General features: G+C 38.4%; 4 protein-coding genes and 1 pseudogene across 20 annotated transcripts; 1 reads left to right on the top strand and 4 right to left on the bottom strand.

Annotated features, from left to right (window-relative positions):
* Positions 1 to 20,169: 20,169 nt before the first annotated feature.
* On the top strand, positions 20,170 to 60,968 carry WNT2 (Wnt family member 2). The gene is made up of 5 exons (XM_012761108.2): positions 20,170 to 20,518; positions 22,637 to 22,863; positions 27,827 to 28,104; positions 41,377 to 41,641; positions 57,855 to 60,968. The coding sequence occupies exons 1-5, from the start codon at positions 20,436 to 20,438 to the stop codon at positions 58,082 to 58,084; spliced, it is 1,083 nt and encodes a 360-aa protein (XP_012616562.1). The 5' UTR covers positions 20,170 to 20,435; the 3' UTR covers positions 58,085 to 60,968.
* A 33,384-nt stretch (positions 60,969 to 94,352) lies between these two features.
* ST7 (suppression of tumorigenicity 7) lies at positions 94,353 to 326,731 on the bottom strand. Of its 16 annotated transcripts, XR_012921021.1 has the most exons (17): positions 326,350 to 326,731; positions 206,343 to 206,425; positions 193,256 to 193,415; positions 182,225 to 182,279; positions 181,461 to 181,576; positions 180,053 to 180,128; positions 177,821 to 177,889; positions 175,787 to 175,941; positions 173,504 to 173,601; positions 149,972 to 150,086; positions 133,593 to 133,665; positions 132,709 to 132,844; positions 132,038 to 132,140; positions 114,087 to 114,237; positions 105,091 to 105,183; positions 102,203 to 102,342; positions 94,353 to 94,702 (listed from the first exon to the last, which is right to left on the bottom strand). XR_012921021.1 is itself a non-coding variant. In XM_012761079.2 (16 exons), exons 1-16 carry the CDS (start codon positions 326,498 to 326,500, stop codon positions 94,607 to 94,609), a joined length of 1,734 nt encoding a protein of 577 aa, XP_012616533.1. In that variant the 5' UTR covers positions 326,501 to 326,728; the 3' UTR covers positions 94,353 to 94,606. The 16 variants fall into 16 exon arrangements, 14 of the variants coding, with proteins under 14 accessions (XP_012616533.1, XP_075862684.1, XP_012616542.1 ...); XR_012921022.1 differs by lacking the exon at positions 177,821 to 177,889; XM_012761079.2 differs by lacking the exon at positions 132,709 to 132,844 and having other exon boundaries at positions 326,350 to 326,728.
* A 5,578-nt stretch (positions 326,732 to 332,309) lies between these two features.
* Positions 332,310 to 332,399, bottom strand: LOC142873091 (uncharacterized; annotated as a pseudogene).
* A 17,322-nt stretch (positions 332,400 to 349,721) lies between these two features.
* On the bottom strand, positions 349,722 to 394,576 carry CAPZA2 (capping actin protein of muscle Z-line subunit alpha 2). Its single transcript, XM_012761076.3, has 10 exons — positions 394,427 to 394,576; positions 376,719 to 376,782; positions 372,999 to 373,050; positions 366,889 to 366,952; positions 362,402 to 362,608; positions 360,501 to 360,580; positions 356,547 to 356,625; positions 354,491 to 354,562; positions 351,506 to 351,568; positions 349,722 to 350,736 (listed from the first exon to the last, which is right to left on the bottom strand). The coding sequence occupies exons 1-10, from the start codon at positions 394,463 to 394,465 to the stop codon at positions 350,596 to 350,598; spliced, it is 861 nt and encodes a 286-aa protein (XP_012616530.1). The 5' UTR covers positions 394,466 to 394,576; the 3' UTR covers positions 349,722 to 350,595.
* A 54,199-nt stretch (positions 394,577 to 448,775) lies between these two features.
* On the bottom strand, positions 448,776 to 557,251 carry MET (MET proto-oncogene, receptor tyrosine kinase). Of its 2 annotated transcripts, XM_012761101.3 has the most exons (21): positions 556,764 to 557,251; positions 530,903 to 532,119; positions 505,639 to 505,830; positions 494,773 to 494,907; positions 493,841 to 494,014; positions 489,072 to 489,232; positions 487,343 to 487,445; positions 487,094 to 487,230; positions 486,234 to 486,395; positions 485,363 to 485,462; positions 481,866 to 482,084; positions 474,908 to 475,054; positions 473,061 to 473,217; positions 472,720 to 472,860; positions 468,919 to 469,149; positions 466,927 to 467,007; positions 465,450 to 465,631; positions 462,398 to 462,507; positions 461,019 to 461,184; positions 451,460 to 451,596; positions 448,776 to 451,347 (listed from the first exon to the last, which is right to left on the bottom strand). In XM_012761101.3, the coding sequence occupies exons 2-21, from the start codon at positions 532,103 to 532,105 to the stop codon at positions 451,137 to 451,139; spliced, it is 4,149 nt and encodes a 1,382-aa protein (XP_012616555.1). In that variant the 5' UTR covers positions 532,106 to 532,119; positions 556,764 to 557,251; the 3' UTR covers positions 448,776 to 451,136. The 2 variants fall into 2 exon arrangements, with proteins under 2 accessions (XP_012616555.1, XP_020145346.1); XM_020289757.2 differs by lacking the exon at positions 530,903 to 532,119 and having other exon boundaries at positions 556,764 to 556,992.
* Between the last annotated feature and the right edge of the window lie 5,623 nt (positions 557,252 to 562,874).

Genomic DNA, 562,874 nt, shown 5'->3' with positions numbered 1-562,874 from the left:
GTGTACATTACTTTTGTAGCCTGAGACTCTACTGAATTTATTTATCAATTCTGGAAGTCTTTTGAAGGAGTCTTTGGGGTTTTCTAGGCATAAGATCATATCATCAGCAAACAGTTTGACCTCTTCTGATTTGGATACCCTTCATTTCTTTCTCTTGCCTAATTGCAAGACCCGAGGAGTCCTTAACTGTCTCTTTCTCTGGTTTTCTGTGGTGAAAGAGCTGGCCTATATTTTAATTTGTTTTCCTAATAAAAAGAGTTGTTTTCAGGAGTACCCTTAGGCTTGAATTTCCCCATACTCTTATTTCAAATCAGTTTCTTTGGGGAGAAATCTTGAGCTCTTTTTTCTTGTAGACTGCTTCTCACCCTGGGCAGAGTCTCCAGCCTCAGTCTCTGGGTGCTAGGTGGAGCAGTAAGTAGTCGCTGATGTTTTGAGTTTGCTTCTTACAGCATGGATTCTCTGGCCTGTGAGCCAGCTGTGGAGGAGGGCGTTCAGGGCCTTAGTATTCTCAGTCTGCTATGCCTGGGGCAGAGTTCCCACTCTATGGGGCTCGGTGAAAGCACTCCACTGTTTAACCATCCTCACTAGTTAACCACTTCACTTTGGCCTGCCTCTTCAGATGAGATATGGTAACCCTTGCTTGGGAGCTGAGTCCCATTTTCTTGGCCATATCCACCCAAAGTGGAGCTTCTGCCAAATTTAGTTGGCTTGTGGTAGGGAAGGTGGGTTGATGGTGGGAGTGGGTCGTGGCTTCAAATGCCACAGACTCATTGTTCTTACTGAATTTTAGTAGGTTTTCTTGAATAAATGTTTCTGCATTTGTTCTGTGTCCTTAGGACATTTTCCAGAAACTTTAAATGGTTGTATTTTTATTGCTTCTTCTAGCTTTGTTTGTTTCTCTGGGGAATGCATTCATGATGCTTCTCATACTACCATCCTTGTAATGAAACTGTTACTGAACTAAACTGGGGTTCACTCACCCAGCACAGCAAAGCCAAACACTGAAGCTGAGAATTATAGCAGGAGGAAAAGGCTTTATTGCAGGGTGCTAAGCAAGGAGTATGAATAGCTAATGCTTAAGACCCAGATTCCCCAATGGTTTACCAGCCAGAATTTTTAAAGGCAGGAGTACATTTCAGGCAGGCAAATTATATATCAATACAAGGAGGTTATACATTGGCCTGGCCCAAAAAGGCAGAATACCTAGAAGTCGAGGAGGGTGAGGGTCATAGGCGGATTCAGAGATTTTTGGATTAGTAGAAAGGAATTTTAAGATGAGTATGACAGTCCCCTCAGGGGGAAATTTAGAACAAAGAATGGTAGTCAGCGTTTAGTTTCTCTGATCCTCCTTATCTACTACATTTTCCATCCAGTGGGAGGTTTCTGAAAACTAACTCAAGAACATATGTTAAGATGCCATCTTTTAGTTTCTATAGGGAACCAAAATACCTTGGGACTCTGGCTCACCTGGAGGGCTATTGTTCGTATTAGGTTGCCCATGCACTTTTCAAAGCTAGTTGGGGTCTGGAACCTCTGCTGAAGTGGCTCAAGGTTTTCCCCTATTTCCATGTGGCCACCCCACCCACCCACCCTCCCCCAGCCTCTGCAAGCCCCTAAGAGGACTCCCTGCTCCATATTAAACCTCTTTAATCCGTATTTCTGGGGTATCTGCTTTGTGCTTAGTGTAGTGTTTGGCCCAGAATAGTGTGCAGGACTCTGGCTTTTTTTAAAAGCCAGAAACATTAGCTGAATGAATACCTTTTATATAAACTTTAGGCTAATACTACAGGATGCTAAAAATTTAGCTCTAGATGAATACTATAGGATGCTGAAAATTCCAAGAGTACCTCTTGTAAGAAAAAGTTAAAAACCACCTAGGTTTGACCAGGGTAACTTAGGGCTAAATAAATGATTTATAAAGTAAACCTACACTCTCAATTTTGAAAGCTGTCCTGTGGAAGGTATTTCAGCTAATATCTAATTTAAATGAATTATATTTATTAAATATGGGAAACAAGATATTTAAAAGTCTAAAAGGGTATCTATCATTCATGAATTTATTCATCCACAGTTTCAAGCATCAGAATCAAAAAATTGAGTTTTTTTTTAATGGGAAGGTTTCATAATGTCAATATGTTTTTTAATTTTTTAATACTATGATGAAAGTTAATCTTTAAGAGCACAGATAACCGTGATGACTTCTGTTTTGCTCTCCAAGTCATTCTGTCACTGCTTAATAAATAATCGTTTGTAGCTCTGTGGGGGTGGAAATAGGGTGGGGATTTTCTTTTTGGCATATCCACTAGTGAGTAATACATTTATTTAAAATGCCAATAAAAATGTTATACTGGATTTCTTTGAAACATTTGTTAGTTATTAGAGACACTAATTCTAAACCATTTAAGCAATGCTATATTTCTTTACCTGTAAGTTCAGATGATCTTATCAATATACAAAATGAACAAGTTTTTCATACTGTATAACATTTTTGGAGGGAGAGTAATAAAGATACTTTATTAAGAATGGCACTATCTCTGGACTTATTTCAGTAGAGAATATCTCTCACCTTTTTCTTCTCAACTGACCTTTCATAATTCTTTCTGTGGATTTTCTTCTTTTCCAGTCTTTCTAATACTTCGATCTTTTTTTTTATTTTTGATGTCCATGTCTACTGCTACATGCTTCTCCTTCCCTCTCAGCCCCTAATCTTCTTACCTCTACTGACAGATGGAACAAAGGGTATCCTAGGTTCTAGTCCGGTTGTCGTTAATTTGTACATTCTCTGGGTCTTGGTTTCCTCATCTGTAAAATAGATGCTCATCAGATTAAATTAACAAAGTAATACTGTCTGCAGAAATGGATCCAATTTGGAATTCTTGAAATTAGAACAAAACCATTAGGGGCTTTATGTAATAGAATCAATACTTAGACAAGCTGTACCCCTCATAAGTGGTTTTGCTGTTGATCTCACATTCAGAGATTTGATATTATGAGTTATTATTAATATTTGGTTGTTGCCAGTATAATAGTTTGGGGAAGCTTACTTGTAATCGAATTTCAATTCATTAAACAGTTACTGAGTGCTTAATATGTACAAGCACTATACCCATATATTACATATTTTATATGAGGTCAGAAAGCAATAATTTTACTATTAAGAGAATCAGTGGGATTAGTGCTGTTTAAAGATACAGACTTAAAAAATAAAATAAAACCACTTTGTAAGACTGTTTCATTGGAGAGGGTTGGTTGCAGGTTTTTTATTGTTTTTGCTTAAGTTTCTTCAGTTGATGGTACAGTGATAGATTCTCTTACCATCCCTATGGGAGTAGGGTTCAGTCTCAACCTATAAGCCTCCTAGGGAAAAAAAACAAAGAAAGGTACAAAGGAAAAATCTGCAAAGTTCCCTATGTGTGAAGAGATTTAGACCAGATTTAAAGGTAACTTCTTATCATGGATTCAAGATTTATTCAGTTAAACCAATCTTGGGAGTTGCATATGTATAATTTCTCCTGTCCCCAATGTAAGGTATTAAAAGACAAACTAGAATTTTCAGTGTTAACTACAATTAACTATCAAGTTAGTGGTACTATTACAATTAACTGTTATTTTAGTGGTAATATGACAATCAACTGTTATGTTAGCAGTAATATTATAATTAACACTCATAGTTACCTGTGGCTTACCAAGATTGAACTTAAAATATGGAAACAAAGGTTAGAGTTATTATGCAAAAGTCCTTAAATTGTTTTCTAACGAAAACAAGAATACCAGTATAGAATGAAAGAAAAATGTAGAGTTGGTTCTTAGTAAGATTTTGTATCCTGAAGTGAATGCATGACGTGGCTCCCAATTTAGGAATAAAGGATTTATTTCCCCAGCTGCTGGGAGTTTTCTCTGCTAAGGATAGCTGAGTTCCCCAAATCATTTCCTATTTCCAGGAATGACTAATCAACGTAGGGGTATGAAGTCTCCAGTTTCAGGGGCCCTTTTCCCAACTCAAGACAACTCTGAAGGACCATCCCACTTCAGAGCCCCTGATGGGGCTGGCTGAGGCCATCACTGAAACTGTGTCACAGCCCATCTTCTCCCTTTGCCTAATCCTGTTTCCTTCCCTTCCCTTGCACAGGTGTTGCTTTCCAGAGCACTCCCTAATAAATGTCTTACATGCAGTTCTCCACTGGTATTTGCTTCCCAGGGAACCCAGTGCTTGCCACTAACCAGCAGTGCCCTTGCATAAGGCATGAAATATATGATCATTATTAATAATTATTTTTGATGAACCTTAATCTCCTAATCTGAAAAATAAATACCATTCTGAGCTAGGGTCTTTGTTAGAGCGTTAAATGCAATGACAGAGAAGTGGTCGTAGAGCTTTATAATGAATGCAGACTTGGGGCTAGACAGGCATGCATTCTGATTTCAGCTCTGCCACTGTGTAGCTTTTAGAAAGCTACCTAGGCCCTCTAGGACTCTGCCATATCATCTATAAAATGAAAATAGAAATAATAAAAGTAACACTTTTAACTGGGCATTTACTATATGCTAGTCATTTAGCTAATTAAATAAAACCTATGTTTTAATAAACTTATTTAATGAAGCTTCTAAGGTTGTTATAAGGATTAAGTGAACTAAGAAATATAAAGGATTTTGTACAGTACTTGGTATATGGTATATACTGAATAAATGGTAGCCAGTATAATTTCTATTTTATTATTCATAATAAAGCATTCGTTAAAGTGCCTTGTAACAGAAATGATACTCTACACGAATAAACAAGTCAGATTTTTTCACATTCCTAGGGCCATATTTTTGTTTGAGAGAAATATTTCCTGTAATGTAGTGACGTATAATTAAAAATACTTAATTTCTCTAAAATGACACATGTTTTCAGGGTCCACAAGACGAGTTAATAGGTCAAGCAGAGAATAAGTTATCTGTTAAGACTCCCTCTGTTTCTCTTCTCCCCTTCCAACAAATTATTCCATACTCAAATGCAAAGATGTGCAACCCATTGCAGATTAGAAGCTGAAGCCACCTGTCTATAAAGCCAAACTTATTAAACCCTCTCACAATAATGGGGAGAGCTAGAGTTTGCATGCGTATTGTTCCATAGATGAAGATTGGTGGTGGTGTGGAGAGGTATGTGACTCAATCTTGTTCAGACTGTCTGCTTCATACTTACGCATTCTGCATACCATCAAGGGAGTTTATCCACCTGAAATGTATACATTTTCTCTGCTTTTTACTGATTAAATTCACCTGATTTTAAAAATATTTACATACTTCAAGTCTACTTGAAAAGTAATACTAAAGACATGGAAAAGCCTGGGCTAACTGAATTGCTAAATAAACTGAAATGTTCAACTTTAAGCAGAAAAATGGGGCTGCTACTAAATACCTAAAAGCCATAAGATGGAGCCATATACTAAGAACAGTGAGGCTGAACAAACCCTCGCTGTATATATCCTAGAGCAGCTGCACCAGCTCTGGATGGTCTATACTCTGGACTTCTTGCAGTATGGGAAAAATAAACCCCTATTTGATTAAGCCACTGTGGTTGAGTTTTCTGATAATGGTGCCAAAGGCACTCCCAACTAATATGGAGTTATACTTGTATTGCCTCATTCTGCTCTTTACTTTTTCCATCAACATTGTTTTCAGATGCATCCATGTCAAAAAATGAAGATGTAACTATTGCATTTAACTGCTCTGTAGTATGCCATCACTTGTCCATCTCACATTTCACCTCCCTATTCCCCATCAATAAATTTTTGTTTCTCATTTTACTTATTCTTCTTGATGGTATTGTACTGTACATGCATGTGTGTGACCTTATGTACAGATGGCAAAGTTTCTTTATACTTAGCAGCTACTGGTTGGGTTTATCCAATGAGAACCTCAGCAGAATGGCTGAAGGAGAGTGAAGTCTAGGTATTTATTCACCTGGCTTGCTCCCTGCAGGATTTCTTGGGCTGTGCCCCTTAACTGAAAGGCACTGCTCCTCTCAAGGCAGTTTCTACCAGATTTGTTCCTTCTGGGTTCTAGGAACCTTCACTTCTCCCCTTGTCCCTTTGGATCCGGGGTTGGGGTGGGGGGCTCTCCTCTGCTCACATCTTCATAAATTATCTCTTTGTAAATCAAATCTCCTTGAATTAGTCCATTGTTTCCAAGTGAGAGTCTAACTACATGACCGCTGTATTTCTCTTCAAGGAGCCTATGTTAATTTATGAACCTACCAGCAGTGCAGGAGAGTATTCATTACCTCCACAGCCATGCCAACACTTAATATTAACTGACTTAGATTTTCTCCCATCCTATGGGTTCATAAAGTTGATTTTTTGTTTGTTTGTTTTACTTTGTACTTTTCTGATCACTAGTGAGATTGAGCATCTTTTCCTGTGATAGGCCCTTTTTCCCCTATAAATTTAGTTTTACTATCATTTGCCTTTTTTCTACTGAATTGTCCTTTTCTTATTGATACTTAGTTCTTCAAATATTTGAAATAATAGTCCCTCATCTGTTACATGTGTTGGAATATCTCCTATCTACTGCTTATATTTTGTCAATGGCATTCTTTGTTGCCTAAACCTTTAAAATATCTACCTATATTTTCTTCTGATTTAAAGTTTCGCTTTTCATATTTTGGTCCTTAATATATCTGAAAATTATTTTTGTGCACAATGTGAACATCCGGTCTTATAACATTTCTTTTCTTATTGTGAGCCAGTTTTCATAGCACCGTTATTGAATGATCCATCCTTTCCCCACTGATTTGAAATGGAATCATTTCCCATAGCTAATTTTTAATGTACTTACAGATCTGTTTCTGAATTTTAATTCTATTCCATTCATCTAGCTGCTGCTAATATTAAGACTTTATTGTATGTCTAAATATCTAATAGTATAATAGTAATTTCATAGATTTAAATTGTTTATTGCTGGCTTGGAATTGTAAGATTTTTCTGTATTTAATCTTGAGTCCAGTAATCTTGCTGAACTACCTTATTCATTATAATAAGTTTCTTTGTTTTGCTTTTTGTGGAGATGGGATCTCACTATGTTGCCTAGGTTGTCCTCAAACTGGCCTCAAGAGGTTTGACTACCTCAGTTTCCTAAGTACCTGGGACTATAGGCACATGCCAGTGTACTCAGCACATTCTAATAGTTTTGTTGATGGATACTTTTAGGTCTTCTATAGATGTTCAAATCATCTGCAAATAATGAAAAATTTATCTCTTTTTTCCACTTCCTATATCTCTTAATTTTTTATCTTATCAGAACATTTTAGGGTCTCATTCTCATAGTTCATAATAGTGAATGGTGATAATGGATGTTCTTGTTTTGTTACTTTGAGGATACTTCTAGTGTTTCATTATTAAATATGATATATTTCTATAGATCTAGTAGATTCCTTTCAATCAGTTAAAAAAGTTTTCTCCTATTTCTCTTGTGTAAAAAGGTTTTTTTCTAAAATATATATGTGATTCATGTCAACTGTTGGGTTTTATCAAATATTTTTTCTGCATATTTTAGGCTAATAATATTTTTTCCTCTCATGTGTTTATATAATAAATAACATTGAAAAGTGGTTTTTTTTTTTTTGTTTTGGGGGGTTTTTTTAATGAGCCAGAGTCTCACACAGTCTCATTCTGTTGCCCAGGCTGTGTTGCCCATCAGCCTAGCTGACAGCAACCTCAAACTCCTGGGCTCAAACAATTCTTCTGCCTCAGCCTCTTGAGTAGCTGGGAGTACAGGCACAAGCCACTGCACCTAGCTATTTTATTAATCTTTTCAAAGACTAGCATTTATTTTTGTTGAAACTTTCTAATGAATCTGTTTCTATTTCATTAATTTATGTTCTTTTTCATTTTCTTTCTTCTGCTTTCCTGAGTTTATTCTGTTGTTCTTTCTCTAATTTTCAGGAATGTATACAGCTCATTACTTTATGTTGTTCTTCTCTAATATAAGCATTTAAAGCCAAAATTTCATCTAAAGGTCATTTTAGCTCTATCCCATAAGTTGTATCATAGTCTTTCTATTATTTTTCATCCAAATTATTTTATAATTATTATCAAGAATTGTTTTGAACAATTAATCTTTTTAAAACGTTTTTAAGTTTCTAAATATGCCTTTTTAAAAGTTATTTTATAACTAATTCCTGGCTTAATTGAGTTTTGGCATGAAAATGGGGTTTATAAAAGAGCAAATTTTGTGGCTTTGTATATAACCAATGTTTTGTAAGTGTACCATGTCTACTTTAAAAGATTTTATATTTTCTAATTGTGGAGTACAAGTTTTATGTATCTCAAGCATATGAAACTTCTTGTGTTCAAATCTTCTTATAGCCTTACTAATTTTGTCTTCTTGCTCTATCAATATGTGGATTGTAAAAATGGTCACAAAATCTTTTCACTCCTGCACCCAAACCCATGCACTGAGATAGCAGGTCCATCAAAAAAATTAGAATCTCTTCCCCTACCCCTTGTATCCAGGTTGGTTATATGACCTTTTTTGGCCAATGGGACATTAGCAAACATGATGCAAGCAAAGGCTTGAAAAGTGCTGTGCATTAAAGTTTGCTCTCTTGCTGCTTTTCTGATTTTCCGTCATAGGAGCAAGTTCCAGGAACTTTATAGATAATGAGATAAATATGGTCCTTTTATCTCTCACTCCAGTAAACTCATAGACATGTAACTGAGGCCGTCAAACATGCACAGTCCCAGGTAAGACTGGCAGAAAAATTGCCCAGCTCTAACTAGTTTAAATATCTGACCCACAAAATGATGAGCTAATAAATGATTAGTGCTTTAAGCATTGAAACTATGGGGTGGTGTGATATACAGTAAGAGCAAACTGATACAGTCAATTACTGAGATGAGTTAAAATCTCTCACTAAGAGAATAGATTTATCAGTTATTTCACCTAGTATTTCTCTTAATTTTTGCTATGAAGATTTGAGACTGTATTGTTAGGCGAATTTAAAATTATTATTGTCTTCCAAGTGAATTGTATCTTTCCTCATTACGTGATCAACTTCTTAATCTCTACTAATGTCTGTGCCTTAAAATCTAATTTGTCTGATTCTAGGTATACTTTCATCCTTTGTGTCCTCAAGTTCTAGTATCTCTTTAAATAACATAGTAGTGGTTTTAAAAGGAAACCAATTTGCCAATCCCTGTCTTTAACCAGAAATGGAAAGGGGTTCAATTCATTCATATTTAATGTGATTACTGGTATATTTGCATTCATTTCACTACCATTCCTTCCGCTTTCTTTATAAGCTTTTCTCATTTCCTGCTCTCCTTCCACCAAATTTATGAAGTTTGATTTTTTATCCCCCTCCTTTTTCTCTAATAGATTATAAATTTACATTATTTTTATTCTTTTTAGTGATTACCTTTAAAACATTAACATAATACCAGATGGAAAGTCTAAAGGGAAGCAGTAGCTCTACCTTTCCCTTAAAACTAGAAACTGGAAAACTTTAACTCTTATCATTCTCCTTTTGTTTCACTTGGCCTTGAGCACCTGTTCTTGTACTTATTGGACATTTGAATATCTTCTTTTATAAAGTGCCTGTTCATGTCTTTTACACATAATTGCATTGTCTGTCTTTTTCTTTTTGACTGGTAGATGTTATTTAAATATTTAAGATAAACATCCCTTATTGAATATATGTATTGCAAATATGTCTTCCCAGTCTGGGGCTTGCTGTTTTACTTTCTTGTGTCTTGATGAACAAAAATTTTTAATTTTAATTAAGTTCAACATCTTTTATTCTTCACAGCATTTTTTTTTACCTGCTAGTTAAGAAATCTTTGTAGAGAGGTTATTAAGGTATTATCTTGTGTTTTATTCTTGAAGCTTGATTTTTTTTTAGCTTTCAGATCTAGGTTTATAATCCATCTCAAATTATTGCTTTGTATTATGGGAGCTGGGGCTCAAGGTTAATGTTGTCCATTCAGATATCCCGTTGCTCTACTCACAAACACTTTCTTCCTCATTAAATTGCTTTGCACTTTTGCTGGAAATCAGTATTCTATATGCAGGTCTATTAAAACTATTATGTTTCATTTGTCTATTTGACTATTCTTGTACCATACCACCTTGACCTAATTATCACAGCTTGGTATCTCATAATGTAAATCTTTCAGCTTGTTTTTTCTTCAAAATTGTCAGGACTGTTCTATGCTTATTGCATTTTTAAATACATTTTAGAATCAACACCTGAGGCGCCTTATCTGTACTCTAGATTGGTTTTAGATGACAAGGTTTTTGACCTCAAGTCAATGCCATATTGGAATAAGACTTTGGGGGACTTGAGAGACAGAGAGAAAGAGTGTTAGTTTATTTTGCATGTGGAAAGAATGTGAATTGTTGTGTCCAAAAGGAAGACTGTAAAAATAATATATTTTCCAGAGATGGTAACAATAATATATCCTATTATCATATGTTCTGCTCTTCTGTTACTTTGTTGCTCTCCTATCAAGAAGTAGAGTATATTTCCCACCCTCTTGAATCAGGGCAGGTCTTGTGACTGCTTTGATGGGATCCAGATGTAGTCCTTAACTAGTTTGGCAGCCTTTACTTCCTATGTCTTGGTGTCCTAAACCAGCATGAAAGAAGTTTAGGCCATGTGGAGGATCACAGAGCTGCCAGGCAGATGAGTTAAAAAGCCATATGGGACCTTCAGCCCAGTCAAACTGTCAGATGAATCCAGTCCCAATCGCAACCACGGTAACCATATGAAGGATCCAAAGCATGAACCAACAAGCTAATTCTAGTCAACCAACAGAGTTGTGAAAGATAATAATAAATTGATGTTTTAAAGCACTAAGTTTGGGGGATTTTTTTAATATAGCAATAGATAACTGGAACAGTTATATATTTTATTATTTTAGTGGTTAGCCAGGATATTACTATATGTATTCTTGACTAATTAGATCTATATTAAATATAGTTTCACAATAATGCATGTTTATTCATTTCAAATATTTTTAACATCCCTTGAGATATCTTTGTCCTATAGATTATTAGAAGTGTGTTGACTAGTTTTCAAGAGTTTGGAGATATTCTTGTTCTCTTTCTCTTATTGATTTCTCATTTAATTCTGTTAAGATCATGGAACATACCTGGAATGCTTTTGATTCTTTTAATTTGTTACGGTTGGCTTTATTACCCAGCATATGATCTATCTTAGCGAGTGTTTCATGTACACTGGAAAAGTGTATATTCTGCTGTTGAAGGATAAAGTTTTCTATAAATGTCAAGTAAATCCAGTTGGTTGGTGGTGGTATTGAGTTTTTCTGTATCTTGTTGATTTTTATGTCCACTTGTTCTGTCAATTACTGGGAGAGGTGTGATGACATCTTCATCTCTAATTGTGCATTTGTCTGTTTGTTTCTTTCAGTGCTGTCAAATTTTGTTTCAGATGTTTTAGAGGTCTGTTCTGTGGTGCATACACATTTAGGGACTGTATGTCTTTTCATCAATTGACCTTTTTATCGTTATGTTATGTCCCTTACTATCTTAGGTAATTTTTTTTTTGCTTAGGGATCTAAGTCAGTATGCATATATTGACTTCTCCTTTCTTCTAATTAGTGTTTGCATCATATATCTTTTTTAATTCTCCTTTTTATCCACCTATATTATTATATATGAAGTTAATTTCTTATAGACAGAAAAGAGTTGGGTCTCTGTTTTTGAATTGTTGTGTTTAGACCATGGATGTTTTATATAATTATTGATATTTAGGGATTTAAGTCTATCATTTTATTTTTTGTTTCTTGTTCTCTTGGTTTTTCATTCCTTTTACCCCTTTCTTTGCCTTCTTTAAGATTATTTGAACATTTTAAATTTCACTTTAATTTATTGTGTTTTTTGCTATAACTCTTTGTATAATTTTTTAGTAGTTGCTGTAGGGTTTATATTATATATACATAACTTTTTACAGAATACTTAGAATCAACATTTTTACCACTTCCAGTGGAATATAGAAAATTATACCATATCACTCTTTTATTTTGTAGTTTCTTATGTGTCACCTCGACATACAATGGAGACCTATTGGACAATGTTACAATTTTTGCCTTCAATCATGAAACATTCTTTAAAGAACTGGAAAAGACTAGAAGATTCTATTATATTTACCCAAATATTTACCATTTCTGTTGCCTTTCCTTCATACTTTCCAAGTTTCCTTGTTGTATCATTTCCTTTCTGTCTGAGAAACTTTCTTTAGCAAATCTTTTAGAACAGGTCTACTGACAATGAATTCTGTTTTCCTCCATCTGATAATGTCTTTATTTTACATTTTTATGAAGGATATTTCCTCTGGATATATTATAGAATTCTGTGCTGATGGCTTTTTTTTTTCCCAGTGCTTTAAAAAAACATTGTTTCACTTCTTTCTGCCTTCATAATTTCTGATGAGAAGTATAAAGTCATTCAAATCATCATTTCCCTTTGTTCTCCATAAGCAATGTATCATTTGTTTTTGTCTGTGTACACGATGTTGTCTTTGCCTTTAGTTTTCAGCAATTTTATTATGATGTGCCTTGGCACTAATTTCTTAGGGTTTATCTCTGGGTTTGCTAACATTTTTGAATCTCTAGGTTTATGTTTTTGGCCAAATTTAGGACGTTTTTACCTATTATTTCTGCAAATATGTTTTGCAGTTATATACTATTTCCTTTCTCCTTCTAGGGTGCCAGTGACACAATGTTATGCCTTGCAATATTGTTCTTAGAGATCTCTGAAGCTCAGTTCATTTCTTTTCAATCCTTTCCCCCTCTGCTATTGAGATTAGATAATGTATATTACTCTATCTTCAAATTTGTTCACACTTTCCTCTGTCATCTCAATTTTGCTATTGTCCCTATCCAGTGAGATTCATATTTCAGTTATTAAATTTTCCAGTTCTAAAATTTTTGTGTAGTTTCTCTTTTCATTTTCTATTTCTTTGCTGAGATTTTATATTATACATTTGTTTCAAGAATATTCATCCTTGAAGCATTTTTATAATAGCTGCTTTAAAGGCTATGTCTGATAATTTCAACATCTGTCCTCTAGGCCATAGTGTCTCTTTATTGTCTTTTCCTGTTTGAGTTGCAGTTTTCCTGGTTCATTGTATGACAAGTAATTTTGGTTGTATACTGCACATTTAAAAGAATGTTAAGAGACTCTGGGTCTTGTTTAAATCCTGTCTATGGAGCATGTTGATATTTTTGTTTTAGCACACAATCTTGTTGGGTACAAATTCTGACCAGTCTTCTGTGGGTTCTGGTTCTGATGTCAGTTTAGTTTTCAAAACCTTTGCAGTATTATTCATGCCTATCTCAAATATGTAAAATCCATTGACTTGTCTGGGATCTTGATTGTGGTCTATCCTATAGTTCTATTCTCAAAGTTTTTGGTATGATATTTAGGGGCAGATCCACATGTACATAATTAGGAGTTCACATATAACTTTATGGGATTGCTTTTCCCTAGCTCCTCATTCTCCATGACTTCCTAGGTTCTTTCTGGTCCTCAAGGATTCCTCTTTTTGGTCCTCTGGCAAGAAATTGTGGTTTTAGTTATGTCACTCTGCCATACATTTCCTGTGACTACACCCATGTTTGGAGCCACATGACAGAAGGAAAGAGAAAGAGAAAAAGCTATGGAATTTCATCTTGTCTCCTTGGGACCACAGTTTCTCTGGAGAGAAATTTTTCCATCTCTTGGAGTTTTAGGCACCTGCGGATTCTCACTGCTGCTGCTGTCACTGCTGCCAGCATCCACATAGGACTGCCCAGTGGGGTGGAGTATTAGAGAACTGGGCAGGGGGTGAACCCAGGGGATTTCTCCCACTCTCTCTGAGTGTTAGGAATCCCTTTCCCACTCCTTGAATTCAAACTAGAGGGCGTCTCTGGACACCTCTCCTGTAGGTTTCTCTGTTCATGCCAGGTTCCCACTTTAAGGTTTTGGCTGTCTGTATCTAGGCTTTAGGATACCAGAGGAAAAACAAAATTGGAAAATTACCACCATTTAGTGGTATTGAAAATTTTGGTCTTCTTCAATCCATATAGTACTATTTGCTTTTCAAAGTCCTCAAATAGCTTCTGCATGAATTCTGCCCAAGTTATATAGCTATACTCAGTGGGAGAGACAGGACAGAGTATTTATTTCATCCTACCTGGAAGCAGAGTTCCCTGCTGTTCTTTGTGCTAATGGTATCATGTATTTTTCTACATGTTTTAAACTTCAAAAGATACTATACTTATTGTTTTAACTATCAACATTATTTTATGTTTTTCTACAAATTTACCTTCCCCAATGTTCTTTATTTCTTCTTGCAATTCCATAATTTCATCTGGGATCATTCTCCTTCAGCCTAAAGAATTGGCTTAATACTTATCATTAGCTCTGCTAATAGTGGATTTTCCTACGTTTTGTTTGAAAGCATCATTATTTTGTCTTCATTTTGGAAGGATCTTTACAATGATTACAGAATTCCAGGTTGGCAGTCTTCCTCCCCTCTCCGCCTCCTTTTTAAGATGCTATTCTACCATCTTTTGATTTCAGTAGTTTCTGTTGAAACATCAGAGTTGTTTTTCTCCTGAAATTAATGTGTTTCTTTTCTCTGGCAGCTTTTGGTATTTTCTCCTTGTCTTTGTCAGCAATTTATGTGTGATGTGCCTAAATGTGGTTTTCTTTGATTTATCCTATTATAAGTTTGTAGATTTTTTTGAATATTTGGTTTGATTTCTTCCATCAGTTTTGGAAAATTCTCAGTTGGTATTTCTTCAAATATTTCCTCAGTCCCATTCTCTCTCTCTTCTTCTATGTCTCCAATTTCAATTAGTTTAAATGTTTTCATTCTACATTCTTAACTTATTCTCTTTTCTGTATTTTCTATCCTTTTAATTCTCTCTGTGCATTAATCTTGATACTTAATATTGATCTCCCTCTGGTTTACTAAGCCACTGTTCTGTTGATTATAGATAGATCCTCAACTCATCTACCTAATTCTTAATTTCAGTTACTGAAATTCCACCCCCAGTTCTGGATTTTTATTAATATTTAAATCTTTTGTATAGATTCCAACTCTCTTAAAATTATCTGTTCCTTTTTGTTATTTTTGGAATATTTTAATTTTAGTTATTTTGGAGTCCCTCTCAGATAAATCAGAACTTTAAATTACTTATGAGTCCAGTTCTATTTTCTGTAGGGTTTTGGGTTTCTTGTTGGGTTTTTGTTGATTTTTTGGTTTTTGGTTTCTTACTGGTTTTTGTTTTGTTTGGGTTTTTTTAATATTTAATTTGATACTGGGTATAGTGAATGAAAATTTGTGGAGACCCTGAATGATGTTATATTCCTCCAGGGAGGGTCAAGTTTTCTTTTGGGTTGCAAATAGAGTATCCATGGTTCATCTTGATCCTATCTAAGGATAGTTTTAGACTTTATTCAGGCTGCTTTGTTTGCATTTTGCCTTTACTCTTGGATTTCAGTCCTTATTCCCAAGGTAAGGAGAAAAAGAAGAAACAAAAGAAGAGTACCACTTTATTTTTAAAGGACATTGTCACTGATTATAGATGTCTATGTAGACTGTTTTTTTCTTTTAACATTTTAAATATATTCCATCTACTGACTTCCATTGTTGCTGATGAAAAGCCAATGTAATTCATATTCTTGTTTTCCTGTATTTAATGTATCTTTTCCTCTGGTTGTTTTAGAGATTTTTCTTCTCATCTATAGTTTTAAACAGTTTGATCATGATGTGTGTAGGTGTGATATGTTTTGTATTTTTCTTTTTGGGATTTTCTGATCTTGGATCTATAAATTTATGTTCTCTATTATTGGACAAATTTTGGACATTCTTTATAAAGTATTTTTTGTCCTATTTTCTTTCTCCTTTCTTTCTGGAACTCTACTTACACATATATTAGTCTGATTGATATTATCCCACAGATCTCTGGGATTTTATTTATTTAATTTTTAATAAATATCTTCCCTCTCTATTGTTCAAATTAGATAACACTTTTACAGGTGCAAATTTTACAAAGTACAAATGCACTTTTACAGGTACAAATTTTACAAAGTAGATAACTGTACTTCTTGGGTCCCAAATTTTCATTTGTTTCTTATGGGTTCCATTTCTCTGCTGAGATTCTCCATCTATTTGTTCATTGTTCATTTGTTTATTCTATTTTCATTTAAATACTTGAATATATTTATAATAGTTATTTTAAAATTTCTTTCTTGCTAATTCCTACGTCTGGACCATCTCAGGATCAGTCTCTATTGACTGCTTTTTCTTCAGTATGGGTCACCTTTTTTGGGTTTTTTAATTCTCTATTAATTTTTTTTTCAAGAGACAGTATCTTTCTATTTTGCCAGGGTGGACTCAAACTCCTGAGCTCAGGCTATTCTCCTGCCTCAGTCTCCTGAGTAGCTGGGATCATAGGCACATACCACTGTACCCAGCCTATTAATTTTTTATTGTTAATGATACATTGTTAAAAGTCTATATTATGTTGTCTTCTTTTAATGGATGTTTTTGTTCTTATAAGTCCTCTGGTCTGGTCTGTTTTTATTCTTTGTTACAGCATAAGATATAGGAAAACAAGATTTTGAATTTTGTCCTAAGCATGATCTTTACACTAAGGCTTGATTATTACTTTTAGGGCATGACCTTTCTAGCATCTCAACTAGATGCTAGAATTCCTGAAGTGCTCAATGAGGTCTCTTTACCCTGCTGAGATAGAACTCTAATGTCTCTCAACAGTGGATGACATGCAGCAGGCAATCTCTGCTAGGCTTTGCAGAACCTTGTCATTTCTATACTCAGCCCAGCTCTTAGCCAGGGACCCATGGTAAATCTCCCACATAAACTTGTAAAGTCCCCCTTTTAACCACTACCTATTTTCAGAAATGCTACCCTGCCAATTTCAGGTGCTTCAATGCTCCAAACTCCAGACTCTCCCTCCTTAACTGAGACTACTACCTTGCTTGGGTTCCATCTTCTTACCCCCAGAAAACAAGGACTTTTCAGCAGAAAAACTAGGACAATTATGGGATAGTTGTAGCGCAAACCTCATATGTTTTCCTTCTCTCAAGGATTACAGCCATGTGCTGCCTACTATCCAATACCTGAAAAGATATGCCTCAAAAAGTTTTTCCCAGTTTTATAGTTTTTTTTCGGTAGGACAGTAAGTTGGTACCTGTTACTTTCTCATGGCTGGAAGCAAGTCTTTGGTGTACATTAATTTAAATGCACACAGATTTAAATGGCTGATATTAGAACTTTTCCTTTGGTTAGTGAGTGGCTATATTAGGAGTCACTGCCTTAGAAAGAAGCTGGTTCAGACTGAAAGGCAAATGACTGTTTGGTTGAAGAAGTAACTCTCCATTTTTAAAGGGTGGAGATGATTTGGTAGTAAATTAGTTCTCTTTCTTTCTCTGCCCTGGGAGATTAGACAAACAATAGATCTAACTAAGAAAATAGACTGACTCATTTGGCTACAATGCTATACTGAAGTTACAAGCAAACTAACATTAATCTCCAGAAAGAGAATCGGGCTCTGTATACTGTAAATGAATTTTACAGTCAATTCTGAGATTTCTCATTGAAATCAAAAATCAGATATTACATTCATAAATCTAAAGGTACACTGAACCCTATCTTTCCTTACCTCATAATCTGCTATAGCTAGGCTGAAGTCATATGCAATTTATTTTAGTATTTAGTAACTCTTCTTTAGGATGGTAGTTTTTACTGCAAAAGAAGTGAGGTTTGCTGTCAACTTCTTTCCTCCTAATCTTCTTGGGCATTTCACAACTACCTTTACTAGTGGACTCTCTATCTTCAAAGTGCAGGGATCCATCAAGAGAATAGGTACAGATAAGGAAGGAGTAAAGACCTTTTTGGCAAAAGATAAGTTGTATGGGGCTAAGTAATGGGTCATAAGTGAATAGGGGTGGAGAATGGGAGGGAAATGGAATCACAGATTGGGAAGAGACCAGTCATCTGGTCCAGACTGTCTCTAGACAGGTCAGGAAGGGGTGTTTGGGTGGACCTTTGTTCATATCTGGATTTAGCTTCTCTTGAACTTTGTCAGCCTTTTGCCTTTCACCAAAACTGATTTCTTCTCTCAAGACATGTGGCCTTCCTAGTCCTGCCCTAGGATGAAGTCCTGTGGAGTGGATTTAATTAGCTTTGGGGATAGTCCTTTCCTTTTCCAGGAGGTCTGTTTCAGGTTTAGGTCATTCCATTGGCCTCACCATCAACTGAAGGGCAGGTCTCCTGGCCACTCAATAATTCCCTGGGCGGAGAGGAAGGGCCTCTAAGTTGATGGTCACACTCCATGTATTTCTAATACCACTTAGCTGTGAGGACACGATGTGCTGAGAGGGGTGGAACTTTAAATTGGAGTTTTTTAGATACTTTCAATTCTCATTCTCCACAAGAGAATCATACAACTGCCTACCTTTCCCAGCATACACATCCATACCTCACTTTAATCACTGGTAGAAGCGAAATTTTGGCAACCTATGGTTTCTCCAAGGCCAACCATCTCGTCTTCTACAGGTCCCAAGTGTCTGGATTTACTTCAAGAAACCGTGGGACAAAGGAGAGGGGAGGTAAACTTTAGCATATTCCTCTGCTTCATCCAGGAAGGAGACTTGCGAGCATAAGCATAGAGGTACATAGGATACTTGTTGCCTTTGGTGCCTATCACCCCTACACCACCACCCCACCCCACCCCCACACACATACCCGGAGCAGAAGCGCGCCGGGCCCCGCCCCTCCCGCGCACCCGGCACAGGCCGGGCAGAACTTCCCCTGGGTCGCGGCCCAGCGATACGGAGCGGCCCTGGCGGGGAGCCCTGCTCTTCCCGAGTCGTGGGTGGCGCGGTGCTTGTTTCCCTCCCCTCCCTTTCCGGACCCAAATGGGGATGTATCTGGGTCAGCCTGGGAGGGGCCGGACCTGCCAGGGACCGGCGTGGGGGAAGGGGGTGGCGATGACAGCATCTTTCAGGTTTTTGGCGTCTCCGAGCTTCTCCCCGTCCAGCCTCTCACCGAGCTCGAGCTCCGTCCAGCGAGGGCGACGCTCTGGCCCGTCTAGGCCTGAGGGGTTGGCGGGGAGAGCCCGTCTTCCCTATCTGCACGCCCCCCACCCCACACCCTGCGGACAATTCGGCGTCTCCGCCCCGAGCATACACAGTCCCTAGTCCCCAGGGCACGCTCCCCGGGCGGGCGGCGCGTCCCTCCACCCCAGGAAAAGAGCAATGGAACAGTTCAGGGCCGCCGCGAGTTCCTGGTCTTCCTTCCTTTCCGGCGATAAACTGCGGGGCTGCAAGCCAGTTGCTGCTCAAGATGCTCCACCCGCGGGCCCGAGCCCCCGTCAGTTGGCTCTGTAGGGGCCCAGGCCCAGGACCCAGCGTCCCTTTATCTCCATAAGGCGCACAGGCTGAGCTCCCGGGCGGTGAGAGGTGCAACCACTGCTGGGACGCACACGCCCGGCGGACGCCTGGGTGCCTCGATTCCTCCCTACGTGATCCTTTGCGCTCCGCAGCGCCGGGGAGCAGCTGGGTGTGCATAAAAATTGCATCCTTTCTGGGCGCTTTGGCCGTAACTGCTGTGTGAAGTCCCATTGGTCAAGGACCCCACACACACACTCTCGTGCCGGTCCTCCCTGCAGTCTCTGTATATAAGCCCAGCCCCCCACCCCGGCCCCCTCAACCTTGCCCTGCATAGACACGGCAGCTCTAAATTTACAAGTGCTTGCTATTCCTGTCAGCGTCAGGGACAGAAAATCATCCCTGGATTCTTTTATCCTGTACACAGTAGTCTCCTTATCCTCCCCCTCGTTTCCCTACTCTACAAGCTCAGGGACTTCTGTCTGCCGGAGGGTAGCCTCGCCTATCCGGAACGCGCACTCCTGAGGTTCGAGCCCACGGATGCTCTTTGGCCCGGAGCGTCCCTAAAGGCGCCTATCTGCGGGAGTGCTAGAAGCCACGCAGAGGTGTTCCTCCCTCCCCTCGGCCCCAGTCATCTCTTGCCATCATTCCCTCCACTCCGGTATAAAACCCGGCGCTTCCCCCACCCCCGCTAGGCGCAGCGCCCCCTCCCTGGGCTGCGCCCGCCGGGGAGCCGGACAGGGGCGCGCGGGAGGCGCGCAGAGCTTTCGGGCTGCCAGCGCTCGCCGCGCCTGGGGAATTGGGCTGTGGGCGAGGCGGCCCGGGCTGGCCTTTATCGCTCGCCGGGCTCGTCGTTTGAAACTTTATCAGCGAGTCTCGCCACTCGCCGCAGACGCGAGCGGGGGGCGGGGGCGCGGCGAGGCGCCGGCGGCCGTGACGAGGCGCTCCCGGCGCTGAGCGCTTCTGCTCCGGGCACGCATGGCGCCCGCACACGGAGTCTGACCTGATGCGGACGCAAGGGGGTTAATATGAACGCCCCTCTCGGTGGAATCTGGCTCTGGCTCCCTCTGCTCTTGACCTGGCTCACCCCCGAGGTCAGCTCTTCATGGTGGTAAGTCCGCGCGCGCTGGCGCGGGGGGATTTTGGAGATGGGAGCGGGGACCGCACTGGCCGCGGAGACCCTTCCTGGCGGCGCGTCCCCGCGGCCGCGGCAGTCTCGGGTGCTGGCCCGGACCCTGGCTACTGCCCTCTCTCATCGCCCGACCGCCGGCCCCCTCACTTTCCCCCCCCGGAAGATCATTTCAGCTTTGACAACTCCAAAAAAACCATATTCCCCCTCAAATGAGGCTCTGGTGTTTGGTTTATTTGGATCCAGCTGAGCGACAGCAAAATCAGCCAATTTCTTATCCTGTTGAGAGACGCGCTAGCCAGGTCTCGAGCTCTAGCACAGACGCGTGTGTGCGCGCGCGCGTGTGTGTGCGTGTGTGTGTGTGTGTGTGTGTGTGTGTGTGTGAATTCACCTTGAAAACCACAATCGCCCCCCCACCCCGCCTCCCGCCCTCCCGAAGCTGCCTCAAGATAAACCGACGGGCCAATGCAGGCAGTCAGGAGTTGCAGAGCCCAAAGCGTGTGATTTTGTATTATTTCCCGTCCTTCCACATTCCTAATGCTTAACACGTTGGTGCCTCCAGGTAGAGACTATCGCCTTAATACAAAGCTGCAGAACCCAGGGTCTTCCTCTAAAATGTTACCCTGTTCAAACCCGTCACCCCAAGCAGTAATTTCGCCACTTTCTGTGATTTATTTATTTATTTTTGCATAGTGATGGCACGTTGGACGGTAACAGGTCTTGGCGTCGCTACAAGTTCCAAAGGCAGATTTCTCTCCCCGTCCAGGAACTCTTCCCCATCTCCCGATTTTCAGATCTTGGAAAGAGATGGACTTAGGAGTCCTGTAACTTCCTTGCACCTAAAAGTTTCAGAACAGATATTAAAATACTGATTCAGAAAGACCGGTTATCGTGGGCTATTTTTTTAAAGAATCTGGCAAAAGTGGGGAGTCTCAGAGAAAGAAAGACTAGAGCAGGGAACTTTTTAGGAAGACACTGGAGCTCTTCAAAGAGCAAGGCAAAGCGCTGATGGGAAGAGGGGTTCAATCCCTTCCTAAGCCCGCTTTGAACAGGAAGGCGTTTAGCTTTGACATTGCTGACACAGGATCAAAGATTGATTTATCCGACTGACCATTTTTCAATAAAATGACTATTTCTGTTTCCATGGGTGTATAAACATTATTTATTGCTCAGGCTTTTTGTCACATTGTCTCTCAGCTGTCACTTAAATATATTTTTTGGAAGTCACAGCTGTAACGATTTTATGATCATATAAAATAATGAAAATACAAGAAAAAGACATTCTCCTTGTTTGATCGCTTCAAAAGACACCTATGGCAGCTTGGGTTATATAAAAGGTACCTTTCTAAACATTTCACAACTAATAGAGAACATCTGGGTAAAGATGATGATGTAATTTTTTGTTAAAGTTTCTTTTCAAAAAGTACTTTATGGAGCTATAACACTGTTTGATTCTTCCAAACATTTAGTGTCCTTAATAACAATAGAAAGAATTTCTTCCAAAGGTTTTTTTCATAAAAGCCAAAAAGAGCTAGAAAATGGAAATATTTAAAGGACTCTTCAGTAAGGAAAGAACAGCATGTCTGTGAGGAGAGTGTAACATCAGATACCAGCAGGTGTTGATTAGACAGATACAGACAGTTTTTAAGACATTATGTCAAATAAATGGGAACGAGGAGCTTCTAAAGGTCGGTTTCCCCCAAAGCCAAGTCCAGACACATCATGCCTTCTGGGGAAAAGTATTTGACGTCTTCTCCCCTAAGCACAGTGCTTCTTCCCCCATCATTGAGTTCCCCAACCCAACCAACCCAGACCTTGCTTCTATTGCCCTGCCCAGAATGTCACCCGGGGTCCCCACTTCATGTCTAGGAGACAGTCATCACTTCATTTTGGGCATGGCTTCTACCAGGTCACTCGCCATGCCTGCCTCGCCTGTTTCTCTACTGAATCAAAAGTAAATAACTTTTTGCTTTCCAATACCACCAAAAAGGATAAGGAATTCATACTTGAAAAGTGCTTTGAACTCCTTCGTCTCCTGAGGAACACTGAGCCAGGTCTTGCTGTTCACATTGCTCTCACCTCTGTGTTGGTCCTTTCCAGGTACATGAGAGCTACAGGTGGCTCCTCCAGAGTGATGTGTGACAATGTGCCAGGCCTGGTGAGCCGCCAGCGGCAGCTGTGCCACCGACACCCGGATGTAATGCGTGCCATTAGCCTGGGTGTCTCGGAGTGGACAGCGGAGTGCCAGCACCAGTTCCGCCAGCACCGCTGGAACTGCAACACCCTGGACAGGGATCACAGCCTCTTCGGCAGGGTCCTGCTCCGAAGTAAGTCCCCTGCCTTCACCCAGCTGCGTGGGCGCCGGAGCTCAATACATAGTCCCCTGAGTCCTCAAAACCCCCGCCCATCCTGTATTGCATTTGATTTACTCAGAAGTTTGTTCCGTTGGGTGACATTGTCCCTGTTTTACAGATGCCTAGAGAAATCAGAAACTGTAGTGTAGAGGCTTACAGGAAGCCAGTCATGGAGTGGGAAGTAGTACCCTAGACTGTCGTCCCTTCACTCTTTGCCCTGTCCATCAGCCATGTTCAGATTGTTCAGATTTTGTCTCTAAATGAAGGGAAGAAGTAGCTACAAGGTTCTTTTGACTTTTTCCTCATCTTTCTGGGACTTCTCCAAAAGAATTTGAGCATATGATCAGGATAGAATGCTCAAATCTTTTCACTGCTGAAGATTGTCATGATTATACCACCACCATGTGAGTGTTATTAAGAAGCAGAGACAAATCTCTCTACTCACCACCTTTGACTGCCCATTCAAGGACTCAGCCTTGGGTCACTCTGTGTCTAAATCAAACATTTTTTCCCCCATAAGGGCAGGAATTAGCCTTTGTTCCCTGTACCGTGTTTGGTGCCTTGTGTGTTGCAGGCCCCATTCATTCCCTATGAGGAATTCATTACAATGAATGAATGAACTTATAGTAAGCACCTGTTATTTTCCAGCTACATTTTAGACAATAAGGATATTTTTGAAGAATAGGGGTGGCAAACATGAACACACAGAGTTTTTCTTTCTGAGAAGGAGCCTTAAGTGTTATCTAATTACATACTAAGTTTCCTAAAAGTTCTGAATATGGAAAGCAGCTCACTAGCTGGTATATAATCTGAGAAAATGAATTGAAAATTCGATTTCATTTTCCAATAATACCCATCTGCTAACCTGGCATTATTAGTATTCTCCAAGAAATATCACAGCCCATTTGCTATTAGGAAATCTGACTAAAAACACAGCAGTTTATGTGTGAACCCCAGAAACAGGAAACTTTACACTTGTTTTTGCCCACTGCTCCCCCCATTCCTAAGAAAATCATCCAGACTGTGCACTTGGTAATGCTTAACAGAGGGTGTTTCTATCATGTAATCATCACAGCCCTAGGGTTTTATGAGGCCAAACGCATAACTGAATGTCTCTAAAATCCCCCAAGGGCGTAGTACTCTCATTCTTAGAGTATCCCTAAAGTTAATTTACTGCGATATTCTGCAATTTTATTCTCTAGTTTAAGAACTATATTCTTCTGCATTCCTTTTGGAGTTTCGATATGACATCGCAAATTTTTGAAAGGTTAATAGTAAATTTCAGCTCCATGGAATTTTAAGACTTCACCTAGATTATCTCACCAGTGAATCAATTAAAGTACTGGACCTTGTCAAAGAGCTTATGCAAGTATCTAGCTCAATTAATCTTTGCATATACTGTGTGCAGGTTCTCAGTGTTTAAAATGTATCAAGATTTTTCTTTTTCAAAGTGCTCATAACCATTTTGCAATGATTTCAAATTAGATGTGCTTCTCATTTATAAAATGGTCACCTCTAGATCCATTAAGATGTCACCATATGAGAAAAAAAAAAAAACAACTTTAGATCACAAATCAAAGAAGCAGTTTTGACCAGTGATCCTAAAGATAGTATATCTGTGAAAGCTGGAGATTCATTCATAAAATACTTTAACATAATGGCAATGTTTGTTTCTTCAGAGTTGTAGAGTTGAGAAGGAGGAGGTTAGAACTAAAGGACATGAAACTAGTTTGACTTATTCTAGGGCCTCAGGTAAAATAAGAGATTCTAACTTGTAATTCCTTTCTTTCAGATGAAGCTCAAATGGTTTGCCAAAGTACTCAGAACTTAAAACACTCGTGCTACACAATTTCTTTCCATTCTTCACAGAAGGCCAGATTCCTTCCTACACATTTATGCAAACTCCTGTGACTGTCAGTGATGATTTTGTGTTGGTTATGGGAGGGCTGAATTTGGCCTTAAGCAGCTTATCCTGGAAATAATCATGAAATTCCAATGAAGCTATCCAAAGATTTTCACAATTAATTTGCTTGGAGGGAAATTTACATCTTAGAGTTGTGAAAAACTCTCCTTTGGAAACCCGAATGTGCTTATAGATGAATAGGAAAGGCAAAGAGCCGCACCATTTATAGGGAGGACATAAAAGTTACTAAAATATCCCGTGATCATACAGAAATGGAGAACATTTTCCTGTTTTGCTTGAGAGAGTCAGAGTAAGACAGAACAATTTCAGAAACATTTGTAATTTACTCATTCAACAGACAGTTACCAGTCACAGGCAGAGAAACAAAGAGAGAACTTGTAAACCCAAAAATATTCTCGCAACAATACACCTCCAAAATTGTAGAATGAGCCTTAAAAAACAGTAAAGGTCTCAGCCTTGTAAATGTTTTGTTTTGTTTTGTTTTGTTTTTAAAAAGGCAAACATTTCAAAAGAGAGTTGAACAGCCCATAACCTTCAGGAAAGCCTAGCTTCTACTGTTTTCCTTCCAAAGTAACAATCCTCCGCCCCAAATAAAAACTCTGCCTATGTACTTAATAGATATTCTTGATTTATCTCAATCCAAAAATTAGAGAAACTTCAATAGTAACACATCAGGAAGTTTAAATGTCACCATTTAGATTTGGATTTTGTTTCATTTTTGTGATGGCTTTAAAAAGAATAAGTTTTTCTAAGAAGAGGCCCAAAATCAAAATTTGTTTTGTTACAAAGCCAGCTCTTGAAATGTGCTACTATTTCACACATAACATTTTAGTGATTCATCTAAAACACTTAACTGAAAACATCTTAAGGCCATATCTACATGATACCAGACCATCTGGAGGTAAAATGAAAAGTCAGTCAATGTGCTAATTTAGTAATGTGTTTTAATAATAAATGAGAACTATCTATAAAGGTATTTTTTTGCTTTGGAAATGATTCCTGAAATGTAACATATTGTGGGTTTTTTTTTTCTTTCAGCCAACAAATTAATGTAATTGTTTGCAAGTTGCACCAGGATGAATTCTGCACTTAGATAGACAATTTATTTCTCTATTGCTTTCAGAATACTGTCTGGTGTCTGACATACTATCATCCACATCTTCTATGCCTTTCCCCTAAAAAACCACCGCTTAAAACTTCTCTTCTTTCTCCTTAAAAAATAAGACCAGTGCAAAATACTTAAGCATTTGGGAATTTTTCCCCTATGTGATCTCTCTAAACATGGGCACTGGACTCCAAATCCCAAACCAGGCTTTAGAAGATAAATGGGGTAACTATGGACAAGGTGTTTTCCTAAACTATAAAAATGGGTATAATAAAAATTTTATTTATCTGAAAGCCACTACCTGAGATTAAGCCACATTAGCATCTATTAGTCACCTTCTTTTATAAAACATCGCAATTCCACTTAGAATATCTGTGGCCCTTATAATATAATCTGGGACTCTTTAAAACAGCTCCTATGATCGTAACAGTTCTCTCTGGAGAGCACTACCTGCTACCTATGGCAAATATTCATATAATTGATTTTACCTAACTACAGGGCATGATTGATTCTTTTTTTGATGGTTAGAGGTTTGGGGGAGATATTTTCTGAAGGCTGAGGTAAGTGCCATTTAATATGGTGTAGATATGTTTTCCTGATTTTTAATAATGAGACTAGCAGAGCAAATATTGCGAGGGATGTATAATAAATTTTAGCACTGAATGACAAACGGAAACAAGCAGGGCTTCAATGCGAAAGGGTGGTTTGTTCTCCCAGCTGTGTGGTTCAAAAAGTCACACTCGTCTTGACATGTTGAATCACCGAATGGTTCTCTGCTTTCTGCCTTGCATTGGCATCAGGTTGCCCAGCTTCTATTTTGATTGTTAATATATTTGCTGCAGCAACCATTAATAAAAGGGCATGCTAATAACAATGAAATACAGCTCCACTTGAAAAACGAGGTGCACACGGACCCTAAAGAGCCTTATATCTGTCACTATACCACAACACCGTGTTATGAGTTACTACAGATTATTAAAATAATTTAATGTAGTTATTGCACTGAAATATGTACCTTTCAGCCTGTAAGTAAAAGTAGGCTGTGCTCTAATAAAGAACAATTCTAAGAAAGCACCCCAAAGGGTTTTTGCCCAAGTCTAATTATAGGCGGTAAATTTGTTTCCTCCCAGAAAAACCAAAGAAAGGCTTTTCACTGTCTTTTACCCAATACTAGTGATTAGTGCAGGTGTTCCAGAAGAAAGTAAATTCACCTTAATAGTTAGACATAGTATGTAACCCAAGGATATTGCATATTGCCTTCAACAATCTCTCAATTACTTGTGAAAGTCAATGCCAAGCCCAAGCTCTCCAGTGTTAATGCAAGGGCCTGCTTACTGCCAGAATTCTCTTCCCACCTCAGTCCCTAGATTTCTTTGAATTCAGTATTTCATTCTCAATAATTTAAATGCATATGTGTGTCCTCAGTAATGCCTAGAGGTTTGGAAAGTTTTTTCAAGTGAAGCCGTGGTGTCATGAATACCCAAATATATTATGAAATTATAGCACTGTAGAATTTCAACGGTATTTCATAGATGAGGATACTAACGCTTAGAAATGCTATGCTCTTCTAGGACATCTAGGGCTCCTGGCTAACGCAGGGCAAGTGTGTGTCTGAGACTGATAGGAATCTAGGGGGTGGGCTTGGCCATCTTTGATAGTCTTTATTTACTTTAAGCAGAGTTCTCATACAGATATCTAAATTGACAAAATCCTGTACTAGATGGAGATGATTCATATATAAGGAAAGAGCCTCGGCTCTAGAAAAGAATCCCTCAAGAACACCAGAACTTTTTTTGTCCAGTGGTAGAGGATGTCAGAGGTAGATCAAGGATGAAACAGTCATCATGTGAAAGTTATTCAGAACGAGCACTACCAGACCACTTTTAAGAAAAGCATTTTTGTTTCAGGTAGTCGGGAATCTGCCTTTGTTTACGCCATCTCCTCAGCTGGAGTTGTATTTGCCATCACCAGGGCCTGTAGCCAAGGAGAATTAAAATCCTGCTCCTGTGATCCAAAGAAGAAGGGAACCGCCAAGGACAGCAAGGGCACGTTCGACTGGGGTGGCTGCAGTGATAACATTGACTATGGGATCAAGTTTGCCCGAGCCTTCGTGGATGCCAAGGAAAGAAAAGGAAAGGACGCCAGAGCCCTGATGAATCTTCATAACAACAGAGCTGGCAGGAAGGTATGGAAATGCAAGAGTGCTCATTGTGCAGACTGCTTGGCTTTATGAATCGCTTAAGCAGAGCTTATCTTAAATCTTCCTAGAGTTGATAAAATGAGATAAAGTCACAACTTCCCACTGTTCCCCAGACCATAGCTGTTTGTTCTAAAGCCACTGACTGGGTTGGAATATCCTCATCCACACTCCACCTTCTTTTCCACAGCTGAGCTGAAAGAGTCCACCCACTGCTTTTGGCTTGTGTTGAGTCAAGTGTTTTATGGTCCCTGTGGATACTGTATCATCTGGGCAGAAGATATAATCTGTGCGTTAAGATAGTGCTTCATCCCACATAGGAATGTTATGTTGGATGCTAATATCTAAGGGATATCAAGACCCAGAGCATCTTTTCCCAAACTTTTCACAAAAGCAACTCACCAGGTATGGTTTGTTGGCTTCTAGATTCAAGGATGCTCTCTTTTAGAATCAGACCCAGCCAGCTCTTCCTCATGACTTCTGGCATTGAATGAGTAAGTAGACCAGGGGAAGACATGGTCACAAAAGTATACTCCAGTCCCCTGCCCTCTAGTCCTGATTAACCTCCTGAGCTGTGGGTCAGTATTCACCCACTAAGCTCCACTTGTTAGATGAGGACACTGAGGCACTCACGGTCCTCAAGGTCACGTAGTGAGTCAGTAGAAAAGTCAGGGCAAGAAGTCAGGTTTCAGCTCCTAGTCTGGGGGTGCTTTGACTTAGGACTAAACCATTTCAGTGCCAATGTTCAGCTTCACTGATGATCCCTGTCTTTCCATATAGTGACATGACCAGAGTAACTAGAGAATCTGACTGCTGCACTTGATGCTTTTGTATGGAAAGTATAAACTGGCTTGGCTAATCAAATATCTGGTCAGAATGATTCTAGAATAATCTAATTGCCAATAGGAAGAGATAACCATAATTTGTCTTTTATCAACATAACATAAAAATGTGCTTGATATTAATATATAAAGAAAGATCAGCATAAAATCGAAAGGTCCCTGGAGAGGCTTTAATAGGAAAAAGAATAGAAAAGAATGCAGATCTGTTTGGATGAAAACCCTTTTACTAGGATCCTAGAGAGAATGAATCTTGTCTAAAGGAAGTTGGAAGGAAAGAACTGTTTCTTAGCACATAGAATAAGATGAGTGTGACCTGAGCTGTTTACAAATAATACCTTTCTTGAACTTTCAAAATCAACATTCCTTATTTTCATGAATTTATGAACTTATAGTGACTACTGCCAAGAATATAGACTATGGTTGTGCAATACTCCAACTATTGGTAATTACTGCTTGTGCAATGATTTGGATTAAAAAAGTCTACATTGACCTTTGTGTTAACATTGATACTGCATGTTTAAGTTATAAAGTGTGGTGTCTTTGATAGGAGTGTGCTGCCTTAATTGTTCAAACAGGGTGTCCAGTTATATCTCTCTATTTGGAAAGATGAAGGCATATGATCATACGTTGTATCCACAAGAATGTTGGCTTATCAAAATAAATGTTAATTTTGCTAAATAGGTCATTAGATAATGAATGTTTCAACTCTTCAAGACAATAGATCTTAACTATGATATTTTAGGCCCTGAATAAACATGACTTTTAATGTAAATCACATGATTCTTCACTGTGTAGAGGTGAACAGCTGTCAGGCCTCAGATATTCTCCTGCCTACTCTGCAAAACTTAGGAGGCTACTTTTGATTGGAATAAAAGTGCATACACTGACTTTTTAAAATGTGGCTTTAATTAATGGTGGGTGGGCAGACTTTTTCAAGGAGATGCATGATGTCAGTGAATATGAACTTTAATGAGAGTAAATGTATTGAGATAAACATGCGTCTCTAATTCTCTTCTTGCGGTCATTAGACCCCCACTCTCTCCTCCCCCTTCGTACCAGCAGAAGGTCTGTGAAATCAAAATGAGAACAGGCTGGGCTTGTGTTTGAAGGCAGGCCTCCTGAGCTAAGCCCCCAACTGGCCTGGTTCTAGAAAACTCCATCCTCCCAGGGCTGACAGTAACATCAGTCCACTTTCTTCTTTTTCTCTGGGCTTTTCAGTATTTTCCAAATTGTCCAATATGAACATCTTCTACTTTTCAAACTGGGAGGGTCGGGAGAGACCAGTACATTTTATTTAAAAGAAAAGCCATCTATTCCAAGACTGTTCTGTTTAACCAATACTAAAAGTGAGACTTCAACACTTCCATTCACAATAGGCCTTAAATTTTCCCCAATATTTGAACAGTTTATTTATTATAGCAGCTGGTTAGAGCACCCTCATGTGTCTCTGTACTGTAACATCATTTTAGATCCTCTGTGCTATAATACCATTTATTTTAATCATAGTTTCAGCAGAATTTATAGCGATATTTTTTCCTTCATGTTTACTTGAATACACATCCCTGATCGAGTCTAGTTTTCCTCCTCCAAATAGGACTATTAATAAGTACTAAAAAGATAAGTCTACCTTCTCTTTATTCAAAACAAATATTCTATCAAGAAGAACATTCTATAGTTTCCCTCGGCTCTTTTTAGATCTGAAGAAGCCATGCTATGAAAACTTCCTAATTATACTTAAAGATAGTCTTAGGTAAATTACATGTGAAAAGTCAATATTCACCATTTATTCCTTTTCATGGGCTTGCAAATGCCTTTTAAATTAGTCCACTCTTTCCTCTAAGATGAAATAATTACAACTTCTTTTAACTCTCCTAAGGGTATTGATATCAAAATAAATTCACGTACCTAATCAAATACTGCCCTTCAATCACTCTGGAAGTTTCCGTAAGAATAGAGGACTCCCATAAAAGTACTTTCCCCAAAAGGTGTCTCCTACTATAGTGAAAATAGAAAAAATGTTGGATTTGAAATCAAACCCACCTTGGTTTTAATCTTGCAGTACTAGTGGCTTTGTTCACTGCATCTCAGTTGCTCTCATGTGTGGAAGGGTATTTATTATGTGGAGCTGTGGGAAGACAAGGGTAAGGGAGATAGCACAGAAGAACCTGGCATGCAGTCAGTGCTCAATAAAAATTAGTTCCTTTCCCTTTAGCGAAGTGAAGGTTATTTGTGACTTAGGTAAGTGAGCTAGGCAGAAATCCAATTTGAACTATTACTTAGGATTCAACCTCATCACTCCATCTATCCATGGAGTCATCTCCTGTTTGGTTAACATACTCATAAAACCAGGCATGTAGTATTTTCTAACTTACAGAATACTGTCCAGTGTTTTGTAACTTGATATTTCCAAAACCCCTGTAGGAATAAAACATGGTATGAATATTTCTACTTTTCAGAGGAGAAACTGGGCCTGAGAGAGATGCAGTAGCTCACCCAGAATCACATAATCATGAAGGTCGGGGGCTGGGGATTCAATCCCAGTTGTGTTCTCCAGTATGCCTTTGTCTACATTTCCATGTTGTCCTTGTTGAGAATTTCTAAGAAAAACAAACAGTATCTCTATATTCTAAAAAAGAAAGCATCATCATCTGCCCTTGGAAGGTAGTTAACTCATGACTTTTTTCATTTGTGTATAGCCTCACAAATTTTCTAAAATGAATGTATATGGGAAAAAGTTGTTTTCAAATACCGAAAACATAACTGCTAGTCATTGTGAACATGCCCAAACAACTTAGCCTTATTTGGGGGGTTCACAAAATTTCAGCTAATATAGCACTGCAAGTTTGAGAGCACTATTACCATGTGTTTTGGGACGACAATTGGTTCAACAGATATTTTATTAAGGAATAAATATTTGCGAAAGTTACAATTTTGTGTACTAAGTTAGATATGAATAAGAGTAAGACAAAGAAGCCCTGACCACAGGCAACTAAATTTTAGTCAGGGAGACGAGTGTAATAAAATTGCAAGGCAAGTTATATGCTAAGTTGTGTCATAGAAAAATCAGCCAAAGGTCCAGTTAGCTGAGGAGATAAAGACTGTGTCATAAAAGAACTGGGTGTTTGAACTAAAGATAAAGATTTCTCGTGCTTGAGATAGGAAAAATGCTTTCCAGGATTAAGGGACTGTAAGAAAAAGACAGATATGGGAGCAGAAAGTATATCATAAAGTTGAGGAATGACGAGGGCTGCTGTAGGGTGGAGCTCAGCACTGAAAGTTAGCAGGAGCTGAGGCTGGAAATTTGTCTCAACCAGATCTGGAGAGCTGTGAACACCGGGCAAATACGTTTGGTTGTCACTGTGAAGGCAAGAGGAAGGCACTGAATGATGAGAGAGAAAATTGAATGCCTGAGTTCAATTTTTATGCATTTGTTAACTTCTCTAGAGCCCCCTTTGAAAGAGTGGCAGATATCAAAGTTCAACTTTCAGTGATACATTTGAATTCACGACTTAAAAAATAGATTTACTAGGAAGATGATGAGAAATTTCTATCTCCCTAAATTGTATCTTTAGCCTTAAATATACATATAAAGGACTGATATACTACACTTCCTGAAGTTTATTAATAACAAAAAATTAGCATATGGAAACTGTTTGTATTTTCAACATAATGGTTAATATTATTATGGGCTACTGTATGCGTTAGTAGTTCTTAGCCACAGATGTCATCTTGACTGAGACAGTAAGAAGGACAGGCTCTGGGATCAGAAAACTGGCTCTAATACTTGAGCATAACCTTGGACAGGTTACCTAACGAGTGTTGCCATGTAAAATAAAATATGCACTCATGCACACCAGGTTTGAAGCCAGCCCAAGAGGTAGGTACCATTGTTAGCCACATTTTGCATAACAGGAGACTGAGGTACAATTCTGGGAGGCCAGAATTAGCAAATAAATTGAATATATTTGCTAATTGAAATTCTCTGAAATTCAAACGCAACTTGGCATTTTGTATGTTACATAGGGAACCTCAGAGGGTGAGGGGACTCAGAGTTTCTAGTTCCTTGTGCTGTCCAAACAAGCTCCACCCAGTGGAGCAGAGCTCCAGCCAGTGCTGCAGAGCTCTGGGGCCTGTCCCAGGGTGGCCCACTGGAGAACTGGGACAAAGCAGAGAGTTCCAAGTTCTACCTTTAGGAAAAGCCTCCAACGTAAACAGAAAGTGAATATTGTACAACATGCAACACAACCTTACGGGCAAGGAAATCTAAGTTCTAATGAAAACTTCAAAGAGTAGATCTCTTGATGCCACTTACAACAAATAATAATAAATAAATACTGAGTCTGACCTAAGAGAAGTGGGCCATGATGAAAAAGAAATCATACTCTTAAAAAGTAAGGAATATCAAAAGGAAAGAAAATAAAACCAGAATTGAACTACAGAGCCAGATTGCTTTAACCTACTATTCATCCCGACCGTCCCTTCAATAATCTTGACCATCTGTGTGGGGCAAAAATTTCACCTAGTAGATATTTGTTTTTTTATTGGTCTCCTTAGTTCATAAAATTAAATACATTTTGAAAAATTAGGTCAGTTCTGCCAGTCTTACCTCTGTCTTGTTGGATCCAAAAATAGTATGTGGGCTGTGCATGACAGTTTATGCCTGTAATCCCAGCACTTTGGGAGGCTGAGGCAGGAGGATCACTTGAGGTCAGGAGTTCGAGACCAGCCTGACAACATAGCAAGACCCTATCTCTACAAAAAAATCTGAAAATTAGCCAGGCATCATGGCACATATCTGTAGTCCTAGCTACTAGGGAGGCTGAGACAGGAGGATCATTTGAAGCAAGGAGTTTGAGGCTACAGTAAACTATTGTGATCATGCCACTACACTCCAACCTGGGTGACAGAGCAAGCCCTTGACTCTAGGGAAAAAAAAGTATATACTTGATACTGTGGTTCTTTATATATCATATGAATCAAAAACTAACCAGAATTAAAGTCTCAAAAGAGGGAATAACTCTTAATAAAATTGTTACAGTTCCATGTAAAGTTCTATTATTAATGGAAAATGGTCCTTAGACTTGCCTCATTAGTCAATAAGAATTATTATATATACGGTTAGTCTATGGTAATGTTCTTGAATTACCCAAATATAAATTCCACACCTTATATTTTCTAGCCAAGCCCACCCACAGTCGGTGTTTTTGAAGAATGACAGAGCTGGAGAAATCACAGTGTCTTATTTAAGTTAATAAATGTTTGCATAAGCAAATCAGCTATACAGTTTGCTAATAAATACTTCTTGCTTTCCTAGTTGCAGAGCATGTATGTGTGAAGGGTATATGTTAGTCCAGTTTTCAGTAACTCCTATCTTAGAGATGTGGACCTGTCAAAAGGATTTAATTGTTAATAAATGTACTTGGCTTTAAGCCAGCATCTGAAAATTAAGTACTATGTTTTTAATATGGTGTTTCCCTCAGGAAAACTGATACAGGACCAGAAATATGTTAGTTGCTTTGTGGAATACACCCAAGTAAAAAGTGAAGTACTAACACGTCTTCAAATGCTCAAGTTTAACTAAATAATTTAGTTAAAACACAGCATGTTAAGGACCTAAAATAAATCCTAACTAGGATTTCTAAGGTAAGGTCAGTTGTTAAGTTGGCAAATATTCCACATGGTATAAAGTGGTTTGCCTTTCTTCCTAATAGGAAGACCATCAGTATGACATGATAAGGGGTTTGTAAACTTAGCAAAATGCAGATACAAGATAAAAATTCTAATGTTCCTCAAAGAAGTCTTATGAAGACACCCTAAGCATTGCTTGGGCTCAACTTGCAGAAAAGCAGACTTAAGAAACCACAACTTCATTTTCCTTGGGAGAAGTTTGTCTTTATAACTGACAAAATAATTATTTTTAGAGTATAATTAGATATGTAAACACTAAGTATAAAAACTTGTAGAATTCACTGAATCCAAGAAACAGGAACCTCCCGGATTGGCAAACCCCAGTATGAAAAACACCAGCAGAGTGATTTAATATGTCACCTGCTTGGGTTATCTCACTTATTGCCTGTGAGATCTAGGGCAAGCTCCTCTGCTTCTGGAGGTTTCAAAATCCTCATCCATAAAATGAGGATAATAATACTATACGTGGTTGTGTGGAGTAAATAAAATAGTGAATATAAAGGGCTTAGCATGGTTTGCTATATGGTAAGAACCTGATGAATATTATGCTTCATTATTATACTCTGACAATAAGTTGGTACAGAGAAATATGAAACAGAATTGTTCTAGCCTACACAATGCATGTGTTACCTTCTTCCGCAGACCTTTATTTTTCTTTTAATATTGATACTTGTCTCTATGGTATAGAATGCCTTTATCTAGAAGTTTGTTTTTTTAAATTTTCTTAAATTTTAAAAGTAGAAAATAAGCCTATGCAGGTCAAAGGCGTAAAATGTTCAAAATCAAAGATGAAGGGCCACGTAAAAAAAATGTGCTAAGCTCTTAGTACGGAGGCAATTATGAGCTTATTGAAGAATTTTGTTGAGAAAATATATATATTAAGCTAAAAATGGTTTCTATGAGGTTTAACACCAAGAGAGTTTTGCTGTTTTTAGATGTTATCTGAAAACTACCTTTTTTAAGTAGTCATATCAAATGAGCTAGTATGTTTCGACAGGATGCCACAGAGTAAAAATTAGATGGGATTAAGGCAAATGGGGAGAGGAGAGAGGTTTACTAACAATCACACCTGCCAGTGTGGTGAGATAAAGAGGCACGAGGGTGTGAGAATTGCAAAGAGGAACATATGAGAAGGTGGAAAATTGAATCTTGACAGCAACCTGCATTAAGAATCAAAGAAGAAGCCAGCTAAACCTATCCTAATTATACCACCAAAGAATCCCTGAGAATTATGTCACTTCAACTTTTTTATAATAAATATTGTATTATTTCAAATGTAAAAAAAAAAGAGAATCAAAGAGGGGAGTAAAAGAAGAGACCTTTCAGGAAAGATTCAAGAGACAAAATAGGAATCAGGGTGTAACTGTATCATGGGCTGTGGCCCTAATGTTCTGAACCAAGCTTTCAGCATCACACAAGATACAGCAAGTCACTGTAACGGATATTTATTCATGTTCTTTCTCCATCTATTGTAGAAACAGGACTTCCACATAGCAACAAAAGTACCAAACTGAGCAGCAGTGCAGAAAAGTATCATATTATAAAATGGGAAGTTTTCTCCCCTCTCAATCCTTGTCTCTTTCCAGAACATTTCAAAGTGCAAACTAACTCCAGGATGTGGACAGGACATGTAATGTTTTACCTTTACCTCCCAAACCTCATTAAAATTGCAGTAATGGAAAAAAAATGGCTTAAACAAGCAATAAGGCAAATAGTCAAAGAAATGAAAGAGCTTAATGAATTTCTGGGAATTGGAAAGCAAAGGAAGAAAACTGCTAAGGATGGATAGAGAAGCCACAGTCTAGAAGGAAAGCAGCAGATGGGACAACAGCCAAGGGAACTAGGATGCCCTGAGAGTGCCACAGGTAAAAATGAGCCCTGGAGAAAAACACAGGCCTGAAAATCAAGATTAACTTAAAAATCCACAGGTGGAATAAGGAACCCCCCTCCTACCCTCCACGGGCAAAATTCCTCAAAGTCTGGCATTTAACCTCCCAGGCTCTCCGGAGTTAGGGTCCCCAGCATAAGAGCCAGCATCCTACCCACTCAACAAAATGCAAAATTCTATGGTCCACAAGCCCTACCTATACAACCAGAGCCCCTAAACATCTATTTACTACTTCATTCTTCTGTTTGGTCTACCCTATTCTTGAGGCTTTCCACTGAATTTTGTAGTTCCCTGAATTTGTTCTTCATTTCCAGGAGTTTGGTTAAACTTTTCTTCATTGTATCGATTTCTTTAGTGAACTTTTGTTCCAGGTCCTGGAGGCTTTTTGTGGTTTCTTTGTGTTGGTTATTGAGTTGTTCTTGCAGATCGTTGAATTTTCTTATGATCCACATTCAGAATTCCTCTTCTGTCATTTTGGTTGCCTGATTTTGGTTGGTGTCCATTTCTAAGGGGCTGGTGCTCCTCTTTGGGGGTGTGGTTTCCATTTGGTTCTTCATGTTTCCTGAGTTCCTTCGCTGATTTCTTCCCATGTTGATCAGTTGTTGCTTCTTTCCTTTAGGTTTTCATTTGGGTATTTACACGCCTTGTTTAGTTTCTGAGCCGGTAGGTGGTGTCTGTGGGTGAGATTCAACCACTACCGCTCACTGGTGGTGGCTGTCTCTGGGCTGGTGTCCGCAGGTCTCTCCACCCACTGAAGAGCGCACCAGCAGTCCGAGATGCAAGGGAGGGGAGAGTTAATCGCTGCTCCTACCCTTGCCGCTGGTCTCCAGCTGCTCTGGAGGTCTCTGCTTCCAGTTCTCTTCCGCAACCTCCTCCTGTGGAGTCTCCCGTGGTCTCAGGTACCCCTCCTTCTGACTCTCGTCCGCTGTATGCTCGTCTTCTTGCTTCTTTTTTCTAATTTCTGCTAGAATCTGTCTTTTCTGCAGAGACACTCTGTCTGGCAGTGTTTCTTGTCTGCCATCTTGATCCGGCCCCCTACTTCATTCTTATGAACAGACTGTCCAAGGATTATCACAGATTAGATTAAATTCAGCAGCATGAAAGAAAAAAAGAAAAAAGAAAATTGCCAGAAAATGACTCCATAAGAAAAAGCAGTAATTCAGGGACAAAAAGACAATTTTTAAAAAGCTGAATTAGTCTCCTTACAGAGATACAAGATATTAACATCTATAAATAAGAAGAGAGGCTTTGAAAAAGTGACGATTAGGGGACAAGAACTCAGAAGAGAAAGCCAAAGAAATCTCTCAGAAAGTACAACAGAAAGCCCCAAACACAAATGGAGTTTAAGGAGGTCCATAAACAACCTCCCTCTTTCCCATTTGAGTTTGAAACCAGTTGAAAAAATGGACAGAGAGATGGACTAAAAATGTCAGTTTCCCTACAAAAAAAAAAAGCTGCACTGGAGGATGTGGCCCGGAAGCGCAGTGCTTCCTTGAAGCCCACCCCAGAGCCGGGCAGACTCACCCCTCGCTGGGTAGCCATGGAGCCCCTACAGGGGAGCCCCATGCTGATGGCAGAAGACCATTGTAAGTCATTTCCCAGTGCTGGCAGATGTCCAGAAAGAACACAGGCACACAAGCCCTGCTCCTTCCTCTAGACTCACCAGTTGGACAAGTCACTTCGCTTCCTCTGGGGAGACATGAGCAATGGGGTGGAGAGAGCCAGGAGTGTTACTCAGATGGAATTTCTTCCTCAAGAAGCCAGGAAGAAAGCATTGAAAAAACATGAGAAAAAACATAAGAGAGATAGAGGATTGAGTCAGAAGGTTTAGTGACTAATTAGAATGCCATGAAGAAAGACTAAAAAAAGTAGAGAGGAGGAAAATATTAAAGAAAATGTCTCAGTGCTGAAGAACATGGGTGTTCAGATTGGAAGAGCCTCCTGAGTGCTGAACAGGATTAATGGTGGGGGGAATATTGTGATATTTCAGAACCATAAGAATAAGGGAAAGATTCTAGAAGCTTCCACAGGGGAAAAATAAAAGGTGAAACAAAAACAAACCAAAAAATCTGTTTTAAAAGAATCAGCCAGATATCAAACTTCTCATCTGTAACACTAGAGGCCAAAAGCCTGTGGCACTGTACCTTCAAAGTTTTGAAGGAAAATTATTTCCAATTCAGAATCCTATACCCAGCCAAGCTATTAATCAAATGTGAAGGCTGAATGAAGATATACTAGACATGCAAGAATTCAAAAAATGTGCCCACCTTGAAGGAGTTAGTCAACAATGTACTGCAGCAAAAAGAAGGAATAAATCAAAAAAGAAGCAACATGGCATCCAGGAGAGTGTGTGTCCAGGTGAGGAGAGCATGATGTGAGGTCTCAGCTGTGGAGCCAGTCCAGGTTATAGTCAGAGGACGGAGGACCATGGAGGCCCCAGGAAATGAGAAGTGATGGAATAGGTGGCATGATTATGAAGTTATGATTAATGCAATTGGTAGCAAGTAAAACAAGAAAATGCCAAACTTCACTTTAAGAACATTTTCTATTGACATAGATTTTGTGATATTGGATCAGAGATTATGAGATGCAGAACTGGCACGATACTTGGTTATGCAGTTAACAATATTATGTGGATGTTTATTGTTTTTAAATTTTAGAAGCAACATCTAGACTTACTGCAGCACACTTTACTATAGTTACAGAACACCGGTCCTCTGCTTTAGTCACTCATTCTTTTATCGTCAGAATAAAGCATTTCCAGCCCCTCCCTCAGTGGCCTAGCGCGGGAACCCCCAGCTCCTTCCTCAGCGCTTCCTCCAGAGACCTCAGGGGTCACCGCTGTAGCCTGTTCCTCTGCCATGGCTGTGGCCCACTGATCCATGGATCCGTGGGCGCTCGGGTTTTACGCTGGCCACCACCCATCTTTCATTCCCTCCAAAGCAACGCTAGCAGAAGTGGCACAGTTTTCCTCTGACGTTTTGGAAGCATGGGTCTGAAGATTTGGAGGCATAGAGTAGGAAACCACTTCTGATTGAGTCATCAGTTTTCCCTGTTCCTGGACATGCAATGACGGCCCCTGCCATGGGAATTTCTCGCCCTGGCAGCCCTCTGAAGGCCCTCAGACTCCCGCTCTCTGCTGCATCCCTGAGTTTGGACGTGATTCTCAACCCTGGCTGTGCATTAGAAACACCTGAGCAAGCTCAAGTACCAGCACAGCCGTGGCCCCACGTCCACCTCAGGGTCTGCTTTACCCAGACTGGGCAGGGGCTAGAAACGATCCCCAGGTGATTTTAATGTGTAGCCAAGAATGGGAAACGCGGCTCTGCTCCCTCCAGTTGCCAGGGAAAGATCCTTGAATTCCTGTTACCATGCAGAGTAGTTGACTCTTTTCATTTTCTCTTCTCTTTCCAGACCATGAAATTCTACAAACTGCAGCCAGGTTGTAGAAGAACATTTTTTCCCTTCTTCTTCCATGTACACACACATGCAGGCCTTTAAAAAGAGGATCAGACCACATATATTGTTCTGCATTTTGGCTTTAACACTCCACTTCTTTCTGTTCCTGGAAGATTGATCTACCTCATTATTCAGAGACCACATAATATTCCATTATTAAGCATATACCATAATTTGCTTAGCCATTTTCCTATTGATGTCATTTGCGTTTTTTTCTCATATTTTGCTATTACTAATTATGCAGTAGCTGCAGTGAACATCCATGTGGGTGTGTATCCTGCAAAACTTGTGGAAATATTTCCTAGAGTTGAAATATCCTTTGATCGCTAGATCCCCGGTTCCCTCATCTGTAAAATGGGAAGAACAGTAGATCCGGGTGTTGTGAAGACCATGAGCGCTAGTAACTCTCCTCACTTAAGCAAGCCAAGGAGAAACGGGTGAGGCTGGGATAGCCCTCACCAAATCGTTCTGGGAATGGTGCAGCTACCTCTGCTGGCTCATACCAAGACCAAAGCAGAAGCATCCTTGGGCATTTCCAGGCTCACCTGTCCCCTTCCCTGTCCCCAGACCTCATACCCACAGAACAGGGGCATTTGTTTTGGGAACCAGCTGAGATGGGCTTGTCCCACTTTCCTTTGCAGCCTCTCTAAGAAAGATCAGAGCAAACCCAGCCCTGTCATCTAAACTGAATAACGTTGCCAGGTTTGAGGGATAATCTCCCTAATTTAATGTCAGCCTCCGGTCACTAATTGACTTTTCAGTGCAGCCTGCCTCTGCCTTTCATTGGCTGTGTAACTGCGAGCAAGTGCTTTAACCTCTCTAGTCATGGTCCTCGGCCTTATGCCAAATAAATACAGTAGCACTGGATTGCTGAGAAGGTTAAGGTCATCAAGATAGAGTGTGTAAAGCATTAGCATAGTGCCTGGAACATAGAAAGCACTCCAGAAATAGAAACAATTACTATTACCGGTTTATTGAAAGATGGACTTAGCAATTGCTTTGTTAATCTAATTTGCATGATAGTACACATGTTTAATATGATAAAGCTATATTTATTTAGAAAATACTCTAATTCATTCCCTCACTCTTCAAACTGGTCATGTACCCTATTAAATAGTGAGGTTTTTGTTATGCCGATAGCCAGTGGGGTCGCAGTTAGGCACTACCTCTCCAGTCTCTACCCACTGACCCCTCCTGCTTCAGCACAGTGTGGCTAAAGTGACCAGCAAGTGACAAGAGATGCTCCAACATCTCCCAGTCATTAGCCCCAGGATCCAGCTTCCTCAGAGTCACTTCCTGATTGCTCGAAGCTAAGGAAAGTTGTAGCACGTGTCACATGCTCAAGGCCACCTTTGTTGAACTTGCCCCTGTCTTTCCTGGCAGGCTGTAAAGCGGTTCTTGAAACAAGAGTGCAAGTGTCACGGTGTGAGCGGCTCCTGTACCCTGAGGACATGCTGGCTGGCCATGGCCGACTTCAGGAAAACGGGTGCCTATCTCTGGAGGAAGTACAATGGGGCCATCCAAGTGGTCATGAACCAGGATGGCACTGGTTTCACTGTGGCTAACAAGAGGTTTAAGAAGCCAACAAAAAATGACCTCGTGTATTTTGAGAATTCTCCAGACTACTGTATCAGGGACCGAGAAGCAGGTAAGTTCAAAAAACATGTTAATCACAGCACCTAATTCCTTCGACAGTCGATATTCCACAATTTAAATGAGGCTCTGTATTTTCAGCCTGCTGCCTTCAGGTTCAAAGCTCATGTTCCTTATAATTCACATTGAAACTGCACAGAGAGCTCTCCTAAGCAATTGGAGAAACAGGTAGACTCTACGCAGACTGATAATGTGTAGATTCTGGAGAAACGGGAACCCAAGAATGTATGGGGCAAAAAGTCAAAATATGCAGATTAGCAAAGTTCTTCAGCCTGGGCAAAACTCTAATTAGTGCACGGATGTGCACTATGTAGATATAGCAACCAAGCATCTTTCACGTGCGAGAGGGATAGCTTTGCAATGTACCTTCCTTCCCTCTGTGACTGTGGAAGAGGGTTGCAGGGCTTTAAATTTGGCCTCTTTTCAAAATGCCCTACTTCACCTTACCTTGCTCTTTTCAATGTGCTTAGAAGTTGCCAAATACTAAAAAGCAACGATTCACCCCGTCTCTAGGCTGTAGATGGGCAGTGTATAAGGGCTGTGTGAGAGGCACTTCCCTTCCAGAGGGCAACTTCTCCGTCTTGAACTCTCTCAAAGAGCAGCTCCATCAGCCTCCACACAGCGGCCTCTCCCACCTGTCTGGTTTTGGACATGTGCATGCTCCACCTCTCACCCCCCCCACCCCCCTCCACCCCCCAACCCCCCTCACTCCCCACCCCTGTCCTCATGATCAGCCTTGAACTCTAGGCTTGGCTTGTGGTGCAAAATGAGTACACGTTTAAGTCGATAGGAGGTGGCCCACAGCCCACCTGGGCTCAGGCCAATTTCTCTGACTTGGTAGAGAACAAGCGAATCCATTATCAGAAAAACCATTCTTTAACTTAGATTCTGAGTTTTCTTTTTTTCATTCCCGAATAATTGCAAAGGCACCAGTAAAACAGTGCACTTGGCAGCCGGCTCCTAACATTAGATTGACCAAGAGACAAGGTGACCAGGGAATGAATGTCACAAGGAGGCCAAGGCCTCTTTTCTGCCCGAGTGGTTGAATTTCCTTCATGGTTTGCTGCGCTAGTTTCTTACAGCATTTGAGCAGGTTCGTACATGCAGCCTAGGGATTAATGACGACTGAGCAGAAGACCAGGTGCTGTGCCCTGCTGCATTCCTGACACGCTTTGGGACCTCTAACAAGTCATCCTACCTGTCAGGCCAAAGTTTCAGCCAAATCACCACGAAACCTGTTCTTTGATACAGGATTGTCCCAAGGGTCTGGCTCTCCCTCTGCCAAGTCACTCGCTGTTTAACGTCAGCCTCCTCAAACTGAACATGGAGATGATGATATCTTGATCATTTTAGGTCCTATGTATTGACTCCTGTGTGCTGGGTACCGGGCTGAGATCACTGCATACATGGTCTTATTGAATCCTAAAGCAGCCCTATGACATGGGTGTGTTGGAAATAGTTAGCACTGGGAGGCAAGCACTTATTCTAGGAAGAATATTTACTGCCTTATGGATATTCAATGAAATAAACATTTTTCTTTTGCCCCACAGAGGGGACTTTGAATCTAATCCCTGCCACCTCTTCAAGTTACTAGATTATTCTTGCAGTCTTTGCTTTCTCTACTTCCTGTATTAGAAAGAAATTCTGTTTCTTGGTCCTAAAATAGCGGACATATCTGCAGTACCCATCACATGCCAGAGCTCAATCTACATTCTCTCACTGATTCCTACAGAAAGTGCATATGTTATTATCCCATTTTAGAGGAGAGGAAATTGATGCTCTGAGAGTTTAAGGATTTTGCCCAAGCACTTGTTGCTGGTAAGAGGCAGAGCAGGGACTGAAACCTCAGTCTGTCCTTTCAACCATTTCATTCTGTCTCCCTCTGCACCAGGCACAAGGTGTGCAGCTGCAGGTGCTGGCTTTCTGGGGCAAGCTAATTTATTTACTCTCTTGTTTCTCTTCCATCTTTGATGCATTTTTGTTTATCTGACTTTAAAAATATATAAATTTGATTATCAGTTGATGTTGATTAACCAGGATCCACCCTGTTTCTTTTTTTTTTTAAGTGACCATTTTAATATATTGGATCAGACTTCCAGAAAGATTCCTAAATTATTCATAAATTATCTGAACTGTACTTAATTCTTGCCCTTTTTAGCTGGGCCTAAGAGTGCCAAAGTTATCCATGCAAAGTTTGCAACATTTCTTTTTAATTCTGTTGACCATCAGATGATTATTTTAGTAAAAATATGATTCAAGATATTTGATATCATGTAAGCAAAAGTCCAGATTGTTTAAAGAATTTTTTTCATCGTTCATATTTGGTGTCATGTATGAATAGGCACATGTATGAGATGCGGGTTTATCCAAGGAAGCCTCTTTCAACCCATACAGCTGCTGAGGGCCTTGCTCCTGGTTGTGTGACCAATAGCTATATCCTTTTAAAGATGAGGCTTTATCCTGTCCATTTTCTATTAGAAACTTTTGTAGTATGTGCTCTAGCCAGTCAGCCAAAAACAGTTCTAGAAGTTCGTGGGTACAGAATCATGCTGGAGTAGCCTCTAACCTCTGTCAGAGAATCGGGGTGACTTGCAAGAGGGGGAGGTTTCCTGCCTGTCACTCACAGTGGGATGCAGGAGCCTCTCCTCCAAATGAAGCTGTGTGTCCAGCGTGTCACCCTCTCAGCCCATGTTAAAGAACCACTCAGCACACGCACGTTACCGAGGGCCCCTCTCCCCTGCGCTAAAACCATACATTGGGAAGGGCCTGTTTTCTGGCATATGGAACTTTCACATGAAATGGGCTACCATCAGGCTCTAAAACAAGTCAAAAGTTTGCAGTAAAATTTAAATCAAGTCACACATAATTTCTCTATTTTGCATTTTCTCTTTTAAAAATGGCATTAACCCATCCCGACGACGTTATATCTCACACCACCCAGTCTGCTTTGCTGTGGTTATTTTGTTTTGCTTTTGTCTTTAAATCATTGTTTTGGTTTTGAAATCATGCATATTTAAATATTCAACTTAATATTGAATTAAGTGGGTATACGTGGGTACAGCATGATTCTGTACGCACAAATATTCACCTTCTGCTTGCTGAAATGAAAAACAATGGTTGTGAGCAGGTTGAATATTGTCATGTAATGGGTATTTGGAACAGACTAGTTTTACTCTTGCTGGTCAGCAACTGCCTCCTGTTCCAAGTAACTTGTTGACTGATGTGAGCTGTCTTGCTGTCCGTGCTGTGGATAAAGTCTACAGGTCTAGTCCACTGTTTCCCAAAGTGAGGGTCTCTCCAGAGGCCTATTGAACCAGAATCTCAGGAGCTGCGATTCTGTATGCTTTTCAAACATAAGCCCATCACAGTTTGAAAGATCCATGGTTTAGGTGGCCCATGATTCCTGATTTTTCCTAAGTATTAGGTACGAAGAACTCCAGAGGGACTTTTTTTTTTTCAGTACCTAATCTCTTACAAAGGAAAGGAAAAATGTGTTTTTCTGAGGAGTTCCAGATAAATGTTACCCAAAAGGCATCCCCCACCCTGGCTTGCCCAGTAAGGTCATTCTTTCACATTTAGGCCCTGTGTCTTCAGGAACCCTTTTTTATTACAAGTTGAAAAATGAAAATGAGTTCAATCATCAAAACTTTCACTGGAATTAGCCTGACAGAAGTTATCAAGGTAGACCACTGGGAAAGTCCTGAAATAACGATACCAAGACTAGCAGATTTTGATGAGAAGGATTGCAGAGTTGAGACCCTGGGGTCTTCTTGGGTGAGGGCAGACCTAGCTGGGCAAGGAAGATGGGACATTGGCTGAGTTCCTACTGAGAGTCAGGCCCTGTGCTGTACACCTTATGCGCATATTCTCTGACTCTTCACAGCAGTTACCTCCACTTATAGAGAAGGAAAGTGAAAAGTTACTTGCCCAAGTTTGCATGACCTGTAAGTGGGAAACTAAAAAAAATAAATAAGTAAATAAAAATCAAAACAAAAATTCATACCTTTCCTACTGTACCACTTACCTCCTAAAATTTGGTGGTATCTGTGTGTGTGTGCATGCGCGCTCATGGTGGGGGTAAGTCCTGTGTAACAAGGAGGCAGCATGAAGACAGGGGACCTTCATGGGTGAGAGATGCCCACAGAGTGGGGAGGTTGAAAGTGATCAGAATCCAGCTGCACCCACATTTACATTAATTTGCCTTGGAGCCCCTTTCACTGAGAAGCCCTTCAAGTTTTTAAGAGTGCCAGTGTCTTTAATTGTTCCTAAGAAATAGTAAGCCCCAAAACCCATGAAGGAAGATATTCTTATGGCAACAACATCAAAAAAAAAAAAAAACATTTTCCACTAGTCTTCAGTTGAAGAATGTGAGAGCCCTGAGGTTCAACTGTCATTGCTCTCCCATGCCGCTCAGATTAGAAGAGTACATATAAACATGTGATGTTGTGCATGTGACACTTTGCAGGCCAAATTGGAGACTCGATCCTGGAAGCCGGGCTTTCTGGGATGAGTATTCCGTGCTCTGTGGTTATCTACTCTTATTGCCCCAGGCATCTGTAAATCAAAGAAGCCCTTAAGTTAGAGATAGTTTCATCTCTAACTGAGGAATGCTGCTGTCCTCTCCAGAGAAAGCGTCTGCACCTAATCATGGGTCACTTTGACTGGTTAGGATGTAAAAACCCCGACCTGGGCCAGAGGTCACCCTGAGGTCTCTCCAACTGCAGGAAACAAGCAGCCCTCCACCTCTTCTCCAGTCAAGTTCAAAAAACGAATGGAGATCGGCAGTCGTTTAACTTGTTCCCTCTGCAAACCCGATACCTGCCTGACAGCTCGGGGCTGTGAATGGTGTTAGCTCTCAGGTATCCGCTTTCTTTCCACGTAAATCATATTTGGCAAGCAGAACTCAGAACCCACGGGAACACAATCCCGATCCTGGTTTGCAGCGATTAGTGTCCCTGTGCTGTCGCCTGGTTTTCAGAACCTAGTTAGCAGTGATCGTGTCCCAGCAGCTGAACAAAAACAAAGGAACAGCAAGCACGTCAGCCAATAGCAGTGGGTGGACCTTATTTAGATACTAGTATGTGCAGTTCCCACCAGGACATCTTACGTCCCTCGTTTGTCACTGAACAAATATTTATCGAGCTCCTTCTATGTGCCAGACTATTATAAGCCCTGGGAATGCAAAGATGAGGAAGGCGGACTCAGTGTTGCCCTGTTAGCCTTGTCCACCTCGTGGTCCGTGAAGCAGTCTGAGGCTTCAAGGCTCAGTCTGAGCTGTTTCCTCACTCTACCTTCTCCCTGGTTTGGTCTTCTCTGTTCCTGCTTTGAATGTGACCCCTGTCGTCATCTATCTTCTCTGCCCTCATCCTGCGGCCAATTCCCTGCTTTACAGCTTCACTCAGATTCCCCGAGTTTGTATCAACCTGCTTCTGCTCAAAACAGAGCTCCCAAAACATGTTTTTCCCAAATCCTCCCCGTCTCAGAAAACGGTTGTGCTACCCACTCTGGTGGTCAAGCCGGAAGCCTGAGTCATTCACTCCACCCCTTTCTCTTGCCTCTGCCACGCCATCCAGTCTGTCAGCAGGGTCTTTTGAATGTTTCAAGGACTTATCTGCTTCTCCGCCTTCACTGCCACCCCTGGGTCCAAGCAAAGCTCTGTTCTTTCATTTATAACACCTGCCACAGTGTTTAGTGACTTTGTTCAAATATTTGTTTGTTACCTGCCTGCCTCACTAGGCTCCACTGGAGAGTCCACGATGGCAGGAATTGTATCCGTCTGGTTCACTGGATCCCCAAACCTTAGTATATAAACAAGCATTGAGTTGAAGTCAATGGCAGGTTATTAACAACATAAAATATAGGTTCATCGTATTAACGGAATTCTTGGATATGTTGGTGCCGTGTCATAGCTTAAAGATAACTTGGTGTTTTTGTAGGGAACTATGGAGCACGTCTTCACTCTACATAACACAGGCCTATGAAAATTTCCATTTATGCTTAATGTTGAATGGAACTTTTCCTCCTATTCAAGTGCATGAGTGGGACATTTACAGAGCTTAAGATGTTGCTTGTTGGCCATTTCCCTAGAGATAAAAATCTCAAATGAATGAATGCATCAGCAGACTCTGTCTATTGCTTTTAGCTGCCACCAGATAGTTCTATTTAGGAGGCCTCTTTCATTACTATTATCAGTGAGATCACTGGTTAGTTCATGATTTTATTGTTAATATAACCAAAAATACTTTTTATATCCAATGCTATTTTGTGTTATAGGCACGATCTATAAATTTGTTACTTTTCAAAATACAAACTTAGTAGAATTATTATATTTTTAGGATATACCAAAATGTGCCCTCATTTGAATTGACAGTGGCAATCAGATTGAGTTATGAAAATTGAAAAAAAGAAACTTTTTTTTCAAAAAAAGAGAAAAATTTCTTTCAAAAAAAGAAATGTTTATTTCTTATTACAATTCTTTGACATAATTTGAACAACTAACAGCAAAGAATTTACAAAATAGATGTCCTTTTCTTTTGAAAATAGGAAAAAAGCTCACTTTTAATTACCATATTAATATGTTACTAAGGAAATATGATGTTAAATACTTTAAAATAATGAATTTGCCTCCTTCACTTAAGCTTTTCTCATGAAACCTATTATGTACTGGTAAATCTCTTCTTTAAAGATATGCAGATTTCATAATATTAGGGAAAGAGCCCTGCATAATCTTAGGAGACTTAGTGCTACCGATTGCTACCTGTTACTGTTTCTACTGATTACTAATTGGGTAACTATGGACAAATTAACTTCCCTGCATCTCTTAAGATATAGACATCTCATCTAGCAGTTTCTAACGTTCCTATGATTCAGTAAGTGAGTGAATTCATTATTAGTTAATTTTAATTAAGTTTGCAGCAACAGAACCTTTGATGCCACAAGCTCCCTTAAGTTGTCATTTTTAATTTCTATCATTTAAAAACTTGCCACCTTTCTTGTTTGTGTTCTTTCTATACCAAGTGAGACAATTTGAATAGAGATAAGGTTTAGCTGGTCTGCTACCACGATAGTGCCTGAAGACTGGGTGACCACTCCCTCAATGAGAAAAGCTGATCTTAATTTTTAAGAAATTACTTTCGATTTAACATTTAATGAATCAGCACATACATGTTGACCACATAGGCACTATGCAGTATATAGAAGAGACCACAAGGCTTAACCCCTGTGCTTGGGCAGACAAGATGCATGAGAAATGAATAAGCATTTCTTGATCCCAGTTGCACAATATGCATCACAGACCTTACAAAAGAGGTGAGCTGGGTTGGAGACAAGGGTCCCCGTAAAGTAGGCCTGACTCTTGAAGGAAGGGAAAACTTGCAATGGAAAGGAGGAAAAGGAAAGGCCCATGCAGCAGATGAGAGTGACTCTTCTGAGGAAGCAGTCTACAGGGCTGTGACATCAGAAAGTCATCTCGGTGGGATAGTGAGGGGATGGCCTGGGTAGGGGGTACAGACAGGGGGCAGTGGGAAATAACTTAGGTGGGCTAGGTAGTGCCAGGCATGGAAAGCCTCACCGAGTGTGACTGTAGCAACTTTAATTCCATTGTAAGATTCACTAATTTAATGGGACATGTTTTCCTGTGCCAATCAAACTTTTCCAAGTTATGTAAGCATTGAATAAAATCATCTGAGATAAGCAGGGATATTGTCTTTCGTAAGTAGCTTCAGCTTTGCTATCCTTAATGTGAGGAAGGGGTAGGCCTTGCCAGCAGATGAATGTGCGGTCTCTTACATTTGCTCTTTAACATTCTTTTCTTCCCTCAATAAATCTGTGTCATTAATGACAACGTGTAAGTCAAGCAGAGGAGAAACAGCCTATTGGATGACAGGCTTAAGTGAATCTTGCTTTATGCCCTAATGGTCAACATATGGGCCTCTGTCGGCCTGGAGTGGCAGGAATTTCCAAAGACACAGGCCTATGGAGAGGGGAGGGGGTGGGGAGAGAGAGAGAGGGAAAGAGAGAGAAGAGGGAACCCTTGCTCCTAGAAGTATGGGTCTGGGAACTATTAGCAAGAGCCCCTCTGCTCCTCCTCTGCTGTCAGGAAGATGCATGTTAGTGGAGACAGAAATGTTTTTACACTGGGAACCCTGACTCCATTATTAATTTTATAGCTCTGGGGATGGGCTGCTTGGTTCTGTAAAGCTCCCTCCGTGTTGCCCCACCAAAAGTGTGTTATGTGGTCCTAATGCATGTGATTCAGAAACTCCGATTCTCCATCTCCCTTTTCCCCATGCATGTGTGAGCTCTTGTGCAAGTCAGGATGAAGACAACACGTGTGGGGAGGAGAAAGTCTATCTGGAAGCAGCACTTCCCACAGCACGGATATTGCCCAATCTTCAAGATTCTGCCTGGGTCTTATGGACACAGTTTAGGCAGATGATCTCACGACAGTCTGATGTAAAGATGACAAGAAGGTTGGAGTCTGAGTCCACAACCCTGTGTGTCAGGGGATTGGGCTCTGGGCCCAGGCAGGCCACACGTGTGGGCACACTTCACAAACGTAAAGCAAAAGGAAGTCAGGGAAATGCCCGTTCAACTTGTCACTTCTCTCATACGTGAACTGTGTAAATCAAAGTGCAATACGAAATAACATGATAAAGCAAATGAATGATTTTATAAAATAAACATTTGAAATGTAAAAGATCCACATATGTGTTTACCCTTTTAAAGTATCAATTTAAGAGACTCTAATGATAGGGCCAGTAATTGAAAATGTTTTTTTAAAATCTCCCTTGGAGTATTTTTAGAGCCAGTCACATATGCTTTTGCAGATACAGTGTGGTGCAAATATTTCCCCTATAAAGATCAAGTTGGTTGTTGGAAGGGCTCAGAGAATCTTAGAATGAAGTATGAAAAGTTAGGCAAGTGATCAAGCTAAGCAATTTCATTTTTGATGAGATGCAAATTGATGCTACTGGCTTCCTTGAACCAGAAGGTTCTCCTTAGAGAGGGTTCTTCCCAGTCAAAACCACCTTAAGGGCACACATGTTTTGGAGACGTGAATCCTGGCATTGCAAGGAAATTATTCTCGTTCCTCATAAAGGTTACAGGAATCCCCTAAGAATATTAGTGCACAAAAATGCAGCAAAGGCTACTAATGGCATGTTAGTAGCTTTTGCATTTTCTCACAAAACTTTAGATGTCTTAATTGTCAACAGCATATTATGAGCTGGGAAAAAAGGCTGCTTTCCAAAAAAGATACATGTCAGGACTTTTGCAAGTTCTTGATTAGATAAAAGAATTAAGGGAGAGAGCAGGAAAGATGCCACAGCACTGGCCACGGACGGTCATGAGGGAGCCTGCTTTCTGGCGCCTGGCAGAAGGACGAGGTGCTATGTGGAGAGGCAGAATATCTCAACAGTCAAAGCCTGAGCTCTGGAGTCAGACAGGTGTGGTTGCAAGTCCTGACCTTGCCACCAGCTAGCTGTGTGATCTTGGGCAAGTTACTTAACCTACCTGAACCTCCATTTCCTCAGCTCCAAAATGGTGATGGTAAAAGGACCTTCCTTATAAGGTTATGAGAATTAAATGAAATAATGTGGATAAAATGCTTATCACAAGGCCTGGCCCACGTAAGTGTTCCATAAATATTGGTTCCAGTTATGAACAAAAAGAAAAGAAAGGGAGTGAAAAGGGAGGTAGAGGGAAAGGAAGAAAGAAGAATGAAGAGTGGAGAATGACAGAGGGATGAACTTCCATTCTATCTAGCTGGGAAGATTTGAAAACTCGCCTTATGGGTTTCAGGCTGATAGGTGTAGCTGGGTTTGTTTCCCAAGTGGTTTCTATTGTGGCCAGAGCAGGGAGGAGTTACTCTATTATTTGGAAAAAATGATCTAGAGAACTATGTGTCCTGAATATTTAGAACTAAACAAGTAGGCAGAGCATAAAACTCAGTGACTCCCTTTCATTTAAAAAAAAAAATACACACATGTATATAATACATATTATATACATAATATATAATATATAATATATATGTATATAATGTATATATAATGTGTATATAATATATAATATTAATATATATTATATAATATATGTATATATAATTATATAAATAATATATAATATATGTGTGTATTATATATTATCTCTCTATATAATACATATTATATATAATGTAATTATATATAATATATATTTATATATTTTTATATAATTATATATATAATATAATTATATATGATATGTATTATATAAAAAGATAATATATTATATATAATACACACATATATTATATATTATTAAATATATAATCTCAATTTTTTTATTTTAAGTATAATGGTGATGCTTTTTGTTTTGGAAAAACTGCTGGGAGGTCTTTAAGGCAGTATGGCCCTACTGCCGGCAATAACAATGAATCTTTATTATAAGTCATTAAGGGAAAGTAATACCAGCAAATTCTGTATAGATTTTACACTCCAGAAATGCTCTTTTCAGAGTTTTAATGAAATGGCTCTATATTCTGTGAAAATGACAAGTGTCACAGCTGCCCTTCTGCTTTATAGCCTGTCATTAGGTCTAATCAGATCCAAGCCCCAAAGCAGGGCCAGTTTGTCCTCCACTGCTAGGCTGTCTCATCCCCTTCCCGATTCAGGGACCGCCCTTCCCTTCCCAGCTGGCCACTTCCCTGGTGCCCCAGGTGCGACCTCACCACCAATCTCGCATCAGTGGTTCTCAGTCCTTAGAAACCCTCTCTCATCTTCCTTCTTCTGGGCCCTCATTCTGCCCTGTTGAGGCAGCCAGTGGACAGTGGCATGTTCAGATTAATTGTGTTTTCCAGCGTTTTCTAAATGCGCATTGAACTACTGAGACATCTCACCGCCAGAATCTTTGTTTTCTTTCCTGAAACCACTTCTAAGTTAAGCTTTTGTCAATGGCCACTGCTTTGTCTGATCCTCTCTCTGAGCTCTGATGAGTCATTCCCCTGAGCAATCCTGTGGAGAGTCCAGTTCAGGGTTCTGCATTCGGGGGACAAAAGACCACTGCAACCATTGCACCAGGCTGAGTTAGAACACCAGCTCCAACCTCCTTAGGCTTCAAGCCACTGGGGAAAGACCACCAAATTAGATGTCAGAAAGAGACCCCAGCCTGAATCAGGCACAAGACACCTTGCCTGCCTGTCCTTGCCCCCTAAGCCCACCGCGCCAAGGGGGACAAGGAAATCTAATGCACAGTAATATATTCCTGGTTTTGGTGCACGCAGATCAGTGGAATTGAAGGATCTTTATTGGCACATAGGGCTTATGAACAAAAGACAAAAAGGTAAAAATTCAGAGTCGCCTTTGGGATACCAAGCGAGAGCACTTTTCACCCCCACGGAGGGGCTCATTCACAACCCCCGCTTCAGTCGCCACATCTGGGCAAAACATTTCCCAGTCCGCGTCTCCATCCCAGCCTCTCTCGCGAGTCCCACAGAGCACGGCCTGCGAACATTTCTGCCCGGATGACCACAGTCCCAGCAAACTCCACATGTTGAAAACTAAAGTCATTATCTTTTCTCGAAGCGGGCCCCTCCCCAGGCGTTCCCCACCTCAGGGAATCGCGGGCGCCAGCGCAGTCACTCCAGCCAGACCCTCTGCACGCTCCGACCGTCCACGCAGCCGCCCGTCCTGCCCGTCCCGCCTTGCTAACCCTCCCACTCCCACCACTGCCGTCCCGATCCAGGCCGCTCCTCCTCGTCCTTCTTGGTCTCTAATTTGCCCCCTGGTCCTCGCTCAGGCCCCCCTTCACGCCAGACAGCCCCGCACACTCGGTATCCTTCGGAAACACAGAGCAGATCGCCATGCCCTTTGCATGACACCCTGGGCGGCGCTGCACCGCCCGCCAGTGGGACCTTAAACCGCTGGAGCCTTCACACTGCAGCTTCCACTCACCGCTCGGGCCCATGCCTCGCGAGTCTCCCCCAGCGCTGGATTCCAGCCGTGTGGAACGCTGAGCCGCTCCCCCCTGTTACAGAGCTTTGCTCATTTCCTGGCCTTGGCACATATGGTTACCACCTTTCTCCTTTTTTCCCTTTCCCTCCTCCCCTCCTCCCCTCCTCCTCCTCTTCTTCCTCCTCCTCCTCTAACACGACCACCTTTCTCTTCTTAGCTTGTTACTGAAATATAAAATGCATGCAGAAAAGTGCACGCATGCCCTGTGTACAGCACAAGGAACTTTCTCAAACGAACACACCCATATAACCGGTGCCCAGATCAGGACCCTAAAAAGGCTCAGTATTCGAGAAGCCTCCCTCACACTCCTTTTCTCTACTCCCCAAGAGAAATCACTTTCCTGACTTCTAATGACATTGGCTAGTTTTTTTCACTTTTGTACTTTTTATAAATGAACACCTAGTCTGAGATGAAAACCCGGCATCAGGTACCTATTGCTGCGTAACAAACCACCAAAAACTAAATGGCCTAAAACAACCTCACAGTCCCACCGTGGACCTCATGGCTCCTCACGGCTGTGCTTTTTCTCCTCTTCGTCACCAGGCTCCTTGGAAACTGGGCCTGCACCCGCTGTCCCCAACTGTCCCTGAATCCTCTGCTTCCTTCACTCCCCAGTCTGCTGCGTTCATCTGGACCATCCCCCATTCTTTACTGAAACTGGTCTCAGCAAGGAGGCCCCGGCTACCTCCCTGTCATGGAGCCCAAGGAACATTTTTCAGTCTTTTCCTACTTGGCACCTCTTCCGCCCCTTAGTTCAGTAGGTCATCAAGTTCTAGTGACTTGCCCTCTTCAATTCATGGAGTATTTGTCCTGCTCTGTCTCTGCTCATTGTCTCTTGCCCTCTTCAATTCATGGAGTATTTGTCCTGCTCTGTCTCTGCTCATTGTCTCCTGCATGGACTATTCCAACAGCCTCAAGACGTCCCTCCCTGCCTGCCCCAAACTGTTCTTCCAGACTTATCCTGACATAGTTTTGGGGATTAAAAATCTGGACTGGCCCACCACCCACCACAGAATAAAACTCAACCATAGCATGGCATAAAGTCTTTTTAACCTGTTGCTCCAACCTCCCTCTCTAAACTCTTTGACTAATGCCTTTCCCCCAACCCCGTGCCTGGGTCACCTTCAATCTGCAGTCTTTTGTGAGCCTGCCCCTTGAATTTCTGCTAGGAGGTTCTCTCCTGCCTGGGATGCCATTGACCCCACTCTTTAACTGCAGATCTCCTCTTCCTTTTCATCCTGTCTCTAATACCACTTCCTCTATAAAAGTGCACAGTTTAATGGCTCTTTTTCTGATCTTGCTACCATTAATATTAATACTCAGAAATATCATTACTATAATATTCTGGGTTCATGCCTACTAGAACATAAGCTCCTCAGGACAAGATTTTTATTTTATAAATTCATGTATCCTAGGCTCCCAGAACTGTGCCTGGCACATAGTAGTAACTCAAAAAACACTTGCTAAGTGAATGAATGAGCCCTTAACATTTATTGAGCACTTACTTACTATGCCAGGCACTTTCATGCATTATCTTATTCCATCCCAAACACAAGCCCTGTGAGGAAAGAACTGTTTTTATCCCAATTTTGCATTGCAGGAAACCAAAGCTTGACAGGATGAAGTAATTTGCCCAAGGTCACACAGTCAACACATGGCAAAGCTAGGATTTCAGCCCTAATTGTCCAAGCTCGAAATAACCTCACTTGACTGTCTTTCAGCTTTGTCTGTCGTAGTGCTTTGCACATGACTCTACTGTGGGTCACAGTAGCTCTTCAGCAAATGAAACAGTTATCCCATAGTGGAAGTATCTCTTTATTTATCTCTGCACCACATTATGAGGTCCCCTGGGAATAGGAACTGAGTCCTAGTTATTGTATTCACCAACCCCCCCCCACCAGACCCCAAGCAGCCAGCACAGTGTCTTGCTCATGTTTGTGTTCACTAAATGTTTATTGAATGAAATAATGGGTGTGCTGTTAAGAGGCAGCATTTGGCAGTGCATCCTTTTTGCACTCTCAGTAATTTTAAGGACCGTTCTGGTGGTGGCCCTGAATCCAGCCCCAGCTGCTGCCTCTTCCAACCCTTTGCTTCTTCAGCACGATGTATGCTCAGGGCCACCCCTGGCTGATCCATCCTCCACCCTGACCCCGGCCCTTTGCTATCCTTCCTGTCCTCATGAAATTCCCCGGCCACTCTTCCTGCTCTTGGAGGCCGATCACGCAGAGGCAAGTTCTATCCCACCCTCTTCTCTTCTTAACCCTGCGCCCTGCTTGAACCCTGCCGCTTCCCTGGTCATCCTTGACAGGCAGGGCAACATGACATTTTTGTAGATAATGCTAACACAGAGTGGATTGTGATAAACAGAGACAGTCACGAGGCCCTGTAGGAGTTAGAAGAGGGAGACATTCCTAGTTAAATGATGGAGAAGCTGGAAATGAATTAAGTCATTGTCTTTTTCACCCTGATTTGTTTTTTTTTTTTAAATAAAGAGTTTAGCTTCTCTAAGGAAATTTCTCATAAGGTTACAGAGTCTTAGGAACTCAGAGGTTGGAACGCAGCCAGGCCTCAGGAAGAAATAGACGCAGAACCAGAAAATAGTTTGGAATGTGGGCAGCTTTTCCTTTCCATGTCTGGTCTTCATTGTCTCTGTACATTTACTGTCTTCCTGCCTCTGGGTGGATCTCTTCTAGTCCACCAACCTCATCATGGGACGTGGCTGCCAGTGCAACTGAGTTTATGTGTAAATGTTGACTGTAGACTGTTTATGTGTAGATGTTGACTGGCTGTCAAAATGTACACATCTCCAGGGAAATCTACCTGATTGGCCCAGAATGAGTCAGGTGCTCACCCTTGGTCCAATCATCTGCCGCCATTGAACAGGGACATGTTGTATAACATGGCTGCCAGGCGGCCGTCTCTGTGGAGAAGGAAGTAGAAAGGATCATTGTAAGTTGAGCAAACTCTAAAAATGTCCACTACCCTTGGTTCTGTTGTCTGATAATGTTCTTTTTTTTTTAGACAGAGTCTTGCTTTGTTTCCCAGGCTAGAGTGAGTGCCATGGCGTCAGCCTAGTTCACAGCAACCTCAAACTCCTGGGCTTAAGCAGTTCTGCTGCCTCAGCCTCCCGAGTAGCTGGGACTACAGGCATGCGCCACCATGCCCGGCTAAATTTTTCTATATATATTAGTTGGCCAATTAATTTCTTTCTATTTATAATAAAGACGGGGTCTTGCTCTTGCTCAGGCTGGTTTTGAACTCCTGACCTCGAGCAATCCTCCGGCCTCGGCCTCCCAGAGTGCTAGGATTACAGGCGTGAGCCACTGCGCCCGGCCTGATAATGTTCTTGTAAAAGAATTCTGGGTACTTCTTCAAGAATAAAGCAAATTAAGAGGCTTTGAAATTCTTTGAAATTCTTTTTCAGAAACAAATACATAAATATGGATTGCCAGTTAGCAACATCACCCTGATTAACTAAGATGATGTTCCATCAGTAATTTCCAACAGGGTTTTGATGCCAGCTTTGTTCAATGAAGGCCTAGAATCCTGGCTTCACCCAGCACTCACACACACCTGTGTGGTCTGCTAGGCTGCAGCAGGGGGACAGTTATGGGATAAACCCAGCAGGACCTTCCTCCCTCCTCCAGGTCTCACACGCATGATGTCCACACCTCCCCCTCAGCAGCTGTAGTTCTAGTCCCTTTCTAATAAGCCGGTGTAATCAGGACTGTGGAGATAGAATTCCTTCCCTTCAAGGATTCCATGCCCTGATGAATTTTGAGGGAGCTAACCATGGTCACATCTTCCTTAATTTGATTTGAGGTCAGGAGAGAGGAAATAAGGATAGATCCTTTTTTCACTTTGATTTGGCATTGTCCATTCAAGGATCCTTCAATTTAAGGCCAGGTAAGGATAATCTGAACAGTTTATCCCACTCAGAAATGGGAGAGCTGGATTCAGGTTGCCCAAGACAAATCCAAAATTTCACGTCTGTCCTTCTTGGACTGTGCCCTCTTGGCACTGCAACGCTCCCTGCAGCTGGCACAGAGGATTACACAGGGGACAGGCCTAAAGAATGGTTGTGCCAGCCCCAGGCTGCGGTGAGGTGATACCAGAGCCCTTGTCCTGGAGGATGGACCCGTGGCTCTTCTCCTCCTGAGGCATATGGTATTCTGCCCAAGCTTTTCAGTGACATCTCCTTGTCTTGTCTTCCAGGCTCCCTGGGTACAGCAGGCCGTGTGTGCAACCTGACTTCCCGGGGCATGGACAGCTGCGAAGTCATGTGCTGCGGGAGAGGCTATGACACCTCCCGTGTCACCCGGATGACCAAGTGCGAGTGTAAGTTCCACTGGTGCTGCGCTGTGCGCTGTCAGGACTGCCTGGAGGCCCTGGACGTGCACACGTGTAAGGCCCCCAAGAACGCTGACTGGGCGACCCCCACATGACCCCAGCAGAGGTCACCATCCACCTTCCCTCCTGCAAGGACTCCATTGGATCTGCAAGGACACTGGACCTTTGGGTTCTCTCTGGGGGGGTGTTTCCTAAGGCATATGGCCTTTGTCTCAACAGAAGTCCCCTTTTCCTCCCTGGGGCCCCAGCACTGGGGCCCACATGCTGCACATAAAGCGTACCTTATTCTATCTGTCTTCCGGCATTCTGGGGGACCTGTCTTCCTAGTGAGTTCTCTTTGGAAAGGGCATGACAGGCTGTTCCAGGGCAGGGTGGTGGGCCTAGACCACTGTTTCCATCTACTTAGACTTTTCCTCTTTCTAGAGCAATTGGCCAGGCAGAAAAAAGAGTGTCTCAAAGGAGATTTCTCTGTGTCTTCCAACAAATGCTCCCAGTTAAGAAAATCCATACTTCTCTTTGATGGGTAAAGAAAGCACCATCAACTGCCACTGAATTAACTTTAATTCTTGAGAAAAACAAGCAAGGCTTTTGTCTGATCAAGTGTTTTTATAGCCACCAGCCCCAGGGGTCATTGGTCATTGCCTATAGAAGGACTGCTTTCAATAAACTTCAGGTTTGAAATGCATATTTTCCAATAAATGCCCACAAATATGGCACTTATTGCCATATTGAAATCTGATGTAGCAAAGTGGGAATGTGTGTCCTTGGGTACCGTGGCATGCTCAAGCTTTGCAATAGCAAAAGCCTCAGAAAGCGACTCCTCTGCATGACCATCCCTTGATATAAAGAACCTTTTGGGGAAGGAGACTTCCTTCTCACTTAGGATCTGAAGGGAATTAAAAAGAAGATGGATTTCTAATTGTTGGGTGAATATGGCAGAAAATAATTTAGTGCGTGGAATATCAGAAAATGTGTCTGTACAGATAAAGAAAAAAAAAAGGAGAATAAAATTCCTATCTGGTATTTTGCATGTGACCCATGGCGTTTTGTAACTGAAATGACTTTGAGAATGAAAACTTGTGGGATGACAAGACCAGGGAACTAAAATGCTGACAGAGAGGTTTCCAGAGCTAAATCACGCCTGGGGCAGCCTTTACCGTCAGCAGATGCCTAAGAGAAGTCGGCCACGTGTGCTGGGGAGCAGCCGCCAGTGCCCATCACCCTTCGAATGCTCTTTAAAGACCTGTCATGTTTAATTGTATTTATTCAATGCTTACAAGATGACGTGATACTGTAGCCTAAAGCAAATGACACATAGCTTTGCTTATAAACTTGGTAATCCTCCCATATTATGTTGCAAACAAATCGTAACTTGGAGACTATATTTAAGGGACACAACTGTAATTATGGGAGCATCAGTATGCAAATGGTGGTTGGCTTCTGCCATTAGCCAGAAGACGACATTCAGGGAAAATGTTTAGGCTGCCTGCACCATTTTTTTTTTTTTATATATATTAAATGAAAGAAAGGTGAAATAGACAAAGCTACTTCTCATCGTCTTGAGCAATTTGGTTCTTGTTCTATACATGATTTTCTCACAGGGCTACATTAACTAACAGGATAGTTCATTATATGCATCTGGTGTTAAATTACTGATGCTCGCTCATTTTTTAACACATTGGCCTTCAGTGTCTCTGTTCTTGCTTTTTAGTAGGTCATTTGGACTGAGGTTCATGGAAAACAACCTGCTAGAGTACTTTGTCATGGTTGATATTTGCCTCCTAATCTTCTTAAAACTGACAGAATTTATCCCCTTTCCTTCACTCCCAAACCCCTAAATTAGTTGACTAACTTTTCCAAAGTGACTCTTTTCTCTTTTTCTTCTGTGGATTCAGAGGGTGGGAACAATGGGCATGACAGGGTCTGCTCTGAACTTAGTGTGGGGTTAGGCTGGGCACGTGGCAGCCACTCAGCCTTCAGTGACTTGGTGTGAACGCCGTCATGGGAGGACGAAGGCACTTTCATAGGGATCCCGAAGCCATCAGCTCTTCTTCCTGCTAGATGAACCGCAAAGTCATAAACCCATGGATATGTTTAGAATTGGAAAGGGTCTTAGAGAACATTTCAGCTCCCCTCAGTTTGGGGAAACTGAGACCAAGGGAGGCAAAGGGTCCCTACACATATCAGCCGTGTCCCAGATCTCCATCACAAATGGGGCCACACTCTGGGAGTGTTTGAGAAAGCTAAGCACTTTATCCATTAAACGAAACTAGTTTCTCTCAGGATTAATTCAGTGGATTCCAAATAATTCTAGCTCCAATGGGATGTTCATTGTTTTTGTATTCCTGTGATGTTTAGATCTGACTTTCTTTTTATGCTGAAATGCATCCCTCCTGATAAGTAGCAAGGGGACAAGGCATATCCCTGTAGAAACCTACATAAATTGTCCTCATGTATAAGAGAGACTATGGCAACCATGGCAGGTGGTAGTGAGTCTTGCCACTGAGGAGGGCAAAATGAAAGGGAGAAATATTTTTGTGTGTTTTTTCTTCTGAAAGAGAAAATTTGTATTCTATTATTTGGAAAAAAAAAAACTTAAAAAAAAAGAAGATAATTTCAAACTCAGTATACTTAGGGCTTGGTAGAGGATCAGTATTCTAGTTTTCTGAAATACACTAAACTCCTGATTACTTGAGGCTTTTAAGGAAATGTATGGCATGAATTACTCAAAACAAAATATTGGAAAATCCATTCAAGTCAAATCTCCTTACAAATTCCCCCTTAATAAAAAAAAATCTGATTATAAATTAAAGTTTTGTAGTTCCAAAATAATGCTCATTAATTTTCTTCAATATCCAAAAAAGGTCCTGCATTGGAAGATATAGACTAGTTCCCTGGAGTTTTCTACAATAAAGATATAATCTGCATGTAACTCTGAGACTTAGCCTATGAGTTGCTTTCGGCAACAGCTTTGCTTCCCTAAATCGGTCTGTGGTGCTGACTGGTGTTTGTCTGTATTCTCAGAGGCCGCTGTGGCAAGGTGCATTCTGGTCACAGCATCCTGCTTGCCCCCCTCCTGGTCTGAAAGAGTGAACACCCTGCCTTAAAAGACCAGTTTATCCCCTCAACTGGCTTCAGCTCAAGCACAAAAGCCCCAGCGCCATGACCACACTCAGCTCTGGCTCTGTGCCCCTTGGGGATGAGGGCTTTCCTTGGCATATTACTGGACTACAGATGCTTCAGGATGGAGGTGGGAGAGGCGCAGGGCACCCCAGAGCAGCAGCTATCTGCTCTTACTTAACTGGTGTCACCAGACTGAAACAGATATCTGAAAAAAATGATCCAGCACATGGCAGTTCAGTCTGGGTGGGGCCAGATGATGGGAGGGGACATGGGAGGGAAAGAGCTGGGTGGCTTTTGCCAGGTGACTGGCCGAGCTTGGTGATCACAGGCATGGCTTTTTCTGCTCTTGTTGGTAACGCCCACCCTTCTTCCTGCCATTGCTCTCTGTCCCCAACTCCCAGAATCTACTTCTTGGGGCATCGTGAGGCCCATGGGGCTCAGGGCCCCGGGCCATGGCTTGGATGGTCCATACCTGCTGTGTAGCTCTGTTCCAGGTGGCCAGTGTTCATTTCAAGAGGTGTTTTGAAATTGTCACAGCTATATTCCTTTTTATTAGAATTATTACAAAGTCCGAAAAAAAAAATTAGGTATTGCATTTCTTTTTTAAAGAAGGTAGCTTTAAAGTCAGAAAATCCAATTCTGGGCCATACTAATTTATGAAGGAACCTCACATTGACTTCACAAGACCTAAAGCAGAGCTGTCTCCAAAGGGGCCAACATGACCGTGCAGGCGCCCTGCTTGCCGGCTTTTTCAGGTCAGGATATTGTTATTACTTCTCAGTTATTAAAAGCTGGCCCAGGGCTGGTGTTGTCTCGCTCAGCTGAAAAACATTCATCTCCCTTCTCGCCAGCTCTCAAAATAAAGGCTCAGAGAGGTGTCCAGTGGACCAGAACCATTCTTTTGTGTCTCTTTACTGTACTTCAACCTGGGTTTCCTTATCTTAAGAGCAAGAGCTGTACTCAACAAATAGACCTTGCCAGTTCCAAAGCTGGTAAATAGCTTGTGTCAGGTCTGTGCTGAACTTCTGAAAAGCGATCTGCTGGTGTGAGTTGACAGCTAAGCCCTGCTGCTTTTGACCTTCTTCTTACCTAGGCAGAGAAAATTTTCACTCATCCATGAGAATGTTCTTTACATTTTTCTGGGGATCAGCAAGGTGACAGGTGGTTTGCAAAACCCAACATGATCGTTATTTTTCTAAATCATAGTTGTTCCAGCGCTAGCTTTTTTTTCCCCCCTGATATTCACATGGATTCCTGTGTAACCAAACCTCCCACTTCCACAAGCTAATAAAAGTGTCATGCAGATTGTTACAAAGAACTATTGTTATTTACAAGTCTACATTTTCTGTGAAATCAAAACATAATAAAGTGAATTTTCAGTGTTAACTTTGTTATTTTAAACTCATGATAGTCTTGCCAAATCCTCTGGTGAAAAGAAACCCCTGCAGGTTATGGGAACTATTCCCTTGTCTTTTCTCAGGACCACACTTAAAACAACTTGATCACGAGGCGTCTTCAAAGTTTGTAAAGATTTTCAGGGAAGGCAACTGACCTACCTTACTGATAACTATTCTTGAGAGTTGATGGATAAAAAATATGAAAAATAGAGAAATTATGCCAAATTTTCACCCTGTGTTTTCCTATGGGTCCCAGCTAAGTGTCTGTCCCCTCAGTGCTACCATGCTCTGGCAGTGTTTATAAACTAAGTGTCTCTACCAGCAGCTAACTCACTCCCGTCGATGTCACTGAATTATTGCTTTCTCTGTAAATGCTTACTCTGGGCTGGAATGGCATTTTCTCAGCTTGACAAGAAACATACAAGATCTCTTGCCTGGTTATTGAAATCTGGTTGTGTGGGCTACTTATATCAATTGGTAGAGGCTCAGAAAATGAAGTTCATTACAAATAAGTCAGAGAGAAAGAAAAGAAAGGAAAGAAAGAAAGAGAGAGAGAGAGAGAAAGAAAGAAAGAAAGAAAGAAAGAAAGAAAGAAAGAAAGAAAGAAAGAAAGAAAGAAAGAAAACAGAGAGAGAGGAATGAAGGAAGGAAGGAAGGAGAAAGAAAGAGGAAGGAAAGAAGGAAGGAGTAAGGATAGAAAAAACAAAGAATTGTAGTAGAGAAATTTTAAAAAAGAAAAATAATTCAAAAATAAAATAAAATGGGAAACCCAATCCCCCACATTTCTCTTCCCTGATGAGCTGTTTTGGGGTGACCTCACTAAGCAAAACACTGGTTCTGTGCTTCAAGCACCCCAACATGGTCTTGTAGTTGCTCACTGTCCTCTAGGATTCCATCATTCCTTCTAGAAACTTCCATACTTACTTGGATGATCTGAAAAGAAGTGGCGATTCAAGTGTCCGTGTATGTATGTGGTTTTTTGGGTTTTGGTTTTTGGTTTTGAGATGGGGGTCTTGCTATGTATGCAGGCTGACCTCAAACTCCTTGAGCTCAAGTGATCCTCCCACCTCAGTCTCCTGAGTGGCTGAGCTGGGACTACAGGTATGCACTACCATGTCCAGCTGTGTGTATTTTTCAAGGACATTTCCCCAAAATATTTTTGTCTGGAAATTGTCAATGAAATTTCCCTGTTATCTAACCCTTTGTGCACGAGGGCTTTCCTATACATTGTAATATGTTTAGAAGCAACTCCCCAAGCCCTGAGTTGTGACAACCAAAATGTCTCCAGACATTGCCAAATGTACCCCAGGGAGGGGGCAGAGGCAGAGAGTGAAATGGTTCCAGGTTGAGAACCGTTAGTCTAACATTTTGGGTTAAGTCCTCTCTTAAAATGCAAGCCACTTTGTGTTAGGAGCACCTCACTGGGAATATTAGTTTAATGGGATCGATTCTCAGTACTAGTGTGTCAGACTAGCTAGGAAGGGGTCTTTTGGTGGGGGGGAAACCCTTCAGCATCCTGGGGCGGAAGGAGAAAGGCTAAGGCTAGACTTGAAGCTCACATGGGTCTGCTCTGTGTGCCCCTGGGGTCTGGAAAGCCTGAGGCTCCTGGGTTTCTGAGGATAAGCAGTAAGCTTGAGGAGTCAAAGGAAAGACAGAAGGGTAAAAAAGGGAAACAATAATGTGGTTTTAGAAGCTGGAGGCAGAATTCTTCTTAGGAATTCCTCAGTTTCAAAACACTCAGGGGGGGGGACAAAAATACCCCCAAAACCCCAGATCCCCAAGATATGTACGGCCTGGAAGGTGGAGGAGTGAGAACATGATAGCTCTGCATCACATAGTGGAATGGTTTTGAGTTTCTCAAGACAGTCAGTGGGGAGGATAATGATAAAAAGGAGACACTGCAAAATAGAGGAAGTATGAGTGTCAAGTGAAGAGAAAGAATTTCGAGTTTAAGGCCAGGGTGGGTATCACTTGCAGGTTGTTCACTGAAACCCCCCTCCTGTCACTGCCAGCTGTCCCTTTCCCAGGTAAACCTGGCCTGGTGTAGGTGGTGGTGTCACCGAGTGGAGGAATCAAAAGTGCCGTCCCACATGTGCCAGCAAAGGGCGGGCGCGGGGCGGCCCAGGCTGGAGGTAAGAGGAGGAAGAGTGGAGCAAGAAGCAGGCCTGGACTGCGGACGACGGGACGGGTAACCCCAGGAATCAGAAAGCCTGTCTTCTTAGCCTTGACAATTCTTCGTGAGCCAAATGGGTCAAATACAAACTGAATTTATATTTTACGCTGCCCAGAGAAGTAAAGATCAAAGAAGTAAAGATCAGACAAGAACCATGTGGATGAACAAACAGCTTGTGATCTGTTCCTTCTTGGTATTTATTAATGTCTAGTTCTAGATAAAAGCATGATTCAAATCCGATGGACATGATCAACTTAACATTTAGACTATTTTTGGACTCTCAACTTGATTTTGTAATTTCTGAGTAGTGACTGACCCTGTGAAAGCCCCTGTAATTGAATCACAGGCTCTGGATTTCCCCAGGCGGGCCACCCAGTCCTATTTTAATAGCATCTCAGGCTTTCCTGAGTTCCACAGATGAGAGGAATCACATTACTGCCCATAAACCCAATTCAAATAATTAAATGATGAAGATGCGTCTAGCATCCACTCAGCCGGACTGTTCACACTAGTTGCTTCGGCAGAGGCTGGGGAGCTTCGCAAACCCATCTGTAAATGTTTAGGGACTTCGTGTTACAGGTGGAAGTCGCACACCGGCCGAACAAACAGCAGGAAATACGGAAAACTAAATCTGAATTGGACTCCCCAAAAGTCTACCCGCCCATATACACTTTGGCATCTGCCCCTTGGTCATTACTCTCTAATAGCAATGAAGGCTTCATGAAAGGCCTTGAACTCTGAGTCGTCATTTTGGAATCGTGCTTAATCAAGACAAATATTCCCAGACTAAGAGTACAACTAGGAGGAGAGGGAGTACGGGTTTAATTTTCCTATATATTGCTGTAACTATAAACAATGCCTTATCTTCTCAGCAACTCTCATGAAATAACAAGCACTAGTGTTTTTAAAAGTATTTACACCAGCCCTTGGAGATTTTATTAGAATCATGATTCAGAGATGAGAAATTTTCCTCTTCTACAGGGTTTAGTAACCGGAGTAAAAATTACTCAGTAGACTGTCTATACAGACAAATGAATGTGAATGCTTCCTCTGGCTATTAACCATTCATTGGCAAATTTCTTTTAATTTTTCTGAACTGACTGGATCATGAGTCAAGATGATCCCTCTGGGCTGCATATTGTAGACAGATAATTAAATGGTTTCTGAAAATCATGTCGTTCTGTTACATTGCTGTGGGACTTCAACAGAGCAGTAAGTTACGTGACACCTCCAGGATGTGGAGAGTGAGGATTCCTGGAATCGCAGAATGCCACATTTGGAAGAAACTTTGCAGGCAATTTATTTCAACCTCTGGATGTTATTCATGAGAAAACAAAAGAAAGTTCATGGTTCGGGCTGTGATGTGAGCAAGACACTCTGATTCATCTTCAGGGAAGAACAGTTATTATTCATTCAGTAAGTCTACACTGAGCGTCTCCTGTGAGTCAACTGCCGTGCTACGGACTGGAAATGCAGTGGTGACTAGGGCAGACGTGCCCTTGCTCAGAGCCTTCTGCAGAATGGGGAGAACACCTAACACTTTTTAATTTACAATCACTTCCACCTGCATGATTGAATTAGTGCTTAGAACCACCCTTAGATATACATAGATTAGCCCCATTTTCAAGGGGAGGCAAGTTTCAGATTTAGTAATTTGATCCAGGTCATAGAAGGCTTATAAGCTTCTACTAGGCACAGCCCAGACCCAGATATTCATCTTTTAACTCTCACTCCAGTGTCCCTTCTAGAATATCAGATCTCGCTCTGATTAAAACTCAATAAGAAATATTCTGTCCAATTGGCTATTGAAAATGACTTCATGGGTTCAATAACCATATTTTCCAAACAAAAATGAGGATGTGTGGACTGCCAAAGGATTTCTGTGATTTTTAATTCATATGAAATATAGACAGCAAATCATATGTAGACACACATGCAACAAAGCTCTCCTAGAAAGTAAATGACTTTTAACGATAAATTTAACAAGGTACTTTTATTTAAAATCAAATCGTTCTGAGATTCTTCCCCAAAATCTGAGATTTATGGTCATGAGAAACCTACTTTCTCTGTCATGTGGAGAGTCACTCCACAATTGAAGATGGTTATAAATTATTATGTATCAACTTAGACATGGTATGAATCATGATTTATTTCAGAGCTTTTCCCAAACAGCTGCCTAATGCTTGATTACTCAGGTTGAATTAACATGTCAATAACATTTAAAAATATCTTTCATAAAAAATCTTGCCCTCTTTTACTGGAGAAGGGAGACAGAATTTTCTTAGCAACAATGTGTAAGAAAAATTTTTAAGAACTATATTCATATGTAATATATTTTAAGATATTTAAAGGTACCAAGTACATATAAATATGATATTGGCATCTATTTACAATAATATTTTTGCCTTGTTTAACATAAAATATGGGTGGTCTTTCTGTCCATAAAGCAAAAGGGGAAGATTTGTATAATATTTGATTATTGGATAATGTTCCTAGAAACCATAGGTAATCTCTTCCCTACCTTCTGCTATAGAAACAGCCCAGCAGGGCTGAATACAGGCTCCCAGCACTGACCTCCAGTCGATCTCCACACGACTGCTCACTTAGTCCAGCCTAGTGGTTGGGATTATGTCTGATGGTGGCTAAATTGGTGAAAGGAAAGTCTTTTCAGAAAGTAAGGGAAAATCAATATCTGAGGAGTGTAGGAGAGTGAGAGAGAGAATCTTTGTCTAAATGGAATCGTATATGAGGGGTCAGGGGAGAGGGTGGAGAACTTTTATTACAATTATTCTAAAAGTGTATGGAATAGATTTACACTCATGTTTATTCATGATGGGGGAAAAACTGTCCCCAGATATGCATTTTAATTTGTGAGAAAGATGCTAGGAAATATGAGATCATGAGGAAGGTGGTACTAAATAAATAAATAAATCTAGGGAGTTTAATCCTGCCTAGAATGTGATTCATTCTTTTGGAGCAAATAATAGGATGAGGTGATGGCCAAAAGCAATTCTATTTCTTGGACACGTAAGCATTTTTCCTTATAGCAGAATCAGATCCCTAGGTAGATTATACTGATGCCCCTAAATGTCAATTTCCTTTCATTGTCCTTGAACAGGGCCTAAAATTCTCACCCTTAACCAATGCTGTCTGGGGCTAAGAACACATCTTCTGAAATTTTCTTCTAAAATGCATGGATGTTAGCCACATTATTTAAGTCAACAATTACTTATTCAACAAATATTTGGTGCAACTTCCTATCTGCTAAACATTTTCCCCAGTGTTTGGGAAATAGCTGTGAAAAGGTAAATGGAATAAATGAGACTTCTATTTCTGGTAATATGGCAAACTAAGTATCTCCAAAAAAAGCCTCCTGCTACAAAATGCCTAGAAATTTTACATAAAGTAAAATAAACTTCCTTTTTAAAACATGTAAGTGAACTCTTCCCACCTCCACTCTCAAGTACAGGAAAGCTCCAAAGGCCAAAACGAAGAGGAAGCTGAAAACCCAAGCCCACTAGAAGTTTACTAATTTTTCTATCTAGAAGTTTGAATTTCAAAGACCATGTTGGTGTAGAAAATAAGGTCTTGAGCTTTCTTGAAGTGGGGAATTTAAACTAAGACACAACATCCCATCTCCTCCCAAATAAAGTCGGAACCTTTGAAGGGCTATCGATATATTAAATAAATGAAAAATCTCACTATCAGCACAGGGAATCAGCAAGGAACTAGTTTGTTGTGAAATGGGATTGGGGTAAAGAAAATGTATCCTCTGATGATTGACAGCTACCATCCTATTCTCATCTTAGTTTGATATTATACTTTATACTACTCGTATGTTCCAGGAATTGCCTAGTCAAGAAATTAACCTAAAAACAAAAGTTCTAGATTGAGCAGATGCAAGAGGAAAACCTCCATGAGGATCACATTTTCAACCAGGCTGAAGAGTATTCTCACAGATGAAGCTTCACTAAACTTGAATGTAATTTTGTAAATCCAGAATGACAAAACACATAACAAAAGAAGCCACCATGATCAAGAGTCACAGAACAAACCAACCATAGAATTAGACTCCCAAGAATATCAGATGATAAAGTTATTATACACAGGCAATATAAGTAAGTCTGTTTAGGAATGATAAAAGAAAATTAAAAATGAATAACACATAAATAAGGTACATAATACTTAAAAGAAAATGATTAAGCTAAAAGATATTTTTAAAAGAACACAGAAATTAAAAATATAACCACTGACATTAAAAACTCAGTGGTTTTCTGCTTATGACCATAACAGAGGAAGCATTGCTAAAGTTTTTCCTCCTGCCACCGTCATGTCTAAGTCAGCCTCACAAAGGGCCCAAATAATTGCAGAAGCTCTTCATTAAAAGTTTGAACTGAAAAATAATGAGAAGAGATTGAACAGCCATTTTGAGCAATGAGAAATTATCACAGAGTATGTAGTAATAAACACCAAGCACTCCAGAATTTTTGGGTTTGTAACACATGCCACTGTGATGCAAGCAGATTCAGTCAGGAATGCAAGACCACACAAGGTGGAAGAATTGTAAAATCCAAGACAGATGTTTCAAAAAAAGATTTTCAAAGATCAGGTGCCCAGTTACCTATGAAAAAGGACTTTGTGGCATTAAGGAAGATACTGGAAGAACATAATGTAAAAGATTATTTTGAGCACTATAGAGAGATTGAAATGATAGAAGTCATTACTGACTGGGTCAGTGACAAGAAGAGAGGCTTTTCTTTCATAACCTTTGGTGACCATAACTCCACGGATACAGTTGTCACTCAGAAACACCATACTGTTAATGGCTATAAACTGAAGCAAGGAGAGCCCTGGTTAAGCAAGAAATCTCCAGTGCCTCATCTAGGTCAAAGTGGTTCTGAAAACTTTGGCGGTGGTGTGAAATTTGCTTAAGATGGAATGGCAACTTTTATCATGGAGGAAACAACAGTTGTGACAGCTTTGGTGGCAGCCATGGTGGTAGTGGAATTGATGGCAGTGGGGGTGGTTATTATGGAGTTGGTAATGACAGAAGCAATATTGGAGGTGGTAGAAGCTACAGTGGATGTTGGCAATTACAGCAATCTACAAATTCTGGGCCCATAAAGGGAGGACACTATGGAGGCAAAAGCTCTGGTCCTTATGGTGGTAGTGGAGGTTAATACTTTGCCAAACCACAAAACCAAGGTGGTTATAGTTGTTTTAGTATCAACAGTAGCCACAGTAATGGCAGAAGAGTTTAATTACTTTCAAGGAAAAAAAAATGCTTAGCAGAGGAGAAGAATCTGAGAAATAAGAAGAAAGCTACTGGTTACAACAGGTTTTTTATGAATTCAGACAACTACAGTGGCAAGGCCTAACTGCTACAAGGAGAGATATTTTAGAAAATATTACTATGGGAAAACACACACACGCGCACACACACACACACACACACACACACACACACGGACTGTTTGTTACTAATTATATATTAGGTATTTTAGTTTTTGTTCCATGGAAAGTGCAAAGCATTCCAACAAAAGTTTTATAAAGTAGTTATTTTTGTACCCAGGTTGTTCATTGTTAAATGTAATAATCTGATCTTGATGCTGATTAAAATTTGTCTTTATCACGTGTTTTTCTGATATGGTGAAAGGAAAAATAGATGCAGCTAAAGAGAGAGTTAATGAAATGGAAGATAGATATAAGGAAATTACCCATAATGTTGTTCAACATATAAAGAAAGGGAAAACATGAAAGGGGTTAAGGGACATGGAAGATCAAATGAATAGTTCCATCATATGTTTTATAATAGAACTTTCAGAAAGAAAAAAGAAAGAAAATGGGAAAGACAAGCATTTTCCAGAATGGTTGAAAGCTTCCAGAGAGAAAAGACAAGTTGCCTACAAAAGAACAATAATCAGACTAATAGTAGACTTTTTCAAAGCAATGATGGAAACCAGAGGAAATGGAAACATGTTTTCAAAACCCTGAAAGAAAATAAATGTCAATCTATAACTTTACAGAAATAAAACCATACACCTACAATCAACTGATTATTGACAAAGCAGACAACAACATACAGTTGGAAAAGGATGCCATATTCAATAAATGATGCTGGGAAAATTGGACAGCCACATGCAGAAGAATGAAACTAGATTCCTATCTCTCACCATACACAAATATTAACTCAGAATGGATTAAATATAGAAATGGATTACAAACCTGACAACATAAAAATTCTAGAAAACTTAGGAAAAACCCTCTGGCCATTGGCCTAGGCAAAGAATTTATGACTAACACCCCAAAAGCAAATATAACAAAACCAAAAATAAATAAATGGGACTTAATTAAACTAAAAAGTTTCTGCCCTGCAAAAGAAATATCCAACAGAGTAAATAGACAACCTACAGAATGGGAGAAAAAAATTTGCAAACTATACGTGCTAAAAGGACTAATATCCAGAATCTACAAGGAACTCAAACAAATCATTAAGGAAAAAAAAAGAAAAAAACAACCCCATTAAAAAGTGGGCAAAAGACATGAACAGATATTTTTTTGAAAGAAGACATACAAATGACCAATAAACATGAAAATATGCTCAACATCACTAATCATTATGGAAATGTAAATTAAAACCACAATGAGATACTACATTACCTCTATCAGAATGGCCATTACTAAAAAGTCAAAAACAATAGATGATGTGGATGTGGTGAAAAGGGAATGTTTATACATAGTTGGTGGGAATGTAAATTAGTACAACCTCTATGGAAAACAGTATGGAGATTCCTCAAAGAACTAAAATAGACCTCCCATTTGATCCAGTAATCTCACCACTAGGTAGCCACCCAAAGGAAAAGAAGTCATTATAGCAAAAAGACCCAGGCACTTTCATGTTTATCACAGCACAACTCACACTTGCAAAGCTATTCCATCAACCTAAGCGCCCATCAACTGATGAGGGGAGAAACAAAAATGTAATAAACACACACATACACACACACACACACACACACACACACACCATGGAATACTACTCAGTCATAAAAAAGGAATGAAATAATGTCTTTTGCAGGAACCTGGATGGAACTGGTAGCCATTATCCTAAGTGAAGTATCTCAGAGGTGGAATGGAAAAACAAATACTGCATGTACTCACTTATAAGCGAGAGCTAAATGATTGGTATACATGGTCATATAGGGTGGTATAATGGACTTTGGAGACTCAGAAGCAGGGGACTTGGAAGAGGCTTATCAGGTACAATGTACCAATGTACACCGTCAGGTACAATGTACACTATTTGGGTGATGGGTACACTAAAAGCCTTGATTTTACCACTATACAATTCATCCATGTATCAAAAAACTACTTGTAACCCCTAAATCTATTGAACGTTTTAAAAGATTAATAAATGAAAATAAAAACATTTAAAAAATCTATAACTTTATATCCAGCTGAATTATCATTAAAGAATAAGCATAAGATAAAGACATTTAAAACAAAATCTACCAAGAGCAGACTCTATCTAGAGGAACTTTAAAAAAAAGAAAAAATATTCCAAAAGGAAGAAATGAAATGCAAAAAGATATGATGGAGAAAGAAATCTTCTGTACACGTGCAGTTAAATGTAGACAATCCTGAATATTTAAAAATAACTAGAAATGAACTAATTTCTGATAATAAACCAAAGTGTTGGTTTAAATAAAGTGTTGGGAACAATATCAAGATGGAAAGAGACTGATCAAATTTAAGCATTTTAAGTTTTTTATATTGTTTAGAAGAAGGGTAGAAACATTTTTACCCTTTAGGTAAAAATGCCTAAAGGGTAAACTTTAGGCATTTTTAAGTAAGAATGTTAAAATTTTAAGGGCAACCATTAAAACAACAAAAACACATAATTTATTATCTATGATGAAAATAATTTTTAAAACTCTTCAATCAACCTAAAAGGAGAATGAATTTGTAGGTGCAGATTTGTAGGTGGGGAGGACTTACTGAAAGTAGGGAAACTAGTTAGGATTTTATTTCTCATAATAGAAACAAAATACCTGGGAATAAACAATAATTGCTGTGCAGAACTATAAGAAAAAAACTACAAAACTTTAGTAATGGAAAAAGGAAATACTTTGAATTAATGGAGAGAGTATCATAAAAGACCTGATATTATAAAATGTCAACTTTTCACTAAAATTAATCTAATCTGTAAAGCTATAGTGTCAATATTAAGACCAGCCAATGATGATCAGGATTTTTCTTTAGGAATTCCCTCTCTCTCCTTCTATTTCCCTACAACAATTTCTCTTCTCACTTCTCATTCTGGTTTCAACTATAAAGCACCAAGCATATAGCAGATATTCAATAAATCCATATTTTTCTTTAAAATAATGAATAAATTAATGATTTAACTGTTTTTCAAGCAATTCTGATTTACACTTTCAAAAACAATTCTCATCAAGCATGGTACACAGTACATATAAAGGTAGTATCCAACTTTGAATCTTTCACAAGTATACAATGTCTTGCCAATATCCTTTTATGGATTGGTCAATTATTGTGGAAGGTTTTCTGAGAGACAAAAATAGATTACAATATTGACTTCCTAGTGTTAATCTAATGAAAAATAACCCACACTAATTAAAATGCAAGAATAAGGTAGGGCACCATAGCTCACACCTGTAATCCTAGCACTTTGGGAGGATGGTTTAAGACCTGAAGTTCAAGACCAGCCTGAGCAACATAGTGAGACCTCATCTCTACAAAAAATAAAAAACTTAGCTGCACATGATGGCATGTACCTATAGTCCCAGCTACTCAGGAAGCTGAGGCAGAAGGATCGCTTGAGCTGAGGAGTTTGAGGTTACAATGAGCTACTATGAGGCCACTGCACTCTAGCCCAGGTAACAGAGCAAGACCCTACCTTTGAATAAAATAAAATAATAGAAGAGCACTAAAAACTTACTAAGTACTTTCAAAACACTTCTTCAAGTCAAGAAAATTCTGATTTTATGCAGTAATTTCAATAGATCCCTAGTTATCATGTGGTTCAGGAAGTGTCCAAGTAAATCATTAGGTGCATATGTATATATAATGACCCACACATGCAAGCATCAGAAATTCACACTTTGATTTATCTCCTGTAGATGATCAAAAGGATCTCAAATGCCTAATGGTCCCTGAGAGCTGGTTGTCTTGAAACACACAAATATTGTCATGTTACTCAGGATTTTCTTCCCTTATACTCTGTTCCTACTTCCATTACAAATGAATAAATGGAGGTTTAAAGCTAATATAACTGGCATAACCCTCTTTACCAGCTTTATACATTTCCCCCCAATTTATTGCTTGTTCATCCATGTACCATAATTAGGTAGAAATCCAGGATTTCTCTCTGGAGGCTCTGATTGCAAATTGTCCAGGAACCCCCAGGACTCCCTCAATGGGAATGGGTCAGCACTGCAATACTGAGAAGTCGCCTCAGTCTACAGGCCTTGTTTCTTCTGTTGCTGTCACAGGTGCCATCACTGGATACTAGCCCTGTGGGGTTGCAGGGATCAAGCGATACCCTCGCCTTAGCCAGATCCTTCAACAGCCCAGCTCACACTTGGGCTTTTAGTTTTCACTCACATATTTAGCCCTTGTTCTCAAAGAGAGAGTATGTCTCAGTGGCTAGAGCCAGAGGTTTTCAGCCTCATCTGCATGTTTTTCTGGGACCTCTTCTTTCCAAAGAACCTCCATGCTTTTATGTCGAGCCTGTTATCCCCAGCAGATTCTCTCATAAGGAATTCCCCTTTGGAGCCCTTGAAGTTCTTTCACTCCAGCAGATGTTTGTTAGGGCCACAACTCTTAAAAACAGATTTCTCTCATTTCAACTCTCAAGAAGAAGAGGGTGGGGCCTCATACTCATTCTTTACCAGAAGCCTCCAGGGTTCTTTTTTGCAAACTGATAAGCCACAGGAATTTTTAAAAGATTCTGCTACATCTTCTCTCTAGGGTAAGGAGAGTCTAATAGCACTTTTATATTAGCATAACTGGCACACTAATGACTCTTCTCAGAATGGAATTCTGCTCGAAACAGATTTGCGTCTTCATTTTACACCTAGGAGTTACAGTACCCAGATATGCTAGCTTAAAAAGTTAATCTGTGCCTACTGCTTTTGGCTAAAATGTAGTAGGCTGAAACAGGCCAATCCTTTTACTGTGAAAACTAGAAAAAACAAATTTCAAAAATTTATTTTTTAAAGATATTGGGGAGTTGTGGAAGCCAAAGGACAAGAAAAACTAAATATCAGGGAAGGGAGAGTCTTCTTAGGTGGACTCTGCTGTCATTTCCCCCCTGCTTGCTAATTCTAGGCACAAACTGAAGCTTGGGCCAAGTAGAGAGGGAAACCAGGCAGGTCTTAATCTAAGCTCATATTCGTCCCTCTGTACAGTCTGCTACCAGGGGCACAGAATGTGAGTTGGATGTTTAATTACATAATGCTAAGAATGAGGGGTGATTTGAAGCCATTGACAGAAGTCACACATATGCACAGTTTAGCCTAAGGAGACAATGACAGATCAGTGACGCTAATTTGGAGGTGGGGTGGGGAAGGGGAAGGGATGTAAATACACTCCAATGCTGGCAGGAGCCTCCCTGACACCAAAGCTGATGCTTCAGTAAGGGAACTCCAGTTCCCTTACTGGAATGGCCAGGGGTCCTGGTACAGTATTCCTCACTTATCCATGGGGGTGCCTGAAACCGCAGACAGGACCAAACCCTATATATATGTTTCTCCTACATACAGACATACCCATGATAAAGTTTAATTTATAAATCAGGCATAGTAAGAGATGAACAATAATAATAAAATAGAGCAATTATAACAATATGCTGTCGTAAAACTTACGTGAATGTGGTCTTTGTTTCAAAATATCTTGTTAGACTATACTCACCTATTTTCCAGCCACAGTTGACTGCAGGTAACTGGAACCTCAGAAAGGGAACACTGCAGATGAAGGTGGACCACTGTCTGTCAGACGCGAAGGTGACCTTAGACATGTGGCTTGTATACTGGGGAGATTAGCCCCCACCCCATGTCATTGACTTTAATCCACCATCTAATCCAGGGCCCCCAACATGAAGGTCTTGACAACTCTGCCAGAGACTCTACACTTGAGATGTTTAACAGACAGAGGCAGTGGGGGATGGGTAAGAATGTGAGCTGATGGGCCGTCCTCTCCTCAATGAGCAGGTGTCCCTGAGGGAGAATGAATAAACCCTTGAATCTGCTCTTCCCTCTCTCTCAACTTGAGCTTCTCAGCTCTCTAGGTATGAAGTTTGTGTTTCAAGATCATTTTTTTAGATACAAGTGGCCCTTTTAAAACACAAACTAACCCTTCCTTAAGGGCTCAGGAAAGAATAAGTAATCCGTTTTATTCCTAGGGGAGAACTGCTTAACTTTGGGAGCAGAGCTACACAATCTCCATATCTTCATGAGAGAATTTCTGTCTTCTTCTTTGCTTTTTTTTCTTAATTTCAGAATATTATGGGGGTACAACAAATGTTTGGTTACATAAATTGCCTTTGCATTGCAATCACAGCTACAAGGGTGCCCATCCCCCAGACAGCGTGCACTACACCCATTAGGTGTGAATTTACCCATCCCCTGCTCCCCATCCCTGCCTGATCCCAGATGAATGTTATTTCCATGTGTGCATATGTGTTGATTGATTAGTACCAATTTAAAGGTGAGTACATGTGGTGCTTGTTTTTCCATTCTTGTGATACTTAGAAAAATGCGCTCCAGCTTCAACCAGGTTAATATAAGAGGTATGATTAGTTCACCATTTTTTATGGCTGAGTAGAACTCCATGGTATACATATACCACATTTTATTAATCCACTCATGTATTGATGGACACTTGGGTTGTTTCCACATTTATGCAATTGTGAATTGTGCTGCTATGAACATTCAAGTACAGATATTTTTATTATACAATGTCTTTTTTTCCCTTTAGGTAGATGCCCAATAGTGGGATTGCTGGATCAAATGGTAGGTCTACTTTTAGTCTTTGAGGTATCTCCATATTACTTTCATAAGGGAATTTCAAGGGTAGTTTTGATTATACTTTAGCACCTACCCTCTGCATAAACTGGAACTCTACTAGGCTTGGACCACCTAAATATAATGTACTGTCCTTCTAAGAACTGCAGTCATATGTATAACCTACCCCTATCAGAGAGCCCTGTGGCACACACATAAAATTACGCAGATAGAGTGGCAGATTCTTGCTCTTCTTATGTAAATCCAATTGAGATTCTAAATGTGTGTTCATTTTTGGTTGAGGCTATGAAAATCCAAATGCCCTACTGGGCTGTGGCTCTACTGGCAAGCAGAGATCTTTTCTAGTCTCTGGCCCCTTTATCTCATAAGATGCCCACTGTTTCTGAATGGGATAAACCAGTTCCAGGTGAGTTCTCTTGTGCTGACAGCCTATGGGCAGTAGTGAAACCCTCTGGGGTCAGTCAAGGATGTCTGCAAAAGGGGGCATTCCAATAGATAACCAGAGATCCTGAATTAAAAAAAAAAAAAAAGACTGGGTCCCAGCCATTCCCTCCACCCCACCCTTCAGACCCACCCTCGGTTGGGGTGGAGAAGACTGGGTCCAATCCCAGATTTATTGAATCAGACTTTCTGGAGATGGGCCCAGGTGTTGGTATTTTTTAAAAGCTCCCCAGGTGATTATGATGAATACTGAAGGTTGAGAACCATTGACGCACAGCATCCCTATCAATCCTGTTAGCCGCACTGTTAAATAACTTGGATACAGCCCAATAGTTAGTGAATGACAATGGATTGATGGAATCCAGTTCCCAATCTTCAATCTAATACTGTCCCTGGCTATATAGTAAATAGCTACCTCTCAATTAATTCCTACATGATTTACTTTGCTGCGCCATTCTGTGCTATGTATGCCATCTGAATAACTGTCCAGACGCCAAACTACAGAATTATCTCCGAGTTCTACTTTCCATATGATACCTGTGTCCACTGCTTCTGTTTATTCTTTCTTCCAAATACTCCTTCCCTTTCTCTTTGCCAACACCCAAACCAAGGCCCTTAGCACTTCATTTCTAAATTATCATAATTAATGCACAATAAGGCTCACTGGCACCAGACCCTCCTCTCTTCAATCCATCTTGCTCACTCTTTCCAAATAAATCACTCTAAAATGGTGTTTCCATCCTTTTCCTGCAGCCTTCCAAAATTTTCACTGGTTCCCATTGCCTGCAGGGTCCAAATCCTTTACCCCTCCACAGTCTAACCCACACTCCCCTTTCCAAATCGATTCCCCACTAATCCTTCTAGTCCAACTAATCATTGCTGCTTAGACGCACCGAGCACATTTTCAGCACACACTGTGCATCCTGTGATGGGAAGAGCATTGCAATTGAACAATCAGATCCCTGTTCTGGGTAAGATCGGAGAGTTATTTAACCTCTATGAGGTACAGTTCTTCCTTTGCCACAGGTGAAAACAATACTGACTTCTCAAGGTGGTTGTGAGGATTAAGGAGTAAACGGGTAAAATGACCCCAAGTAGATGCTCAGCCACGGTGCCTATTGTTCCTACTTTGCTTGAACAATTTCCCTTGCTCATAGCTGCCCATTCCCCGCTTCCTTCCCGGGCTGGTGATCAAGCTGTTGTCTCTCAGCTCCCAAGCACCCCTTTGCGCTCAGCTTTGGCCGCTGGGCTGAGGCTGCAAACCGCATTTCTGCTGTGCAGCCTGCTCCTTGGTAGGCTCTTCATGCCACAGGGGACTGCAAGGTGGGGAAGAAGGGAGGGGTGCTCTCCCTTCGGATGTTCCTGGCCATGTTCTTCCAGCAGCAGCTCATCCTGCGGCAGCACAGGGTCCAGTTCACAGCTAGTTTTGCCCTCACAGCCCAGACCAGCCTCACTGCGGCTCTAGAGACACCAGCACTGTCTGGCCAGCACTGCTGCTCCCACTCCGGCTCTTCTCTCAGTGTCTAAGTTCTAATAATTCCAACCTCTGCCCACTGTCCCCCTACCACTAGGGGCGGTAGCTGCTTCATGTACTTCCCTTTATGTTCTCCACATAACATTAACATTTCTTTGCACTGACTTGTCTGTCTCCGTAGCTGCTGTGATGTGTTTCCCCCCTGGGCCCCAGCTGCTGTCCTCCCCAGCTCCCCTCTTCCGTGTTGGATCCACACCTGACTCTGCGAAGGCCTCCTTGGCCATCACACCCTCCGAATGCTCCAGACCCTCAGACTCCCCGTAGAGCTGGTGTGAACCTCAGAAATGAATTTCTATTATGACTCTCTTGTCTCACCATTGAAGAAGCTGAGTTTCAGAAGTGACCGTCAAAGGCATGACCTCCAGCTAGCCATTTTGCCTACCTCCCATGTGAGCTGCCCACCCAGACCAGCCACTTAGCACTCAGACACTTGAGACCCTGCAGCACCTTTGTAATTATTGCCTTGAATATCATTGAACTGACACTCTTTACCTTAGCTTTAGGCATCTTTCTTGGGGACACCACCATGTGAGTTGCTGGGCTGGGCAGAGGACTTGGTCCCATATGACAAACACCATGTGTGTGGGCACATAGACAGGACTTCACACACAGTCTGGTGAATGAACCATTTATTCCCAAACTTTGCACATACAGAGAGGATGTCCACCCCTATCTTATGTTGTAGATTATGGCTAGCAATGACCAACATCTGGATCCAATTACATCTGGGAAGCGTAGTTTTATGGCCTGCATAGATGCTGAAAGGTCTTCTGAGTTGTTTTCTCCTTTGATGCAGCAAAACAGAAGCTTTAGTAGAACTTTATAAGCATGCATATCCTACCCATGAGACAGGAAGTGCATGCAGATTCACAGCACAGATTTATCAGGTGATGTTTCCTATTGACAGAATTTAATATTAAAAGTTATAAAGTCTTAATGGGACAAAGCATTTTAAAGAGGTAGTCTAGTTTTCCAATTGCCTTCCATAAATTTGGCTGTAACATAATAAACTTAAATCATGAAAAAGGAGCAACTGACCCGCTGAGATGTGCTTTCCAGCAGCAGCTGGGTCAGTGCATGGCTGTGACAGCCGGCCACAGGGACAGCGTCTAGGATTCAGGGAGTGTGCCCTGACTGTTGTCACAGCGCTCCCCTTCCACACACACCCCTCCTGCAGAGCTCTCTTCCAGAGAAGTCCCGTCTGCCTTGGGATCCATTTGTGCAAGTCTCATCCACATGTAGCTGCCGGAGCAACGGGCCAGCGACACGCAGAGCCAGGCAAGAAGGACAGTGGAGGATCAAGGTAAAAGAGTCTGAATTTAACTTTGGCCTGTGCTTCCCAATCTCTTTATATTGACTTGGGAGATTTCATTGAAAATGAATTTGGGGCTCATATTAGCCAGATAATTCATTTCTTTCTCTGCTTTATTTTTTTTTTTTCAAATTGTTGCCAACTTTAGAATTTAGGGATAAAGTGTCCAGTGGACCATAAAAGCTGGAAGGCAAACCCGTGCTGAACACACCACGTGTCAGACGCGGGGGTTGGGGTTGGGGGAGGACTGAGCAGCCCACGGCAGGGGCAGGCTGCACATTACAACCACCCAAGGAACAGTTTTTAAAAACCCAGCGCCCAGATTACAGTCCCTCCAATTAAATCCATGTGCAGTGAGTGTCAGGGTGCAGCAGTAGTGTCGATAGACTCCCCAAATTATTTCAGTGTACTGGGGACCATTGTTCTACAGGAAAGAGAGTGAGCTTGGAGGAAACCAGACCTGAGTTCGTGTTCTGGTTCCAAAGTTACGAGCTGTGTGATCTTAAGACATTTACAGCTTCTGAGTCTCAGATTCTTCCTTAGCCAATGGGGACATCAGTAACCACTATGAAGAAATAAAAATACAGTCATGCACTTACACAAACCTGGATGGCCCAGCCTGCTACACGCCCAGGCTACGCGGTGTGGCCTGTTGCTCGGGGTCGCACACCTGCACTGCGGGTTACTGTACTGAACACTGTAGTCGACTGTGACACAACGCTAAGTATTTGTGTATCCACACATAGAAAAGGCATGGTAAAAACACAGCACTACAATCTTACGTGACACCATCGTGTGTGCGGTTCATTGCTATGCAGTGCATGAGTGTAAACGATTACTATTCAATGCAGAGCTAACTAAGTGCTAAAGCTAACGCACAAGGGGAGATGCCAGGAGTGACCGGTAGCTCTGCCTGGGGGAGGTCAAAGGAGGCCTCCGAGAAGAAGGACCATCGACCTGGGCTCTGACTTGTGGAAGGTTTGGATTGGCAGAAAATGAAGGTAAAAATCTTCCTAACTGAAGGAACCGGCGGCGGCATGGAACAAAGAACAGCAGGTCTGGGGAGGAGTGGGAGGCGCGTGTGGCAGGAGGTGAGGGGCGCGGGGAGTGTGGCGGGCCGTGGCGGGGATGCAGCGGAGGCCTCTCGTGCCCTGCCCGGGAGTCTGGGCTTTCCCTGCATTGGTGAGACATCTGAGGTGGCGACCGTAGCATTAAACCTGCGTTTTAAGGTTGAAAAGAGAGGAGTTTGGAAGCAGACAAGCCAGGCAGAGGGATGGCCGTTGATCAAGGAGGGGGCGCCAGGCCCTGCACTGCAGAATGGATACAGCACTCTGGCCACCCGGCAGCGTGAGCTGCTGATTAACTACGGAAACTGCCCGCCATGATTTCTGTGCACGTGGCTGGTTGTGGTGTCATTCACACAAGACGGGGGATTTTTAGGGGAAAGACACTGAATTGGGTTGGAAACATGTCAAGTTTGAAGTGAGACATTCAATGCACAGTTGGATCTGTGGGTCAGGAGCTCACGGAGCTGGGGTGGAGTCGGGGTGGGTGGGGGAGCGAGCAGCGCGTGGGGGGAGCTGTGGGGAATGAGGCAGCCCCGGAGACGGCGCGAGGCAGCAGGGCCCTCCAGGACCAGGAGGAGAAGGCCTAGCGGGGCCTCCACTTAGACGGTGGCAAAGGACCAGAGAGCTTCAAGGAGAATCTGGAGAAAAGAGTGTCTTAGACGCCAACAGAGTTTCCAGGGCTTTGCGGTCAAATTAGAATTGGGAATTGGGCAGCCATCCTCTTTGTTTGAAAAAGCAGGTGCTGCCAGAACAGGGTTTGGAGGGTTGAAGAGATGTGTGAAGAGATACCAGAGCCACAGTATTGCATAAAACGTAAAACCCTAAGGAAGGGAGTGGGAAGACACTGAGTGGTGGCTTAAGGCAGAAGCAAGATGGAAGAGGGTTGGTTTCTGTAAAAGCATTTGACCATTCAGTTGGGTCTGAATCAAAAGGGAGAGAAAGGGAGGAAACACAGACGTGGTGAGATCCTGGAGCAGATGGGAGCCCAGAGATTAAGAGAGCAGCTGGGAGGAGAACATAGACTTGGAAGGAGAAGATGGAGGTTAGGAGTTAATGAAGGATTAATGCAATCATTTTCAAATGGCATTGAGGGTCCGGCTGAGACATGAGAGAAAGAGGAGAGGTTCTATGTGTAGAAAGAGCACAAGAGCGTGACCTGCCTGGATGGTAGGGGGCCGGGCAGGTCTTTGTGCTGGGTGAGCCCTGATGAGGTAAGGTGAGCGCAGTGGTGAGGGTGAGGGGGCTCTGTGACCAGGCAGTGCTTCAGTGTCCACTCGTGGGACCCTGCGTGAGCCGAGGGGGCGCCTGAAGCTGGGAGCCCATGAGACCAGGTAAGGGTAAGGACAAAAGGCCTTGATGGCTTCTAAGAGAAGGATCCCTGGGAGAAGCTGAAGGGAAAAATGGGAGCCTAAGAGGTTTTTCTCATGAAAATGACATCCAGGTTTTGGAGACGAGGCAGTTACAAAGGGATGTGTCTACGGTTTAGCTTTGGGAGTGGAGTTCAAAAATCAAAACCAAATGAGACAGTGACTGGGAAGGTATTTCCTAAGATATAAAATGCTGATCATTTTGTGCATATTGTTTTCATTATTTTTGAAAGGCATGGAGGAGGGAGGGCCTGTAGGGCTGACCTGGTGCAGGAACCACCATGTGGACACTGAAGTTGCCCAGGGTAGAAGGGGAGGAGGACTTCCTTTGTGTTTAGGGATCATAGGAGTGTGCCCAGAGAAATCAGGAGTTCTCAATCCTCGCTTGTGCTTGGGAGCGGCTTGCAGATTCAGAGGTTGAGCTCATCGGGGTGCACAGCCGGAAGTCCCGCAGCCAGCCGGCTCCCGCCAGGGCCACACGCCTGCCCATGACAGGCCAGCCTTTCCCGGGGCCGGGCTGCTGTCGTGTGACTGCTCGTTCCGCAGAGTTAGTGCCCGCAAACGTGGAGGAAACAGAGGGGGTATGCAGGGGCAGGGGTGGGAGGCGGGAGAGGCTCACCGGTGATGGAGGCACGAGGCGCGAGGCAGGAGTCTGGAGGACTTGCAGGAGGGAGCACACTGGCGCTCGAAACGCCGTCCATGTCCCAGTCATGGGAGCCAGAGCTCCTTTTAAGGGCAAAAACCATACAAAATAAACTCAGAACATCTTGCTGTGCCAGGAAGCAAGGAAGTGATCAAAGATGATGGGAACATGTCAAAAGGACACACAGCCAGGCTCAACGGTTCCTCTGGCCAAACGTGGCACAATTTGAGCCTCAAAACAATGATAGTAATAGATTATAACCTATTGAGCAAAATAAGAATTCACGAGTCCACTTAGATACAAATAAACACACTAATAAATGCAGAGTTGGGGGAGGATAAGATAATTTATATACTTTCTAAGTTCCTCCTCACAAAATACTTATTAATTACAAAGGGAGCAGGGGAAGGATTTCGGGCAGATACACCTTAATCAAGCGATCAAAGTCTTCATTGCCAGTAATTGTACAAATCGAAAACACATGTTACCTGATAGGACGCCTGGAGAACACAGCGTTACTTTGGGGATAGTCCTGAGGAAGACACGTAACTTGAATATAATCATGAGGAAAATATCAGACAAGCCCAAACTGGAAAACATTCTACCTAATAACTGATCCTCAATCTTCAAAAATGGTTTGAAAATTGAGGAAAGACCAAGGATTGGTTTCAGTGTGAAGAAAATTGGAGGGGACATGATGACTAAATGCTATATGTGATTCTGAAGTAGATCCTTTTCCTATAAAAGACAGTATTCAGGCCTGGTGCAGTGACGCACACCATTAGTCCCAACCAATTGGGACATGAGGATTGAGACAGGAGCATTGCTTGAGGCCAGCCTGGGCAACATAGTGAGACCCCATCTCTAGAAAAAAAAGAAAAAAGAGAGAGAGACAGTGTTAGAACAGTTGGAGAAACTTGAACAGGAGTTGTACTGTGGTTAAGTAAGGGATGTCTTTGTAGGAAATGCACACTGACATATTTGGAGGTGATGGAGAAGCAGGTCAACAACTAAATCTCAATAAAAGGTTTTTGGATGACACTTGCAATTTTTCTGTAAGTTTTTGTTTGTTTCAAATGTTTTTAGAAACCATGAAATATAAAAATATTAGTCTGTATATTTTTTAAAAAATATATGGAGCTTTGTAGCCAGATGTGGAGGCACCTGCCCATAGTCCCAGCTACTCAGGAGGCTGAGGCGGGAGGATCACTCGAGCCCCAGGAGTTCGAGGCTGCAGTGAGCTATGATTGTGCCACTGCACTTCTGCCTGAGTGACAAAGTAAGACCTGATCTCAAAAAAAAAAAAAAAAAAAAAGGAGCTTTGTTTTAGAGAATGTAATGGTTGAAAGGAAGTCCCCCACAAAGTATTTCCATGTCCTGGAACCTATGAGTGTGGCATTATTGGGAAAAAGAGTCATTGTGTGTGTGATTAAGGATCTCTAGATGAGATCACCCTGGGTTATCCAGGTGGGCCCTAAATGCAATGACAAGTGTCCTTATAAAAGACACACAGAGCAAAAGCCACGCAAAGACAGAGGCAGAGATTGGACTGACTCAGCGGCAAGCCATGAAATGCCTGGAGCCACCAGAAGCTGGAAGAGGTGAGGAAGGGTTCTCCCCCAGAGCCTCTGGAGGGAACATGCCCTGCTGACACCTTGCTTTTGGACTTCTGGCCTCCAGAACCATGAAAGAATAAACTTCTGTTGGTTTAAGCCCCCAGCTTGTGGTAATTTGGTACCGCAGCTCGAAGTAATACAGAGCACTTTTCTCCTTTCGTTTTCATTGGAAATAGCGTGGGCTAAGGACGGAAAGCAAGCTTGCTTTGCATGTCCTCACAGACTTAGGCTGTCAGAGCCAGAGGGGGAACATTCATTCACCTTCTAACGGGGGACGTTGCTCTGCCGAGAAAAACAACATCCCCAGGTCACAGTGCCACCAAATGCCACATCCGACCCTCACCTTGACACTTGTGGTGCACAGTTTCTGGGCTCCTTGGGACTCTTCCTAAGGCAGTGGTTCTCAACCAGAGGGATTTTGCTCCCACAGGGGACATTTGACAATTTCTGGGGACAGTCTCGGTTGTCATAGCTGCAGGATAGGATCTGCTATTGGCATCTAGTGGGCAGAGGTCAGGGATGCTGCTCAAATGTCCTGCAGTGCACAGGCCTGTACCTCACCACAAAGAAGCATCTGGCCAAAATGTCAACAGTGATGGGGTTGAGAAACGCTGTCCTATGGGAACAACTTCCTCTTTTGCCCTACAAAGAATATTGAGACTTCTCTGTCAGGGTGGGAACACAAGAAGGAAGAAGGAGGCACTCCACAAATCCTTCTGGACTATTTTGTAAAAAATTATTATTGTGGTAAGAATGGATAGCATGAAATCTATCACTCTATCCTCTCACATGTTTAAGTGTACAGTATTGTTAATTATGAGCAGTGTCGTACAGCGGATTTCCAGAACTTATTTATCTTGCATAACCGAAACTTTATACCCATTGAAGATTAACACTTCATTTTCCCTTGAGTCAGGCAAAAAAATTAAGGTGTGGGTCAGCTGTCATGACTCAAATTGTCTGTTTTTATTTGGATCATGGAGGAGAAGCAGTTGGATTTCCTGAACCATCTTTTTGACTCATCTTCGGCTATGGTGACCAGTGATCATTGGGCAGTCTCATTTGACACTTTTGATTAAAACACTTACTTGCCAATAACTTGTATATTTGTGGACACTAATATTTTCTAAGGTCCAAGGCCCTATGTAAATATGGGCAAAATGCTCAAAGGAGTTGAGGAGGGAACAAGAGGGGCCCTTTGCAGCCCCTGCGTATGCAATGGCAATAACAGTGGCGTTTGAATAGCCGATACCCTCTCCTGGTGACAGCTGAGGGCACATCAGAGCTGGGGGTTGCTCAGCTAATTGAAGTGCCCTGTAGGTTCTCTTTGCCCTCAAGAACCTCTCCGATAAATCGCTCTTGACCAGCTCCTTATATGGCTACAGACAGCCCCAAGAGGCTGCGATGTATTTTGGACGCAATCCGATGCTCACTTGTCAAGGGTCTCGGGGGCCTTCAGCTTTGCAGCGGAGGGAGACGGCAGTGGGCTCCAGAGACTCTTGTGTCCTGGCCCCGCTGCAGTCACTTTTCCTCTGAAGATTCCCCCTTATCTTGAAAAAGAGAGGTGCCTGGGGCTTGTCACACTGTGTTGAGCAATGGTTAAGATAATCTGAAAGAAAGTACTAGGGGGAAAACAGAACCGGCAAAAGTGCATAGGAGAAAAGTGGCCCTTGACTTATTCACCTTTTGAGAGGCTTTGGGGCCCATGAGGAATCGTTCCATAAACCCCCTTGGGGTTTATGCCATGCTTTTGCTTGTTTACTCTTCAGAAGAGCCACAACAGAGGGGAGGGGTCCTGGCGTTGCCCGGCATCAGCCACGTGCGAACCGCACCCGGGGACTACACGTGAGGACTTTTTCCCAAGGACTGTGGACCTCGCCACAGGCCACAGGCATGGTGAGCACACTGAAGTTTTCCTTGTCCACTGACGAACTGGATGGGACTCAGTGCATAATATACATTGAATGAATGAATGAAGCAAAGAAAGAAGCTGCTGGCTCATTAGAGCCTTATGCTTCCATCCTGCAGCAAATTGAAATAAAAATAGGTTGTCATGGTGGACTGTATTTACATGACTAAAATTATTACATCCCATAAAATCCCTGAACCTGTCTATCAATGATGCTACGACACAGATGCCCAAGAGCATGAGAGCTGCAGAAGACAAACACTCATTCTGACGTGAAGGTTGCAGAAGGAAGGAAATTGTGTCTTTTTGCCAGTGATCTTGATGATTTCCGCCCCTCCCTCCGCGCACACACCTGCTGCCTTCCCTAGTCAGTGTGGCGACTCCTGTGCTCACCCCTGCCAGCCCCCACGGAAGGCTGCAGACACTCTGTCAATCTGCTACCACGTCTGACCCCCATCCAGAAAACTCTAGAGAAAACTACACATTCCCCAGGTAGACTTTTCTTACTGGAGGGCACATCTTCCCTGAGGAGCATACATAGAAGGCAAAAAACTTCCAGGGAAAACAAGAAGCCAGGAAGGGAACAGACGACCCTCCCAGGCTCCACTCACGGCAGCCCATCTGTAACGTGGAATGGGAACCGTGGAGTGAGAGCTATTTAGAAATGTACACCTGGGAGTGCAACGAGCTGTAATATATGAACTGACTTTGGAGTAACATGCAATTTGCTTAACATAACATTGCAACCAGGGGAGCCATTTTTAAAGAGTAAAACAACAAGGGAGAATAAATATCATTAATACAGAATGAGTGACGTGGGAGTTCCCAGTGAGCGGGGGATTTTCTCACTCTGACATCAGACTCTAATTGCAGAGGGACTGCCCTAGTTGTCATTAACCTATTTTAAACAAGTGTAAAATATAATTTGTTAGATGTGAGACTCAAAGGCCTTGGGGTTGGTAGGAGGGTTCCTCAAAACCCCATTTGGTGGGGTTTCCACTTAGTGTGGTCCTCCAGGGAGTGAAGGTACTGACGGGTCACCAGAGCCAAAACGCCAGCTCTTCACAGGCTCTCTCAGGTACAGCACTGGCTATTTCCTAGGTGACTGGAGAGAGAAGAGGACATGTGAACTGTGACAGCCACCCCAATCCTTACTCTCTCCACGTTGCTCTGCTGGGTTGGTGTCCACGGGCAGTAAAAAGGCCCTGAGACCCACCCGGGGGGCCGTGGCCAACATTCATGGCCAGCACCCATGGGGCCCCAGGCAGGCAGGGAGCACGTGCTGCCCAATTAGGAAGCATGGCCGCGTGTCACTGCTGGGTGCTGCCTGGGGGCCTCTCCAAATGCTGTCTGGCACCTCCCGGCCCCCCAGCAGGACGGATGAGATGCCAGAACGTCGGCACACCTTGTTCCTGAGACACTCCTTTTGATTTGGCCTTGGTCTAGTCCAGTGTTTCCTAAAATGAATGCTGTAAGAGGTTAGTAAGTATTGTTTATAAAACAGGAGTGTGCTCTATGATCTAGTTAGGAGGAGAAGTGCTGGGTTAAACACGTTTCTTTATTATGGGATTTCTCAGTGCTTTTGACATTGGAAATTTCTAAGAAAATGGTAAAAGTCGCAATGCATCCCCCAACAAGCATTTCTCTGGACTGCTGTTCCTCAGAACTCATTGTAGAAAACACCAGACTATATTCATCAGGGGGTCCTCTTCCTGTTTCAAGTCCACAGCATTAAACTTCATCTAATCTGGGACCATTAGTTTCTGCTCTGCCACCATAACGCATACGGCTGGAATGGAAGAAAAACGTGACGTCCACCTTGTCTTTTGATATCTGCTCAGCTCTGCACCTCTCTAGGGTGCTTGAGGGGCAGCGTCCCCTGGTGCACTTTTCCACAGGGCCACAGGCCAGCTGAGGAGCAATGTGCTTCCGGCGAAGGAGACTGGTCCAGCAAGAGCTGGACACGAACAAGAAGCGTGCTGCGGCCGCACTGCGCAGTGGCCGGCGCCAGGTGCTCAAGGGTCAAACCCAGCTCCTCGACTCACTAGCTGCTCAGTAGGGATGATGAGATTCATGCCTGCTTCACAGAGTGTTTGGAGGATTAAGAGTTACCCACATATGGTGGTTAACTTTATGTGTCATTTGAGCAGGCCACTGGGTGCCCAGAAGAAACATTGTTTTGGAGTGTGTCTTCGAGGGTGTTTCCAGAGATTAGCTTTTGGGTTGGTGGATTCAGTAAGTGGCCCTCCATGCTGGGGCTGGGCAGCCTTTCATGCTTAATTCGTCTAATCACTGAGGGTCTGGATGGAGCAAAAGGCAAAGCAAGAGGAATTTGTCTCTTTTTCCTGCCTGAGTGTGTGAGGTCAGACACCGCATCTCATCTTCTTCTGCCTTTGAACTGGGGTTGCCATCATTGCCTCCCGCGCTTCTCAAGGCCCCCAGACTCAGACGGAATCATACCACCAGCTGTCCTGGGTCTCCAGCTTGCAGACCACTAGGGTGTGTGTGTCTCTCTGTCACCCATCTGTCCATCCATCATCTAGATATAGCTCCTGTTGGTTCTGTGTCTCTAGAACTCTGATGCAGCACCTCAAGCATCTTGCCTACCATAAGGAACACAATAAACATTAACAATGACCATCTGGGGAAGGTGGAATAAGAAGAAATCACACCTCCCAGATCAAACATTATTGGCAAAGTTTTCACAAAAGCTCCTCATGAAGCTGCTGTTCCGAGAAAACTTTATTTCATGTTAATAAGCATTTTTCCTGGACTTCTATAGAATGATGCTCCTTTCTGGTTTAGCACTGTTGTCTTCCCTTAGCATCTAGCTAGTCTGTCCTGCCTTCCCACCAACAGTTATTGAGCTTTATAGTCCAGGATATAGAACATCTGGTTCTAGATCATGAGAGAGGGAAGATGAATGCTGCAGTGAGGAACCTGGTAGGCCAGTGAGGGAGACAGACAAGGAGATGGACACGTGACACCCAGTGTGGAAAGCGCCGTGCTGAAGGTGCAGTGGGAGGACACGACACCTCCCAGCACACAGGAGGTCCTCAACAAATTCTGACTGAATGAAGGAAGGAGTGCACAAATGGATCTAATTTGCACTGGATGCAAAGGAGGCTATCTGATTTGTGGGGCAAAATATTTCTGAGATATTAGTTCCTATTTTCTGCCCGCATCCTCCTTTTTGCCATTTTAAGCAGAAGTCCGGAGTTTGTTGTTCTTTGTCCCAGAAAGCTGACAAGGAGAAGAACAGAGCGGCCTGGAAGAGCCCGAGGTCGGTGGGGCGTCCCCCATGCAGGGTGCCCCCAGGTGCCCAGGTGGGAGGCTGTGGAGGCTGAGCGGGTGGTCTGTGGTCCTGTGAGCAGTGGTCCTGTGAGCAGTACCTGGACCTCAAAGGGGACGACAGGGCTCCCACGTGGGAGCCTGGCATGGGGGTCCCTGAGGACCTGTGGCCTGTGCATGCCACCGAGGCGGGGAGCCAAGGACTTGAGCAACACTGCAGCCTGGACGAGGCGATGCCCTCAGAGGCAGCGGGACACGCGCCTTCTGCAGGCGGACACGCTCGTGGGGTGGACGACATCCCACTCGGGACTCGGATGACGTTCCCTGCTGGCTTGGTGGGATGGGGATCCTCGCAGGAAGCAGGCGGTTTTAAAGAACATTTTAAAAATTATATTCCTTGCACATTCGCTAAAATTGTAACTGACGCCCCTTCCCTGGACAAATACACACCATCTTGAGGCTTGCTCACCTTTCTACGATGAGGTTTTCGATTCTAAAGGTGTTCTTCCTAAAGTTGGTCATACACAAGCCTCAAGGCCAAGGACCCAAGGGACTCTGCAATGGACTTGAGCTGGACATAGCCTGCGACAAGCTGGAGAAAGAGGGGACAACAACTGGCTTCCTTTCTGTCCTCTTTGCACCTACTAGAGAACTGCAGATACTGCTCTGAAGGGACACAGAGATTACCTGAAGGCTGTCTGTCCCTCTAGCCTCTGTGGCTCTCCGAAGCATTCCTGGCAGAGGGCCAATCTCCCCCTGCTTGGACATTTCCTTTTCAGCCAGTTCCTGGCTGCTCCGCCTCAGCCATTTTTGATCCTCAAAAGCCAGAAGTACAAGACTAGTTCTTCCCAGCACCTGTCTAGACCTCCCCTGCCCCCTGTGCCCCTTTTAAAATTTCAGTTCTCAGTGCAGCCAGCCCAAGCTGTCACTCCTGCAGAGCAGAAGCCAAGTACGTGCTGTGAACATCTTAGATGCCCCCACATCCCTCGTTCTCAGCACTTACTTGGGCTGCTACTTCCGTGTCACTCAGCTCCCTAGAGACCTGGCACACAGCTTTGTTTCAGCTTGGTGGAGTGGTGGTCGTAGGACAAGAAGAACAAGGAAAAGCTGTGGAAGGAACACAGACATGTCTTAAACATTTTAACATTGCCCTTGAAGTTTCACATTGAAGAATATAATCCTAAAAAATTATGAAAAGAGAGATCAAAAGTTTACTTATAAGTGTGGGTGTGAGGTATGAGGGTTTACAGTGCTTGGGGGCAGGCAGTTGAACATCTCTGATGTTTTCATTAGATATTAAAGGATAACATTAAAAATAAATTCCTTGAAGTCAGTAACGGAGAACCAATTGTTAGGAAATGCCCCAAAGTGATCACTCATAAATAAAAGAAACCAAAACAGAAATTTATAAATTTCTAGAAAAGAATGAAAAGGAGAAACCTTTACAGCAAAATGTATAAGACAAGAAAGCTATACTCAGAGAAAAATGTATAGGTTTCAGTACCTTCCTTTGAAAATTAAAATAAAAATGAACCAGATACTCATTTAAGGAAATTAGAAAAATTATAATTCTTATAAAAAAGAGAAACTAGGAAGAGCAAATAAGCAGATAAAAGCTGAAAATAATAAAGTATACAGCAAAAAGAACAGTTGGATGTATTAGTAAATCAAAAACTTGTTTTTTGACAGAATAAAATAGGTAAGCTTGTGAGGCTGATTAAAGGGAAGAAGGAAGGACTGCAAAAGCAAAATTCGGAATGAGAAGAGAAATAACCATAAATACAGATGTGATTAAATATATAAATTAAATACTCATGTCACATATCACTCTATGGTAACACATTTGAATGCCTACAGAAAACGATAATTTCCTAAAAAATATACAATCAATCAAACATAAGAAGTAGACAATTTGCACAGACTGATCACATAGCAGGTAGTAAAAAGGTGCTCAAAAATCTACCATTAACAAAGTCCTAAAATCAGATGTTTCATGTCTGAGTTTAATACTTTAAGAGCAGATAATTCACTGTTTAATTATTCTGGGCCATATTAAAAACATGGAAAGCTTCCCAATCTTTTATAAAGCCAGAACGACTTTGATACTGATAAGTACAGATAAAGGAAGTTAAAGAAAACCACATAAACCTACAGATGATTCCGTTTGGTCATATTGCATTATTTCCTGTATCCATTGCTAGATGCAATTTGCTGACATTTAATTTCAAATGTTTGCATTTGTATACTAACACACACATATAAATCAAGGCTGAGGGATGCTTATTGTCCTGCTGGAAGGAAGGGACTTTAAAAAGGAAAGCCCATCTGAATGGATTTTGATGCAGCCTCACACAGAAATAAAAACAGGAGGCAGAATACACTTTGGACTCCAGCTGCCATCTCAGTCAGAAATCAGGAACTGTGGACCTTGGGTAAAAAGTGTAAAAACCGTGTACAAATGATCATCTTAAAAATATCTGCTGTGATATTTGGGTTGCTCTGGCTCTGCCTCTGCAGAGATTTGCATAAAACCCTTAAAACTAAAAGAGCCTTCATGCTTGTCCTGGGGTTAGTGAAGCAGGCAGGAGCTGGGAAGACAGCAAAGTCTCTGGCATCCAGGCCTGGGGAGGTGAGAACTGCATGGTGAGTCCTTGATGTGCTCACGAGTTAAACATAGTAGTTGAGGAGGGGTCTTGACCCTGGGTTGTAAGATGAAAGTTCTAGTAAGTTCCCATCATTTGCCTCCCTCAAGTCCAGAGATGTCTCCCTCCTCGCCTGAGTATCCCCTCTTGGCCCATGGACTCATTGCTGTCAACAGTCTCTACTGCCCTCACTACATCTACATCCGTCATCTCTCCCACATACTCCTCCTACCCATTGAAGCCTAACTTCTGCTTCACCTCATCCATGAAACTGCTCTAAAGTCCTAATCATTAAATTCACTAGATATTTTTACATCCTTATCTTCCATTTCTTTGCTGCATTTTCTGCAACTTGGGGTTTCTAACAACTTCTTCAGGCCATTTCCACTTTTCATTGCCTACCAGCTCTTAAATCTTTCATTCACAGCTTATTACAGTCTGGAGTCTCTCCTTGGGCAGGTAAAAATATCTTTGGACTTTGGTTTCCTCATCTATTAAATCAAAGAATCGTGTTAATAACTTCTTACTCCAACTCAAAATTACAATTCTAAGCCGTCCCTGGTCCTTCTCAGCTGGAACCAATCTCTCTCCTCTGAACATGGATCAAAGTCTATTTGTACCTATTGTGCATTGCACCAATTCATTGAAGGAATCATTTGAGCCTCCGTTCTATGTCATGAGTTATGTTTAGGGAAGAGGTAAAGAGGTCAACAAGGCAGACATGGCCCCTGCCACCAAGAGCAGCACCACTGGCATGTAGATGGAGCTCAACTTCCTAGATAATTTCCTTAAGAGCAGGAACCAGCTGTGTATCCCCAGCAGGGCTTTGTGCAGAGTAGGTCCAAACAAAAGTTTGCCAAAAGCAAAATGTTTCTAGGCATTTGTGCCTAAAAGTCACCTGCCCACCTGACTTTGCTCTTGGAGGAAGACCAGGAGCCAGCAGGAAGTTCCGTCTGGAAAGTAGATATGGCCTCGTGTTTTCCTAGAATACTGCCTATTCTAACACTGGCGGGGAGAGATTTAAGATTCTAAATAAAAGGGAAAAACAAATTATGTTAAGGACAGTCCTTTTTTTCAAGCACTGGATTGAGATTTTAAATAGTGGTACTTTTCAGGTAGAGGATTCAAGTTTATTTATTTTCCTTCTCTTGCTTAAGTGAAGCCAGATGCTAAGCAAGGTATGAATCATGTGGAAGGCTTTTAAAGGTGGGGAGGACAAATGATCATTTCGGTTCATTTCACTAAAATACTCAAAGAATGCTCACGTTGAAGCATCAGGAATGCAAACATGATTTAAAAAAAAAGTACCCTATGAAAAAACATTTAAAAAATGGTGATGTTGGTAAAATGGTCAAGTTCTACAACAGACTGTTGGGTCTGTAGCTTCTCATCAGAAGTTTTCTTCTAACAGGAAGTTTTCAAACAACAAAAACAAAATGATTCCTGGAACTACAGTGTTGTCAAGTCTCTGAACTGGAACAATCTGCTATGTCACATACATTTGGTTTCATTCATGCTTTTGGTCACTCATTTTAGAAGGTTTTTGTGTGTGCATTTGGCCTAGAAGGACATTCAGTTTGGGGTTGAAAATGATGGTACTTTTGAACCAAAGAGATTCTACGTTCCAAGCCTCCAACGACAAGGAGTTCCCGGGGTCTGCTCTGATATGCATCCAACAGCACAGAGAACCACGGCGTGGCATTCGGCAGACCTGGGTCTCTGTGAAATTCAATGTAAACCCACAGGTTTGTTTGGGACATCGATACATTCAGGGTTGGAAGACATAGGAAGACACAACTGATTGCTGCAATACACAAAAGTTTATTTTTGATTTTTTTCTTCTTTTTTGAAGGCAAAATAAAATAGAACTGAACATCAATGAATTTTGTACAACAAAAACAGCTTTTAATATGGAACAGACAGTCCATGAACATTTTAAAATCTCGGAATGGCTTCCCTTTTTCAAAGTCATGCTTTCTTGCGGTCCACAAGGAGTTGGCACAGAGGAGACGGTGGCAGCCGGATGGGCGAGGTGAGTGGGGGATGGGGCTTCCCTCAGATCCGTGTCAGCTGGTGCCACAGGCTGGACGGGAGGACACTCTCCACTTTCTCCATAACAAAGTTTAAGGGGGCAAACAACGTGCTGAGGAACTGCAAAGAAACCACAAAGACAACAGAAGTCAGGAGAGAGAACATTCAAGATCATAAAACAAACTCTCTGACTCAGGCTTGCATCTTAAGTCTGCATTATGAAAGTCTCCAAAGGCTTCCATTTCATCTTTATGTTTACAGGAGACATCGGCTGATGGTCGAACTGCATTCCAGCCCCTGGCTCCAGATAAGGGGCACGAGTGTCTGCTGACAGCCCCTTGCTGCCCTGACAGCCGGCCCACAGTCCCGAGGTCTTCCCACCAGTCTTTGGGGCGTGCTGCCTGCCCGTGCAGATGACCAGTGTCATCAAACAGAGATGACGGTCTGGGGACAAGTGGGCAGAAGAGTTGAAAAATGGTGATAACTTAGACCAGCTGCCCATCTTGCTGAGTGTAGAACTCACTTTAAATGGAAAAGGCAATTTTAAAAAGTCAAGTTTGTTGTGTGTGAATTGCTTTGGGATCCCTTTGTCACCCAAACACCTGTGCAGCCTCTGCTTATTTCTGAACGACCTGCTTAGCAGCATGCATCCTGGGACCCTGGGTGAGAGCAGCAAACTGGCTATTCCTGGGGACATGTCCTTGTTGCAGAGGGGATGCTCTGAGTGGGGCTTTGGGAGCCCTTTCATCTGGTTGCTAAATTCCTTTCTGCTTTTCACGTACAGAGTAATGCTCATTAGCTGTGCCTTTTACGAAAGCAGTGCTTTGCCTGAGATCCATTTAACATAATCCCAAATCCATTCTGATTGTGTTCTTGGGGAGAATCAGCTTCATACCATAAACCACCAGCATCTGGCAGAAGAGGGGCTCTAACCCAGTCAGGGAAGACAGGGGTGTTTGGATGATTTCCTTGTCCTCTGTCTCTGTTCAGAACCAAGGTATCATCTCGCTTGGGTACAAGCACTGGTTCTTGTACTATGGAGTCCTTTGTCCTAATCCTTTGTCCATTGCACAGCCCTGTCTACACCACCAAGACTTTCCCATCAAAGTGGGAAGTGAGGGTACAAGTAAATATTCAGGGCAGGGAACAAGTTTAGGAGACAGTATATTTAATTAAGTTAAAACAGGCTCCTCTATGGGTCTTCAAGAAGAGGTATGGTGGGCAAGTTTCCCAAATGCACTGACCTCAGAATCTTTCTTTTCTTTTCTTTTTTTTAAAGGACCAGTAGAACACATACTGGGAAGGACTGTAACACATTACAGCTGGATTATCAAGTGTGAGATTCTTATAATGGAAACTCAAGATAACATAAGACTTAGAATCCTCCAATTTGTCTTTTACATCAATTAAATACATTACTCAGTAAAGCACTTAAGTGCTGGGTGAGAGAGATATAAAGGAATCTAGGTAAAAAAATCCACTGTCAGGAAGCTCAAAATTCAGTGGGGAAGGAGCCACTCAGATCAGGACAGAGCAAAGTCACAACCAGACGGGCCACACAAAGCACCAGGAGGGCTGAGAAAAGGGAGAGAATCCACTCTGTTGAAAGGATCAGGGAAAACTTTTTAAAATGAGGCAAGTGAAATGGATGGGTGGTCAGAATATCAAAAGACAGAGATGGGGTAAGGTTGGTAAGAAAAGAAAATATGAGCAGGGTGGGCCCTCCAGGCTCAATAAGCAGCTGGAACAGAAATGAGAAAGCAAACAGGTGACCAGAAGACGGTACATAGTTCCGCTTAGCTGGGATAGGTAGAGGGGAGTTCCAAGTGGCTAGAGGGTACCAGGAGGCCTCGAGTGCCAGGCTGGATTTGCAGTGAAGAAACAGGCAGCGACATGAGTGCTGGAGCAAAGGTGAGATGGTTCTTTATTTAATTGGGTGTTAGATACACAGCAGTTTCTGGTTACCTTCTGAGATTATTCTTTGTTGAATACACAGAACTACTTGGGATGTTTACCCTACAGGAGCGACGGCCTCCCCTTTGCAGTTTAGACCTGCACTCATGAGCGCAGCTAGAGGCACCATGGGAGACGCTGGGCCCACGAATGAGCAATTACTGCCCAAGCTGCCTCTGAAAGCATTTGTAAAATCCCGGTTATGAGAGGATAATATGGAGCAAGTCTACTGATTGCATTAATCCAACACGATAACATTATAAAATTAAATATATATACATAATTATATATGTATATATACATAATTATACATGTATACATATACATACACACAAACACATACATATATGTAATCAGAGACCACCAAGGCTCCACGGACCACAGCATCTGCTAGAATACTCAGCTCTGTGAAAAGGAGCTATGTGCTCAAGTGTCTGGAAGAACCAGAGGTTCTGACATGCGCTGGAATACGGGCCTCAGTAAACAAGGTGGCGTTCGTGGCGAAATCATCACATCCTAAAGACTTGGCCAAGAACAGATGTACAACTGCTGGACTTGTGACTGAATGGCGAGGAACTGGCAAATGTTAGCAGGAGCCAGTGTGGTTAGGATGGAAGGCATCACTCAAAGTCACCCTCTGGGCCATTCCATGCACTAAAACATGGGGCCATCAGGCAGCCTCAACTTGAGTTGCAGAATGAATGGAGATGATGTTACAAGGGTGGCTAAAAGTAAAGGCTGTTTTTGTTTGTCTATTTGCTTTGTTTTGACCCGACTTGGACAAAAAGCACAAAAGCGAGACCTCTGAAAATCCAGAGAGCTTCACCCCATCTGATGTCCACAGATGCCCTTTCTTGCCATACCGCACAGAAAGATACAGCAGTCCCTTCTTTCCTGGATTAACCTGCCCTTCTCAATGAGGTTCTACTAGAGAATTAAGCTACAATGCCTCCAATGTATGTGATGATTAACTTCTTTCTCTCAGAATGTTCTGTCCACGAGAGAGCTGAAAGACTCCCTTGAACTTTATCCGAGAGAGAGCCTAAGGTTTTCTCTCGCAGAACCCCTTCATTGCTAAGACACCTTCTACCTCAGCCGCTTCCCCTCCTCCTCCCTGATCCCACGCCCACGAAGAAGAAACAGATGGTGTAGTGAGGCATCTAAGGCCACTGAGGCCGCTGAGCCCTTTCACTTAGTCGCCAGATAAAGAAAGGCCAGCGGCTTTCATCAGGAGGGATTATAACAAAGTCTAGAGGAGCATGCCTTGCTTGGGGTGCTCAGTCGTGTTTCTTTACATGTTTGAAATTAGTTAATACTTTTTGGTCAGAGATCTAACCAATGCACAGAGAGAAACAGCAGTTTCACTTCTAGGCCTAGGGGGACATTTACTGCCTGAACAGTTCAGTCTGAATGAGCAACGCCAGGCAACCCTGCGACAGCCCATCTCTCTCAATGTCTAAAACTTCTGTCCAGAGGGCAGAGAGGCACGGTCACATTTTTAACCGAAATGTCCCATGATTCAACCGGTATCTTGTGATGAGAAAAAGCAACTGAACTAATAAAAAAAGAGAAAGTGACACTTCAATTGCCTGCTCCTCCTTTTCCTGAAACACCATCACTTAGGAGCCGGTCACGGCTCCCGTGCTTCGCTCACATCCTCTGCGCCTCTGCTTATCTGAATAGGTTCCAGGTGCCTACTGCAACAGACAAGTGACACTGCGCTGCAATCGATATCAGACTTCAAAGAGGTCAGGGCCTATAAGCGAAGATGAGAGTCAGGAGTCAGGGGCTCGTCTCAGGGAAGGAGGGGGACCAGGGGAGGGAAGACAGGGCCCTCGAAAGCCAGGGTCAGAATGCTGACCTTCCCACATTCTGTGAGCGGCCTTTGCAAGGATAACTTATTTATATGCACAACCTTATCTTGGTAACCAAACATTCTAGGAAGAGTTAGTTCTAAATCACTGAGGTAGATTAGATTAGAGGGGAAAAGCCAGTGGAAGCCTCTCCTTTTACTGTTTGCCAGTGGTTCTCACTTCCCCCTGCGCTTCCTTACTGGCAGCAAATCTACTGTAAACACACTGGACAGTTCCCAAGCCTGGGGGTGACAGTGCAATCTCTCTGCATCTACTAAAAGTCATTATCCCAGGGACATTATCTCAGGAGAGGGCTGAGAAAACCACTTTCACAAGCTGCAAATGGCCACAGGCAGCCTGTAGGGCAGTTGCGATAACCCTAGGGGTGCTGGGGAGGGGCCCGATGAGGTGACCAGGGGAAGATGCGGGTGGGGAGGAGAGACTAGACGGGCTTGTTCCATTCAGGCCATCCATCTTCCTTCCCAATGAAGTCTGTGGAAACTGCTAGATCTTAATGAAGAGCAAGATAACTGTCATTCTCCACACAGAGGTTTCAAAGCAAACTCATCTAAACTACATTTGAAAATCATGGGTAGCTGACCAAACTACCACACTTTGGTAGAGTATAAAATATGGGGACCCTAAAGACAGATTTATATTTTATTCAATCATTTGGAAACATTACGTGAAAAAAGTGGCCTCTTATCTACCATCCATAATGAATGCTCGGAAAGGTACTAGCGAAGGGAATGGACAGCCATACAGCCTTTCCTAGAGAAAGTCACGTTCTCCTTACAGTCCCCTGCACCTCCCAATCCACTTGCTGGGCAATGCAGTCTCAGGCAATCAGTCCTTTCATTAAGAGCAGTGGTTCTCTGCCCTGGCTGCACACCTGAGTCACCAGGGGGAGCTTGACGACCCGGATGTCCATGCGGACCCCAGACCGTCCCTGGGGAAGGGTCAGGCACCAGTAATTTTTAAGTTCCCTTGATGACTCCAAGGTACAGGAAAGCATTCCCTGAACAGCTCGGACAGCACATCATGCAGCTGCATATGGCTTCTCCAAGGTCCAGCTTTCTTGAGACCAGTGTCCTTTCCGGAAGTATGTCCTCAATCCCCATCAGGATCAGCTGGGGTCTTTGTTAATACAGATTCCTGGGTGTTAGTACTCAGGATTCTGAACTTCTGGTGGTGTGGCCAGGTGAACATACATACTAGAGGCTGAGAATCTCTGTCCTGATCCTAAACTCACACTAAGTGCTATCAGTAAGTTGAATGAAGAAGACTTAACCAATGACGTACTTTTATAATATGCTGTAAACAATATTTAAGAGAGAAACAAAAGGGGGAACAGTAATTGTCTAATGTTATAAATATATCCTTATTTTAAATTTTACCAAGTTATACTCTAATCTGCTCAGTTTGGGCAACTACTTTTACACAGAGGTTGGCTAGAGAGTAGAAGAAAATAATAACAATGTAGGTCCACAAGCTAAGGAACATCCATGGTGGCAACTTGGGTGATACTAGGTTTAGACATCATGTCATGTACAAAAGACTTCAGGAAATTTAAGATATTGTGCCTGGAGGAAAGAGAAGGTAGTCAGTTAGAGGTGGCCATGAATAAATGAGCTGTCCTAAAAATTTGCAAGAGGAGTAGACCTGTTTGGTGCACTCTCAGCGTGTAGAATAGGAATAATAAGTGGGAATTAAAGGGATGCAGATTTTAGTAGCATCAGGAAGAGTTCTGAGTGATCCAATAATGAAATGGGCTTTGATGTTAAACAGGTAAGCTCCCACGGCCAGAAGTATTCAAGATGAGTCTGTCTCCATTCAGAGTCACTGTTAAAGGCAATTTGCTTAAGGTCCCTTTCAACTCTAAGAGACTATGATTGTAAGTATAAAAGAAGAGAAGAAATGCTAAGCTCTATCTGATGTTTACATTGATTCTTTCTGCAGAGACCACTACCATTTATTTATTTAATAATCATTTATTGAAAACCTACTATGTGCAAGGCACTGTGCAAAGCTTTGGGGATACAGAGATGAGGAAGACACAGTCCTGCCCTCAAGGAGCTCACATTCTAAACAGGGACAGACAAGTTTTCAACAATTATCATACAGTACAATAAATGTGATAATATAGATATTCATGGAATACTGTAGGATCATAGAGGAGAGACACCTAACTCAGCTTAGGCGACATTTAAAGAAAGCTGAGTATAAAAGAATGGAGAGGTGTTAGTAGAGTGGGCAAGTGGGGTGGCGATGGTGAAGGGCATTCCACGCAGGGCAAACAGCACGTGCAAAGGCAGCAAGGTGTACGAGAGTCTGTGCCTCTGCGAGTCACTCTGGCTGAAGAGCAGTGCCTGTGCAAGAGTTGGGAGAGACGAGGCTGAAGAGGCAAGCAAGGGACAGACCATGAAGGACACTGGATGCCATGCTAACCACTGGGACTGGGTCCTGAAGTGGATGGGAAACCACTGAAGAAATTCAAGCAGGGAAGTGTCATGCTCAGATGTGCAATTTGGAAAGAAAGATTGGTGGAGAATCAGACTTAAAGCAAGGAGACTAGTCAGACTACTGCAGGAGTCCAGGCAAGAAAGAACGAGGACCTAGGAAGGACCTAGCAAGGACCTAGACTAAGAGAGATGCTGTGAGGAAAGGAGGAGGGGGAGAAGAGGGGCATCACACATACTGAACGCCTAGTTGCTTAGTAGGTTAGAACCAACAGACTGCGAAGGCCAAGACAGATGAGATGCGAGAGTGAGAGAGGGAAGAGTTTGGGAGGGCTGCCGGGTTTCTGGCTTGAGTAACCGGGTGGATGGCAGGGCCACTGGTGGATGTCAGGAATACAGGAGGAGGAGCAGTTTTGGTGGTAGGGGAAGAAGGGTGATGAGTTCAGTTTGGGAAATGTTGAGATTGAGGTGCCGGTGGGATTTCCAGTTCATCTTCAATGCGCATGAAAATACTCTTGCAATTCCAGTCCCTTAACTCTGTCGAGTAGAAAATGTCAATCATCTGGAAAGGGATTAAATCAACCCAGCCAAGTTAGAAATCATCCTTTCTAATTCTACTTTCCTTGAAATCTGGATGGAGTTCCAGGAAACAACTGATACTCTTTTCCTTATTCCTTCTGTTTGAAACTCATCTGTGGCAAAATCAGTAAGCTTATCCTCACTGCATGTGCAGGTTGAAATGGTTAGTTTCAAACAATGGTTCTTGGCTGTCAATGCAGATGCCTTTTCTTATTATATTAAAGCTCCTCTCCACAACCTCCTTAAAGATTCTTAATGGATTTCCATATTTCTAAATGTCACGTCAGTTTACTTCTTAATACTACAAGCCTTTCACACCCTCTCAGTTCATTCCCTAAACAAGCCAAGGGTTTGTAGCCATTAAAAAAATTATTTAAATCATCTTTAAAATGTAAATCTTATCCTTCATGAAGGAAAGACCTATATATCTAAAGATTAGAAATAATGTCATTCAATTTATACAAAACTGAATAATTTCCCATACATTTTTTATTTTCTAGGATACCCTAAATTTTTTCATCCTTTTGGACTCATGCATTTTTGGAGACTGCTGAGAATCTGTTTTGTAAAATGAGGCAAGACATGCATTGACAACCTACACTCTCTCATTTGGCCCTTAACCTTCTGGTTCCACTGACGATAATGAAAATTAAACAGTGAGCAAAGATCTCTACAGGCTCATATCCATTTCTGCGCGACAGTCCCCTTTTTCTCTCATGTGACTTCCCCCGCGTTCCCACCCACTCCCTGAGGCCTCCCTCTGGGCAAACACTCACAGCTTTTGCGAAGACCCCCATGAGCTCCGGGAACTGGTGTGTGAGAAGCGCCAGCATGGCTGTGAAGGAGCACAGTCCAGCAGTGAAGAGAATAAAGAAGGGAAGCTCCTTCTTTGGGTAAACTGAGACTTCATGGAAAGCTGCGGAGAAGACCAAATGGGAAATATTAGGGCTGGAGTGAAATGCATTCACAGGGAATTTATATAAGGTGGGACTGATTCTTCAGAGCTTTGGAAAGAGTCTGAAGCCTGTTGGAAATGAAAAAGGAAGGACACTTGACATGCCACAGCCAATAGCTGACCTGGCCTTTGGCTGCTCAAGTCCATGTCCAACCTTTGCCACTCAGCTGGAGGCACGATGGGGCTAATCTGGGGAAGTCACACGTAAGTGGGCAGGGATAGTAGCACCATCTGTGCCCAGTGTATCGTTTTCATTTCTCAAAAGCAAACACAGATAAACAAAACTTTATTCAAATTATAAAGCACATGTTTATTGTACAAAAACTGGAAAACCCAAAATCAAGTATACTAAAAGAAAAAAAATCCCCCATCTACATTTCACTCTCCTGTATTTTTTAAGTTATAATGAGGCGATATTAGTTTATCTTGTATTTTTTCCTGGCCCACTCAAAGCATGTCAGTGGAGGGCACTGCCCTGACAGAGACATTCCGTGACGACCTCACATGCTGGCCTATTTAACTCACAAGAGGTGAAGGGCAAGGTGGCTGGGGTTATCTGCAATTGTAAGAGACACTTGATAAATATACTTCCAACAATCACCGAAGGAAAAAAAAAGCTAGTGCTCTTTAGAGTGCCTTTCATAACTATTACACTTCAAACACTGGGTTTGGGGAAAACCAAAGAGCTATGGTACAAAGGCCAAGAGAATGGGCTCCTTCTTTCTGCTTTTTCTGCGGCGGCCTGTGACTATCTGGGCTGACGAGGTATGGCCAAGGAAGGTAGGGCTGGCCTGCACAGAGGAGAAAGAACCACTGCTGGGCCCTGAGAGGCTGCAACATTGCAGGTGAGCAGTATCTCCACTCTAACCAAAGGATCCGAGCGGGCCATTTTCCTCAGGAAATACGAGAGCTGAAGGCAGGTTCAGCTTTCCTCTACCATTTGGCTCTTGGTACTCAGAGCCCTAAACAGCAAGCCACACTGCTGAAAACTGAGGGTAGGCAGGATCAGGGAGGGACAAAGCACATGCAAGCAAGTCCACCTGAACCCAGGTAAGTCAGCCTGCTAGGATTCAAACACAGGGCGGAACTGTGTTGCGCTCGGGGCCCAATGTGGCAATGGTTACACTTTGAATGTGCAAAATATGGGTAGCATTTAAAACTCATCCTCGTCACATCCTCACCCTCAACACCCAACCCCAAAAATATTTGGAAGGGAGATCAGACTTGGACCACTGGATTCAATTAAATAAATGTGAGCCATAATTTTCTATTTGAGGCTCATAAAGATTATCCCTATAAAGTTTCTTTTAAGGACTGTAATCTTGTTCTAGTAACTAAACTATCCCCATGGAAACTTAATTGGACATAATTAAAACATTTAAAAACATCGTACTTTTCAGAAAACTGCCTTTATTACCAGAAAATTGAAACTTTAACAAGGATTTCCCTGAAGGAGGAGTCAAAAGGTAAACTAAGGGCCCACTACAGGGATTTCTGAAATCAAATATAATGTTGTGTGGGGCACCAGACCCTTTTTCATGATAAAACTTGGACAATGAGGAACATATCACTGAGAGCTCCCAGTTCCCTAAGTAACGAAGCTCACATTGGGTCTGGCTGGCAAGGAAACAAGTCAGGTACCTCCTGCTACCTCAATCTGATGACAGCAATTTAGTTTTGCACCCAGATCCCATCATGTTGGAGATTTATGACTGGTTCAATAATGCTGGCATTTGAAAATTTACTATGCACCCAGGGCTCCAAAGTTACACTATTCCTCTGGACAAAGTATGTATATACGTGACAGCTATGAGATATTGATATAACTGGGCCTGGTGAAAGAAACTGTATGGGGGGGGGGCGGGTAGGAGAAAGGACAGCAAACAGAGTATAGCCAAAATTTGGAGCTTATTATCTGAGGGAGAAAAATATGTCCTAAGTCAGGGCCACATAAAGAGCCTGGACATGATCCTTGTACACAGTATGATTTGATAATAACTATTTAGCCTGAATTGTCAAAACAATGTTATATTACAGTAAACCAAAATAATATTTTCCACATGTGGTATGGGCTATTAGCCTGCTAACTTGTAAGGCACTCGAGGGCAGGGTTTTCCTTTGTGAGCTTTTACACAGTGCTGAGGCTGCACGTGTGCTCGGCACATGTTACACCAACTCCCTAGTGCGAGCCACAAGACGCTCATGGGAAACCCCTCTGGCCAAGAGCTCACGGCCCGGCCCACGACTCCGCCTCTGCCGGTGGTGCCAGCATCCTGGTGCTGCCCTCCCATCCCTGACTCAGCTGCAGCTCCCTCTCAAGTCAGCACTTCTTCTTCAAGCTCCAGTCTGTGCAGCCCACATCTGACCGGCCGGAGAGCCCTCGCTGAGCCCTCGCGATGGAGCAGCCCAGCGAACGGCAGCCCCAAACCAGGGGTCTCTGTAGTTGGGCCAATCAGTACATGAGGCTTCTTCATCTAAACGTCAGTCCTTTGGCATCTTTCCCTCTGATGAATTTGGAGAGGCTTGGAGGAATAGGAGGCCAAACCCACTCACATAATTCACTTTAATACATGTGCTATCAAACAAGGACAGGGTTGGGAGAAAAGTAATAAAAGACCAGGAACAGTATAAACATTGATCATTCCCATCTCTTCCCATCCCCACCTTTCGTCACACCGCCCTTCCTGGCTGAAGAAAGGTGAGACTTACATGGAAGCAGCTCTCGGTCTGCTGTTTCTGTACAGATTGGATAAGGATAAAATAGGTGCCCCTTTTCCAAGGGATAAGGGATCATCCGAAAAGCTGAAAAGGAGAGACAGTATGTTAGATATGTTCAATATGTTCAATATTTGTCTCATAACTTCCCAACTTCAAAAAGGGACTTCTGAGCAGTTTTATAACAGAGGACACTTCTACAAAGGAGGCAAGATTTACCCAACTGAGCCATGTGCCAGATAAAATGTCAGAGATAAATTGTGATATATTACTCACACATTAATCTCACACTATATGTTCCAGGCAAACCTCACAAAACTGGGTGGGGATCAAGGTGCAGAGGGGTAGGGAAGCCATCATAGACCAGTGCCCAGGGCTTCCTCATCTACAAAACATTATTAAAATGTTATAGGCACTAATTCAATGTAGCTAAACCAACGGTAACAATGCAAACCTGGATTGAAATGCTTTCCCAAGAAACAAATGTGGATTGACTTGTTGGAGCTTGTTACAGATGTATAAATATGAATGATACTCTACCATGTCTATATAAAAAATAAGTTTAAGTGGATTAGAATTCCAACCAAGATGGATAAAAATGAAAATCTAAAAATGCATGACTTAGTTGGTATTTCTAAACTTTATGAAACTGTTAAATCTTCAATATCATGTGGGGGGAAAATGGATCTGGAGAGGTTGATTATCTGTATTTTGATGATATTAGGCCATCTAAATTCTGGTTTTGTGACATCAGATGACAGTAGGCTGCACACTGAATTATGGCTTTCCAATCAAGCCATCCTTTCCCATTATTGAATATGTTACTCTCCCTGGTACAATGTCATCAGCATGTTAGTCTCACTGTTCCTATGAGCAGTGTGCATGGAGGTAATTTTTCTTCAACAGATGTCCTTTAACTACAACACACTGTAGATATAAAATATAAAAGCTACACTGGGAATGTCCGATAACAATCCTTGCCTTCATATATGTCATATGAGGAATGGTGGCAACACACAGCAATATCTTTAGTTTTAAATGCTATATCTTAAGGAATTGTAGCTATATCCTCAGCTGTGTAATTACCAAAGCCTTCTCAAAATGCTGTCAATGTACATATTTATCTTTTGCATACTTGTTTTAAATAGGAATCAGAAACAAAGAATGTTCTCCCTCACAAGAAATGACAAGGTTCCATTGTAACCAGCATCAGTGCACATATGGTATTTATTCTGGTGTCTGAATATTATTTAAAAGTAAAAACATTATGTATGTGATCCCAGCATTTGGAATGCAGTCCATCTACACCACAGTGGTATCACTCTGAGGTTACAGCACATTGCCACGGAGAATATAAATCACTATAAATGTGGGATTAGAGCAAAGCCAGTTTGCTGGCAGTGTGCTGAGGTAAAAATGTTATCAATTTTCTTCTCGTAACAGAAACCTCTTAAACAGAGATTAAAACATTAAAAACACCCCCAGATTTTAACTCTTCCTTAAATGAAAGGCTCACCCTAGTTCAATCAGACCTTTTCTTTCATGCAAACAAAGATGACTTTTGCCCGTTAGAACAAGCAAGAGAGGTGTTCCTTGTGCAGGTTGTTAACACACAAAGATCACTGGAAGGAACCAACATCTCTCTCTCTCTCTCTCATTAGAACTAGACTTTCAAAAGAACAAAAAAAATCTTCACAAAAGCAAAAACAAAAACAAACCTTTTAGTGCCTTTATAGGATACACTAAAATCTCTTCTGGGAAGCACTGAATTTAAATTTAAACTACAACATGGCAGGATTTTAATACTATTTCCCATAAATGATGGCTGCTATGAAAGCATCTGAAAAATGTGGAAAAACCTACATGGGAAGTTGTTTTATTTATTTATTTATTTTTGAAATCCAGATTCTCCATGTGCAAAAGACTGTTGTAGTTAAGAATCTGTTCAGGTTCATATGATAAAAATGAATGCCCAGTTTTCAAAGTGGCTATAAATTTGAATGTTAAATTTTATTCAAAATCAAAGTCATTTTACACTTCAAGGGGCAAGTTTTTAAATGAAATATAGAGTACAAGATCTTGAGAGTGTTCAACCATCCATAGAAATATAATGGTCGGTTGGGGTCTTGTCAGACAAATGCTAAATGTTTTTTACTCCAGTATTTGGCATTAGTATAATTTTGTGCATCAAGTTAGTATTTTTCTTCTTCTAATTGGTTCTGGTCTTTTTTTTTGAGGGTAGAAACACTGATTATATATAACTTAAAAAAGAGTGTATACACATTTCCTGGATTGGCTCCACCCATGATTGTAAAGATGCTTATGGTGCTCTTAAAATCTCTCTTTCTCATGTCAGTTGTCATTTACATTGAGTTCATAAAATAATATTAAGGCTTTTGGCTTCACTAAACAAAAGCAAATACAATTTCTGCTTGCAATTCTATCCTTTACCCACCCTGTTGTGCAGGGTCCAGCAAAGTGTGAGATAAGCAGGGGAGGTCTGCAGAGAGCCGGGAAGAGGCACTGCATAAGCCCTGCCAGCTTCACCTCCCGCCTCCTGGGCCCTTTCACTTCTAAGACATGCAACTGCTCCACGAGAGCCACGTGGCTTTAGCCAAATGTCCAGAAAATTTGCAAGTCCAGGTATCAAGAATCCACTGATTTGGCGGTGCAAATAAGAATGGTAAAAGGTCATTTGAACAGATCCTGTTTTATGAATGACTACAGGCCTCCTAAAAATCTTTGCCTAAGAAAAAAACACATTTCAGAGGAATTAAAAATACACATGTATTTGGTAAAACAAAACAAAAAGGCTAGGCGTTTCAAAGTTAACACAAGATATACAAAGGACATCTCTGCCTTTTTCCTTTGTGTGCCACACTTTCCCCTACATTGATTTTGGTTGTGTCTTTGTTGAAGGATCACAGTGAAACTGGGAACTAGTTCATGACCACATCATGGCTCCACAATCAGTCTCAGACATGACACCACTTCCTCTTTCTACCCCTAACCAGCCATGCCCTCCAGGCCCCAAGCCTATCAGTGATGAGTCACCCATGGCCCCCCACCCATACCAGTGAAAGACTCAGCAGAACCAAAGGATGGACAGAAGGATGGATTACACCAACCAGTTAATTCTCCCAGCCACTGCTCATGACCTCTCACCCTAGCCATCATATAGACAGGGATGGAAGGTAATTTTTGATGTTTTATCTGTCCATGATGCCTTTTCAAGGTGTATCTCAGAGAACTTTATATCAATTATTTGTAATAGAGAGCTGAGTTTGAATCCCAGCTTTACCTCATACAATCAGTCACTCACCAAAATGTGAATGCCCTCTTTATGTAATGAGGATACAAAGGTGATCCAAGCACACACTGTCTTGCACTCATGGGGCTCACTGCCAAGTGCAAGAAACATGATCCAATAATCGTAAAAGTAAGTGTAAAATCCCCTCTGTGATGAGCGCCTGGAAGGAGAGTGCTGTGGTGCTGTGCGTATCCACCAGGGAGCAGCAGAGGTGATAGCTAAAGGACGAGTAGGACCTGGCGAGGCTAACAAGCGCATGACTCTGGGTGGGTCATTAATCCGTGTCCCAGTGTCTTAGTCTGTAAAATGAGAATACACAGACCTCACAAGGCTGGTAAAGGGACTAAGTGTGAAAACAGAGGTCAAGGTATCTGCACACTGTGGCTAAGTGCTCAAGGAAGGTTTCTCAATGAAGAGAGAAAAGAAAAGTAGGAAATCTAAACCTATAGTTCCTACTTTCTCTATTAGGTCATATTGTAGCTTATAAGTAAAAATGCTGCTTGTTTGTTAACAATTAGAAATGCAAATGATAGAACAGAAAATTATCATCATTAAATTGCAAATTTTACGTCCTCACTTTTGACTACAGTGTAGGTAACATGCCATGAAGGCCACTTGTTTTTAGTGAGGCATTTGGGTGCAGCAAAAGAGAAAAATTCAAAAGTCAAAAGGCTGGGTTGTGATCCACATTCTTTCACTATCTAGCTGTGTGGCCTTGGGAAAGTCACTTTCCCTTGGTTGAATTAAATGATATACCACTCCAATTTTGAAGAGTAATTCTAGCGGTTTTACAGCAGACTCCCTAACTTATTAATGATCCTTAATACTCTTAACATGCTGTTCCTACTTTCACAATAGTACTGCTTCTATTAATGCTGCTATCTATCTATCTATACCATAGCAACACATATGTTGCTTATATACACTATATACACACACATGAATATTTCTCTCAAAAGCACTTTGGAATCTTATTTATCTTGGTATCCTCAACACAAAGCCTAGCACAAAGGAGGTGGTCAATAAATGTCTGTTGAATAAACTAATGGATGAATTAACATACAATCGGGCAGAGACAAAATTTTCCCATTAAAAACACAGGAGGATCCAAATTAGAGCCAGTCATTAATGCTAAATAAATTAAAGGAGCAAGTTGGCTTTACCAGGAAGAATCATCGAATGTCTGGAGACCAGCTATTAGGGTAAGTTAGCTATGATACTCTGACCAGGGACTTTAACTGATGGTTGCTTTCTCCCAAATTATAAAATTAAGCCTTGGATCTACTGGGAGATGGGTTCTCTTTAGTAGTCCAAAAGATGCCAGCCTTGTGGAGGAAAGATTTGGTTAGAGGAAGTACCCTAAGAAGCACATCTTACAGTTAGAAGCATTTGCCATTAGGTTCAAAGAGAATAAATTAGAATCATAATCTCATCCTATGCTTCAACAATGGGCCATTTTCCCTTCTCAAAGGAAATACTCTGCCTTAGTCCCCCTAAAAAACACCACCTTCAAATCTTATACATTATTTAGTGGATTCTTTGGGGGGAAAAAATCTCCAAAAAGAAAATAAAGAGTCTTACTTGGTCAAGTAGAAAAAATGGAAACAAAGAAAGGCTAAGTAATTCACCCGATGGCAGACTAGTCTTCTGATACATAGAACTAGAAAATTAAAGTTCACAGTTGCAGTCTGCAGGCAACTGTGCTTTATAAAATAAATAAGCCAAAACAGAGCCTTGAAAAGATCAAGGTCTGTGGGAGATAAGGCCACATCAGTATTTAATACAGGTAAAAACAGAAGATGTGCCATTTAAAATAGGGCCCCATAAGGTGCAATGCCATTATGAATAAGACCCAGTTCAAATGAGAGCCTTTATTCCTATATGTTTTTTCTATTCAACTCATACTTGCAGGATGCATGTGTGTGAGGATAACCAGAATCTACAGTGTTTAAATTAAGTATAATTCAGATAAGGTGGTGTAATGAACTAAGAAATATATTTTAAAACCTTATAAATGAAAACTTTTGCCCTTTCTTAATTGTCTTGACATTGAGGAACATAATGTGTAATTTCAGGGGCTGGGACAGTGATGAATCAAACATTTTGGAAACCTTTGAAATGCTGATGTATTTGTGGTTGACGATTCAGGGTTTTTTTCTTAAGCCACCATATGTTTCAAACCCAAACAAAATCTTCCATGCATCAGCTGGACTTGGGGTTTTATCAAGAATGGGAGTTTTTCCTAGCTTGATTGGTAGAAAACTCACTTAATTCTACTAATTAAAGATGACTAATGTTCCAACATAATAAATTCATTTAAAAGCAAAACAAAATACACCTCCACTCCTACCCACAACCAATACTTTTGACAGAACTAATAATGTTTTTTTAATCTTCAAAAGATAAATTAACTAATAATCATTTTTAACATGGAACCTGGTGAAATTAGGCACTGTTACCTTTCTCCCTGAATTCTTTTTCTAATGAAAAAGAAGTTGGAAGGGAGTTGGGGAATGGCCTTAAATTTCAGAATGAAGAAAAAACTGATTCAAAGAAAACCTAAACTCTAAGGCTGGAGATGTCAAGAGGCACCACCAAGTGGTGTGTGGGGGGAAGTGCAGCCTCCTCTGCTCGGGCACAGGCAGCCCAGGCAGGGCCAGCTGACCTGAGGGGAGCTGTGGCAACTGCCCTGGAGCCACACGTGGGGTGGGCGGGGTATGGCACTCAATATCATCTGTGCTTCACAGTTTCTCAAAACTAGGTAAGTTAAGTGAATGCTACCATAAGAAGCTGAGTCCAGAGTTCTAATCCAAGTCCTCTGATTTAAAATCTAGAGCTCTGAAACTCCATTTAGTTTAACTTAGACTGGACACAGATCTAGAAGTGATGTCAAAAGAGTACATACAATTGTCTGGGGTTGGAGTGGTAATTCTTTCTTCTAAATTGCATGGCAGATTTATAGCTTTGTTTTTAAAAAGAACCAAAAGCAGTTGTAATGAAAGATTATTTTTTTCTATGTATGTATATAGACATATATGTGTGTGTGTATATATGTGTGTGTATGTATATATATACACACACACACATGCACATACACATAAATATTTATGCTTGTAGAAAATATATATGCTTGTGGCAGAAAATTTGAAAAATACAAATATGAATTCAAAAAAGGAATCACTTAAAATCCACAACTCAGTAGTAACCACTTAAAACAAGTATACTTATTTCTAGTCTCTTTCCTTTTTTTTATAAGTATATATTATTTTATAAAATTGGTCTTTTTCTATATTTAAAATGTTTAAGTCAATGTTAAACAACAAAATATAATTTTGCATAGGATGATGAACTTTCTAATCACTAGGAAGAGACCAGGTGTAGTAAGTATACCCTGGCCTGTAAAAAGTGATATAAATTTAAGTCGTGGGCTTCCAAGAAAATGTTTTGGAGATCACTGATCCTCGTATCCTTGATCTACTCAGTGTAGCAAAGAAAAAGTGAAGCATTCTGCTGATCTAATTTGAGGAAATTAACTTCCCTCATACTGCTTCCCTGCTTGATTTTGCAGCTCCCTATGCCACTTAACATCTCTCTCATTTCCTTGAAGTTCCAGCTGAGCAGAGCACCTCCCCATTGTCATCTGATTACATGGATAACTACTTTCCAAACAGAATTTCCAGTTGCTCCTCATAGGATTCTAACTTTTTTTTATGGTGGTGCCATTCCTAACACCATGTCTTGATCACCCCTTGCCCTGCCCCTTTTTTGTTTCTTCCCATAGGATTGGCAACTTTCTTATTAATTGGATCTAATTGATAAGCTTCTTCTGTTATTATTTGCAAGATGCCATGTTTACAAATACATTCTTATTTGGTAAGCCGATTTGCCCATTTAATTTCTCCACAACAAATACTAGTTGAGGCCTTTCATGTTCAGTCCTGCTGGGCTGTTCTGCCTCTTTCTCATGCTTAAACAAAACTTTCTTTTATCCCTTCAAGATAGAAACCTTACGTGCTATAGTAAGCCGCTATAGTAAGCCCGAGCCAAAGGGAACTGTGCACAGGCCCACACGCAGCGGTAGGGAGAGTGGCGCGAGTGGGGTGGGGAACCTGTGGCCTTGGGGCCACGTGTGGCCTTCCAGATCCTTCAGTGTGGCCTTTTGACTGAATCCAAGTTTTACGGAACAAATTGTTCTGTGAAGTTTGGATTCAGCTGAGGGGCCGCACTCGGGGATCTGGAGGGCCACATGTGGCCTTGAGGCTGCAGGTTCCCCGCCCCTGGCCGGCCACCAGGAGTATGTCATTACACTGACCGAGCAGGGTAGAAGCATCAATCAAATCAACATGCTTCCAGTTATAAACAGTAAATTATGTAAGTAGAGCCACTATTAATGTTCTGAAGAAATACTTTCAAAACTAAACAGGAACCTTTCAGTCAACTTTAAGCACCATCTCTGTCGGCTTATTTTCACCCCATCCCACTTTGCTCCCCCTACCTCCCTTCCTGTACCAACTTGGATTCCTGCTGGGTTAGGGAAGGGCAGGAAAAGGGAGGAGCAGAAGATTATCAAAATGAAAATGGAAGCAGCAAAGATAAACAGAGTGAAAGGATTGAAGACACTTGTTTGTAAGGCTGATCAGAGTAGGGGTGAACTAGGAAAAAATTATCAGAAAACGTTAATATTTATTGTTTTGTTTCCTCAGGAGAGAGGAAAAAAAAACTCCATGTTACATGTTGTACTTGTTTTGCTTCAATTAAAGCTAGCAGAGTGTCAATGCACATGTTATCCAATAATCCCTAGTCTTAGGCTTTTTTCCCTTAATTTACATTTCCCCAAACAGCCCCACCTTTTACCATTTCTTAACACAGTGCTGTTGCTTATGATACTGTCCTAGTTCCTCAAGGCATGGTCCACCTCTCATCTGACTCGTAAGGTACCCATGATCCCTCCACCCCATGACCTCTCCCTTCTGAAAAGTCACTAGGCAGCTGCCACATGCTGCTAGATGACATGCTTCTCCAAGGCAGGGAACAAGTTTCATCTGCCATGAAAGCGTCTTCTCCTTACACAGAATGATAATATCTATAGAGAGCACGTACTCAGATTTAGTAATATTTACCCCTCCATCTATCTACCAGGCATTTATCCATTAACACACAGATGCTACACCTCCTACTAAACACCGGGGTCCAATGGCCACTGCCTTTGTTTTGAAATGTAACTGCCACGACTTTGTGTGTGGCTAACTTAGCTCTAGTGGGGGGTAAGTGTGGCTCTTAGCCAGCCCTCCCATAAAGGCCACAAAAACGTGGTAATCAGAGTCCAGCAAGAGGCCTAGCCCCATGCAAAAGATTATCATGATGTGGAGGGGCCGTCCAAGTCTCAAAGAGGGATTTTAGGGTGGTGGAGTGCTCCTCTGCCAGAACAATCCAGATTCACCCACCTGCTGTGCAAACTAGCCTTTCTGAGCTGTGGAGACCCACAGTACTACCCATGAGGAAATGGGGAAATGAGAGAGCCTAAGTCATTAACCATCTTGTGTTAGTTCAGGGCCATCACAGACAACAAGAGCTATAAATATGTAAATCTTCATTATTCATCATGAACGCTCAGGGCAAAAAGAGTGTTAGCACCTTTTCATGGTCTTAAAAAATGTTCCAAAGAAAGAAAATTACTTACTGCCTTCCCATGTACAATGCAAAAGATTCAAAGCCCCCTCCACTCTCTTCCAGTGCGCAAGATGAAAGAAGGCATATGCTATTGCTTCACTGTCTCCTCTCTTCAGGATGTGTTCTGGGGGTAGGATTAAGCTTTTCATTTCTAGTAGGTACTGAAATAAAAAAGGCAGGAGACAGATGTGTTAATACATAGTAATTTGGAATTCAATATTGAAAATAGAGAGGTTGATTTCCCTAAAGCCACCATTTATAAGCATTTCATCAAACCTGCAACCTCATTACTACATTTGAAGGCAATTACTAAAACATTCAGCAATCCAAAGTTTGCTGACAGATGGTTAGCCTTGTACTCATTTCCTTCAGTAAAGATCAGAGGCTTTCAGGCTAAGATACTCTAATCAAAGAAATATCTTTAGACTGAAACAGCATAAAGGAAAATATAGAAGACATAATAATTTGGTATAATTTTGGAACCAGAATGAAAATATATAAAATGGACACATGAAGGTTAGAAAGTTACATGGCTAAACCAACTGCACTCCAGAGAGCCTTGAGATTGAGTAGCACTGCCCTTACTTTCTTCTATACAGATCTGTCAAGGAGAAGGAGCTCATCCTGTGAAAAGAGCCACCAACAGCTGCTCAGATGTTATGGGGAGGAAGGGTGGCAGCCCAAGCATAGGAGGACACTAGGGAGGGAGAAGGGGGCCGGTATGGACCCAAACTGTAGTGTTCCTTTTCCAAAGACTTGGGGTGGGGGGTTCCCAGCTTGTGCCTCTTCATTCCTATATTCTATTAATAAAAAGGAGGTGGGAGTGCAGGGCAAGAATGGATATTCTTCCTGGGGACTGAGAAAATACTACATTTCCATTTTTATTCTTTCTACAGAATAGAAAGGGAGGCAAATTTAGAAGGGTATTTTATATTTGCAAATATTAATGTCTCTATGCTGGCTGGCATTATTCCTGTGCTCCACTCCTCATTATCTCCCCTCCCTGATCTACCCAACACACACAGACACAGACACACATACACACACACACATATATGCACACACACACATACACGCACACACATGTATGCACACACACACACACACCACCACCACCAAAGAAGACCTTAACAACAGCTCAAGCATCTCTTTTAAAATGGAGATTACCAGACAATGGAGGGATGTGTTTAATTAAGATAGATGAACACAGCAAAGTGCTATTAGAAGAGATGTTCCAAAATTTTAATGTCAGAAATAATTGCCTGTGGATTTTTCTGTCTGTGGAAATTTCTGAAAGAAGGTAAAGGGTGAAAGAGCCCTGATTTACACAGTGGAGACCATGACACAACCATCAATGTTTCATCTTCACCTAGCTGAGGATTTATATCCCTCAGCCATCACTAAGTTGCCTTTTCGCCCCCTCCCCTGCTGGCACACCGCGTACACCCAGGAGGAGCTGGGAGGACAGATTTGGGCATCTTGGCTCAGCAACTGAAACTTTATTCACTCTGGCTCTGATATTTGAAGAAGCATCCAAGCCTCTGGCCTCAAAGCAGAAAGAGTAGGGAATTGAGAGAATGATACCCAGAGAGCAGCAGAACAGTGATATGGTCATCACTTTTGGGGGGAAGGTAAGATAGAAAGCCCTCCTCGATAGAAAGAGCTCAACAGAAGGACCTCTTTCCAGGCTGATCCACGAAAGATGTTTATTATTTTGCTGGGAACTCCTCAAGTATGAGTTCCAAAAGAACTTTTTGGCCACATGTGTTTTTGGGTGCTATAAGCCACTGCTCTCCTCCTACATCTTGAATTAAAACAGCATAGGGCCGAAATATTTTGGAAAAAGTAACAAAGAGAATTACCTGACAATCCAACTAGCACTATGTTCATAATCAATATCAACCATGATATAAATATAAAAGGTTGATTTTATGTTCAGAGATACCTGGTTATCTTCTCGGGATTTTGTTACCTTAACATAAGCCATTATAAGGTACACTGCTACTGCCAGTGAGAGTCTTAAAAGACCTCGAGGCTCTCATGACCATGAGTCATGAGAAAGATGTGTAACATGTAAGTGTAAGCGCTATGAACAGTATTAACTGTTTCGGAGTAATTTAGAGAAGGAAGGATCATTTGATTACCCTTAATAACCACCAGGAAAATAAAGAAGAGAAATTTCTTGCCTAGTGAAAGCCCTAGAATAAGATTTTGATCTGAGTTTCTAATAATTATTCTTAGCCATCCTGCCTATCATAGCCAACTTTTTGAAGGATCATGCTATATAAACTTTGAAAGAAACTAAATATGAAAATAACTAACTAATGTGTTCCATGTATACAGAAATCTCTTTAAGGCACCTGAGAATTATTAGATGGTGGCCAAAAGAAAAGTGTAAATTACCATTCCTTTTATTTCTATGATTAGGAAGGCTTTCAAAATCATTTCATTAAGCATCTATGAAAGAACTCTTCTCTTGGCCTAAAGAACCTTTAGGATTAGGGGCACCTGAGAAGACGTGGGCCTGGTAGTTATGCACATTTGTGGATAGAAAAAAAAAAACTCAGAGGAAGTAGGGCAGAGGCAACCTGGCAATGGGGGTGGCATTCAGAAAATTACTGCCAAGGGGATACTATAGATCTGTGCTGTCCATGTTCCATACAGTAGCTTCAACCACACATGGCTATTTACACTTAAATTAATTAAAATCAAATAAAACTAAAATCCAGTTCCTCAGTCTCACTAGCCATTTTCAAGTCCTCAGGAGCTGCATGTGGCTAATACCAACTGCATGGGATAATGCAGGGGACATTTCCATTATTACAGAAAGTTCTTTTGGATAGTCAGTGTAGTCACTGATTGCTGTAGACAATGGTTTCTGATCTTCAAATAACGGGCTAATTTTTAACATTAAAAAATTTGGCCAAGTGCTATAGCTCATATCTGTAATCCTAGCACTTTGGGAGGCCGAGGCAGGAGGACTCCTTGAGGCCAAGAGTTTGAGAGTAGCCTGAGCAACAGTGAGACCCTATCTCTACAAAAATTAGAAAATTTAGCTGGGCATGGTGGCTCATGCCTGTAGTCCCAGGTACTTGGAAGGATGAGGCAGGAGTATCGCTTGATCCCAGGATTTTGAGGTTGCAGTGAGTGCTTCAGACTGGGCAACAGAGTGAGACCCTGTCTCAAAAAAAAAAAAAAAAACAAAAAAAAAAAAACAAAATCAAAACCAAAAACAAAAACAAACAAAAAAAATCACATATTGGCTACCAGGGCATCCACATAGCTGTCAAAAACAGCAGTACAAGTGTGTGAAACAGATGGCTTATTCAGCCTGCAGGCTGAATTGATGCACATGGGTTTAAGGTCATTGCTACCAGTTCCAAACGCAGGCCATGAGATAATGCTCCATTTCTCCTCTATGTTTCCTCCAATCCCTGTGTATGTATACTTTTCACATACACTCTTCTTTTAGTTATCCACACGTCTTTCTTCTCAGACGAATCAAAACCCTCAAGAGCAGGCGTCCTCAAACTATGGCCCGCGGACGGCCCTCTGGGTGATTTTGCTGCTGCTGCCTGTCCTGCTTAGCAGCGACTTGTCCTGGGCCCACAGTGTGCACTCTCCAACGGTCTGAGGGACAGTGAACTGGCCTCCTGTTTAAAAAGTTTGAGGACCCCTGCTCAAGAGCATGAACCTTGTCATCTCCATCTTAATTTCCCCTCCTGCACCTCTCATAGAGCCTTGCACATTAAGGTAATATTTTTAAAAAATTGAATTAAATTGAAATCTTACTTCCCAAGAAGTCTCTCAAAATGAACACCCGTGGCCTAATCAGCTTCACCAAAGCAACTCACCAAGGAAACTTAACTCTGCCTTCATCTTATCTATTTTATGGCAGAAATGGGTTATGCCTATAAAGTAGCTTTATACTCCTTTATAGTTCCAAACAAAATGTTGGTGCTAACCAAATGATGAAGGCTAATAACAACAATGTGTTATGTTTTTGGCCAGGCTTAAAATGGCTGGCAAGATCAGTTCTCAACATGTGCAACATTTAAATTAGAAAGGCATGGAACAACATTTCACATCTTACTTGTCAAGAGAAAAATAAATGAAAGAGGGCAGATCCCTATCCACAAGTATGCAGAAATCAATTAGAATAACTATAGCTTGCAAATCAGGGAACAGGGTCTGGCTGTCCGCAATAATGATTTGGTTTCTACTAGCTAAGCCAGCATTCTCCACTATCTTGCCCACCATCCTGCTTCTAACTTCCTTCCCAGATTCTCAAATCATGCTGATCTTCAAGTACAGTGCTTCTAAAGATTTCGGAAGCAACTTTTCAAAATCTACTTGTGTCAGAATCTAGTTCCTTATGCCCAATACAGGAACATAAAAAGTCAGGTCACACATAGAGGAGCAGAGGGCTGTGGTCTTTGGGTGTGAGTAGCAGCTACTCCTGGACGTATCTGAGCAGAGGCTGGCTCGACTGCCAGGAAGGCCACAGAAGAGATTTGGCCTGTCAGAGGCTACTCCAGAGAAATACTAAAGTCTCTTTTGTTAAGATACTAAAATTCTATAATAATTTGAGTGAAATGATCCCAAAGTTATCCTTCACATAGATATTAACACCAAAGACCTAATTCATAACCCCCCTTTTTGGGATTTTCAATACCGACAACATTAAGTCATACATGAAAATCATTTGCAAAAGTTGGAAATTAACAAAATGTGAAAGAACAGGTTAATTAAGTGATAGCACATTTAGATGATGGCTATCGAGTTGCTCCCCCAAACTGTGTAGTAGAAGGATATATATTAGCATGGGAAAATGTTCATGATACATTGTTAAATGAAAAAAAAGTATCATAACAATATATGCAGATTATTATTTTGACAATAAATATGTTTATATAGGCATTACAAAACATTAGAAGGTCACAGAATGAATGTTCATCGTGGCTAACTATTTGAATGAACAGAGATTAATTTCTTTTGTGCTCTTTCTGTGCTTTCTGAGTTTTCTGTAAAAAAATTTTAATTTTTCTCTACATGTATGTATGTGTATGTGTGTATGTGTATATGTATATGTAATACAAAACTATTTTCTACACTTGCATCAAAAACACAAAAAAGCAAAAACTAGCACACAAGAGATATCCGAAGATAGCAATTTTTTGCATGTTTATAAGGCTTTGGTACAACTGGCTCTGATAAAAGGACCTAAGACCAGAAATGACATTTTTAAAACATCAATAAAGAGTTCATAGAATAAAACCAGTGCTATTTTGAAGAGATGCTACATATTCTGAGTTTCAGTGTTGTTTACTCCCTGGACTCAGGGAGTCCAGGAAGATACACAGCAGTATCTGCAAGTAACCATGGCTCAGCCAGATCATGCTGCGATAGAGACTGTGGTATACAGGACTGTGGTATATAGGATTCCCTCCCTCACCCCTCTCATCTGCCACCTGCCACTTTCAACTTCTTATTGGAATCCTGGCTCTACTATTTTGCTGTGAGACCTTGGACATGCTATTTAATTTCTTTGAACCTTAGTTTGCTCATCTGTAAAACTGGAATAATAAAAACACAAGTTTTGCTGTGTTTAAATTTTTAAAGATTACATAATATAACATACATAAAGCATTCACATAGTACCTGTAAACATAAGTGTTCACTGAATAGCAGCTATTTTTGCTAACAAATAAATGCTCATATTACTATAGAGGTAACCTGTGTTTTTGTGTGTGTGCGTGTCCCACAAAAAGTTTTGTTTCTAGGTAAAAATAGATACTTTAGCAATTTTATCATAGTAACATATCAGTTGAAGAGAAATGGCTACCAAAAGCCACCATTGACCAAGATGGAAGCAAGCATAAAGCAAAGCTGAAATGACACATTAAACCTGGTGATCTGTAGCTCTACTCAAAGGTCCTCTTTATAAGGTATCTGCTTCTTCCTGGCTCACTTATCTATTCATCAGTTACTTTGCTTCATTCAAAAAATATGCAAGCACCCACAGTGTATCCCAAGAGTACAGATATAGAAGTAGCCACTGCTTACCCAAGGACATGGATTGGAAGCATCCACAATTGACCTCAAGGGCAGAGACATGAATCAGGCCAGGTTCCTACCTTGGTGATCTACAATCTTTGTAGGAATACAGGAGGAAGAGAGAGAAGGTAGGAGGCAGGGAAAGAAAAACAGAGAGAATGTATAGATAAAGAATAAACTCCAACATGATGAGTACCTTAGTAAGAGGTGCATACTTAGCACTCAGGAGCAAATGGGGACACTGTGTCTGAGAAGGCTTCACAGAAAAAGGAAAATGAGAGTCAATCTTATTAAATAAACAAGAGTTAACACTGCGAAAATGGGGAGGGGGGATTCCAGACCAGCATCAAAGGGCAAAGCATACTAAAAGCATCAAAGCAAACCAAAAGCATCAAAGGGCATGATTTATTTATAATGTGGTGGAGCTGGAGTACTAACATAATAGCAATTGCCAACACTGATTAAGCACTAACACATGCCAAGCATTATTTCAGCTACCTCTTATACCTACCTACTCTGTGAGGGAGCTAATATTATTTAATATTAGATCTATGTCACAGATGAGCAAATGAAGGCTTTAGGAAGTTAAGTATTATGACTTGTCCAGGGTTGCCCAAGTTGCATGGGGCAGAGCCTGCCCTTGAACTCAGGCTTTCTGCTCCTCTCCCAGGGGATGAAGCAGGAACAGCGGGTTGTAAGAGGCCTTCCATGACACGCTCTCGATGGTGCCCTTTACCTTGAGTTACTCCGTGGTTTTAAAACTTTTAGACAATACTGTTGGCCCTTGAAGAACAAGGGTTTCAATAGTGCAGATCCACTTATAGGTGGATTTTTGTCAAATGTGAATTGAAAATAGTTGTTTGTGGGATAGGAAACCCATAGAAAGCCGACTTTTCGTATACATGGGTTCTGCCAGTAGAGTTGGGCGTCCTGGAACCAGTCCCCTCAGATACTGAGGGACAACTGTAATTTGTTCAAAGGAAAAAAAGAAATGTAAAAGATAGATGAATTGATGAAAAAACACAACTGTGGGGGAACCTGAGGGAGGGACCCAAGAGAGGTCTGAGGACTCCTCACGGCTCCTAGTAAGATGGTTTGAATGCCACAGCTGTAGGCAATTGGGAGGTGAGCTGGTGCAGTTTGTGGCTTTTAGAGAAGTGGGTGAGTCATATGTAGGACCGCCAGACAGGAAGAAATGGAAGTTAGTGAGGTCTTAGAAAGAAAGCTCCTGTGATAGTCCAGGTGAGGGGAGATAAAATTGAGGGGTGGAGGGGAAACTTCCCCAGGACTTGGTGCCTGACTAAATCTAAGACTGAAATAAAGAACCAAGGGTGACTGAAATTTTTAGCTTAGGAAACTAGAACAATCTGAGCTCCTTAACTAGGATAAGGACTTCAGAGAAGGAAGAGGCTTAGCAATGGGAAGGCAACAAAAACAGTTTGAAGTATCTGCAGAACACCCTGGAGAGATGGCCTAAAGGCAGCTGAGTGTGCAAGCCTGGAGCTGGGGAGAGAAGCCAGAGACACAGACTTGGGTGTTCTGGGCCAGAGGTGGAGGCTGAGCAGTGGCAACACATGAGATCTCCCAGGAGAGCTTCGAGCAAGAAAGAAGACAGCAGAGAACGAAGCTCCCAGGAGAACCAATATGAAGGAGTGGGCAAGACTGGAAAGGAGGAGAAGAATGCTCAGAGATACAGGAGTGATACAGAGAGGTGTCATGGAGCAGAGATGTCATCAGGATATAAAAAGTGGTTGGTCAATGGGACCAAATGCTGTGAAGGGATGAAATAGGGTAAAGTTTGAGAAGAGGCTAAAGGGTCTGGTGGCCTAGGTGGGAATGATCTTGGTGGGAGTGATACTGGTGGAGATGATCTTGGTGGGAGTGATCTTGGTGGAGGTGACCTTGGGGGAAGTGACCTTGCTGGGGATGATGGCCTTGGTGGAGCAGCTGCAGTGCTTTCTGCTAAGAAGAGACTTATTAGAAATTTTCTATTCCTGAGAAATGTGGCTAAAAACTGGTTTCTGTTTATTTTCCTCTGGGTCATATTTCCACAATACATTCTCCCTACTCTAATCCAAAAAAGCTTTGGAACAAAATATGACTCAATACAAAGAAACTTATATTGAAATAATATTTCTGAAATGTGCCATTGATATACAGTATTATAGACAGTCTGCCAGGGTATTTTGAATTTCTGCTTCCACGCTTCAAGCATTTTTAAATGCTAAAACCCACCACACATTTTGTTTCCTAAATTGGATTAAAAAGCAATTTTATACTCTGTCAATCAGCTTTACCAAGATATAAAGAGAGGATTGCTCTAGTGTTTGCATGAAATAGAATTTCCATCACTATAACAACGTCCTGTAGATACTCCATTAGCATATACAATTACCAGGATGTTTTTCTCCACAAGCCTCTTGAAATCCCCATGAAATTAGAGTTTCTAGATCAACATTAGTTGAGCTTTTCTTTTTTTCTTTTTAAAGTACATTTTTAATGGGAATGCGTTTCTGTCATAACATTCTTCATCCTTTCCTCTTCATTTTCTCATGACTTTCCACACTTCTAGACTTATAATTTAAAAACCATATATCTGTTAGGTGAGGTCCTCACCTCAATATTCTAAGAAGCCCAGGCTGCCCTGTTGGTGGAATGAGTTTTAGGGGTGTGGCTGTCCTCCGCTCCCTCAGGGATACCTCCTGCGCCCTCTGCTGCCCCCTATGGGCCCAGTGACAAGAGCACACGGTTTAATAGTCTGGGATTTGGGGCAAGCTTAAGACAAAACCTACCCCCACCCCTCACTCCCCACCCCCACCCATTGATACTGGTGATTTTTCTCCCTCAACAGATCGACATACAACACCCAGGCATCCCAAGGAACTGGCACTGGCTCCAAGGGCCCCTCCTAGCTGCTCAGAGTGGGTGTGAAGCCTCCTGTTCTATGGGTGGGACCTCAGCTGCTTGGGACTTTCCAGTGAGGGTGGGTCCCAGGCAGATTCTAAACTGTATGCAGAGGTGCCTTGGGATTGTCGGGCCAGACTTTTCGTCCCAGTTTCAACCAGAGCAGTTCTACTTCTCCTTGCTTATTTATTAAGGTTTCATATAGAATTGCATTAGAAAGGGAAAAATGTTTACTGCTTACAAAATATCAAAAGCTGTTGTTTTTGTTTTCATAAAAGTAAAAGCTAAGCTACCATTAGTGATTTAAGCACAAGCTGGCCATGGGGGAACTATGCCTGGTGGTGAAGAGGACCCATGACTTGGGCCCTCCTTGAGGATACTGACCAGGTCAGACTTTCCTATCAGCCAAGGCTCAATTTTAGGGACCACCATGTCCAAGGCTTTCAGAGTGGAGAGGTCTGGGCATTCTGTACACAGCCCACTCCCGCAGTGCTGCACACTTGGAGAATGTTTATAACAGCAAAGCACAGGGGCGGGCTTCCAGGAGTTACAGAGCACCCGCGTTACCTCTCCCCCAGCCCCAGTGTGAGCTGGCTGCCTCCTCCTATGGGGTCCCGCAGCACTCTGCCTGTCTTCTCAATGACTGCCTACTCCTTCAGAGCATGGACCTGCTGTGGAATAGTGCACGGCTTTGAAAAATACAGAAGCTGATGGGAGCAGCAGGAAGATTATCCCCTCCATGGTGAAGGGAAGCTAGGGCATGCCTCCCTAGCTTACTAGTATGCCTCCCTAGTTACTCTGTCGGAGCAGAGTGATACTGGCTAAGCAAAAGTAGTTCAAATATGTTGTGGCCGACAGGAGACCTAGCAGGGTATGTAGCTTCCAGCTGAAGGAGGAACCTGAAGAATTCCTCTTTTGAGGGCATGAGAGCCCTTCCACCTCTGACAATGAGGACAGAAACCAAGCCAGAGAGGGCAAGGGCAGGGAGGAGAGGGGAGATGGGCAACCCAGGCTGGGAGACTCCAAACTTGTCAGTCCAGACTAGTTTGAAAAAAACATCTGATGATTTCAAGTGGGCCCCTACCTCATCTGTGACTCTAGGCACCTGGAACCCCTGACCACACAGCCTGCACTAGGGGAGGTTTCCCTACCTCCTCTCTCTCCTCTTGCCTTGGGGGTGGGTAGTGGAGCATCACTCCAACAGCCCCTGGGAATAAAACAAATAACTGCTTGTTTTTTATAGGCTGAAGAAGAAGAGCTTGGGAAGAGTGAAAACTTAATGGAATCTGGAAACATTTTGCTGGAGGAGAAAATGATGAGTTCAGAGTGTGAGTGTGTGAGTGTGTGTGTGTGTGTGTGTGTGTGTATTAGGAACTGTTAGGGTAGCCCTACAATCTGCTTATTGAGACAGGAAAATCCGAGTTATAGTATGGGAAGAAAGGGTATACTGAGCTCTAGGGGGCCGGGGGCAGGCACCCTTTCTTTGTAAAGAAGCAATAATGAAAGTGGAAAAGGCACAGATGCTTTATGAAGCAACCTCACTCATGCCTAGAACAGACTTATAGACCTGTTCCACCTGAAAATGCAGGGTGACAAGGGGAGTATGGGGAAGTTTCACCCCAGACATGAAGTGCTGTGCTGGGGCCAAAGGCCTGGTAGAATAGGGTGGCAGGAAGCAGGGATAGTTCTCTGTTCAAAACAAGAATAAAGTCACAGGTCAGAAATGGTAACTCTTAACCAGCCACAAAGGACTTACCAAGCAGCTACAAGCTGTGGAATCTCTGGAGACAACAGCTGCATCCAGAACATGCTAGAGCCTCCCTCAGATCTGGAGGCCTGAAGGACCCTGAGGGTACACAAGGTCAGAGGCATGGGGTACCACTGTTATACTCCCTGGTTGGCCTTCTTCAGGCTAGGGTGGCCTAAGAAGTACCTGCTAATGCATGTTTCTAGGCAGCCTCTATTTCCACCTAGCCTGCAAGCACAGAAATAGAGTGGAAGATAAAAGGGAAGAGATGATGAAGGGGCTAATATGTATTTAGCACATACTGGGTGAGTTACACAATGTAATTCCATTTCCTTGTCACCAGCCCTATGAAGCCATTACTTTTATCTCTATTTTATCAAAAAGGGGATGGGCAGGAACCTAATGAATTCCCCCCTCCCATACTTCCCCCTGGTTCTATAGTGAGAGTCACTGTTCAGAACACTTTTGAATCCTTTCAATGATACTTTACAGCTCTGTCTACCTTTAGATTGTTACCCCTTGATCTGCCATTATCATTAATGTATTTTCCCAGTAATGATAATAATTCTATATATGGGTCTGAAAATTCAGAAAAGAATAAATATAAATGGCTAATAATGTTCTACCTTATAAGTAGTGGTAAAGAAATGAAAATTAAAAGAACAAAATTCTATTCACACTCAATAAATTCATAAATGTTTGATGTTTTCCTTCTTTCTTTTCTTTTTTCTTTTGTAAACAAACTGTTCAGTGACAGTAAGGGTATGATGAAATGGTGAAGAAGAAGTTACCTGCCGATGGCAGTGTAAACTGCTACAATCTTTTCTGGTAAGCACTTTGGCAATAAATATTAAAAGCCTTAAAGTGTTTCCACATGTCACTCAGTTATTCCCATTCTGTAAATCTACCTTAAGGAAATAATCCTAATGACTAAAAAATGTTTATGCCCAAAGAGGTTCACCACAGAAGTTGACCTATAGTGTCAACTTGATGTCTGTAATAGAAGACTCAAGAAGTAGATCATTCTCTTCAACAAAATGTGGTGGGAAAACTGGATATCCTTATGTAAAAGAATGTAACTTGACCCTTATCTTACACTATACACAGAAATCAACTAAAAATGCATTATTATTATTATTATTATTTTATTTATTCTTTTTTTGAGACAAAGTCTCACTCTGTTGCCTGGGCTAGAGTGCTGTGGCATCAGCCTAGCTCACAGCAACCTCAAACTCCTGGGCTCAAGTGATCCTCCTGCCTCAGCCTCCCGAGTAGTTGGGACTACAGGCATGTGCCACTATGCCTGGCTAATTCATATATATATATATATATATAATTTGTCCAGCTAATTTATTTCTATTTTTTCAGTAGAGATGGGGTCTCATTCTTGCTCAGGCTGGTCTGGAACTCCTGAGCTCAAACGATTCAATCCCATTGGCCTCCCAGAGTGTTAGGATTACAGGCGTAAGCTACTGCACCTGGCCTAAAAATGCATTAAAGACTTAAATATAAGACCTGAAACTATAAAACTTCTAGAAGAAAGCATAAGAGAAAAGCTTCATGACATTGGTGTTGGCAATAATTTCTTGGATATGACACCAAAAGCAAAAAAAGCAAATAGATAAGTGGGCCTATACCAAACTGAAAAGCTTCCATGTAGCAAAGAAAACAACTAACAGAATGAAAAGACAACCTATGAAATAGGAGAAAATATTTGCAAATCATATATATGTAAATGGTTAACATGGAAAAGTATAAGGAACTCTTATAACTCAATAGCAAATAAAAACAAAAAACCCAATAGTCTGATTAAAAAATAGGCAAAGGACTTACATAGACATTTTTCCAAAGATGACATACAAATAGCCAACTGGTATATAGAATGATGCCTAACATTACTAATCATCAAAGAAATGCAAATAAAAACCACAAAAAATTTACCTTACACCTGTTAAGATGGCCACTATCAAGAAAATAACAAGTGTTGGCAAGTTTGGGGAAAAATTGGAATGCTGGTACACTATTTACAGAAATGCAAAATGGTACAGCCATTAAGGAAAACAGTTTGGAAGTTTCTCAAAAAAAATAAAAAATACAATTATCGCCATATTATCCAGCAATCCCACTTCCGGGTATTTGTCCAAAAGAAGTGAAAACAGGATCTTGAAGAGATATTTGTACTACCATTTTCACTGTAGCATTATTCACAGTAGCCAAGAGATGTAAACAACCTTAATGTCCACGGACAAATAAATGGATAAAGAAAATGTGATATATACATACAATGGAATATTATCTAGCCTTAAAAAAGAAGAAAATTCTCTCATACGCTACAACATGGATGAATCTTGAGGATGCTATGCTAAGTGAAATAAGCCAGCCACAGAAGGACAAATACTGCATGATTCCACTTAGATGAGTTATCTAAAATAGTCAGAGCCATAGAATCAGAGTAGAATGGTGGTTGCACCAGATTAGAAAAAGTGGGAAATGGCAAGCTGCTATTCAATAGGAAGAGAGTTTCAGTCATGCAAGATGAAAAAGCTCTAGAGATCTGCTATACAGCAATGTGTGTACAGTCAACAATAATGTACTGTGCACTTTAAAATTTGTTAAGGAGATAGATCTCAAATTATGAGTTTTTTACTACACACACACACAAAAATTAGTATCCAGTTACAAAGACTATCTGTTTGAAGGCACATGGATAAAAGACTTAAACTTTAACATTAGTTAAAGGATAACTAGTTAAGTTAGAGGATAAGCTTTTTAAGGTCAAGGAACTCTGAAAATCTGATGATCCTTCTGAAGAAACAATAAATTTACCTCCAACACCCAATCATAAAGCCCAAGTTGAGACCTATGATAACTTTTTAAAATATTCAAGTATTAAATATTAAGTACTAAAATGCATAGAAAAAAGGCCAGAAGGAAGTAGTCTTACATATAACTAGATGATAGTATTACGATTTCTTTATACTTTTCTCTGATATAAAAAATTATTTGTTTTTATAATAGAACTACAGAGGAACAAACATATCTAATACTGCTGTAACAAACAAATAATTTAGCCTCTTTTTTGAAAACTTGTCAGAAAATGAAAGTTTTTATTTGATCCCCTGAAGGAGTTATGTAACATCCTTCAAGACAAAAATGTGTCTCCTCACAGGGACAGGCTTGCGGTGTAGATGGAGCATGCTAAGAGCACATAATCATTATCAGATCTGTGTAATTAATGCATCACTGCTAGAAATATCTCTCCTCACCCCACCTCAATGTAAATTGTGAAATTGCTGAGAAAGAGCAGGGTGAGTGGGGGATCATAGTTGCAGGGAAAAGGCCACAAATCCAATAAACTACAACAACACAAAGCTGAAGGTATAAAACCAAGATGAGGGTAGCCCTGCATCTGTCTAGCATCATGAGTGAAATTTCTTTTAAAAATGGAGAATATTGCCTTTAAACTGAAAAGCTCCTACTTTAATCTCATTAAATGGAAAAGATTCTCTAATGGATTAGAGAAGTCTGCCTTCTTGAACTGCCTGCTTAGTTCTTGAAAATCACCATCATCATTAATATCTCCAACTGTCCTCAAAAAGTGGTAAACAGCAAATACATAATCAATGCACTACAGTGAGAGACCAGAGAAGAAAGAGACTAATTCTGATGAGTAGGAACAGGCTTCCTGGTGGTGACTCTTAATGGTGGTAAGGGTTAAGGATGAGTAGGATTTCCTTAGAGGAAGCAAAGGGGGAAAGGGAGGAGGATGTTTCTGGAATGATGAACAGACCATCAGAAGGAGATGGAGCAAGTGAAAACCAAGTTGGGTCAGACTATGAAAAGTCCTAAAGAATCTCCCAAGGAGTTTATACTTTCTTCTGCAGGAGGTGGGGACACAGCTGCAGGAGGGCAGTGACAATTTTATTTGTAATGATCAGTCTATGTGTCTGTTTCCTCCTTACTAATTTTCTGCAATCTAATAAAATTTCAGAAATTCTAGTGTGTAGCATCTAACTGACTACTTTAGGGGCTCTCCTTCAGAACAGGGACCAGTGTCTTTTCACTACTTCCATTTACTTCCCAGTCCTGTGGTGTGGTACGGAGCAACACTTACTTCCTCTACTCCTCATGTTTGCAGGTGAAAAGAGTTCCTAAGAGTAGGCCTCCTGGGGTAAATAATTAATATTTATCAATGGATGGTGAAATATTACCTATGTACCTTTGCTTAACGAGATACCAGATGAAGCTAAGCTGGAAATTTATGGAAGGTAGTTCTCAGCTATTACACTTGGTATTATTTTTCTCCCTCTGAGCAGACTATAATTAGGTAAAATAGCATATAGACAACTGAAAATTCCTGTGGTGGGCCACTGACAGCTTCCTGTGATAGAGAAAAAGAAGCCATAAAAGTGTTTCAGATATGATAATATATTGAAGAAATCTGAATTGTCTGTAAGAAATTGAATGCCTTGGGAAGCAATGTGCCCACCATTATTGAAGGGTTCAAGCCTTGGCTGGTCTGCCCCCTGGTGGGATCTGGGAGGCACTGGAGGGCAGTATTAATATTTAAGAGTGGATAACCCAGAATCAGTTCAGGCTCTGTTATTTATTTGCTGTATGACCATAAGCAGGTTACTTAACCTCTCCAAACCTTAAGTGCCCTCGTCTGTGAAAATCACCATCATCATTAATATCTCCAATTGTCCTCAAAAACTGGTAAATAGCAAGTACATAATCAATGCACTACAGTGAGAGACCACAAAGGAGAGAGACTAATTCTGATGAGGAGGAACAGGCTTCCTGGCGGTGACTTTTAATGGTGGTAAGGTAATACACTTCACAGTGTTGTTATAAAAACAAATGAGAGGGCGTTTGTAGTTCAGTTAGCACTGTGCTTGGTACATAAACATTCAAAAGAAAACAATAATAAAAATTATCATAACATCATTATGAGTAGAGAGTCAGGCTTAGGATGAGAAGGTGACCTAGATGATATTTATGGCCCCTTCTCACACTAAGAGTCTAAAAGTTTATGCCCTTCACTGATGTTTCATATTCTAGAATTAAGGCTATTCTCTCCCTGCAAAAGTACCACCAATTCATGTGTGTTTGCTAAAGCATTAGCAAGCACTCCAATAAACGGGAGGCATGTGTAAAGGATGTTTACAGCACACTACTTATAGTGTACATGTATCAGAGGTTTGTGGCTAATTCTGAACAGATGGGGCCAGTGATTCACAGGGCCCTTTCTCCATGGAAATGTCAATAGACAAGAGGTGGAAAGAGACTCCCCCTCAGCATAATCATCAACAAAGCAAAATGGTGGAGAAGCAGTTTACCTAGGTATCCTACCTTCTTTCAGTTTCATAACTAGAAAGAATGCAATCAGATATTTCAAATGTTTCCACTTTCAGAATAATTTTATTTATTCTGGAGTGCTAGTTGACTGTGTCAAATTCTTCCATGGCTGCCTTAAACTTTTCCTAAGGGCTTGTAATATTCTTCTAGAGGCTAAATTAACCATTTCAGAGAATTAAATGACTACCTCAATCAAAATATCTAACCGACAAGTAGTGGACTGATTTTCTAGCTTGTGCTCCAGGATTACAAGGCTGTAGTAATGATAACTGGAAAAGTTAAGATCTGGTTCCTAGTAACAGATATGAGGGGCCTCCTGCAAGTCAAATATCGATAATTTTAATAATTTGCAAATTTATGGTGCTCAAGTGGTTTCAATGACCTTCAAATGTACTATCTCACTTGATTATAACAGAAGACAGACAGGGCTTATATTTTTATCTTTATTTAAAGATGAGGGGAAACTTTGAGTTCAGAGATGCTAAACCCAAGGTCCCACAGCTGATAAATGACAGAGCTAGAACCAGAGCACAAGTTTTTGTCTCAGAATCCAGGACTCTATTATTTAATACTACTTCTAAAAGAGCCTTATTTATAGTCATAGAATATCTCTATAGTTAGAAAAGGGATTCAATAAATATTAACAGATGGCCTAAGTTTACTGTAATTCAGGATAATATTTTCATGATTAGTTTTGAAATTTAATCAAAGTTGAATAAACATTTTTAGCTTAGGCAAAAAAATTATATAAGGAGAAATATTTATAACACATATATATAATACATAAGTCTACAAATACTACATCAGTCATTATCCACAAGATTTAATGGATAAATACATCCTTATGCAAATGTGGCACCGTGTACCACAATTTCTTGTTAAGTGAAAAGATGACCTTGACTTGAGCAAAACCCCAGGAATGATATTAGATCACTTATCTCTGTTACTCTGGCTATCAGCAAAATAAAGTAGGTAACTCCATAAATCATGTCACACACACACATACACATACACACACACACACCCCATCCTTCTGTAATAGTACTACAACACAAAAAACGGCTCTCCTTTGTCATTTCCACCAGTGAGTCTTCATCAGACATTTTGCCAAGAAAGTTAAGGTTTGTAATACCTGATGTGAACTGCAGGAAGTTTCTTAGAGGTCAAAGTGTGCTTAATAGTGAGACTGCAAATGGCCCTCAGCCATGTGCCTATCACATAGCAGGTACTCAAATACAGGTAAGTCATAAATATATGTTCATCCTAAATAAAAGATTACAGAAATATCCTATGCCCTGATTTGATTCCCTTAAAATCAACTTGAGAAAAAATATATGGAAAATACCAGGTATATATGTAAACTGATCAATCATGTGGTTAACAACTAAGACAAATATTTTCTATTATGCTATATATAACAATTAAAACAACACAAATCAAAATACTTCATACTTTGAGGTTTTCTCTATTATTTTATTGCCAATACTAATTAACTATTGTTTATTTATAGAGTCACAGAATATCACATTAGTCAATTTTTTAAATCAATTTTATTCACAATAATGTTTATTTCTCAAGTTTGGTCAAGGTAAGACCATAACTGGTATGAAATTCCTATCAAATGCATCAATACTCTAGAGTTCTCCACATTTTGCCAATTTTAGACTTTCTGACCTGGCCTAAGCAAAGTCTATCAATTTACCTTTACTGTGTGAAGTCTGAAAATCAGCTCCAAAGCCCCTTGAGTGCAGCTTTAGCTTAAAATGAAGCTGATGCCCATAGACTATACAGGCCTCAACATTTGTTGGTTGCAATTCATTTTTTCACAACTGGGCATATTCAAGACATGACATTGCGGTCAGTGAACGCTTTCTCTGCTATCATAACAGACTCACTTTTGGCACGTGAGGATTGAATTCCACAGCTCTATGAATGGCCTCTACCGCATTCATCTCTGCCGTGCTCAGCCCCCGCCGAGATGCAGCCTCGGGAGAGAATCTGAAAAGCAGAAAGACAAACACCATCCAGTTGGGACCACTGCTTGGGCATCAACCTGAAAAGGCATCTACACATCAAGGGCCCATAAAACCACAGCGAGCCAATGGCATGAGCTCTCCAAACTTCCACTACATGGAACCTCTGAGTGACCCCTCAGACTGAGGCCAACAAAAACCCCAGCAGAAGCAGAAAGCGTGCTTGCAGCTAATCGCGGCGGGAATTAAATTCAGCTGTCGATCTTTCTCTGTCTAAATAGCTAATCTATATTTTCTATGAGGTACCTGCTTAGGTAGGAGGAGGGGGTAGGACTGACAAGGGCAGACAGTGTAGGAAAAAGAGAAAACTAGGTTACAGAAGAGCGCACTTGGTTAAAAACAGAACTGGGGAGAATTTTAAAGGAGGCTCCCACCCAATGTCAGTGCTGCGAGGAGGGTTAAGTTGTTGCAGCTTCAGCAGCAGGCGAGCCTGCTTGGGGCCATTCCGGCAAGGGGGTGTGCATGCCCAAACTGCGGGCAAGACACCTGCCCAAGTGAATGAAAAAAACCAGACCATGCAATCTCTTTCTCACCTCACACCCAGGGCTAACTCCAGAGCTGTGCTTGGCAGGCAGACACCACAGGGGAAGCTGTGACAACCCTGGCCCTGCCCTCCCAAGCTGGAGTCGCTGTGTAGGGAGAAAAGATGTTGCAGTAGGTACTGGCGATCTACAGGATAAAAAAGAATGAAAGAAAATTACTTCGGTCTTGAAGTGCACACACACTTAACAGCAAACCTGTCTGACACAGCAGAGACTGTTTTCCTGTTCTCTGCTTTTCGATGCTACAGCGGGATTGTATCGGGGGAGTGTAAATGTTTATGAACTCAAAAACAGTTAAGCCATCTATGCTCTTTCACCTGCCAGTCATCTTTGGGTGTTTATAAAAATTCTGTATGTCATAGTGACCTGCCTGAATAAAATGGGCAAATGTCCCATGGAGATGGCAACTCAAAGTACACAGACCCTGGGTGGGGAGCTGATCTGGCATCTATGCGGCAAAGAGAATGTGAGATGACCAGCCCCTCTGCCACGTTCCATGTTTGTATGACTACTACCCAGTTGTGGACTGCTGAAGGAAGAGGATTATGCAAAAATTGAATAAAAGGATGGCATTTTATGTAAGTCCCAAGCAGGCCTTTTGGTATCTACTGTCTGATAGGGAAAAAAAGTCACCTCAGAGGTATGGAATTTCATATAAATCCCTCTTTAGGGACCCATACACCCTTACAATACCTGGGGATACACATTCCCTCCTTCTAGTAGTGAAAGAAAAGATCAGCAGGTTTTGGAAAATGCATGCTCATAAGCAGGGGTCTCACAGACTACAAGAAACTTCCAGAGAAAGCCCTCAGAGGCAACACATCTCTTTAAGTACAGTCAGGCATTTAGTACCACACAAGTTATTATTCACTTACTTGTCAGAGACAGCTCTTGCTTTGAGCAAGGCAGCTGTGTAGCATATTGTTGCCGACTTTGGTAAGCTTATATCTGTTAAAGAAAAAGAAAGGAGGAACTTTTGTAAATTTGCAGCAACAAAGAACAATAATTTTCAAGATACTTTCATTTTAAATATATAAGTCCAATAAAACATAAATTAAGAATATGTTAACACACACATTTCACAAGAACTAAAGCTATTCCTTACTGTATCTGGGTGATATGCAGAACTAATGGTAATTCATATTTTTGTAAATAATTATGGTTTAAAATCCACCAGGCTAACTCTTCAGCAATCATCTTCTATTTTAAAGTAAAATAGAATTTTCATATGTTGAGTTTATTCAAGCAAAGTATAGCTACAAATATATAAATTTACATATTATATGAATACCCTTCATATGAAAGACGAACTGGACCTCTTTGTCACTTATAAAAGTTTCCTCAATAGGTGTATGAAATACAAATGTGAAGAAAAATTATCTAGATTTTGTAAAAACCCCATTGCTAAATAAATAATTCTTTAGTGGTAAGATTTAAACTAAAGTTCCTTTGTACTGAATTTCCAGAAGTTCACATTCAGTTTTAATAGCGTTTGTTAAAAATGTAAGATTCCCATTCCTTACTAGTGGCATGCCCATTCTATTTGCTATCTTTTTATGCTAGTAAGTTATTTTGCTCTGATTGCTTAAAAAAATAAGAAATAGTGAAATATTTATGCATAACTTATTTATTTAGATATTTTCAATGTTTTTCTTTTAATTCTATGAAAACATTACATCTATTTGGTAATAGCAACTTGGCTCTAAGAAGTGATGAATCACTCTAAAGAAACTGACCCTAAATTTCCCTTCTCATAGAGTATCTTTATTCAAATAAAATTTTTGGTAGGTTTACAATTTTCATTTTTTAAAATGATGTTTATCTTTCTGCAGAGTAATTTGGCAATATAAATCAAAAGCTTTTACATTTTGCCTACCTAGCAATTCCACTTCTAAGACTATCCTAAGGAGATAGTCATGAATATGCACAAAAATTGTTCATCACAACATTGTTTCTAATGATGGAAAACTAGAAATTAGCCCAATGTCCAATCATAGAAGATTGGTTAAGATGCTGTATGTTAAAAGGGTGCAATTCCATGCAGTCATTAAAGCATGCAGTTGAATGATCTGGGGGAAATGTATTGTGCATATGTCAATAAGTAAAATAAGTTTATAAAACATATGATTTAATATTCATTTTTATAAGCATTTATATACACAGAGATAAAAAGACTGGGATGACATATTCCAAGTACAGGAGTATACCCCCCTTATTTGCAGTTTCAGTTACCCACGATCAACCATAGTCTGAAAATATTAAATGGAAAATTCCAGAAATCATTTATATATTTTAAATGGCGTGCTATTCTGAGTACTATGGCATGACGTGAATCGTGCCTGGGATGTGAATCATCCCCTTTGTCTAGCATATCCTCACTGTAGACGCTACCCGCCCATTAGTCACTTAATAGCCATCTCAGTTATCAGACTGCTGTGGTATTGAAGTGCCTGTGTTCAAGTCACCCTTATTTTACTTCATAATGGCATCAAAGTGCAAGAGCAGAGATGCTGGCAATTCGTATATGCCACAGAGAAGCCATAAAGTGCTTCCTTTAAATGAAAAGGTGAAAGTTCTCAACTTAGTAAGGAAAGGAAAAAAAATTGTACACTGACATTGCTAAGATCTACGCGGTAAGAATGAATCTGCTACTGATATTGTGAACAAGGAAAAAGAAACATGTGCTAGTTTTACGGCTGCACATCAAACTGCAAAAGTTATGGCCACAGTGTGTGTGATAAGTGGGATAAGAAGGTGGCACATTCATATAACTTTCATTAATTATGTTGTTATTATATAATTGTCCTACTAGTTATCGTTGTTAATCTCATACTATTCTTAACTTACAAATTAAACTTTATCATAGGTATGGGAAGAAACAGGGGTCATACAATGTATCCTGAGGATATGGGGGAAATACTGTATCAAGAGTGTTTGTTTCTGGGTGGCAGGGTTATAGGCATTCTTTTCTACTGTTTATCTGTATTTCCAAAGTTTCTTATGATATACGTGTAATAACTAAATTTTTAAAAGATGATGATGCTAGAGGGAAGAATTCTGTTCTATAAATTATCTGAAGCAAGTTCACAGGCAAATACAGACACAGACAGAAAAGACAGACAAAGGTAGAATTTATCATATAAAGTGCTGTTAGCCTGGACATTGAGCAGATATGCCTATACACCTCGTGAAAGTTAGTGTGTTCCATCTGCAGAGTGCCTGCCACAGGACAGTCACTTCTTTAACCATATGTTAATTTAATAACTGCCTAACATCTAACGTAGTGGCAGGAGCTGGTGTTTTGGCTCGCTTTTAAGACAAACCACATATGCTACCCTAAGGAGAAAGCTAATTACTACAGGCTGCTTACCCCATGAGCACTACTTCATTCATTTCCCCATCCCCAGGCCCTCAAAAAAGGCTGAGGCTTGGTTATTGTTGCCTATTATAATTTTTATACTTAATAATTTGACATAATTATGGGCTTACAGGAACTTGTAAAAAAAAGTACATAGAGTCCTGTGAATTCCCCCAATGGTGACATCTTATATAACTGCAGTATAAAAACAAAAACCAAGAAATTAACATTGCTTCAGTACTATTAAGTAAATCACAGACCTTATTCATTTTTTGCCATTTTTACATAAGTTCGAGTGAGCATGTTTATGTAATTTTACCCCATATCTGGACTCACATAGCCACCACAGCCATCAAGATACAGACCTATTGCATTATTGCTAAGGAACTCCCTCATGTCACCCCTTCATATTTGTGCCCTCCCTGTCCTTCCTCATACATGTCCCCTGGTGACCACTAATCTCTTTTCTATAGTTTCATCTGCCTACCTATGGTTTTATGCTTTTATCACTAAGGAATTGGGTAAAATGATGAGATGAATAAGTGACTTCTAGTAGTGATGAAAATGATAGTATCAGAAGTTTTGAGCAGAGAATTACAAGTCATCTGCTTTCTAATACTGTCTTATTGGAAATTTATTGGTATTTATTCAGAAATTTTATTTTGAGGAAGCAACTCAGAATCATTTTAGTCTGGTTTTGTATGAGCAGACTTTAACTCTGTAGTGCCTTTCTGTCTTTTGTAAGTGGCATTCAGCTACCATTATTGCCAGGAAGTCCTCTAAAGAATTAGAATCTAAGGAGGAAACAAAAGGAAAGGAAATAATGAGATATCACATAATTCCATTACTCACTGCAGAAACAAGGAATGTTAAATAAATGTTTCTCATTTAAGCAAAGCTGAATTGCTGGCATTAATTTAATTTTTCTTCCACTTCTTTGCTATCTTGTGTTTCATATAAGTCCTTTTCTGAAAGAAGAAATTTCCCTAACCGTCTTAGGTATACAAAATCAAATTGTCATGAAAGTTTTTCACTAAAATCTATAATCTTGGACTTGTACAAATGGAATCAGAGAGTATATACTCTTTTGTGTCTGGCTTCTTTCACTCAACATGACGGCTCTGAGATTCATCTCCATGCAGCACATATCAGTACTTCATTCTTTTTTCATTGCTGAGTAGCATTTCACTGTGTGGCTATATCATATGTTTACATATTCTCTTGCTAATGGATATTGGGATTGTTTTCTAGCTTTGGCCTATTGTGAATAAAGCTCCTGTGACCATTCTTATGTAAGCTTTTTTAAAAAAAAACCCCAAAACTCATTTCTCTTGGATACACAACTGGAAATAGAATTGCTGGATCAGAAGGTAGAATTGTTTGTTTAACTTCATTGGAAACTGCTAAACAGTGTTCCAAAGTGGTTGCATGAAGGTTACAAAACTAATATATGGTGATAGAAGTCAGGAAAGTGGTTACTTATGGGCTGGAGGGCAGTCATTGGATGGAAGGGGGTATGAGGCAACCTTTTGAAATGACAGGAAGTTCTATCCTTTCATCTGGGTGGTAGTCACCTGGGTGTACACATAAGTGAAAAATCATCCCTCTCTATACTTAAGATTTGTATGTTACTATTAATATATGTAATTTATATTTCAATAATTTTTTTTTTAAATCTACAATCCTGTGGTCATCAGAAGCTGTCTTCCCTTATTTGATCTCCTCCATAACATTTTACTTGACTTTGTATCATTCTGTCCCACTCCATTCTCTTCAGGAATCCTTATCTAAAATCTACTTACACCTTCCACAACAAAAAAGAATCTGATTGTTTTTCAAGTAACTCTTTTGGATATTAGGATGGTTAAAATATCTCCTCTATACGAATCTTTTCCAGGATAAATAACTCCAGTTCCTCAACTGACATAGTCTTCAGAACTTCTCACCCTTTGTGACTGGGTCATAGGTGATTTAAAAATATAAGAATTAGAAATTGAAATAATCCTTTAACTCCCCCAAGCCCAGCCAGTCCAGAGCTTGGGGGAAATATGCAGTCAGAGGAGCTATGGCCACTATACCTCTCTGAAGACCAGCTAGAGTGACCCTGGTGTCAAGCAGCTGGGACTCCTTGTTTGTTCCTATGATTGTGTAGTCAACAAAACCCCTTAGATTCTGTTCAAATTGATGTCAGCCAAAATCAGGTCTTTTCTTTTTTTTTGTAAGCCATGAACTATTTTTTTTTTTTTTTGAAATTTTGAAAACCTATAGGCAGGGTTTCATATTTGACTCCATTAAATTTTAAGTCTTAAAATTAAATCTGAACCATTAAATCTTAATGGTTTCAGCACATCATTTCAGCATATTAGTCATCTTTCTGACTCAAGCTACCACCCACAACTTTGCTCCATCCATACCTTCTTCCCCAAATGATCATTATCATCATCAAATTACTGCTACCACTTCACAAAGGGCTTACTAAATCAGGCACTGGTGTTGATCACTTAAATTATCCTATTTAATCCTCAGAGCAACCCTGAGATAGGACTGTTAGCTCTGTTTTACAAATGGGGAAAATGTGCTATAGGATGGATAGAAATTATGTCAATATCACAAAGCTAGAACAAATCATTTGAGCTGTCTCCAGAGCACATGATTTTAACTATCTTATGTTGTCTCTAAAGTTTGATTTAAAAATACTGACCATGGCAATGCTAAGAAGAGAATCTGGGGAAAGGATACTAGAGATCACCCTCAATTTATCTGCAATGATCTGCAATGATGTATGTGCAGCTATTTATTAGTTAGGTATTATATCCACATTGCTCCATGTTACCTAGAAAGATAGCATTAAAAATATTATCAAACGTTTTACTTAAAGACATAAAAATTTTATGGTATTCCCATAATTCAGAAACATGAAGAAAAATGGCCATTCAAACTAATAAGATAAACATTTTAATACTGTTATACAGACTACAAATATTTTTATATCCACTGTCTGTTTTTTTGGCACAACTTTCTTAGCAAATCCATGTTGGATCTTCAATTGCCTCTTTCCTAAGTGTTCATAAACCGCATAATCATTTCTTTTAGAATTTTGCTGGAATTAAGTTATTTGCTGAAATTCTAAAAAGAAAGAGTGAAAAGCTTTAAAGGGAAATAGAAAATAGAAATGAATAGTTGTACCTTCTTATCAACTTATTAATACAATATTTTCTGTTCCAAAAAGTACTACCATAAGACAGAGGCAAAGAACTGAACAACAGCACAGGGCTTCCAAGTTCATCTACCTCAAATCTTTTTCTTTTACAGATAAACAAATACAGGCTCAGAGAAGCTAAATGATATTCTTAAGAGCCATCCAACTAATTGGTGGCAGGACTGAACTTGCAATACCATGTCCTTGTCACCATCCCAAACTTCCAGTGCAGTACTTGCTTTTATGTTGCCCAGCATCTTTCACTTTCTTCACTGTTTTGTTTGGAAACAGCTTCACACACTAAGTCCTTTAAGGTGTGAGATTTTAGCTTCCTCTAGACTTTAGCCAGCCTGAAAACCTGCTTACAGGTTTATATCTCACACTTGCATATACTTATTTAGCTATTTGTCATTCTGATCTCATTATATACTTTAATCATTTATGTTTCCTTTATACATTTTTCATTGAGAGTAATTATAATTTCATCTTTTAAAGCCTCCCATTCTTCTTAAACAATTTTCCACTTTAAAAATTATCTCTATATCGCCGGGCGTGGTGGCTCACGCCTGTAATCCTAGCACTTTGGGAGGCCGAGGCGGGCGGATTGCTCAAGGTCAGGAGTTCAAAACCAGCCTGAGCGAGACCCCGTCTCTACCAAAAAAAAATAGAAATAAATTAATTGGCCAACTAAAAATATATATACAAAAAATTAGCCGGGCATGGTGGTGCATGCCTGTAGTCCCAGCTACTCGGGAGGCTGAGGCAGTAGGATCGCTGAGCCCCGGAGATTGAGGTTGCTGTGAGCCAGGCTGACGCCACGGCACTCACTCTAGCCTGGGCAACAAAGTGAGACTCTATCTCAAAAAAAAAAAAAAAAAAAAAAAAAAATTATCTCTATATCTCTTATGCCAAATGGGTGTCACCACAAAGTAAGTTATATTTCTTAACTCTCCATTTGTGGGTTCATATTTATCTTTCCTCCGAATTAAAAAAAAAAGAGCATGGCTTTGGCTTTTTGTTATTGTTGTTTTGTTTGTTTTTAGATTCAAGGAACTGTCTATGCCTAATATTCCTTTCTTTTATTATTGCTACAGGGTAACATAGTCTCTTCTTAAGCTTCTTCCTTTCTGTCAAGAATTAAATCTAGAGTATTACTCTCATGCTTTGTCTACTTTAGCAGTAATTGAAGTGTCAGCGAGGCAAGGATTTATTAGATGCTTTGATTTTAGCCAATGAGATTTATACAGGCATTCATATCATATACTCCACTGTCTCTAAACTCACAACCTTTAATATAGGTGGACACTCCACCTGTTCCCCCATTCCACATTTTTCTCTCATGTCATTGTTAAGACTCAGCACAAGCAGGTAGGTGTTGAGGGGTTGCATGAGTCCTGGTAGGCTCTTCATCCATCGTGTCTTAGTTATGCTCCCCTGCAAGATTATCCAAGGGTTATGCTGGGTCTACACAGGCCTCAACTTCCTGTAGTTAAGAGATTGCCAGAGAGCAAATGAAATTAAGTGGTTATACTTTAAAATAGGAATTTTTGCTCCCCTAGTAGACAAAAAAGTTTCCAAACTAGGATTCCCATTTGGCACTTTAGAAAGAAAAAGCAAATTCTACTTATATACTTACTTACTTAGAGACAGGGTCTTGCTTTGTTGCCCAGGTATGAAGACAGCATAACTCACAGCAACCTCAAACTCCTAGGCTCAAGTGATCCTCCTGCCTCCGCCTCCTGAGTAGCTGGGACCTCAGGCACACACCACTATGCTTAGCTAAGTTTTCTACTTTTTGTAGAGATGGGGTCTTGCTATTATGCTTAGGCTTGTCTCAAACTCCTGACCTCAAGCAATCCTCCTACCTTGGCCTACCAAAGTGCTAGGGTGTGAGTCACCACACTTGGCCCTACTAACTCTTTTATACTAGTATTTGGAAAAACCTTACAGATGTCTTCCTACAGAATAGAACGGTGCTTCACCGCAGTGCCTGAAATCACTTCATCATGAGTTGGGTGTAGTGGCTCACACCTATAATCCCAGAGACTTGGGAGACTAAGATGGGAAAACTGTTTGGGACCAGGAGTTTGAAACCAGACTGGGCAACACAGTGAGATCCCCATCTCTTAAAAAACTCAGCACTCTTTGTGGCATTCCACTCTCACATCTGAGCACTTTCACATTGTGTGTTCAGCTCTCAACCACCTCACGTCAAAAAAAGGCAGGACATGAACCCGTCATGCCACTGTCTTCACTCTGAGACAGATTAAAGTCCTTCTTCTGCTGGAACTACGTCCAGGAATACAAGCTCAATGCAAAGAGCTTACAGGTCTGGCTCCTCCCTAGCTCACCCCACACATCTGCTGCCCTTCACTGCATCCCTCCTCTGTCTGTCTGCTCTGTGGGATACAGGGAGATCGTCACACATGCCATGTTCACTGTGCCCCTGCACCTTTCAATATGCTCTGTTTGCCGCAAGCACCTTCACTGTCTGGGTCAGTTCAGACAACACCTCTACCAGGAAAGCTTCCCTCACTCTCCCTTGCTGGGTGTGGTGTCCCTTCCATCTTGGGCTAAAGTCTGTGACAGTCTTTATAATTTATGGCAACTGTCTTCTCTAACTCCCTTGTCCTAAGTACATGGTTTGTTTTAGAAATAAAAGCTGTGTTTCTTTACCACTTTGTATCCACAGCACAAAACAATGTCTGAAATATAGTTGGTAGTCAGTATTTTCTGAGTAAAATCCTAAAATTAAATGTACTAACATCTCAAATCTCTTGATCTCTCAAGTCGGTATTTTCTGAGTAAAATCCTAAAATTAATATACTAACATCTCAAATCTCTTGATATCTCAAGTCAGTATTTTCTGAGTAGAATCCTAAAATTAATGTACTAACATCTCAAATCTCTCTTCCTTCAATTTGGAGGCATTTATGAATAGCTCCTGGAAGCCAAAAGTGATCAATGTTGATGGGTGTTCTAAGAGGGACTCAGAAACTTGTTATTTCTCAACATGTGTACTGCATTTGTCTCTGCTTATAGCATTCCAACAGAATGCATGACATTGTATTGTTGCTCTAATCTAAATATCTACTTGAAACATGGGGCAGGAAGAAAAAAAATAAAGTAAAAGCTGAAACAAGGTTGAAGAAAAGTAGAATAATATTTGGCCAGACACAAGGAAGGCACACCACACCTCTTCTGGCTCCTTAAGGATCCTTTATTGGAATGATGCTGCCGAAAGAAAAGGTCATCTTAGGGAGAATGACTCGAATTTTCAAAAGTCATAAATGGCTCATAATAGCAAAAATTTAAATGTAATAATCTGGGAAGAAATTTCTGTATTTATGAGAAAAACTGTCAAATAGATGGGCCTCAGAAAACCCATGGGGCAAATCGTTAGGCAGAACAATTTTCAATGATAATCTTTTTGATCTAATTTCCTTTTTTTCACCCACCACTGATAATTCATACGTAGTTTTATAAGGATCATTACACTTCTTATGTGTGAAACTGGTTATTTAAGGGTCAATTCTCATATCCATAATTCTGAAATATTTTCAAAGGCAGCAGTCAGCAGATAAACATGAGAACACTGTGTTACAGAGGCATCTCCATCTCCTGATTCACTCACTGGTCCCAGACGTTCCGAATGGCTACCCTAGTGCACAGGGGTTTGAGTCAAGAGGACACACACTTGCTCTCCAAGGCTTTCCTTCTCTGCATCCCCCACAGCGTGTTTCAGAGTCACTGAGCACTGATTCATCCTGCTTAGACTGTGTTTTTCTTTAACATCCTTCTCCACTAAATTGAAAACTACTTTGTGACATAGAATAGATCATATTTATCTCTAAATCCAGAAGTACCTAAAAGTATCTTTAGCATAATAAGGATGTTATAGATCTCTGCTGAAATAATTTGTAAAATATAAACCTAATTACTCTCTGTAATCCTTTAAGATTATGAAGTACCAAGTATCCCTTTTCTTGGTCAAGCAATGAATTGATATCATCTCCACCAAATATATTAATACTTGAAGCTACTATTAATGCAATGCATGTGGCCTTCACAGATGCTTTTGGAGCCATGAACCAACCAAACAAACAAAAAAATGGAAAACAAACAAAAAAGCAGTCTATTTCTCTTTCATAACCCATTTGTGGATTGTGATGTGTTATTACTGTCCCACTATGTCATGCTGTCCTCAATAAAATTTCTCAGTTTACTCCTATTCTTTATATGGTGCAAACAACAGAAATACAGAATTCTGTCCTTAGACTTTTGTTGCTGTTGTTGGTTCTAGACCGTGTGAAGTCTTTTTGCCCCACCTTCAAAAAGCCAATCTAAGGCCCTCTTTCAACCAAAGGGGAAAATTTCACTGAAAATATAAAAAAGATTGATATACAAGAATCTCAAAGAAATGTGCCACCTGGGAGTTCAATGATTCAATCAGGAAATTCTACATGACCTTAGTAATTTTGGGAAGGGGGGGGCAGGCAATACACATTCAACTACACCCAGAAAAATTCATCTTATGCTACAAAGCCAAACACCAGATGTTATTTGCAACTTTTGGGCTGGATCACCCCAGAAGATCTGTATCAGAGGGCCCTTCTGTGACTGGTGCCCTGGAGCCAAACACGGAACTTCCGTAACAGTAATGGCAGGCTGGGAGGGATGTTACCTTGGTAAATTATGATAACTGGGCAATAAGGATTACTTAAAGATGACATAAATTTAGAGGGCTCCTGCATCTACCAACTATGTGAATTACAGATGTATGCATTCATAAAAGATCTTCGATCATCAGATATAGTAGAAGTTTTGTATGTGAACAATCCTCATTGAAATGGCATCTATTATCAGAACTCCTGCTCATTGTATGTATAGCCCATTCCGTGACAGTCTATCATTTGTTTAAAGTAACCTCAAAGGCCTAGTCCTCTCGGCAGATCTACCTCTTGGTGTCCAAATCAGCAGGGCATCCACCACAAAGCTATGCAGGGCCATCATTTCTCAGTGACTTGTATTTATAGGCCTGAAGCCACAGCCCAGTATTAGTACCAGTGCTGATAATTATTTTCTTCTTTGAAGCATCAATGTGGTTCATTTGTCCACCTTTTACACAAGGATTCTCTTAGGGCACTGGCCTGGTATCCTGGATCTTTTCTATAACAGCCAGGCCAGAGAAGGGAGCTGGACTAGGCTTAGAGTCTGTTGCTAGAAACTGACAGCACTTCATTTCTTCCACAAATCCAGCCTAATTCTGTGGTGAATGTTTTCCGAAGCTGCTTGTGATTGTGGCATCAAAATTCACATCTATACACATATGTGACTGAAAAGCACTGTTCTGGACGTCTGGACAGCCTGACATGAAGTGCTGACAAATACAGATTTTCTTCTCTGGTTCTCCAGACATCTCAAATCCCTCCTATTCTTGCTTTCTCTTCAAACATAAATGGAAAACAGCCTAACCAAAGGACAGGATATCTAGCGACCATTTCAAAGGAACTGTGATGATAGCTGAATAACTTTTGCTAGTTATAAGGCCTTGGGCAATAAACAAGGTTTATGAAATTCTTACTTGTAACTACATGCTGACTCTGCAAAACAATATCAGCAAAGGCTTATTCTCTGAATAGTCTCAATATAGAATGATTCCCTAATGACTGTCTTTAAACTTCTGTTTTCAATCTACTGAGATGAAAATATTTCTAATGTCCTGTTCTAGAAAGTATACCCTCTGTACATTACCAGATGGCAGATGATAATGCTAATTTAGGATGGGCTTGATGGCATCAGTTGATACCGTTGTTGCATTTATATAACGTTATGACTATAAAAAAAAACCCAGCTGTCCCTGGTCTTTTGGAAAAGAAGGGAAGAACAGGGAAGTTTCTGCCCCCAAATTTAGGGCAATCACTAAATGACTTAATGGAATAAATACCCAAAAGAGCTTGGATCTGTATTTCTGTTTGTACAAATAGTTCAGAGGCTGAAGTTGCTATGAACCCAAAGAAACAATTTGTCCTTTGATCAGGAGTGAAAATCGCTGGCATTTCTTTTTACAGTTTTCCAAAAGTTTAGACAAAACTAGGAATTTCAGATCTTATCAAATCTCTCTCTCTATATTTCCTACTAGAACCATAATTAATTTTAATAACAAGCTATAATGCTGTCCTTTTGCAGGGCACAAGACTGGGCTCTTATTCTCTTATTTCATGGTTTTCTATTTGAACAAGATTGATGGAGAACAGTGGTGAAGTTTAGGAGTGGCAATCTTGGCTCTTTATAACAGCTCATAGCATCAGAACTCTTACTGTGTGTCCCACACTGTTCTAAACACTGTCTAAACATGGATTGAACTACTTTAATTCTCATAACAAATATAACAGCTGTGTATCTTGGGCAAGTTGGCCTTTCTAAGCCTTGATTCAATTTCCAAAGAAAGAAATCAAAGTTTAGAAGGGTAAGCAAGTTGCTCAAGTCCACTCAGCTTGTGAGAGGCAGAGTTGGGACCTGACCCACCTCTTCACTGCCACTCCCGGCTGCCTTTTGGTGTGCCCAGGGATCACTGACTAGACACAGGCAGAACTAGACGGTCCCAAAGGTACCTTAGAGCACTCAGATTCACATTTGCTTGTTCTATGAGATTCTTCAAAAATTGAAATGCACAAATGATAATGAATAAGAAACACTTGAATTCTTTTCCACATTATCATCCTAATCTTTGAGACTTAGGTTTTCAACCGAGGTGGCCTATAAACAAACGTCTTTGAAAGGCAATCTAAAACTTGTAATAACTTTTGCAATAGCTTCTAAAACAGGGTTCTCATGACTTAATGATCTTGAAAACACTGTGTTTATAGCAAATATATGACTGAACAAAAAAAGGTGATAAAACTCAAATGAACACCTTATATCAAATCCCCTTTGCAATTAAAGAAATGAGGTACAAGTTAACTGAAGATGGAAAGCCATATTTGGAAGATAGTTTCTGAAATACAAGCAAATATAGATATACTCAGTTCTTAAAGAATGATTAGAAAGGAGTCTTAAAAGACAATTTGGCATCACTGAAATTCTGCACTATGGCTCCGGCCCACCTAATTCATGCCTTTGCCTCTGAGAGAGGCAGAGCACGCACGTCACTTTAGCGAGGCTTACATTTATGGAAAACACATGGGCTCTAGAGCCAGTTGGACCTGGATTTGAATCTCAGCTCCGTAGTTTTTTAGGAATGTGGTCTTGAAAGTTACTTAAACTCACAAAGCCTCAGTTTCTGCATCTGCTAAAATGGAATAACTATATCTTTGCAAGGTTATTGTGAGGATACAGCTAATGTGTATAACATGAGTGGCACGTGGTAGGCTCCCAATAAATTTTGGCGAATAACAACAATAAGAGCAATGGCATTTATGAAAACAATGTAAATAAATATTGCCAACAGCAGAGAGAGGGTAAGTGTGATGGTTAAAAGCACGGCCCTGGAGCAAGTTACTTCTTTCCACACCAATTACCACAGCTGTAAAATGGGGTTAACAATAGTATCTACCAAATATACTTGTGGTGACAATCGTGTCTGATACTGACACATTACAAGAACCCAGTACATGCTAGCTGTTGCTGTTATTTTAGTTATTGTGTGAAGGACATGACAGAACAAGACCCAACCACCTAGACAAAAACTGATAACCCATATGTTGATTAATAAATTGAAAATAAAAGAGAATTAAAACTCCTGAGGATGGCAAGATAGCATTTCAGACTAAAGGCTGGAATAATAAAACATGAGAGGTTATCTCAACAGCAAAACCAAAATTAGACTGCAGACTACAATGTGTGACCAATTAACTGGTAATCCTTGTAGAGACCCAGAGTTTTCAAAGTACTTCACTGTAAGAGGAGTTTGTGAATGCCACTGATTTTCAAACTCAAAGCCATTTCTTTTATAGTGTAGAAGAATGAGCCAAGATGAATATATTTTGCCTCCCTCCTTTCCCCTAAAAGATGTTCTTTTTTCCCCCCAGTGCCTTGCCATTTTTCTAAATCCTTTTTGCAAAAGTCAGAAAAGCAGCACTAATCCCATTGTGTTGCTCCCCAACCTACTACTAAAAAAATTCAGCCACCTAGCAAATATAATAAAGGAAGGACTGCTGTACTCAGAAACCATCCAAGAAACAGCTACCCAACCAGAGCATTCCAATTAGCAAAGATAACATATAATCCTGCTGCTTGGGTGTGGCTCTACTAAGAGGGATGGAGAGGCTGGGATTCAAAGTGCTGTCTCCAGCATCTCATGGATTAGATGATGACATCTGAATGAGGGTGAAGAACAGGGCGCCCCTAATAGCTGTCTATACTCCAAGCCCTCTAAAGCATCCACTTCCTTGCCCAAGGCCAGATAAGGAGCCAGCAGCTCAGTAGAGGTCTCCAGGAAAAGCAGCAAAGATGAACTTGAAAGAACTCATTTCATGGTATGGAGTAAGGAACAAGAGACATGTTTTTCAACAATCTTGAGTGGTTGCAGCTCACCCCTCAAGAACAGTAACTTCAGCAGCCACTTCATTATATTTCTACTGTAAATGATACAGGCCTGAGCCAAGTCAGCGCCAAAACTCCCTTCAGAATTCAGTCGGGGTTAGGTCATCTGCACTCTATTGACAATTGCTGAACTCAAAACCCCTAACGAGGCATCTCAGCAACAGTATGTGTCCTGCCACTAATGAGGCTCTTTTTCCATGAATAATGAATAAGAACATCATCTCTGTTGCCAGGTACACAACATAAACAAAGCTCAACACAAGGGCCTTGGTATGGTGAATTTGTCCATTTGCAACAAAGGAATTTTTCAAAGTGTGAGCCAAGTTTTAGTGGAGGGTGGGACGGGCTGTTGTAACAAATAATGTGAACATATGTTATCAGAATCTCATAAATCAGCTTTCAGTTGTTGTGGAACAGAGGCTGTGCAATGGGACAGACAGGGGCAACGGAAAGCTCCAAATGAGTTCATTTCTTTATTTTACAATCAGTCTTACAACACGAGGCTGGTGATTTCTATAATGAACTGAGATCTTCATGAAAGGGGCCTTGTGAGACCTGTGATCCCAAAGGCTATACTGATTAAACTTTTATTTCTTAAGCCTTGATATATCAGATTGAGTACAGGTCAGCACTGGGGATAAGAACACTGGAACCTTGCCATAGCACCAGTGGCTACAGAGTGGGATTTGGAAAAGTGCACTGCCACCAGAACCCACAGTTCCAAAGGACTGGATTCCTTTGGTACTAAAGGAATATCAATGTATGAGCATTTTGCCTACAAGGTAGCCTCATAGCTCAGACCCTCAAACTTAGACCACTGTTATGCTGAACAGTGAGATTTCAGCACATAAACAGAGAATAAAAGTGAGCTGATGTGAAAGCCAAACAGTCTTTATTTTGTTTACTTTAAAGTGCTCCACAAATACTTTTCTCTCTTTCTAAAATCAGTTCCATCCTGGGTATCCTATATCTTGTTACACAGGGTGCTCATGTCTGCACGGGCAAAGTGATGCCATCACTGGCAGAGGGCTTTTAGTTTCCATCAATCTGAGCAAGAATTTGAGGAAAACAAAACAAAAACAAAACAGTCTCACAATGCTTCAGTTTCCTTAACTGTAATGGACAATAACCCCAACCCATTTCAGAGATTCCTTATAAATAATTATATGTCACAAATAAAACCCAAATGGTATCGTTTGCTCTCTATGTTTGATGAATTACTGGATATTTGTGATCTGAATAATTCTTTAAACACACTAAAGATGCTTACTAAAGAAATAATATTTTATAAAGCAAAAAGTGATTATGTAATATAAATAATCACTCCCTAATATCTGTTTTACAAGCTAAAGTGTTTATTTTAGGAAGATATTTATTGAAATAAGGCATAATAGTATAAAGTCTTACAGAGATTCCAGTAGCTATATGAAAGCAGGTAATTATGCAGAGAATTTTTGTGCAATTAATCAAATAGTAAATTCATAAATAATGGCAACATGAGCAGAAGAGTTTTAAAATCTCTAGGATGTGCCAGTTTATTTTTCTGGTTTATTAGAAACAAGCAAAATGGAATAAGTTCATGGGTGAGTAACAAGAATGGTGAAGGGACTTCAAAGCCCGTCATGTAAAGAATTGGGGATATTCTGCTAATGAGGAGACGTGGGATGAAGGGGACATGATTTTATCTTCAAATATGTACTGTGCTGTCCCATGTGTAAGGGCAACTAGCTGTCCTATATTGCTACCAAGGGTCAACTTGACCAACGGCAGTGGTCACAGTGGACTGATGTGGGGTCATGGCTCTATCAGTCAGTGCTGTCCCAACAGCATAGGTGCTACCTGTGAGGGTCTCAGTGGTTCCTGACCATGGAGGTAACAGAGCAGAATCTACAGAACTGCCTGACAGGGAGAGCGTGGGTTACCTGTAGGGAGGGAAGGAGAGGAACAGGGCACATGTAATGTGACATTTCTGGTCCTTGCTAACCATGAAATTCTAAGATTCTAGCAAACACCATTATAAAACTGCAGCTGAAGATACTGTAAGAGGAGAGTTATTATATCAAAGTGTTGTGCTATCTGAAACGATCCTTCCAAACTAATCATGGGACTACATTAAGAGGAGAGGAAGTAAATAAAAATACCCAAGGACTTACCATCGTACTTTGCTAAGACTGCCTGAACATCAGCATATGCTTGTAGTTCCAGAAGGGCTTCTAAAAGGTTTTCATGGATATTGAACATGCTCAGAAGGGGGAACTCCTTCATTAACTAGGAAAGAAGAAACCAAGGAATAAATAATACATTACATATATTTTTTATGTTTTTACTGTATATGCTTCATGTATACAACCTGATGCTTGGTATATTAATGCATATACATAATGAAATAATTACTACAGTCAAGCATTTTAAGAAATAAATATTTTTAAAAGTATAATTAACACTAAATTATATAATATTTATACAAAAGTGTAATATAATTCTTAAAAGTTCAATTAATATGGACTATAAGCTTTCACATCAATTTTTACTTTTTAAATCATTAAATGCTTTTTTTTTTCCTGATAAGATAGGATCAAATCCAAAAGAGAGAGGTTTTCCTAAAAGGTGAAGATGTTCAATAAAGATAAAATACCACAGAGAGACCAAACAAAGGGCTGGTTGAAAAATGTTCACAGGCTTTACTGGTTAGGTCACAGGTAACCTTGTGGAGATCAGTTTGGATGGAAGCCACAGAGTAGCAGGGTGAGCAAGTGGGCACTACCCTTGAGCAGCCTGGCAATGAGGTTAAAGAGAAAAAGTAGGAAAGTGGCTAGAAGGTGATAGGGGTTAAGAGAAAATTTGTAGGTAGTGATGGGGACGGTAGTAAAGAAGGAAGGTCACGAGATCCTACCCAGTGGCCTCCATAAAACAAGAGTTAAGATCATCTTCTGAGACTGAGGGAATAGGTCGCAGGGAGGAAGTTTAAAGAAGGGGTAAAAGTGTAGAATAGCCACAAAAAGGAGAATGGTTTAGGGGGAAAAAAAAGGATTGCCAAGGCCACCTTTAGGGCCTACTGAATTAAAGACCATGAATTTATAGAGGTTACAACAGCCCTGGTTGTCAAGTTTTACCTAGCAGTGGTCAGCAGCCCAGGGATGGTAGCAAGATGTCAAATGTTCAGGTTGAGCCTGGGCAGATTGAATTAGATTCAAGAGGCAAGAAAGTTGGCTATAGTAGTGAAAAAATGATTGAAAGGATGGTCTGAAAGTTCTAGACTGGATGGGGAAGAAGACAGCTCCAGAACGAGTTAAAATATATAATGTTGAACTCCCCTGGAAAGCAAAAAGAAAGAAGAAAGGACCATGAATTTTAAAGTAAAATCTTTATCTTAGAGAAAGGTAAAATCTCATCTTAAGAGAAAGTTACCCAGGTTCTTTATAAAGGACAATCATATATATATATATATATATATATATATATATATATATTCCCCTCGAAACTCATACCTGGATTAATGTTTTCTATATAACATGATAACCTTTAAAAAGTGATAACTGTTTTTGATGCTTTAAAGCAATTATGCTGAAAGAAATACTCAAAAACAGGCTAATTAATTGTTAAGCAAGAAACCAGTGGATACACTGCATTGACTATCCACTTCTTCCTTCATTAGGAGCATTTATCATATTGTTTTGTTTTTTAAAGACAAGAATCATTTAGCATATCTTTAAAAATAAATAATTTTCTGTAGGCCCAAAGAGCATCATCATATTACCAACGAAAAACACCTATCAAAACGATTATGTGTTCAATAAGACTGCTGGTCCGAACCCCCTAGAGAGGCCTGCAGTATTTTCATTGTTGGTGAAGGAAGGGAATAAGACTATATCACACATTGTTGATGTTCTGTAACCAATAAAAGTGTTTCTTGTTCTGGTTCATTTTGATGTCTGGTTGACATCACTCTTTGATTTTTTTTTCCTCTTTCTAATTAAAGCTTGTTAGAATTAAAGCTCTTTGTCATTCAGCATTTGGCAACACAATAAAGACATTCTCTAAACTGCAACATTTAAACATTTATCGTTTTTGACCAATTCTTCAGGTAACAATCAAACTTCAAGGACACAAGTCATATTCTGTAATTTTAAAACTGCAATTCCAAATATTAGTTGCTGAAGCTTAAAAACTGAGTCTTATTAAAACCCAATGAGACCACATGCACAAACATGGAGGTCTCAACTGGTTCAAACAGAATTTGAAGTAAGATGTGAGGAGTTTGAGCAGCCATGCTTTCATTGGAAGCTTAGGCAGAGTATACCGTGTTCAAAAAATAATCACCAACAAAAGGACTTTAAGTATGCTGAAAAGCAAATGTTGGAGAGGAAACTGAAGTCATGTAATGATTAGGAAATCTAGCTTTCCTTATTTAATACAAACAAGAAGAAAAAGCGAGCTCTCTGCTCCCTCCATTGCTCTCTCCATCCCCTCAAACAAGCTACCTTAGAAGAAAGCCCATGACACCACTCCCTGGATTCTGTGTGTCCCTCCCTGCTCCACTGCAGTCTGGCCTGCCTCCCCCCAGTTACTCGGGATCTGGGAGTTCCACATTTACAGGTGGCTTAGATCCGTCCATGGATGCCCTCCAGCCCTTTTCTTGCTTGACCTCTGCATCATATGACAGTTTGATGACTTTTCCTTGAAACTCTTGCCTGTCTTGGCTTCCTCAACACCACTCTCTCATGGTTTTTCTCATGCTATCTCCTAGCTCCTTCTCTAGTTTCCCCTTGTCATCTCCCAGGTTATGTTCCACTTCCTCTTACCATGAACACCCTGATCTCTAGCACTGCTTTCATGTCCAGGTTCTCAGCACCACCATCTTTATGGGGATGGCTCCCACACCCTAACATCCTGCTCGGATCTCTCTCCTGAGCTATCAGTTCGATTTATAAACTATCGTCCTGACAGTTTTACCTTGGTGTTCTTCAAGGCAATACACCTAATACTGAGCCAGTATTATAATTTCCCCCTTCCCAGGCCAACCTTTCAAACTTGTTCTTCCTCCTTGGTATTTCCTATCTCAGAGAAGAGTGCCATTAACCCCCTACTTCACCTACCTACTTCTCCCTACCCACTACAGCCTCTTTAGAGGCTCCTGCAACCTCTAAATTAGTATGTAAAAAAATGCTGTTATCTTTCATCAAGTTCACAGAAAGCTCTGTTGTGCAAACAAACACCTTAAGAATCATTACCGTCTCCTTTTTTCTCTGACCTGCTGCCAATAACTTTTAGCTTATGCCCTCCTACTTTGTCTAAATTGCTCGAATAGCATCCACATTGGTCTGCTTGCCTCTGGATCACCTCTTTCAATCCACCCTTCACAATGCTGTCATAAAGGCTTTTCAAATACACATGTCCCTGCTTGAAAGGCAACCACTGACATAGCTAGACCTATCCCAAGGAAATAGTCAGATGTGAATACAAATTTACAAAGCTGTGTATCACAAAATGCAAGCAACTTAAATTTTAACCCATTATGAGACATTTAAGTATAATAAGATACAGCCATCTTTTGGGCGATTATATGTAGTCATTAAAAGTTAAGTTCTCAAAAATGTTTTAAAGGCATAGCCTGGGAAATGCTGCCATACAATGTTACACTAAAAAGCAAGATGCAAAGTATATTTTGCAATAAAATCATGCTTTTCTTATGTACCTATGCATAGAAATACACTTGGTTAGAAATATACTAAAATGTTTTAACAGTGGTTAGTTCTGGTTGGTGAGATTAATGGTGTTTTTATTTCTTCCTTCATATTTTCTATTTGTTCTAATATTTTTAAAAGGAGTATAAGTACATTCTAAAACCTGGGGAGGAGGGAGACTATTTTTAAGAATACTGGCTTCTCATCAATTTCAGGATATAATGTAGAATCCTCATGGCATGGCAAACACAGCCCCTCATGACGAGTCACTGTCTCCTGCTCCAGCCTCATTTCTGGGCAGGTTACACACACCACACACCTGCCATAGAAAATCTTTCAGTTCCTTAGACTGGACATTCACTCATGTTTCTGTCTCCACGCTCCCCCTCCCTGAGTGCTCTCCTTTCTTGGTCACTTTGGCCAGCTCCTTGACTCCCAGGAATCCTTACCTGCCCCTGATTCCTAGCCTCTTACCCTCTACTGATCCATCTTCCCCATGAGTCTGGGAAGAGTGTGAGTGCAGGAACTCAGTTTTATTGTTGTATTCTTGGTCAGTGACTGACCTATGATAGGTGCTCAATACATACTTCATGACTACAATACTTTTTAAAGGCTTTTTAAAGTTCTATTTCTTTGGGCTACATACTATATGTGTGCTGCCACAGACCTATGCAGGTCCTTGGGTTACATATCCCTGAACATGTTCCTCTACCATTAATAATCTTCCATGAGCTACACCTTGGGAAAAGTATAGGTAAAACCTATAAGTTTCGACTCAATGTACAGAAGAATTTTCTTACATGTAGAACTGTCAAAAAATAAAATAGATGGTCTAGAAGTCTCTGTCACTGGAATTATTTATATATAGAGAGGTCAGGGATACTAAAGAAAGGACCAAGGTCCTTTTACAGTCTGTAATTCCAGGGAAAAAATTCCCAGCTCCTAGGCATAACTTTCAAGGCTGTCTCTCAGCTCAGTGCCAGATTCCTCCTGACTCTCCTGTCTTCTACAGGATTAAATTCTAGCCCCATCAGACCAGATGATTATACACCATTCCCAGAATCCTTTCTACAGTTACTAGCCACTGTGTTTTTGCTCAAACTGTTTTCACCACCTGGAATACCTTTTCCCCTCATTTACAAGGCAGCCTGTCAAAATCACCCAACCCTCCAAAGCCCAGATCAAATGCCACCTCCTAAAGTCACAGCATCATAGAAAGTGAGAGCCAGAAGAGCCCGTGGAGATCACCCAAACACCCTCCTCACTTTACAGACGAGTTCCCTCCCACCCTGCCCCACCAAAAACAATGAAGGCTGCAAATGTAAGTGATTCAGCCAAGGTTAGGGCTGAGACTATGATTCAAACCCAGCCATCAGTACTGAGTCCAAATTTCAACACATTAGAACCTCAGTCTCTGGGCTGCCAAGGCCAGAACTAAATCGTTTTGCTTATTCCTCTGATACAATACTGACCTAGCTGCTTTGTACTGTGTTTACATGAATTTAAGAAGATAGATGTATTATAGAGGAAAGAGCCCTACATTTGGAGTTATTCCTGAGTTGAAATCCAACCTCTGCCATGTACCACCTGTGTGATTTTGTATAAATCACTTAACCTCTCTGAGCTTTGGTTTCCTTAGCTCCTGGGTCTCAGCTCCTATGGCATCTTCTGAGACTCTCTCTGCCACCCTACCTAATGTCACCACCCACCCCACCCCAGCCATATCATCATTTTTTATTTCATATTCTGAAATCATCTTATTTATGTGGCTGAATATTAGCTAATTTAGAAAGTAAAATAAAAAATAATTAAATAGAGTGATAATATAATAGGTAATACTATTATTACAGGGGAGAGCAAACATTGTCTGCAAAGGGACAGACAGTAAATATTTTGGCTTTTCAAGCCATCTGGTCTCTGTTGCAATTACTCAGCACTGACACTGTAGCTGGAAAGCAGCCAGGGACAATATATAAATGAATGCACAAGGCTGTGTCCCCATAAAACTTTATTTACAAAAACAGGCAGGAGATCAGATATGACATGTAGGCTTTAGTTTACAAACCCCTGGATAATAGGAATACAATTTAAAAAACAAAGGGTCTTCATAAAAGGAGTTTCATAATGATATTATATTTTTAAAACACCATCTTTTACACACAGCTGGGTTGGCAGACTGTAGAAAAAGGACTACCCTACAACCCAGCACTTCATCTTCCAGCTAAATCCCCCAGAGACCATCACACATGTGTCTGAGGAGTCACACACTGAGATATTCACTACAGGATGAGGAAACCCATCATTAACACTGGACTGAATAGATGTAAGGGGGTATATTTATATGACAAAATGCTATTCAGCAGAAAAAAGAAATGGGCTAGAACTTAAGATATCTTAATGTGGACAAAAATCAAGCAGTCCTATTTTTCCTCATCCAACATCCAAAAGAATCATTCATTCAGTAAACGTTGATGAATGTAAAATCCTTGCTATATGCCAGGCTTCAGGATACAAAGTTCATTAAGACTGATTCCTACCCATAATATAAAACATAATCAATAATTTTATATTTTCATAAAAAGCGGCAAATCACTGTTATTCTTAAAGGCAATTCATAGAAGTGAGAGTAAATGACACTTAGAACCAACAGTTAGAAGAATAAAATGAACACATAAGGCTGAGATCAACTACATATACAGGTCACCAAAATCAAGCAGTTCTGAAACACACTGTAGAGAAACACATCCATAGTACGATCCTATGTAATTAAATTTAAAAATGTATACAAAACAATACGACGTATAATTTAGAGCCATATATAATGGAAATGTATGAAAACAAACCGAAAAAGCGAACTTGCTGGTGCTTCAGGGAGGCGAATGGTGTGAGTGGTAGTCACATGAAGGCCATAGCGTTATTTACATTGTTTCGTTTCTTTTAAGAAAGGAGGTGAACAAAAATGCAAAAATTTAAACTAGTTATTAGTTGGTCACTGTGTACTATTATTTATTTGTAATTTTAGGTAGTACAGCTATGTTTTTATATATTATTCTTTATATATTTTGATATTTTAAAAGTATCTTCCACAAAAATAGGAAGTTCATTAGATGTACTTTTCATGTGTATTTCCTCAAGTAACGAAGAGCTCCATTTTCATCAGACTTTGATTTCTTTTCCTATTTTCTAATTGCCTTTTGAGGCAAAATTACTTCTTCCCATTGGGGGTTTGATCCTGCAGTTATTTAAAGTGTTGCTGGTGTCTCAAAAATTGTGACTCTGGCTCAATGACATTTAGAGAATTTTCCCCCAAAAAATAATTTAATCTAATAGATTTTAATACACTGTACTTGAATTCTATAATGATATCAAGATAATAATTGCTAATCTCACATAAACCACAGCTTAGAATCCCACTTTGTAATTCTCCATAAGTTTCAGAGAATAGGTTCATTGACAGACATAGTATGAAGAACTTAATTTTTATCTTAATTTTTTTTAGAGACAGGGTCTCACTCTGTTGCCCAGGCTAGAGTGCAGTGGTGCAATCATAGCTCACTGCAGCCTTGAACTCCTGGCTTCAAGTGATCCTCCCACCTAGTCCCAGAGTGCTAGGATTACAGGCATGGACCACTGTGCCCAACCAGGAACTTTAGTAATTATTATTCCATCCTGAAGAATGCCTCAGAGTTAAAACAACTATAAGGTAAGTTCCTATCTAATATCTATCTACGTATCTGAAAGGGCTCATCATGGCAGAAGTCAAGAGCACCACCACCTTTGCAAGCAGACAAATCTGGGTTGACATCTAGGGACAGTGGAGTTTCTTAGCACCAGGTGAGCTCATTTTTCTCGTCAGCAAGTTGGGGATAACACCCAGCTTGCAGTGTACATATATCTCCTACCCAGATACAACATGGGGGCCATTACTATATATAATGTTGACACAAGTATACTGCATTTTCTAAGTGCTATTGGTTTTGCTATGTGTGACTAGTTTTCTTTTTGTTTTTAGTTGCACAGTATAGTGTAACTCAATTTATTTATTTAAAAATAATGTACCATTATTTAAAAATGGCTTGGTGATATAATTAGCCTTTCTGTTAAGAAAAGACCACAGTTCCCATATCAAGCTTGAACGAAAGCATATGATAAATATAAAGGTCTGTTTTCTATAAGCTAAGTCATTCTAAATAAATCTTTAAACTAACTCACTATCTAGCACAGTTCTGTTTATTTATTGCCCGCTATCTTCTCCACACTGGTAATTGCTTTCTCCTGGCAGCAAGAAATTTATATGCCCTGTTTTGCCCAAATATTACAGTTCACATAGAATGAAAACACTAACTCTCCTAGGATTCCTCTAATACCTACGGGGAAGAACATGGGATGGGCCAAGGATAGAATTTCGGTTTCAATTTTACATCATCTGGCTATTGTCAGTTCAAGTTTATTTCAATGGAAGAATTTGAGGCACTTCTGAGGTTAACATTTATGAGCTCAAATGGGGAAAAAAAAGAGGGTTAATTCACTGGATCTGAAATACTCTATGGACATAATTTAGAACTACAGTCTGTATGCTTTTTCTCAGCTGACTTACAGGATGAAAACAACAGTTTAAACCTTTCAAGTTTGATTTGTATCCATTTAAACATTTTATTAGTTTAGCTATCCATGTATTGTTCCTTGAGTGAGAAAAACAATGGGAAAATTCTTACATATTTTAAGGGAGAGGTAACTAAAAGAATTCCTTAGCCAGATTCCTACTGAGGTCAATGCAAGCTTGGCCTAATTAAAGTTTATGGAATTTGGCCTGTACTATATTCAAACAACAGATACTATTTTGTTATAGTTGTAAGTCAATGTTATTTAATTATAGTTTCAAATAAAGGCATAAATAGAAAATAGAAAAGACACTTTATACTGCATGGTGATTATTTTGTCAGTAATTTTTACTGACACTAAGGGGCATGAAAAGGAAGAATGAATTGTTTACCAAAGTCCTCAGAGGCCCATGAGAGTTCCATTTACACTGAGCACTGTAAAATGCAGTCCTGAGAGACTTAAACATACACTAATAAGAAAATGTCATTTTCAGAACTAATCCGAAGGCAAATAGTAAGCTCTATCTATTGAAAAGTAATACAGTCAATACATGATCTACATGGCTAGTTAAGCAAACCATCAGTTAATTAGTTCTTCGCTGAACTAAGCACATTATGTAAATGAATCCATCATTGAGAACAAAAGAGAGAAGTAACAGTTGCAGGAACAATGATGATCTTCCAATGACAGTTTTGGCTCTCCCAAAGTCTCAAAGGGCTAGAAGGTCATCTAAATAATTATCTACCCCTCCTGTCAAAATTGTGCTCAGTTCATTCTAGAGAAGAAATTTTTCCTTAAAAACTTCAGTGAATGAGACAAGCTTTGTGTTCATACATCTCACAACAAAAATATTTTCAGTATAAAATTTCCTCTTCTATTAGTTTCTCAGTTAAAGGTCAAATAAGCACAACGTTGGTCAGAACTTAGAAATCTTCAAAGAGTCTCTTCTTCAACCTCTATCTGCCACAGTGACAATTCTCTACCTAACTTTAAGACATCTAAGAACTTTCTTTTCCAAAATCAAAGGTCTGAAAGACCACTGTTTTATTAATAACTATGTTATTAGAGAGGAAATTTCTCTACTCTATACTCTTAGGTAAAGTGCAGTTTCAGGAACCCCCAGGATGAGGTTGTTTTAGAAAAGAGCAGAAAAGAAGCTGGCTTCATGCTGTCTTGGGGAGAAGTATAAAACATCTGAGTAAAACATTTCTTTCTCATCTTTAACAGTTTAAAATAGGGCTGTGCCCTAGCCCTGAGATCATGCACAAACCTTAGCAATTTGGTGCATATTTCGAATGGCTTGGAAGCAGGCCCATGGAGAAGAGGACAATAAGCATCATTCCCTGTGTGATGACATGGCACTGCTCTCCTGCTCTAGGAGTGGCCTCAATAAGCAGCTAAACACACTGGCCAACAATTACTGTCAAAAAGGACTTTTTATGCCAAAACCACAATCACTGTGTTTGGCAGACACCATTCCACACACATATGAGTTATAGTAAATAATTCTATTCAGGAGATTAACTCATTTGGTTATCTGGGGCAGAGTTAACAAATATTCGCTCTGGCAGGCATCTTAAGATAGGGTCATGCTGAAAGTTAACTATAACGGAAGATTCTTTTATGGCAACAGGCAGAAGATTGGTGCTCCAGTCTGTGACATCATCTACACACTGCTCTTCACTCTGCCTTCTGATGCTCTCTTTGCTCCCCAAGTCCTTCCACTGAACCCTCCTGGAACCTGAATTCACGAAACACACATTCCCCAACACATCCATATGCTATTTACAGAACACTAGCCTGAGTTCACTGCTACGTCTGCAGCTGTTGAATTTACCCCACAAAACTTATGTCTCCTGAGCAGGATGTAGGGTTGGCTTCTCCTAGTTCCTCAAAGTACAACCTCAGATCATTACTGCTCAGCCTCTGGCCAGCAGTTGCCATCATGCTACAGTACCCGTGACCATCCTTTGACCATGTTTTCTAGCAGGTATCAGACCCTCAGACACCGAAGATTTTGGCACCTGGCTCCATACTCTTACTCTTGACCTCAAGTCCTACTGTCCATTTAGATGATTTCAGTCTAGGTGAGCATCCTATTTAATAACCTAGACTCTCAGTTGTTTTACCTTCTCAAAGCAAAAGACAATCTCTCCAATGTATTAAGCAACCTGAGGTCATGGCCAAACTCCAGACCTTGATATCATCTAGACATGTCCCATCTAAAATTTAACTATGGAACGTTCTGATCAAAATGTACTGCTCTCCAGTTATCTTACAGGACTCCCACTGAATTTCCTCTTTGATTTCACTGAGACTACCAGTGCCTTGTCCTCTCTACTTTTTCATCCTTATCTTTCTCAGGCCACTCCCACTGCTCTTAAACTCTTTCTTCTGTGAGTTTCTGTGGTAGCCCACCCTCCTAGTTTTACTCACACCTTTCCAGCTGCTCCTTCTAAAAATTCATTAGATGCTTCTTCTCTACCCAGTCTATCAATGCTGGAAACTACTGGGAGTTACTTGTTAATCTTCTCTCTTTTGTTTCTCTCTATATACATGGTCTGGTCTCATTCAATACCTTGGCTTTAAATCCTACATATATGTTGATAACTCCCAAACTTGTCACCCCAGAGTTCCAAACCCATATCCAATTATCTTCCTGAATCTAGAGGTATGATAGGATCTCAAGCTTTACTTGATCCGAGCAGAACTCCTCCTGTATCATTTAAAATCTGTTCTTTCCCTAGTCATCTTCCCTTCAATAAATGGTATGACCACCACCAAGTTGATCAGGCTAAAGCCTGTGTACTCCTAGTTTTCCATGATCATACTATTTCTTTTTTTCCATGTCCAATCTATTCGCAATTCATTTTTCAAATAGTCATTGGGCAGCTACTGTGTACCAGGCACTATTCTACTGGGATACAGTAATAAACATAAAAAATTTTCTTCCCCTATAAATGTATATAGACTTTCAGATGGTGACAAATTTTAAGGAGAATAAATATAGCTGAGAAAGGGGTTAGGGAATGGTGGTACAGCATAGCAGATGTGATTTTTAAATTTTTTTTTTTATTTTAGGAAATTATGTGATTTTAAATAGAGAAATCAGGGAAGGTGGGATTGCAAAGGCGATATTTAAGCAGAAACAGAAGGAGGTGAGGGAGCCAGACATGAGGGTGTCTGGAAAAGAGCATTCCAGGGAAAGGTTCAAGCAAGTGTAAAGGTTCCAAGGTGGGAATGAGTCTGGTACATTCAACAAATAGCTAGAAGGCCAGTGTGGCTGGAGCACAGTGAACACGGAGAGGCAATCGGGGCTTAATTGTGGAGAGGCCACTTTTAGCTCTGAGTGGGTGAGAGGCCACTGTTAGGTGTTAAGCCATAGGATAACATCATCTAACATATGTCTTAAACAGCTCCATTCTAGCTACTACATGGAAAGCAGATACAAAAGGACAAGAGTGGAAGCAGAAAGGCCAGTTAGAAAACTGTTAGGAGAATTCAAGTGAGAGATGATGGTTTAGACCAGTGGTCCCCAACCTCTTTGGTACCAGGGACTGATTTCATGAAAGACAATGTTTCCACGGACTGGGGGTTGAGGGGTGGGGTGTGGTGGTCAGGGGGGTGTGGTGCAGAGCTCAGGGAGTGATGTGTGGTCCATTTCCTAATAGGCAACAAACTGGGAGTTGGGGACCACAGGTTCAGACCAAGGAGAGGGCTGTGAATATAAAAAGAAGTGGTAAGATACTAAACATATTTTAAAGGTGGAGCCAATGGGATTTGCCAGGTCAAATCCTGCTGATTTTATGTCCAAATATATCTTAAATCCATCCACTTCTTCACTGTCACCCCCACATGCAAACCCTCATTAGCTCTTGCTTAGACTACTATTATGATCTTTTTACTGGAGTCCTCGATTCCATTCTTGCTCTCCATTCTTGACAGTGTACTCAGTAATCTAACAAAAACATTAGGAAGACTTCATCCCTCCTCTGTTGTATCAACTTGAAAGGCTTCTTCCCATTGTACTTACAATGAAATCCAAAGTTCTCACAAAACTCCTGCAAAACCCTGAATGACATGGCTGCTGCCTGCCTATTCAAATTCACCTCATTCTAACCTTCCCTTCATTCACCTTGGCCTCTTTTTCATTCTTGATAAACTCAGTCCAGCCTCAGGATCTCTGCATTAGTGTCAACCTAAATTGTAAAAAAGCAACACAGAGGATGGAGAGGGAAAAGGATGAAATGAAACACAATACTAGAAATATGGAAAGAATGAATAGGATAAAAAAAAAGAGTTGAGCAAATAAAACCAAACCCTAATTCTTTTTAAAAGATTACTAAAATAGACAACTTATGCCAAGACTAATCAGAGAAATAAAAGCCAAAAGAGGCAAATAAAATACAAAAGGAAAAGAAAAAAAAAAACCACAGTTATTGTATTTTTAAATTATGAAATAACATCATGAAAAGCTCTATGTAATACATTTATTATATGTATATAAATAAACATGTATATTAAATATATACAGTACTTAAAGCAGAGCCTACTGCTGAGATACATGGGTATAGTCACATATTACTGGTGAGGATTTAGACAATCATAGGCAGTCATTTTGGAGAGTGAAATGGCAGGACACACTGAAATCAAGCATGTACACAGCAATTCTAACATCCAGTAAGCCCACTCCTGGGTCTACACCTTGGTGAAAGCTTTTCCCATGTCAATAAGGATGTTCACTGCAACACTGTTGGGATAATGGGAAGTTGGAAGCAGCCTGGGAGTCCTTCACTAGAGGGAAGGTTAAGTAAAAGTGAGTAATATCATAAAATGAAATATGATGCAGCAGTTAGAAACTACAAACTACACGAGAGGTACACAGAGCAAAAATTGACCTGAAAAATAGTGTTGGGTGAAAGAGGTAAGAAACAGAGAAGATCTGTAGACATATAAATCAAACACACACATGCCACTTTATTATATATTCTGTATGAGTTATAGTCATGGCTTCTCTGAAATCCATTAGGTTTTATCTTCCTGGCATAATAAGAATAAGTTATAGTATAATGGGAGTTCCTCACCAACTATATTTTAGGAGAGATTTCATCAAATCTAGATGCCGAATTACTTTTCTTCCATATAATGATTTCCTCACTTCAACAAAGCAAAAATTTTTTATTGTCTACAAAATGATCAAGAAGCCATTATTTAAGATAAAAATGAATAGGTGCTCCCTCAAATATGACATAGTCAACACTGAAGTCCTAACCTCTCAAAACATTGATTCACACGCAGGATTCCACATCTTGGTTGATAGAAGCTACTTCCCTTGTTTGTAAGGCAAAATCCTTAGAATCATCCTTGACTTCTCTTTTTCTCTCACACTGTACGTCTGATCAATTAACAATTTCTGTTGGTCCTGCCTTCAACATAAATCTAGAATCTGATCACTTCACACCACCTCTTCTGCTACCACTGTGGCCTGAACCACCATTAACTCTCACCAAGATTAATGTAACAGCCTTCTGACTGACCTCTCTGCTTCTTCCTCGTTGCACAACAGCTGATAAAACTCAAGACTGGTCATGTCACTCTTCTGCTCAAAGCCTTACAAGGCTCCGCATTTCACCCAGGGAAAGATGAAGTCCATACTACCATCCATTGAACCCTGCATGATCTCTGCTCCCTCCCTTCTCTCCTCTGGGTTACTGATCCATCCACCCAGGACCCCTTTGCTGTTACTTGAATACACCAGGCACACTTCTGCCTCAAGGCCTTTGAAAAATATCACATGACTGACTTGTGCATGTCCTCCAGGCTTTGGTAAAAGGTCATCCACATCACACATACCTGATCATCTGATTTAAAACTCTGACTTCCTGGCCTCTCCATTCTCCACCCACTGGATTTCATCATCTTCCTTATCCTGCTCTACTTTATCTTTTTTTCCATAGCATTTATCACTTTCAAACATACTATCAAAAATAGATATTTATTATGTTTATTATTTGTCTCTCCTCCCTTCTACAATGTTGATAAGGCTAGGTGTGGGATCTTTATTTTGTTCACTGATTATACCACTCACTTAGAAAAGGAACTGACATGGATCAGAGGTTCAATATATTTTTGTTGAATGAATAACTGGATGAATGGTGGATGGTTTAGGGCAATATGGGTACGGCAAGACCAAAACCAAGGATCAAGGGTAAAAAGGGAGAAAGAAATGTAGAATCAGAAAAACACTGAGCCTGACTGAAGCCACTGAATGGAACCAGGATTGAACCCTGGGAAGCTGAAACCCAGAGTAGCAGGACTCTAAGAGAAGAACTGGTTGTAGATATAATTAAGTAACAGAGGCCCAAGATTAACACCTGGGAAAGCAGGCCCAAACCAGGAGTTTGGAGGAGGGAAGCTAAATCACTCACTGAGATAGTGGGCATCTAGTGAGAACTGATCATTGGCCAGCCAAACAAACTGAAGGCTCTACTTAGCAGCATATACTACTTGACATATTGAAAAATGAGCATCCAGCATATGAAAAATCCTGACAGTGACATCTCAGGTTATTCCATCATGGGAATGACAATACCTAACGGCAAATAAAATTAACACTATATCTAGCTAGAACTCTCACTAGCATCAGAGATTGTTTACCACCTAACTACACTATACATAGTGAATACAGAGTATAATGCTGATAAGCCCATGGTTTATCATTACTATTGCAATTACCACTAGGTTATTCAACAATTGATAAATTATTAATTAAACACTTTTCCTTACTATATGGCATGCTCCCTGCCAATACTTTACTGAATAAGTAAACCTAAACAACAATATCAGGCAAATCCAGAAAAGTAAAGCATGATGAAAAAGAAGGCACAGGTTCATATAAAGTCTGACTTGGGAGATCAATGTGTTTTTATGTACAGCATTTATTTCCAAGACTTGCTTTTTCTTTATTTGAAGGGCAGCATAGATAGAATCTAGAAACATGCCAATAATCACTTTAAAAACACTTAAAGAAATAAACATATTTCACTGTATACTTTGTCTTTAGTTCAATGTGACATCTGGGTATCTTAAACACTTTGAAAGTGATTGTGTTCAACTGATACTTGGTTGCATGAGGGTACAAAGGTACTCTTCCTGTCCCCTATCCCAACATAATGGTACTCTGGTTCATTCAACAATCAAGCTTTAACAACTTCTAAATCAATTCATCAACCAAGTCACCCATAATAATCCATGATAATTTTAAGAAAAAAAAAACAACACAAGAAATACTGTATCCAAGGGAAATAATGTGACCTGTGGAATGGAAATGCAGACAGAAGGAAGGAACTAGAAAATTTAAGAATGAAAAAAGGGGAGATAAAAGGCAATAGAAATTCATCCCCCAAATAATCAGTTAGCACTTTTCCTCCTAAAAGCATCCTTGTACTTTTACAATAAAAGCAGAATTTCTATTGCAAAATACTCCCTAAAATACATTTTACAAACAATCTGGGAAGGGTAAGATAGTTCTTTTACAAATCATTGATTTCATGAAGATTTTCTCTCTTGAACATAAGTGGGCAAAAATGCAAATCAACAGTTCTTAATGCTGCACGGGCTTTGATTAGTCCCAGAGGTGTATATTTTCTACAGTATGCTTTCATTAGAAGTGCTCTCTTCACAAATCATAGAAAGGGCAGCCTCATACTATTAATACTATTAAGCTAATTCCCAAAGGTCAATCGCTCACACCCCAGGATATGTCTCATGGCCTACAAGGGGTATATAATGAACATCTACAATAATTATCTAGATGAACTCATTTTAATTTACATTAATTTAAAAATAAATATTACCACTTTGAAGGAAAGTGGAAAATCAGAATTAAACCAGTAACAAAGAGGTGTCATAATCAACAAGAAGCTGAAACTCCAAGGTCACAGGTGCAAAGTGTTGATTGGGAATTTGTAAGCCATAGTTCTGATTTACCAATTCACATGTTTTATTTACCATCTCTGTGTACATGATCCTGTTTATGTGCTGGGAGGGATACACAAGAAGAACGTGATACCTGCATTCAAGAATCTCCAGATCTAGTGAGCTTCAGTCACTCTTTGTGCAAGCTATTGAAAATCTGGCTCAAAAAAAACTGTCTCTCTTTGCTCATCCAGTCCTAATCTCTCCTTAACCACTTCGGGTTAACCACAAAGGGATCACACAAACAAGTGATTTGAGATAAAAATTGAGAATAGACATAAAATAAGTGAGAAAAGAGGTCAAGGGAAATGGCATCACATATCTTAAAACCTGCATGCTTTCTGGAGCAAGGGAGTCCTCACAGAAGATGCTCAGAAATTGAGCATCCCCATGATGGCTCATTTCTCTCATGCAACCTTGGTTAAAACACAAATCAACTCTGCTCAAATTCCTTACATGATCAGGCATGTATTTGTATAAGCCAAGAAAATAGGGTGGAAAGATAAATGCCAAACTACGAGTGTTGATCGCCTCAGTGAGATGGCACTGTGGGAGCGGAGAAAATATTGTAACTTCCTATTCTTTGACTTGTCACAATGAACATAAATTACTTTGTAATTTAATAGGACAACCATGGTATATGTGAATTAAATGAGATAGTATATGTAAATTTCTTAGCAGAATATGGCCCATAGTAATACTCACTATATAAATTATTTACAACAAAATCTCAAAACCCTCTAGTTCTCAGCTGGGAGTCCTGGAGAAGATGATGAAAATGCAAGAAGCATACAAGCCCCTTAAGGATGGGGCAACTGCAGCTCTGACTATTTTTTATAAAGAGCCATGGGTAAGAACACAAAGGGATAGTTAGCAGTTACAATCTCTTTATAGGCTAGCCTTAAGAATGGATTTAACATGGTCCAAGGCATAAGAAACGCTCTTCTGGCTGACCTGATACAGCAGTGAAGTTTTATTAATAGAAAGAATGAAAGTTTATACAGAGTATCTATATTTTGCTTTTATACATGACCTAGTGTTGTGGGTTGAATTTTGTCTCCCAGACAATTACATTAAAATTCTAACCCTCAATATTTGTGAATGTGACTTCATTGGAAATACGGTTTTTGCAAAAAATAATCAAGTTAAGGTGCATAGTAAATGCAATTATGACTGGTCTCCTTATGAGAAGAGGGAAATTTGGACACAGAGATACAGATACACAGGGAGAATGTCGTGTGAAGACACAGGCAGAGATTGGAGTAACGCATCCACAAGTCAAGGAATGCCAAGGATTGCCAGCAACCACCAGAAGCTAGAAGAGGCAAGAAAGGACTCTTTCTTAGAGCCTGTAGAGGGAGTAGGGCGCTGCCACACCTTGATCTTGGACTTCTAGCTTCCAGAACTGTATGTAAGACATTACATTTCTGTTGTTTAAACCACCTAGTTTGGGGTACTGTGTTACAGTTCCTCAGTTTATTATGCCTGGTAATAAACTAGTCACAGGTCTGGTTTTAAGCTAAAATTTTAGGCAGATGAAGTTTTTCTTCACCACATCCACATTTCCCTGTGTCCACCCTATTTTCTATCTTTTTTGCATCCATTATTTCACTTTTCTGAAAGTGGTCTCAATCTTTACTTTTAAATTTTATTTTTATCATCATAAGGAAATAAGAATAACATGTTTATTGTAATAATTCAACATCACATAAATATAAAAAATAGAAAGACAGCTATCATCTCTCTTTTGACTAGCAACTTTCTCTATATTTCAAGGGTTTTTTTTTTTTATGCTTATACAAGTGGCTCTCAAAGTATTAACGGTTAGGGAACCCCTGGGGGTTCTTGACATCTTTTTAGGGGGTCCTCAGATCAAAACTATTTTCACAATTTTTTTTTTGTCTTTTTTACTTTGTCTCATAAGTATACACAATGGCACTCCCAGAGGCCACATGTTGGGTGATACTACAACAGACTAAATGCAGAAGCCGATATGAGCCTCCAGCTGTGTCCTATTCAGCTGGACACTAAAGAGATTTGCAAAAGTATAACATCAATGCCACTCCTCTTACTCATTTTTGTTTGCGATTTTCTTCATAAAATGTTATTTGTGTTAATATGTATTTGTAATAGTTATTTTAATATGAATAAATATTTTTAAAATTTCTCAGTTTTAGTTTTCTTAAAAGATAAATATCAATAGATAAACCCACACAAACAAATGTTTTGGGGTCCTTAATAATTTTCAAGTGGTTCTAAGACCAAAAAGTTTGAAAATCACTGGTCTATATTAGCATCCACTTTTTAACTGAAAAATGGATTAAATTATACCTATTGTTTATACCTTTCCTTTTCACTTAACAATATATCTTGGAAAATAACAGTAAGAATAGCAACCCTGAGTACTTACTACTCATGAAATCATATGCCAAGTGCTTTGCTTGAAGTATTCCATTTAATCCCTACACCAACCCTAAGAGGTGGCTGCTAAACTAGCATCCTGGGCACTTCTGATGCAGGTGATTGGGAGACCACACTCTGAGAAATACTCTCTACCTGTATAACTCTGAAAAAGCACCTATGTCAAGGGTTGTTAGGAACATTAAATGAGTTTATATTTGAAAAACACTTAGAACAATGCCTAGAACACAGTAAATACTACAGAAATGTTTGCCATTGAGATAATATTTAAAACTCTGAGACTGAATATAGTCACCAAGGACTGCCCAGGGGACACTTAAAATTTTGCAAATTAGGAAGATGAGGAGAATCCAGCAAGAAGACTACAAGATTTTAGGAGAGGAGAGCATGGTTTCCTAAAATCAAGTAAATAAAATGTTTCAAGAATGACTTGGTGATCTGTGTCAAATGAGCAGCCAGGATATGGAAATAGGTAGTGTTGCAGAGAGAAACTGAAACAAGAATGAGGGACAATGGTTCAGAGATCTGTAAGAAACTATAAAAAAGGAAGGGAAACAGATGATAAAGCTGAAGAGTTTATGGTCAACTTTCAAAGGAGCTGTATATTTTAGGGAAACAAGGTAAACAACAATTTGAAAGACTGCAAGAGGAGCATGGGAGGCCACTATCCCCAGGAAATTTAAACCCAGGCATACGGAGAGAGGAAAAGGCAACACGTATTAGTATCCTAAGAAGATGACTCCACCAAAACCTCCAAGTTCATTTACTCTTCTTGCCCTTAGGATGACTCTTCAAAGAATCCCATTTGGGCAAAACAGTCTCCCCAACTAGGCTGGCCAAGTCTAGGGGTACTTTAGAGACTTGTACCCACACTAGGGGAAGGTCAGGACACTAGCAAACAGAGTGGACAAAAATCAGATGTCTGCCCTGAAACAGATCTACTCAACTCAGAATTCTCTAAACCAGTGAATCTTAATGGGGAACGATTCTCCCACCCCTGGCCCCAGGACACTTGGCAATGTCTAGAGACATTTTTGTTTGCCACAATTGGGGAGTGACAGGGGGATGGGTTGTAATTGGCATGTAGTAGGTAAAGGCCCAGGTTACATCCTACAATGCATAGGACAGCTCCCCACAGCAAAGAATTATCTGACCCAAAATGTCAATAGTGCTGAGGTTGAGAAACCCTGCTCTAGACCAAATGACCTGGGCAGCAGGAGTTTTGGGGATCTTTCATAAGGGCAGACTGTCCCATCTGTACCAGTTTATCCATACCACTTCAGATGGGGTATGGCTAAGACGCCAGACCACAATTATCAGCTACATGGATTCTATTCAAACCTACTTAAATAGGGCCAGGGGAAGATAGAGTGAAAATGTGAGGCTAGCTAAATGGTAGCTGTTAAATGAAAAAAAGAAATTGTGTCATATATTAAATGTCAAAGACGCAAAAATCACCGAAAATGAGAATATGCACAAAGACTTTTCCTTAAATTTAATAAAGCAGAAAAGGCAACTCTTTTAATTTTGGATAATAATATCTTACAGTGAGTTCGAAAGCCAGCATACTTTCTTAGCTCTGCCCACTGTCAAAATATTTCTTCAGCAATAAGGTGCTGCTTCCACATTCTTGATTGCAAAAAAGGAAGCTAATTAAACTGAGGTTTTTGGAAAAACATCCTGGGAATTCAAAATAATTAATGTGTTGCTTTAAAAAATGAGACATCATGAATCTTGATGTTGGAGTCAGTGTGTGTTTACCTTATCAATATTTCATCAACAGTATAACTGTGGAAATACAAGAAATTATCTACTGGCCTTCCCAGAATTCCTTTTTATTCTCTTTCAGGATATCTCATCAATTAATAGTTTTCCCTTCCTTAAAGTATTTCCAGAGAAATTTTAAAAAATGACTCTGCTTTCTACATTGAAGGCCTTCTAACTTTGGCATCTGTTCTAGGAAATTTAAACCCAGGCATATGGAGAGAGGATGACGCTGTCTTAATGAGAAATTAGGTCCTCCTGCCTAAATGCTTTATCAGCAGGCTGCCTGGAATCCACTGAGCTGTTTTATCAGAGGAAGTTTTCAAGCAAGATAGCTTGGCTTATATGCACATTGTTAAAGGAGTGAACCTCTGCTTTAAACAGTGAAGTCCCCGCTTATGCATGACCCATGACCTGAGAGGAGTTAAAGAAGATAGGCCTGACCAACAACTGTCTCCTGTAAGGCCGGGACCAGCTGCTGCTTTAACAGAGAGAAGGGTCTTCAACCTCCCCTCCCCTGTTTGTGGGGCAAGCATTCATAAAAGGACTCCTTAAAGGTAAAGGGCACTTTGAGTATTTCTCTTCAAATCAGATCTCTACCAGGTCTGACAGTGCTCGTCACAGGACTGTTACAACAGCAGTCAGTGCCCATGTCTACTGGATGCTCCATAAACCCAGAGAAAAGGTAGCATGTATCAGTATCCTAAGAATTTGACAGATATTTTTAGAAATGTAACATAAAACACACACATTTAAAGATATAAACATGCATAAGTATGTATGTATAACATAAGCAGAGAGAGAAAGAGAGAGATTACTTGATTGAGTGATTGATTCATTCAAGAAAAAGAAATTAGAAATATTCCCAATTGCCCACCAGGAGGCTGGGTGCAGTGTGTAATCTTAGCACTCTGGGAGACTGAGGTGGGAGGATTGCTTGAGCTCAGCAGTTCGAGACCAGATTGAGACCCTGTCTCTACTAAATATAGAAAAATCAGCCAGGTGACTTTAAAAAAAAAGAAAGAAAAAGAAATTAGCCAGGCATGGTGGCACATGCCTGTATTCCCAACTACTCAGGAAACTGAGGCAAGAGTATCACTTAAGCCCAGGCAATTCAAGGTTTCAGGGAGCTATGATGATGCCAATGCACTCTACCCAGGGTAACAGAGCAAGACTATCTCAAAAAAAAAAAAAAAAAAAAAAAGTTATCAGGGGAATAATCAAGTGAATTATGACACACTAGGGAAAAAATCAGAAGCATGCCTACTATATGCCAGGTGTTTTCACATTATCTCATTTAATTCTCCCCATCAATAATTATCCTCTTTGGTAAAAATCATTATCCCCAATTTACAGAAGACTAAATGAAAAGCCCATACAAGGCACGTTTCCTTGGGTCATAAAGCTAGTAAATAGCAAAGCTGACATTTACATTCAGGTTTTTTGATCCCCTGTCCAGTTTCTCCCACTGCATCCCAAACTCTCCCCGCAGATCTGTATTTGGACTAGGTCAATAAATGTAATTATAAATGTAAAATAATGTTAAACAAAAAGCAAATCATAGTATAGAGTTTTGGTTTTAATCATGCGAAATTGTATATGTATTACTGAAAATGATAACCAGAATGAGAGTGACAGAAAAATGAATTAAAATTATCAGAATTTGTTCTTCCTATTCAGTTGCTTAAGCACATAATAAGAAAAATCACCAACATTTGCTCTTAAATGCATGCCTCTTCGAGGCTAATTAAGGTTAAGAAGAAGCAATAGATATAAAACAACTGTGAAAGGTTGAATGTGGCTTGGCCAGGTTAAGATAAAGAAATACCTCGCTGTTCCTAAAATTCCCTACTCCTTCAGAGCCAAGGTGACTGGCAGACTTTCTTTGCTATATCACAGGTGGAATTTCTGTAAGTTAAAAAGCTTTGAGAGCGAGTTCATGTCTGCAGAAATCACCTTTTCTTAAAATTAGTACTTATGCTATATAACAAACATTCTTTAAATTCTTCCTTCAACCAAAAGAATTGAATCCTGGGAGATCCCCCTTTGCAGTGGCTTTGCCTAAAAAGCATCTAATACCTTCAAACAAATAGAATTATTTTATTATCATCCCCTTTTGTTCTTCTCAGATTTGGGGGCTACACTTCAGCTTAATGGAGTAGCCAGACCCAAGCATGGGTCTTACTTGGGTTTTCTCACATTTGCTGTAACGTGCAGAAATAATCAGAGATGGGCCTTGAAAGTAGTAGGCTGCCTCATCCAAAGAGTAAGTGGGAATTCACAGGAACTGCTCTTCCAGAGAAAGGCAAAAAGGCTCACTAGGTTTGCATAGTCTTGTGCTCAAATCCATGAACTAAGAATTGGACAAGATGCCACTTTCATCTTGCCTCTTGGTTCTTTCATTTTTATAATAGGCAGTTATATATGTCTTGTAATTTAGGAATAAAGCAGAAGAACAAAATGTTGACAAAGGTTTTCTGAGATTGTAAAAAGAAAATGGCGTATAAATACAATTCACACTGGTGTCAGTTTCTTTAAGAAAAATATTTCTTACTAAAAACAACAACGATAACAACAAATGGAAATAGATGTTCCTCAACTGGTCTCTTTTATAACCCCTGTTTTGTTTTAAAGCTATATAATATCAACTTCCCTCCGTTCTCTTTTGTTTTAAAACTCTCGCCTATTTCTTTTCTTCTTAATTCTTGTGTTGAATCTTACGAATAAAGTATCTTGGTTCAAGAATCTAGGAAAATGCTTAAAATGACTACTATAGGATTAACTTACAATATTACTAAGTTTGAGGACAGCAATTTGACCCACAATTTATTCAAATCTTCCTAGCAACTATCCACAGAAAAAGTCAGTTAGCTAAAATGGCTGATCTCATTATTGGCTTCCAGCTACAGTCCCCAAAATTTAATAAAAAGGACATCTATTGAGATTTTTTTTTAATATGTCAATCACTCTATTAAAAGCCTTGCATGTATTATCTCACAACAATCCTAAGAAGTAATTGTGAGGATTGTTATTGTTATCCCCATCTTAAAGATAAGGAAAGCAACTTGCCCAAGATCATTCATCTAGTGAGCTAGAGCTGCACCCAGATGGGCTGGCTCCAGAGTCCATGGGACCACCACACCACCACTGGTACTTTTTGCTCTAGCCATTCAGTGGGCTCCTACATCTCTAAGCCAGGTGCATGGCCACTGATTCTAAATACAAGTTCAAACTCACATCTCTCATCATTTTCACTGCTTCCCTGGTCCTTCCGAGTCTTCTGGCACACATTGCTAGCCTTCTTTTGATGTAGACCAAAACATTGGTGTCTCGTCCTGAAGAGGGAGAGATAAAACACCAAAATTAAAAAAAAAAATAAAAACAACAATTGCTTTCAGATGAGCAGCAACAAAAAACAGAGCGGCCCATTTGCCTTTCTCTTAAAGGAAACCTCAGAGGCAGTTCCTTTGGCTTTTCCTTATTGCCAGAAGTACTGACAGCTCTTTTAATAATAGAATGAATACAGAGTAAAGTGAAAGTACTTACACTTCCAAAGGTCAAATCACATGACTAATTACCTAATCCATGCTTTCGAGTTAGGATGTGAAATACTAGATAATAAATAAAATCATCTGCTGCAAAGTGCTGGGAAAATGAACCTACCCACACTGCATTCAGTTTACAAGCAAGAATTCCACATTCTTCAAGTGTGCATGGTTTTGGTAAGATGCAAAGAGGTGAATCTCAGGTTGCATCCTGATGAACTATTTTTTTTCATTCTTGACATTAAGTCTAGAGAAGCCTCATCTTGAACTTCTGCTTTATATTATTCTTTCCCTAACACTAGTGACATCATAATCATCTCCAGGTCCCCAAAGCAGTTGATTTTAGATGGCAATATAACACATTCCAGATATGACAATAGAGTATGCAACAAAATGAAAAACTACCCTAGTGTTAGAGAATGCATTGACAAGCTAAATAGTTATAACAATAGTCACTAAAATAGCTCTTAAAAAGTACATTAACAACTTCTTATCTTAATCTTTTATTTAATTGTATGTCTTTTTGGATATGTTTCCAGACCAGTGAGAACATGCATGTGCTTAATCCTCAATAAAATTACCATGTTTGAGAAAAATATGACACACCTGTTATAGATTAAGTACATGTATAATATGCAGCTATTAAAAGATGTTAAGACCAAAGTCCTAACATTTCAAGTTTTAAACAATGAGAACAAGATGTGTGCTGAAAATTTGCCAAGTGCCTACAAATTATTTTAAAGATGTGATTATATTTTTTGGATAGATTTAGGCAACAGGTTGAAAGGATTTAATTTAGAGAAGAAAAGAAAGAAAATTTCTTAAGTTGTATTATAGATAATGTAATTTTACATATTAATTTCCATTTAGTTCACAAAATAGACATTTACTACATGTCTTCAAAATGCATTGTGCTATTTTTAATTAAAAAGTAAGATATGGATGGTGATTAGAAACTTTATTAACATATATACTCACTGTAGAATAAAAGTAAAAGTCTGTGTATTGGTGGATTGTGTGGATATACTCATGTATACAGGCTGTAATGCAAAGACCTTGCTGACACTCTGGTCGTGGAGATTAACACACGTTCTACACAAAATCCAAGTTTAACATTAAAATTTAATTTTATAATCTCAAACATGAGATTATACTCTCCAAGTTGCAGGAGGAAGAAATGAGGTGAGAGAAACTGCTCCTTAAGGAAACAATGCAAATTTTGGTCAGACAATGAAAACACTCTCCCCCGACAAGGATTGCTAAATTTCCGTTTAAACAAATCGATCAGTCAAGGGGGCTCAGGGAATTCTAGAAATGATTTTGTTGTCTTGTTCCTACACTGTTTCCCCAAAATGTCACTGACTCTCAGTTTAGTGTACTGAAATGAAAGGTCCCAGATTTTAAAGAGTTATCTTAAATAAGAAAAGGCATTATTTTTAATATAAAAAAGACAAATGATTAGAAAACTCATGCCTCTTTCTCTCTAGAAGTTAATACCAATGTTTCTTAAATAAGAGCCAAATGCTGATACAATCACCAATAACTGTTCTACTCTCAATAGTCCTATTTCAATCTATGTTGTAGAAGATCTATAAGATAAAACATTTGATAACACAATCACTAATTTAAGTACCATTTCCCACTCGGGACTTAAAAGTTATGTGACAGGGAAGCAACTGACGAACAGAAATATGTAAGAATTCTGGGGAGAAAACAAGGTTACCATTAAAGGTACTGCTATTTGTTTTGGGGGTTAGGAATCTATGAGCAGGGAAGAGAATGTGAACATAAACAGCAATGGAGCTATAAATGCATTAACTGCTCTTATAGGACAGAAAAAAATTAATAAAAACTAAGAAAAGCAAACACCAATCTTTTTCTCATCTAGGAAAATCATATTTTGATGGAAAATCTGCTCTGATGAATCATTTTACAATTCTGATCCCCCAGTGCATCAACCTGGAGGAAACCTTACTATGTTGGGCTTCATACTGGGATCCATGGTGCTGTAGCTGCTGAGAACGCCGGTAACAGCCGTCTCCAGCCTTCAGGGCCTGCTTAAATAGTTTTTCTGCTTCAGCAATGGTTGTTGCTTCCTCTTCAGCCAAGAGAATATAAGCAGTTGCACACCTGTCCATTCAGATAATAGCCACCATCAATTACAAATCCAAGACATGCTAATAGTCTGTAGGAGTTCATGCAGAAGGGCAAGGAGTTACGCCAAAACATGCAGAGTGGCCAACTGGTTCATGCACCCCTGTTTGCAGTTGCTGACACAAAATAATGGTACAAAAGAAACATCTATATTTTAGCTTGAGAGGTAAGATGCGTAGTGTTAGGAGCATGAGGCTCACAAATGGACTCTGCCCCTTATGAGTGTGTCATTTTGGGCAAGTTATTATTACTCTGCCTCCCTGATGGAGAACAACATGGAATCTATTTGTTCACAGTGTTGTTGTGAAGGTTAAGTAAGATGATGTATGTAAAGTGCTTAGTACAGTAGCCAGCATGTGGTTAAGTGCTCAATAAATGTCAGCTAATGATGATGATGATGATAGCTGTTATTAAATATCTCCCTCAAAGTTAGAGATACTATATATAAGTTCACTTCTGTTTACTAAATACAGATTCCCTTCAACCTAAGGATTTATTCTGAGCGAGAAATTCATTAAATCAAGTTACTCATTGAAAAAAACAGTGCTTCAACATCTCATTATGGTTAGCACTGAGTTTTTTGTTTCAGAGCACACTAGAAGAACCTATAGGTACTGTAATTTCTGAAGAGCTCAAAATCTGACTCAGCCACAGTAGCTAACAAGAGTTAAATTTCATGCCTTTAACAACAATAGCTACCATTTGCTCAGTATATATTAAGCACTGTACCAAGCACTTAACATATATCATCTCATATAATCCTTTCAACAACCATCTAAGGTAGGAAGCCAGAAAGGATAAGCAGTTAACTAATGAAAAAAGGGAGCTCTTAGAAATTTAAGCCTTCCAAATCATATGTGGAACAACCCACTGCCAAAGAAAGGAAACGTAAGGGAAATGGTGAGGCCAGAGAAGACCACACCCATCCCTTCCCTTTCCTTCTTCTCCACTGCCTCCCTTGTGGCCATTTCCCTACTTATCTCCATCAGACCACAAGAGACAAAGTAAACAGAAAGTTAAACCAAATGTTACTTTTACTGTTCATAAACTACAACAGTCAGCTAGGAAAAGGAGGCTGAACTTCACCGCTCATGTGAGGTTTGGAGTTACTAGTCAATCTCAGCTTTGAGGAAGGGTCTTGTAATTTCTTTAGCCAATCCCTCTAATTTCAGCAGGAACTATCAATTGGGCTTTAAACTGAATATTGTAGGTAGGGAGGAAAATGCCCAGAAAAAAAGCTGTAAAACCAATTACTACAGAGGGCAGCATATATGACTTGGAAAGAACAATAATGATGCTGAAACTGTCCAAGTGATTCACTGGAGAAAGTAACTGGGATAGGCATCAGGGGAAATACTTAAGGCTTCAGATGCCAACATATAAATATGGGTTAAGGGTAATAAAGTGAAAAATGAGATTATATACTGAGTGGTAGATGTAGTATCAGAGGAATTAGCTATAAGATTATAATTGGTGGGCTGGGAACTCAAGAATGGTTGGGGCCAGCTTGCTTGCTTTGCTTATTTGTATTTCAAACAGTATTCTTAGGAGGAGAGGCAGAGTAGCACTACTGGCTAAGAAACATACATCTATGTGGAGACTCATGAGTTTGGGGTAGAAACATGCTAAGAGCCCGTGAGTGAAGGAGAAAGGAGAGAGCAATAGAAGTGCTAATGGTTGGGGAGTACGGAACAGACTGCTCAGCTCGATGGAAGATATAGATGATGCATCCTTGTCACAACACAATACACATACAGAAGCAAGAAAGTGTGGTGATGGGCGTGTCAACCATCCAGATATCCGCTAGAAGTCTTGTTTGGTTAGAAGTAGGGCACCCGACAGGTTCTTGACTTACTTTGGTAACAATTTTATCTCCCAGATGGTAGAGGAAGCAATTAGGGGAACTTCAACTCTGGACCTAATTCTGACCAAGAAGAAAAAAATAGTTGGTGAAATGAAAATTGATAGGAACATTCAGAGAGAGTTACTATGTCATTTCGGAGTTTGGGGTAATCAAAGAGGGGATGGTGGACTTCAAAAAATTCAAAGAAAAGAGGCATGATTCAATGGCATGAGGCTCAGAAGGAAAAATGGTTTAAGAGGGCTGAACAGTTTCCTAGTGTCCAATCATAACTGCACTCACAAATGATCCTCTCAGGAAGAAAAGAGGGACAGCAATTAAGTAACTAGTATGGCTTCACAGAGATTTCTCCCACGTCAGATTTTTAAAGGACATGTAAAAAAAGATGGAAAGAGGGTATGTAATGAAGGACTGTAAGAGAGTGGAATGAACTTGTAAGAATAATTTCAGGAGAGCTAAAACTCCAAATTAGCTGAAGCTTACAAATAAATAAATATATAAATAAAGACAAAACAAAATGCTAAAGACAACTATTTCCTGTTTTTAAATCATGTTTAAGGCCCTATCACCACCCCCATTTCTCCAAAACCACCACAAAAGCAAATAAGCAAAATAAGACAAACAATACAACAACAACAACAACAAAACAAGGAAGGTTCATCATTTATAGCAGGAGATAATAAAGAGAAAGCAAAACTCTCTTCCTCTTATTTTGTTCCTGGCTTTTCTATCAAGGAGAATGATTATCAGACTGAAAAAACGAGAAGAAATTAAACTTTAAAATGGGTATAAGGATGTAAGATAGCAAATAACTGATGCATTCTAAATGAATTACTGTACTGGGATGGGCAAATCCCAGGAAGCCAAAAGACCTTGTGGACAGGCCATGGAATTGCTCTCTGTGGATAGCTGAGGAATCACAAAGAATGGAGAGGTACTAGAAGATGAGATGACAAATGCAGCATAAATTTTCAAAAAGGGTAAGAAGGCAGACTTCCCAAACTATAGAACAGTGATTTGGAAAGATATTTTAATGGATTAGTAAAGGGATGGTCTCCAAGCACTTTAAAAAGAATTGACCACTAGAAGCTAGCTTAAATTTACTACAAATAAATAAATCAGATTGTGCTAGCTTAATTTACTCTAACAGATTTGCTATAAATTAAAGATCCATAGGTACAAATGGCATTATTAAGATTAAAATGGAGAAAAACAGGCTGAATCATAGTGTAACTGGGTGGCTTAGCAGTTGGGTGAACAATACCAAAGGATGGTGATTCATGAAGACATGAACTGGGAGGGTAGTTTCTATATGTCATATCACAGGTTCTATTCCTGGCCCTGATATTTTTTTTCAGAAACATGGATGACACACAGAAGGCAGGCATATCAAACTTGTAGATGACAAGAAACTGGAAAATAAATATGTTGCATGACAGAATCAGAAACCATATAGATCTACTGGTTACAATGGCAGGATTTCCAACTCTCAAGCAAATCTTTTTTCTTTTTTCTAAGATCTCCAAAGAAGATTCTGTAACCTTCTTCAGAAAAATCATAAAATAGTTTAACAATGACCACTTGGCAAAGATAGTGTCGAGGTGATTCAAGCACCAGATGGGTGGTTGAGCTAAATGACCTTTAAGGTCTCTGCCAAACCTGAGTTTTTATGACTCCAACTCTAGGAATCTTTCTCATTTTCTGAGATCTCCAGAAGAGATTTCCCAGTCTTCCTTGGTAACCCATAAAATGTTTAACAACACTAAGGACAACATTTCCTCTTATCTTTGTCTTGATCTTGAAATATTTTTTAAATGATATTTTGTCATCTTATGTTTTTATTATGTTTTCCCCACTAGCATAAGTTCTACCTAGAAAGTGGTATAATACCAATGAGCATTCTACATCCAGAAAAATTTCCTTGTCAAAATGTTTTAGATATGTAAAGAATTATATTTATTTTATATCCTCATAATATCTTAGGGATAGCCCTTGAAGGATTTAATTTAAGGTGATAGCAAAGCCACTTGAATTGCTCTATAAAATGACTAAAACCACCTCCACGTGACTGTCCTTCATAAAGAAAAATTTTATAAAGTAATAACCACCCCCCAATAATCCTCCAGGTCCAATGTATGGTTTAATATAAGTATCGTATCAATGGGAACTGAATATATTCAGCAAAGAATGAGATTTCATTTTTAACAAGATTTGCCCCCCGCTTACTCATTTATCTCCAAGGCTTCATGAGCTGCAGAAATCCTAGCTTGGGGGTTTCTCTCTCGCCAGGCTTTCTGCATTACTATTTTAAAAAAAGAAAAAAAAGCAAATCAATCAATATATACACAATTGGAAAGACTCAACACAGAACAATAGCTAAATTAAAAGCTTTCAGCTTAAATTACAAGAGAATATTTCATTACTAAAAGGGTTGGTTCAAATCTCCAAAGCCACACAAAATACGTTCTGATTTGCTATTCTATTGTTCTTCAATTGCTGATAGTAAACTTTTTTTGTGCTCACAGAATTACAGGCTAAGGAATTCAAGAAAAGACATTTTAGTAGAGTTTATATGTCTTTAGCACATTAATGTCATTGTTGTTAGAGAACATATATTATTTTACACATTTTGAGATGACATGGCTATAATACTAATCTCTTGATTGTACTTAGACACACATAATTTCTATCAATCACTTTTCTGAGCACTTGCTATAGGCTTTAGATATGAAAACATTTTGAAGCCATTTGAAGAATTATGAGCTGAGTCAGTAAAAGTACTTTAGGCTTTTGCTTAATATGTGTATTGGATCCCTAAATTTACCTGCAAACCCAATTTTTATATATCAGAGCAGTTTGTGAACATATTGTACAAAACTCAATGCTTGGGAATATATCTATCATATTATAATCTTCCACCACAGCAAAGGGTACCTTTTTAAAAAAAAGAATAACAATCTTTTATTGAATTTGTTTTATAAATTTGTATTTTATACGTAAGTTTCCTAAGAGGATGTACATATTCCTTTGTCTAAAGAGTTTTTTACCTTTTTACTTTGACTAAGTTTGATAATACAAAAAAATCTCTGTAGTATTATTTGGAACTCAAGCAGTATAAAATGCATCCTAAACAATGTCTTCTCTAGGATAGAAAACACATATGGACTCTGATAGCCATGGCCATGAAGCCATTCAATGCTAATGGACCTATAAAAAGGCAGATAAGTCACCAAAATATATTAATTATTTGGATTCAGTGAATACCAATTTCTACTTAGAATATCATTAAGGAGATAAGACCTTTCATTCTATCTGAAATAGGAATTTAATTAGCTTTGTCTAATACATATTTCTTCAAGATATATGAGTCCAACTTTGATATACTTTTTAAAATGATGTTTTAAATTATAATGAGGGAACTCAGTTCTACATCGATACCTTATTGTGATAAAGCTTTACCTAAGTATCAGAATTCTCTTAGTCAATTGACTAAGTTCTCTTAGTCAATCAGCAATGTAATATTTCATTTACTAGAATTTTTATAAAGTAGATATTCTAAAAGCAGAAACTTTGTTTCTTAAAAGAAGCTAAAAAACCTTCCCATTCAGCAACTATCTGAAGGACTTTTCCATACTTGCATCTGCAGGACGAAGATGGTCCGAGTCACAAGTAAAGAATGTCTGGTGGTCCTGGGCAGAGAGATTCATGTCATAGTAGGTAAGAGGCTCTCGTCCTGTCACCCAAGTGTACCTGTAAAGGGGAAATAAGATGGTGGGACACTTCTAAGAGAGAAAAAGCAAGACCTACAAAATCATAAGCTGCAAAGGAGTTGAAATAGAAACCATTAACTAATACTAAAATAGCTTTGCTACTGAATACAAAAAAATATATTTTTTTAAAAAGTCATCCTATTCTCCCTTCAGGAATTATATCAGCTTGAAAGAAATAAACATTTCCCCCATATTTTTGTGTCAAGATTTACTAGCCATTGCTAATGAAAACCTTCTTTAATTAGTGTTATGAATAGACATTTCCCAAAAACTATGAAAATTCTAATTTGGCTAATTACTTTGCTAAATTAAATTCCAATATAACTTCTATGGCATCTATATAACCATATCCAGGTAAGCTTCAAAATGTTTTAATTATATAATATCTACTGAAAAGAATAACTGTAATAGAGAAATTCTAAAAACTATACATTCTTGTACATTATCCCATTCCAAAGCTAAAATATTTATAAAACAGAAAAACCAAAACATTTGAGGACAGTATCAAAAAATGGAAACACTAAACAGACTGTTACAATGACCCCTAAATGAACTAGCAAAAACATTTGCTGCTGTCTTTGCTCTCTGAACCAGACCCATTTGTTTTCCAAGCTGTCAAAATGCTTACCGATTATACTCGGCACCCCTAAATAAATTTAGTGGATTTCGCCATACTTTGCATTCTGCAATAAAGAGAAATATGAAACTGTTACACACAAGTTCAGTGACACCACAAGCTAATTAATTTAGCAAAACACCCTTCCTGGCCATTTGATAAGATAATTTTCCTCTGTGTCCTTTACATGGGAAGCAACGTGCAATGTGGAAAAACCTCTGGGTGGTTAATCAGAAAATGTGGCTCAGGCATCAGGACTTTGGAAAGTTTCGCCTAATCTCTCTGGGCCGAGTTTCCTCCCTTGCCAAATCAAGGTACATGCCAAAATCAGCCAGTTCATAACGTCTATAGTTATTTCAAACAGACTTGATGTATTCTAAAATTATAGGTAAAAGTATAGGTAGAAGTAAAATTTTGATTACTCTAAAATATCTCACAATAACATCATCCATGACAAGCTAAACTTAAGTGCTAGAGTATGATATGAAAAGAATTTTAGTCTCTTAATTCAGGTCTAGGCTAATACTGATTTTGTGATAATTCATCCTGTTTGCTTTTGCCTTATGGGAAAGGAGTGACAAGAAAATAACGTTACCATTATTGTAGAAATGCTATGAATATAAATTATTTTAAAGCATTTTAACATTATTTACTTACACAATCACTGTAATAATCATCATACTAACATCTAGCATATACTAATAGATTATACCTCTTCACTATACCAGGACCACAGAAATTCACAACCATAGGATTTTAACTTAGAAAAGTCGATCATCAGCTTTAAGACTGGTTATAGTAAGCATATGACTAATAATTTATAATTCTTTTAAAACACCCTATGATTAAGACTTTCTACTGATTCAGAATACAAGATTTCTTTGGACAAATAAGGTTTTATTAGAAAATAAAATCAGTTAACAGTACTCAAAACATCTACGTGTGTGCGACCAGCCAAAAAACACACCCAATGATATACACACACAAAAGTGAGCAATTATTGCAGAAATTGGATATTAAAGGCCATGTGGTGATTCATTAGGATTCTTCCCTCAGTATTGCACATCCAACATCCATCCAACCATTGAGCTTTATTTGGCCACCCACTGGGGTAAACAAGTAAACCATCAATTTCAATACAGTGTGATAATTGAGAATACAAAGCATTGTGGGAACATGTGTATAATCTCAAAAATGTTTGTTAAAATAGTGAAGGGTATACAAATAACAGGAATACATGTTTTCATTTCTAGAAGATGAGTTTATCATTAAATTGGCACAAGATCCCACTTAGAATTTGCTCAATGTTTATAAACAATGGCCCTAAATTTTTTGTCACTTAGCTTAACTTGTCATTTAGGAAATGGTCTTTGCTCACTTAGTTCAGCATCTCTGAATTTTGTTCTTGAAAAATGAGATTTGATGGCTGTAACTTCTTATGGCACTAACTAGAAAATTGTGCTTCCCTTAATTACTTTTTCTCCAAACATAAAGCCCCTTAGAGTGGTCACTAACACACTGACTCCAGATCATGGCTTCAAATACACTGGTGAGCCAAACAATTGTGATCTCTATCCTTACAGCTGTTATAACTCTTAGAACCTCACCACTGCCAATCCCTCCTCAGGAAATCTCTTTCAAGATTTGAAGTGTTCTTCCTAAAGCTTCATGACTATTGTAACATTTGTATTTAGCATACAATAAGCATGTACAAGGATGCTCATGGTAGAATTATTTATAATAAAACAAGGACATTTGGGAAGATGCCTTTCCCCACTGGATTTCAGCTGAAATATTAATAAAAAGGTCATGGCAGGCCAGATGTGGTGGCTCATGCCTATAATCCTAGCACTCTGGGAGGCCAAGGCAGGAGGATCACTTGAGGCCAGGAGTTTGAGACTAGCCTGAGCAAGATTGAGACTCCGTCTTTACCAAACATAGAAAAAATTAGCCGCGTGTGGTGGTACACGCCTGTAGTCCCACCTACTTGGGAGGCTGAGGCAGGAGGATCGCTTGAGCCCAGGAGTTTGAGGTTGCAGTAAGCTACCATGATGCCACTGCACTCTAGCCAGGGAGACAGAGCAAGACTTGGTCTCAAAAAAAAAAAAAAAAAAAAAAAAAAAAAAGGTTATTGCAAATATATTTTGTTTCAAATAAGTATATTATTATGCTGCCTAGAAGGATAAATGCTGTTCAAATATCAATTGACAAATTACAAAGAAAATTGCTTTCAATTAAAATGTCAACTTGGCTGACAACAGTGGCTCATGCCTATAATCCCAGTACTTTGGGAGGCCAAGGTGGGGGGATCATTTGAGGCCAGGAGTTTGAAATCAGCCTAGGCAACATGGAAGACCCCATCTCTACAAAAACTTAAAAAAATTAGTTGGGCATGGCAGCACATGCCTGTAGTCCCAGCTACTTGGGAGGCTGAGGAAGGAGGATCACTTGAGCCCAGAAGCTCAAGGTTGCAGCAAACTGTGACTGTGCCAATCAATGTACTTCAGTCTGGGCAACAGAGTGATACCATGTCTCTCTCAAAAAAAAGTCAACTCTATTCAACTCTATTGTAGATCAGATGTAACTGAAATTATTTCTCAACAAAAATAACTCCAAAGAGAAACAGTATGTATACCTAAAGTGTTCGTTAAACAATATCTAAAAATGCTGTCTTTATTTAGGAAGTGTCACAATATAGCCAGCAGGGGGTGCAGCAAACATTATGAAATACTGTTTTTATGTCTTCTATTAGAGAACTGAACTTAAAAAAAATATTTATTAACATTAGTGTCAAGTATGTGTGCTGTATTCAGTTTTTTAACTGTCCTTGAAACGTAGAAATTAGGATCTGAGTAACTAACAGATGTAAAATGTTCTAAGTGAGAATAAGACATGTAATGAAGAAGTTTGTAAGAAATATCTTGGTTAGTTATATCCTTTAAATTCAGGGTGAAGAACAGTACATATTTTCCTTTTAGGAAATAAGCAATCTAGGCCAGGTGCAGTGGCTCACACCTATTATCCTAGCACTCTGGGAAGCTGAGGTGGGAGGATTGCTTGAGTTCAGGAGTTTGAGACCAGCCTGAGGAAGAACAAGAACTTGTCCCTAACAGAAAAATTAGCTGGGCATGGTGGCATCCTGCTGTAGACCTAGCTACTTGAGAGGCTAAGGCAAGAGGATCACTTAAGCCCAGTAGTTTGAGGTTGCAGTGAGCTACCATGATGCCTCTGCACTACCCTGAGCGAGACTCTGTCTCAAAAATAAAAATTAAAAAAAGAGAGAGACAGAGAGAAAGAAAAAGAAACAAGCAATCTAGAGGTCAAATAAATACGAACACACATCAAAGTTTCACTTTAAATTAGGTCACAAGCTGGATGAGGTGGCTCATGCCTGTAATCCTCAACTTGGGAGGATTGCTTGAGCCGAGGAGTTTGAGACCACCCTGGGCAACATGATGGGACTCCATCTCTAATCTTTTTATAATTACCTAGGCATAGTGGCACATGCCTATAGACCCAGTTACTGGAAAAGCTAGGGCAGGACTGCTTGAGCCCAGGAGTTGAAGGCTACAGTGACCTATAACCATAGCGCTATATACTCCAGCCTGGGCAACAGAGTGAGATCCTGTCTCTAAATTAATAAATAAGGTTACAGCTATGTTAATTTCTTCTTTGCTGATCTGTTCCATAATCTTATCTTTATTATAAAACAAAAAACAAAAAAGCTCCTCTTAATCTAGAATCACTCTAGGGCAGGGGTCCCCAAACTATGATGAGTTGTATAATTATTTCATTATATAGTACAATGTAATAATAATAAAAATAAAGTACATAATAAATATAATGTGCTTGAATCATCTCAAAACCATCCCCCACTCTCTGGTCCATGAAAAAAATTGTCTTCCATGTAAACAGACCCTGGTGCCAAAAAGGCTGGGAACTGCTGCTCTATGGGACATACCCCATAAATATGAGGCTGCCTGATAGTTTAGTGATATGCAATAAGGATGTAAATGCCAAAAATATTAGAATATGTAGATTTAATTCAAGAAATCAATCTTAATTCTAAGCAAACTCAATTCAAATGCTTTCAGTTTTTCCCCACTTAGTATGATGTTGGCTGTGGGTTTGTCATGTATGGCTTTCACCATTTTTAGGTATGTCCCATCTATGCCTATTTAGTTAAGCATTCTTAACATAAAAAGGTGCTGAATTTTGTCAAATGCTTTTTCTGCATCTATTGAGAGGATCATATGATCTTTATTTTTACTTCTATTTATGTGGTGAATTCCATTTATTAATTTGTGTATGTTGAACCGTCCTTGCATCTCTGGGATGAAGTCCACTTGGCTGTGATGGATTATTTCTTTGATAAGCACCTAAATTCAGTTTGATAAGATTGTGTTGAGAATTTTTTCATCTGTATTCATAAGGTATACTGGTCTATAGTTTTCTTTTTTTTGTTGCTTCCTTTCCTGGTTTTGGTAACAGGGTGATATTGGCTTCATAAAACGTGTTGGGGATAATTCCTTCCTTCTTGATGTTGTGGAATAATTTATGCAGGATAGGTACCAGTTGTTCTTTGTAGGTCTGATAAAATTCAGGTGTGAAACCATCTGGTACAGGACTTTTCTTTTTAGGAAGGTTTTTATTGTTGCTTCAATATCAGTACTTGATATAGGTCTGTTCAGGAATTCTATTTCTTCCTGATTGAGGCTGTGTGTTTCTAAAAATGTGTCCATTTCCTCCACATTTTCAGGTTTATGTGCATAGAGGTTTTTATAGCATTCACAAATGATATTTTGTATTTCCATGGTATCAGTTGTACTTTCTCCTTTTTCATTCCTGATTGAGCTTATTAGAGTCCTTTCTTTTCTGCTTCTCCTTAGTCTAGCAGGAGGCATGTCAATTTTGTTTATTTTTTTGAAGAACCAACTTTTTGTTTTATTACTCTTCTGTATTTTTTTTGTTATTGATTTCATTTAGTTCTGCTTTGATCTTTGTTATTTCTTTTCTTCTGGGGGGTTTGGGGTTGGTTTGCTCATCCTATCCCAGTTCTTTGAGATGATTCATTACATTGCTAATTTGTGATCTGTCTATCTTTTGGATGTAGGCATTTATGGATATAAATTTCCTCTCAAGACTGTTTTAGCTGTGTCCCACAGAATTTGATAACATGTCTCCTTTATTATTTAGTTGAAAGAATCTTAATTTCCACTTTAACCCGATAATTGTTCAGCAAAAGGTTGTTTAGTTTTCATGACTTTGTGTAGAGATGAGAGTTTCTGTTGGAGTTCATTTCTAACTTTATTCTACTGTGGTCTGAGAAAATGCATGGTATAATTTCTATTTTTTTAAATTTGTTGAATCATGCTTAATGGCCTAGGATATGGTCAATCTTAGAGAATGTCCCATGTGCTGATGAGAAAAATGCATATTCAATGGTTTTTGGGTAGAATGTTCTATAAATGTCAGTCAAGCCTTAGAGTTCGATTTAAGTCCATTGTTTCTTTGTTTACTTTCTGTTTGGAGGATCTGTCCTGTCCTGTCAGAGGGGTGTTGAAGTCCCCAGCTATTACAGTGCTGCTGTTTATTATTTTGTTTAGATCAAGTAGGATTTCCTTTATGAATCTGGGTGCACCTGAGTTAGGTGCATAAATTTTATAATTTTTATGTCTTCTCATTGAATTGTACCCTTCACCATATAGTGACCATATTTGTCTTTCATTACTTTTGTTGATTTGAAGACTAAATTATCTGAAATCAGAACTGCTATGCCTGCTTTCTTTGGCTTCCATTTGCATGGAATATTGTTTTCCATCCCTTCACCTTGGGTCTGAATGCATCCTTGTGGGTTAGATGTGTTTCCTGAAGTCTGATAAATTAATGCTTCCCAATTTGTTCTTTTTGCTTAAGATTTCTTTTGGATGATTTTACACTAGTAAGTGTTTATTGTGTTGTTCCGTGTGTAACACTGTTCTGACTACTTCCTGGAGGGCAGGAGGTAAACAGGTGAAAAACCATACCATGGTCATGGGTTGGCAGAATTAACATTGTTAAAATGTCTATACTACCCAAAGTGATCTACAGATTCAATGCAATCCCTATTAAAATATGAACATCATTTTTTTGCAGATCTAGAAAAAAATAATCCTATGCTTCATATGGAACCAGAGAAAACTCCATATAGCAAAAGCAATCTTAAGCAAAAAGAACAAATTGGGAAACATTAATTTATCAGATTTCACCTAGACTATAAGGCTATAATAACTAAAACAGCATGGTATTGGCACAAGAACAGAGACACTGACCAATGGAACAGAACTGAGAACCCGGGTATAAAACCATCCTCATATAGCCATTTAATCTTTGAAAAAGCAGACAAAAACATACACTGGGGAAAAGAATTCTTATTCAATAAATGGTGCTGGGGAAATTAGGTAGCCACATGTAGAAGACTGAAACAGGATCTGCACCTCTCACCTCTCACAAAAATCAACTCATGGTGGATAACAGACTTAAGCCTAAGACATGAAACTATAAGAATTCTAGAAGAAAATGTTGGAAAAATTCTTATAGACATTGGCCTAGGGAAAGAATTTATGAAGAAGACCCCAAAGGCAATCACAGCAACAACGAAAATAAATAAATGATACCTGGTCAAATTAAAAAGCTTCTGTGCAGCGAAGGAAACTATCACAAGAGCAAATGTACAACCTACAGCAGGCGTCCTCAAACTATGGCCCGCAGGACACATGCGGGCGCTTTTGCCCGTTTGTTTTTTTACTTCAAAATAAGATATGTGCAGTGTGCATAGGAATTTGTTCATAGTTTTTTAAAACTATAGTCCGGTCCTCCAACGGTATGAGGGACAGTGAACTGGACCCCTGTTTAAAAAGTTTCAGGACCCCTGACCTACAGAATGGGAGAAAATATTCACATGTTACACATCCGGTAAAGGATGATAACTAGAATCTATATAGAACTCAGGAAAATCAGCAAGAAAAAAAATCAAAGAACCCTATCAAAAGGTGGGCAGAAACTTTTCAAAAGAAGACAGATTAATGGCCAAGAAACATATTAAAAAAAATGCTCAACATCTCTAATGGTCAGGGAAATGCAAATCAAAACCACAATGAGATTATCACTAAACTCCAGTGAGAATGGCCTTTATCAAAAAGTCCCAAAACAATAAATGTTGGCATGGCTGAGGAGAGAGCTCCCACTTATAAGTGAGTACAGGTGATATTTGTTTTTCCACTCCTGAGATACTTCACTTAGGATAATGGCTTCTGGGTTCATCCAAATTACTGCAAAAGACACTATTTCATTTTTTCATACAGCTGAGTAATATTCCATGGTATATACATACCACATTTCTTTATCCACTCCTCAGCTAATGGACACTTACTTTGATTCCCTATCTTTGCAATTCTGACTTGTGCTGCAACAAACATATCAGTGCAGGTGTCTTTCTGATATAATGACTTCTTTTCCTTTGCATAGGTACCCAGTAGTGGGATTGCTGGATGGAATGGTAGGTCTACTTTTAGTTCTGTGAGGAATCACCATACTGTTTTCCATAGTGGTTGTACTAGTTTGCATTCCTACCCACAGTGTATAATGTTCCCTTTTTATTGCATCCATGCCAACATCTATTGTTTTTTGACTTTTTAATAATGGCTATTCTGACATGGGTAGGGTAGTATCTCACTGTGATTTTAATTTGCATTCTTCTGATGACTAGTGATATTGAGCATTTTTTCAAATATTTGTTGGTCATTTATATATTTTCCTTTGAAAAATATCTGTTCATATCTTTTGTCCACTTTTTAATGGGTTTTTTTTTCTTGTTCATTATAGTTCCTTGTAGATTTTGGATATTAATACTTTGTGAATATTTTCTACAGAATTCTTTAGGTTGTCTATTTATTCTGTTCTTTTTTTTTTCTTTTGAGACAGAGTCTCACTTTGTTGCCTGGGCTAGAGTGCTGTGGCATCAGCCTAGCTCACAGCAACCTCAAACTCCTGGGCTCAAGCGATCCTCTTGCCTCAGCCTTCTAGGTAGCTTGGACTACAGGCACGCACCACCATGCTTGGCTAATTTTTTCTATTTTTAGTCGTCCAGCTAATTTCTTTCTATTTTTAGTAGAGACAGAGTCTCTCTCTTGCTCAGGCTGATCTCAAACTCCTGAGCTCAAGCAATCCTCCCACCTTAGCCTCCCAGAGTGCTAAGATTATAGGTGTGAGCCACCGTGCCCAGCCTATTTACTCTGTTCTTTAAGGAAAGAGCTACACTGAATTTTCATATGGACCAATGTTTATAACCAATATTTTCAATTTATTTTTAACTTTTTTCAGTGATTTTCTTAAGTAATCACTGCCATTAAACTGCCTTTGCCAACATCCATGAGACTCTGTTGGTCACATTATATTACATGGAAGATTGAGCAAAGGGGTGTCTTATGACGCTCCAAGAAAAATCTGTATCTTCACCCTTCTGTTATTAAGGCAACAGTCATTTTATTATTAGGAAGGCAATAGGGATTTTTACGCAAATCTCTCTGTTTTAAGGAAATACACTGTTATCCTCAGCTTTGGACCTACTTTTTCTTTTACATTTAGCTGACACCAGACTACGAAATAGAAAGCGATTAAGGGTAGAGATAAATGCAACAATGCACTTTTATGGTATTTTGCTTATTCAAAAATAAAAATCACCACAAGAAAAAAGAAAATGGCTTTGGTCCCATGGTATATGGTACTTCCATACTAGCACGCATGTTTGTTGAGCTGAGTTAGCTAAATATTAGAAGCTCAATGTTAAGGAGAAGCAGGAAGATTGAGGCCTAAATATACTTAGACAAGGTAATTTCCATTTTTCTAAAGATAATTATTTGAACATTGTTATGAGATCAGATCGTAAATGCTACATCTATTACACATGAAATGAATGGAAATATGGAATGCATAGCAGGCACTCAGTAACTAGTGGAATTGAATTAATACTAGTGGAATTGAATTAATAATATTCAAAAGCTCAGTGTTAGCCAGGTAAAAACTTATTATAGATAAAACTGAGAATTTCCATGGTTATTATTGTTGAATATATTTTTAAAAAGGGCTTGGTTTCTCCCTTACAAAGCTGCTATTACAGCACTTAGAATAGTATCAACATTCATATAATGAATAAGGCTTAATCAAGGCATCCACTAAGACAGCCAGCAAAATAATAGTGACAATAAAAAGAGTATGAACTTTTCATTGCATTAAGTAGTGATGTCAAGAGATTTAAATCTAGAAGCGAGAGAGGGCAAACTTTAGTGAAAATATAAATGTATACAATATAAAGAATGGCTTCAAATGAGGATGCTTTCTGTTGTCAATCTGTTAATTTTCTACAATGTTCTATTTCATTCAAAGACTAGAGTCAAGATAAGAGCACATTTAATCTGTAGGGTATTCATATCAGATGCAAAGTAGTGGCAATTATCCACAACTGCTCATGCTTGATGACTGAATGATCAAGATTCCTCATTAGAATAATAAGCCACATTTATTACAGTAGCTGGTTAAAGCAATGTTTTGCTCTGCTCAGGTCCCTACTATTCACAAAGTCGATGAGTTTACAGAGTCCCAGACAATTTTGCTACCTGGGTGGTGCCATCTCTCACGTGTGTACCCTTCAGGTTAAATGAATGTGTACCAACAACTGCCCATACCACTCATGGCTGGCTGGCAAATGGTCTATTAAAAGAACACTGACTCAACATCAGGAACAAAATGTATGTACAATGTTCCTAGAGGCTTATAACCTAGCTAGACACTTATGAAATGTGGATTGAGTTATTCTAGAGTGGAAGAAAAAATATCTAACCTAGCTCTTTTAATTTCTTCCTTTTTATCCTTTAAGTCTCAGAATTGATGCTTTCTCCTTCAAGAAGCAACCCCTTTCTCCCAGTTTGGGTCAGCATCCCCTCCTTTGTTTCCCATTGCATTGTATGTTTTCTTCATACAATCAAAGCACTTATTTCTTTGTGTTCTGCAATAGACAGAGAGTTCCCTGGGGAAAAGAACCTGGACTTCTTTGTAATCATAATAATTCAGAAGAACCTGTATAAGACAAGGTTCACAACAGGTACTTAGAAAATGTGTACTGAGTTGATAAAGAGGTTGAGCTAAGAAATTATATTCTTCCTTCTTGTAAGAGAAGAAAGTACAGTCTTTGCATGTACTCATGTGTTCATGTGAGTTTCAAAGAAATAGCAGACACTGTGCAAGATGCTAGAAATACTGCAATAAAACAGTACCTTAAAAATTCAATGCAATTTAATACATGTTGCCATGGGTAAAAATATTAAGGATGAATCAAAGTGGAGCAATATAGTGTATAACCTATCACAGAAGGCCTCCCAGGAGGTGACATTTGGTTTGGGTAGTGATGAATGAACGAGGGAAAAAAGGGGACAGACTTCTTCTAGGCAGAGTGTCATGAGAAACATGGTATGCTTAGGAAATGAAAAGTAGCTTCATGTGGCCAGAAAACTGGACTTTAAGGAAAGGGACTAGCTTGTGACAAAAAGTTTTGAATGCCCAGAGTTGGCAAGATAGGTTAGAAGCAGCTTATGCTGTGCTAAGGAATCTGGGCTTTATTTTCAGTGGAATGGGAATCAATGAAACCTTATAAGTAGAGGAGTGATGTGATCAGAGCTAGTGAGATACAAGATTCTACAATTATCATGGAAGAAAATGGATCCATTTATTAAGTTTGAGAAACTACAGACAAGGAGGCTGGAGCCTCAGGTTGGAAACATTGACCTAAATGATCAAACAGAAGAAGTAAAGTTAACAAGATCAATATTTCCTTTCCCTGGGATGCTTATACCCTAACTTTTCTGATACAGCTTGTCAACTCCCTGGGAACATGAGCTGCATTTTTCTCTGAAGAATAATTTTTAAATAACAACATTCTTACTGTCTTATATTCATAATAATTTAGTAAGGGTAAGCAAATAATATTGCAAACTGAAGGACTTTCCATACCTGAGACACTCTGCCTGTTGGAATCTGAGTCCCCATTACTGGAGTTAGAATTGTTGGAGGAGTTGTTGTCAACCCCTCCCAGAAGGGGGCGCAAGTGGCTTACTGAGACTTGTTCAATGAATGAAGTTCCGTACTTGCGAAAATACCACCATTCAAATATCTAGAACAGAAAAATAATAAGCGTGTTTATGATTCTTGTTACCGTTTATGACTTTTGTACACATGCCCATAAAGTATGTTATATTTACTAACTCTATCCACCTTAAATACTTCAACAATTTTTAATCCAAAAATTGTTTATTCTAAAAATAAAAACACCAATGACACTTAAAATTATCAATGTGGTTTTCTCTGCTTAATACTGGTTTCAAAAAATCTACTAACTACAATCATTAACAGTTAACGGACACTGTTAAGAACTGTTTATTGTTTTTCTCCAAATTTATATAAGATTCAAATAACAAGAGCATCATAGCTGAAAGCCAACTCCAGAAATATGGCTTATCCTACATTCAAATTCTTGGCACTTTATATTCTGACTTGGTAAAATTTTTAAGAGCAAAATTTCTTTGTTTTCTTTAGTAAGACCTCCTTTAGTAAGAGAAATGCTGGTTTTACAGAACAAAAGAATGAGAGGTATCCCATTTCCTGTGTAGATGGTACCCAACTGCCAAGACTCAGCATTATTCCACTTGCTGAAAAGTGCTTTATAAACACAAGCATCTGTTGTACACCATTAATGTTTCCTAGTTCACAAGCTTACTAATCATTATGTACTGTGAATTCCAAAAGAGAAAAGAAATAATTTTCATTAATAAAAGGAGGGACAATGATGCTCACATGACTAGATCGAAGTCAGGACTTCCTAAGTACCAGAAAAGCAAGTGACCTCCCCTCGTCCTTCTCACCTGGACCCCTCAGCTTCTACAGTGAACATTTCCAATCACTCTTCAAAGTCCCACATCCATTTCTCTCCCCTCTCTGACTTAGAATTTTTTTTCCTTAAGCAGTCACAAATCATTGCACAGAAGAAATTTAAGAATCAACTATATCCTAGAATCTCATAGGATAGCTATATTTTTATAACATAGAATGTGTAATTAATATCAAATGAATTAACTTTATTCTTACTTATTTCATAAAAACAAGATTTCATTATCTACTCTAGGATGGACTTTGGATTATTATTTAAAAACTGATGTTTTCTCTCTTCTATTATATCAAAGATCTAAAAATATATAAAGAACATCTATGAGTGACCAGAGGAAGTATTAACCAAATGAAATGTTTCCAATCCTATAATAGGACACCTTGATTTAATTCCAGGGAGTTACTCCTTCTGACTACAGGTTGAGTATCCCTTATCCTAAATGCTTAAGACCAAAACTATTATGGATTTTGAATGTATTTTTCAGATTTTGGAATTTTGTATTATACTGGTTGAACATCCCTAATTCAAAAATCCAAAACACTCCAATGAACATTTCCTTTGAGTGTCGTGTTGGGCATTCAAAACTTTTCAGATTTTGGAGCATTTTGGATTTTAAATTTTCATATTTGGGATGCTCAAGCAGTATATGAGTTTTTACATGTTAAAACATTCAAGCAATTTCTCTTGGCACAGTGGGGAGAATATATTATGAAAGTTAAGAAGGAACAAGACTAATCTGTAACATCCAGAATATCAGAAATGAGAGATTTTCTTTGAAGAAGGGAGAAAGTTCAAAATGGCAAATGTATAGACCATAGATCCAGAAGGGAGTGAGTTATTTGATTTATTTGAACATCAGTTTCTTCAACTGTAAAGTAGAAATATTTATCTCAAGGGCCCTTAATTTTCAAACCAACCCATGTAAGAACACTTAGTTCAGTGCCTGCTGCATAGTCAATTTTCAAACTGTAACAGCAAAGCTACCATTTATTATGTTAATGATATCCATGCCTCCTCACATATTTCTAGGAGTCACCCCTCTTTTTGCCATTCAACAATTCAGGTTAGCACAGCATCTTGTCTGTTACTAGGTTGTTGGTGGAAAGTCCTGGAAATCATTGTGACAGTGATACAGTTCTGACTATTCAACAAAGCCCTCGGGAGATTGATGACTTTGCCTTTATTAGAAGAGAAGGAAGACTCAAAGGACCCAGAACACTGGTCGCAGAACTGGCAGTGGCTCTCAGTCACTAGTGGAGGACAGCCTTCTTTGCCTCAAGCCTTTGCTTTGCTTTCTATATTGTGCTGCTGCGGCATCTGCCAGGCCTTAGTTCATTCATTCGATCACACAGCACTAAGTGTTCCATACCCATCATGAGCTGAGCTCCAGAATCACAAAGACTTGACTTCTGCCACTACAAGTCCATGCCACAGATCCACAATGCCCCCCACAAGTTGCTCCTGGCATGCCTGTACCAATATCACATAAAAAAAAATCCTCAGCATTCTTCAGATTTCTCAGTTCCTCCAGCAGAACCACAGAATGTCAGCACTAAAAGGGACCTTAAAGGACTATGTACACAGTCCATTTACCAATGAGGAATGAGGACTATCATTCAAGACACAATGACCTGACCAAAGTCACATAGCTAAATAGTCACTTAGCTGGAAGCCCCAGCTCTCTGCCACTAACTTACCAAGTCCCTATAATAAGACCCCTTTTTATAACTCCTTTGCTTCATGTGAACAAACCCAGACAGATGTAGCCTCCCATTTCCCTTTTCAAATCTGCATTTCCAAGTGCCCTCTGACACTATCCCTCTGTGCTTTCTCAGCTATAAAAACCAATCCAGAAATAGTCTATCAAATAGGACCAGATAATCCATCCTAAGATATCAATGGCTCATATAAACTAGACATTTGCATTATAATAAGAGATAGACCTTCCACCCAGTATTTCTAATGAAGTAATAACAGACCTCAGTAAAGGCTGGGTTATTCGTGCAGCTGTCTTGTATGTGGGGTTATCTTCTCAGACCTATCATATCACAGCAGTAGTACAACTCTTGCTGTGTATGGGGTACACAAGTATAAAGAAGGACTGCTACTGTATACAGGGGATAATAGTATAAAGGAGGACCTCTGTTCTTCCAATTTGTATTGAATGAACAACTACGAAAGGAAGAAGGGAAGAATCTGAAGCCTTCTGAAACTTCAAACCAAGTCTACTAATTTGGGGTCTTAGCATAACAATCTTTCCCTTATCCTGAAACACGTCAGGCTTTGGGCAAAGCACCTGGAGCTGCACAGATCCAAATGGACAGATGGTGTTATCTAATGCGCACATATTTGGTGTCACTTTGAATTCTTTTCCCTGGTGCATACCTACAATGTAAACAGCAAAGCTCTCATAAACAAATTTAGATTTTAAAAGTAGATCTCGGACATGCTAGTAGCTTGATGGGCCTGCCACAGTGGAACACAAAACAGTTTTTAATTTGACAGATAATCAAAAAATTAAAATATAAATTTATACATGTCATTGTTTTAAAAAGTTAATCTTGCTAATGCTTTTTTCCTACTCACAAATTATACAGGTTACAAATTTTCCTACTCCACCTCACAAATTATACAGGTGAAATAAGATAGAAACTAAAAAGCATCACTTGGGTTTGTCATTCAGGTAGTCAACAGTGACCCTACCATCTAGTTTAAAGGCAAAAGCCCTTTAAACTAGATATCTGGGTTGTGTGACTTTGGTTGGTTCTCTTGATTCTCTGGGGCCCAGTTTTCTAATGTGTAAAATGAAGTCACAGTAAACACTCAGTTAATGCTGGATGAAGGGAGGGAGTTTGGGATGATTAGAAGACTAGATGGATGGATGGATGGATGGATGGATGGATGGATGGATGGATGGATGGAAGTTTGAATGATGGATGATAAGGGCTGGCCCAACTGATGTAATGGGATATAGTCTAAATAAACAGCAGGATTGATAAAAAGGTTTTATGTTCATTTTGTTTGTTATAAAAAAAAAAAAAGAGGCTCACACATATTTGTAGCAGGGGAAAAATCCAGTGGAAAGAGAGAAATGAAAGGTGGGAAGGAGTACAAATGACCAAGAGACATGATGCCAACAGCCCAGGATGCATATCCATCCTATCTTGAAAAGGTAACCTACCACTTCTTGCTCTAAAACAGGAAGAAAGAGAAAGATGAATGGACATTCTATCTTGGAAAGTATGGTGTGCTATGAACTATTTCACAAGTAAGAAGGCAACAAAAGGATAAAAACTCCACTAATCTCAGTGGAGGTGCAGGTAAGGTTTATCTTCTGGGAATAGGGAGGTGGGGAGGAAATTGAGAATGAGAGGGTTGAGGAAGTGGTTTGGACCTATACACTACAAGGCAGAAGGCACATAAGCTACACTCAGGACAAAAATGATATTAAAACAAAGACCCATTTGTCAAGGACCCTGTGCTCTCCTCCATTACTACTTGACAGAAGTAGAGAGGATGACCAAGGAGGGCTGGAGCTAAGAGCTGGAGGTAGAGATCTAGATTTGCAACTGGCCTAAGGTGCAAACTTGTCTCATCTTTACCTGCAGGAAGGGAACAAAAATCTGACAGAGGTGTAATCCTAGCACTTTAGGAGATCAAGGTAGGAGGACTGCTTGAGGTAAGGAATTCAAGACCAGCCTGAACAAGAGCAAGACCCCGTCTCTACAAAAAAATTAGCCGGGCATGGTGGCGAGCACCTGTAGTCCCAGCTACCCGGAGGATGAGGCAGGAGGATCACTCAAGCCCAGGAGTTTGAGGTTGCTGTGAGCTAGGCTGATGCCATGGCACTCTAGCCCGGGCAACACAATGAGACTCTATCTCAAATAAATAAATAAATAAATAAGTAAAAATGAATCTGACAGAGGGATGGGAAAAAAGGCCCTTCCATCACACTTTGCAGACCTAAAAGTTGAATCTTTACTGAAGATGCCTAGATTCTTCTTATCCAGTAAGACCTCCTTTTCTTTTGAATTGTAAATTCTTTATATAAAACACTTTATGAGTCAGGGACTTTCCTATATGTTTTTTTTTGTTTGTTTGTTTGGTTGGTTGGTTGGTTTTGGTTTTCTGGCAAAAGGGGATCATCTGGGTTGTTGATAAAGGAGATAAACCAAGGAAGCTGAGACGTTAGTTACAATAACATCCGTAATCTTTTTAGTTTCCTTTTTCAATTCTCAAGCTATCCTTTTCTCCATACCCACTGATCCTTTTAAAGTTCCTCCCAATTCCTTGACAGACAGAACTTTTTTTTAAGCTCTTGGTTTCTGTATGTTTTGTTTAGAAATATTAAATACCTACTAGTGGGTCTTGGCCTCCAGCTTCCTATATCTCAGTCCCCTGTTCTCCTAAACAGTTGTGGGGGCTATGTAAAGGGCTGACATGTATGCCCTTCCACCCACCCCTTTTCTGAACGCCTGTTGACAAAGCTTTAAGAAAAGAGAAAAGACAGGGAGGTAAGGCTCTTTTCAAGGTCAACAGCTAGTGATCCATCCCCACCTTGGCATCTGTACATTCACAGGATGAGATTTTCCACTGTAGCATTAATTACTGTGGCCTGGAAGGGAGAGTCACACTTCTGGGTGAAGTCATGGAGACCACTGTGAACTGGGAGAAGCCAGCCTGTGTCATTCGTCCCAAGCCCTGACAGCTCATACTGTGATGGCAGCTGTCCTCTAGGTGCCTCCTCTAAAAATTCCGATTCAGTTGGTCGGGGGTGTATTTGGAATCCATCATTTCAAACAAGCTCCCATTTAATTCTGTTGCAGTCAGTTAATTCATTTACTCACTGGATCTTCTGTGCTTTCAACAAATATGTCCTAAGTATTTACTCTGGCATTATAGGTACAGGGTATACAGTAGTATATAAAAACACAAATATGGTCCCTGTCTTTGTGATGCTTCCATTCTAGAGAGAAAGATGACAATATATGATCACACAAACAAAATATAATTATAAATTGTGGTAAATGTTGGTCCATGTTCTACACTGGCCAAATCTGACCTAATCCATGGCCGGCAGGAAAAAGAAAAACTGCACTACCCAATCGTTATCTACCTTCCCCAAAACATACTTCTTTTATATCCGATCCATGAACCAATTCTTTTTTTACTATTCTAATTTTTTTCACTTTCTTGTTCTTGATTCTGACTTTCAAAAGTTATGCCCTGGATGCCTTTTTATATCTCTTTATTATTGATACACACACATAACAACACGCACACACATTACTAGGCATATAGCAATATATCTATACATGTCAATACAACATACAGCATTTTCTCCATTCTACCACCATTTTGAGAAAATCAAGAGGAGCTTTTTCTGTACATATCCACCTTACTACTCTCAAAAGCAAAAGCAAAATCCAGAAATTTTCTCCACTGAAATAAACATTGCCTGTAGAGGCTGGACGTGCCTTTGCTAGCAGATATAAGACCAAATTGGCAGATTTGGACTGTGATAACAGGTGCAGCTCTTATGGCTGGAACTGGACTGGGATGAGAAGACTCGTGCCAAGTGGGCAGAGAGGCACCTTGAAGGTAAGCAAGGGAGAGAGCTACCTGGATGGGTATGGCTACAGGAGCCAACAAGGCAGAGTGAGCTAGGTGGTATGGCAAACTCATTGCTGGTTTTCAACTTGTGAAATTTAAGAACTATCAGTGAAAGCTAGTCAAATATACACCTATCTATTTTTAAACACATTAGTGTAAAACACAGCAGCATTTGCCAAGTAAATTTTATTTCTATGTATATTTGTTCAGTTAATTGACTTTTTCTTCACAAAGGAAGTACCAGGGTTTTTGTTTGTTTTTACCTCCCTTCTCCTAAGAAATCAAATTGCATGATAATTTCAGTATGCAGCACAGGAATCCTGAGGGTCCCCAAACAACCAATTTCCCCAAGGGCAGCCTGCACTTTGAATGTTCATGGCAGGCTCTCAGAACATTGCTTAGGGGAGAACAGTTAGGTAATTGTCTCCCTGGTGCCAGGAAACAAACCACTAAGCACTTCCATGCACATAGCTATTTTGCAAAGCACCTGATCCTTTACCTCAATGCTGCCTCTCCCTGAAATGCATTTGGCAGAAAAGGATAGTGGTTCAATAGAGACCTCACCGTGGGTTCATTTCAAGGTCTAGCAAAGCTGAGTCCCTTCAGGCTAGACAATACCAGTGTCAACAATCTCTAAAGCAGGAGCCTAAAGCTCTCAAGAGCTACTTCCACATTGCAGTTATTTTGCCTTCAGCATAGACTTGCATTTTTGAGAAAGGCCTTTCAAAATGTTTCTACATAAGAGGTTTTCCTTTGCTCAAAGTTTCCTATCAGTCAGGAGTATCCTCTATCCTCTGCGTGCTGAGAATGCTGCAAGGCAAATGCAGCATAAGACAGCCCAGCAGTGATCATCCGGTCCGGCAGCTGCACCCCACACGCGGGAAAACGCCTTGCCAGCCCAGTTCTACAAAGGCAACCATGCTCTAGGGAAATCCCTTTATTGCTGATGGGACGTCACCATCCTTGAATTAAAAGGAAAAACCACCATTGGGCCTAGCTTACCAGAGTGAAAGGAAATAACCCACACTGTGGTAATTAATTTATAGCCTGTGAACCCACACCAAGCTACTGCTAGAATAAAATCCAGACCTACCATTTGTTCAGCAGGCTAGAAAGACAGCTGAGAACTTAACCAGAGAGGCAGTGAAACAAGCGATAATCATACGGCCTGCCTATGTACAACAGCCTGGGTTCCAACCCTGCTCTGTCACTTGCTGGCTGTGTGACCTAAGGCAGGTTAAGCACTTCCCTGTTCTCCCCATTTGGCTTATGTGTAAGTAAGTAGTGGCAACAGCACTAGCAATTACTCCACTCATTCTATTGTGGTGCAGAGTAAATGAGCCAGCATGGGAAGTGCTTTAGGTCAGTGCCTGGCACACACCATTTAAGTAGGTAGCAGGTAACATTCTTAAGTGCACCTCCCCTGAGACGAGGAATGCACAAAGAAAATCCTTTTGGCATCAGAGTGAATTACCGGTTTCAAGATGAAATTGTGTCCAAATAAGTTTACTTTTTTCTTTTTGTTTAACCAAAAAATATTTCAAAGATGTCATAGAAAGAAATTTTTAAAATATTATTTAAAATGTCAATAATAATGATTAGAGACCTGTAATACCTTTCCCCTCCCCCACCCCAAAATATAAATGCTAAAAGATTGCCGTGGTTGCTGCACATGCTTATTAAGAATTTATCAACCACGTGAGAGCATCTTTCAGGTCTGAAGGTTCTTAGTCCATTTAAAATATTAAGGTAGGAACCTGAAGGCTTAGGTTCTAGGCCCTGCTTTGCCACAAACTAACCACATGAATTTAGACAAAATACTGCCTTTTCCTTCCTTTGTTAGTCTCAATGTTCTCTTCTGAAAAATGAAGAGCTTGGGCTGAATGACCATAAAGTCCCAGAACATCAACAATCCCTCTTTCTCCTCATGGTTTTCTTTCCCTCTTCTTCCCTTCCTCCTGATACAAAATAGATGCATACATCTTCAGGGTACATGTGATAATTTGAATCATTCATCTAATGTGTAAAGATCAAATCAGGGTAACTGGGATATCCATCACCTGAAATATTTATCTTTTCTTTATGCTAGGATCATTTGAATTATTCTCTTCTAGGTATTTTGAAGTGTACAGTAGATTAATGTTAACTATAGTCACTCTAATGATCTATCAAACATTAGGTTTTATTTTTTCTAACTGTATATTTGTACCTGTTTATCAATCTCTCTTCATTCCCCCTTCTCCCTACCCTTCCTGGCCTACGGTAGCCACAAATCTACTTGATATTTTAATGAGATCTGCTTTTTTAGTTCACACATATGAGTGAGAACATGCAATATTTGTCTTTCTGTGCTTAGATTATTTCACATAACATAATGACCTCCAGTTTCATCAGTGCTGCTGAAAATACCAGGATTTCATTCTTTATTATGGCAGAATAATATTCCATTGCATATATACACCACATTTTCTTTATCCATTCATCCATTGACGGGCATGTAGGTTGAGTCTCTATTTTGACTATTGGGAATAGTGCTGTAATAAACATGAGCGCAGGTATCTTTTCGGAATACCAATTTCATTTCTTTTGGAGATATACTCAGTAGTGGAATTGCTGGATTATATGATTAATTTCTAGCTTTTTTGAGGAGTCTTCATATTATTCTCCATAGTAGCTGCACTAATTTACATTCTCACTAACAGTGAACGAGGGTTCCCCTTTTCCACATCCTCACCAGCATCCATTATTCCCAGTCTTTTTGACAAAAGCCATTCTAACTGGGGTGAGATGATATTTCATTGTGGTTTTGATTTGCATTTCTCTAATGATTAGTAATGTTGAGCATTTCTTCATACACCTGTTAGCCTATTTGTATGTCTTCTTTTGAGAAGTGTCTATTCAGATCTTTCACCCATTTCTTAATCAAATTATTTGTTTGTGGGTTTTTTATTGTTTTGCTTTTTGCTATTGAGTTGTTCGAGCTCCTTATATAATATATTCTGGCTATTAATCTTTTGTTAGATGGATGTTTTACAAATATTTTCTCCCATTCTGTGGGTTGATTATTTTCTTTGCTGTGCAAAAAGCTTTTTAGCTTGATGTAATCCCATTCGTCTGTTTTTGCTTTGGTTGCCTGTGCTTTTAAGGTCTTACATGAAAAATCTTTGCCCGGATCAATGTTCTGAGGTATTTCCCCAATGTTTTTTTCTAGTAGTTACAAAGTTTCAGGTCTTAGATTTAATCTTCAATCCATTTTGAGTTGATTTTTATATATGGTAATAGATAAAGGTCTAGTTTCATTCTTGTGCATATGGTTATCCAGTTTTCCCAGCACCATGTATTGAAGAGACTATCTTTTCCCCATTGTATCCTTGGTGTCTTTGTTGAAAATTAGTTGGCTGTAACTGTGTGAATTTATTATTTACTTGGGTTTTCTATTCTGTTCCATTGGTCTATGTGGCTGTTTTTATACCAGTATCATGCCGATTTGGTTACCATAGTTTTGTAGTATATTTGAAGTCAGTTAGTGGGATTCCTCTAGCTTTGTTCTTTTTGTTCAGAATTACTTTGGCTAATTGGAGTCTTTTGTGGTTCTATATAAATTTTAGGATTTTTTTTTCTATTCCTATGAAGAGTATCTGATAGAGATTGCAGTGAAACTGTAATTGCTTTGGGTAGTATTGTCATTTTGATAATATTAATTCTTCAAATCCATGACTATGGAATAGCTTTCCATTTTTTGTGTTCTCTTCAAATTCTTTCATCAGTGTTTTATAGTTTTCTTTGTATAGATTTTTTACTATTTTTGTTAAACTGATTCCTAGGTATTTTATATTCTTTGTTGCCATTGTAACTGGTAACTGTAATTGCTTTCTTGATTTCTTTTTCAGATTGTTTGCTGTTGGTATATATAAAATGCTCAGTTTGTATCCTGAAACTTTACTGGATTTATTAACCAGTTCTAACAGTTGTTTGGTATAGTCTTTAGGTTTTTCTAAATATAAGATCATATCATCTGTAAAGAAGGTTAATTTGACTTCTTCCTTTTCCATGGTTTTCTCTTCCATCACCTGTCTCATTGAAACTGATCTCTCCTTTTCATTACTTTCTGTCTTCTTCCTCTACCTACTCTTTGTCCTCTTCTGGATATAGTGTAATTCTCAATATATTAATATAGTTTCTTACTTAATTCTAAATATTAAATATATTGCTTCCTAATAAAAATCTTCTGTTTAATCAAGGAATTTAGAAATCTTTGGAGTTATGGATTCATTGACATACCTTAACATTTACCCCAATTTTTTTTCTGTGGTTTTCTAACAAAATAGTTTCTGCTGGCTTTCCTCTACCAGATCCTCTCTCAGATCATTTTCCTCTGCCCTGGATTCCCTAGAGTGAAGAATTTTTCAGAGATTATCTAAAGCTTTTCTCTTCACCATTCATTGCTCTAGATCAGACTCAAATATTTTTACTTTTTCCCTTTTGGACAATTTATGTTGCTCCTCCACAGGTTCAGTAGAAGTAAATTCTTGAGGTTATTGGTTTCTTAGGCCAATGGTTCCCAGACTTTGGATTTTACATTCTGTTAAAATTTCTCTTGCTCTCCAACCAAATTTGAAGACCAAAATGGGGTTGCTAAGGTTTTTGTTTTGTTTTTTTATTTTCTTTTGCCAAACAATAATAGTAAAATAACACTACTATATACTGTCACCATCATTTCAGAAGGAAATTTTAACATTAAAAGTAGGAAGTCTAAGGACACCCTAATCATGAAAAAAAAAAATAAATAAATAAATAAATAAATAAAAGTAGGAAGGACACAATTTTAGAATAAAATATAGTCCTTAAATGGAATAAATTAGTGACCAACTTTATAGCTTTATTAACAACTCTCTACAGTGTCATTATTTTTCTCATGTCTCTAAAGAACAAGAAAGACTTCAGAGACATATACAGGTGAGCAGATTAGTATTTTAGAGGCAATATGGGGCCAGACACAGTAGCTCATGCCTGTATGCTCATGCCTAGCACTTTGAGGGGCCAAAATGGGAGGATAGCTTCAGCCCAGTAGTTTGAGACTAGCCTGGGAAAAAGGAAGACCCCATCTCTACAAAATTTTTTTAAAAAATTAGCTGGGTGTGGTGGTGTAAGCCTGTAGTTCCAGCTACTCAGGAGGCTAAGGCAAGAGGATCACTTGAGCCCAGCAGTTTGAGGCTGTAGTAAGTTATGATGATACCACCACACTGCAACCCAGGCAATGGAGTGAGACCTTATCTCCAGGGGCCAGGGGTGGCAACATGGTACAAATTACAACACACCTTATTTCAACTCATTTTAAGGAGGTGCTTTATACACTTTCCCTCACCTTGGGTTGATCTTTGCAGCCAGCACTGGGCTTTCTATTTGGATTTCCACTTATGTAAACCTTCTTGGAGTGGCTCCTGCTGATATTCTTCACATTTCCGGCTCAACAACACCAACTTTAAACATCTCAGCAGTCCATGTGATACAGAAAAGGAAAACAAACCTGGACATTCCCTGATCACAAAAAAATGCTCCCCATACTGCTACAGCTCTTTCACCTGTTTGCAGGTTTCTGCCCTGCATACATTTCTCCAGTTTTTCACTCTGGCTCCTTACAAGCTCTAGAATCTGAAATCCTCCATTATTCTAGGTCCAGTTTTGCTCTCTACTCCACACGTTTGTGCCCTTCTCCTCTTAAACTTTTCATCCTACTGACCTTCCATTTTTCTTAACATCAACTCTGTAATATTGGTATTTTTCTTGTGGCTGTTTCTATAGTAATTAGTAATCACAGGATTGTATGCACAGGAAAAATATTTTCTAAAACTTCTTTCTCTCTAAAGGTCATTTAATTATATTAGAGTAGTCCTGTTGAATTTAGATGGTCCCCATTAGAGATCACTAAAATTAACTCCTTCAGGTATCATAATTTAGCACACCACAACTATTACATGGATACAGTAATATAACCATACAGATGATATTAATATTGCTTTCTGCCTCTTTGGCATTTTTTAAAGGAAGCAATAAAAATAAATATAAATTTTGAAAGAAAAGATAAAGGGAAAAGGAGGTTAGAATTGTTGCAATCCATGTTAATACATTTAAAGAAACTAAGCTATAGTTCTACTGATCTTGATTATGTCCAATAATTCACTTTGATGAGGGTAATGAAAAACACTTTTTTGTTGAACTGAGTTACATTTATTTTATAGTATCTTAGACACTGGAATTTGACAGAGAATTGTGTCTCCCTCTATTTTCCATTTTCTTTCTATCTTTTTTCCCCTTCAACACAAGTAATATATAATTGCTTAAAATTGTTTTTCAAATATTTCAGAAATATTTAACTGGGTAGTGAAAGGCCTCTATAAGTCTCCCCACTCAACATATACACATGTACAAGACAGCCATGGTAAACTGCTTGTGTATATTCTTCCAGATTTTTTCCTTATACATATACTAACATATATATTAGTAATCAGCATGTTATTAAATGAGACAGATTCCACCACTTACCAAAATAAGCCCTGATATCAGTGAGGAAGTGCCTGTCAGAGCCACATAGAACTTCGGTGTTAATGTGTTCAAAAACATGCTCACTGGAAAAGAGAGAGAAAGGGAGAAGAATAAGGAATGCATGAGTATGTCAGTAAAACCAGCTTTCATTCTTCTTTCTAGTGAAATCATTTGCTTTTTAATGACAATTCTTAGAACCATAACAAGACTTCATTAAAATGGTTCACCATTACATAGGCTCAGAATCAGGGGTCCTCAAACTTTTTAAACATGGGGCCAGTTCACTGTCCCTCAGACCCTTGGAAGGCGGTTGGAGAGTGCGGGGCACATTCCACACATGCGCACTGTGGGCCCAGGACTAGTCGGCTGCTAAGCAGGACAGGCAGCAGCGGCAGGCAAAAACACCCAGCAGGCCAGATAAATGTCCTCGGTGGACTGCATGTGGCCTGCGGGCCATAGTTTGAGGACGCCTGCTCAGAATACTAGGTATCAAGTTATACAACCTGAAAGAAAAATGTTATGTACCAAAAAAAAAAGAGAACAGCTTTTTAGTTTCTACCTCCCCAAACTATTGCTCTGAATGGTTTTCATGAATTCATACCCACTCAAGAGTTTGATCAAAGCTGGCAACAAAATTACCAGTCAAAAAGAGAAGGTGCTCTTACACATTTTGTGGGACCTACACATCAGAGTCCTTGATGAACAACAAACAGTATTTCTACCTTAGAACAAATGGAAAATAGCTATGTTTAATATGTTAGTTATTAAAGATTATAATGCTATGGTTACCCCTAAGGAGGAAGGACAAATTCACAAAAGTTAGCATATATAGGTAAAAGGTTTTTCAACTTACTTATTAAAAGGCTGTTAGACTACTCATCAGAAGAATTGGAGTCACAAAAAAAAGATGAAAAATAAACCACTAAAAATGATTGTTCACTGCCAGGCACCTCCTTCCTGATCAATCACCACTTTGTTCATATCAACTATGCAGTTAATATGGTTGGTTCATTTATATATATTATAAATATAATTTAAGTCATTGTCATTTTATCTAGATACTGCATAAAACTTTGTTACCGAAACGACAAACTTAATGGGCTTTTTGCAAGGATATTCACATTTCTTTACAGAGCTTCTTTATGGAAGGGAATCACATCCTGTCTGGTTTTAGAAGGTCTTTAGAAAGCAAAGTAATATACCAAAATGAATAGAGATCCCACATTCACTCAACAAATATTTTTCTCAATTAAAAATGAGACCATGGGTAAAGAATGAAAGAATCAGACATGGTTCCCTCTAAAAGGCCACAATGCAACTGAGAACTACACACAAGCAAATAAGCAACTATCACATAGTTTGATAAGTGCATAGACAGGTTCTTTGCATAAGATGTTATGAAAACATATAAGAGGGATGCACCCCAGGCTGGGTGGCTGGGAAGATGTCCAGTAGAAGGGCACATCCAAACTGAGTCCTGAAGAATAAGCAGGAGTTAACCAAAGAATAAGCAGGAGTTAACCAGCGGCATTAGAAAGGATGGGAGGGCAATTTGAGCAGAGGAAAGGATGTGTCTCAAGGTGCTGAGGAGAGAACATAGCCTTTCCAAGCAGATGCAAGGGCTGAGGAGGGAAGGAGACTGAGCAATAGCCCCTTTGCAGAAGGGTGTGCTGATTCCATTCTTACTTGCTACCTGAGTGAGCAATAAGCCTGTCTCCCACTGCAACCACTCTCAAATGAAATAGTTTGACTTGGGGCATGTCATGTGCAATTACAGAGACTGGACTCACACAATGTGATCGGTCAATATTCACAACTTGAACTAAGTGGACTCTGAGGGAGGTAGAAAAAGTCATGGAAGTAGTGATTAGCCTAGAGGTATAAGGCAAGAGGAAGAAGATACCGTTGAGTTAGAGAGGCTTTGCTTGACAATTAGAAAAACCAAAGACCTAGGATTTGTCATTTCCCACACAACAGTTACTCAGTGAAAGGAAGTATATTTTTAAAAAGAAAAAAAAATCAAACAAACAAAAACATCCTTGGAGCTTATAACTGCCAGTCTGATTCAGAGGTGCCTAAAACTCTCAAAATTCCCCTCTTTATACTAGGAATAACTCCATATCCCTATTATTTTAAAAAAGTCACTGAAACAGAGTATTCACTTAGTTATTCTGTAGTTATAAACATTCATAAGTGTACCATATACTTTTCAGTAGGTTTCTGGGAACAAATGAGCACCACTGAAATTTATTTCTAAAAGAGAAAAAGATTTTCCTGAATTTTAAGTGTTTTGGTAGCCCTGCTGTTAGCTCTCCAGCAACAAAAGCATAAAACAATGGAGATGAAAGATTTTCTACTGAAAATCACTGATCCACTGGAGGCAAAAGACTCAAGAACTAATTGATAAGTGAAAAAAAAATTATTTGAGTTTTTAGAGAGATAAATATAAATATCCTACTCTTGTTTTTATTTAAGATTATATAGCAATAGTAATTACTAATTAAATTCTAATTCTCTGTTATCTCTTCTTATAGGAAGCTGGCTAGAGTTGAGAGAGATAATGGTAGACATTAAAAGAAATACAGGCTTCATTCTTTTTGATAAAAAAAGAAAATTAAAATTAAAAAAAGAAAAAGAAATAGAGAACAAGAGAAGCCAAAATAGAAATATGTAGAGAGTGGGAGGTGCTCATTTAATAACCTATTAATGTTAGAGTCTTATTGGATATTCTGGCTAAAAACATTAAAACAAGGCATTTAACAATTCTGCACATAATATCAACACTTAAGTACCTGCCATTTCAACCTATCTTTGTATTTGTGTATACTTAAACATTATAAAAAAGCACCTCTACATACTGGATAATTTAACTCTCACTTCACCTCCATGAGGTCAATATTATTATTCATTTTATCTTGCACTGGAGGCTAGGCAAAGACCAGAAAGTGAGTCAGGCTGCCCCCAAGCTCAAATGCTCACAACATCACAGGGGACACATGGGTTATTACTGAAAAGCATTAAGCAACAAAAGAACAAAAAGCAAACAGCAGCCTCTCATTAGGAAAAGAGATGAAGCTCTAATTAAATAATACTATAAGACAAATGTTTTTAATACAGTATTTAGGTTTACACCCGATCTTTAACAATAAGTCCCCTATGGTCTTGTCATTTGTGTGCAAGGCACTAGAGTGGAAAGGCAGGAAGCCATGCTGAAAAGGTGGAGTATCTAAAGAGTCCTCCATTAAGTTAGAAGGAGTGCAAACTACAGGCTGAAGTGACCTAAAACCAAGAAATATCTTGCCTACTTTTCATCAGGGACACTAGCAATTATTTTTGAAAACAGATGAGGGCCTGACAAAGTACTTGAAATTGGACTAGAAAATTGTGGGGTATGTGCTTTGAGATATAAAATGGATATTCCTGATGTCTATAGACACATCAATGTTACCGCCATACCTGCTGGGGCTAGGCAAAACAAATTAAGATAACAAATAGGTAAGGACTAATGTAGCTTTGTGAGAATGAACTCATAAAATATTACTAATGCACTATTACAATCCAGAAATAAAAATCAATAAATCAGAGAGCTTTTCATGTGAGCCAACTGGGCATTTCTAACAGGTCACTGCTCAAAGAACACTGCATCAGTTATTCAAGGGCAGCCTCAGGGACTGCATCATGTAGAGAGTTCTGAGATACTGAACTTGGCACAGGCTTCTCATTTAATTAACAAGTACATGTGCAGGAATTAAGCGTGGCACTGAGAAGAAACTAGGTAGGCAGGGTGGGTAGATGGACTGAAAATTAAATTACCTCTATGAATCATAGAAGAGAGTAGGTAAGAAGACAGTACAACAGGTTCAACTGTGAGAAGTGAAGAACACTCCAGCAAGCAAGAAACGGGAATACCAGAAGGCTCACTCAGGAATCACGTGGCATGGCCCTATGAGGCTGTTTGTGTCTGTGAGGAAACCAGCCACGTCTCTGGCCTTCATGACAGTAAGAGCCTTCCCCCTCTATTCAAAGTATGTGCAACCCATGAATTATACTCCTGGAAAAGGCCTCTGTAGCACAGCAAACATATAATCCTGTGCATTTGTCTTTTTAGATATATTCCACCTCGCACAAGGATGCCTCCGAGTGAGGGCATTAGGGCAGCACCAATGCCTTGGAGAAACTGACTAGATAGGACTGAATAAACAGTGTGATGAAGTCTACAACACCCAAGAATAAGCATCTGCTTTGTCCTGTGTTCCTTTTAATGCTTTGCTAAAAGATGACATGCAAAATGGAAAAAATAAAATTTATCAGCTATCATTGAAAGGATTAGAAAAAAAGTCCTTGGGAGGAGATGTTAGAAAACTAAGTTATTTAGGCTGATGGAAAAAAAAAATACTAAAGGGATTTTATGTAAAAGCACTAGGAAAGAGAGCAGGGTTGGACTTGGTCTCTAAATGTGAGACCAACTGTGGTGTAGGTGCCCTGAGAGAGTCCCACACCTTGTGGAGCTTTGGTTTCCCATCTGTTGTCCAGAGCTGCTCTGAGGCTGAGATGAAACGTGCATTCTCTCATAACTCCAGTCTATACTCTCTGAGTGCCTGTCCTGGGCCAGATGCTGGGGACACAGCAGCCAACAGAGCACTGCTCCTGCCCACAAGGTGCTCACTATCCTATGTGTAAGAGAGGCATTATGGATAAAGAAATAGGAAAGGACACATGAGGGGGTTAAGTGGGACAGGGAACCAAAAGGATTGGGAGATCAAGAAAAAAATTCTGTCAAGAAAAAGCATCTCATCTAAAACTTGTAAGATGAATAGGAAGGTGAAGTTACCTATAACCACAGAGGCAGGGGACACTGAGGAGTAGCTCTGTAGGGCACTCTATGCAGAGTATCTGAGGGTATGCCCATGGAAGGGCAGTCAGGTGCAGCAGAGTTGTATGGGTACACTGAAGCGCTGATGGGGAATTACTATTAGATATGTGAAATTCCTACCCAACATGCCTGGTATACGAATACATGGAGCATTGATTGATTAGTAGTGAATTGCTATTCTCAGTTTCCATCGAGATGAGACAAATTACCACAGTCCAAATTGTCTTTCTAAAAATCAGGCCAGCTATTTGGTCTTCTTCAAAATTATTTATGAAAGATTTCTTTCTAACAAGTTTATGCAATAACTAGATGGACTAAACAGATACTTAAAGAACAGGGGACTAAGGGGACTTTTTTGGTAAATCCTTGGTAAATCAATGAAAGTGAAAATTCTTATTTAAAGTGTTTGTGTACATTTGAGGTTGTTTCATTGTCAATAAAATAAGAAAAATAATACCTATCTTGCATGGTTGTCATGAGGATTACATGTGATAGCACAGATAAAGTACCTAACATGGCAGACCTCATCAAATAATATGTATTATAATTGTTGTTTGTGTTTATGCTATTCTTCCCTTGCGATTTGGCATATTATATTACTATGGTTGTAAAAAAGCAGAGGAGACTGAACTGAAAGTGTAAATAATAATATCAATAGTAGTAGTTATAGCTGTTATACTAGTATTTACTGAGCATCTTCTATGCACCAAGCACTGTGCTACAGACTATAGCCCAAGGAGTAAATCACCTGCACTGTGATTTGTCCTTATACTAAACAGGGATATCCTACAAAACAAATGAAGAGTCAGTTAATAGAAGGGCCCTATTAATTGGATTCTAGTTGCTTAAAACTAGCTGTCCTTCCTAATTTACCAAAGGGCGAGAGAATGAAAAATGGAAACTAATAATTTAGCTTGCATACACGCTAATTTTGAACAGATTTCCAGATTGCATAGCTTTTAAAATTACAGAATTTATGCTTTTCCTCAGAATGCCCCATGGTAGACAAAGCCTCAGGTGACCCCAGTGATCCCCACCCTCCTGGTATTCATCCCTTTATGGACCCCCTCCCCTTGAGTGTGGGTGGGATATGCAACTTGCTTCTAACAAAGAGCTAGGTAAGATTCCATCTTGGTAGCAGACATAGTAGAGTTTCTCTTCACTAGCTTAATGAAGTAAGAGGCCATGTTGAGAAGCCCATGTGGTAGTGGGCTGCAGGCAGCCTCTACAAGTAAGAAAGTCAGGCCATCAGTTCTACAGCAGTGATTTCTGCTGACAGCCTGAGTGAGCTTGGAAACAGATTCTCCCCTTGGAAACAGACTGAACCTGCATTAAGATAGCAGCCTGGTCAACACCTTGATCATACCCTTTTGAGAGCCACAGCAAAACACCCAGCTGAGCCATGCTTGGACTCCTGACCCACAGAAACTGTGAGATAATAAATATGTGTTGTTTTTAAGCTGCTGTATTGGTGGTAATTTGTTGTGCAGCAATATGAAACTGATAGTGTCACCAACATAATAATTCATGAAAGTAAAAATCAGTGTGGACATCTGATAACATTATCTACTTAAGCTAAGAAAGAGTGCTAAGATGTACCAACTCTATGTACCTTAAGAGCTTCTTTCTCAATTATTCCTAAATAAAATGCAACTTCTACCTGTGCCACCATGACATGCTATTCTGCATGCTGACATGTAAATGTCTTTGCAAATCTGCTAATATTAAAGTAGAAGCTGAGAGCAACTTTTTAAAAATATGAAAATAAAATGTCTTTGTTTTGCCCCAGTAAATGATCTTTTTTTCCTAGGTATATTTTAAATATGCAACATTTGCATGTTTTTAAAAAATTAATTTTATATCCAGGCACAGCATCAGTTCCCTAAGGGATTAAAAGCATACCATGCACACTGCTCATTCTTATCTGTTGCTTCTGCCTCCTCTCTCCTTGCTCTTTGCCCTGGTCTCCTTGGGCTCTGATAATGTCTCAAGCTTTTATGCAGCACAATTCCCTTGATAATTCCTGTAGCATTTATCCTTCTGAGGAAAAGATATGGAAGTATATTTTTAGACCCATTCCTGTGGCAAGAAACCCTCATAAATCACTCTGTCTACTCTTCTGTCTACCCTTGATGTTGCCTTGGCAACTTCACAGGTACACTGTTTCTGCTCTCCTGGGCACCTGGCTCTACTGCGCAGTGAAGCCCAGCACATTCTTTCTTTTCTTGGCTGTGATTCTGGAAAACTACATTGGAGTGAACTATATTGGTGGGAACAACACAGTGTTCGTTCATTCTCCCCTGCTAGAGAGAGGCTATCTCTCAACCTTCCCTGTCATTATGAATGACTGTCCAAAGTCCAGTCACACAGAAACCTTAATTAACTCTCAAGGACAATTGAAGCAAGATCTTGGATTATCAGTTCCCTTTTATTTACGAGTATGCTGATAATGAGGAAATCCACCCTAGTCAAGAACAGGAGGAAGGCCTGTACAAGTCTACTTATATTCCTAGCCATTTAAAAGATGTTTTAATATGTGTCAATCCTACAGCACCCAGCATTTAGCCTGGTCCACAGAGGCACTCAATGTTTGATAAATGCTAAATGACTACATAGGAGCAGAGCTGTCTAGGTTTGTCACCTAGGTATATAATACAACATTCCCCAGGAGTTATTATAATAAACTTCATAAGAAAATACAAATCTGGCAAAACTAGAAGTCTTTGATGGCTGAGACCTTGTCTTCTGTGTATGTGAGTGAGTGTGTGTTTCTATCCCCAAACTAATGTATGGAGTGAGGTGCATATTAGGTAACCCAATGACTACTATGCATTGATAAATCAAGAAGGTTCCAGATATACTTATATTATCCTTATACAGCAAGACGTTGGCTATGTAGAACCCTTAGAAATCAGTCATTTGGATGGTTAAGGATTAACTATTAAACACCAAAGACATTTTTCTTTGTAATGCAATTTTATAAAGAAATCTTTCCAAAATGCATTACATACTTTACTACACCCTTAAACAGATCGTCCTGAACATACTCCAATCTTTTATTGGTAATTTTTATATACATAGACATGGAGCTGAATTAGCCAGCAATTATAATTCCAGAGCATTGCTCTGGAAATATAGAGGTCATAGTCCTACCTCAGCCTTGGGCTGCTGTGGGTGACAGAATGTGCATCAGGGAATGTTCCTTTGAGAAGGCTGCTAAGTGGAGCCCTAAAGTCTGTGCACTGAACTATGTAAAAGGAGACCTGTGGTTTAGAGCCAAAATTAAGGTCTCCCCTTGGTAATTCTGTGATACTCACTGTATGTGCTATACAAACTGGCGTTTTTTTCTTAGCACTTAGTGGTCTGGGTAGTTGAGGGACTGGACTGCTGAGTTCTTGCAAGGTGAGGTGTCACTGGGTGAACTATAATACATGCTCTTATAGGGTGGCTATTGTAAGTGGTGTAAAATAACATTCTTGGCGGTTTCTATGTTCACACTGGAGTGCTCCAAAAGGCTCTAAATGTGCTTATACTTTTCAATCATCGTGAGGGAAATTTGGTCAGTAACTTCTCATTTACTCTTCCTTTATTGGAAGTTATACAGAAAAAATATTATAGAAACCTGAATAGTTAGATTTATAGATTACATCCTACAAAGTTGAATGCAGCAATTAATTACTTAACATAATTACTACATAATACTTACAGAACTTAATAGAAGGTTCAATATACTCATGGCAATCAGCTGTTTGAACAGATAATTGTTAAATCTAAAATGCATGGAAATAACTAAGAAAGGTAAGAAGAATATGGACAAGTATAATAACTATCTATATTCTAAAACATCCTTCCGTATATGCTCTACTATTAATATTGGCTAGTTCATTCAATTATCCAAAATGTACTTGGCTTATAAAAAGTATAAGACACTGAAATAGACATGGGAGTGGGAAATAAGATGATAATTAGATTGACCCATCCCTTGAGAAGGGAAAATAAGATGTCCACACAAGTAACACAGGGCAGAATATGAAATACATCAGCAAAGAGGTAGAGATAAAAACTAAAAGAAGTAAACACTACTTCCAACTTGGAAGATCAGACAAGGTTACTGAATGGGATGTCCTTCCTTCTGGGCTTGGAAAGAAGAATAAGCTCTGAACCAGATACTAGAGTGGAGAAAAGAGAAGGTATGGACTCTGGGTAGATATTCTAGCAAACATAAAGGAATTGGGTTGGAGAACAGGCCACATGAGGAGCAGCAGTGGGAAGGAATGCTGGCACAAATGTCAGGCCCAGAAAAATGGACTTCACATAGCAGACAATGAGAAAATATCATTCATGACCAGAGCTGTGACTAACACAGATGCATCTGGTAGTAATGGAGTAGTGTGTAAAATGTGCAGCTTTGCACATTTCAGAGGAGAACTCCTATAATATCACTAGGTTGGGAATTGGACATATCAGATATTACAGAAGTAAATTCAATAGGATGTGGCTTTTGGCAATGTGACATAAAGGGCGAGAGTCTGGGGATTTTTGGTAAAGTGGGGTCAAAGTCAAATTGTAAGTGATTAAAGATAAAGAGTAAGGAAATTAAGGGAGCAAGCTCAAGCCATATCTACAGAAAGTCTAGCAAAACAGTGAAAAGAGTTTATCATTAAGTGTGGCTCAAGTTAAACAAAAATATAAATAGCATTTAATGAGCTGGTAAGTGAATTATAAATAAAACTCAAACCTTTATCCCACTGCAACAAGAACAATCAGCCCTTCTAAGAAGTATAATAGTGGTTCATTCTTATATCAAACTTTTAAAGATATATGGTTAGTCATTAGAAATGTGTCTACTTTCTCGAGATTCTTCTTTTTATGTAGGCCTTTAAGAAAAATTAAAGCATAGTGAAACACTTAAATTGACCTGATTTTGAACCTGACAATTACACATATGTCTATTCCTGTTTTATTATCTGGGATTACATGACAAAACAAAATAAATCTATTTTATATTCCGTTTATTCTGATTTTTGTACTTTCTATTAATTTATTTGTTTTGTTTTAAAACCCTCTATTAACTTACAACTGAAAACTTTGCCTCAAAGGAAGATATTTTTGGCCAGAGAAGTAGCTAGCTATAGGCCATGGAGTAGAAAAACACAAATTTGATTCTAAACTATGTTTTTCCTTCCATTATATTCCCTAAAAGTTCAATGACTAATTTACTTCTCTTTTGAGAATAAAGCAGCCCCACAGAAGGCCTGGAGGCTGCCCTAAGGAAGCTGTCTCCCTCTAGGTGAGGATGCATAACCCACAGAGATAAGAAGCCATAGGGGAAACCACCAGACAGGCTAGTATTTTGGTATTCAGCCAGTATTCAACTGCCTAGTTGTCCAAAGTAAGTCCTTAGCTTTATTGTTTTCTTTTTTTCCCCTTTTTAAAGTTTTTAATTACATAATTAAAGTTTGTAAGTACATAATTTAAATTAAAGTTTTTAAGTACATAATAGTTGTATACCTTCACAGGGTACATATGATGTTTTGATACTGGCATACAATGTGAATTGATCAAATCAGGGTAATTGGGGTATCCATCGACCTCAGGCATTTGTCATTTCTTTGTGTTAGGAACATTCCACTTCCACTTTTAGTTATTTTAAAGTATATCCTAATTTATCGTTGATTATAGTCACTTTTTGTTCTTCTATCAAATATTGTTCATTCTATCTAACTATGTTTTTGCTCACATTAACCATTCCCACTTTCTCCCCCGCTCCTTGCTACACATCCCAACCGCTGGTAACCATCATTCTACTCTCTGTCTCCATGAGATCAATTGTTTTTTAATAATTAGCTCCCACATATGGGTAAAAGCATACAAGATTTGTCTCTCAGTGTTTGGCTTATTTCATTTAACATAATGTTCTCCAGTTCCATCTGTGTTATTGCAAATGGCATGATTTCATTTTTTGTGGCCATATAATATTCCATTGTGTACATGTACCACAATTTCTTTATCCATTCATCTGTTGATGGACACTTAGGTTGATTCCAAATCTTGGTTATTGTGAATAGTGTTGCAATAAAAATAGGAGTGTAGATATCTTTTCAATATACTGAATTTCCCTTATTTGGATATATACCCAGCAGTGGGATTGCTGGGTCATAAGGTAGTTCTATTTTTAGCTTTTGAGGAACCACCATACTGTTCCCCATAATGGTTGCACAAATTTACATTCCTACTAACAGCATACAAGGGTTCCTCTTTCTCCACATCCTCACCAGCATTCGTTATTGCTTATCTTTTTTTATTAATATAAAACTGGCTTTACTATTTTCAATTCCAGTAACTACATTTGGCTTTGTGTTGGCAACAAATGACCAGTTGTTATTCCAGAGGGCACCTAAAATTATCTCTCCAGCTCCAGGGCTAGCAGTGAACTACAGGTAGTAAATCACAAATGCACCTAGCTTTTCATAATGTCTACAAGGTGATAGTCAATGCAAACTGGATTGCTGATATTGGTAAGCCAAAATCTATTAAAAGGTGCGTATAAATTCCAGATGCTCTGTATCCCTAATACAAACACTTCCAGTCCCTACAAATGGCATTTTTATCTTTTATGTTATATTACTTTTATTCTTACTATCTCAAATAGTTTTCAGACACCTGATAGAGATAGGTTTTAACAAACCAGAAGTTAATGAAGCCACAGTCCTTGGTGTGAATGAGTAAGTTAACCTCACACCAGGAAATCCTGTGCACAAACTCAGAATGTACCTCTGACCAGCTCTGTATTACAAACTGGTGTTCTCATTGGAAGGCCAGCCATCATATTACTATAAAAACAAATCTATTCTTCCCAAAAGGGAGGGAGATTGCTTTTCAAGTTGATTTCCCAAAATCTTTTTAAAAATACAGAAGAATTTTTTAAAAAATCATCCCTCTCTGTCTTGACTCGAAAGAAAGAAAGGAAGGAAGGAAGGAAGGAAGGAAGGAAGGAAGGAAGGAAGGAAGGAAGGGAGGGAGGGAGGGAGGGAGGGAGGGAGGGAGGGAGGGAGGGAGGGAGGGAGGGAGGGAGGGAGGGAGGAAGGAAGGAAGGAAGGAAGGAAGGAAGGAAGGAAGGAAGGAAGGAAGGAAGGAAGGAAGGAAGGAAGGAAGGAAGGAAGGAAAGAAAAAGCAGCACACACAGAGCTGCTACTGATGACCTGCACAAGCTTAATTTTTTTAGGAATATTGCTAAGATAAAATCATGCAAACTAACAGAGGTAGAGACTAAAGCACAAAGAAATATTTAACATGACTACTCTGTAAGCAAATATAGTAAGTGATTTGCAAAAATGCCACCTTCAATATAATTCAGATCATTATCTACAAAAACGTTATGGGCACTAAAAAAATCTCGTATCAGACCATCCTTTTAAATACTTGTTTCAAATCAACAAACATACTGTGGAGAGAAGACTTGACTAATATTTACTGACAATCCACTGAATGCTATTATGTGTCAGGTACTGTTTTAGGGTTTGGGGTATATTTTAAATCATTTGATCCCCACCACATCCCTGCAAAGTTATCATTATTACCCCCATTTTACAAGGATGAAACCAAGAACTTGTAGCAACGTGGTAGAACCTTGATTTGAGTATAGCTCTATCTGCCCGCAAAGCCTGTACTCTTTCTCTCTGATCATACCTTTCTTTTGGGTAATTGACAGTACATTTGAAGGGACAAAACAAAGACAAATGCCCAAGTTTTGGATTTGCTGTTTGAGGTTTCCCTTGTTCACTGCCTCTTCTGAAATGGCAATTTGGTGCTTGCTCCAAGACCAGGCTCACTCTATAGCTGGGCTCAGGGAGCCCTCTGGGAATGTGCAAGCAAGGGGCTGCCCCAAACCACAGCCTCAGTCTAGGGCACACAGGTCCTGTGAGGACTTCCTCCTGAGTTGGGGGTGGGGTAGGGAGGGTAGCTGATTACTGAACCATTTCATTACCACACAAACCTCAAGTTAAATGGCTGTTGACTCTCCCACAAGGCTATTATTAGGAATGAAGGATGATGTCTGCATATTCTGATGTTTGTTTTACTCTATCTCTTGTTGGGTTATTTTGCTATGTGTTGATATAAAATCCAGTGCCAAATATTTCACATAGAAAGAGGCAGCACTGTCTAATGATCAGGACATAAGGATGGACACTGAAAGATCTGGCTCCTTTCTGGGATTCTTTCTTAGGTACCATTCACTCTTCTTTATTTAAAATTATAGTGTGAACATTTTCTAATGCCATCAAATGCTCTTTGAAAACATGATTTTAGTGGCTGCATAATAACTCTTAAAGATTTTGTATGATTTATGTAACCACACTGTCACTGGAAATTCAGTTTTTGATGTTTTCAATGGTATTATAAATGACAGTGACTATCCTTATACATAATGCTCTGATCGTATTTCTATTTCCTTAGAATAGATTCTTAGAAGTGATATTAATGAGACAAAGGTTACAAGCATTTTAAAAATCTCAATTCATATTGGCAAATGACTTTCCAGAATGCTTCTGCCACTTTTTACTCCAGTAGTGTTTAAATGTACCTGCTTCATCAAATTAATAAATTCTTTCACTAAATTATTAATAGGAAAAAAAAGAAAAAATGGGTTAGAGGGAGAAGGAAGAAAAGAGGGAAGCAAAAAGGGAGGGAGGTCATTTCTTTGATTACTAGCTAGGTTTATGCATTGTTTATCTTTCTCTTCATTTTTATTTTATCAGTTTCCTCAGATTGAATTAAATTTTATGTATATTTTCTCTGTTTTTTACTCTTTTCAGAACTATTGGTTCATGTTTGCCTATTTTTTCTATTGGAATATCACTGATTTATAAAAGCTCTTTATTTAGTAAATATGTTAATCTCTTATCTGTCATAGTTGGTACAATTTTTGCCTAAGTTGTCTTTTAATTTCCTTTCTGAGTTTTATTTTGTTTCCAAAATTTTACCAAAACATTTTCTATACAAAAATTGAGAGGAAACATTACTGAAAGAAAAAATACTATATATAATTTGCTAGAAAGTAAAATTCACTGCAATGTCCCTCTCTATCTTCTAGCTGTCTTTGGTGTAGAAAGTGGAAGAGACACTCTGGGAATATTTGATGGCATGCAGAAAAACAAAACAAAAAGAAACCACTACACGGAATATGCTGAGTTTCACAGTGCTCTAGGCAACTGCATAGCAAATAGTCTGCACACGTGCCCACACACACAAACCATAAATATTGTTCACTAACAAGAGGGAGAAGCAGAGAGACATGTCATTATGAGAAGGCATGACTACTGCTTTAAATGCTTCCTGAAGAATGAAATACAGACAGACACAAACCATAGAAACCATTAAAATGAGATATTTCTCAGGCTTTATCACAGGCAAAATCTAATATAGAAATGATGAAATTGTAACATGAGACAGACCAATAGCTACAAAGAAAATAAGACAGGAACCTAACTACTGAAAAGAAATATATTTTTTTAAATCTCACTAGAAGAATATTGGGGAGAGTATATTTTTAACATAAAGTCTACTTCAGTTTAGCATGAAACACAACCTCTTTCTCCTCTGTCACAGAGCACTAGAGACTTTTGGTGCTTTCCTTCCTTCCTTTCTTCCTTTTCTTGTACAGAATTGATACACACTTGTCTCTTATTTCCTCTGACTTTCTGAGAAACAACCACCAGGACTAACTTAAGCATTATACAGATGGACATACCAAATTATAGAATATAGGTACCTACTGTTCTAAAAAAGGAAACAAAAAAATGACAACATAGAACTGATTTGTTCCTATCACTTTTGATTACAGTAAAAACATAAAATATAACTTTATTCCCACAAAATTAGGAAAAAAATAGAGCATGCCCTGTTTCCTGAAAATCATAAAAACGTGCACAATCATAATTAGTAAATAGCAGAAAATTTTCATTGGCACTAAAACTTGATTTCTTCCTAAGAATAATGGTAGCAAACATTCACAGGACCTTCATAAAACAACCAGCAATGGGTTAAATGCTTTGCATTCATTGTCTTAGTTAATTTTAACAACTTTATATGTGTTATTATCCTGCCCATTTTTACACATAAGGAAAGTGAAGATTAAATCACTTAAGTCACTTATCCAAAGTTACACAGCTATAAAGTGGCAGACCCAAGACAAAAATTCAGGCACAACAGGCTCTGAAGCCTGAGTTCCTAACCACTGTTCTAGGGGCTTCTTCCACTGGAAGGATCCCACAGGAGCACTCAATCTGGTTCATCTAAAACCTGTACAGAAGCATGTATTCACAGATGTCTCCAGTCGTATCATGTCTTTACACCTGCGCTGCCCTCAGCAGTCCAATCCTCTCTCTCACCTGGACGATCATATCCTCCAACCCATCTGTCCCCCGAGTCATCTTTCTAACACATGGGAACTGATCCGTTCCCACTTAAAGATCATCAACACAAGGCATGACTAAAACAGATGAAGAAATTAATACCCAAAGATGGTAAGTGTCATCTCTAGGCCACTTTTCTAGGAACTAACAAAATCTCCTGACTTCTTAGCCTGTGCCTGAACTATAACTTATTACATAGTGTTAGAGCAAAAAGTGGCATTTCTGCTACTAAATTTAGAATCTCAAACTCAAGTATTTGCATGTCTATGATATTTTACCAAATACCTATGTCCTCTACATATATGTTCAAATAATTCTTCGGCTTCCTTTTCCCCCTTATTATTATTGTTGGTTAATAAAGAGAAGATGGGAGGAGAAACCAAAGCCAGGAAGCTGGCCATCAGCAGCTTGCCTTACAGTGCTGCCTCCATATGTGCTCACAAGGAAGTCTCTGCACCCGGCCTCGCTTCTGTGCTGAGACACAACACAGACACAATGTTTAATGTTTTCCTTTCTTGAGAGTTGAGGAAATAGACCTTATCACATATATATAATAGAGAAGTCAACATATAATGTTATACAATCAGATAATATATAAAATATATATCATTTGCTAATAAGTTTCTATATAATAGTCTTAATTCCCTAACAAGATTGGGCACTGCCCCATTCCTATATTCTTCTGATCCCTCCCATGGTTCTTATTAAAACAGCAAAAAAAAGAAAAGAAAAGAAAAAGGTGTTCAATAAATTAGTTGATCAATTCCTAATGCTCTAAATTATGCTGAAATATATCCTATCAGTAGGTATGTACAGTACTACAAGAAGATAAGTGACTATTTTAACCAACACACCAGACTCTTCTACATTAAGAATAGGCAAATGCAGCCTGCAGGCAAAATCCAGCCCACTGCCTGTGTTATTAATAGTAAATAAATTTTATAAATTCAGCCATGCTCATTAGTTTGGATATTGTCTATGGCTGCTTTAATAGTTAATAGTTGCAACAGAAACTGTATGGCCTGCAAAAGTGAAAATGTTTACTATCTGGCCCTTTGTACAAACAGTTTGCTGATTCCCGGTTTACATAAATAAAAACAGTGCTTCTCTGGTATTTTCTGCTAAAGTACCTAATGGTAGAAGAAAATACGACTGTACTTCAGGGGAGTCATGAGCCCCTGTTTGGAAAGCATAGATTTAAATAAATGTTTGCCCTTTTACATCCTGTTGAGAAGTCAACAGTATTCCAACGATGCTGTCATTCCTCCAAACATTTAAAAAATTATAATTGTAGCCTAATGTACTTTCTTTTCAATGTTCTCAATTCTGGTAAATATTGCTACTTTAAGGTTAGATTTTACTTTTGGTAGCATACAAATTTGTATGGCCCAAATTAATATCAGCATTTAGTAGTCCAAATGGATATTTCTGGGATTTACCATGATAAATGATAATTTTATATTAATGAAGCTGGTATTTTTATATGACTTGTAGACTGGTTCAGATATCAAGTGTGATGGTGAGTTTTGCATGTCAACTTAGCTAGGGTACAGCCCCCAGTTATTTAATCAAATACTAAGTATTGCTGTGAAGGTATTTTATAGATGTGATTGAAGTACACAGTCTGTTGTACTTTAAAAAATAAAAAAAAAAATCCAGTGACATAAACAAGGGTGGTATCAAAACATGCACAATAGGCTTCCCTTGAACAAATGTGGTGATTACATATTCAGCTACAATATTTGAATACCTAAACTCAAAATGTTTAAGGCTGGAAGATAATCTATTTAAATTAATAGCCTGAAAATCGGAATCTTTAAATTTACTTGCTAAAGTTATTCTAAAAAGCTGATAGGATCTTGCTCATCCACTTGTCAATCCCAGAAGTTTGCACATGAATACTGAGCATATTTTATTCTACAAAAATCACTACACATCTAGGAATTTATCCTAAGGAGATAATAATGAACATGTGCAAATATTTGTCTTTAAGAATATTTAGCAAAATAACTCTAAATATGTTATTTATAAAAGCAAAAAAATTAAATATCCCACAAGAAAAATGGTTCAATATTTTATATGATAGAATAGTATGCAGCTATTAAAAATCAAATCATAAATGACATGTGAAAATGATCACTCCCATTTTAGTTTTTAAAAGCAGATTATATAACTATGTATAGCTTGACACCTTTTATTACAAATAAAGCATAGATTATACATTAACTATATGTATAGGTACATAAACATGTACAGTTTCTGTATCATATATAGCACAGAAAGAAACGTGGAAGGACATAAATATAGCAAATATTCCAACCGTACTCACCTCTGAATGGTAGAATTATGAGTGATTTTGGGGGGAGGGACACATCACTATAGACTTGAAATTTTCTACTATATGTGGTGGTAATGCTTTTTAATCAGGAGGAGAAAAGGTTTTCAAAGTATGACATAAAAACTAGAAACCATTAAGTAGTTATCTCTGGAGGATGGAACTTTCATTTTGTACTTTTTACATTCTCTATAGTCCTAAATTTTTCCATGTATTATTGTGGTAATAAATAAAAGCATGTGCAGTTTTGAAAACAACCAATACATGCTATTCACTTCAATGAATAAGTCATTTTCTATAGCAGAAATTTAGGGGAATCTTTAAAGGAAGAATATTTCAGTTTATTAGTTTAAAACAAGATGTTTAAGAATAAGTTGACAGAATAATAGGAACAACAAAACTCTCCTATTTTTAAGAAGTTTTTCTAGAAGAACCAAAGACGAAAAGTATTATATATGTTTATATCTGTAATGTATCTGAATTCCAGTTTTAGAATGATGGCACATGAACTCAGAATAATTCTTAATGTTTACAATGCTATAATCACAAAGTCTTATATGGAATTACAGTTGTCTGTGGGTATCCTACATGAAATTGGTTCCAGGACCCCCCTCAGACACAAAAATCCAAGGACATTCAAGTCCCTTATATAAAACAGCGTAGTATTTGCATATAAGCTACACACATCTTCCCATATACACACATCTTCCCATTTAAATCATCTCTAGATTACTTACATTACCCAGTGCAATGTAAATGTTATATAAATAGCTGTTATACTGTATTGTTTAGGGAATAATAAAAAAGTCTGTACATGTTCAGTATAGACACAACCATCCATTTTTTCCCCCAAATATTTTCAACCCATGGTTGGTTGAATCCACAGATGTGGAACTTGCAGATACGGAGGGCTGACTCTATTTGTTTCAGTGCATGTAAGACTACAATGGATAGCAGCACACAGATTTATTCAAGAACCTAAAAAACTGTTCTCAAGCTAGAGAAGAGAGTCACTTCTGATTTAGTGTGTGCAGAATGCACTGAGCAGTGTCACCCACTCAAGCACAATCACCATCCTTCAGTGTCTGGTGTCCTGACTTAATTGCTGAGCTACATCTAAGGCAAATGAAACACTAAGAGAGAATTCACCCCAACCAATTAACTAACAGAGTGGACATTAATTGTCTTAGAATGTCCTACATATGCTAATTCAAACTTTATCACCCATAAAGGCACCCATACAACCATGAGTCTTTTTGTTCTGCTCTTTTTCAAGCTTTATAATAATAGGAATGACCCTGACACAGGGCATCTTTCTTGTTACCATGTAGCTCTTTCCAGCTGGACATGAATTTCTATGCCCCACCTTTGGTTTTAAGCAGCATTATTTGAATAATGTAAGTTACTGCAGGGTAATATATTGATAATAGCATAATAATTACATTAGAAAGAATAAAAATAACATGGTAACTTGGATTTAAAATGCTTATAACCCACTAAGTACAATTAATGTGTCACCAGATGGCTGGATTAATAAACACATCTAATCAGCAATGCTCCCAAAACTGAGATTGTAAAAACATGATTCTATTTCTTCAAATTCTTATTTTTTTCTACTCTACTGTTAAATTGTTAAATGCCCAGTTATACCTCTCACTATTAAAGAGCTACAAGCTATGCTTTGGAATCTGTGTCAATGTCGTATTAAATTATTACATGAACATAGCTGCAACTAAGAGATTTTTCTCTCTGTCTTTCAATCCCTTCTAGCTACGTGATGTGCTATTTCCTAGAAAAGATCTAAGGGTCAGATCTGCTCTCTCTTTGGCCAACAGCTTAAATGTCTCTGGGTCAATTTTTCTCATCTATTACTTGAAGGATTTGGATTGTAAGGCTCTTTTTAGCTCTAAGACAAATCTCTAATGACAAATCTAGCATAGCATTTAAACTAAAAATCCACAAACTTCTGCAACTCATATCAGAAAGGGCTAATCTCTAATAAATAAAAAGTTCTTAGAAATGGATACTTCTATCACAAAAGAACTCAAACCCACACTGAGATGTCTTTCACAAAAGAACTCAAACTCACACTAAGATACCTCTTTTCACTAAACTGCATGGACAAAAATCCAAATTTGACAACACACGCATTTTTTTAGGTTTGCTTAAAATGAGGCAAGCCCACATGCTGCCTGTAATAATAATTATTGTTATTATTACTACTACATAATATCCACTCTAAATTGTTAAACTTCATGAAAAATCTCACCTGCAGCTGTTACAGCTTACATTATATACCCATTTAACACATATACAGCATCAGTATAAAATCAGAGTTCCTGGATTCCTAAATGTGACTCCTTCTCTGAGAACAGTCCTTAAGGATGTTGAATAAATTTGTGTATTAACCATATCTAGTAATAGATGTATATTTTATACTTCTACCTTCCACTAAGTGATATAGAAAAATAATGAGGCAACAGTTATAAATCACTGAGAATTTCTAATAAGAAACACTTATACTAAAGAAGTTTTGTGTATACATATATATAGTAGTTATGTATATATGTATATATTTTTCTACTCTACTCTCTCTCTATATATATACACACAAAAACACTGGATTAGCTAAATTCTTAATTGGTATCCTGATTAGCTAAATCCTAAATTGATAATGTGGGAATAAAAATCTGATTTCAGTTTTACCAATAATTTATCAAGATATTTTCTGTACCCCCTTTGTTTCATAATCTATTTTTAAAATGGGATCTTTTGAAATTCTTTCATTATTTCTAAGGTAGATTAGGAGAAATTATTTAGTTATAGGAATTCCCTGCAATTTACGGAGCAAGTGTTCTAGAAAACTTTCAGGGCAGGGAGATGAGAGGATGAGTGTTCTACAGCTCTCTCTTTTCATACTGGCTCAGGCCTCACCCCAACAGACAGGCCTAGGAGCAGGAGAAAGTACAAAGTGGGGGAGAGCACAGAAACACACCTTTCCTTCTCTTGCTTCTTCCTGACATCCCAGGGAGTAGACAACAGGAAAAACTGGGCTGCACTGAGAGGCTGAACTTCTTAGTCTTCCAATCAGTCCCAATGTCTTAATTTGGGCACAAAGAAACATACAGCTTCTACATTATCTAGCTCCCACTCTAATCTTTCTCCACCTACATCCACTCCTTTATTTCTGTAAGTACAACTTCTGCCATGGAACAAAGTAAAAATTGTCACCAAGATGAGTTCAATGGCATATAATATGTATTCAAAATAAAAAAGTATAAACCTTTGAACTAGGGGTGCTTATATATTTAAGCAACATGAAGGATACTAGTCATTAGTATGATTTTCCATGAATAGGATATATTTTAATAGATTTACAACATATTTTAGAGTAGTTATTTTCATCTTTATTTCATCATAAAAATCCTAAGGAATGGGATAAGAATTATTCTCACCATATTAGCATACCGCTGGTATCACATTCATCACCAAAAGATAATTTTTAAATGTTCAGTTACTTGGAATTAAGCTCGAGGGAATGAACTAACTATACTCAAAATTACTCAGTTCACTCAATAACCCGAATTGTGATATCATCTTATAGTTCAGCTGCAATGCTAATTAATTTGAAATCATCCTATGAGATTATATGTCTGTATCAAAAAGAGTATAAATGCAAAGAGAGCATTATTCATCAGGCCACCAACACTTACCGGCAAACATGTCAACTAACCATAGCTCAATGTCTTAGGAGAAGCCAAGCACAGCTAATTTTTCAGGAGTTCTAATCTAACTAGATCACCATTGTTTATCTTGTGTAGTGCTGGTTTCCTTAACTTTACCTGACAGCATTACAAAGATTTAGCAGGTTTAATCTCTTAAAATCTTATTAAAACAAAAGCCTATTACTCTGTCTCTTTATTTGAAGTCACAGTGTATCTAATGACTTTTCTTTTCCACCTAGTAATCAGACCTGGCCATCCGCAGATCTGTGTAAATTGCATTATCTTCTGTCAAACTAGCTTGTGGTAGTGTTGGGGGAAAAGGGGGGCATAAACGGTTTTGGTGTGGTTAAGTTTTCTTAACTGTCAAAGCATTATCTATTAGGGGAAAAAGACCAGCCATCTAAACTAGGTATTAGTTTAATTGTATATAGGAAATCATATAACAATATGATAGAACAGCCAATTTAAAGTACTTAGAGCAATATTTTTTTCTTAACTTCAGAAGGACTGAGGTCAAAAACCCAATTCAATGATCAGCTGATAAAAATTTTAACTGTTTTTTCCATAGTGCTTGAAACAATACTTTTTAAAAATTTTAATGTCCCAAGAGAACAACATTCACACAAGATGAAAAGAACAGTCTGAGGTTAGTTCCTGACTGATTCCTGGAAGTTGAGAAAGTACAAGTTTTGTTTATTTGCTTAACAAACACTTGCACAAAGCTAAGCATAGGCTAGACACTCATCCACATATTTCACAAATATTAACTCATTAAATTCTCATAAGTATCCTATGAGGTAAGTACTACTATTGTCCCCCTTTTACGGATGGATGGGGAAACAGGCATAGAGAAGTGACTTACTCAAAGTCACACAAGTAGTCAGTGGTTAGAAGCAGGATTTAAACCAAGGCAGTGGGAATCTAGATGTCATGCCCCTATTCACACACTGCGCTCCACAATAAGCTGCCTCTTTGCAGGAGTGCCAGCGACATGCTGCCACTGGAGGCAGTTATTATTCAGTAATTGTGGACCTTCCCAGGGAAAGATGGGTGAAAACAAAAGGCATCTGTTCCTATAAAGTATGTTTAAAGTGTCTGCATCACTCATTTGAATAGAGTTCTACCTTACCATATCCCAAAGTTCCTTTTACTAAGATCGTACATTGTTTCCCCCAAAATTACATGTTATATGATATACTACAATTTGAATTTCCACTTAATATATCATGGATAGTTTTCCATTTCTACATCTATCTCATTCATTTAAAATGCTAGATAGTATTAGACTGTCTGAAGGCCTTCTGATATGGTTAAATAGTCTATTGATTTCTCCCAGTTGTTATTACTGAGTTTCTTCTGCTTTTTTTCCAGGTCTCATTCCAGTAACCTGCTTAATAGCCCATCCCTTTCAGTTTTGTTCTTCAAAGACTGAAGTCCAGCCTCAGTGCTTCCTAATGGGTGCCAGCACAGCCTGAAAGGCAACCCTGTCTGCAACCCCCAAACTCCCTCTATGTCCTTGTGCACTTACTGCTCCTCATGATTGCAAACCACTTTAGACCCTGGACTTGATCTGATGCACTCGACTTCCTTTATCCACACCTGAAGCTGGACCAGCTTAAGTAGCTGCATCTCCTTCCTAATTCTGGCTCCTGCTCACTGGCCTTGCTTTGCTAGAAGAAATTAGCTCCACCTGGCCAGATGCCAAAAAGTGACAAACCAAACTTGCTCAACAGGTGGTAATTAAATTTCTGGTTCAGAGACCAAAATAGGTTGTCAATGGGACTTCACAGTGGAATCCGGTCACTAAGCAAAAATGCAGTTTTACATTAAATACAAAAAGATAATCTGGGAGAGAACTGGCCTATCTGAAATTAAAAATCTATTTCTAAGTGAATCATAACTACTTATTTTAGTTTCTAGGTGAGCTGAATAAAAGTACTAACTGTACAACAATGTAGGTCATTTTCAAATCTAATCTATTCACTTATTTTTTCCTTCAGTTTAGAATCTTTAAGTAAGCCATTTAGAAAATATGATATCATGGAATGACAGCAATTGAGGGGAGTGGAGTGCAGAGTAAGAGCTCAGGATGACTTCAGAAAGAGGCCATAAGTGTGAAAATGTTGATCTCACTCACTGATCTACACCACAGTTCTTTTAAGAATGTACTAATATGAATATGCTTTTCTCCCCACATCCAATCCATATCACTGCACCAAATATTCCACTAGGAAATGTGAAGTTGAAAAAAGAATTTGTCCCATGTAAATGAGAATTCTTCTGCTTATGACATTAGTACATAGACTCTCACTTTAAAAATCAGAGGCTGTTGAATTAATCATTTTAGTGTATTAAATAAACAGTGGGAGGGAATTATCCTCCTGGAAACCTGTCATCCCTCACTCTCATATCGCTAGGAATTTCCAGTTAGGTATAATCAACAGAAGAGTTTGCACTTTACCTAAAGTATAAAATAAGTTGTTGCCAAGGAAAAGCAAATAGCACAGGGTTTAGCATGTTCTGCCTCTAGTCCTCTGATAGACCAAACATGCTAACTGATGGCATCTGAAAAACAAGACATTTCATACAGTTTCTTCAGTGATAACTTTTTAAACATCTGATTACCATATCTTTCCCCATGGTGTGCTGAGTGTGACCAAGTTCCCCAGCCCTGAGCCACACCTCGTCTCGTTACCCAGTGTGCCATACAAATATTATTACTTTCTATACATGCTGTGATAATGGAAAAGGTTGGGAAGCCCAGAATTAATCTTTATCAATTGGGCTATGTAGGTTTTACTTTGGCATAGCCTATATTTTTACACGGTAACTATGAAGAATAACATGTTTGACTTGGAAAAGGCCTAACTAAGATCATCTCTTCCCAAAAAGGGCTCCTTCAAATGTAAGTTCCATAGGACAACAAGAGATGTTAGTCTAATTGGGAGAGGGATAATTAGAGAAATACTGGGTTAAAGTTAAAAAGGTTTTTATAGTGCAGGATGTCTAAGAAGTTTGGATATGCTGAATGCACTGTAACTCTCCAGGAGGGGGGTGTAATACACAATTTATGTTTATTTAAAGGTGGAGCCATACCATTTTTCGAATTGTGGTAAAATGCATATAAAATGCACCTAACATAAAAGTTACCATCTTAATTACTTTTATATGTACGGTTTAGTAGCATTAAGTGTGTTCACATTGTTGTACAACCAATTTCCAAAACTTTTTCATCTTGTGAAACTGAAACTCTATACCCATTAAACCACAACTCCCCATTTCCCCCTCCTCCCATCCCCTGGCAACCACCCTTGGCATATCTTATGCAAGTAATATTTCACAAAACACACTTTGGAAAATGCTGCTTTATCTCTTATAGTTCGTCTTCTCATTTTATAGATGATAACTGGACCTGAAGGTATTAAGTAATTTGTACAATGTCAACAAATTAAAGAGTGAAAGAGATCACTCTTTTAGTCTGTCCTCTTTTTACAAAATTAAGAGTAGAAAGCTGAAATAATCTACTAATTATCCAAATTCTACCACCATATGTTGGGAAAGTACTTGGATCTAGCAGGTCCATTTCAAAGAAGGGACTAAAAGAATTTTCCCAAAGCCACAGAAAGTCCATGATTCTCCAAACCAGGGTACATGTAACATTAGGAAGCCCCAATTTAAACATGAGCTTTCCTACAGCATCAATTTTACTTGATGATGAGAAAATCAAATATTTTATATTAAAATAATTATGGATATATTGTAGGGTAGGATGCAAAATTAACCTCACTTAAAAGGAGTTACTGGGATCCTGGTTCAGCAGTGAGCTGCTTCTGCCTGTGGTTCCCGCTGAGCAGGGCGTCCATTCCCATATCTGTCTCTCAGGCTTCTCAGAAGCACTGAACTGAGAGAAAGAGCCTAAAATCTACAGCAGGACCCAGGGAACAGCTCAGGAGCTTCCCCATGTGCCTGGTGGGTTCAATTACTAAAGCTCTTAAGTACTATTGTCTCTCAAGCATGAAAAGGCTCCCCAGAAGGAGCAAGTTAGGGGAATCTTCCAGTAATAATCACCAACCAAAAGAACACAAAAAGGAGTGATGATATAGGGTCTACTGCTAAATGTCACACACAGGATGAAATGGGAGAATTGGTAGCAGAGTTGACTTATATATCAAGCTCCTATTTGGAATTTCCATTGTGGGATGGCATTTCAACCCCAATAGTTAACTTCCTCTTTCTGTAGATTTTACATCTGTAAAACTTAAAATAGTTATACTGTATGCCCATCTAAATTCATTATTAAAGTGAATTTATTAAAATTTAGTTATATCTAATCATATTGTAGTAAAAAGTAAAAAATGTTTTTCTCCTGTCTTCTGAAAATTATCTAAACAGGCAAGTTATAATCTTTTAAAAATAATTCTACAGAGGTAGGTTGGATATTTTCCTTTTAGATCTTTGAATTTTTAGTTTTCATCTATATGCTACTGTCAACATTCTAAGCTTTGGAAATTACCAGCAGATTTTCAAATATAAAATACAACTTTCATTCGAGCTGTGCTTAAGCAGCTGGCTTGAAGCAGCTGGCAATCCAAGAGCAAAATGCAGCAGAGTGAAGCCAAGCACCTCCTTGACTAGCATCACGTGCCAGTGCAAGGTCTGCTTTGGTTCCACTTGGCGTTTCCTTTTAACCTGCCTCAAAAGATCCCTTCTCAGAATATCTGCATCAGTATGTTAATCCTGGCACTGGGTTCTGGGTATTCATTCTTTTTCCCAGCTGCTCTCTGTTTCACACCCTCTAAAATCATGGTCCCCCATACCAAAATGAAAGGCAAAATGGCATATTAACTAAATACACAGAGAATGAGCTTCATGTAAGGTAAAAAGCATGTGCCATGAATATTAATGTAACCCAAGCAATTACAATCATTAGACTCTACTTCCTGTGATAAAAGCACATACAATGGGAGCTGGCACACGTTAGTTGCTCACTGCATGGAAAAGGCTGCAGTTAACCTTGGAGAAGGTTAGGAAGCTCTGCCATAGTCACTCAGAGGAGGCCTTCATTTTCCTAACGAGTGAGTAACAGCTCTGGATTCCCAACTTTCCAAGGCAGTCAATTATTTTTAGGAGTCCTGCTAAATTCTCAAAATAAATTTGAATTTGCTTTAATTGAAGATATGTGACATAATGCAGATGGGTAGTGGTAAAGTAGAAAAATACAGGATGAAACAGTTTTTGAGAAAGTTCTTAGCTGTTGCTGGTTAATTTATAAACAATGCTACCTATGCTTGAGTACGTAGGATTAAAATAATAATAATAAAAACTTAGTACTAGATTGGAGCCAATACCCACCCTGAGGCATAGGAAAAAATGCTTCGTATATAAGGTAAGAATCATTAAAGAAGAAAAAGATGTAATTCATTATTTTTCCAATGTGCATTTATGGTAATTTACTGAAATGAGACAAAGTGACCTAAACTGTAAACCCTACATTAATATATGTTGTCTTTCACTCTTTACAGTATAAATGAGATTTCCAAAGAAGCCTATAAACTATCAGACTTGCCAAATCTTTCCACATACATCTAAAAACAAACAAACACAATACTAATATGTAAGCATGAAGTAGAAAATAAAGCAGGAAGCAGCTTTACCAGCTTCAAGAAAACATTCCATAAGCCAAATGTGCTCAGCCAACACCACGTCAACAAATACAACTGGATGCCAAATGAAATGTCACTGTGTGGCATTTAAGGGAATGTTAAGAGAATTTAAGGGAAGCTTTCTTCCTAAATACATTTGAGAAAAAGCACTATACCTGAATTATCTGTTTGGGGGGGTGACAAAAAAATGTCTCCTCAGTCAAACTTTAGTGAAGCTCCTCAAAATCTTCTTCCCAACTAGGCTTCAACTTTTGGACTTCTGTGTCCATCTTTGCATTGCCTAATTTTAGCAAGAATTCTGTTAAATTGGTTTAGCCACAATTCCTGACCTTCAATTTCCCATATTGCAATAGTATTCGATAAAATCTGTTTTTACTGTTTTAAATACTGTCTTGCTCTGGTTTTCTTAGTTGTTGTGCTGCTCTGGAAAACAGTTTGGCAGTTCTTCAAAATGTTAAAAATAGAGTTACCACATGACCTTTCTACTACTAGATAAACACCCATGAGAATTGAAAATATATGTCCATGCAAAAACTTGTACAAAAATGGTCACAAAAGTATTGTCCATAAGGCCAAAAGGTAGCAACAATCCAAATGTCTATCAAGTGAAGAATGGATAAACAAAATAAAGTATATCTATATAATAGAATAATATTAGTAATAAATAACAATGAGGCCCTGATACATGCTACAAAGTGGATGGACCTTGAAAACTTTATGATAAGTGAAAGAAGCCAGTCACAAAAAGCCACATGTTGTATGCTTCCATTTATATAAAATTTCCAGAATAAGCAAATCCACAGACACAGAAAGTAGATTAGTGGTTTCCCAGGAAATGGTTGGAGAGGGAAATGAGAAGTGACTGCTAATGGGTACAGGGTTTCTTTCTGAGGTGAAGAAAATATTCTAAAATTAGATAGTGATCATGGTTACACAACTCTGTGATTATACGAAAACCACTGAATTGCATATTTTAAAAGGGTAAATGTTACTGTATGCAAGTTATATTTCAATAAAGCCATAATAAAATACAAGTCATTGCTACAGGTTCATTTGTTCAATACGTATCTGTTGAGGGCCTACTAAGTGTCAGGCACTAGGGAGGTAACCATATATAGGTACGGTCTCTGCCCTCCCAGAGTTTATAGTTTTGTGGAGAAAACCTAAGTTTAAATCCTGGCTCAACACTTCCTGTAATCTGGGAAATCATTTTACTTCCTCATCTACAAACAGGCTTAAAGGCAAGCAACTGGCACATTGGAAGGATATGCCAAATATTATTATTAAATGAATATAAAGACAACTTATAAATGCCAGGGGAGAAAGAATATGAATAAAACAGGAGGACTTAGATTGGGAAGTAAGAGAAGGTATTTCTTCAGAAAATGATGGTTTGGCTGAAATCTGAAGGACCATTAGAGGTAGTCAGAAAGAACTTAAAGAACCTGAAGAACTGCAGACAAAGGACAGTACAAGTGCAAAGGTCCTGAGGCAAAAACAGCTTGACATATTTCAGGAACTCTAGTCAGATGATACCGAGCAAGTGAGGGAGAGACTAGCAGGAGCCAGAATGTGCTGGCTCTTGCAGACCAAAATAAGTATTTTGGATTTAATTTGAAGTACAGTGGAAAATCACTGCAGGTTTTTAAGCAGAAGGATGATATGATCCAAATTACATTTCAAAAAGACCACAGTGGCTGACGTGAAGGAAGAGCATAGTACAGTCTGAGGTTACTGCTGCATTCCAAAGGAAAGATGATGGTGACTTGGATTATGCTATGGTAGAGAATCTAATAACCTTTACAGACACACAAATAAAAACAAGGACTTGGGACAAAATTACTTCCTTTTATGCTGTACATATGCAACCTGCACTGGATAGAACACAAAAGGAAGAGTGAACAGGTATAGAAGAAAGTGTACTATACCAGAATTGAATCAAACAGCCCTCAAATTCCTAGTTTTATTCCCAACGAGCTATGAAATCTTGGGAAATGCTTTCTTACTTAGTCTCAGTTTTTCATCAGTATAATTAGAAAAACTGCTCTTCCTTACTGAGTTACTATAAGACTTAACTGATTTAATATATGTGAAAGTGACTGCATAATTTGGATAGTGTGCTCTATAAATGTTAGTCAATTTAAGAGATACACCCAAAAGCTACAGTCTCCAACCAACCTCCAGGCTGTAGTACCAGTACCAGTCTGTGGCCTGTTAGGAACCAGGCTGCACAGCAGGAGGTGAGCAGCAGGCAAGTGAGAGAAGCTTCATCTGTATTTACAGCCGCTCCCCATCGCTCACATTACAGCATAAGCTCCATCTCCTGTCAGCTCAGTGGCAGCATTACATTCTCATAGGAGCACCAACCCTACTGCAAACTGCACATGCGAGGGATCTAGGTTGTGCACTCCTTATGAGAATCTAACGCCTGATGATCTGAGGTGGAGCTGAGGCGGTGATGCTAGCACTGGGGAGCTGCTGCAAATACAGATCATCATTAGCAGAGAGGTTTGACTGCACAATAAATGTAATGCCCTTGAATCATCCCAAAACCATTCCCCCAACACCCCTACCCCTGCCCACGGAAAAATTGTCTTCCATGTAACTGGTCCTTGGTACCAGAAAAGTTGGCAAATAAAATATACACTGTGATTATTTTTTTCCCCTTTGAGGTCAAGATATGTTTTGTTTTGCTGTGTTTTAATGAGTATAACTTAAGCATTTTCAATATACTATGGCCTGCAGAGAACACAGCAAGGATCCCTCTATTCTTGTTCCATGGTACCTACTTGGGGAATGCTTCAAGTTTTTGTGCATCTCTGGGGAATAAATGATATTAAGAAAAAGCTTTTTCCCTAAAGAAGCCCAGGCCTGGGAACGTACTGCCCTGAAGAAGAGCAGTAAACTTTGCTGTACAACAGGTTTATGAAGCAACTAATATGAGGATTGATTTTAGGAAATATTTTGTCAAAGTTCATGACAAAATTATCTGGTTTATGTGTTTAAAATTCTACTGAAATAAATAAATGATGGCCAAATTTCACCTGCAATCCACAATACTTTGGTCTTGAAGACACCAACGTACACAGTACAGTCACCACCTTTCTGAAGCATGTTTGTAGAAAGGGTATACTTAGGACTTTTCTCAAGTTAATTAAGTAGTTGTAAAAAAAGCAAGTTCTTTTGAGACTTTTCTGGAAGCCCCTGACAGAAGCCTATAGGGAAGTAGTTTTTTAATTACCTTGATATTTCATTAATGTTTTTGCTGACTTTTTATAATAATTACATCCATTTTTTCGTAACTTTTTTTCTGAGAAAGCATTAACCAAAGGAAAAACAAGTGAATTTATGTTTATTTACTAGTATGTTGAGTAAGATACTGAAAAATAAAAAACCTTTCCTATATATATATGTTGTCCCCAAAATTTAAATGTTTACCTTCAACAAAAAAAGATACTACTTTTTTTGCTGTTGAATAAAATACCATATTAAAAAAACAAAAGTAACAAAACAAAAACACATTTAAATAAATGCCATATTATGTTGTCACAATTATAATGTAATTATTGAAGTATATGAGGAAGTCTATTTCCTCGAATAGGTATTTAATGTTCTGAATATTGTACTTTGAATCTTACATGATAACACTGATACAGATTAATATAAACAATACTTATTGGGATTGCTATAAATAGCACACATTGGAATTAAATTCATGTCCCTTGGGTGTAGTATCAAAGGTATTTTCCAAGTTAGTATGTGTTTTCAAAAATCCAGCTTTCTTCAAAGAAGCAAGTAAACTATCCTTCTATAGGAAGAAAGAAGAAACCAAAAAAGCAACAGATGGAATTATTTTATATGAATGTAAACATAAAAATCTTTCTCCATGACCTATCAATTAAAGGAAACAAAAATGAATGAAAACAAAAGCTTTATTATTCTGAAAACTTTTTATCTTCATCCTGGGCTTAAAGCAAAAAGAGGATTGGAACTGCATTTTTATAATCATCGGTCATGTTATTTAAAAAAACATTATCACCCAGGTTTCTTCCTAAGTTAACTCTGTCTAGGATCTCAAAAGAGAACAGTGAAATATAAAAATAAAAACAAAAGCAAACAAAAACAAAAACAAAAAAGCAAACACTTAAGATTCTATTTCCAGTTATCTTTGATTCTGATTGAGATATTTTTCTATCTACAGGGCAATGCCCCTGTGGTAAAAAAAAAAAGTCAGTACTTTAAAATACCATTATGGATTAATGAGAGTCTCTGCAAAAGTCAAATTCAAGGATTTCTTAACTTTCTCTTACCTTTTGGAAGATGTACAAAACCAAAAGTTTCTAGTGCTTTGTGCTCCTGTGTATCTGACTATAATGGGAGATTAAAGCAGTGATAATTCCAGTTAAAATGACAGAACTAATCCCTTATTTTGGCACAGACTGGGATGGTCATAAGGAGTGCTAGCTAAGCTCAGGATGTACTATTTCTTCCTTTGTCTCTTATCCTGAAGTCTAGCCAATGTTTGATATACAGAACCTAAATTGACCAAGAACCTAAATTAAATTTAATCTACATATGATAAACTATTGTAATTATATCTTTTGAGGAAACCTCACAAATTTATTATATCCTAAAAAATTTAACATATTTTAAATATATTAATATTCTAGAAAAATAAAAACAGCAAGAATAATTAAACATGAATTAAACTGCTATTGTTGCTTAACATTCTAACAGAAGGCTTACTGAAATAAATTCCATAGATTACTATGAAAGTACAATTGAATTTCATATCACAATGAGCAAAAGATTAGTAAACTATCATCTTTAATCAAACAATACTGACTCTGAACTTCATGATAGCACATGTGCTACAACTTAAATGAGCTCTCTACATGAGGGTTGAAAATGTGTAAATTAAGGTCCTTGTTGGCAAGATTACCATCTGCTATGGACTGCACTGTGTCCCTCTAAAGTTCATATGTTGAAGCCCTAACCCCCAATGTGGTGGTATTTTGATATGGGGCTTTTGGGAGGCAATGAGATTTAGATGAGTCCATGAGGAAGAGGCCCTCATGATGGAATTAGTGCCCATATAAGAAGAGATGCCTGAGAGCTTGCTTCCCTCCTCCTCCTCCCTGCCTTGGCCTTCCTCCCCACAAGGTACTACGAAGACACTGCAAGTAGGTGGCCTTCTACAAACCACAAAGACAGCCCTGACCAAGGAACAAAGTCACCTGACACCTTGATCTTGAACTTCCCAACCTTCTTAACTATGAGAAAGAAATTTCTGTTGCTTGAGCCACCCAGTCTATGGTATTTTGTTATGGCAGCCTGAGCTGACTAATACACCATCAAATCAGTGACAAACAAGTTACCCTTTTGGATCAAGACAAACCAGAAATATAATCTGAAATCATGCTTGGATTTTTAAGCTTTATCCTACATATTAATTTTCCAAGTGACAAGCAATATAGCTATTGTTTATTTTCTTTTTCTGGCACAGCACTGGCTATATATTTCCATTTAATGTCAGTGTCACCCTCTATTTCCCTTTTATATGTATCCTCCATCTTTGCTATGCCTGTGGATTCAGACCTTCTTTTATATTACCAATTCAAAATTTATGTTCTTCTCCTGTGCATTTACAGATGTAAATTTCAGAGTCTTTTGGAAAGTAGAGGATTTATGCCTAATTTTTTATCACTTAGCCTGGAATTCATATAATTTACATATGTGTTCTTTGGGTGTCTAATTATTTTACGTAATAAACAATTTGCATCAAATTACTTGTAAAAAGCACATAAATTTTTCCTATTTCCTGTACCCCGTCCCACCCCCACACAAAAGTTGTAGAAAGTAAGGTTCAAATAAGTTTCAGCAAGCTGGCCAGTGAGAAGGTTGGGCCAATGGACTTGAATCTTGTAAGAACTGTTTTCCCTGCTTCCCCCATTAGTGCAGGAGTCTTTAGAGCTGAATCCTGTAACTGGGACTATAGGAAAAAAACCAAATGGCCAATCTGTCTGATTCCCCACAGCCCCCTCACCTCAGGGACCTGAAACTTCATGTTTAGAGTTTCAATTCCATGATGTTTTTAATTGGCTTTACAAAGGCAAAAATCAGATTTATGAGAATATGGGAGCATTTATTTATGGAAAAGGCAATATTATATTAAACATTATTTGTAAACCCCTGCAAACTATCATTTTAATGGAACTGCTTTGTTGCCTATTAGCTTTCACACAAACTTATCTGCGAAATCATCTTGTGGGTTCTATTTTATTTAACATTACACCTTAAATATATTTCCCAAGTATTTAGTCTTCATACTTATATATTTTTCATTGTAATGATTTGATGAGATTCTATCATGTTTATATGGCATTGCTTATATACCAGTACCCTTTTAATGAACACAGGTTAAACATTACAGCCTGATCATTTTGTGCACACATATTTCCTTAGGATAGATTCCTAGTAATGGAATTACAAAGCCAAAGGGTTTGAATTTTTTTTTTTTTTACTATTCCTATTATTTTGCCTCTCACCACCTCCTAAGAGCTGTATGAATTTTCTTCACCAGCAATTAATGAGCTTCCTGGTTTCTTTTTAAAATAAAAGTATACAAACTTTATAACAACTTCACCAATATGAGATAGTCCCTTTTGAGAAGGTAGGGGATTACCTCAGTGATTATAAAATGATATCTGTGTGCTATAAATTCAAGAAAGGTCTTTAATCATGACTAAATAACATTTTTCATGTTCCCTTTACTAGTTATATTTCCTCTTGTGCGAATTATATCTGTTTTGTCCATTCATCTATAACAGTTTCAATGTTTGGAGGATAAAAATGAACATCCACTGGTTCCTCAAAAAATTAAAAATAGAATTACCATATGATGCAACAATTCCACTTCTGGGTATATATACCCAAGAGAACTGAAAACAGGGTCTCAGAGATATTTATATACTTGCAGTATTGACGAAATAGCTAAAACATGGAAGCGACCCAAGTGTCCATCGACAGATGAATGGATAAGCAAAATTTGTATATTTATACAATAGAATATTATTCAGCCTTAAAAAGGAAGGAAATTTTGATGTACACTACAACATGGATGAAACTTGAGGACATTATGCTAAGTGAATAAGCCAGTCACAAAAAGACAAATACTGCATAATTCCACTTATATGAGGTAGTTAAAGTGTCAAAATCATAGAGAAAGTAGAATGGTGGTTTCCAGGGGCTAGGAGGAGGAAAGAATGGAGTGTTATTATTTAATGAGTACAGAGTTTCAGTCTTACAAGAGACAAAAGTTATGGTGATGAATGACAGTGACAGTGCACAACATTATGAATGTATTTAATTCCAATGAGCTGTGTACTTAAGATGGTAAATTGTATGTTATGTGTATTTTACCAAAATAAAAAATATAATTAAAAAAAAGTTAATGCTGGCCGGGCGCGGTGGCTCACGCCTGTAATCCTAGCACTCTGGGAGGCCGAGGCGGGCGGATTGCTCAAGGTCAGGAGTTCAAAACCAGCCTGAGCAAGAGCGAGACCCCGTCTCTACTATAAATAGAAAGAAATTAATTGGCCAACTAATACATATAGAAAAAAATTAGCCGGGCATAGTGGCGCATGGCTGTAGTCTCAGCTACTTGGGAGGCTGAGGCAGCAGGATTGCTTGAGCCCAGGAGTTTGAGGTTGCTGTGAGCTAGGCTGATGCCATGGCACTCACTCTAGCCTGGGCAACAAAGTGAGACTCTGTCTCAAAAAAAAAAAAAAAGTTAATGGTAGAATCTAGGTGGTGGCTATACAGGTATTCACTGATTGAACCCTAAAGAGTCAATCCTTCAAAATGAATCCTGAGTAGCTACATGGCCCTAAATTCAAATTATAGTCAAGTGGCCATCTGCTGACTAGTGTGACATAGGTATTCTGAGTTCCTGGAAAACTCACATGTCTGCTTAACTCCAGGACTTTCATTGCTGCCGATTGCTGTTTATGCCAACCAATAGGCTGTGATCTACATCAACCAATCAGAGCTTAGCAAACATCAACCAATTAAGACTAAGCAAGTTTGAATCCTTCATTTGCATAAGCAGACCTAAGTGGGAACCTGGGCAGCAACTTTATAAAAGATAACACTCCGTTTGTTCTTGGAATGTATCTTCATTTTTCACTAAAGGCTGTATCTCCCTGGAATGAAGTCTCTTTCCCTTGTTCACTGGAATAAAGTCTCTTTCCTTTAAATTCCTTTTCAGAGAACTTTTGTTCATAACTGTAAAATTCTTTTCAACTTTACTGTATGTTTGAAATTTTTCACCATAAAATGTTAGAAAAACTTACCAAAAAATGGACAAAGATCTTATAATTCATAGATATTCTTTTTCAGTCATGTTGGTACAAATCTTTTTCCCACTTTGCTACTGTCCTATTAAAAACTGATCACTCAGCATATATTTTACATATTTTTCAAATCTATCTTTCTCCTTATTTCTTCTATTCCTTTAAAATTAAAAAAGATATCCTTCCATAATTCTATTATATATTCTATTCTATTTTCTTTGTGTCTTTCTAGAACATGATTTTTTTCATTAATTTCATTCACTCATTGAATTAATTCATTTCCAGTTTACATTGGCATATAGCAAAAGATGTTGATGTAATTACTTTTTTAAAAAAACAGCTAATCAGCTTCCCAACACCACTGTAATTTTTCCTTTTGGGGATGAAAACATATTTATTATACTAAGTGCTTATATATTGTTGAATCTATTTCTAGACTCAAGTATTGTTCTCAAGATACATGTTTATACTTTTTCAACATTATTACCCATTGCTCTTCTTTTTGGAAAGTTCCTTAGGAAGCTCCCATGTATATTTTTCCCTTAGATCATCCTTTCAAGTCCCCCCACCACAAACCCCAGAATGACTTTAAGTGAAATTATGTTATATTAACACGTTAACTCTAAAAAGTATTTATAAATTAAAACACTGCACTCACATACAAAGAATACTTTGGCTTTCTGATACTTGTTTTTAGTTTTTCTCAGGGTAAAGAAGCTTCATGTATATTTCTTGAGACTGCTGTTATATATAACTACTTCTCTGTAATTCTATTTCTATACCTAGCACTTAATTAGATCAGAACATATTTAAAGGCCCACCTTTTCCCCTACAAATATATCTGGAAAGAGGCAGGTTTTCTACACTCAGCTGGAATAATGAGAGAAAAATTAGTTCCAGCACTATAATTATAGAAACCTTTCCCCTGATATAATGGTTTTTGCAGTCATGAGTTACCTGATACTCTACTTGCCTTCCCTGCATTTCCCATTTCAATGGATTAGCATTTTTCAGGCCTATTTTGACCTCCATTATCCACAGGCACTTATTATTTGACCAGCCAGCCAGAGCCTAGCCCCACCCAGGTCTGCCTGCCTCAGCTACTCCCAGACCTTCACACCAAAAGATTCCACTGTACTTGTGTCAACTGGTGACACTGTTCAAATAAATGTGAAATTTCAAAACAAAATCTTAATACTTAATCAAACAATTCCTAAAGATTGGTCAAAGTGTAAGGCCCAAGGTCAGATATATATTAAAATATAACTAATTATTTTTCCTAGCACTCTGGGAGGCTGAGGCAGAAGGATCGCTTGAACTCACAAGTTTGAGGTTGCAGTGAGCTATGATGATGCCACTGTACTCTGGCTGGGGCAACATAGAATTTAGCAAGTGAAACTGTTTTCTTCTTCACCATGAAGACATATTTACCAAACTGGCAAATAAACCAACCAAACAAAAACCACCACATGATACCCTGGCCCACATCTTAAGCACAGTACATTTATAGTACAGATTGAGTGTGATAAAGGAATGGCCAAAGTCAAAATTCCCTTACACTCTGTGTTCATGGTGTCCTTTTAAGAAGAAGAAGGAAACACAAGAATAAATGTCACCTGGGTACATTAGAACAGTTCCTGATCTCTGAAGGATTATAACAGACTGGCACTGTAGCACAGGAGGATCAGCCTAACAATTCTGACAGAAAAGGTCAGTGGAGAAACACAGCCCTCACTGAGCAACACCGCTGCTTCACTGACTATGTTCTTTTGTCTTTTATTTTACAGTTTTAACAGATGCAACTCATACCTAAAAGGGTGTGTGCAAAGGTTTTAAAATACAATATGTAGAGAGTGCTCAGAATGTGTGGGAAAGCCAGCTAAGGTCATAACTATCTAGAACTCTCCTTTGATACATCACTCTCCCAAACCACATATAACTATCTTCCCTCCCGTGTAATTACTTCCCAACAAGCACAAACTAGGAGGACAGTTGCATCTGACTCACCATTTTATCCCCAACATCTAGCCAGTCCCTGAAACTTGGAAGGTAAATAATAAAATGTTGACTGGATGAGTGGCTAGAAGAAGGTGACCTGCTGAGACCCGAGGGACTGCCACAGTGCAGGACTGAAACAGTGCAAACCTGGCAGCCCAAAACTGTGGTAAGAGGGCTGTGCTTATCTCTCCCTAGTTCTAGTATGCTCCAAGGCAAGACCCAGTGGTACCAGCAACAAATGGAAATACCAAGAAGCTTCAAAGGACCAGGGCGAAGATCCCTGTAAGTTATGGCACTGAGGAGCCTAGCAAAGGAAGTCTATGTTTGGCTCTGACACCTCCCAGAGCACCAAAAAGCACTGCAAGGGCTAGAAGCCAGAAACAGCTTACCAAGAGATTAGAGATTTTCCTGTTACTATTCTGATGCCCAGATCCTTCATTTAAAGCTGCCTGGAGAAGACAGTAGCTTTTACAAATTATTTTGATTTGAGAAGATTTAGTTGCTTTTGTTAAAACACTACATTCTGTAAAAATTATCTGGCTTTTTTCTTTAACTTAATATTTCTCTACAAAGAAAAGCAAATAACCTAGATGCTCAACAACAGGAAAATGATTAAGTACTCCATACCAAGGAATATTACAAAGCCATTTAAAATGTTATCTTGTAGTAGTAGTAATAAGATATAGAAAACAGTCACAACAGAATGTTAAGTGAATAATGCAGGATCTAAAATTGCACATAGAGGATGAAACATCACACTGATTAGATTAAAAAAGACAGGAAGAAAGGATTATTTTTCTTGGCATAGGAATTATAAATGGTTGTACAATTTTCTGTACTTTCCAATTTTTCTACAATGAAGATATTTTATTTATAATAAGAAAAGTTATTTATTATTAAAAGAATGATACCTGATGAGAATAATCACTTTCCTGAAAAAGTAACTACCAATGTCAAACTGAAGGTTGCAAAACTATAACTCCAAAGTCCTTTCTGGTGGTGCATATGGAAAAAAGACCAGCTGAAAGCAAAACATATCAATCAACCTGTTTAGTTTCCAATAAATAGGGTACAGGTGCTAGTACCACAGGTCCTGGAGGAAAGAGAACCTTCCTAGTTGAGTTGCACATCTACAAAAAGAAGAGTGACCCTGTGTATAATTTAATTATGGCCCTTTAAATTGCACCACAGCAATAAGTGATGGAGTTCTTTGTTTTTAAATCTTCCCTTTCATATCTGCCATGTGAAATATTCTGGGAAGCCAGATCAGAATCACAAGGCCATGGACACTAACGCTTTTACTTGAGAACACTACATAAATTATTGATAACACAGAGGCTGCACTGTGTTCAAAGAGTCTGCAGAAGATGGAAAGCTTTTATTTTGATAAAAAGCAAGAGAATGGGAATACAAACATGTGGGTGGCTAGACTCTGCTAAGGGTTGCCAACCTTCAAATTTCCCTTGGCCTTTGTTGCATGTCCTTCTCTATTTCCTTCAGATAATTTCCCATGTCAGTTAATGGCACTCCCATCCATCCAGTTCCTCAAGCTAGAAACTTGGTAGTTATCCTTGATTTCTCTGTCTCCCTCACTCTTCACACCAAATCCAACAAGCTCCATCAGTTCTACCATCCACAGATATCCTGAATGCATCCTCTTCTCTCCCTCTCTGCCTTGACTACCCTAGTCCAAGCCACCATCGTTTCTCAATTTACACAAGAGCTTCCTGACTTGTCTCTAGTTCCATACTTGCTGTGTTCTCTCCAGTCCACTTCCCATATAAGATAAACATTTGACCATGTTGAGTTTTAAAACAGTACAGTAGCTTCCTATGCCCTCAGAATAAAGCCCACACTGCACACTATGGATGTGAACTCCTAAGTGATCTGGCCCTTGCCTCTTGTCCTTCTAACCTTGCTCACCATTTCAGCCATACTGGTCTCCTTTCTGAAGGAGAAGGGCCAAATTCTTTCACCCTTCAAGGCCTCTGCATATGCTGAGCCCCTCCCTGAAACACTGTTCCTTCACAAAGGTGACTTCCTGGAATCTGACACCTTAAATCTCAAGTCCTAAGAAAGGCTTTCTCTGGCTACCTTATCTATATTAAGACCAATTATCCTTGACCTCTGCACCCTGTTTGCTAAATATGTATGTGTTGCATATTTTTTTTGTTATCTGCTTTATCCATTTAAACTATAAGCTCCAAGAGGGCAGGGACCATTTCTATCTTGTTCATTGTTGTATCCGTAGGAGCGACACATAGTATGTTTTAATGAATTAAAGAATACTTTGTTTCATCTGTAATTTGTGGTATTTATACAAGTACAGTTGACCCTTAAACAACATGAGTTAGACTTTTGAGGGTCCACTTATACACAAATTTTCTTCAGTAAATATACTGGAAATTTTTTTGGAGATTTATGACAATTTGAAAAAACTCAGACCAACCATATAGACTATACCCCCTCAAATTAAGAAAAAGTTAGGTATGCCATGAATGCATAAAATATATGTAAAAACTAGTCTATTTAATCATTTAGTACCATAAAATATACACAAATTGATTATAAAAAGTTAAAATGTATAAAACTTATGCAAACATTTACAGATCATACAGGGTGCCATTTGCAGTGGAGAGAAATGTAAACAAATGGAAAGATGCAGTATTAAATCACAACTGCATAAAATTTACTGTGGTACATACTGCACTACTGTAATAATTTCATAGCCACTACTGTTGCTCCTGCAGTCAGCTCAAGTGTTGCAAGTATCTACTTAAAATGCCATGTGACATAAATCATCTCCATGTGAGCTGTTTGTCTCTTCAGGAAATTGAATATAATAGCAAAAAGGTGATCTCTAGTGGTTCTTGCATATTCTTCTTCATGTTTGGCATGATACTGTAAACCATGAATAAGACAATGGGGCCTTTATGATGTGCCAAGAGTGATGCTGAAAGTGCTCCCAAGAAGCAGAGAAATGTTATGACATTACAAGAAAAAGTTGAATTGCTTGACATTGATGTTTCCAGCTGCAGTTGCCCACCATTTCAAGAATCCAGCATAAGGACCATTGTTAAAAACAGGGAGGGAGAGAGGGAAAAACGAAAGGAAAAAGGAGCTGAGTGTGGTGCCTCACATACCTATAATCCTAGTACTTTGGGAGGCCAAGCATAAGGACCATTGTTAAAAAAAGAAGGAAAGAAAGAAAGAAAAAGAGAAAGAGAGAAAGAGAGAGAGAGAGAAATTGATTCAGCTCTCTCTACAGCTATATCAGCAGGTGCAAACACCTTGTACTTTTTGCAAAATATCTTTTTTATCCTATTGAAAATGTACCTGGGTTCAGAGTTGCTAAAAGAAAGGCATGCCGGGCGTGGTGGCTCACACCTGTAATCCTAGCACTCTGGGAGGCTGAGGCGGGTGGATTGCTCGAGGTCAGGAGTTCAAAACCAGCCTGAGTAAGAGCGAGACCCTGTCTCTACTATAAATAGAAAGAAATTAATTGGCCAACTAATATATATAGGAAAAATTAGCTGGGCATGGTGGTGCATGCCTGTAGTCCCAGCTACTCGGGAGGCTGAGGCAGGAGGATCACTCGAGCCCAGGAGATTGAGGTTGCTGTGAGCTAGGCTGACGCCATGGCACTCACTCTAGCCTGAGCAACAAAGTGAGACTCTGTCTCACAACAACAAAAAAAAAGAAAAAAAGAAAGGCATACCTATAAAGTCTAATATAATTTGAGAAAAAAATGAAGTCATTACATGACAATTTAAAGCAAAAGGAAGGTGAAGAATCTAAAGCTGAAGAATTTAATGCCAGCAAAGGATGGTTTGATAATTTTAGAAAGATGTTTGGCTTAAAAAATGTCAAAATAACAGGAGAAGCAGCTTCTGCCAACCAAGAGGAAGCAGATGAGTTTCCAGATGTTATTAAGAAAATCATTAAGGAGAAAGGGCAATTGCCTGAACAGGTTTGCAATGCAGAGGAAAATGTCCTATTCTGGGGGAAAAAATGCCACAAAGAACATTTATTAGTAAGGAAGAGAAGACATCACCAGGATTTAAGGCAGAAGAGACAAGCTAACTCTAATGTTTTGTGCAAATGCAGTCAGGTTTATGACTAAGACTGCCTTTATCAATAAACTTGCTAAACCCTGAGCCTTCCCAGTCTTTTGGTTGTATATATAGCAAGGTTTGGGCAACAAGAATCCTTTTTCTGGATTAGCTCCATCAATGCTTTGTCCCTGAAGTCAGGAAGTACCCACAAGTAAGGGACTGCTTCTTAAAGTTTTTCTGATATTAGACAATGCCCCTGGCCACCCAGAACCCCATGAGTTTAACACAGAAGGCACTGAAGTGGTCTGCTTGCCTCTAAACATGATTTCTCTATTTCAGCCTCTAGACCAGGGATCATAAGGACCTTTAAGGCTCATTACACCCCTTACTCTATGAAAAGGCTTGTCAATGCTATGGAAGAAAACTCAAATGGAGAGAACATCATGAAAATCTGGAAGGATTATACTATTAAAGAAGGCATTATTATGATAGACAAAGCTGTAAAAGCCATCAAACCTGGAACTTCCAAAAAATTCCTGCTGGAAAAAACTGTGTCCAGATGTTGTGCAAGACTCACAGGACTTAAAACAGAGGACTTAGGCAATCATGAAAGAGATTGAGGATATGGCAAAAAAGAGGAGGGGGTGGGGGTTTCAAGCTATGGATCTTGAAGAAATTCAAGAGCTAATATTAATAGACACCACATCAGAGGAATTAGCAGATGACTTGATGAAGATGAGTGCTTCCAAACCAGTGTCAGGCTATGAGGAAGAAGACATAGAAGCAGCACTGCCAGAAAACAAATTGACATTAGAAGATCTGGCAGAGTGGTTCTGATTGTTCAAGACTGCTCTTGACTTCTTTTACTACATGGACCCTTTTATGATAGATATTGAAACTAAAGCAAATGGTGAAGGAAGGATTACTACAATATACAAACATTTTTAGAGAAATGAAAAAGCAAAAGTATCTGACAGAAATTACAATGTATTTGCACAAAGTTACATGGCATGTGCCTGGCTCTCCTGCCTCCCCTTTCACCTCCTCCGCCTCTTCTCCTGAGACAGCAATCCCCCCTCTTCCTTCTCCTCAGCCTCCTCAACATGAAGACAATGACGATGAAGACCTTTATGAGATCAACTTCCACTTAATCAATAGTAAATATGTTTTCCTTATGAATTTTTTAAATAACATTTTCTTCTGTCTGGCTTACTTTGTTATAAGAATATGGCATTTAATACATATAACATACAAAGTTAAAATGTGTTAATCAACCATTTATGTTATCAGTAAGGCTTTCAGCCAGTCAAAAGTAGAGTAGTAAAGTTTGGTTTTTGTGGGGGTGGAGGGGAGAGGATCATGTCTCTAACCCCAGTATTGTTCAAGGATCAACTTGAATATAATAATTAGGGCAAGAAAAAGAAAACAAATCCCTGACTTCCAAGCTGATTTCAGTTGTTGTTTACTTCTGCATTTGATTTCTCAGCATGCCCTCTCAGGCCAATTTCTAAAATAAAAATTTGGCATGGAGACTTACAATCACAAAAAATATCCCCAGCCTACCCTCTAATGTCACAGACTTCACATCACATCTATTTAATCCAAATCCTTTAATTATTGCCAGCCCTAGGAAGACATCTGATAATGAACAGAATATAGACTGACAGACATTAAGTTAAAGTAAAATTGGATTGCAGCTAGGCATGCACATTTGCAGGGTTCTAAATTTTCCTAGAGGACTCTCTAAACAATTCTATCATATGGACAGCATACACAGGGCCCTCCAGACTGATTCTGGGCAAGACAGTTCACACAAATGAAATATTCTACTTGGTAAAACCTCTCCCTACACCATCTCATAAATACTATGATTGTCATTGCCTGTAATTAAGTTGTTCTGATGAAACACAGAATTCCCAGTTTCCAACTGTTTCCTCTGCAATAACCATTTCTAAAGCCTCTTCATTCATATGTTTAAAATATTTAACTTATCACTTCAAATGGGGCTCTATATAGAAAAAAAGATGAGTGGCAGAAATAATTCTGAAGGATGAACCCACAACATAACACAAACAAAAAATGGGCTTGCCTGCTCTTTAATGACTGATGTCCTTAGTTTAATATTTCATTAAATGTAATTCAGATTGACCATTTAGTACAAATACTCCTCCAGAAAGCTTTGCCATAGTTATATATATTTACTCGGTGTTCAGTATGTGGCAGCCCTTTACATGCTTTATCATTAGATCCTCCTGGCAACATAGGTAGGTACCAATATTGCATCCATTCCGTAGATGAAGAGGAGGCTCAGAGAGAGGTAACAACAGATTAAACCTAAAGTGGAAGGGCAAGGTTTTGAACCCATTAAGTCAATGCACTTAATAACAACTCTTTAGAAATGAATATATGAGTGCTTCATCCACAGGGTATTTCTGAGGTGTCATCTAGACTTACTCAGATTAAACCTATCATCCCTCCATTGTTAAATTCAAAATGCCTAAGAGTTTCCAATATCCATTATAGCTCAAATCGCCATTACGTCACAAGTAAAGAAACATTTACTTAGTATACAGTATATTCAAGGCCTTGTCCTAGGCATTGGTAAAACAAAGAATAGAAGAGAGCCCCATTCCTGGTGGACTAACTAGAACACAGCACAGGGATAAGAAGTGGCACTGCAGGGAGCAGTGTGCAGTCACCAACTACATCCCCAAGAGAAGCTTTCAAAAAGGGTTCATGGAAGTAACATGAGCTGCGATTCAAAGGGAAGAAAGGCATTTCAGTTACAGTAAAAACACTTTGCAGAGGTGTGAAACGGCAAGCATATGCCCTCTTAGGTGAAAAGCAAGACTTTAAAGAGAAGCTGGAGTTGGCAGTGCCCCAGAGGAGAGAAAAAACTAAGGCTTTCCAGACAGGCTGAATGCAGATGAGGAAGGGTCTTACATGCCATGGTAAGGAAATGGGGCGCACCCTACAGGTGATGGGGAACTGTTAGAAAAGCACTAGGGCAGAGTGGAAAAAGCACCACTGACAGACAGATAGGGGTATGACTCTTCTTTATTCCACTTTCAGGGAGGTTGGTTTTGAGCAAGGTACATGATTTCCTTGAACCATAGTTTCCTCATCTGTGAAACACAGACAACATATTCCTCCTGGGATTGTTGTAAGGTATAAATGAATGCATTGTATCTGTCCTTATGAAACATCTGGTACAAAGCAACTGCTTAACACATTCTGGTTCCTTTTACCACTAGGAGTTACAAGCTCTCTAGAACTTGATTTCCCTTTAATTGAAAGGCAGAAATCCTAAAAAGGTAGAATCAACTAAAAACTTGAGAGCAAGGGATGGTCTCTACATCCCTCACTCTTAGCACACTTGTGTGAATAAATTTATCCATTCTACAGATTTTACTGGTCAGCAACAATGGGCCAGGTCTTGACACAAGTGCTAGGCATACAACAATGAGCCAAGCAGATAAAAATCCTTGTTGTTGTAGAAGTTTCAGTTGGGAGTGGAAGGCCAGAAGGTGTGGAAGATAGAAAATATGCATTAATTAATAAATTACATAATCTATTAAAATTTGACAAGAGCAATGGAGGAAAATAAAATAGGGTAAGAGAAGAGTGCTAGAAAGTGATGTGGTCAGGGTAGGCCTCACTGAGAAGGTACTATTTCCTAAAAGATTTGAAGAAATGAGGGAGTGAGCCATGCAGGGAGAAAGAACATTCCAGAGAAAGGGAACATGAAGTACAAAGACCCTAAGCAGCATGCCTGGTGTGTTCAAGGAAAAGCAAGAAGGCTTGTGTAACTACAGCACATCAGCAAGAAGAAATATAATGGAAGGTAAGATCAGAGCAGTAACTCTGAGGGTAAGGGAAAGCTATTGGAGGGTTTGAAAAGAAGAGTAACAAGGTCTGATTGGCATTGGAAAAGGCTTTCTCTGGCTGATGAGAAGCAAGGATGAACACAGCATCACCTATCAGAAGTCCTCTATAGTAATCCAGATAGAAGATGATGTCTTGGACCAAGGTAGTAATGGTGGAGACAATGGTGATATATGTTGAAGGTAAAGCCAACATTTCTTAACAGAGTACATGTGGAGTGTAATAAATAAAGGGGCCATGCATGACCTCAAAGTTTTTGGCCTGAGTAACTAGAAGGATAGAGCAGTCACAACCTGAGAAGGAGATAGGCAAGTAGCAGGTGGGAGAGGCATTAGAAATGAGTTTTGGAACACGTTCAGATAGAGATATTTATGGGACATCTAAGTGGAGATGTCAACTAGGCCACTGGACAAGCAGGTCTTGAGTTCACAAAGGTCCAGACTAGACTAGAGGTCTAGATTAGAGAGGCCTAGACTAGAGGTATCAATTTGGGACATAGCTGCACATAAATGGTATTTAGACAGGTTAAGACTAGATGAACAAATATTAACTTTGAAATCACAGAGTCATGGTTTTGACTCTTGCCACTGACAGAGTTGTGCAACCATACACAAACTTCCTTAAAACTTCTCTAAATTCATTTTTTCCTGAATAAAATGGAAGGATAAAACCTACCTTAGGCATTATATGAATTAAATATACAAAGCACCTAGACAGTGTCTAGTACATATCATGCTCTCAAACAGTACTGACTTTATTAGGTTTTTAAGCCAATAAGTGATGTTAAATTTGTTTTGTTAGAAAGATACCCTTATGCCAGCCAATCCCTGTCACTAAAATGAAATATTCCATCAGATATGTAAACCAAAACTGCAACAATACTCTTTCTTTTCTCTATGAAGCCAAGGTAAAAAGACATCTGAAAGAGAAGAAAAGGGAAAAGGTGTTTAAGTACCCATCCTGGAGATATGTACTCTGAAAGAACAATATTTGTTGAAAAGCAAGTAATTTTAGTTTAGAGGCAAGGGTAGTTCAAGAGGCAGAGTAAGTACCGTTCTTCAGAGTTGCAACCATTACCAATAAGAACATATCCTCTCAAAATGTCTTTGACCCTGAGAAATACAAATGTAATTAAGGAAAACTGGCTAGAAAGTTAAAAAACACCGACTGTATCATTTTCATCTTCAGGCAAAGCATACACTAATACTCAACTGGAATCTCTGCAACTGGGAATGGAAATAGCACTTGCTATCTCACAGGCATGTGGTGATATTATTGTGCAAGCTTAGACTTAAAAATTAATACCACTAATAATAAAATCTGAAAAACTAAAGTAACAACCATGAAATATTCCAAGGGACTGCAATGAATAGCAACATCTATGTATTATGATGGTGTACAATCACTTCATCATCTTGAGATGAGGTTGGGCTCCTTTTAGACCCCACTCATGATAAGCCTCAATTGGCTGAAGGCAACTAAACAATATAGGGAACTCCCAACCTTCTCTGAGAAGTCTTGTTGACTTGGGAATATGATACAGTTATCACAGAAGTAATATATGCTTAATCTAGTAAATATTTCTTGACCTGAAAATTTGTCTCAAACATATGACTTCTTCAAAGAGGCAGAACAGAACTTTGTTAGGTCCTAAGGGAAAGATTGAAAAAGAATAGTCTCAAATGTCCCACCAATTCATACCAATAGCTGCTTCATTAGTCATTATTTTTATTAATACAAATTTTAAACAACTCTAAGACTATAAAGTAGAAACAAGTTGTTTTTATTCCTCCACTGGGAGGCTTTAAGTCAAAATAAAAAATTACAGGCTGGGCACAGTGGCTCACACTGGTAATCCCAGCACTTTAGGAGGCCAAGGCCAGAGGATTACTTGAGCCCAGGAGGTTAAGATCAGCCTGAACAATAGTGAGACACCATATCTACAAAAAAAAAAAAAAAAAAGAAAAGAAAGAAAGAAAGAAAGAAAAAATTAGGCAAGCATGGTATTGCATGTTTGTAGTCAGTCCCAGCTACTCTGGAGGCTAACACAGGAGGATCACTTGAACCCAGGAATTTGAGGCTGCAGTGAGCTATGATGACACCACATAGCTCTAGCCTGGGCAACAGAGTGAGCTATGATAACACCAATGCACCCTAGCCTGGGCAATAGAGTAAGACCCCATCTTAAAAAAAATAATAAAAAATTACTAAGACTGCATACATTTTCTTCCTCCAAATTGCTGCAATCAGACATGAAAATGTTTTAGAAGCTTTTAGAAAATAGTAAGGTGTTCCAAAGATTATTAATAGCATGTGTTTTGTGATGATTCAATGAAAGCTCATTCTTGAATGTCTATTTAATTCTTTATAGATTACTATGTTAGTTCTAAGACAAAAAGGTGAATTGTTTTATGTGCTGCAATGATGGTTCAAAATATTACTTACCACATAAACAGTTATGTTATAAAATTCAAAAGAAAAAAAGAATTAATGAATTACATCATGCTGAAAGAATATATACAGAGTGGCAAAACTTTTTAAGAAAGTAACAAACAAACAAAAAAAGAATATATACAGAGTGGAACCACTATGCTAAAATATATTATACATTTAACATAAAGGTTAAAGATTATGCAAAATTTCATTTTAACATTTAAATGAATAAATTTTGCCTTAAAAAGAAAATAAATAACCTCTAACTGGATCAAAGATTCAAAAGTAAAAAAGAAAAGCATAAAAGTACTAGAAGGAAATATGGGATGTCGATAATTTTTTTTAATCTTGGCGAAGGGAAAGCCTTTGTTAGCATGACACGAAACAAGACCACAAGCAGAAAAAAATGTATAAATCTGACTATATAAAAAATTAATATGCCTCCATGAAAGAAGAATGTCATAAACAGACAAATGCCAAACTAGAAAAATTTATTTATTTATGGCAGAAAAAAAGATTAATCTTACTATTTAAAATAAGCTATTATATATCAATAAAAATATTTATATTTAACAATGTTCTACCTCATTCATAATTAAAGAAACAAGTTAAAATGAGATATTATTTTTACCCATCCAGTTGACAAAGATTATAGCAATAATCATTATAAAAATGTATCATGCTTACTATGTACCATTATCTTCACTTTATAGGTGAGAAAGCTATGTAATCTTCCTAATATCACAGAACCAGGAAGTGGTATAAGTGTCATTTTAAAAAATTTATTAACACATGGCACTGTGAGGCTAAGTTACAGCGGGTACTGTCATACATTATTGCTGATAATGTCTTATGGAAGACTCTTGGGAGAAAATGTCCTAAAGGAGATCTAGTGACCCCGAATGTGCTACATGATTTTTCCTGCTCATTAGACTAACATTTATTGTTACAAAATCAAAATATGCCAAAGTCTTGTGCCCATTCTAGAGACAGGATGCATGTTTCCAAAACAGAAGAACAACAGTATGCAGAATTCATGGACATTAGCTAAATATCATGTTTTGTGTCCATCAGTATCCCACATAGTGTAAAAGACAAGGTTGGATGTTGTGTGGCCTCCCCTCCCCCCAGCTATGGTTGCGCACTCATCCCAGGAAAACTAGGCTGCAGAGCATGTCAGAGTACCTATGTCCATTCTTATCACAAAGAAGGAATCACAGTTTCCAAGGCCCAGATCAGCTGGACAATTAAAGAATACCTCCTGGCATTAATGCCACAGTGTTTGGCATTATACTCAACAGGGAATAAAGACAGAATGATACTCTGTCTAGTTTCTGCCTCTTAGTGTCTTACACTTTCCACTTCACTGTAATTAAAAATCAAGGTACAATATAGCCCAGACAGAGGCTATAAAACAGAGCACAAGTTGGATACTTCTTTGGAGAGTAATTAGCAATATCCAGCAAAATTTTAAATTCATGAACTGATCTACCAACCTCATCTTTTGGGAATTTATGCTGCAAATATACTTCTGTATATTCACAAAGATTGGTAATAGCCTAAACTGAAAACAACCTAATAGCCAGCAAGACCACTCTGGAGACGTTTTCTGAAAAGAATGCAGTCAATCTAAATGATAGTCTCTAACGTCTTTTTTAAACACTTGATTTAAAAAGCAAATACTCAAAGAACATAAAATATGGACCATAAACTCTCATTTATGTAAAATTAAAATGAAAAAATACATACATGCATTTATTATTCAAAAATAATTCTGGAAGGTTATATAAGGTCACCCAAGTTCCTTGAATTGTGGCCCTTTGCCTCCACCTTCAAAGCCAGCATAGGCAGGTTGAGTTCCCATGTTATAATACTCTGACCTCTTCTGAATCCCTCTTCTACATTTAAAAACCCATGTGATTATACTGAGGCCACCTGGATAATATCCACAATAATCTCCATATTTTAAAGTCAATCCATTAGCAACCCTAATTCTATCAGGTTTAAACCTTAATCTCCCTTTGCCATTTAATGTAACATACCCACAGGTTACAGGGATTAGGACAGGGGTCCTCAAACTTTTTAAACAGGGGGCCAGTTCACTGTCCCTCAGACCATTGGAGGGCCAGACTATAGTTTTAAAAAAACTATGAACAAATTCCTATGCACACTGCACATATCTTATTTTTAAGTAAAAAAACAAGCGGGCAAAACACCCACATGTGGCCCGTAGGCCATAGTTTGAGGACACCTGGATTAGGACATGGACATCTTTGGGGGCCATTATTCAGTTTACCACCAGTGTGAGCATGAAATTTAGGGAAAAGAGCTTTCTTATTTTTCTTTAAGTCAAAATATGCTTTATTGAAATAGCCTATACAGCAATTTTTGGAAAATAGGAATAAATGTATGCAGAGAAAAGGGGCATTTATGAGTGAAAAGCAAAGTGATCTTATATATGGATATTTAATATTAAGATACATGTAAAAAGTAATAATGCAGTGAGAAACAACAAACAGGAAAACATATGGAAAAGAGGAGAACATTCCAGTTAGCACCAAGCATTAATAAAATAATTTCTCCCAGTAGCAACCACTTTTCAGACCGCCATTCTTTGCTAATATTAATTCTTTAAAAGTATCCATACCACTGTCTTGCAGCTCTAATTTAGTGGCTGTAACATGATTCCTTGGCACATAAACACCTCTAGGCTTCACTGGAGGAAAAAGAACACTCTAGTAATAGAATTTGGAACGAATAACCAATCAATCTGCTTGCTCATCTACTAAAATTACATTCATCCTCCAATGCAGAAAAATGAACATACAGGAAAGTTTCAATCCTACATTTCAGGATGACACATTTCTAAAACTCTTAAATGGAAATCAATACCCTTGCACAGCATCACCCAGGCTTTCTTGCTCATGTTCAGGGCCTTCACATCACAAGGCAGATACAACCTGAGCACTGTCCTCCAGAGAAATCCTTGAACATTCTAGAAAACATCTTCTACTGATGGTAACTTTGGCTCAATCCAGAGAAAAGGGAAGCTAAGGGGTAGTGAGGGGAGTAGGGAAGAAGAGAGGCAAAAAGAAAGGTGAATAATAAGGTTGGATGGAGTGTGTGTGTGTGTGTTTCCATGGAATAAATTCTATAGTATGAAATTAGAGAAAAATATTCTTCAAGATAGTGGATTCATCCAGAGTTAACTAGAGACCCTTTTGGCAATAATATTATTATTGCACAAGCAGTTTTAAATGCAAATATGAAAATCTATCAGCAACTTGTCCTATCAGTGATGATTTTTCCCAAGAAGAACTGGTACCAATCAGTATTCCATACTGACAAACAGGTACACCCAGACCCCACTGGGGTGAAATGAACTGCATCACTAGATTAAAACCCCAATCTTTAAAATCAAGTTTATCTATGACCATTCCCTACAGACTCATGAAGCAAACTGCTCAGTTTTTGCTGCCCAGAGAGGGTATTTACTATGCACAGAGTAAAGATGTACTTACTAACTGACAGTGTATGTATTTTTTTATTTTCATGTGCAAGCATGTTACTAATAAATCTTCTTGGGCTTTTCTAGCTCCCACAACAGATTATTTCCCTGAGTACAGCTGTCCAAGGTTTGCAAAATAGTTGGCTGGGCCAGGCATTATGGTTTGTGACTACAAAAGAGGTGGGATAACTGGCCCAGACTGAGTTCAAGCCATACTTACCAGGATCACAGCCTAAGTAAGTGTTTACCCACCTGGGAACTACTCAGGTGCAGGGTAGAAAGGAGGAATTCATTTTCAGCCAACTTTATACAAAAAACATGAATCTTAAAAAAATAAAATAAAAAGCTCTCTTTTTCCTACAAAAAGGGAGAAAGTAAATGATATTATGCATTCTTCCACAGTCTTACAAATTCTAAGTTTACACAAAGATATTTTAAAATATATATCAAAGAAGTATAAATTTCTAACATAATCTAATAATAGAAGCCAAGTATTTTAAACTTTTGCAAGCCTTTTGTTCTCCAATTCTACTTCCAGGAATTTATCCTAAGGGAAAAAAGCATGACTATGTGCAAAGATTAACCACAAGAATGTTTGCCACATCTATTTATAGAGAGGAAAAAATGAAAAAAAAAAAAACAAAAACCTTAATCATTAGTAAAGGATTAGCTAAAAAAAAATATGTTCTAAACTACAATAAAATACTCTGTGGCTATTAAACTCAGTGTTGTGACAAAATATTTATAAAATATTATTAAATGAAAAAAGATTGCAAAGTAGTATGTATAAAATGATATCCTTTTATACAAATGACCCAAAGACTACAAGACATATTAAGAGAAGTTATCATTGAGTGGGAGGATTTGGATGTTATTAATAATCATAAAATCTCCCATTTCTTGAGCAGGACACTCTGCTTTAAAAACATAGGTAAATATCTTCACTAGATTTTACACACACACCACTTTACATTTACATTAACTGTATATCTATGTATAGTATAAATTCCTTAAAACACTGCCTTCTAAGTGCTCAATAATATTTATTCACATTCATATTTATATAACTATGTATCAACACTTACTATATGTGCAGCCCTATACTAAGCCATTTACATATACTATCTCATTAACCCTTTCAGCAATTTTATGGGCTGGGTATTGCTCTCAATTGAAAGATGATAAAGTTACCCAAGATCACTAGTCCAGTCAAAGGCAGAACAAAGATTCAATCCCAATCTGTCTGGCTCCATACTTAGAGCCTTCTTTTTCTTCTTCCTTTATTTTTCATTATTTTCATTATTTAAGATGTCTACAATGAAAATAAACTCAGTATGTTAAGGAAACAATCCATTATTTTAAATGTACACTAAAACATTAAAATGTTCTGTGTTCTAAAAAATAGCTCTTGCCCTATCTTTGAGAAATGAAAATGTCATTTGGTGTCAATCAATATCCAACAGGGAAAAAAATTAGTATTGATAAGGAAGACTAAAACTGGCCTGCATAGGTTAATGCAGGAAGCCTTTTTCAGTAGGAACTATCACAAACCCAATCATTTGCTGTGTTCCCTTTTAGTTAGTGTACTGGGACTCTTTTCCAATTAGCTTAGGAATGGTCATTAGCAATGAAGAGGTCCCCAGGTAAATTATAGAAAATAATCCTTCAAAAAGTTATCACATTAGATCTATCTTTTTATTGTCAAATATCTATTATCAGATATTTTTCAGTTAAGGCAATAGCAATAGAAAGTCCAGCCCTTACCTCCCATTGGCTCCCTTTAAAGAACATTGAGAGCTTACACCAAGAAATCTACCATCAAATTATCTGAAACAACTATTTCAAAGCATATTTTTCTAATGTCGATGTTGTTACTATATAGACTAACACTAACATCCATCCCTCAGAAGCCTACTTCAGTAAATTATTTCCTAAAGTATCCATTTGTCATCAAGTAGACAGCTTACATGTTGGGAAGTGACAAGCTAAACCATAATGTCACATATTGGATCCAATTCTATCCAGATATAATTTCATGAAATTCAAGACAATACGATTTGTCATGTAATTAAAAAATCTCATCTGACCTCTCTCCCTTACACACATTCAAAAGCACAGACTAGCAGTAAAAGACTTTGGAGAATCTAACAACAGGAAAAAAAATCTTTAAGTGAAACACAGTGTACTGAATTTGTAATGGACAAGTTTAATAGTTTCAAGAAAACTGAATAAAATCACATATTTCCACCATCCCCAATAGGAGAATTTGAAAAGATCATAGCACTCAATTATCTTGATTCTGAAAAAAAAATTGTCTATTTGTAACTCAGGTTACCAGAGGTGATATCTAGAGGCTAGATCAACCTTTCTGGATCAGTCTTTTGCTGTTGGCTCATTGTTTTTTTTACCTCATTCTAATCTATTGCATTTGACTGCCTTCTCTGTTTAAATGGCATCATAAAACCTTTTCCTCTTCAGCTTGAAACTGGCTCTCCTTGGGAAGCCTTTGTGGTAGGGCTGTGAATTAATGGCATAACATAAAAATGCAACGCTGCATATTTTCACACAAAATACAAGGTCATAGGACCTTACTACTGAATGCCAAATTCTCCTAATCACAAGCATAAAATAGCAATGGTTAGGCAGAAGGCTGCCTCACAAAACACAGCAAAGCAATTGCTCTGGCTGCCACACGACTTCCATGGCAGCTGTTCAGGGCAGAGCTGCTCTCCCCACTAATATTGCCAGCGTTCCTAGAGCCAGAATGCAGAGCCAACCTACAGCTTTTCAACTGGGTTAGAAGAAGGAGGAAACATTATGAAGCCACCTGCTGGATTTTATAAGAGTATAAAATAGGCCTTTGGGCTGAAGTGCTAAAAAAAAAAAAAAAAAACAAAAAACTCTGACACTGTTATCACGCCTACTTACACCCCTAGGAAAGGATTTGAAACTGAGTTTAGATTGAGAAATTCAAGCAACTGGGGCTTTTCCACAAAATACGAAGCATTATATTATTATGCAACTACCATTTCAAAATAGAAAATGGGCAGCCAAACCCAAAAGTGTATGACTATGATATGTGGCTGTCCCAGGGAAAGATAACTGCCACCTAAATGCTCCTGTTCATGCTTCCTTTCTCTGCTCAACAGGGATCTCTGAGAAGGCATCTTAAATGATCATGTCTCATTTGCACAAAGCTAGATAGAAAACAAAAAGTACAGAGTCTAGGATAGCTGTTTACTCAGCCTTATTCCTATTATCACTTCTCCAAAACAAATAATAAAATCAAAGCCCAGTCCGCTAAATGAGTAAAATATTCAGTAATTTCCTGACCAAATTAACCAATTCTACAGATTTATGATAAATGTCATGCTATCCCTTATTCCAGACATGATGTGTTTAGAGGCCCCACGTATTACAAATGAAAAAATGTTGTGCATCCTTTGGGCTGACATCCAATCATTTGTACAGTGATTTGATTGCCTACAGAGGTTTGGTCACTGTTAGGGAGAGGGCTTAACCACATAAAAGGCAAAATAGAAATGTTAGGGTTTCAGGAGTAAGGAGTTCTAATCAAACACAGGACAGTCAAGTCTTAACATGTGGAATGAGCTTCCCAAACAGTAATAAGCAATTCCCAGGAAGATTTATTAAACAACAAGTAACTATTTATTTGCCAGCCTGGGACCTCCACAAATGTACTCCAGATTGGAAAAAGAAAAATGAGTATCTCAGGCTTATAATACTAATATCCTAAGAAACTTCCAGAATGAGTTATGAAATGGGCATTAAATAAACTTCCTGCAAACATCAAGAGTTCCCAATCATTTGGTTGTCCATATTAATTAGCAGCAAATATTTATTGATTCATATTTGAACTAATGAATTTTTTGAGGACTGTCTATTCTACAAAAAATGTATTCACTCAGAAAAAAACTGGACCAATCCTAATTTTTTGAAGCTACAAATTAGATGCATTCAATATCAAAGAAAAGGAGAAATTAACTCTAAAAATATAATTCAGTTTTATCTGCTTAAAAATGTTAGATTAAAAAAATCTCGAAAATATTCATTTAAAAAATGTTCTTATGCTGACAGCAGTGGTTAGAATGGAGATATTTCCCTTATTAAACATGAAAAAGCCCACCAGGCAAGGTGGCTTACACATATAATCCTAACACTCTGGGAAGAGTCCAAGCTGGGAGAATGGCTTGAACTCAGGAGTTTGAGACCAGCCTGAGAAAGAGCGAGGTCCTGTCTCTACAAAAAAAAGAAAAAGAAAAATTAGCCAGGCCTGGTGGTGAGTGCCTGTAGTCCCAGCTACTGGGGAGGCTGAGGCAGAAGGATGGCTTGAGCCCAAGAGTTAAGGCTGCAGTGAGCTATGATGCCACTGCACTCTAGCCTAGCCAGGGCAACAAAGTGAAAACCTGTTTCCAAAAAAAAAAAAGGAAAGAAAGAAAGAAAAGCCTAAAAAAAACCTTTTATCAAGTTGCTTGAAAAGAAAGAGTTTGACAACTATGAAACTGATTGACTAATTTAAAATTTCTACTATATATGTGTGTGTTTTACTTTAAGCAAATTAGATGTACCAGATAAAATTTGAATTTGCATATGAATTATTTGCTTTTGAAAGAAATTTTACACCCTCCCCCAAAAGAACTCTGAAAATAGAAAATGTTGCTTCCATTCATTTGAAATAGAAATCAATGCACAATTTCAGGAAACAAAGACGAGACATACTCTGCATCCCTGAATTATTGTTCCATTCTGACACCACACACAGCTGGTGTTACTCAGACTCCAACTTCCTTAACAAGAGAGCCTGGAAAAGGTCAATTTAATATTAAAAACAAACAGACTATAGTCAGGTGTTTGGCTGATGATTCTGCAGCAGATGAAGACCCAAGGACTCGGGGACCTGGCTATTTTATACCTAAAAAAGAAAAACCCAACTTGCCAAACTTCTGCATGGACTTAGATGTAAACACAGTCTTTATCTAGTGAAAGCTTGAAGGAAAAAATAGGCATGTTGCAACACCACAGTAAAATTTTTCATAATATGCACAAATACTGGAAAGAGTAGCAATGCTGCTTCCTATTCTCCCTTAGACAACCGAAAACATCTCTGATGAAAACTAGTATAAATCCTAAAAGAAATAAACCAAAAAGTAAACTCTTGGGTGTTTTAATTCCCTCCTTACATAGTGATAACTCTATCCATCTCAATTAAAAATCCAGAAGAATAAATCAAATTCCTCAGAGAAGAAAATGCCATCTTAATCCATCTAAACTAAGTTTAAACAATGTAAAGCTAAAGCAAGGTACAATATCTTTATCAAAATATCATAAAGCTTGAAACAAAGAATTACAAATATGCACAACTTTAAGAAAATCTAACAAACAAAAATACAAACATATGAATCAGATAAACCAAGAAGTGACTATTTGTACTTAGAAAGAGTGTCCTTAAATAGTATGCTCGAGATAAGTTAAAATATGACACCATTACAAAGGAATGAATTCTATTCACATTTCAAACATTTTCCTGAATAAAGAAAAGGTTGCTGACATTACCGGGTTTAATAAGCAAGACACTCTGAGAGATGAGATTGAGTATAGGTATTAAGTGAGGTGAGCATAAAACCTAGAATCACTGATGTTCTGTCTTTAAATAACTCTTTATCCCCCAACACACCATAGATTTTTGCAGAGCAAATTATTAAATGGGCAAATTAAATGCAATTGGAAGGATAAGGCAATAATGACTAATATAATATCTAATAATAATAGGTAACATCAATGGAGACTCTACTAGATAATAAACATCTTAAAGCATTTAAAACTCACAACATCCCTATGACTTAGTACTATTTGTATCCCCATTTTACAGAGAAAGAAAATGAAGCCCAGAGAAGTTAATTAATCTACTCAAGGTAGTGTAGCCAGTAGAATGAGGATTCCAGCCCAGAAAGTCTGACTTCAGAGCATATAAACCAGGATCCATGTTCCCTCCATTATAAAAGGCAACAGGATATGAAAAAAATGCAAGATTTTTTTTGGTAGGGGGCAGTAACTGGGAGGAGGAGTGGAGAGGAGAGATGATGTTAGAAAATGAGTTGAGAATCGTTCTGTGTGTAAAAGAGGTGTCTATGATGATAATCATGGGATGAAGGTTAAAAAAAAGAGATTGCAAATCACATTAGGAGAACCAGGAAAGTAATTGGTACCTGGGGTGAACATCAAAGAGTGAAAGAGTAATTGTGATCTGAATAGCTGGAAATACAGCCAGATCCAAATATAAGGCTTTGCATGAGAATAGGCATTCAGGAAAAAGCAAATAAACTCTGTTTGGCTGCAGCTTATATTCAGAGTAGTGGTGGGAGTTAAGTTGGGAGAGGAAAGTTGGGACCATATGGTGGCTAGCTTTGAACACCCAGGCAAAAAATTTATATTTAGTTCAAAAAGCAATGAAGAGTCATTGAGAGTGTTTTGAACAGGTGTCGGGCATTGAGGAATATGATCAGCAAGCTAGCTGACACAAAAGAACACAAATTTTGTGCTTCCATATAAATTAAGTTCAAGCCCCAAACTAATATTAAATCATTAAAATCAGAAAATGCTTTTCAGGTAAAGAGGGAAACTGGGTCCTCCCAACAGCACTAAGGAACTTTCTGAAGTAACAGATATTCTGTATTTTACTTTGAGTGGTGCTGCTAGGAGTGCATACAATTATTAAAACCAATAGAATCAAATACCTTTGCATTTTATTGTATGTTATTATATCAAGAAAGAAAGGAAGGAAGAAGGGAAGAGAAGAAGGGAGGGAGGGAAGAAGGAGAGAAACAAGAAAGGATGGAACGTCAGTCACCTACAGAATGGACCTGGATACAGAGGAAGGGGGGCCAGGGAGACGAGTTAATGAGACTATTACAGAAACCCAAAAGAATATCTGAAGAGAGAAAACTGTGGATGTAAACAGAAGCAAGAAGACTGATCATATGTAAATGAATGTGTACAAACATTAATATAAGTCAATATAAATAAAAGGATACATACATGAATTATAATTTCATTCATCTTGCCCCTTTGAATGTAAACTGTCAGATGGGAGGGACCAAACTTAGTAAGTCTTTCCAGTTAAAACAATTCTTTCCTATTTGTATATTTAATGCTGCCATTTCTATTGTTGCTTGTACTCTATTTTACATCAAATACGCACACAGTGTGTTGATAATGCTACTGAGTACAGTATTCCTTGTATTAAAGACTTTAAAAGATTGCTTATCATGTGTCATAAGAGGCTTGCCACTTTACCCACCTATTTTACTTAAGCATAACAACAATCCCATGAGGTTAACTACTATCCCCATTCTCTAGATGAACAAACTGAAGCTAGGAGATAAGATGCCTAAGGCAACATAGTAAAACTAGGTTCCCTTGTCTTCCTAATTCAAAGCCCAGATTCTTAAGCATTGTGCTGTATATTTATATTGAAAATAACTAACAAAGTAGAACTGCCTGGGACTAACTCAGACAAAGGATGAGAAAGTAAGCACAGATGAACTCATAATCCATTATGTGTATTCATCTCCCCAGCTTTCAAAAGACTATACTAGTTAACTAGGAACTATTAGAGGACCACTGTTTTACAAGCTGCCTAAAGCAAGAATATGTGGATTTGATGTCACTTGCTTTAGGCATTAGATGAATATGTTTATAAATTCATATTTATGATACATATACATAATATGTTATTTCAGGTCAATTCAATCTCTATCAAATCTAGCTTCATGAAGTTTGAGGACTTTAAAAATTATTGCAAGTAATGTTAAATAATTAGAAAAAATTCTTAAAATATTCAAGTTCAATTTAATTTTTAACGGTGACAAATGTCATCCTGAATCTATTTTTAGAGAGGTTTTGTTTCAAATCTCTTGAAATCATGAGAATCCATAGATTTATCAGATCCTCAAAAAGGTAAAATAATCAAATGGGATTACAGAACCAGTTTAATAAGGAGGACCCCATTTCCAAATATAAAAACTCATAAATTCAGATCTTTCTAATTAAAGAAATATTTAGGCAAGAACTGAAGTATATATAAATATAATAAAGTGATTTCCTAAGACATAAGAAACAAGAAGTAATTCATCTTGCTGAGAGAATGTTTTAAAGGCCATAAAAGTAGAATTTACATGAACATAATTTTAAGTGTTCTAGGTAAACCATTCTTATCTATTTGTTCAAACACATCCTCCAAAGACTTCTTCATGGCAGCATGTGTTTAGTGAAATCTCATTTTCCAGGTTATTTAAGACTTTTACAAGTGCAAATAATTTCTCCAAATTCAAATTAGTGAAGTTTTACTAATGCCACCACTTTTACATTTTACTGTATCTTCCCTAGGAATACATATTCAGTGGGTGACATAAATTACTCCACTCTAAATAAGCATTCTTTTATCTACCAAAATCATAGCTTTCCACCATAGCTATGTTTTAATTTCATAACCAGATTCACCATTTCTGGGAGAAATTAAAGACCTAAATAAAAGGACAAATATACCACAGTCATGAATTGGAAGATTCAATATTGTTAAAATATCAACTCTCCTCAAATTGCTCTATAAATATAGTCGCAATCAAAATTCCAGCAGGTCTTTTGGCAGATATTGACAAACAAATTTTAAAATTTATAGTCATATGAAAGGATCAAGAATAGCAAAAGAATTTGAAAAAGAACAGATTTGAGGGCTTACACTATCTCGTTTCAAAAATGATCATAAAGCTATAAAGCAATCAAGATTACGGCACTGGCCTAAGGATAAACACACCCATCTCTGGGATAAAACAGAAAGACCAGAAAAATTTGGTAAATTAATTTTTGATAAAGTTTCCAACTCAATGGGGGACATGAGAGTCTTTTCAAGAAATGGTGCTAGAACAACTGAATATTCATTTGCTAAAAAAAATGAACATCTACCATTACCTCACATAATACACAAAAATTTATTCAAGATAGATAGAAGTAAAACATTTGGAAGAAAATACAGGGTAAAAATCTTCAAGGCCTTAAGGTAGGCAAAATTATTTTAGACATACCACAAGAAATTAATAAACAGGACTTCATCAAAATTAAAAACTTAACATCAAGATAATAAAAAGGAAAGCTACAGACTATAAGAAAATACTGTCAATACATATACCTGACAAAGAATTCACACCAATATATATAGAACCCTCAAAACTCAATAATAAGACAACTTAATTTTTTAAAAAGGCAAAGGATTTGAACAGACATTTTATTAAAGAAGATATGCAAATGGCCAATAAGCACATGAAAAAAAATGTACATCTTTAAAAATGAGAGAAATGCAAATTAAAATTACAGCCTACTACTACACATCCACTAAATTAGTGAAAATTAAAAAGACTGATAGTACCAAGTGTTGGCAAGGATGTGAAGTAAGTAAGTTCCCATCCACTGCTAGTGGGACTATGAAATAGTATAACCACTTTGGAAAATGGTTTGGCAGTTTCTCAACAATAGCATTCCTAAGTATCTCTACATGAGAAATGAAAACATATGTCCACATAAAGAAATATACATGAATGTTTATACATACAGCTTTATTCATAAGAACCCCAAACAGAAATCAACTTAGCATAGACAGGTAGATGGATGAGCCAATTACATTATGTCCACTGCCCAGCAATGAAAAGAACTGAAATACCAACAGCTACAACAACATGGCTGAAAACATTATACTGAGTGAAAGAAGTCAAACACAAAAGAAGAACATTTGACCCTTGAACAATACAGGTTTGAATTGCATAGGTCTACTTATGTGCAGATTTTCTTCCCTCTCTGCAATCCCTGAGGCAAGACCAACCCTTTGTCTTCCTCCTCCTGCACAGCCTATCAACGTGAAGATGACAAGGATGAAGAACTTTTGATTATCCACTTCCCCTTAATGAACAATAAATATATTTTCTCTTCCTTATGATTTTTTAAATAAGATTTTCTTTTCCATAGCTTACTTTATTGTAAGAATACAGTATACATATAATACATATAACATAATACATAATACATGTAACATACAAAATATGTGTTAATCGACTGTTTATGTTATCAGTAAGGCCTTCCAGTCAAGAGTAGGCTATCAGTAGTTAAGTTTTTGGCAAATCAAAAGTTATACACGGATTTTAAACTGCATGGGGGTGGGGGGTTCCCCTAATCCCCACATTTTTAAGAGTCAACTACATAGGCATTTTTGCCTACAATCCCAGCAGAGCCCCAAGTCAACAGCCAGCCTCAACTGATAACTCCACCTATCCTGAAGATCCAGCTCAGGCGAGCCTTTAGGTGACTATAGCACTGACATAAATCTGACTGCAAATGCATAAGAGATCCTTCACGAGAACCACCAGCGGGGCCCAGTCAACCCACAGAACTATAAAAGATAATAATTGATACGTACTTGTTTTAAGCTAATGTGTATTGGGGTAGTTTGTTGTGCAGCAATAGGTAACAAACATTGTTATACTAAGTCAAGTCTAGGAACTGTCACACGATAAATCCAGACTTCTGAGGCAAGCCCAGGCTTGGACCTTCCATGTGTATCGCTGGGTTAGACCCTACCCATCTAGAACAGTCACTGTTGTTCTAGAAGTAGCCAGAGGTAATAAAGAATACTCCAGTGGAGTCAGTCACTGTGATTTCATAATCCATATGCATTCCAATCAGGCTCACTACTGTCCAAAATATGCCCCAAATGCTAAATCTTAACAGTGTGAAATCCTCACACAAAAAAATGGGAAATAACTTTTCTAGTTCTTAAAATTACATCAGGATTGCAAATAATTCTCAGTTTTCATGCTGTAAACAAATTGATGATTATAGTAACTCATTATTTTTATTTAATAACCTTTAAAAATGGTAAGTGAACTTAGATTAGACATAGCCAAGTTATCAATATATGGCAAATTACCAGTATATGGCAGTTTACTCACTAACAAATTTTGGCTTAGTAATAACAGTCCATATGTTATTATTCTGTTTGTGTCACCTGCTCCTGCTCTGAAGAGTGATAATTAAGAGTTGTTCACTGACATGTTTTTGACATGTGCCAGTTATATGTGATACTTCTTAGCCCAGAAAATTTTATTAAACTTAATATCAACCCACTACAAGCCCACACATCATATTTTTTATAATATTACCTTAATCCACAGCAGGTTCAAATTTTAAAGAATATGAATTCTTGATATATGCCAGGTACCCTGCTACACTCTGGGGATATATCTTCAACTGCTGTAAACTTCATTCAAAAAAGACTAGTGGTGGCTTTGCATCCTTAACCCATTAACATTACTGAGAACCACAATGTGACACAGAATGGTGTATTTACTTTATATCTAAAGGAACATTTCTGGAACATTAAGATTTCTAATTTTTTTCTTAATTCAGTAAGTGTTTTAAAGTTTATTTAAATATTTATCTATAAGACTATTACTCAACTAACATTGCAAACACTTGCACCGATGAAGTGTTTTAAGTGGAGAACATTCCAACCTTTAGTGGCTTAAGCCAATGCTTCAACAGTGTTGTGACCAATCAGTGATGCATGCCATGGGGCTAGTAGTGAGAAACACATTGGGCATTTGCCAACCTTGACCCATTTCACCAATTTCATGCAGTCTCCTGCCTTCAGATATCCTACTGGGTCCCTTTAAAGATTTCCATGATGGAAATTCCAGTCTTCTAATCAGCCTTAGGAAGTGACATTTCCCTTTCTTTAGCCATTCTTCCCCACTGCTGGACTCTACACTCCACAGATGTCCCTTGATAATCTCTACCCTGGTACAGATGCCCTGGCCCTAAAAGGCCAATTTCCCTAACATCAAGAGTTCACTGGATAAGCCACACTTTGAGCTTTGATGACCAAATTCTGATAGAATGTGGTGGAACCATGATTTGAATCCAGGCAATTGAAAGCCAGGGTCTCTGCACTTAGTTGCTAGGGTCTCTGCACTTAGTTGCTTCATGTGGCATGTAGTTGCTGCCATTTCTACAACAGGCGTTAAATTGTAACTACATATTTCAATTCATAATTATCTGAGTCTATTATTAATATAAATAAAATATAGTGAAAAATCTTATAATTTACTATTCCAGCACAGTAAATGTAACTTTTAAATAATACAAAATTTGTGCATTTTCTAGTTAAAAACATATTAATACATGCTTTATATTGACTAGAAAAAAATGGAGGTATCTCAATACCTTCCACAAAAGCAACAAAAAAAATGACCATACAATTCATAGTTTAGTGTCCCATATAGTCTTATATGGAAAGTTTAACAGTAAACTTTGAACATAATTTAATGCAGTGACTATTATTGTTTAAAAATACACATGATCAGTAACTTTTCCAGCTCAGAATCCATAACAATGAATCCTATTCACATCCTGTGTAACTCCATGGGGATTCTATGGGGAAAGTTCCCATATATGGTAATTTTCTGCATAGACTCCCCACAGTTTATACAGGATATGAATCTGGTCGATTGTGACAATGAAAACAACAAATCACTGAAAACTCTTATGTAATTTTTACTGAACAAACTAGACTAACAATTAGGGAGACATACTGAAGAGAAAATAAGAAATCTGAGAACTTAAAAATAACCACGGGTATTTTTATTCCATTTCTGTATAAGCGAAGTACATAAATATCCAGAAAAAACTCCTATCTGATTTAGTTGAAAATATTCTATTGATACTAAAAATTACAGTGTTAACTATTAACAGCCAAGAAACCCCAAAGGAAATTTCACATTAGAATGTATGTATGTTTCACATTAGAATGTATGTTCATATTAGAATCTATGTTGTCATGTTAGAATGAATGTATGGAAAGAAAGGATGATACAGTAAGATAAGTCAAAAACGTCACATGAGCTTTAGCTTTCCAAGCTCCTATATAACTGTGTCCCAATATAAGTCCCTGTAATGTATAATTATTTTTCCATATTTGTGATTTTAGTAGTCTATGGCACTCTACTTATATGAAGTCATATAATAACATTTTTCTTTTATGTTCAATGCTCTAAGTGCAGACTTAGAGATGTGTTTTTGTGTATACATTTAGATATTTCTATTTTTGCTTTAAGTAAGATGAAAGTATCTAAAATCCAATACAGCTAAATCTAACCAGATTACAGTTGAAGGAAAGGAAAATGGCTGATGTTCCTAAATTACCTAGTTTCCTATGACAAATACCAATGAAAGGGAAAACAAAATAAGAGTACTAAAATGCCAAACATACTAACAGCAAAAACAGCAATATCTGACACAATTATTTAATAACTAGGTGCTTATTTTGAGAATTGATCCAGTTGTGAATAGCCATTTTTGAATGATCATACTCACTATTCACATCTCAGCCAATTCACAGAAATTACACCAAAACAATAGCCCCAAGTTTAATCTCATATGTGACCAGCTGCCAAGAATGGCACATAAGAGTATGATACACATAAGACTCATGTGACTTATTATTTCTTCACATGTGACTCATTATTTCTTATCCAGGAGATGTCTGTTTAGTTACAGTATCTTGGTGACCTAATATTGCTAACGTATATTCATTTGACTCTTTCTCACATAATGGCTCCAAAAATTGAGATAATTACCTCGTTCTTGGTAACATGGTACCACACTATTAAAACTCAGAAGCAGTCAATTCCAACTTAATGCATTCATCAGTAATGAAAATAAAAGGCAACAGCTGAACTTTTGGTGCCCATCAAAGAGAAATTGCATGGGACATCATGTGTACTCCAAATCCTTTCCAGCAGCTGGCTGCCTAACCCAGGGTGATATGAACATCCAGAGAATGGCAGGGAAGATGTGTGAACCAGCCACGCCAGATCTAAAGAGAACTCCTGATCCCTTGCTACAGCCATCCACTATTTCCCCATTTCCACTAAGCTCAGGTAGGTGGATCTTACCTAAGCTTTGCTGGTACTTCAGTGATTTCTTTCTACCCTATGTAGATGCTCTAGAAGTACTGTTTAATTTGTTGTAACTCCAAGAAAATTATGGGAGGAGGGATTAAAATTGATGCTGCTTTGCCCCAGGGACACCCTATTTCTCAGCAGGTAAGGAGTTGCTCTCTTCACTGGATTAATAAGGCAGGTGCTTTGGAAGACATATTAAACGTTAGACCAGGGCACAATTCCCACCACAGTACATCTTAAATGGTACCCTTGAGAATTGAAAAAGTTAAACATGGGAGGGAGAAAAGAGAAGAACTGAGCCCAATAAATGATAATTGAATAAATATTCATCCTACTTAAAGTATCTACTCTTTGGAGAATAGCTGGCTTTATCAGGGAGGATGTAACCAAATGGTGGCAATGCAAAACCAGTATTCCTTACCCCAAAAAAACAAAAGATGAAATTTTTTTTCTCCCTTTCTCCATGAAAATATTTTCTCCTCTAAAAAATTTTAAGAGGAATTTTTTTTAATTCTGAGGAATTTAATCAATTTATTTTAAAATATAAACTATCATGAAATCAAATTAAGTATTCCAAATATGCATTTTTTTCAGACTATGTCTTCCAGGTTAAAGACTTGAATCACCAAATACGAATTTTAATAGTGACCTACCTCAACAAACCTTTATTGATAATACTTTCTTCTTATACCTAAATTATTCTAATGACAGAAACTAAAATTGTGTTTCTTCAAAACAGATAATGAATAGACATACTATTCTCATTTTTAGACATGGGAAATTTCAGTAAAGGAAAAAGCTCAGTGAAATACATCAAGATAGTAACAAGCAATTATAGAAGCTATACTTCCTGCTTTGTAATGATTAGTCTATACATAATACAGAACACTTCCATTTCAAAGTCAATCTATTCCAAAAATAGATTGACTATGGCCAATCTATACAACTGTGGGAGATTTTGCTACACTAAGTCAGAGAGATGAGACTGGTACTATTGGAGATATTGACTGAAATTATGTCTGACATTAAAAAAAGAGCATTTATTAATTCTATTGCCATAGCTGTGTAGGTCTTTAGTTTTGATGAACTAGGGCTACTCTTCTAGATACATTTTTGGGGGGATTTTAAAGCCTTTTTACATTTTTGATTGTTTGGAGGAGTAGTTAAATCAAGTATTAAAATAATATTATTTTAGTGAGACAGATTATGTTATAATGTGATACTCAGACTACTGTAAATTCCTGATCTCAAAGGTCTGAAACATGAAATCAACTTAATCAATCCAATATTTAAAAAATGAAGACATTTCCTTTTCTTACAGGCAAAGAGCAAGGAGGACAGCAAGAAAATTTAAAAGAGCCATTTATGATGAGAATATATAGCATCAGAAGTCAGAATAGTGGTTACCTTTTCACAAGAAGGGGAAGTAATATTTATTAACTGGGAAGGGCCACAAGAGAACTTCCGGGGGAAATGGAAATATTCTGCATTTTGATCTGGGTAGTGGCTCCATGGGCAAAAATTCACTGAGCTATATGCTTAGACCTATGCATTTTACTGTATGTAAACCATACCTCAATTTAAAAAGTAAATGCATCCAAATACAAGTAAGGCACTGCAACCAGAAATCAAGGAAAAGAATGATGAAAGCAAAATAAGTTAGAAAAAAAATTAACCCTTTCCAAGACCTACCACAGCACTGTACACAGGATAGATAAATATTTCTTATGGCAATTTAGTAAGAACACCCTAGGTGGCTTGGGATCCGTTCTGAACTGATTAGAATTTCAGCTCTGACTATTTTTCTGAATATTCTAAATACAGATAGTTTCAAGCCTATAAAATAGCCTCCAAAAGGTTGAAATCAAAGGCCTAGAGAGCTATGCCTCAAAACACAAAGAAAATACACTTGTCTTAACTCTGAATGCAGACTTAGGGAATCTTCTTATCTAAAAAAGGCAGTCCATTTCAACACATAATATCCATTGACAATAAGAATTTACCTATAGTAGATTGCTTGCTTCTAGTGATAAGCAAGAAACAAAACTTAATACTATGTAAAGGTTAAAAAAAAAAAAAGAAAGCTAAAAATCTGCATGAGAGTATTCTGTCCTCTGTCTGAATGGTATTCTGTTCCTCTCAGTAATCTGGTAGCTATGGAGACCAAAAGCAGCAAGCAGTTTTCAAACATATCACAAAGCACATAAGTAATATTATCAAAAGATCAGGTTTGATGATCAAGAAAGGCTGTGTGTCTAATTGGTAAAACTGGCCTGCCAATGTTAGTTAGAGTCACTAGTCCAAGAACCCAAAGACTCCCACACTGAGTTTCAACTTCCACTTTCAGCTAAACCAAGTAACAGGACTAATTTTTAGTATATAAATATTTCTCTCCATATCTAGGCCCTTACTTAAGCAAAATTTCATGACTGAAATGAAACTGAAAAGTCTGTGGCACTTAATAATCTATTTCTTGGATGATAATTATTCTAAATGTACCATTAGTAAATTCAAAAATTATTTTTAAATTATTAGGAAATAATATTGTCACATGCTGAATGAAACATTTTAAGTCACAGTTATTCTATCACAACTTTGATTAGGCAATGTGGTAGTTTCAGAGATGGGAAGCTTCCACAGTGAAACAACAAAAATAATTAACCTTTTAAAAAAGCCAATCAAGAAACAAAAGAACAGAGGATTATTAGCTCTCTTGAAATGCTACTATTCGGCAATAATTATCAGATATGCACAAACAGTCACACTGATCACCTGAGATCAGAAAGTAAAGGTCAAATTACAAGCTCATAAGGAATAGATTTCCTAAATTCCTGTCCTAACCCCCTTCTCCCCAGCAATAATTGCCTTGCCAATGTTTAATGTTCTAGGCCAGCAGGTTGAGTCTCTTAGAAATTCTTAATTGTCATCTTTGCTTGTAGATGATGACAAAATATTCTGCAGAACCTATACAGCTGCATTGACATGTTATATTATTATACACCCAACATTAAATAATTCTCAAATAGGGTGGTTATCAATTCTAGCTGTCTACAACTGCTGTTTTGTCTAACCCATTGTGCAGGGCCTATTCTGCACCAAAGCAATTTCACTGTATAAGTTTTAAGAAAGACACAACACTGCTGGACTGTGATGCTACCCAGCATATCAAAATTGAAGCTATTGTGAAAAAAAGAATCCATCTTCAAAAATAAACCTATTTATAAATATGGAAGAAGAACGTGTAATGATATTTTTCTCTCTTTAGATGAAAAATGTAAGTGCTTCTTTCCTTTCGAATAAACACTATCAATTTAGATCCTTCTAGTATCTATTTTAGGGTTTAAGCACTATTACTGAGCCCACAACAATAGATCAGTGACAGGCCTGATCCCATCAATTAACACGTTCTGAGGAGGCTGCCGGGATCCCGGATCCCGCCTTCCTACCTCCCTCTTAGAGGTCTGGTTTTGACACATTAACATCCGTGGCCCTAAGGACAAATAACCTAGTCAAGGGGAATCCCTTTCCTGAGACCAATTCCTTTGTAATTAGAGCCAAAATGCAAAACGTCATTAATGACCTAAGGCAAAGTGACAAGAACACCAAGCCAATAAAACCATGACAGCAAGCAGATTTCTAAATAGCAGAGAAGTAGGATCCATTTACTTACATGAAGATTCAGTGCCAAACATGGCTGGCTCCAGAGGATGCCTTTAAAAAAATTAGAAGAAAAGGAAAAAAATGAAGAGAAAGCCAGGAGAGCGTGGGTGCAAGCGTGTGAGAGTGAAGAGATGAGCCGGCTACACAGCAGGGGTCATGAAGCCAGACAATGCAGTTCAAGCTGTGTCCAGCTGCCAGATTCTCCTCTTACGAGCTTCAGTTTTCTCCCCGTGTGACTGAAGAGCAAGGTCCCTTACAGCACCAAAAACCGAAGAGCTGCTTTGGAAAATCCACTAGGCAAAGGCAGGCTGACGTGGCTCCTGTGGGATGCAGTGAGGCAAGACTAGGTAGCAGCAGGGGCAGGTCTGGGAGCAGCAGCAACAGCGGATACTGCAATCCCCAGCCCTGCTGTAGCAATAAGACAATAGCAGGGCTTATGCATACGCTGGATGACGTCAGGGACACTGCACAGACCAACTGCGCTGCTTGAGCCAGAGGCTCCAGGGGCTCCAGGGGAGCAGCGCGATTCAAAGGGGAATTCCTTTGTCACAAAATGCACAAGGCCAAGAGTCGTGTATATAGTCCCTCTCCTGAGGAGTTCATCCTGTGACACCAGGCAGTAAAAGAGACCTCAAATAAATTTAAATATTGGCTTTATAACAACTAACCACAAAGACATCATGCAGATCATGCAGATCAGGGTTCTTGGTTTTATGCAGCAAATAGAACTTTCCAAGGGAATTAAGAAGATCAGAAATGAGAAAAATAATCTACCTTTAAAAGCAATTATGGAAGAGTTCATTGTTATTTTCTCTAAGTTTATGGTAGATTGACAGATCAAAGGTTGTACATTGAATCACAAATGTGAAAATAGGTACACTAACATTCTGGGCACTTAAATACACACAAATGTAAAGTAAAATAATAGCATAGGTACTTAGAACACTGCTTGGCACACAATGAGCACTCAAATGTTAGTGATTACATTATTAGTTAGTTTGCAACTACTATTCAAATGTGAAAACCACTGCTCTAGGAATATATTTATGTACATATATTTCTCCTATTTCTTCATTTTGCCTTACGTGAATTTCTGTTATTTTTCCAGGATAATTCAGTCATTTTAAGGCTATGTGCACACATCTGTGTACACCTGTGTATGAGAGGGCATTTGTGACCAACATATTATATTTCTTTTTAATCTACCTACACAGAGAAATAACTGAAGAGAACCAGAGTGGTGGTTCATGCCTATAATCCTAGTACTTTGGGAGGCCAAGGCAGGGGGATCACTTGAGGCCAGGGGTTCAAGACCAGTCTGAGCAACATAGCAAGATCCCATCTCTACAAAAAAAAATTTTAAGAAATAATTGAAGATATTAATGTTTTGTCTCTTGACTTTTGCCACTGGACAAATAAAAGTCTTCCTGCATTACCTTATTTTTAGAAATCTGTTTTTTAAAAAACAATTAGAAATCTATGAACTTTCATTAGAATGCCTATCCAATATAAGCAAAGAAGTTTTGTTTTAATGTTTTAAAAATACAAACATGCACAAAAAGTAAATATACATACATATGTAATCTCATAACCCTCACTTTTTATATCATGTATATAGTAGGAAGTTCCAGAGTTCAAGTCTCCTCTCTACCCATTCATCCAAGGTATACACCATTTCCAATAATTTCTTGTGTTTACAAAAATACATCTTTATATAGATACATTTTTTAAACATTAACTTCTGGTATGAATGTGTAACTGCAAATTACCATCTAAAATATCACTGGTGACTTTTCTGGTTAGTATATGTAGTATCTATCTTATCCTTTTAATGGCTGTATAAGATTTAATTGTATGAATGTACCATAATTTATTCAAGATAACTTGATATTTAGCTTACTGAAAATGCTGCACCACTAAAAAGAAATAGTGATAATGATATATAAGACAAAGAACAAATCTTTTGTTGTGGGAAAGAATGACAATAGCTAATAATTGCTAAGTGTTTACCATGCGCTAGGCATTATTCTGGGAACTTTACATGTATTAACTCATTTAATCTTCATAATAACTCTACAAGGTAGATACCACTATCATCCACATTTGACAGATGGTAAAATAATTTGTCAAGGTCACACAGGTAGTAAATGATATTCTGGGATTCAGGCCCAAGTCTGGTTCCAAAGCAATGCTCTTAACCACTCTATCATAATACCTCTTGAACAATGAATAAATAATAGTCAAAATATATTTTAAGGATTCAACTGAAATGAAGGGGAAATAGAAGCTGAAAATGTGGGAGAAAAAATCTTAGAAGAGAAAGATCACCAGAGAAAACTAAAAATGACAGGAATGACTACTGAAAATTTCAGGAATTAATAAAAATGATACCTTCAAAAATAATTAGTCAGACCAACAACCAAGGGGGAATATCAAAAATGGTGTTGAGATAAAACTGTAGGAAGTGGGAAAGGGCAATACATTTTAAAAGAGTTGAACATTAAAGCCAAAATATTACCTTACATAGATCTATTTAAAATTATATATGAGATGTTATATATGAATAGTCACTCAAATGGTGAATGGACATGCCCATCACAAAGGCTAGAGAAGAAGTAGAATGAGAAAATGGTCCCTGGGTAAGAGATATTGTCAAACAGAAACTATGGTCTATATGCAATAAATAACTGCTTTCCCAACTCATTTATATTGTTCCTTTTTTCAGCTCATATGTGGAGGGGTGTGTGTTGTGTGTGTGTATATGTGTATATATGTGAAAATACATTCTTCTGAGGATGTATATTTATTTCTTGGCACAGAGTTCTAAGAGTAAGTTAAAGGCTGTAATATTTTTTAAGAAGTCTACTTTTTAGACTAACAGAATCAGTATGTTAAAAAACATTAGGCGTCTCACTTGCCAGCAAAATTGCACACAAATCACATCCTCTGACTCATATGAAGGTTTCTGTAACCTGGAGGCCTGAGGTGTTTCTTAACACTTTAATTAAACAGCTTGGATCCACATCACTGAAGACCCATCTTTGAAAAAAAGGATTCCAAAAGATGAGTTCATTCCAATTCTATCTTCTAGTCAGCTCAGAGAATGAACACACATTTTTATGTGTTGCTTAAGGAAAATGTAATGAAGGAAAATGAAGGAAGAATAAAACTGATCTGATGTCCCTCACTGTCCCCTCTTCAAAAAATCATACATTTTAAAACAAAAGTCATCTTTGTGTTATCCATTCTATTTAATTATCCCTGCCTGTGATCTTGCCCTTCCATTAATAAAGGCAATATTATTAATTTCAAGATAAAATTAGCAATGACAGATTAACATTCAAAATAATTTCGTGGTCAGAAAATAATCATTAAATTAGAATGCTATTGGTAAAGAAAGATAAGTGAAAATCTTAAAGTAAGCCAATAGTCAATTTTAAAGGAAACCCTATTTGCGCATTCACTCAACAACTATTTCCTGGGAGCCTCATGTTCTACACCCTAGGAGTACAGGCATAAACAAGCTCCCTCCCCTGTGGAGCTGATAAACTAGTGGATTAGACACACAGACAAAGACATGATATGTCAAGTGATGGTACATACTATGAAGAAAGGTAAAGAGGAATTAAAGGATAAAGAATAATTGAATTGGAAGGTTATTTTAGGTAAAACTGTCAGGAAAGGCTACTCTAAAAAGGTGAAATTTCAACAGAGACCTGAAAAACATCTCATGGATAACATGGAAGTAAGAGTATTCCATGCAAAGGCCTTGAACATAAGTATTTTTTGCTCCTTAAATTTTTTTTATAATAAATCCATTCTTGAATCATCAAATATCAGTTTTCTAGTAAGATGCCCTCTTCAGTGCTATGATGATGCCATCAGAACAAAAGTGGTTGTGCTGAATTGTGCTGACAGCAAAATAAATTCTTTCTAATCCAAAAAAAAAAATCACTGTGCCATGAACTGAGTTGTTCTCTTCAAAGTTTAGTGGATTAAATATAGCTATATTTGCAAACATGTGAATGTTTATAAAAATCACTATAGAACATTCAAAATAGTTTCCTACCACATCAGAGAAGTTAATTTAATTAATGTATTCATTAAGGTGGTAAAAATTTAAACCACATTTTATAGCACACACTGCATTTGAAAGTGTCCTATCTGTGAATTTCTCTAAAACCACCTCCTTTGTTTACATTAAAGGTTTTAATGTCTATTTAGCATGTTACAGTTCAATGGCTTACTTTTAAACAACAGAGGAATGTTTTAATGGCAATATACAAACTATGGAAAATGAAAGAACTAGTCAATGATTACATTCTTTGGGGGGGAAAGTACAAGTTTATAATAAAAAGTGTATGCTAAGGCCAGGTGTGGTGCCTCATACCTATAATCCTGGCACTTTGGGAAGCCAAGGCAGGAGGGTAGTTTGAGGCCAGGAGTTTGAGACCAGCCTGAGCAAGAGAGAGACCCCGTCTATACAAAAAAACAGAAAAATTACCAGGCATGGTGGTGTGCACCTATAGTCCCAGTTACTCAGGAGGCTGAGGCAGGAGGATTGTTTGAGCCCAGGAGTTTGAGATTTCAGTAAGCTATGATGACGCCACTGCACTCTAGCCTAGGCAACAGAGTGAAGCCCTGTTTCCACACACACACAAAAAAGCATACTTATAGAAAAGCTCTCTGGTAAGATTTTACAAACTTGATTTCTTGCATATGGCTATAAAGAGTGTTACTTCTTGCTTTAACATAATAAAATAACCCTTCTAAAAGACAGGTACATTTCATCTAGAACCCTACACTAAAAATTCGAGTATATTAATCTTACAAGGAAAAAAAATCAAAATACACACACACACACACACACACACACACACAAATACAGGTATACTTGCTTTAAAGAAACCCTAAGATAAAAAATTAAAAATTTACAGAACAAATCTTTTTAAGGCAATTAACTGCTTTAAAATGTTTTATCTTCAAAAAGCATTCACCACAGAAGTCCTTTAAATAGCAAGCATTTTAAATTATCAATTTCCAAAAAAATTTATTTGTATACCATAACTAGCTGTCTTGCCAAAGGTCCATCTACAGGTCTAAAGTGATCATTAATAAATACTGTGTAAGTGGAGTCCAATCTGAATACACACTGGGATTTTTATGACACTGGGTATGGAGAGTGGGTCTCTGCCCTAGAGGATAACTCTTCCAAAAGCTTTTGAAACTAAAGGAACTTTAGTTTAAAAGCAGTCTGTCAACAAACAGTGTTGCCATTACCCAAAAGTTCAAATTTAGAATAATGTAATTCTGAATTGGTTACACAAATTTTGAGCAAAGACTCATGTCCTTACCTTCTCACTTCTTCACCTCCCACCCACACTTTCACTCCACCCGATTTAAGGGATCCCCCATTACCCAGCAAGCAACCACCCACCCATGGTTAGGATAAACCTAACTTGATTCCTGAACCTGTACCAATTTACCAATTGGTGAAACTAGAAATTGAGAACATGGCTCTGCAATTTAAAAATGGAAGAGGCTAGTTATCCATCAGAAAAACCAAGACACATTTATACTCAGAAAATGTAGGATAAAAACTGAAATTCTCCAATTCACTTTATTATGTTAATATCATCTAAAAGGGCCACACACAAGCACAAACTCACCATCACAATGCCAAAACTATTAAAAACAAATCAGAAACTCTCTGTAGACTGTATGTGTATTTTATTCCTTATGTGGCTTAATCTGAACTGAGATGTTTGTACTTTAAACCTTTGGGTCCAGAGGGGAGAAATATGGATTAATTATGGGTTGTAATTTATTTTAAGTCTGTTTGAGAATGACCCAACAGAAATAGAAGAAACAACAAGGGTATGTCTAAGAAATTCCCTTAAGTACTTAGCCTAAATTAATCACAATTTACATAAAACAAATTCATACATACTCAGGAATAAATTGATGCATAATACCTTCAAAAGTACACATATAACCAACATAATTTTAAAAATATAAATTCAAAATATTATTTTTTAAGTAATTCTACATGACTAGAAAACATTTTAAATTTGATTTTACCTGTATAATCCATAATGAAGCAGTAAGCAGGAAACTGAGTATTTTCCAAAGTACAACTCTAACAGACACAAAATGAAACAGCTCCCTGGTCTGGCAAACCACTTCTGGGGAAGCCTCCTGCCATGTGACATGAAACACACCCACACTTCTGCTTATCTTGACTCAAGCCGCAACGGCAACGGCAACAGCAACGACTAGGGCTCTGCTCTCCTTTGCCTGTTCTTTTTAAAGCTGTCCTTAGAAAAGTCACTCTTAGAAAAGAGCCATTAGTTTTCCCATTTCATTACTCTATTAATTATTCGGTTAAAACTGGGGGGGGGGAGTCTCTTACTTCTCTAAGTGAAAGAACACAAGATATTCATATTTCAAATTAGCACTTAATGATACAAAGCCATATAATCTGAAAAGAGTCAGTGTCCAAATTTTTAGTCATCATTTTGTCATTATGTTCATTCATTTTATAGTACATACATACACTTGATCCATGTGAAACACACTGGATTAATGTGAAAACAAATCTAATAAAGGTGATGAATGAACAATCCTTTAAAGCATATCTAAGACCTCCAAATAATTTATCCAAGACATCAAATGGAAAGGACATATGATCATTACTGAGACACACTCTATCTGATGTAATCTTTAATGTCATGTTGCCATATACCCTGAGCCACCTTCTCCCTCATTGCCAATTGTTTTGATCTTGAGTATGTCCTAGCTAACACTTTAAATAAACTTTAACAATGGCTACTTCATCTTGATACAATTCTTTACTTTGCCCAAAGACAAGACATAAATAATTTTTTTAATTTTTTATCAGTTTTCATTTTTTGTTTCAAGCAACCTGAATGGTTCAACAATTTCCAATTTAGTTCTCCCCTCCAAAATTGCAGCTACTTTGAAGAAAAACTATTGGCTGTTTAGAATAGTTTTGCTGGAGCAGTGGAATGCTTTGCTTTTATTTTATTACTTTCCTTTCCACTGAATAAGTAGAAGTTCTCCATAAGAACTTATAATGTTGACAATACTATGAAATGGGATTTCCAATTTTCAATATATTACCAAAAGTACACAAATCTGGGCTCAATGCTATAATTTAACAGATCTGCACAATAATTTTATAAAAGGAAATGAGAAAGCATCACATCACTCAGTCATCTAGTCAATGCTTCATTCAATAAGCAGAGCCTATCATACTACCATTCTGCTACAGTCAAATGCTGTTAATTCTCATCAACCTCACCTGTCACTGTTGCTAAAACAGCCTATCTCACTCCTCAGGCCTTACTTCTCTTTTATCTTAATCTAGATTACACACTGGGAAGCTTTCCATGAGCTTTAACAATTTCATATAGTTTCTGCCTGCTAGTTAAGATGTGCAAATGGTTAAAACATTAATTTCATGATTGTTTTAAAATGGCAAGCTCAAAATGCTTGATAATAACTATCTTAATTTCCACAAAACTTACAAGTGTGCTGATTGCCATTATCAGATGTCACATGACATTTAGTTCTGTTAGCATGGGTGTTTAAAGTTCTTATCTGATTATTGGAGTAGCATTATTTTAAGAGTGGTTTTATTTTTATGTTTTATAAACCTTGTTTAAGTTACAGATATTTTAAGGAAACGCATTTTATTAACAGAATGAGACCATAATGAAAAACCTAAATTAGAAAATATAAGACAGATAGATAGATGGGTAAGTAGATTTAAACCTACAACCTACTCACAGTTAAGTGATTTGCTATACTTCAGAAACCCAGCAGAGTGGGTTAAGTGCCAGGCTTAACAGACAGAGAAAGCCAGGCTTACTCTGACAGAGAAGATTCAAGTCCCATCTTAGCCACCACTTACTAGTTGGATGATCTTAAGCAAGTTTCTAAATCTCTCTGAGCCTTGGCTTGCTCATAAATTGTCAAAAGGCCTAGATCAATGCTTGGAACACAGTAACAGCTAATAGATAAAAAGCACTTTGTGTGTACCAGGCATTGTTCCTATTCATGCATTAATTTATTTAAACCATAAGAACAACCCTATGAGGCTGGGCATGGTGGCTCATGCCTATAACCCCAGCACCTTGGGAGGCTAAAGCAGGATGATCACTTGAGGCCAGGAGTTGAGACCAGGCTGGGGAACATAGAGAGACCTGTCTCCACACACACACACACAAAAATTTCTTAAAAATTAGCCAGTCATGGTAACCTGTATTATATATTAGGTTATTAAGTGCAAAATGTTCAATTTCCTTAGGTACTAAGTTTGACTGACAGTTGATATCTCTGACACTTCACTTTGACACTTCTTGTTTTATTTTTATTGTGAAGGTACATTCTTATTCTTTCAAACTTGGTTTGGCTTGTGATTATCTCTAAAATTTTTTAGAGCAATTTTTGTGAAACCATGGGTAAGTCAAAAATGTATGTTATTTTTGAATATGTGTTCTGGCATGGAACCAATGCAGTACAGACAGCTTGAAATATCAACAAAGTGTTTGGGAAGGATGTGGCTAATGAATGCACAGTAAGTCGACGGTTTGAGAAGTTCCATTCTGGTGAGTTTAATCTTGAAACAGCCACGTGGACAACCTGAGACCAAGGTGGATAGTGTGCACACTGAAAGCTGTAGTGGAAGCAAATCCATGTCAACCTATCCATGAATTAGCCACAAGGTGTGACGTTACTAAGCCAACAATATTGGACCATTTGAAACAAATGGGCTAGGTAAAGAAGCTGGATAGATGGGTACCACATGAATTAAAACAGTGTCAGAAGAAAAATTGTCTCAAAGCTTACCTTTCTTTGCTGTCATGACACAAGGCAAAACATTTCTACACCATATTGTTATGTGTGATGAAAAATGGATTCTTTTTGACAATAGCAAGCATTCACACAATGTTTGGATGAAGATGAAGTGCCCAAACACCGTCCAAAACCGAATACTCATCAAAAAAAGCTAATAGTGTGTGTCTGGTGGTCCAGCTCTGGTTATTATCCACTACAGCTTCATGAAACCTGGACAATTGATTACAGCAGATGTCCACTGTAATCAATTGAACAAAATGATGGGGATGCTTATTATTAAGCAGCTGAGATTGGTCAATAGAGACAGGCCAATCCTCTTGCAAGACAACACCTGACCACATGTCACACAAACAACACTGCTCAAACTACAGCAGCTGGACTTGGAAACTCTCTGTCATCCACCGTACTCACCAGACCTTGTACCAACTGACTACCACTTCTTCCAGGGTTTGGACTGCTTCTTGTAAGGAAAAATATTCAATTCTCAGCAAGCTGTGGAAAATGCCTTTGGAAATTTCATCACTACTTGCTCTCCATGCTTCTTGGCTGCTGGCATACACAAGCTACCGTTAACATAGCAAAACTGTGTCCATAGTTTAGATACATACTATTAATTGTACTTCCTTATGTTTGAGATAAATAAACTAACTTCTGATTCAAAATTGGACATTTCATATTTAATGACCTTAAGAGATGAGGAAGCTGAGGCATGGAAGACAAATAGCTTAACTTGCCTAAGGTCGCTCACTTTAATTAGCAGAGTCACAATTCAACTGGAGTAGCCTAGCTCAGAGTCCTTGTGCTTAACTAGATCAATAAATAGAAGCAAAAAAAGAAAAATAATTTCAAAAAACTAGGTTTCATGCTTTCTAATAAAACCAATCCTACAGTTGGCCAAATATTACAGTTCAGTGTTTATAAAAATTATTTTTTATATTCTATATTCAATTCCAACATGTAAAAAAATTAAACAGAGAGACAGAATGAAAAGGACAATGTTTCAAGTCATTGTGATAGCTTAAAATGATAACTGCATCAGCCAGTTAAGCAGAAACAGGTACTCAAATGCAGAAAGCTATATACCATAAAAGGACATGCACTATCCATTGCACACCCAGCAACCACCTAGACCCTCTCCACTTTTTCAGTTCTCCAAATGGACTCTATAAAGACTTAGAGCAGGTTCATCTGACTGTAATCTCAAAGCTCACTCAGGAGAGCCTTCGACCTACCTACTTCCCCAAGAATTTTCTCTATCCCCATCTCACTCTCAGCAAATGAGACTTGCTGGTTTGCTTAGATGCCCCTCCCAAATCACATCATGGGCCTCCCCAAAATGTATACCAATGCACCTAAGTCAGAAGTTCTTTTCAGGTTACCTGTTCTAGCCTATGGGCCAGGGACCACTGTCCTAACTACAACTTCCTAAGGCAGCAGTAAGTTATACTTAACTGCACTCTGCACCCACCCCTGAACCCCATCCCAAAATCCCACTACAACTTAACCCTTCATGATACATGCTAAAAGAAAAAAAAGCATTGTTATTAAATAACGAGATCTGAGTCAACACTGCCTCTCACTATTCTTTGGTCGGAGATAGGTCCTAGAACCATCCTCACTGGTAAAATGAGGAGGTTGATGGATAATTCCTAAGATATAGTCCAATTCTAATTATCTAGGATTCTACTTCAAACCAATTACAGCTGGATGAGAAAACTCCATTACTCCTGCTGATAACTGTTCCTCCTATTCTAGTCCACACCATCCCCTCTTCTATCCTGCTAGAGCTCTAGGAACAGCCTCTCCTCAAGGGAGCCAGAGTACACTGTCCTCATCCAGTGCATTTATGTCAAATGCTGACGCTCCTAAGGAGCCTCTTCCTGTTCACAGGCACACATTCCTATCTAGACAGGCCCCCAGTGGTCAGCCTAGAGGTGAGTAGACAAATAGACACACACACTCACAAAACACACTTAGAAATAACTGTCAGAGGACCTGCCTCCTGGAGGGTTCATGGCCCAGTGAGCCACACCTCTTAGGACAATGTGGCCTGGGTACCAGCAATAAAGCTTCTCAAGGAGACCCGTCCTTCTGGGACTTGACTGAGATAGCTGGACAAAGAGTTCCAGATTTTCTGCAGATGACACTCAGGGGCTGAGCACAGCTCTCCTCTCTTTCCCTTTCGTGGCTTCCCTACTATGTGAGTCCATCCACAGTTCTCTACCCTCCCCAGAGGAGGAGAATGAGGACAGCTCCCACTTCACTCTTACCTCTTAAATCCAAAAATCGTAACTTTATTATAATATCTTAAATCTCATTTCCAACCTATACAATAACTCACGGTTACTGCACATGCTTTAAAATCCCACAATTGCACTATGAATGCTTACCCTGTTTTTCCACATTTCAGAAATGATAATACAGGGTTTTCCCTCTAGTCTTGATTTTTGCTAACATCTCAGAGCTAAGCCAAAATGCCTTAAGGTTCTGTCTCATCCCAATTTCCCCTTCCTACTAAGTCAAAACAAACTAAGATATCTCATTTTGTTGCTCTTCCCTGCTTCTCTGCCTCAGCATTTCCTTTTCACATTCTGTCATCCTTTGTTGGCTTTGCTTACTAAGTCTACTGAGCACCAAGGCTACCTCATGGCCTACCCCAAAATGTAAGAAGACTCCATTACAAAAAGGATTCTCTGGATGAAGAAGATTTCTACAGAGTGAGCCCAACTCCTCCCATCAGTGAGTTCTACCCCCTAATATCTCAAAACTCTTAAGTAAGCTAAAACAGGTGAGCATCAAGCACCAAGCAGATAACAAAACAGCCCTATGAAATGAGGAAGGAATCCAACTATTCAACTCACTACCATGACACAGACCAGTGTTCTACATTCTCCACGGCATAGAACCTAGGCAAAGCTAAGAATCATCCTCAGCAAGCACAAAAGCACAATTATGACCAAAGGTATGGGTGAAACTTGATAAGGGATCTACTTTACCAAACTCCAAACCTTCAGATAAAGGCTCTTTCTGGATAGACAACACGTGTTTATTATGCAAAGGATAGTGGCAATGGTGGCAGGATCCACAGTTTTCAGTGGCTGCAAAGTAAGACCTTTTATAAACTAGCAGGGCCACTTCCTTCTTACATGGGCCCCAAGAGAATGACATCAAGTAACCACAGCTGGAAAGAGGGGAGAAATAATTTTTATGAGAGGTAGCATGTAGTCTCCCAACCATTCGTGTTTTCACTCTATCAGAAATGGCAATAAAAAGGACATTGGGGTTAAGTGTTTAAGGTCAACCAGTAAAAAAGAATACACATCAATTAATCTTGATATAAAATTAAGCATAATAAGTAACTTGACTAAAGTTACTAAAATACCTGGTAAAATAAGAAAGATTAAGATTTTCTTCCTATAAATATGGATCCAACAATAAATATGCTTATTCATTTCACACCCTGACAGTGAAGGTCGTCTTACATACATTTGAATCAAAGCTCTAATGTAAAGATCAGAATCAAAATTCAGGTTTTTACAACAAACAAGGAGGTACCCAAGCCAGACATATCCCTCTGTAGAAAAGTTCCTTTAGGCAAACCACAGACCTTCCTGTGTGATTTTGGTCTGTTCACCTTGTTGGCAAAAGGAACCACCAGAAAATTAGCAAAGAAAGTCACAAAAACAGTCATGAATGGACTAGTGTTGCTTGTCCCAAAGGCAAAACACAGTGGAGAAAGTCTTCAAGAAATATGGTAGTTGATCAGCTAGAGTTCCAAGTAAGCAAAGATCACAAATTTCCATGGTACTCCAAAACACAAATTGTTCTTGATGTTTTATAACTGGGGTTGGCAAAGTCTTTCTATAAAGGGCCAAATTAGTAAATAGTTTAGATTTTGTGGGGTCATCCAGTGTCTGTCACAATTACTCAACTCTGCTGTGTTAGTGCAAAAGTAGTCATAAACAATACATAAACAAACTAGCGTAGCTGTGTTCCAATAAATTTTATTGATAGACTCTGAAACAATTTCTTACGATTTTCACATATCATAAAATTTATTATTCTTTTTAATTTTTTCCAACCCTTTAAAAATGTTTAAAAAGACATTGCTAGCATGCAAACTATACAAAACCAGGCAGCCCATGGGCTATAGTTTGCCAACCCCTGTTCTATAATTTTTACTTTAGTTGATTTGATCTTTCTCTGAATAAGCAAGTCTTGATCTTCAATTAGGTCTCTGTCATTGACAACATCCACAAAGGTAATGGATTTCATCAACTGCCTGATAGATCGGGGTTGGACATTCAAGAAAACTTTCACCCCAATTCCCTTCACTTCTAATGACACTATGAGCAATACCTAGTCTTGACTGCCCACCACCTTACTCATTCCCTACCACATTGGAATTGGTGGTAAATGCTGAACCAACTTCTGAGAAATCTCCGATCACTTTCACAGGATAGCAAAAACATCTCCAACTGGCATACATCTCCAGCCTCAAAGATTATATAAAAATGGAAATCATTGGTTAAGATTTCCCAGTTTCCCCAATTATATTATATTATAAGACAGAAAACTTTCTCTAATGTACACTCATGGTACAAAATGCAAGTAATAACTAGTTTGGTGTAAGAAAATCTGACCCCATTCTCCAACAATAGCTGAAAGAGAACTCTTGAGTAACAAAAGACTTAGATGGCAACCCTAACTGCACAGTTAACTAGTTTGGTTAGGCACTACACAACAGTACCTAATTTATGAAATTAAGAAGTTTAGATTATTTCTGTGGTCTTTTCTAGCTCTGAAATACAACAATTCTGTAATAAACTACACTAATCATGATATCTGACCTACCTCATTGAGGGTTTCATCATATTTCTATTAAAGTTCACGTGTATGACATCTTCAGTTTTCATTATCCTTCAGATAAGAGGCAGATAATTTCCTCTCTGCTCTTTTACCTCTGATTGTTTGAAAGGCTATTGAAAATATATTTCTAATCATAACAACGACTATCCTCTTACAAATAACCCAATCTTAACACAGAAATTCCAAGAGAAAATGCAGTAATAGTACTTGGGAAATGTTTCTAGAGACAGACATTTGTGCCTGCTACAACCATAAACTTCAAGTCATAGAGCTTCCTTATAACAAAAGCACAAAGTCAGGTCCTTTAGCTACCACAGACATTAACCTTCAAAATTGCTTCATTTTCCACAATAACCACACTCTTGACCTACACAAACCATACTGCAGCCTGACTCTAGAATGAAGAAGACCTGGATTAGTTCCTGCCATTGCGACTTATACAATGAAAGTTATTTCCCTCTGAGCCTCAGTTTTTCCATATATAAAACAGGGATGCTAAATGTGGCAATAATAGAAATGACATATACATAATGATATATAAATATTGATGTGGGGTTGGGCGCGGTTGCTCACGCCTGTAATCCCAGCACTCTGGGAGGCCGAGGCAGGTGGATTGCTCAAGGTCAGGAGTTCGAAAGCAGCCTGAGCGAGACCCCGCCTCTACTAAAAATATAAAGAAACTAATTGACCAACTAAAATATATATATACAAAAAATTAGCTGGACATGGTGGCGCATGCCTCAGGAGGCTGAGGCAGTAGGATTGCTTGAGCCCAGGAGTTTGAGGTTGCTGTGAGCTAGGCTGATGCCACGGCACTCACTCTAGCCTGAGCAACAAAGTGAGACTCTGTCTCAAAAAAAAAAAAATATTGATGTGGAAAGGCATCCAATGTTATGCAGGAAATATAATTACGGAACAACAAGAATAAGATGGTAGCATTGTGGAGTTGTGGAGTTTTTTTAAAAGCATACAAGTAGAATAATGGAAGGAAAATTCTGACACATGCTACAACATCGATGAACCCTGAGGACATTATGATAAATAAAATAAGCCAGTCACAGAAAGACAAATACAGTATGCTTCCACTTACATAAGGTACCTAAAGTAGTCAAACTCACAGAAAGTAGAAAGTAGAATGGGGGAAAGGAAAATAGGGAGTTGTAGTTTAATGGGTATAGAACTTCATTTTTGTAAGATGAAAAGAGTTCTGAAGATTGGTTGCACAGCAATTTGAGTGTCAGCCCCTAATAATAGAGTCAATTTGTCCTTTGAAGCTTTCAAGCTAGGCATTGACCTCTCTTCTCTAGCTATGAAAGGCCTAGATGGCATCTTCCTCCAATATGAGGCTACTTTGTCTACATTGAAAACGCCATTTAAGGTAGCCAAGAATCTTCATCAATGATTTTAGTTTATAGCTTCTGGATAACTTGTGCAGCATCTACATCAGCACTTGCTGCTTTACCTTATACTTTTATGTCACGGAGAAGGCTTCTTTCTTAAACCTCATGAACCAATGCTGACTTCAAACTTTTCTTCTGCAGCTTCCTCACCTATCTCAGCCTTCACAGAATTGAAGAGCGTTAGGGCCTTGCTCTGGATTAAGCTTTGGCTTAAGGGAATGTTGGGGCTGGTTTGATCTTCTATCAGACCACTAAAACCTTCTCCATATCAGGAATAAGACTGCTTTGCTTTCTTATCATTTGTGTGTTCACTGGAGTAGCACTTTTATTTCCTTCAAGAGTTTTTCCCTTGCATTCACAACTTGGCTAACTGTTTGGTGCCAGAGGCCTAGCTTTTATCCTGTCTTGTCTTTTGACATGCCGTTCTCACTAGCTTCCAATTTAAAGAGAGTATGGTGAGACTCTTCCTTTCACTTGAACATTCAGAAGCCAGTGTAGGGTTATTAACTGGCTTTATTTCAATGTTAGGGAATAGGAGTCCTGAGGAGAGGAAGAGAGATGGAGAACGGTCAGTTTGTGGAGTTGTCAGAACACACGTTTATCATTAAGTTTGCCTTCTACAGCTGCAGTTCATGGTGCCCCAAAACAATTACAATATAAACATCAAAGATCACTGATCACAGATCAGCATAACAGATACAATAATAAAGAAAAAGTTTGAAACATGGCAAGAATTATCAAAATGTGACCCACAGACAGGAAGTAAGCACATGCTGTTGGAAAAATGGTGCTGACAGACTTGTTCAATGCAGGGCTGCCACAAACCTTCAATCTGTAAAAAGTGCAATATCTGCAAAGCACGATAAAGCAAAGTGCAGAAAAACAAGGTAAGCCCGCATATGATTAGTGTCAGAATAACTGGCTAAAAGAATCACAAAAGTTTGATAAGAATTAGTTATATTTCTGTTCTTAAATTTCAATTTCTGTTCTTAAATTTCAATTTTAATATTAACCCATATTAATGGCAAAATTTATATAAATTTTAATTGTGAATAAAAAGACATTATGAAAATATAAATAAAGAATAAATATGTCATTGTTAAATCTAATGCCTAACAAGACTTGCTGAGTGAAAAAATAGATTAGCTTGTATAGAAGGTGACTCCTTAAATCTCAGAAAATGTACAAACCCTTCAGAATAGGTAATTATTTATACTGCTATCCACTGGTGGCAGCATCCTTGAGACACAATACCACAAGTAGGAAAGGAAAGAGCTAATTGTTGAACCTTCAAAGATGGAAGTAAGGGGGTGACAGACCCTGTCTGCTCTCCTTTGAAAGCTTCATTATTTCCAATAAAATATGGACAGTGTTCTTTAAGAAGGCACACTGACTACTATAAACCTTTCATCAACTATGAAAAGGTATGAAGTGGGAAAAGTACTAGAATTAGAGCAAGATCCACTTTAGATCCTTCTTTTGGATCACTCTGTGTCTCAGCTTTCAAACATGAGATGTCAGTTGCTGTGAAGTTCACATGAGATACGGTACTGGTGAAAGTACCATGTAAACAGTAAAATGCCAAGAATCAATATTTATTATTATTAATTAAGCTACTATTATTGACTTTATCTCTTAAATAAGAACATCTCTGAAACATTTCTACTTATGACCTATGTATTTATTCACATCCAACAAACAAAACACATTAGCTTTTTGAATGTTAAAATGTCTAATTAATGATAAAAGAGTAACATAAATCTCCTATGACTGAGCCATTCTTTTATGTGGTACTCCATCTTCTCAATTTAATTCAGGGTTTTTCCCAGGACTTGTTTTGTCTTTTGGTTTTTTTCAGCAGAAACATGCCCTACATACTTTTCATAAGCATAATTTATTTCTAAATTGATATCTGGGAATTCAGCATACTGTAACTTGAGACACTGATCCATGGCAGTCATTGTTTCCACAGTCCACAGCACTTAAGCAGGAACTGAATATCATGGAGTCTATCAGTAACGTCCTTTAGCATTTCATTAAAATTTGACATATATAACCGTTCATGAAAACTGGAAATGTTTTTATAATAATGGTAACAACCAATATAAAGACAGAGAGGCAAATGGGGGTCAACTGTGGCTTCCCATCACAGGAAATAGCTGACAATGAAGTGGATTGAAACTGGGGCTAGACTCAGGATCAACAGCCTTTAGATTTTCCTGTTCTGCACAAAGTTAAAACAATGTTAGATTTTAAACTTACATAATGTGACTTACTAACATCAAAAATTTTTTCTCATAATAAACCATAAGTAAATGATAATAAATAAAATGGGGGGAATTTTTTAAGTTATAACATATTAACAAATACATTCCACTTCAGTAAAATTAGATTTGACAGACCTTTTTTGGCATTTCATTGAGAATAAAATATTTTAGGAATCTATGCATGTTTCTTTAAAAAGAAAAGAATATGTACATTGAGGAAAGATGATTTCATAATGAACAAAATACAGAGGTCAGTCAATTTCTAGGCATTATACAGTAGCAACATATTTAAACATAGCCATATTTCAAAAATAGCTGAGGAAATGAAAACATAAAAACTGCTAGATTCCCATACTATTCCCATACTATTTACCTAAGATATTCCTAATTCCACTTGAACCAAATCTTCTTTATAGAAATACAGATTGAAGTGTCATAAATGTTTTGTTCCACCCAAAATATTCCATGAAAAATAACTCTTTATTTTAATAAATAGTGAAAATATTTTCTTTTCCTTATGATTTTCCTTTTTTTCCACCATCTTAGGTTTTTGTACAAATTTATGGCATACATATGAAATTTTGTTACATGTATATAATCAATGTGTCATCTTTCTAATCATTTCTATAACTTATGCATTTTTAAAAATTAAGTACTATTTCAAAATTACTCTCAAGCACTTATTTCTAAAGCATTACAAGATAAAAATAAATAATGGTTCATAGTCATTTTCAATGCTTGTTATAAAGCATAAATACAGTAAATGCAAAATATAAAGTATGTATACAAACAAAAATAAGTTTTATTTCTATAATCAAAATTCTATTTTCAGATCCCCATCAACTAGAATCAACGCCTATTGAAAAATAGATTTCTTAGAGGTACATGGGTTATTTAGGCCATGTAGGGGAGAGTTCATTGATAGCATCTACATTTGTTTCCCTGAGAACAGAGCAAGAATTTGGTTGCACAAATCCCCTAGATCTGATCAAAGAATTAGGGATTAAAGTATGTGGGAGGCATAGAGCATTTAACTTGGAGTCAATGCCTGCAGCCTGAGGAATTCTTTTTGGTAGTTCATTTCAGTACTACATTATAAAATGTATTTGTAAGAATTGATGAAAAATATAATGTAGAAATTATATAAGATGATCCTAGGAATGCTTGCTTTACATTTTCCAAAAAAAAGAAACAGATTTCAAAGAAAAGGAAAGCCAAGAATTAACATTTATTGAGTACTGTAGTATGTGTTAGACACTGTGTCATAAGTTTCTACTATGGTAGAAACTTTCATATGTTGCATTTTTCACAATCATTTTCTCTATTTTTCCATAAAGTCATTATGGATTCTATGTTAAAAGGCATAAACAAGAGTCAATCAAGAGCTCTAAATTTTTAAATACCTACCTTGCCAGAGTTTTTAAAAATGTCTACAGAGTGTTCATTTCTTTCCATCATATACCATATTTCTGAATTGTTAAGAGATTAAACAAGCTGAATATTTCATCCTTTCTCTCCAGAGACTTGCCCAGGATGAAATGGCAAAATTCTGAGCCAAGTGGATAACACAAAAGCAAGGTCAAAGAACCATTTAGCTATCACCCTAGGTTTCTGATTATCAATGTCAAAAAAATCATTTTCAGAATAAGGGTTTCTTTACTCCATAACTTAACAATTTTACTGTTATATATACAAAAGACAATCATTTTACATCTGGATCAACTTATTCTGTCAAAATTACATTATCCATATTGATCAGTATTCATCCATATGAATGTAAATAAACTTAAAAAGAAAAAAGAAAAAACCTAAATGAACAAACTATTGATATCATATCATAGATGAAACTTACAAATACAATGTTGAGGGAGGGGAAAAGCCAGACCAAAAGAATACATCTATATTTATTGCATTTATATATAATTTAAAAGAGGTAAAACCAATATATGATGACAAAAGTCCAGAGAATAGTAACCTTTGAGGCGGGGGGTGGGGTTAGATCAGGGTTAGTGATGAGAAGGAGCACAAGGAAGGTTTCTGAGTGTTGGTCATGTTCTGTTTCTTGATCTCAGATACAGTGAAATAAATGGCTGTGTCATTTTGTGAAAATTCATCAAGCTGTGAACTTACGATTTTTTCTGCTCTTTTCTGTATGAATGCTATATTCAATTAAAAAATCTACTTTTAAAATTTCTGCTCTCCATTTTATGGGGAAGAAAGACAGAAGTAAAGTATAAAGTGTGTCATATGACATTAATAATAAGTGCAATTTAAAAAAATAAAGCAAGAAAAGGGAATAGTGGGTGCCAGGACATACAGATGAGTATGAAAGAGGATTTACAGTTGTAAAGTGTCAAGGAAGGCTGAACTGAGAAGGTGACATTTAACTAGAAACTTGAAAATGGTGTGGGTGTGAACCACACAAATTTCTAAAGAACAGTGCACAGAATAGATAGTTTCAACCTATGCTTGTGTGCAGCAATTTATATAACAGAAAATTATCCATTTATTTTCCACATTCCCTTCTTTCTTTAGTGGAATTATACCAACTCAGATTATTGTAATACTTTTTTAAAAGGTTATTTCCCCATGTGTAAACACAACAGAACAAAACGAGACTAAGGCCTTAGAGAAATGGGGATTCTCAGGCACAAAGGCAGCATGCTGAACAAAAGTAAAAGGGATGAGTTTGCCTAGACTAGAAAAAAACTGGTCCAAGCATGATAAAGGAGAAAGGTGAAAGAGTAGTTATTCATTTTCACTCCTCACTTACTCCACAGAGAAATCAAAGGTTAAACAATCACTGATGTTCTTATCCCACATGCCACATACACACGTGCACAGTTTTTTAATCAATCAAGGTTCACCACACATAGGAGGAAATTTTCTAACAAAACAGTAACAAAAACAACAAACAAAACGCTTTTTTAAAAAAAGGAATATGGAAGACACAGAGAATAAAAATAGAAAAAAAATTCAAATTAAAAAAACTTCAGCTATTACATCCTTAGAACAAGAACAGATGCTATTTAAAAGACAGAGGGCAACAGAATTGTACACTAAAATGTGTGAACTTCTTGGTATATAAATGATATCTCAATAAAGATAGAGGGGCTATTGCCTAAGTTTCCAGGATGTAGCCTAGTGAGCGTGCTGAGCCGCAAAGCTGCATTGTCCGAATATGTAGCCACAAGCTACATGTCTCTACTAAGCACGTGAAATGTGGCTAATCCAAGTGAAGACATGCTGGAAATGCAAAGTACACATTAAATTTCAAAGTTTTAGTGGAAAAAAAAGTCTGGTAAATATCTCATCAATAATTTTTTTATTTTAATACATTTTAAATGATATATCTTAATTATACTGAGTTATATAAAATATACTATCAAAATGAATTTCATCTGCTTTTTTACTTTCTTAGTGTGTCTTCTAGAAAATTTAAACTTTCATATGTGGCTCATGTGTGGGTTGTACACCATATTTCTATTGGATAAAACTGTACTAGATCATACATTCGCTGAGGACAAGGGTTGTATCTAAATCTTTTTTGTGTTCTCTAGAGCTGCGGACCCCAATCCCTGGGCTGCAGACCCCTAAAGATGGGTCTGTGGCCTATTAGGAACCAGGCTGCACAGCAGAAGGTGAGTAGAGGGCAAGGGATCCAAGCTTCATCTGTATTTACAGCCGCTCCTCATTGCTCACATCACCACATAAAGCTCCACCTCCTGTCAGATCAGTGACATTAGATTCTGACAGCAGCGCCAACCCTACTGTACACTACACATGCGAGGGATCTAGGCTGCGTGGTCCTTATGAGAATCTAATGCTTGATGACCTGCGGTGGAGCTGAGGTGGTGATGCTAGTGCTGGGGAGCGGCTGCAGATACAGATTATCATTAGTAGAGGCATTTGACTGCAAGATAAATGTAATGCATTTGAATCATCCCCAAACCATCCTCTGCCTCCACCACCACACCCACCCCAGTCCGTGGAAAAACTATCTTCCATGAAATCAGTCCCTGGTGCCAAAAAGGTTGGGGACCACTGCTCTAGAGAGCCTACAGCATAGTATATCTTCAGAAGGTATTTGCTGAATAAATAAATGATGAATGTTTTCACAGCATTAGTCACCAAGTGTGTCATTTTGAAAGTGTGCATTTTGGCAGTGTGTCCTGAGGCAAGGGGGGTAGTCAATTCAAGTAATGCTGTTCCATTCTCATCTTTTGTTTATCATTTAAAGTATATTTGGTATCCTTTACAGATCACAATTTATTCCTCCCATACTTGATTAGAATGCAACATTTTAATCACTAGCCACAATTATATCAATTGCTATGATCATAGAGATTTCAGAATGCAAGAAATGAAGAAATCTACTGCTTTATCTTTTAAAGAGTGCCCTCTAGTGCTCATAATATTATTAGAATACAGTAAATATATTTGTCCACAAAGATCAATTAGCTTTACAATAAAAGTTAAAAATAAATTGACCTATGAAATATGTGAATAACAATATGTTAAAGGACTCAGAAAAACACAGTAAAAACAAAATTCTGCAGATAACTAAAATATTGGCCTCAAGTAAGCCAATTTAATGAAAGGAAGTTGAAGAGAAAATATCCTTCAGTTTCATTTTTAAAATATCAATAAACTCTTTATTTCATAAAAGTGAGTAAACCAGCAACCTAATTTACCACCAATATTACTACAAAAGGACCCAAATAAACACTCTGACCACCAGATTCACCAAAGTAACTAATGTAGCTGGGATATAGACTGATTCAGGAAAATACTTATGAGGCCTTCTACAGAATTATATTAATATAAATGTTTCAGATACTTTGGAATTTTACAGATCAGAACAGAGGTTAAATAGCCAGTGCCCCTAAACTAGCAAACAAGAAAAATAATTCATAATATTAGGACTGGCTAGGGCATTTCTGGAAAAATAAGAAAAGGTATAGTCATGGTGGGTGATTCCTGGTACTGAACAAAGGCTGACTCCTGAAGTGAACAAGAGAAGTCCCTGGTGACACATTTCCCATGTGGTATCTGTCTGAGTAAGTAGTAAGGTCAGTACAGGCTCTCTACAGAGAACTAGGTTCCAAGAGCAATCTTAAGGGAAATCAATATATATGAAATTCAGGAATTAGTACAGTCAAGACAGACAGGTTTCAGTGACAAGAATATGGTATTAAGCTCAGAATATCAAAGGTGGAGCAATTTTCTTGCCATAGACTTGAACAGCCAGGGCAGGGATGCCACAGCAGGCCTGAGGCTCAGGAGGTTGCCTGACAGGATGCACATTCCCAGTGAGTCTATTCCTGTCTCTTAAACACATCCCAACCTCCTGGGGACTCCCCCAGAATCCAGTTAATGCCTAAAAATTAAAAATGCTGAACCCATTTAGGTGGCTCTATATAACATGCTAGCAGCACTCATTTATAGCTTATAGGCCTTCTTTGGAGTGACTGAGAATAGTAAAGAAGGAAGATTCTTCATAATTTTCTCTCTTTGCCAGAGAGAAGGTGTAGGATCAGACTCTATATAAACTCCTGAGCAGTGGCCAATGTCCTGATGAAAAAGCAGACTTGAAATAAGTAATATGGAAGGATCGGTGGCTAGGAGGTTAGAGACTGTGGATGTGAATAGACATGCGATTTGAAAGGGCTCAGAGGATGAGAACACACACAAGAATTCGCATTAACAGGCCCAACAACAGAAGTTCTTAATCATCCTTCTCAGTCTCTTTTGCAGGTTCTTCCTCTTCTTCCCAATCTCTTTGGGTTGGAAAGCCCCAGAATATCCTTAAGGTCTCTTCTGTATACTCACTCCTTTAGTAATCACATCTAATACCATGCCTTTAAATACTACTTATAAACTGTGTCCAAAATTTCTCTCTCTACATCTTCAGACATGAACATATACCCAACTTCCTACCTGGCATCTCAATTTGAATATCTGAATATTTCCAACTTAACACATCCAAAACCAGTCTTTCCCTGAACCCTTCTCTTCCTTGCCCTCATGCTAGCCTTCTCATTTAATCTGATGTCAGATAGGATTAGTACATGGATGCTCTCTCCAAAGAATACGATATTGAGAAGCAATTATTTTTAACAATGAAAGAAAAAAAATGGAAGTAGCTGGAATTCATTCATTCTGACAGTGGCATCCTGAGAAAACTATTCATTAGTTCCTGCTACCTAGATCCCTGAAGATGCTCTAGATTTTCTCTTTTCTGAAATCTAAGATTTTCATTAGATTTTAAAATGTTTTCCTTTTCCTTAAAATAGCCAGAATCAGTTTCTGTTGCTTGCAAATAAAACCTCTTACCCTGTGCAAACACCACCTCTCAACTGAGTGACTGTGTTTCACCACCATTAACTCTCAATGTGCCACCAACCCTGTCCCCTTATCCTTTCCACTTATAGCTGGGATGAAAAAGCAGAGTCATCCCACTTTCAACTATAATGTACCCTAAGCATGCATGCCCAGAACTGCTCTGGGTGTTACTTGAGAAGTTCTAAAAATTAAAATTGCCACCAAAGTATTTGTTCCTAATGTGGTTAAGTCAGTTATTCCTAGAAAACACAATGAGTATGAAATCTCTAACAGCATACCCCCTGCAGTTCATATGATAATCTTTTCCTCTGATCCCATACAATCTCTATTACAGCAGCTAACCTCAGTCAAACACATTTAATTATTTCTAACTTCATGAAAAGATGGGACCATGTCTTATCTTTGTCCCCCATGTAAGGCAGGCTTGATAAATTTTGTTGAATGTTATCAGAAAGTAATACAGAAAATGCTTCACATTTTTTGAAGTCATCATACTTCAAATGACATGACTCAAAGTTGTATACGATGTCGATATTCACCACTAGGATGTCTGAGTGTGAACTGTCTGCTAACCTTTTCTGATCATATTGAAAAATCAACAAGAAATTATATATGCCTACACATTGCTTAATTATCTTGATAGTTCTAACCCATGAATTAGGGGCGGTCCAATGTCATGCACATCTTGAAAATATGAATACCATATTTATCTCACATTAATTTTTCCCATCTCATTCTTTTTTTAGCAAATATCTTAGATTTAAACTTAGAGGAATTGGAAATTATATAGGTAAAAAGAATGATCTAAAAACTTTTATTTTACTTTTTTAGAGATGAGGTCTTGCTGTCGCCCAGCCGAGAGTGCAGTGGCGCCATCATAGCTCACTGCAGTGTCAAACTGCTGCCTCAGCCTCCCAAGTAATGAACTTTAAAACACTCATCTAATTTACCCTAAAATTTAACCTTAAAATATTATCAACAGAGTGAGCATGAGTATCAATATCACTAAACAATTCTCAAAGGTCAACAAGATGTGTTTTCCCCCAAATAATAAAACTCTACATAGGAGAGCCTCACAAATACATGGACAAGTACCATCTAGTGGCAGAAGAATTACTCCAGATGAACAGCTACCATTGATGGCAGATCTAAGTTACCTACCACAATCCAAATCACGGACAGTTCTTATTCAGGACCCAATTTCATTAATGAATTTAATAATCATGTAGCTATTAAATCAAGGGAAATGCCAGTTTTAAGGTAAATATTAAGGCTGAATGGTCATTAGGACAGCCCAGGTACAGCTGTTTTAACATCCTTGGGTGAACTTCTTAAAACATGCACTGGAAGGAAGTTAATGCCTATATTGAGCACCGACTCTGCTACGTGTGTCGGGCACATTTACATAAGCTGCATCTCATTTAATCCTCACAGCAACCCAGTAAGAAAGTTATTAAAATTGCCACTGTACAAATGAGAAAACTGACCCTCAGATATTAAATAATTTATCTTAGATCATACAGACATTAAGTGATGGAGTCAACGCCCATCTACTCCTCATCTATTAGTGGGTCCTTAGGGGAAAATGAGGAAAAATAAAGTAATACAATAGGTGAAGAGTACACAAACAAACTCACTGAGCACTTGGTTTAGGCCACATATAACTGACTCCAACATGGAAAAGAGACATGTGCTATTATATAAGAGATAATCCCTCAGACTTTGGGATTAATCAGACTGCTATCTAAAAGAAAGCATAGCCCATATTAGTCTGTTCTCTGTTGCTTATTTAAAATCCTTGAAACTAGGTAATTTGTAAAAAAAAAAAAAAAAAAAAAGGAATTTATTTCTTACAGTTATAGAGGCTGAGAAGTCCCAGGCTGAGGGGCTGCATCTGGTGAGAGCCTTCTTGCTAGCAGGGACTCTCTTAAGAGTCTGGAGGTGGCACAGGGCATCACATGGCAAAAGGGCTACGTGTGCTAACATGCTAGCTCAGGTCTCTCTTCTCCTATTCTAAAGCTACCAGTTCCCCCATGATAATTCATTAATCTATTCATGAGGGTAGAGCGATCACGATCCAATCACTTCCCAAACGCTCTTCCTTGCAATACTGCCACATTGGGGATTAAGTGCCAACACAAGTTTTGCAGGGAGATTCAAACCGGAACAGAATCCATCTTAGTCCTTGTAATAGAAAGATCATGGACTTTGGTATCAGGCCTACGTACAAACTGGGGTTAACAACCTAATATTAACTGAGTGCCTCCTGTTTGGCAGAGCGCAGCGCTGGGGCTGGAGGCACAAAGGTGTCCATGGCAGACACATCTTGCTCTCACAGAGCCTACAGTCCTGTCCTTGAATAACGTTCAGTGTAGCAGAGAAGCTGACAGCCAAGTAGGCTCTTCAGTCACACTGGCAGAGGCTACTTAATCTATAATCTATTTTGGGCAAAAAGGAGAAGTTTCCTAGAAATTAAAAGAAATGTTTAAAGACTGTCCCTTCTCAATGAGAGAGGACTTTATAAATTATTCACATAGCACAATGAATTACATGTTTGAGGTGATGCTGGTGTAAACAAACCTACTGAGCTGCCAGTGTATCAAAGTATAGCATATACGATTATGTACGATACACAATACTTGATAATGATAATGAATATGTTACTGGTTTATGAATTTACAACCCTATACTTTTTATTATATAAGAGTATACTCCTTCTACTTATATAAAAAAAGTTAACTGTAACACAGCCTCAGGCAGGTCCATCAAGAGACATCACAGAAAATGGCATTACTATGGTGTTATTATCATAGGAGATGACAGCTCAGTATTACTGCCCCTGAAGACCTTCAGTGGAACAAGTTGTGGAGATGGAAGACAGTGATATTGATGATGACCCTATGTAGGCTGAGGCTACTGTGTATGTTTGTTGAAGAAAGAAAGAAAGAAAAATTGAAGAAAGAAAAATAGTTTTTATAAATTTAGTGTAGCCTTAAGAGTACAGTGTTTATAAAGTTTGCAGTAGTGTACAGTAATGTCGTAGGGCTGCACATTCACCCACCACTGACACACTGACTTACCCAGAGCAACTTCTAGTCCCGCAAGCTCCATTCATGGTAAGAGCCCCAAACAGGTATCCCATTTTTAATCTTCTATATTGTATTTTTACTGTACCTTTTCTCTGTTTAGATACGTTTAGATACACAAATCCTTACCATTATGTTACCAACTGCCTACAGCATTCATTCAGTACAGTAACACAGTTTTGTAGCCTAAGAGCAATAGGCTATACCATATAGTCTAGATGTGCCATAGACTGTCTTATCTAGGTTTGTGTAAATACACCCTATGATGTTTGCACAAAGACAAAAAAACTTAATGACACATTTTTCAAGATTTATCCCCAACATTTCTCAGGATTTATCCCCATCATTAAGCAATACCTGACTGACTGTACATTAAAAGTCTGATGAAGAATTTATATAGTTTCAAAGTGCCTCTCCAAAAATACTTATTAACTACAAAAGAAAACAATAACTATAGTAAAGAATCCTCATAGACACCACCTTAATCAGATGGTCACAATGAGAATCATCAGTAAGACGAGCAATGAAACTCATGTGCAGAATGCAATGAGAAAAACAGCATCATTCTAGCCAAGAAGACATACAGAGCCTGAACTTAATCATGAAAAACTACTGGACAAACCCAAATTGAAGGGCATGCTACAAAATAACTGGCACATATTCATCAAAAGTGCCAAGGTCATGAAAGTCAAGGAAAGACTGAGGAACTGTTCCAGAATAAAGGAGTCTGGAGAGATATGGCAACTAGATACAAGGCATGATTGTGAACTGGATTCTTTTGATGCAAAACACATTATTGAAACTATTGGTGAAACTTGAATGGGATCTGAGAATTAGATGGTGGTACTGTACCACTTTCTAATTAATTAATCAATCTAATTAACTTCTGATTTTTATAGATACACTGTGATTATGTAAGAGAACATCCTTGTTTGTAGGAAATACACACTAAGGTATTTCAGAGTGCTAGGGTACCATAGCAGCAACATCCTCTCAAATGATTCCGTAAGAAAAATAAAATTATCCTGTATTTTCAACTTTTCTGTAAATTTGAGATTATTTTAAACTAAAAATTTTAATTAAAAAAAAGCAAGTCAGGAATGCTAGAGGGGCCCCCATATAAACTGTAAGCTGTTCTCTGTGACCAACACCAAACAGAAGGGCTCAGCTTGAGGAACAACATGCACTTAGGGGAGAAAGACCCAGAGCTCGTCAGAGTCCAGGGACTTACAAGCCAGGATGCACCATGATGTAGAAGTAAAACTCTGAGGAGCCAATGCAGTATGTTGGTTATATGGGATATTTAGAATTTAGAGAATTTAGAAACATTTGGGCTCAAGTAAACTACAAGTGTCTAACTTGCAGATGAACTATCTAGCCTCCACGAACAAAAATTATCTTACAATAATTAAGAATATGAGCATTTCACATGTGTGTAATCCTAGCTACTCAGGAGGCTGAAGTGGGAGGATCACTTAGAGTCCAGGAGTTTGAGACTAGCCTGAGCAACACAGAGAGATCCTGTATGAAAAAAAAAAAAAAAAGGGAATATGAGCATAATGAAAATGATAATGTTACATAAAGTTTACTTTGAGTGGAGCATGGTATATGAAGGAAAGCAGTGAGTATCAAGATAAAACGGTTCACTGGAGCTGATGGTAGAAGGCCTAGAGTATTAGGTTTAGATGTCTCTATTTTATTTCCAAGCAACAGAAAGGCATTAAAGAATTTGAAAGCAACATCCCAGTATATCGAATAGATTAGAAGAGATTAGGAGCAGCAAGATCAGTTAGGAGATTACTATAATAAGATTATAAGGGCTGAAATAAAGGCAGAAGTAGGAAGCGAAGAGAGATTCATGAGGCACTACAAAGTTACAGGATTTGCTAACTAAGCACATATAAAGGAAAGAATAGATGAGGATTATCATGAGCCCTGAAGAGAAACTGAGCTCTGTTAGGAGGAAAAGAAGCAGCTAGTAATTTATGTGTCAATGGAAATATCCAATAGGCAGTTGAAAATGCAAACCTAGAAGTTGCAAAGATACAAAGATATGACTTTCATCTACATGAGTTTATTGAAGGGTACATCATAAGAAAAGAAGATTGCTGAAAACAGAACCTTGAGAAATGCCTCTTATTAGGAAAAAGAGATGGTAAAACAAAAAAAAAATGTTCAAGGAGTCAGAGAAAAATGTCTTATGCTAGATAATTTCCATTTGTCCCTCCATGTCTACTTTCTACCTTCCCTGCCCTGCTTGCCCTCTGGCTTCTGGTTGGGTTCAGCCAATGGGAGACCCCAACAGGGTAGAAGAAGAATAAGGACAGAGCTTTTCCCCCAGCTCCCAGTAGAGATTGCCATGTCTCTCCACTGGAGGCTGCAGCCCCTCCACATGTGGCTACCTCTCCAGGTTCCAGGAACTATTGCTTCCCCTTGTCCCTTCATGCCTAAAGATGGTTAACAGCTCCCTCCTGCTGCTAGCTCCAGGGTATTGTGTTATTCCTTGTTATCAATAAAATGTTCTTTATTATTATCCTGCCCACACCTATGTAAATAGTCCTTAATTAAATTCTCCTTAATTACCAATTTGAGTGTATGATCTGTTTCCTGCTAGGAACTTCATTCATGTAGTATCCTATCTTTGTCAGCCATAATTATCTCCATAATATATATCAAAGTATTCAATTTCCCTCACTATCCTTTCACAAAGTTCTAGACAACAGCCTTTCTAGGATCTAAGTGGTCCATTCTATCTTTGGTCTCCTCTGCTGCCTTTCAAGATGCTGTATTTTAGGATATCAGAAGTGGGATACATCTTCACCAACCTCTGTGGAAACTGGTGCCTCCAGGGAAAAGGAAATCCGGGAGCACCAGAGAAGCTCACACCTGCAGGTCAGAAAGCAACCTCTCCCTTATCTAGTAAGAGATACATTGTTCCACATACACTGGCCCAGCCTTCCTGACCTATCGTTTCTCTCTTTCAAAAAGTAAGTCTAAGCGTTTTACCAAAGGATATGAGGCTGTCCAGAAAGAGCCAAGAAATGACTCAGCTAAGCTCAGCTGAGCAGATGAGAGTGATGATGGTAAAAGCCCAGCTAACTGGGAACAGGAGAAATAACTAAGGAGGGCAGTGAGATATGAGAAGCAGAAGCCAAAAGAAGACTCTAGAAATGTTTCTGGGCTTATGAATTGTATGTCCTTTAACACACAACTGTATAGAATGGAATTGTTTTCCACCTTTTTTTTTTTTTTTTGGTAGGTATGGCCCATGCTTCTTTAAAAATACCACCATTCTGGGACTGACCTGTCTGGTCCCAGCATAAATAAGATTATATTTACAAGGCAGAAGCTCTGTGGGTGCCTTTCATCCTTCTCACCTCTCTCTCTCACCTGGATGCAGCTCTCCAGCAAGAAATGCCACCACATCAGAGGAGTGCCAATAAACAGGAAGTACTCTTCCCAGAGAAACACATCAGAAATTCATGTATTGAAACCCACATCTGTATATTTTGGAATGCAGTCACATTTTTGAAAGAATACACTATAGTCCAAACTTATTAAAGTTTGTACCTTACTTATTAAATTTAGGAGTTAAATAAAATCAGATTTCCTTCCACTTAATAATAGAAAGAAAATTATAAATGCATCATGTACACAGAATCAGAATGTGAGAACTAAAAGGGCCTCTCAAGAACAGAGTCTAGACATTGTTAGTCTAGAGTATCTGACATCATGTAAGCAAAAAAAAAAAGACATTATTTGATAACTAAAGATTGCAACTAATTATAATTCATAATCTTAGATTCCAAATTTTTATTTTAATTACAAAAGCCTCATTATCCTCACAAACTGACTTTATAGTAGAGGAAAAAAATAATCTTTTAGAACAAATATATAGTATTTTGAAAGACATATACAATTGCTAATGGAAATTAAAATAACAATATATCATTTAACACATATCAAACTAGCAAAAATACTGAAGTCAGGTAACATCAAGGTTTAGTGAAGATGTTGAGAAACAGGAGCTTGCATGTATTACTGGTGGTACAATCATTGTGATAAACTGAATCATTTTCATAATTCTTGACACTCTCTGCATTAGAATTCTAATCCACATCTTTGCCTGATAACTTTGCAGTACCACTCACCAAATGGAACAGAGTATATTTCCCTATCTCACAAATGTTGGGCCTGGCCATGTGACATGCTCTAGCCAATGGAATGTGGACAGAAGTAGCAGAAAGCCAGTCCTAGGTATGGCCCACATGAGGTTTTACATATTTTCTGTTGCCCAGGTTAGAGTGCCATGGCATCAGCTAGCTCACAGCAACCTCAAACTCCTGGGCTCAAGCGATCCTCCTGCCTCAGCCTCTGGAGTAGCTGGGACTACAGGCATACGCCACTATGCCCAGCTAATATTTTCCTGTACATATTTTTAGTTGTCCAGATAATTTCTTTCTATTTTTTTAGTAGAGACGGGGTCTCACTCTTGCTCAGGCTGGTTTTGAACTCCTGAGCTCAAACGATCCACCCGCTTCAGCCTCCCAGCGTGCTAGGATTACAGGCGTGAGCCACTGTGCCCAGCCCCACTTGCCTTCTTTAACTTCTGCCACTTTCCATGACAAGAATGTGCCCTGGCTAGCTGTTAGTCCAAGAGAATGAGATACATGGAACAGACCTGAACCCAACCTCTATTCAACCTACATACTGGAGTCCATAGCCTGGAGTCTGAAATCCTACCTCGCTAACTTTAATTACAACCTACCTACAGATTGACAGAAAAAAACAAACACATTATTTTAACCCACTGACTTTTGAAGCATTTAGTTTGTTTGCTTGTTTGTTTTAATGTAGCATTACTGCAGCAATCGCTGACTGATATAACCATTCTGTAAAGCAATCTGGCAATATCCAATAAAGCTGAAAATGCTCATGTGGCCCAGAAGCAGTGGTTCTCAAACCAATCAGATCTAACACCTCCTTTTATAAAAAAAAAAATCATTTGAAATATCCCTTTTCTATCCTGCAACAAACTTCATAATCTGCCTACTAACAAACATAAACTAATTAAAAAATAACAGCCTAACTATAATATGAAAAAGAAATAAACAGAACATTATTTGTAATCAGAGAAGGACTAGGATGAGGCAAACAAGGTGCTTAGAGTGCAAAATTTAAGGAGGCAAAGTCATGCAAGTACTGAACCTGCACTTGCAAAACTCTGAGAGTATCTCCTTAAATTGTGTACCTGGGCAGCCTTACTTGACTCACCTTAGTGCTGGCCCTGTTTAAAATAATACAATTATATTAAAAATGCAAATATATCTGTGACTTTGGTAGAAGACTTAATAAAGGAGACAGATACTTACACTCCTACGTAGTATCATCATTAATGCAAAACCTACAAATGCAGGCCAATACAAGTGTGTTCTACTAGTGATTCAGATGCTATGAATGGTATCGCTATTGGAATTGTGAGTTTCCAAAATGGTGAACAATTCTTGGTAAAGTTCTAAACAAAGTTAAATATTCTCTCAATTTGCATGGTAGTTTGAATTCTTAAAAACAAGAATACTTTGAGTTTATATGCAGAATGAAGGTTTTATAGTCAGATCATTATAAACACATTTTTCCCATACATGAATACTTGAGTAGGATATTTAAAAATTATGTGGGACACAAGTAGACACACACATTGCAAGTCATCAGGCATCCTTTGTCCTCATTATCTCCCAATGCCAATAAGGCTCTCCCAATCATTGTGATACTTTAATATGTCCTCTACAAATTTCCAAACTTCCCCTAATGGATTCCATCACCACTGATAATGCTGTCCCTTGAGAAACTGCACACAAGTGCAAGGAGGTCTATGCAGCATTAATCTATTTGTGGTGGAATGGATATGCCACAGTATAGTCACACAATAGAATATTCTACAACAAATAAAATAAACTAACTAGATCTACAACATGAGAAGATCTCATAAACATAATGTTCAATAACAGAAACAAGTTGCAGAATGGTATGGGCAGCAGCATAGCATGTTAAATTTTTTGAACTCTCAAAATAACTATACATTTAATGAATACAATAACTATATGGAAACAATACCAACTTTAGGACAATGGTGACCAACAGAGAAGGAAGGAGGGAAAAGGGGTGTAGAAGCAGCTATATCTGTCTAGGTAAGAGTTTATTTATTTATAAAAAGAGAGGAATGGAAGAGGAAATATACAATAAGCCTGGAACATCTTACAGTGCTAGAAAGTAAGAAAGTTCTCAAATAGAAAAATCCACTATAATGGAGGTATGTCAAAGGGAGCCAGCCAACTATTTAATAAAAGAGTTCCCAATGGCCAAAACTGCAATAATTTGACAATGAAATTAATAAAACAGTATTAGATTATAACCCAAAGTACAAAATAAATATCCGGCTGGGCACAGTGGCTCATGCCTGTAATCCCAGCACTTTGGGAGGACAAGTTGGGAGAACTGCTTGAGCTCAGGAGCTCAAGACCAGCCTGGACAACATGGCAAGACCCTATCTGCAAAAAAAATAAAAAATAAAAAAAATTTAGCCTGGCATGGTGGCACATGCCTATAGTCCCAGCTTCTTGGAAAGTTGGGGTGGGAGAATCACTTGAGCCTAGGAGTTGGAGGTTACAGTGAGCTATGGTCATGCCACTGCACAGCAGTCTGGGCAACAGAACAAGACCCCATCTCCAAAAAACAAAATAAAATAAATATTCATGAGTCCATGTTGACATAAAAAATGACTGAATAAATAAATGAGGGAGAAGAGACAAATCTCCCATGTAAAAGAATTTAAAATAATTGATGTTGGTTCTCCACTGTCAAAGTGTTTGAGAAGACTGAATATACAAACAGGCAGTGACCAGACCATATATAAAAATAGAACTCTTACAACCTGTAACAACCAGTCCAGAAAAACAAACCACAATGCTATAGCCTCAATGTTTACCCCCAAATTCATACATTGAAGCCTAATGCCCAATGTGACAGTATTTGGAGATGGGACCTTTGGGAAGTAGTTAGATCATAAGGGTAGCGCCCTCATAAATGAGATTAGTGCCCTTATAAGAAAATACAAAAGAAAGCTTGCTTCCTCTCTCTTCTCTCTGCCATGTGGGGATACAAGAAGACAGCCATCTGCAAACCTGGAAGTGAGCCCTCACCAGACCCTGAATCTACCAGCACTCTGATTTTGGACTTCTCAGCCTCCAGAACCACAAGTAATAAATGGTTGCTATTTAAGCCACAAAGTCTAAGGTATATTTGTTAGAGTAGGCTGAAATAACTAAATACAAAATTTCTGTAGCAATCAGTCCAACAGTCAGAACTTGATCAATAACTGACAGCTTTCCTAATTTCTGTCCCCATTTTTAACTTAGGACTGACCAGAGAAAATCAAATATGCAACACCAGACAATAACACAGGATGCCCCACTTCAGGTAGCCCCCCTCCAGTTTCCCTATGCCAACAGCCTCTAATCAGGGTATACCTGAAGCCTTCCCTTTTTTCCTACTATAAAGCTTTCCTACTCCACTGCCTGCCTTTGAGTCCCTGTCACATGCAAGTGACAGTGGCTGAGTCTCCTGTTCTAGTAAACTCTGAGTAAATAGCCTTTACTTGTTCTCATTTGAGTGGTCCTTTATTTCCACAAGTAGAAATAAAATTCTTCATTTCTTACGTGTGGGCTGTACAAACTGACTTCCTTCCAAAGAGTAGTGTGGAAAGGTGGTGGGGGAAGAAGTAAAAGAGTAACTTTACAGTGGAGAAACCTGATAAACACTACCTAAGGCAGGTGTCAAAGTCTACATCAACACTGATTTGTCAAGCTGATACTATGTTAGGACAAAAAAGGCACTTTACCTCTATGGGCTTCCTCCCAAAAACCCATAATCCCAGAAAACTCATGAGAAAAAATTAGAGAATCCCAATTAAGGGACAGTCTAACGAATTCTTGGCCAGTACTCCTCAACACTGTCAAGGTCATCAAAAACAAGGAAAGTCTGAACAACTGCCACATCCAAAAAAAAGTCTGAGGAGACATGACTACTAAATGTAGTGTGGTATCCCTGGATGGGATCCTGGAATAGTAAAAGGACGTGAGATAAAAACTAAGGAAATCTGAATAAAATGTGTGTTTTAGTTAATAATAATATACCAATATTAGTTCATTATTTGTAACAGATATACCATATTAATGCAGGATGTTAATAATAGGGCAAACTGGGTATGAGGTATATACTCTCTATACTATCTTTGCAATTTTTCTATTAAATCTAAAAGTGTTCTAAAAATATAGTTTAGTTTTAAGAAGAGAAAGAAAAAAGCAATATGAACACTTATGGCAAAATGTTAACATATTTTAAATATGGGTGGTGGGTGTGCCTATTATTATTATTTTCTATTTTATTTCCTGTCCTTTTCTAAATAGGTAAACTATATCAAAATTGCAATTATTTTTTTTAATTCTTCAAAATGAACTCCAATTAACCCCAACAGATTCTAGCTTTCTCCCTTTTCCACTCTCCCCCAGACACAGCAGTTTTCTGAAGGCACCAAGCAGTTTCACATTCCCACATTCACCAAGCAGCCTGGGAATTCCTAGAGCAAGGTCCACCTCAATAACTACCACCATGAATTTAAAGCTTTTTCTTATCCTCTTATTTAGTATTTGCTTACTCCTTTGTGCTCTACACATTTTACTTTGGATTTGGGTTTGTTTTCTGTCTGTTTCCCTTTCCCTCTATGGTCAGTACCGCAATTATGAAGACAGGGACCACATCTTGGTCATCATTGCATTCTTCCACACCCACACCAACAGTACTGTGACCTGCTAATAGTATGACTCAACGAATTGATATTGATGGTACAAGACCAGAGATTCAACATTAAAAGCCCTTTTCTACAGTGCAATAAATCAATAAGAACAAAATCTGGAAAGAGATTAATGAATATAGCTTTGAAATTATCCTGAGGTTTAAGAAGTTCCAGGAAAATTATTAAAACAGGCAATAGAGTATAAAGAATTAAGGCGTAAAGTTGGGAAACATAATAAAAGCAATTCATTTAGACTGAGAGTGGAACTCCTCTTGCTGCTGTCATATATATCTCCCCAAAATTGAAGGGAAACAGAAAAGACACAGAGAACATATATGCAAGTAACTATGAAAGAGGAGAACAAACGCATTTTAAAAAAAGGTCTCAAAACTGACTCAAAAGAAAAAGCTGATTGAGTCAGACACTGAAAATTATAAAACGACGTTAATATTGTAGTAGTAGCAGCAACAATGCCAACTAAATATCTGACATGTATTAAGCAATTAGAATGCTCTGGCACTCACTAAGGCTTTTCTCATATTATTTCATTTAATCCACATAACACTCCTATGAGGTGCTCACCATTATTATCCTCAGTTATAAATAAGGTAACTTATGTTAAGATGACAGAATCAATAAATGACTTGAAACCAGGTTGACTCTGTGCTAAAACGTGATAAGGGCACCATCTCGTTTTATTGCAGGTCAATAATTCAGGAGTGGAAAGACTGGATACAATCAGTAGACAGGCCTGACAGGACTGGACCAGCTAGATCTTCAGCCCTGCCCCTAGAACACTAACTTATATAGGCTGCCTGACCAAAGTCACTCTTTAATGTCTCCAACAATACGAACTGGTGAGAGAGGAAGATGGGACAGTGGTCCTGAGCAACAAGAGCCAAAGGTGACACTAATGCAACTGGAGCATTTACAGGCAGAAATGGACATTACTGGCCATCACTGAGGACATGTGGGCCCTGCTGGATCCTGCAGGGGGCTGGGGCCCTCCAAAACAGGGCCAGAATCGTTATTGTTTATTCATACCAATGTATCCTTAGTCCTAAACATCCAGGCAAACACAGCTTGAGAAACTCAGTTTTATCTGAGAGATTCTGTGATTAATAGCAAAAAAGGAAGTAGGAACGATAGAAACTCACAAATAGTAAAGTGAATCCTTTGATATTTTGCAACACTTTATCATATACATCAAAGGGGTTTGATTTCCTAATATCCATCTTATTTCTAAAAGTAACATGTGATATATTAATTTTTTATTGATTTGAGGATTTTATCATCTTGTTTTAGATAATTTGCTACATTCTGCAGTAAGTAAACTAGAACAGAGAATCATAGGCATACAACATTGTGCTGCAAGAAGCAGTAGTTACTTGTTCTCATAGTGCCACTAAGAAAAGAAGAGTGAAAGCAATGTGCTAGGACTAGAAAGGAATGGTTTTCATTTAAATGCAAGGTGAAAATATTGTCACTTCATAAACACTATTGGGCTTCCTGCCTTGGACAGTATATGAACTTTGCCTAAACTACTTAAAATCCCCAGTAAATAAAACTGATTTGAAAAGATTGACATGTCTCAGTACCACTTTTCAATTTTCTGGATAGCTAGTCAATGCTAAAAACCGATTTCCATAAAGCTAAATATCAATAGCATTCACATATTAACACCATATTTTTAATGAAATACAACATATATTATGGATATATCAACAGACTGCAACAAAAGACAGTAATTTACTAAAAAGGGATATTGTCTTAATGTCTAAATATTTTGTATCTTCTTTTGTTTTTGCAGGTGTTACAAACTGAAGAAAACTTGTTTTAAAAGACTATATTTTACTTCTAAGCCATGTTTATTCCTAGAAAGTGAGCTGGGCATGAACCAATGGCTGGCCACAATGTCCAAGAAATGGTAGAGACCATGCACAGTGGCTCACACTTAAAATCCCAGCACTTTGGTAGGCTGAGGCGGAAGGATCACTTGAGCCAGGAGTTTGAGACCAGCCTGGGCAACAGAGTGAGAACCTGCCTCTAAAACAAAATAGAAAAATTAGCCAGGCATGGTGATGCACACCACCACCACTGTTGTCCCAGCTATTTGGGAGGCTGAGGTGGGAGGATCAATTGAGCCCAGGAGTTAGAGGCTGCAGTGAGCTATGGTGAGGCCACTGCACTCCAGCCTGAGGGAAAGAGTGAGATCCTGTCTCTGAGAGGAAGCAGAGAAGAAGAAAGGGAGGGAGGAAGGGAAGGAAAGAAGGGAGGGAGGGTAAAAAGCCCTTGCCTATGACCACTGCTACACAACTACATTTCCCCTGCTGGTCCCAGTGTGCTAAGTACTATACTTGCCAATATAATTTAAGTTTTCCATTTGGACTGAGCAATAATAAATCTCTGTTTTCTTTTAGCAGCTGGCCAGTTTTCACCCAAGCTCTGAATTTAGGTCCTCTCCAGACCAAACAGTAACATGTTATTTTTCTTATCTTTTTTAAGTATCTTATTACTCTTCTTCGTCGTATTTATTCTTATGGTTAAAACTAAAAATGCTCATTTAACAATCATAATTTCTTTAAAAGTCCTTTAAAAGCTACCAGAAATGATTACAATAATTTCTGTAGGTAAGCACCAAAAAATACCTCAGTGCAAAAACCAAACATTTATAGGAAGACTTTTATAGCCTAAACTAATTAATGCTCACATATCTTTGCTCAAACGTAACTGATGTTATGTTTTCATCACTTGTGCTTTTCCTCCAAAAACAGAATTAGATTTTTCAAATAATGTAAGAGAAAGAAAAAGGTTTCTCTTAGGATAATGACTTTCTCCAAAATATTAGATTTGCTATAAGATATTTTAAATTACACTTTCGGACTTTTACTGAATGATAATACATATAGAACTTCCAGTTGTAGAGGAAGTCCAAATGAGAAACAAGTTTCTAATTATTTAAAAATTGTAATTTAAACTCTTATGTTTCATCTCTCAAATGCAAGGATACAGTTTAAAACACTCTTCCTATAAAGCCATTTATAGGCTTTGAAAACAGTCAAATATAATATTTCTGCAACATAAATAAGCTGAGAAAAAAAAATTTCCCTCAAACCATAATGTCAACTCTGAGCCTGAACTAAGTATAATTTGTTTTAAATAAAAGATGCCAATGAAAGAGGATGGGAATTCTACACACACACACACACACACTCCAAGCCCCAAGAAAAAGTGCAAACCAGATCACACAGGTTTTTACTATGTAACATTATACATATTTAAACATATGTCACAGAAAGAAAATCAACTGAGTCAAATGGGTGTAATAAATTGCAAAACACTCCAAGAGCATTATTTTATTAGTTTTATTAGGAATACTCAATAAACAGCACCTATCAAATAAATGAAAAAGACTAGTTTGGTAGGGAAGTAAATTTCATTCTCTTATACCCAAGACAAGAAAACTATTAATAGAAACTAGAAAAGATTAACAAAGGGAAGAACTGTAAGCTTTCTGCTATCCTCCTATTGCTAATGGTATTGTAACTGACTTCAAAACAAAACAAAAACCTGTAACTCGAGATCACACATATTATAAATCCAGACCAAAGCTGCTTATGTGTAAAAACCACACCCTTTTAAAGAGTACTTTATTAAGCCTCAGAGTGTTTCTACTGTTTATGCTATTTTTAATCGTTAAACTTTTTATAATAAAACAAATAGTCTTTGCTCACTGAGCTAAGAGATTCCTTTAAAGTCCTTTAACTCTCTATGTCTACAGACTTGATCAAAATTTCTAAAAGACTGACACCTAACTGCAATATTTTATTAGATTTGGAGGTCAACTAAGCAAAGTTAGGGTTCTCCACAGAGAGTAAATGTAACTAGTACACTTTTGAATTCAGAGGGGGAAAAATGCTCTCTCAGATAAATGGTGCCTTATTTTGCTGAGAGATTTGGTAGCTGCAATTAAATGGTGACCCCTCTTGCTACAGCCACAGCAACATAAAATATTGCTAGAGCTAACTGGGCCTGTCACAGTTTCTTATTTTAGCACAGTAGGTAGTACAGGAATGACTGCTATATTTAAATGATGGGTAACAGTCACACATGAGCAACTATCCTGCTGCATTGTAACATCAAAAATGAGTTTCACTGCAAATTCTCTTCCAGAAAACTCAAATAACCCTCAATAGTTATCTTTAAAATGACATCTCAAATATAATAAGGATGTTGGGAGATACTATTTCATGTTTACAACAAACAGACATTCAGTAGTGTGGTTCCAAATAATCCAATAACCCATTATCATGCTTGGTGCAATTTTAGAAAGCATATCCCAGTTAAAAGAGATCCCATTATGTATTTTAACCTGTCATATCACTGTGAGAGCCAAGCCTATAAAATATAAGCTTCTGGGGAAACAACCTACTATAATGCCTTGAAGTTAAATAGCATTTTACAGTCTACAAAGCATTTTCTCATTCATTTTACCATCTCATATGAAGTTGCAATCTAGTCAAGGGACCAATTCTATCACCAAGCTGGAAGGCCAAAGGCAACTGTCTCAACTACACAGATATTCATAGAATGCCCAGGGATGTGCTTAATACAGGTTAAGATGTATAAACATTCTTTAAGGTGTTGTATTTGTGCAATTGCACTGCTTTGTTGCTCCATAGATTAATATTGCTATATAGAGACAGAAATGATTTCAGGAGTTTTGGAGGGCTTTGCCCTGAAGAAATATGTGAACATGTTAGTTTACATATCAAAAGCTGCCTTGCCTCAGGAAGGCATCTCACAGGTCAGCGGCAGCTGCTTTCCAAGGTGACACTGCCTCTCAAACCTGTGGCTTTCCCCTGTTTTGTTACAACAAAGCAGGCTTGCATGGAGCCATGGGATGAGAACTGATCAAAGAGTTCCCGACCTGACAGACAGACACCTGTGGCTAAAAGCAATTAGCCTAAGGAACAGTTCCTGCTTCACTCCTGACTACCTGGCTCAACCCACAAAAACTAGATAAAGAAATACAGAGTCACTATGTTTTTGTTTAACCTTTCTGCTAAGGGATAGCTTTATCTTAGAACTTAGCAGTTTGTCTTAGAAAGATTTTGTAACCGCTTACTCACATAGAGTTAATTTAGGGATCTCTATAAGCTTTTGGGGAGACTTTTAATCTAAAACGAACTACCTGTTTTATGTAAATCTGTTACCTCTGGCAACCAATCACTGTACCAATAAATACCAATGTGAAACTTTACTTGGGGGCCTCACAGCTCACGGGAATGCTGGAGGTCTCCCGATCCCCCAATTATTATAAAAGCTATACTTTATAAAACTGTACTTGTGTCTCTGTGTATTCTTTTATTTCTATATTCTATTATCTTCTATTTTCTATTATTTCCTTATCCTTTGAGATGAGCCCTGCCTAAAGGACCCAATTTTTTGCTGGGACCACAGCTAACTCCCAGCACTGCTTCTGTCAATTCCATTCCAGCCTCACATCTACACAGTCACCGAGCTGTTCTGAGCCATCTCACCAGTCATGTTTACACCACTACCCTTCCTTCCCCTTAGTGTTTCCTGCTCCAGATTTCTCCATTAGTTCCACCTCAGGCAATCACCTCCTATGAATGAGTACACAGCAAACTCTTTTTTCCTTCTTTGTTTTTCAACTCCTGCCTCAGTTACCTTAGAATCCTTCTCTCTCTCTGAGTTTCAGTTCTGAGCCAAATATTAACAGTAAGCCCCATTTTTCAGTAGTGAGTATTAGCAAAGAGAAAAGAAAAGCTTAGGTGGTGAACAAGTTCAGGGAGTCTAATAACCAATGATGGTAGGGCAGGCAGCACAGTACCTGACTCCTATAAGGACTCAATAAAGGTTCATTTCTTGTCCTTTCCTATTCCAATCAACAGATCTACACGCAAAATTATTTTTAAGATGTGACTTCTACTATGCATGCTCCTTGTCCATGGCAAGCAAAATACACCTGGAGGCTTGAACAAAACTGTGAACAAAACAGTATTATTACAGGGTGCTAACTGTTCAACATAGAAAATGAGCGAGAAACTTGGAAGACTATAACTGACATGAAATTGTGGGCTCACATAGCAACTGACAGGAATAATGCAGCTTCAATCTTACAGGCACCTCTCCAAATGAATGAATAAATCAACCAGTAGATGAACTAACCAATGAACAAACACAGTTCAGGGTCAGTGAAATGGACTAGTACAACCACATATACAATACATGGTTGCTAATATTTATTTGCTCCCCTCAGGACTCAATGGTAAATGTTATCTCATTTAGGCTTCAAATTAAACTTATGAAATACAGATTACTGTCCTTATCTTACAAATGAGGAAAGACTCTTATACAGAAATGTATCCAAAGTTACTCAACCCATGGAAAACTGAAATTTGAACCCAAATCTGATTCTAAATCCAATGCTGCTTTCATCTCATCAAAGCAGGTATTTATTTCTCTCAATAGATATACAGTATTTTGTGGAAAAATAAAAACTCCAGTAAAATTGGCTATAAAATAAAGTTCTAGAAAAATATTAAGAACAAAAAAAATTTTTAAAGAGAAAAAACAAAAATATAAAACTAAAAAAAATCAAGGTTCTATGATGCTAAAATTATTTTCACCCTGGCTTCTCATATAATCTTAGAAATGGTTTCTATAGCTAGAGGGGGAAATATGCAAATAATGAACTTAAAATTGTGCTGTATTTCTAATCACTTCAAGTTACATTTCTGTGTGTTGTTTCATTTTGCCTGCCCACATTGTTCTGAAAAATCTCCCAACCAAATATTTCTTCTATTACCTTATCCTTCCCTATAGACAATTTTTTCCCGGTTGATAGAACCTCAAGCTGCACATTTATAGGTAATATGAAGTACTGAACTCTATACATCCCTATGTTTGAAGTACCAGGATATACTACTCAAATTGGCTCCCAAAGTGATCAATTTTTGACTCTTATATTATTTATATTAAATTTACTTTATAACATGGACTAGAAGGATAGCATTCCTTAAATTCTACCCCTAAAGAATGAATTGAAATGTATTACTATTTTAGGAAGCTATATCAGAGTAATCATTATAACTTAGAGTCAGCAAACACAATTCTCAACCTCATAACTATATGGTAGCTTCCCAAATCATTTCCTAAAGGGCAGTGTTACTGCTGAGTCACCATAACCAACTGACATAGTTTCTCATTCATTCAACAAACACACACTGAGCACATGTTAGGCCAAGACACTCACTGTTCAAGAGCTGGGGGACACACAATAAGACAGACAAGACAAGGCAAATCATGTCCCTACTCTCATGTAGTTTTCAGTCACATGGGGAACAATGCAAAAAGTTAATAAATAAATAAGAATTACATTCAACAGTGCTAAGTGCTACACAGAGAATTCAAATCTGTTGAGAGTATAGTGACTGAATAGTCATTCGAAATTGGAACATCAGAGAAAGCCTCTCGAAAGAAGTGAATTTAAGCAGACATGCGAATGTCAAGAAGACTACTGTCCAAAATTCAAGTGAAAAAGCATTCCAGGTAAAGGGAACAGCTAATACAATGGACATAAGGCAGCTAGGCATATTTAAGAATAAGAAAGAATCCAAACATGTCTGGAGGGTAGTGATCTAGAGAAAGAGAGGTGAAAGTTAATATGTGAGGGGTAGGAAAGGGCTAGATCATCAGCCTTTATAAGCCAGGGTAATATAGTTAGATTTTATTTTCAGTGCAATGGAAAGCCACTGAAGGAAGTCATATTTGAACTTGTATTCACTAAGAATTAGAGTCCAAACTGTAAAATAGCACCTCTTATATTATCCTGTGTGGAGCTATAGCCCATTCTTTGAAGTGAAGTATCACAAGAATGGAAAAACCAGCACCACGTGTACTCACAATCAAATTGGTACTAACTGATCAACATTTATGTGCTCACATGGAAGTAATATTCATCGGGTGCCAGGCAGGTGGAAGGGGGTAGAGGGGATGGGTAAACTCATAACTAATGGGTACGGAGCACGATGTATGGGGGACGGGCATGCCTGTAGCTCTGGCTTGGGCCATGCAAAGGCAATATATGTAATCAAAATGTTTGTACCCACATAATATTCTGAAAGTTAAAAAAAGAAAATAAATAAGTAAATTGAAAAAAAAAAAACATATATACTCATCAAGTCCATGTATTTTCTTGGTGCTACACTCTGCGTTCAATGAAATTAATCCCAAGACACAGAACTCCAGAGGTAGAAGGAACCTTAACGAATGCAAAACCATCATTTTACATATACATATACAAAAACTGAGGGACGGGGGAAAAAAGGCATCATTCAGATTGCTTCATTAACAGCTGAGAGAAACATCTCCCAAAATAAGTAATATGTCTGGGATGCATCCTAAACTCAAAGCTGACATTAAACAACAAATTGTCCTTTTATGTGGTCATAAACTGGACCACCACGCATTGGATGCATATGACTCATAATAGAATTTAAGACTTTGTGACAGTTTCTGACCTCAATCTAAAGCTGAAAACTTAGATGGAGCACATACCCAATAATGCATTTGATCAATTCCATTGTTCCAATCCAGCTTGTTAGTACACACTAACTTGGAGATTCATTCATCCAGTGAATAATAAAGACCTACAATGTGCAAGGAAGATGAAAAACTAGAGTCTAGAAGAAGTGATATAGCCTATGTATACAGAGAGTCACATACGTACAAACACTGATGCACATATATTACACACATATACCATAATTCATGTAAGGTAAAAACATGCCTCTCAGATAAAGTACTGAATTGGAGGAAATGCAAGCACACCTCATTTTATTATACTTCCCTTTATTGCCTTTGCAGATATTATACATTTTCAAATTGAAGGTTTGTGGCAACCCTGCATCAAGCAAGTCTATCAGTATCATTTTTCCAACAGCATGTGCTCACTCCGTGTCTCTCTGTGACATGATAATTCTCGTAATATTTCAATTCTCATAATATTTCATCTGTTATGGTAAGCTGTGATCAATGATCTTTGACGTTACTCTGATAATTGTTTTGAGGTGCCACAAACCACACCCATATATGACAGAGAACTTAATTGATAAATGTTGTGTGTGTCCTGACTGCTCTAGTAACTGGCCATTCCCCAATCTCCCTCCCTCTCCTCAGGCCTCCCTATTCCCTGAGACACAACAATATTGAAATTAGGCCAATGAATAACACTACAATAGCCTCTAAGTGTTCAAGTGAAAGGAAGAGTTGCACATCTCTCACTTTAAATCAAAAGCTAGAAATGATTAAGCTCAGTGAGGAAGGCATGCTGAAAGCCTATGAGATAAGCTGAAAGCCAGACCTCTAGCACCAAACAGTTAGCCAAGTTGTGAATGCCAAGGAAAAGTTCTTGAAGGAAAGTAAAAGTGCTACTCCAGCGGACACAAAAATGATAAGAAAATGAAACAGTCTTATTCCTGATATGGAGAAAGTTTTAGCAGTCTGGATAGAAGATCAAATCAGACACAACATTCCCTTAAACTAAAGCCTAATCCAGCATAAGGCCCTAACTCTCTTCAATTCTGTAAAGGCTGAGATAGGTGAAGAAGCTGCAAAGGAAAATTGTGAAACTAGCACAGGTTGGTTTAGGGAAATAAGTTATCTCCATAACACAGAAGTGGGAGGTGAAGCAGTAAGTGCAGATGTAGAAGCAGCAAGTTATCCAGAAGATCTAGCCAAGGTCACTGATGAAGGTGGCTATAGCAAACAACAGATTGTCAACGTAGATGACACTGCCTTCTATTGGAAGATGCCATCTAGGACTTTCATAGCTAGAAAGGAGAAGTCAATGGCAGCACACTTAATAAAGTACATTATGTGTAAGCATAATTTTTATATGCGCTAGGAAACCAAAAAATTAATGTGACTTCCTTTATTGCAATATTCTCTTTATGGCAGTGGTCTGGAACTGAATCCACAGTATCTCCAAGGTATGCTTATATTTCCTCAGTTAAAGGGATCAGAAGGTAGCCTGCCAGTCCAAATGGCCATCTTCATATTTTCTCTAACACTTAAAAGCCCAAATGAGAAATGCCCCTACACAAATTGACAAAGGTATCTGTGAGAAATGCTGTGAAGGATGGATGGGATTCACAGATGGAGGAGAACATTTTAGACAACAAGTGCAGCAGGGGCAAAAGACCTATATAAACTACAACTAGGCCCTCCAGAGGAGAAATCCAGGATGTTAAATAAATTTAGAGCAACAATTCTCAACATGAAAAAAAAAAAAAAAAATTGAGCTACAGCTGAAGTTATGTCATTTTGATTCAACAATATAAGAGTTTTATATCAATATTTATCATCTAAATTAACAGAGTTTTATAGTATATACAACTTTAAGCCTTGGTCAGGTTATCAGATTACATTTGTTTTCCAAAAGGAATGTGATAGGGTTTCAAAGATTTTTGAAAACTTTCTTTTCAAGAAATAGAATTAGAAAACCACTTAAGCTGCTTGGTGCAAATATGTCAAAGGTGCAGATTTAAGAAAAGGTGTATCATGCAAGATGTTTTAATTCAGCATCAAAAACCTTAGAACATACAGTAGATGAGAAAGTGCTACCAACACCACAGTACTAAGTGAAAAATACAAGTTCTCCACCACTGGCTTTTAATGTTTAAAAGAACTCGTGCAGATTTCTTTTGAATTTAGAGATATAGATCAAAACAAAAAAGTTGAAAGAAATACAAAGTACAAAGGGTATTCTTAAGTAGCTCCTTTTGCATAGAAGGTCTTAAGTCTGAAGACCAGTTTGAACTGTTTTAAGGTGCTTTAGTTGCCTTAGTACCCTTTAGTTCACTGCAATACTAAAGTCCCTACCCGATGATAAGTACTGTGCATGCTTAACCTGTATTGTATGTAAACATACAATGATGCAGAGAGAGAGCTCTGCATAACTTGCCAGACAGAAATTTAAGGCTCCACAGACAGGCAGACAGGACAGATCTTTTACTCTCCGGAGAATTCCTGCCACCACTGCCCAGGAGTGAGTGCCCAGAGGATTCCTATCTGGACTAGGAATGAGAACCCTGTGTGAGTAACCTCTAATAAACTTATCAAACTCGCCAAGCTAGATTGGTCTGGCTTATTTCTTTGGTCTCTTGGCACCATCTCAGTTCAGAAGGCAGTTTTTCTACACCGTCCTGGGATTTTCTTGAAACAAGTACAAAGCAAGTTATAGTGCTATTTTCCTTAGATTCATCTATTCTATGGTTTTTCCTGAAGAATATCCTTCAAGACTGCTTCTGATCTACAATTATTCTTCTGCCCTTCTATTAAAGCATTGTTTTACGATAATAATTCATCTGAAAACTGACAAGTAATATAATTTAAGGTACTTTTTAATATTGTTAAAAGTTCATTCTATTTTCGGTAAATCATAAAACTATTTTAACACCTATCCAAATCAAGGGAAGAGCATGAAAAATCAATTATCAGGAGCCAGGTGCGGTGGCACATATCTGTAGTCCTAGCTACTCAGGAGTCTGAGGCAGGAGGGTCGCTTGAGCCCTAGGAGGTCTAGTCCAGCCTAGGCAATATAGCAAGACCCTGTCTCTTAAAAAAAATTAACTATCAAAGCTAACCCGTATTTTCTATTTCTAAATGTTTGTTTTCTCCCCCTTCTTTTTTAAAATTCGTTTTTCATTATAAAATTTTGTGGCCTATGTGAAGTTTTCTCTGTGTAGGTTAACAGAATTCTTTGAACTGTATCCCTACCCTACATGACACCAGTTCAATGCAATGAAGACCCAGCAAGCAAAGCTGATGAGAATAGGGAAGTAGTATAATGAAACTAAGACACACCTTGAAAAGAATCTTAAAATTATTTTTACTTGGAACACTACACATGATTTAAGAGCTAAAACAGGTATGATTGTTCATTAAAAGTCCTTTTCTTTTATTTTCAAATTAAATTCCACATGATTCACAGTTCTGTGAATCTGATCTGCACTTTCACATCTTTGTTCCTTTGTTTGGGAGGGCCACCCCTCTATATCCCCGATTGTGGAATTCTCGTTGCCTTCCTAGGCTCAGTTCAAAGGAAGCTCTCATAGCCTTGCCCTGCTCCACCTTGCATTATTAGAAGTTGCACCCATGTTGTAAACTCTTTATTTACCCTGAGTTTTACAAACTTGTACATCTTTCCAATCATAGCACCTGCCACAATGTCTTATGCATAGGAGGCATTCAAGAAATAAAAAAAAAAAAAGAACAAATCAAGCAATCAAGGCCTGTGTCATGGAAGCCCTGGCTCCTGGCTGCCTCACTGTGATGGTGCCCTCAGCTTCCCCGAGTAGGGAGGGCTGTGCCATTGGCAGCTCCCTAAAAGCAGCTCTAGACTCAGTGGCCTCTGCAGGGACACACTTGCCTTCATTGCAGGAAGGGCAACCACCACAGGGCTTACTTAAACAGCAAAATGAGTCCCATCACAACCCACTGACATTTCCCAAGGACAAGTTCAACAGAGGAAGCTGGCTCGTGCCTCCTCTAGTGTAGGGTTAACTAGCAAGTTCTTGTTCCCTGAGCCTTCCCTGTCAATAACTTAAAAAAAAAAAAAAACTTTTTCCCAAATGGGAGGGGAGCTGGCAAGGAAAGGAGGGAATTAAGTTGACAACAATCTTTTGGCAGTTTTCCTACTATAACTTCTCAATGTTACTTAAAAGGGAAGGGAAAAAAAGGCCTCCAAAGTCTGCCACTGCTTTTTAAAAAACCTAAACTCTTCTAGGGTGGTTTGTTGCCATAATTTCACATCTCAAATTGATGCTTAAGTCCTCCCACCCCCTACACTGCTACATCCTCATAGAAATAGCAGAGAGGTGAGTGCTCTCTGCATGCTTCTCCCTTTATCTTCCTGTGACTAAAATGAGCATAAAACCACACTGAAAACAGAAGTCCAGCATCACCAAGAAAATAGCCCCAGGCTCTAAGGACAGCCCAAATGGCCTGTTCATCTTCATATTTTCTTTAACACTTAAAAGCCCAAATGAGAACTGCCCCTACACAAATTGACAAAGGTATCTGTGAGAAATACTAGATTTAAAGTTGCTGTACTTTGTTAAAAACTACACACTTTCTCAGTATTTTGCTTCTTGCCCATTCTGTATAAAGCGCTGGTATGTGGCACTTGTGTGCACATGCACACACACACATACACAGATGATTATTTAATCTACTTTAAGAAAATGTGGTATACAAACATGTATTCTCAAATTAAAATTTTAAACATGTATTAAAGAAAAATAGTCATATTTTTAAAAATCCTATAATGAACTTTTTGGGAGAAAAAATTAAAATCCACTGCTACAACCTGAATGTGTCCCCTAAAATTCATGTGTTCGAAACTTAATCCCAAATGCAAAAGTGTTGGGAGGTGGGATCTTTAAGGGGTAATTAAGATTTATTTCATTATTGAGGTAGTGGTTTTGTTATAAAAGTGAGTTCAGGGCCCCTCTTACTTTCTTGTGGTATCTTGTCCTTCCACCTCCCAACATGGTATGACACAGCAAGAAGGCCCTTTCCAGATGCCTGCCTCTTGATCTTGGACTTCCCTGACTCCAGAACTATAAGAAACAATTCTCTGTTCTTTAAAAACCTCCCTGTCTATGGTATTCTGTTACAGCAGCACAAAACAGATGAAAACACGCACTTACCAATAAATATATGATTCCATGACAACATACATTCAAAAAATGCCTTAAAAATATAAGACTTTGGGACTAGAAGGTATCTTAGAAACATATTTGCCTAAAGCAAATACGACAATATTGTGATAAGCAGCCATCCAAAAAGACAAAAAGCCAGAAAGCCATGGTCCCTGGGATGTTGAATCCACAGGGCTGAGCAATACCAATTCAAATGGTGAGACAATTCCAGGGCACAGCATCCTATCTGCCTCCCAGGGATACTATCCCAAAGAATATTATGAAACAAATGTAGATAGGAACATGAATTCAAGTTAAATTAATCAAGATGCTGAAGTTTACTATTTGAAAAGCACAAGTTCCTAACAAAATGAGTACATTATCTCAAGTATTCTATAATGTGTTTTAGGGTGGTTAACACCACAGGAAAATGCATTTCAAGACCTGGGCTCCCAAAGTGTGCAAATCAAACAATAGGAGATCTTGTGTGTGTGTGTGTGTGTGTGCGCGCGCGCGCGCGTATACACACACAAACACATTCAGGACCGTAAGGATTTCCCAGAGTACTGTGAAATTGAAATAAAAGACTCTACCTTGAGTCCCACAACAATTTCCAGACGTCAAGGACTGTAATCCTTCCTTTAAAATATACTGTGTTTCTGAATTGTCTCTCAAGTGTTACTGTTGGTGTGAGTTTTCTCTGTGGCTGTTTTTTAACGATTCAGTCGGCTGGCTGCAAGTTTAAGATCCTGCTCTAATTACCTCCTGCACTTACCACCGACCATGATACGAGACACGCGGGGCTCGCTTGTTTAACATGCGGAGCTTTAGAGGGTAGGGAGACCGGTAGAGATCATTTAAAACTTACAACTGAGACCATCAGAAATTCCAGATCTCCCGTCTCTCCTTTTGTCCCTTCGATATTCCGTTTGGTAACCTGACACGTCATCCATAGCATATACTCCTAAGAGTACCTTGGGGAATCCCTCTCCCTGTCTCAATCGGAGCGACATCCCTACCGCAGGCGGAGTTCAACTCCAGGCCCGCGACGGGCGCCGTCCGGACGGCCCCGGCCCCGTTGGGGGCTTCTCCGCCGGACACCACGGGGCAGGAGCCCGCGGCCGGGCCGCCGTCGCCGGGCGGGAGGGGCGCCTCGCCCGCCCACACTTGGGACGGCCAGCGCCCACGGCCGGCTGAGACGGTGTGAGGCAGGACTCGGTCTGAGTCTGAAGAGCCTCAGGAGTTGGAGCGCAGACACCGAGGGGGTGTCCCCGGGCACTCCCACGCTCCCGACATCCGTCCTCCTCCTCTCCCGCCCACCAGCCCCAGAGGAGGGCGGCCGGTGGCCGGATCGGGCCGCGGAGTCGCCGCCGCCGGGCGGCCCGGCCCGCCTAGCAGAGCGTGCACGGCGCGGCTCGTCCTCCGCGGGGCCGTGAAGGCCGCCGGCCGCCCCCACACGCCCGGCCGCTCGGCCGCGCCACCTGAGGCGCCGGGTCCCCGGCGGGTGGCCGCGGGCGTCCGGCGCGTCCCCGAGCGCGCGCCTGGCCGCCCGCCCCCGCCCGCTGCGGCCCCGCGCGAGTTGCACTAACTTTCCGGGGCGGGGGAGGGGCGAGCGCCGCGGGCCCGCCTGGCCCGGCCTTACCTGTGCTCAAATTGTCGTTGATTTTCAGGGGCACCCGCAGGATGTAGACCAGGAAGAGCACGATGAAGAACCACACGGTCCAGAGATACGTCCAAGACCAAACTATGCAGGACTTGAGCTGCTCCAGAAAGCCCGTGGCCGCTTCAGCCATTTTCCGCGCTGCTCTCTGCTGCCGCGGCTCTCGGTGTCTGCCGGGATGATTCACCGGCCCTGAGGCGCCGCTCGCGCCGCCGCCGCCGCCGCCGCGGCCCGGGCGCCCCCGGAGCCCGCCAGCCGCCGGGGACGCGGGCGCGGCGGGAAATCGCGCGGGCCGCGGGCGCGACGGCTTTTCCTCCTCCAGCCGTGTTGCTAACTCTCTGAAGGCCCCTACAAGTGGCTTTCGTGGAGCAATCACGTGGCCCCTGTCCCCTCACGTTCTGATGCCATTTATATTTATTATGCTACCAGTTAGAAAGACAGGCCAAGTGGCGTTGAAGGAAACTTGAGGAAATTGTAACTCGCGTATATTGAGCGTTTATTATATGCCAGGCACTGGTCCACGCTGTGTCATCTATTTTAGTCCCCACTACTTGTCGTCATTAGATAGATAGGGAAACTGAGGCACACAGCAGTTGCATAGTTTACCTGAAGATCGATCCACAATCCAATTGCAGTTATGGATTAGAGGCCCTTAATGAGGTCTTAAACCCAACACTCAGTTCTCTGAGGATGCAGCCTCAGAGGCATGAATAAACCTTGGCAGCTAGAAAAAGGTAGGAGGTGTGCTCCTGTCACCAGTCTGTAGGCCTGGAGACAAATCACTCTATTAAGCAAGATTTGGGTTGCAGATGTTACTTACTTTTGTTCCCGCTCCTTGGAAGCAGCACAAGGGTTTTCAAAAGATATCTTGACAAGGTGAGTGTTTATCCTTCAATTTTTTTGGTGGTCACAGTTCAAACTACTCTCAGCCTGTTTTTAATATAAACAATTCTCTGGGATAATTTTGGCTTATTCTGAACTGGCTGCTTTAAACAAAAAGTAAACTTTAAAACTGTTTTTCCTGTGCTGAATAAAATTGATTTATTATGAAATGTTTCATCAAATAAAATGTTCAAGTCTGTTTCTGTCCATAAATGATTTGATTTACAATGTATTAAATGGTAATGAAGCAATTGCAGGTTTTCCAATCTACAGATAAAACATTTTTAGAATTCTGAGCATAAAGCAGAATATTTTATTACAAATTTTGTTTTGCTTACTTGTAGTTTCCTCCATAATAAAATAAGCTCTTTAACTTTTTACATGTAAGACCTATTTATGGCATACATTACAGAACTGTTCTTTCATTTTTACTAATTCTAGCTTCACTCTTAGCTACTCTTTCCTTCATCAGGGAGATACAGGCCAGGATAAGAGAAATTGGCTCACACATACTTTTTCTATGGTTATTTATGGCAGCACACTACCAAATGATTTTTATATCTAACAATGATGCTCCAAGTCTCAGTAGAGTAAGACAACATGAATATATGAACCACCTAATCTATGTGATAATTAGGTAACCCACCCGATTCTCTGCAATTTACTGTATTAGGATATTGTCTACTTATTGTCTACTTTAAGTGGCCATACAGGGACCTAACTCTTTGCTGTCAATAATGAAACTCGATGAATGGACATGAATGTGACTCAATTGAGCCACAATTTTCTGATTATCTCCTAGACACTCCTGGAGGGTCGGCCCTATATTCCTCATCATTGCCACTCCTTGCTGTGTAGCCAGGGATGGGGGAGGTGTTGGAGACATGTCTTCATGTTTCAACACAGCCGTGAAGGGCATGATTTTTTGCAAACTGTGGCTGCTTTGGTATGGCTGGATTGCAGGCTCTGTGCAGAGGGATGAGGAGAGAGACAGAGCTGAAGTGATGGGCCTGAATCTGATTTTGAAGGGCCTTGTAGAAACGCTATGTTCATAGTTATTTGGCATTGCACACACCAGTCCAAATGACTGAACCAGAGACTGATTTCCGTAAGTAGGGATTTAAGAAATATTAAGGAGATGGAATTGACAGGTCTCGCTGACTGATAGGACAGGCAGGGTAATTATAAAAGGTAAAATGTGGCTCTGGAGTGGGACCATTCATGAGTTAATGACACCCTAGATATTTCTAACCACCTCTTGGTCATCTCCCAGTGGAATGGCCTGCAGTCAACCCAAGCTTGTCACAGCCAAAATGGAAGGCATCACTTCCTCATTCCAACCTTCTCCTCTTTCTGGAATTCCATCAGAGATTGGTCACCCCCCTTCCAACTCCCTAATTCAGAAATCCAAGATTCATTTTACCAAGATCCCTCCCTGTCACATACCTCCTTTTCCTCTCCACATTCTACTGGGCATCAAGATTCGGATTTGCCATTTCTCTCTGTTCCTGGCCTGACCATCAGTCCTGGAGAACAAAGGAGTATGCTCCCTGTCTCAGGTTTCACCACCACCACCACCACCCCGCCCCACCACAGCCTCCCTCAACTCACCTTCCATACTTCTCTGCAGAGTCATCTTTTAAAGCACAAATCTGATAACTTACTGCCTGCCTCAAATTCCTTAAGGCTCCACCCTCACTGCAGTCCTACCCTACCCCAGTGTCTACCTAAAGGATGAAATCTAGATGGCACACAAGCCTTTGGCAGGGCACTTCCACCCACCTTCATACCACCAGCATTTCGGCAAACATGCCATTCTCTTTCACACATTCGGACTTGCTCCACACAGCACTCCTATAGTATACTTCTCTGTTCTGCACTGTCCAATGTTTTCTTCCTGCCACGACTGCCCGCTACCAGCTTATTTGGAGATGCACTTGAAATACCACCTCCTCTATGACACCATCGCCTTCCTGAACCCCAGAGGTCACTGTTTCTTCCCTAAGAGATGCAGCACCAGGAAGCCTATGGTGGGTCATTAAATCAAAGGCTCAGAGCAGACAATGCTGGGCTCTGTTCCTGATCCTGCCATTTACTAACTTATTGAGTTTCCCCCCACTGCGCTTTCTTCATCTGTGCAATGGGTTACACGTACACCTATTACAGGGAGTCTTTGTGAAGATTGAGTGAGATTCCTACCAAGAATTCTGGTCAATATCTTTCTTCTCTGTTAGTAAACTGAGGCCTTTAATGTCAAGTAATTTGTTGTTGTTGTTAATTGTATTCCTCTACAATTTAGTATGGTACAAATAGTGTTGTGTTTGGCACATGGTACATGGTCAATGAATACTCGCTGAGTGTTGCATAAGGGAATGAAAAATCAATTACATGAAAAGAAATTCCAAATCGTACATTTTACAAACACAGACACAAAGAGTACTGTTACTGGGGTTTAACTCAAGGGTAAAAGTTAAGATTTGGCCTTCCACCACATGGCGAGCTTCCTTGAAAGTTTGTTTCAGAAATTGTAACCACCTTTGGTTTGGATAATAGTAGTTAAATGACCATTAACTTATGGGAATTGTGTAAAAACAGTATGCTCCTAAATTCTTCTTAAATTGGCATATATATTTTGTTAAAATGTATACCTTAGTCTGATAAAATATCTGAGCTGAATAAGAAACCAACATATTAGAGAACAACTTTAAAATTTCTTTAAAAGTATTTCTCTTTTGTTTCTTGTTCTGTGACACGTGAAAGTTTATATCCTTAAATTGGCTGTCATAGTCTTTAATTTTATATTTTATTATAAATTTAAGAATCTATTTTTATAAATGACTTTCAGAGTTCAACTGAGACTTAAACATAAGAAATAACTGTTCTGACTTTTAGGGTTTTGTTTAAAAAAATCTTACCCTGGTTCACTGGTTGGGTTTATGAATTAGTCAATATCCTGTATTCATGAATAACATTCTGCATAACTGGTTATCTTTATTTAGTGACTTACCTAGAACTGAATATATGCAAATCCAACCTAGTCTAGTTTAGAGAGCCAAAAAAGGCAGAAAAACAGGTTTGGAAGGGAATTTTCCATTTATAACATCTTCAAGCTAATATACTGTCTCATAAAATACTGAAGAGATGGAATTTCTACTATCCATATATGGCTGAAAAGATGATTTAAATAGCAAACATCTTGAGGAAACTTCCCCAAGATGTAACTCTGCATGTATAAGGAAGAATGCATTTCCATAATTAATATACACATACGCCGGGCGTGGTGGCTCACGCCTGTAATCCTAGCACTTTGGGAGGCTGAGGCGGGTGGATTGCTCAAGGTCAGGAGTTCAAAACCATCCTGAGCGAGACCCCGTCTCTACCAAAAATAGAAATAAATTAATTGACCAACTAAAAATATATATACAAAAAATTAGCCGGGCATGGTGGCGCATGCCTGTAGTCCCAGCTACTCGGGAGGCTGAGGCAGTAGGATCGCTGAGCCCCGGAGATTGAGGTTGCTGTGAGCCAGGCTGACGCCACGGCACTCACTCTAGCCTGGGCAACAAAGTGAGACTCTGTCTCAAAAAAAAAAAAAAAAAAAAAAAAAAAAATATACACATACATCTTAATCTTGCAGTGAAATATTCACAATGACTAGGTTTAGACATTATATGATAAATTATTATCACATTGCCTTCTGTTCTCCCTTTCCTAACACAGATTTCTTAGTTTCTATATTAAGCTTTTCACAGATATGTCAACTCTCAGTAACATTCCTTGCACCTCTGATTTGTTTGAAAAGTCAATATTATTTTAATAAGATAAGCTTTGTTGATAAGCAAAATAATTCTGATAGCAAGAATACAAAATAAAATAATCAAGGCCTTATGTAAAAATTCTGAAGACAACCTAACTCTCTACCTCCACTCTGAAGGCCTACCCCAGCCAATGAAGAATGGTTCCTTCTTTTCTTTTTTTTCCTTACTTTCAAAGAAAAAAATAAATAAAATTTCTTTGAGAAGTAGAGAAGTAAACACAGCCTTCCCCTTTACACTGCTAAAATATAATCAGGAGAGGAGACCAAAGGAAGATGAATGAGATAAAAAATAAGTAGTAAAAAAATCTGAGAGATAGCAGAGAGATCAAATGTGTTCAACAAAAAGACCAGAAATTAACTAATTATTTATTTATTTATTTATTTATTTTTTTTGAGACAGAGTCTCGCTTTGTTGTCCAGGCTAGAGTGAGTGCCGTGGCGTCAGCCTAGCTCACAGCAACCTCAAACTCCTGGGCTCGAGCGATCCTTCTGCCTCAGCCTCCCGAGTAGCTGGGACTACAGGCATGCGCCACCATGCCCGGCTAATTTTATATATATATATCAGTTGGCCAATTAATTTCTTTCTATTTATAGTAGAGACGGGGTCTTGCTCTTGCTCAGGCTGGTTTTGAACTCCTGACCTTGAGCAATCCGCCCGCCTCGGCCTCCCAAGAGCTAGGATTACAGGCGTGAGCCACCGCGCCCGGCCTATTTATTTATTTATTTATTTTTGAGACAAGATCTCTGTCATCCAGAAGAGAGTGCAGTGGCTAGAGACCAGTGGCATCATCATAGCTCACTACAACCTCCAACTCCTGGACTCTAGGAATTGGCCTCCTGCCTCAGCCTCTGGAGTAGCTGGGACTACAGGCATGTGGCACCACCAATTTTTGTATATTTTGTAGAGACAGGGCCTTGCTCTTGCTCAGGCTAGCCTCAAACTCCTGGCCTCAAGCAATCCTCCCTCCTTGGCCTCTGAAAGTGCTAGGATTACAGGCTTGAGCCACCATACATGGCCCAGAAATTTATTTTAAGGAACCTTCTAAAGTTCTTTCTGGTCTCTTGCTTCTTAGGCTAACTAATCACAAAAGTTAACAATATTACCTTTCTTTACTTACTCTATTTATTCTTTACAATGGTACTCAATCTCTTTACTCTTGGGGAGATACAGTAAGATGGGTTAGGTTTTCAGTTGCTCTTTAAATAGTGTAGAAATGTAATACTATACTTTTTGCTCAAACCCAAGAGGTTTTTTTTTTTTATTACAATACTTTTATTAAACTGATAAGAACAAATACTACATTTGATCTTAGCCAAAAGGCTGAGAAGCAATTATAGTACTTTTAATCAAAATAAAAATCCATTGTATGGAATATTCTGTATATGTAAAATATCAGCAACTAACCCAATTTTATTACTCTATTTTATTTTATTTTATTTTTTTTTTTTTTGAGACAGAGTCTCACTTTGTTGCCCAGGCTAGAGTGAGTGCTGTGGCGTCAGCCTGGCTCACAGCAACCTCAAACTCCTGGGCTCAAGCGATCCTCCTGCCTCAGCCTCCCGAGTAGCTGGGACTACAGGCATGCGCCACCATGCCCGGCTAATTTTTTGTATATATATTTTTAGTTGATCAATTAATTTATTTCTATTTTTGGTAGAGACGGGGTCTCGCTCAGGCTGGTTTCAAACTCCTGACCTTGAGCAATCCGCCCGCCTCGGCCTCCCAAAGTGCTAGGATTACAGGTGTGAGCCACCACGCCCAGCCTATTACTCTATTTTAAAACTGCATAGTTTTGGTCCCTAACTGGCCAGGATTTCAGGAACCAGAGACACATCTAGATATCTCTTTGCTAAAATTATATGATATGATTTCAAAGATACTCAGCACTAGTGAAAGCCATCAAATAAAATAATTCCAAGCCAAGTACAAAAAATGATATGCTATGTATTTACTTCCCATGTGCATAGTATGTTATTTTGTGGGTTTTGGTTTCAAATTTCAGATTCATGCACACAAACCTACAAAACACCTGAAAGATCAATTAAACAATCTTTTGCATTGAAAAAAACCTCACAAAGCAGATTAGAGTGATATTATAGAATTATCAGTAGAATTAAGAAAAATCTGATAGCCATGATATAAGCTCAAACTTGTTTTTATTGACACAGAACATTTATTCTTACATTTCTGAAAATTGATTCTGTTCTTTTAACCAAGTTATAGTCCCTTACGACCTATGTTACATTTTATTTTTTCCTTATTTCTAATATGCAAGACTATACTTAGGCATGAAAATAAATTAAAGTGGGTTTTACAATCATCTTTTATATTGGCCCATGTAGAAATCTAATTCAAAAAAAAGAAACAAAGAAAAATCAGATTTTTTTTATAATCATTCCAGGTCTCCATTTTATTCTACATTTCAGTGTCAATTGCATAGCTGCTAAATTTATCACCTTATACACATTTAACTATAATTGGCTTTATCTATATGTTAATAATGATAGTGAATATGGGTTATAATTGAAACTTTGGCTTCTCTTGAGTTTTTTCTCCCCCTCAAAATTATCTTTATAATACTATTTTTATAGTACAATGTTGTGTCTTAGAACAAATGTGTCACTCATCCTTTGAGCTGAAGATGTCCACATAATCAAACCAATTTGAATTAACTTGTCACATATGACAAACTATAGCAAATAACTTGCTATAGTCTAGCTTTAATTATCTGCACTTCTATTTCTTGCATGCATTGCATATTATACTTTTGTTCCAACAGAAGCACTTACCTTGGGTTACCATGTTTAGACACATTTTTCAAGTATTCTTTATAGATTTGTTCATTGGTCCACATTCCTTTATTAGATCCCCTCCTGGGTTTAGCACAGGTTTTGTGTACTGAATTGAATTGAAATGAGGATGTTGAGTTGGAGGGGCAGGAGAGGTATGGTTGTTGTTTGATCTTTTTTTTTTTTTTTTTCGACCTTTCAACAAGTTGATTTTCTAGACGTACCAGATAGAAGCCCTATGTGATCTTCATGTAAGAAAAGACCAATGCATGTAACTGACAGAGGAAAATATTCCAGTATGAGGGAGAAGTATCCAATAGAACCATTAGCTAGCTGCCCATCACTGAGAGTATTCAAACAAGTTCGGCTGACTACCCAGCCTCATCTGTAAATTATTAATGTCATCTGGAAGTTTGAAACAATAATAACCTATATTACCATGTCAGAAGGGATTCTGACACATATTACCATATGTAAAATGTCAGAGATTACATGACCAACTCATACTGGTTTGCTGGGACTTTGCTAGTTTTAAAACTGGAAGTCCCACATCCTGGTAATCCCCCCAGTCACAGTTGGGCTAAGTGACCTCTGAGTTTTCATTCAACTCTTAAGACTTTAAGATGCAGGGCTTATCCCAACTGCAAGGTAAGAGGGAGTTTATTTTCTGTGCTTTTTAGTGGGTTTTCTCTCCTTCTCAGCTGCCCGCTACCTTTACTTCCTTTCCTTACCTACTCTCAAAATCTGCTCTCACAACTGTCAATTTATTTATGCATAAATAATTTACATCAGCTCAAAAAGTTATTCTTCCAAGTGCTATTAACAGACACCAGAGATCAAAGCCATAAAATAACATGATGCTTCTCAAGTTTTTCCAGGTATCAGCATTTCTTGGGAGTCAGGATATCCTTACCAAAACTTTAGCTGATAAATTTAATTCCATCCTATAAGAATAAATATATAAGTATTTTACATCTGCAATTTTAAAAAATCACAACTGAGAGTATGCATCCATAACAAAAACAGACAAGCTAAAAAAAAAAAAACTATACCTTGCTGTTTCTTTTATTACTAATTTATTACTTATTCATCTGTTTTATTGTTTACTAAGACTTTAGTAAACTAGTAACAATAAGCAAAGGTTTAATAAAAATAAATGGGAAAGAAACTTAACTTTGAGAAAACTATTCTCTTTTCTGCAAATAAAATTACCATTTTAGTGTAGTTCACAAACCACCTGAGTTCCAAGAAATTATAAATGGAGAAAACTGAGATACACAAATGAAATTCCTAATTCAGATGTTAACCAGCTCTAGTGGGATTTTAATCATGATATAGTAGAAGCAACATGAAATTCAGTAAATGAATAGGTAGGTTTAGAAAAATGGTCCCTAAACTTTGACCAGCAATAAAAAAAAATTAAACACATTCCCAAAGAATGTATATTCATTTATTTATAAGTTAGCATATCCTACAGTACCAATATATAATACTAAGTATACAATAAAAAAATTAATATATAGGCATTTCAAACATGAGTTGAACATAAACATAAACTTTAGCATTTCCTCCCTAAAGCCCAGTGGATATCTTTGAGATATTTTGGACTGCCTACACCCCACTTTAAGTATCAGTGGTTCACAGAACTTAGGGATTGACTGTTATTTCATTATTGCCAGGTTCTCTTAAATCACATAACAACATTGCTGCCTGTGGTAGCTAATTCCCAAGTTTAGATGAAGACCTCATTTCGTTGGCTCATCTGTGTGCTCTGAGAATCTCGTCTAATCCTCACGGCTTCCTTGCAAAGGCTTCAGTTCGGCAGTACACAACTGCTATGTCTGAACCTTCACGGTGGCTATACTGGTCTAGGAGCCTCCATAGCCCATGTCTGTATCATTAGATGCAAATAGATACCAGAAGTGGGGGAGATTATTTCACAAAGGTAACTCAGTTGGCACTCAGTAAGAACTTTTTTTAAAGGCAATCCTATTATGATAATGGTAATTTACATTGGTTTTAGAATTTCAGTTTGATCCTTTTTTTGATTCCAGTTCTTTAAAACAGTAAGGAATTCTCCATCTTTTTATCCACTCTCTCTTTTTCCCTATTTTCTTGAACATGTTAATCACAGTTATTTTAAAGTGCATATCTGTGAAATTCAATAAGTGGATCATCTGTGAATCTGTTGCTATTGTTTATTTGTATTTCCCCCCTCTTTCCTTTATCTTGATATGTCTAACAATTTTTGAATGGATGCTGAACATTGTTTATAAAAAGAATTGTAACAGCTGCTTCAGATGGTGTCATCTTCTTTATCTTCTACCGGAAATGATTTACCTATTCCTCTGCTAGGCAGAGTGGAGATATTAAAAACAAGTTTCAGGTTAGGTGTGGTGGCTCCTGCCTGTTATCCCAGCTACTTAAGAGGCTGAGGCAGGAGGCTCTCTTGAGCCTGGGAATTTGAGGTTATAGTGAGCTGTGATCAGGTCACTGCACTCCAGCCTAGGCAATAGGGAGACCTTGACTCTTAAAAAAATAAGTTAAGAAAAAAAGAATTTTCATTTATGAAACTAGTGACAGTCAAGATATGAGATTATCTAAAATATTTTAAAGATACCCTTACCAGGGTGCCAAAAAGAAAAGAAGTGGGAGAGGATGGTGCAAAAAGCATGATTCCTAAATATTTCTGGGACCAGTTGATAACTATAAGTTTTCTGATTTCCTCATGCCAACGATATGGTTAATTGACTCCTTCTGTTTCTTTCATGCAGTCTTTTCATGCAAGGGTGGCAGAGCACCTAAAATTTCAAAAAGTGAGGATTTCATCGAGCTTATAGAACAAGTTATATACATGATTTTTGTATCTGTTTCTAATAAATGCATGTGTCAGAATTTGGTCTGAAGACCTGCCCCCCACCCCACTGCAGTCTGTATTCATGGAGCATGAGTGAAGACAGTGTGGACACTGGCCCAGGAATTCTACAATACGGGGCACTATCCTAACCATCCCAAATGCATGGACATCTGTTTTTCATGATTATCACATACATGAAAAAGCACAGCTAAAAAGATCTTACAAGAGTTCCTACAAAACTCACAGATCTCCAAGAATATCCCACTCTGAGATATAATGTCCCAAAGGACAGTGTTGTCCTGAGATTTAAAATCACAAAGAAGTGGCCACATAACCCATTTAAAAAGGTAGATGCGAGAAGATTGGAAGATGCAAAGAGAGCTGTAACACTAGCTATGCTAAGCCTGCTGTGGAAGAATAAAGGCTGTAAAAAAAATAAAATAAAAAGGTAGATGCTTCCTGGGAGCATATTCTTTTTTGGTAGCCCCGGGCATTATTTGTTATCACTTAGTTGTATCACTTCAAGAGACAGAAAAAAAAAATCTCTTATTAAATGTTTGGCAACTTCCAGGTTAGAAGCCTGCATAGTTCAGTGTCTAGAGGGAACTACACTCTTCTTTCAGTTATAACATGCCTGCCAATTAGCACAACCTACTGATTTGCTCATAAAGCCCTATTCATTTGCAGTATAAAATAAAGCTACTTTTGAATTCTAAACATAGGCCTAAGAATGTACAGTTTATTTTTATTAGCTACTCTTTAAAAGCAACTCTTTCCATCCCCTCAGGGGACCTATAGAAGAAATGGGCTGGTATACAAGTTACTCAGCAAGTTAAGCCTTATGGATTTAAGGGAAAGACATTTTCTCCTATGTAGAGATTTTTTTTTAATGATGAAAGTATGTGGGAAGAGCCTAAATACACCGTGATTATTGTTTATTTAATTTATCTTTAAGGGATTCTTTTAAGCATTTATTTATTTGCTTATTTTTTAGAGACAGGGTCTCACTGTGTCGCCCAGGCTAGAGGACAGTGACGATTGTAGCTCACTGCAGCCTCATACTTCTGGGCTCAAGCGATCCTCCAGTCCTCGGAGCAGCTGGGGCAACAGGCATGCATAACCACACCTGGCTAGTTCTTTAATTTTTTTGTAGAGACGAGGTCTGGCTATGTTGCCCAGGCTGATCTCAAACTCCTGGCCTCAAGTGATCCTGCTGCCTCAGCCTCCCAAAGTGCTGGGATGACAGATGTGAGTTGCCGCACCCAGCCATGATTATTGTTTATTGTCTCCCTTCCCTCCCACCCTCCTGTCCTAGGTTGTAAGCTCCACAAGGGCAGGGGTCTTTGTTTCATTCACCAGCGTAGCCTATGCATCTATCAGACATCTGCTGAGGTGTCTCAGATCTATAAATGCATAGCCTAAGCTTCTTTTTTTCCTTTTCAGCTGCCAAGCTTGGAGTCACAGCCATTTTTGAGCCTGAAAAGACAAAAAGCAAACAAACAAACAGAAATGCTACAAATGATAGAGTCAAAAGATGGAAAGAAACCGAGTCCCTGATGCCATCATTGCGTAGCTGAACTAACCCTGGAATCATCTACATCTGGATTTCTTTTTAAAAAGTTAATTTTTAAATTGACATATAAAACTATATATATATATCTATGTATATAACATGATGTTTTGAAGTATGTATCAATTGTAGAATGTAGACTTCTTAAATAAATGATAAATGTCTTTATGGTTTAAACCAGGGTTCTGCAAACTTTTTCTATAAATGGCCAGATAGCAAATATTTTATTTGCAGGCCAAGAGGTAAAATAGAAGGTATTATGTAAGTACTTACCTATGAAGAAATAAAACAAATGTCTACAGTTTTTTTAACTGAAAAAATCCAAAGTATATTAACTGAGTACAACACAAGCCTGTTAATGAGGAAATCAAATTCTTTTTGAGGAGAGGTAGATAATATTCACTTAAATGGGGTTAACGTTAGTCTTCCCTGTCACCATGGTAGCAACATGGCCTCATTTGTCTATGTAGCTTTTCCTTGCTTCTCTGAGACACAGTGATCCTTGATCCTCCCTCCTGGGAGCTCCATGGAATCTGTTGCCCACATCTCTCTTTTGCCACTTGTATCTCTATCTTCACAGTATTGGGTACATTTTCATGTAGGTGAACAGTTAAGAGCATAGGCTCTGGGTTAAGACTCCTTGGGTTTCAAGTCCTGCTGCACTACCCCATTACTAGATGATCTTTGACTACTTACTTAACCTACCTTGGAGCTTCAGTTTCTTCATCTATAAAGCGAATAATAATACCATAATACAGTTTGTTACGAGTATGTGATCATCTTTGGTCCTCATATTTGTAGAAAAGAATTTAAACCAAAGCAGAGAAGCATAAGCAGAAAGTTTTATTTAGCAAACCCACTCCCAAAGCAAGCAGGGGACACACTCTGAAGAGGTCAGAGCCATGGCTCTGGGCTCTCTTTGGGTTTCCCTTTGCTTTCTTCTTTCTTGCATTGTTGTTTCCCTGACCAATGAGAATAATAACCCCTCCCATCTGTCAGGCGGGGAGTTTTTTACTTTATTTGTTTAGGCCCTGATGTGGAATGTGCTGTGGCTTCCAAAGCCCATCATTTAGGGGGGTAATAATTTATGGTAATGATGGTATAATGAAGTCAGGGTTACTTTAGGATACTGTTGCCTTCCATCTGCACAGTTGCCTCCAATGGACTTCCCCAGACTGGAGTAAACAAGGTGTTTCTGCAATGGTTACAATCACAGCCTGACTACAGCTTTTGTTTTCATCAATCCATAACCCAAATTCTGTTCCGATGGTTCCGCCCCACCTGTGTCCACTATTCTGATCTCCTGCCTCAATACCTACTTCACAGTTATAATGATTAAACAAACTAATAAGTGCAAAGGTTTAGAGCAAGGCATGGTATATTTTAAAGCACTTGATATAGGTGTTATTCATTTTTTTCCCCCCAACCATTTAATAATGCAAAAATCCCTCTTAGTTTTCCAGCTGTACCAGAACAGACAACAGGCTGAATTTTGTTAGAAGAAAAATGATTTATGAAATTCATTCAAGGAGAGAAGCCAGACTTTATTCAGGACCATTGTGAAATGTGTAGGGACCAAGGGGGTTTTGGAGAAAGGGACAGAGATTGGACTCAACTCTGAATACAACAAACAAAAGTGAGAATAGCCAAGGAGTTAGGGGGTGGGTCAGTGGACAGAAAATTACTAAGAAAAAACATCAGAGATAAAGGGAGAGTCTAGCTAAACCAACTTAGAGGGATTCTTGCTAAAACCAGACAATGCAGAGATGAGCATGGAAGCCCAAAAGTCAAGGCCTAGTTGAAAAAGAGCTCAGAAGAGCCTTCCTAGAGTTTGGTGAAGGTGAGATCCTTTGTCACTTTGGCCCACAGGCCATAGATTGTAAAGCCTGTTAGTTAGGTATAGTCCAGTTAGGTGACTTGCTACTGAAAGCCTGGCTGACTATACAAGAGTAAGGGGTAAGGGGTGAGACCTTCCACTCATCTTGTTTCATCTGTCTCTCTACCTCTACCCCAGGAGGCAGGTAAAGACCTGGTTAGCAAAGAACATGGAGGATTTTTAAGCAGGAAAGAGAAATGACAAGATTTGCATTACAAAAAGATCACTCCTCTGTGGCCATTTAGGAAATGAATTGGAGGAAAATGAGAGCAGATGTAAAGAAGCAGTCAGGCCACAGTCTAGGCAGTTTGTACAAGTGGGATGGCATTAGGAACAGAGAGAAGTGGACTTACAACACATTTTGCAAGTAAAATGGACAGGACTTGCTGTCAATTGGATGCGGTTCATGAGAGAAAGGAAGGAGTTACCAATGGCTCTACCAATGGCTCCAGCCAAGCTCAGTCCCACCTGGGAGATTTTGTGAAAGCTGTTCCCTGCCAGAAATGCTCTTCTCCATATTTTTGACTCCTTCCTCTTTCTTATCTTAGTTTATGTACTATCTCTTCACAGAGGCCTTTCCCTGGTTTTCTTTATACATGTATCATTATCTGGCACTTTTTTGTTGACTCTGTTAGTGCCTGTCTCTCCCCTAGTGAGTAATGACCTTTTTCATCTAATACACTGCTGCATTCACTATCAAGTCCCTGCAACAGGAAGAGTTGGAGAAATGTTTGTTAAATGATGAATTATGTTGAAAATAATTTAACAGTGGAGGTCTGCAAATTTTTTTAAATAAAATTTAAAAAACATCTTGACATTACTCAGGTCAAGAAACACTGGATTATAGTGTTTCCCTGAATTCCCTCAAACTGTGTGAACTTCCCATGAACTCCCTAAAACTGTATGAAGAGGGGTGTAGGTGTTGCAAGAGAAAGAGAGAGAGCAAATGTGTAGACACGCATGCACTTTTCTGAGGTGAGGGATCATAGCTTTCTTCAGATTTTCAGAGGCATCCCTGACTTCAAAAGCAGTTAAGAATCACTGCACTCTTGGCTTAAATAGTCAAACTTTTCTACAGGTGTCAGTGGGCAATGCCCTAACTTATTGCCAAATATTCCCACATCCCAGAGGCTCTTTCTTTGGATGCTAACCATGGAAAATTTCTTTCCCAGACCAGCAGTGTCCTTCTGCTGTGTCACGGCCAAGATGTGGTAAGCCCAGTTGCTTCAGAGAGTAGGATACAGGATGTCCTGGCCTCATTCACCCCTTTCCGTATCTCCCTAAACTGCCATTAGCCTGAAACGAGAACAGTGACACCTGCTGGCTCCACTCGGAAACTGCAAACTTGTTCTTTCCTCCCATGAAAATTTCAGAAATATGATCTCATCCTGCTCAAACATATGCTCAGAAATACGAACCATTCTCCCTTTCAAGCAGAATTTTGAAATGCTTCGTGAGACACATAGTGATAACATCTCTGACCACAGAAGATGCCAAACACAAAATTAAAAGGCAGATGGGGAGAAAAATGTTTGCAACCATTTCTAACAGGCTCTTCGTGAATATTCTTCTGTAGAACATTTAACATATTCTGTGGTCAGAATATGTTAAATGTTTTGGGAGGAGAAATCTTTTCCTTTTTGAATTCTGAATCTTTTCTGTTTTTTAGGAAGGTTTTTCTCTAACTCAAGATTACTAGTTCCAAAACATTTGCCATTTGGTTTGGCTAGATCTTTAAGCACATCTGGATTTTTTTTTTTTTTCTAATATCAGACAAGGTGGGAGGTGAAGCTCTCATCCCACCATCAGGATGAGGTGGGAGGTGAAGCTCTGTCCTTTAAGATTAGCTTAAGCTACAGGTGACATGAAACAAAATAGCAGAGGCTTAAACAAGATAGTTGTTTATTTACTAATTTATTATTTATTTTATATAATTTATTATTAATTTATTTACTAATTTATTTCTCTCTCTCAGGTAAAAATCCAAGCATATGGAGGAGGTGTGGAGCTCCAAAGTGTGAAAGGTAGGGTTCAAATGCCGTTTGTGCCTGGACCTGATGGTTCAAGATGGTGGCCCCAAAGTTTCAAGCAGCAGGATAGAGAAAGAGGGAAATAAGAGGGGAGTACACAGGATCTGGCCCCTACTGGACCCGAAGTTGTCCCCAAACCCTTTCACTCTCATTAGCCAGAACTCACATAGCCACTCCTAGCTCTAAGGGAAGATGGAAAGTGTTGTCTCTATTCTGTAAAGGTAGATGAACAGCTAAAAATGAATACTGAAGAAACAACTATCAATTTCTGCCATAGATTACAAAGACTTTGACCTGTGCGAACGCACCCTTCTTACTACACATTGTGTAGTATATGTACCCACCCCTCCCCGAGGGACACACCACCAAGACCCATCACCTCACTGAAGTCAGCTCAAAGTCCAAGATACCTGGATGAATACACAGTTCTCTTCACCAGGAACAAATTTATCTCATTGTCAAGCAAACTATAAATTGAAAGATGTTGTCTGCCCCAACATGATACAGAGTGGAGGTATAGGAACAGAATAATCACAATTCAGAAATGGAATAAAGTGCCATTTCTGTATATACTGTCATTGCCTGTTAAATACTACTCTGCAGGAATTTCAAGGTTCCCCTACTCCTGTAGTAGATTCTTGGTTAGCCCACAAGGCAGGCAGGCCCCAATTTTGCTGTCTGGGAAGACCTCCTTGTCCATTGTTTCTGGGGAAGTTTCTTTATGGTCCATTATCCTTCCAGTCTACAACTGGGGCTGCACAGCTTACGAAGCTACTGTAGTTGATTAGGGTGACTGCACATAGCAGCTTGCCCAGAAGAGTTTCCTGTTTACACCTGTTTTTTCAGTGTTATGACTAAAGGCTCTCATTTCTCTCAGATATTGTGGAATCACTCCATTCCTAAATTCAATTCACAAGGAACTGAATTCTGCCAACCACGTAAGCTTGGAAGAGGAATCCAACTTTCAGATGAGATTGCAGCCTCAGACATCACCTTGATTTCAGCCTGGGGAAACCCTGAACAGGGGATCCAGCTAATATGTTCCTGGACCCATGAAACATGTGAGATAATAAGCTTGTGTTAAGACTTAACTTTGTGATCATTTATTACCCAGCAATAGAAAACTAATATGCTTCTGAGGCCACGGGCTTGGGTGGAAAGGCAATATGCTTATTCCCATCTCTGCCTTCAAACTTATGGCCCGTTGATGTTATCACTTTGGACCTGCTGCAGTCCATGAATTACAAGTGAGAGAAGGAAGGATCCTGATAGTCAGGTTCCATGGACTGGGGAGCAGTTTTGGATCAGCACATGGTGATCCTTGCAAGATTTGATGTTGCAAGAAGTTCAACTGGGTTCAAATTTCTCTGGGTTCAGTATAGCTGTTAACTCCTTCCTTCCATTCTGAGTCCTCTCTGCCATCTTTCCTATTGTTAAAGCCATGCCAGTCTGCTTTTCAAGGTATTCAAGGCAACAATTTCGATGTTCTGTCATAACCTACACAAGGGTCACCAGCTTTCTAGCCTGCAATATCTATGCCCTACTGAATCCCCCTAGCCACTGGAGAAATACCCCCTTCCTTTATGGGTAATTTTTGATTGTCACAAGGATTAGGAGGTGTCATTGGCATTTAGTGCCTTGGGGCAGAGGTGATAAATGTACAAGAGAGCACATTGTACTATATATTCAAATGTCAGAACCCCTGTTGACGTACATAGCCTCTAACCAATGCCACATTTTAGGTTTTGTTACTTTTAGGACCCCATGTCTAGTACCAAATTCTGCATAGGATGAGAGGCAGGAATGATAAAATACAAAACAAATTCCAAACAGCAGTGGCATAAATAAGATGCATTTATTTATTTCCCAATAAAGGTCCAATTAGGCAGTCCAAGACTGGTAAGGCTCTCCATGATGTCAGGGACTCGGGTGCCACAGGATCTGTTTTTCAATTTTCTTTTGGACTCTTGCATTATTATTGTGTTGCAGATGCTCAATAGGCCTTAGGAAAATTAACCATCTGTTAAATAAGTTGAAAATGTTTTCGCCTAGAAATGGTTTGTCTTTTGACTTCGCTTAGAGCATTTTAAGCCATGTAGAAAATCTTGATTTTTATGAACTCAAACAGATTTTTATTGTATAGATTCTGAGGGTTTTGTCTAAAACTATGAAGTTAAAAATTACCATCATCTATACAAGAACTTGAATGAAATCATTTTATACCATTAAATTTTTGATCCAATTTTAACTTGGTGTAAGGTGTGAGGTATGGATCCAATTTAATTCCCCGTCCCTCACCTGGCTACCCTGTCTCAACATCATTTATAGAGTAACTCATTTTTTACCCCACTAATTTTAGATCAGGACTGATATTACCTTTAAAATCAGAGCTGGGTACTAAATTTAATCAATTGCTTTAATGTATTTACTGAGATTGTATGTGTTTTTCTTCTTTGATATGCTAATGTTGGAAGCTATGAGATTTCCTAACAAGGAACAACCATTGCATTCCAGTGATAAACCACACTTGGTTATTAATGTATTAAGAAATTTTGCTTTTAATTTTACAAGGAAGTTTCATTAGTTTTCTTTTTTGAGTGCTATTCTTATTTAAGCTTATGGCAATTTCATAAAATAGACTTCCTTATTTGTCTACCATCTAGAATAATTTCCATTAACACAGAAAATTATCTGTATATGGAAAGTTGAACACAATTTTTTATAAAACAATGAGTCTAATCATTTTCTAAGGAATATTAGTAAGCTTACTATTCAATTATTTTATGGTTATGACCTTTGCCATTTTTCTACCTTTGCCCGAGTCAATTTTTACATACACAGCTGTCCCTGGGGATACACAGGGGTTTTGGTTCCAGGACTGCCCACGTACACCCAAATCTGTGCACACTCAAGTTTGGCAGTCAGTCCTGCAAAATCCATGTATCTGAAAAGTTGGCTCTCTATATGTGGGTTTTGCATACCACAAATGCTGTATTTTCCATCTGAGTTTGGTTGAAAACAAACCTGCAAATAAGTGGCCCTGCACAGTTCAAATCCATGCTGAGGGTCAGCTATATTTCTTTTCATGTGGAGTTCCAAATGTGTCAGCGTAAGTTGTATAATTAATTGATAAAACATATCAGACATAAAAAATTGATAATATTCTAATAACACTAATAAATTCTTATATACAACTGAATTCCTCTATACCGGCCCTTCATCCCATTCTCTTATGTTCATCCTCATACATACCCTATCTTGATTTGGTTTTTTTATCCACTATACATGATAAAATGTATGCATTGTTTTACAGTCCTTTAAACTTGCACTCATAGTGTACTTACCTTTCAGCAACTTGCTTTTCCTTCTCAACATGAATTTTTATAGTATGTGACTACATGAAGCTTCGATTCGAAAGGTTTTAAAAGCTGTATACTATCCCAATGTTAACAAACCACAGCATCTGTACTCATTCACGGTTGCTGAATATTTAGATTGGCTTAAGGTTTATACCACTACAAGTCTCTGGAATGAAATTTGTTTCTTTCAAATCCTATTTCCTTTTTCTTTCTCCTCTTTAAAGCCCCAAAATGAGGGACAAATGAGTTCACATGGGCACGATTTTCTTTTCTTACTTTGCTTTTTCCTCATTTGAGGTATTTTCAGTATCTTGGAACACTCATCTATATTTTGCAGTGTATTTTAAGAGAACTAAAGTTTCTCCTAATTATTTAATTTATGACTAAGATAGGAATAGCTCCTGGGTATTTCTCTTTAGTATATTTTTGGGAATCTCTGCAGGTAAAAGTCTGGGATGGAAGAGATCCTGATCAGTGTTCAGACTCCGCAAGGTTAGTAAGTTAGTAACACAAAACACAAAGCCCAAGAGGAAGGTTGAATGAACACTCTATACTGTTTAGTCAGTAGGACCTTTTGGGGTATCCTTGCAGTAAAAGAACTCCATGAAAATTTATTTAACAGCTGGGTATTTTACAAATTTTCCCATAAATCTTCTAAGATATTAATATACCAAATTTTGTTTCCTTTACATTGTTCTATTTATCAGATTGCTTTAACTTGATGTAGTCTCACAAGCTAATGTTATTACAGTGAGCAGCTGATTTGGCATCTGTGATATATGTGCTTTCTAGTCAGTTTGTGTGAGAAAATATGAGTTCTCTGATATAGGCAGACCGCAAAAGAATGAAAAATGACATTAACTAGCATATTTTTGTTAGGTTATACTAAAACTAGAGATAAAAATATTTTAATATATCATTAGCCATATTATAGTTTAGAACACTTATTTTTAACTTTGTGTTATTTTGTGCTGTGGTACATGTTAAAAAAAAAAGTCAGATTTAGTTTTGAACTAAATGATCCATGACATTTCCTTACTAGAAACCTGTTATCTGTATTTTGGTGCTTCACTGAGATAAAAGAGGATTTCCTACCAATTACACACATACTTACAAAAATATTAGTGTACCAAAGTAGAATTTAAAATTCATCCTTTCCAAGGCCAGGCACAGTGGCTCACACCTCTAATCCCAGCACTTGGGGAGGAGGAGGATTACTTGAGGCCAGGAATTTGAGACCAGCTTGGCAATACAGCAAAACCCACTCCGTCTCTACAAAAAATAAAAAATTAGCCAGACATGGTAACGCGTGCCTGTAGTCCCAGCTACTCAGGAGGCTGAGGCAGGGGGATCACTTGAGCCCAGGAGTTTGAGGCTATAGCGAGCTATGATCACACCACTACACTCTAGCCCAGGTGACAGAATGAGTTCCTGTCATACATGCATACATACATACATAATAAACAAATAAAATTCATCCTTTCCAGAAAACCTTCCTTTGTATTCTTTTAAAAGATATCTGAGGTAAGTAAGGCTTGAAGTTTATCTTATAAACAATCTTGAAGTATTAATATTTTATTGTGTTATACATGACACATCTTCATAAATGGGCTCAAGATGTGGTAAGATACTATTCCCCTCAACCCTCACAGCAGTTGGAAAGCAGCCTTATCCATTCCTGCAATGTGCCTTACAAATACCGTCATTTTCTATACATGTTGAATTGTGAAAAAGGTTGGAAAACACTGTTGTTCTATGACTAGTTTGTACACTCCTTTAAGAAACTTATATTTTCCATACTTCACAATGCCTACAACAGTCCTCTGAATACAGTTTGATTAATCTTGAATGACCTGACATTAATTTCTAATACCAATTAGACCTTTAAAAATTGGCTATTTTAAGTGGTAAAATTTTGTGTATTCTTCAATAGCACTGCTAGTCAATACTACAATGAAGCTTTTGCATAATACTCAGAATGTCAAATTTGGAGATGTGCCTATACAAAGAGTCTGCTTTTGAAAAGTTTTTAGTTTCAAGCCCCCAAATCCATACTTTAAGACTGGCAAGTACACGTTGATCTTGCTTTTAAATAATCCACCTTAAAGAAGTGAACAGAAATACACATTTTTCTTGGGCTGTTTTATAACGTGTGCATTACATAATACCTGTATTAACTCAGGGCTAAATATGCCTTTATATTGTATATCCAATAGCTGGCAAAGGCACAAACTGATGATGATAAGCATAGAATATCTTTTAAAAGAATCTTACATTATTCTAAGGCTTTCAGTTTGGTTATTAAAAGTCAATGATTTAATAAATAAAAAAATTAATTTAATTAATTTATTTCCAACTCCAGGCTGCACAGTTGCTACAACTCCTCTCCTGTCCTCCCTCAGTCACTCCTTGGTTATATTTGTCATTACTAATAACTGTTAACTCCTCAAAATTTCAATTTTAAGCATACCATTCTCTAACCACCTCTTACGTTTCCAGGTCATTCCTTCTAGTCCCCCAACTCTAAATGCACCTGTAATACACTGACTATGCCACATTTTCACCATCCCTCCCCTCCTCTCACGTGCTCAGTTCCCTGTTTACTCAGCTTTAATTCCACAGACCATCATTATAACCTTGCCCCTCTCCATGTGGTCAGTCATGCACTCTTGGCAAAACCACAACTTTGGTTAAATTCAATTCATGCACTCTATGCCAGCGAAAGAAAAACATACAGCCACACTCCCTGGTCTCACTTCAATTTCATTATCACTAACCCCAAGGAGTCTTTTATTTTGCCTGCCCATCAAACTGTTTCTCAGGTTCATTCACTCTCCCTTCTAGCCCAGAACATTCCTCTAGCTCTTATCTCCTGTATATAACTACTACATAATATGTCCCCTTGTAATCTAAAACTAAGCTCCAGACCAGCCCCCTGCTCCCAATATACCTGGCTCCTCCCAGAATATTCCCTATTTCCTCAAGCCCAAAATGTCCTCTACTGTTCTCTTTATTTCACATTCTACAACCATGCTGATTTTACCTTTAGGATATACTCAGAACTCAATGCTTCACAATACCTCTACAGCTACCACCTCAGCCCAAGGCAGCATTCTCTCTCAACTAGATTACTGCAACAGCCTCCTAGTTTTCCCCGATTCTGCCCTTGCCTCCATAATTCAGTCATCAACACAGTAGCCATTAATGGTTCCCATTAAAACTATATCCCTGAGATTTAGCATACTTTGGATTTCATTCTTCATTCACCTTAGGAAGATGCTATTTCTTAAACTATAAAAGACTAGTCTATTGCACAATTATCACTTCAGACTGTGTTCTAAATTATTTTTGATAAATCTTCCCTTTCACATGCAAATCTCTTTAAAAACAGTTGTATATATTTTCAAGAAAGCATTCTAGGCTATAAGACAGCCAAAATAATTGATCTTCATGGGATATGAACCCATAATAACCCAACTGGATATAACTAAGTTAATCAATTACAGATTTGCCTAGTATTTAGTTCAGAATCATCATCAAACTTTCCAGTAGCTCTCCAAAAAAAGGGAACAGATAATGTTACCAATTCATCTTCTTTAGGAATCCCAATACAACAAAACTTGTATTTTAAAACTAAAGTGAAAATGATTTAGCCAGAAGTCATAATTTCATATTATATTCTCAATGCTTTCAAAGCCCAACAGTGATTTTAGAAAGAAATTAAACAACATGCTTTCACTGAGAGAATTTTTAAAAATCTATACAATTCAAGCTAATGAAATATTTTATTGTACATAATAAAAGTGGTGTTTTTGTGTTTTTTTTTTAAAAAACATTTCCAGGCCCAGACGTCTGCAGGAGCACGTGAGGAAAGGATTCCATTCAAGTATAATAAGCAATACTCTTGTGAAGGAAACCATAAATCCACTCTACTCCCTATAGTAAACACTAACATTCACTACAGGCTTGAAATTCCTGTAGTATCAGTAAATCTATTCTTTAAAATATTATAAACATGCTTATGATGCATAGGAAGATGAAAAAATTTAGACTGTAACTGCACACCATATGTAATCCCAGCTCTTCTAATTTACAACCAGTTAAGAATTACAATATCCAAAGTCTTTTAAAATAGTAGATGACTCACTGGTAAGTGATTTTCTACTCAAATAAATATGAAAATTTGCATTTTAATGTCACATTGAATTTCAGTACTTTTCAATCCAAGAAAAAAGAAAACTGAGACATGATCATGAGTTCAGGATTATATATATTACAATTTACCTTGTTATAATACATTTGTGGCTTTATGATAAAAATAACTCAGGGACATACGGAATTCAAGCTAATTTGCGTAACTGTCACAAGAAAAAAAAGCATTAAATGCATTTCTGAAATAAGTATTTTCATGTAATTTCAGAATCTCAAAACAGCATTAGACGTTGGCCTTATTTTAAAAAGTTCAGTTAAACACTAAGCTAGCTAAATAACCTTCTTGAAAGGTTTAAACACAATTGATATAGAAAAATGCCTTCCCTCTAATCTCAATCTTACATAAATGGAAGAGGTGAGGGGAAAAAGGTAGACAATTTCTTTAGCAGCATATATGGCTAAATCCATCAACCACCTTAAACTATAATGTCCATTATTGACCCCATTAAAAAGAACTGGGCAAATATCAAAAGTTACCCATTTCATAAACCAAAAGACAAAAATTTTAGGATTAAAGTAAGTAAAATATTTGTGAATCACTTCAAAAACTTTTAACCATAATCTACAGGAATCATCTCTTCATTGTAAGAAAGAAAGACATAACAGAAAGTAAAAGACATTTAAACTAAACTCATTTGCAATCCTCTTTGAACAAAAGAAATGAAAAATAATGGTTGATTAGCTAAGCTTTGTGCTCTAACCAAACTAATTAATTACAGTGATTTTAAATGGCATAAGCCCATCTGACTGGGCAGCTTGACAGTTCTGAATACTTTTGCAATAATTTTTTTTTAACGCAAAGACACTAAAATGATCCGGTCATGCAATGTTCATCTTATGCATTCTGCATCTCTTTGCCAATCTTGTAGCTAAGGATCTTGTTCCAATCAATCTTAGTGCGAGTAACTGGCAATTGTCGACGTAAGGCTTTGAAAGTAGTGTCTGACATCGTCTGATAATTTTCACTGATGGCAGTCTATGAAAAACAATAGTTAGAAGTTTAAAGCCAAGAAAAGGAAGAGAACAATTTATAAAACACATAGATGTTTTCAGAACGAACTTTATTTAAGCAGCCGTTTCACTGCTTTAAAATAGTTAATAAAAATCTCAACATGGTTTTAAAAGTATTTAAAAAGAGCTAAAAGAAAAGGCTTACAATAATTTTTAATAATTACATTTAATGAAATAAAATTATAAATTAGATTTAATATTTGTATGTCCTTATTTTGAATCTATTTACTATGTCAGAATAATTTGTAAATTATTGTTTTTAAGGAGGAGAAACTCATTCAATTCACAAATGCTTACATTTAAGAGTGTTGTTTAGAAGCTGATACATAATGTAAAAAGTAGAACACAAAATGAAATGTGATCTAATCAGATTACAGATAATCCAAATGGTTTAGAAAATAACCTCCTGAATTAAAATTTCCAACTAGAAGCAAAATAGCCATTTAAAAATCTTGGCAGCATTTCAGATAAGGGATATGCAATCTGTATTCAGAAATTACAATAGGCTAAAACCTAGTATTAGTATTTTTTCAAATACAAACTCTTAACTGAATTTATTTGCCACTCTTTTTGTCTACACTTAAACAGGTCTGCCATTGTACTAAAAGTAAATACACAAGAAAAAGACTATCTTATATAGTGAAAAAAAAATTCAGCCCAATGGCTAAAATCAAAATTTCAGTGCTATTAATTCATAAGTGATATGACCTATATAATATTTTTGAAAATCATACCTGGTATTCATTTTCTGCAGCTTCTACAATCTTTATAAATTCTCTTGCTGTTTGCACCTCATTCTGAATAAAAGACAAAATCAAAAGTAAACAATTTAGTAATTTAAAGCTAAACCTCTATTATTGTTAAATATATGTATGATTAATGAAATGTTAAAATTTAATGAACAAAAATGGAAATTACGACAAATAAAGTACAAATACTGTCAGATCAATTATTTTAAGTCCAAAGGGAACTAGGCAAAAATATTTTAAAAGACTAGAGAATAAGCTTGCTCTCAGTATTTACCTGGTTGAGGAACATGAAATCTCAATAATACGATTAACAGTGATGAAAAGTTCAATTTTAATATAACACACATTCTAAAACACATCTACAGGTAAGAAGTTAGGCACAGATTACTAATTAATGACTCTTTAAATATTGTTAAATATTTGCTGAACAGTATTTACTACCATAGTGCTATAAAAAAAATTACTAATTTGGAAGGGTATATTTTAAAGTTCAACATGAATTTACTTTACTATTTAAATATCTTCTGGAAAAAAAATTTAACTTACTAATATATGGGTTTATTTGCTTTTTTCCTAATAATAAAGTTATTGGAAATGTAGATTTAGTTTTTTTACAAATTGGTGTCAATGCAAAATTTTCTAATATCTTAAACTTTATGTTTTAATTAATTAATTAATTATTTCTGAGACAGGGTCTTGCTTTGTTGCCTGGGCTAGAGTGCAGTAGTATCATCATAACAACTCACTGCAAACCTCAAACTCCTGGGCTCAAGCGATCCTCCTGAGTCAGCCTACTGAGTAGCTGGGAATACAGGTGCATCCCACCATGCTCAGCAAAGTTTTCTATTTTTTGTAGAGACTGGGTCTTGCTCTGTTGCAGGCTGGCCTCAAACTCCTGGACTCAAGCAATCCTCCTGCTTTGGCCTTCCAAAATGCTAGGGTTACAGGTGTGAGCCACCACACCTGGCCCACTTTACACACACACATATATATATTTACATACATCTTTACATAATTGGGGTGAGTTTTATACATCTCTCCAAAAACAATGGAAACCCTATGGGATAAAGTGACATTGTTCAATGTCAAACACCTCAAAGAAGAAAGTACCAAGTACCCTTGTTATGCAAATAGTATCACATGTGATACTACATATGATACATAACTATATGGAATACAATGTCTCATGGAAAACCAGACATTAGTTTTTTCCACTGGCAAATTTTGCATGGAGAGTACCCAATTAAGTCAAAGCAGAAATCATCTAAGTGCTAATGAAAAATTAAGAAAAATTCAGCTTCTATATCATCTCAGGTAGCATCTGTCCTAATACATTCACATGTTTCTTAAAGTTAAAAGCTTTCTTAAATTGAATTTTTCTTTAATATTTGTAAATTAGCTGATTTTGTATATTAGCAGTTGATGTTTACAATACACTGATACTTAAGTACGTAACACAAATGTTTATGGAAAATGTCACTGTTAATATTATATTGTTAATATCACTGGGGCCAAAAAAAAAAAAAAGAACTCAACAAGGACAAAGTTGCATATGCAATGGAAAGAATGTGTGAAAAAACTGTGGAGAAATAAAAAAACAAGTTCAAAAATTCTTGAATTTTAAAGTGGAACTTAAGAAAAACTTCATTAAATCGTAATCCAAACAGCTAGAGCAAAGAAAACATATAATACAGTTTAAAGTAAGGTATAAGATCATATACCTAAAGGTAAGGACTAAAACTATAAACTCTTAGAATAAAACACTAAAGAGTAAATCTTCATGACCTTGGCTAATGGTATTAATATACCAAAAGCACAAATGATAAAAATAAAAGTTAGACTATATCAATACCAAAATCTTTTCTTCTGCAAACAATACTGTCAAGAAAGTAAAAAGACAACACCAACTCAGGTGTTGAAGGATGAAAATATTTGCAAATCACATATGTGATAGTCTGGACTTGTATCCAGAATATGCAGACAATTACAACTCAATAATAAAAACATGAATAATCAATTAAGAAATGGGCAAAGGATCTCAATAGCCATTTCCCCTAAGAAGATATACAAATGAGCATACTAAGCACATGAAAAGATACTCAGCCATCAGGAAAATGAAAATAAAAACCACAGTAAGATACCACTTCATACCCACAAGTATTGCTATCAACAAAAAGACAAGTCCTGGCGAGGATGTGGAAAAATTGGAACCCTCACACACTGCTGTTGACACTGTAAAATGGAAAACAGTCTGGCAGTTCTTCAAAAGGTTAAACAGCTAACACATGACCCAGAAATTCCACTCCTATGTATATATCGAAGAGGAATTAATTAAATGTCTACACAGAAAAATAGCGTACAAATGTTCACAGCAGCAAAAAGTAGAAAACAGAAATGTCCATCAGTTGAAGACTGGATAAATAAAATGTGGTATGTCCACATGAAAGAATCATTACTTGGTAATAAAAAAGAAAAACGTATTGATATATACTCCACCAAGGATGAATGTTGAAAACATGCTAAGTCAAAGAAGCCAGTCATAGAAGACTACATATTATGATTCCATTTATATGAAATGTCCAGAATAGGCAAATCCAGAGTCAGAAAGTAGATTAGTGGTTGCCCAGTGTTGGGGCACCTGGGGGGAGGGGCTGGGGAGAATGGTGAACGCCTGCCAATGGGTGTGTGGTTTCTTTTAAGGAGCAAGAAACGGTCCTAAAATTGAACTGTGGTGATTTTTGTTGTGTAATCCTGTTAATACACTAAAAAACACTGACTTTTATACTTTAAATGGATTGAATGGTCTATGAATTATATCTCAATACAGCTGTGAAAAAGTGAGGTACAGATTTGTAACTACTTTATCTGAAAACACTTTAATCTGAAGTAGAAATACTACTTAAAATGTTAACTTCAAAACTGTTTTGGTAGTTAGGTTGTTTAAATATTATTGTGAAATTAATTACTTACAGACACTGTTAGGGAATCTTGTATATCTTTATGACTCACTAGCTGAACGTTACCATCTTCATAATAATGAACCTATTAGAAAAAGAAATCATAGAAACCACATTATAGGAATCATCAAGATCTTCATGGCTTCAATGCAAATGACTACCAAATTCAATTCTAGCCTAGAGTTCTCTGCTGGGCTGCTGACCTTTAAACTCCAGGAAGACTCTTTCTGCCCTCAGCCAAATGAGGAGCCTCGTCAGATATTCCTGCAGTTATTCGGGCAAGCCATCCATTGACCTGACTGCTGGACATTTTTACCTCACAGCCATTCTGTTGGTACTTAAACCCAAGATGTCCATAACTGAGCTCACAATATCCCTTCCCCAAATCTGCTCCTTTTGTGTATTTCCACCAAACATTTAATTCCCCAAACTCACAGGCATGAATTTATTCAACAAACATTTCAGTGATTGCTATAAATCACTACTACATAAGGTTCTAGAGATACATGGCTTTTAAAAAGACACCATCCCTGATGTCATTTATTAACACAACATAGTAGAGGCATGTACAAAATAAGTTAGCAATACTCCAGACTCTCTCTGAGGGCAAAAAAGGATATTTCAGAAAGGACTGGAGACAATGGTTGGAATTATATGAGGTGGAGGAGGGACAGTAGTAGCTGTAGAAATATATATAGGTAGCAAACAAGTCAATTTGGGGCCTTGTATGCCATGCAAATATGCTGTACTATGTGGTAGGGGTGATTGTACTACAACTAAATGATCTTAAGTAGGCAGGTAATATATCCAGATATAAATGAAAAAAATTATTTCTGATGGCAATGTGAAAAAATGGATTAGGGAATATCAAAGGGTCCAGCAATTCAGTAAAATAAAGTAACAATTATATGCTAGGCACTATGCTCAGTGCTGAAGACAGAACTGTAAACCACAACAACAACTGTTCTCAACAAGCTTTGGTCCAACAAGGACACCATTTTAGAGATTGCTATAATGATCCAGGTAAGGTCCACTGAAGCCTAACGAAAGGAAAGAATAATGTTAACAATAATGGCTATCATTCATTGAGTATTTTGTTTCTGGCTATTCTAACTTTTTTACCCATATTTACTAATCTTCAAACAATCATATGATCTTTTTAATTGCTTTTAAACAGATGAAGAAACAAACAAGCTTAAATGACTTCCTGATATACCACTAATAACTGACAGAGTTGGGATTCAAACTTAGGCAGTTTGGTTTCAAAATACACATTTTTAACTTCTGTTCTCCAGTCCTTAAGGAATAGGTACCAAGACATAAAGGTCATAAGATGTAAGACTAGATATATATACTAGAGTCAGATGACAGAGTAGCAGTGTTTGATTCATCTTTATTCCTTTATAGTTTTTACAATAATACCTTTCATGATAGTTGATCAATAAATGTATTGAATAAATGAACCATCATAGAAAAATATTACTTAGTACTTTCCTTTAACTTATTTAGTAATACTTATATTCAAATATTTGGCCTCAGTTATCAAATGTTCTATATATAACATCTGAGCTTACATTAAGAGTCAAAGAATTCAATTGTAGTGAGTTTCATATAAGATTAGCCAAATATGAGTACAGAAGATATTTAAAAGATACAGGTAATATATAATAATATATACACATATATATTTATACATCTATATACACACATACATTGATATTATACTTCACCCAACTCCACCCAGTTCAGATGACAGAAGTGACAACTCAAACTGAGAAGATGCTTGGATGAACAAATTGTGTCTGAAGAGCAGACCAAATGGTAGCATCTAATTTTAGTTGTGTTTTATAATCTTTCAGCTATCCTTGCAGATTTCTGATGATTAGCAAATATACTGCAAGGTTATTTAAAAGATTTAAAACAGCACTACTTGTTTTTCCCATTACCCCAAAACAAAGATCTAAGAAAGAAATGGTATGGTGTGATATGAAAATTTCAACTTATGAATTAGCTGTTTCTCTGTTAAGAATCACCTAGAAATCAGTAAACAAATTCATTTTATTTCATACCTGAATTTTCAAGATGCCAACCACTTGAGTGGTTGAAGGAGTGATTGTAAACTTCCACTCTGACCTCCAACGACCATTCCTTAAAAATAAAAACAGCAGCTGTAAATAAGGTAGGGAAAATAATTTGAATCAATTTTAAGTTTCAGATAAATTTAATGCTACAGTATGGGATGAATACTGGACATTCATTTATTAAGTCACTGAAATATTCAAAAGAATCAAAATGTTAAGTTCCATTATGATACATATTTAATTTAATCTTTACCTTATGATAAGAAAGCATCTACATAATGGATATAACTTCAGACTTCTAAAACTAAGGGATAAAAAACAATTCAAAACTAAATCATATAAGCTACTTTTGGAGAAAAATTTTAAGCTATTTCTTCAACTGAATGAATCACTTTATACTTTCAGAATAAATGGAATAGATGTTCAGATTATCAAGGCTTTCATAACTATAGTCAGTGCAGTTTAACATCTACTGAATGATACAAAGTACCAAATAATTTAAAAAGAATGGCTAGTAAATGTTATATAACCTTTTAAGGAGGTTTTGATATCTAGAAAGAAAGAACTATAAATTTTATATATTTTTTAATTTATATTTTTCCATCAGATTTTTTTTTTCCATTTCCAATTTTATATTTCTCCACATGAAAGGCACATACTCCTTTCACATTCCAGAGCTGATTTTTATATACAAATTAATACATATTCATAGTAGGAAATTCAAAAATTACAAACAGATATTTTATTAATTTTTGTCCACCAGTGGATTTTATCCTATTTTTCTGACAGCCTTTTTTATAACAACTCCTTTTCTTTTCATTTGTTTGCTCCTTGCATGTTAAAGACATTCTGATATGCAAATTAATGCCTGTTAGCTTTTTTGAAAGCTATTTCTCAAATAGTCACAGGGTAATGGATCACTATAATGGCTTTTGCTATACAATTATTTCTGAGTTCTTTTCAATATTCTTACAGTTTACCCAAACACAACAGTCTGTAGAATGATAATACAAGTTGAGTATTCCTAACGCAAAAATCTGAAATGCTCCAAAACCCTAAACTTTTTGAGCATGACACAATGCTCAAAAGAAATGCCCACTGGAGCATTTTGGATTTCAGATTAGGGATGCTAAACTGGTAGGTATAACGTAAATACTCTAAAAACTGAAAAAAAAAATCCCAAATCCAAAACACTTCTGGTCCCAAGCATTTCAGATAAGTGATATTCAACTTGTATTTTTATACCTAAAGTTAACATTTAACATTTGAAAACTATTAGAACAACATATATATCCTACAAAATAAAAGAGAATTCTATAAGATGTCTTGATTTTGAGTGACTCATCCAAGATTATTCAAAGAAGCTAACTGGGAAAAAAACCCAAGTCTATTCTTCTTTGTTTCATGATTCCAAAAGAAGTATTCCTTTTATTTAGGTATTAGTAACAAGGCAACCGGTGAGTTCTAAGCATACACATTACTGATTATTAATATACATATATATATATCTCCATTAATTGTGGAAAAAGAAAAGGAATTCCAAACCAAGTAGCAGTATCAATTTGAGAACTATTTCAAAAGATTCTTCCAAAGGTATCAATTACTACAGTAACAGTAAATGACACTGATAGTACCTTTATCCAGTGCAGTAAATGGTCAAGATGTCGTAGCCTTTAATTATATTCTGCCCCTCTTTCTTTATTTCTTTTTTTTTTTTAAAAGAGAGGGTCTCGCTCTCTCACCCAGGCGGGAGAGCAGTGGTATGATCACAGCTCACTGCAACTCTGAACTCCTGGGCTCAAGCAATCCTCCTGCCTCAGCCTCCCAGGAAGCTGAGACAATAACCACCCTACCTGGCTAAAATTTTTTTTTTGTAGAGATAAGGTCTCACTATGTTGCTCAGACAGGTCTTGAACTGCCCTCAAGCAACCCTCCTGCCTCAGCCTCCCAAAGTGCTAGGATTACAGGCATGAACCACTGCACTCAGCCCCCTCCTCTGTTTTATTAACCCTGTCTTTATAAATATGTATGTATTAATTCAATAAACATTTATTAAGTCTCTAACACTACTAGATACTGGGGAAATAGCAGAGACTAAGAAGAGGTGGTTGTTAGTGAAATCTAAGAAACATCCAAAACTAGTGTCCTCTGATTTTTATTCTGCCTATATTTTAGGTGAAGAGAAGTATATTTCTTTGTATCAAAATATTCACATTTTACTAAGATTATTGTGTCATGATATTATCACTCTAGAAAAATTATATAAAATTTATCTTTTCCAGAAGGTGAAAATCATTTTTAACTTAAACGATACAATGCTCATAGTAATAGTTTACAATAAAATACCTAGATACGTAAAGTGAAATAGTGAGAACAGAAAACTCCAGGACAAGATGGGTGCAGTGGTGCGCACCTGCAGTCCCAGCTACTCGGGAGGCTGAGACGGGAGGATTGCTTGAGCCCAGGAGTTTGAGGCCAGCCTGGGAAACAGCAAGAACCTATCTCTAAAAAATAAAATAAAACTGAAGGACAGATAATTTCTTCAATTTATTTATGTTAAAGCTCAAAGGAATTATATTTTTGAAAACTAATTAGTAAATTTATTATAACATCTTGAATGTATTTTAAACTAAAACTCAGTAACAAGAACTTTCTTTTAAGAGTAATGAGATCTCAATAAGACTGATTTTATTATATATTTCCTGGCACAAACAGCATAAATTAATAATAATTTTACAAAGATTTATTGCCTTAAGATTTTGGTAGGTTAATGTTACAGGATTTTAGACTTAAAATAGAGAAACTACATTTATATTAAGTCCATAAAAGAAACGTTGTAGGCCAGAATCTTTAGGATACTGCTGCTTGCCATTAAAGCGTATGTTTACATATGGAATTGATTTTCCTTCAGTGATGATGGATCTGCATTCCTCCAAATATTCTTGATTAACCTTGTAACCTTGCATTTATTTCTGAGATGGTTAAGCAGTGGAACAATTTGGACCATGGACCAAACTGGCTCATAGAGGTTACTGATACTTGTTATTTTACCCTCAACAGCACCACCAACCAATTTGGCTAATGAGTCGAAGACTAATATACTTAAAAGGTAAATATTATGACTGTACTTACTCCACTGATCTTAGAATGTATTAACAAAAAAAGGGAGATATAAATGCAAAGATTTAATTCAATGATCAACTTGTAAAGTCTTAGAGAACTTCAGAATTTTGTAACAGGCGATATCTCACAAATAGTGTTGTCTAAGAATAAAAAGGCCCAACAACTTGTCAAAGGTCCAAGATTAACAGGGCCAAATCAGTGCTTTGGGGGGGCTTGACTTTTATAAGGAATAGTCAAATAATTTGTATACAAAATTACAAGGAATGCTTGTAATTTGCCTCATTGTATAAAACACATCAATACTTTCTTACGTTGGCTAACCAAGCACAAAGCAATCCCCCAAAAAACTTCTACTTCAGAGTCCCCAAAGTACCGTGGCATTGGTGGCATAGTGGTTAACATAGCTGCCTTCCAGAGTCCCCAAAGTTCACAAAAGAAGCATCATTCTTTGATCTGTAATTACTTCTGTCTTCCTCCTCCATGTAAGTTTCATTGAGGAACAGCCCCTTCTCAGAATGCCAACTGGTTTGCTTGTAGGCACACATGCTCCCTTAGGATGCTGCTTGCTAGACTCCAAAAATACTATGTTCCCCAACACGACACTTTTTTCAATGAATGTCAATGGATTTACTGCTACCTTTAATGATTAGACCAGTTATGGAGCAACTGCCTTTTTCAATACCAAAAGGCTAAAGTTTTATATCATGTTTAGATTGTTCTTAATCATACACAAACAAGGTATAGCTACAATCACTGAAGCAAGAACCACAAAAAATATAAACAATGCCCAAATTCCCCAACACACAATTTTTAACTTACCAAAAGTTTTTTGCTTGGAACTGATGGCTTTCTATGCATGCAATAATGGTTTGCTGTCCATCTATTTTTTTACCATACACCTTATTGGCAAAGAAAACAAACACAAGAGTGAACTTACAGTCATGGAATGTCCAACTTTAAACACCTATAAAGTACTGAAAATTGTACAGTACTTTGACAAGAACACATAAAAGAATATAAAATAGGCCATTATTCCAATACAGCAGCTAGAAAAGCAAGTCCTCAAGTATGTACACCTACTCAAATTCTTAGTGGATTACAAAAGAGAACAATTAATAAAATATAATTTATTGAGTAAAACTAATTATACTCTAAAATATTCATAAATATCCTAGATAGATCATGCCTTCATTCTAAGGAAGGAGATATTTTAAACATATAAATACCAATGTAGTTGATTCCATCCAATTAAAAACTGGACTTAGCTTGTGTTTATCACTTTTGTTCACTTTACAGTCTTACGGGCTACTCTTTCTCTAGTCATTTTAAAAGCTCCTGGGATAAGGGTGAGAAAGTTAATTTACTTATAACTGAGAAGGGTCATTAAGAGAATACCTGTGATGTGTGATGATATTATTTCACCTCTTGCCTGCTGTTTTAAAAGTAATGACTAATTTGCGCCATTCAATCCTCCAAGAAAAAAGGACTCTCTACTCAACTACTCCCTTAAACTTGTTATTCTTCTAATATAATCCTAATCAACAAGTTATAATTCAAAAAACATGGAAGATATTTTAGGTTATGTTGCTGTATTTCTCAAATAATTATTGAAAGCTAGACATTTAGCCAGACCACATTTAAGCAAAATTTTTGTCCTAACCATGAAAAACTTAGGAAAGAAATGGGATGCTATCAGTGATATTAATATTTATGTTGAGAAAGCAGCTATAAACTAGGCTGTATGGTTGAGTTAGGTTGGTGAGGTAAGCAGAGACCAGGTACACAGGGTCTTGTAAGCCATGTTCAGAAGCCTAGACTCTAACCTAAGTGCAATGGGAAATTTCTGAAGGATTTCACACAGGGGATTTTTATGATCTGGTTTGCATTTCAAAAGATCACTCTAGTGCACCATCTGGGGGATGGTCATGATGGAGACTCAGACTTTTGGGGGGAGGGGGGGAAATGGGCATTTATTGAAACCTTAAAATCTGTACCCCTATAATATGCCAAAATAAAAAAAAAAAACAAAAAAAAAACAAGACAACACAAATAAAAAAAACAGCAACTTTCAAATGTAATTATATCATAAAACACATGCAATAAAATATTAAGGTTAAAAAAAAAAAAAAAAAAAAAGATCACTCTAGCTATGGAGAATACCACTGAAGCACAAACAGGGGCGCTAAAAAGCCCATCTGGATACAAACAATTTTATAAAACTTAAAAAAAAAAGGATTCCTACTTTCTACCATATTTTATATTTCCCAAAAATATAAAACAGGTTAAAGTTATTAAAGAACCACACCAAAAACAAAAGAAACGTGACCTATAAAACCCCTAAGGACACGATTTTACTTCCAAATATTTTATTTGTTCTAAGACTGCTATAAACTACATAAAAATAAATTTGATCTAAACTGAGTCATGAACATAAGGTTAAAGAATTTCATAACATGCTCCTTTAATCAATGTATTAGAATTTCTACATGGATTTAATTCAAGGTACGATCATTTTTCCATTTTAAGCCATCATAATATATCTATTTACTATCCAGAATTTCTTGAAAAAAATAGTAAGCATTCTTAAAATACTTAAAATACCTCAAGGAAAAAATTTACAAGTTATAAAATGTTAGTTCTGTAAGTTACTATAAATTTCAGGAGATCATAAAAACACATTTACATAAGACAAAAGAAAAAAGTTGCTACTGATGACTTACAGTGCAGACCCCATTTGGGTAATGTTCTTTTACATAAGCTCGCAGAGCAGTTTCTACTGAAGTTCTCCAAGATTCAATTGCATTTTCTGCTTCATAGGGTCTTGGATCAGTTGCTTCCTTCCTCAAGTGATCAAATTTGAAACAGATTCTGTTTTTTGGATCCAAAAACTTTCCATTTCCCAAGTCGCCATGTTCTGTTATCAATACCTTCAATGATGGAATGAATTTAGAAAAAAGAATTTAAAATAGCATTTAAATACAGATACATAATACTATATGCTTATTTAAGCTTTTTCTTTAAAATTATAAAACAATCTTACTCTGAGCAACTGGTTTAACTATATGGTACAACTATAATACTTCAAATGAGCAGGTTACAGAGACAATGAGGCTACTCTCATCCAGTATGGATCAGATTTTCTCCCAATATAACCCCCAGCTACTCATGAAAAAATGCATTCTCTAAAACACTGCCAGAAAAAGGTTTTTTTTTGCTTTGAGAATTACAACAATTTATTATTTCTAACATCAGGTTCCAGTTCTTCAAAAGTAAAGAACTCATAATAACCTCCAATCAGTGTGGTTACAAGAATGGTTTTAGTCTACGAGAATCCTCTTCAGTGTGTCCTACCCTTGCTCCTGGGCAACATTCTTGTTTCTTATAAATTGATCATCAACAGTTGTTTCTAATCGGCTTCCAAATTTTTAAAAACATAATTCATTCACATACATTTAAATTATTCATGTATAAATTTAATATTTTGTGCTTTATTTAAAAATTGCTCTCCTTTTCCTTTCCTTTGAAATTCTCCTAATTTTTAATCCCTTATGTCAGGACTTAACTCATCCACCCCTCTGATGTAAATCACGCTAACAACATAGGCTGGTCCCTTCTAAATATTTTCACAGTCATAAAATCCTACATAGATAAATATATACACATCTGCACCTAAAAACACAGGATTTTTTTGGTCACTATTCTATAAGAATGGAAATAAAATGTGCATATGCACATGCCTGTACACACACACACTATTTTCTGCCCTCGATTTTTTCAACATAAACATCTTATGGGAAATCCCTCAAAGTCAACTGATATACTTCTTGCCATTCTTTTTAACAGCTGCATAATATTCCATAATGTGGGTATAACATAATTTATTCTGCTAATCCATTATTGATATATACCATCATCTCTTATTTCCAGGCTGTTTGTTTTTTGGAAGAGAGAGGGACACATTAAAAGTAATGAAATATTAATAATTATTGTTATACATATATTTTAATATACTGATATTTTTATTTCCATTGGATGTTTTTCTTTCTTTCTTTCTTTTTTTTTTTTTTTTTTTTTGAGACAGGGTATTGCCCTGTTGTCCAGGCTAGAGTGCAGTGGCATCATCAGAGCTCACTGCAACCTCAAACTCTCAGGCTCAAGTGATCCTCCTGCAACCTCAAACTCTCAGGCTCAAGTGATCCTCCTGACTCAGCCTCCCAAGTAGCTGGGACCACAGGCGCATGCTACCACAGCCAGCTAATTTTTCCTTTCCTTTTTTTTTCAATGTAGAAATGGAGTCTTGCTATGTTAATCAGGCTTATCTTGAACTCCTGGCCTCAAACTCCTCCCACTTGGCCTCCCAAAGTACTAAGATTACCGGTGTTATAAGATACCAGCGTGAGCCATTATGCCTGGCTGGATGCTTTTATTTCTACTGGATAGATGCCCAAACGGTGGTGGGGACAGCAGGTAAAGGGTTTATATACTAAAAATTTTTAAACATAATTATATTGTATTACAAAAAACAACTGTGATAATCCACATTTCTACAAACAATATATGAGAGTATGTTTCCCTCCATACCACCACCATTAATAGGCCCTCTTTTCAGCCCGATGGGTATAAAATATATCAATATTTTAATTTTATTTCTCTGATTACTGATAGATCTAAGTATCCTTTCATGTTTGTGGGTCATTTACTCTTCTCTGAGCAAATATTCTTGAATATTTTTTACCTGGGTTAGTTTTTTTTTTCCCTATCAATTTATATGAGTCCTTTATGGTATCAATTTCGTTCTACAGTTAAATACATTCATATGTAGTAAAACATTCATCTTTTCATTTATAGTTTCTGAGTTTCTAGTCTTATTTAAGATGGTCTTCCTGCCTCTATAATATATATGTAGACTCAGATTTTCTCCTAAAATTTTAGTTATTTAACAAATTTTTAAACCACCTGAAATCTATTTCTATAAGTGAGACAGAGGTCTAACTTAACTTTCTTCTTGATAGAAACCAGTTGTGCCAATATCTGCATAAAAAATCTTCATATATTCTGGTACTAAAGTATGGTTCTCTGTGCCACTCTTCTGATTTATTTGTCTACTCTATATAATACGCACTGATTTCACTTTACCTTGGTTGTAAAACAACTTCTGCTATATAATAAGGCAATTCTCCCTCACTGTTCTTTACAGTTCTATTTTTACATTTTGGGGTTATTTCAAGCATATACTGTTTTCACATAAACTTTATGAAAATATTGATCATTTAAAAAAATCAATCAGAATTCTAGCTCAAATTGCATCAAATTCATATTAATTTTTACATAATTTAATTTTCTAAGAATGGAATGTAGTGTGCCTTTCCATTCTTCAGATCCTATTTTATGTATTTCAAGAAGATCATCACTATTGTCTTCATAATCCTTTGCCTTTCTTGTTAAGCTTATTCCTAAATTAATGATTTTTACCATTATTTTAACCATTATTTTAAATGGAATTGCCTGCCCCACCCTGACTCCCACCACTTCTAGTTTTAGGTACTTATTTGCTGCAATAAAGAACAGCTAATGAATTTTGTATCCTTACCAAATTCTTTTATTTAAACTCATCAAATTCTTTTAATAATTCTAATAGCTTTTTTTAGTTGAGGAGTTATATTGCTAGAATCTCTTGGAATTCCTAAATATATAAATCAAGTCACCAAAGAATTTTCTTTTCCAAGCTTTACAAGTTCTCATTTTCTTGTCAATTTGCTACACCTCCATTTATGATAAATGATAATACTGGTAAGCAGGCATACCCAGTTCATTTTAATTTTAACTAAAATTGTTTTAGTGTTTGTAGTTTATGATATTTACTATTGGTTTCTACTATATATAAGAGGTTTTCTTCTATTCTTATTTTACTTATGGTTTTTGTTTTTAATGAGAAATAGCTGCTGGACTTTTAAAATCCCTTTTTACTGTCTACTAATACATTGTAAGATTTTTCTCTTTGATTGGCTGGTTAATATGTAAGACCAATATCGATTGCCTTATATGGAACTATTTTTGCATTCCTATAAAAATACTGTATTTAGTTTTGGTATATTATTCTTTGACTATATTTGTTAATATCTTATTTAAAGTTTTTAAATCTACACTCCATGTGAGCTTCCTTTTTTATCTTTTTAGGTATAAGTATTAAAATTAGGCTAGACTTATAAAATGACTTTGGAAGCTATACCACATTTTAAAAAGACCCAGCAAATTTTCTTTTAGGGATTTATTCCAAGAAAGTAATTGTTAATGGGATGAGAGGTACAGAGATGTTCAATACAGCATGTTTATAGTAGTAAAAACAAGAAAAAAAAAGAAAAAGAAAAAACCCAAAATCTTCCAAGAGAGAAATAAAATAAATTTAGGAGGTTAATATAATGAAACACTATATATCTTTCTATATACACACATGCATATCTATACATAAGCTTAAGTATTCCCTTCAACTCATCTATCAAGTCTTACTTTTCCCCTATAACTTTAAGACTACATATTACATAATGAATGTCAAACATAAACTTTGATATAATTAGCCACTAAGAGTTTTCTCCTATGTTCTTTCTTAACCATTTTCTCTTATGTTCTACCTACCAGTTCTTTCTTCATATTGTTTTATATAAATTGTGCTTCATGCAAGCACGATATGAATTGATAGAATCACTGTTTAACTATTCATAACTCTAAACCAAAAAAAAGAAAAAAAGCTAGTGACCTTTTGTGGCTTTTCTTAGCTTAGCAATTCTAACTTGCATTTTGGAAAGAAAAGATTTAATAATTACTAAATGCTAAATTACTCACATGAAGAACTGCAGAATTCCAGAGCAACCAAATAATGATATAAATCTTACTAATATATATTCTAGATTTTGGATTAACTTAGGATTGATTTTTTTTCCTATAAAAAACAAGAAAGTAGATTTAAAGCAATTATTTTCTAAAATCTTAAATGAATTACATCTGAGTATTTCTAAAAGGGACTTTCTGCTAATAGCATTATTGATATCAACAAGACACTAAATTTTCAATTACTTTGCCCATAAGTGGCTATGATTAAAACAAATAATTTTTTATCTTGAAGCATATCACTTCACAGTTCTTACAGGATATACTAACTGTGATAACCAAAACAAAGAATAGCCAGACCCTGTGTTTATATGAAACATACCTGATCTTCATAACCTTCAATTTTTACTGGAGTAAACTGGTCCAAGTTATACTGTGCAAATGCACTACAAAAGAAAATAGTCGATTACTTAAAATTATATATTAATGCTTTAAAAAAAGAACAATTCATCTGTTAATAAAAGTCTCCTCCTGCACTGCACATAGCAAAATAAATAAAATTATAATTACCCATTAGCAAGCTTATACTAACCATAAATATAATATAGTTCTGGCTATTTTAAAAACTGATTCATAATATCAAGCTTTCAATGTCTAGCAAAATAAAATTAAGCCAGTAAATACAATTGGCCTTTCCATTCAAGATGCTGAAACTAAAGGTGAGCTATCTGTAAAATGCACATCCAATTATTCAAGTATGTATTTAGTACACCAGGAAACAGACTAGGTGCTGTGAGAGATGCAAAGAATAAACAGATGGATTCTATGATAAAAGGGCTTACAGTTGAATAGGAAAGAAAATGGATAAACATAACCGTAACACAAAAGTAGAAAGTACAATAAAAGAATTACCAATAAAGTACCATACAGAATATTTTTTAAAAAATTACATCTATTGAGGCAACAGTAAGCAGAGAGTAGAAGAGAACTAGGGCAATTTCATAATGGATGTGATACTGAGAAATGGACTTGAAAGACCGGGTAGTCCCTGGTCTTGTAGAAACTGGAGTGATAAGAAGAAGAAGCAGGTATTTCAATTAGAGAGACCATATGAGCAAAATGCATGGGAAGGTCAGTTAGGTGAAACATCATAGAAAGCACTGAGTTTAATGCACATACAGGTGTTCAGTTGTATTTTACTGAATTAAACTGAAAGGCCTTGAATGACGGAATTTACTTTATTTAGGAGGCAAAACATAGTCAGAGAGGCTTTTTGAGAAAGGAGAACACTGAAGTACTTCTAAAGAAGATTTGGCAGCCATGTGTATGACGAATTGGGCAGCAGAGCAACCAGAGCCAGAAAAAGCAGTTAGGCTGTTGCTAACATCTACGTCAGAACTTCAGAGTCAGAGCTAGGAAACAGTGACGAGAGGGATTCAAGAATAAAACTCTCTAGACTCATATGAGTAAAGAATAATATATTAACCATACCTCACTACATATGTGCAGAAAAACTCTCAGTATAAAAAATTACCTAAAAATTGTATTTACTGTATTTTATTAAATTGATAACCTAGGAAATCACTTAAAAGATACCGAAAAATTTTAAAATTTAAGAATGCATCTCTAAATTTAATCTACTTGGAAGCTTTCCAGATTATTCTGGATGGCCAAAAGTCCACTGAATTTTCAGGTATTAGCTCCTGAGTCTTCTCCAGAAAGGAATGCTTGGTTGAACAAAGCATTATTGACAAGTTATCAGGAGTTATTATTGCTAAATGTAAAAACAGCAAAGTAGAATGAAATTATTAGCCGTCAAGTCCTGACACTGCATGTGTTAAAAAGACAGGGGTAAACACAGCAATGTATGTATGAAGAAGAGAGAGAAAAAGTAGCTATTCACTTCTGCTTTTCTTAATTTATTAAAATTATAATTTTCTCAAGAATAGCCTCAACACAGCCAGGCAGTTACTACTTCTTAAGTGATTTATTTCAAAAGTATGCTCATAAACTAAATTGCTTAGAATTTAGGATTTACTTTCCAGTAAAGTCACACTTAAATAGTAATTTGGTTCCAGGCCTCTACCCCCAGAAGCCGTTTATTGTCCATAATATCAAACCCCATCCACCTCTAACTTGGGGGACTGGACAGAAGAATGAAAAACTTGAAAAGGAGACAATGAATATGAAATAGGTAAAATTTTATCTTAAATGCTCAAAGCAAGTTAAATGGTGACAATTAGTGGAAAAGGTACTAATTTAGGAGTCAGAATATCTGGGTTGTATTCCAACCCTATTATTAACTAGTATGGGCCCCACTTACCTCATCTGTAAAAATGGTGGTTTGGCCTAGACAACTTCCAAAGTCTCTTCAGTTCAGAAAATTCACTCCATGCATCCATTCCTCATTCACTCGTCCATTCATGCAAATATTTACTGAGCTCTTAATACTACGTGCTAAGCACTCTACAAGACACAGTGAAAACACTGAGTTCCCTGCCCTTGTAGAGTTCTGGGGCCCAACTGTCCATTTCTAAGTTGCCTGTTCCTGCATTTAGATTTTTTATACCCTTTACTATTACTCATTCACCAAATCACATCTTACACTTTTCACCATGCTTTCCGTCAAGTTAGTCACATCATTTATCCATTCACTATTAAAATCGTGTTAATTTAAAATTCAGCTTAAAAACCACTCTAAGTGGAAATTAAAAATATCTTCCTTTGGGCTCTAAAGGCTTTCTATTATATTTTATTTCATCTGGCCTGATATTGAACATGTCCGACTCCCTACTGGAAGATCCCTAAGAGGCTTATTTATCTCATCACCAAAGTGTGGAATTCATGCATCTGTTGAACAAAAGGCTATTTCTGTATATTTCAAAGTGTTCTAGACTTGACAGAACCAACTCTTTGGCACAACTAATTTTACTTGAAACATTCTGAGTTTGTGCCTTTTAGTAAAGCTGTCTCATTAGAACCACTCTAAAGTATAATAGCCATGTTTTTCCCCTTACCAAGAGGAGGAGGAAAAAAAAATTAAAAAGATAAAGCAACAGGGACAAAGGTAGAAGAAAGGAGGAAAAGGGCATATACGGAATATACTTGCATAAAAGAAATTGAACATCAAAAATTACAATTGAAGAAGAAACAGTGTATGGCTGCCACTGGAACACATTCTAAATGTTTTCATGATGCCTTATAAACTTAATTATGTAGTTTTGGACAGCCTCCATGATAAGTGACAAATGTGCCTTCTTTTGAGGGCAAATCCAAGCAAATTTGGATATTTCAAAAGTAATTCCGAACCAAGTAAACAATGGGGTAAACACTATTTTTGCTCAGAAATTGTTTCCTAATGAGGACACTGAGAACCAGAGTACTATCATTCTAGAGTTAACCAATGATTTAAAGTCTATCTCTGCACTTCACAGGCACCCTCAACAAAACGAACACAAATGGATATTTAGTTTTGAGAAACTTTGTATAAAAAATACTAAATAGGCCGGGCGCGGTGGCTCACGCCTGTAATCCTAGCTCTCTGGGAGGCCGAGGCGGGCGGATTGCTCAAGGTCAGGAGTTCAAAACCAGCCTGAGCAAGAGCGAGACCCCGTCTCTACTATAAATAGAAAGAAATTAATTGGCCAACTGATATATATATAAAAAAATTAGCCGGGCATGGTGGCACATGCCTGTAGTCCCAGCTACTCGGGAGGCTGAGGCAGAAGGATCGCTCGAGCCCAGGAGTTTGAGGTTGCTGTGAGCTAGGCTGACGCCACGGCACTCACTCTAGCCTGGGCAACAAAGCGAGACTCTGTCTCAAAAAAAAAAAAAAAAAAAAAAAAATACTAAATAAAACTATCAATATTTTCTCTACTAGTTTATCTAGTTAGCAAACATTTACTGAGAGTATAACCACATGCAAGAAAATCTTAAGTTTCTAGTAGAGGTTTTGATATTTTTTTCTTGGAGTCATACTATAAACACCTTATTTTACCATAGTTACTGATTTCCTCCAATACTCATTTCCTTAAAAGATTAGAATATCATGTATTCCTTACTTCAGTGTACCTATCTCTTGACATGTAGACTATAGCTGTTACAGAAATTTGGTTTATAATAAAAGAGAAATGTAGCCCACATTCAAATTTCTTTTAGAACAAATCCAATTTAAATTAAATGTAACAACTGTTAATGAATAAATATTTCTTTGCACAAATAAAATTCCAATACTTTTATCTTTTTTTTTTTGAGACAGACTCTTGCTCTGTTGCTCAGGGTAGAGTGCAGTGGCGTCATCATAGCACACTGCAACCTCAAATTCCTGGGCTGAAGCAAGCCTACTGCTTCAGTCTCCCAAGTAGCTAGGACTAAAGGCCTGCTAATTTTTTAACACCACACCCAGCTAATTTTTCTATTTTTTTGTAGAGATGGGTTCTTGCTCTTGTTAAGGCTGGTCTCAAACTCCTGAGCTCAAGCAATCATCCTGCCTTGGCCTCCAAAAATGCAAGGATTACAGGCATGCGCCACTGCACCTGCTCCAATACTTTCATCTATCTTGAGTCAAATGTATGATTATTTCATGCCACTTACATAATTATGAATATTTCTCTGACTTTCATTAAACCTTATTCTGGAAAACTTTTGTTTTTCAAGAATTAAGTTTCTAATTTTCTTAACTTAAAAAAAATCCACTAATTTTTGCACCTATGTGAAACAATGCACACGCTTATTTAACAGAGAACTCGGAGGAAAAGTTTACTTTGAAAGTACTGTTAAAAGTTTATAAATGCTGTATGTTTTCTTTTCACTCATAAGACTTTTGTCAACATGCTATATGCTGTTATGGAGAAAATTATCTTACTTCAATATATAATACAAAAAATTTCTATAAGCCTTAAAGAACTTAGGAGTAAGTGACTATTCACTCAGAAGTTGGTAACTGAAATCAAAGGTATAAACTAAACTGATTCCTATAAAGCACTGTAAAATAATTAATGGGTAAGCAACTCACCCATTGACAGATAAATGGATAAACAAAATGTGGTATACGCACACAATGGAATATTATTCAGTCTTAAAAAGGAAGGAAACTCTAATACATGCTACAACATGGATGAACCTTTACAATATTAGGTGAAGTAAAATAAATCATAATAAATTAAGATAATAAAATAATAAGTATAATATATTATTAATAAATGTATAATAATAAAGTAAAATAAAACAAAAGAATAAATATTGTGTGATTCCACTCATATGAAGTATCCAGAATAGTTAAACACATAGCATAAACAACAGTAGCTGCCAGGGCCTGGGGGGGGGGAATGGAGAGTTATTGCTTAAGTGTCAGTTTGAGAAGATGAAAAAAGTTCAGGAATTAGATGGTTGCTATGATTACATATTATGAATGTACTTAAAGCCACGGAACTGTGCATTTTATGGTTACAATAGTAAATTTTATGTTATGGGTATTTTTCCAAAATAAAAAATAATAAAAATTGCTATTATAAAATAACAGGAATTTTCATTAAGAAGCAAGATATGCTTGGAAGTCTGTTGAACCTCTACCTTCATTAGCATTAATCAATCATAAAGGCCAGATTTATTTTTTAAAGACTTCTATGTTACAAAAATAGAATTAGAAAAAATTTCCCCCATTAGTCAGGATTTCACATAATGAGTAGTATACTAAGATGAAAAGCAGCTGACTAGATGGATACTAAACATTATTTGTAAGGTGCCTAAAAATCTATATTAATTACATCATTTTCAAATGAGTAATGGAGTGGGTTAGTCTAAAATATGGGTCTGCAGACCATATTTTGGGAGGTGGGAATAGGGAAAGAATCAATTATTTCTCTGAAATCCTAGGATAGTTGTGGAAAGTCATGGCTCTGGTCACTGGTCCAAAGATGATGTATGAGAATTTGGAACTGCCTAGTTCTTTGAATAACTCAAAAATTCAGTGAACATTTGTGTCAGGTACTATGTTAGGTATTTAGGGGTGAATAAAGTAAACACCCAATCTTCAAAGATCTCAAAATCTCTTGGCATTGAATATATAATAAAAAGCAACATCTACATAAAATTAAAGCAATCATAATTTCAAAAATAATTTTACCCAACTGTGCAAATATGAAAATGTAGTATTAACTAAGAATATAAGCCACTGCTAAACATAAAAACAATGAATAGAGAATTTCATGTTATAGTTGCATCTCTAAGTTCATATTATTGTGATCATATTATTTCTCTTCTAGCCTAGTGCATATATGTTAATATATTGGAACTTGATGTGTCAGAGATTAGTGCTTAAAAAACACTTTTAAAAAATCAAATTATTTCTCTTCTAGCCTAGTGCATATACAGCATATATGTTAATATATTGGAACTTGATGTGTCAGAGATTAGTGCTTAAAAAACATTTTTAAAAAATCTTTTCTTTTCCTGTGTCATTTTAGTTGTGTTAGTATAATAAATAATACTTACTGGGCTGCTCCTTCCCTGAGAAGATTGTCATTATTAAGCAGTAACCGAACATCTGCAAAACAAACATTGTTTTCTATATTACTATTTTTCTGTTTGAGGAATGCAATGAATGTAGATGTTTCAGTCATGTATTAACAACCCTCACTCCAAATGGAAGCAAAATCAAAATATCACTCTCATGACCAAAATAAACACATGCACCACATGATGGTATTTAAAATTAAAAGGAAAATAAGATTTTTGTTAGGAAATAAAGGGAATGACTAGAAATATGCCATTTCATATCCTGAATAGGCAGTGCAGACCAGACTGTAATGTATGTCCAAAAAACTAGAGATAAACTACACTGGAAAGATAGTGTGATAAAATCTGCAGAAAAGATTCAGGATTATGCCTGCTAGTATGACAATATAATCATTAGTTCAAATGAATCTGCTATACAGAAAAAGCGATTAACCAAGGAAGAGTTTGTGACCAGAGCCCAGATGTAGGCATTTCTATCCTTAGCTCATGTTCAAGCAACAGATGAATAACTCTGATTTGATTTAGTGATCTCGCTTTGGTTGATTCTTAATTCCATACTAATTTTAGACTTAATTTTCATGTAGACAGTTGGCTATTAATTGTTAACATGACTTCAAAATTTTCATTTGAAAATCCAAGCACTTTGTAAAATATAAAAGAAAAAAAAATCACAGATAATGTCATCAAAAACCAAAATTCTATTCTAGTCTCTGTGTATTTTCTTTCATTATTTTTCCTAAGCATTTGGCTATTTTATATAGTTGCTATTATAAAGTACATAAAACAAAGTATTCTAGTTTTTTTCATAAGATGAAAATAACCTAAATATCTTCCATGAAGAACTACTTAAATGTAAGACTACAGTTCTTATTTGCAAGTGAGAAATTAGGCAGCCATTAAAAATAATGTACATATATGTTTGTCAACTTGGAAATACATTCATAAACAGGAAGAAGAAAATTCAGTCTGTATAGTAATATCATATTTATGTATTGTTATGTATGTCATTTGAGAGATGCTGCATATTCATTTGGATAGCAGGGAACTAAAGAATTTCATGTGATTTTTTTAGGTTCTTTTATGCATTGTGGAAAGTTAGAATTAACTATGAATCATTTTTACAAAAATAATAAAACCATTTCAAAAGAAGAAAACATTGCCTATTCACATACCTCACTTCTTTTCAGCAACAAGCCTTGATTTAAAAAATAATCTCTTTTGCTAAATGCTAAAATAGTACTAATTTAATTTCTAAATTAACTGATTTTAAACAATGGATGCTTCTGCTTAAAAAATTATTTTTAAAAATATAAAAATTTACAATTATAATTACTCCCATCCCACAAACCAAGCTGGGAAGTTCTATTTGATAGCTATGTTTATCTTCAATACTGTAAACATAATAATTAACAGTGGTATCACATGGCAGTGTGTCTTTTCCAGTTCCAAATGGGAAAATAATTAAAAAGCAGGATCTATGTGATCAGTCAGCTCTATTCTGAAAAAAAATTCCATACTTTCATCAAACGGAGAGTAGTCAAAGAAATAAAAAGGTAAAGAAAATTTTGAATAAAATAAAGTACTACTCTAGCAGAAGAAATCAGGCTGTGGTTCCAAGTCAGGCTACATGTCAGAACCACAGGATGGTGAGTGGGAGCCTTAAAAAAAAAAATTATAGATTTCAGAGCTCCAGTCTAGACCTAACACTAGGTTTTTAAGAATAAAACCAGAAATCTGTTTCAATGATTTTAACATAGCCAGCCTACATAAATAACATTTGGAGCTACTGAATTGATAAGATTTTATGACTCTATGATTCTAAACTTTTCTGGCTTCTCTTTGAATCATTCTGACACTAAAATGATCAGAAAATAATCAAATTCATATGAGATTTCCCCTTCATATATTTAATTCTTTAACTCTAAAATACACTTTCAGTTAAAATTTATTAGCTAAATTCTTTATCCCACTTCTACCCATATTACTGCAACTCAACACAGAACACATCAATTCAATGTCGATTTCAAATGAGACTTAGGAAAGAAATTTCCAGGACTCATACATTCTTTTAGGACTTCCTGATTAAAAGTATACATGGAATTTCAATCAGGGTAAGAACAGTAAAGTGAAAAACTTTTTTTAGAATTAAAATTTTTTCTTGGCTCTATGACTTATATAGGAGTTTGGGGACTATTAACTTTAGTGTACTTTCACCATTATCAATTTAAATTGTATGCCAATTTTTGACCCTAATGAGAGGAGACTATCTTCTTTAATCCTCTAATCATCAAATATATTAATGTATATGTAGACTATAGAAGCTAAATATTAAAAGAGAAGTAAACTTCACAGGAAGCAGAAAAACTTTGAATGTTCTACAACTCCCCAGTTTACTGCTTGAAATTTTACAGTTATCTTAAATACCAGATTTCCAGATTTTTTTACAATGTAGATTTTCCATTCTTCCCCTAAGTGTAGCTCTGTGGTTGAATTTTAAAATGCTTAAGAATTGTCATGTGTTATTATATGCACTAAGTCATATATTTTTATAGTTTGTGGATAATTTTTGCTTCATTTTTTGACTTTCAAACCTAATCTTTTTTCAGGTAAGATTCCATTATATCTTATACTAAGAATGAAAAATGAGATTAAGCTTTTTATAAAAACATATTTATGCTGTGAGCTAGGCTGACGCCACTGCACTCACTCTAGCCTGGGCAACAAAGTGAGACTCTGTCTCAAAAACAAAAACAAAAACAAAAAACATATTTAAATAGTTTACTATAGACTAGAACATTTAAAAAATAAAACTGTGAACCCTGTGTAAATTTACTTTCAAGTTAAGACATGGTGAAGGCCAAGTATGTATGAAGTAGAAATAATAACACATTTATAGTACTTGCAGTAACTTACTCTTCTAACTGCTTAAGAAAAGTTTTGTAAAGAGAACACTACAGGCCATTTTCTTGGTGATTCTTTCAATCATGTGATTCTTGCTGCTGAAGAGCAGCTATTGTTACAGTCCTTATAACAGCCAGGAGATTTTATAGCAGCTTAATAAATTTGTGGTCTATGAGTAAATAATTATAAAAATGTCTGCCATTGAGGTTTAAAGAAAGGCATACTATAAAATGATTTGTAAGATATACTTTAAAAAACAAATTGTTTTTACATGTGTTGTCATCTATGCATAATGAAAATGTGTTTTCTCCTTTGTTGGCTGTTCATATTGATCTAGTATGTTTTTCTTTAAAAGAAATACAAAAATGTATTTCATAATTCAAAAATATATAGTTTAGATGAAAAATCTGTTGTCTTTTAAAACAATTTAAATATTCTATTGAAGAAATATCTACTATCTGTGCTTATAGTTGAACTATATAACAATTGACCAAAAAGATGCTACTTCCCAAAACGAGGCAATGTTTTAGTTAATGACAAAAAATTTATTTTTTTTAAAAGGGTAAATTTGCTCTAACAGAATTATCATATATAAAAAACATTACATTCTAGTAATTACAAAATCCAGATTGAAAAAATTTTCATGTAATTCAGAAAATGCAGATTTTTCTACATATTCTCCTTAGCTTAATTATTTTGGTTATTATGATTTTATTTTTAAAAAAGGGGGGGAGGTACTTAAAAAAGAAACAGTGCTTGATATACCAAACCTAGTATTATAAATTAAACACTCACCATTAAACACCTCATTAAATTCTCCAGGAGGGGCATGAATGATGAATTTTGCTGCTATACGTACCTAAAATAGAAATGAAGATATAAATGTTCCACAACATAGGCCTCTGTAAAATAATTTTAAAAATGCAAAATTATACTATTTCAAAGTTCAACTGAAAACAGCTTAAGATTTTAACAACAGTGACACTTCTTCACTCAAACACCTTAAGTTTACTACTGTTTCAACCATTTAATATAATCACAACATACAGGCTGAATATAGATAAAATATATATTAATAAATACAGTTAAGAATTCAAAGCTGCCTACAGATGAACATTTTCTTACAAGCAATTTTATTTCTTTTAGACTAAAGTAAAAAAATCACAAAAATTGGTATGTATAAAGGAATAAGATACATTTAGGTACAACAAAGAAAAATGATATATTTATGTGTCTATAAAGTCACATATTAGTGAAAAATGGAGAAAGGAAGAGGGAAGAAAGGTCTGAATTCAAAAGGTTTTAACATGAGACCTGACTAGACCTTAGGAAATTTTAGTTCGGAGATAAGTAAGAGATAAAATATCTACAGGTATACTGATAGACCTATTTTAAGAGAATAAAGGATATTCTGGTAAAGAGGCTAATCACTAATGAAAATGTATCTGAAAGGTTAAATGACATACCTAACATTACAGTTTAGTGAAGGAGCCTTAAGTACTTATAATAGTTTTCCAACCACACTATACGGTAACCTTTTAATAGGTTGAAGTTGTGGTCCTGAAAGTGTAGTCTTCAAACAAGTAACCTCAGCAAAAATGCAAATTCACTGAAAGGGGCGAGGGGTGGGGGTGGGGGTGGGGGATACCAACCAACTCAATCAGAATCTTAGGAGATGGGACTGAGAAACACTATTTAAACAAGCTTTCCAGGTGATTTTTCATGCACATTCAAGTATTCACTGAATTTAGGGACCATCTTTGGCAAAAAAAAAAGCGCCTTGATTTATATTTCCCACTTTGATAGAACTATTACTGCTCTGATGTAGAAACTAAAAATAATGAGACAAAAAGGAAATGGTTATATTTGTCTGTATATATGTTATGTGCACGTGTGCATACATCTAAGTATAGATACAGTTTTCAGGAGACAGGTAAAACAGAGGTACAGACAGCTAGAATGAAGATATTCCTAATTAGAGGTCATGGGAATGACAAGGCCTTCAAAAGGCTAGAAAATGTCTATTTAAAACAAAACGAACTTTTGTAGTCTGGAACACTAATAAATTTGACACAAAAACCATGACTGCTGCCAGATACCACTCACTGATAGACAACGATGAAGATGATAACAAAAATGGTATTTAAATTAGTGTTTAACAAGTACTTTATATCATTTACTCTTAACAACAATCCTAAGAGGTAGTTACTATTTTATATGTACATTTTTTTATATGAGGCAACTGAAGCAGAGGAGGTTAAGTCACTGTCAGTATGATTCTGGAATCTAAGTTTTCATCATATTATGTTGCTTTCAAGTTCAAAATAGTTTGGTATGATGTGTGAAATTCTACCAAAGATGAAGATTGCAGAATGTGATAATGTAACCACCAAACAACTGCTTCAATACCAACCTTTCTTGATATTTAACATGTCAACAGCAATAACTTAAATGAAAGGAAAAAATTTCTTAAAAGACACAAAAAACAAAGTTCACTGAAGAAATAAGTAACCTGAATAGTTCTATATCTATTAAAGAAATTGAACTTGTAGTTATAAAAGCTTTTCAACAAAAAAGCTTTCTTATATCAAATGTTTAAGGAAGAAATAATACCAATCCTACACAAATTATTTCAGAAAACAGAAGTAGACAGAACATCATCCAATTAATTTTTTTAAGAGAATAGCATTACTTTATACCGAAACCAAAGTATTACAAGAAACAACTCACACCAAAATCTCTCATGAACAGAGATGCAAAAATCTACAATATTAGCAAATTGAATCTAGCAATAAATTGAAAGGATACTATATCATGACCAACTGGAGTTTATCCTGGAAATGCAGGGCTGTTTCAATATTCAAAAATCAATGACAGCAATTCATTATAGTGACCAACCAAAGAAAAAAAAACTATATGATCATCTCAACGAATGCAGAATAATTATTTGACAATGTTCAACATCTAATCATGATAAAAGAGCTCTCAGCAAGCCAGGCAAAGAAGGGAATGCCCTCAATCTTATAAAAAGCATCTACAAAAACCATGCAGCTAACATCATCATTAATGGTGAAACACTGAATGCTTTCCACCTAAGATAAGAAACAAAACAAGAATGTCTGCTTTCACCACTCCTATTCAACATCATTATGGAGGTTTCAGCCAGTGCAATAAGAAAAAGAAATGAAAGGCAGATGGATTGTAAAGAAAAAAACAAAACTTTCTATTTGAAGACAATATGATTGTTTCTAATGAAAAGCCTAAGGAATCTAAAAAATAAATACAACTAGGTACAAATCTAACAAAATATGTGTAGGATTAGTATGCTTAAAACTACACAAAAAAACATGGATGAAAGAAATCAAAGACCAGCTAAACAAATGGGGAGATATGCTATATTTCCGTATTAGAAGACTCAATATTGTGAAGATACCAATTTCCCCCAAACTACTCTACAGATTTGGTGCAGGCCCAATCAAAATCCAAGCAGGAATTTTTTTTTTTTTTTAATATACATCAACAAACTAATTCTAAAGTTGATATGTTTTCTATATTACTTTTCTATGTTTGAAGAATGCAATAAATGAAGATAAATTTTGGTCACATATTAATACCACCTACACTGAAGCAAGATCAAAGCATAACTTAGATGCCCCAAATAATAACACACATACACATAACCCATGATACTTTTTTTTAAGATTCTGATTATGAAACAGAAGAGGAAATAAATGTTATTTTGCATGCTTATAGTAAATGTAAAGTAGTAAAGGCAAAGGAACTAGAATAACCAAAACAACTTTGAAAAGGAAAAACAAAGCTGAGGACTCAAACACTATCTGATATAAAGTTACAGTCATCAAACCTTTATTTCAAAACTGTGATCAATTAAAAGAAATTGATAAACTGGACTTTACCAATTAAGAAAATATATTATGTTTTCAAAAACTATTTTTCTTTTAAAATGTTTAAGAGTGCTATTAAAATTAAAAAGCAAAATATAAATAATACTTAATTTTAAAAAGGCAAGGGTAGAGTGGGGTATGGAGGACCATGCATGCTAAATATACTTTGGAGTCTATTATGATAATATAAATATCTTCAATTCCCTTCTTCCTCTTCTCCCTCTGTCTCCCTCTTATTGAGGTAAGGAGTTGTTAGAAAGCATTTTAACCAAAGTCTTGATCACTACCACAGGGAAGAAATAAAAACTGTGATAACATGTTATTAAATATAATCAAATACTTTTGAAAACTTACAGAATTTTGAGGTAATTGTTTTAACATTTTTAATGACATACACTATTTATAAAACTGGCAAAATTAAAATACTGATAGCAAGCAGAATACATATAGTATATTTAGTGATGCATTTAATGAGTTGTTGAGCTTTAAAAGTTTTAGTTGTTTCCAAAAAAGGCATACCACTTAGAATTTTAGTCAGTTCTATTTTGGGTTTTCACCAAGAAAGCAAAAATGATCTATACCATATTTTTATCCTGTGGACTTACTTGCCCTTGCTACTGCACTAAACGTGTGCAGTAACCACAAGTTGTTAATGGACTTCTACAATAACCAATGTGAATGGTGGGTCAAGAGAGGGTTGAGTACCGCTAAGGGTTGAGAGGTCAAGAGAGCAGACTGGCTGAGAACACAACTTGGACTATACCAGCTATGCTTGAATTATTTAATTGGTCTTTGTGAATTTCATAAAGATAAGAATCTGTGCTTTGGATTTCTCAGGTGCTAGACAAAAGAAAGCAGATCTGTCTCTCACAGTAAAGGTTTGACCGTCTTCCTAAGAAGATATTGTTCAATCATCCAGGTATTTTCTATACATTGCTATAGACTCAACATTCCTCCTAGATGAATTTTTTAATTTTAAAAGTTATTTATTCTGGCCCGCTTCTAAATCTAAGAAAGAAAAAAGGTTATACAAGTTAACAAGAAGAGGTCTCAGGAGTAGAAAGAATTTCTGAAAATAATTGAAAACACAGCTCCTTAAAGTTTCTCCAACACACAAAGAGCTATACTCTGTTACACTCTGTTATATCTTTTTTGAAGAGCCCAGTGATTATTAGACACATTCCTAAGTCCACTGCTAAATCTGTTTCATTATCTGCCTTCTTCCACATGGTATTTTTCAAGGTCAATTCATGTCAAATTGGAGTCAGAATCAGGAAAGAGTTATTACTTTTATTATATTTCTAAACTGTAATTCTGGATTGAGGGGGGCTTGGTTTTGTTGGGAAGGGATGGGTAGGTAGGAAATTAACTCTATCCCACGATGCTAAAGTCACTGGCAACTAATAGACATACTTCACAATAATTACACCAAGAAGTACAGAGTAGTTTAAAAAAGTTAACCTATTATAGCTTCAAGTATTAACTTGAGCTAAAAGCTGGAAGAGCTATATTTTTTCTTTTCTATCTCTTAGTTCCAAACCTTATTTGGTATAAAATATATGCAAAGAGAATACATATAACATAAACAATGTTCCATTCTGTTGTGCTCCTTGTAGAACAGCACATACAAGTGACTATAACCTTACCTAGACAGAAGATAAAAGCGGCTTGTCAAAACAATGCCTAAAATATCAGAATATATGAGCCCCGAGAAAAAATAATTTCTGCTCATCAACTGTTTTGAGATAACACAAAAGCATTACTCACTGTCAAACTCTGGTCTTTTGTATCATATTAATACTTTGTTTTTCTTATGGGCTTTTTGTGTTTTTTTTTTTTTTTAGCAAAAATCCCAATCATTCTATAATTCAAGCAACAAATTAAATATAGTAATAAATGGTAACACATAGAATAAAATAATAATCAATGACTCCCTACTGGCATAAGGAAGTAAATGAAAAAATGGGGAAAATGAAAAGTTCTTCATTATGGAACTCCACTTAATAAATGTAGAGGGAAAGAGTGAATTAGAAAATAACCTTGCATGACCACCGCAGTAATTCTTGCAGGCAAAAATCATCAATGGATGCTAAAATTAGTGGGCAAAAGTATAAAAGAAACCCAGGATATTTATTGTTAGTATCTTTCTATATCATACTTAATTACTAAAGGATAAATAGTAATTTTACATTGAGGAAACTTGCCACATACTACTTTTACCAAATGATCAAAGTTATCAATAGTTAAAAGAAAAATTGACATCATGTGTCTCTTGAGAGAATATACTGTGAATACATCACTTCTGTGATACTCCTGTCAAAAATTCATAGGCTGAATCAATTTTATGAGGAAACAACAAACAAACCAAACTTGAGGGAGTCTACAAAATAACTAGTATGTACTCTTCAAAAGAGTTAAGGTCATGAAAGACAGTAACCGCTCCAGATTAAAGAAGAACTGAGACATTACAACAAAATTCAATGTGATTCTATTATAGTTTGGATCCTGGACCAGGAAGGGAAAAAAAAGGCATTAGTGTTCAGAGTAACAAATAGTGAAATTTGAATAGAGACTGTAAATTAGATAATAGTCTTATATAAGTATCTAATTTCTCAAGTTTGATAGTTGTATTGTAGTTTCATAAGAGAATGTCCTAAACACATTTTAAATATTTAAAGAAGGTCAAAAAATTCTTTCTCCATTCTGAAGTTGCAGGGATTTTCTCCTATATTTTTCCTAACTTTAAAGTTTTGTTCTTTGCATTTAGGCCTTTTATCTGCCCAGGATTGATTTTTGTGTATGATGTGGGATGGGGATCTATTTTTCATTATATTGTTATATGGATAAATCAAATATAGTACTATTTGTTAAAGCATACTTCTGTTCCCCAATGGGGAAAAGAAAAAGAAAAAAATAAAGGATCAGTTAGGGATATGAAAAATACATGTTATATGGCTTAGTAAATTCCAAAAAGCTTAGCAGTGATCATTCAGATAGTAATTGTAAGAATGTGACTTCCTCAATAAAGTTCTAAATATTCAATAATATTAGCACACAGCAAGAAGAGATGGTACCCTAGTATTTAGAAGAGGCTTTGGTTAACATTAAGAAAATATCAATTTAAGTAATGTGGAAGCAAATTAATATTCTATTTATCCTTACCAACAACTTATTTTGTTTAAAGACTTCCAATGATTATCTCTGGAAGTAATGAATAATTCATTTTTATACACAGAAATTCTAGTAGGCATTGCTGCAGTTCACAATGAGCCATCATGCCCTTAAAACCAAGTTAAGCAATTCTGAGTTACATTGAAGATATTAATACCTGAGTTCTGATTAATTAAGATACAATCATATCCACCATTTTGGTTTATAATTTTTTGAATCAACTCATGCTTTTAGAAACTCAAAAACAAACTGTAACTGAGACGGTCTTTATGACCTTAACTCTTTTGAAGAGTACATACTAGTTATTTTGTAGACTCTCCTCAAGTTTGGTTTCTTTGTTGTTTCTTCATAAAATTGATTCAGCCTATGAATTTTTGACAGGAGTATCAAAAAAGTCATGTGTTCACAAGATATTCTCTCAATTATAAGGAAAGGTCATACAGAAAGGAAAACTCTAAGATCAAATTATATTATTAAAAACTTCCTGATAGGCTGGGCGTGATAGTTCATAACTGTAATACTGGCACTTTGGGAGGCCGAGGCGGGAGGATTGCTTGAGCTCAGTTCAAGACCAGCCTAAGCAAGAGTGAGACTCCATCTCTACAAAAAATAAAAAAATTAGCTGGTGGTGCACACCTGTAGTCCCAGCTACTCGAAGGCTAAGGCAGGAAGATTGCTTGAGCCTAGGAGTTTGAGGTTGCTGTGAGCTAGGCTGATGCCACAGCACTCTAGCCCCGGCAACAGAATGAGACTGTCTCAGCAAAACAAAACTACACAAAAAAACCTTGATATATTATTTAGTACAAAAATCATCAGCAAATGCTTTTGATAACATGCTAATACTATTGAGACCTGTGGTATAAAGCCTAAAATTAAAGCCCAATACTGTGTGCCTTGACATCTGGGGAAAAACTGGAAGCCTTATATGGCCTAACAGCAAGTTCTCTCCCTCACTCTGCTTCCAAAGGTCCTCTAGCCAAACAATCCTTTATCACGAGGAACAGACACAGTTCCTGCTTATCCCTGAGAAGCAAGCTTCAAGTTCCCTGTCAGCCCTTGGAATTAATTAATCAATCACATCCTCCTTGGGAACCAGGAATCATTCTACCCTCTAGAGCAGGGGTCCTCAAACTTTTTTAATAGGGGGCCAGTTCACTGTCCCTCAAACAGTTGGAGAGTACGCACTGTGGGCCCGGGACGAGTCGGCTGCTAAGCAGGACAGGCAGTGGTGGCAAAAATACCCAGAAAGCCAGATAAATGTGCTAGGTGGCCTGCGTGTGGCCCGCAGGCCACAGTTTGAGGACGCCTGCTCTAGATAGTACAAGCCTGCCTCCCATATAGCCCCTGCTTGTTCACTCTATTCTTGAGTGCAACTCTATCTGGGGCTGCATAGTGTGCTATGTATGTCTCCATCTCCCGGACTGCTGAGTGTATTGAATAAACTGCTCTCAATCTCATCTGTTCAGTGTCAAGTGTTACATGTTCAGTCAACCCAACAATCCTAGGGCAGGAACCCCTCCCATATCAACAAAGTAAAGAGGAGGCAATTAACACAAGATCTCATTTACTCATTAAGCTCAAATTTAAGATATGTAACTGGGACTAGGAAGCAAGGGATTCAGTTATTTAAAATATATTCTAAGCAAACAGATAAGCTGATATATAGTTCAAACATTAGAAGGGCATAAGATTCTTCATAGATTATTTTATGTCTATTTCAGACATAAATTTACAAGTATGGTTATCTAGTTTCCTATCCTCCAATGAATTTGAAGGAAGAAGAAAGGTTGACATTTATACTCACAACAGCATTTTAAAAAGGGAAGGATCTGAGCCCACTTAACAAAGACTGCAGAAAACAAAGTGACTTTATAAGAACAAAAAAATTTCAAAGAGAGTCCTAAAATTCTGGAGTCAATCAAATCTCTTGAAAAGAAGAGCTCTAAATTTCTGGTAAATGAATTTTTATTGAAGAGTAACTACAAGGTTTACATCAATAACCATCTCAGATGAAAATGATGACCAGAATTTTGAGTTATGGGATAATACAGATCAAACATTTCTAAACTTCCAATTTATTGCAAATGCACTGAGATTTCGGAAGTGATCAAGTAACTGGGAAAGATTTTGTGGAGGTGGCCAGTGGAGTGGAAGAAGATGAATTAGAAGCTTGTATACCAATTTTAGGCAATCTTCTTTCACTCTACTCTTCAGCCTGTAGAGAACTCCTTGTTAGTGTACAACTTAGACGACAAAATTACTTTATTAAATAGTGAGAAATGATCTTGATGAAGCAAATTAGAAGAACTGAAATGGACTTCCTCAAAAAACGAACACTTGGCCATCCTGGTAGTTTGTGACTCTGTTCACCCTCCTTTGGATATGAATCCCCACAAAGATTCTGAAGAAAGTGGCGGAGTTCAGTTGTAAATAGTTCAAGCAAGGAAAAAAAAAACCAGTAATATTCATCATTCAATATCAGATGACGTTGATTCCACCATTCCTAAAGAAAATTCCTCTAATCCTTTTACTGGGAAAGAATGCTATTTTCTTCTCCATCAAGTAAAAACACAAGTTCATTTTGATAAACTCCATAGGAAATTGTCTCTTGCTTTTCACCAAGCACTACTTTTTTTTTGTCAAATGTCAGCAGACCGTCATTTAGGATCAGGGGAGTCTCAGACTGCAGACAGTGAAAAAAATGTTATGCTAATGTTGGGATGCTGCCTGCCACACATTGTTCCTGACATGCTGCTAGCAAAGACAGAGGAGCTAATGTCATACTCTGTAGCGCATGCCTACATCTTGAGCCTAAAAAGAAAAATCAGCTTCTCCACATTCCTTCCAATTTGATCATGAGGCCAGATGATAGCAAAGGCAAACGATACTAACTGGTTGTATGGTATTCGCATATCATATTGGACCAACATGTGTAGAAGCTGAACTTTTAGCACAGCGATAAGAAGAGATTAGGCACAAAGACCCCAAAAGGGGCAATATTTGTGGTTAAATTCTATGGAGCTGTGTTTCCTTACTTTCCTAAAGAAGTTCCCAACTCCTTGATTCTTTCAATGTTGCCACAGATGTAAATGGAAGATAAGGTACTTTTGGAATGAGAAGCTATGATCAAAAGCTTTGGTATTATTATAGGAAACCATAACGAACCAGACAAATATCAACAGTTCTTTAATTGTTGCTCTTGGCCTTAGGTGATCCCTCAGAAAGAGTAGTTGTTAGTACAACACATCAAGTATTTTTGCTGGCCTACGCTATCTGGAAATATAGAATTTGGAAATGTATAATCTTATGCCTACACTGCTGAATTAAGACTGAAAAACTCAGAAAGAGAACAAAGGGAAAGAGAACTGGATGAACTAAAAAGCTCCATATGTATCTTTCTGTCTTGCAACCCATTATTCTGTTACTCTTTACATTACTAGTACAAAATGCACCTTTTTAAAGCAAAGACAAGCTCCATGGTGAAATGCCACAGACAGGAATGATTAGGTTCCCTCAGCCTATGTTGCCTCTTCAAGATGTGTTTATTATTGGAAGTCATAAGCAATTGGCAGTGCTACTTGAATTTCATGATCACCAGCTAGAACATGCGGGTACAACAGGCTGAGAGGCATTACTGTGGGTTGTCAGTTGTTCCACACTTTACAGAAATAGTCGGCAAGATTAATGTTACTCCAACTGCCTGTGTTCATGAATTCTTCAGACTCTTCTGGAAGCTTTGCTGGACATTTGGTAAAATTTTACAAACACTAAGGTAAAACTTTAGGTCCAGGCAATTTAAAAGCTCTGAAGAAAACACTGAATCCCTAACAAGAAAAGGAGTCCTCAGCAAAGCAGCTATAATATGGTAAGCTGACTAAAATTTTAAAAAAATTTAAAACATTGAGCAGTTGAAAAACAAACACAAAAGTATAAAAAAGCAGACAATATATGTGTATGGGAGCGTGTACACACACACACACACAGCCACCTGGAACCCTGCACTCTCCGGCAGCCCACACATGTACAACTTGGGGAATACCTACCCTAAAAAATGATTCACTGTTTATCTTAAATTCAAATTTACCTGGGCATCTGTATTTTATCCGAGAACCCTACTTATAACCCCTATAATTTCCACATAGTAGACCCATGCCACGTGTTATTGGCCTCCGTGATCAAGCAAGATTATATTAGAGTAGGAATTTCCCAAATGTGGAGGCCTATCAGATTCACCTGGAAAGTTTTTGAGCAAATACAAGTTCCTACCCTCCATTCCAGAACTAGTGAATCTATCTCTAGAGAACTGGGACCTAGAAATCTATATTTTAGAAAAATCTCCCTAGGTGATTCTCATGGGTGATCAGATATTGCACCCATATCCTGTAAGGGACTGTATATGCAAAATTTGAGGTGCTTGGTCTTATTGAGAAATCATAGGTTTTAATTGATTCTTAAGGACAGTGACACCAAAAAGGGTTACTGTCTCAGAGACTGACAGTAAAGTTAAAGGAGCTATTATGCATTTTTCCACTTAACACATTAACTGTCATGTGAGTTGTATTTAACTCATGCTAGTTTTGAGCCTGGGGCCTCATGAAGCATACGTAACTCACAAGTCTTTTCACCTTGGAAGCTGTGAGAATTATTTTTCAAGCTGCATATAACTCACACACAGAAAACAATAAAAAATAACACATTTTTTATTAAATTAGAAAGAATAGCTTTGTTTACATAGTTTTTATTCTATTTTCCTAATAAAACCCCATGGTCCCAAGGAAAATTTTTTTTCTGGTGTGGCAATGTATTAAACTATAAGAATTATTTGAAGCTGCTTTCCGCAACTCTTTAAAAATTGCCTATGCCTCATTGAGAGAAGTTAAAGAATAGAAAAACATTTTTGAACTTTATGATATTTAAATAGTTTATGACCAAATGATCACTATAATATGTCTATGTTATGGGCTAATTGATTTTAATGAGTATACTTAAGAGTGATAATTTGTTTAAATAAGTTTTCCTTAAAAAATTTTTCCATTATGATTATCATTTTGAATGGTAATTAAAAGCAGGGCCCATAGCACTTAACCTAAAACTAGGCCATCTACTGAATTCAACATTGATACTTCTTTAAATATGTTTTTTACCATTTACTTAAAACATCAATAAACCAATGGATCCAAAGTAGGCATTATCATTAACTGAAAAAGGTTATATAAATTATTTTTTATCTTACATTTTCAATTTCCTTCTCCCTTCTGAATCATTATCTGTAGTCCACAAATACCCCTAAATTATCTCCATCTTTAAAAAAAAGTATCCTTAAAATGTAGTAGAAAAAAACCTATCCTTTTTCGTTTCACTACCAATTTTTTTTCAAGAATAATTTGTACTTACTGTCTCTACCTCTTATCCTTAGTCAACATTTGTTGATCCCCTAATACAGTGAGACTAAATCAAATCTTTTGCAAAGCTGTTTTTTTTTTTTAATAAAAAGTACAGACACTCCATTCCTCACTCATGAGAAGCCTGTGAGTTTCTTTATCTATGTTTCTTTATAAACTCTCCAGGTGATTATAATGTGCAGCTAGAGTTGAAAACCACTAATATGTGCTATGGACTCTAGCAGAATTACAAAGATGATTAAGACACAGGGCTTGGACCTAAAGAACAGAGGAAAAAAGAACATCAGATAAATCTATTAAAATCTGTAAAAGTTATAATAAAGGTATGTACAATATGCTAAGGGAGCAGAAACAGGCCAGGATACAAAAGAAGAGAAGGGAAGTCTTTGAGTTTGGTTACTGAAAAATGAGTAGTTTTCAATGCAGACAAAACTGAAAGGCTATTTCTGGAAAAGAGAAAACACACACATACATTTTATGTATGTATGTAATCTGGCTTTTCTCTCTATACTTCTTGCTCCAAAGCCTAGTAAAACTGCTCCCTTGATGGTCACTAATAAGCCCTAGGCCACCACTTAAATAGTTGGCCTTATCTATACCAGTTTTCCCATCTGTATAACAGGGATAGTAACAAGGTTACTCTGACAATTAACTCAGAGAATATATATTAAAGCACCTGGCATTTAGTAGATACAATTTGTTTCTTATCCCTTTCTCTTAAGTCCAAAGACTTTTTTCAATTTTATAGTCCTTAATCTCTGCAACAATGGGCACTGCTCCTTCTTGAAATTCTGTTCACATTTTGCGACACCAACCATCAACTCTGCACTAGGTATGCAACACTTATACTTTAAGGTTCTCTCCTCACCTTTTTGTCTCTTTTCTCCACTTATTTCTCAAATGAAAGTACAAATTACATGCTCTCTGCCCTCTCCTCTTTGCTACATCTATACTTTTCCTCCTAAAGGGCTTATCCCAACTCGTGGCTTTAACTCACAAGGGGAGGATTTTCAAATCTCTATATAATCTCTGGGCTTGACCTCTTTTCCAAGCTCCATTTCTGTATCTCCCTATCTGCTAGATAATTTCACACAGACATCCTACCAGCATCTCAAACTCAGTATAACCAAAACTAAATTCACCATTATCCCTTCCAGCTGTGCACCGTCTTTCCTGTGTTCTCTAGTTGTTAGTGGTGGTATCACCTTCCAGTCATCCAGATTTTAATATTCATGGTTATCTCTGACTCATGCTTTTCCTTTAAGTTGATTTACCAAGTCCTATTGATTCCAGCTCTTAAGTCTGTTAGCAACTTTTTTTGCCTGCATTTCTTAACCCAGGTTCTCAACTGTTCTTGCTAACTCTAATCTATCTAGACCCATGGTTTTCAACATTTTTAGATTGTTATTGCATTACACCCCTTCTTATCCTGATTCAAAATCAATGTAAGATGCATAACTTTATGTACCACCAGAAAGGAAAAATCCTACCAAGGAAATATCATAAGGCACTGATTGTACAACGTGGCCTGATTTCAGAGATCTGAAAATACAGAAAAGTATCAGTACTGGAATCAATGAAATATGGCATATTTGGTAAATGAATGAACATGGAAGTAGTTTTCAAAAGTTATTTTCATTCATTTTCAATGGAAACACTGGGAACTAAAAGCAAAGCAAGTTCTCAGCTATTAGATTTATAGTGGAATATGTAAACATGTCTTAAGAGCAATAATGTAAAAACTGTTTAACCTTCAAAATAAAATTTGTGAAACGGTAATGACAGATTTGAAAGATGACATTATTTCTGCACTTAGGAATTCCAATAGAAAAGGGAAAAGAGGTAAACAACTATTATGCAAAATTGTATTTAATACTACTAATATTTTATACAGTGTGGAAGAGAGATTAAACTAGCTGTGTGATCTGAGCTAAATCTTGAGGGATGAGTAAGATTTTTCATCTTTAAAAAAAGGGATAGACCTAGAAGCAGTACCAACAGAGAAAAATAACTACTATTTATTGTGTGCTTCCTACATGCCAGGCACTATTTATACGTATAACAATTTAATAGAGAAGATATTTACTATTATGTTTTCACATTTCAGAGGAAACTGAGGCTGAGAGATTGAATAACTAGAAATGGAGTTCACAGCATGATTAAATAACTGTATATAATAGAATTATTTAGGTCAGAATAGGATACAAAGTCATAAATACCATTTCAAGAGTTGGGTTCCTTATAAAGGCAACAGACAATCCAGCCACTAAAATTTTGAGAGCAGATTTTGTTCTCATACTCGGACCGGGGAAAAAAATGTTAAGAGTAGAGAAATGACATGTTAAAGCATGGCTTAGATACAGGAAACAGGAGGGATTAGTCTAGAAACTTTACAGTAAAAGCTGAAAAGTGACAAATATAACCAAAGGGAAAGAACATATATGAGACATTTTTCTATTTCTACTTTCCCTCCCTTGACTATTGCTTCCTTAACTGCTATCATGAAACAGGTATAATCAAGTTCCATTGTTTGTACAGTCAAATTTTGTTACCAAACACTAGATAAGTTAGAATAGAGTTGAAATTATAAACCTGGATAACTGCAATAATGGGAAGAAAGAAATAACGAGAAAAATGAGCAGAATGAGTTAGATTTCTGATCTCCCTTTTGTGTAGAGGAAAGAAGAAAAAGTTGATAAATTTACTTTTAGGTAGGCTCCATTTGAAGACACCTAATTAGCCATCTCCTGTGAACATAACCAGCAGATAAAAATGAAGAACTGATGCTCAGGGAGAAGTTAGAGCTAGAACTATGTACCTGAGACACATTCACAAATATATAAAAGTTGAACCTGTAAGAGTGGATCATTGTTATCACAGGGTGAAGGTGGGAGGGGTTACGGGAAGAAAAAAGATCCTTCCCCATCAATAACTTCTGGAGCTTGAATTTTCTCATCTAGAGAGAGGTTTGGGAATGATTCTTTTCATTTGAGCCCTACACCACAATTTCATATAATTTCAAATTCACAAAAATGTTTTACTGTACAATATAGCTGACCTAGGAATGGGAAATGCAAACTGTTTCTGGCTGGTTTCTATAACTATGTAAAAAAGTTCACAGGACACACTACAGCAAGCTAGTAGCTTTAAAGAACTTCATAGAGCTGCTTTGGCTAAATATATTTCCTATTCACCCAATGGCCAAAGGAGAAAAGATTATTACATTTTATAGTGGTGCCCTTAGAAAGGAATTGTACATGATTTTAAAAAGCAAAGCTATTATTCTAGATTAATTTATAAAATAGGGCATACATGAAACTATACCAGCAACATAAAACATTTAAATGTGTTAATAATAAACTTTGTTCTAAAATCAACAAAACACAAATTTAGACTCTAACATTATTCAATGTTTGGTATTTATAATTTTTATTAAAGAAAAGGAAGAACCATTATTTCTCCTCTATCAAAATAAGCTGTCAACAAATTTTAAAAAAGAGACAAGCCTAGAAGAGCATCTTGTTATCAGTCTTGTTAAAGGCAGCATAATGTCATAAGAATATGAATCTTAGACTCTAAACTTGGTTTTAAACACCACCTTTGTCTTGGCTGGACACTGTCCTTGGGTGAATTATTGAAAGCTTCTGAAACCTCATTTTACTCATCTGTAAACTGGTAATAAAACTACCTCAAATTTATAACAAATTAAGTAATGAATCGCTCTGAGCCAAGCATATACAAAGTATGGTACTAGATACATCTTAACAGCTTCCCTTCCTTAAATTTGCAATCTATAATGGAAATTTCAAAAGCTTAAAAGTATTAAAAGTTTTACTTTTTTAGAGATGGGGATTTTGCTAGTTGCCCTTACTGGTGTTAAACTCCTGTGCTCAAGCAATCTTCCTGCCTCAGTCTCTGGAGTAGCTGGGAGTACAGGTGCATGCCACCATGCCCAGCTGAAAAGTTTATTTTTAAAAATTATAAACAAGGTGGCAAAGAGAGTAACATGATTTAAATATTAGTTTAAAAATATCACCTTTAATCCTTTCCAGTTCTTATCCCACAATGGACACATCCTCCTCCCAAAAGATTAAAAGAACATTTAAATAACTAAAGTGACAAGAATGTTAAAATTTCACTTAACCAGTTACTTGAATTTAATCAAAAAGTTTGGTCATTGTGTTTAATTAGTAAATATGATGAAATATAATATGTATGTAAAATATCTATAGAATAATCTTTAAAAAACTCAAATAAAAACAAAACCACCAAAATTCAAGTTAGAATTTTTCATTTACTCATAAAACATATTGCTAGGCAAACTTAAAGACACCCCCCCCCCAACCGTTTATGAAGCTTAGTGCCCAGAGAGCGCTAGGTAATAAGGAATCTTGTCAACTGATTTTGAAAAACCTTTGCTATTTTAGGCCTTTACAACACATGGCAGGTCTACATTAACTTCCACACTGAGTCCTCTCTCAGCTAGATTTCTAGCCACTTGAGCTAGCAATCACCACTTAAGAATGATAGAATAAAAACACAACAATCTCTTTTGAAAACTTTTTAGCACTACTTAATTTTAAATTTGTGTCTGTGCGCTTATGTACATTTTCAGTTACTAACTTATGTTTATTTACCAATATTACATATGTGAATACTGAACACCAACTTTTGTGGATACAGGGCTCTGTCTAGTGGGTCTATGGATCATGGAAAATCTTGCTGCTCTCCCCATTTTGTTGTTTTATTATCATTTTCACCAAGCACAGAGGAAAAAAAAAATTTCCAAAAATGAAGATGAGGCTGACTTCTGCACATTCACATCAGGAAGGAAACAGAACCTTAGATTTCAGTGCAAGAACACAGCATATAAAAACATTTAGAGCAGAAAGTTCCAACTGAATTATACTTAGTCTTACATTAGCATTTCTTAAACACCATAATGTACTTGTATGTGTTTCCTACATGGCTGTACTGCTTTGGAACATAAAAATGAAGCACTGTTAAATTTTAAATTAAGAGTGGACATTTCCAAAATTGTAACTATCTTTCCTTTTTAGGAAATATTCAAAATTAGTAGGGTTCTCCCCTACCCCACTATCCCCTGGGAATGGGACCTTCACGGTAGCCAAAGGAAACTGGCAAATAAGAGAGAACTTAGTTCAATGATCAGATTTCTTATTTCAAATGTCTGAGAACTAAAGTCGTTCATCTGGTTCCATTGCTGTCACAGCATCTAACATACAGTGCAAGCAGTTGCACAATCTTCCTCTTCTCCGAAGAAGACGGAGCAGTAAGACGGGGTGCCACCAAATCTGCCCCCAGGGAGACTGCTGCCAACAAGGGCAGAAAACAACTATAGAAAGGAGGGGGGGTCTTTTGTGAGCAACTCCGCTGCCTCCTAGGGAACATGGGAGCTGCAAAGCTTACAGCTACAGCCAAGAAAAGAAAAAAAGAGAGAAAAGAGAGAGACCTCTATGGGGAAAGGAAAGGCCGTACAGAATTACGGTTGCTTTTCAGAAAAGAAGCATTTTGCTTTGGGGAGGGGGAAGTACAAGGGAGAAGTGAAGGTCTGCTTCCTAAGCGATTTTTCTCCTTACCCCTCACCCGGGGCTACACTCCCAGGCCAGGCCTCCAGGCTGGGCACTGCCCTTGGGCCGCTCCCAGGCCCGGAGACAGACCCCTCTGCAGTCCCTGGTCCCCGGCGCAGGGAAGGGAGAGGGTCCCCGGCGGCCGCCGCCCTCCGCCCCCGCCCGCCGCGCCAGGCCGGCAGCGGCCGGCTCCCGCTGCCTATTTTCGGAGCACACACCCTACAAGGAGCGGAGCGAGCAGGCCCGACAGAGACCTGCCCCCGCGCGGGGCCTCGGGTGACTGACAGGGGCAGGCACTCGGGCGCAGCGAGGAGGGGGAGGAAGGGCAGCCGAGGGCACAGTGCGGTGGCCAATGCCCTTCCCCGGCGGCCAGACTGCGGGTCGATGCGGACCGGCTCCCCACGGACCGGCTCCGCCGCCCCCGCGGCTCTTACCTTCTCTTCATCAGACAACTGCTCCTCCAGATCCGCCATCTTCCTTCTGGCGACAAACCGCGGCGGCGGCGGCAGCGGCCACCTGACTTCCCCCTTTCCGTGCGGTCCTCCGCGCCGCGCGCCCCCGCCAAGGGAGGGGCCGCTGCTCGGGCCGCCGCGCACGCGCCCGGGGAGCCCCGCCTCCCTCTGCCCGGCCCTCAGGGCCGGAGCACGGCTGTGCGCCTGCGCCGGCGCCTAGGCGGCCTGGAGGGGGAAGGTGTCTCCTAGAGCCGCCTGCTGCAGGCTTGTCAGCATCGTTGAGTGCAGCCTTCTCTCCCCACCAGTGACCATATGGACCACGTCGGCGATGAGTACATTCTGAGCCCTTGATTATGTTCCCATCGAGTCCTGAACTCTACCAGCTAAAATGTGAAAAAGTGTACAAACAGAAGCTTTTCAAACACCCTGTTTTTTTTTTATATTAGAAAAAATATTCGGCTTTCATTAAAATATGCACACACAACCTGGTACATAATTGAAAGATTGCTCTTGATTTATTCATTTCTTCATCAAACAAACGTTTATTGGTCTTTTAATGGTGTGCCTGGCACGGTGTTAGTCTCTGGTGATATACAATGTTGACCAAAAATACCCAGAGAAACCTCTGTTCTCAAGAAGCTCACTTTTCTCTACTCATTAAACAAGCATATATTGAGCAGATGGGGAAAGCATTGTTCTATTCCAGGGGGGATAAAAAGTTGCGTTAGATATGGATTCTACCCTTCTGAATAGTGTTGCCGTGTTAAATACAGGACACTTAGGAAAATGTGAATTGCAGATAAACAATTTTTAAAAAGTATAAGTATGTCCTATGAAGCATTTGAGACATACATATACTAAAAAAAATTCATTGTTTTCAAATTTTACTGAAGATCCTTTACTTTCATGTGCTAAATATGGCAACACTACTTTTGAAGCTTCAAGTTTATGAGAGAGTAAAGATACAGTCAAAGCTGTATATATGAACCAATTCGGAATCTTATTAAAGGGAACTTGCTAATTCAATAGATTGGCATGGGTCTGTAGAATCTGTAATTACATTAATAACAAGCTCGCAGCTGATGCTAGTGCTCCTGGCCTCGAGACCACATTTTGAGTAGTAAGGCCTTAGTGTTTAGATAGGAGTTAAGACTGTATGAATTGAAAACTCTTGAACTCTGACATAACATGATCAGAAATATGTCCAGAAAGATGAATCTGACATCTGCATGTAGATGACATATGACAGTACCTTGAAGAGTTCAAATAAATATTCAGATGCAAGACAACTATTATTAAGTAATTTACTGAGTGTTATTAGTGTGCAACTCATTGTTTCTTATGGATGGAAAGCAAACAGCTATGTTATTGAAAAACTCATAGTATATTTGGGGAGAGAAGAGGAAGGGGAAGCATGATGACACATGCAGGGAAAAGTAGGTGTCCTGTTGAGGATAAAAGTGGTGGAGAAGACATGAAAGAGAATAAATCACACAATTGGCCAAGGATATCACTGGATGTAAATCAAGAACATGTTTACTCTTTTACAGTTTACAAGTCATTGCTTCGTTGATTTCTCACTGCAACCTCATGAAGGTGCTTCTCAATATATTATATCCATTTTACTGAAGAAAAAACTGAGGCTAAATCATTTGTCCAAGGTTGCATAGCTCCTCAGTGACCAAGCTGGGATTGGAACCTACGTGTCTTATTCTATATTTCATGTTCTTTTCACTGCAAGATCTTTCTTTCTCCCTCTTAAATCTGGGCACTCTCCACCAAATAAAACTTAATGAAGACAATTACTGTCACAACCCATCAATTCAACCTGCTTCATCAATAGTACCTCTGGTTTCTGGAGGGTATTTTTTTCTGCAATTTATTTTCCTGTTTATTCAGCAACGCCTATATCAATAATTTGTACACAGTGAATACTCAGTGCATGTTGCTTAAGTGGCTGCTCTCTTGTAGAAACCTCATCCAAATCTGGTAATGTTTTACAATAATCTGAGTCAGAGCATGTTTATAATTGTAACCTTGGTGATACTTTACATGTGGTTTCCCATAGTGACACAACCAACAATCATGTGTAATTTCTGATAATGTTTTCAGTAATCTGCCAATACTACCCTCTTGGTACAATTAAAAAGAATTATAGAATTCACGTAACCTATGCATTCGAGGAAGATTTTAAGCTGTCACATATGGAATGATCATTATATGGCTGCAAGAGCACTGCACTGATATTCTTGATAATCAGTTATTTTGTGATGTTGAGAAAATAAACAAAATATTCCTCCCATACTTCTAGTAAGTGAGAATTTCTACCCTTTTCTTACTTAATTTCCTTTCTTCTACTTATTAGTGGTACGATCTTGGCTTTTCAAATTAACTGCACCAGACCTGCTTTTTTTAAAAAAAAAAAAAGTTCTTTTTTAGTGTTTATGTTTTAATTACTTATATACTTTTTAATCTACTTTTCTATGGCTATGCTCTAAGTAATCAACTACATTTTAAGCTTGTTAAGATCACAGGTTACCTAATTTCATAGAATCACAATCTTAGGTCCATCTACTGCAAGCCTCATTTTACAGGTAAGTTGAGACTTAGGTAAATTAAATTACTTGATAAAAATTGCACATCTAGCTAATACTTTTTTAAGACCTAAGTGTCTTGATGATCAGATTCATTTCATGTTTTTTCATGTGTATGTATACATATATGTGTGTGTTTATATAATACATTCATCAAATGTTTAATAAGGGGATATTTTAGTATTACTGATTGACCACTAAATGGTTATACCAGATGCAGACTTCTATAACATGGTTTGATTTCATCTCTGCACAGAAAGCAAATATCTGCAATTTGAAAGTTTGACTTACCTGACTTCTGATAAGGACTACCAGTGTTAGACAACTCATAATTGGTTGGTTGTTACTCTCACACATCTGGTCTCAAATAAGGTCTTTTGTCGCTGTGGAAAAGTATGAAAAATCATGTATATTTTAAAAGTATTTGTCTTTATAAATCAAACAATTGCCTAAACTATTGCTCACTTATGGTTGAGTGTGTCCTACCTGTGATCTATTTCCTCCGTTTTGAGAGGTACACCTAAGTGGTGCCCCTAGAGAAGGCTGAAATAGATCATTCTAGAGCTACCAAGGAATTATTGAAGAAGCTCCTTTTTCAACTCTTCCTGCCTCCTAAATATGCTGTCCTTCCTAATTTGGTTCCTACCAATCTTGCCAAACCCACCTCTGCCACTGCCCCAAATATACATGTCACTGAAACACAAAAAGCTAGTTACGTATCACACTTTCTCATGTCTCTGTCAAAGCTCTTTCTGGAATGTTCTTTGCCACCTATCCTTTAAAATTCTGTTCAGTTACCTCTTTTCCTTGAAACCATTATTGAATTCTCTAGCTAAAGCTAATAATTTATTCTAGATTCCCGTAGAAACTTGCCACTGATTTTTGCATATACCCTAGCAATGAGGTATACAGATTTTGTTATCACTAAGTTCTGGGTTCTGATCTTCATTCCAGCTTTGGTTAACCTTAGACAAAGTGCTCTGGCAGCTTCTCTTTCTTCTCCTATACACTTGGGATAATAATGGTACCTTCCTCTTAGGGCTGTTGTGAAGATTTAAGAAAATACAGGCAAAGTGCTTAGCACCCAGCACAGGCCTTAGTAAAGGTCTCAATAAATATTAGCTATTATCATTCTATTATAATACGAGCCTGCTCTTTGAGGACATGGGCTATGTCTTTAATTAGCTAGCTGTCTGGCACATGCAATGTCTGGCAAATAAATGCTTAAAAAAGCTTGGTTGGAGTGCATATTGATTAAATGACTCTTTCATTTTACATCTCCAAATGAGAGCTGAAAAATTGAGCTAGCAACCGATGTGGGGTTTAGCTATCATCCTAAAATGTATGTTGGGGAGACCAGAACAGGAAAGCAAACAATTTTTCAAGAAACCTCAAAACCATACAAATACCTCCTACTCTTTATTACTCTATGTTCACTCACTGCTTAAATATCTCTCTAATTGATTTCTTACTCTTTAATTCCTCTGTCACTGTGATCCTTCCAGATGCCATCTCCTTTCCTTATTCTAAGTGACCAGGTGACCACCAACCTGAATCTTGTGTTTATCATTTCCATGCATATTGGTTCTTTTTCAAATCAAGAACATTCCTTTTTATCCACCTAATGTGGCACCTAATTTTAAAAGTACTTATAAAATGAATTAGTATGATTTTTTTCATAGTCTTGTAAACAACATGGATAGTGAGCATTAGACTAATTAGTGGCTTAAAAAAATCTCCCTATATGGCAATGTAAATTGTGGGATATAAAAGAAAACTTAAATCAGACTTTTGACCTGGATAGGTGAAGCAACACAATGCACAGATTTGCTGGTAGCAAGTGAAAATACAGATTCAATACCTTTAAGTTTTTACCTTTTATGTCTGATAATACATTTAACTCTTATTTGGACTCAGTTATAGCAGAATAGCAGTGCAGCAGAAAATGAAGTTTGTCATTTGCTTTTCCCCAAGCCACACCATCTACCAACAAGATTGTATTTCTCTAACTCAAGTCTAGGCCAAGGAATTGCAGGAGTACCTGCCCAAATTACTTCCTCCTGGTTCTTTGGTGGATGCCACCGTGATTCATGTGCATTCAGAATTACAAATGCTGCCATTCTCCTCTGTCTTTTGACAATGACCTTTATCACCTCTGCAGCTCTCTATCTCATCAGACCTCTCCCAGCATCATAGCTCTGAAACCTTTCCTGATGTTCTGCTCCTGGGGCAAAAATCTCTGTGCTTGTCTCACTTCTTGTGACATTAGCTGCTTCCATTGCAGGTAGGTACTGGGCTGTCCCTAGTAGCTGTCCCAGGCTGTGTTGTAGGGGACCCAGTTTTTTATGGTCTTTTCTCTGGAGCTGCTTCTGATGGATAGAGCTGCAGTAGACACTAAGTGCTCTGACCAGATCCCCTAGGATCACTTTTTCCTATTTCTGCTTTTTTGTCTGCTTCACAGTCCCTGCGTTTATTCTTTGGAGGGTTGCTCTTGTGCTACTGGGGCTTACTTTACTAGTAAACGGAGAGCTGGGAGCTTAGGTCGCCTGGGGCAACTCCTAACCAAGGATTGTCAGATGTTGGAGTAAGAAAACCCAGCTCACTTGCTTCCGGTTGGTATGGACTCTGAGGTGTAATTTATATTCCAGATTCCTCTTGAGGGAGAAAGCCAATCTCAACTTTGCCTTTTCTCCCTTTTCTGGGAATGACTGAGACATTATGAAAAATCCTCAGATTAGAAACATAAGAACAACAATAGAACAGAAAGTGTGTTATGCTCATTAGGCCACTTTGGGCTCCAGATTGGGGTGGGGGGCCAGTTATCAAACTTGAGCAGGTCATCAGAGTTGGCCTAGCCTTGAAGATGAGCCCCAAAATGCTTATTTAGAAGGACTATAATCTACTCTTGCTTCAGTTAGATTAGCCCTGGGAATAGAATAGGGCTAATTCTTTAGGTGACTTTAAATTGAGAGAGGAATAACAACAGAAAAGCCAAGAACTCACCTGCATTGGGTTTGATGCTGCAAAGCAGAGAGGTGGAGGAGAGAAAAAATTTTAAACTTTAGGACATGATCCTTGCATTCTGGTAATTTACTTAGGTTAGAATTCCATATATAAAAAGGTAGCTCTACAAAGCAATGTATGGTAAGTAAAAAGAAAAAAAATGGCACAAATGAGAAATGTTTTCTTTGTGTATATGAAATTAGATGTAAAACATTGAAACAAGGAAAGAAGGAAATAGAAACTTTTCAATTCTACTTGTTTTATGTATTTTTTAATCTGCTACACTGCCTATCTTGTGACCAAAGTGTGAGTTTAAGGCATATAATGATGTTAAACTACTTTTATTTTTGATCTAATTCTTAATATATTAACTGAAGAAAATTATGAGGTTCATAAATTTGGAAAGAAGAGCTTTATTTCCCATAAAGGGTTACAGCTTGTGGTGGCCATTCTGACAGGCTGGAAAGCAGAGCCCTGGCCAGCAGCCAGGAACACGTGCTTTGAGTCAGGGACAATGGGAACAGGAATTTGTACTAAGCAGGATGGCCAAATATACATATTTAACAAGCTATAGGAAGCATCATGAATATTTATCAAAGCAGAAACATGCGCATGCATAGTCAAGCTCTATGCCCCTTTATGGGGTCCATGTTCATAAAATGGCAGCTGTCTGGTGTCAAAAGGTGAAGCAGAGGACATGAAAACCCTCTCTGGGCATGTACCATAGTCTGATTAAAACCACTGCCTGGTTGGTGGTCTCTTATTAGGAAGGAATGCTGGTTAGTTGTAGTGCCAAAACCACAAATTGGGAGGAGTAGATCATGATGTTGGTTTTAGTTTATTCTTTAAAGAAAAAAGCTTGATGACCATTAGCAAAGGAGGAGGTATAATGAGGCATGTCAGATCTCTCAACCTGCCATGGTCAGGAACTCAGTTTTAAGGTTTCTCTGGGGTCCTTTTGACCAAGAGTGACTCTCTTCAGTCAGCACTATTTCATTTAGTTCCAAATACCTCCAGAGAAAATCTAAATTCTAAAGATAAATGTACACATGATGGCTTCCATGAGTTTTTTTTCCAATTGCTTCTTAGATGAGTTGGCTTATTTTAGGAAACAGTTTCTTGATTTCACAATATTTGACATAGTAAGACAAAGTAAGGGATTAATGTATAGCAGAACATACTAGAACATATTGAAGAAAGGATGTCTGCATCTTGGGAGAGTAATTTCCTTTTATGAGAAGGCATCGTATTTTCAGTCTAACATGTCTACATTTTAACTCAGGAGAATTAGCCGTGTGATTTCCACCTATTAATTAAATTATTCTGAGCTTCAATTTCATCATCTGTTAAAAAGGAAACAATGGTAGTATTTACCTCATTGTGTTTTGTGAGGATAAAATGATATATACATTTTGCATACTTTATATATATATAAAATATTGCTATTTTTAATTCACAGAATGATGGAAATTGAATTCTATTCGTTCATCTTCACTGTGAAAATTATAATAAATAAAATATCTTAACAGATGTTTAATTTTTCATATCAAGTAAGCATTAAAAAATATTGCCTTTAATTTTGCTGTTGACATTGTCCTACCTTGTAATTGTAATGAATAAAAAGGCCTTATGAAATAGAGGAAAGAGTATTGGCTTAGAACTCCCTTATTTCAGGCCTGTTATTTTCACTTAAAAAGTCTAATGATCTTGGACAAGTCTCTTAACCTCTTCCTTTAATTCAAAGATTTATTGTGAGGCTTCTATGAAATAATGTTTGAAATGTGCTTTGTAAATAAAAAGTGCTGAATAAATGTCAAGAAATATTACTAAAGTACATTATGCCTTGTGACATCTGTAATCTGTCACTCATCTTTATTCTGGTTATACTCTTGTGTACTCAAGTTTGACAGTCCATGAGTAGTTCTTCAAAAAATATTTACTGTGTTTCTACTCTGTATCCATACTCTGCTGGTCATTGGAGATGTCACAATGAACAAAACAGATATGGTCCTTACCTTCAAGGAGCTCATTATAATATTCAGAAGAAAAACAGATAATAAGCAAATAATCACTCGAATAACTGTGCCATTGTAATTGTGATAAGTGCCAATGTACAGGGTGATTTGAGTATGTAGGTTGGGGAGATAGTTCGTGATGGGTTTTTCATGTTTCTGTGCATCTTGCAAGCAGACCAACTATCTTTGTTCTGAACTGCCTTTGTAAAGGAAGTTTGCATAGCAAATGTTGTTGGAAGATAGCATCTCCAGAAAAAAAGCACAAGCATGCTTACTGCCCCCTTATAAAAGATTGGGGTTCCATAAGCTCAAGGTTCCTCACCTTTAATACACCTCATTTTGCATGCAGGCTTCCATCTGAATCCATCTGGGTTGCCCCATAACATGCAGGGATAAGAGAAACTAATGCGAATATGCTGATGCTATTGTTGCATAATGTGCCATAGGTAATAAAATCCTTTGTCTCTGAATCAGGGGTTTCATGTTTTCTGTCAGCGTTCATGAAACTATATAGCAGGATAACTTGCTAGCTTGGCAGTAGGGCAGAATCATAGGTCCATTACAAAGAGAATCAATTCTAAGAAGTGACATTTAAGCCTCTAGTTTAACCTCTCTCCATTTTTAAAATAAATTAAATATGAAATGCTTCAAATATGCAGGCAAGAATAGAGATTAACAAGCACCTGCATGTCTACAGCCCATCTTTATCAAATGCTGCCATATTTGCTTTAGATCTGATGTTTATGAATAAAGCATCACGTGTGCAGCTGAGGTTCCCTGTGTCTTCCTGATCTCATTCTCCTGGGTCTGTCCATACCCCCCTCCCTAGAGGTAAACACACGCATGAATTTAGTGTGTATCATTCTGTGGTGGTTTTTCCCTCAATCAAATATGTTATTATTTTTATCTACAACAGTTTACATGTAAATGGATGTCCAAGGTGATTAAGAACTTTGGTGCTCAAGCATATATTTCACTGTGTAAGGAGCTGACAATACTGTCAATGATAAATGAAGGCTTCTGGAAGAAGATGAACTAAACTATATCTGAGTTATAACCTGGCTTCAGCTTTCCTGTGAGTTTACAAATGTTTTGTCAAGGAAGTCAGGAGGCAAGGCCACGAATGAGTCCTAGGAAAACACTGGGCCACCACAGTAAGTGCTAGATCCACAGTAGGGGGATCAGGTTGGAGGCATCATCTGACAGGAACAAGTTAGAGGAGGGTGAAGGTGGGTTTCTTTGTGTGTTCTGATCCTAGCTCGCTATGGCTAACTTCCCTCTCTCTGGATTAGGTTGAAGTAGTATACTTTTGCGGGGTGAGATGGGTGTCTTTAGATGGTCCAAGTAGCTAGATGTTCCTCGCGCTAGGCATGGAGGGAAGAGCAGGAACTTTATCTAAACATGGCCAAAGCGAGCCAAGTGCAGATACAGATCTGAGACAGGCTAACATCACACTCAGACCTTAGGTTATAAGACAGTACAGTGGCAGCAGGTATTTTGATCTTAATGACCCTCAATGGGTCCTATCTTTCAAGGCACATGTGCTCCAATCTGGATACATTTCCCTCTTTGCCAGGTTCATAGGTGTCATCCTGCTGTCTCCCTTTCTCATCCTCCTAGAGATTCCTTTAGTATCCTGTGTTGACTTCTTGAGATCTCCTATTTTATATTGGATCTCCTATTTTCAGTGTCCAGTGACTTCTTCTCCCTTGATATACTCATATTTGTAAAATATATTGTCCAGAGATTCCCAAGAAAAGATATCCAAGGGGTAAATTTTTGCAACTGTACATATCTGAAAACGTTTGACCATCTTGTTTGGTTGATAGTTTGGATGCGTGTAGAATTCTAGATTGGAATTAACTCTCATTCAGAATTTTGAAGGCATTGCTCCATCGTCTCTAGAATGTTTTGGGTACGTTCCTGTCAGGAACAGCCAAATGGAGAAGATGTACAGGGCAAGGCATGTGGGGAGGGTGTGGCACCTCCATGCCCTCTATGGGCATGCCACCCTCTCAGTACCTCCATGTATTCATTGGGCTTTGGTGATGGACTCAGTCTCTAGCCCCTTATCTCCCTAGAGTTGGGCCCGAAAGTTCCAACCCTTTATTCACATGGTTGGTTCCTGTGACCACCAGAACCCATCCTCCAGGAGGTACCTAATTGGCATAAACTCAGATATGGTCGAAAGGAGCTTATTATGAATAAAATTATGAAAAAACTCTTACCCCTATGACTCAAGAAATTCCAAGGGCTTTAGAAGCTCTGTGCCAGGAACTGGGGATGAAGACCAAATATTAATATGTATTTCTTATTACCATACATCACGGCGTCACAAGCCTGTGGGTCCTTCCATTCTAGAAAATCATGTTTTTCAGTTCTGAGAAATTTTCTTAAATTATTTCATTTATGGTTTTCATTCTTCCACTTTTCCTGTTTTTTTGTTTGTTTGTTTTTGTTTTGCTGTAACTCCAGTTATTTGGATTTTCTACTTCTAAAATTGATGCCCTCATTTTTTAAAAAAATCTTTTCATTTCTATACTTACATATTTTTCTTTTTTGCCCTACTTTTTGAGTAATATCCCTGACAAACCTTACTACTGAGTTTTCCCTGCCATTTGTTATCTGCTCATGTTTATGAGTGTTTGACTAAATAGTTGCATTTTACTTCGGAGAGATCTGACTGGGCCATTTTATAGTTTTCATCTTGTATTGGTCAGAATCTCCAGTGTATACTCTCCTGACCTTTGTCCAGACAAGGAAAGGGCATGTTAGTGGTATTTTAAATGCCCAGTGGAGAAAGAGGGCTGGATGTCTTAGCATTCACTATCCAGATGTTCCCTTAAGTCTGGTTTTTGGCATGATATTACCACCCTCAACTCTGTTTGTTATCCACCAGTCCAGAATCCTTGTATTTTACCCTCTCCAGAGAGTAAAATTTCAGACTTCTGCCAGGGTACGGAAGGGACAGTTGCTCAGCAGCAAAGAGCAGGGGAGGAGAATTGAAGTACCTACTAGCTTCCCAAACAGCCTTTCATCTAGTCTTCCTGATTTGTGGCCCCAGTACACCCACATTTCCAAAAGGTGCTCTGTGCTATCAAGTTATAGACCCTTGAGGACTGTGGTTAAAAATAAGGCTGGTTCTTGGCTTTCACCATCAACAGTTTAGTAGTTGGCTTTTTGAGCTTTTCGAGTGGGCTACGATCCTCCATCTGCTTTCTAACCTCAACATTTCTGGTGCTCGTCTCCTTTCCTTTTTACACATTGCATGTTTATTAATTGGAAAAAAACACAAAACTTTTTCTAGTGGGTTTTACGAGGGAGAAAAACTAAATATGTATGTTCACCAACTTTACCCAAAACCTCCTATCCAGTAACTATTCTGTAGCTGGAAGGAACATCCTGTTTTGGTTTTATGGATGCACTATGGACAGTCTTGCTCTGTCATCCTGGGTAGAATGCAGTAGTGTTATCGTAGCTCATTGCTTAAACTCTTGGGCTCAAACAAACCTCCTGCCTCAGCCCCCCGAGTAGCTGAGACTACTGGCACACACCATAATGCATGGCTAATTTTTCTATTTTTAGTAGAAATGGGGTCTCACTCTTGCTCAGGCTGGTCTCAAACTCCTGAGCTCAAGCAATCCTCCCACCTTGGCCTGCTAGAGTGCTAGAATTACAGGCATGAGCCATCATGCCTAGCCATGGTGATGATGTTATTCAAGAGTTTTTCTTTTTGTTTTTTAGTTTTCTAAAACACTGTATTTTTCAAAATACAAATCGGATAGTGTCATTCTCCCCACCCTACTTCTATTTCAGCAGCTTCCTTCCTACAGCTTTTAGATAAAGACCAAATTCCTAAGCACAACTTCCAAGGCACAAATTTATAATGAAATATATATTTTTTTGCAGCACTGTGTTGTTTTGTTTCAAATTCAAATTGAATTTGAATGCCTCTAGGCAAAGATGATACTCTCTATTTTACCACAGATTTTGTGACTCCCTCTTGTTCAATGCTGGTCATTTCACACATCATCCCAGCCCCAGAAGTAATAGAGTCATTTACCTCTACCCTGCAGGTTTTGGCATCTCCAGCTAATGTTTCACCACATTCCCTCATTCTCTAAGCTCTACCACACTGGCTCTCTTTGGTTCTTTGCAAGCTCCTTGATTACTGGATGATGTAAATCAGGTTAAAGTACTTTGTGCATTTCAGGCAACAATAAGGAAGGTATTTTTATTATTTGAGTTATGCAGATAAAAACAAAAACAAAACTAAACTAATAAAACAAACTAAAAAAAAAATAAAACCACTGTATATTGCAATGATTTCCCTGGTTCTTTATTTAAGCATCAGGCTTTTTGTTAAGAACGCAGCAACAACAAACAAAAAAATGCTCCAAAAAAGCAATATAGTAAGACTCACAGTAACATTGGAATGTGAAGATTTCTCTTACTTAGATACTTTAATTGGACCCACTACACCTGAAAATTTTGAAAAATAAAAATAGAAGGTAAAAATGTTAGAGGCTTATATAAAATTCAATTTGAGATGGTTAGTTTAATTCTCTTTAGTGAGAAAGATTTAAGACTTAACTACAGTGTAATGAAGTGTTTTAGTGTCCTTCATGGATTAGAGATCCTGAAATTACAGATCACTTAATCACCAAACAAAAAAGGAAATATTCATTTGTCTTGTATAAAAAATTCTGGTAGTAAACAGATGGAAAAACATATCAAGCTCATGGATCAGCAGAATCCACATTGTTATAATGTCTATACTACCCAAAGTGGTCTACAGATTCAATGTAATCACTATTAAAATTTCAACATCATTTTTCACAGATCTAGAAAAAATAATTATATGCTTCATATGAAACCAGAGAAGACCCTGTATAGCCAAAGCAACCTTAAGCAAAGAGAACAAATGAAGAGGCTTCATTTTACCAAGCTTCAAGCTATATTACAAGACTATTGTAACCAAAACAGAATAGTACTGGTATAAGAATGGAGACATAGACCAGTGGAACAGAGAACCCAGATATAAAACCATCCTCATATTGCCATCTGATCTTTGACAAACCAGAAAAAAATATAGACTGGGGAAAAGAATCTATATGCCAGAGAGAAAAGCACACTGTCTGTACTGATGATTAGAACAGGAGGTAGGTTTTCCTTATTTTACAATTGCTTATCACCTAAAACAGGGTGCCTTTTGTTCAAAAAAATTAAAAGTGGAGGGATCAAGAGAAATGATGTAGAATGTTTTTGTTTTGTTTTGTTTTGTTTTTGGTTTGTTTTCGTGGTTGGTAAATATTCACCATGATAAAAACTAAATTTAATTTCTGTGTTAGCTATAATTTTTATTTATAAAGAACAGAGACAAGCTCGAGTTGTCTGAGTTATAAGGTATTGATTACAAGGCATTTAGTAAACTGGGGAATTAAGGAAGATGAGGATCTCAGTCAGATGATGAGGTATCATAACAGGAACTCCCCCAGGTTTCAGTAGAAAAATAGGAACCCAACTATACCTGAGCCATTGGAGACGAGACTTTTTCAGGACCTGCGAGGTCATTTCAGACAGGCTCAAGGCAGCTCTTGCATCTAGGTTATCCATTGACCTCATCAGTCCCTACTGCATGCTTATCCATTAATGTGGTCCAACTCCTTTCCACTCTGCTGCTACCACTTCCAAAGCTATAAATTAATCAATTTACTTCTATCCCCCTCTGCTCATCCCCTTCTCAGTTGCTTGGAAAAGCACAAAAGATAAACCAGAGGGGATGTGGTTGGAGGGAGATAAGTACCACTCAACTGGTCTCCTGTAAATTTATTGGTTACTCAAGGATTTTGCTCCTTTGAGGTGCCTACTGGTTTACTACTTTCTATGTCTCCACTTCAGTACGGAGAATATGATTGGTAGAGTTAGTACCTATCATCTATGCTGGGAAAAACTCATTCTACATGGCCTCATAGTCTACCCAGGTGCCTTCCTCTGGCCAAAGAAAATGAATTTTTTCTGATGATTAATAAATGACACCTATTATGAAAAGGTATTCTGAATTTTTGTTGTTGTTTTTTTTTTTGGGGGGGGGGACACAGTCCTGCTCTGTTGCCCAGGCTAGAGTGCCATAGCATCAACCTAGCTCCACAGCAACCTCAAACTCCTGGGCTCGAGCAATCCTTCTACCTCAGCCTCCTGAATAGCTGGGACTACAGGCATGTGCCATCATGCCTGGCTAATTTTTTCTATATATTTTTAGTCATCCAGCTAATTTATTTCTATTTTTAGTAGAGACAGGATCTTGCTCTTGCTCAGGCTGGTCTCGAACTCCTGAGCTCAAATGACCCACCCGCCTCAGCCTCCCAGAGTGCTAGCATTACAGGTGTGAGCCACCACACCAGGCCCTGAAAATATTTTTGATATTGAAAATATATCTTCATACTTGAAAAGTTTGGAAACTACCATGCTATACCATATCATTTCATTATTGGTAATTTGTATCTGTGATGATTTGAATGCTAACATCATCTATGGAGATGAATGGATTCTGTGCTTCTTCAAATAAACTTTATCTTATTTATCAGAATCTAATTGATAATATATAAAATTTTCCTTTTATTGATCAGTGATAACAGTGATTTTCATCTTGGGCAATAATTATAGTGGTTTTTTAAACAAAAAAACACAGAAGAGGCATATTTTTTAAAAAATTGACTTTATATTTTAGAGTTTTACATTCTCAGAAAAATTGAGTGAAAGTTATAGATATTTTCCATACATCCTCTTCCCCTAATACATAGCCTCATTCATTGTCAACATCCCCACCAAAGTGGTACTTTTGTCACAAGATGAACCTCCTGTGACATATCATTATCACTCAGAGTCCATAGTTTTCATTAAGGTTCACTTTTGTTGTACATTCTGTTTGGACAAATGTCTAATGACACGTATGTACTACGATAGTATCACACAGGGTAGTTTTACTACCCTAAAAATCCTCTGTGCTCTATTTATGCCCCCCTCCCCACATGGATCTTTTTACTGTCTTCATGGTTTTGCCTTTTCCAGAATGGCATATAGTTGGAATTATACAGTGCATAGTCTTTTCAGATTGGCTTCTTTCACTTAGTAATACCATTTAAATTTCCTCTGTGCTCTTTCGTGGCTTGATAGCTCATTCCTTTTTAGCACAGAATCATATTCCATCTCCTGGATGTATCAGTTTATTTATCCACTCACCTACTGAGGTACATCTTGGTTGCTTCCAAGTTTTGACAATCATGAATAAAGCTGCAATCAACATCCATGTACAGGTTTTTGTGAGGATATAAGTTTTCAGCTCCTTTGGGTAAGTACCAAGAAGTGTGATTATTGGATCATAGAGTAATTTATCTAAATATAATATGTTTAATTTTGCAAGAAACTGGCAAACTGTCTTCCAAAGTGGTCATACCATTTTGCATTCCTACCAGCAATGAATAAGAGTTCCTGTTACTATACATCTTTGGCAGCATTTGGTGTTGTCAGTGTTCTGGATTTTGGCCATTCTTATAGGTATGTGGTAGTATCTTATTGTTGTTTTAATTTGTATTTCCCTGATTACATAAGGTGTTGCACATCTTTTCATGTGGTTACTTGCCATCCATATATTTTCTTTGCTGATATGTCTTTTAAGGTCTTTGGCTCATTTTAAAATTCTTGTGTTGTGTTCTTATTGTTGAATTTGAGGTCTATTTTTCAAAAACATAAGTCTAAGTCTGATAATTTTTTTATTTTCTGATACAGTTAAAGTAATTTTTAGAATGATGAGTCTTCTGAATAAATCCAGTGTTCATGGGAGGGAAGGATAGCCCAAGGAAATTTAAGAAATTAGAAGGCACATTTTAGTCAAGTTTAATTTTCTCTTGCCCCTCCCCCTTCCTTTCAGAGAATTCTTGGGTTTCACTTTTACTTCTCCTGTAGAGGTAGTAATGAGTTCAGGGGAGGGAAAAAAGAGAAGAAAGTACTTGCATACTTATATAATTTAAGATGTGTAACTCTTGGAATGTTCCAATCTCGTAATTAAGCAAAATACTAAATTTATTTTTGTTAATTTTAGTGAAAGAAATAAGAAAGAGAACATATTTAAAAGTTGTGAAATTCGTACTGATGCCAGATTAAACACTGCAAATCAAGGCAATGGCTCTGCTGAGGTGAAGTGTCTTGTAGTTTGGGTGTGTAAACCTGGGAGCCAAAACAGTGCTTAGCTGGGAATGACTCAGGAGAATTTATTGTAACTCAAATTTGTATGCAAACCAAGCAGGCAACTCTGGCAGATCTGAGACAGGAATAAAAGACTGCATCCTGATAAGTCTTCTATCCTGATAAGTCACAGAAGAGGTTACATTTCATAAAAATGATCCTGTAATTTGCTGTGCCTATTGTCACATGTAAAATCCTATTGTGAGGTAGACGGGAAGTATTGAGGAAGCTGAGATTCTGTGTAATCAAAACTTATATACATATTTTTGGGTTGCAAATTCAGAATTGCTTTCACAAGTATCTAGAGCCTACTGGGAGACAAGAATGGCCTTCTGGGGCTTTCTTTGGCTGGGCTGGAGGAGGCTGGGCTCTGGGGAGTGGAGCTCTGGGGGAGTAGAAGGGAAAGGAAGGTGAAAAGAAACAGGAAAAGGCAAAGTTTTTTTTCACCCTCTGCTTCTGACAAGAAAAGGGAAACTGGGTTTCCCAGGCCCACCCAGGGAAACTACAGGGGGTCCAGAGTCTTGGTGGTTAGAGCAAGCCCTGCATCAGCTCAGGCAGAAGTGCCAGCAGCCTGAAAGGGCTTTAACCCTAGGGTGATACAAATCTTAGAAACCTGGAAAACCAAGCCTAAGTCCTGGGAGAGGTGTCTGTACCCAAATCCAAGGTGCAGAGTGACAGGAGTTGAAACATTGGAAGCAAGATAATAAATTGCTGGCCAAGTGTCTGAGACAAGAATCCCCAGTTGTCTTTTACAGTTTAAGAAGGGTTTGCTCTAACACTGCTATAGGGGAAATAAACAGGGGGATGAGATGGTAACTAGGGGAGGCAGAAACCACTCAGGGTGGCCGTGGAAGACCTCTCTGAGGAATGCCATTTGAGGTGACAGTTAAAATGAGCCAGCCAAGTGATGGAGCTGGGGACAGAAAGAGGGAAAGAAATGCACAGGGAAGAAATGGGTCAGGTTCTAGCTTCCACTCTGATAGTTCTAAGTCATTTTCCCACACAGCTTAGTGTACAAATGGAAAGGTGATCCATTATAGAAGAGTGTTATGTGTTGGAGAAATGGGTAGAATTCAGTTTACATGGGCCAAAACATGCAATAAGATCACTTCTGCCCTCGTCTTCATCACTAGTCAATGGTACTTTCTTATGCCCCATTTTGCTTGACTTCTATCAAACACATTTCTGACAACTTTCCTTCTTCTTCCCAATATTCCTTCCCCACTGTTTTCTCTTATGAGATGCCTTAGAAATAACCCAAACCAGCTGTTTCTAAACCTGATTACAATTCAGAATCATGAGAGGGGTGGGAGGAGGGTCCTAGATTCTTCAGGTCTTGGGTGGGATGCAGGTGTCTGCATTTTAAGGCACTGCATGTGATTTTAATGTGGCAGGCTTCGTGCCCTAATCTTAATCAGCAATTCTCAAATTATTCAGCAAAACGTTGGTTCCAGGAGATATTATCAGTGCTCTAAGAATAAAGCATTCTCTGGTTAAATAAGCTTGAGAAAATGTCTCAGATTCTCCTCTTGGCATTTCACAAGCCACTCTAGGATATTAAAGACTCTGAGACATACTGAAGTGAGTAAGACTCTATACTTTGTCTAACAGCTAAATAAATAGAGCCATTTGTGAAAGGAAAATATTTTTCTTAGCTTCGCCCAGGACAGTTTTCCCTAAACAATAGTATGGAAAGCATCGATCTAGAAAAACTGTTTTAATTAATTTATATATATATATACACATATATATAATTCTATTAAGTGTGATGCAGGGCAAGATGTTTCTTCACTTAAGAAAGTAGCCTCAGAGAAAGCATCTAGTCCTAGGTGCAAATAGAACTATGATCAACCCAACAGCTGGTCCTGAACACCTTCCGGATACCAGCTGTTTACCTCTGCTCTTGTTTTTCCTCAAGGCTCTGTCTAAAACCTCCATGCTGGACAAGGGCTTTCTTGTTCATAGATGTTGTCTTCTCATTGTGTTCTTTCATGCGGGAAGGGGAAAGCTAGCTCTCTGGGGTCTCTTATATGGAAACTATTCCCAATGCTGAGGACCCCACCCATATGACCCAATTAACTTTCCAAAGCCCTGCCTCCTAATACCATTACCTTTGGGGTTAGGATTTTAACATGAATTTTGTGGGAGACAAATATTTGCACTATAGCAAACAGTTTTGGAATATTATTTCCACCTCCTCTCTCCATCCCCTCACCACTCCTCTCCACTGTCTTCCACCCCCTTGCTTCCACCCCAGCAAGTAACTAACATGCTGATAGAGAGAGTCCAATGGACTTCCCACTCCATGAACAGTGAAGACCAGGATTCCTCTTATTCTCTCTCTTCCCCTACCTGCTGCACACATTAGTACAACAATGTCAGGGCTCTCCCTTGGCCCCTTCTTTTATGTAGTTAATCTACAAAGTTTAGTTAGCCAACCAAACTTTACCTACCTGTATTTAGTTGCGAGGTTCTACCCATGCAGATCCCTAGGCCAGGGGTTATCAAAGGATAACAAGACCATCACCCAATATTAAAAATAAAATGATAAAAACAAATTGATTGCTCCTTATAGTAAGTCTCTCCGAGCAAACTGCTAACTTACATAAGGTTTCAAGGAAGCATGGAGTTCAGGGATTGGTGGAGTTACAGAAGCTTAAGAGCTTCAACACCTCCTGTAGAAGTGTGGTTGCACAGATGAGGCTGTTGTTGATTGGTTGTTAGCATAGCATATTTATTAGGTTGAGCCTGTGATTGGCTGGCTTTCAGAAGTCTGCTGATGCTTACTGTAAGCAACTTGTAAAAGCTGTTCATTGAGGAAAATTGTTATTGACGACTCGGCCAGATTCCACACTGGTTCTCAGTGCCACTTATTGGTACAATCAGGCCTTTCCTAGAGGTGTGGGACTTTGTTTTTATTTTCTCATTCAGCTTTGCCAGTAATAAAGCTGGTACTATCCTTTCGTCATCTTCAGGTTTCTTGTCTACGTTTCTCCCACTGGTTAGAAGCTGGAGAGAAGTGATTGGCGCTTCCGAACTTCCCCAGGCAGGGAGGATTAGGGCTGAAACAGGCCATGTTACAGCTGGAAGGAACTTAACCAGTTTTTCAGTTTATAGGATTCTTAAAGATTTTAAAATAATATAACCACCTCTTTAAGAAGAAAAGTTAATATAACCTAAGAACTAGCGTCTGCCTCCCTTTTATCCAGGACATAGGGAGAAAGCAGTTGTTTTGATCTTACATCCTACGATGGTTACTTGGTAGCTGTACTTTGGTGTCTCCTGATCTTCTGCATTGACTCTGGCTCCACTGTGCACCTTGCTTACTATACTGCTCATCGTCTCTTTGAAACCCTGTGCACAGGCCCTGGTGGGATATGGTCCCCTCACCCTGGACCTAGCTAGGGGAGGAGAATGTGGTGTTAGTAACTGTGATTCCACTGTGCTGTCCCTTCAGCCTTGGGAGCATCATCACACCAGGTAGCCAGGTGTTCAGACGTAGACCATAGGCAGGAAAATTTAAAGACCCCATTCCTGAGTCCAGTGGGAAAACCACCAAGAAAGGCAAAACCTCTGGGAAGGGTTCCCTTGCATGCCATTCCGAGTCCTTCCTGGCCACCCTGCCCCTACACTTTACCCCTCTTTACTTAAGCTTCCATCCTCCCCGAAGGGTGTCTCAGGCATTGATCTTGCTCAGGGGCAGCCTTTTCTCTCTGCAGTTCTCACTTCTCTACAGCTGAATCATTTGGCTTCCTCCTCTGCCTCATACATTTTCATGTGCATATAAGTCATTTGGGGAAAAAAGGCAAGTTCTGGTTCAGTAGGTCTTAGGTGGGGCTTGAGGTGATGCATTTCTACCAGGTCCCAGGTGATGCCTATACTGTTGATCCACCACCACAATTTGAATAGGAAGGTTCTCCTAACATTTCTTATGCAAGGGACTCATCAGGATACACAGGGGAGGTTCCTGGCATGACTAAGTCCATGACACAGTGCACAGTCAGCACGCAACGTGGAATCTAGGCTGGGCTTGGGGCCTATACATCAGTCTCCTTTTGACCTATTACTGGTGTCAGTTGCAGTACCTCCATTATGACATTAGGCAGCTATAGGTCCTTTGCCTTCATGGACCCCTCCTCCACAAAAAATATGAAAAATTACATTTTATGACTGCATTGGCATAAAGATGAGTGTAATCTAGCCTGAATTCATCATTATATGTAATTATATATATATATATATATAGATATAGATATAGATATAGATATAGATATATGTATATAAAAACTCTTTTCTGATTTTAATAGAAATGAGAGTTAAAAGTTATTTCTGGGCCCCTATAAGTATCCCAGGCCTGAGGTACACTTCCTACAGAGAAGTCAACCGTGGTAGGCCTGCCTGTTGGACCAAGCACACATCTGCCACAGGGAAAGTACTTTTCAGAGATGGTGCTGTCTGAATTACCAAGAAGGATAAAAATATTTTCTTAACGGCCTCAAATTTGCAAAGCATCTTCTTTTCTGTGGCACTCCATTAATATGCAGTGCAGGAATTAATTCAATTTGTTCATTCCCCTCCCTGCTGCTTTCCAAATTGTGCTCATTTGGATTTGTCATGAATAAAAGAAAAGGGTATAATATTTTAATGACTGCGTCCTTAATTACAAAAAGAGGAGCTTTGAGACTATTCTCCAGGAAGAGCTTGATTACATTTTTAGTCAAGGGCTGGTAGTTCTGCTGCATTTCCATCTACAGGTATTTTATTCTTACAGCTACAATGATATATATAAAACAAGTGCAAGTGGAGCTGCTCTACCTGAAGTGGGGGCTGGGGTCCCGTCTGCATGACATCCCTTCCATGTCTCCTGGGAGACACCTCTGAGGAATACTAGGACTTCACAGAACACAATTTTTGAGCCACTGATTAAATCAGCAGCCCCTACCACACTTTACTGATAATGAATCAGAGGGCCAGAGGGTGTGATTGCGTCTTCTATTGTTTAAATGGTAAAGTTTGACGTGTTTCCAGGTATACTTATTAGCTTACTTGTCTTCCTTCTAGAAAGAATGATGACTTACTTTGTTACTCTGCATGATTTTGATCCCAGAACCACGCCCTGATTTCCTGGAGAAAAAAAAAGAAAGGCCGGAATAGAATTGTCAAGGCAAACAATGTCCCGCGCTACCCAGGAAGAAATAATATTAGCACATAGGTACTTAAAACAACCGGGGTCAGGCCCGGTTCTAAACACTTGACACGTGTTTGCCTGTACGCTCCATGAGGTGCAGAGAGTTTCAGGAACTTGTCCAGGGCCACTCATTATTCATTTGTGGAGTTAGGCCATTGGCCTGGGCAGTCTGCCTCTAGGTCTGGCTCCTAGCTTCTCTTTGATGGAGGTAGCCCTAAAAGTTTGCATCCCAGTGTTGGCTTTGTCTGCTTCAGAGAAGAAATTCCTCTATCCCTTCCCTCTTATCCCCCACACTTGGCTTCTGTTGCCTCTCCAAGGAATTGAGAAACCTTTTCCTAGTCTAGTGATACTGCTCCCCTTACTTTCAAAATCCATTTCCAGACAAGAACTTCAGGTCATGATCCCAGTTGCTCCCCATTTTTGTGCTCATCGGGGAGTGAATTTGATGTAGAACTGTCTCGGGGGCTCAGAGTGCAGCTCCTGGGGGCTGCTGTGGAGCCAGAGGCAGAGCCACGTTAAGGCTGTCTCTGGTTCTCGGAGACCTCGCTGTCTGTCACCCCACAGCCTTTCCCCACCTAGGCACACCTTCTATGCCTGGATGTACCTCTATGCCTAGGCACACCCTCTATGCCCGTCTGCATCTCAGCGCTGAGCCCTTCCAACCTCACCAGTAAGTCAAGATGCATCCATGCCCGGAGAGCTGTGCAACACACAGAGCTCCTGTCGCCACCGAGCTTGATGCTCCCTGTCTCTGGGAGGCAGTTGACTTTTTGGGCAGAAAACAGTCTCTCAGGCAGCCTGGCTAGAGTGAATGCTGGTCCTATTACTTACTAAGTTTGAGGCATTGGGTAAGCAATTTAATTCACTTATGCTTTCTTTTTCTTATCAATAACATAGAAAATAATTATATTATAGTTCCTGTGTCACTTACCTGCTGTAAAGAATGAATGAAATAATACATGTAAAACACTTAGAACAGTGTCTGATTCATAGTGAAGAATTAATCAATGGTAGCTTTTATTAACATGAAAGTTGATACCAGGAAAGAAGAAAAAATAATCCCCTATTTTAATTTGAGCATATTTTAAGTCTAGAATTGTCCAGGTATCTTTCACAATTGAGTGGACCCCCTTCCACTGTATAATCAAAGAGACACAGATCTCTCCAACTGAGGATAAAAGTCCCCAACCACTTATGCCCACTTACAGTTGGGTGGGGACAAAGCAGGGGCCCAGCTGGCCACATTAATTTCCTGGGAGTTGTCAAACTAACTCACCCCATGAAGCTGACTCCACTATGTCTGTTAATCATAGTCTGGGTTCTATTACCAAGTCACATCTGATTCACTGGCTTCACCGCCATCAGCAGGAAACCCATCTGTTACTGTGTGGACAGACACTCCCAACTCTGTGCTCAGTTTTCCTCCTCATCAGCACTCCACCAGGTATGTCCCTGGCTTTGTCCTGTTCTACCTGAGATTCTGTACTATGCCCAAACAATGCCCTTTTATAGCTTGGCCTTCCTGCCTGATCCATTTTCTTTTCTTTTTAACAATTTTTTGTTGTGAAAAATACCATAACAAAACCAGTGTCACAGTGTACACTGTGATGTACTTCTTGATTCGTTTCAGGAATGAGGGACTTTGTCTCTGCTGCTGGCAGCATGGCCAGCAAAAAGCCCTTAGTTGTCAGCACTCTGTGTGGATGGCCTCAGCTGAAGAGAGCTGCTTTGCCCAAGGTCAAGACCTTCTCCCCGGTGGGCTACATGCCATGACTGATCAATGTGGCTGTATAAAGACCTGTCTCCCACCACCAAATTAGGACAACTCTGAGGGGCCATCCTAGCTTTGAAATTCCCTGTAGGTTTGGCTGAGACCTCCATTGAGACTACGTTGCTGATCAGCTTCTTTCCCTACCCAGATCTGCTTTCTTCAATTCCCTTTCACAGTTGTTGATTCCAAGAACATTCCCAAATAAATTTCTTGCAGGATAATCTCCATCTCAGAGGCTGTTTCCTGGGATCTCAATTTGTGATAGGTGTATAAAGCATTTGCATTGTTTAAAGAATAATAAACATCCATGTACCCTCCGTCCAGCTAAAGATACAAAATATTTGACAAGTACTTGGAAGCACACTGTGTGCTCCCCCCATTGCATCCCCTTCCCTGCCTTCACCCCAGGTAACTACTATCCTGAATTTTGTGCTAATCACTGTTTTGTTTTCCTTAATATTTTTATCCCATACACACACACACACACACACACACACACACACACACACACACACACACACATTATTTTCCCTTGGATTTGAATGTTAAAAAAATGCATTCTCATACTATATATATTCCTCCAGAACTTAGTCCCTTCCTTCAATGTTATGTTTTTGAGATTAGCACAAAGATTGGCACAAAAGATGCTCTGCATGTATTTGTTCTCATTTTTCTTTTCATAATAACAGATCTGCCTCTCAGCCTTCAAAAGGAACCAACCTTATTGATACTTTGATCTCAGACTTCCGGTCTCTGGAACTGTGAAAGAACAAATTTCTGTTGTTGAAGCCACTCAGTTTGTGGCACGTTGTTACAGCAGCTCTAGGAAACTAATACACTCCCTCAGCCTCTCTGTCCCCTTCTTTTGTATATTCTACTGGCCCAGCCATGAGAGAAAAACTGTAAGAACAAGGTATACATGTTTTAAGAAGTCTGAGGTTGTGTCAAAGAAGGTAGTCTAACTTGTAGTCTCAAACTTTTATGCTAAACTATTCTCAATGGCAAAAGAAGTGTACCCAGGAGCCTGAAAGTGTATATCACCTTGAACTTTGTATTCTGTGATGTACTTTCCAACCAGTCTTCCAGTAAAATTGCCTCATGGCTTCATTCATGTGCCACGTATTGCTATTGACCCTAAAGGTCCTATACACCTGGATAAGAAACAGAGGCACATGGACTAGGGGAGCCCTTCCCATTTCTTAGGGCCTCCAGAGGGATATACAGACCACAAAATGGGGCTTGGGATAACCACATAAGGTAAATAATATATAAAAGGAAACTATGCTAACATGTTGATTTTCCCAGTTTACATTTATTTTCCAATAGATATTTCACAGAGGACCCTGAGTGATATAATGGCCAGGACAGGTCAGCAAGGGAAAACTATGTAGGTAGATACATTTTTTAAAATAAACTTTTCATTTGATAATAGTTTTAGATTAACAGAAAAAATTGCAAAGACAGTACAGATTGTTCCCACATAACTCCATACCCAGTTTCCCATATAATTAACACCTTACATTAGTATGCTACACTTGTCACAACTGATAAACCAAAACTGATATATTATTAACTAAAGTCTATGCTTTATTCAGATTTCCTCAGTTTTTATCTAACATTCTTTTTCTGTTCCGAGACCTCATCTAGGATATCACATTATATTTAGTCCCCTTGCCTGTAACAGTTGTTCTGATTTTCCTTCTTCTTGACGACCTTGGTAGTTTTGAGGAGTAATGGTTAGGTATTTTGTAGGCTATCCCTCAGTTGGGATTTGTGTGATATTTCCTGCATGGTTAGACTGCAGTTATGGGTTTTCAAGAGGAAAACCACAGAGGTAAAGTGCTATTTTCATCACATCACATTGAGGGTACACTCTATCAACATGAATGACCATTTTGGTGTTGACCTTGACTGCCTGGCTGAGGTAGTGTTTGTCAGGTTTCTCTACTGCAATGTTCTTGTTCTTTCCTTCTTGCTGTAACTATATTCTTTGGAAGAAAGCCACTAGGCTGAGACCCCACTCTCTGAATTATGCTCTACTTCTTTGAGGGAGGAGCAGTTATATAAATTATTTGGAATCTTTCTGCATTGGAGATTTGTCCCTCCTCCCCCATTTACTTATTTACTCATTTATTTATGTGTGTATTGATTTATGAATATTTATTTTATATTTTAGGTTAAATTGATACTTCTTTATTTTGTTGCTCAAATTGTACCAAGTTTGGCCACTGGGAAACTTTCAGCTGCGTTTTGTGCCCCCCATCGTTGTGTGTGCACCTGTGTGTTTGAGCATTTTCTTACTTTCTGGCACTAGAAGGCGGGCTCATCTTCTTTGGTGGGTATTTTCAGGACCCACCAAAAGAACATCATCCCTTTCTCTTGGCATCTGTTCAATTTTGTTCTGTGTTTCCAAGGACCATCTTGTTTATTTCCAGCCCTAGTTCTAAGTGCCTGAGCTAAAGACCTACAAACCCCCCTCCCCCCAATGAAATATTTTTCTTGTGAAAACTCAAGAGACAAGACAAACCTAGAACTGCCTGTACTTATTACACCACAGCAGACCCCAGAGCCAATAGATTCCAGAAAGAACAGCACATAATCAATGGGAAATATTACAAGTTCAAAACATGCATTAGAACCGGTCATTGGAGACAGATCTGCCCTAACATAGAAACAAGTGGCAGGAAATGAAGAATTAAAGGCAGACCAGTAAAAGTCATTATTGTCAATAAAGTTCCCTTTGCCACATTTGGTATAGGTTCTAATATTGTTATCAAGTGTAATCATTTACTAAAACATTCATTTTATGTGGATTTTCCTCCTCCTAGTTCTGGTATGTTAGGAGGAGTTCTTGATTTTCTCAGGCTTTTCTCACACTTTCATTAAAAATGCAAATATAGTGTGGTATCATCAGTCAGTTCTCCAGTAAAGCAGTGTAAATGAAGCTGGCGCAGGCTAGGAACCCTATCTATTGCTTTTTTTTTTTTTTTTATGTTTTATATGTCTTTTATTTCATCTTTCTAGGGATTTTTTTTTTCTGATTACTTTTTTTTTTTAATTATTTTTTTTTATTTTGGCATATTATGGGGGTACAGATTTTAAGGTTTCAATAAATGCCCATTTCCCCCCCTCCCCCCAAAAGTCTGAGTCTCCATCATGACCATGCCCCAGATGGTGCACATCTCACTCACTTTGTATGTATATACCCGCCCCCCTCCCCCCTCCCACCTGCCCAATACCCTATTACTGTAGCACCTATGTGTCCACTTAGGTGCTACTCAGTTAATACCAGTTTGCTGGAGAATATATCTGGTGCTTGTTTTTCCAATCTTGGGATACTTCACTTAGTAGTATGGGTTCCAGCTCTAACCAGGAAAATATAAGGTGTGCTATATCACCATTGTTTCTTCCTATCTATTGCTTTTAATCTTCAGTGCTTTTGAGCTTTTGCAGGTCATTAACTCAGGAGTCCTCACTTTGTCACTCTAAGGTGAGTAAGCACAGAACAAAGACTGCTTTTCTTCCAGGAACAAAGAATTGTCATGCATCCCAGAGAGTCTGGAGGCTGGATCCCAACTCTCATCAGGATAGGATGTTTTTTAGGAAGTGACAGCTCTGGTTTCTTTGTGTGCAATGCCATTTTTCATCACCCCATCTTTATGTAAAAATCAAGGCCTGCCTTAGTCAAAAGCAGACTGAATTTTGACTCAACTCCTATCCTTCCCTTTTCAGACTTCCTTTTCTGGCTCCAACTTCCTGTTTCTTATCCTTCTTACTTCCTGGGTGCTGCTCTCACTTTGAAAATCTGACAAATGAACCAGTCAACGTAGTCATGAAGATTAAGTTTTGGGTGGGAGAAACCTTTCTAGGTGCTTTTTAACAGGGATTTTATAAAGATAACATGCTAACTTTAATGGTAAGAAGAACAGATCTTAAGAGGTACAGAAGATAGTTTTGTCTGTTTGGGGCAGAATAGGCCTTATGCTACAGTTGAGAGATATAGAGATATATCTTGCTTTTAGTCTTTCAGATATTTTTATGGAGTAACCTCCTCCAAAAAAGAGGCTTATATTTATAGTCCACTTCCACCATTATCACCGACTCTGCTGTCCAAGTGTACTCTGTGTATATGTATCAGTGTTCACAGTATTTTCAGGACTCACCAGAAGAACATTAGGCATTTCCTTTCCTTTTGGCATCTGCTCGGTTGCTCTGTATTTGCAAGGACTATTAAAAGAATTGATTTGTGCATTTGCTCAGGAATTCCAAAATAACCTGGAACTCTCATAATAAACAGGCTGCTGGTTATTTATTTTTTTCTAAACAAAGCAATTATAAAATGCATGCCAAGTAAAGGATTTTGTTAACTGGACCTTCTCAAAGTTACAAACAGAGGAGACATGCAGGTGATGACAAATGGTCCTCAAAAAAATTGTACTGCACTCCTTAAATTTATACAAATAACTAAAAGAAACTGTGGGAAGTCTCTGAGCTTTGAGCTAAATTGTTAGGCAGGGCTTGTACAATATATAATTTTTATTCATCATTACTCTTTTATGGTAAATACTGATGAGTAATTATGTTTGACATCTTTCATTGATACTTTTTAAATGATGATGTGGAAACACAGCTTACTCTTTATAATGCATGTTTGTTGAGTGGCTGTACGTATTTACCTTTAGTGTGTTTATTTTCTCCATCAATAAATGTTTATTAGTAACATATTATTATATTCCAGGCAAAGTGCTAGAGATGCAAGGATAAAACATATTTTCTGTCACCGAGGAGCTCACAATATGGTATCAACCTAATAAATAATTATTATATAACTCAAAAAATAAAATAACAAAAGTATGTTTCAAAGTGGCAGCACAGAAAAAACAAGACTCACGTGGAATTTGGTAGTTTGGAGATGATTTTGCAGATAAGGAGATCCTTGAGTTGGGTATCGAAGGAAAAGAATGAGTTTAGCAAACAGATGAGGTTGGGGCTGATGGAAAGACATTCCCAGCTGAAGGAACAGTCCATGCCAGAGCAAAGAGGTAAAAACAGAAGGACATTTGGAAGTCATTTTGGAATGGCTAGAGCAGAGTGCATGTGGCAGTTATGAACTGTGGTGCTCACAGAGGCAGAGGCTTGATCACAGACGGCCTTTTCCAGTCTTACCTGGGACTGTGCACAAAGAGTGAGAACTCTGAAGGCTAACTGAAAATGCAAGTGTTAGAAAAATTGGATACTGGAGTCAGAACTGGTGAAAAAGGAGGGAGAAGGACCAATTAGGAGACTTTAAGATGTTAAGGTAAAGATAATGAAGGCCTGTGGTAAGGCAGTAGACATGGGCAGAAGAGGATGAGAGAGAAACAGATGTTTAAGAGAGAGAATTGTAATAGCTCATTGAGCCTTGGGAGACACTAACATTTAAAATATGGGCAGAAGCAGAGAGAGAGAGAGAGAGAAGAAAGGCAGATAGACAAGGCAGAAGGAGCTGGCCAAGTAACAAACACTGAACCAGAGAGAGGGTGGTATTCTACCATCTGTGTCTCAGCTTTGTACACGGGCAGGGCAATAACAACCACTGTTAATTCATTCATTCTTTCACTGAAAAATATTTTTAAGTGTCTATTGTGTGTCTGGCTCTGTCTGGGGGCTAAGGATATCAGGATGAGTGAGAGAAATCAGTCCTTGCTCTCTCAAAGTGTATATTCTGATGGAGGAGATACAGATAATACAGAAGTAAGCATATGCATAAACAAGATAATTTCAAATAATTATACATGAAAAAAAGAAAATAGAGCAGGGGTACATGACAGAGCTTCATTGAGAGGGTTGGTGCTACTTTAGACTGGGCGGCCAGGGAAGGTCTCTCTGAGGACGATAGGCGGCCAGCCCATGGAAAGATCTGGAGCAGAGCGTTCCAGGCAGAGGAGGCAACTAAGGCAAGGGCCTTAAGGGGAAAGACGCTTAGAAGAGAGAAGGAGGGCTGGTGAGGAGGGAGGGTAGTGTGCTAGCGGAATGAGATGAGCAGGACAGGAGGCTGAGGCTCAGTCACATAAGCCTTAATGAACTATGGTAAACAGCGTATATTTCACTCTCAGTGCAACAGAAAGCCACGGAAGGATTTTAGTTGTGTAAGTGACAACGACCTGACTTATGTCTTCCAAAGCTGACTCTGGCTGAGTGGAAGAACGCATTGTAGTGGAAGCCTGGAAACCATTTCAGCAGTAGTCCAGGTGAGAAACGATGCTGGCCCAGTATTGGGATTTGGAAGCAGAGATGAGAGGGATTGTGGATATATCTCAGGAATGGAGTTAATAGTATGTGCCGATGGGTAGGATTTTGGCAAAGCGCCACTGGATGGTGGAAGAGGAGTGTGTGTGTGTGTGTGTGGGGGGGGCATGCCAAGAGTTCTATCTTTATTGGTTATACTTGGTTATACTTGAGGTTATTGGTTATACTTGACGTGCTTGTCACACAATAATGATGCCAGATAGCGGTTGACTATCTGGATTTGGAGTTCAGGGTAAGATGTAAATTTGGGATTCAACAGATATTATTTGAAACTATAGGACTGGATGATGTTACCTACGGAGGCAGCAAGAACTGAGCCTGAGATTCTCCAACATTTAGTGTTCAAGTTGGGAAAAGTGTTCAGCAAAGTGGATAAGAAGGATTTTCCTGGAACATAGGTGGAAAATCAGGACAGGATAGTGTCACTGAAGCCAAGAGAAGAAAGGTAATCAAGGAGAGAGGAGTGATCAACTGAGTTAAATGCTGCTAAGAAAAGTGATGTAAACCTGAAGACAAATTCAACACCATTGGTGACTTTAACAAGAGCAGATCCTGTGGAATGAGGGATGGGAAACATGATTGGAGTGGATCAAGGAAAAAATGAGGCATGAAGGTAGGGGTTGTGTCTCTCAAGACATTTTACTGTGCAAAGAAAGAGACATTTACTGTTGCTACTATTTTACTGACACTATTCTGTCCTAGACATTTTTGCAGATGTTATTTAGATTTTTCACAACAACTCTCAGGTATGTTTTATTTCCATTGTTTAGGTAATTACACAGAGGATCAAAAGGGTAAAGAAACTTTCTTGAGGACACATAATTAGCAATGGCAGAGCTGGAATTCAAGCCAACTTCCATCTCTCATTCCATTATACCATACGCCCACCAGAGTAGCAGATCACCCCTTTGGCATGGTTTGCAGGGACCTAAGAATTCCATCTCAATTTGGGGCCTGAAATATTTTTTTTGAAACTGGCTGTCTTCCTGAAATTTCACTAATGCAGGTTTTAGAAAATATCTTTTCTTGAAGGTATTTCAGATTTCTGTTATTAATCAAAATGTCAACATGAAACCAGGTGCAGTGATATGCACCTATAGTCCTAGCTACTTGGGAGGTCAAGGGGGGAGGATTGCTTGAGCTCAGGAGTTGAAGATCAGCCTGGGCAACATAGTGAGGCCCCTCTCTAAAAAGAAAAAGTCAATGTGATTTTAAGTAGTGTCTATAAGCTCATGACATCCCATTTCCCCCCCTCAATCCAGAACTTTCCTTGGGGTTCTGGGCTCATACATTCAACTTGACATTTGAGTGTCTTATAGGCATTTCAAAATTCACATCTCAAATGCTACTCTTGACTTCCACAAAGCCCTCTTCCAAACTTTCCACATATGAGTAAATGGTGACATAGTCCCTTCACTTGCTCATTTCAGAAGCCTAGTAGTCATCTTCTAATCCTGTCTTTCCTTTTCCCCTACATCAGATCCATCAAGAAGTTATGTCAGTTCTGCCTTTAAAAGATCCTCAAATCTGTCTGGCCTTTCTCCACCTATAGTTTGCCTACTCTTGCTACTGCCCACCCAGAGTGGGTCTCTCTCACGCCATTATCTCACCTGTCTTTGTTACTTTCCTTCTAGCACGTATCCCATGCTATTATGATTTAGCTTAATGCTTTGTTTGTTACCTGTCTCCCTCTCTGGAATGTAAGCTCCACAAGGACAGGGCCTCTACTTTCATGACCGTTGTATCCCCAGGGTTTAAAACCATTAACACAATGCTGGGCAGTAGATGCTTAACTAATATTTTGGCACCTGGATGAAAGGATTAAAGAGTACATCGATTCCATGTGGAAGGTGGGGACTCAAGTCAAGGAAGTGGCTCCAGCCAACTGACTGTAACAATAACAACACAACTCCTTCCCTGCCTTCCCCCAAAAAACCCCACCCAAAGTCAGCCAAGTCAGTCTGTCCACAGGCACTCTAGCCACTGGGGCTGGCTCCCTTTGGGGTAAGTTGCACATTCTTCTTGACTGTAATACAAAGGACAGCGTGTTGCTTGATAGTTTACAGAGCATGTGCATGTGTGTTACTTTAATAACCTGTCAGATGGGAACTCAAGTTTTACAGATGGGAGATGTGAAGAGTAAGTGAATATGAGTTGGTAAGGGCTGAAACTAGTGTTGGGCCCTCATCTCTCACTCTAGGCCTTTCCACATGGTACACTTATTTTCTATCAAAAGGATATTACAACTAGTTTCAAAGTTTAACAATGTTGTAAGGTCAACGCCAGGTGATTTGCCTAAGTGCAAACCTTTTTGTTGAAAGGGACATCTACTTCAGAATTTTACTTAGGGTTGATCTTGCTCATTTCTGAAAACTAGGAAAGAAACTGAAGACTGAAATGACTCATAATTTACTGAGACTTTTACATATAATGATCTCACTTATTCTCCAAAAGGACTTAGGGAAATAGGTAGAATATGTTTTATTATCCTCATGTTGGAGGTAAGTTAGCTAAGCCTGAGGAAGGGAAGGGCTCAAGGTTACCCATTTGATTAAAAGGATGGGTTCTTGGAGGAACACTACCTGTGTTTGATTTCTGGTAGTTATATAATCTTTGGCAAATTCTATAACCCTCTGTGCCCCAGTTTCCTCATTTGCAAGATGGAAATAATAACAGCGTGTACCTCATCAAGTGAGGTGAAGATTATATTTGTTAATCAATGTAAAGCATTTTATGTAATGTTTGGAACATGGTAAGCTCTCAATAAAAGCTGACAATTAAAAAGTGACTGAGCCAGGGCTTGGACCTAGTTCTTGGCTCCAGCTCTAGTGGTTTTCCTATCATTCAAGTTTGGCATATACTGTACTTAGAAAAGCCAGTCGAATAAATTTCTTTCGAAATGCTCTTTTCAGGATCATCTGAGGCCAAGGATGTCTTGTTTAGATTTTTCCTTAACTTGTACCTGAATTACAGACCAGGGAAAATAATTTAATGTTGCCACATGTTATGAAATCACTGCATAGAATGTAATTTTGGCAGAGAGTATGTTGAATATCTTAATATCAACATAAAAGTTGCTCTTTTTCATTTTAACCTTTTTCCAGAATTTCAGACCTTGAGGAAATGTGGCAAAGACTTTTGTTATGACACATGCTTAGACTTATTGTGTGTCAAAGGACAAAACTTTTCTTTCAATATTAGACATTTAACACCATATCAGAGAATGCATCAATTATGTTTTACTTTTTTTGTCTCGTTTGGTTTCTGCACAGAATGTGTTATTCCAAGACCTGGATTAATTTAAACAATATTTTAAAAAAGCCCAATGGGAGTGATACCAAGAACAGAAGCCATGGTCCTTGGAGCCCAGGAATCTATAGATTATTATGACTGTGGTTACCTCCCCAGACATACTAAAATATGACAAATCAATATTATCTGCCCTTCTTAATAGGCAGATATTTCATTTAAATAAAAGGCCTAATTGAGCAGATACCTCTTTCTTCAAATTCCCATGTTTGGCAAAATCCTGATCTTTGCCACAGTGTTTCAGTTTCTTGGAAGGAGAGAAGTGAGATTCCTTTCTCAAAAAACCTTTCATCACTACTCTACTCTCATTTTTTGGTTGTTTGTTTGCAATCTCTGTAGTGTATCTGGACACATGTCTTCCCAGTGATCTTCTAGGGACCATGAAGTTAGAGAACGTTAGAGAACACTATGCCATTTCCCTATTCCTCCACATTGGGAAAGTCTTCCCTGATGTCCACTGACAATTTTTATTCTGAGGTTAATACTGAATTGGATAACAATGTTCATCTCCGACATGTGAGAAAATCTGATCTAGTTGGCAACCTTTGATATTTGAAGCAATTCTGAAAATGTCCCCTAAGATCTTTATGGCCCATTTTCTAAAAAGTGGGAAAATATAGATGACCTTCTTCTCTGGAATTTGGTAGGGTTATAGCATGAGAAGGTTGAGAGAGCTACTCTTTGGAACTCAAAAAACTGAGCTGAAATCTTGACTCTATTACTAGATGATTAATAGGGATGAATTTTTAATCCATCTTTAGTTTCAGCTTTCTCATCGATTAAATGGGCATACAAAGACCTATGTGGTAAGATATTTAGAGGATTAAAAAATGATGTATATAATCGATTCCTGATTGACTGTGAATGCTCAATAAGTCCTTGGGCCTTTTGTTCCTTCATAGAAGAAGTGCTATGAAGGGACTCAGCTTTCTATCGGAGGCACACAGACACATCTGGTCTGGCCTCAGCAATTTGTTTTTTAAAAAGTGGGTTAACATACTATGAAGTTGGGAGATTTTATATATAAAAATCTGATTGGTTGACTTTTCTTGGAGGAAAAAAAAGGAGAAGGTGTGGTAACACTGCGTCTGCATCACTCAAGGGCCCATCCTGACTGGAGTTTAGTACTGACGGCCTCCTTAGGCAGGGTGTGCAAGCTCCATTGTACCACAGCTCCTAGTGTACCCTCTATTTCTTAGTGGTTAGGCATGGTCACTTTCCATTATCTGCCAGACTTCTGTGGGGATTTGTTTGACATTCCTGGGGTTCAAAATCCAACCATAATTAGGATATATATTTGAAATTGTTGTTCTGTGTAATTGGGGTCAGGGAGACTTTCTAAGATCCTTTAAGGGTAGAGGAAAAAGAAACCATAATGCCAAAAAAACAGAAACAAAAACAAAAGCAAAAAAAACAACAGACATATTGGAAGACATGAAAATTTTAAAATTTTATATGGCAAAAGACATAATCATAGTCAAAAGACAAATGACTGATAGGCAAAAAAAATAATTTGTAATAAAGAGAAAGGATTAATATCTCGAGTATACAAGAAAGTTTTATGAACTGCTAAGAAAAAGCAAGCAAACCAGGAAAAAATTGAGGAAAGGATATGATGAGGCAAAGGCTGTGAAAAGGCAACTTAAAGAAGAAATGCAGATGGCTAATAAATATAAATAAACACATGAAGTCAACTTCACTGTTAATCAGGGAAGGACAAATTATGACCATAATGAGAAACCATTTTATACTTGCTAAATTGGCAATAATGAAAAAAAGCAATAACATCTCACACTGGCAAGAAATAGGGAACTCTCATGTATTGTTTGGGGATATGAAAATGTGTGCTTTTTGGGGAAAATAATCTGCCTGTATCTAATAAAATACATACAATGTTTGATTTAGCAATCTCACTTTTGAGACTACCCTAGATGAATAAAAGTCCAGTATATCAGAGTTTATGTAAAAGATAATTTTTGCAGCATTATTTGTATTGGTAAACACAACTAAATAAACCAAAAAAGTGGAAACAACTTAAATGGCTCATGAAGAGGGGAATGATTTTGAAGCATCCATTCTATAATCAGGCAGCAGTGAGAAAGACTGAGTTATAGGGGGCGGAGCAAGATGGCGGACGAATAACACCGCCAGACAGAGGGTCTCTGCAAAAAAGACAGATTCTAGCAGAAACTAGAGGAAAGAAGCAAGAAGACGAGCATACAGCAGACAAGGGCCGGAAGGAGGGGTACCTGAGACCCCGGGAGACTCCACGGGAGGAGGCTGCGGAGGAGAACTGGAGGCTGAGACCACCGGAGCAGCCCGGAGACCAGCGGCAAGGGTAGGTGGATCTGCTGTTTCCCCTCCCCTGCATTTGGGACTGCTGGTGGGCTCCCCAGCGGGTGGAGAGACCTGCGGACACCAGCCCAGAGACTGCTGCCGCCTGCCAACGGTGAGCCTGTAGCAGACGTGGCACCAGGTTCCCAACTTCCTCCGGGCACCTCCGTGTGCACGGACCCGAGCCGCACGGCAGGCGCCATATTGCCTCCTCCCCCCCTCCGCCGACCCTACCCACGGCTGCCCAGAGAGACAATACATCCACCAGCCAGAGGCACCTCCAGGGAACGGGACCTTCCCGTTTGGGACCCCGCCCGCCCTCCCAGCTGCTGCTGGCACCGTGTTCCCAGGAAAACGGTGCCGACTCAGAGGCTGAGAGACATAGACCCAGCTCGGGCTCCCTGTGGGTGAATTAGGACCGGAAATCCTCTCCCTGGTGGGAATACAGTTTGAACTCTGGGACCCAGAGGTCGGACCTGCAGACCAGATCCCCTGCACCGAGGGCTAGCATTGCCCGGGGCACAGAAGGGTTATACGTGAACAGCCTACTGAGGTGTGTGTGCCTCCAGGGGCGGATAGGCGTCCTAGAGGGCAACCCTCCTCCCAGGAGGAGGCCGTGCGCCCAACCCAGGTGGCGTTCCTGTGCAGGGAACCTCCCCGCCTGCATCACAGTCCGGGGAGGCCTGATAGCTTGTGGTCTGGCCTGCTGGCAGAGGCCCAGGAGTAGCTGCAGAGTTGGGGAGGGTGGAAAGAAGCGAGGCCTGCTGCAGACTGCGGGTCTCAGACAGCCCCAACCCCCACTCCCAGACTTTCTGGCTGAGCAGGACCATTCCAGCCCCGCCCTGACAGCAGAGAACAGAACTTTGACCCCTCCTAACGGCCTGAGGGCAGGCTTACCCAACCCAGCTCCGCCCAGAATGAGAGCTGATAACAGGACTCAAAATCAACACCATAGCCTGTTCCTCCAAGCAAACGCCACCTACTGACAGGGACGGCATCTTGCACAGCCTTTCCACGGCACCCACTGACTCAATATACAGGGAGTGGTCCAACTTCACCCACAGGCACCACCTAACGCCTCAGAAACTAAACAAGGTGTGTGAATACCCAAACAATAACCTAAGGAAAGAAACAACAACTGATCGACATGGGAAGAAATCAGCGAAAGAACTCAGGAAATATGAAGAACCAAACGGAAAACACACCCCCAAAGAGGAGCACCAGCCCCCTAGAAACGGACACCGACCAAAATCAGGCAACCAATATGACAGAAGAGGAATTTCGTATGTGGAACATAAGAACACTCACCCAGCTGCAACAACAACTCAATAACCAACACCAAGAAACCACAAAAAGTCTCCAGGATATGAGAAAAGAAATAGACACATTGAAGAAAAGTGTAACCGAACTCCTGGAAATGAAGAATCAATTCAAGGAACTACAAAATACAGTGGAAAGTCTCAAGAACAGGGTAGATGAAGCAGAAGAAAGAATCTCAGAGCTTGAAGATAACACCCTCCAATTAAATAAATCAGTCACAGAGCAGAGAAACAAGAGAAAAGAGCAAAGCCTACAAGAGCTGTGGGATTATGTGAAGAAACCTAATGTGAGGGTCATAGGGTTACAGGAAGGGGAAGAAGACAACTCTCAAGGGTTGGACAAGCTGTTTGAAGATATAATAGAGGAAAATTTCCCAGGCCTTGCTCAAAATCTTGATATACAAGTTCAAGAAGCTCAGAGGACCCTGGGAGATTCAACGCAAACAGGAAGACGTCACGACATGCAGTCATCAGACTAACCAAAGTATCAACTAAAGAGGCCCTTCTAAGAGCTGTAAGACAAAAGAAGCAAGTAACATACAAGGGAAAGCCAATTCGAATAACATCAGACTTCTCTAATGAGACTTTACAAGCAAGGAGAGACGGGGGCCTCATTCTCACTCTTTTGAAACAAAACAATGCCCAGCCTAGAATATTATTCCCTGCAAAACTAAGCTTCGTATATGAAGGAGAAATAAAAACATTCTCAGACAAGCAAAGGCTCAGAGAATTCACCAAGACAAGACCAGCCCTACAAGAAGTACTTAAAACAGCGTTATGCACGGAACATCATAAAAATAACCCACGAATATAAAAACAACCAAAACCCAAAGATATTAAAGGCCAGATACTACAATGGCTCAAGACAGAAATCATAGCAACAACATCCAACCCAACAGAATGATCAGTAATCTACCTTACCTATCAGTTCTCTCAATAAATGTGAATGGCTTAAACTCTCCACTCAAGAGACATAGGCTGGCTGAATGGATAAGAAAATACAGGCCAAGTATATGCTGTCTTCAGGAAACACATCTAAACTGCAAGGATGCATATAGACTAAAAATAAAAGGGTCGAGATCAATATTCCAAGCAAATAGAAGCCAAAAGAAGGCTGGTGTGGCAGTTCTAATTTCAGACGATTTAGTTTTTAAACCAACAAAAGTAGTGAAAGACAAAGAGGGTCATTATATAATGGTGAAGGGCACAGTCCAACAAGAAGAGATAACAATTTTAAATATATATGCACCCAACTTAGGTGCACCCAGATTCATAAAGCAAACCTTACTGGAGCTAAGCAAATGGATTAATAGCAACTCCATAATCGCCGGAGATTTCAACACCCCACTGACGGCACGAGACAGATCCTCCAAACAGAAAATTAATAAAGAAATAATGGACTTAAACAAAACTCTAGAACAATTGGGTCTGACAGACATCTACAGAACATTCTACCCAAAATCCACTGAATATACGTTCTTCTCATCAGCTCACGGGACATTCTCTAAGATTGACCATATCCTAGGACACAAAGAAAATCTCAAGAAATTTAAAAAAATAGAAATCATACCATGTACCTTCTCAGATCACAGTGGAATAAAACTAGAAATCAACCCTAACAGAAACTCACATTTCTACACAAAAACGTGAAAATTAAACAACCTCCTACTAAATGATTACTTCGTAAATGAAGAAATCAAGACAGAAATAAAAAACTTCTATGAAGAAAACGACAATGGAGAGACAAGTTATCAACTCCTCTGGGACACAGCTAAAGCAGTTCTGAGAGGAAAGTTTATCTGCATAAATGCCTATAACCAAAAGACAAGAAGATCACAAATAGACAATTTAATGAAACGACTCAAAGAGCTGGAAAAAGAAGAACAGACCAACCCCAAACCCAGCAGAAGAAGTGAAATCAACAAGATCAAATCAGAACTAAACGAAATTGAAAACAGGAAAGCTATTCAGGAGATTAATAAAACAAAAAGTTGGTTCTTTGAAAAAATAAACAAAATTGACACACCATTGGCTAAGCTAACGAAAAGCAGAAAAGAGAAATCTCTAATAAGCTCCATCAGGAATAAAAAAGGAGATATCACAACTGATCCCAAAGAGATACAAGATACAATTTATGAATACTACAAAAATCTTTATGCACACAAACTGGAAAATGTGGAGGAAATGGACAAATTTCTAGAAACACACAGCCTCCCTAGGCTCAACCAGGAAGAAATAGATTCCCTGAACAGACCAATCTCAACAGCTGAAATAGAAACAGCAATTAAAAATCTCCCTAAAAAGAAAAGTCCCGGTCCAGATGGCTTCACACCTGAATTTTACCACACTTACAAAGAAGAACTAGTACCTATCTTGCAGAAACTATTCCACAACATCGAGAAGAACGGAAACCTCCCCGACACCTTTTATGAAGCGAATATTACTCTGATACCAAAACCAGGAAAGGATGCAACAAAAAAAGAAAACTACAGACCAATATCCCTAATGAATATAGATGCAAAAATTTTCAACAAAATCTTAGCTAACCGAATCCAGACACTTATCAAAAAAATAATCCACCACGACCAAGTGGGCTTCATCCCAGGGATGCAGGGATGGTTCAACATACGTAAATCTATAAATGCAATTCACCACATAAACAGAAGCAAAAACAAAGACCACATGATTCTTTCAATAGATGCAGAAAAAGCTTTTGACAAAATTCAACACCCTTTCATGATACGAACACTTAAGAAAATAGGCATAGAAGGGACATACCTAAAAATGATACAAGCCATATATGACAGACCCATAGCCAACATCATACTGAATGGGGAAAGATTGAAATCATTCCCACTTAGAACTGGAACCAGACAAGGCTGCCCACTATCTCCACTTCTGTTCAACATAGTGCTGGAAGTCTTGGCTACAGCAATCAGACAGGAAAATGGAATCAAAGGTATCCAAATAGGGGCAGAAGAGATCAAACTTTCACTGTTTGCTGATGATATGATATTGTATCTAGAAAACCCCAAGGATTCAACCAAGAAACTCCTGGAACTGATCAATGAATTTAGTAAAGTCTCAGGATACAAAATCAATACACAGAAATCAGAGGCATTCATATACGCCAACAACAATCTAATTGAGAACCAAATCAAAGACTCAATTCCCTTCACAATAGCAACAAAGAAATTAAAGTACCTAGGAATATATCTAACCAAAGAGGTAAAAGACCTCTACAGGGAGAACTATGAAACACTGAGGAAGGAAATAGCAGAGGATGTAAACAGATGGAAATCCATACCATGCTCGTGGATCGGCAGACTCAATATCATCAAAATGTCTATACTACCCAAACTGATCTACAGATTCAATGCAATACCTATTAAAATCCCATCAGCATTCTTCACAGATATAGAAAAAATAATTTTACGCTTCATATGGAACCAAAGAAGACCCCGAATATCAAGAGCAATTCTAGGCAACAAAAACAAAACGGGAGGCATTAATATGCCAGATATCAAACTATACTACAAAGCTGTAGTAATTAAAACAATATGGTATTGGCACAAAAACAGGAATATTGACCAGTGGAACAGATGTGAGAATCCTGATATAAAACCATCCTCATATAGCCATCTCATCTTTGACAAAGCAGACAAAAACATACGCTGGGGAAAAGAATCTCTCTTCAATAAATGGTGCTGGGAAAACTGGATAGCCACCTGTAGAAGGCTAAAACAGGACCCACACCTTTCACCTCTCACAAAAACCAACTCACGCTGGATAACAGACTTAAACCTAAGATATGAAACTATTAGAACTCTAGAGGAAAAAGTTGGAAACACTCTCCTAGACATCGGCCTGGGCAAAGAGTTTATGAAGAAGTCCCCAAAGGCAATCACAGCAGCAACAAAAATAAATAAATGGGACATGATCAAACTACAAAGCTTCTGCACAGCCAAAGAAATAGTCATGAAAGTAAACAGACAACCTACAGAATGGGAGAAAATTTTTGCATCCTATGCATCCGATAAGGGACTGATAACTAGAATATACTTAGAACTCACGAAAATTAGGAAGAAAAAATCAAATAACCCCATTAAAAAGTGGGCAAAAGACTTGAACAGAAATTTTTCTAAAGAAGACAGAAGAATGGCCAACAAACATATGAAGAAATGCTCAACATCTCTAATCATCAGGGAAATGCAAATCAAAACCACAATGAGATATCACTTAACCCCAGTGAGAATGACCTTTATCAAAAAATCTCCAAACAATAAATGCTGGCGTGGTTGCGGAGAGAGAGGAACACTCCTACACTGCTGGTGGGACTGCAAACTAGTTCAACCTCTGTGGAAAGCAATATGGAGATACCTTAAAGCGATACAAGTGAATCTACTATTTGATCCAGCAATGCCATTGCTGGGCATCTACCCAAATGATCCAGTGACACTCTACAAAAAAGACACCTGCACTCGAATGTTTATAGCAGCACAATTCATAATTGCAAGGCTGTGGAAACAGCCCAAGTGCCCATCAATCCAAGAATGGATTAATAAAATGTGGTATATGTATACCATGGAGTACTATTCAGCTCTAAGAAACAATGGTGATATAGCACATCTTATATTTTCCTGGTTAGAGCTGGAACCCATACTACTAAGTGAAGTATCCCAAGAATGGAAAAACAAGCACCAGATATATTCTCCAGAAAACTGGTATTAACTGAGTAGCACCTAAGTGGACACATAGGTACTACAGTAATAGGGTATTGGGCAGGTGGGAGGGGGGAGGGGGGAGGGGGGTGGGTATATACATACAAAATGAGTGAGATGTGCACCATCTGGGGGATGGTCATGATGGAGACTCAGACTTTTGGGGGGAGGGGGGGAAATGGGCATTTATTGAAACCTTAAAATCTGTACCCCCATAATATGCCAAAATAAAAAAAAAATTAAAAAAAAAAAAAGACTGAGTTATAAACTGGAAGAATACCCTTGATATGCTGCAAAGTGAAAATACACTGTTGCAGATTATGTATATAGCATGATCCTATTTTCATTTAAAAACTGTAAAGTCAACATATATGTCCGTCTTTCTGTAAGTATTAGAGGCAGGTAAATATGGAAGTAAGAGACTATTGGAACAGAGGTGGTATAGGAGGGCACTGTTAAAATCTGCAAGCATATTAATTTCTTAAATTACATCGTGATATTATTTTACACATATATACATTACTTATGTATGCTATGTGTATTTTTATGTAATAAAAAATAAAATAAGAAAACATTTTTAAAAATGTTTTTCTTTAGCAGTGGCCAATGTACACATTTACTCTCCTGAAGCCCTGTGATCTTTAGGAAACATAAAGATAAAATGCTTTGAGGCACACAACAATAAAGCTATCTGTCCTGTTTAGGGATCAAACCTTTGACCTTGGTCTCAACAGCACAAAACGCTAACTAAGCAAATATCCCTTGTTTTACACATTATCATAGCAAACTCAGAGACAGCTTGCAAATTATACAAATATATGCTGATACAGGATCACCTATGTCCTTAATTAACTATAATTTAATTATCATGTTAGTTTTTAGTTCATTAAAAAATTATGATATTGCTGGTTATGGTGGCATGTATCTGTAGTCCCAGCTACTTGGGAGGCTGAGGCAGGAGGTAGTTCCAGTCTAGCCTGGGCAAAATAGTGAGACCCTGTCTCTAAAAAAAAAAAAAAAATTATGATACTTGAATTTTAGTGTAGTGCGAAGCTAAAACTATAAAGTGTCAGCTTCAGATATAATAACTGTAATTGCCCTTTTTAAAAATTGATTTACCCAGTATTCTTTAAAATGTAGGTTTAATGTCATTTAAGCTGTATCTGGTATTGTCACAATCGCCTATAGGTTTCAGATTAGTAAAGTCTTTGAAATATGACTCTCCTCGCAGAAAGGAATCTGCAGCACTTGGCATAAAGATTCTAATCTTTGGCTTCCTGTAGTAAGATTTACAACTGTGACCTTAGGCTCTATTTCTTTTGGAGCGTAGTCACTTTAAGTTACCAGTGATGATTGCTTTGAGTTACTAGGTCAGCGTGAATTGCCTAATATAATGTCAGATTCGTGCTTCCCCAGGGCTGGGCGGTATTAGAGACATGAAACAAAGTGAATTTTAATGTCCGCAGAAGGCAGTGCTCTGATATATGAGCCACCTCAGCAACATTGAATTTCCATGGCAGGAGATTTCAACACCACTTCCTAACCTCTTCCGTGTTCTCCGTGTTTTAATTCATGAAATATTGTGAGTTCACTGTTAATTAGGTGAGATAATCTGAAATGAGCTGGTAAAAGACATGAAAAGAGTTACAAGATAGAGAACTACCCTAGATACAAGATAGAGAACTACCCTAGATACAAGATAGAGAACTACTTTTTCCTAGGATGATAAAATGAAAGAGTTGCATGAGGGACTCAGCCAAGCTGAAAGCAATGCCCTCCAATTCTGTGTACTCTCCATGACCTAGATGTTGAACAGAAGCCTTCCTTTCACTGCGGTTCAAAAATGAATATTTTGTTTGTTTAAAATTCATAGTTATATCTGGGCGGTGAGCAAAAAAGGCAGTTTAGGAGTTTGGTTTTTGCTAGTCAGACATTGTCTAGTTTTCACAAGAGGAAGTCATACACAGTGCATGAAACCACACCACTCTTTGATACGCTACATTTAAATGTGTTGTCAACACTAGATGGCACTCAAGGGTTGCTTTTCTAGTATGCTCCAAGGTCCTTCACCATTAATTGCCTCCTTTAAAAAGAGCAAACACGCTATTTAAACAAAGCGTCCCTGTAGTTGTTCTGTAGTTCTGTTTTTATATTTATAGTCATGTAATCAATAAGTTGGAAGACTAATTAATTTTTAACCTCAATCTATGGGGAGATCAAATGTTAGTGGAGTTAATGGATGGAACAGTCTTCATTATTTTAAAGTAACACTAATGATAAGTCAGGGAAGAAAGTCAAGGGTTGTAAACAATTGTGCCATCAAACACAATCATAAAGCAACAGTGCAACGTGATCATGGGATGCTGACCTCTTGCCACTCTACTCCAATATAGCTGTAGCTTCTCTTTCAGTCATCTAGACCCCCTGCGTGATTGAAATAGTTTCCTAATTGGTCTTTTAAGATAGCTCCTTTTCCAATCAATGCTATTGGAGTTATTATCCCAAATAATAGTTCTGATTTTGTTACCCTTCTGTTTTGAAAGCCTTTCATTGTTTCCTATTTCCAAATACCTAGGGTGATATTAAAGGCTCCTCATGATTTGAGCCCTCTCTACACTCCTGGAGCGTACACCCTAGCGCCAGGAGTGTTGCGTGACTCTTCATCGGCTACATGTTTGCAGGGCTTAGTGTGTGCCAGACTGTGCTAAGAGAGATAACACCCCCGTGCAACTTTGGTATTGTGTCGTATCCATGGGCACAGAGAGTCCTGGATGGGCTCACTCCCAGGATAGGGGTGAGTTGGCATGGCCAGAGTTGAGGGGCTGGAAGGCAAAGGAACAAAGGACTCACTTTCTTTTATCCTGATTGTATTTTTCCATCATCCACCCCCATCCTTGAATTTCCAAGTCTACTTTCCCAGATCAAGAGAATATAAGAAAGATCATTATGTTAGAGGCTTGGGAGGCTCACAGTCAGAGGTACTCCAAGGCTCATTATTGCTATTTTTCCCCAAATGTTACTTTCTCTTGTTCCTTAACCATTCTTATACTTTTCTGACTTCTTTGCTGACACATTTCTCTCCAGGGTGAAGGTTCTTTTCCTGCCTCTCTCTCTAGGCCAAACTTAGATGTATCTTCTTTCACACAATCTTCTCCAACCCCTTCTGTTATAATGAATCTCTTTCTGTGATGAAGTCCCATATTTATTAATTTATATGCCTATTACAGTAACCTATTACAGTTGGAATTCCTACCTTTATGCTTCTTTTCTAATAAAAGTGTAAATAATGTGAGGATTTATAAATCACTGTGTCTTTTACATTGCCTAATCAGATGCCCTATGCAATAGACAGTCTGTAAATGTTGAATCTACTGAAATTGGGTAAGATAAAACTTGCTCCAAGTACCTAGGTTGGATGATTGTGTCAGCTCATTTTTTTTTGGACCAATCATTAAAAGAGAAAGATTTTTTTTTAATTTGAAAATATTAAGGGGGTACAAATTTTTTCTTACATGGATACACTGTGTAATGCTGAAGTCAGAGCTTTCAGTGTACCTGTCACCTGGACAGTGTTCATTGTACTCAACAGGTAAGTTTTTATCCCTCACCTTTCTCCCTCCCTTTCCCCTTCTTAGTTTTCAATGCCTTTTACATCTGTAAAAGAGGAAGATTCTTAAATGGCTTATTTCATAGAAAACCTTTGGCTAATATTGGTCTTGCACAAACACTATGAAAGACTGTTAGTTGCCTATGAACATTTTTTACCTTAACAGAACACTGATTTTTAGCTGGGCATCTTGGGCATTCTTTATAAAGAATAAGAACTAGTCACCTCATGCATCTACGTGTACTTCTAAGACTACACCCTGGTCAAATACATTAGTGGAAGAATTTTGAGATCTTTTAGAAAGGTTCTTAAAGTATGTTGACTCAGGTTTTCCTCCTTCTTCCTGAAAGTTAGGAAACTGTCTGGACCACAAGGAGAGCTTAAGGATAGAAGCCATGCACTGGGATGGCAGAGCAGAAGGATGGGAGCCTGGGTCCCTGACATCACCTTGCAGCTTCTACACTGGCCCCTGACTGCCCATCCCCCAACCTGTTTTGTGTAAGAGAAAGCAATTCATCTCCTGTAAGCCAAAGTTGTTTTGGGGGTTTCTGAACCTAATCTTGATTAATTATACCTCTAGACTGATCATGGGTCATTACATTTTTTTGGTTTTAGGGACTGTCTCTAATTATGATAATGATCGTGAAGTCTTTCGTCTAAACATAAGCAGGAGTTAAGGTGTTTCAAAAGAACATGTAAATGCAGGATGCATAATTTTCCCCTTTAAGGTAGAAGACAATCTTGGATATAATTTGTGTTAATTTTGTGATGCAAACTCTAGAGCAATTTGAATGAAATGAAATTCTTCAGAACAGAAGAGACTTGTCATTTTACTAATTGTGATGTACAATGATTTGCTATTGTTATGGTTGTTGCTCACTTATTACATTCAGTTGGGACCTAGATAAATTGAGCTAAACAATTGAGGTAAAAAAATAACTTTAAAAACTCTTTCACTCCTTAGGGTATGTAGTGGCTCAGTTCTCTTTTTATAGAACCAGAGATTAATTATATTTGCATGGTGGAAGTGAGTGAGGAGGGAAAAGCTTGAAAAAAAAACCGGAAGAAATTAACATTTGTTGAGTATCTTTAACAGGCTAGTGGCAAAACATACATGATTTAAAAAAATATTTTCATAGATGATAAGCTTGCATTTTGTGATGAGGTAAGTAACCCCTTCTCAATCTCACCTCCCTAACTGTAAGCATTGCAGTTCCCAGAGAGTTCATCCTTGGTTTTCTCTACCTACTGTCCCTAGATGGTCTCATTCTGGTTCTATGGCTTCATACCACTTCGTGTTGAAAGTTCTGATGTTTATCTGTCTTCTTTCTCTCTTTCTCTCCTTCCTACCTCCCTCCCACCCTCCCTTTCCCCCCTCTCTTGTCTCCTTCCTTCCTTCCTTCCTTCCTTCCTTCCTTCCTTCCTTCCTTCCTTCCTTCCTTCCTTCCTTCCTTCCTTCCTTCCTTCCTTCCTCTCTCTCTCTCTCTCTCTCTCTCTCTCTCTCTCTTTCTTTCTTTCTTTCTTTCTTTCTTCTCTCTCTCTCTCTGTCTCTGTCTCTGTCTCTCTCTCTCTTGAGTAAGTGTCTGTCGAGGGCAAAAGTTTTAGCTAGGCTATTGCCTGCTGTATGTTCCTTCCTTAGAGCAGAGCCTGTTATGTAGAAGCCTCTCAATCTTATTTTTTAATTGAATAAATGAAAATCCAAATTTGTCCATGGGCAAATGGTGTGTAGGTGGCAGAGCTGGGGTGGGAACCTGGCCCTATCTTGTTTCAACCTTTGTTCTTTCGTTACAATTTCTCCCTTCCAGTCAACAGGACTCAGAGTTCTTCTATGGTATTTAAATCAAGAACAACTTTAGCTAAATAAAGAATTGCAGTAATGATTTGGTTAATTTGTGTTCCCTCTCAATAATTTTACCTGCCCTCCATAGATGCTTTAACCACACATTTTTTTATTCAAATTATTTAAAAAATTGCCTCAATTATCACTGTAATTTTGCTCTCATTTATTATTCTTTCTATGTATGAGGAACCACTTCCTTTTAAAAATAATGTTGTCCATACCCTTATGAACTAGTTAATTTTCTTTCCAACATTTTCTTTTGGGCTATGTAGATATGACCTAATAGTCACTGCAATAATGCTGTTGTTTGAAAGGGTAGAGACCTTTTTTCTTACAAAAAATTGAATGTGAAGAAAAAAAAAAACCCACCTCATACAGTGTGAGAATGCCTATTTTTCTTGGTAATATTTCATTTCCTTAGCAAGACTATTTTCTTCTGCTTTCCATTGTCAGCAGACAAAAAAGATACAATTAAATCAAGGAAACCTGGCAGGGCCGATTTTGGAAAATAAAGTGAATTCAGTTTCTGATTTGAACAAAGAGCAATTTGTTATGTTGGAAAAACACTGCTCTGATGAGATTCAAACTCAATATGGCTCATGTTAGCACAGGACACTACCTCGGGTCTACATTTGTGTTTATCTTTGAGAAAGGGCAGTGATTTCAGCCCCAAACTTTGAACTCCAAAGAGGACATGGAGTTGTTTAAGGGTCAGCTAGCAATGAGCACCCAGAATGCCCGAGCGGACGAAGGCCTGGGGCCAGGTTTGCTGCCTCCTCTAGCACTGAGCCCTTTGATTCTGGGTACAGATTTGTGTAAACAACTGCAGCAATTCTGTTGGAGCAAATGAAATGCTGGGGTTGGTTAGAGGAAATTTTATGAAACAGATAAATTCTAAGGAGACTTTTGAAGTAAAAAATATATTTTGATAAGTCTCATAACCACAATAACATTTTGTATTTGTAGAAAAACTTATCATAACATTTCATATTTACAATCAACACTGTGAGGTATAGTTATCTTAGTTTTTCATAGACAAGGAAAGTACAATTTAAGATTAAATGCCATGGAAGGTCACGCAGGTAGTAAAATTAGACAGGACTAGACCCCTGTTCCTCATAACAGGTTGGTACTACTAAAAAGAATGAAGAAAACCAGTGTCTGCTTTCCTGAATGTTACTTCACACTTTTCTGAGCGGTGCCAAACTTTGGACCTATTTGGAGGTACAGGCAGTCCCTGGATTACGATGACCCGACTTATGGCATTCCAGGCTTGTGAATGGGCTCCCAAGGCTCCCCATAAGGATAATTTACAATTAAATAGTTAACTTAATAATTCAGGGACTAGTTTCTTCTGTGTATGTAAACAAACCCACATAGCGTAAGTGACTTTTTAGTGCAGCATTTTGACCCTAGAGGCTGGTCACCTTGTTTATACCATCGCTTACGCACATCATCGCTTTCATCTTACCTTTTTTATTCCATTTTGTGAGTCTGTGTTTACCCTCATGGCCATGCCTCCAAAGCAAAAATGCACTGCCTGTCCAGGTGAGCCTGCAACAAAGAGAAAGGTGATTACAACAGAAGCAAAAGTTGAAATAATTAAGCACTCCGAGAAAGGCTAGATGTCATCGTTCATTGGAAAAGCACTAGGCTTCAGTCGCTCAACTACCAGAACAACTGTGAAGTATCCATAAAGTGAGAATAATAAACACGTGAAAGGCAGTGCTCCAATGAAAGCATCAATTATTGCTTAGTAGTGTAGTGGATTAATTATTGAAATGGAAAGGTTATTGATTTGGTTAGAAGATCAAAATAAGCCTAAGAAGTAAGAGAAAGAGAACAATAGTTTCTGTAACTTATTATTATAGTCCAGGATTATTATTATTATTATAGTATTATATTACTACATATGACCCGTTATGCTATTGTTATTATTAGTATTACCATATATGTGCTGTTCATCAGGGATCTGAGTTACATACAAATCCGACCTAAAGATGTTCTCGGGAACATATCTCGTCCATAACCCGGGGACCACCTATAATTTTATTCTAGAGTCTTCTACATTAGATCTTTTTATGGAGTAAGACAGGCTATAGAGAATAAAAACAAAAAGTAAAAATCAAGGACTCCAGAAATAATGACTGCCACTTATTAAGACCTTTGCATTCATTGTTTCATTCAATCTTTGCACAATCTTAAGAGGAAGCCAATATTATGATAGTAATTCTATTTTACAGATTTGGAAATTGAGGCTTAGGATGGTTAAGCAATTTGTCCAAAATCATGCTACTGATAAGTGGTGGCAATGATTCAGAACTAGCAGGTCTGATTCCCAAGTGTGCCCACCTAACTTCTGTGCTCTATATAGTGCCTCTGTCCAGAATGAGAACAAGGGGTGGGTGGGCCTGCCAGGCAGGTCACTGGGTGCCGAATTATGACTAGATTACGTCAGTAATACGATGTCAGGAGATTCAGGTTTCCACATGTGGCTCTTTATGTAACAGTCAAAATTAGATTGAGTGTGCTTCTGCCAAAAGGCCAGTCGGAGTGAAGGAAAATAACTTGCTACAGTAAACAGCTCATCTCTGCGATGTGTGTTTGCCACACATAAGTACAGTTCCAGTCAGCTACAAGTTGTCAGTCAGCTGAGATTCTGAAATAAATTCCTCCCAGAATGCTGCTTATCAGAAGTGGGTGATTTATTTTTCGTACCTAAGTTTAAAATCTTTTATAACTTCCAAGCAGTCTGGAAACTTCCATTATAAACTTCCATTGGAAAAGAGAACTAGAATTTTAGCAAAGTGTAATATTTTCCTGATTTTTAAAAAATACATATTTATTCTGCTTTGGCAGAATAAATGGAAAAAAGTAAATCTTGCTTCTGTAATTTTTTATTAAGAGAAAGTCATTTCAATCTCCCCTCCATTTAAATCAAAGTTAAACAAAAAATTTAAGAATATTGATTTGAAGGGATACCAAATTATAGGCCAATGCAGAGGGTGGGGCAGTTCCAATATTAATAGCTTGGTCTAACCCTGTTTATACATACAGCTCGTATTGCAAAGGCGGATATTTCTTACGGGAGTTCGAAGTCACAGAGGTAAAGAGAGTTTCCTTGCCTGGGGAGAGAGTAATAGTTCCCTCAGTAAGATAAAAGCTACTGACGGATGTACTGAAGTGTCTGGTTTAATTTACGCAGGGTAGAACATTTATGAAAGAATATACGAGAGTGTTAACAACAGTTCCCCGTGTTGAGTGAGGATAGAGGATGAGAGAAAGTGGTCAGAGGATATCTCCTATCTACTTTACATCTTTTTGTCCAATTTAATATTTTTTCCATCAGGATGTATTTTTAAAAACAACAAAAATAAGACAACATAAAGGATTGATGCAGGAAACATCTAGGCAGAGGCACAGATTTTCAAGCAGGAAAGCGATATAATCAGATATATTAGATAATTTGGGCAGCTGTTTTTAGGTTACAAGGAAGAGGCAATGTGGAGAGGGTAGAATCAAGAGGTCAGCTGTTAGAATAATCTTGAAACAAGATGTTAAGTAATGACTTCAAAGACAAATATAAATTGGAGACAATATTTGAAAGCCCACACGGAGGATCTATGTTTTCTTGAGATCAGGGTATTTAAAATAAAATGGTTCAAGGTAAACATAATTTTAGGAACTTCAATATGCCTGCACTAGAGGCAGTTGCATTACTATTAGCAGGTTAATTCTCTTGTCAATAAAACAATCCATAAATAAACATATCCTCGGAGCAAAAATATGAGACAGATGTATGAAAGAAAAAAAAAAGGATAAAGGATATGTATGTTCTGAATCACAAATGAATAAAATAAATGAGTAAGAGCAGCACGTGACACATTTTTGCATTAGCTCTTTTTTTCCCCCTGTCAATCAACCAGTCTGGATGGCGGCAGACCTGATTTTTTACTTTCTGTCACTTTAAGCATTCGTTTACTAAACCAACAGCATTTCATTAAGCAAGACTAATTCGTGAGAGCAATTCCCTTAGCCCATTAGCTTTCAGGCAGTCATTAATTCCTGTGACATGTCCTGAGATGAGATCATTATTGTTATCATTATTATTTTTAACAGTGAAATTCATTTTTGGAAAACATATCTATGTAGTTTTAACACTGGATATTTTATGTCTGAAACATGTTGTTTAGTGTCTTTTCGACAGTGACTTGCTGATTCTTCAGCAGGTGTTTCCACGGGCGCTTTGGTGACCACCGAAGCTCATTTAAATTCTCTATGTTTAATCCTTACAGTTTAACAAAAAAATTAGAAACAGTTTTGCCACCATATCACAATAGGATATCTGGGTTTCTATGCATTTTTTTTTCTTTACTGTGACTTTGGAAATCGTTCTCTAAGGACCATGTGACTGACTCCAGAAGTGTGGTCTGTTGGGGCAGGATTTCACAAAGGCTCTGAAGTCAGCATTTCTTGTTTACAAGAATTGTACCACTAATGAATATGGTGGTTGTTTAGTCCCAGTTCTACAGAAGGAAAGCCCCAGCTTGAGCACAATGGAAAGAGCAGATGTCACAGGGACAAAGTGGCAAACGTCAAAGTGAGAGCTTTGGCTGGCAGAGTGCAATCTGCCCATGTCCACTACCTAACCCTCTTAGTATTAGAGACAGAGAGAAGAAAACTCATAAAGCGACTGTCAAAATTATAAACAACCAAGAAAGGTAAATGAAATATGGTGCTTGAAAATTTTAGGCTGCCCAGTAAAAATAGGGAGTCATGTGACAGATCCCATGGACCATAAATGAGGAACACAAATGGTTTGGGGAGCCAGTGAAAAAAAGTTCTGACATGTTTGGATGCCAAAGATTTTTAAAGTTGATCTCTTTTGGCCTGGTAAGATTTTATGCATTTTTGTCGTTCCAGCCGAGAGGTCTAAGGATTAGGGGATGTTTCTGCCAGCCTGAAACTCATGTGGTGAAAAGAATGTACTCATGTGACAGTGAAAAAATGAATGTGTAAAGATAAAGGGCTTCTTTTTAAGAAAGGGGTAAAAAATTATTTCTCATTGTAATTTTCGTCCAGTTCTTCAAAATAATGTCAAAGTACTAGTTAATTTAAATTAGAAATTTCTGTTTATACATTCAAAATAAGGCTTTTTCATCTCAGAGTTGCTTCTGTAATGGTACCTAGTTTTCAGAATGCTCGATCAGGTAGGGTTTACCTGTCCTGGAGAATAGGACCTATTCTAAATTGGGCTATATGAGAAAATAGCCCTTTATTTAGATGATGATAATAATAATACAGGACTAGGAACTATTTGAATGTTTGGATGATAATTTTATATGGACAAATAACTAACTCATATCAGCTTTTTTTTTTTAAACCTACACTATTTATTGAGAAGAAGGAAAACACATTCATCAGAATAGCTCAGAAACATCCAATGGAGAAATGGGAGAAGACAGAAGATTTTTTCTATTCCCAATATTTGTTAAATACGTGCTGTGAAGCCAACACAATACAAGTTGGATGACAAGATAGTTAAGTCCTATTAATGATGGACTTTTCATTTCTGTAGATATGCTTTTGCAATTTTCCTAGATTTCTGCTCCAGGGTCACATGCTAAGTCAATAGTAGTTATAAACCTCTCAGCGTTGTGATCAATATCTTTGGCTGACGTAATCTAGACCTCGGTATAATTTACAACAAAGGACAGTTTGGGCAAGCCTCTGTTTTATTACCTTCAATTCACCAACTGAAATATTTCACCAGTTTATGACTGAAATTCTTTTCAATTTTTTGATAGATAGGGAATTGAAATAGTCCTGAAGAGAAACCTCAGGTATGAAAAGGAAAAACAGCAATAAGCATTTCTTTCTTTGGGGCAAGATGCCTGCATACCTCTCTATGTCCTGAAATTATCTAAAGTGCCACAAGAGTGAATCATGTGTCTGTGTAGCTACCTATGTGTGTCTAGTTATCCAGGTGGATGAGAAAATTCCTGAAGTATTCCTTATCTTCTAAACACACAGCATACAACTAAAACAATACTGTCCATAGTCTACTTTTTCTTGAACCTGAATAATCATTAACCATCTGTTTGAGCAAAATAAGGAACAATAATCATCTCTTGACACCAATACTAAGGACTGTGATTCCTATTATTGCGCCTTCATGCAACATTCCTGTAATTTAGATGGACTGTTTTTTTCCATATCTGTTGTGTATTCTAGGCCCACAAGGTACAAAAGAGAAAAGGAAACCAGTCATTGCAGAAGTGATTAAAGGACTAGTGGGAGTTCATAGAAAGGAAGGTTAGAGGTATCCTGCCTTTGGGGAGAGGCATCTCTGTCTTGTCACCCTTCTCATCCCACCCTATCTTATCACGCTCAGGGTGAGATAAAACCAAAGTGTGTGTGAGGTGAAGAATGGGTAAGGATTAGGATTTAAATACCTGTAACATCCCTTTCAGCCCTTGTTTTCCTTTTAGCCAACCACAGGCTACCTTTACATGGGCTTTTATTGTCTAAGACTAAAGATAACGATAATATCTCAATTATTGAGCAACTATGATGTGCCAGGTGCACATTCCCTTTTTGTAGTTCTCAAACAACCTTGTGAAGTAAGCAGGGTTAACCGATTTGTTAACCTATTTGACAGATCAGAGCACAGGTTCAGAGAGGTTCGATAAGTTGCCCAACTTGAGGCAGGACTTGGTCTAGTTGCCCAAGAGCCTGCACTTTTTGTATGTTTAAACTGTGATGCCTCTTCATGACAATTTACAGATCTCAGAAATGCATAGTTCTAATATTCACTAGTTGTGTAACTGTGTCTACCTATGTCATGACATTCCTTGGGGTGGGGGGGAACTGTTTATTTTTATATTTCCATTACCTAGCACAGTGCCTGCCATAAATGGGTGCTCAATAAATATTTGTTGAGTTAAATAAAATACTAATCAATTTCTTTTATAGAATGCTAACTTGTTTCCTGAACCAAATTGGGTAGATTAACAAGGTGAGATGTCAGCATTAAAACATTTGATGTTCTTGTACAGATTTTCTACCCCTTCCCCATATTTCAAGGATGGAATCCTCTGTTTAGGTCAGAGACAACAAAAATATAATTGACAGCTACATTGTGAAGTGAAAAATCTCATGGCAATTAAAAATTCAGACTATCAAGCAAAACTTTGCAAAGGGATATCTTTTATTGCCCTTTCCCTGGAAAGGTCTGCCCCTCTATATCATTGTTCTCTGTCGTGGGACCTACAGAAAGCAGTAACTTTGTCCATGGTGATTTAAAGTGATTGAGGATAAGAAAATGCTGTTTCAGTTCAGCATGTGAGAATCAACTAAGTGCCAGAGATTAGGGATATAAAGATGACAGGCGCTTGTCCTTGAACTTCTTATGGGAATGCATCTTTTGGCTGGGAGAGAATTTGGCTGTGTACTGGAGTTGAATTGTCTCCCAATAAAGAATCAGCCCCCATGGTATTTTGTAAGCACTGTTTCAAACTTGGGTCTTTTAAAAATCAAATTTCCCCAAAGTAGCACACAATTCTTGGAAAACTGGAATATCACCTTTGAATTCCTTTCCCATTACAAGCATATACATGTAGATAACCTGAAAATAGTTTCTCTGGTAACCGGGGGTTGCTGAAGGGTGAGCACCTGCATAGATGGAAAGAGTAGTTTTGAGGGGGCGGGAAGGTCTCTCTCTCTTTCCAACACCCACCTAGGAATCTCTGTTCCAACCATGGGGCTGTGTCTCCATTGTCCTATTTCAGTCTAAGGACACACCTTGATGGAGAGGAATACCATGCCAAAGTAGGAACCAGGTGCTCTAGCCATTGGAAGATTGTCAGAAGGACACAGGTACTTCAGCAACTCAGAGCAAACCACCATTAGAAAGACAGAGACTCCCTGAGATTCAGGGATGCAAGTTCTTTTAGCTACCGCCTGTGCATTAACTTGACTAAGCTCTCCTCTATGGATGAACTCAATGCAGCCAGGTGAGATCAATCTTGAGCCTCGTCTGTCATTATGTAAATGGAGTAGATAATCAAGCATGACCAGCAATAACCAACTCTCAGTATACAAGATGTTACATCACTTTAATTGTATGATTTATCAGAACAACAACTATTAACATACAAAGTACCATTCAGCTTAACTGCAGGTATAGGCAGTGACAAGTATCTAATTCTTAGAAGAATCACTCCCGCAATATGTCCAGACATATTAACCTAAGGACAAGTTTATAAATAGCAAACCAGACTTTCACATTGCAGTGTTTTCAAACATGTATATACAGGTGTGCAGTCCTGTTGATGGGTTGTTTCCATAAGCTCTTTATGATCTTGATGCATTCATTCTCTTGATCTCAGTAGAGATAGTTATTTCTTTCCACAGAGCAGATGTATTTTTTGTCATCACCATTTCCAATACTCTGTAAATTAATATTATTTTTTACATTTATGAAATAGTAAGAGTTGAACTGAAATATTTCTGCAGTTCAATTCCTTGTGTCTCTTGGCAAGTCCCACCATTGTCAAAAAAGCTTTTGGTTGTAATCATTTTCCTGCAACAACAGCCAAACTCAACTATTGGGTTTCAGCGTGACATACTCTCTTTGTAGCTTGCTGTGTTAACCCTTGGCTTCAAGTCCTGGTGATGTAATGAGGGTGGGGTGTACTGGCAATCAGTACATTTCCTTATCACTATTTACACCCATTTAAAGTCATGCTGTTATTAATCTGCGTCTGACATACCTTTTCTGAAATGTTCACAGTGCAGTATTTTTTTGTGGCCTAACAAAATTTCTCTTATATCATTAAAAATAAACATTTTTATAAAAATATAATACTTTAAATGTTTACATCGACAAAACCAGTTAGAGTAACCTACACCACATGCACTATACAGTAGTAAGCACAAAATTCCACAAAACAAAACATCACAAAAGGCCTGCCCAGAGTAGCTATTCATCCAGGTGAAATAGCCAGGATTTTCAAATTGCTCTTTTTTGTCTATTTCTAAAATATGTTTTGATTAAAACAAAACACGTCCTAATGCTGCAGTCCCCAACCCCCTGTGGGGACTGTGGCCTGGTACCGGCCTGTGGCCTGTTAGGAACGGGATGTTACATCACACTGCCTGAGCCCTGCCCCTTTGCCTGGTCCATGGAAAAATTGTCTTCCATGAAACTTAGGAACTGGAGTCGGGGCGCGGGGTCACAGGGCAGGAGGTGAGCTGTGGGCAGTGGAGCGAAGGAAGCTTCACCTGTATTTACATATTTACAGCCACCTGCGTCACCGCCTGAGCTCCGCCTCCCCCCATAAACCACGGAAAAATTGTCTTCCATGAAACCCGTCCCTGGTGCCAAAAAGGTTGGGGACTACTGTCCTAATGCAAAATGGGACTCCCCCAAATTTGTCTCCAGTTGCTTGTGAGGTGGGAAGCTGTCACCTGAGAAAAAAGCTAATATTGCCAATCCATTGTCCCTTTCTTTGCTCTACTTATGAGCCGTGATTGGAATCAATGAACTTAGTAAAATGTATTCTGCTTTAAAAACATGCTCGGTTACCTTTAAAAATATTTATCATCACAAATTACTGGTTTTATTTTCAGAGTCGTCATTAAAAAAACCAGACAAAACACTTACATGTCCACATTCATTAGATCAGAGGAGTATTGTTCTCAAACAGTTGGTTTTCACATGACAGCTAAATATTTCATTGTGACTAAGCTATTTCATGAAAATCTTCCTAATGTTGTCTATGTACAATACGTAAATATCCCTGTTCATTTACAAACAAACACATTTTGTGTCATGCTATTTTGAAACTTTGACTGCAATGCCTATGGGTATTCCTCCAACAAAAGGAATGTTCATACAAAAATTTAAAAGGGAATGTTCACCTAATGGGTGAATGACAACATCAGTAACAAAAAAATGTTAGTGACCATAAAATGCAAAAGAGTTTTTTGAAACACTGGAATTCTAAATGACTGGCCTGGTCCTGGGGCTGCCATGTCTGACCTGGACATCACCATCTCTTCTGAATTTTCTGTGATCTAGAAGCCCTTAAAATCCATTGCCTCAGTTCCTCATATGACTTCAAGTAGGACCCTGCTTTTTAAAAAATTCAACCCAGAATTCAGGTTTTGGACTCCAATGTGACAGGAGTGTCATCACAGCTGCAGAGGTGCTGTTGAGTCCCTGGCCCATGGGACCAAGCCTCTGGTTCTGATGCTTTGTCAGATGAGAAATCCTTTATCCATCCATTTAAATAACAATGCAAAGTTCTATAATAGTGCAATTTTGGCAAAAGCAAGAAATATTGATGGCCTTTCAAAGGCCAGGCAGTGAAAAAACTATTGGACAAAGTGTGGACTGCTGTCTGGACTAGTGCTATGGTGTCCCCCAGGAAGGGGCCTGTGGGGTATGCATCCATCATGTGTCCACCTCGCCATTGATGTTATCTTGTGATGACAGCAGAGAGGGATATGGAGCGACGCATTTCACATTCACATAAGTAGCATTCACGTGGACGTAGTGTTCCCCGATGAAAGTAGAGAAGATGGCTGAGATCCTGGAGACCAGTTCAGAAAAGGATGGGCGCATTTCGGCTTTAGGGTGCCAGCATTTTAGCATCACTTCATACCTGTTTCAGAAAGAAAGAAATGCTGTGAGAGACCCCTTGAAGACAAGCATTTCTGTAAAAGTAAAGAATATAAGAGGTACAGAAAGGAGATCATGTTGCAATTCCTACTTACAAGGGGTCGGGGCAGTACTCGGGTTGTAAGAGCCTTCTGCCTTGCAACAAGTAAACAGTTATATCAAAGGTGTTCACGTCAGGATAAGGTGGGGCGCCTCTTGTCATCAGCTCCCAGAGGAGCACGCCAAAGGACCACTAGTAAAACAAAGAAAAAGAGAGTCCAGGTGAGAGAAGTGTGACCACACAAAATATGAAAGAAAATCAGTAGGTATTCATAACTAAGACTGGCTTAACATATTCAATACTATTGCTGCTTTGGGCAAAAATTTCTTTAAAGGCAATTGATAGCTGTATATTTCATGACCTGTTTGAACCAGAATCAGATTAGGTTTAGATTACAAGTAAATTGTAAAGTTTTCAAGAAGAATATCTGAAGTCTACGTGATTAAGATTTCATCTGTAGTGAATAGAGAACATTTTCCAAGTTCTCTTTTGTAGGGTCAAAGCACTAACATGTTTCTATCTTTCTCTCTTCCAATAGTTTCATTATACTTTTACATTATTAGTAAATGAAGCAAGATAAAAGAGGCCATTCAGAATTTAAATTGTGGGATTTCAAAATGAATATAAATACTCTTCAAGAAATGTGATCATATCTAAACGTTAATGTTAAAAGGGAAGGTTCGAATCAGTATAGGTAAAAATTCACATTAAAAATCAGAAATAATAAAACTCCTAGGCAGCAAATCTATTTAAAATTAATTTTAATAACTATAATTTGAAAATGTTATAGTATGAGATTCACAACAAAGAGCTGTAACAGTACTTTACAGGAAGATCACAGGGACACAGAAAGGTTATATGACTTGCTAAAAATTCCCCACACATCTGAATCCACATTGGGATAAACATTTAGGAGTTCTTGACCTTTGGGTCCTGGTTGGTCTACTGAACTTCAGCAACTATGCAATTTCTTGATTTAAATCAGTCTACCCAGCATAGTTGTCACATGTATAATCTCCCCCTGGATGTGTGTGCCCAGGCAAAAACAACACCAGGAGACTAAGTCACCCCTGTGCAGAGGACCCAGGAAGGCAGTTCTCACTCAGTAACCACTTCCAGGCTACTCCCAGACGAAGAAGCGCAGTGGGAAGAAATGAGGCCCCAAAGAAAAATAAGCTTAGAGGGGAAGGAGGATCCAGACCAGACAGGTGGACTAAGAAAAGATAAAACTGAGAGGCAAGTGTAGCTTGTCATATTCAGCAAGAAGGAGAATGAAGCATGCCTTTGAACACTGTGACCGAAAGAAAGAAACTGGGTAGATACTGTAGTTGCTGATACAAATTTCCAATAATGACTCTTTGTCTTTGCCCAAGTGCAAGAGCCCTTGAAGGCCACAGACTGCCTTGATCCAAATAGAAAACACAAACCACTTTCCAGGTGGCAGATAGATAAGTTTGCTGTCTAATTCAGCCTTTTGGAATGGAAGTTTTAAAAGCCTGGAAATCTTAAGAGTCATTTCTGACAATATCACTGTGTTAACCTTTAGGTTTCAGAATATACATTAAAATTTAAATCAATTTAGCAAGCATCTTCTGACCCTTGATAATGTACAAGTAGGTTACTGTCCAAGTTACTGAATAGGTCCCAAGGCTGAAGGAACAGGGTTAAGAGTATCATGTGGATAAGTGTCACACAGGGCGATAAGATAATAACTTATATAGAACAATAATATCAAAGAGGTACAAGGGTTGTGAAAGTCAGATAACAGGGGCATACTGAGAAAGGCTTCCCAAAGAGAGTGACAGTAAAGCAGGTCTTAAGGAACGAGGAAAATGTGTTTTACAGCTACCTGTAATCTAAGGGCAGAGAGAGAGTTGCAGGTGGAGGAGGTGGGGCCAGGCATAAGAGTACACACGTTTTTATTGAATGGTAAGAATAATAGGTCACACTGCTTGACGTGCTGAGTAGGTGAAGGGGTTAAGGATAGATAAGGTGGAAATGGCTCTGTGCTTGGGAGGTTTTTAACTCCCATCCAAGCACTAACCAGGCCTGAGCCTGCTTAGCTTCTGGGATCAGATGAGATCGGGCACGTTCAGAGTGGTATGCCATAGACTTGGGAGGTTTTTAAATGTTGAAAGTGGGTTAAACTAAAATCGATGGGGCATGACTGAAGTGCGCTCTGGGAGATGGCGTCTGTAAATACTATGCTTAAGACAAATAGGAGAAGCTGATCCACAATACGGACACCAGTGAGGAGGTTTCTGAATAGGACTAGGTGGGGGTGCTACTGCAGACTGAGGGCTTTTCTTTGGAATTGGGGTGGCGAAAGAGAGTTGTCTGTCATATAATGATTCATGCAAGGGCGTTATGTCCTTTAAAAAAATTATCTTATTTAAACCTTATAATGGATTGCAGTTGGCTACGACTCTGTAATATAATTGGTTTTGTTTTAAGGATGAGAAAATCAAAGTTTTGAGAGGCTGATTAAGAGGCTGATTTTGGGATCAAATTCTCCTGATAGCCTAGGCTATGTATATATAGATTTGGCTGGAGACATAGTCACAAAAAAGGCAGCAGAGTTGGATAAATTTCTGCGGAATTATAGGACTTGGGCAATAACTGGTTATCAGAGAAGCACTGGAGGAAGGTAAGACATGAACAAAAGAAGGACAAAACAGACAATGTGAACAAAGGAGATGCTGAGTAAGAGAACATTCTATAACAACAACAAGATAAAGGTGACCGCAAGTGTCACGGCATGTTAGGGTGGATAGGAAAGTGAGACATAAGTAGAGAAGACACAAAAACAGCATAAACAAACAGGATGGGGAGTAAGAGAACATACTATAACAATGACAAGATAAAGATAACTGCAGTGTCACAAGAAACAGAAACAACACAGGCCACATTATAGGACATTGCAGTTTGTCCCCCCTCCCCCATGGGCTTTGGGTGCCACCACACATCTGGGCTGAACCATATAAGGTGAAAATTCCCCCACCCAATGGCAGGGAGGAGACAACATCCCAATTGGTCAAGAAAAAAGGAGAAGAGACAATGCCACAAAGGAGGAGAGGCCAGACGGGAGAAAAACGGATGACACAGAAACCCCAGGGCCACTGTTTGTTTAGATGTATGTCGACTCCTACCCTCTTAGGAGTGTACTGTCACTTGCTAATAAACTTCTTTGCTGGCTGATATAAACTGTTGTGTCTCCTGCTTTCGTTCTTTGATAGTGAAGAGACAAGAGCTGAAGTGTTCACATCAACCACCGGTAACAATGGGATGGGGAGGTGGGAGGGAGGCAGTTTCCAGGAAAAGTACTATATTAAAGGCAACCCAACTCCCCTTACAGCAGCCAGGAGTGGCGAGAGGATGGGAGAGGGGACCATGAAAGAGGAGAATGATGCTAGGGAGCTGACCAAGAAGAGAGAAGCTGGTGTGTGTGTGTGTGTGTGCACACGCGTGCGAGGCGAGGGGGAGGGAGGTGTGCAATGTGCGTGCGTTAGGAGAGGTGGGACCAGGTCAGTTTCAGCCTCGAGGCAGGACAGCTCTGTCTTTCATGCGTACTATTTGACGTTGGTCAAGCTAGTTTGGACATCTGAGCACCAGCATTTGAAGAACTGGTCTAACTTTATCAAAGGGCAAGATCAAAGCAGTTATTAGATGTGAGAGAAGGTCATAAGCTATAAAAAGTTATAGGAGAAAAATAGGTAGAAGATCTGATTAGACACTTCACTAAAGGCAACGTGAGGATGGCAAATGAGCACACAGAAAGGTGCTCAGCGTTATTAGTCATTATGGAAATACAGATTAAAGAGAAGATGAGACACCAATATAACCAATTAGAATGGCTAAAAACTAAAAAACTGACAATGCCAAGTGCGGGTGAGGATGCTAAACAACTTGAACTCTAATAGATTGCTGTGGGAATATAAAATGATACAGCCACTTTGGAAAATAGCTGGCAGTTCTCATGAAGTTGGACATACATTTATCTTATAACCCAGTAGTATTACTCCTAGGTATTTACCCAAAAGAAATAAAAATTACGTTGACACAAAAACCTTTAAGCAAATGTCACAGCAGTTATAATTAAGTATAAGTAATTGCCTGAAACTTTAAAGAAACCAAATGTTCTTCAACTGGCGAATGGACAAATAAAATGTGATACATCTGTGCAATGAAATACTTACTCAGTAATAAAAGGAATAAACTACTCTGCTATGGAAAACTCTGTTATGCAGTTTTTGGGGGGTTCCTAAAAATATTCAGCTTAGAATTACTGCATGATCCAGCAATCCCACTTCTGACTATATATCTAAAAAACTGAAAACAAGATCTCAAAGAAAATTTTCACAACCATGTCCATAGCAGCACTATTCACAATAGCCAACAGGTAGGAGGAGCCTAAATGTCCGTCAACAGATGAATAGATAAAGACAATGTGGAATATAAAAAAGGAATATTATTCAGCCTTAAAAAAGAAGGAAATCTTGTCATATGCTACAGCAGGGATGAACTTTGAGAACATTATGCTAAGTGAAATAAGCCAGCCACAAAAAGACAAATACTGCATGATTCCACTTATATGAGGTATCTAAAGTAGCCAAATACTTAGAAAGTAGAATGGTGGTTACCAGGGCCTGGGGGAGGGGAATGGAGAGTTGTTCAATGGATATAGAGTTTCAGTTTTGCCAAGATGAAAAAGTTCTAGAAATTTATTGAACAACATTTATATGGTCAACACTATGTATTGTACACTTAAAAATGGTTAAGATGGTAAATTTTATGTGTTTTTTGCCACAATAAAAAGAGGACTAAACTACTGACACAATGATACAATTGATATAACAACATGGATGGTTCTCAGATGCATTATGATGAGTGAAAGGAAACAGACTCAAGAGGCTACTGACTGTAAGATTCCATTTATACGATATTCTAGAAAAAGTAAAACTATAGAGAAAGAAAACAATCTGTGATTTCCAGGCCTTAGGGGTAGGGTAATGGCTGACCACAGAGAGGCATAAGGAAATTTTCTGGGCTGATGCAATGGTTTTATGTCCCGATTGTGGTGGTGGTGGTTACATAACTGCATGCATTTGTCAAAACTTGAAGAACTGTACACTAAAAAAGGGAGGAGCAGGTAAATCACACAGTGCTGATGCCATTAATAGAAATCAGGATGTGAGGAATTGCCAGTTAGGCAGGAAAATATTTGATTTTAAACATGGTAAATTTGTGATGCCGATGACGACATACAGGTAGACAGGATCTAAGGAAACTGTAGATGGGAATGGTTGCAATTATTAAGGGACAACGACCCTGTTGACAAAAGTCCTGGGGGACACCTACATCTAAGCAGTGAGAGAAGGAAGAGAAGCATCACAGATAAAGAGAACACAACCGAGAAGCAGGAGGAAAACCAGATAGTGCAGTGTCCCAGAAACCAAGGAAAGTGGAGATTTCAAGAAGAAAAGGGTGGTCTACATCTTAAATGCCTCGGAAAGATGAGGCAGGATGAGGGCTGAGAAAAGCCAGTTGGACTGAACAATAGAGAAGTCAATATAGACTTTAATGAAAGAACTTGCACGAAGTGTGCAACACTGTACAATACCAGCTATGAGTAATTTCAAGTGTAGTAACATGCCAATTTTGTTTGAATGGACTTAAAGAGTATTCAGACTTTAGTCAAACTCCATTTGGGCATTTTCTGGAAAGAGAACCTGATTTACAAGCAGGCAAGTCATTGCTTGTAGGTTTCAATACACACACAGCACATTACACGCTTTTGGAAATATTCCCTGTCAACATCCAAAAGATTGTGCTGCCCCAGAAGTGAAACTTTGTGCACATTTATCCATGCAATCAGTAACCACATTCCAAAGTTGCATTGTGTACGGATTATTCAGGTTCAGCCTTTATGTAGTACAGTATAGTGTCTTTCAAAGAAAAGGAGAGAGAAATAGCAATGTCCTAGCTGCAGAAGCCTATGTAAATTTCCAGTCAAGTACTTAAGTAACGGGTACTGTGTGAGAAACACTGGTTCCCGTGCTGTCCGTGTTCCGTGTTTGTCAGGGAGGAGGTGGAGTGGGGTGTGTGTGTGTGTTTGTCTGTCAGAAAAAGCTCAGAATCCCAACTCTTGCCTTGAACATCTAAAATATCATCTCTTTTTTAAAACAGCTTTGCTGAGTTATAATTTATAGCTCATAAAATTCACCAATTGTAAGTGGATATAGTCAATGATGTTTAGGAAATTTATGCAGTTGGACAGTTATCACAATCCAGTTTTGGATCACTTCAACACTCTAGAAATTTCCCTCATGCCCATTTGTAGTCAATCCTCATTCCCACCCTCAGCCCTAGGCAACCATTGATTTGTTTTCTCTATATATAGTTCTGCCTCTTTCTAGAAATTTCATATAAATGGAATCATTTAACACATAAACTTTGGAGTCTGCCTTCCTTCAGGTAACATAATGTTTTCAAGGTTTACTCATGTTGTAGCATGCGTAAATAGTTCGTTTATATTGCTGAAGGGTATTTTCTCATTGTATTGATACCACATTTTGTTTATCCACTCACCAGCTGATGGACATTAGTATTACTCCCGGATTTCGGCTATTATGAATAATTCTACTGTGGTCATTCATGTTCAAGTCTTCATGTGAGCACATATTTTCATTTCATGTGCTTATTAACTAGCTATTCATACATCTCTTTGGTAAAATGTCTATTCAAATCATTTTCCTACTTTAAAAAATGGGCTATTTTGTCTTGTCTATGGTTTGAATGTATTCTGCAAAATGCATGTGTTGGAAACTTAGTCTCCCCCGATGCCAAGAAGGGCTCTGCCCTCATGAGTGGATTAATGACATTATCTCGGGAGTTGGTTCATTATTGCTGGAGTGGGTTTGTTATAAAAGCAAGTCTGGCTACTTCTTGCTCTCTCACGCATACACTCCTGGCCATGTGATACCTTTCACCACATTATGGTACAGCAGGAAAGCCCTCGCCGTATGCAGCCCCTTGATCTTGGACTTCCCACTCTCCAAAACCATGAGCCAAATAAATTTCTGTTCATTACAAATCACCCGGTCTGTGGTATTATTATGGCAGTACAAGGCAGACCAAAGTAATCTTCTTATCATTGATTGTGAGAGTTGGCTCTGGCTCTTAATGGCAGACTAACAGTTGGGTCTGAATGAATAGTATGGACTCCCTACCTTATGCCTTCACCTGCCACTGTCCCTAACATGTCCCCAGCCTCCCTCCTTAGCACCAATTTCTTTCAGAATCTTTCTGGATTAAAATACCAGGAATTAAGCTCTCCCAGGGGCTGTCACTTTTTCTTATCCATCTGATGCACCCTGAAGTCCCAATCCTCCACCATGACCTATGATACACTTATTTACTGAAAACTAACCCCAGTCACCTCAACTTATTCTGTAACATTTCCTCCACCTCCTCACAGGTGTTGAAATTCTGCTTTCAATCAAAGACCATAATATCTTGGAACTCTTACCAATGCGGGCCACACCTCTCCCTCTTGCTGATGCACAGGGAGGTGGGTGAAGTGACTTCTCACTTCCCAACACTGCACTCAGATCCCCGCCCCTGTCATCTCTCAATTGCTGCCAACCTTTTCTCTTTTCAAGCCCATGCCCCCCAGAAACCTTATTTCCTGCCCACCTTGTTTGCTGACATCAGGGTCTGTGCATTTCCCTTTTTCAGTTGTTATCGTCAAGGACCGAAACATCAAATGTTTCTCTACCTGCAGACATCCCAGTCCTCTTGACTTACTGCATGTGAACAGAATAAATGTCCTTTCCATTCCATTCGACACCCGGGGGCCTCAGCACACTCCAGACCACTCAAGTTACTTGGCTTCCAAGACCCTTCTTGTGGTGCTGAGACTCAGTGGACCCTGCTCACCATCTCATTTCTTCTTGCAACTTTCTCTTCTTCTGCCTTCCATGGTGGTCTCATCTCCTGGGTCTCCTATCTCTCTGCTCTTCTCCCTCACTTTATATATCCCGCTACTGGATAATTGCTTTTGGACTCTTAAGTGCATACTCCCAGCTTTGACCTCTGCTATGCACTGAACTGTGTTCCCCAGAAGTTCAAATGTTGACTCTCTAACTCCCAATGTGATAGCATTTGTAGACAGGGCCTTTGAGAGGTAATTAGGTTTTTATGAGGTCCTGAGGGTGGGGCCCTGTGACGGGATTAGTGCCCTTATAAGAAGAGACACTAGAGAACTTGCTCTTGTTCTCTCTTGGCCATGTGAGGACATCGAGAGAAGGTGGCTACCTACAAGCCAGAAAGAGATCCCTCACCAGACCCTGACCATGCTGGCACCCTGATCTTGGACTTCTAGCCTTCAGAATAGTTAGAAATAAATTTCTGTTGTTTAAGCCAACCAGTCCATGGTATATTTTTACAGCAACCCAAGCTGAGTAAAGCAACCTGTTTAACAATCTGCATATCCTCATTTCCAACTGCCTGATGGACTTCTGGGTCTGAATGGCCTACTCCCAAGTTAAACTCAGTGTGTTCAAGGCTCAACTTGTTATTTTTCTTCCTATTCTGCTTCTGTTTCTGTGCTTCACATATTTGTTATTGCACCAGGATTAACTTTGCTTATCTTTGGCTCCTATCAATTCCTTGATAAATACTGTTGATTCTGCTTCTGAGAGGCTTCTCCTTCCATAGTTTCCTTTCCAGTCTCATTTCTATGTAAGTTCTACCCCTCACTTTATCTTCTTGCTTCCATTCCTTTCAAGTCATCTTACAGAACGAAGAAGGATTGCAATCTAATCTGATTACATTTTTATGTTTCCACTTGGCCAGAGAGTAAATTCCAGACTTTCCAGACTCTCTAGTTTCGTTTTTAAGGACTTCTATGATTTAATAGTATAAATATATTTTTCTCAACTTCTTATAACTTCCCTCTGTGCCTTCCATTCTTGCCAAATCACCGATTATGTACTGTGTACATAAGGGAATATAAAAGATCCTCATACTTTCCTGCTCCTTTGCCTCACCTGGATTGGTATTTCCATTCACCCAGCTGCCCAATTACAAACTTGCTATACTTTAAGGCCTATTTCAAATGTCAACTCCTCCTTAAGGTATAAGGTGGTATGGTGGAACTGGCTGTCCAGCTGAGTGTCTTGCAGGGACCATGCCCTCACTGCTAGGCCTGTCTCAGTTACAGCTTCCAGATTTCTCAAGGTGGAATTCATGCTGCCCCTGGGCTATGAGAGTCAGGGCTAATTCCAGTCCACCTGTGTCACAGTCACTGATGGTCATTTCTTCTCTTCCCTTATGAGCACAAACTCCTGAAACACTGGATTCATGCCTGGTTCAGCTCTGGGCTTCCTAAGGAGTCAGTAGGGTGCCCCTCTTGATAAATATTTTTGAATAAATGAGTGAATTTATAAAAATAAACTACGGGTACCTATCAGACAATAAAGTCCCTTTTTATATGTGAAGAAAACTGAAATTAGTGATGTGAATTTTTTATTTTTAATGAAGTAGAACTAAAACTACAAAGAAAGTTGGGTGTGAAAGTAAGAAAAGAAAGTCAGGCATGATCAGTACATTACCACATCTGACTTGGTGGTAAACTTCTGAGTTTGCAGGCTTTCCAAAGCCATCCACTTCACTGGCAGCTTCGCACCTGTCTTGTTGTGTACACTGTAGTATTCTTTATCATACATATCTCTGGCAAGGCCAAAGTCAGCAACTTTGACAGTGAATTTTTCATCCAGCCTACAGAAAGGACAAAAATTATTACTGGTGGTTGAAACAGAATAATTCACAATGATGCTGAATATCTATAGATTAGAACAAGTGGCTTCAGTATTTGAAGTCTATGACTTCTGAAGGGAGTGTTTCATCTGGCTTCTATTGACTAATGCTAAATTATAACAGAATTCTTGAATAAAAATGTTTGACATTTACATTACAAATTCAACAGGCCAAGAAAACAGATCATGCATGGTATGGCATAAGAAAATCCTTTTTTTTTGCTTTAATGGAGAACTGGAGAAGCAGTATAGCTGTCTCTCCTCCCAGCTTTCCTTGGTTGCTAAATAGAGTATGCCAACTGACTACTACCCAAGCAATCGCCAGTCTTCACTTGTCAACTTATTAGCAAAACTCAGTTTTATGGGAGAGCACAACAGGAGGCTATTATTTTACTTTTCCATTCTCAAATGGGCTAGGTTAACACATAAAACACATATACCCCACGACTGAGGTATTATAGAAATAGGATACACAGTAGAGCATTGAAGAAAAACAGCAAGGTTCAACAAAAATCAATTTCTGCTGACTGGGGCTATGCATCCTTTGTCCAAGCTGGCTTTTATGTTGTTACATTGACCCAAACCAAGGTGGGAAACTAACAGCACAGCTCTTTCATTCACACATACCATAAGTCATGAATCAGTGCTGTGCAAGGGAAAGCACTGAATCAATTACAAACTGTTGACTGTTGTGTCATACAGTCAGGCAGCCAGACACAAATAAAGTTCTTTGTATATTCATTCCCAAATACCATTTTTGGTAGAGCTTCTTCAGGCCAACTTCAAATCCACTCTTGGGAAGTTACAATATATTGGTATTTGTGTTACCACCCCTCTCCTTTTCACTGTGTAATGCCGCAGATCAAATTCTCCCTCCCAAACACTAATGCAGTGTGAAACCACAATGTTGGGGGCTACTGGTGGGAAGGCCTAAGAAAAGCAAACGAACACAGCAGCTGTTTAAGACCCCCTATGGAGAATCCCTTTTTACATTCTCTGTTTGATAAAGCCCCGCCCACATCCCCTAGGCGTACTCATGGATTTAAAACTGTAACGGAAATAAAGGACTTTTGCATAAGAAGAGAAAACAGCCTCACTAGCATAGAGCAGTGGGAAACAGATTGCTCCTTGTCACTTAATTTGGACTGCAGGCACAGACACATTCTAATACTTACATACAGTTTCTTGCAGCCAAGTCTCTGTGGACAAACTTTTTGCTTGCAAGATATTTCATGCCTTTGGCTACTTGAAGACCAAAGCCAATAAGATCTTTTACAGTTGGGTTCTGCAATCAAAGAGAGTTGGAAAAGCATAAACTAAGCATCTACCGTTTTAAACTCTGATCTGAGAATTCTGAAATGTTTATTTATAAAAATTATCTAGTCTCAAAAAAATAACTTGTACCCTATTGATTGCATCGACCATTTAAGTGTCTATTATTGTATGCAAAGCACTGGGTTAAATGTTTTTAAAAAAATTATGGCTAATTCTCATACACTTCTGTAAGGCAGGTGTTACAGGCTCTCCATTTTCCAGATGGGGAAATGGAAGTGTTTTAAAATGTAGGTTTTATTATTCTTCAGGTATGATGAGGCCAACAGATCAGGAGACAATTGCCATTGAAAAGATAGTTTGCTACTCGCAGATTCCAAGAGGAAGGGCCCCCGTGTCACACAGGGCCACACAGGAACACCAGGGATGGGTGGGGGCGGAGGGAGTGAGGGGAAACATGGGAAGGAGCCTTTACTGCAGTTTCCTTGGGAAGGAATGAGCAAGGTAGGGAAAGTAGGTTTAGGATTGGCTAATTTGCATAATTTCCATTGGCTCTAGGGTATAGGGGCTGTCCCTAGGAGTGTGGTACTTGGCCCTGGGGTGATTAGGGTAGGTGGATAGTGGCCCAGAGTGTGAGAGGCTGATAAAGGAGGCGGCTGGGGTCTGGGCTCTTGATTGGTTGATTTGCATATGAAAGGAAGGCAAGTTGTTAAGCATCTCCAGCAATTAGCTAGCGCTGGGAGGGGCATTCCCTCCAGGTCAGCAAGGCCCCAGAGGTCAAAGCTTCAGAAACCCATTGTTAACATAGGAGGCTCAGAGAGAAACCAAACCACTCAGATGGTAAGTGGTGGAGTTGGGATTTTAACCTAAATCTGTTAGGCTGCAAAGGCTACACCCCAGTGAAATCAGAAGCCCTCCTGCTGGTACCGAAGCACCAGCCCACAGCTCCAGAGGCGCTGGACCCACAAGGAGAATAGGACACAGCATTCTCTGCAAGCTCCATCCACAAAATTGTCTGGACAGAGAAATGCCTTCAGTAACTATAAGAACTGTATCTGAAAAAAAAAAAAAAAAGAACTGTATCTGAAATGATAAACTACTCAGGCCGGCAGCCCTGACCAGGACCCGTGTATTAGAACAGGATATTTCCTCAGCTGCCACTGTGGAGTTTGTAAGTGCAAGAGGTAGTCCACTGGGACCCTGCAAGAAGGGTTAGGGTTAGTCCCTTGTGGTTTAGGCCTCTCTTTAAGGCACATCTGTGTTCGTGGTTGTCATTAGTATTGACTCTTTGGGCTAAAAAAAGGCCAAGGATACTATTCTCTACTAGATAATAGGAAATCTCTATCATGCTTTAACCTTGGGGGAACAATACCCTAGAGAAGGAAGCACATCCAACCAGATTAATTCACAGGAGAATGACGAGAGTTAAAGTGAGAAAGTGGGATCTGTCCAGGACAGCTTTGTGCTTTATAAGGTAAATTCACCTTATCAGCAAAATATTCACTGCCAGGGAGTGTTGTATTCTTTTGGCTGAATGCAAAATATTTCTTTACTGTTCTGAAGCTTATTTTCTCCGAGAACTTGACCCCATATTTGTGAAGTTGTTTTTGATTAACAGTAAAGCTGCTCCATTCGCTCCCACAGAGAAGGAGCCTGTGAATTCAGTTTTGGGGACTCTGCCCCCCACCCTGCCTGGCCCCCGCCCAGCCAAAACCTGCTTACTCGTTAGGTCCTGGCATAAATGTCTTAAAGAAAATTCCCACTTGCAAGAGCCTAAGCAGCTTTTTTGCAACCCTGGGCTCATTCATTCAACAAATATTTACTGAGAGCTATGTGCCGAACATTATTTTAGGTGTTAGAGCCACAGCAATGAACAAAATACACAAAAGCCCCTGCCTTCATGAGCTTGCATTCCAGTGGGATTGAGTGTGTACACATGTATACACCTATACAGACATATGTGCACATACAAATACAGCTATTATTTATTTCCTTATTGTCTAGTAAAGCACTATTCAACAGAAATATAACGTATGCCACATATGTAAGTTAAAATTTTCCAGTAACCATATTAAAATAAAAAGAAACAAGTGAAATTAATTTTCACAATATATTTTTGAACACAACACATCCAAAATATTATTATTTCAACATGGCATCAATATGAATAATCATTAATGAGATAATTTACCTTCTTTTTAAAAAGTGATGTATTCAGAATCTGGGATGTATTCTACACTTATGATATATTTCAATTTGAAATGGCACCTTTCACACGTGACTCATGGCCACAGTATTGGACAGCTTAGGCCTAGAGTATCAGATGATAAGTGTGATGAAGGAAAACAGAGCAGGGGAAAGAGGACTGACTGAAGGCTTCAGGGTGGGTGGGTCTGTTGCAATTTTAAATAGGCCAGGGAGGCCTCATTTTGAAGGCATTAGGGCAAAGAGCTGAAGATGAAGAAGAGAGATATGTGAATATTTGTGGGAAGAGTGTTCCAGGCAGAGGGAATAGCAAGTGCAAATGTCTGAGGTAGGAGAATGGGTGGCAAGCAGAAGAAACAGCAAGAGACTCATTTGTAATTAATTCTTCAATGTCTTCTAGAGTTAAAATGCCATATGGGCTGACGCTCGCTCTGCCTCTATTTCTCCTGCACCGTGCTCAGTTTCTGGCATGTAGTAGGAACTCAAAGATGACTAAATGTACTTATCAGGGGTCAGGTAGAGCAAGGCTGCCTACAGGGCAAGTAAGAATCATTGCTCCAGGAAACCCTTCAAGGTGTCACTATCTTCCTGCCAGGATAGAAAATTTTGAGGTACATTTGAACAGTGTTAACATCCTACAAAGTTCATGTTTGGCTAATAGCTTTTTAAAAGATCCAAAGCAAGCCCATTCTGAAGGGTTGACTGGCTTACGGCTAGTTTACCAGTTAGTAAGCTTGGCAGTATACGTACATGTGTCTCATTTCGAATGAAATTTCGAAGATCTCCATGTTTCATGTATGGTAAGACCACCAGGGGAGACCCTTCGCTTCGCAGGCAGATTCCCAACAGGGACAGGACATTGGGATGGCTGAAATCTTTCATGATGATTCCTTCAGTAAGAAACTGGGAAACTTCTCCTATGTCAGTGATTCCTGAGAAATCCAGTGGTGGAGACATTAACTTCATTATGGAGGAATGAATACTTTGTCAAGTTTAGATGGGAAGAGCAGTGAAATATAAAACCATAGAGCTAACATCTTGTCCTGAGGCTTCAACCTCAGCATGTTATTTTCACAATACATCTGAGTGAATGATGTCACCTTGCACTGTGCCTTCAAGTCACCACCTACACCCACTTTTGTAAGACACAGTCCAGCAACCAGTTTGCCTCACAGAAACTTAGTCCAATGTTTGTACTTGGTTTTCATATAGACTATCCCTTTAGTTACCTCTTGGTCAGACTTTGAACAAAATTAATCCTACAGAAGGCTGTTCAGCATGGAGATTTATATTTTTAAAAAAGACTGAAATAGTTGTAGCAATAATATATGTTGCAAACTTTCCATTTGTTTATTTAAAGCTTATTAATCTCAATATGTTTGTAATATAGCTGGTTCACATTTTTCAGGCTGCTGCAAATTGTAAGCAGAAAATTAGATATGGAAGTAGAAAAAGCAAGCATGTGAGACCTCTCAACAAAGGTGGAGCCAGGAACACTCTAGTATGTGGAGTATGTCGGGTTGTATAAGGTAGTAATTTATGGCCATAATTATAGCTCTTGGGTCATCAATAAAGATTTAGTTTATGTTTGGAAGCATTCCCTGTTTCTTAAACAAAGTATGTATTTAGTCTTAAAAAGATTTTTCTCAATAACCACTTCAATTTTAAGAAATATTCCAGCATTTAAAAGGAGGTAAGTTTCAGTTATTTAGGAAGTTCATTTATGTGGAATACCTCATTCCCCAAAAATGCGGATAAATGAGGTATTACCATACTTCTGATTTTTCAATTTTCTGCCAGCATATTTTTCTCCTGTTTGTCTTATTTCATTTTTTATCTTTTTTAATGGAAGTTGTGGTTAAAAAATAATTATAGTAATGCCTCCGGGTAATATGAGTCATTACTACTGTATGTGCCAACATGCTTCCAATAGTTTCCATAAATGTCACTTGCAAAACAAATATTAAAGCCAAACAGTTAAATGATAGTTCATCCAAGAACCTAATTTCTCTCACATTGTTACTTATGAGTGTTCTGAGGGATAATTTCAGAGGATATATTACAACAGGAGTTTAGAACAAACAAATTTTTCAGGATTAGACCCATAATTTTAGCAGTGGCTGATTTTTCTACAAGGGAAAGTGTAAATCAACATTTTATTATAAGCTATTTGTTAGTCTGCAAACCACCAGAAGTATAATCCACTGCTAAGTAAAATTTAACTTACTATTTAAGGATTTCACAGCACAGTGAATTTTCTTGCCATCATTGTCCAACAAAGTCCCATGATATACACAACCAAAATGCCCTGTGTGAAAGAGGGAACTTGGTTAGTGCTGCATAACATTTATGCAATAATTATTTATCAAGCCCTTCATGGCCTTCATTTCCTTTTATTCTATATGGCGAAAAAGTGCATTTTAAAAATACTTTTGATTAACAACACCACTCTGTGTGTGTTTGCATGCAGATGTAACACATTTCACCCAAGGATATAAGCAATATGATTATTATATGATAAAAGCCATAGGTGATATGACTGTTATTAAAGGCTAATATAACAAAATATTCAACCATAATGGAACCAGTGAAAACAGAAATAACGTCTCCCTCATAAAAATAGCTGTTATTTTCAAGGATTAAATCATATTTTTCAAATATGAAAATAAAGTTTTAACTACACGAGGAAATGTAATAAAATAAGTTCCCTATATTCTAATAAACTGAAATGAAACAAAAATGTTACCACCAGAAATAAGATTAGTATTATAGAATAAGGATTTCCCCCATTAGTCACTGGTTAATCCGCAATCCAGGTTGGCAGAAACTGAAAGGCAGTTGCCCAAATGAAGCAACTTCACTCTGACTCATTTCATCCAGTTCTCTCTGGCTTTAAACACATCATCTTCCCAATGGTAGCCTTTCATCCAGTGGCAGTAATTTTCCGCAGAGGTGCCAAATGTCTGATAGCTGTGTAAGTCATTAATTAATTCATCCTTCCAGCTAAGACACCCTGAGTGCCTGGTATGTCAGGCATTAGACTACCCTCTGGTAATGCAGAGGTGAACAAAATAAAACCTGTGCTCTTGAGTGCTAACATTCTCCTGGAGAAAAACATATAAATAAATAGTAGCTGATATTTATACAATTGTTAGTAATTATTACTTCAAAAGAGAAATAAGTGCCATTTTAGCACCATTCATGATAAAAAAAAATTCTAATTTTACAATGTGTAGAGTCAGAACACAATTAGTGAGGCCACACACTCTAAAATTGGTGCAATTACTGGGATTTACAGGCCCATGAAAGAACTATATACTACTCTGACATGAGACGTGGAAACATGTTTGGTAACACTGGAAGCATTTTTGGGGAAGGAGAAGCATGATAAGGACCATACTCTGGAGCGTGTGAAAGAGGAATGTGCGTGGATACTGCCACCTGAAAACAAGAGGGCCTCAGGTTGACATAAGGCAAATCATCACATCAGCTTCTTCTGCATCTTGCTGGCACATGCCTCTGCAACCTCTTGCAGCATACACAGAAAATAAAAGGGATCAGAAGCCATTCAGTATTAAGGGCAAAAGCTTTTTGGAAATACAAGAGAAGAGTGGAGTTCAGTTCTTGGCTTCTGGTTGGCTTCTTTTCCTGCTAAACATTTCCTCAAATACTGTTTATGCTAGCTGTGATTACTGCCCTGGCTAGCTTATTACAAATATTCGTTCCTCTTTGTATAAAGAAATTGGAGTGCATTGTGGAGATGATATATGTTGCTTCAGATCAGGGAATGCTATAAATTCCCTGTCTTCTGATGCTGTCCAGCAGTGTACACATGCTATAAACCAGGCTTCATAGAGTTTGTTGTAAAAGAGAGACGGGAGAGAGATACGAGCGAAAATATCAGAACTTAAAAGAATGATTTTTTTAGAATAAAGTAGATGGCACCTTCCAAGAAATCATAGTTGCCAGTATAACTGAAATGAAGAAGAAATGCGATTTAGTTTTCATATGTTTGGGAGATTATCCCATTGCTTCCATGCACAGGGGCAAATCCCTGTGGATATGATTTGCAGGGCTGCGGAACCCAAATCAGGCACACTTGTTATCAGTGCTCTGTCAGTTGCTTTCACCATTGTCTAAGTTCCTAATCTGCAAAGGCAGAAGATAAAATGCTTACTGGAAAATCGTATTTAACAAAAAGCTGAGTGGAAATACTTACCTCTTCCTATGACTTCATTGAAATGCACAATCAGGCTACTGGGCCCAATCACGACGTGCTGCACTGCCTGGACCAGCTCTGGATTTAGAGCACTGAGGTCAATGTGGACAGTATTTTGCAGTAATGGACTGGATATATCAGAGTCCCCACTAGTTAGGATGGGGGACAGGTCTGTCAGAGGGTACTGCACTTGTCTGCATGATCCATTCTGAGATGAGTTAGGAAACTGGTCTGCAAGAATAAAGCAAAATTATTAGAGAACAATAGTGACACCTTACTTAATGGGGACTGCAACAGAGGCAGCAAACTGAATGAACAATAAAGCTTGAATTTTTACAACTAAATAAATGGTGGTTATGTCATTGAATGTGGCTAGGAAGAGCCTTTGCAAAGAAATTGGCTTGATAAAAATGTTAATAGATTGGGAAAAGATACTGGCTTATATACACAAACATTTTATAAAATGTTTACAAATTTTCTTTTAAGTGGACTAAGTGTTAACTTTGAAAGCTTGTTTACCCTCTCCATTTCCTTAGACATTTCTCTTTTAATCGATAGCAAAAGGCCATGCTTGAAGTTTATTTTTGAATATACTACGTCCTTAAGAATGGGAAGCAGCAAAGGTAGTTAAGCAACTGCCTAGTCTCACAAAAATCCAGCTCAAATGTAAGAAAATGAAAACGATGCCTTTTGAGAGACTAGTATTAATGGAATTAATTTCTATTGTGTAAAACCTGTAGGGATTCCTGGCCGAGGGAGTAAAAAATACATATAATTAGAAATAAATAATGGGCTAAACTTCCAGAACTGAAAGCTTTTTGCATTAGTGATAAATTCTCCATTGTGTGGTAATGGAGCACTGGATTTAGTGTTACTGTTGTCTAGAGAGGGCAGTTAAAACTGGATTTGGACACCTTCCACACTGTGCAGTGGACAGCACTTGGAAAGGGGTGCACATTCCTTAAAAGTTGATCTTTAAAACCAAAGCTCTGTAAGAGCCTCAAGCAAGGTTCACTTTCTCAAGAAGAAACGTTTTTTCATTTCAGGAAGAAGGAATTGTGCTGAGAGTAAATTTTTAAGTGACAAAGAGTGCAGAGAAGGCACCAGTTGCTTTGCCCTTCCCACCGGGATATCAAGGAGAGGACAATACAACCGCAGCAACTGACTTGAAGATGAAATAGGCATAGGATTGACATGTATTAGTAGACAATACAGGGAGCGGGTTATGTGTAGAGGGATCCCTACTGGCACCAAAAGATGATAGTGTTTGTTTGTAAAAGGGCAGAGGAATCAAAATTTGAGAGAAGGGCATAAGAAGAAAGCTGATGGAACACTGACTATTCCTAATCCCACTTAAGCATTTTTAGTATTTTCCATAGTGAACAGTTTGATTGATAATAAATGAACTTGCCCAGAGCAGTGACTCTCAAAAGTGATTCCAGAAAAGCTTTGGGTGGCCCCTATGGTCACAGTAGTCATTAGCCAGAAACACGGCAGATACAACCTTAAAGGAAAGATGTGGAACATCAGGGAAGTACTGAAATGCTGAGTGGTTGAGGGAAGGAGGGAGCCTAGCTGGGTGCCTGCTCCTTTAATCCCAGGGAATCGGGTTCTCCAAACCCCTCTCAGAGGGACTGGGAATGCAAGTGAGCCTCTGTAAACTCAGTTTTCATTTTCACTTCCCAAACCTTTGCACCAGGAGATCAGGGTTCTGAATTGTAAGGGGTGCAGAGACTGAGGCAAATCCTTAGTGAGACAGGAAAAAAGTCATTTGGCATGAAAATTCTACTGACCCTTAGCTAAGTACAAAGGTGTAGAAACCAAGTGAACCATCAATGTGTGGCACTGGTGTCAAACCATGGAGAATTCTACATTTCCATGGAAAAGACTGGTGATAAGATACCTTAAAGCGATACAAGTGAATATACCATTTGATCCAGCAATCCCATTGCTGGGCATCTACCCAAATGATCCAGTGACACTCTTCAAAAAAGACACCTGCACTCGAATGTTTATAGCAGCACAATTCATAATTGCAAGGCTGTGGAAACAGCCCAAGTGCCCATCAATCCAAGAATGGATTAATAAAATGTGGTATATGTATACCATGGAGTACTATTCAGCTCTAAGAAACAACGGTGATATAGCACATCTTATATTTTCCTGGTTAGAGCTGGAACCCATACTACTAAGTGAAGTATCCCAAGAATGGAAAAACAAGCACCAGATATATTCTCCAGCAAACTGGTATTAACTGAGTAGCACCTAAGTGGACACACAGGTGCTACAGTAATAGGGTATTGGGGAGGTGGGAGGGGGGAGGGGGGCGGGTATATACATACATAACGAGTGAGATGTGCACCATCTGGGGGATGGTCATGATGGAGACTCAGACTTTTGGGGGGAGGGGGGGAAATGGGCATTTATTGAAACCTTAAAATCTGTACCCCCATAATATGCCAAAATAAAAAAAAAAAAAAAAAAAAAAAGACTGGTGATAAGGCTGCTCTACCAGATACAGAGAGAAAAGTTCTGCAGTTGCCTCTTCTTTAGGTTCTGGGTGTGCATCTGTTTCCTCATTCTTCTCTCTGAATAACTGTCTTTTGCCTATTTTATCTTTTCACATTTCAGGAGCAGGCTAAGTGTAGAAAAGAAGATTAGAACTCAACTTTCTCAGCAACAAAGACAGAGGTTTGGTGAGTAAAGAAGTTGAAAGAAAATTAGATAAGCTTTAAAAAAATTATTTGTGAAATTTAATGATCTCAGATTAGAGCTATTAAATGTAAATATAAAATACTAAATAGATCTAAGTTTCAAAACTATAGACTAGGTTTGCTTTGTCTATATTATTATAGGAATAGATTTTTAAAGGCTAATGGAATCATGTGGACAAAGACAATGTTTACCACATGTATCTCTATAGAAATAACATAAACTTCAAAAAGTAAGAGGCAGTGAGTATTGAAAAAGTTAAAATGTCAAGTGCTTCATTACTCTTGTACTTGTTTGGATGAGCACCTTCTAACTTTTCCAGTATCTTTAACAGTCTGTGACTCATTTTATTTGTCCAACGGTAAATATTCAACCAGGAAAATGCTTGTACTTGACTCACGTCCTGTAACTTCTAAAGATAATGCAGCTGATACAATAAGGACGTTTTGCGTTTACCAGGAGATTTTAAATAAAACATTGTGAAAAGCTCTGGTTAACTTGACCATTACTGGGCCTAGTGTTTTGCAAAACAGATAATGTTGAACCCTCCTTTTTAAATAGAATAACTGAAGGTTTTTCTTGGAAAAGTCTCAAAATATGTTCAAGTCCTGGAATGCTGTAACAGGTTATGTACTAACAGTACAATGAAAATGCTTCAAAGGATTACTAACAGTATAATTTAAATGTTTGGGTTTCAACAGGTAACAAAGGTATCAGTTCCAACTTATATTTAAACACATATATGTTTTATAACTTAATTCTTCCTGAGTTGTTGAGGAGAGCTTCACAATTTCTTAGCATCATACTCAGATGGTAAACAAGTTACCTTTGTTCAAATGGTTTAAAAATTAACCTTTTTGTGAGAAGAGGGCTTAAAGACTCTAAAATTATAACATAATATATACATTGGTTCATTTAAAAATAAGAGCCATGTAATTCTTTGTCAAATTAAATACTTCTTTGGCAGAGGTAAATACTTCTTTAATATTTTTATAAAAATATAAAGGCAAACCCCAAAATAAACAACAATGCCACAACCCACTGAGGTATATGTATAGGTATTTCTCTGAACAAGAAACTGAAATATACCTTCTGGAAAAGTAGCTCGGTAGTCTACAGATTCATTTGAAACCATTTCTGTAGTTGGGCTTACACTTCGGGCACTTACAAGCCTATCCAAATGAGGAGTGTGTACTCTTGCATCATAGCGAACTAATTCACTGCCCAGATCTTAAAACAGAGAGAAAGAAAGAGCTTGTTAAAGACTCGGCTATGATGGGACCCAGTGGACTTTGACCCAGTGCTCAGAATTCACGGTTTTATGGATTGCATATAAGACAGCACACATGAATCTACGATGATTTTAAACTGTACTGAATGCATTCTTAAGGTAACTTCTAGAAAGAAACAATAACAACAAAAAAATGCACCTTTAATTTGCTTTCTCTTTTTCATCCACAGGAAAAGCCCGAGTAGTAATAAGAGTATTATTGATATTGAGACAACACCGACAATCAATCCTGTGAAATTCTGATCTGGTTGAACTATTACTTTTCCAAGGACAGTTGAAGAAACTGCTTGCTTCCACTAAAAATGGTAAATAAAGAAAAGTCAGAATTTAGCCATGATAGATACTTGTACTACCCAGGATGAAGCACAATCTCTCTGGGCCCCAAATACCACGTGTTTATTGCCACTCTAGAAGTAGCACAGTTGCCTTCAGGATAATGAGAGATTCTTCAATTCTGCTTTGGTGTTCAAATAATTACAGTATACTGATCCCGAAAGTACTTATATGACACTTAGCTGTTTGTATTTGTAACTAGGTATTAGGGATGAAAAGACAAATAAAAAGCAGGAACTGAAGCACAGAAGGGGAGATAGACAAATTAATGATTATAATACTATGTGGCAGATGCCATAGAAGTACAACTAAATAGTAAAGGGCAGAGACAATGGAACACTAACTCTATCCTGGAGGGTGGGGCATAGGGCTGAGAAGACTTCCTATAACAGGTAAATAATTATATTGTGATTATGGGACAATGAAGCCTCAGAATATGTTAATTTCAGTTTTTATATACAGAAGAAATATTTGAGGTCCTATATGGCTCTAATATTTTATGATTTTTAGGATTTATGGTCCTTCTGAAATTCCAAGTCTAATCTCATGACTCAATCTTAGATGTTCTAATTTTTTAAAAATATTTTCCATTTCATAACTTTTTGGAAGACTTTGGGAACCTTTTAAAAATCACTTACTCTTAGATAAACAAAATGTGGTATATACATAGTGGAATATTATTCATCCACAGAAAGGCATGAAGTACCGACACACACTACGACATGAACGAACCTTGAAAACATTATGCTAAGTAAAAAAAGCCAGACACAAAAGGATAAATGTTGTATGATTCCACTTACATGAAATATCTAGGCAAATTTATAGAGACAGAAAGATTAGAAGTTATCAGTTCAGAAAGGAGGGAATGTGGAATTAGAAGCTTAATAGTTATAAAGCTTCTGTTTGGGGTGATGAAAAACTTTTGGAATTAGATAGTGGTGATGGTTATGCAACACTGTGAATTAATGCCACCAAACTGTACATTTAAAAATGGCTAAAATGGCAAATTTTATGTTACAGAACCATAATTTAAAGAAGTTAATAGTATAATATACCAGAACCCATTGAACCGTATACTTTAAATGGGTGAATTATATGGTGTGTGAATTACATCACAATAAAGCTGTAAAAGAAAAAAAAAATGAAAAACATTCACTCTGGTTCTAGATGATCTGATTTAGCTGTCTACATGAAAGAAGTTATTGTAAAATGGCTTAATCCTTATTTTACTTTGTCCAGTGTGTACATCTTCTTTTTCTTATGGGATTCCATGAATTTGTGATCACTGTAGCAGGCAGTGGTATAATGGGCTCTGGCCTCCTGGGGTGGTGGGAGGTGGGGAAAGGGACAATCTTGGGTACGTCCTTATCCCTTCTGAGAATTACAGCAAATTTGGGGGAGAGTGTGGCATGACGGAGAAGCCTCACATGTGGGTGGAAAGGACTTTTGAGACCCACCCTCCTAAGGTTGGAGAAGGAGACAGCATTACAAAAAAATCCTCACTGTTTCTAAAATAACAACTGGAGATGAGGGCTGGGCTGATGAGCCAAAGCCAACACATAGATGAGCTTTAATGATTTATTTTAAGCCTGCGAGTGACATAATTACACTGGCTTCCTTATTTACATCAGGAGAGGAATGCAGGAATCCCACCTCTATATTTAGCTCGCTGTTCAATTTCAGCAGGTCATTGGGGACCGTGCATAAAACGGCTTCAGAATGTGAGTGGATATTCTCACAGCTCTTATTTCCAACTTTTAACACTTCACCTTTCACTGCTTCAGGGTCAATATCATTTCCCTGGAAGAAAAAAAAAAAAAAGAGGTTGTTAACACTTCACAGTTTTGCAGGAATGCTAACAATGGTGAAGGAATATAAATATACTGCAAACGTGGGCCAAGTTGTTTGCCAAGGCACATGATTTTATGATGCTAATTTTCATGGGAATTGGCATAGTTGAAGGGGAGCATGACCATTCCAGGGCACTGATTAGTCAGGAATTACAGCATATAGCTTTTTCATCAAATCAGATATTAGAAAAAAGGAAACAGATTCATGTTTCACATCCTTATGATGAATGACATCTTACCCATAATCATCTTATTGTTGTATTCAGAGGGAATTGGTGTGTTACAAAAAGAAGCAACTTAGAGACTTAGTTATTGCACTCGCTGCCTAACACTGCCTAATGCAGAGATTCTCAGCCTTGACTTAACTTTTAGAATCACACTGAGAACTTTAAAAAATACTGATACTCTGGATCCCGTCTCCAGAGACCTGATGTTAAATCATTGCTAATGTATTCACAGTGTATTATTTTATGTTAATACATTCCTTTTCTGTTTAAGTTGGGCAGTTTCTTTTTATCCTTCTTGCACACTTGAATCCTATACATAAATGAATTCATTTTTGAAGAAATTCCTGTGAGATGCTGTGTGACCATCATTATGATGTGAGAGCCCAATGATGTTATTTGGAACAATTACATAGTTACATGAGGATTTTTTAAAAAAATTACTCAATTTGACATATTTAGTTAACTGGAGTTACCACCAGGCATTTAAAAAATATCAATGCATTGTTGAAGAAACCAATAATTAATCTTGGGAAAGAAGTGCAAACATAGGTACAATTTCTCATATCAAGACTTAATGAGTACAATTATTTACTGAACAAGCTATTACTTTGAGGAGAGATATATAAAAACATATTACTATTTTTCTTATGGGCAAAGAACAACCAATAATAACTACGGTACTGCTACTTTGTTTTATATAATCTTTAATACTTGGCAAACTCCATTCACATACTTTGTCTCATATGGATCTCAATAGATTGGTAGGTCAGATATAATTCTAGGACAAGAATTTGGAAGAAAATACTTCTTTATAACTTGAAGTTGGAGTTTAAGAAAAAATGGATATAGATAAACCCTATCTTTATATTTCCAGAGGCAGTATGTGTAGTCCATTGAACCAGGGCAGCCTCACAGGGCAACTCAACATAGAAGAACATAAATCTAATAGGTCACTTTGGGCCATCAAATGACAACTTGTTGGTTAGGTCTGAGGAGGGCTAACACCCTTACATATTGGAGGGAATTCAGGGAATGACAAAGAAAAGAGATTAAAGAGCTGGAGGGCTTGATTTATGAGGGAAGGACTAAAATGTGTCTTGCTTGCTTAGGTAATAACTAAAGTTGGGGGAAGGGCTGAACATACTGCAGTTCCATTTCCAATACTCATTTTTGAGGCTTAGGATCTTGGATGCTGCATAAAGACTTCTCTAAAACAAAAACAAATCACACAACCACACAACTAAATCCCTTTTCATATATAGCCACCAAAGAATTCAGGGTAAGTAGTAATTTATAAAAGAGATTATCAGCTTTGTATATGTAATTGTTTTAAAGGCCTAAAACCCAAGATATGATACAAGTGATATTGGTAGCACACTACTATATAACAGAGGGAAAATAAAAATAGATATAGGCTAACTTTTGCCACTTAAAATAAACATAGCTGTATTGAGATGTGAAAAAATATGTTTAGAACTTCTATTATTAATTTTATTATTACTTATTGAATATTAACTATTATTAAATAGAAGAACATATTTACAAAATAAGCTCAATTTTTTGTCATTAAAATGGTAATATATGGGTTTGTAAATAAGCAACAAAAGAGGGGGATTTCTGATTTTTAATCCCCTAAACACATAGAGCAATTTAGAGTTATTATTATCTCATTTTATCCCGAACATACTCTCCCTGAGGTAGGTATTATTGTCATTCCTGCTCTACCTATGTAGAACTAAGGTTCAGAAAGGGGCTAGGTCGCAAAGCAAATCCAATTCCATTTGATACAAAATCTACTAACCATCTGCTGTGGGTCAGACACAGCTCTAGTCAGGAGAATATAAAGATGAGTAAGATTTTCTTCCTCTCACTGTAACATTAAAATGGATACATTTCTAAAATGACAACTAATTACTTCTAATGTGTCATATCATTGTCCCTTCCCTCTCTAGCTCTGGCCAGGTGTGACGTAATGTTTCTATCCAGGGAACTCACATCTGAGATGGCTACACAACAGAGCAGGTGGGAGTCAAAGTGGGTAGGATTTGAAACAGCACTATAACAGGAGGACTCCTGCAAGTTTTCATACAACCAGGTGGCCACAGGCCTAATCTAGGACAGTCAGCGAAAGAAGTGCTGTAGTTTGGGAGAGGACACAGACAGCCAATGGTCCAAAGTCTAAGGAGGACAGCAGTAGAAAATCAGTGAGTTGATAGTGGGGGGCAAGATTTACATTCCATCAAGAGCTGCCACCTCTAACCCCCCAGGTCATGGACCTGTTAGGAACTGGGCCACACAGCAGGAGGTGAGTGGCAGGGTGGGTGAGAGAGCCAGGAAGCAAGCGAAACTTCATCTGTATTTATAGCCGCTCCCCATCACTCACCTTGCTGCTTAAGCTCTGCCTCCTGTCAGATCAGCAGTGGCATAGATTCTGCGTTATGTTGAGTTGTATAATATTTCATTATATACCGTGTTTCCCCCAAAATAAGACCAACCCATAAAATAAGCCCTAGCAGGATTTCTAAGCATTTGAGCAATATAAGTCCTACCCCGAAAATAAGATCTAGTGATGGACATGGCTATGCAGTGTACCTGCACAACCCATGCATTTTGTCGCAGAGCAGTAAAGAAGATGAGCAGCCCTTCTCATTTGCCCCATTGTGACAGCTACTATCCTAGAGGTGAATGGAAAGGTGCAGGAATCCCCACCAACAATGTCGGCTCCCCCTATCAGGTCCCGGCCATCCTGTGTGTGTTGCAAGCTGAGGCTTTGAGGGGAAAATAACACATCCCCTGAAAATAAGCCCTGGGGTGTCTTCTTGAGGAAAAATAAATTTAAGATCCTGTCTTATTTTGGGGGAACATGGTATTATAGTGTAATAACAATAGAAATAAAGTGCACAATAAATGTAATACTCTTGAATCATCCCAAAAGCATCCCTCCCCCTTTCCTTGGTCCATGGAAAAATTGTCTTCCATGAAGCCGGTCTGAGCACTCATCTAGGAGACCCGAGTCTCTCAGCTTAGGAACCAAGAAAAGAACCTTCCAGAAGGCTGAGAATCAAAACTGAATTCCATAAGATGTTAATAGGCATTTGGGGAAAATGTTCCCTGGTCATTTGAGATAATCTGGGCAAACCAAAATTAAACTGGTTTCTTCATTGGCTATTTGGGGACCTTTACTATTAGGCACTATGAGACCACAGGTGCTATAAGCCCTGGAATTTTTTTTTTTAACAGAATGCCTGTTAACCTGTGCAGCACATGGAAATACTAGCTTGAGAATAAGATATGAACACCATTAATAAGAATGGGTCTTGGCACTGGGCCAAATGACCTCTGAGAAAAGAACCATTCACTTCCATCCTGTCTGGAGTCAGAACTGGCATCATGGTGGTTTTGACTGGGATTGGGCCTAGAGTTGCAGAAAAATTAGTCAGAGGGAGGAAGACAACCTCTGGCTGGCAGGTGGATTGGGTTGGGTCAGAACCCGGCTCCCTTCTAGATTGTTCTGAGAGTCTGGACTGTACCTGAGCTTTCAGCATTTGTTCTTGTGTCGACAGGGTCATAGCCTGAGTCCTGCTCCTTACCTCAGCTTATCACCCTGCCCCCTTTTTCCTGTTTGAGCTGATTTCTCCAGATTGGACTTTTGAAACATCTCTATTACCATATATTCCTATATGCTCCAGAATAAGACAAACCTCCAGGGCAGTATCAGGGACTCCTTGTTCCAGCATTAAACAGTGTACTTCTCTACTTTTCATAATATATGCTCAATGCACAACAAGTCAGATAATAGATAATTAGGGGAAAATGCAGGATTTTTTTGGTAAAAAGAATCAATTTTTAGATATTTATAAAAATGTTTACAGCTATTTCACTTAAAGAATTGTATGAATATCTACAGACCATATGATAAAAATTTCTCCATTGTGGAAGGCATTTTGGTGCACTTTAAATGAAAGTTAATATGAAAAGGACTGTTATTTAGTGAATGTAGTGGACAGAAGACCAAATTTGGAATCAATAAGCTTGAATGTGAGCTGCGGTTCTGCCATTTGCTCCCTGGGTGATCCACAACAAATCAGCTCATCTTCCTAAACCTCTGTTCATTTATCGATGAAAGGGGATAATCATCAGTGACCTCCTAACCTCACAGGGCCACGTGAGCCTCAAAGGAAATAAGATATGTCAAAGTACCAAGTTAACTTGTTTCCATTCAAATATGAGCTGTTGTTGACAAGGGCATTTTTGGAGTAACGTGTGCTCCCAAAGAGATGTCTACTTCTTATGACTACTGTCCACAACTGGTCTTGTTGGACCTGAAACATTGGCCATAAACTACCCTCTACATCCATGGGGTTCCTGACTCACTCTGAGGAGTGTCTAATCCTTGGCCCCTACTGTGTTCTCCTGACCCAAATTTGGCTGGGTCAACCTTTCATCAGGTTTTGGCCAAGATGTAGTTACTGGGCCAGTTGCTAACTGAGGCAACTCTCATAACTGGGGTTGGAAGCAATCACGATCTCTTTTTAGCCGAGGAATTCTTGCATGCATGGCTGCTTGAAGAGCATGAACTCTTTCTGGCAATAAAGAGCAAATATCACTCTAAACACATGATTCTCTCCAGAGCGCTTTCATTGATGGACTGCAAACACACCTCACATTCATGTTTTGAATGGTAATTGAGCAAGCAGAACATGAGATAAAATGGTTGCCTTTCTTTTGATAAAAAGTTCACTGATTGTGCAGAAGAGGCATTCTCTTTTATTTTCTCATGCTTTGTTTCACTCTAAGAGAGGCAGAGGTTTTATTTTAATTTGATCACTTTAGACATTGATAAAGGGTTAAATTGCTGACATAACAAATATTCTCCTTTATCTTTTATTTCCCTTTATACATAAGGAAAATGGAGTAGAGGAAAAGCTTGAATCATGGTACCAAAATATTTCCCCTGAACCACCCCTGCTTCCACTAGATTGGTACTCTGTCACGTGGCAGGTGCTATACACTTATGAGAGAAAAAGAGTCATTCTGTATATAAGCAAGAAAAGAAAGTGTTTTGTGCCTGTCTCCAGAGACCCTTTGGGCCATGTTGGGAACACTACTGACAGGCTGAGAATGATGTCAAATCATGTTTTTCTTGGTCCAACAATTTTGTAGGATGTTGAATAATGGGTATTTAACTTACAGAATGGAAACTTTTCTCTTCCCTATAAGACTGTGCTTGGAAGGGTAAAGAACTGTTTATCTCTAATCCCTCCATCATAGATACAGGAGCAGCAAACAGTTTTTCTGGGCGTAAAACTATTTGTACATACACCTTTGTTTTCATCAAGAAAAACCAAATGGAATCTTTCAAATGGCAAACCCAATAATTGTTGAAAGCAAAAGGTCATGCTAGATTAGTTTTATTGAAACAAAGTGATAAAAAACTCTTTCTCCTTTTCTGAAACTAATTAAAGAAGCAGATGAAAGAACTTTGCTGTGGTAAACACACTGTTCATTGAAGCAAGCTTCCATTTAATTTCATGCTGGGCTTGCTTAATTATTGTACAAAACATGATTGCAAGGTTAGTAAACTTGCATGAGTGTGAACGTGTACATAGGTTGGGCCATAGATAAAATCTTTGTAAACAAAGCAGAAACATTCAGTATACACATATTAATATTACTTAGATGGATGACCTACAGGAACCTATATTTCATCTAAATAAGGACTATCCTATTGCTTTGTGTTTGTTCATATTTGTGTTCAGATGATCTTTCCAAAAAATTCTGAATGTTCAAAATAACATGTTGAAGGATAAGTATTTTGCTGTTTCTAGTGATTACAGCTAAGGGTAATTCAAGTCTTGATCATTTTGCCAGTTTTACTATTATTTGAAACCAAAACAACTGAAGGGACATGAGAGAGCTGTATGTTAGTGTTTGTTCTGCCACTATTTCATCTTGTCAAACCACTTAACCTCTCTGGGCTTTAGTGTTCTTCATTTGCAGCAGGCTGGCTTAGAAAAGATGGTCTGTTTTTCTCTATTAAATTATATGTAGAGGCTAATGTGTTCCTAAGGTGGTAGAAATCTAGTTCCATTTATAAATCAGCTTAGAGATGACCACACCCAGATACAAAATTCCAGATATTACAAGAAAATACAGAACGACAATGGATGCATTTATTTTCACGGCTCTTACCTTTTATCTTATAATGAGCATATCTAAGGTGAAATGTCCAGGGGAATGTATAACATCAGCAGGCTAATGCATCACAGGGAGCCTATTTAATGGATTTGTGTCCCACATTTGCTACTTTTTCATATACACACAAGAAAGGGTTTTTAAATGCTTCATTAAAATGCAGACCATGATTATACTCATCTTTTAGTCTTATGCCAAAAAGATTTGTTTTTCAGAGCTTAGATATTTGCTGATGTAGTATAAGATATAATGACCAAGTACAACAATTCTATTCACATAGCTATGAAGTCAATCAAGTTTGAGTTGATGAGTTAAGAGAGTGTTTTAAGCCTTTCTTACCTTAATTTCCAGTACATTTTCATTGCCCATTGAGATCATCACTGGCTTTTCAAAAGGCTTAAACACAGGATTATGTACATAAATGAGATCAAAGTATTTGGAAAGGATCCCATCTAACATGAAAAAGGCTTTGGTTTTCAGGGGGAGTTGCAGATTCAGCTGTTGTAGCGAAGGAGTGGTACAGCAGATTATCTCTGAATTAGAACGATGTTGACATGCCTATAGTAAGACACAATTATCCGCTGTAAATAGAATATAGCTTGACAACATCCACAAGCAACTTTCACCATTCACTACTTTAACCAATTGAAAATATATAGTTTTTGAAAAAAATCTACATTTAACTTCCTAATGTTCAAGTACGCATTTCTAGAAACACGATAAATGCAAAATTATCCAAACAACCCGTCTTCAAAGAAACACATGGTATCACTTGCCCAGAATAGACTATGTTGATCTATTTGAACCTCACTCCATCACTCCTTCCTTAAGACAGGACAGTCCTCTGCAGGAGCTGTCCCCTAGTCATCGGAAGCAATACAATGGCAGAGTGGGAGCTGGACTTTGTGATGTTAGAAGCCTTTGGCTCATCTTCCAGCTTTAACCCAAGCTGTGAGAATTGAGGCAAAACCCATACTTAGAAACTCAGATTCCCCATTTAGGAACTAAGGTTAAAATGTTATTCGCAATGTGATATGCTACATGGTAAAGTGCTTTGTAAATTGCTAGAAGCACCATATGGTGAACATTATAATTAAGTATGCAGTTAGGTAATCTTATTAGTGTGTTTAAAACTATAAATTATTGAATGCCAGGTTCTGTGCAAAATATTTTACAGGATTGGTCTCATTTAACTCTCACAGTGAATCCCATAGGTAGGTGCTATGATTATCCACAGTTTACAGATGAAGAAACTGAGCTTTGGGAGCTGATGTCATAGGACCAGGTCGCACAGCTCTGAGAGGCAGAGCAGGGAACATAAATCCTAGGCCATTAACTCCAAAATTCACTGTCTTAACTCCCATGCTATACCTCTCATTCATTATATAGTCTATATAGGTTAATCTTTTCTTATGCTCTACGTTTTACTCTGCTCTGCTATTATTATTTCATGCCCTTCCATCTCTCATTTCAAATCTTCCCTTTGGAATTCTGATTTATGGAATTTTGGAAAATGTGGTTTCCTCTTGATTGTACTTAGACTAAACCAGTGACACAAAGTGGTACATTTAAGGTTAAATGGTTGCAGTTTTTCCCCCAAGGAAAAGACAAACAAGCAACAACATCCCTTAGATTTCCTTCTCTTTGACAAGTATAGTTGGAGATAAAACAATTACTTATGCCCACAATAGAAAAAGGACTCAGGATATACATAAAAAGCACAAATAGCATTTGGTATTTTCTTTTAAAATAATTTTTAAAACTTATCATACATTTAAAAAATGCATACTGCAAGCAGATAAAACTGACAGATACAATATGAATAAAATTATATTTAGTTTTTATCAAATTAATATTATAATGCTAAAAGCTATTTATTGTTATCTTAAAAAAATGGACACAAACAATTGTACTGCCATCACAATGATTCTCTACATAACAACAATAAATTTGAGAACCACACAATAAACTACATACTTTTGGGACATAATGCATGTTAACAAATTAATATACATTTTGTTAAGAGGGTGATTATTTTTATTTTAAAGGATTTGGGTTTATTAGACTTGAAGTTACTGTGGCTGTATCTATATATCTAAATCAGACCTGACCAAAGAGTTTTTATTTGTTAAATAATAAATGCATTCAATTCATCATGGTCAGCTTCAAATTCTATAAGTGGCAGAGAACATGGAAGGAACACACATCTCTTTAGGTGGCAGTTTTCACAAACAATAGTAAAATGGCTATAGTAAAATAGATCCACTGAATTTTTCACTTGTTCAATTCTAATGCATTGTTCTACTGCTCTGACATGTTTGTGGCTAAAACAACAGAAGTTTACATTTCCAGATATATAAACAGATACGATTTTTTGTCTCCTATTATTGTTTGACCCTTCCTTGGGATATGCAACTCTATGTCTGACACCTAGAAGGTTTTTAATAACTATTTCATTATAGAGGAAAGAATAAAGCTAGGAGGTGTTCTACATGTCATCTTAATGCTGATGAAGAAGAAGAAAGGAAACATGTTAAGTCAGTATTTTAATAATGTAGACTCAGTGGCATTTAGATAAATTAATAATTTTTCACATTTCTACTTTTTGAAAGTTACATGCCAACACCAAAGAAGGTTACTGTTATTCTGATTTGGTTAATTAAAAATTGTTAAGCTTAGTTGTAGAGAAGTGATGTCCTTTAAATTAATAGCAGTGGTATTTTAACTTTGTTTGTGGCCATGTGTGGGGATTGGTTTCAAAGCCCTTTACTTCATACGGTGACTCCCTGGAGTGCAATCTCTCAGGAATATGATAAAAATCTAATAATACTCTTTAGAGGTGATGCAATGTGGCTGATTGAGAAGGCCAAGAAAAATCTCATTTGAGATGACCTTATTGTTTGGTGATTTGGCTTGACATTTTTAGCCCCAAATTGGTTTTTGTAATTAAAGAACACTGTGGCTTTAGTCTTAAAGACATATTGGATGGGGAATCTGAAAGAAAGTGCTGTAATTCAATCTATCACCTGCCCAATCAAGACCCTGCTCTAGCGGGAGCACTTAGAACTTTCATTCTGAGTTGAGTGCACAAGTCCAACTTGATTATGGTATTTTACATTGGAGAAAAACATCGACAAAAAGCATGGAATCTTTGGAAATAACTCCAACCTTCCTAGGGTCTCAACTAAAACTACCACTTTCACATGACCTATATAAATTGTTAGAGCACAAAATGGGTCAATCCCTTTTAAGGAGGTATTCAGTTAAATTTTGATTGACCTTACGAATAAAATAAAGAAAGATGGAGAAACACCCAATGACATTCACACAGTAGGACATAACACAAATATTCTAATGCTTTTTCCTGTCACTTGATAATATGCTAACAAAGGGACAAGAGGAACAAGGGGATGTAAGAAAACATTGTATGTCCATTGCTTAGAGAGACAAGGCTGCTGCTGTATGGTCAGAGGCTTTTTTCAAGGATTAATTAGAGCAAAACAGTCTACATTCCATGATGCATAGGGAAAACGGGGCATAGGGAAATACTGTGATTTCATTCCGACTTTCTTTAAAGACACTGCCTCAAGTTGGTAATCTTCATTGGTGTCCAAATATTATATATGTATGTATGTGTGTGTACTACTTTTTTTGCATTGTCAGCCCAAGACACTAGATAATTTCAGTTGTTGAATAAAAAAATACTATTTGACCTACAGTGCAAAGAAGGTAACTAGCAGACATTAAAGGCAAAACTGAAATGCCTCAGGCACCCTGAAAGCCAGGGGGTAAAGGCAGAGATGCAGAGCTTTGAGTAGAACCACCAAAGAACTTACCACTGTAAAGTTCCTTCCTGCTTCCTGCACATTTATCACCATTCTTGGGACACTAACTGAATTCAGGTTTTTTCCAACACCTGTTATTGTGCTCCCACCACTGATAAAACAAAATAGAAAAATGGCATATTGACGAGAGGTTCTCTTCTTGAAGTATTTTAAGAGAAAGGTTCAATTTAATCACATGCAGTGATTACAAGTCAAAGGCACAGCCACAAATGGAAGTTCAAGGGTAACTTTTCTTTGGAAACAACTTATTTAACTTGAAAATATATTTTAAAATTCATATTTCATAAGCTTAAGAAATGCACTTGTATTTTTATTCACCAAATACACAAAAGACATATTTTTGTCCCTGAAAAAAACACAAAGAAAAATGAATATAACTATTGTTGCCAGACTAATAGAATTAGTAGAAACAGGGAAGATTAAACTGGGTCGAATGAGATACTGATTCGAAAGGAGTCTGGTATAAGGAAAGCTGTGTGTAAAGCAGGCAGGACAAAAAATACACTAAAGGAGGGAAGGAAAAAGGTGATTCCAGTTTTGGGCACTAAGGTTCACATAGAATTGATGTGCATAATGTAAATGCATACATACTATGGTGTCACAATGAACTGTTTTACTGTAATCTGTTTAAAATGTAGTAGAATAGGATAGAAATGCTTCTTGGCATGAACTAGCACTGATAAAATCTAATTGTACCTAGAATTTGAATATAATTTTCTCTCTCAAATTGGAAAGGCAGTGTTCAAAAGAAATGTATCAGCATCAAAGCCAGAGATAAAATTGCAATTCCTCTTGACTATTCTACAGTCAAATCATCCTTGTGTTTGTTATTTTCTTATACCCATCAGAAGCTCTTACTTACCTAACAAAAGATTTGGTTGGATGAATTTCATAGACAACGGGGTCTTCCTGATAACTAAAGCTGCTCGTCTCTCGGTTGGCTAAGTCAATTTTCAATTTAACAGGAAACTCAGTTGAAATGATTTGAGCTGGGGTATAACATTCAAGAATACTATTTGACACACTGAACAAAAAGAAATTAAGAAAATGGACCTTAGTTATTAGAGATACAAATATTTTAGAATTACATCCATAAATCAAAGGGATATAACTCAATGGCTCCTAAATGGGAATTTCTTGAGATGGTCTAGAAAAAAGCCCTTTTTAATGTTCACTGTTCACATTTGAGTGGATCCCAAACTTAGTCTGGGCATAGATAAGCCATCCTTGACTTGAAAACATTTGAGATTTTAGGAAAACTTTAAAGTACTCTTGGTACTTGATTAAACTGAGCTCTTCCAACTCTATGAAGCAAGAACATAACCTTCCAAACCCAATCTCCTTCATTTCTTCCCACCCCAAGTGACTTAGTCTAATTGTAAATTTTGATGAAAATGTTTATTTCAATTTATTGTCATTTGCTAGAATCTCACAGCTCATAATATAGCTAGGATCCTAAGATAAAACAGTAAAGAGGGTGGATGGGAAGACAAAACTGAAAAGTGGGATTACTAAATAATAAGGGAAGAAAATAAAAAATAGGGGTAGAAAAATCAGTAAAAAGGAGTAGATGGATTTGGGAAGGAGGAACTTTATCAGGAGGAGAGTAAACAATAAACATTTTGCTTTTCCTCCTAGCAAAAAAGACAACCTTTGCTTAATTTGTCAGCTACGGATATTAATCCAATTTGACAGGTGCAACAAAAAATAAATTTACAACACCTTTTTAAAGTACATGTTTTTCCACCAATTGAAATGTGTCTAGAATTCCCACTGTTTAGGTACTTTCCAGTTAAAGTGAGTAAAGTGCCACCAGCCTTAGGACCATAACTTGGGGAAATACTCGTTATTACAGGATCCTGAAAGGGAGATACAAGAAAAACAAAGCAACTTGTGAATTTTATAATTCTAAATAGATTAAGTAAAAAATCAAATTTCCTACTTCATGAGAAGAGTAATGCTTAGACTTACCACATAGGAAAATGTACTATATTGTGTCATCCCTCGACCGTGTGAAATAACGATGGACATATTGAAATGCTCGCTCATTGCAGGACCGACTGTGCATTTCAACCTGAAAAAACCCAAAGTTTAAAACGTTACACATCCAAAGGCCTTTTCTGGTCTGGCTGTTTTATAGGAAGGGACATTAACTTTAAATTGTGAGTCAACTACTCTCAATAATAAGTAGAGTTTCAAGGTAAGCATTAAGGCTGAGAATGGCATAATTCTATTTCAGTACTATTATTATGCTATACTTTATATTGGCTGTATTATAGTATTTATACAGACAAAACAGGAGAGGGTAGACCTCATATATGCAGACCTCACCAATTGAAAAGTACATGATAATCTAAGCCTAAGCCTATAAAATTGTAGGGGTAATGTTTGGCCTACTTAAGGTAAAGAAATGATATTTCAGTAACATGAAACAATGGGCTATGAATAAGCCAATCTCTTCATGAAAGTATGTCAACATGGACATTTCTGTGGTTATACTTGTCATGTTTATTTAAATTACTTAAAGAATAATGAAATTATGATGGGCAGTCCATATAATTATTTTTGAATCAATGATCTTATAGTTCTGAAAAAGTTTAAATATAATTTCTTTTATTAAGTAACTTTTTAAAGAAGAAAATGAGTTATGTTTCATTTTTACAGGTTCTAATTTACAATGCAATGATTAAGAGTTTTGGAGAACTTACAAGGGAGATGCCTAGATAACTTTGTTTTGCCATTGAGCTAACAGGTATAACATTAATTGATGTTTTTGCTCTCAGTAAAGTGAACAGATTTAGACCTTTGTGTAATGCTGGAATGAATTCTATTAGATATGAAATAACCACTTCATGTAATAGGTTTAACCACAAACATTCAATTGTAACTCTTAAATGTTTGGTTGTTGTTACTACATGATTTCTGAAGTCTCTGTGGATTATGGAAATCAGAGCTTATCGAAGGCATGTGTAGAATATAGTAGGATAAGTATAGGTCTTAGATCAGAAGAGCCGAGTTCGAAGGCCTGCTCAGCTCTTACTCTCTGGATTACCTCTGCTAAGCCACACTCCACTTCTCTGAACCTCAGGTGCCTCTTTTGCAAAACAGGAATGGCATGGCTACCTTCTGGACTTTGGGGGATGGCTAAATAAAATACACATCATATATTACCAAGGCCAACGAGTATGAGCTGAATGTAAATTTAAATTCATCCAAAAAGTCTCAAACTTTTGACTTAGCTGCTTCACTACATTTCTGAGGTTTAGAAAGCAAATTTAGAAAAGCAGCAGGATATTGAGCTGTTTACTGATTTTTACAGGATAAACCTTTGGAGACTCTATATTTGAAGATTCTAAAGATGAAGTGACTCCAACTAATGCTGTTTGTGCTACTCTTTCAAGTCTACCCAGACGATTTCGGAAGAGTTGTCACACAAATGGCGGAAAAACTCCTCAGGTGCTGGATGATTCTTTACTTCACCTAAGCCATGTCACCTTTCTCCCTCCTTAGTCCTCAGGAAGGAAATGGGATTAAAAGAACAAAACCAAACAGCCCTGCAAGGAATGTGACAGGCCAAGACCCCTTTTAATTCAAGTGATGAGCTTTTCGAGCAATCTTGTTGATTTTTTTAAACAAATATTCATTCAAAAACAAGCCCTGTTTTCCAAGCACATCCCAGCAAAGCATTTGTTGTCCTTACATATTTGTTGTGCTTTCACTTAAGGTCAAGGTACAGCTTTCATTTCCAAGGAGAACTTTGGTTTTCTTTAAGTCAAATTTATTATTTCTCCGGAATCCAAAGTCCCAGCCACATATAGTCAGCATAGTCCCTCCTTCCAGGGGCGCACTGGTTGGGAAAACCTACAAGGACAAAATAGGACATAAAAAAAAATCTGATATATTATTACTTTTCATATGTGTGGATGTGTGTGGAAAACAAAATATTTATCCTTAAATAATCTGAAATTCTTTCATTTCCCCACAATTTAGTAAAAACTGAATTTTTACCAAAGAAAAAGGTTCACAAATTTCAGAGCCTTTGGAACAAGTATTAAAATTACTCGACGTGCTGATGAAATAAGTTGTTTTTAGGAGATCCAGAGATGGGACAAAGAGCAGATTAAGCTGGGGTGGGAAGAAAGGGCCTTTCTGGGCCACTGCAAAGTAAATTTATCTTCTAGGAATCTTTTGAGAAATAGACACACTTTGGGCCTAGACTTTCACTTGCTTATATCTCTGATTATAACTCCTCATGGGCCTCCAGATCAACTCGTGATCAAAGCTCTTCAAGGGTCCTATAAGCCAAGTTCAATATATGTCTTACTTTGTGCACCAGCTGTGTATATACTATATTCTTGTCATTATGGTATTCCTCTACCTAGAGAAGAAAGTCACACAGGAAAAATACCTCTTTTGGTATCCAGTATTTGCCCAATTGCATTCAGCAGCTATCATAAGACCAAATACACAGTGTTTGATACATATTTGCCAATCATTCATTCAATATTTATTTACAAAGCACTTCCTAGGTGCCTGGCACCAGCAAATAAATAAATGAATCTATTTCTTCATACTTGTTAATAAACACTTATTACTGATTTAAGATTTTTCCTTATTCTTCAAACATGGCCACTATTTGACGTGTACTAACTGATGTATACTCAGCCTTTTAAAATTATGAAATATTTAATACATACAATATATTATTTCTGTTTGAAACAGATATTATAAAAACAGAATTGGAGAGAGCCCAGAATTGGTATTATAGCAATTTTTATAATTATCTTCATTGACATTATTTTATATCTCATTTTAGGATCAATTTGTCCCCCTGATGTTCATTTTAAATAAATAATAGGTTCATTTTATTATTGCAGGCTTACTTTTGATGTGTTAAAGGTAAAATTTGGATTTATTACTATAACTTTGGCAACCATGATATAAGATAGCATTAGGCACTTACAAAGTCTGTAAGACAACTGTTCTTAGGCTAAAACTATTTAAAAAAACCCCACATTTCCAAGTTAAAAATAAGCTTCTCCTCAGCAGCTTTGTGACAATTGAGAAAGGAAATGTTCTTTTGGAGGGGGGGACATATTGTAAATTGTGCTGTGAAGTACAATGGTGGGAAAACATAGCACCAAGATAGAGGCAACTCAAGAACCAGTAAAGGTGTTTGCTAAAGCCCAGTTTGTGACAGTCTAAAAGCGATTCTTTCACAATTAAGAAGGGCTTTTAGCAAAATTTCAAATTTGCAAACATTCCCATCCTTCCTAAGTAAATAATCGCAAACCAAAGTCTTAACTTATCCTTGTTACCAAACCCCTTTAAAGTCTTAGCTTAATGCTTTTATGATAGCCATTTTACCCATAAAAATCCATTACACAGTTGTGCCTTTCATGAAAATTTACCTCGTCCACGTCTAGTCAAATGAGAACTGCTAGGAAAAAAAGAAATCTGTTTATTGTTATTATGTTAGAAATCCAGTAGGAGAGAAAAGACATCCAACCCTCCCAGGACGCTGCTCAGCCGGAGGCAGCCACACAGCTGCTGCACGCCCTTCTAAAGAGGAGGCTTCCCCACTGGAAACAGCTGCCCAGGACGGCCGATCCCACTGCCCACAGGCCCCCTTTCCATGTAAAAACTGACGCCTGCCACCCTACACACACCATCACCATCCCTTTCTATGAAAGGCAAAAAGGATGGGGTGATGATTTGAGAAAAGACACCAAGAGCTGTTCATCTGGGGCCCCTGCAATAGAAATGGATATTATACACCCTCTGCTTAGCTGTGCTCTCTGGGCTGAGCATTTGCCCGCTAGCATATGGGGAAAAGGAAGGAAGCAGCCGTGGACTACACACCCCTGCGTAGACCCAACAATGTCCTGGCAAACTCTGAGTTATCCCGAAGGGCAGAGAAACTCTGTGGGCAGGAAATGAGTGTCTGGCGTACAGTCACAGAAGCCAGGTCTCCTACCTGTCTGGGTAGGGGAGCTAGAGCCACAAAAGTAGCTCTTGTCCTTTCACAGGTAAAAGATCACATCACTGATGAGCCCATTCCAACAGTATTTTAAATGATTTGTGTCCTAAAAACCCATTAAGATAAAGCATGAGAAAGCAAAAAACAAAACAAACCTTTAAAAATGAAAATTCGCAATAGAGGCCTCTTTTCCTCTTTAGTAGGAAAAAAGTCACAATATACTGGTGGCAGTGCACTGCCTGCCCACCCCCCTACCTCCCTTAAGATATTGCTTTTGTTTCTTATCCCAGTCTTTTGATCAAATAATAAACAGTTTTATTGTCTCACTGGGATTGTCCTCAACCCTACAAGATATGATAATATCATCCTAAAACATTCAGAATATATTGGAAAGTGTTCTTCCTTTTCTGAAGCATTTCTCATTGCTCTTTTAAGTATAAGATTAGATGACACGTTTGGAACAAAATAATGGGCTTGTTATCCTAAAAATCTCTCATATCTGGAACTGCAATGAATTTCAGCCACTGAACACCATTTACCTTGAAAAGCAGGTTAACTTGCATGTATTAGAAAGTGAAACTCTATACATTAGCTGGATTTTGTGCCTGCAAAATTTAAGGCAGATAAGAAAAAGATGAATAATCTGTCTTATTTTTTGCAGTAAGAATGCTAAATGTCACGGTCTAGTGTAGCATGAAATCTTCCTAACAACTATGAACCTAGAGGGATTTATGGACTCAGCTGCACTACTTTCCTTCTAACCCTACAGCCTAAGCCTCACTGACTTGTGCATGATACTATGCAACCTTTCAAAATCGCCAACTGTACAGTGCCAGAGTTAGGAAAGGTGAGAGAGGAGGGAGATTCAAACATTATAAGAGATTCTCTGGTTCCAGAAAATTCTAAAATACTTACTTTATTTTAGCTATTTTAATATAGCTTTCATGATTATTAAAAGGAAGCACATTAATCAAAATTAAATGTTTCATTTGTACAGATTATTAACCTGCTTTCTTTATGTAAACTAGCACCTTGGCTATTTCTGAAACGAAACGGTTGTGATCTAATTGCATGTGCACACACACACACTCCATATCTCTCTCAGGGAATGGCTGAGTGCACACCCCTAGTGTCTCAAATTGCTAAGGCTGTGTGTTCAAAAAGCATAAAATTGCATGTCGTTTTAGAAGTACCTTAAACAACAAAAAGTGCTTACATACTACAGTATAGGTTTAAATTTGTTTCCTTACTCTCTTTAACTTTATTCTTTCGCCCATCAAGCTAAGTCTTAATAATTGTGTCACACCTAACAGAAAATGACGTGGTTTAAAACCCAATCACCCGCTACAAATCTTGCTCCAAACCGTAACTAAATGAAAACAGCCATGTGCTTGGGGGCGGTTCCTGTTCTGACTCGCGCTCGCTTTGTTTACTTGGGCATGAACCAGGCGACCGAGACCTTTAACTTGAATCTTTCACAAGGACCATTTACTAAAGTCCAACTGTTCTATGTGCAGGCAGAGAAAATACATGCTGGGCCCTCACCAGGGAAGTGTTTTCAAGCAAAATGTTTTGGGCCAAGAAATTTTTAAAAATTGCCATCGAGATTTTCATGGTGCCAAATGTATGCTTCAGCAAACAAGGCAACAGAGGCAGAGAGCATGGCTGCCTTATCATGGCTGATGTCTGTCCGCTGCCAGAAGCAGAGTTCTCTAGCAGCAAGGGGTGTGTATGTCTTGCTGCGGACTGTATCTCACCAGTGTCTAGAAGAGAGCCTGCCAAGTGGTATGCACTCAGTAGATATTTTGGGAATGAATTAAAGGATCAATGGGCTTACAGAAGTATAGATGTTAGGATAGCATCAGTCGAGCCTTTACTTCTCTTCCAGGAACACTGAAAGACTCACAGCCACCCCTGAGTGGTGACCTTCTACTTGCCTCCCACATCACCCTGGGAAGTAGCCTCTAGTTTCTTCTGTGAAGAGACAAGGCTGCCATCTATACCTCAGACAGGAAGAAACCTCCTGTCCTGAGCACCCTAGCATAGCTAGGATCGCTTGCTGGTAGGGTTCAGCTCAGGGTTCCAGGATATGCCAAGAACAGATGTGTTTCTGTGGTGGAGCTTTAGGTCTGGGTACGTGGCTGATAAAGTAGGTGATGAGTAATCAGCGAATGGGTGAGTCAGGAAGCAACAGGTCCCAGTGTGAGAAAACGGTAGCAATGTCACTAATTAGCCACCACTCTTACACTCTAGCACTAAGGGAGAGCTGTGGCCCAAGGAGAGAACCTAGTGAGTATGAAGAGAGCACTTCAGGTGCAGGACTCTGGGGGATGTGCACAAACGCCACCCTAGAGACAAAGCCAGGAGGGAGACAGAGCTTTGGCTGATGTCTCTTAGTTAAATGAATAAATTGATTCAGGGATTTCTTTTTCATTGGTGGGATTTACGTTTACCAAAAAACACATGTGACAGCTGACAGAGATTCCTACCTTGTGGATGGCAGGCAAACAGATCTCTTGAGTCCATGTCCCAGTGGGGCATTCCTCTGATCGCACACATTTATCGTGGCACCAGCCACACTGCACGAAGGAAGGGGCAGAGAGACACTGACTGCAGGACTGGAAATGTCCACAGCCCAAGCCATTCAGTGGGATCTTGGTGATCTGTGAAGAAAAGGGATAGAAAGAACTTCCAGAGGGGTTTTTGGTTTGTTTGTTTCTTAAGTAAAAACTGAGTACACAAAAGATCTATGCAAATATCATTTTATAGAGTCTACTAGAGGAAGCACCTATGTGTGCAGATCATGTAATATTAGTTAAGCAATTAAAATTTTAAAAAGTCAAATTCTGTCCTTCCCTCTATTGTTGGCACGTATGTGACAACAGTTAACATTCTGTCCTGTGAACATAGCATTGTCATGCAATGTTAGAGGTTCTATATAGTAGAGACATTGTGCCCTGTCTGAAATGATTTTGAAACAACAAGAGAGCATAATTTAAGCTGTGGGAAAGCACACTTGAACTCCTGGAAAATACTGAGATTACATATCATTCTGGCATCAAGATGCACGTTCTTGTCTCAGAGAAAAGGGATTACTGGCTGGAGTCAGATTCCAATGTGCATTTCCAGGATTTATCTGCCTGCACTAGAGTTCTGCCATGAGGACTGTAATACTCATTCTGTGTGTTTGTTTTTCTCATTGAGAAATACAGGACAAAGGGAGAAGTTTTGAAAAAGACCTCCCTTAGGTCCCATCTTCCTTGCATAAAAAATTAACTTGATTTCAGAAGATTTCCGGAATACTCGTGAAAGAACTTAATGGAGAAGTGACTCTAAGATGAAGAGAGAAGTTACAAAGGACCAAATGACACTAGCTCTAAATATCCACTCAGGAAGAACCACATCCATGGAAACTTCTTACCCTCTTCCCAGTGACAACCAGCGTGTAGCCATTCTGGTTTAACGGGTGCTCCACAATCACTTCCGGAGACACAGGGTGGGAATCCAGCTGAAAGTTCACATGAGGGGTTGAGGATCCTGATCGAGAAACCACAACCTGAGAAACAAAAAAGAAAACACTCTTATTCCAATAAGGTCGGTTTCCATGGAAGTGTAAAATTTGGATGATAATGGTAATAACAGATTAGAAGAGCTCGTGGGTGTTTGAACTGAAGACCCAACAGTTCATCTTGTTGTAAATCAATACGACATTTTCTAATCTCCTGCCTTGAAGCCAATTTATCTGAATCCCCAAGACAGACTTCTGCCTATGATCTTTTAATGGTTTCTTGGGAAGGAGATCTTTCAATCAATCAGCCAGCACATGCAGACAGATCCTCACAACGCTATTGGGAACTGGAGGAGCCAAAACTCTCCCCAGAAAGAAGATACCACACATGCTACGAGGATTCTGGATTAATTTTTAACCTATCCTCTTGACCCTCCCAACCGAGTAGTTTCCCTTGATGTAATAAAGGTAAAAGTAGTAGATAGGGAGTCTGGAAACCTGGAGCTAGTTCCAGCTTTGCTACTCTTAAGTCATATTTGTAGATTTTTTTCTGAGGTCAAAATAGGACCCCAGCTACTTTAAAATGATGTGCTGGATTTTTTATAAGCCACTGTCCCACGATATATTATTACTTGGATCATAAATAAAGTTCTACATCTTGGCCTGGCTTTAAAATAAGGGCTGATGGTTTTAACAATGCCTGGGAAACGAAGTTGGATGATCGGTGTCATTGTTGTTTTCAGGTATTTCTAATTTGGGATGTCACCCAGCTGTATAATTTCCATCCGCCCTGTTCCTAGAACCCAGTAATAATGAAGTTCAGAGAGTGTGATCAACAACAATTGGGATAAAATCAGGATGATTATCTTAGATGAAAGCTTAGATTTTAGGAAGGTGTTGGAGCCCTCAGAGAGACTTTCATTCTGAAGCAGGCCATTGGCTTGCATATACATGAGGTGTAGGAGGCTGAGCACAGCTCCAGTCTTGAAATCTACTTTGCAAAATTGCCAGACATCTCTAATAGGCTTTTACATTGCATTGAAAGTGCATTTACTTGCTGAGGGTTTGAAATCACAGGAAAAACATCGGCATCTATGAGATTAGGATTACTTAAATAGCCACTACCTCTACCTCAGCTTTCTCATCCGCAAAATGGGAATGGAAATTATAGGAATAATGAACTGCTTTGTTCTCTATACACACACTCAACATACAAATGTTCTGGAGAACAATAGTAAATTTTTTCTTCAACACAATATAGGAGCCAAGTAGACTGCAACAATTTGGGAAGATTCCCAAGTAGCTAATTTGTTCTCAGAAAGTAGACTGTCGACAGAGAAACTAGTCAAGCTCACACAGAGCCATAAAGGTTAAACATTGTGACATCTTTGCTCTAATGTTTGTCCTACTCCAAACACAGAACACTTTCAAAACATCTCCATTAAACAGGGTGGCTATATTTGCACAGAAGTTAAGTGATGGATCAAAGGTCACTTGGTCAGGATGGGAAATGATGGAAACTGTTGTTATTTCCTAAATTTTAGGGCCCAATAGGTATTTGTGACCTTTGCAGGCAAAGTGAACAGAAGTTCAATTACCAGCCCTACCTCCCTCTGGGTACTGATTACAAGCAGAACATCAGAGTCAGACTTCCAAAGCTTCTGCCCCAAATTATCCAGATTTTAGTTATCCAATTTTGCAATCTTCACTCTCTTCTGGTGCTCACCACTTCTCATTTTTTCTACAGCCCCCTCCCATTTCCTCCCTTTTTTCCTTGATCTTTGCCAATCACTTCAAACTGCGAAGGTGAAAGAAAAAAAAAAAAAACACTCTTTTTCTCATGCGTGTGTCAAAAACAACACAGAACACCAAACTATCTTAATATCTTATCCTGACTCTGTTTTCCATCACATTCTGTGCTTTCCACTTCACTGAGGATTATTAATCACTATGAACCTCCCTATAAATATCCACATTTTGTGTCTGTCTTCCTGGTTTCTCCCATTCTACTCAGACTTGCTCCATAAGCCTTGCTCTCTCCTACCTTCTTGCTCTCTTTAATGTCATTTCCTGTATCTATAGTAAGCAATCCTTTCTTAATTACTAGGTCATCACCTTTGACTTTATCAAATATCGAAACACATCCAGGTATTCATTTCCCAAAAAGAATGAACCTTTTTGCATCTCTGGATGACTTGGATTGATGGATCTGCACATCCCCTGTTGAGACTTTTTGTCTGGAGAGAGCACTATATATATATATATATATATATATATATATATATATGGTACTTTCATACTAGGTGACTGACTCAGGCATTGTGCTAAGTGCTTTACATAGATTTCGTTTACTCCTTACAATAATCCTATACGGTATGTACTATTATTTTCCTTAAAGAAAATATGACAGAGAATTTTAGCTTCTAGAAAATACAAGAGTCAGGTTTCCAAAGAGCTTTATCTAATGCCAGAATCCATGTGCTTGACCTCTTCTTAAACACTCAACTGCTAGACTCCTGGAGCGCCAGAGTAAGTATCAATAAAAAGCTTCAACTCTGAGGTCCCAAGAGTCACTTGTGAGTCAAAGTACTAAAACACATTTCACAATATATTTGCCTTGCCAATGACTCCTTGTTTCGGTTATCTTGGCTGCACAAGTTAAGTGTGCCTAAGGAGCAAACCTCCTCATTGGAATAGCTTTTGATGGCAGAGAGGAAATGCTACTAGCACAGCTTAGCGAAGCTCTACCTTTGATCATGAGCTAGGACGAGTGTTGCTTGGCATAGAAAATGGGACAAGCAGGAGAAGACAGGAAAGCGGTGTGGATAAGTGAGATGACCGCTTGGAATTTTGAGCAGAGGTTGGAGCACAGATGCAAATGCCTTTTTAGTTGATCATTAGTCCTTTCTCTGCAGGGATACCTACTGCTGTAAAATGCCAAGAATGCTTTTCTATCCTTAATTCCTCACTTTCTCTTCCCGCTGGAATTCTAAATAATTGAGTAACCACTTTAACTCTCAAAATACCCCTGAAACAATGTTTGCAAGAAATTAGGAGTTCCTTTTGGTTGTCATGGAGATATTTCTAGGGACAGAACTGAATTTGGCATCTAAATTTAATTCTTATGATAAATCACCTGGCAGTCTTGGAACAAGTAGTATAAAATAGAAGACTGGTAATTTTCTTTTTGAGTTTCTACTGTGTTGACAACTAATCTTTAGTATTTATGTCACAAAACCTTTTTCTCTAGTGCTCTTGAAAATATAGGACTAATACATTTGGGGAAGGGAGGAATATGAATTTACTCAATTGTTGTGGTTATGATCTCATTTAACCTCACCTGGATGTGAAATCTGGGAGAGGACATGGGGAAGAAATATATGTACAAATAAAATAAAACCTTGTGGCTAAGTCCCAAAATTTGTAAACCCGAATAAAATAATTTTGTATGAGACATCTACATATATGTAAAAGCCAGATATACCACATGTATTGTTTTATTTTTAATTAAAATGTTTTAGAATTTAGTTTTCTTTAAGAATGATGAATACAATTTAACCTGAGATATTTATATATGGCTTTCTGTCTACTCCCCCAAATGTTGCTTTTTTTAAAAAAGTGAACAATGCAACAGTTTTCAGTATATTCACGGATTTGTGCAATCATCACCACGGTCAATTTTGGAACCCTTTCATTACCTCACAAAGAAATTCCACATCCTTCGCCATCATTCCCCAATCTCCCTATACCCTCTGGCTGCTGACAGCTACTAAACTATCTTCTATTTCTATAAATTTTCCTATTTTGGATATTTCATATAAGTGGAATCCTACAATATGTACTCTTTTGTGTCTGGCCTCTTGCACTTAGCATAGTGTTTTCAAGATTCATTCATGTTCCTTTTTATTGTCAAAATTCACTGTATGGCCATACCGCCTTTTATTTATCTATTCACCACTTGATTGACATTTGGGTTGTTTCCCAATGTTTTGGCTATTGTGAATAATGAACATTCATGTATAACTTTTTGTGTGAACATATATATTCATTTCTCTTGGGTACATAAATAAATATGTATTTTTGTTTCTCTTAGTTACCTAAGAGCGGAATTGCCTATGGCAACTCTATAGTTAACCTTCTAAGGCACTGCCGAACCACTTTCCACAGTGACTGCACCATTCTATATTCCTACCAGCAACGCATGAAGGTTCCAATTTCTCAACACCCTCGCCAACACTTGTTATTTTCACTTTTCTTGATTATAGCCATCCTGGTGAGTATGAAGTGGTACTTCACTATGGTTTTGGTTTATATTTCTCTGCCAAATGTTGTCTTCAATTAAGTAAGAGGAAGGTTTACTTATGAAGGTTCACAGCCTTCCTCCCATTCCTCCCACCTCAGACTGAGTACTTGGGCATCCCCTGCTCAGCATCCCAATCAGTGTGCTGAAGTCCTCATGGTCAGACTGCACTTCTATAAAACAGGGTCCCAGTGAGTCTGGCAGTGGGGGAGAGGCAGAAGGAGAGGCAGAAGGAGAGGCAGGTGGATTCTCCCGAGGAGAAGCAGTCAGAGTGGGAGACGAAGCACACTCCCCAACACCTGTGCTTGGCAGAGGAGGTGAAGGGTTGCTGGCATATCCCATGGGAGGCCCAGAGCAGAGGTGGTGGAGGTGGTAGCATGGGTGGGCTGGAACAGCGTGGGTGACAGTGGACCTCCTGAAGGAGAGGGAGAGGCCCCTGGAAGTTGTCAGAAGATAGCCAGACAGAGAGTTTAATCAGAGTTGCAGTAGACTAAGAATATTTTATGTCCTTTAATATTTTTAGGGAGACTCAAGTAACTACTAAAATTCCTGTTGGCATTGTACTTCTTTTAATGAGGTGCTGCTCTGGGATTCAATTCTACAGGTAGGAGTTCCATGTGGGACACTCTTGGTGACCCTCAATACATCTCTGGACTGGATGGCAGACTTTTAGAAAACACGTAAACAGTCCTTCTTCACACGGTGATCCCGGGATCAAATAACATGGTAGACCTTGTTGTAAATGGTTCAGTCTTATAGAAGTGTAGGTTAAATGTAACCAAGAGGCCTGAAAGGATTGAAGTGAATTTTCCTTTTATAAGGACAGAAAATACGCAGTTCTATTTCAAGGCAAATAAAAGTGAATGGGAGCTTTGATATCATCTAGCTTGGTTTAAAAGAATGGTTTAAACCATCTAGCTTGGTTTAAAAGTTAAGAAAAAAAGAAGATTTCTATAAAGGAATAAGGAAAACTTCATTCTTAATGAGAGGTGATGCAAATTATTGGAATTTGAGACTCCAGAGAAAAAACGTGAGTGAAGAAGACGACACCACTAATACACAGACTGATAATACCCGGATGTAGGGACTCAGGGAGTGTGCTGCTTTCCCTGCAGTTCCCAGTACAGACGCGGGCACACAGCGGGCCCTTGAGGCGGATCTACTGCCTTAATACGAATAGATTGAAATAAGAAGCTCGCTTACGACTTGAAGAAGGCATGGGGTTTTTAAATGTTTCAGAATTTACATAACTTTCAAGGGTTTAATCTGCATTTTCAAGAAATAGCTTCTGATGCTGCCTGTTTCTTGCCTGTTTTTAGGTTTACTATCTTCTTCAGTATGAGACAGAAATTGTTGTTTACTTAGGAAGAAATCAGAATATGAAGAGCAGAGTTACTTGTTTCAATCAAGGTAAACATCTAGTTTTCTGCAATAGAAAAAAACGAAAACTAAGAAGTAGAAATTGCTGATTGGTATTGACAGCTCAGAATTAGAAATGGTAAGACAAAAGTACCAGGGAGCAAACGTTAAATTAAATGAAGCTTTACTCTGTTCTTTCCTTCACTCATTTTGGTAAACCAGTGCAAGTCCTTCTACACCAACATGATACCAATGAAGGCCGGGTATATCCAAAAGGAAAACCAGTTTTCCTCATATTGCAATATTAATGTGTATGTGTTTCCACTTTTTAAAATGAGTCAAAAGTGAGTCAAAATGAGTCAATACTAGATTAAGACCTTTGTACAAAAAGTTTCAAACATCTAAAAACAAAATAGGCTAGCAAATAAAAAAAATTAAACATAACCAATATTTTCAAATAAATATTCCAAATATATCTATGGTAGGATTAGCCAATATATACACAGAGTATATCTGTTTCTGTAATTTAAAAGTGATAAAAGTTCAAAAAACTACATATATATATTTCATCTCTTCAAATGTCTCTCTGCTGTTTCCAAAAGGCACCATGTAAGAAATCCCAATTAATCCTTGCTATGAAAAACCAAAACAAAAACAAGCTTAGCATTTTGCCATGGTTTCAAATATTTATGATATTTTAAATTTCTATGCATGTAACAATGGAGAAGATATGTCTTGCAAAAGCATGTTATTAATTCATTTTAGGAGACTATACATGAGCTGGACTTAATTTTTAGCTACCAACATAACCCTGAAATTATTATTTATAGGAAGTTCTTTTTTACACAAAAGAAATTTTAGAACTTATGAGTGTATTTTCCCCTAAAGAAATATGTCAAAGCTACATTCTTTAAGGATATAACTAAGTCAATAATGTACACATTAAAAAAAAGATAGATGATATTTTTATCTGAGTATTTTATAAAGGAGATAGGTAAATTAGCAGTCCCTAAGGAGAAGTGGTCTTCAAGTTCAAGCTTCATTCATCTGTGTCTCTGTCCAACACTCATAGCATCAATGAGTTGATGATCTGTGTCAAATACTCTAAAATTGCAGTGATCCCAAATGTGATGTATGCCCTAGGCTTCCCACACAAAGCATTGACATGCCATGATGGGGGCACAGGAACTGAAGGAATTTGAAGACAGGAGGTCAACAGATGAATTGGTTGGTCTTACTGGAAGTGAATAATTATTCTCAAGTTCACTGATTAATAACATAGTCCGTTTTAAGATCATGAGTAAAGGGTGTCTTTTTAGGTGATCCCTACCTTCTTTAAGTTTCTGGCTTAAGACTCAACTAGTCCAGTTTAGAGGCAGAAGAGAAAAGGAGTGATGAGGAATAACAGCATGAAGGAATTGGAGAGGGGGGCGTGGGAGAAGGGCAAGGATGACACCACAGAGCCCAATGGCAGCTGTGATAGTTCTCTAACAATGGCCAGTGTTACTGTGCCCTCGGTAGGTGCCCAGCTAGTATTTGTGGAGCTGAACTTGAAACAAGTCTTGAAAGGCCTCCCTACCCCCACCCGTATCCCTGATGCACTCAGTCTTCCTGGCCTGACAGTCATGCACAAATATTTTAATAGCAATGCTTTGCATTTAGAGATTAAAGGCCTTATACAAGTGCTGTTAAAAAAAAATCAAGCAAGCATTGTTTTGGATGTAGATTAGAGGAGGAACTGAGAAGGGGAGACGTGGGCAATCCCTGTGATTAGTCCTGTGATCTTCATGCGAATCTCTTCCCGCACGCTGTGTGAATGTTCTGGAGCCTTGTTCTTTTCCATATCCCCTTCCCCAATTTGTAAGAAGGCACGTTCTCACTGTTTACTTACACTATCTCAAACATTGCTTATCATGTTATTTTACTTCAAAGCATCCCAAGAGTGTGATTATATACAAATAAAAACTGTTTTTGAAATCTATATCTACATTGACATAGCTCTACAGATATTGAGACTCAAATATATGCACACAGCAGTACATTTAGACATGGCTGCACCTGTATGAGATAAGTTACACATGTTTAAATGTTAGGGACATGTCAAAAATGTCTTCTCTGCCATCCACATAATATTGTTAGCTAAACAATATAATTCTTTCTAATCAAATAACCACTGTGAAATACCTGATTCACTTTGCACCCAACAGCTGGGGCCATAGCTTGTGTTCCCAGCCAAAGCTGAACACAAGCACAATAGGAAAGGCAGAAACAGCTGCAAACTCTTGGGAGAAAAAAATTCGCAAAGCAACTTTGCCATTAGACTTCAGGATAGGAAGGAAGTAAAATCATTTTTCTGTTCCTTTTCATGTATGGCAGCTGTCTTCAGAAAAAAAAATTATATCCATTCTATTTTATAACAGAAACTTCATAGTATTTATTAAAATATGAGTTGTAGAAATTTAGACCTGGCCACAGATTTAGCATTTTAGCACAGTCAAAGCATTTCTAGAACTTGGTAGAAAGAGACTGCTCTGACAGATTAAACTGGAAGGTCCCCAGATCTGTGCTATACTCCTGACTCCTCCCCCACCATTATTTGCTGTAAATAAATTGGATTTCAGTGATGTTGACTGATCAACATCAAGTGCTTTCGGTTTATTTATATAAAATTTAATGGGATGGAATTCTCTTAGGCAAGTGTCAGAGAAATAGACCCTCTGTGGTTTCCAAAAGCCCTTGGACTGTATGCACTATTGTTATCAGGTAAATAAATGTTTTTACCTTTCCTACTAAGATTTGAGTTCCTTATAGACAGGTTCTTTGTCACTATTTCTTTTGCTTCATTCATTTGCCTAGTAAAGCAAAGTGAGTAGGTTCCCTGTACTTATTTGATGAATTAAAAGCCACCTGGTTTAAAAAAAAAAATCAGTGACAACAGTACCTTTCACAAAATAAGCATGTCTTTATTTTTACCTTTTGTTTTGGATGCACAGTTAATGGGCAAACTATATTAACTAGTTTATTTTATGCAAATGCAGGGAGATAGGAATAAAACATTTGCCACAGCATTTCTGTTACAATGAAACTGATGCATGACACATCCCTCGGGTGGTGGACTCTGTCACATGGCAGAATTTACTCAGTTAATAAAGTAATCTATTTAAAAATGGGATTTTATTACACCTTTAGAATCTGGAAATAGGCCAGGAAACTTTTGATGTTAAAAAAGTGTCACACCTAAAGTGACTGTTGAAAACTTATTAATGTGAAACTGGATTGGCGAGGTAATGGACAATTTTGAAAAAAAGAAAAGCAGAAATATAGATAAAGTAGAGCAGCAAATCAGCATAATGGGCACATTAGGAAATCAACAGATGCTAGCTCCTCTCATCCTCCTTTGGACTTTTGGAATTCTGCAGAATACCATCAATGTAAATTAAGAACACATATAAACACAAAATAATCCCACGCATTCTACAGGGATAATAAGTATGACCATATTTCAAATACTCTAGAGTGCATGTCTATATGGGAAGGGTGGAATCCTTGAAATTCTGAGAAGTTAAGGATAGAATTAAATGGTCAAGATGGATGAGGTGGGTGAATAAGCTTATTGGGATGGAGAGAGGAAACAATCAGATATCAGGAGGTATGTTACTAGTTTAAAGCCAGGAAGATTTTATTTACATAGTTTATGACTGAAAAAATTCCACTATGCCCACTAGTACAAGAGAAACCTGATTTATAGTTCTTAAAATCTGGCAATGACTAATATTCAGACTGCCATAAAGACAGTGGTAATTTTTTTTTTTTTTTGAGACAGAGTCTCGCTTTGTTGTCCAGGCTAGAGTGAGTGCCGTGGCGTCAGCCTAGCTCACAGCAACCTCAAACTCCTGGGCTCGAGTGATCCTACTGCCTCAGCCTCCCGAGTAGCTGGGACTACAGGCATGCGCCACCATGCCCGGCTAATTTTTTTTTTATATATATATCAGTTGGCCAATTAATTTCTTTCTATTTATAGTAGAGATGGGGTTTCGCTCTTGCTCAGGCTGGTTTTGAACTCCTGACCTTGAGCAATCCGCCCGCCTCGGCCTCCCAAGAGCTAGGATTACAGGCGTGAGCCACAGCGCCCGGCCAAGACAGTGGTAATTTTAAAAAATAAGTTTTGTACAAGAATACAGATAGAGGATATTCAGATGGGTAAGTCATAGGAAAACATCATTATCCTGAATTGGTTTACCAGAAGTCACTGTCTGGTGAGGATGTTAAAGTCTATTAGATGATTATGAAATAAGCATCTCCCTTGAAAGGAAATTTCTAGTATTCATAGAAATTCAACATTTCCACAGATGCCATTGTGATTCTTCATTAATCAAGAATCTACAAAGGTACTCATGCTGAAAGCACCAATAACTACTAAAGCAGTAAAACAAATCCAACACAAGAGTATTTTCATTTCTGCGAAGTGTCATGACTCATGTATCTAAGAAACACGTTAACTTCAATCAAGCTTCAAATGTGAACATTGTATGGAAGTATTTTTGCTATCCAGTAAAAGCATTTCTTAATAAAATCTGGATTTTTTATTTTTTAGTATTTGAGCTTCTTTGTGTCTGACCCCAGTGTTTTGCAGAATCAGGAGAGCCTGAGTTACAATGGGAGTTTGAGGGTAATGTCCCTTCCTAACTCCTGCCAATATTTCTCAATGATGTGAATGTTTCTTCTCATGGAGACGCACAGTTCACACAATAGCTCTCCTTTGATCTGCAGCTTCCCTTGAAATAGGAAAACATTGCCTAGAAGTGCTTTAATTGTTTCATTTTATTTTCCAGTCACGTGATAGAAATTATGAATGGAAAAAAAAAAAAACCACCAAACCATTTCAGACAACAAAATTAAAGCAACCACATTCAAACTGAAAGCTTCAAGAACTTAACAAAAATAGGCCATACATTTCATAAAAGGTGAACCAGGCTTCATTGTTTGGCTCTTAGCCAGTGCCTCCAGTTTCTACTGTGATTTTCACTTTACAGTATTTGCAATACCTTACTGCAGGAACAAACAAATTAATCGCATAATGCCAGATAAAACAGAAGCAGCTTCTCTCAGAAAGCACTTACCTGCATGAAGCGACCTTCTGACGTCCCAAGATTAGCAATGGTGAGGTCTCCTTTAATGAAAGTGGATATAGATGTCAGGAGGACTTGGTTGAATTGGCCCATGAATAAGTCAACGCGTTGCAAAGCCGTGGTAAATTCTGTTCGATATTCATCCTTGCGCACTTCACAGCCTGATGAATTTCTCAGAAGTGTCTGGAATAAAATATGGTCATAGAGTTAATGTAAGTCTAGATGTGAACAAGCTGGTAAGAAACTTTCCAGTGTATCTTTCCAGAGTGTGAAGGACTATGACCAGGATAACCATGCAAATAGGCAAATAGCCCCAGATAGGCATAAATATTTCTAGAGAGCGAATGGCTCCAGTTTCACTAGGCACTGGTGTCTAGATAGGCTTTGAAACGGTGGCAGACCTGATTATCCCAACTTGCACAATGGTTTGCTATGTGCATGCATAAAGATGGAACATAGCCAGTGCCATTATAAAAAACCCCAAACCTTGAATGTCTCGGCCTTTAACATAAAGGGAATGCTTCTAGCAGGCACATCCAATGAGATGAATTTCAACTGGAATAAAAATAAACGTTAGAATCATACAATGATATTATATTTTTAAATGTGTGCCTTTGTGCATTTGTGTACAGAGCAGGGAGGTGGTGGGGAGTGGCAGTTACCAGATAATTTAAGGGGAGGCAGCGGAGCCTAGACCCAAGTGCCCCCATCAAATCCTGGTCCCTAATGCTCACTTGCTTTGTGTAATTCCTATCATCTTTCTGTATTCAGATGTTCATGTAATCTCTGTGTTTCATCCTCCATCTATAGAACTATAGAAATGGTACTTACCTTACATAGTTGTTGTAAAGATTAAATGAGTTAGTTTATATAAATCTCTTATAATAGAACCCAGCACATAGAGAACATCACTGAAGTATTTGCCATCATTATGATGAAAGTCTCAAAAAGATGTAAAAGTTGTACATCAAATGTCTCAGTAACCAGTTTCCTGAAAGATAATTACCCACTTAATCTGATACCTTTAGGTACAACCTCAAAAGGAAAGTTTTTAAGAAATACTGTTAAGCACTGTGGATTTCTCCTTTCCACTGGACACCTCAATCTCCCGGTTTTCCTTCTACCTCTCAGACGGCAGCATTCATGTCTCCTTTGCAGAATGCCCCATGCCTGGCTGTAGATGTTAGGGTTTCTCAAGGCTCCACCCTAGGGGCACCTCTCCACTCTCTCTTCAGTTTCTCCTGGGATGTCTATTACTTATTACACACACACACACACACACACACACACACACACACACACACACACACATCTCTGCTCACGTGACTCAGAAACCTCATACTCAACATGTCCATAGCAGAAACCATAATCTTAGCCTGATTTTAGCATACTACACACCTCAGCGAATGCCTCTATTATTCCTCCAGGTACACAAGTTAGAAATCTACGTGTCACCCCCAATTCCTCCCTCTCCCTCAGTCCCCATATACAGTCCATCATCAATATCCATTAATTCCACTATCTAAATACCTCCTGGACCCACCCAGTCTTCTCTATTGGCCCCCACCACAATCCTCATTCTGGCCGCTGTACCCTTTTCCTGGACTACTGCAGTGGCTTCCTAACTAGACTGACCACATCCACTGCCACCCATGTCAGGTGATCTGTTCTCCACATTGCAGCAGGATTTTCTTTTTAAAAGACAAATATGATCATGTCCCTCTGTATTCAAAATACTGAATGCTTCCCCATTGCTTGCAGGATAAAGGACAACATTTTTAACATGGCTGCTGGGCTTCACGTCATCTGGCACCTGCCAAACTTCTCCAGATCTGTGCTCTGTGCTCCAGTGAGCCAGCCTTCTTTCAGTTCTCCAAATATGCCACATGTCTTCTCATTAAGGGCCTTTGCACATGCTGTCTCCCTGCCTGTAATGCTCCATCCAGCACCATTCACCTTGTTAATACCTCCTTCAGATCTTCACTGGCCACCATTCCTCAGGACCTGGCCCTAACCCCAACCTCTAGGTCAAATGCTTCTAGAATTGAGTGTCATGATACCTCTTACTTATTTATGCACCATAGTGTCACAGAGCTGTAACAGCTGCAACTTAATATTTGCTTGCATGATTATAAGATAATGAGAAACTTCTCCCAAGTGGCTCTCTGGGATCAAGGACCCTGCCTGTTCACCACCGTATTCCTAGTACCTGATTAAATGTCACACATAGCAGATATTTAATAATATTAATTTAATGAACAAACACATAAGTGAATCAATTATGAATAGATGGGGATGATGAGTATTGAGATATGAAACAATATTGTTAAAGCTATTTTTTTTTTCAGAAATAGGGGTCGTTAAGTGTTTATAAAGGGCAAATGAGGGTGTTTGGTTCCTCACTGTCCTGAATGAGATAGCTGTGAATTGTTAAATCCAGAGCAGATGATGGGAGGAGGAGAATGTATTAAGGAAAATGAAGTCTACCCTGGGAGAAGAAAGAGAAAAAATTCATTCTTACATATCTTGGTATGTAGCTACAAGTCCAGAAAAATGATTGGATAGTTAGGAATTCCTTATTATTGTTCTATTATAGTAATAAGAAAATTGTCATGGTATATATCAAACCAATTGACTGTTCAAGAAAAAACAAATAAAAATTTTAGTTATCCTTCTGTATAGTGGCTGTACTCCTTCAGATCAAATTTCTATCACAAGGAAAACAAAATGCTTACATCTATTGATTTTTATGGTTAAAACCACCTAAAATGCTCTATTTTATAAATCAACAACTATGTCTCCCTTTTAAATGGCAATAAATTAGCAGAGTCTTAAATATGCTAAACCTACTAACTCTTGTAACTAAGATGTTTTAGTTCTAGATGCTTATTTTGATATATTAGTGAGTACTATTTAAGTGTTTAATTAGAATCTTTTCTTCACTAAAGTAGTATGGATTACTCTGAGGAGAAGCAGATAACCGAGATGTGCCAGCAATTCAATAGTAACCGATTAATTGATAATTAAGTTTCTATAGGTGATCGATCATCCATTTCGCAGAGATACACAGAGCTAAAGGAAGCTGCTTAAAGGAGCAAGGACCAATTTTAAAACTCAGGCCACCTGAAGTCTTCCATTATAGAGGTGGCTGCTCTTAGGGCCAGGCTTTTTCGGTCGTTTTATTCCTTCTCTTGCTAGAGCTTGCTCTTTTTCTCCAAGTCAAGGTGGCATCCTAGGGACTTTAAAGCCTCAAACTTGACCTGGAGTGTGGTGCCACTGGAGATATGATGGATTCACTGGGATATAAAAACAAAATGTGTTGTGGATGGAGTAGAGTCTTTGCCCATACACTATTAGCAGAGGGTCTAATCAACAAGAGGACAGGAATTGCCCTATCATCTTTTATCCCAGTGTACTGTATTGTGCTTAGCACACAGTAGGTATTTAGTAACAGCTTGCAGAATAATTAATGCATCTGCAAAGTCACCAGAGGTAAAGCCCACCCGTCTACCTAGATTGCTTTGTGGTCTGCCTTGGTTAACAGAGCAAGCAGGGGAATGAAGGGGAAATGATCTTGAAGTGTCTCCTTAGAGATTCTGCAAACCTGCAAGAACTCGCGGATCTTTTGTAAATGGAGGCACAGAAACACAACCAGAACTTTAGCCTCCATGCACCTGTTCCATACATGTAAAGCATGAATGTAGAACTCTGCATCAAAGTTAAGACAATGTTTATATTGCTCACTTCAGAGCTTCTCCTTCAGGAAATAGTGAGGTCTCTAAATAGTACCTCCTCAAGGACTGATAGGATTAATTTATGTGCCTATTGTCCCCTGATAAAATGTCTAAGTATAGAGACATTGCACAATGTTGGAAGAGGACCTACAGAACTCCTTGATCTTGAAAAATTGTGCACTTTGGAGCCAAAAGCTAAACATTAGGTCAGGTTAAAGTAGCATTCAAATTTCATAAGGCAGGGCACCCCAATCTTTTTCTTTTTCACTTTCCCCACAGCTGAGTTCTGCAAGGGAGGCATGGAGGCATGAGCTTCCAGGAAAAGTTAACATTCCAGCATTCACTGCAGGAGAGGGTTTGGTCCTTGTCTCCTCCCACTAACAATCCTGATAAACTCAATGACTCGGGTCAGGGAAGCAGGACCTACCTTGCAGAGCTGCACGCTGTCTTTGAGCTTTTGTGGTAGAACTTTTAACTAATAAGGAGACTTGCTCTAAGATCTCAGCATCGCCAGAGGTAAAGCATTGCGCAAATATGACTAAATCTGAGACCGATTCACTATGTCCCTTAAAGATAGTGAGTGAATGTATTTGCTGCTCATTTGTGCAGGATGATCGGGTTGCCTCATCGCAGCACTTTACACACAGTTCCTGAGTGCGACATTCGGGGTGGCCCAGCTGGAAGAACAATGACACATCTGCTGCCAGGGATCTCCCTGCTACTCGTGCATCTCTCAAAGCCAGGAGATCATATGCCTGTGGGTAAAACTGAACATAGCTGGCAGAGAGCAGTTCTCTGGGACAGTGGATGCTTTGGGGAACTGCAGAAGAGTCTACAGAGAAGGTTTCAGACCAGCACCAGGAGAGAGCCAAACTGACTCTCTTTTATGGTAACAAAGGGAGGAAGAAGGAAGGAAGGAAGGAAGGGAGGGAGGAAATCAATTTTTACCCTGCACTTGGAATGTGCCAGGCACTGAGTTGGGCATTTTCACATGCAGTGAGACTCACAGCTGCCCCGTGAGGTTTGATCACACTCAGTTTTAAGGATGAGGAGACTCAGTGAGCCCCGGGCTCAGTCACAGTGCCCAGTTCACACTGGGACAGGCATAAGAAGTCAGTTCTCTCTGATGCTCAGGCTCCTGAATTTCTTTTGCTTCTGTTGACCATTCTGAGCAATGTTCTGAGGACTGCACAATGGCAAAAATGAAAGGGCCTTTGAGATCATCTTACTCTAGTTCCTCATTTTAGGGCTGAAATTATCTTTATATTCTAGATAACAGCAAAGAGATAACCAACAGCATTTTGAACTGTACTAATTAGTATTACTCTCAAATCTAGCTTTCCTTATAGCTCTCCTTTTTGGTTCATGAACATGACCATGCTTACATTCAAGCAACTTTGAAATTCTGTCATCACTGGCTTCTCTTTCTGCAGTATTTTCCACATCCACCCAGGCGCTGAGTCCTGCTCAGCCCTGTCCACAGTGCTGCTCCTGGGCAGCCCTGCCAGCCACACCTGTGCCCCTGGCCTAGCCCAGATGCTTCCTCAATGGCCTTCTGTTCTCTTATCTCTTCTGCTCTGAAGCAGTCTTGAGCTGTCATTCCCTTCTTCAAAACCTCACTTGCTTCTCCAAGGCCTGCAGAAAAAGTCTAAATTCCTTAGTATAGCATTCAATTCTGCCTTGACTTACTTTTTCTCCATTAAGGCATAAGGTGAGAGGTCCACCTAGGACACCAGATGAATCTCAGAGTGGTTATCCTGGCATAAGACCCTGCCCATTCTTGAGTCCTTGCATTGCTTTGACAGCAGACGCTCCAATTCTATTAGTCATTGACACCCATTGACGCCCATTCCTTGCTCAGGTAAACCGGAAGCAAAGCTGGGTCTTTTCTCAAATCTCTCTTTAGGTCTTTTGAATGACAGTGGTAATGTGCTTTATTGAGTAGGGAAGGGAAGACAATGACAAAGAATAAGGTGGATAATATACGGGTACGGGAACATACCAGGTAGCTTGAGATATTTGAGTCAAGAGGGAAAAAGAAATAAGGAAAAAAGCCCATTCCCCCAGTACAGTATATGGTTTAGGCATACACACATGTAGTGCAACTACAGGCATAGGAACGATGAACATACAACTCACAATCATGCACCCACCTTCCTGGGAGAGGGAGGACAATACTGGGATGGGACACACAAAGGCATACCTTCAAAGGCATTGGTAATGTTCTCTTTTTTGAAGCCTCGTGGTAGAGACATGAATGTTAATATTTGTTTTATTTTTCATATATTTATATATATATACACACACAAAACATACATATATACATATGTGTGTAAGTATATATATATCCATACACTATAAGTATGTGTGTGTGTGTGTGTATATATACTATGTACAGATATAGTACAGTCACACACTGCATAATGACATTTCAGTCAACAGTAAACCAAATATATGACAGTGGTCCCATAAGATTATAATACTGTATTTTACTGTACCTTTTCTACATTTAGATATGTCTAGATACACAGTACCATTGTGCTACAATTGCCTATAGTATTCAGTACAGTATGTGTTGTGCAGGTTTGCAGCCAAGGAGCAGTAAGCTACACCATACAGCCTGGGTGTGTAGGAGGCTATACCAGCCAGGTTTGTGTAAGTGCACTCTGTGATGTTCGCAAGAAGATGCAATCACCTAATGACTCGTTTCTCGGAACATATCCCCATCGTTAAGTGATGCATGACTATACATAATTATTTTGAATGCTTGAAGTATATCATAATAAAGTTTAAAACAATGAATAAATGGGAAATATATTAAGAAATTTCCCCACCCCAGCTTCTTGATGTCCTAAGTAATTTTGAGACATTCTTATGGCTTTTCTTAGCTCTCAGTAATAATGTTACATAACATTTGCATATTGGCTTATGGTTTTCTCATTTGCTCCCCTTAACACATCTGTGACTTGGGCTTGTTATGATCATCATAATCTTACAGATGAAGAAACTGAAGTTCCCAGAGTTAAGTCAATAAATATTAGAGCTTGAATCCTAGTTGTTGATTCCGCACCTTGTACTCCTTACACTGCATTATGCTTCTTATGTAAGGCTCTTATCTACTTCTGAGGCAAACCCACACTCCAGGATGGCCTAAGGCCCTGACAGAGAAGAAGAACTGGCATGTCTGTGGGGCAGCACTGGGTCTACTCCAGGGAGGCTTTGACGAGTGGCATGACCTTAGGCAAATCACTTGATTTCTCTGGGTCTCGGTTGCATCTTACTTATTTAAGAAACATTTGTTCCCAATGTTTACAATGTATTAAGGCACAATTCCACCACTTTATGGGTACAAATCTCATAACAACAAGCCTAGGAAGAAACCAAGGTGCTGAGTGGTCACATGACCAGCAGCACAGGGCCGAAATTAAACCTGGGCCACCTGGGCCCAGGGTCTTCACTACCAACCTAGGTTGCACACTTTCTGTCTATAAAAGGAGGGGTTGAGCAAATTCTTTCTTTAATTTTCTAATTTCAGAATATTATGGGGGTGCAGAAGTTTGGGGCACATAAATTGCCTTTGCACCACCCGAGTCAAAGCTACAAGCATGCCCATCCCCCAGACAGTGCACACTGCACCTGTTAGGTGTGAATTTACCCATCCCCTCCACCCCCTGCCTGCCCGATCCCCGATGAATGTTACTTCCATATGTGCACATAAGTGTTGATAGCAAATTGATTTCTAAGTTCTCTTCCAGCTCTCTGGGTGGCTTCCTAAAGCTTCCCCTGGGCTTGGAGCCACCAAACTGCCATCAGCCAGTTGTCGGAACAAATCATTGCTTGGTATGTTTAGGTTACCAAATGAGTACACAATCACTGTCTTTCAACCAGCATAGACTGTCTCCAAATCTAAATAGATTATGGGTTTTATGAGAAGTTTTTAAAAAGCATTAAACTTTTCAAGGTTTATAAACTTCTAAAACAATTACACAACTCTGAGAACCAATGGTAGACACCCTCTTTTATTTTTGTAAAAAACTTGTTACAAACTTGTTCCTTAACCCTAAAGTCTTATATACTATCATAGAGTTAAATAATAGGAATTACTCTATAATTTGCAAGCCTCGATGCAATACTTTAGTTAATTAAGTCTTTCTTTACCCTTTTATGAATACTTGCCAGATATTTTTACCTGACTCAGACATATAGCTTTTTTTTATAAAAAGAAAATTGAAGTGCTATATACCTCGATATATTTGATTCAAAATGTTTCCTCTAATTAACATTATGATGTATGCAGAGAATATGCAATTATATCTAATTCAGTGTAATTAAGGATGTGATATATTTAAAATAGTGATTCTTTTAATTGATCTATAGGATGGATTTAGCTCATCTATAGATAATTTAAATCAGTCTTGCAGGTAACTTCTTAAAAATGCACTACCTTGTAAAATCTTTGCCAGTTCACTCATACCACCTTTCTTCCCTCTTTGACCATGATTAAATTATCAGAAGCATTCTAATATACATTTTATACATAATCATACTTTGTACAAATTCTAGGTACCTATAATAATGGTTTTTGGGGGGATACGTATTTCAAAATAAGAAGTCCTTCTGCCTAGAGTTTTTCATATAGTTGGCTCAAAACTCAACTGTTTAAATTTTACTTTTTCTACTCTTCATTAAGACTGGAAGGGAAGATGGTGTGGAACTGACTGTGAGCAGAGGCACAGAGCTTTAAACTTCAGTATCTGGTTATGTCTCTTACAGACATGTTTTAACTCCTTGCAATCTGTACTCAGATGTCTAAGATGTTGATGTTGAAGTCTGGATTCTCTGTAAAATGCAGAAGAGTCAGTTCTCTGGCAGAGCAGGTCCTTCTCTTTGGGGCCTTTAATACAAGGCCAGACTGTTAGGGTGGTGTGGTCAAACCCTAAGAGTCTGACCACATTGGTTTGTGCTATGAAGAGGACTCAGTCTGGTGCTGTGTGCAAGGCACAGTTTAATAGAAAAACATGTCCTCAACAATTCTGCTTCCAATAACTCGCCTTGGTGAAGTAATCCTGCCTCACGGCTTCAATAGCCATGGGGTTTGTCACAACCTGAGACCTCAGCTGGAGTTCTAGCAGGGGAGCAAAGCTGGGGGCAGAGTTAAAGAAGGGCTGATTTGCAGGCAGGAAGAAAGGGCATTCTGTCTGGCTGTGTGTGCAGCCCCAGATAGCCCTGAGCACAGCACAGGCAGATGTCTGGCCAGCCAGCTGCTGGTTCGACGCTGGTGACTCACAAGGTGATGGATGTTGCAGCCGATCTGCCCTTATAGCCTACTGACAATGACCTAACATTACACACCCATCAGCATCCTCTCTTCTGAGGACCAGCCCTATCTCTGCAACTGCCTTCAGGTCATGTTTGAATATATCATTGTTGATTTTTAAAGTCATCATTTTTCTTTCCAAACGGACTCCCTCTCCAGCTTCTTCTATATGGCATCAATAGCCACCCTCTCCCTGAGTTTGAGGTCTGAGCCATCTTAGAGTCCTCCTTGCTTGTTCATATCCACTCATAGATTCTTATACATTTTTCTATTGAATTAAAGAAGATATCATACTTGGCCTCCTACAATCTGATTTCCTTCATTCTCAAATCTTCTTCTTCAAGCCCACTTCTACAACTTTTTAGCGTAATGCTTCCAAAACACTTTCTCAGAACGTCTTGTGATAATCAAGAGACCTAGCTAGGTCTCTAAACCTCACTTGTAAAGTGGAAAAACACATACCTATATAACACAGTTGCTTTGAGGTTTAAATTAAATGAATCCAGTTCCAGGAATATATTTAAATGGTCACTTCATTCATTTAGTCATTCAGAAATATTTATAGAGACCTGTAGTAGATTGAACAGTGTTACTCCCAAATTCACATCCCCTTTGGAACATCAGAATGTGAACTTATTTGGAAATAGGCTCTTTAATATGTAATGAGTTAAGGATCTCGAGATGAAGTCATCCTGGATTTAGAGTGGGTCCTGAGTCCAGTGACTACTGTCCTTGTGAGAGAAGAGAGGGCACAGACACACTGGGGAAGCCTGCCACTCGAAGGTGGAGGCGGAGACTGGAGTGATGCTGCCACAACCGAAGGAGCCTGGGACCTCAGAACCACATGAGGCAAGGAGGTTTTCTTCCCTCAAGCCTCCCAAAGGAGCGCGACTCTGGCCGACACCTTGATTTTTGGATCTCTGGCTTCCCCAACTATGTGAGAATAAATTTCTGTTGTTTTAAGCCACCAAGTTTATATGAATCTGTTATGGCAGCTCTAGGAAACTATTAATAATACAAAACCATACCATGTGATGCACTGTGCCAGGCGATGAAGAATATGGGAACGAACAAAAAAGACATAAGTCTCTGCCCTTGCACAACTTAAACAGTTGCCATACTACTGTTGTTGTCTGGTGGCACCTCATGATGCCTATAAGGACAAAGTCCAAAATTCTAATTACTCGGTCTCTTCACCTGTAAAGTGGAAACACTCATAGCTATTGAATAGAGTTACATACAGCTCAGAAGTAAGGTCATTCATGGTCCTCCAAAATTTTATCTGTCCACTATTATTTTTTATTATTCTCTAAAGCAGGGGTTGGCCTACCATTTTTTTTGTGAAGGGTTAGATAGAAAATAAGTTTGTCTTTGAGGGCCATAAGGTTCTTATGTCTTATTTTTGTTTGTGTTTGTGTTTGTGTGTGTGTATAATGTGTACGTGCGCATTTAACCCTTTAAAAAAATCACTCTTAACTTGCTGACTGTGCAAAAATAGGATATAGTTTGCCAGCTCTGGCATATGCTTCTACCAATGGTCCACCTTGAAGACACTATGCACATAGGGAGATAGGAGACTGACACACCAAATAACTCACTAATAATGCAAAGTACATTCAAAGAACTCAGTGGATAGGTAAGTTCTGAAAACATTGCACAGGCAGAAATGCTCTAAGACTAGGAAAAGTCTTAAACAGCTGGAGAAGGCTCATGGCAGAGGTCGAAGTTGAGCCAGGTCTTGATAGACGTTGGATTAGTGAAGAGAAAAGAGAGAAATATTAGAGCAGAATATATTTTATATATATGTGTGTATGGATATATGTACACATGTGTATAAATGCATTAAAGCATAAATGAAATAAATATTTATTCACTCTCTTCTTGAGGTGTCGCCAGGATTCAAAAGACTCACAGTTCTCCAAGGAAGTGGGCTTTGGAATTCTAAGTGTTAAAACTTTTGCTTCTTTATCATCATTTCCTAAGGTGAATCAGATCTCAAACAGACTGAGTCCATGTGGTTTTGGTTAGCAGCCTTCATATTGCATTTCAATCACAGCCAGGAGTGACAAAGTGATTCATAGGGAAAATTGTTCCAAGTGAGGCAGGTTTTACTGCTTGGTGTAAAGAGGTTTTCTGCTTTTCTCTACTTAGTTAACAGAAACCAAATTGTAAAGTACTTACTCATAGAAGTGTCAAGAGAAGTTCAGAAGACACAACACCAATTACCCCGCACTAAATAAAACAGTAGTTCTTCCTGGAGGTGATAAGAGCTGTGGTCTGTTTATGTGCCTAACAGTGTCACGCTCAATAGCAACAGGCTATTGAGATAAATGATTTAGTGGAGGGCCAGGAGAGGTGAAAGACAGATGAAACAAGAGTCCTTCAGTGGTGCCCCAATACATTGTTTGAGCCCACGACTGTATTCTAGCCTGCCATCAATCCAGCTGTCATGACCTCTTATCCCTTCTTTCCATCTTACCATCATGGAGTGAGGCTCTTTACTTATTTTCTCCCCTTGTTTCTGACCGGAACTGCTTATCACAAACCTCCCTGGTGGCAACCCTTTTCAGTGGCCAAGGTCCCCAAGGCCCGTACCCAGTTCTCTTCTCATCTCACTGTGTCTACACCAAGGTCAAGTTCAGGAAAGTTTCTTTCTGTATGAAGCATGCACTTGGTGCCTACGAAGTGATGCCACTGTGCAGTGCAATCCTGCAGCCACAGGAAGGGTGGTATTGATAAAATACCAAAGATTGATAAAATCTTTGCCCTTATATCATTTTCAATTTGAAATCACAGATTGGTGATCAATAGTGAAAATCTGTGGATTCCAACTCAAGAGCAGGCAGGAGGGTATTTCTAATGGTACCACTGACATAGCCCTGCCCACTAGCAGGCCTCACCTAAAGTCCTGCTTATAGACAGTATCACCCACCCAAAGGGTGAGCTCTGTTGAAAGAATCGACAAAGCATCAAGGGGCAGAGGAGGTATTCCCTCTTTCCCCTTTTAATGGCTTTAATTCTGTGTTCCCAATTTCAATTAAGTACAAAGTTCTGGAATTCCTATTCACTCTCCCTGTCTTCATCTTTTCTTCTCTTTTTTCTCCTTCTCTGTTCTTTGACCCATCTTCATTCCAGACTGCTGGTGCCATGGATAGGGTGTGTGTGTGTGAGTTTGTGTGTGTGTGTGTGTGTGTGTGTATAAGGAAGGGGCACAGGTGGAAGGGTTAGTGGAACTTTCCAGTTTTTCTTCAGGGCTACCTTAAGTCTTGGAACCCCTCTATAAAGTAGCTTTTAGAGATTTGGAGGAAAGACCAAAAAACTTTTATCTAAAAAAATTTTTTACTCATCAGCATCCCATTACATTACTTGAAATACAGGCTTTGTTGTAGTTATTTACTCATCCAATAAACATCTATCTTGTTCAAGCTATTGACTTAGGCACTGGGAATGTGGAGATTAACACCACAGTTCGTATCTTCAAGTGGCTAATGACGGAGCTGGTGAACACACGACCACTGAGTGTGGTAAGAGACAGGGTGGAAATAAGCAAAGAGTGCTATGGAGTACTCAGGGAAGGCAGCTAATCTGGTTGGGGGCCATGAGGTGAGAGCTAGTGAAAATTTCCTGGGGCAAGAGTGCCTGAGTGGACTTTTAAAGAATAGGGAGAGAGTGTTAACCTGACAAAATGAGTGCTAAAGGGAACTGGGGCAGTCCAAGCAATAGTGTCAAGGCAGGGCTGTGAGGGAGATGGTGGATTCCGGGAACGGCAGGAGTAATAGGGCGTGTGTAGGTCAAGGCTAAGGGGTGTGCTTGAGCCACCTCCTACCTGTCACAGCGCCAGCCATGCACATTGCTTCCTAATTTTTGGTCAGTGACAAAAACTGTTTCAGTGGCAGCTTGAAATTGGCTTGGTGGGGGCCTTTACACCACAGAAATCGGCAAACACTACGCATCAGGGGCTTCTCCCTGCACTGCTCCCCTCACCCCACTCCCTGCAAGGTTAAACATTTACCAGCATATCACTGGGTGTGAGGGAGGGCCAGGAAGCAGCCAAGGCCAAGGCAAGAAACTCCTTGAAACTCACTCTGAGGAGTGTGGGTTTTACTCTGAAACCATTGGGGAGCACTCAAATTATTTTAAGGGATGCGGTTAGACAAATGGGTTTGCTCTCAGAAAGAGCTTACTTACTCAAGCAGCACTTTGGAGACAAATAGATTGGCTAGAGGTAAGAGGGAGGCAGGCAGATCTAGTTTTATCTTATTGGCATCATTTTCAATACACCAAAAAAAAAAAAAACCGTCTGGAGTGATGACATGAAACTTTCTGTATCTGCTTTGTATATATATATACAAGGAGAGAAGAAGTAAAGAGTTTTAAACTTTGTATGTACTATGAATGAAAACCAGGTTTTATCTTAAATAAGAAATAGAAGGAGACTGAATTAGATTGTGCTTAATTAAGAAGTCTGAGATAGGCTGAATGATTCCTTGGAAATATTAAGTTTCTTGATTAAATAGGTGTTGTGAGTTGCACCCAAACCAGCAGCTGGATAAGGTGCTTAAGAAAGTCTTCAATAAGGCCGGAGCACAAGAATGAGAATGTCAACATGGGTTAATGAATGAGAGAGGTTGTGTAAACTATTACTTAATCCCAGTTGAGGGTTTCCTGAGCCACTGGGGAACTAGGTTGAGGTTGATAGACAGGAATAAGGTTAGAAGGAAACAGAGCATTGAACAGACAATAGTTCAGTTTAATTTGTGATTTACCCATAGTTCAGAGTATAAAAGGAAAACCTTGCTAACAGCAAGAAAGGTAAAATGAAGTTATGCCAATGTTGTTATTAAAATCATTTTCCAGCCATTCATTGGAACAGAGATTTTATTATATTTTGGCAGAGAAAATAGAAAATTTGACTACATCTTAACTAGTTCGTGAACTTCCAGCATACAGAGTATTAAATAAGGCACTGGGAGTTATTTATAACAGCTGCTTCCAAGGGCCAAGGGCATACAGGGAAAACTTTAATATCTAAAGATCGCACAAGTGCTTAATTAATATTTACTTATGAAAATTTAGGTGTTTACTTTCCAAATATTTCATAATCCTTCATTTTTCATGAGTTCATCTGCATTCAATTGGATTGTTATCTTATTGCCAGGGTTATAAGATATCCAATAGTGTATAGTGTACACCATGGTTACCCTACATCCCATAATATTCTGGAGTTTATTTTTTAATAAGGTAATTTCTTTTGTTAGGTGTCATGAAATCCCTGTGTACATTTTTTCTGTCATCTATTAACTGTGCCACAAATAGTGCACTCTAAATTTTCAATGCTGAGGTGACATGTTTTCCTGTGCAGAAGCTACTAAAAACAAATGGAGGTAGGAGAGGCGGCGTGAGGGCAATTATTGTGCCATTGTGCCACAAACCCAGCCCCAAAATCTGTAATCGCTACTCATGTTTTCTTATGCATTTGATTCTAGAAGGTACCTAGACAGAAAATCTCAGAACTAGTCATAATTTACCATAATATGATACCATTTTTTAAAGCAGGGGTATATTTTAGTCCTCTTTGTACATGTCAACAGCCTGTACTTTGACCTTTTGACATTAATTATACGTTTTACCTACTATTGCTAACCTACCACTTATATATCACTAATCATTTTGCAAACACTGACTAATAGCCTTAATATTGGGCCAGTAACAGAATTGATCTTGTGCTTTGTGTGCCCAACTCTACTTGGAATCAATACTTTTTTTATAACAATTCTGAAAATGAGAGCGAGTTTAGTTGAGAGTAAGAATCATTGCTCATTTTTTTTTTCCACATTGGCTCTAGATAAACCTTCCATAATTGGTGTTTATCAACTTAGAAATACTTCTCAATTACTCTTACTAATACATTTACTGATTCTTATTTGCCATGATGTTGGAGCCACATATAAGTTTATATTTAATGAATCACCAGATAGATTATATCCTATTAGAAATTCTTCTTCTTTATTCATTTAATTCAGTTTCTTAAGCCCCAGGATCACCTAATTTGACCTTATATTCACCTCTATTATTATACTTTACAATATTTCCAGAGTCTTAGATGCACATTATTGAATATATGAAGAAAAATAGTCTCACTTTCCTATTATCTTCCCTGAAGTTCTGTACACTGTAGTCTTGTACACAGTCTTTTGCACTCAAGATTCTGGTCACCTTACTGGAAAACAAATACTCCTCTGCCTGTAATTCCAGCCTTCAGGAAGGGGCAAGCCAGTGACCTCTCTGACTTGTAGGCACAAGAATAAGCCCTGAAGTCTCCTGTTCCCTTGGCAAACACTACTTCTTTCTTGGCCAAACGAAAGTGAACAAAGTAAACACAGAAGAAGGTGAATGATTCTTTTGATTCCTCATACGCATTTTTGCACTTGCATTTCAAAACTTTGTGGTTTATGGAGATGACAAAAATAATGCCGTTTATGATCTAATCATCAAAATACATTCGTAAGTTTTACCAAGAACTTTTATCCAAGCATTTCAGCAATTCAGATGGTCTCTGTTTACTGTACAAATACAGAGATTTCTTTTGGAAGACAAAACTTTTTGGTCGAATAACACTATTGTCTATGATCTGCAAAGCGTATGCTTAGGTACAAAGACGCATGACAAAGCACCTGCCCTGTAAGACCTAAAACTTATTTAGATATTTGCATGATTAAATATATAGAGAGATAAACATGATCCAAGTGAAAGAGAAAGGCAAACTGTGTCTGCAGCTAGAGATGAAGGAACTTGCCTATAAATCAGAACAGAATGAAGCTGGCACTAACTGGAGATCACACACTGTGCATTCAGTTGGTGCTCATGATATTCTTGTGAGTCCTGGGAACACCTGCCTCTCCCTTGGCCCTCCAGGCCACATGATTCTCATGAGAAGGAAGTAGCCTAAAAATGGATGCAATTGTGCAGGGTGCAGTACACAGATGCAGAAAGACAATGTGACTCGGGACCACCTCAGCATCACATTCCCTTGAATTCTATTAACGTTTATAATTTTGATAGTTTCAAAAGAGCTTCTTTTGTGTGTTCTCAGATTTGTGTGATCCTCCTTGTCACAGGACTATTAGTAACAGGACAATCCCTTTCATCCCCAAGAGAAATAGATTATAGTGTTCTATGGCACCATAGGATGACTATAGTTAGCAGTAATATGTTAAACAGTTTCAGATATCAAGAAGGAAGATATGTGAATGCTCCCAACACAAAGAAAGGAAAAATGTTTGAGATGATGGACATGCTAATTACTCTGATCTGATACATTATATGTATCAAAACATCACTATGTAGCCCATGAATATATACTATTATTACTTGTCAACTCAAAAAAAAAAAGAGAAATATTCTTTTCTGACAAATAGGGTCCCAAGTATTGGCCACAGAAGAAAGGAGAAGGAAACAATGAAGACATAACTTGGCCCGATATAAGAAATATCCATTTTGAAGGAAGCTGATTATAGTGTTGGGCTATGCCAGGCAGTGAGAGTGAGCACAACCTAAATTATGTCCACAGTTTCTAGAAATCCACACGTTGTCTTCTTCATAAGAAAAACAATGCAATGAAAAGTGGCTTAATTCATTTAGAAACCAATGACAAGAGAACACATTGACAACTGTTTTTTTAAAACAAAAAATGCTAAAAAAAGTTAAATTTCCCAGCATTGTACTACTTTGTGATGTTTCTGTAAGTGTAAAATAATATGCACTAATGGCCACAACCCACTTTAAAAAGCTGGTCAAATGCAGCAGCTCGTAGTTAAGGTGTAAAGCTTACAAAATAGGTAATGATTATTAGTTTAATAAATACTGGCTATATGTTTATTATTTGTCCACATACTAAAGACATTACTACTTCTAAAATTTTAAGCTTTATGTGAAAGTTAACTTTCACCTCCTCAGGGCAGCTTTTTGTGATTAAACTACCAAAGTTAGATATTCCTTTTCATTTGCATTCACAGATATTTATTTCCTTCACAGTATATTTTCATAAGTTATTATGATTTATTTGTTTATTGATGTAACATGGTTTATTGTCATCTTCACTGGTCTGTCTGCTTCATGAAGATAAGTCATATGTCTAGCTCGTTCCCCATTAATACCAGCAGGGTTAAAAACTCAATGAATATCTGCTGAATTTCTTGTTGCATCTTGGTTCTATGAATAAATCCTTTGCTCTATCTCTTGCTGAAAATAATGATGACAAGTTTTTGGTCATTTTATGCACTAAATAAAATGGTTAGGCTTCTAGCACTTGGCTTAAACTAATAAGATGAAAGAACAAGGACATAATGTAATTAGCTTAAGATAAATGGAAAATATTGCACATTTTATCGTCAAGATAACTTTTAGAGATATTCGTTTTTGCTATTGACTGCCACTGCATTAGTGCTTGTAATCTGCTTGGTGCATTAGCACTAAATACTATTGATTCCCTCAGACCAATTTAATCTTTGCATTTTCCCCATTTCCTGAGCATGACTTCACCTATAGTTTAGTTAGTAGACTGATTGCTAGATGCAAGTGTTAATAGGACATTTTAAATTTGAAACGTCATTAGAAAATTTAATATCATACAGATTTACACTTTTCTGGTACACGGACACAAATTACAGCTAATCATGAATACACTATGTACTTCGAGATGACAACTCAGCAAAACTTAATTTTCATTAAATCAGTTCTAGAAAAGAATGCTCTACAAATCAAAACTGACCTTAATCCATCCCTTTCACCTGGAGCACAATTTGAAGTTTCATCTACCATTTTAATGTCCTTTGATTGATGAACATTTTGGTGATTTACCCAAATAAGACAACTGAAGTCAGCCTTTAGTCTGAATTCACAATGTATGTTTTTTTGTTTTGTAGTTATACTATTCATAAACCATTTCCCCCTACTTGTGAACATAAAAAATGATTAAAACAAGCCTTTATTCTACATGAGCATGCAATTGTTAGACACTTTTCTTTCCTCTTATTGAGAGATTGGAGAACATTTTTGAAGTATCTATGGGTAGCCACACTTCACCTGCTCCAGCATTAGCCTGGGTCTGGGGTGAAGTGCGGTAAACTGCTTCCTAAGGCAGACTAAGGCTTTTAGACCAGGAAGTCAACACAGTTCAGCAAGTAATTGATTTGCAAATGAACCTGCCTGGAACATTTACGTTAGACAAAATATATAATTAGCAGACTGGAATGTATCCAGGATCCTAGAATTGCTTACCACAGTCACTATTAAAAAAAAAAAAATCAAGGCATTTTTAATGACTTCAGGAGTAGCTGAGGTCTTGGTTTCATTTCCCTGATAAGGAGCACTTCACAGCCCTCCCTGGACGCTGGAGATGTGACTTACAGCACATATCTGGGCACTGAGTCATTCTGGACACCGTGTACCCACTCAATTAGTATCTGTGCCAATCCATGAATAAGCAATGAAAGGGATTCCTGGTGGGGCTTTTATCCAAATTCTGACAGGTCCCCATTTTTCTTACCAGAGTGAGGAGATAATGCAGGGTGGGATGCCACTGATAAGACAGAAGTCTGAAGTAAGGGTGCAACACCCAAAATGTTAAATAGTGTTCTGAGCAAAAAATCCATTATTACTCAAGGGGATTCATATCCTTATCAAAATTCAGGATCCCACATGCTTCCAGAAATCCCTGATCACGTAGTATGGCAAGGAAAATATCATGTATCAGAGCTGTGGCTCCAAAGTTTTATTAGCATTCATACTTTTCAAAAAATCAATATAAAATGTATTTCTTTTTGCATGAACTCCTTATCCTTTGTGGTTAACAATTTTACCAAATGAATCTCCATGTAGAAATCAACTACGTAAATAAAACACAGGTCATACCACCTGCTTTGAAAGACATTAAGAAGAATGGAGAATTAATTTAAAATGCATGTGGCATAGCTAACTCTTAATTACACACCCAAGTGAGAGACAGTATCCATCCCATCATGAATCAATATGATGCACAGGTAAAGCCTACCTAAATTTTTGGTGACAGTTTCAGCATTAACTGCGTTCCTTTGCTGTTAGCTTATAAAAACATCACGCCTGTTTACTTTTTCATCTTTCCTGGGGTGGGGGGACCTGTGAATGAGCCAAGTAATGGTTTAAAGAGAGGTTAGTGGGAGGAAGGGGAAAAGGCAAAAGAAATTCGTGGCTCATTCTGTAATATGTTTTCTAACACCCTTGGGGTGTGCCCTGTGATCTCAGAGAGTGTTACAAAATTCTGGAAAGAAATTAATTTTAAATTTCTTTTAATTAAATAATGCAATTTGCCACTTTGCATGGAATAGGTAGCATGGAGAATTCAAATAATGAGGCTAGAAAGCAGTGATTCCTCGAGCCGAAGGAGAGTATAGTTTAGAGAAGAAAAAGAAATCAAATGTGAAATTAATAAATTTCTACTTAGATTTTTTTTAAAAGTACAATGAATCCTTATACCAAAAGGGTTTTCTTTCTTAAAAGATTTTGCTTTGGTAGCTATTGCATTTGGCATATGGCCAAGATATTTAGTGTTTAGGTTTGGAGGACTGTCTAATATTAAGAATGAAGAAGCCTGAACAACATTTTTCATATGGGATAACATTCTCTCATTTCTGTGCACAGGAAGTAAAAAACTCTATAATCTGACTTCACATTTTTCATCCCTAATACTAAATACATTCTTTGGAGAGTGCTAGATTGTTTAACTAAGGCATGCCAAACCAGCATAATTACATGGATGTTATTTGTAACATTGACTCCACATTCACAGTTCAGCTGGTGTGGGAGATTACAGATATGTGGCCTATAAAAGTTATAAATCTTTGTTTATTTTATTAAATATTACGAGACATGCCCTGAGGAGGACAGATCAATAATGGTCCTTGTGGTTTCCTGATGGAAGGCTGCAATTATTTTCTTCCATTACAACTTAAATGTAACTCAATTTTACTCATCTATCATCTTTATAATCGTAATAAAGAAACATCAGCGTATGTTTATTTTTCTGCCTATTCCTATTACGCCTTGTTTGCATCTTGTTTTGGTTTTTGTACTCATTTAAAATTGTTCTAATCACTTGCTTTCTTCCTTTGATGGCTCTGAGTGGTGACCCTTTAACTTTGGCACTCTGAAACGGAGATGGAAAATTACTACCTTAAGTTTCCTTTATTTTGGGAAGCAGTTGGCTACTCTTTGAATTGGAGTATAAATAATATTTTAAAACAAGGAAGCTTAGTACAAACAACCTATGAAGCTGACTTTTTCTAAATCTGCATTATCTACAAATTCTTGAATGTATAAAAGTAGGACTTAACGCACACAAGCATAAAATCTTATAATGTCATGGTGAGTTAGAATTGAAAGTCAGGGAAGGGAGAAGTTATACTTGACCATAGTACAATTTTGATTCAATTGTCTTTCTCTGCACCCCCAGTACCCACACCCTCTCGAACCACCCCTACTCCTCACCTATTTTTTTTGGGGGGGGGTGACTATTAAATCTTAAGAAGGACTTACACAAATTAAGAGTCACTTATAACAGGTAGGGAGGGAAGCGAAAGGTCCTTATAAGCAATAGAATCAGAATGTGCCTCTGCCAGAAAAGAATCCAATCGTTTGAATATGCCTTTCTTTACACAAGTGTTCCTCACAATAATAGCTAGTTATTTGTCCCAAGGACTAAGTTGGGACCTTTTACAGACATTATTGCCTCTGTTTATACAACAGTGCTACACAGAGGATGATGGGTTCAGAGTTTAAATAATGCTCTCGTGGCCATCCAGGTAGAAAATGGCAGGGTTGGAATTTGAACCCACACCTCTGACTTCAGTCTCCTTCCATTAGGCCATACTGTCTCCCAAAGAGCAAAATTTATGGTCATATTATTGTGCCAGGTAATTTATACCCATTATGCCAAATTTTCACAAAGCCCTGTGAAGTAGGTATTGTTACTGCACATTATAAAAGAGACCTAGGCTCTAAGAAGTTCAGTAATGTGGCAGAGGTCACACGTTCGGTATGCAGTGAACCAGGACTACATACAGGCTTGTGTGGCACCAAATGTCATGCGCTCAAGGTCAGGAGTTCAAAACCAGCCTGAACAAAAGTGAGACCCCATCTCTACTAAAAATAGAAAGAAATTAATTGGCCAACTAAAAATATATAGAAAAAATTAACTGGGCATGGTGGCGCATGCCTGTAGTCCCAGCTACTCGGGAGGCTGAGGCAAGAGGATCGCCTAAGCCCAGGAGTTTGAGGTTGCTGTGAGCTAGGCTAATGCCACAGCACTCTAGCCTGGGCAACAGAGACTCTGTCTCAAAAAAAAAATCCCATATTCAATATTGAGTCTTATTTGTAGGAGATTGGGCCAATGTGTACTGATTCTAGTTTTTTTCCTAAAATTTCACATTAATAAACCCCTTAGATGAGACTGGTAGAGATTCCAGTTAATTTTAAGCAAATGAACTGAGTCTTTAATGCTCTTTATTTCCAAATAGAAGATGGTTTTTTTTTCTCCCTAAATTTGGGTCTTTACAAAGTCTCCATATTATGGGCCACTTTCTCAATTACTTTATTTTGAATAATAATGTGGTGTTTAGGGAATATGTATTAGCCTAAAATAACTTCAATCAATACTAATCTAGGAAGCTTATAGAGTTTGACTGATGAATGAGTACAGAAAGCAGTAAAGATATTTAAGATTTAGTAATTATTTGTGGGTGCATAATCTCATAGTTCTCAGTGTTGGAAGTCACTGTAAACAAATCCTTTTAGAATCACTTTCAAAAGTAACATAAAAATGGTTATATTGTGAAGATCAAGAATATATTCTTATAGAACAACTGATATAATCAACAACATAGGTATTCCATGAATGGGTACCTGTGGCTTGGGATAAGTTTTCAGAAACAGCATCATGTTCTGAAGCACAAGTAACTTACAGGTAAAGATGATGCACTCTCAGAATGATAGATGGCTCAAAAGAGGACTTTTACGATGTCTTCAGTATGAGAATATGCACATGAAGAGTTTGCATAGATGCACGAAATGTGAGAATTGGAAAAGCAACACAATATGTGATCTTAAATAAGCAAGTCAGGCTTGATACACCTCCTGGACCCCTAGAATGTAAAAGGTCCTTTCCTGTCACTTACATTGTCTACTCCTGTGACAGAAACAATTTTTGCACATGGCAGGGACCTCAAGGAAGGCCATAAAACCCTTCTTGTGGCAATGCTGGTACAGTGATAACTGGGAAGAAGCCTAAATGGAAAGTTACTGCTGCAGCTTTCTTAACACATTGACTGCCACAATCCCTTGGGGCCATGGAGTTTTATTAAGAAAATGAAATAGAAAATTTGAAAACAAAATGATATTTTCTAATTTAATGAAAAATTTGTTATTTTTTTATTGTTTTCTGTGCATTAGTTATAGGCAATCTGAAAAATAGTTCTCACAGCCTCCAAAGTGAAGAGATGTGAGTTACATATGCTTCACGAGGCCCCGGGCTCAAAACTAGCGTGAGTTAAATATACAACTCACATGGCAGTCAATGTGTTAACCTTGTCCACAGAACATGCAGAGTCCCTCTGCAAACATATTAGCGAAGTTAAAAACAAAACTATAATATATCTGTCTATTCACCAAAGTTTATGCCAAACTAAAAACTCAGTTCCAAGAAATTATTAGTAGGGTCATCTGATTTCTTGCCAAGTAAATTTGCCAAGCCAAAACGGAGTCATTGCTTAGAGTCTTTCTAAACAGGTTTGATCTTGTAAATCATTTTTTGTGTGATGAATGGCTCTAGGTGCCTTCATTTTAAGTCAGGCAGATGGGAGAGGGGCGAGGGGCATGGGCATATACGCACCTAATGGGTGCGGTGCACACCTTCTGGGGCATGGATGCGCTTGAATCTCTAACTCAGGTAGGGGCAAAGGCATTATGTGTAACCTAAACATTTGTTTCCCTGTAATATGCTCACATAAAAAATAATTTAAAAATAAGATTAAGAGGGAAAATGATTATATGCTGATTACTGGAACCATCTGAGGTCTTTCTGCGGACTGGGTATATGAAAACAGATAATGTGTGTAGTCTCAGTCTCCAAAGAATTTTGATCTTTAGTAACCAGAGAAGATAAACAGGCAAATAAATAGGGGAGATTTGAAAGTATTTGTCTTTATGGAATTTGGCCAGTGCGAAAGTTGGCTTCCCTTGTAAGAAGGCTATTTTGGCAAGTTCCACCTTGTTTCCCACAAGAATTTTTGTGATGGGAGTGATAATGGTTTCAGGTGTGGCTAGGGCATTTTGGGCATTTTTCCTGGGCGATAAAACTGACCTGAATTTCACTGGATAATCCCGCCTCTTTGTTTCCCTTGGAACACTAAAAAGAGTCAAAGGGGTAGGATAAAGTTCAAATGTGTTTTCAGAATTTCTAGAATTGAGAAGTAGTTTTACATGGGGGTAGGTGGGGACTGAAATGAACAAAATTTAAAAATGAGATGAAGCATCAATATACCTTCATAAAGTGTCTTTTTAATTTTTAACAGAACAAGATTTAAATAGCAAAGTCATGTGCTCTAGAAGCCCTGGAGGAACTCCTAATAGATCCCTTTTAAACTTGTGTTTCTGAAGCAACTTATTGGATGCAGGAAAAGTATTTTCCCTGTAATGCTATTAGTATTACTCTTATTTCTAAATCCAGGTTTCTGAAAGTTGTTTTGTTTCCTTTGATTCTTCTGTATTTTCTAGTGAAGAAAAGGGGCAGCCTCCCGAGGAATTCCATTACTGCGTACAGAGTTTGCAACGTATGTTAAATGCATGCAGGGGGAAATTAGTCTTGGTTGGGAAACATGTGCATGGATGTGATGTACATTGATAGACTTTGGAGGAGAGACGAGGGAAGTTTGTCTTTAGCTCACTAAAAGATGAAATGACTTTCGTGGAGGTATTTTCCTAGCTTCATGAAAAAGTTAACTACAGTTTCCATCTCGGGAAGTCTCCAAGAAGTTTCAGCAAAAGTCAACCAAACGTTTCTGAATTCATATGCTCTTGGTACTCCTCAGAAAATTACATACTTTCTCTTATCAAGGACATATTTAATGTTCTTCCTGCTTGCAATTATAACCTTTATTTCTTAGATAGAAAATTGCTAACATAAGCAAGACATACCTTTGCAAAGTCAAACTGTCTTTAGAAAAGCTATACTATTTTTTCATTCAATTATGATCCTAGCCAGGTCTGTATGTCCAAATCTAGGTCCAATAAACTCTCAGTTTGGTGCTCTTCCTCTGGCACCAGGTGATCAAATGAGTAGCAGGACACATCCTCTATCAGTATAGCTGACAGCTTTTACTATATTTAAATCAAAACACCAAGATATCCCTAGCACCTCCTATGAAAATATCATTTCATATAAGTACAAACAATCATCAATCAAAAATATTTATGTTTATAAACATCAAATATCAACCAGGTAAAATATCAAACTAGAACTCGGTAGACACATGTCTGTGCAAGAAGGAAGTCCATGATTAAAGTCAAGATCCAAAGGAAGGATTTGGGAGCAAACATTTCCTTTCTACTTTTCCAGGTTATTTAGAGAAGCATATTAGCTCATTTAAAAATGTTTTATTTACCAACATTTCAGAAAAGTTTTTCTTAGTTAAGTCTCTTTGTGTAGTGTCAACAATATACATTAATCATTCATGTATCAGTGAAAGAACAGGGTTTCACAAGGAAAATTCTTTAAAACCTACAAATTAACTTGAGCGTCTCCTAAATGTTGCAAAGACTATATATATCTCAATTATTGTTTTTTATAAGATTTGCCGTTGTATTAAAATCTATATATATCTGATCTGAACTACTAAAGCTTGTATGAGAAATAACTTTAATAACCTGAAGCGTTGCAAGCATGCAAATCCAAATCGTAAAAATATCTTTTTTGTTTTAGTTACCACATTAAGCTTGTAAGGATTTTAGTTGTACACGAAGATTCCATTTCCAAATTTTCTTGGACAGAATCTGCAAATATTTTGGATTAAAACCATTTATCAAGCATAAAAAAGCCCGTGGTATTCTTTTCTAGACTGATACTTATTCTGATTTATACCTCCTAATTTGTAAGGGAGGAACCTATGTGACTTACCCTATTAAAACAGTGCTCGTGATGGGGTCCATAAAAATGCTGGAGACATCTGACGTTGTTTTTGTTGACAATCTTGTTGAAGAAGTCATTGACATACTTGATAGGGAAGGCACAGACGGCCGATCGATTCATCGGCTCAGCAGAATCCGGCTTGCTTTGTGCGAACACCCCGAAGAGAATGTCATCATTCAAACTGGCTCCTATTTGCTTAGCAAGCTGGGCCCCAGGCTTACTGACATATGCAGCCTGAAGGATATTAAACACTTCCTCTCTTGTGGATCTCTTTCTTCTCTTCTCGGTGAGGATGCACTCCAGAGGCATTTCCATGTAGGAATGCAACCCAGAGTCCACGGAACAGAACCTGATTATTCTGGTGTGAAAAGTCTGAGCGTCGAGAGTTTCCCTTTGGACCGTCAAAAAGTAAATAAAATGGTTGCTTTCAAAGGCATGGACGTACTTAATGGGGTAAGAATCTCGGAACTCAGGTAAAACATCAATATAGGACTGGTCTGTCAAAAACTTAAAACCATCTTGCGTTTCCTTAAGCCTTCTCACTGATATCGAATGCAATGGATGATCTGGAAAATAAGAAGAATTTAGGGTATTGCCCACAAAGAAGTTGATGAACCGGTCCTTCACAGACAGGAGGACTTTAGCTCCCAGGGCGCTCACCACGCAGTCGGGACACTGGCCGGGCTCTTCGTCTGCCTGGGGGGAGAACATGCAATGAACCTCTGACCGTATGTCAGCAGGGTTATCGGGGGGAAGGACGTGCCGCTGGCAGGCCCCTCTGTTGACGCTGCCACAGCTAATGAGCTGGTCGTCGTAGTACGTGTCGACAAGCAGAGCCCTGTTGATGTTATCTTTCCAAATGCCACCTGAGAAGTTGGCAATGTCGCTGCAGTTCTGACACGGGAAACAATCCGGGTGTTCCAGCACGGGCCCAGTCTTGTACTCAGCAACCTTCTGAAGGTCTCTGTCATTTAAAACATAAATGTAGTTAGTGGCCCCGAGGTAAATGTGATGGTCATGTAGGACGACATTCTGGATGGGTGTTTCCGCGGTGAAGTTGGGAAGCTGATACTTCATGTTCACATTCATCTCGGACTTCGCCAGCGCCTCGTGACACTCCCCGTCGCTCCCCTGCACCAAGGTAAACAGGAGCGCAAGAATGCCAGGTGCAAGCACAGCCGAGGCCTTCATTGTGAGAGGTTTATCTGCCAAAACACGTTCAAGGCGAGAGCAGTTCAGTTGTCGTTAGAAACAGACAAGAAAAACTGAAAGAACTCACCAGTCAAAGTTATTAGAAAATAAAGACTCCTAACTGGAATTTTTACATAGAATGAAAACAAAAAACTCTAGCGAGTTTCACATAAAGATGCATTGTGCAGTTGGACATGACTCCACATAGTTTAATTTTAGAACTCAAGCCATGAACGAGTAATTTTAGAGAATCATTATGAGATGCAAACAATGTTCTGCATTAAGGTCGACACAGCGACTGATTTAGACTCATTCAGCGATGAAATAGGAAATACAGCAAATTTCTTTCTTAACCCCTTGCTGGTTGTTTGATGTGGTTTAATATCTGTGGTTAGTGACTACGCTGATATTTAAACTTTCTCAGTTAGTCAAGTGGAGGAACTGTGGTTCAGATTCATTTATTCTAGAAATCACAGCAGGCATTGTTTCCTTGGGAGCATGAAGAATTACTAGGCTAAATTTAGCTTCCTTTTGGAAGAAAACAATCATAAATTCTAGAAGCAATATGATCACATGCTGTTTATAGGATTTTGTGTGCAGAGGAAAGGTATGGTTATAATTTGGCTATAGTTAACCTATTGTTTCAGACAGACAAATGCTTAACGTAAGATCACTGGGAACATAAAAACAGCAGGCTGAAAATGTATAAAATAAAATATAATCTTCATAACTAAAGTCATAGAACTACTTCTCAGGGAAAACAACATATTGTTCATTACCAAGTCAAAAAGCTATTTAGTAGAAAGAACATTATTTTAACATTCCATTGTATGCACATGGACAGTATTTCTACTAGGAAGCATGAGTGGATTTGTTATTCAGGTTTTGAAAACTTAAGATACACAAGTTATGAACATTGCGAGTTCTACTTATAATAACTACAGGCCAGGTAGTGGGTTAGAAAGGAGAGGCCTTAGAATGGATAGAAACTAAAGCTATTACTTGCTTTTAGTAAAAAGCATACTTCCGACAGGACAAAGAGAGCCTATAAATACATTAGGCATTAGAACTGTGCCAAAGACTAACCCTAGGTCTACAAAAACCACAAGAGAATTCACTCAGCACCTAGTGTGTGCAGCGCTCTGTGCTTGCACTATGGGCAATGGGGCATGGCTCCGCCCTTCCGTGAAGCTGCCGTGTGTAAGTAATGCCACACATGTGCCGGTAACTATGATACTGCATGTGGCATCACAGTACCCTGCACAGTGCAAACCAAAAGCTACAACCATCAAAGGAGAAAGACACAGCCTGTACTTAGGATTATTATGATTATGAGAAATAGGGACAAGGTCACTATGTTGTGAGGCCCAGGAGAAAAAAGGCAAGGTCTGTTTGGCTCATTACTCTATCCCAAATACCTGGTACAGTGCCTGAAACACAGTTGGTGTTAAACAAATATATATTGAATAAAGAGTGAATAAAAGTTAAGCAATAAGTTCAAAGTCACATGATAGTTAAGCGTAGTAGCCATTACTTGAATCCAAATCTTTTTGAATCAAAACTCAAAGATAATTTTACTCTACTAAGTTTCTAAGAATTAGGAACTATATTTCATAGGTAATAAAGAGTCAGGGGAGAGTTTTTTGGTTTTTTTTTTTGAGACAGAGTCTCACTCTGTTGCCCAGGCTAGAGTGCCGTGGCATCAGCCTAGCTCACAGCAACCTCAAACTCCTGGGCTCAAGCAATCCTCCTGCCTCAGCCTCCCAAGTAGCTGGGACTACAGGCATGCACCACCATGCCCAGCTAATCAGGGCAGGGTTTTGAGCTGGAGAGTGATATAACCAAGATTTTACTCTAGAAGATTGATCTGGAGGCAAGGTGGCTTAGAGCAGAGAGAACCTGGCATTGGGAAGACCAGGTGACAGGCCATTATTATATCCCGTAATGAGGTAATAAAGGCCAGAACAAAGATAAGGCCCCAAGAATAGATGAGAAGGGATGAACGAGAGACATATTTGAACAAATAAGATTTGATACCTTAATGGGTAGAGTACAAAAAAGAAGGCAAAGATGATTAACAGTCATCTGGAAAAAGTGGGACAAGTTATAAAACTAGGGTAGATAGCAGTTGGATGTTAGGCTGATGATAACAGAATATGATAAGTTGGTTTTAAACATGTTGAGTTTGATGTGCTGTGGGAAATGAGTGCATGTTCTACTATGGGGATGACTAGTAGGTTTTACATCATTCACCAGGGAGTAGGTACCTGGAATAAGTGAAAAATGAAAATTCTGATCAGACAGAGCATTTGCGCCAAGGAATAGAGGTGGAAAATGAGAAGGATTCTAAGAAACCTGCCCTTACTGGGAAAGCACCATGATCCGACCTGGGTGAAACAATGTCTGTCTTGGGTTAGACAGTGGCACGTGGAAGCACGAGTGTCAGGTACCTGCCATTGCTGCTCTAGAAGGAGTAAAAATTCAGAATTTGATTGGCAGAGTAAATAGGACTTTAAATAAACTTAGTATGTCATCTGCATAGAGGTGACGGTTAAAACCGAGAATGACTAGATGAAAGAAGAGAAGGCAAATGATCCGAATCTTAGGGAATACCCACAATGGAGAAATCAGTGAAGGGGTCAAAGAAGGTTGAGCTCAGTGAGGCATCGAGACAGCCAATCTTGCACTGTGTCACAGAAGCCAAGTGAGAGTCTCAAGAAGAAGGACTTCTTATTCCATGTACTTATTCCAGGTACATGTGGAATCTCTTTGTTGACCTTCAAGAGACTAGTTTCAATAATGGTGTTGGATATTAAATTGTTAAGGAATGTATGGTGAAGACGTGGAATGTCTGTCAAAGGAAGGACAAGCATATGCAATGACGGGGTCAAGAGGAGTTTATTCCTAAATTGTGGGAAAGACATATATGCTTATTTGTAGGACTTCCTTTTCTTCTACTCAAATTTATTGGGTGTATACAATGATGTAGTGCCCTTTCCTGGGAAGCTCACAGTTGCTTGGTAAAGATCATGGGGTAACAGATAATTATGGGAATGCAGAGGAAGGGAGACCAACTAGCCTGGAGACGATGCTGGAGCTGAGTCTTGAAGGAGGATGAGGAATTCCAAAGGAGCAAAAAGAGGCAATCCCAAGAGTCCTGGAACATAAGCGAGGTCACTCTTTCTAAGACAGCAAGAGAAGGTGAGAAGTCAGATGAAGATATGGGAATAATGAAGGAATTCAGGGCCTATGTCCTCAGTGCTTTAAGAATAAATTAGGGTACATGGTCATCTACTCAAAGTGATGGACACAGAGGCGGGTCCAGGGACTTCTGGGTGGAGGAAGGGGTTTAGGATAGCTACAGCAGGGCATGCAAAGTGAGGTCAGCAAGAAATGAATGAACAGATTGCTTACTGACTCCATGGGGCTCCTTTACGACCAGACACAATGTGTTGTGACTAACTCTTCACCTTCATGAAAGATGGAAGAAACACAGAGCAGAAAGTCAAGAACACAATGATTTTCAGGGTCCAAATGAAGGCATCTGATTGGAGATACAGGCTTTGAAGGAATAAGCAAAGCTAAAAAGCTGCAGTTGGATCAGAGAGTAAGACAAAGTATTGGAAGAGTTATCAACTGTATGATAATAAAGATAACAATAACATGGATTGAGTGCTTACCATGTGCCAGGCATTCTGCTAAACCTTTTGATTTACTCTTCATCAATACCCTATGAAGAAGGAAGTATTATTATCCTCCTCTTCTAGATGAGTAAACTTGCCAAAAGTCACACAGTTAGAACTGAGATTCAATTCCACGTCTGGCTGAAAAGAACCCATCGTTGCTCTTAAATACTTCTCTATACTGAAGCAGCTTTCTGAGCTACCAGGGAGGGCATGTCAGAACAGAAGTCGGACAATCAGACCTCAGATAATCAGACCTCTGATTCTGTCTGGCTCTTTCCCTCTCTGGCTATGTGACTTCAGGCAATTCATCCACCTCTGAGTCCCAGGGTCTGATATCCTTACATGACAGAAGGATCAAAAAGAGATCTCATCTCTGAAAGCACTTTCACTGATATACAGTGTATATAAATGTAGAAAGTTGTACTTTCTATTTTTATATATAATTCTCATTGTTTTGCAATGTACTAGAAAATTTCTCTTGCTGGTAGAAGGAATGACAAGGAATGGAAGAAAAGGATTAGGGACAAATTGCTCTACTAGACTACAAATACAAACCACAAACCACACTGCAAATACCTATCTAAACCTTCTAGAACGTATTATGAAAAAAGAATTAAAAGCACTTCTCAATGTTATGGTATCAGTGTATCTTCCAAAATTGGGAACATGAGCCTAATAAATAATTTATAACCATATTTTCTGTAAGGAAAATAATAAAAGGAAGAAAATAAATGAACCATTACTGCCAAACGGAAGAAAATGGCATTAAAATCAATTTGCATCTTAGATGGTGCACATTAATGCAGTGTAAAGGGTGAGTGACATTTTTTTCTTCTAGGCTTTTGAAGGAGCCTTCGAAAGGATTTTTTTTAAATCTGAGGTATTATATTACATTATGTTTTTAAAATAAGGTACATATCTTAAGGTTGATACATAAGGCACACAATGTACTAAACCTCAATGAACCAGAATCCAAGAAAATGTACAAATGTAGAAATGGGCTTTTTGTTTTCTCATCTGATGAGACAGAAAACCAGTAGGGAAGGAGGATATGTTTTCTATTTAAGGAAAAACCCTTGCAGAACACACGTTGGAGTTAGTACCCTAGTCTCCTACACCTTTTTTTATATTCTCTGATAGCATATGGTGATGCCATTTTTCAAACTGAGAAACCAAAGAAAGGTTAAATTTATTTTTTAATTAAGGAAAAAATAGGACTAGGGCCCATTGTGAATAACAGGATTTTTAATTAAAATATGGGTTTCTGGATAATGAGAAAATTTAATCACCTAAAATACCCATTTCCTTGATCATTCCAATTGATAAAATCCTTTCCCCATTACCAAAAGTGTGTGTTGATCAGACTAGATATTTTCCAGGAAATGTTTTGTGTCCTTCCTAAGGAATGAAGGGAGACCTGTTAGCGAAGTATTTATTGCTGAACTGTACACTTTGATGATACTGCCAGTTAACTAAGTGACAGCTGAGTGGCCAAGTGCATAGGCTCTGGAGTCAGACTGCAGAGTTTGAATTCATTCACTGTCTATATGACCTTGGGCAAATAACTCTGAGCCTCTATTTTCTCATCTAAAATATGGGTGTGATTATAGTACCTACCTCACGTGTTGTGAGAGTTATTCTAAGGATTCAATGAGTTAATGCATGTAAACCACTAAGAACAATGACTATCACACAGTAGGTCAATAAATGCTCTCTATTGTTTGCTCATGCCCTCAACAAACAATTTTTAACATCGACTATATGTCAGATAGTGTGCAGAGTGCTGAAGACACAAAGATGAATAAAATACTTTCCAAATGTCAGTGAGATAGACCAGCAAGGGACACAGACCACAATTTAAACTCAATGTGGAAAGGCCTATAGAGGCCTTTAAAGGGGAGCTTAACCGGGGTTTAGGGGAGTCAGGTGGGCTTACCAATCAATCAATCATGGTCCTTTCTGAATAATGCACTCACAGTTCTGAGCTGAAGCACTGGAGAGAACATAGTTGTGCCAGTGCAGCTAATTATTTGTATGACCCAAAGCAAGTCTCCCAACTCCTTTGCCTCAACTGTTACTTATTCGTAAAATGACGGTGTTGAGCCAGTTGTATGCTGGAGCCCTCTGCTACTGGCTCACGACAGCCTACTGTGTGCATCTCGTCCCAGCTCACGTTTCAGTGACCTTATCTTGGTAGCCTGAAATCAGCCATGGTGGGAAGAGTATTTACACCACAGAAATGGGCAAACACTACAAATCAGGACTTATTCTCTCCCCTGGATGATTTACCAGCATACTCCTGGGTTGAACTAATGAACTCCAAAGTAGTTTCCAACTCTAATAACGTTGACCTCTGAAATTGTTTTTCTATAATTACACTTTACTCCAATGCCATTGACTTGGCATATATTACTTTCACTTCCCTGACTATATAACTTGCCAGATCTGGCTGTGAGAGCAATTTTAATATTTATATTGGTAGTCACTCCAGAAATACTTTCACTTTTCATATGTTTCTGTCTCGATACATTTAATCCTGTGATGTGCCCGGATCGGGCTTTCAATATTGAATGTCTTTTTACCGTTTCTGTTATTTTTGCTTTCTGAAACAGTGCTAGCCATTTAACCAACTTTGACTTCCTTACTAAAAGGAACATGTAAAGATGATTCAACCAGACTAATTCATTCTCTTAAAATGTTGTGCATATATCAGGTGAAAGTGAATCACCCATAAAACATTTCTTTATTTCTTTTCAGTTGATAGTTACGACAATCTCACTGGCAAAACATTTCCTGGGAGTGATCACCTCAATGGCACCTTGGCCATTAAACTATTGGTATTTAGGAGTTATTTCCTTCAGAGAAGACTGCCCTTCTTATGAATATCAGCTCAGCCTAACCCTAAGAGCAGCTACGTGATTCTGTTTGCCATCTGTCTACCTCTAGTTTTCTCATTAAACTAGCTTACATTGGTCTTTGCATTCCCCAGAAATTTAGCAATACATTTAATTCTATAAGTATTGGTGCCCATCAACATTATCACTGTCCTCACTATTGTTAACATCATCAACAAAAGCCATATGTATGTTGTATCAAGCACTGATTCCTCAGGAAAAAACGCAACAGGGGTAATGGCATACATTTTTAAGAGAGATTTTTCTAAACACTGACATAGGTAACTTTGCTTTCTCTAGGAATTGTTTTTCTTAGAAATCATAATTTACAACTATGTAGATAGTACTTTATAGTTTACAAGATATGGTCAGTTACATACTCTCTTCTAACCACAGTTATCTTATAAGGTAAGCATTATTCCTGTGTTTTCAGATGACAAAAACTGAGATTCAAAGAGGAGAAAATCTTATCTAAAATGTCCTAAACATGCAATACAGTTCTACTGAGGGTATTTATAATTGTTTTTAAATGTATGATGCTTATTTGGACTGTTTCAAATTATTTGCATTTACTGGAAAATATTTTTATTCAACAGGCACAGTATTTCAGTAAATACCTGTTTTTACCTGCCCAGCAACCACTGTCGTGTCTACTGGCCACTCTTTTGAAAACTCTCCCTCCCCTTTCTACTTGCACTGTCAATCATACAGCCTGCCTCTCTCCCCACAGGGTGAGTGTGCAAACCAGGCTGGCCTTTCAACGAACTCTGTTCTCTTTACATGGCACTTGGTCAGGGCTGAGCACATGATCAAAGTAATCATTCATTTTGCAGATTTAATATGGATGCTTGGAGAGGACTTCTCTCCTTCAGAGATCACAAACACTAAAGACGATATTAATGTGGAGTGTCTGATGGTCACCTTTGCCACTATGTGGAGAGAGCCTGCCTGAGCATGAAATGGACCCAAAGGGCAGGCGAGCCCAGACGGGGAGAGAGACACGTTCCTGATGCGATTGCTTGAGCATCTGTATCCAGCCATGCCTGAAGCCAATGGGAGCCAGTAAAATTTTTCTTTTTCCTTCCTTCTTTCTTTTTTTTTCATCAGCAGTCCTATGATTCTTTTATTACTCACTCCTGAAAAAGTCCAAATAATATCCAGTAGAAAATACTACAAATCTGTGAGTTTGAACACAAATACTACAAATCTGTGAGTTTGAACACAAAGTGCATAAAAGCAACTTCATATAAAACATTCAAGTAACTGCGACATAGATGATTTCTTTATTTCCTTGAATAATTACTTTAAATATTTCACTTTGCATTTGGGAACATAACTATTAGTTAAAATTTCTGAATCGATATACTATTTTTTTCCTACTACACAATTCTCAAATCTTCTACAATATTTACATGATCCCAAGATGAAATAATGTATGTAAGTGAAGAGTCAAAATATAAAAAACTGGAAAATATTTCAATACTGCTTTTAAGTATATAAAAGGGATTTATGATGATGGAAAATGGCCGAGGTCCCGTACTAAGGAAATTGCAGCCATAAAAACAGTCATGGTTAAATCTCTAGCAAGACTTGCCAGAGTGAAATCCTAAGGAAAATTTTTAGTCCTCCCTACATTTATATTATTTCCATTAACTTTAAAAGTAGGCCCATAAAAAACAAAGTTAAGGAAAGAAGATTTTCAATAGGAGATTCCTGATGATATTTAGAACACTGTGTTTATAAATACTCACTGTTTATGAAGAGTCATATTACATTATATCATACATTAATCAGATATTTGTGAGCACCATTGCATGTCACGCATTTGACTAGATACTGAGAGTTTCTGCCCTCAAAGAATGTAGAGTCTATGGATTTGAAGACAGCAGGATAAACTCTAAAATCTAAATGTATAACTAAATTGAAAGGGGAATGGATCCACGGGGCTCTTGAGAAAGCAAATTTTAAACAAGCTTTGTTGCATGTTTTTGATTCTTATGCCTAAAGATTTAACAGCTAGTGTTATGATGGGGACTAACTTTAGAAACTGACTTGAGAAATATAAAACGATATACCTACACCGTGTCAATGCCTTCTCATGTAGTCAGACACTGCGACCTAGACAATGATTTCTAACGCTGAGTTGAAGGGACAGAAGGAATCTGAAGGATTTTTCAGCCCTTCCAACTGCTCTTTGATATGGTCACATTTAAATGATCCAAAACACCTGTGAGACAATCTTAGCTTTAATGTTTGCAGACTAGTTTGCTTGACAACATGTTTTATAATATTCTTTCCAAGAGCTCACCTTCTGGAGAAGAGGTGGAGGTCTAGGGAAAGAATGTGGGCTTCGGTGTCAGACAGGCTTAGATGTGACATGAATCTGGCCTTTACCCTGGACATACCTCCTGACTCTGAGTGTCAGTTCCTTTCATCCAAAACGTGGGGATAATGGTACACGTCTTACAGATTGGCCATAAGCATTGAGATAAATGACGAGAGACATGGGCATTCAGTTATGCAGCACTGCCTAGCATTCAGTAGATGTACCTAGCATGCTTATTATCCTAACCTATGTGTTAGCCAGTTTTTGCTTCTGTCATCAAAATGAGGAAGTTGGCACATGTCCTGCGTGAGACCACTCCAAATACCTGGTGACTGTTTCATCACTTTGGTCCTTTTGTCTATAGTTTAAATAGTGTTATTTCTTATTTTCCCACCCTATGGCCCTCTTGTGGTTTTCCTCTAACCCTGTGTCAAGTTCATGAAGTCCTTCTTAAGTTGTTCTCCAAGACAGTGGCCACAGTAAGGGCCTCCCATACTAGGGAAGAAAAACAAATAGGAGCCATTACTTTACCTCTTTAAAAAAGAGTAAGCCCATATTCCCACTGAGATCTAGCAAGTAAAGATATAGGATTGTATACATTTGAATTACATTACATTTGAATTTCAGATAAATAGTAAATGATTTTTTTTTAGTATTATGTATTTCCCATGAACGTATTTTATATGACAATCTTAGTTGTCAACAAATAAAGAAAAATAAGGGAATAATTACCTTATTTACCTACAAAGTAAGTAAAAAAAAATCTTTTGCTTGAAAAGATTTGAGCTGAACCTATTTATCTGCTGGGACAGAAGAGTTTTTTAAAGGTTTCTGTAGCAAATACATATTGTAAAACTGCAGACCATTTTTTTTTTTTTGGTGTTTTGCTGCTGTGCGTCTAAAATATGCTGTTTTAAAAGTGATTAGCAGGGTAACCTGTTCCTGACAGGTGGTTTTAAGTATCATGTGAATAGATAACTATGTGGAAGAGAGTAAAGATTTTTTTTTTAACCAAAAGTTGTACTGTTATGTGGCAGCCTGTCACTGACATAACATTTCTGAACAGAAAAAGTATTCCCAGATTGATTTGCATACTTTATTTATAATAAATGAGCTTATTAAAAAATTTAAATACAGGTGGCTATAGGAGAAAACAAATTAAACCTGGTACAAGAATAATTTATATGTGCTATAATTAATGTTTCTAGAGGGTGCACTGAACACTATTTCTTGATTCTTACACAAATGTTGTTTCTTCGAAAGAGAGATAAGTGCTTTTATTCAGATTCTTATCCATTTTTGCATCTCTTCTTCTGATAATCATTTTAAAATTTGAAAATCACTGAATCTTAGCATAATAAAAGCCAACTGTGCATGTTCTAGTTGTAACATATGATTGAGACCATTGTCCAACTCTGATACAGCAAGAGTAAAGATAAAAAGAATAGAATGCCATTATATTCTCAAGCTTATCCCTCATAAATTCATACTCTGTTAGCAAACTCTTTGTCCTTTTAAGAATGGTTGAAAGTACTCAACTTCTCGGAAAGAAGAATAAATGGACATTTGTTTTACTATTGTGCATACTGTAAAAAATACTGTTCAGAAAATACATTGAACTGTCAGAGCCCTGATTGATGGACAGGCTTTTGTCCCATTAATAAGTTTGCACATCAGACCAGAATGTTGCATTGCCTTTGAAACTGTGAATGTCAAACTTCTTCAATATTAAGAAAGTGCTAAAATACCTGATATCCTATAAAAGCATTTTTTTCATTTTTTAGCCTAATGGATGAATGTAATTTTATAATTCAGATTGTGTAGCAATGCTACCACTTTTTATTCAATTAACCCAGGAATACTGAGAAACATAAATACATAAATCACATTTGAGAAACATCTCTCTAAGCACGTAAGTTAAAATAAGCCTAGCAACTTTTTCCAGTTGCATTCAAATCCTATTGGATAGGATAAACCTGACTGAACAGTCAGAATGTGAACCACTGAAGGGAGACGAGATGGAGAGGAAGCTGGTACATTACTCACGAATGAATCAGACATTCTCTCCCTCCGTGTTTGAAAATGTCCTCAGCATAAGCATGGCACAACTCCCATTGGTGGCGGGGGGCGGTGGGGTTGTGTGCTCAGGATTGGGTTTACATAACTGATCAATTTTCTCTGTTGTTATCTAAAGCAGAAACCAAATGGCTGTGAAGGAAAGCTGGTGGTGAGTGAATCTCACTATTGTCATGTGGCTGTCACATAATGAGAAATCGGCACACAGAGAAAGAGAAACAAAGCAGGGAGAGGCATTCAGGGGCTAAAGGAATCAGCCCTGAACATGGACTGGTGGAATGAGGTGGGCATTCTCCTGTAACACTATATTCTTCGAATTCTGAACTTTATTTTGTTCACACTTGAGAGATTTTCTAGGAAATCAATGTTAGCAATTAGACTCTCCGGCACTGGAAGGAACCACGTTCTCTTTTTCAAGGTGAACTTTGTCAGTATATGACATTTTCTTTTTCAGGCAAGGTAGAAAAGAACTGTCAAAATCATGAGAATGTTGTGCAAGGAAGGAAAAGCCAAACCTGGCCATATTTTGTAGAGATGTGGATCCCTTGGGTGGACATAAGGTAATTCTGCCAGTGCTGGAAGAAAAATTCAAAACATATAAATAGCATTATGTTGAGATCAATATGTCATCAGAAAATAAAAGAACCAGACAAAAACTTTCTAGAAAAATCTTAAATACTTTGAAATGAATAGAGAATGCCAAGCAAACTGATCTTCATAAAAATAGGGCAGTAAAGAAAACGAGTACAGAATCCAATTTCTGAAAAGCAGTCAACACTCTGGATCCTTAAAAAAATCAATAAGCCAAAAGGTTAGGACAACTTAAAAACAACTGTGCTCCAGATTGCATTTATATAACTGATCAATTATTAAACGATTAGAGGAAAAGTAATTTAGGGCAGTTGTGTGTGTGCTTGTGCACGTTGTATGGTGGGTATGTATGTTTGTGAGAGAGAGGGAGAGGGAGAGACAGAAAGAGAGAAGAGAGGGCAAGACATTAAAACAAATACATCCCCAACCATACAGGTGAGTCTCCACCTCCCTCCCTGGCATCGGGCTCCCAGGCTGTGCCACCGCGAGGGTGTGTGCCGGCCACTGGAGAAATACAGAGGGAAGAAGAACTAACGATGCAGACAGACAGGGGGCCAAGGAATATTTCAGAGGAGGGGTATTGCTTGAGCTGGGTCTTGTAAGGTAAGCTGGAATTTCTCAGGCACAGCTGCGGCAGGGGACAGGCACTCCGGGCATAGATGACCCACACACAGGCATCTGGGCAGAAATGCAGGGTTATCCAGGAAGCTGCGATCAGCACAGAGGCTGTGGGGGCGGGGCTGGCGGTGGGTGACACTGGGAGGTGAGGTTGTGGCCACACCACGTGACAGAAAGCCTTATATGTCCTGTTGAAGGGTCTCCATGGAGTCCAGAAATCCATCTTTCCAACATTAGTTTTGTCTATTTAAGACTAAATTTTGCAAATGTTTATTGAGGCCCTACTATGTGCCGGATGCTGTGGATACATCAGTAAACAAAACATCCCTGCTCTTGTGGAACTTACTTTCTAGCAGGTGGATCCAGATGACAATTATTACTCATAACAAGTCGATCATGCGGTATAATGCGGTATATTAGAAGTTGATACGTGTGTGGGGGGTGGCAAGGGTAACAAAGAGCAGGATTAGGGGATCAGGACTGCCTGGAGGGAAGCGGGAGGGACAGTTTGTAGTTATGAAAATGGATGTTTGAGTCCTGGAGTTAAGGTGATAGGTCTAGGCCAGAGACTGAAATTAAGAAGTTGTCAGCAAACAGACTGTATGACAAGCCATGAGCTTGCATGAGACCACCAGGGAGAGGAGTGCAGGGAATGAGGAGAGGACTAGGCACTGGGGCGTCTAAAGCTAACAGTCTGGGAGAAGAGGGCAAACAAGAGAAAGAGACTAAGAAGGAGCAGTTGGATATCCTACTGGCTCCTCCCCGTCCTTCTCCCATGAAAACTGCTCTGCCACTCTGCAACCTATCTCAGTGCCCGACGTTTCCCCCATTTCCAGGACATCCTCCTGGATTCCCACCTACAGGTGTTTTAAATATGTCCATCTACTCATCTGCTCCCATCTCCATAGTTCAGGGCAGCGTCACTTCTTGCCTGGTTTAGTACAACAGCTTTCTCGCTGGTCTTCTGTCTCCATTCTCTCCCCGATAATCTGCTACCCAACAAAGGAGAGATAACTTTCTAAGCTGACAATCTGATTATGTCACTTCTGTGCTGAAAAGAACCACAGCAGAGCTTAGAAGCCAAGCATAATTTGGCCTCTGCCTCACTCTCCAGCCTTGCTTCTTGCTATCGCTCTACTAGACATCCAGGCTCTTGCCACTCTGCCCCGATCCTACCCTTAATGCAAACCATGTGCTCTCCTACTCTGAGTTTCGGCACATGTAGATCCCTCCTTATGGAATACTCTTGTCCTCACCTTTACCTGGATAACTCACAGTCTCTCTTTAAGCCTCGTCATGGGTAATGGTTTTTCTGGGAAGCATTCTCTGATGCCTCTCTCACCCTCTAGTAAGGGATCAGGAATGCTCCCATGTGCTTACACATCAAACCTGCCTTCCCCTTAGCTACACTTTACTACACTGAGTTTTAATTTACTTATCTGTGCCTCTCGTGAGACTGTAAGCTCCACTTTTAGCCCCTAGCATAGCGCCATTATTACATGACACTTGGTAAGCATTTGTCGAATGAATGGATAAAAGAACCAATTAATAATACACGAAAGAATGAACTTGAACAAAGATTCTAGCATTATAGATGGAAAGGAAAAACTAGATTATGAAGATGTTAAAGAGAGAAAATTCATGCGGTAATGATTCAATATGGAGTTCAATCATAAGGGAGACTAAGAAGTCAAGGATGGCTAAAAAATATCTATCTTGGGGGTCATAAATGAAGGCAGGGAAAACAGGCAGAGGAAACTTTAGGGGCAAAAATAATTAGTTCAGTTAATAACCCTGAGGTTGCTGCTGGCCATTGTAGTGAAGGAAGACTATGAGGTAGCTAAGAACATGTGAATGGTGGGCAAGAACACTGAGGAAGTCAGCGATGGCAATTTGTGAACCACTGGTCCATCAGGGTATTTGCAACCATTGAGGTGAGCGAGGTCACCCATGGATGTCTTCAGTAAGTAAAAAGGGGGAATTCAGATGGAACCCTAAAGAAGATCAGAGTCTAAAATTTATATTCTAAAGGATAAAAAGAAAAAAATTATAAATGAAGAAAAGATGGAAAGGTAAGAAATAAAGTTTGAGTGGTGTTTCAGGAGATAAAGGAGAACTTTCAAGAAGAGGGGAGTAAGATGTATTAAGAGGGTCAAATGGGATAAAAACAAGTATCTATCAGATTTGGCAAAGAGGAGATCACTGGTGATTAGAATGAGGTTACTTTCTTGGGAGTGTGGAACAGACTGCTTGAGTTGAATGAGTTAATGAATGAATGGGCATGAAGTAAGTAGAAAAAATGAGTTAGAAATTTGTTTTCCAGAATTCTTTATTTAAAGGATACGATGGAAATAGGAGTGACTACTTAAGGAAATTGTGTATTCAAGATCCTATCAGGATGCCCGACATATGTGTTTTCCTTCTTTCTAGAAGAAGCAGCAAGTTGAGCAAAGGCTGAATGAAAAATGGTGACAGAGATTTTAAAGATGGGAGGGCAAGATAGAGGGAGGAAGGTGCTCGAAAGCGTGGGGAGGAATGGGATCAAGATCATAGGTTGGGAAGACTATTTCATCCTTTGAGACAGAAGGAGATATTAATGCGTGACATAGAAACCATTTGGGCTTCTATTTACTCTATAAAATACAAGGGACAATCTTACACTGAGAATAAGAGAAGCCAAAGAGATACAAAAATGAGAAAATAGTGAAAGTTTTAAATCGCTGCAGTGGGTGTGGGGAAAAATGGGACTAGAGACAAACAAACAGATTCGCTGGTAAGAGAAGCATTGTTCAAAATGGGAAGTAACCAAAAAAAGAATAAAAATTCACTCCAGGTAATACTAATCCTGATGCACAATGTCCATTCTCATTGAATGTCTACACTGTCAGCAGGCAGACTTGGGAATTAAATGGTTACATAATTATGATCTCTGCAGTAAATTCTTTATATTGTTTATATAATTCATCACATCTTATGGGCCTTTATTAAGATGAAATGCCAGCATTTGATTATTTTTATTTCAAAAGCAGTTTTATTGAATTCTGCAAGGAAAAATTTTAGGGAAAAAAAAAACAAAACATTGAAACAGATACTCTGCTCTCTTTTCAATAAAACCAAGAGTCTAAAGATGTAAAACAAATGAATCAGATATAATGATCATCTAACTCTGAAAATTAAAACCCATTTAGGAATTGTGAGGGAACCTTGATCCTGAATACCAGTCTAGTTATTCGTTTAGAATCTTCAATAACATTTGGAAAGTAATTAATCAACTTATGACATAGATTCAAGGCCTGTCACCTTTCATTGTCGTTAATGAAACTGTCGGTGGTTTTATCTGCACTTTTCTGGTGATTTAAAGAACAATTTTTTTTGGTAAGCTTTTTGAAGACCAGAAGAATGTTTAAAATGACTGGGCCCTGACAGATTTCAATAAACAATCTAAGTATGTGCTAGCGAGCCTGAAATAAAATTTAGAAATATCTTAATTTTGACAGGACAGAAAGGGAATTTTTGAAAAGTTCAAATTGCATATTCATTTCTGTTAGGAGGAAGCTTTTTTTCTATCAACGGTCTCTGCTTTGGCTGCTTTATACAATTCAATAACATTTAAAATACTGTACTATTTGATACTCATTAAAAACAATAGCTAATGTAATATTTTAAGCTCAAAGGCTCACCTACATCCTAAATGATTCTATTTGTTTGCTGTCTTTGTCTTGACCAGATAGTGAGTGGTGAGACTACAGGCTCACTTTGGACAGGGTAGCCAATAGAGGGTGTCGGAGGAATAGTGGCTCATCTAGGACTCTCAGAGGAGCAAAAAGACACAAAGTGAAGGCAGGGCCTGATATGAGCTTTCTTCAACTCTTTAGATCACTGTCTGAGTTCATGTTTAGAATATAAAATGCAATTCCTATGCATACTCCAGCATGAACTTTGTATACTCAAAGCTCAAAGAAATGGTCTCAAGATAATACCTCCAGGAAGACTATTAATAATATACATCCACAGCAGAAGATATCTCAGTGAAAGATGACTATGAATATCATTTTTAGGGCCACACCTTTGGTGGTCCCAACAGTAATTTATAGATCATAATGAGCTGATATTCTAGAAAAATTTTAGTCATGAAAATGGTGTAAAATATTTATAAATTTGTCTGTTTTTTCTTTTAATATTATGATTTCCTCCGAGAAGATGGAATTTCATTGAGTGTTTGAGAGAACTTAGGACATGCCACTGACACTCAGAATAAAAGCTTTTTCTGTTTCTGCTACATATTCCTGCTATTCTTACTGGTAGCTGTGGGGAGGGTAGACTAATAAGCCCAATTAAGACTGAGTGGATGACACTGTATCTTCTCCCAGAATCAAACTACATGTGACAGAAGTTGGCGGTAGTTTAGACTTTGCTTACCATGTGTGTACCACATCATTTTCCTGTGAGCTTCCATTTATTCCCCATTTTGGCCTGCCCCTTTCCTATTTAGAGGCCAGGCAGCCTGGCTCCTAAGGGGACACTCTATGACTTAGCATGCACCCAAGCCCCTGACCCTTCCAGGTATCCACACACCTTTCCCCTCCCCTCATCTCATCGATCCAACACCCCATCAAAACCTCTGGGTCTTCTCCTTTATTATCTGTTTTCTTTATTTGTGGCATGACAGTTGTTGCAAAATATTTTTTTTTAAAAATTCAACTACATTTATTTAAGGCATTCATTCATTTATCAAGTCGTGAAGCCATTTAATTGGAATTTAAAACTCCTCTAAACATGAATGTGTACAAACACACTGATATAGGATTATTACTGATGGTTTGGTCCACCATGGAAATAAAAATTAGGCATGTCTAAACCATATAAACAAGTCACTGATGTTACAGTGCTATCTAAAATTAACTGTCAAAACAAGCTTTAATGATGATGTATGTAGTCAGTAAACCTTCAGTTTCGCCTAAGAGAATCTTTATTTCAAGCCCATAATAATACAATTTTCCTTTTTTTCCCCCTACCCCTATAAGATACAAGAAATTGTCAAATTCTGTCACCCCAAATGTCACACTAAAACAAAACACTTTTGATCTGGAAAGATTTTCTGAGGATAAAGTGTGATGAACATTTAGAAATCCACAACATGGTGTTAAGAAAGATCTCAAGGCCTATGTTTCAGTGCTATACTGTCTTTTAGAGAGGAGTTGCTGTCTCCAAAGCAGCCAGTACCCTAATTATGTGTATTTGAACTGCACTTAAAGCTACATATTTGTGCCGAGTCCATAGGGGAAGTCTAGTTACCAGAAAATACACATCACAAACAGGAAATCTAACTGCACTAAGAAGGTGTTTTTCCCCACACAATAGAGTTCAGAGATGTGTCATCCATTAAATTTGGAGCAAAACCCAATACCATTATTATTGTTGAGTACCCCTCTTTCCCCCACTATATTGCAACAACTTATGATTATAGCATTACATTTTCTAAGCCTGTTTGAACTTGTTGCTCTTGCTTATAGATACAAGAGACCTGCCCATTTCTGTGCATAGCTTTCAATCAGTAAGCATGTCAAGGTGGGAGGAAGGATGACAGGAATAGTAAATGGGGGGAAAATCAATTTTCAGAAAGCATATGGTAACAACTGAATATTTAATCAAATTAGCCTAGAAATTCCTTCCTATTTTCAGCACTCTTTGCAAGGCAGTTGCTTCATGCTACAAAATGAATTTCAATAAATGTCATATATTTAGTTAGATGGCTTATTTTTAAAATTTGTCAAACCAGGTCACTGACTCAGAATAGATCTCATTCCAAGACACAACAGATGGATATTGATATTGAATAGAAAGATTGACATTAGCTGGAAGATTCTGGGCAGAAGAAAACGTCATTCAATTATCACTCAACAAAATATTTACTGAGTACCTACTATGTGCCAGTATAAAATGATAAATATTTAGACTTTATATTTATATTACAATACAATAAAAAGGAGTTATGTCAAATCTTTTTGCTGGGGTTAGTAAAGATTACAACTGAATACTACTGGTAAACAAGGTCTTTAAAAGTACTTCTGTTTTCCACATTGCAACAGAAAATGCATCAATACTCATTCAAACATCCATTCTGTCATGGGTGCGGGATTTTAGACCTAACTCAGATTTTTGAATATGCTGTTTACTGACCCTTAGCAAAAACTAACTTCCTATTTTTCTGGAACAAAAGGGCCTTACATAATCTCAAAGATTTCTTAGACATCAAAGAGAGGAACATACAGTTTATGGGTAATGATTTAAGATTTAGTGAATCAAAAACACATGGATTAAATTTCTCTTAAAAGACCCCTAGGTTTAAAATTTAAGAGGTAAAATGCTGGTCTAAACACACTCTGGTCCTAAGCAAAGCCAAAACTTATTTTTAAGCTACTTTGAGTTGTTTTACGAACCCAGAACTTGGCTGGTTTCCCTTTCCCACATGATTAGGCCCTAAAGGAGGCAACCCACCTCTGATAAACAAATTTGCTCAACCTTCCCTATTCTCTGGCTTGCAAAGACTGTATTATTTTAAAGGCCTCCAGTTTTGAATGCTCTTCTTGATGTTTTTAATAAAATACTAAAAATTAGAAATCTTCCATGGTCTTATCAAATGGTAGGAGTACTTTTCAATTCCAAAGTCATTCTCTTTTTTTAACATACAATTTCAAATTGGATCTGAGATTCTAGGTGCTGCCTCAGATTTCCAACTATCAGGCAACACGAGATCATCTCAAAACAGGAAAAGGCCACTGATCTTAATATGTGAACTGTTTCACGATATATTATTATATTTGCATTTAAAATAGTAGGAAGAAATACAGTACATAATCTTCCTTTCTAACACAATGGCCTTCCGGAAGGCTGCTAGCCTGGGCATTTTGCTGAGATTTTAGGATTAAAGAAAACAAGCTAGCGCACAACCTGTGAGCTTTTATTTCTTTGGAAAAATAGATTGCAACACTGATCTGATTGCTTTTAAAGGGACCTGGAAACCAGCAAGGCAGTGAACGTTTTGAATTTCAATGGCAGGGCAATAACAATGTGTGACGCTCAGGCATAAAAAAAGAGAGCCAATATTCCAAAGGGAGAGTTTATTGTGAATTAGAGAACTTGGAAATGAAAGTTATGCATAAAGCTATGATAGATTCAGGTTTCAGAAAATGACTACTTTAGTTTAAGAATGAAATAACTAGATTATCCTTTAGTTTAGAAATATACATAGCTTGACGCAAAGCATGTGGGCTGATGAGTTTAGAAAAATAAGTACGTGCCAATAGGCAATGAATTATAAAATAGCTCCTTGTTTTTTAAATTGCTTAGTTTCCCAGAGAATTCCAGTGAATTTTCTGAGAATGCTAGAAAAATAAAATCTTTTGCAGAAGCAGCCCAGGGGCTCTTTGGCCATGCATACTGCTACAGCTGGGACCATGAGGAACCAAATCTGGGCTGCAGACTTCTTGTTGCTCTAAGGCTGTACCATGTTTTAAAGCTGTTGAGTCAACATTTTAAAATCAAGAGATGTCTAGCTTCTCTGGAAAATATGAAAGATACAACCACATGGGCCCATGCCCCACACTGGGCCTCTCAGCAACTCTGATGATGCCAGGCAGTGGCTGCCCCCTCTTAGGCAGGGCTTTTCCTGAGCAGTTTGTCAGTCCCTAGTGGAATGGTTAGTGTTATTTCTTTAAGTTACCTGTTTGCAAATCTTGATGCATGCTATAGATACAGCATAAGGGGGGAGGAAGAAAAGAGGAAGAAAATCCAACACAGTGGTTAAACACTGGCAAGGGAAAAGGAAGGAGAACGAGAAGGAAAGAACGAAGCGCACAGCAGACAGAGGTAGCACAGGGTCAACCGTCTCCTTTGCTGTCTCTAGATTTACATGATGGAAGGGATCAGTGACAAAGCTCCAAGTATTACTCCCAACAAATACCACTGGGCCAGGCTCACAGTTGAGAAAATAAGAAGGAAAGTTTTCTGAATGGAACAACATCTCTTATCAAGGATGGGGTGTGGGGATGGGGCCGGGCAAATGCTATGGGTCATCTTCTTCCATTTCTCATAAAACAAGGGATATGGGCCACTCCTGCACCTTCATCTTTGAGACTGTAGTTGACCATGGCAGGCAGTGTCCAGGCATCTCCCTAAAAGCCCAGGGACTCCATGGACAGCTGTGCAAGCTGTGCACTGCCTAAGTTCAGAAAAAAAACAAGATGAGATAGTACTCCTGAGGAGTGCTCCTGATAGCCTCATGGCTCACTACCGCATCTCCTTCGATTTCTAGCTCAAAGGCCACCTTTGAAGTGAGCCTTCCCAGACCTCACTGCTGAATCCTTTAATCACCCCCATCCCCTCTTATCCTTGACAGTCCCTATTCCCCTTCACCACTTTATTCTTCTTTGCAGTTATTATCACCACCTGACATAAACATATTTTAGTTACATATTTCTTTATTGTTTGCCTACCTTAACAGAACAAAGCAACATTCGTCAGAGATTTTTGTCTGTTTTATTCTCGACTGAAATGCCAGAGTCTAGAACTATATTTGGTAGGCGCCCAACAAATTATCCTGCATGAACGACTAAATCTTCAATCACATTCTTGGGGTATGGGAACCTGGCTTTCACCAGAATCGGTGATTCTTTAACTACATGTCATAATTGCTATCCTTTACTATATTAGGAAAGATACATTTTCAAATTCTATTGCCCATTATATAATTTATACAGCCCTTAGATCCTTCCATAATTTCCAATGGCCCCATGGCTACATAATTTATTACCAAAATTAAACTCAACAGGAGGAACCTGCATAAACAAACTTGCACAAATTTACACAAGCACAGAAAGAAATATGTATACCTGGGTATGTGGTTACAAAGTTAACTGTTTTTTATTTCACTGTGCTCACACCTCCTGCCACAAATGCCACACGTGTGATTTTTCTCTCAATTAAGTTTTACAGCTTATAAAAACACTTTCTTCATTTTGTCCCATGAAAAGCAAAGTAGTCAGATTTTACTGCATGTTTTTATTGAAACGAATCCCAAGGGGAATATACTAAACTGTTTAACACAGCTGAAGAGATATCTGAGAATGGGCTTTCTGATAAAAGGATAGATTACAAAATTACTCACAGCTCTTAATCTGATAACAGAAGCCAGAATATCCCACACATATAAATGAATCTTTTTCTTGGTACATCTTACTACAAAAAGAGAAAGAAAAAAAATTAACTAGAGAAAGACAAGATGAGAAAAACTCCAGGGACTAGAAATGTTATAGTTATCATCTATCCCTAACTTAAGGATCCTAACCCATGCCTCAGTGGAAAATGCTTCCAATAGTTAAGCTTCATTGATGACTGGGGAGAGGCAGTGAGGTGCTGTTTAGACAGCATGGGGCTAGTTTCAGATGCAGTTACCTTGCCTACAACACAGGAATGTGAAGATACTAATGTCAGCCTTGCTGATCTTGTGAGGTTGTTTTAGTATCAGAAAGATGATATACACAGAAGCATTTTGAAAATTTTAAGGTCTTTAAGTTCCAATCTTTTGATTTTTTTTATAATTCTATTACTTAACAGCAAATGGGATTATTTCTAATGTTTTTTCTCATGTGATGTCCCCTTAATAATTATGGACTTAAGTTCATTTTCTATGTGATGTTTGTCTGCATATCTAGATTGTAAACTCTTCAAGAACAGATTCTATTTCTTCATTTTTTCTTTTTAATAGTCTCTTTGTACCCAGCACATATGATGCTCAATGTACAGTTCTTATCTATTTGGGGCGAGACAGATGTGGGCCTGCTAGGAATTCAATGTCTGCTAAAAACACAGAATCAAAGTGATCCTGAAATGATATTTGTCAATGTATGTATCATTTATTACCTAGAGGTGACTATTTTACACTGAGCAAAGCCTATGAAGAAACTCTGCCCTGAGAGCTTCATGTTCAAAACACTAGTTTCAACACACACCAGCCAGGAAAAGCAGGCTAACCCCCTGGCACTTGGAGTTTCCGAACACATTTTCTCTCCTTAAGGGGGCACAATTAGGAAATTAGGTAGCCCATGGACAAACATAGGGGACCAAGGAAAATCTTAGGGACAGGGAAAAGAAAGCATAGATGGCTCTGGTGAGAATGACAGAGAAAAAGAAACCAGGAAACTAGATTGGAGACATAGGGGCACAGAAGGGCTTGGAAACAGGTCTGACCAAGCCAAGGTAAAGGAGAGGGGAGGCCAGGCCCAGAGAGACAGGAGGGGATCTGAATGCATAAAGGGCTGTGTTCGCCATGGATGTGTCCCCACATCTAGGGTGTAGACACTTAGTGAAAGTGTGTGTCCTTAGGGGGTGTTAGCTTTTTTGAGTTATGCACTTTGTTTTGAGATGACCACATTGAGAAAAAGTTTATTTGAGGCAATTACGTAGATTTGCAAAAGGAAATTTAGACTAATGCTTTTTGAGCTATTTTTTTTTTTTTTTACCAACAGCTAAGGAAATTGATTTTTAAAATGTGTTTCTTAGTCTTGCCTTCATTGAAACAAATTTAAACATTTTTTAAAGATGAATGTAGAGCATATGCTTATGCTTATATAGTCTTAAAAGGAATTTGTAAAGCATGGATATTTGGGTATTTCTCCTACTTAGAAAAGTGCCATTTTTCTTTTATTGTAGGCTTAAAAGTAGTAAAAATACTAGCTGTGAGTTTTCATATTGACTGGCTATGGTACATTTTTATCATTCAGATAAACCTTATCCACTAATTCTGAAAACATGTAGTGTACATCTAATGTAAACCCGTATTGCGATGTATCGAGAACAAAGCAATCTTTGAAAAAGCAGTAGTCGGCAGATCATCCTCTATATGCCATAAATTCCATCATGTTGGAAGCAAAATATATTTAAGTTAATAACTATAGACTTATGCACTGTTAAGTTTGAAAACTGAACAGAATTTTTACAACACCAGTATATTTTATAGGTAATCAGACATATTTTTGGTGCTACAAAAATTTCTTATATGAGTGATGTAAATTTTCCCTGTTATTCAGCAGTTCAAAAAGAATGAACATTGAATACACCACAGATTTGCAATGATTGGAACTAAAGTCCCTCACTCTGTTCCATTATGGAAGTTTACATGTTCAAAACAAAGCCCAATAAGCTCAGAGCTAGAAAGGAAAGCTCTATATACATACACCTGTAAATAACCCCAGCACCATATACCCTGTTTACATAAATGCACAATATATGTCCCAGTAGCACAGAGAAACATGATGTATATCATTTTCGGATCATCTTCATGCAGAAAAAAATTCATTAGTCAGCTATAATAGTTTAGCTGTACGGGAATATAATGTTTTTCTGAATCCATTTGCATGGCAATGTGCATGTGTCTGGCTGATGAAAGCGACAGAATAAACCTCCTCCCAACGCTACAGAATGTGAACAATCCTCTTAAAATTCAAGAGAGGGTCCAGGTAGTCTATATTCTCTCCAATGTCAGTTTTTACAATCCTCTTATATTCATCGACCTCCTTAACTTGGCAATTAAGGTATCTTGATTATTTTGCCTAAGAGAGCTGACAATATTTCATTCTGTCCAGGGGCTCCTTTGAACATAAAACTGAGATAAGGAAAAATACACTGGGCAACTATTCATGCGTGAGCCACTGGAAGCCTCTCCGACTGCCAAATTAACAAATGGCTCTTTTAAAACAAAAAGGTATGAATGGGAAACCGTACTTTGGAGTAAATTCTGCATTGGCAATAGTCAGCGAGAGTACTTTCATCGGTGCTTTAATTACTGGGTCAGCGCTAGTACTGGCCAGACCGCCGGCCTCTGCTTATAATCCATTTCACCTAGTAAGATAGATGTGCTCCACAAGCCCCAGCACGGAGATAAGGTACGATCGAAAATGATGGATCGCAAACCCTGTGTGTTTGCCAGAAACGAAGAAGAATTCAGACCGTCACAGAGTACACCTGCCTCTTGGAAGGACCCCCACACAATACAAATAAGACAGGGCTGGGAACAAGGAAGCGAAGCGGCTTGGCTCAAACCTTGCCGGCTGCATCACCCGGGACAGGGTGACTGGATCCCTTTTTGTAAGGGCTGAGTCAGATCACAGCTCTGAAACTTGCTGTGCCACAACAGTCATGCATTACCCACTGCCCCGGCGCCCCTCTCCCGCCTGAGTCACACAGGTGGCCATCAGAAGCAGCCCCCTAAAACCACAAGCCCCATTCGAGTTTCGCCCTCCCCCCTCGCGACATCCCTTCAGTTTGTGAAGCCCCTAAACTCTCGTCCTCCTCTGTGATCTTGCCCTCTGCAACAGCAGTCGGATCTCTTAGGGGAACAAAGAAAGGAGAAGCGCTGGGGCGAGGGGTGGGGTGCGGGATCCGAAGTGGGGGGGGGGCTGTCGTTTTACCTTGCGGTGCCCAGGAACCCGCGGAGAAGTCAGCGGCGCGGGGACCACCCGCGCGCTCCGTGCCTCCCCGACTCCTCGCAGCAAGTCAGCTGTCGCCCCGCATCTGGCTCGCGCCCTCCGCCCGGCTCCGCATCTGCTCACAAAGCGCTCCAGGCGCTGCGGGCGGCTAGGGCCTCCGGGTCACCTGCGGCCGGGACGAGCCGAGCGCCCCGCCCGCCCGCCCGCCGCGCTCCCTCCGCCCCTTCCCACCCGCGCGCTGCCCGGCCAGTGACTCAGCCGGGCATCGGTGCGCACGGCCCGCGGCGGCCCGGGCGCGTCCGGGCTGGAGGCACCGCCAGGCGACCCCACCGAGGCGCGCGCTCGCCCGCCCGCCCCAGCACGTGTCTGTCGGTCTCGCGCGCCGTCTGTCCGCCTCGCCCGCCGGTCCCGGGACAGCTGAGGTGCGGGCTGGCACCACCCAGAGGGGGAAATCGACCCCCGCCCTTCCTGCCGCCCGCGCGCCGCGCCCGGCCCCGCGGGGGTCGCGTTTCCTCCCGCCCCTGCCCCGCCCACGACAAGGTGAAACTTTCTAGGTGGAGAAGTTTTCTCGCCCTGGCCGCGCGCTCTCTCCTACCCCAGCTCAGGCAGGCTGAAGTTAGCACGGCGGGAGATAAGCGGGACCGAGTCTCCCCCTCCTGGTGCTCGGGCGAGGAGTGTCACCCAGCGCTCAGAGCGCATGGCGCGCGCCCTCCGCGCACCCCTGCGCCCTGGCCGCGGGAAGGGCTCGAGGCTCTGCCCAGTCTCTCCCGCGTCTGTTAGCCACCCGCCGCTCACCCGGCTGGGGAGAGATCTGGGCACCGCAGAAACAAGGAGGTTATTGTCAGAGACGGTGGTAGGAGTGAGTGGATGGAAGAATTGTCCCAATGATTTCATTATGCAATGATTATCCCCTATTACAATAACTCAGATTTCAGATTTCTGTAAGGAAGAACAACAGAGGAATTTAACCCCGAGGAGACTTCAATTTCTTTAACTCTTTTTCATAGCCGGAAACAGGCTGATTAAATAGCTAGGAGAATAGCAATGAACAAGCAAAACAGAACAAAAGTTTAATTCTTGAATGCTGAAACCATATGATGTTATTTTTTTAAAAAAGACTTTGAGGCCTTAGTGAATTGTATTAGGATTGTGTTAAGATAACTTTTTATATTTCATGAGTAAAAATTGACACTGACTTACAAGAGTAAACACTCAAAAGTAATAGGACCAAAGGAACAGCACTGCCTGTTGGAACTTGAGTTCTCTCCAACTCTTACAAGGGCTTGTTCAATAATGGCAATATATAATGAGACATGGATATGTTGGTTATTTAAAGTCGTGGGACAAAATAACAGTTACTGTGCAGGTTCAGGTCTTATTTACTGCAGAATAAAAATAGAAAAATACAGTAAGACTAGTTACCATTTCCCAAGAGCCAGGTAGTTTACCATAAACTATATGGAACTATTTCAACCCTCAAAAGGGATTTCCCAGTGTTGTGGCAAAGGCAAGTTCCCATTACATGATTAGAGTCTTGCACTGAACCATTTTGCAGATGAAGAAACTGAGTCTCTAATAGTTCCTAGGATGGTCACATAGCTGGATAGTAAAAGAGGCCAGGTTAGAACTCAGCTGGCAAGTCCCAGTGAGGTTTGGTTCAGACCATGCCAAGAAGCCTCAGCTGGGCAAGGTTAAACAAACAAAGCAGCCCTGCTGAAGATTTCCTGATAACTTCATGGCATGATTTAACCATGTGTATAGTTCCTATTAAATATGCTAATCTACTGTTTGTAAGGCACTGGGCCCATTTATGGACAGATCAATTATATATTTTGGTTTCAGAAACAGCTTTCAATAAAAGGTAAATAATTTTTACACACACACACACACTCACTCACACACACACTTAGCTATGTTTGCCTAAAGGAATGATTAGAGTGCTGTTTCTATTTCCTGGTTTCCATAGCAATATGTTAACTGGATTTTTAGATCACATTATGTAGTTGCCTTAACAGGTTTTCTGAGTTTGAGTGCCGTGATAAAAATATAAAAGAAAAAAAAATTACAATTAAAGTTGTAGAAAGACCCAGAAAAGCCCATGAAAACTGGGAAATAAAATAGATTATAAATTCAAACAACCTATTATATATTTTCAGCACTGAAGCTTCCTGGTTTCTAATTACTGACAAATTTCAACCCCATATTGAAACTGTATTGAAAATTGTCATTTTGATATATTAATCAAAAATAAGGAGTTAACATTTTATAAAAATAACATAACCAAGAATAGTATAACTAAAAGTATCTGAGCGTGTGAAAGTCAAATAATTTCTATGCACTACCTAGATAAGTTAGAGGTAAAGGAAGGGTTAGAGGTAATTTCATATTTTTGGAAATAAATGGAAGCAGATACTTTCAAAAGGTAATAAGATTTCTATGATTCCATTTTGGTTTTGCAACAAACTTTAGTTGTTGCTGTTTAACTTTCCGTGGATCCATGGCATGGGTGATACGCTGTGTGATGAAGTTCTGTTGGTATTTTCCTAACCAAATCAAACTTCTTGTGGCCCGTACTGTTGGCTGGCTAAGCCAGCACCTGTTCCCAACCAGACTTTCCCTTCCTTGTCTCCAGCCGTGGGGCTGGAAAGAGAAATAAATTCTCACTTTCCCAGTCTTCTTTGCAGCCAGATGTGGACATGGGATATTATTCCAGCAATGAGGTATTATATAAGCTGAAGTCTGATGAGGCCTTGGGGGAAAGGGTTTAGTTTCCTGATTAAAGAGACCTAAGAAGCTGCTTGCCACACCTTTCCCCTTCTTGCTCTCCTGATTTCGTATATGATGCCCAGTGGCGAGCTAGCCGTCTTGTACCCACGAGTGGAGAAGTTGGTGCTCATGCTGCTGAACCAGTAGATACCTGCTTCCAGACTTCTTGCTTTGTGGAAAAAATGCTTGTTCTAGACACTGTTATCTGGGCTTTCTGTCAGCTGTAGCCAAAAGCATTCAGAACTGGTATACCCCTGAAATGCAGACTAGGGCATCTCCAAGACTGAATTTAGCATAGTAGTTAAGAATCTAGGTTTTAGAGCCAGACAACCTGGATTTCAATCCCAGCTTTGCTTCTTGCTAGCTATGTACCTGTAGGCCAGTGGATTCAACTCTCTGTCTCATCTGTAAAATGGGGATCATAATAGGGTTATTGTGAGGATAAAATGAGGAGCTATAAGTAAAGCACATGGAACAGTGTCTGGTTAAAACTAAGTGGTCCAGCCAGATGTGGTGGCTCACGCCTGTAATCCTAGCACTCTGGGAGGCCGAGGCGGGAAGATTGCTCAAGGTCAGGAGTTCAAGACCAGCCTGAGCAAGAGTGAGACCCCTGTTTCTACTAAAAATAGAAAGAAATTAGCTGGACAACTAAAAATATATAGAAAAAATTAGCCAGGCACGGTGGTGCATGCCTATAGTCCCAGCTACTTGGGAGGCTGAGGCAGGAGGATCACTTGAGCCCAGGAGTTTGAGGTTGCTGTGAGCTAGCCTGACACCATGGCACTTTAGCCCAGGCAACATAGCAAGACTGTGTCTCAAAAAAATAATTATAAGTGGTCCAAAGACATGAGTTGTTCTTACTCACACACTTGTGGATCACACTTAATGCTAAACTATTAACAGGATCTCATTATCAACCTTGAAACAGGCCTAGTGGTTGCTGTGGTCAAGAGAGACAAACAGCCAACTCCTGCACTAAATATGCCACATCCTTTCTGCCTGCCCTTCAACATATTAAAATTTGGATCTTTGAACACACCTTTTAAGTTTGTGCTGTTTTTTGAAATAAAAATGAAAGCAATCTCTTTAGTATAGGGACGTCATTCTAGCAACCTGTGCTGCATAGGGCTTACAGACATAAATAGGTGCATAGAATGTTTTTACAAGTTTGAATTGAGGTAGACAGATCATATGGTCTGCAGTTTGCCAGTGACCTACCGTCTCTTGGATTGCATCCAACCCACCTCTGATCTTGACATTACTTTCTTCTATAGGCATTAGAAATTATAATCCTTGTCTTAGAGTATTAATTCTTGTGCTCCTTCTCTGCTTTTCCCTTTTCCCCTGTCACCCCTAGTACTGTTCCTATGTTAAATGTCTCCACAAAATGACAGTAGAACAACTCAGGTGATGGCATCTCATATCATTTCTGTGGGCAAATGAAATTTGGAAATGTAAGATTCCTATTACCTTTTTAGAGATACATCATTCACATTAGAATATTGAAAGTTCTGAAAACTCATATGGAAAAACAAAACAGAAATTTTAAAAAAACCCTCTTCACTTACCCTACCATTTTCCAACCTTAATTGACCATGGAATGCTTTTTTTCTTTGTGACACATTCAGTATCAATTTCTTATAAAACTAATTTTATAATTTTTCCTATAAAATTAGTTTTATAGATAACACACTCCAAGAAATCTCATCTTAAAGAATGAAAATGCCAGATATACAACATTAGAACAGGGCACTTTAAACATGAACTGCTTTTATGTTGATTTGTACTGGTCATTTCTTTGTGGCTGGGCTCTCTAAAAATAAATATGCAATGTTAAGTTATCTAAAAATATAACTGAGCATATTCAATATTGAGGACAAGTGCAAGACTATGAGACTACAAGCTACAAGTATCACAATTTTAATCAGAATACCTAGCAAAATATACAAGAAAAATTAAAAATAAATGGCCATTTCCAACAGAGTGCTTCAATTTTGTTAGTGATTTCATTCATTTTCATGCCCCGCATATTACCTCTCCTAACGTCAGGCAAAGATATAGTGTATTTAGCTTTCATTTATTAAGTGTCTACCACGTATCCGTCATGGTTAGGAGCTCCACTTACGTCCTCATAACAAAACTCCAGATTAGGTATCATCCTTCTGTGTTTACACTGAGGGAAATGAGGCTCAAGAGAGATCATGTAACTTTTCCAAGGTCACACAACTGGCTTAAGTCTGTCTCTTGCCAGAACAACTGTACTACCCATTGCAATTATTATGAACTATCTCTGGTCCTATGGTGAATGATGTGGTCATTTATCTTGGAGCAGCAGAACTTAAGACTTCCAATCATTTTCCTTTGTTTTCTGGCCACAAAGTCAGCCACACTTAAGGCATGGCTACTCCTCTGCTTGCCTGGACCTTGGGGACTGACGTGGCAGTGCAGAATAAAGGTGCTGGCACACCCACGGTGTCCATCCGTAGAACACTGCGCAGGTCAGAGCAAGGGTCCTGGCAGTCAGGGGAGCCCAGGTGGGCTGTAGGTGCCTAGGACCAAGACTTTGGGGTATGAAAAGGAACTAGAATGTTCTTTCTTGAATGTCTCTTGTTTTCACAATCCCTGAGCTCTCCTTTGGGAACCTAGGGAATATGGGAAAGAAAGGGAAGGACCAGATGACAGAAAGTCTGGAATCCTAAGAGAAGATCTTTTTGGAAGGTCTCCATCCTCTTAGAAGGTGAGGAATTAAGTCTAAGACTTGCAAAAAGTTCTGGAAGGCTACATCTGTAATTCTTTCTCCTAGCAATACCTCCTTCCCCCAAGACATGTTCATTTATTTTTCTTTTCTTTCCCTTTCTTTTACTTTGGGGAAAATTGGTAAAAAGCATTTTGGGAAAGAAAATTTTCATTTTTATGCAGCATATTATAGCATTATTTCCCAGTTAGCTTGTCCATTCCATTGGTTAATTTAAACTTTGGCACTAATACAAATGGATTGGCCTATCTTGGGAAATAATACACCAACAAAACCAAATGTGCTTTCTTCATTGATAAGAATTTCTTTATGAATAACCTTTAAAAAATGTGTCTATGAGTGTGTGAGTTTGTGTAATTACTGCAATTCTAGGTTTTACCACTAACTTGATGAGTACCTTGGCACTTAACCTCTGTGGATCAGTTTCTTCGGCTATAGAACAGTTCCAAAGTCTGATGAACATAATTAAAAAATATTAAGTATCAGCCAAAATTTTACTGAAACCAGTCCCTTTAGAGCCAACATATCAAACAGTTTACTAATTGTGTTGCATGTAAGAAGACATTATATTA

The sequence above is a fragment of the Microcebus murinus genome, chromosome 9 (assembly GCF_040939455.1).
Source record: "Microcebus murinus isolate Inina chromosome 9, M.murinus_Inina_mat1.0, whole genome shotgun sequence".
Lineage (NCBI taxonomy): Eukaryota > Metazoa > Chordata > Mammalia > Primates > Cheirogaleidae > Microcebus > Microcebus murinus.
Note: the sequence above shows the minus strand (reverse complement) of the source record. Positions and strands in the feature narration are given on the sequence as shown.

What these genes read in the sequence shown, in the direction of transcription:
- ST7 (XM_012761077.2), bottom strand. Translation starts at nt 326,500, where the DNA reads ATGGCTGAAGCGGCCACGGGCTTTCTGGAGCAGCTCAAGTCCTGCATA. An exon ending in GCATTGTACATGGGAAGGCA is followed by an intron (nt 105,184 to 114,086) that starts GTAAGTAATTTT and finishes TCTCCTTTTCAG; the next exon opens with CTTTTCGGATGATCCCTTAT. An exon ending in TGGGGGTCTTCGCAAAAGCT is followed by an intron (nt 101,410 to 102,202) that starts GTGAGTGTTTGC and finishes ATCCCTTTCCAG; the next exon opens with ATGATTGACATTTTCTACTC.
- CAPZA2 (XM_012761076.3), bottom strand. Translation starts at nt 394,465, where the DNA reads ATGGCGGATCTGGAGGAGCAGTTGTCTGATGAAGAGAAG. An exon ending in CTCAGGGAAGGAGCAGCCCA is followed by an intron (nt 366,953 to 372,998) that starts GTAAGTATTATT and finishes TTTCTTTTGTAG; the next exon opens with TGCATTTGCACAGTATAACT. An exon ending in ACCCAAATGGGGTCTGCACT is followed by an intron (nt 360,581 to 362,401) that starts GTAAGTCATCAG and finishes TTTGCCAATAAG; the next exon opens with GTGTATGGTAAAAAAATAGA.
- MET (XM_012761101.3), bottom strand. Translation starts at nt 532,105, where the DNA reads ATGAAGGCCTCGGCTGTGCTTGCACCTGGCATTCTTGCGCTCCTGTTT. An exon ending in AAAATGTACTGGAAATTAAG is followed by an intron (nt 475,055 to 481,865) that starts GTAAGAAAGGCT and finishes TTTTTCTTCCAG; the next exon opens with GGAAATGATATTGACCCTGA. An exon ending in CAATGAAGTCATAGGAAGAG is followed by an intron (nt 467,008 to 468,918) that starts GTAAGTATTTCC and finishes TCTTTCACACAG; the next exon opens with GGCATTTTGGTTGTGTATAT.
- WNT2 (XM_012761108.2), top strand. Translation starts at nt 20,436, where the DNA reads ATGAACGCCCCTCTCGGTGGAATCTGGCTCTGGCTCCCTCTGCTCTTG. An exon ending in CGGCAGGGTCCTGCTCCGAA is followed by an intron (nt 22,864 to 27,826) that starts GTAAGTCCCCTG and finishes TTTTTGTTTCAG; the next exon opens with GTAGTCGGGAATCTGCCTTT. An exon ending in ACAACAGAGCTGGCAGGAAG is followed by an intron (nt 28,105 to 41,376) that starts GTATGGAAATGC and finishes CTTTCCTGGCAG; the next exon opens with GCTGTAAAGCGGTTCTTGAA.